Source organism: Podospora pseudocomata, chromosome 4 (genome assembly GCF_035222375.1).
Source record: "Podospora pseudocomata strain CBS 415.72m chromosome 4, whole genome shotgun sequence".
In the NCBI taxonomy this organism is placed as follows: Eukaryota; Fungi; Ascomycota; class Sordariomycetes; order Sordariales; family Podosporaceae; genus Podospora; species Podospora pseudocomata.
Window position 1 is genome coordinate 1136761 of NC_085888.1, and position 421268 is coordinate 1558028.

At 52.0% G+C, this 421268-nt stretch overlaps 124 protein-coding genes and 3 non-coding genes across 127 annotated transcripts; 69 read left to right on the forward strand and 58 right to left on the reverse strand.

Annotated features, from left to right (window-relative positions):
• Positions 1-26776: 26776 nt before the first annotated feature.
• Positions 26777-27866, forward strand: QC762_409620 (uncharacterized protein; the record flags this gene model as incomplete). Its single annotated transcript, XM_062890419.1, has 2 exons — positions 26777-26796; positions 26861-27866. The coding sequence occupies 2 exons, from the start codon at positions 26777-26779 to the stop codon at positions 27735-27737; spliced, it is 897 nt and encodes a 298-aa protein (XP_062743326.1). The 3' UTR covers positions 27738-27866.
• Positions 27867-27901: 35 nt separating this feature from the next.
• On the reverse strand, positions 27902-36568 carry TOR1 (phosphatidylinositol kinase-related protein kinase tor1). The gene is made up of 5 exons (XM_062890420.1): positions 35983-36568; positions 35847-35917; positions 32120-35787; positions 28820-32062; positions 27902-28763 (listed from the first exon to the last, which is right to left on the reverse strand). Exons 1-5 carry the CDS (start codon positions 36045-36047, stop codon positions 28302-28304), a joined length of 7509 nt encoding a protein of 2502 aa, XP_062743327.1. The 5' UTR covers positions 36048-36568; the 3' UTR covers positions 27902-28301.
• A 203-nt stretch (positions 36569-36771) lies between these two features.
• Positions 36772-37611, forward strand: rtf2 (Replication termination factor 2; the record flags this gene model as incomplete). The annotated part of the gene is made up of 1 exon (XM_062890421.1): positions 36772-37611. One exon carries the CDS (start codon positions 36772-36774, stop codon positions 37609-37611), a length of 840 nt encoding a protein of 279 aa, XP_062743328.1.
• QC762_409650 (uncharacterized protein) lies at positions 37599-39696 on the reverse strand. The gene is made up of 3 exons (XM_062890422.1): positions 39455-39696; positions 38430-39374; positions 37599-38369 (listed from the first exon to the last, which is right to left on the reverse strand). Exons 1-3 carry the CDS (start codon positions 39546-39548, stop codon positions 37723-37725), a joined length of 1686 nt encoding a protein of 561 aa, XP_062743329.1. The 5' UTR covers positions 39549-39696; the 3' UTR covers positions 37599-37722.
• A 217-nt stretch (positions 39697-39913) lies between these two features.
• On the forward strand, positions 39914-41189 carry QC762_409660 (uncharacterized protein; the record flags this gene model as incomplete). Its single annotated transcript, XM_062890423.1, has 1 exon — positions 39914-41189. Exon 1 carries the CDS (start codon positions 40023-40025, stop codon positions 41187-41189), a length of 1167 nt encoding a protein of 388 aa, XP_062743330.1. The 5' UTR covers positions 39914-40022.
• A 2793-nt stretch (positions 41190-43982) lies between these two features.
• QC762_409670 (uncharacterized protein) lies at positions 43983-45623 on the reverse strand (the record flags this gene model as incomplete). The annotated part of the gene is made up of 1 exon (XM_062890424.1): positions 43983-45623. The coding sequence occupies one exon, from the start codon at positions 45621-45623 to the stop codon at positions 43983-43985; it is 1641 nt and encodes a 546-aa protein (XP_062743331.1).
• A 414-nt stretch (positions 45624-46037) lies between these two features.
• QC762_409680 (uncharacterized protein) lies at positions 46038-46676 on the forward strand (the record flags this gene model as incomplete). The annotated part of the gene is made up of 1 exon (XM_062890425.1): positions 46038-46676. One exon carries the CDS (start codon positions 46038-46040, stop codon positions 46674-46676), a length of 639 nt encoding a protein of 212 aa, XP_062743332.1.
• Positions 46677-46946: 270 nt separating this feature from the next.
• On the reverse strand, positions 46947-48364 carry CYC3 (holocytochrome c synthase; the record flags this gene model as incomplete). The annotated part of the gene is made up of 3 exons (XM_062890426.1): positions 46947-47448; positions 47522-48204; positions 48272-48364. The coding sequence occupies 3 exons, from the start codon at positions 48362-48364 to the stop codon at positions 47193-47195; spliced, it is 1032 nt and encodes a 343-aa protein (XP_062743333.1). The 3' UTR covers positions 46947-47192.
• A 669-nt stretch (positions 48365-49033) lies between these two features.
• Positions 49034-51467, reverse strand: QC762_409700 (uncharacterized protein; the record flags this gene model as incomplete). Its single annotated transcript, XM_062890427.1, has 3 exons — positions 50684-51467; positions 49140-50606; positions 49034-49078 (listed from the first exon to the last, which is right to left on the reverse strand). The coding sequence occupies exons 1-3, from the start codon at positions 51392-51394 to the stop codon at positions 49034-49036; spliced, it is 2223 nt and encodes a 740-aa protein (XP_062743334.1). The 5' UTR covers positions 51395-51467.
• A 298-nt stretch (positions 51468-51765) lies between these two features.
• QC762_409710 (uncharacterized protein) lies at positions 51766-53959 on the reverse strand. The gene is made up of 8 exons (XM_062890428.1): positions 53511-53959; positions 53256-53440; positions 52922-53160; positions 52745-52867; positions 52587-52694; positions 52312-52533; positions 51999-52261; positions 51766-51943 (listed from the first exon to the last, which is right to left on the reverse strand). Exons 1-8 carry the CDS (start codon positions 53622-53624, stop codon positions 51911-51913), a joined length of 1287 nt encoding a protein of 428 aa, XP_062743335.1. The 5' UTR covers positions 53625-53959; the 3' UTR covers positions 51766-51910.
• A 266-nt stretch (positions 53960-54225) lies between these two features.
• On the forward strand, positions 54226-54920 carry RPS28A (40S ribosomal protein S28; the record flags this gene model as incomplete). The annotated part of the gene is made up of 3 exons (XM_062890429.1): positions 54226-54596; positions 54699-54782; positions 54859-54920. Exons 1-3 carry the CDS (start codon positions 54536-54538, stop codon positions 54918-54920), a joined length of 207 nt encoding a protein of 68 aa, XP_062743336.1. The 5' UTR covers positions 54226-54535.
• A 1285-nt stretch (positions 54921-56205) lies between these two features.
• On the forward strand, positions 56206-57898 carry ASD1 (aspartate-semialdehyde dehydrogenase-like protein; the record flags this gene model as incomplete). Its single annotated transcript, XM_062890430.1, has 2 exons — positions 56206-57792; positions 57869-57898. 2 exons carry the CDS (start codon positions 56206-56208, stop codon positions 57896-57898), a joined length of 1617 nt encoding a protein of 538 aa, XP_062743337.1.
• Positions 57899-59204: 1306 nt separating this feature from the next.
• Positions 59205-60651, forward strand: QC762_409740 (uncharacterized protein; the record flags this gene model as incomplete). The annotated part of the gene is made up of 3 exons (XM_062890431.1): positions 59205-59414; positions 59486-60245; positions 60329-60651. 3 exons carry the CDS (start codon positions 59205-59207, stop codon positions 60475-60477), a joined length of 1119 nt encoding a protein of 372 aa, XP_062743338.1. The 3' UTR covers positions 60478-60651.
• On the reverse strand, positions 60516-62708 carry QC762_409750 (uncharacterized protein). The gene is made up of 7 exons (XM_062890432.1): positions 62490-62708; positions 62083-62412; positions 61931-62014; positions 61755-61880; positions 61267-61696; positions 61075-61212; positions 60516-60989 (listed from the first exon to the last, which is right to left on the reverse strand). The coding sequence occupies exons 1-7, from the start codon at positions 62576-62578 to the stop codon at positions 60648-60650; spliced, it is 1539 nt and encodes a 512-aa protein (XP_062743339.1). The 5' UTR covers positions 62579-62708; the 3' UTR covers positions 60516-60647.
• Positions 62709-63078: 370 nt separating this feature from the next.
• On the reverse strand, positions 63079-65220 carry QC762_409760 (uncharacterized protein). The gene is made up of 4 exons (XM_062890433.1): positions 65024-65220; positions 63947-64751; positions 63595-63886; positions 63079-63526 (listed from the first exon to the last, which is right to left on the reverse strand). The coding sequence occupies exons 2-4, from the start codon at positions 63993-63995 to the stop codon at positions 63208-63210; spliced, it is 660 nt and encodes a 219-aa protein (XP_062743340.1). The 5' UTR covers positions 63996-64751; positions 65024-65220; the 3' UTR covers positions 63079-63207.
• Positions 65221-65674: 454 nt separating this feature from the next.
• QC762_409770 (uncharacterized protein) lies at positions 65675-66991 on the forward strand (the record flags this gene model as incomplete). The annotated part of the gene is made up of 1 exon (XM_062890434.1): positions 65675-66991. One exon carries the CDS (start codon positions 65675-65677, stop codon positions 66989-66991), a length of 1317 nt encoding a protein of 438 aa, XP_062743341.1.
• A 36-nt stretch (positions 66992-67027) lies between these two features.
• Positions 67028-70773, reverse strand: SIP5 (SNF1-interacting protein). Its single transcript, XM_062890435.1, has 2 exons — positions 69677-70773; positions 67028-69623 (listed from the first exon to the last, which is right to left on the reverse strand). The coding sequence occupies exons 1-2, from the start codon at positions 70049-70051 to the stop codon at positions 67440-67442; spliced, it is 2559 nt and encodes an 852-aa protein (XP_062743342.1). The 5' UTR covers positions 70052-70773; the 3' UTR covers positions 67028-67439.
• A 2308-nt stretch (positions 70774-73081) lies between these two features.
• CDR1 (Multidrug resistance protein) lies at positions 73082-79817 on the forward strand. Its single transcript, XM_062890449.1, has 3 exons — positions 73082-75177; positions 75236-78962; positions 79028-79817. Exons 1-3 carry the CDS (start codon positions 74415-74417, stop codon positions 79131-79133), a joined length of 4596 nt encoding a protein of 1531 aa, XP_062743343.1. The 5' UTR covers positions 73082-74414; the 3' UTR covers positions 79134-79817.
• Positions 79818-79830: 13 nt separating this feature from the next.
• QC762_409930 (uncharacterized protein) lies at positions 79831-81933 on the reverse strand. The gene is made up of 4 exons (XM_062890448.1): positions 81671-81933; positions 81531-81578; positions 81264-81450; positions 79831-81204 (listed from the first exon to the last, which is right to left on the reverse strand). The coding sequence occupies exons 1-4, from the start codon at positions 81701-81703 to the stop codon at positions 79964-79966; spliced, it is 1509 nt and encodes a 502-aa protein (XP_062743344.1). The 5' UTR covers positions 81704-81933; the 3' UTR covers positions 79831-79963.
• On the forward strand, positions 81896-83387 carry UBC6 (Ubiquitin-conjugating enzyme E2 6). Its single transcript, XM_062890447.1, has 3 exons — positions 81896-82146; positions 82230-82309; positions 82371-83387. Exons 1-3 carry the CDS (start codon positions 82120-82122, stop codon positions 83062-83064), a joined length of 801 nt encoding a protein of 266 aa, XP_062743345.1. The 5' UTR covers positions 81896-82119; the 3' UTR covers positions 83065-83387.
• Positions 83388-85279: 1892 nt separating this feature from the next.
• QC762_0064900 (uncharacterized protein) lies at positions 85280-89731 on the forward strand (the record flags this gene model as incomplete). The annotated part of the gene is made up of 2 exons (XM_062883659.1): positions 85280-89278; positions 89555-89731. The coding sequence occupies exons 1-2, from the start codon at positions 89012-89014 to the stop codon at positions 89729-89731; spliced, it is 444 nt and encodes a 147-aa protein (XP_062743346.1). The 5' UTR covers positions 85280-89011.
• An 840-nt stretch (positions 89732-90571) lies between these two features.
• QC762_409900 (uncharacterized protein) lies at positions 90572-91291 on the forward strand (the record flags this gene model as incomplete). Its single annotated transcript, XM_062890446.1, has 2 exons — positions 90572-90879; positions 90941-91291. The coding sequence occupies 2 exons, from the start codon at positions 90572-90574 to the stop codon at positions 91014-91016; spliced, it is 384 nt and encodes a 127-aa protein (XP_062743347.1). The 3' UTR covers positions 91017-91291.
• Positions 91247-94488, reverse strand: QC762_409890 (uncharacterized protein; the record flags this gene model as incomplete). Its single annotated transcript, XM_062890445.1, has 3 exons — positions 93917-94488; positions 93677-93696; positions 91247-93591 (listed from the first exon to the last, which is right to left on the reverse strand). Exons 1-3 carry the CDS (start codon positions 94186-94188, stop codon positions 91247-91249), a joined length of 2637 nt encoding a protein of 878 aa, XP_062743348.1. The 5' UTR covers positions 94189-94488.
• Positions 94489-94732: 244 nt separating this feature from the next.
• QC762_0064930 (uncharacterized protein) lies at positions 94733-96708 on the forward strand (the record flags this gene model as incomplete). Its single annotated transcript, XM_062883660.1, has 3 exons — positions 94733-94922; positions 94945-95477; positions 95538-96708. Exons 2-3 carry the CDS (start codon positions 95188-95190, stop codon positions 96706-96708), a joined length of 1461 nt encoding a protein of 486 aa, XP_062743349.1. The 5' UTR covers positions 94733-94922; positions 94945-95187.
• A 45-nt stretch (positions 96709-96753) lies between these two features.
• QC762_0064940 (uncharacterized protein) lies at positions 96754-97764 on the forward strand (the record flags this gene model as incomplete). The annotated part of the gene is made up of 4 exons (XM_062883661.1): positions 96754-96819; positions 97039-97077; positions 97138-97230; positions 97288-97764. The coding sequence occupies 4 exons, from the start codon at positions 96754-96756 to the stop codon at positions 97315-97317; spliced, it is 228 nt and encodes a 75-aa protein (XP_062743350.1). The 3' UTR covers positions 97318-97764.
• Positions 97765-98370: 606 nt separating this feature from the next.
• On the reverse strand, positions 98371-99979 carry QC762_409870 (uncharacterized protein; the record flags this gene model as incomplete). Its single annotated transcript, XM_062890444.1, has 4 exons — positions 98371-99209; positions 99270-99330; positions 99417-99475; positions 99543-99979. The coding sequence occupies 4 exons, from the start codon at positions 99977-99979 to the stop codon at positions 98930-98932; spliced, it is 837 nt and encodes a 278-aa protein (XP_062743351.1). The 3' UTR covers positions 98371-98929.
• A 329-nt stretch (positions 99980-100308) lies between these two features.
• QC762_0064960 (uncharacterized protein) lies at positions 100309-101226 on the reverse strand (the record flags this gene model as incomplete). Its single annotated transcript, XM_062883662.1, has 2 exons — positions 100309-100317; positions 100963-101226. The coding sequence occupies 2 exons, from the start codon at positions 101224-101226 to the stop codon at positions 100309-100311; spliced, it is 273 nt and encodes a 90-aa protein (XP_062743352.1).
• A 180-nt stretch (positions 101227-101406) lies between these two features.
• QC762_0064970 (uncharacterized protein) lies at positions 101407-102143 on the reverse strand (the record flags this gene model as incomplete). Its single annotated transcript, XM_062883663.1, has 2 exons — positions 101407-101968; positions 102097-102143. The coding sequence occupies 2 exons, from the start codon at positions 102141-102143 to the stop codon at positions 101407-101409; spliced, it is 609 nt and encodes a 202-aa protein (XP_062743353.1).
• A 1497-nt stretch (positions 102144-103640) lies between these two features.
• Positions 103641-107008, reverse strand: QC762_409860 (uncharacterized protein; the record flags this gene model as incomplete). Its single annotated transcript, XM_062890443.1, has 4 exons — positions 105573-107008; positions 104698-105484; positions 103863-104622; positions 103641-103793 (listed from the first exon to the last, which is right to left on the reverse strand). The coding sequence occupies exons 2-4, from the start codon at positions 104973-104975 to the stop codon at positions 103641-103643; spliced, it is 1191 nt and encodes a 396-aa protein (XP_062743354.1). The 5' UTR covers positions 104976-105484; positions 105573-107008.
• Positions 105884-106972, forward strand: QC762_409850 (uncharacterized protein; the record flags this gene model as incomplete). Its single annotated transcript, XM_062890442.1, has 1 exon — positions 105884-106972. The coding sequence occupies one exon, from the start codon at positions 105884-105886 to the stop codon at positions 106970-106972; it is 1089 nt and encodes a 362-aa protein (XP_062743355.1).
• A 178-nt stretch (positions 107009-107186) lies between the features above and the next one.
• On the forward strand, positions 107187-108607 carry ARP6 (Actin-related protein 6; the record flags this gene model as incomplete). Its single annotated transcript, XM_062890441.1, has 2 exons — positions 107187-107631; positions 107700-108607. 2 exons carry the CDS (start codon positions 107187-107189, stop codon positions 108605-108607), a joined length of 1353 nt encoding a protein of 450 aa, XP_062743356.1.
• Positions 108608-109061: 454 nt separating this feature from the next.
• QC762_409830 (uncharacterized protein) lies at positions 109062-112052 on the forward strand (the record flags this gene model as incomplete). Its single annotated transcript, XM_062890440.1, has 3 exons — positions 109062-110347; positions 110403-111105; positions 111162-112052. 3 exons carry the CDS (start codon positions 109062-109064, stop codon positions 111570-111572), a joined length of 2400 nt encoding a protein of 799 aa, XP_062743357.1. The 3' UTR covers positions 111573-112052.
• A 1193-nt stretch (positions 112053-113245) lies between these two features.
• Positions 113246-115967, forward strand: HGT1_1 (high affinity glucose transporter). The gene is made up of 5 exons (XM_062890439.1): positions 113246-113531; positions 113633-114035; positions 114126-114527; positions 114592-115434; positions 115840-115967. Exons 1-4 carry the CDS (start codon positions 113483-113485, stop codon positions 115367-115369), a joined length of 1632 nt encoding a protein of 543 aa, XP_062743358.1. The 5' UTR covers positions 113246-113482; the 3' UTR covers positions 115370-115434; positions 115840-115967.
• A 1478-nt stretch (positions 115968-117445) lies between these two features.
• QC762_409810 (uncharacterized protein) lies at positions 117446-119190 on the forward strand. The gene is made up of 2 exons (XM_062890438.1): positions 117446-118627; positions 118691-119190. Exons 1-2 carry the CDS (start codon positions 117716-117718, stop codon positions 118865-118867), a joined length of 1089 nt encoding a protein of 362 aa, XP_062743359.1. The 5' UTR covers positions 117446-117715; the 3' UTR covers positions 118868-119190.
• Positions 119191-119587: 397 nt separating this feature from the next.
• Positions 119588-119677, forward strand: QC762_0065040. The gene has a single exon. It is a non-coding gene; the product is annotated as a tRNA-Arg (tRNA).
• A 942-nt stretch (positions 119678-120619) lies between these two features.
• On the forward strand, positions 120620-122874 carry QC762_409800 (uncharacterized protein). The gene is made up of 2 exons (XM_062890437.1): positions 120620-122269; positions 122331-122874. Exons 1-2 carry the CDS (start codon positions 120890-120892, stop codon positions 122565-122567), a joined length of 1617 nt encoding a protein of 538 aa, XP_062743360.1. The 5' UTR covers positions 120620-120889; the 3' UTR covers positions 122568-122874.
• A 170-nt stretch (positions 122875-123044) lies between these two features.
• On the forward strand, positions 123045-125292 carry QC762_409790 (uncharacterized protein). The gene is made up of 6 exons (XM_062890436.1): positions 123045-123454; positions 123515-123633; positions 123710-123871; positions 123926-124274; positions 124758-125010; positions 125075-125292. Exons 1-6 carry the CDS (start codon positions 123172-123174, stop codon positions 125205-125207), a joined length of 1299 nt encoding a protein of 432 aa, XP_062743361.1. The 5' UTR covers positions 123045-123171; the 3' UTR covers positions 125208-125292.
• A 321-nt stretch (positions 125293-125613) lies between these two features.
• Positions 125614-125705, forward strand: QC762_0065070. The gene has a single exon. It is a non-coding gene; the product is annotated as a tRNA-Glu (tRNA).
• Positions 125706-128937: 3232 nt separating this feature from the next.
• Positions 128938-129828, forward strand: QC762_404160 (uncharacterized protein; the record flags this gene model as incomplete). The annotated part of the gene is made up of 1 exon (XM_062889873.1): positions 128938-129828. The coding sequence occupies one exon, from the start codon at positions 128938-128940 to the stop codon at positions 129826-129828; it is 891 nt and encodes a 296-aa protein (XP_062743362.1).
• Positions 129829-131141: 1313 nt separating this feature from the next.
• Positions 131142-133133, reverse strand: QC762_404150 (uncharacterized protein; the record flags this gene model as incomplete). Its single annotated transcript, XM_062889872.1, has 3 exons — positions 131142-132263; positions 132589-132883; positions 132949-133133. The coding sequence occupies 3 exons, from the start codon at positions 133131-133133 to the stop codon at positions 131142-131144; spliced, it is 1602 nt and encodes a 533-aa protein (XP_062743363.1).
• A 1386-nt stretch (positions 133134-134519) lies between these two features.
• On the forward strand, positions 134520-137544 carry AMO1 (peroxisomal copper amine oxidase). The gene is made up of 2 exons (XM_062889871.1): positions 134520-135509; positions 135565-137544. The coding sequence occupies exons 1-2, from the start codon at positions 135207-135209 to the stop codon at positions 137326-137328; spliced, it is 2067 nt and encodes a 688-aa protein (XP_062743364.1). The 5' UTR covers positions 134520-135206; the 3' UTR covers positions 137329-137544.
• Positions 137545-137756: 212 nt separating this feature from the next.
• QC762_404130 (uncharacterized protein) lies at positions 137757-138614 on the reverse strand (the record flags this gene model as incomplete). The annotated part of the gene is made up of 1 exon (XM_062889870.1): positions 137757-138614. One exon carries the CDS (start codon positions 138612-138614, stop codon positions 137757-137759), a length of 858 nt encoding a protein of 285 aa, XP_062743365.1.
• A 3568-nt stretch (positions 138615-142182) lies between these two features.
• Positions 142183-145140, reverse strand: QC762_404120 (uncharacterized protein; the record flags this gene model as incomplete). Its single annotated transcript, XM_062889869.1, has 5 exons — positions 142183-143076; positions 143138-143407; positions 143465-144611; positions 144757-144773; positions 144841-145140. The coding sequence occupies 5 exons, from the start codon at positions 145138-145140 to the stop codon at positions 142183-142185; spliced, it is 2628 nt and encodes an 875-aa protein (XP_062743366.1).
• Positions 145141-145549: 409 nt separating this feature from the next.
• QC762_404110 (uncharacterized protein) lies at positions 145550-146942 on the reverse strand (the record flags this gene model as incomplete). Its single annotated transcript, XM_062889868.1, has 2 exons — positions 145550-145899; positions 145967-146942. The coding sequence occupies 2 exons, from the start codon at positions 146940-146942 to the stop codon at positions 145550-145552; spliced, it is 1326 nt and encodes a 441-aa protein (XP_062743367.1).
• Positions 146943-147417: 475 nt separating this feature from the next.
• On the reverse strand, positions 147418-147762 carry QC762_0065140 (uncharacterized protein; the record flags this gene model as incomplete). The annotated part of the gene is given in 2 exon segments (XM_062883664.1): positions 147418-147661; positions 147674-147762. 2 exon segments carry the CDS (start codon positions 147760-147762, stop codon positions 147418-147420), a joined length of 333 nt encoding a protein of 110 aa, XP_062743368.1.
• A 66-nt stretch (positions 147763-147828) lies between these two features.
• Positions 147829-148259, reverse strand: QC762_0065150 (uncharacterized protein; the record flags this gene model as incomplete). Its single annotated transcript, XM_062883665.1, is given in 2 exon segments — positions 147829-148042; positions 148060-148259. 2 exon segments carry the CDS (start codon positions 148257-148259, stop codon positions 147829-147831), a joined length of 414 nt encoding a protein of 137 aa, XP_062743369.1.
• Positions 148260-148782: 523 nt separating this feature from the next.
• On the reverse strand, positions 148783-150341 carry QC762_404090 (uncharacterized protein). Its single transcript, XM_062889867.1, has 3 exons — positions 149817-150341; positions 149416-149755; positions 148783-149357 (listed from the first exon to the last, which is right to left on the reverse strand). The coding sequence occupies exons 1-3, from the start codon at positions 149877-149879 to the stop codon at positions 148843-148845; spliced, it is 918 nt and encodes a 305-aa protein (XP_062743370.1). The 5' UTR covers positions 149880-150341; the 3' UTR covers positions 148783-148842.
• Positions 150342-160295: 9954 nt separating this feature from the next.
• Positions 160296-161325, reverse strand: QC762_0065170 (uncharacterized protein; the record flags this gene model as incomplete). The annotated part of the gene is given in 4 exon segments (XM_062883666.1): positions 160296-160403; positions 160412-160872; positions 160994-161114; positions 161311-161325. Coding segments are annotated over 4 exon segments (705 nt in total).
• A 36-nt stretch (positions 161326-161361) lies between these two features.
• On the reverse strand, positions 161362-162513 carry QC762_404080 (uncharacterized protein; the record flags this gene model as incomplete). Its single annotated transcript, XM_062889866.1, has 7 exons — positions 162181-162513; positions 162082-162122; positions 162002-162017; positions 161879-161944; positions 161636-161816; positions 161499-161577; positions 161362-161440 (listed from the first exon to the last, which is right to left on the reverse strand). The coding sequence occupies exons 1-7, from the start codon at positions 162388-162390 to the stop codon at positions 161362-161364; spliced, it is 672 nt and encodes a 223-aa protein (XP_062743372.1). The 5' UTR covers positions 162391-162513.
• TFB2 (RNA polymerase II transcription factor B 52 kDa subunit) lies at positions 162445-164663 on the forward strand. The gene is made up of 2 exons (XM_062889865.1): positions 162445-163017; positions 163074-164663. The coding sequence occupies exons 1-2, from the start codon at positions 162885-162887 to the stop codon at positions 164480-164482; spliced, it is 1542 nt and encodes a 513-aa protein (XP_062743373.1). The 5' UTR covers positions 162445-162884; the 3' UTR covers positions 164483-164663.
• A 92-nt stretch (positions 164664-164755) lies between these two features.
• On the reverse strand, positions 164756-166447 carry QC762_404060 (uncharacterized protein; the record flags this gene model as incomplete). The annotated part of the gene is made up of 1 exon (XM_062889864.1): positions 164756-166447. One exon carries the CDS (start codon positions 166445-166447, stop codon positions 164756-164758), a length of 1692 nt encoding a protein of 563 aa, XP_062743374.1.
• Positions 166448-167458: 1011 nt separating this feature from the next.
• On the reverse strand, positions 167459-168574 carry QC762_404050 (uncharacterized protein; the record flags this gene model as incomplete). The annotated part of the gene is made up of 1 exon (XM_062889863.1): positions 167459-168574. One exon carries the CDS (start codon positions 168572-168574, stop codon positions 167459-167461), a length of 1116 nt encoding a protein of 371 aa, XP_062743375.1.
• A 1357-nt stretch (positions 168575-169931) lies between these two features.
• Positions 169932-172282, forward strand: LYS21 (homocitrate synthase lys21). The gene is made up of 5 exons (XM_062889862.1): positions 169932-170325; positions 170390-170559; positions 170672-170796; positions 170849-171031; positions 171173-172282. Exons 1-5 carry the CDS (start codon positions 170266-170268, stop codon positions 171991-171993), a joined length of 1359 nt encoding a protein of 452 aa, XP_062743376.1. The 5' UTR covers positions 169932-170265; the 3' UTR covers positions 171994-172282.
• A 389-nt stretch (positions 172283-172671) lies between these two features.
• Positions 172672-176996, reverse strand: QC762_0065230 (uncharacterized protein). The gene is made up of 3 exons (XM_062883667.1): positions 176529-176996; positions 176302-176452; positions 172672-176182 (listed from the first exon to the last, which is right to left on the reverse strand). The coding sequence occupies exons 1-3, from the start codon at positions 176676-176678 to the stop codon at positions 175995-175997; spliced, it is 489 nt and encodes a 162-aa protein (XP_062743377.1). The 5' UTR covers positions 176679-176996; the 3' UTR covers positions 172672-175994.
• Positions 173030-175791, forward strand: QC762_0065240 (uncharacterized protein). The gene is made up of 3 exons (XM_062883668.1): positions 173030-174532; positions 174589-175389; positions 175466-175791. The coding sequence occupies exons 1-2, from the start codon at positions 173663-173665 to the stop codon at positions 175363-175365; spliced, it is 1647 nt and encodes a 548-aa protein (XP_062743378.1). The 5' UTR covers positions 173030-173662; the 3' UTR covers positions 175366-175389; positions 175466-175791.
• A 1827-nt stretch (positions 176997-178823) lies between the features above and the next one.
• QC762_404030 (uncharacterized protein) lies at positions 178824-181425 on the reverse strand. Its single transcript, XM_062889861.1, has 3 exons — positions 180639-181425; positions 179793-180577; positions 178824-179723 (listed from the first exon to the last, which is right to left on the reverse strand). The coding sequence occupies exons 1-3, from the start codon at positions 180797-180799 to the stop codon at positions 178954-178956; spliced, it is 1716 nt and encodes a 571-aa protein (XP_062743379.1). The 5' UTR covers positions 180800-181425; the 3' UTR covers positions 178824-178953.
• Positions 181372-183841, forward strand: QC762_404020 (uncharacterized protein; the record flags this gene model as incomplete). Its single annotated transcript, XM_062889860.1, has 3 exons — positions 181372-181773; positions 181836-183418; positions 183479-183841. Exons 1-3 carry the CDS (start codon positions 181686-181688, stop codon positions 183839-183841), a joined length of 2034 nt encoding a protein of 677 aa, XP_062743380.1. The 5' UTR covers positions 181372-181685.
• Positions 183842-184260: 419 nt separating this feature from the next.
• Positions 184261-185636, forward strand: QC762_0065270 (uncharacterized protein; the record flags this gene model as incomplete). Its single annotated transcript, XM_062883669.1, has 3 exons — positions 184261-184980; positions 185050-185302; positions 185359-185636. The coding sequence occupies 3 exons, from the start codon at positions 184261-184263 to the stop codon at positions 185547-185549; spliced, it is 1164 nt and encodes a 387-aa protein (XP_062743381.1). The 3' UTR covers positions 185550-185636.
• Positions 185637-187448: 1812 nt separating this feature from the next.
• Positions 187449-189923, reverse strand: QC762_0065280 (uncharacterized protein; the record flags this gene model as incomplete). Its single annotated transcript, XM_062883670.1, has 2 exons — positions 187449-189631; positions 189716-189923. 2 exons carry the CDS (start codon positions 189921-189923, stop codon positions 187449-187451), a joined length of 2391 nt encoding a protein of 796 aa, XP_062743382.1.
• A 15402-nt stretch (positions 189924-205325) lies between these two features.
• On the reverse strand, positions 205326-205706 carry QC762_403977 (uncharacterized protein; the record flags this gene model as incomplete). Its single annotated transcript, XM_062889859.1, has 1 exon — positions 205326-205706. One exon carries the CDS (start codon positions 205704-205706, stop codon positions 205326-205328), a length of 381 nt encoding a protein of 126 aa, XP_062743383.1.
• A 2621-nt stretch (positions 205707-208327) lies between these two features.
• On the reverse strand, positions 208328-209304 carry QC762_403970 (uncharacterized protein). The gene is made up of 2 exons (XM_062889858.1): positions 208771-209304; positions 208328-208692 (listed from the first exon to the last, which is right to left on the reverse strand). Exons 1-2 carry the CDS (start codon positions 209214-209216, stop codon positions 208491-208493), a joined length of 648 nt encoding a protein of 215 aa, XP_062743384.1. The 5' UTR covers positions 209217-209304; the 3' UTR covers positions 208328-208490.
• A 2318-nt stretch (positions 209305-211622) lies between these two features.
• Positions 211623-212768, forward strand: QC762_403960 (uncharacterized protein; the record flags this gene model as incomplete). Its single annotated transcript, XM_062889857.1, has 1 exon — positions 211623-212768. The coding sequence occupies one exon, from the start codon at positions 211623-211625 to the stop codon at positions 212766-212768; it is 1146 nt and encodes a 381-aa protein (XP_062743385.1).
• Positions 212769-213217: 449 nt separating this feature from the next.
• On the forward strand, positions 213218-215148 carry QC762_403950 (uncharacterized protein; the record flags this gene model as incomplete). The annotated part of the gene is made up of 2 exons (XM_062889856.1): positions 213218-214973; positions 215033-215148. Exons 1-2 carry the CDS (start codon positions 213569-213571, stop codon positions 215146-215148), a joined length of 1521 nt encoding a protein of 506 aa, XP_062743386.1. The 5' UTR covers positions 213218-213568.
• A 704-nt stretch (positions 215149-215852) lies between these two features.
• On the forward strand, positions 215853-217449 carry QC762_403940 (uncharacterized protein; the record flags this gene model as incomplete). Its single annotated transcript, XM_062889855.1, is given in 4 exon segments — positions 215853-216235; positions 216368-216634; positions 216718-217379; positions 217388-217449. Coding segments are annotated over 4 exon segments (1374 nt in total).
• Positions 217450-220610: 3161 nt separating this feature from the next.
• On the reverse strand, positions 220611-221559 carry QC762_0065340 (uncharacterized protein). Its single transcript, XM_062883671.1, has 2 exons — positions 221075-221559; positions 220611-221018 (listed from the first exon to the last, which is right to left on the reverse strand). Exons 1-2 carry the CDS (start codon positions 221555-221557, stop codon positions 220758-220760), a joined length of 744 nt encoding a protein of 247 aa, XP_062743388.1. The 5' UTR covers positions 221558-221559; the 3' UTR covers positions 220611-220757.
• Positions 221560-225267: 3708 nt separating this feature from the next.
• QC762_403926 (uncharacterized protein) lies at positions 225268-226330 on the forward strand (the record flags this gene model as incomplete). The annotated part of the gene is made up of 3 exons (XM_062889854.1): positions 225268-225759; positions 225871-226170; positions 226232-226330. The coding sequence occupies 3 exons, from the start codon at positions 225268-225270 to the stop codon at positions 226328-226330; spliced, it is 891 nt and encodes a 296-aa protein (XP_062743389.1).
• An 86-nt stretch (positions 226331-226416) lies between these two features.
• QC762_403925 (uncharacterized protein) lies at positions 226417-227260 on the forward strand (the record flags this gene model as incomplete). The annotated part of the gene is made up of 3 exons (XM_062889853.1): positions 226417-226442; positions 226644-226824; positions 226883-227260. The coding sequence occupies 3 exons, from the start codon at positions 226417-226419 to the stop codon at positions 227159-227161; spliced, it is 486 nt and encodes a 161-aa protein (XP_062743390.1). The 3' UTR covers positions 227162-227260.
• A 3530-nt stretch (positions 227261-230790) lies between these two features.
• Positions 230791-232790, reverse strand: QC762_403920 (uncharacterized protein; the record flags this gene model as incomplete). The annotated part of the gene is made up of 2 exons (XM_062889852.1): positions 230791-232375; positions 232440-232790. 2 exons carry the CDS (start codon positions 232788-232790, stop codon positions 231281-231283), a joined length of 1446 nt encoding a protein of 481 aa, XP_062743391.1. The 3' UTR covers positions 230791-231280.
• A 539-nt stretch (positions 232791-233329) lies between these two features.
• Positions 233330-234412, reverse strand: QC762_403910 (uncharacterized protein; the record flags this gene model as incomplete). The annotated part of the gene is made up of 1 exon (XM_062889851.1): positions 233330-234412. One exon carries the CDS (start codon positions 234410-234412, stop codon positions 233330-233332), a length of 1083 nt encoding a protein of 360 aa, XP_062743392.1.
• A 146-nt stretch (positions 234413-234558) lies between these two features.
• CKB1 (casein kinase 2 regulatory subunit) lies at positions 234559-236261 on the forward strand. The gene is made up of 2 exons (XM_062889850.1): positions 234559-235022; positions 235094-236261. The coding sequence occupies exons 1-2, from the start codon at positions 234864-234866 to the stop codon at positions 235946-235948; spliced, it is 1014 nt and encodes a 337-aa protein (XP_062743393.1). The 5' UTR covers positions 234559-234863; the 3' UTR covers positions 235949-236261.
• A 282-nt stretch (positions 236262-236543) lies between these two features.
• SNQ2_1 (ATP-binding cassette transporter snq2) lies at positions 236544-243722 on the forward strand. The gene is made up of 3 exons (XM_062889849.1): positions 236544-239654; positions 239714-242058; positions 242124-243722. Exons 1-3 carry the CDS (start codon positions 237587-237589, stop codon positions 242151-242153), a joined length of 4443 nt encoding a protein of 1480 aa, XP_062743394.1. The 5' UTR covers positions 236544-237586; the 3' UTR covers positions 242154-243722.
• Positions 242369-243515, reverse strand: vip1 (the record flags this gene model as incomplete). Its single annotated transcript, XM_062889848.1, has 2 exons — positions 242369-243377; positions 243439-243515. The coding sequence occupies 2 exons, from the start codon at positions 243513-243515 to the stop codon at positions 242621-242623; spliced, it is 834 nt and encodes a 277-aa protein (XP_062743395.1). The 3' UTR covers positions 242369-242620.
• A 234-nt stretch (positions 243723-243956) lies between the features above and the next one.
• On the forward strand, positions 243957-246771 carry QC762_403870 (uncharacterized protein). The gene is made up of 2 exons (XM_062889846.1): positions 243957-245584; positions 245646-246771. Exons 1-2 carry the CDS (start codon positions 245270-245272, stop codon positions 246489-246491), a joined length of 1161 nt encoding a protein of 386 aa, XP_062743396.1. The 5' UTR covers positions 243957-245269; the 3' UTR covers positions 246492-246771.
• Positions 244262-244886, reverse strand: QC762_403875 (uncharacterized protein; the record flags this gene model as incomplete). Its single annotated transcript, XM_062889847.1, has 2 exons — positions 244411-244886; positions 244262-244348 (listed from the first exon to the last, which is right to left on the reverse strand). Exons 1-2 carry the CDS (start codon positions 244753-244755, stop codon positions 244262-244264), a joined length of 432 nt encoding a protein of 143 aa, XP_062743397.1. The 5' UTR covers positions 244756-244886.
• Positions 246772-246895: 124 nt separating the features above from the next.
• On the forward strand, positions 246896-246996 carry QC762_0065440. Its single transcript has one exon. It is a non-coding gene; the product is annotated as a tRNA-Arg (tRNA).
• A 167-nt stretch (positions 246997-247163) lies between these two features.
• On the forward strand, positions 247164-248873 carry ABHD8. Its single transcript, XM_062889845.1, has 2 exons — positions 247164-248284; positions 248341-248873. The coding sequence occupies exons 1-2, from the start codon at positions 247721-247723 to the stop codon at positions 248611-248613; spliced, it is 837 nt and encodes a 278-aa protein (XP_062743398.1). The 5' UTR covers positions 247164-247720; the 3' UTR covers positions 248614-248873.
• A 14-nt stretch (positions 248874-248887) lies between these two features.
• Positions 248888-250928, reverse strand: QC762_403858 (uncharacterized protein; the record flags this gene model as incomplete). Its single annotated transcript, XM_062889844.1, is given in 3 exon segments — positions 248888-249225; positions 249244-250343; positions 250420-250928. The coding sequence occupies 3 exon segments, from the start codon at positions 250926-250928 to the stop codon at positions 248888-248890; spliced, it is 1947 nt and encodes a 648-aa protein (XP_062743399.1).
• A 7769-nt stretch (positions 250929-258697) lies between these two features.
• QC762_403855 (uncharacterized protein) lies at positions 258698-260528 on the forward strand. The gene is made up of 3 exons (XM_062889843.1): positions 258698-259449; positions 259506-260013; positions 260176-260528. Exons 1-3 carry the CDS (start codon positions 258865-258867, stop codon positions 260280-260282), a joined length of 1200 nt encoding a protein of 399 aa, XP_062743400.1. The 5' UTR covers positions 258698-258864; the 3' UTR covers positions 260283-260528.
• A 1862-nt stretch (positions 260529-262390) lies between these two features.
• On the reverse strand, positions 262391-264095 carry QC762_403850 (uncharacterized protein). Its single transcript, XM_062889842.1, has 4 exons — positions 263463-264095; positions 263215-263396; positions 263040-263149; positions 262391-262985 (listed from the first exon to the last, which is right to left on the reverse strand). Exons 1-4 carry the CDS (start codon positions 263957-263959, stop codon positions 262509-262511), a joined length of 1266 nt encoding a protein of 421 aa, XP_062743401.1. The 5' UTR covers positions 263960-264095; the 3' UTR covers positions 262391-262508.
• Positions 263068-272664, forward strand: QC762_403840 (Type I Iterative PKS). Its single transcript, XM_062889841.1, has 3 exons — positions 263068-264643; positions 264705-265176; positions 265241-272664. Exons 1-3 carry the CDS (start codon positions 264586-264588, stop codon positions 272571-272573), a joined length of 7863 nt encoding a protein of 2620 aa, XP_062743402.1. The 5' UTR covers positions 263068-264585; the 3' UTR covers positions 272574-272664.
• A 171-nt stretch (positions 272665-272835) lies between these two features.
• QC762_403830 (uncharacterized protein) lies at positions 272836-273896 on the forward strand. The gene is made up of 4 exons (XM_062889840.1): positions 272836-273101; positions 273167-273354; positions 273406-273561; positions 273616-273896. Exons 1-4 carry the CDS (start codon positions 273030-273032, stop codon positions 273824-273826), a joined length of 627 nt encoding a protein of 208 aa, XP_062743403.1. The 5' UTR covers positions 272836-273029; the 3' UTR covers positions 273827-273896.
• A 136-nt stretch (positions 273897-274032) lies between these two features.
• On the reverse strand, positions 274033-275879 carry QC762_403820 (uncharacterized protein; the record flags this gene model as incomplete). Its single annotated transcript, XM_062889839.1, has 5 exons — positions 274033-274376; positions 274429-274805; positions 274858-275258; positions 275324-275537; positions 275592-275879. The coding sequence occupies 5 exons, from the start codon at positions 275877-275879 to the stop codon at positions 274109-274111; spliced, it is 1548 nt and encodes a 515-aa protein (XP_062743404.1). The 3' UTR covers positions 274033-274108.
• A 772-nt stretch (positions 275880-276651) lies between these two features.
• Positions 276652-278780, reverse strand: QC762_403810 (uncharacterized protein; the record flags this gene model as incomplete). Its single annotated transcript, XM_062889838.1, has 2 exons — positions 277412-278780; positions 276652-277350 (listed from the first exon to the last, which is right to left on the reverse strand). The coding sequence occupies exons 1-2, from the start codon at positions 278450-278452 to the stop codon at positions 276652-276654; spliced, it is 1740 nt and encodes a 579-aa protein (XP_062743405.1). The 5' UTR covers positions 278453-278780.
• Positions 278781-279213: 433 nt separating this feature from the next.
• QC762_403800 (uncharacterized protein) lies at positions 279214-281927 on the reverse strand. The gene is made up of 4 exons (XM_062889837.1): positions 281505-281927; positions 281123-281434; positions 280919-281070; positions 279214-280842 (listed from the first exon to the last, which is right to left on the reverse strand). The coding sequence occupies exons 1-4, from the start codon at positions 281640-281642 to the stop codon at positions 279351-279353; spliced, it is 2094 nt and encodes a 697-aa protein (XP_062743406.1). The 5' UTR covers positions 281643-281927; the 3' UTR covers positions 279214-279350.
• A 1530-nt stretch (positions 281928-283457) lies between these two features.
• QC762_403790 (uncharacterized protein) lies at positions 283458-286223 on the forward strand. The gene is made up of 8 exons (XM_062889836.1): positions 283458-283992; positions 284060-284140; positions 284202-284254; positions 284323-284580; positions 284650-285308; positions 285372-285530; positions 285595-285863; positions 285938-286223. The coding sequence occupies exons 1-8, from the start codon at positions 283732-283734 to the stop codon at positions 285977-285979; spliced, it is 1782 nt and encodes a 593-aa protein (XP_062743407.1). The 5' UTR covers positions 283458-283731; the 3' UTR covers positions 285980-286223.
• A 254-nt stretch (positions 286224-286477) lies between these two features.
• Positions 286478-287470, reverse strand: QC762_403780 (uncharacterized protein; the record flags this gene model as incomplete). Its single annotated transcript, XM_062889835.1, has 1 exon — positions 286478-287470. The coding sequence occupies one exon, from the start codon at positions 287468-287470 to the stop codon at positions 286478-286480; it is 993 nt and encodes a 330-aa protein (XP_062743408.1).
• Positions 287471-287825: 355 nt separating this feature from the next.
• Positions 287826-289199, reverse strand: QC762_403775 (uncharacterized protein). The gene is made up of 2 exons (XM_062889834.1): positions 288848-289199; positions 287826-288788 (listed from the first exon to the last, which is right to left on the reverse strand). Exons 1-2 carry the CDS (start codon positions 289137-289139, stop codon positions 287968-287970), a joined length of 1113 nt encoding a protein of 370 aa, XP_062743409.1. The 5' UTR covers positions 289140-289199; the 3' UTR covers positions 287826-287967.
• A 380-nt stretch (positions 289200-289579) lies between these two features.
• Positions 289580-290618, reverse strand: QC762_0065570 (uncharacterized protein; the record flags this gene model as incomplete). Its single annotated transcript, XM_062883672.1, is given in 3 exon segments — positions 289580-289601; positions 289610-290298; positions 290369-290618. Coding segments are annotated over 2 exon segments (867 nt in total). The 3' UTR covers positions 289580-289601; positions 289610-289681.
• A 679-nt stretch (positions 290619-291297) lies between these two features.
• QC762_0065580 (uncharacterized protein) lies at positions 291298-293255 on the reverse strand (the record flags this gene model as incomplete). Its single annotated transcript, XM_062883673.1, has 2 exons — positions 292346-293255; positions 291298-292288 (listed from the first exon to the last, which is right to left on the reverse strand). Exons 1-2 carry the CDS (start codon positions 292897-292899, stop codon positions 291298-291300), a joined length of 1545 nt encoding a protein of 514 aa, XP_062743411.1. The 5' UTR covers positions 292900-293255.
• Positions 292793-294059, forward strand: QC762_0065590 (uncharacterized protein; the record flags this gene model as incomplete). The annotated part of the gene is made up of 4 exons (XM_062883674.1): positions 292793-292929; positions 293054-293159; positions 293217-293277; positions 294004-294059. 4 exons carry the CDS (start codon positions 292793-292795, stop codon positions 294057-294059), a joined length of 360 nt encoding a protein of 119 aa, XP_062743412.1.
• A 1821-nt stretch (positions 294060-295880) lies between these two features.
• QC762_403765 (uncharacterized protein) lies at positions 295881-296816 on the forward strand (the record flags this gene model as incomplete). Its single annotated transcript, XM_062889833.1, has 3 exons — positions 295881-296037; positions 296097-296408; positions 296467-296816. 3 exons carry the CDS (start codon positions 295881-295883, stop codon positions 296625-296627), a joined length of 630 nt encoding a protein of 209 aa, XP_062743413.1. The 3' UTR covers positions 296628-296816.
• Positions 296817-297654: 838 nt separating this feature from the next.
• On the reverse strand, positions 297655-299184 carry QC762_403760 (uncharacterized protein). The gene is made up of 2 exons (XM_062889832.1): positions 298426-299184; positions 297655-298368 (listed from the first exon to the last, which is right to left on the reverse strand). The coding sequence occupies exons 1-2, from the start codon at positions 298770-298772 to the stop codon at positions 297909-297911; spliced, it is 807 nt and encodes a 268-aa protein (XP_062743414.1). The 5' UTR covers positions 298773-299184; the 3' UTR covers positions 297655-297908.
• A 631-nt stretch (positions 299185-299815) lies between these two features.
• Positions 299816-300774, forward strand: QC762_403755 (uncharacterized protein; the record flags this gene model as incomplete). Its single annotated transcript, XM_062889831.1, has 3 exons — positions 299816-300018; positions 300082-300545; positions 300625-300774. Exons 2-3 carry the CDS (start codon positions 300273-300275, stop codon positions 300772-300774), a joined length of 423 nt encoding a protein of 140 aa, XP_062743415.1. The 5' UTR covers positions 299816-300018; positions 300082-300272.
• A 247-nt stretch (positions 300775-301021) lies between these two features.
• On the reverse strand, positions 301022-308165 carry QC762_403750 (uncharacterized protein). Its single transcript, XM_062889830.1, has 2 exons — positions 303439-308165; positions 301022-303255 (listed from the first exon to the last, which is right to left on the reverse strand). Exons 1-2 carry the CDS (start codon positions 303722-303724, stop codon positions 301049-301051), a joined length of 2493 nt encoding a protein of 830 aa, XP_062743416.1. The 5' UTR covers positions 303725-308165; the 3' UTR covers positions 301022-301048.
• A 1446-nt stretch (positions 308166-309611) lies between these two features.
• On the forward strand, positions 309612-313208 carry QC762_403740 (uncharacterized protein; the record flags this gene model as incomplete). The annotated part of the gene is made up of 1 exon (XM_062889829.1): positions 309612-313208. The coding sequence occupies one exon, from the start codon at positions 309612-309614 to the stop codon at positions 313206-313208; it is 3597 nt and encodes a 1198-aa protein (XP_062743417.1).
• Positions 313209-314189: 981 nt separating this feature from the next.
• On the forward strand, positions 314190-314958 carry QC762_403730 (uncharacterized protein; the record flags this gene model as incomplete). Its single annotated transcript, XM_062889828.1, has 2 exons — positions 314190-314236; positions 314316-314958. The coding sequence occupies 2 exons, from the start codon at positions 314190-314192 to the stop codon at positions 314956-314958; spliced, it is 690 nt and encodes a 229-aa protein (XP_062743418.1).
• Positions 314959-317489: 2531 nt separating this feature from the next.
• On the forward strand, positions 317490-320340 carry QC762_403720 (uncharacterized protein). Its single transcript, XM_062889827.1, is given in 6 exon segments — positions 317490-317502; positions 317516-317841; positions 317895-318889; positions 318968-319163; positions 319222-319486; positions 319560-320340. 5 exon segments carry the CDS (start codon positions 317578-317580, stop codon positions 320135-320137), a joined length of 2298 nt encoding a protein of 765 aa, XP_062743419.1. The 5' UTR covers positions 317490-317502; positions 317516-317577; the 3' UTR covers positions 320138-320340.
• Positions 320341-321041: 701 nt separating this feature from the next.
• QC762_403710 (uncharacterized protein) lies at positions 321042-322583 on the forward strand (the record flags this gene model as incomplete). Its single annotated transcript, XM_062889826.1, has 1 exon — positions 321042-322583. One exon carries the CDS (start codon positions 321042-321044, stop codon positions 322581-322583), a length of 1542 nt encoding a protein of 513 aa, XP_062743420.1.
• A 1891-nt stretch (positions 322584-324474) lies between these two features.
• On the forward strand, positions 324475-326881 carry QC762_403700 (uncharacterized protein; the record flags this gene model as incomplete). Its single annotated transcript, XM_062889825.1, has 3 exons — positions 324475-324757; positions 324993-325111; positions 325154-326881. The coding sequence occupies 3 exons, from the start codon at positions 324475-324477 to the stop codon at positions 326879-326881; spliced, it is 2130 nt and encodes a 709-aa protein (XP_062743421.1).
• Positions 326882-327932: 1051 nt separating this feature from the next.
• Positions 327933-330440, forward strand: QC762_403690 (uncharacterized protein). The gene is made up of 2 exons (XM_062889824.1): positions 327933-329418; positions 329471-330440. Exons 1-2 carry the CDS (start codon positions 328373-328375, stop codon positions 330234-330236), a joined length of 1812 nt encoding a protein of 603 aa, XP_062743422.1. The 5' UTR covers positions 327933-328372; the 3' UTR covers positions 330237-330440.
• Positions 330441-335619: 5179 nt separating this feature from the next.
• Positions 335620-335970, reverse strand: QC762_0065700 (uncharacterized protein; the record flags this gene model as incomplete). The annotated part of the gene is made up of 1 exon (XM_062883675.1): positions 335620-335970. One exon carries the CDS (start codon positions 335968-335970, stop codon positions 335620-335622), a length of 351 nt encoding a protein of 116 aa, XP_062743423.1.
• A 3290-nt stretch (positions 335971-339260) lies between these two features.
• QC762_403655 (uncharacterized protein) lies at positions 339261-339611 on the forward strand (the record flags this gene model as incomplete). Its single annotated transcript, XM_062889823.1, has 1 exon — positions 339261-339611. The coding sequence occupies one exon, from the start codon at positions 339261-339263 to the stop codon at positions 339609-339611; it is 351 nt and encodes a 116-aa protein (XP_062743424.1).
• A 421-nt stretch (positions 339612-340032) lies between these two features.
• QC762_403650 (uncharacterized protein) lies at positions 340033-343150 on the reverse strand. The gene is made up of 3 exons (XM_062889822.1): positions 341906-343150; positions 341608-341853; positions 340033-341552 (listed from the first exon to the last, which is right to left on the reverse strand). The coding sequence occupies exons 1-3, from the start codon at positions 342580-342582 to the stop codon at positions 340055-340057; spliced, it is 2421 nt and encodes an 806-aa protein (XP_062743425.1). The 5' UTR covers positions 342583-343150; the 3' UTR covers positions 340033-340054.
• LMCO1,AO1 (Ascorbate oxidase (AO)-like protein) lies at positions 342870-346051 on the forward strand (the record flags this gene model as incomplete). The annotated part of the gene is made up of 2 exons (XM_062889821.1): positions 342870-344254; positions 344309-346051. Exons 1-2 carry the CDS (start codon positions 343997-343999, stop codon positions 346049-346051), a joined length of 2001 nt encoding a protein of 666 aa, XP_062743426.1. The 5' UTR covers positions 342870-343996.
• Positions 346052-346716: 665 nt separating this feature from the next.
• On the forward strand, positions 346717-347551 carry QC762_403635 (uncharacterized protein; the record flags this gene model as incomplete). Its single annotated transcript, XM_062889820.1, has 2 exons — positions 346717-346838; positions 346905-347551. 2 exons carry the CDS (start codon positions 346717-346719, stop codon positions 347455-347457), a joined length of 675 nt encoding a protein of 224 aa, XP_062743427.1. The 3' UTR covers positions 347458-347551.
• Positions 347552-348238: 687 nt separating this feature from the next.
• Positions 348239-349981, forward strand: QC762_403630 (uncharacterized protein; the record flags this gene model as incomplete). The annotated part of the gene is made up of 1 exon (XM_062889819.1): positions 348239-349981. The coding sequence occupies one exon, from the start codon at positions 348239-348241 to the stop codon at positions 349979-349981; it is 1743 nt and encodes a 580-aa protein (XP_062743428.1).
• A 1000-nt stretch (positions 349982-350981) lies between these two features.
• QC762_0065760 (uncharacterized protein) lies at positions 350982-352244 on the forward strand (the record flags this gene model as incomplete). Its single annotated transcript, XM_062883676.1, has 1 exon — positions 350982-352244. The coding sequence occupies one exon, from the start codon at positions 350982-350984 to the stop codon at positions 352242-352244; it is 1263 nt and encodes a 420-aa protein (XP_062743429.1).
• Positions 352245-355969: 3725 nt separating this feature from the next.
• Positions 355970-358527, forward strand: QC762_403600 (uncharacterized protein; the record flags this gene model as incomplete). Its single annotated transcript, XM_062889818.1, has 3 exons — positions 355970-356374; positions 356430-356813; positions 356863-358527. The coding sequence occupies 3 exons, from the start codon at positions 355970-355972 to the stop codon at positions 358525-358527; spliced, it is 2454 nt and encodes an 817-aa protein (XP_062743430.1).
• Positions 358528-358894: 367 nt separating this feature from the next.
• QC762_403595 (uncharacterized protein) lies at positions 358895-359815 on the reverse strand (the record flags this gene model as incomplete). The annotated part of the gene is made up of 1 exon (XM_062889817.1): positions 358895-359815. One exon carries the CDS (start codon positions 359813-359815, stop codon positions 358895-358897), a length of 921 nt encoding a protein of 306 aa, XP_062743431.1.
• A 58-nt stretch (positions 359816-359873) lies between these two features.
• On the forward strand, positions 359874-361960 carry rpl13 (60S ribosomal protein L13). The gene is made up of 5 exons (XM_062889816.1): positions 359874-360451; positions 360554-360587; positions 360712-360758; positions 360846-360943; positions 361012-361960. Exons 1-5 carry the CDS (start codon positions 360449-360451, stop codon positions 361469-361471), a joined length of 642 nt encoding a protein of 213 aa, XP_062743432.1. The 5' UTR covers positions 359874-360448; the 3' UTR covers positions 361472-361960.
• QC762_403580 (uncharacterized protein) lies at positions 361792-364614 on the reverse strand. The gene is made up of 5 exons (XM_062889815.1): positions 364219-364614; positions 364018-364164; positions 363838-363960; positions 363647-363781; positions 361792-363585 (listed from the first exon to the last, which is right to left on the reverse strand). Exons 1-5 carry the CDS (start codon positions 364385-364387, stop codon positions 362030-362032), a joined length of 2130 nt encoding a protein of 709 aa, XP_062743433.1. The 5' UTR covers positions 364388-364614; the 3' UTR covers positions 361792-362029.
• Positions 364615-364749: 135 nt separating this feature from the next.
• Positions 364750-366472, reverse strand: QC762_403570 (uncharacterized protein). The gene is made up of 2 exons (XM_062889814.1): positions 365255-366472; positions 364750-365202 (listed from the first exon to the last, which is right to left on the reverse strand). The coding sequence occupies exons 1-2, from the start codon at positions 366203-366205 to the stop codon at positions 364876-364878; spliced, it is 1278 nt and encodes a 425-aa protein (XP_062743434.1). The 5' UTR covers positions 366206-366472; the 3' UTR covers positions 364750-364875.
• A 464-nt stretch (positions 366473-366936) lies between these two features.
• On the forward strand, positions 366937-367965 carry QC762_403560 (uncharacterized protein; the record flags this gene model as incomplete). The annotated part of the gene is made up of 2 exons (XM_062889813.1): positions 366937-367249; positions 367310-367965. The coding sequence occupies 2 exons, from the start codon at positions 366937-366939 to the stop codon at positions 367963-367965; spliced, it is 969 nt and encodes a 322-aa protein (XP_062743435.1).
• Positions 367966-368421: 456 nt separating this feature from the next.
• Positions 368422-370291, reverse strand: QC762_403550 (uncharacterized protein). Its single transcript, XM_062889812.1, has 2 exons — positions 369971-370291; positions 368422-369905 (listed from the first exon to the last, which is right to left on the reverse strand). The coding sequence occupies exons 1-2, from the start codon at positions 370076-370078 to the stop codon at positions 368997-368999; spliced, it is 1017 nt and encodes a 338-aa protein (XP_062743436.1). The 5' UTR covers positions 370079-370291; the 3' UTR covers positions 368422-368996.
• A 399-nt stretch (positions 370292-370690) lies between these two features.
• Positions 370691-374838, forward strand: ARO4 (3-deoxy-7-phosphoheptulonate synthase). The gene is made up of 3 exons (XM_062889811.1): positions 370691-373202; positions 373254-374033; positions 374089-374838. The coding sequence occupies exons 1-3, from the start codon at positions 373157-373159 to the stop codon at positions 374397-374399; spliced, it is 1137 nt and encodes a 378-aa protein (XP_062743437.1). The 5' UTR covers positions 370691-373156; the 3' UTR covers positions 374400-374838.
• On the reverse strand, positions 374796-375927 carry QC762_403535 (uncharacterized protein). The gene is made up of 2 exons (XM_062889810.1): positions 375543-375927; positions 374796-375456 (listed from the first exon to the last, which is right to left on the reverse strand). The coding sequence occupies exons 1-2, from the start codon at positions 375598-375600 to the stop codon at positions 374933-374935; spliced, it is 582 nt and encodes a 193-aa protein (XP_062743438.1). The 5' UTR covers positions 375601-375927; the 3' UTR covers positions 374796-374932.
• A 554-nt stretch (positions 375928-376481) lies between these two features.
• QC762_403530 (uncharacterized protein) lies at positions 376482-379323 on the reverse strand. Its single transcript, XM_062889809.1, has 3 exons — positions 378457-379323; positions 377492-378392; positions 376482-377427 (listed from the first exon to the last, which is right to left on the reverse strand). The coding sequence occupies exons 1-3, from the start codon at positions 378703-378705 to the stop codon at positions 376871-376873; spliced, it is 1707 nt and encodes a 568-aa protein (XP_062743439.1). The 5' UTR covers positions 378706-379323; the 3' UTR covers positions 376482-376870.
• Positions 379324-379514: 191 nt separating this feature from the next.
• QC762_403520 (uncharacterized protein) lies at positions 379515-385195 on the forward strand. The gene is made up of 4 exons (XM_062889808.1): positions 379515-379968; positions 380410-381114; positions 381168-381637; positions 381703-385195. The coding sequence occupies exons 1-4, from the start codon at positions 379826-379828 to the stop codon at positions 382314-382316; spliced, it is 1932 nt and encodes a 643-aa protein (XP_062743440.1). The 5' UTR covers positions 379515-379825; the 3' UTR covers positions 382317-385195.
• QC762_403519 (uncharacterized protein) lies at positions 382368-385592 on the reverse strand. Its single transcript, XM_062889807.1, has 2 exons — positions 383789-385592; positions 382368-383735 (listed from the first exon to the last, which is right to left on the reverse strand). The coding sequence occupies exons 1-2, from the start codon at positions 383879-383881 to the stop codon at positions 382419-382421; spliced, it is 1410 nt and encodes a 469-aa protein (XP_062743441.1). The 5' UTR covers positions 383882-385592; the 3' UTR covers positions 382368-382418.
• Positions 385593-386847: 1255 nt separating this feature from the next.
• Positions 386848-387711, forward strand: QC762_403516 (uncharacterized protein; the record flags this gene model as incomplete). Its single annotated transcript, XM_062889806.1, has 1 exon — positions 386848-387711. One exon carries the CDS (start codon positions 386848-386850, stop codon positions 387709-387711), a length of 864 nt encoding a protein of 287 aa, XP_062743442.1.
• Positions 387712-388204: 493 nt separating this feature from the next.
• QC762_403514 (uncharacterized protein) lies at positions 388205-389209 on the forward strand (the record flags this gene model as incomplete). Its single annotated transcript, XM_062889805.1, has 3 exons — positions 388205-388568; positions 388624-388910; positions 388976-389209. Exons 1-3 carry the CDS (start codon positions 388376-388378, stop codon positions 389207-389209), a joined length of 714 nt encoding a protein of 237 aa, XP_062743443.1. The 5' UTR covers positions 388205-388375.
• Positions 389210-389404: 195 nt separating this feature from the next.
• QC762_403513 (uncharacterized protein) lies at positions 389405-390898 on the reverse strand (the record flags this gene model as incomplete). The annotated part of the gene is made up of 5 exons (XM_062889804.1): positions 390792-390898; positions 390441-390716; positions 390105-390370; positions 389458-390034; positions 389405-389407 (listed from the first exon to the last, which is right to left on the reverse strand). Exons 2-5 carry the CDS (start codon positions 390705-390707, stop codon positions 389405-389407), a joined length of 1113 nt encoding a protein of 370 aa, XP_062743444.1. The 5' UTR covers positions 390708-390716; positions 390792-390898.
• A 9480-nt stretch (positions 390899-400378) lies between these two features.
• Positions 400379-405098, forward strand: QC762_403510 (uncharacterized protein). The gene is made up of 4 exons (XM_062889803.1): positions 400379-400772; positions 401207-401727; positions 401786-403203; positions 403260-405098. Exons 2-4 carry the CDS (start codon positions 401236-401238, stop codon positions 404752-404754), a joined length of 3405 nt encoding a protein of 1134 aa, XP_062743445.1. The 5' UTR covers positions 400379-400772; positions 401207-401235; the 3' UTR covers positions 404755-405098.
• Positions 405099-405261: 163 nt separating this feature from the next.
• QC762_403500 (uncharacterized protein) lies at positions 405262-408161 on the forward strand (the record flags this gene model as incomplete). The annotated part of the gene is made up of 3 exons (XM_062889802.1): positions 405262-405520; positions 406020-407579; positions 407631-408161. Exons 1-3 carry the CDS (start codon positions 405509-405511, stop codon positions 408159-408161), a joined length of 2103 nt encoding a protein of 700 aa, XP_062743446.1. The 5' UTR covers positions 405262-405508.
• Positions 408162-410409: 2248 nt separating this feature from the next.
• QC762_403490 (uncharacterized protein) lies at positions 410410-410823 on the reverse strand (the record flags this gene model as incomplete). Its single annotated transcript, XM_062889801.1, has 2 exons — positions 410410-410626; positions 410687-410823. The coding sequence occupies 2 exons, from the start codon at positions 410821-410823 to the stop codon at positions 410410-410412; spliced, it is 354 nt and encodes a 117-aa protein (XP_062743447.1).
• Positions 410824-412469: 1646 nt separating this feature from the next.
• QC762_403488 (uncharacterized protein) lies at positions 412470-412892 on the forward strand (the record flags this gene model as incomplete). The annotated part of the gene is made up of 1 exon (XM_062889800.1): positions 412470-412892. The coding sequence occupies one exon, from the start codon at positions 412470-412472 to the stop codon at positions 412890-412892; it is 423 nt and encodes a 140-aa protein (XP_062743448.1).
• A 6251-nt stretch (positions 412893-419143) lies between these two features.
• Positions 419144-419895, forward strand: QC762_0065960 (uncharacterized protein; the record flags this gene model as incomplete). The annotated part of the gene is made up of 3 exons (XM_062883677.1): positions 419144-419195; positions 419251-419303; positions 419358-419895. The coding sequence occupies 3 exons, from the start codon at positions 419144-419146 to the stop codon at positions 419562-419564; spliced, it is 312 nt and encodes a 103-aa protein (XP_062743449.1). The 3' UTR covers positions 419565-419895.
• Between the last annotated feature and the right edge of the window lie 1373 nt (positions 419896-421268).

Genomic DNA, 421268 nt, shown 5'->3' on the forward strand with positions numbered 1-421268 from the left:
GATTGGATCAAGCACTTCGACTATCACACGGCGTCCCGCACAAAGGGCAAATACCGGTTGTTAATCCACGACGGCCACGAAAGCCACCACTCGACCGGATTCGAGCGCTACTGCCAGCAGAACAACATCATCACGCTCTGCATGCCTCCACATTCCTCCCTCCTTCAGCCACTCAATGTTGGCTGCTTTGGGCCGCTAAAACAGGCGTACGGTCGCCAGATCGAGGACTTGATGCGCGCACATATCAACCACGAAAGCAAGGTCGGTTTCCTCTGTGCTTTCCGCGAGGCCTTCTTCGCCTCTATAACGGAGAAGAATATACAGGGTGGCTTTGCAGGTGCTGGCCTTGTACCGTACGATCCAGAAAGGGTGCTTTCCAAGCTGGATGTAAAGCTTTGTACGCCAACACCCCCGACCTCACGGCCCGGTACTCCACAACCTTGGGTATTCCAGACACCACCCAACCCCCGAGAAGCCAACTCACAGTCAACGCTCATTAAGACTCGTATTACCAACCATCAAAATAGCTCCCCGACTTCGATGTTAGCTGCTGTAGACCAGCTTACTAAGGGTACGATGGCTGTGATGCACCAGGTGGCCCTCCTTCAGTCAGAGAACGCTTCGCTCCGCAAGGCCAATGAGGCACTAAGTAAGCGCCGGAGAGCTAAAAAACACGTGTACGGCTCGGAGGATCACTTGCTATACAGGATGAACATGATCTACTGGACCAAAAGGCTATGGGTGCGGAGGGAGTGCAAGAAACGCAGCAGGATGGTAATGGTGCAGGGGGGGTCCGTACGAAGGTTCGGTGCTGTGGTGTGTGCGGCAAGCCAGGCCATAATGCGCGCACTTGCCAGGAGGCTGAAGAAGCCTCAGATTCAGCTGCTTCTGATGTAATTATAGTCGGTTCCTAGTGTTGTGGTCTAGCAATTGAGGATAGCTGTAATAGAGTAGTAGCAGGTGACTCCCTTACTGATATGCCTCACTCACTGATAATGTACGTTATAAGAAATTTAACCTTTATAGAATATAGTATTTTAAAAATAATAAAATAGTATAAAACTAACATATATATGTTCGATAGTAAAGGCTATTATAATTAAAATAAAGTTACACCTTAATAGTAAAGTAAGCTTACGAATAATTAAGTATAATATTAAACATTTCGTACTAGTAAGATAATAATATTATATTGCTTTTAAAATTTTATATTATATAGTATATCTAGCGGGTATTGAACTTTGAAAATGAAAGGGTTTCAGAAAGAATGAAAAAATGTCATAGTTTCTAAGACTTGTACTCCAAACTCCATTTAATACACTTGCTTATTACTTTAAAAATCTATATTTTAGTAATTTTAACGTTCATATTAAAAAGCATTAGCCTTAGTATCCCTTTTCCTTTAGTATTTGGTCATTATTAAATACTATAACCAGAGTTTTCTTTACTTTTAGTGTACCAAATCTATTACTTTTAAGGGTTATACTTTGTTGGTCTTTAAAATACCTATTGAATAGTATCAAATGATTTAGAGTTTAACTTTATAATAAATAGTAGGTTTTTTTCAGTATTCAAAAGGAAGCAAGATTATAATAATATCATATTCCTTCAATAATCATTCAATAATTTATTCTTTTCATTAGTTCTTGAAAACATAGAATGATATTTTTATATAACTTTTTAAAGGCTTATTATAGTACCGTTTAGCGTTGTTTTAGCCCTTAATATATCTTAACTTTCAAATTGTTGAATTATTTAATTTAATTTCATCAATCCTCTTTCATAAACAGTTAATATGATTGAGTTAATATAATTAGTATATTAATTCACAACTATAGTTTTACTCATTATTAATATTAAAAATAAGTTCAATTAAATATTGATTAATCAAAGGAAGTCTAGCATATATAAAACATTACCACATTGCTTGGGATTTAGTATCTATATCTTTGAAATCAATTAGTTTATAATGGTTATTTGGATAGATTATCAATATAGTTATATATTATAGAATAAGATATATCGAATTAAGTAACGTGCGTGATAAGCGAGCGCCGCAGACAAGCGAGCGCCGCACTTTCTACCACCCTACCACAGCTATCCTCAATTACACAACCACAACACTAGGAAATAACTATAACTGAATCGGAAACAGATGAATCAGATGATTCTGCAGCCTCCTGGCATGTACGTGCATTTATGGCCAGGCTTACCGCACACGCTACAGCACCAAATCTTCGTACGAGACCCCCCTGTACCACCACCACTTTGTCGTATTTCCTGGGCTACCTGCTAACCCACAGCTTTCTGTTCCAGTAGATCCTATTCCTCTTGTATAGTAAGTGACCCCCCAAGCCGCACACGTGTTTTTTTGGCTCTCCGTCTCTTACTAAGCTCCTCATTGGCCTTGCGTAGCGAAGAGACCTCTGCACGGAGAAGAGCTACCTCGTGCATTATACCCATTGCTCCCTTGGTAAATTGGTCCATAGCGGCTAGCATTGAGGTTGGAGAGCTGCCTTGATGGTTAGAAATTCGAGTTATAATAAGCGCTGACTGTGAGGTGACCTCTCGAGGGTTGTGTGGCGTTTGAGAGACCCAAGGTAGTGCCGTGGTTGGGCTTAAGGCTGGAGGTGTTGGGGTCCAAATGCGTACATCCAGCTTAGATATTACCCTTTTTGGATCGTACGGCACAAGGCCAGCTCCAGCAAAACCTCCCTGGATATTCTTTTCTGTGATCGAAGCAAAAAATGCTTCTCTAAACGCACAAAGAAACTCCAACTTGCTGATGTGTGTGATGTTTATCCGCATCAACTGCTCAATCTGGCGGCTATACGCCCTCTTCAATGGCGCAAAACAGCCAATATCCAATGGCTGAAGTATATGGGAGGAGTGCGGAGGCATACATAGTGTAATAATGGTGTGCTCCTGGCAGTAGGTTTCGAATTCTTCGGAGTGGTGGCTCTCGTGGCCGTCAAGGATTAACAGCCGATATTTGCCCTTCGTACGAGATCCCGTGTGAAAATCGAAGTGCCGAATCCAATCTATGCCTTTTTCATTGGTAGTCCAGCCATTATCGGGTGTTGCAATGCGCCAGGTGGCTGGAAGGCTGCACTCTGGATACCAATTGGCGAGGTGATATTGCCCGGTTAAGATGATGAATGGTGGGATAGCCCAACCCAAAGCATTTACGCCCTGAATAACCGTACCCCCCTCACGATTGCCAGGCTGGACCTGTTTGGCCTTGCCACGGCCATCAGAAGTTGTAACTACCATGCCCGCGATGATAATACCCATCATGAACCCAGTCTCGTCGAAGTTGTAGACATCGTAGCAATCGATTGGCCATATCTTCCACATACGAAAGCCGGGGATGAAATGCGGGTGTGGATAGCTCAATTATATATTGAACAATCGTTTTTTCTTTTAAGTCCGTAAGTTTGCGCGAATTACCTGGAGTATCGCGTCGTGCAGGTATACCGGCAAGTCGACGGCGAATAGTTCTATCGTCAACTTTGTAGATCTTCGCTGCGGCTCGTTTGCTTTCGTTTTTGTTGTTTTTTATAGCTTCAGCGGCCAGAATTACTCTAACTTCGTTAGAGGTAGAAGACATGGTTTTTGGTTGAGAAATGGATTGTTGAAGGTGGAGGGTCAGGTCGCGTCGAAAGTGCGACGCTCGCTTATCACGCACGTTATATAACTTTCATTTAGTTTATTTATTATAGGTTAAAAAATAATAAAAAGAGAAATATAATTATTTAGGACCTTTAATACGTATAAATGCCACGTTACCCTTAAAGGACTTTTTATTTATTGTTTATTGCTTAGTTTAAGAGTTCTATTATATTGGTTAGATTATTAAAATCTTCAATGAAAACACCTTTGGGACTCATAAAATATTACTTTATCAATCAGTCAAATTAAGTAGGATTAATAGAGTAGTTTTTAAATATTAAGCCTTTTGGTATTGATAATTTAATATTCTATCAGGTAATCCCTTACACTAATTGTCTCAACAATTAAAACAATATTATTTTTGCTTCAAAAAATTATATCTTTGCTTAATACATAAGATAATAAAAATAGCTTTATTCATATATATTATGTTTTAATGGGGTTGCGGAGAGCACTGTAACTACAAGGGTCTCAGGAGGGTGAAGCAATTACCCAAGAACTTGGCGGGTCTCGGACTGTGCTGCTAAGTACGACGACGTGGTTGTCGAAGGAAGAAAGTGCAACAGGTATTACCTGCAAATACAGAGAATAGTGAACTGAGATGTTGTAGTTGAAAGAGGGCTCTTTATGAGCACCTGAACTTCCTTATCATCCTTATCGCTCCCTATCGCTCGGTGGCCCCAGTGGCTTGGATCTATGATCTCGTTGCCGATAAGGTGCTCGTATCGCTCATGAGGCTTCTCGTATCTCTCATTGTTCGGAGGTCCGGTCAAGAGTCTGTTCGGAGATCCGATGAGGAGTCCTAGGAGCCGTTGAGAGCGCTTGTGGGTGAGCCGTTGAGAGCATTGTGGGCGAGCTGTTGGGAACAATGTGGGCGCAGAATTCCATAAACAAGTGCTGTAAAATTTCATAAATAAATGCTGCATTTTAACATACATATTATGTTTACATACAAATCTAATCAAAAAGTATAATAATCATATTTATGAAAAGATTTAACGTGATCCACCATTGACCCGCGCACCCCATTGACCCGCGCACTTTTCTAGACATCATCATTCCAAACTGCCAGAGGTCCACCAAAAACCAATGCAATCAATTGAAACTACTCAGAATCGCTTGAACTATGTATTTCTCCAGCCTCTGGGCATGTCCTTGCATTGTGGCCAGCCTTGCGGCAGATGCCACAGAGCCGCGAACCCGTCCGACGCCTCTTTGACGACCCTTCATTTTCCTCCTCGACATGCCCTCCCTCCTCAACCACACCCTTCTCTGCCATTATCTCCTGGCCTGGCTTCCACTAATAGCACCTCCGTCTTGGAGATGCGTCCGTTTGGCCCTCCGACGCTTGGAAAGTGCTTCGTTGGCCTCTTGAAGTGTCCGTACCTCGGCTTGTAAAAGGGTCACCCGATGGGAAAATACCTGTATTCCTTTCGAAAGCTGATCAACAGCAGCTAAAATCGGAGTCGGAGAGCTCGACTGATGTCTTGCAATCCGAGCTTCAATAAGGGTAGACTGCGAGAGGGCTTCGTTGGTAGTCTTGGGCGTCTTAAAGGCCCAAGGTGTTGGTGGCCCATCAGGGGTCCCAGGGGGGATTGGTGTCCGCAACTTGACATCTAGCTTCGAAAGGACGGCCTGCGGGTCGTGGGGATAAGTCCAGACCCCGAAAACCCCCCGAGAACGTTTTCTTGGGTGAAAGTCCGGCTGAAGGCGGCTTTGAACGCAAGGAAGAACTCGGGCTTCGTGATATGCGTGATCCGGGCTTTGATGAAGTGCTCGATTTCAGCACCGTACATCTTCTTTAGGACGCTATAACAACCCACATCGAGAGGCTGGGTAAGATGCGAGGAATGGGAAGGCAGACAAATGGTGACAATGTTATTCTCCTTGCAATAGTCCTCGAATTCGGCGTTAACATGGCTCTCATGGCCGTCGAGCACCAGCATCCGATATACACCCCTCCGACGGTGTTTAGTGTGCTCATCAAAATGCTGCAGCCATTCCAGAGCAGTCTTATTATCTGTCCATCCGTTGGTTGTTGTTGCGACGGCCCAGTCGTCAGGTATCTGATGTTCGGAGTACCAGCTAGCGAGGTGGAAACGGCCCTTCACCACCAAGAAAGGCGGCACCACATACCCGTCGCCAGCGATAGTGCAAATCGCTGTCGCCCATTCCCGATTACCCGGCTGAATAGCCTTTGGTTTACCGACCCGATCGGAGCGCGTAACCACCATCCCTGGACGTATCATGCCCATCATAAAGCCGGTTTCGTCGAAGTTATAGATGTCGCAGTCGAGGATACCGTATTTCGCACGCATGTTGGCAACCAGTCGGAACCATGGCTCAATAATTGCGGGATCTTCACAGAGGCCTCTTTGATAGTCATAGACGCGATTAAAACGCGTCTTTAACTCTGGACGTCGTGCAACGAAGCGGTCTGGCCAGTTCTTTCCGACCTGTCGCGCACCGCGTTTCCGAAGCAGGAGATTGGCCATATCACCCACGTCGACAATCCGGGGCGAAACCCTCGCGAATCTCGGTCGAGTATATATTGAACAATTACCTCCTCTTCGATCTTCGTTAAATTCGAACGGCCGTGATAGCTATCGGCTTTAGGGGTGATTCCGTTCATTCTGTCGCGGAGGGTTGTTTCAGGGACGTTGTAGATCTTGGCTGCACGTCGGCGAGACATATTTTTGCTCGTATGGATAGCCTCGATGGCAAGGATGATTCTGGCTTCTTGGGTTTGCACAGACATAGTGTTTTGTGGTGTGATGGAGCAATTGCCTTTGGAGGTCGTGTTGCGATAGAAAAGTGCGCGGGTCAATGGGGTGCGCGGGTCAATGGTGGATCACGTTATATAAATCTATATTAAACGTATCTCATAATAATTTATGTAGATCTATTTAAAGAATAATACTCTATATAATACAATGAATAATAGTAACCTATGTAATGCTATTAATAATAAAGAACTGATATGATCTTTGTATAACGTATATTATGAGCGAGTCGTACATATAAGCGAGTCGTACAGTCTCCACCACCCTACAACAACTATCCTCAATTGCAACATAACAACACTAGAAACCAACTATAATTCCATCAGAAACAGCCGAATCAGACGATTCTTCAGCCTCCTGGCAAGTACGTGCATTATAGCCAGGCTTGCCGCATACACTGCAGCACCGAACCGTCGTACGACCCCCCCTGCACCACTACCATCCGGCTGTGTTTCTTCTGCTGCCTCCCCACCCACGGCCTTCTGGTCCAGTAGATCCTTCGCATCTTGTATGGCAAGTGATCCTCCGAGCTGTACGCGTGTTCTTTTCGCTCTCCGGCGCTTGCTTAGTGCCTCGTTCGCCTTGCGGAGCGAAGATACCTCTGACTGAAGGAGAGCCACTTGGTGCATTACAGCCATTGTACCCTTAGTAAGCTGGTCTACTGCAGCCAACCTTGAAGTCGGGGAGCTATTTTGATGGTTGGTAATGCGAGTCTTGATGAGCGTTGACTGTGAGTTGGCTTCTCGGGGGTTTTGTGGTGCCTGGAACACCCAAGGTTGTGGAGTGCCGGGCCGTTAGGTCGGGGGTTGTTGGCGTACGAAGCTTTACATCCAGCTCAGAAAACACCTTCTCTGGATCGTACGGCGTAAGGCCAGCACCTGCAAAGCCACCCCGTATATTCTTCTCTGTCATGGAGGCAAAAAACGCCTCCCGGAAGGCACAGAGGAACTCGACCTTACTTACGTGGTTGACATGCACGCGCATCAAGTCCTCGATCTGGCGACCGTACGCCTGTTTTAGTGGCCCAATGTAACGAACCCCTGTACAGAATCTCTGAAAGGGATACTGGTTGAAGGTAACTTCTGACAATTGGTTCGGTGCAGCTAAACAGTGCACAACAAGATGTCTCAATGTAAACACAAGATACCGTGAATACAATCTGAATTGCATACTGCGGAACTGTCTATCTGCACCAGCCAGTTCCTCTGTATATATAGACCCTATGCCAAGCCTGTCACTGTCCTGGATCGATAGACTCGACCATCGATCCTATCGATACTGTCCCTTTTGGGATTGACTCTTCTGGATCGATCCTCGATCCCAATGATCCTGTTCTGATTGGTCTTTGCTCCTGTACTAATGATTGGTCCGTGGTGCGCCCCGCGCCCCACCAAGTGTCAAGCCGTGACACCCAAAGCAGCCAACATCGAGTGGCTGGAGGAGGTGAGAGGAATGTGGAGGCATACAGAGCGTAATAATGTTGTTCTGCTGGCAGTGGCGCTCGAATCCGGTCGAGTGGTGGCTTTCGTGGCCGTCGAGGATTAACAACCGGTATTTGCCCTTTGTACGGGACGTTGTGTGATAGTCAAAGTGCTTGATCCAATCTAGGCCTACCGCATTTGTAGTCCAGCCATTATCGATGGTTGCGATGCGCCAGTCGGCCGGGAGGTTGCACTCGGTATATCAGTTGGCGAGGTGGTACTGCGCGGCCAAGATGATGAAAGGAGGGATGGCCCAGCCGAGGGCATTGACTCCCTGGATCACCGTTGCCCATTCGCGGTTGCCAGGCTGGGTCAGTTTTGCCTTTCTAAGGCCGTCCGAGGTCGTAACTACTATACCCGCGAAGATGGTGCCCATCATAAACCCAGTCTCGTCGAAGGTGTAGATATCGTCATCTACAATACCGTACTTGGCCTTGGTGTTCTGTACGAGCGTAAATCACTCGGTAATAACCTTTGGATCCTCGCATTTAGCCCTTTGGTAGCCGTATCTACGCGTAAAACGCGTACGGAGCTGTGGCTGACGTTTGACGAAGTTATGTGCCCAGAGCTTGCCAACAGGGGGCGCGTCGCGTACGCGTAACAGTTAGCTGGCCATATCTTCTACACTACGCAATCTTGGTGAAAAAGCTCGCGTACATAGCTCAATAATATATCGGACAATAGCTTCCTCTTCCGATTGAGTCAGCTTTTTCGAATTGGGTGTTATATCGCGTGCTGCAGGCCGGCCAGCACGTCGGTTAGAGAAAGTCATAGCTGGTACGTTGTAGAGCTTGGCTGCAGCTCGGAGGCTTAATTTTTCATTGCTTCGAAGAGCCTCAACGGCTCAGAGTATCCTGGCTTCCTCTGAAGTAGGAGGCATATTGGGTTGTGGAAAAAATTGATGTTAGGTGTAAGGAGGACGCGTCGTGGTGGAGACTGTACGACTCACTTATATGTACGACTCGATTACAATATACGTTAACGGTTTCGAAGAAATGTTAGAAAAATAATCTATATAAAAAATTATAACTTATTTTCTTTAATAAATATATTATTTTAATCATATAAATTAATAATTAGTAACTTAAATATTAAATAAAGCAAAAGATAAGGATAAGACTTATTACAATAATAACCGATATAACGGTAAATAGAAACGGTAATACCTCAATGCTAGATACACCGGTATTATATACGTAGGATTAATAAAAATTAATACCATATAATAGTAAAGGCTAGTAAACCGGAATTAAAGTAAAAATAACTATTAAGATAAATCTTTTTAAACTGGATTAGAAATTAAGCAAATAATTCGATTAAAAAAGGAAATTATGGTAATTATTATATGAAAAGAAATATAAGTTAAGGAGGGCATATTTATTAAACATTCGAAAAGCAAAACCTTTAGCTCTGGAGAAGATTTTAATTAATATATTAAATAAGTTTTTGTTTTTTAAAAACTATAGAAAACTATAAAGGAGTTAGAAGTGAAATATAAAACAGGAATTCTTGAAATACGAAAGGTATTACAGGGGTTATGAAGAATAACAACTGTATATCATAAAAGGGATTTACCCAGAAAATATAGATAATAAACTAACATAATTGATATAAACTAATTTATATATAAACGTTAAAAAAATTTAGAAAAATGAAAAGGGTATTTGTCACGGCCGGCCGGACCACTGCACCATACCCACTGTGATTGCTATCAAAAGCTACAAGTGAGCCAAGCTTCCTGGCTTGGCTCGCTCCAGTGGTATATATATGGTGACGCCGCCACAGCCGTCACATCTCCCCCCCCCCCTCGACGAGAGCCCCCGCGAGCTGCTGCTCCAGCGAGGCCTTCGAGTGCCATTTATCATCGAGAAGAGGGCATATATATGGTAACTGAAATCTACCCACATTGCAGCCTTTCGATCAAATCCATCTCCACGCAAAGGAGGTTCTCTCTTTCTCGCTGCAAGAGGTGGGGCTCAATTTCTAAGAGCGTGGCTCGAAGCCACGCTCCCGTTAAGCTTGGCTCAAATGTCACGGCCGGCCGGACCACTGCACCATACCCACTGTGATTGCTATCAAAAGCTACAAGTGAGCCAAGCTTCCTGGCTTGGCTCGCTCCAGTGGTATATATATGGTGACGCCGCCACAGCCGTCACAGTATTAACATTAAAATCGTAAAATAATTAAAATATGTATCTTTCTTTATATAGTCTATCTTTTATAGTGCAAATGCAATGTAATCTTATTTTAAGTAACTGGAATAGCAAAAAATATTTAAGTTATAAATTAATATGTAGAGTAGGTAAGGAAAGTGAATAGTATTCTAATAAAAAAACAATAATTGAATACGAAATGTTTTAAGCAAAAATCAATAATTATTTTTATAGAAGATTTAGGACCTAACTAAACTAGAAAATACCTTTTGAATAACGTAGTTGATAAGCGAATGACACAGATAAGCGAATGACACACGAAATCGAACCTGCGCAACAAAATCTATATCTATTCCACTAAAACAACTCAAAACAAATGAAACTACTCGGAGTCGTCTTCCTCAGACGTTTCCACAACTATCTGACAAGTGCGCGCATTGTGGCCAGGCTCGCCGCAGTTGCCACAACGCCGCGCGCGCGTCTCAGCCCTCGGCTTCCGACCACTTCCCGCCGGCGTTTCCTCCTTGATCTGCACCTCAACCTCTCTCTGACCCTGTATATCCTGTGCATCCTGTACACTAAGCGATCCTCCTTGCCGCAGCCGTTGTTTTTTGGCCCCTCGGCGCTTGCTGAGCGCCTCATTCGCTGCTCGAAGGCTCTGGTTCTCCGACTTTAACAATGCCAACTGATGCATTATCTTAGATGTCCCTTTCGCAAAGATATCAACCGCCCTTAAAATCTCGGTTGGAGAGCTATTTTGATGCCGAGCAATTCGATTCTTAATGAGGGTAGACTGCGAAAAGGCTTCGGTTGGGTTGTTTGGGGTCTTGGAAACCCAGGTGTGGGCACTGCCAGGCCGCGGGTTCGAGGGAGTTGGTGTCTTTAAACGAACGTCGAGCTGGGAGATCACTTTCTCAGGGTCCAAAGGAACAAGTCCAGCGCCTCGAAACCTCCTCGAATGTTGTCGCTCGTCATTGCTGCCTGGTGCGCTGCGAAGATGGCGGGAAGGAAGTCCTCCTTAGTGATGTGGGTTATGCTTGGCCGCATCATCCCCTCGATCTGCTTGCCGTATGCCGTCTTGAGCGGGCTGAAACAGCCAACATCGAGTGGCTGGAGGATGTGAGATGAGTGAGGAGGCATACAGAGGGTGATAATGTTATTCTCCTTGCAGTAGACCTCGAAATCGGTCGAGTGGTGGCTGTCGTGGCCGTCGAGGACGAGGAGGCGATGAACCCCGGCTGTTCGAGCTTTGGTATGCCTGTCGAAGTGCTGAATCCATTCTAGGCCTCTCTCGTTGGTTGTCCAACCGTTTTCGGCTGTTGCAATGACCCAGTCCTTGGGCAATGGGCTGTTCTCGTACCAAGAGGAGAGGTGGTACTTGCCCTTGACGATGATGAACGGCGGGATCGCCCAGCCGGTAGCATTGACGCCCTGGATCACCGTTGCCCACTCTCGATTGCCAGGCTGCTTCGATTTTGCCCTGCCAGGCCGTTCGGAGCTTGTGACAACCATTGCGGTTGAGATAACGCCCATTATAAACCCAGTCTCGTCAAAGTTGTAGATATCCGCCTCCAGGATACCATATTTCGCAATTGTGTTCCGCACCAGCGCGAACCAGCCACGAATAATCTCTGGATCTTCGCATTGGGCCCTCTGGTAGTCGTATTTCCGATTAAAACGCGTGGTGAGTTTTAGATGCCGTTTAACGAAGTTGTGTGCCCAACGCGTCCCGACGCGTTGGGCGTCGCGTTCGGCAAGCAGTCGATTCGCCATATCTTCCACACCAGACAAGCGGGGAGGAAATCCTTTGGAATCTAGATCGAGGATATACTGAACAATGACCGATTCTTCTAAGTCGGTCAATTTCCGCGAGTTGGCTGGAATATCGCGTCGTGATTGCATGCCACGTCTGCGACGACTTAGTTTTTGGTGATCCACACTATATATCTTACCAGCGGCTCGAGCGCTTAGGTTCGGGTCATTTTGCATTGCCTGGAGAGCCAAGAACAACTGGGCATCGTCGTTTTTGCAAGACATATTTGTGTTGTAAAGAAAACTAGAGAAGAAGCAGGGGGAGATGCGTGGTGGCGACGTCGTGTGTCATTCGCTTATCTGTGTCATTCGCTTATCAACCACGTTAATTAAAGTTAGTTTTTTTCGCCTATGATATTAAAAATTATTTTTCTTTATAAACGTTTTATATCGAAAATAATTTTATATAACGATCTATTTTTCGTTTGTTTTATAGTATTTCAATTTAATATATAAATTATAATAAGATTAAATTCGGTTTTATATTTTTGCTTATCAATATTACCGTTCAAATATTGTTTTAATATATGATAATTAGAAGAGTTTTTTTTCTTTTTCCTTTTACAGTAGCAATTTCACTAACGAGTATCGGGTCGTTATTTTATGCCTTTACTTTATACCGACGCTTTAAAAAAACTATTCGTAATCCGTTAAAGGTTATTAGCTCTCGCAAAAGACCGTGAATCGTTTTTTAAATAATTATATTACTTAAAAGCGTTCGGCTAACTTAGGTTATCTAATAATATAAAATCTTTTAACTATCTTTACTTAACTTCCTTCTATTTTCCGTATATTAGTTTTTTATTATTTTCCTATAACGTACATTATAAGCGAGTGACCTACTTCCCACCACACCGTAACAGACTATCCTCAATTATACGGCAACAACACTAAGAAGCAACTACAATTATATTAGAAACGGCTGAATCAGATGATTCCCCAGCCTCCTGGCAAGTGCGCGCGTTATGGCCAGGCTTGCCGCACACACCACAGCACCGAACCTTCGTATGAGACCCCCCTGCACCACTACCATCCGGCTGCGTTTCTTGCACTCCCTCTCCACCCACGGCCTTGTTATCCAGTAGATCGTGTGCATCTTGCACAGTAAGTGATCCTCCGAGACGTACGCGTGTTTTTTTAGCTCTCCGGCGTTTGCTTAGTGCCTCATTGGCCTTACGGAGCGACGAGACCTCTGCAAGAAGGAGAGCCACCTGGTGCATCATAGCCGTTGTACCCTTAGTAAGCTGGTCTACCGCAGCCAACATTGAAGTCGGGGAGCTATTTTGATGGTTGGTAATGCGAGTCTTAATAAGCGTTGACTGTGAATTGGCTTCTCGAGGGTTGTGTGGTGTCTGGGAGACCCAAGGTTCTGGAGTGCCGGGCCGGGAGGTCGGAGCTGTTGGCGTGTGAAGCTTTACATCCAGCTTAGAAAGCACCCTTTCTGGATCGTACGGCACAAGGCCAGTACCCGTAAAGCCACCCTGTATATTCTTTTCTGTTATAGAGGCGAAGAAGGCCTCGCGGAAGGCACAGAGAAACTTGACCTTGCTTACGTGGTTGATATATGCACGCATTAAGTCCTCAACCTGGCGACCATACGCCTGCTTCAGCGGCCCAAAGCAGCCGACATCGAGTGGCTGGAGGTAGTGTGAAGAATGCGGAGGCATGCAGAGCGTGATGATGTTGTTCTCCTGGCAGTAGCGCTCGAATTCGGTCGAGTGGTGGCTCTCGTAACCGTCGAGGATTAACAACCGGTATTTTCCCTTTGTGCGGGACGCTGTGTGATAGTCGAAGTGCTTGACCCAATCTAGGCCTACCGTATTGGTAGTCCAGCCATTATCGGTAGTTGCGATGCGCCAGGTGGACGGTAGGTTGCACTCGGTATACCAGTTGGCAAGGTGGTACTGCGCGGCTAAGATGATGAAAGGAGGGATGGCCCAGCCGAGGGCATTGACTCCCTGGATTACCGTTGCCCATTCGCGGTTGCCAGGCTGGGCCAGTTTCGCCTTGCTAAGGCCGTCTGAGGTCGTAACTACCATACCCGCGAAGATAATACCCATCATAAACCCAGTCTCGTCGAAGTTGTAGATATCGTCATCTACAATACCGTACTTAGCCTTAGTGTTCCATACGAGCGCAAACCACTCGGCAATGACCTTTGGATCCTCACACTTAGCCCTCTGGTAGTCGTATCTACGCGTAAAACGCGTACGGAGCTGTGGCTGGCGTTTGACGAAGTTGTGTGCCCAGAGCTTGCCAACAGGGGGCGCGTCGCGTACGCGTAGCAGTTGGCTGGCCATATCATCTACACCACGCAATCTTGGTGGAAAAGCTCGCGCACATAGCTCAATAACGTGTTGAATAATGGCATCCTCTTCTGATTGAGTGAGCTTTTTCGAATTGGGTGTTGCATCGCGTCGTGCAGGCCGGCCGGCGCGTCGTTGTCTGAGCGTGCTGCGATCGACGTTATTCATCTTAGCTGCAGCGGATACACTTAGATTTTATCATTTTGAAGGGCTTCAAGGGCTAAGATTTTATGGGCTTCTTCTGAAGCAGATGGCATTTTAGATTGTTGAGAAACTTAGGTTTGAGGGTTAGGTTACGCGCCGCGTGAAAAAAGTGGTCGCTCGCTTATATTGGTCGCTCGCTTATAATGTACGTTATAAGTTTTTCCTTGTTACATTTCCTTGCTTCTTATTATATTTAACTATATATAGAAAGGCTTTTATAAAATGAAATAAGTTTTTTCTTCACTTTGTAAATCCTTACAATATAATAGGTTTAATATTCATTCCGCCAGTAAATATATTTTTCTTTCTTTTTATACCGTAGTTGATTCCTCTGTAGTAACCTGGGCGATAGAAAAGTAAAATAGAGTCGAACGTAAAAGGTAAAAGTCTAATGATTAACCTTTGTAATTAATTATTAAATTTACCGAGTAAAATAAATATATTAGTTTCTCCGTAATCGCGAGAAGCGGTTTTTTGCGCGAGATATTTAGGAGGAAGATACTAAAATAGCGTAGTCCGTAATTATAATATTACTTAATTCTTTACCGGGTACTCCTACGCGGCCGGACGCCGCCTAAAATATTATCGTGTAATCTCCTTACGTCCCGGACCTTTCTTTAAACTTTAAACAACCTTCCGACTTTTCTTTGGATTTTAATATAGCCGGTTCTTCTTTCCAAACTATATAAGGTACCGCCGGTTACACACGTTTTATTTTTTTTAAAGTGATTAAAGTGTATAACGTTAATTATACCTAAATCCCCTTATACTTTCTAACCGCGTAATATAATATATAATATATTAATTATTATATCCAAGGTATAGGTTCAATTCCGCCGAGGTTCTGTATATTTTAAGTATATAGAAAACCCCTTCGTAAACTTAAACACATGCTTCAGTTAACCTATTAAAAATATACTTTCGATCTTTTTTTATCATAATTAAAGCACATGGTATTAATTATGTCTAGATTTCTTCTTTTTTTTAAACTTCGTAGTATAATGTATAGCACGTCGATTACTCTATTTAAAGCGTAAATTCGATTCATATCATAGTTTTATATTTAAATTTATAAATATCTTTTATAAATCTAAATATGTATTTATTTCCTTACGTTAATTTAGGTATTACTAGTAAGATTACATTGATTAATTTAAATAATCAAAACTTATTTCCGGTTTCTATATATTAAATATAACCGGATTTTGAGATAATATTATGATACTATAAAGTTAAAATTCTTTTGTGTTGTATTTTTTTGGTTTTCCACTAACCTTTTACGTATTAACTCTGCTGACCGGTAGTACGGGGTTTAAAAGTAGAATATAAAATGGATATGATCTTAAATGTATTTTATTAAATAGCTTTGATTTAAATACCGTTTCCAATATCTTTCTTTTAACTTGAAATACACTTATTTTTTATGATTTTAGTTTTTTGCTAAATCGCTTAGTATATAAATTATATAACGTGGTTTATAAGCGAAGCGCCACACTCCCTGCACCCACACTGCAAATACAAGAACAATTCCACCAAAACAGCCCAAAACTATTAAAATTACTTGGAATTATCTTCCTCAGACGTTTCTACAACTATCTGACATGTGCGCGCATTATGACCAGGCTCGCCGCAGTTGCCACAACGTCGCGCACGCGTCTCGGTCCTCGGCTTCCGACCACTACCTACCTGCGTTTCCTCCATTATCTGCGCCTCAACATCTCTCTGACCCTGCAAATCCTGTGCATCTTGTACAGAGAGTGATACTCCTTGCCGAACACGTTGCTTTTTGGCCCTTCGGCGCTTGCTTAGTGCTTCATTTGCTACTCGGAGACTCTGGTTCTCTACCTTCAATAATGCTAACTGATGCATTATCCTGGACGTTCCTTTCGCAAGGACGTCAACTGCCTTTAAAATCTCAGTTGGAGAGCTATTCTGATGCTGTGCAATCCGAGACTTGATGAGATTAGATTGTGAAGAGGCTTCAGTTGGGTTGTTTGGCGTTTTAGAGACCCCATCATAAACCCCGTCTCATCAAAGTTGTAGATGTCCACCTCCAGAATACCATACTTCGCAATTGTGTTCCGTACAAGTGTAAACCAGCCGCCAATAACCTCTGGATCTTCGCATAGGGCCCTTTGGTAGTCGTACTTCCGATTAAAACGCGTAGTGAGTTCTGGTTGCCGTTTAACAAAGTTGTGCGCCCAGAGCGCGCCGACGCGTCCCGCATCGCGTTCGGCAAGCAATCGGTTGGCCATATCTTCCACACCAGACAAGCGAGGAGGAAATCCTTTCAAATCTAGGTCGATAATATATTGAATAATAACAGACTCTTCTAGAGTAGTCAGCTTCCGCGAGTTGGCTGAAATATCGCGGCGTGATGGCTGACCCTGCTTGCGGCGACCCAGCTTCCGATGATCGACAGAATAGATCTTTGCTGCAGCTCTTAGGCTTAGTTTCGGGTCATTCTTCATCGCTTCGAGGGCCAAGATTATGCTACTTTCATCGTTTTTTTGAGGCATGTTCAGTTGTAGAGAAGGAGGATGAAGAAGGGAGATGTTACGTGTGGATCAATTGCGTGGCGCTTTCGCTTATATGGCACTTTCGCTTATAAACCACGTTAATAATAGTTTATTTTATTTATAATAATTTCAATTACTAACGATTATAGTTTATATTTTATACTACGGAACTATCGATCTATACCAGCTAGTTCCTCCGTATATATAGATCTCAACTCCTAGGTGCCTCCGTACCTGGATCTATCTTCCAATCCCTAGATCCCCTGGCCCGTGTTATCTCCTGCCCCATAGGCCCACTTATCCGTTGCTTCAGTCCTATTGGTCCGGGCGACCTCGCTCTTCTGAACCGTGACATGAAGCTTAATATTATTAAGTATATTACTATACTTATATAAATCGACGATTGCTAATTTTATCCTTATACGGAAAAGGAATAACTACAGTTACTATAATAATAATAATAAAGAATACTCTGATAATAATTACTTTAATCATAAACGAAAGTAGAACCACGTTAATATTAGATACTTTAATTTTATACACTTGAAACCGATAAATGTTAACGCTGTTTAACTACAAAACCGTAAAGCCAGGGTTAAAGTAGGAATAACGCTAAGTATTTTAATTATAGTAAAGTAAGATACTTTAAAAAGGATTGTAAGCTATTTAAACAATTCAAATAAAAAAAGAAATTAAACTCATTATATTAAAAGGACTAAGCGTTACAAAACTCATAACAATCGGGTATTAATATGGTAAATTAGTAAGTGTTGAGAAAGATTTTGATTAACATACCGAATAAAACGAAATATAATTTTAAAAGTTACGAAAAACGATAGAAAGGCGAAAGGCAGAGTACGAAGAAAATGAGCTTCAAAATATGGGTATTATAAAATCGATTAATATAAATTCTCATAGAAATTACTATGGAAATTCTTAAAGATAATAACCCTGTATAGTAAAGAGAACCTATCCGGTAGAACGATTTTAAAGAGGTAATGTAATAAATATAAACCTATTTCGTAAAAATAATTTATGAAACTTATATATAAAAATTAACAAAATTATTCAAATATCAGCAAGTTATTAATATTGAAATCGCGAAAAGATAAGGTGATATACATATATTTATATAGTTCATGCCTTGTACAAAGATTTAATATAACTTTATTTTAGATATCTTGAATACCGGAGGGTACTTTCAATTGTAATATATTATTCATAAATACATAAGTATTATTAAAGTAAATTACTATATAGTTATTAGCCGGGACGTAAAGCAATTAAAGAGGGTAAACAGTGGCCGGTGAAAAGGATTATAGTTAAATAAGAAATAGCCTACGAGGAACTAAATTACTATTTCTTAAAGAAGGTTCAGGACCCGGTGAAAATTGAAGAAAATGTGTTAAGTAATCTAGCTTGCTTTAAAGTATACGAGATACCACCTCGAGTATGCGGATAATAAGAATACGGACGATAAAGTAGTTATTTAGGAAGGAGCGGTATTAAAATAATACCCTAACCCGGACTACGTACTATATTTTATACAACAACGGGAATCAATACAAATAAGTAGAAAGGTCTAATGGAATAAATCAATAAAAAAGCCGCTATTAAATAAATAAGTAATAAAATATTAAAGATACCAAGAACGGAAAATAAATGAAACTTAAGTAATAGTAACTAAAAGGATTTATACAATTAAATAATCCAGGGTAAAAACCACTTTTAAATAATATAATCGTTTAAATACCGACTCATAGCCCTCCGCAAAAGCTAATAACTTTTAACGGAATATTAATAATATTATCGAAAATATCGGCGTAAAGCGAAAGCACAGGATACCGACTTTATGTTCGTTAATAAAATTATTATTATATAAGGAGGAAGTATAAAAATAAGTATCTTTAAGTTCCAACGTATTAACAAGTATTTAAGCGGTAATTTCATGAAATAACAGCATAAAACCAAATCTTGATTTACTATAATTTATATATCAAACGATAATACTATGAAAAAAAAGAATCGTTACATAAAGACTATTTTCGATATAAGAAATCCATAACGTACATTATCAGCGAGTGACCCACCTCCCACCACACCCTAACAAACCATCCTCAATTATACCACATCAACATAAGGAATTAACTATAATTACATCAGAAACAGCTGAATCAGATGCTTCTGCAGCCTCCTGGCAAGTGCGCGCATTATGGCCAGGCTTGCCGCACACACTACAGCACCGAACCTTCGTACGAGCCCCCCCTGCATTACTACTTTCCGGCTGCGTTTCTTGCACTCCCTCCCTATCCACGGCCTTCTGATCCAGTAGATCCTGTGCCTCTTGTACAGTAAGTGACCCTCCAAGCCTTACGCGTGTTTTTTTAGCTCTCCGGCGTTTGCTTAATGCCTCATTGGCCTTACGGAGCGACGAGACCTCTGCACGAAGGAGAGCCACCTGGTGCATTATAGCTGTTGTACCCTTAGTAAGCTGGTCTACCGCAGCCAACAATGAAGTTGGAGAGCTATTTTGATGGTTGGCAATGCGAGTCTTAATAAGCGTTGACTGTGAATTGGCTTCTCGAGGGTTGTGTGGTGTTTGGGAGACCCAAGGTTGTGCAGTGACGGGCCGTGAGTTTGGAGGTGTTGGCGTACGAAGCTTTACATCTAGCTTAAAAAGCACCCTCTCTGGATCGTACGGTACAGGGCCAGCACCTGCAAAGCCACCCTGTATATTCTTCTCCGTTATAGAGGCGAAGAAGGCCTCGTGGAAGGCACAGAGGAACTCGAGCTTGCTTACGTGGTTGATATGCATGCGCATCAAGTCCTCGATCTGGCGGCCGTACGCCTGTTTTAGCGGCCCAAAGCAGCCAACATCGAGTGGCTGGAGGAGGTGGGAGGAATGTGGAGGCATGCAGAGCGTGATAATGTTATTCTGCTGGCAGTAGCGCTCGAATTCGGTCGAGTGGTGGCTTTCGTGACCGTCGAGGATTAACAACCGGTATTTGCCCTTTATACGGGACGCTGTATAATGGTCGAAGTGTTTGATCAATCTAGGCCTACCGCATTGGTAGTCCAGCCATTGTCGGTGGTTGCGATGCGCCAGGTGGACGGTAGGTTGCACTCGGTATACCAGTTGGCAAGGTGGTACTGCGCGGCTAAGATGATGAAAGGAGAGGATGGCCCAGCCGAGGGCATTGACTCCTGGATTACCGTTGCCCATTCGCGGTTGCCAGGCTGGGCCAGTTTCGCCTTGCTAAGGCCGTCTGAGGTCGTAACTACCATACCCGCGAAGATAATACCCATCATAAACCCAGTCTCGTCGAAGTTGTAGATATCGTCATCTACAATACCGTACTTGGCCTTAGTGTTCCGTATAAGCGCGAACCACTCGCTAATGACTTTTGGATCCTCGCATTTGGCCCTCTGGTAGTCGTATCTACGCGTAAAGCGCGTACGGAGCTCTGGTTGGCGTTTAACAAATCGATGTACCCAGAGCTTGCCGACAGGGGGCGCATCGCGTACGCGTAGCAGTTGGTTGGCCATATCTTCCACACCACGCAATCTGGGTGGAAAAGCTCGCGCACATAGCTCAATAATGTATTGGACAATAGCCTCCTCTTCTGATTGAGTGAGCTTCTTCGAATTAGGTGTTATATCGCGTCGTGCAGGCTTGCCGATGCGGCGACGCCCTAGTGTTTTACGGTCGACTCCGTAAATTTTAGCTGCAGCTCGTTCGCTTAGATTCTCGTCATTTTGAAGAGCTTGGAGGGCTAAGATTATCTGGCTTTCGTTTGAAGTAGTGGGCATTTTGGATGGTAGAGGAAAGTTGTTGTGAAGTGCAAAGATGTCGCGTCGCGTAGAAAGTGGGTCCCTCGCTGATAATGTACGTTAATAGAATGGTATTTTGAATATTATAGTTAAAAGAAAAATAACTTTAATCATATATAGAATTAAAAAAATAGGACCCCCGAAAAAGTTAATTTTAACGTAAATATAGTTCAAAGTTTATAATTTAGATTGTAATCAGAAGTATAATATCTACGTACCCCTAATATAATTTTCAAAGTATTGAATTAACAATAAGAGATTAGGAATATATATAGAGTAAAGTATAAAATAAATACCCTTTACAGAATTACCGTAGAGAACTTAAAAATAAAAATATACTTATTAATATAGGAGGTAAATCGAAGAAATAAAATTAATACAGCTCGCAAAAATGACGGAGCTTAATAAATATATGTACTATAATAACACAGAAAAAAGCGAGAAAAAAAGAGTTACCGGTAGAATATTGAAAATATTTAATTTTTTTTGCTAAATTTTTAAAGTGACTTTTAAAGCGAGGACTAGAGGACTACGAGATTAAATTTAAAAAAAGGTATTAAACTACAGTGATTCATAGATTATTAAATTATAAATAAGTACAGTAAAGAGTTATAAAAACATTAATATAGAAATTTAAAGAATGGATGTATTAAGGAATCTATATCCCTAGTAGGATATGCCCTATATTTTTCGTACTCATGGAGGATACTAATTTATTACTATATAAATATTCCAATTAATAAAATAATCAAATAGCCAAAAAATACCTATTTTCTTTGCTAATATTCAAGTTACGGACTTAATTAATTAAAACGTGATACCATATATATTCAAATATACCCATTAAATTCGTTTATCTGTATATTTAAAAAGAAAAGAAAATATTATATTATCCTTACAGTTATCGTTAATATTTTATTGTATTATTCGCGTTAATTAATGTACCTATAAAACTTTTATTTTAATTTTTTTTTAAGTATGAAACTCGAAAATACCTTCGTAAAATAATAATATATCGTCTGAATAGTAATTTTACTTACCTACGTACTTTAAAGAAATATAAGCGATACGTAGCAGAAATATTTAATACGCTATACAGAGATAGACTTTGAAAAAATATACAAAAGAGCGAGTTTTATGTATAAAACTTAATATATTTAAAATATTCAAAATAATACACAGGCTTGAATAATATCTACCCAAAATATACAAATTCAAAATCAATCTATATTATTCTGATAAATATATATTAAAAAGTTTTTAAAGTTTATAAACTTTTGTTAAATATTTATCGGGAGTACGCGGGGATTACGTATTTACTTATTCTTTTATTAAAAAGAATATAGCGTTCCAGTGGGGGTAAGAGGAAATGTAAGTCTTTTAAGAGCTAAAGAAATCATTGAAAGAATTTTAATACTTGAATTACCAGACTATCATCGACTATTCGAAATCGATGTTAATATATTAAATTATACGATTAGTAAATAATTAAGTCAATGAAATAATAATAAAATGTTATACCCGGTAATCCTTTTAACAAAAAAAACTCAAAGGGGATACGTTAAAACTCTGGCACGTATGATAAAAATTTATTTATTATTGTCGAAGCGTTCGAAAAATAAAGGCTATACTTTAATAATATCAACTGTAAAGTATAGGTCTATTTAACTATAGTAACCTACGATACTTCATTATTATAAAGTGTTTTAACGTACGGTAAATATAATGGTTAAAGTTTGTTTGGAAATTTAATTTTTCAATTCATTATAAAACAGATTCCAAAAATGTTAGCGTAAACGGATTTAACCGGAGAGCTAATGGCTTGAAAAAGGGATTTAGAAAATTAGCATTATTACTTAAAGAAACGTTAAAAAATACGTTTAAATACTTACTATAACCCAAAATTTTTTTTTTTAAAATTTTGAAGGAAATTAAATTATAATATTATAAAGTAATATTAAAAAAAACCTAAAATTATAAAATATCAAAAGGAAAATAGTTAAAGAAAATTATAGTATAAAAACTTGAACGTAGGTAAAGTTAAATATTAAAATAATATTAAATAATAAAGTTGTACGGGTGGAAACTCGGAAAATATTTAAGTATTATAAAGATTATAGAAAAAATGAAATAATACTTGAATTAATTAAAAATAAAAAATAACGGTGAAGAAGTTATTGAATTATACTATACGTATAAAAGAATAAGGAACATAAAGTATAGGCCTTATAGACTTTTAAAATTATTAGTAATAGCGGAACGATTATAGAGTTAGTTACTATAAACCTCATTATTAAATTATTGAAATCTAGAAATATAGTAACTAACGTTAAATACAATGGTATATCAGTACTAATTAAGAAGTTTACTAAATAAACATACTTTCTACTTTGTAAAATAATTTAATCGGTAAATTAATTTTTGGATACATGACTACGGTATATTATACAAATATATATATAATTAACTTGATGTACTATAAATTACGATACTGGGTTTATATTAAAAACTTTAAAAAGCATTAATAACGAGGTTACGGGTAATAAGGGAACTATTTTCGGTTTATTACCTTTATATAAATAGGTAAACGGAACTGCTTAATTAAATTATAGTATAATATTTACGGAACTATTCTACTTGCGTGTCAAACGATTGGCATGAACCATTAGTTATAGTGAAATTAATACTGATATATTATTAATAAAAATCATGAAAATGAAATTATCTTTCGGAAATTTTAAAAATAAGATAGACTTGCGGTAGGGACTTAACGTTAAAATACTTATAACTATGGTTAAAGTAAATAAATTATATATTGTCGCGGACCTGACATAGGTGGGGAGCGCGGGGCGCGACCCGTCCAACCACTGGAACAGGAAAAGTGGGGAAGTCGTATTATCACTAGTGCCAAGGGTGATAATCACGAATATCACCAGCCTTCGGTGAACGACGAGTGATAATCGACACTATCACTGGTGATAATGGTGATAAACCGGTCTATATATACGGAGGAACTGGCTGGTGTAGATAGACAGTTCCGCAGTATTCAATTCAGATTGTATTCACAGTATTAGTGTTTACATTGAGACATATTGTTGTGCACTGTTTAGCTGCTCCGAACCAATTGTCAGAAGTTACCTTCAACCCGTATCACTTTCAGAGGTTCTGTACAGGGGTTCGTCACAAATATATTTTACGGCAAGTTTAGAAAATATTAGAGTTTGTAATGGAAATACTATAATACTAAAAAATTCGAGGAACCTCGCTTTGAAGGGGGGGATTTAATATTCCTTTCTATAACGTGGTTTATAAGCGAAAGTGCCATATAAGCGAAAGCGCCACGCAATTGATCCACACGTAACATCTCCCTTCTTCATCCTCCTTCTCTACAACTGAACATGCCTCAAAAAAACGATGAAAGTAGCATAATCTTGGCCCTCGAAGCGATGAAGAATGACCCGAAACTAAGCCTAAGAGCTGCAGCAAAGATCTATTCTGTCGATCATCGGAAGCTGGGTCGCCGCAAGCAGGGTCAGCCATCACGCCGCGATATTTCAGCCAACTCGCGGAAGCTGACTACTCTAGAAGAGTCTGTTATTATTCAATATATTATCGACCTAGATTTGAAAGGATTTCCTCCTCGCTTGTCTGGTGTGGAAGATATGGCCAACCGATTGCTTGCCGAACGCGATGCGGGACGCGTCGGCGCGCTCTGGGCGCACAACTTTGTTAAACGGCAACCAGAACTCACTACGCGTTTTAATCGGAAGTACGACTACCAAAGGGCCCTATGCGAAGATCCAGAGGTTATTGGCGGCTGGTTTACACTTGTACGGAACACAATTGCGAAGTATGGTATTCTGGAGGTGGACATCTACAACTTTGATGAGACGGGGTTTATGATGGGGTCTCTAAAACGCCAAACAACCCAACTGAAGCCTCTTCACAATCTAATCTCATCAAGTCTCGGATTGCACAGCATCAGAATAGCTCTCCAACTGAGATTTTAAAGGCAGTTGACGTCCTTGCGAAAGGAACGTCCAGGATAATGCATCAGTTAGCATTATTGAAGGTAGAGAACCAGAGTCTCCGAGTAGCAAATGAAGCACTAAGCAAGCGCCGAAGGGCCAAAAAGCAACGTGTTCGGCAAGGAGTATCACTCTCTGTACAAGATGCACAGGATTTGCAGGGTCAGAGAGATGTTGAGGCGCAGATAATGGAGGAAACGCAGGTAGGTAGTGGTCGGAAGCCGAGGACCGAGACGCGTGCGCGACGTTGTGGCAACTGCGGCGAGCCTGGTCATAATGCGCGCACATGTCAGATAGTTGTAGAAACGTCTGAGGATAGTAAAATTAAATAAAAGTATTTTGTATGTTGATAGTATTAATTATAGTATATTTAGAAACACTAAAAAAATATATTATAATAAGCTATTTTATATATTATATTTTAGGACTCTCTAATATTATACTATTTACTCTAGATCTTTTTTCACTTTTAATAAATTAATAAATATATTAGATTATTTAGAGTTCAATAATTATAGGCTTTTATATTAATAAAAACAAAGTTAAACTCAAATATACTTAATTAAATATAAATTAGAAATAAACTTTACTTAATAATATTAATTATAAACAATAAGGGGCTAAAATTACCCGAATAGTTATATTATCCTCTATTACTACATTAATGAAGACTGGATATTTTTACGCTATATAAAGTATATAAAGTTTTTGAAGTAAATAAATAAATAGATAAATCTTTACCTTTCTAAGTACTATCACGATTTCATTTTCTTTTACTTGTAACACAATTCATTAGTATAATATATATACGGAGGAACTGGCTGGTGTAGATAGACAGTTCCTCATGCAAGCAATTCAAGTTCATTTGTCTACAATCTACTCTCAGTAGCTCTTTGTTAGAACAACCTGTTGTTGACAGTGAACCCGTGTCTGAGACGCTTGTCACAACCTTCGATCATCCTGTCATATTCACCTTCGGCGTACTGCCTTGCAGTCTGTATCCATTCCTGGTGCAGGTTGTAACATTATTGTAATAATTAATTAGTAGTATGATGTATAGCATATCTTTAATTTTATGATATTAATTAAATCATTTATAATATTTTAATTTGTACTTTAATTTCAATTTTGATTTTGATTTTTTATTATTTACAGTTTTATTGTCAAGGCTTGATAAATAAGTTCTGCGACAAACGTGTGACGAACCCCTATTGTCACAGTTAACCCAACGGCAGGTCGCGCAGTATGTGGGGCGCAGGACGTCCCCAGCCAATCATTAGGAAAGTCAGGAGACAGCCAATTGGGGCTGGCCAGAAGTGCTATGGCGCCAAGACCCACCAGCACTCTGCAGGATGCAAGATGCTCGGGGTGATCGAAGGCATAGCACGACGAGCACTTTACAGGATGCAATGTGCTAGGAGTGATCGGGGCCATAGCAGGGTTAGCACTTCACGGTCCCAAGGTCTATATATACGGAGGAACTGGCTGGTGTAGATAGACAGTTCCGCAGTATGCAATACAAGTCACAATCGTTGGTATTCAGACTATTGTGATTGAGACAAGCCATTGTTGTACACTGTTTAGCTGTACCGAACCAGGATTGTTCAGAAGTGCCTTCAACCAGTATCCCTTTCAGAGGTTCTGTACAGGGGTTCGTCACATGAGGTTACTAGTAAACTTATTCTCGATGCCTTCAACGTGTTTTCTTTATAGCTTTTTTCAATGTTACCCCTTTATTACCTATTTGTTCTGCTATGCTTTCTTCTGGCCCCTGATCGATAGACATTGTTTCTTTGTTACTGTTGCTTGCCCTTTTGCCCAGTGGTGGGTTCAGTTCTGAACCCCGAGCAACCGCTCCCCGCTTGACATCGAACATAAGCCCATTTCTGCCTCAATCGGATATTACACTTTCCAGCACCACCCCCTCTTTTCTCACGGCACTTGTTATTAAACACTGGGAACTCAAATCACCGTCTATCCATAAAGAATGGAGCTGCTCCCGTCCCCGTCAGACCATGGTCGCATACCACCGTTCCAAGTCATATTATCATCGACTTACACATCTTAACAGAAGTCCTGCTTTGCATTCTGTTACATTGACGATGACTTCCACGAGTCACATCAACATCTGGGCTGTTCTTGCTGCCACAGTCCAACTAGCTGCAGGCATTCCTTTGTCACCGGCCGCGGCAGACTGCAACCGCGCCGTTCTGGCAGAGGCAGCAGACGCCTATGTTGCTAGCCAGAAAGCTGGCAGCCTGGCTCCCCTGCAAGAATTTGTTGCCAGTGGTTGGGAGTACGAGGAGAACAACAAGCGTATTGATGCAACGAAGTCCGTTCTGACACAAGGATTGGCCATTGACCACCGACGTACCATCTATGACCTCGTCGACTGTGCCACATTCACCGAGCTCATTGCCGCAAACAACCCACAGCCACATGTGATTGGCACTCAAATCCGCCACGGTGCGGACGGCAAAGTAACCCTCATTGACAGTGTCGTCTCCACGACTGGGTCATGGCTCTTTAATGCTCAAAATACGCTCGAATACGCCCTTCAGGAGAAATGGGACATCATCCCTGAGGGAAAGCGGGACAGCAGAGAGAAGATCAAGGCGGCCGGCGACGCCTACATGTCGATGTGGGATGATGCCAAAGCCTCGAGCCTCGTTCCCTGGGGGGCGCCGTGTGCGAGGTTGGAGGGCGGCGCTTATACAGGCAGAGGTGATGAGGACACATGCAGGCAAGGAATCCCGACAAACAGTAGCCAGGCACCCAATACGCGCCGCCGCTATGTTATCGACGAGTCTATGGGGTCTGTCAATATTCTTTGTGTTTGGGAGCACATGATGAACGCGGCCGACAGTCATGAATTCCGCCTTGAGAACGGAAAGGTACGATATATTCACACTATGACTGAGTGTGGAGGCCGAGTATGCAGGCTGTAGGGAGCAAATAGCGAACTGTAGAGGAGCAGCTATTATTCTGCTGAAGCATGTTCAAGGTCTTGTTAATCGATTGGTTTATGGTGTAAATTAGGTAGGCTTACGAAAAGCACAAAACCGAGATGCTCCAGGCTTTTAGAAAATCATGATGCTTAGTACCTGTGCTGTGGGAAGCGGCTATTCTCATTGTCGAGAGGGGAAGCTCCTGAATATATGTGAAACCTCAAGGCACATTTGGCATTTGTGTGATGGACCAATCCGGCCTTTCATTATTCCGTCCAACTACCAAGCAACGCCAAGCAGATGCTGTCAAGACAGCTATTGTATATACACCACATAAGCATCACCCTCGTATCAGGCCCCCCCTCCCCCCACCAAGACCAGTATCATAAAACTGATACTACGCTAGATACATACATGCACGCTCAAATAGTGACCAAAATAACTCACTGCCTTCTTAACACCCAAAGAAAACCGATACATAGAGCTAAAACCTGCTCGAAATCAATCCATGTTTAAAGCCTCCCACTGACAGTGATAGCTACGAACAAAAACTGTGTCTGGACCTCACCAAAAGCTGCACCACCCTATATAGTGCTGGCAGAGATTCTCAAGCTTGGTAGCCTCAATGATCAGCTTATTAACCTGATCTTTAACAAGAAGCTCTTCGTTCGGCTTGAAATCACGACCCGTGAGTTTCTGGGAGACCCGGTCAAGCACTTCGACAGCCCGCGCATTTTGCACCTCCGCGATCTCGATGGGGCCATGGACACCGTCATTGGTTATGCTCGGGAGCGGCGCGGCGGATGAGTTTGTACGCGCACGGCTACGCGCCCCGGTCAAGCCTTCGGGACCAGCTTGTGCTGCCAGGAACTCAGTCGGGGCCATCGGAGCCTCCAGTATGGAAGGCCGACGCACCCGTGCTGCCTGGGGCCCGGCAATAGCTTGCTCTCTCTCCGAATTGAAATGTGGTCCAGCGGGACTGGCCGGGTTGGTAAGACGCCACGTGAGTAGCGGGTCGTGAATGAACTAAAGATACAAGTTAGTACAAGACACGATATGTGGCTATAGGTGGTTCAACTTACAGCCTCGAGAACGGCCATAACGCTCTCCTTATTGTCACGCAAGACTCTCATCACGTGTTCGCATGTAATCCGGAAGCTGCCCTCGATGTTGCTAACCTCCATGGCATAAGTAAGCATGCGGGTAAGCCTAAAAGGCACCCGCTCCGGGTACTTCTCACGCTTCATCGCCACCTCAAAGCAGTCGCCAAAGTCAATGTGAATGATCTTGCCCGTGATGCGGTCCAGCATCAGGTTGCTCGGATGACGGTCGCCCAAGCCCAGGATGTACCCGACCATCGACATGACGCCGAGGGAACGCGTGTAATTAGTTCGCCTGTCTAACCAGGCTTCGGAGCTCTTGCTCTTTAGCCACAAGACCCGGTACAGATCCTGACCCGTTGTGTTATCAAGGGCATACCCAAACACTTCCACCTTCTGCATGAGTGTGAGGTTATCGTAGTCGGGCGCCATCTGAAGCATGATCCGATGCTCGATGTTAAGGAGAATCTTTCTTGACTCCCGATAATCACGGATAAGCTGGTGGATCGTGTCGCTGTCTGGGACCCAGCCGAGAAGACCCGAGTTCTGCGACAGCGGAATAGCCGGGTAACGTTGGATGTTGAGATGGCGCTTGTAGCATTCCGAGTCGTTGGCCAAGAGCGTGTTGCAGAGGCCGAAGAGCTGCATGACACGCTCATCCTGCCTGATGTCCTCATGACCTTTGAGCAAGAAAGTGTACGTCTTACCGTCACTTCCAACAATGTCAAGTTTTCGCGGACGTTGCTTGCTGCTGATGACCGTAAAGGTGCCGTCAAAAGACATGATTCGGACAACCTCTTGGCCGCTGCGATACGTTCCCGGCACCGCGAGCTCCAGGTCCCTGGCCTGGAGCAGGTCCGGAGAGCAGTAGGTCAGCTCCAGTGTGGTCATCTGTGGAAGCTGTCGGCTGATACGACGGAAAACCTGGTAGTACAAGTCCCAGGCTTGGTTCAGGTCATTGACGTCCTCTGTTTCGCGATATTGCCGGCACCACTCGCGAGCCTCACCCAGATCACGGCCGAACGTCTGTGTAAATGAAACCTCCCGGAGGGTTTGAGGACCCTTTTCGAGCAGGTCGTGAAGGGGCTCGAGGGCATCAAACATTCCCTTGATATTGTGATCGCCAAAGTAGAGCCGGGAAGCCTCCTCCAGACCCTCATGCCATAGCTCGTGCCAGAGGACCGCGGTCCTAATAAGCTCGCGGCTCACCGTCTCTGCCTGCTCGACCAGCTTATGACTGTGCTGACGGATTGTCTCCATAATGACGCTGGCGGTCTTGGACCTGCGCGTGCTTTGTCGCGACTTCATGGCAACCGTCAAGGGGTAGACTAACGCCTGGGGGTGCGCACGACCGACATCAGACAACAGAGCATGGATTGACGCCTGAACCTTCTTGTTAGGTTGGGTAATGCGAGCGATCAACTGTGGAATGACCTCAAGCCAGGTATCGACGTTGACATGATTGAAGCCCTCTGTCACAGTACCGGCGACATCGGGGTTGCCACCATATGTAAGCCAGAGTGTGAGCAAACGCAGCGTGTCTTGCAGAGAGCTTCCCGAAGAGAGCGAAATAGACTCGAAAAAGCCATGCACAGCAGGCACGGCATACTGGATGATGACGCCGCTGTCTAGGTCCTTGCGAGATCCAAGGGCCTGCACCACTTCGAAGTTGGCCAAGGCCCAGGCATGCCAGGCCTTGTACCAGCGGCGATGATAATAGGTGGCCTTGTAGTAGCAGGAGAGGATGTCTTTGCGCCGTGTGTATTGCCAATCGTCCTTGTTCAGGGCAATCATCCAATCGCCCTGGCGGAGGTAGCACTTGGCAAGCAGCACCGTTTGTTCTGTCCAGTGACGCTGCACATCCGGGCTGAGTAATGCCGCCTCGTCGAACTCGGAAAAGGTAGAGGCCTGATGTAAGCCGTCAATTGCACCGTTACCGGCCTGGGTGGAAGCGGCTAGTTGGTGTCTTGCGCTCTCTACCCTGTGGGCCGTCTCGTCAGTGAACTTGCGAAGGCAGTACAGCGTTCTCTCGGCGATGGTTCGGTCAGTGTTTCGCATCGCCGGCTGCAAACCGACCTCCCACTGGTACTTGAGTACTGCATACAGAACCGGAGACGCAAGTCTCTCGGCATCGGGGTCTATGGGGCGGTCGTGCCAGTGAGGGATCACTGTGTCCAGCGGCACATCCGACCCGATAAGCTGTCTCAGTGACTTCTCCGCCAAACCCATCCGTCCAGACTTGCGGCACAAGTTGGCGAACTTAGTCCACATGTGCATGTTCTCTGGTGGCGTGAGCACGAGCGACCGGAGTCGCAGCATGCGCTGCCATACCTCAACGTTTCGCTGGCACCCCTTGAGACGAGTCTCCCATGTTGCCCGCAAACTGGCTTGCTTTTCAGCATCGCACTGCTTGTAGATGATCAATTCTTCCAACTCTGCAAGCATCTGAACGCGCACAACAACTTGGTATGCCCTGTTGTAGGATTCGCTCACGAGGGCGCTCAGCTCTGTATCGAGACCTTCTCGAGCCTGGTCGATGCAGCCCAGGGCTTCTCGGAACTGATTGCGGTGGAGGGCTAAGATGGCGCCGAAGAAGGCGCGATCTGGTGAGAATCGCTTCATAGACTTCAGGTAGTTATCCATAGAGTCCCATTTCCCGAGCCCCCAGGCAGCCGTGGTGGCAAGGCCTGCGATCATGCGTTGAACCTCTGGTGCCGAGTTTGACCATGTCTTGCCAGCCAGCGAGGCTAGCGAATCCCACTCGCCCAGCGCATGGTAGCAACGCATCTTGCCCATGACGATGTCGACCGGTGTGGGCTGGTCAGGCGGAAGCTCGCGTTCGCGTTGGCAGTAAAAGTTAAGCGCCTCATCCCAGCGCTCCAGCTTCTCGAACCAGCTTTCCCGCAGCGTGATCCCGTCCTTGTACGCCTTCACCTTAGTCAAGATACCAATGGCGGCATCGGACTGCTGCAACTGATTGTTGATCACAATCAGGGCTTCGACCGCGTGACTGTTGTGGTCCTGAAGAAACTCGAGTTCCTTGTAATGCAGCGCTTTGGCATAGGCGTGACATCTTGCCGCCTCACGTCCCAAGGTTCGAATGTCGATTGGTAGGGCCTTGTCATCATGTTCCATGAACTCGGCAAGGTTCAGCAAAAGGCCCAGAAGATCAGGAGGCACATTCTCGGATTTGATTGTGTTTTCGATGTTGGTGATCAGTTCCTCCTGCACGAGCATTAGTAAACTTGCCGGGGGATCGCGGCAACTCAGTTCTTGGCCTACCTGAAATTGTTCGTACAGCTCGCTCCAGCATGAGACGAAGGCAGAGTTGAAGAGCTCCCTTGCCAGTGGCTGATAAGTGCTTGCCAAACTGGCGCAAGCTCGGAGTGAGTGATTCGGGGACTCGGAAAGTAACGTCGTGCTAAACTTGCGGAACCACTCGTGCCAGTCGTCTTTAGTAGACTTACCCTTGGTTTCCCAGGCTTGCCGTAAATGCATGGGGTTGAGATCCAACTTCTTGGGCGGGCTGTTTTCAGAGGCATGAAGCTCGACTGCATTGTCCTCGAAGCGCGGCGCGAGGTTAGGCGGTAATGTTTCCCCTTTCTTGAGCTTTTCGACGGCCTTGTCATAGTTGGAGTGTTGGAGGCCGTATGTTGAGATGGTTTTGTGGACGGTGTGTTCAAAGTGCAAATAATCACGCCCCAGCTGCAACATGAGGGCACATAGCGTGTCGAGGGCAGCCACTCTTAGACTTGGTTCGTGGCTGGCAAGGACCCGGGTGAGGGGGTGGATAATTTTGGACGCATAGTCGTTGAGATTCACCATGCTCGAGAGCTTGCCAATCGTTTCAATGGCAGACTTGCGCAGAAACATGGGTTGGGCCGAGTTGTCGAAGAGACGTACCAACACGGGGATAATGAGGTGCATATACTCCTCGGCGCTTGAGCCGAACACCAGAAAAGCATGAAAGATCTTTTCGGTCGGTTGCCGCTTGGTGGTGGTGTCCTTTTCCAGCAAGCCGAGCATCATCGGGAGGAGACTGGCAAGGTAAACCTTGAACTCGCCCTCTAGGGAGCGTGCAATGGACTCGATCAACGACATGATGGTGGTCTGGAGCGAATATGTCGTGTCCCAATACTCCTGGAGAACCTCGATGATGTCCGGGAGGTAGACCCTGATATGCTGACGGACAATTCCAACAAGCCTACTAAGGTGGTTGAAATAGAAGTCGAGTCGCGTTTGGCTCGAGGCGCGGATCACGGCGATAAAGGCAGGCACCACACGGTCGAGGAACTGGACACACTTGAGCCCAAGCGTGATGAAGATGCTCATGATGGCATCCACCACGTTTCCGTGCCACTGCACCAACGACTGGTCTTTGAGGATCTGGAGAAGGGCATTAATAACAACGGTTGGGTAGTAGTCCTCCTGTGAAGGGGTTAGCCCGCCCATCATGAGGGACACATCAGTTAGTTGGGTTGCTTCGGTTTGCTTCTGTGTGCGCGGCGCGCGATCTTCGACCTGCTGTTCTGGGGTTTTAGCCTTGTTTTTCGACGTTACTTTGCGCTTCTGCTTTTCAACCACTTCAGGAGGGGAGTACGGTCCGAGAAAGAGGGCGACGTTGTCGTTCTCGTCGTCCGAATCATCCGAGTCTTCCATGGTTGGAGTAGCAGAGGACAATGCGCTGAAATGGGCGTGGCGAAGGGGAACAAAAGAACAGTTGCGCTGTACCTGATATTTGTAGGGATCGAGTGCTCCCAGGATGCCCATCACCTTGATGGTTTCCTGTCGTAAAAGCCCGCGCTGAGGCTCACCCCGGATGATGGACTGCAGGATCTCAAGAAGTTGGGGATACTCGAGGTAGGGTTTGATGACATAGCCTGTGTTACTGGCCAGCTGACCGAGGGTATGCAGGGCTGCCTCCCGTTTAACTGGTGCGCTTTGATCCTGCAATGCGTCAATGATGATGGGCATGAGATCCTTCTTGTAGTTTAGCATCTCTTCTCCACCAACGGTGCACAATTCCCCGAGTGCTTGGAGGACAGTCGCAGCAACGGACGGGATCAGGTCGCGAGCTTTTGGCAGCAACACTTGGGTGATGGAGTTGACGTATGGTTTGACCAGCTCCTGAGCGTGCCGTGTGAGAAGACTGAGTAATCTCGAGCTTTCCTCCTTGCTCCGAGCCACATCTGTGTATTCAAGCTCTGTCAACATCTGAATGATGGTTTTTCGCAGCTGGGGGATAACATAGGCGGGATTGTGGCGAGCCAACCGGCCTATGATGGACACGGCCACCTCCCTGACGGCAAACTGTTCATCGTGGAGCGCGAAGAACAAGGTGCGTATATTCTCAGCCTTGGCGAGATGCTGGTCAAATCGCTCGTCAAGGGCTGCTAGCAACGTCTGCCGTATTTTGGGTTCGGGATCCGAAACACCCACAGTCAGGAGTCTCTCGATGACATCGGCGACCACCTGGAGGGCATGATAGCTTGTCTGGTTGACGATTGGGTCACGCACATAGAGCTGGCAGCAGGTGAGGGCAGCAGCCTCACGTGTTTCTGGGTCATCATCTTCGACGTATTTGATAGCGACGTCGCGGACGAATTCGTTCAAGACATGGCCTTGAAAATCAAAGCTGCCGAGCGTGTTGAGGGCCAACTTGACTTCATCCTTTGTCCGCTGGTGAGCAAGGGGGTCCTTTGGGTCTTTGGGAATATGAGGTATGGAAGCGAGCGAGTTTGGATGGGGTGCACCCAGAGGTCTGAAGGGTTCGCCGCAGAGAACTTTGCTCAGCATGTCCAACAGGCGCTCTTGAATGGTGGCTTTGACTGGGGGGATGTAGAACGCCATATCGACAAGGGCCTGTGTCAGTTTTGGCGTGAGCTCGCAGGCGAAGATGGGATCAAGAAGCGCCTCCATATACTTGCTCATTGTCTGACCCACGGCGACGGCCAATCGACTGATGCAGTCAAAAACAGGATCGACCGAGCTTCGTTTCCGGGACTGTACACTGAGACCCTCGCGAATATGGATGAGAACGCCGTCTAAATAGGGTGTGATTGCGCTCTTGACCGAGTTGGCGATGTTGCCAATGGCAAGAAAGGCGTCGTTGCGGTCCTTGTCCTTCTTCAGCATGCCCCCAAGATACACCATAAACATGTGCAAATAGCTCGCCGAGAACTCTGTCGGTGCATAGTTGGCCAGGTCCGGGATCAAAAGCACAACCGTCTTGCGGATGGCGGGATCGCGCGCGTCTTTGTGGCGGAAGACAATCTCACAGGTCTCTTGGTAGTGAGCCTGCATGTACATGCCACCCTGTTCAAGCAGCTCCTTGAGCACAAGAAGCGAGGCATGGATAAACTCAACCGTGTTGATCTTGAGCCCCTTGATCGCCTCGTTGAGCATCTTGTCCATCCAGTCCTTCTTCAGCTCCTGGTCTCGCTCACGAATGATTTTGAAACAGGCGCTAACGGTCTCGCTGGCAGTCTCGCGAATCAAGAGACGGGAGTCACGAAGGCCAATCCAAATCTGTTCAAAGACGTAGCCCACATAGTTGTACATCAACGTAGGCGTGTTTCTGGCCAGCTCGCGAAGCACCAAGACTGCCGAGTACCGCCGTTCCTCGATTCGGTCAGACTGTAGCCACTCAAGCGCTGTTTGAACTTCGGAATCGACCAGTTCGGAAATCAAGGAACCGCCTGGCTTGCATAGTTTTCCAAGGACGACAGCGGCCGGCTGCATAGAGTTGATATCGCGGCCACGCAGGATGCTGCCAATGTAGTTCTGGAAGCGGGTGTACTTCAAGGCTGGTTCTATGCCGTCAAAATCGACCAACGCATCCAGGATGTAAATTCCACCAAGACGGTCATACGTATCGGGACCTTGTATCAATAGATTCGTACGCTGATTGACATTATCGAAGAAGCGCTGGAACTGTTCGGCACCCATCTCTGATATCTCGTTAGTACCTAGAGTCACTCTTGTAACACAGACTTGGAAATAGCCTCACCCTGCTTGGCAGCATTGACCAGGTCTCTGATTTGGCGCGCGGCCCGTTTCCTTTGGTTTTCATCATAGTTTCTGCAATGCAAGCCAAACATTAGCAAGAAAGCAGCATTGAGCGCTCAGCAAACGCAAACACGAACCGATTCCTGATCTCCTTGATGTGTTGGTCCAGCGAGGTAGCTGTCTGATCTTTGACGGCGGACATCTTGTCCAGCCCTGGCGGTTTCTGCCGTTCTCTTCCTGAGGGTAGTGGATGGCCTCGACAAGCAAGCGCTACGTCGATCGCCGACAACCCATAGTCGATCGACGAAGAGAGCCGCAAGAAGGGCCAGGTTTTTGGGCTGCGAGTCCGCTTCCAAAAGGGAAAACTTGGGAATGGCCGGGGGACTGTGGTCGTGAGACACGTCGCGGGAGGTCAGACTCGGGGTCTTTTGGGTGGAAGGCTGAGTGAAAGTATGGATGCTGGCGGGGACGGGGACGGCGTCCAAGTTATGTATAGGGTGCCACGGCGAGAGGTAGAGAAGGAACTTCGTCGTTGGGACCGGGCGCGCGTTGGATTGAATAAATGCAGGCAGGGTTTGAGACAAAGGTGGCTGGCTGGTTGAGAGGTAAAGTGAAATAATCCACTGAGATGGCGTCGCAGGAGAGGCTGCATCACCTGCACCCTTCTAATGCTTGTCCAAACCAAGAAGCTTAGGTCGGACGGAGGAGTGGGTGTCGTCGGTCGGCAGCGCAGTTGAGTTGCACTGGGGCCCCACTCTTGCAACGCTGTCACTAGGGCGAATGCATGCTAGTGCCCGTTTTGGCGTGCTGGGAAGACGCACTCCTCTACACCAAGTATTCAGATCCTCAACTTCAACTTTCCACCACAGAAATCAAACCCACTAGCCTTGCGCTCTCAACGAACTTACTCTTAGACAGCTCTTACCATGGGAAACGATGGAGGATCCATTCCCAAGAGGCGTGAATTGGTCAAAGACGCAGCCCGCGCGCCAACAGTAAGCGAGCTCAAAGCAACAGCACACGAGAGTCTCAACCACGCTTGGACTCATGATCCCCTCACCTCGGAGCTTCTGGATCTCGAAAATGCCGTGTCTGACTGGCGTGGCCGCCTCTACAACTACGAATCCATTCTCAAGGGCCTGATGCCGGGCGACAGCGATGACACCAAAACCACCGAGTCAGCGAACGGCGAGTCCCCGGAGGCTACTTTCGCATCTACCGGTATCAAATCTCTTCGAGATATTGTTAAGCTTAAGGTCAAACGGTACACATCCCCTGGAACAAAGGAAAAGGGAATATGGGCCTGTCCGGTGACGCTAAAGGAGTTGGGGGCATCCACCAAATCTGTGTACCTTGTTCCATGTGGCCATGTCTTTGCCGAAACAGCCATCAAGCAGATACACGAAGAAGTCTGTCCGGAGTGTAGCGAGCCGTTTCACTCCGAGGACATCATCCCTATCTTGCCAACTGAGAAATCCGACATGGAAAGACTAGCGGCAAGAAACGAAGCCCTCCGTGCAAAGGGCTTGACGCACAGTTTAAAGAAGGATAAATCATCCAGCAAAAAGAAACGCAAGGCCGACGAGGCCAATGGCACTCGCTCCGCAACAGGAGAAGAGGACACTGCGAAGGCAACGCCCCAGTCAGCCACCTCGCACCGGGTGAATGGCATCAACAATGCCATGACAGCGTCGCTTACTGCCAAGGTGCTTGCTGAGCAAGAGGAACGCAACAAGCGGAGGAAACTGGCTGCTACAAGGAACTAACAAACAATGTATCTTTCAATTGTGCTTTGCAAGTGTCGCTATACGTAATATACCCAAATAAATACAATTGCACTATACACGCGCCTGACCACACCCTCCCCCATCGTGTCTCTATAGCTCGTTTTTAATCGGCACGCCGGGCTCCTGAACATCTTCACAGGCAGCTGGGGAGCCGACCTCCATCCTGTACACGCACTTCTCAGCCTCTACCGTGCGCCAGACCTCGTCTGTCTCAGCACAGCCAAGGTAAACGTCGGTTCTCCTGTTGGGCCCGTTCCAGCACCCCTGCCCATTCTCATACCGCAAAACCAACCTCTGGCCCTTGCCCAGTCCCTTGCCGTCAAGTCTCTCTTCCTCATCCACAAACTCCTTGTCAATGCGCACAAAGTTGCCCATGTTGGTATTCCCATGGCCCTTCTTACTCTTTTGGGTGGTCTTGTCGAACCAGCAGAGCTCATAGTCATATTCGCCAGCCTCACCGCTGATGCACTTGCCCTTCAGGGCACGGAAAACATCATCAGGGCCATAGTCCTTTTCGAGCTCCCGCTGCTCCTCTTCCAGCTGGCCCAGCTTTACCGAATGTGCATTCGTGGCAGAATCGCGGGCCTCCCTTGCGGCTGTGACCAAACGAGACTCTCCGCCACTGGTAGGGTTGTCAGCAAGGATGCCATTCTCGATCGCCCAAACCCGGAGGAGGTTGAGCTTCTGGTGAACATAGTCGCGGACTGGCACTGGAAGATAGGCCTCCCAGTTGTACACTACCGGTTGTTAGCTGAGCCTCCGTGTCTGAAAATTGGATGCAGGTTTGAACAACTTACCGACGTCAACATCGCTCGCCTCGCCAGTCTCAAACTCGGCCCAATTGATTCCAGATGTTTCACTATCCTCTTTTAGCACCTCCATGATATCGGAGTCGGCGAGGTCTCCCTTGGGCTCGCTGGGCTGTCCTGCAGCGTAGTCTTCCCAGGCCTTGACCGCAGCCTTGACGCCCTCATCGTTGAAGTTAGGATTGTACTCCTCCTTGAGCTTGGTGAGGATGTCCTCCAGTTGGTCGACCTTGTCTTGAAGATCATCCCGCTGGTCCGTGACCTTGTCCAACGTATTTCGCAACTCATTGACGCGGCTTTTGGCCAGAGCAACGAGAACACCCAGCTTGCCGCCCTGGCCTTCACTCTTGACGACCTTTCCTCTTTCTGAGCGTTCCACCTCATCAAACTTGGCCTGCATTTCTGCCTTCTTGGCGTCAAGGTCTCGCACCTCTGTCTTGAGGTTCGCAATCTTAACCTCCACTCGTCGGCGCAGCTCACGGGACTCCTTGACCAACGTGCGCCTCTTCTTCACCGACCGCTCCTTGTTCTGTCTCCGTTGTTCCTCCAGACGTCGATATTCTTTCCCAATAGCATCGCAACGGTTTTCACACTGGACACCACCGGCATGAGTGTTCTCGTCGCTGCCATCGCAACATAGCTGGTAGTCGCAGACGCCATCGTTGACGTACATGAAAGGGAGGTAGCTTCCAACATGACCGGCATTGACGCACCAGAAGCCGGGGAGGGCGGCGGTTGTGTTGGTGGTGCCGGTTACGGAGCCTGGAAGCGGCTGTTCTGGAGATAGGGGGTCAATATTGGCGCAGGCGGCGGTCCCAGGTTCGTCCGAGCCATCGGGGCAGTCGCACGAGTCGTCATTGACCTGGGACGCCTTGAGGGTGATGGAGGGATTGCCGATGCATGTAAAGGTTGTTTTACTTTCGAAGAACTTGACAACTACGGCGGCACAAGACAGGTTGCTGTTAGCAGCAACATCCCGACTGTGGCTAATGGAAGTGTCGACGAAGGGGACTTACACTCGGGTCCAACGCCCCGCGGCAAGCTCTCTGATGCAGCGAGACTGCCGTGAGCAATGGCGCCCAAAAGCGCCAATGCGCCTGTCCTGCGCATTGTTCGGGGCCTGAATTGGGTAACGGGTGACGGGGACTTGTTGCTACCTTTTTGCCCCAGGGGATGTTGAAATCTCAAAGCCTCACTAGGTTATCAAGACTGGACGGAGCTGTGTCATCAAACTTGCAGTTCCAGCCTCGAACACAGGACAGCTTGCCAACTTCCCGCCCAGCCCCAGTTCAAGTTGCACTTGAGACACCTGGCAGCTGTCAGGGGAGGGATGGCCGGTCACGTGAAAGGAGAACCTTGGGGGACAATTTGCCTGCCGGAACAGTGCTTATCTCCTAAAGGCCCAAAACGTGGGGTAACCCCACTAAAAAGAGAGATGGGCAAAAAACTCCAGCTCAAAGCTGCTGCCCCGCCATCTTCATCACGGACAACCCGCCGCTGACATTCTAGCTTCAACCGAATACGCAAGCAGCAGTCCCGTCTGTACATAGCTGTATTCACTGTAGCGGCATCACATTTAGCATCATGCCGTCTTCCGGCGACCCTCTCGAAGCACTCACCACCGTTGTGTCGGATGCGCTCACCCTCATCGGCCAACTTGAAGTAGTTGTTTCGGGTCTCAGCTCCCAGGAAATCAGTACCACAGCCTCCCCAGGAGTTCAGCAGTCGCCAGGAGGTGGTTCCCTCGATGCACTTTCATTGGCACACGATTCGGCTACCCTCATCAGAGCACACGCCACAAAGATCTCTCTTCTTATTATCAATGAGCCCTTCACGCCAACAGCCATCACCAAAGTTGTACGAGAGCTTATAGCTGGTCCCCTTCCTGGTTTGGCAGCTTCTGCCCAAGAATGCACAGCCAGACGGTATACACGGGCAATTCAGAAGGATCTAGCTTGGAAGGTGGCCCGCGTGCTCAAGGAGCTCCGTGACCTGCTATCCCAGATTCCCAAGGACGGGAAAATCCTGAAAGATGGCAAAAAGAATGCAGCGGCTGGTGCAGCCGGCGGCAAGGGCAGCATTGCCGCTACTGGTCTGTTATGGGCTGCGTGCGACGACCTGATGGCATTTTGCAAGCGGGGATTTGGCGGCAACTTGGTCTACAAGGTCGACCAGTTACGTGAGACGCTAAAAGATGTTATGGAGGAGTTGAAAGAGTGGGGCGAGGAAACAGGAGACGACGGGGATGAAGATGATGACGACGAGGGCGACGATGGTGTTGCAGGGATCACCAACAACCTTGGGTCTGCTTCCCTCTCTGCGAATGCAAGCACCCAGGCCATGTTGGACGACCTGATGAACTCTCAAAGTTACATCCCACGAGACGACCCACACAAAATCAGAGATCGTTTGGAATCATGTCTCAGGCGACTACGCCTGACCTCTTTACTTTACCAAGCTGCCGCTAAGCGCAGGCTCAAGCCATTGCCGCACACCCCTCCAACATCAGACTCCAATGTCCCTGCTCGCCTTGATGAAGTCTTGGCGCTTTTGAAGGGAATCCCAGAAAGATTTGGGAACCTTGCGATGGCTTTCTATGACCTTGATCCTGACGAGATTGACCGTCTAATGGACCAATGCTTCTTTGATGCATTTGCTGCCTCGGAGCTGCTCGTCAAACCATGGGATGGCCAAAAGGATGAATTCACCGACTGGGCCCTTAAATTTCAGGTAGAGATAAAAAAAAGCTAGATATTTTTGGCTGATGAACCACAAGAAGTTGCCATCCTGTGTCTCGCCTTTTCAATTTGCATGGTATCTGGCCATTGCCAGTCCTAAAGATTATTGTATTAATGTACCAGAACACCAATTGTTAATCGATATATTAGTTTAAGAACCTATCACATTACGCTATACCATTCAACTGCGTGAGTTGTATTTTGAATCAGTAGCAGACCTTCCATCATGAAGTCGAGGAGCTTTGGTAAAGGCATTGTCTTTGCGTTCTCATCTTAGATATCTTATCTTCTACATAATTCAAGTTTCTGAGACAAGGGAAAATAAAGAAAATATATGCTAGAGGTGTTATTCTAAATTAGAGACCTTAATTATCATGCTTATCCCCCAGGATTATGTTGATCGGTGTTTGTTGTGTAAACAATCAACCCCTGGGTCAGGGGCTGGTCTTAGCAGGGATAAAAAGACCCAAGGACTGCTTATACAAATGAAAGACATCCGCCACCAATTGCATGCTGGCCATTATCATTCCCACCATGACAATTTTGTTGCAGTCTCCGCATGACTGTTTGCACTTGTGGGTGAGCTGGCCTCCATGCCCTGGTGGAATTACGCTCCTTATATCACGAGCATGAAGATGACTAGATACCTGCCACATGTTGCAGCAGCAAACCTGTGCAGAAGTTTGAGTGGGTCTGAAGTGAAATCACCCCTGATATATTCCGAGAGTGTGTTATGAAAACACGAAGGTTGTCAAATCTGGAAGTTGCACTGCGATAGGTAGAACAGGCTGAAGTGTACCATGCAGTTCTTGTAAGGTATGCAGCAAGGCTCTGGGGGAAAGGATAGTTTATCTTGGGCGTCTATCAGACTTGCTCCCCTGGCTTTGCTCGAAATAAATGGCTTAGTCGCTCAGCTGGATTGAGGGTCCATGTGTTGTTCACCTGAAGAAGCCCCTCGACTGATAGCCACATTGGAAGCTGCCAGACTCTGTGGTCGCGTATCATGTGTATGTCAATTCAAGACACCCCTCGCCTGATAGACGCACTTGAAGCTTTTAGACTCTGTAGTCGCGTACCGACAAGCTCTATACACCATAGCCGCGTATCACCAAGCCCTGTACACCGTAGCCGCGTATCACCAAGCCCTATCCACTCTCCCTACGTCTCACTTCTGGGGACCACAGGAATAACGCTTCGTTATAGTCCTCTACACGACCAGCGAGAAAGAGTTTCATATTCTCAACTTGCGGCTTCGAATTCTACCCCGAGACCGCCAGCTCTAGGGACCCTTCTTCGCATCTTCAGTTCCTCACAAGCTCTAACTCCATCTTCAAATCTTCCTCTTCTTCTGATTTATTCCGGGTTCGATTCTCCGAGCTTCGATCGCCAGCTCATACACTTTCTGTCTGCCTTTAAACCCCTGAGCAGATACAACTCCGAGGTCCACGTACCAATCTTTCATTCAACTTGGGCAGCTCGAAAATCAAGAACCACAACAGCCAGCTTTGATCACACCATCCTACAACTTCTGTTTCTCTTTTGAGTCTCTGAATTGATCCAAGCCAGTAGCTGAGCGTTCACTTCCTCCTGAGTTTGTTCCGAATCGAATCAGATTTCACATCTTGACCACCAGTTCTCACAGCTGCTGCTCACCTTTCGATTTCACGGGCCGTTTTGATTCTACAAACAGATAAAGTCTCTACCCAGCCTTCAATACGATCCTGAGCTTGAATTACCCGAATCCAAGCACTCCGAAGAGCACGTTTCTCCAGCACCGGAAGCATTTCGACTCCGGTCTTGAGCAGTTGAACGACTAGGATCAAGAGAAGCCAACAGCAAGGACGATAGGAGCAAGAACTTACGAGACAATCAAACCAAAGGTCTGAAGCTAAAGAGCCCAGTCCTCCACCCATCATCGACATCAGTTGGTGTGCTATTCCAACATCGATCTCAAGCAAGAACACCCCCCCAAAGAGATCAGCCATCAACCAGGAATCGGGTAAGCTTGAGAACCCAGCACTTCCGGGAGGGTCCCAGCCTCCGCCGCCCCAGCGGCATCATCGCCTTCGATGGGAGTCACACCTGGGACTTGCCAAAGGCAACCAGGGTGCTCTGGAGGGGCGCCATGCGCCAGAGCTGGGGACGGCTGGTTGGGTGTGGGATCGCGGCGTTGCTCCTCTTTGCCAATCTCTTCATGAGCGTTGGCTTAGCTCTCTTCCAAGCCAAGGGCAAGGGCAAGGGCAAGGAGGTGGTCAAGTCTGTGTCGCGCCGGTCGCTTCTCGAATTTGACTCGCTTGAGCATGGGAAGCCCGTGGGAAGCTCTGGTGAGGGAACTAGAGGCTTGGGTTGTCGTTCTGACACCCAGCACAGCATCTGGTCCGAGATGGGCACAACAGCGCCACAGCCGTATAGCCCATTTGGAGTTCACTACCAGGAGCCATCACGGCGCTGACCTGCCCTCGTGGGAAAGGGGAGAAGAAGGACAAGAAGAAGGACAAGAAGAAGGACAAGAAGGACGACGAGCTTGGGACAGGAGAAGCTCAGGATGAAGAAGAGGACACTGGGGCGTGGTGTCGAAACCCTCAACGCTGAGGCTAGCAGATGATTAGAATGGGACGGAAAATAACCCCCGGTGTTGAATTTGTGTTTGTTTACTTGGGATTGGATCATGAAAGGGGGTGACGTAATATAATGTAAAAGTAGCAGGCCAAAGCGCCTAGGTCGTTGATTTGTCTTGTCTTCCAATCCTGTGATTATTATGAACGCTTGCTATATATAGGCCATCCGAGATCTTCGAGTATAACTATCAGATAGCTCGCGCCATCCGAGCTCTACTCTCTCTATACCTCTTCTCCTTCCCAGCTGTCTTCCTCCTCTTTTTCCAAGATCTGTTGAGGTCACCACGATTTTCCCAGAACCATTTTTGAAAATCACTGGCAGGCTTGTCGCCTTCCGGTACACCCGACCGAGTAGTGGATGCACCTGGCTGCTCGTTGCCTTCACAGAGAGAGTCTTCATGACCACCATCGTCCTCCATATCCTCATCATCGTCATCCCATGGCTTAAACCGACCGCCTGTTGGGTGTGCCGTATCTGGAGTAGGCGCTGCGCTGCGGATGCCCCTAATCTCGAAGTCTTGGCGTGTAAAAGGAGTCATGGGGATCTGGAGCCCATCGGCAGCTGTACCAGCATCCTCATTGTCATTGTCCCCGTCGCCACCGCCAAAGAAGCTGAAGCCCTTTGACTCAGTTCCTCCCTCGGCTGTCTCACCGTCGGTATGCTGAGAACGCTTGTACAATGCTTCCAGAGGGTGTATTGTCTTGGGCTCGCTCGGGGTAGCAGGAGGGATTTTGATAGCCAAGCTCTTGACCGAACTTGACGATTTAGGTCTAGAAAGCTCAGGGCTGAGTGTTGATGGTAAGGGTGAACTGTTGTGTTGTGGTGTTGGGCTAGGTTTTGGTTGCGCTTTGTGGTTGGGGGTTGACGCTGCTTTTGTGGGCGAAGAGGGGCTGTCAGACTCGCTGTCGCTGTCTGACTCCTCACCACTGCTACTGTCGTTGCTGCTCGACTCGCTCTTACTCTCGCTCTGCTCCACCTTCTTAGGAGCTGAGATCCTGAAAGTTGGAGGGGGCGGGGTCACGGTCACAGCCTCAACCACATTGCCGTCCTCGTCCACCCATCCCTTACCCTCGACAAACTCCAAAGGTGGTCTTGAAGGGCCGGATGACACTGTCGTCTTGAGAAAGGTCGGGAATTTCGTTGTATTTTCGAACTCGTGAACAACTACTTCGCGAAATTTGCCCTTCTTCTTCCTCTTGGATCCGGTGTCGTCTTCAGCCGATGGTACGGCATTCGCAGGCAGGATCGTCTTGACCAGACATTCGGCATGATCCGTGTATTTTGATCGCTCCTGTTTCTTCTTTTTGCCCTTGCTGTCCTTCTTGTCCTTCTTCGACCTCTTTTCCTTGGGCTCGTCGGCAGTGGTCCATCCCCTCTTGACCTTCCTGTCGTTGTCGAAAACAATGCCGCTGATCTCGTCATTGTCGCGCTTTCCCTTTTTGGAATTGTCTTTTGCTGGGTGCGCGTCGTCCTTGACCCTCTTGTCCTTCTGTTCTTTGGCCATTGCCTCGTCGCCGAGAGGTTCTGGGATCCTGGAGGGCTTTGCGCGCTCGATGCGAATCTTGACGCCCCGCAGAATCGAGCCGTTGAGTTTCTTCCTGAGTTTGTCGGCGTCTTCGTTTGGCAGCTCCAGATAACCGTACCGCTTGTCGGGAAAAGTGTCGAGGGTGTGGTAGGAGATGTTGCGTGCCTTTGGAAGGAGCGCTGACGAGAGGAATACTTTCAGCAGGTCGGCGTCCAGCGGCGTAACGTGTAACCGTACATAAGGTGGCGCCTGGTCGAGGCCTGGCTGAGTTGATGGTGTTTGTGAGCCACCGATTGCTGTCATGGCCGTCGGATGTCCAAAGCCCGAGTCCTGGGAGGGAGGTCGTCGAACTATGGCGGTTGGGCAAAAAAAGGACGGGAATGCGCTCGGTTTGCGAATGCGCAGAGAGCAACCTCTCTCTCAATCTTTCTCTTGCCCAAAAATAATCCAATGGATCTGCAGCTCACCGCTTTGAGAGACCCACAGCTGCCAACCAGCTGTGGTGGCTTGGCACTGGCTCACACCAGCAATATCCTTTTTCAGACATCTCTCAGCGAGCCACAGCTTCCAAATAATACCCGTGTACCAACTGCCCTTTCCACCGGAGACAATGATGCGAGAGACCGTGATCTCCAAAAGGAGGAGGCACGAAGGTGACAATAAACGTCATGACACTCATGAAATCAAATACTAGGAAGGAGGGCAACGGGACCCAACATGTCTACTTTAAATATCCCTTTCTCTTCTCCCAAGCATACTTCCAAATTTTGGACCAGCTATTCTCAAACAACAAGATCAGTAATCCACACACACTCTTACGCTGACTTCTGGATTCGGCACCATCGCCCTCAACATCCTCACATTCTGCGTTCCTACACTCATTCCCCTACCGCCCTCACAGTCTCTTGCCCTCGGCAGAAGGAGACTGTCTCGCCCCCAACCGTCGATTACTCAAGTCTTCACCGTCACCGGCCATCAAGTACCATGGATCAGTCCTCCGCTGCTGCTTGCCCCAAGAACCCCTCGGCCTGTTCCGATGGCGACAAGGTTAAGAAGGCCGACGATGCCTCTAGCTACAGCTGCCCGTCCACTACCAATGCCCCTGTCAACACCGAATGTGATGTCTCGTCGCCCCCAGGCGTGAATCAAGACCGGAATCTCAGTGTTGCCACCGAAGACTCTCGCCGTACCAGCACCGGCGATGTCGATGAGCCGACCAAACCTGCTTGCGAGAAGAAGGCTGCGTGTGATGCCGAGACTGCGTGCCAGAAGGAGAGTTCGCCCGATGATAAACCCGATGATAAACCCGATGATGGGTCCGATGATGGGTCTGATGATGTGCCCCATTGCCTTTGAGGTGCAATTTGAGCATTCTGCATTGGTAATTGGACCGGTGGTTAAAGATTTTGTATCCTGAGGGGGGAATCTGTGGTGGCGTGGTACGGCTTTAGAACGCTGATGACTAGGAGTAGCACCTGTTGGAGGCATTGATGGTTATTGGCATTCTGGCCGCTAGAGTATTGTTAAACTAGATGAGTTCCGTCGTTAAAATTCTAAGTCTCAATATCGAAGGTCCCATGCCTGTCTTTTGACTCCCTATGTTGGTGAATGCCTGTGAGTATAGAGAACAAAATCTGTAGCCAAAAAAGTATATTTGTCATGACACACGTGATTATTTATCATACAACAACAGAAGACGAATGTTTTGTACATGCAGGAGAAGGGCGTGGAAACAATGCAAACCTCGAAAGGGAAAAAGATAGATTGACGAACCCTGTTCCGTTACCCCTTTGCGCCGCCCAGTGTAACGCCCAGTTCCGACCTGCCAATCTCTGACCGGACGCTCTATCCAAGAGGAGTACGGCCAATGCATTACGATCGCGCGTTCTTCTTTTCTTCCCTAACCTCGGACCCGGAGGCCTTCCACCAGACGTCACCGCCCCAACGCATGAGGCGCTCCACAGCTGCTGTTGGGGTTACGGCAGGCCGAACGTCCAGATAGAAGACAGGCTCGCCTGTGGGCTCTGGTGGCCCCGAGTAGAAGTCAATGACATACCTGACTTCCTTCTGCTGCCCGTTCACATTGCGCGAAACGAACCAATCATGGCGATCAAAGGGAGGCTCGGTGCTGGAAAAAGACGAAAGATGTTAGTGAACCTGCTATGACATTTCACAGACCGATCGAAGAGCGCAAAACGTACCCAAACTTGGAAGGATACACCCGTCCCAACATCTGCAGAATAGCCGCCTTGGGCGTCATCTCCTTGGGCCTCCCCTGGAACCTGATCAGGGTAGGTTGTTCCCGTCCGCCCTCCTGAGCCTCCAAGCGCCTCAGTTCGATGTCGGCGTTGTCCTCCCCACGCTTGCTGACCTCCCAACCGCGCAGCAAGCCCTTGCCGAACCGGCGCTCCCACTCCACAATCTCCCCCCACGCACCCTCGTTGAGAAAGTTGTGAACCGCAACCATGCTCTCGACGGCCGTCACGTCGGTGTCTGTGTAACCCTTGCGCAGCAAAGCATTGTACATCTGCTGGGGGGAAGGGTACTCCCAGTTTCCGTCTCCAGTACCCTTGGGAATGGATGATTCGTCTCTGGATGTCGGGAGCGCATGAGTCTGGTTCGGGGCTCTCTCCTGCGAGATAGAATGGAACATGTAGTTTAGGGGATTCAATTTCGAGAGAAACGACTGTTGGTTATCGGCTGTGGGTTCAGGGGCGCTACCGTGAGGAACCGGGCATGACGATGACGCCGCATTTGCGGAAGGGTTACTGTGCGGGACGGGGCATCCAGAAGCGGGCGGCGCAGGAGCAGGAGCGGCGGCGGGGGTTGGAGCAGCGGAGGCGAAGGCATCAACGGTCTTCTTGTTGTGCATAGGGCATCCAGGCTCAAAATGCTGTCAGATACGACTTGCGGTGCAGAACAGGGGGAAATGTAACCCGTGAGCTACTTACAGGAGGGGCAGCATCGCCGTCGCTCTGAGGATGGTTGAGAGGCTTCGAAACCGCCGGAGCGGCAGGCGTGGCATCGGCCCAAAACCAACCCATGGTAACTGGTTGTATGTGGTGCTTTATCGGAAAATCTACTGGTCAATCCAAGGTCAATGTGGACTGGCAAACCGTCGAAGATCGTGCGAGCGAGTCTTGGATTCAAGCACTGATTAGATTTCTCAGATGGAGATAAGGGAAAAAACGGCCCCAATTTTCGGCCTGGGCTGTTGAAAGAGAAAAAAGCCACCAAGAATGACGCGCATTTTACAGATCTTTCGGTCCCGCGCTGCCAAGACCCATCTCCCCACTGCCGCCGGCCCCACAGGCGATCGTCCCATCGCGCCCCACGTTGCGGACAAAATACCTGGCACTGCGAAACACTGAACCAGGCCTCGAAACATAGCTAATAGGCCTTAAAAGATAGTCAACAGGCTTTAACCATAGTAAAGAGGTTGAAGATTAGTCAAGAGGTCTTAAAGGATAGTCAAGAGGCCTTGAAAATGATCAAAAAGCCTAAAGAATCGTTAAAAGGCCTATTTTTCTTTTAAAGATACCAGTTATTTTGTTTGCAACGTCGTCCGCTTCACCAACCACAGTGTCACGATTGCAGAAAGCATATCCGGGTCCACAGTAGAGTACAATATGTATTAGGAGTTGTGTATAAATCATGGCAGAATCGTACGATGCTGTTCCGGTGTGAAAAAGGGCATCTTTTGCTGGTTTGCCCTAGACATTGGGTGACAAGAGGTCATATTTGACACATCGTTCAACCTACGGATACCGGGGCTGTTAGTACTACGTCACACTGATCAAGCAGTGGAACGAAACTCACATCTTCAATACTGGCCTGCATAAACCTTCTTGTTTCCAGGCCCACCCATACCATCAGCATGGAGAAGTCGCCTTCCTTTACCATATCCTTCCCGCTCTGAGCACCCAACTGTCTCAAGATGGGAAGCGAGCTGCTCAGCAGGTCAACATCTGGGTTGAGGCTCCGACCAATACCCTCGAGCAGCAGTATACTAATGACGACATTGACAAAGTCTCCCTCTAGGCGGACATGATGCTGCCGCACCATGTTCAGGACTTCTTGCAGGATATCACCAATCTTGACGTTTCCCAGAGCCAAAGTACGGCTCTTGACACCCAGTACCAAGTGTTGCATCTTCAGCGCAAACACCTCCTTGTCCAAAACGGCATCTGGCTGCCGACACCGCTCGCACATCAAGTGGCCAGCCTTGTAGCCATCGAATTCAGCAACGGCGCGGAACAGGTCCAGGAAGTTGCGTCGGTTCGTCTCGTTGAGCTCCGTCACTAGGCCCGTGTCGATAAATATCAGCTGAGGCCGGAAGCCCCCTCTGTCCATCTTGCTTAGTTCTGCTACCCATTGCTCCTTGTTGTTTCGGAATGGACGCAGGCGAACCAGGACCTGCTCTGTCACGTCCCCTTCAGATTGAGGTTCATGGCTATCGTGCGTCTGGCGCAAACGTAGGCTCGGCCGCTCCGTCTCGTAGAAGCGCACCATGATGTTTCCAGGGTGCAAGTCAGCGTGGACAAAGTTGTCCAACAGCAGCATCCGCAGGAAAGCGTCGAGGCCTTCCGAGGCAATGGCTTGCTGGAAAACCCCGCCACCATTCGCCATAAAGTCAGCCAAGGGGATGCCATGCGCAAACTCCTCGATCAGCACATTTCTGGTGCAGAATTCGGCATATGGGAAGGGGAAAGAGGCCGTCGTCCTCTCTTTGAAATTCTTGCGGAATCTGGAAAGGTTGGCAGCCTCGATGCGCAAATCTAACTGTAGCTTCATCATCTCCCCAAACTGGTCCACCTCGTCGGGAAGCGAGAGCCACTCAATGGTGGGTATTGAGTTCAAAATGGTGGCGAAAAACCACATGATGCGTAGGTCCCGCCGGACAGTTCGTTCGACTCCGGGATGTAGGACCTTGACGGCCACATAAGACGAAGGAACCCGTTTTGGCGATGACTTGAGAACGCTTTCTACATTCTTGTAGACGTGCCGGCGGAGGTCTTCAGGAGTGTCGCCTTCATCCACATCGACAGGGACAGTAAGGCCAGGCTTTAGCTTGGCCCTGTACACTTGCGCAATTGCACCAACACCCAGAGGCTTGTCGTCGAACTCTTCAAAAATCTCCTCAAATTCGCAGCCACCGAAAGCAGCTCGAACAATTTGTTTGGTAGCATGGAAGGAATGGGCTGGCGCATCGGCGTGGAGTTTCGACATGATCGCACACAGTTCGTCGGGGAAGACATCAGACCTGGAAGCAGCCCATTGCCCAAGCTATCCAGAGCTGTCAGTGGTAGATCTCAGACTGTGGACTTCAGAAAGAATGGCAAGAGACCAGGACTCAAACCTACCTTGATGAAGGCTGGGCCTGCCCATTCCATAGCCTGCACCAGAAGTCCGTACCACCAAAGCGTACCTGTCCGTTCACTGTCACGATCGGCCCGTCGGTTGCCAATCCAGATCGCTGGCACAGTCAAAATGACTGGAACAAAGATAGTAACAAGCTGAAGGAAGCGGAAGCCGGTGCAAATTGGCTCCCATACATATAGATCGAGGAACAACACAATCTGGTGTCGCATACGCGTTAGTCCAGTGTCGCTGTCCGAGATCTTCTTCTTGATCTCATCACGAGAGACCTCGAGCATGCGCCTTTCTCCGGTATCCCGCGGTCCTTCGTTGTCCTTCTCTGACAATTCGACAAATGCTGCGGCGGCCAAGCCGCTGGCACCAGCTGAAGCTAGCTTTGGAGAGTGAGGAGGTTGTCGCCATGAACGATGACGGTATTGCCCCAGACGTAATGGGGACTGTGTATGCGAAGCAAATGTACGGGAAGGTAGGTGCGATGATTGTATACAGCCGTGCAGAAGATTAGAAGGACAGCCGGCACATCTTGAAGCCTCTGCGCGGCGGGAAAGGCGGCCAAGGGTGAGAAGCACACTCATGTCGTCACAAAGCCGCCGAGAGAAAACAGACTGGTCTCGAGCAGGTCGCCAAGAGCATGGTAATACCCTCTTCGTCGCAACTGAAAGGGCGCTGTTATTCCTGGCGACATGGACGCGCATAGAGGTTTCGAGGCCTTTGGCGGCTTCGAGGAGCTGGGACGGAAGATGCAGGACCAGCTGTGACGTCGTTGACCCGCGCACCGACAGGGGACGCCAAGGATTCCCGAGGATCCCGATCCACAAGCGGGACTCCACATTTGCACCCTTACCACAAAACAATTGACACAAAAGTAGGTTAACCCATATTATATTGTGAACCATACCTTGAAGAATAATGATTGGGCCTTTCTCTAAAGATAGTCAACATGTTTTTAAGAGATATTTAAAAGGCCTATTAATCTGTTTTTGGGGCATAGTTTACATATGGTATAGGTTAACTTACTTTTGCTATGCCAATTACATTATTTTGTGGGGAGGGTGATTTGTTCCAATTCCCTGTCCATTATCCAACACTTGTATTTCTTCTAGACTTCTACCAAATGCTATTTTCCCAAAGCTGCAAAATTAAATATCAACATGCTTTTCAATCAACCCAAACTCCAAAATCACCCAACCGATAGTTGCCTATCACTCTCCTCAAAGCCGAATCACAATCGAGTTGAAATGCATCTGGGGGGTATAATCAGCATCGTGTACCTAGCAGAAGGTTGGTGGTGGTACTCACCCTGCCCTCGTGGCATTCATTCGTTATTGGGGGACCCTCGACGGTTTTGCCGTTCATGGCAATTGTGACAGGCCCGGTGGCGCTGCCATCAAACGGAATCTCAAAATAGGAAAGGGGGCTGTCGATTCTGGTGCCCACACTCTTCCAGCGGCTGCCGATTGCGACGGTGATGTTGGTTGGGACCTTGACCAACGCCATAACCGAAACGACGTCTCTTGCCCCTTGGGACGCCGGTATCTCACCGCCCTGGCCCCAGGTGGTGCCTGCCCGAAGTCAGTCATACACTCTCTCAGCTAGTTGATTCCCGACTTACCGCAACCCTCTCCCGCACTTGCCGGGGTTGTTCGGTACCAGGCAATGACCGTGTCTTCTGGAAAATCCACAAGACGAGAACCAGACTTATATGCAGCGATAAAGTATGGGAGGACGGCTCGGAAGGCTGAGTGCGAGTAGCCATTGACATATTCTTCTGCGCCTTCTACAACTTGCGCTGGCACAGTATCGCAGATGTAACTCGACTCGCCAAAGTCATTCCCTTTGAAAACCGAAGTCAGCAATGGCCCGTCGCGGCCCTTGGGTAAAACTCACATGTGATGATCTGAACAAAGTCAGGCAATACATCAAGTACTTGTTGCCATCGATCATGCCACAGACTCTCACTTGAGCAGTACCAGTTCTTGTTCCATTGCGGCAAGTCTGTTTGATTAGTTTTCGTGTCACCACTATGCTGGAGGCGCATGACTCACTCGTATAGAAGTATGGGCTAACACCCATCATGTATTTCTTGTCCTTGAGGTTGTCACAGTACAAGAGATCTTCGTTGATGTTCATTTGATTTTGACCAGCTTTGGGCCAGGCGTCCCACGAAACTGGAATCGAATTAGCACTCATGAGAGGTATGAATCCAGCACAGCATGGCTTACAAGCTCCGTCAATGACATCCAGCTTCTCAGAAATTCCATATGGGCCAAGGCTAGACCAATCAGGAACAAGAAAGATGTCGCCTGTCTGTTCCCGAACTGAAATCCAATTTTCAGCCCAACCTGGACCCTCGAAAGTTGAAACCAAAGGTCGACCGTCCACAATGAACTGTGCGCTTGATTCCCTGAAGCGGTTGATGAGGTCAACAACCTGTGAAACTGACCACTCTCCGCAGGCCATACTATGATGAAAAAGAGTCAGTTGGCTACACACCGCCATTTGGCCCATCTTGTATCGTCAAGGTGTGCTGCTGAACAAGGACCTAGGCAGACATACTCGAAAGAAATAAACATGACAAACTCACCCAGCTCCTCAGCCTCGTGATAGGCATGAGAGAGTTGAGTCTCTGTCCACGGGTCGGAAGGCCCAATGTTCAGAGCAAAGCCATCGATACCGGCCTCCTTGGCAGTCTTGATATCGTGGACCCATTGCTCGACAGTTTGGTGACATGTCAGGCCAACCTGAATTCGACTGTTAAATAATGGTCTTGACAGCTACCTGGCTGGGGGGAAGCGGGCTGGGGATGCGAACCATGTAGTGGGCAAAGACTTTCCGGTCATCATTGGTCTCGGGCTCCTTTTCACCTTCGATCCTGTCCTCAATCTTTTCGAGCAGGCGTTTGAACTTGGTCTTTAAATAGCCCATGGTGTGACACTTGCCGGTTGTATGATATGGGAGCCGGTTGAAGACGGATGGAACCTGATCAAGTTCACTTCGGTCAAAAGAACAGCCAATCAAGTATGTATGCGGCCAAGGAGAGCAGGGAGTTGATCTGGCTGAACCCCGAAAAAGGGGCCATGCCCAACAGGCCCACTCAATTATAGCGTGCCATCTCCACCCCCAGCCAATATTGGATTTGGCCTTACGACCAGTTGACCGCCAAGAGTGATAATCCCCGCCATGGTTCGATCACCCAAGGTCTTGGGTCGATGGGAGACGGATGTCAAGAATGACCAAAGAGAGCTGAGAGCTGAATTCTATCTGATAACTTCTTGGAGGATCATGGTGTATTTTGCTCGGGGATGCTCCCTAGGCGTCAGCGAGAAACCCACGAAGGAAGATCCCGGCAACGAGCAGCAAACGTCCCTGTGTGTCACATCTGAAATCGGCAAATGCTATTGGTTGACGGGCTTCGAGAAGCCATCGCTGCCGAAGTTCCAGCAGACCGGGCTAGCAGACAATATAAATTCAAGATTGACCCGTCTGTGGGATCAGTACAAGCGATTTTGCTGACCCAGCAGGCTGGAAAATGTCCGGTGGATTGCAGCTTTAAAAGATGGCCACTGCCGGGCTGGCTGATGGGAAGCAAGCCCTGCCGGCCGCGCATGCCGCCCATAGCGCAAATTCACCTGGCGCCCCACATTTAGGTCATTCCCCACAATAAAAGACCAGACACACACAACAGCTTCCGGGGCGGAAATATTAAATTCCTGGCAACCCTGCGATTTTTGGCTCCGCACAACTGAATCTACGGAAATTTCGCAAACCGCTAACCACCTTCTGCACACGATCCGGCGACCGATTTTCCACGCGTCACTCATCAATCAGTCGCAAAAATGGATTCCTCCAAGGCTCCCGTCAAGCTCGTCAAGGTCACCCGCGTTTTGGGCAGAACCGGTATGCGAAAAACCCCCGCCCTCCGAGACCGAATTTCGATTTCGACCCCTCCGATTCCTGTGGCCGATTGAACAGCATGCTGATAATTTTGGTGGAATTCAGGCTCCCGTGGTGGTGTCACCCAGGTTCGCGTTGAGTTCATGGACGATACCACTCGTTCCATCATCCGCAACGTCAAGGGTCCTGGTATGTTCAGATCCGCTGCCTTCGGCTTCCATGTGTGGGCGAGGGTTGGCAGCTAACATTTCTGCCTGTTTTACAGTCCGCGAGGATGATATCCTTGTCCTTCTCGAGTCCGAGCGCGAGGCCCGCCGCCTCAGATAAGTTGGAGGCATTCCGAAGTTGGGGGAGGGAGCGTGGCAGCGGCTTCTAGCTACCTGGTCTGCCTGATTGGCAAGATCATTGTCGTATCCTGCGGCGACAAGAGGAGGGACGGAATGATGGGCGTTCGGTAGAACGAGATCATGCATGATTATTGCTTTCCCCAAAATACACGGCGCTGAAGGCTGGTTCTGCGGATATCACATTTGCTTTGGTTGGGGGGTCATGCAGCAGGGCATCATGGGTGGTTTTGGGCGTCAATCAACAAGAATCTTTCCCGAACAGCACTTCGAGCTCAGTACCTGTGCTTAACAAGGACATTCCAATACATATGCCGATTCCCTCCCTCCGCAAGTTGACCCAAAACCCATCGACCGTGCTGCTTATGATTCGATCCATCGTGGAGGACTCGGCTTGGTATTATATGCTGAGAATGATTCTGATCTGGAAGAGGGCACTACAAGCTACCGTTGTGACTGACAGATGATGCAGACAGGCTTTTCTAAACCCGTTACGGCCTCTTCGGAAGTTGTCAATGCAATGCCCCGGTGTTATTTTGAGCATGCACACACTTGCAATAGCAATTAGAAGCACAAACATCCGATATGCCTGCTTAACCAGACTGGCAACAGGTTCACAAACTCAACTAGGCAGTGCACAGCGGACTGGCTGTGTCGACATCCTCGTGATATAGATTTAAAATGCTCGAAAACCTACACTTCAGCGCAAATAGCAACAGTCAACTAGTTCCGGCAAACCCCGGTGACACCCAAATGGACTCGATACGCAAGCTAGAAATGGTTGTCCCTTACTGCTGTCTAGACAGTACAAAACCATCCATCATCGGACCAAGTCCCGGAACTCGAAACCGGAGCGGCAGCAATGCCACCGTCTTGGCGTCGCCCCAAAACACGGGAAATGCCCGGATGAGCAGCCTCGCTCCGCCAAATACAACCTTTCAGTTGCTATTCCTCCGTTGGTAGTGGTCCAGGACGCATCATGCCCCGAATTCTATCATCAGTGGCGGAGACAAGCATTGTCATTCCGCCAATAAGGTGTCATAGACAGATGACTAGCCGACTTGGCAGAACAGCTTGCGATGCAGAAACCGAGATCGCAGGCGACGACGTCAAGGGGTAAAGGGGTCACGACTGTTGCTCAATGGATATAAACATTCCATGCCGCTCTTCTAGGGATGTATATACCACCCACTGTGCTGAGCGTTCCTCGTCCCCGGAAGCAGCCCGAAAACCTGCGTTCACGGCACCGAGTGCTCTAGGTTTTCAACATGGAGCCCAAGTCGGTCTTTCAGCTTGCTGTCCTCTCACTGCTGTCTTTTGTTTCGGGTGCTTACGCCGCTTTTGGTTACACTTCTTCTGGGGGCAATTATGTCGTCGACGCCGGTTCCGCCAACCCGCTCATCTTTTCCGTGAGCCAGTCCAACTGCGATATCAGGTCGATCAAGTATAGAGGCACCGAGCTCCAGTATGGAAGCCAGTTCACCCATATCAACTCCGGCCTCGGGTCCGCGACCGTCTCGATCAGCCAGATCAACGGATCGAATAAATACATAAAAGTTACTTGTGTGACGTCGACTTTGACCCACTACATCGTGGTCCGCGCAGGCGATAGCAGCATGTTCTTGGCCACTTATATCACCGCCCAGCCTTCCATTGGCGAGTTGCGATGGATTGCTCGTCTTCTGCCCGACAAGCTTCCTGGAGAATATCCCTATGGCGAAGTCTCCAACACCCAAAGCTCCACTTCCACTGTTGAGGGCTCCGACGTCTTCGTGGTGAACGGCCAGACCCGGTCCAAGTTCTATTCGTCAACGAGGTTCATCGACGAGGATTCCCACTGTGTATTTGGTGGTAGCGACTTGATGCACGTCTGCATCATGACACCGCAGCAAGAGTCGTCTTCAGGTGGCCCGTTCTTCCGAGACATCAATTCGAACAACGCTGGTGCCTCTACCAATCTGTACAACTACATGAACAGCGGTCATGTGCAGACGGAGCCGTACCGAATGGGACTTCATGGACCATACATCATGCAGTTCTCGCGCTCTGGAATCCCAAGTGTCAAGAACGTAGACGTCTCGTGGTTCGGCGAGGTTGGTGTGACAGGATGGGTCCCTCCTTCGGGTCGTGGAAGGGTCACAGGCACCGCCTCCGGTGTCCAGAGCGGAATGGAAGGTGTGGTTCACTGGTTCAACAGCGCTGCTCAGTACTGGGCCAGAACCTCCTCCAATGGGGCCTTCACCTCCCCTTTGATGAAGCCGGGCACGTACACCATGGTTCTGTACCAGACCGAATTCAAGATTGCGACATCTACCGTCACTGTCACGGCCGGACAGACCAGATCGCAAAATATCGCCGGCACCTTCAACACCTCCCGCAATACCCTCTGGCAAATTGGTCAATACGATGGGCAGCCAACTGGTTTCCGCAACGCTGACAAGTTCCTTCGCATGCATCCCTCTGACAGCCGCATGAGCAACTGGGGTCCTCTGACATACAAGGTCGGCAGCTCGCCACTCACCGATTTCCCCATGGCGGTCTTCCAGTCTGTCAACAACCCTGTGACGATCCGGTTCAATTTGGGAAGCGCACCGGGAGCTGCCACGTTGAGGATTGCCACAACCCTCAGCTTCGCGGGTAGTCGTCCGCAAATCAATGTGAACGGGTGGTCTGGCCCAGCACCAAGCGCCCCAGCCAAAATTGATAGCCGCGGCGTGACTCGCGGTGCGTACCGTGGCCATGGTGAAGTCTATACCGTAGCCATCCCAACTGGCAAATTGGTTGCAGGAAGTAACACCATCACCATCAGCTCCATCAGTGGCAGCAGTGGGACAACGTTCTTGAGCCCCAACTTTGTAAGTAATTTGATTCTGTGGCTCGCACACGCTTGATTTGCGAAAGAAGCGGAAGAGGCTAACCAAAAGACAACAGATTTTCGACGCTGTCGAGTTGTTCCAGTAAACTAAGCCTGGGACGGTTGTGGTGTTGTGATTAATCAAAGGCCGAAAAGAGTTGGAAAAGAACCCCGACTACCTAATGCCAGTGCCCAGGCCTGCCCGAGGGACGAGGGCACACCCTGAGCCGATAGAAGCAGCGCTAGAACAATTCCATATGCAAGAATAGATGAACAGGGAAAAGCTTATCGGATCCAGCCTTGTTCCCGTCGGTAGTTGGACAGTGAACCAACCACCCATCCGACACGGCCACACATGCGCATCATCCCGAGGGCCTTATCATACCTTATCAACACCGTTCTATCGAGATCTAGAACCCGGACCTTCCTTCCCTGGATATGCCCATGCCGCATGTGAATATCGATACTGTTCTAATGGCCATACTCTGCAGTATTACGAGAGAATATCTGCAATTGCCATCCAGCACAGACGACCCATATCTTGTATCTTACTTTCCCCTCCTTCGAGAAGCTGTGGCGCCACGGGCGGAATCGAGGTCGCAACCACTAGACGCTCTCAGCTTGCATGGACCTCCCTATCAGAGTTAGGGGGGCCCGTTTGAATGGCGCAATGAATGGCAGTTTCCAAGCTCGCGTGCCCCTCCTCCTATTTACGATCTCACTCCCTTTCCTGCTGATGGCATTGGCAGACACACAAACCCCCCACCACGAAGTGAGGAGATGAGGCCTTTTCAGTGCCGCTTCTGTCCGTCCACTCAGACGATCAGGTAGCCCACAACAGCCTTCGGTATACCTACCTCAAATCAAAAAGTTTGATCCATAATGGAAGCGTGTGTGGTGGAGTGGGGGTGAAAAAGGTGAAATCGCCAATCCCAAAGGGGGGCGGCCGTGACACTATGCCCGTTACGGCAGCTCCAAGTAACGACTGATCGCCCAACGGCCGAGGCCAGCGCGATAACACAATGTGATACAGGCGGGTACCTGCCCAATACAGGGGTCCGAACCGCCGCACGGCGTCTTCATGCTCCTCAATCAGGAAGCCCATCCCGTGCGGCATAACCGGCTGTTCAGGTTTCAGTCTAAGCACCTACCTACCTTTACCAGATGGTGAATCTGGAGAAGCTGTCCATTGTCTTGTATGGGGGATGGGGTCTCACGATGGGGTCTAGCCTACTGGATGGCGTCAGTTCAACCCCAGCTGGCCATGAGTAACGAGGTAGCCGTAGAGTATTAAATGGAATCCAGCGGGACATCAACTACCGAGTCCTTCCTCCCTTCTCAGTCTTGAGTACCCCCAGTCCTGACTCCCCCTTCGCCTTCCATCCTCCCAAGACACCATCACGAAAAGCCAAGATGAAGACTCAAGCGCTCCTGGCCCTGCTGGCCGCCTCCATCTGCTCTGTGGCTGCCGTGCCCTCCCCCCAGGACGCGACCAACAGAAAGGCCGGCCTCCGTCTGATCAAGACTTCCCCCAAGGGTGCCCCTAAGTGGATCTCTGAGGAGGAAAAGATCGTTCAGTATGCGGCGCACGAGATCGGTTTCGTTGATATCACCGATATCACAGTAAGTACTATGCCACTGTCACTCACCCCTTTTCCAGCTTGCAGCAGGGAATGATTGACCAATTCTTTCAGGATTCCCAAGTCCTCAGGGCCCTGTCTGCCGATGAGGATGAGGATGTCTTCCAAGCCCGGGCCGTCACCTACCCTACTGCCGTGAGCAAGCAGGCCCAGGCCAATCCCCTCATCAACCTCGTCTCCACTACCCAACCCCAAAGCTGGATGACGACCCTCACCAACTATCACAACCGTTACTACAGGGCCACCTACGGCACCCAGGCCGGTACTTGGCTCTACAACACCCTCGTCAGCCTTGTCGCTGTCAACCCAGCCATCACCGTCACCAGGTTTACCCACTCCTTCAACCAGCCCTCCATCATCGTCAAGATTCCCGGAAACTCCACTGACCTCGTCATCGTTTCCGCTCACTATGATTCCACCGCCGGCTCGACCACCGCACGTGCTCCCGGCGCTGATGACAACGCCTCCGGTGTTGTCGTCCTCATGGAGGCGCTCCGTGTCCTGGCCAACAACAAGTTCAAGGGCAAGGACACCCTCGAGTTCCACTTCTACGGCGGTGAGGAGGGTGGTCTCCTTGGCTCTGCTGCTGTCTTTGCCAACTACAAGTCCACCGGCAAGACCGTCCTCGCTGTTGTGAACCAGGACATGGCCGGCTACTCCCCCAGCGGGAAGATCTCCATCTACACCGATTACGTTGACAACGCTCTGACTGCGTACGTCCGTGTGGTCGCTACCGCTTACACTGGTACTACTACCGCCGATAAGTGCGGCTACGGATGCTCCGACCACGCTTCAGCCCGCTCCAACGGTTTCCGTATGTTCCCCCCCTTTATCACTTTTATCCGCCTTTTGGGCTTTCCTGGTGTGTTGAATCAGTACTAACATGGATGTAAACAGCCGCCGCCTACGTTTGCGATGAAGTTATGAAGACTGCCACTCCTTACATTCACACCGCCAACGATGCCCTCTCCACCATCATGTGGCCCGCCATCCTCCGCCACACCAAGTTCACCGTTGCCTTCCTCGTCGAGGCTTCATACTTGTAAGGATGCAATAATAATCTAGCGGTGGTCTCAAATGGGCACTTCCTGCACAAACAGACCATCATTCTCTGTTCATATTAGTGTTCGCTTTGAGAACAAAACATTGTACATAGACGCAATAGTCAAAAACACACATGTTCAAACTTGATTCCTGCTTGGGCGTTTCCCGATTTTCAATCCCTCCAGAGTCCCCCATCAATTGGACTTCCCCTTCTCCTTGGGCCTTGATCATCGTCTTCATCCTCCCCGTCAGCCAATAGGTGCTCTGACGAGACACTTGGGTCGTGTCCCCCAAATAGCACATCCATATCTTCCAGAGCGCGCCCTTTCGTTTCTAGAAAGAAGATGTAAATGATGGGAACTGATACTAGGTTGATGACCATGAAAAAGAAGTAGATCTTGGAGCCGAGAGCCGCGATTCCAATGGGCCATATCTGGGTGACGATGATGGAGCCTATGGCGCCGCACGAAGCGGCAAAGCTGAGGCCCCGTGCTCGGACGGCGGTTGGGAAAATCTAGGTAAGTTAGGTAGGTAAGGTTAGTCCGAGTCATGTTCTAGTGAATATTTGTGCTTTGTTCACGGGTATGTAAAGATCTTACCTCGGAACCATACACCCAGGCAGCTGGACCAAATCCCATTGAGTATCCCAATGAGTAGATGAAAACAAAGACCACACAGGCATAATCTGCTGCGGTGTTGGAGTTATTTGGATAAATCAAAGGCAAAGTGCCGTTGATCTGGCAGTGTAGTCAGTACGGTCTGGCCCTCGTAAACAGAGTTAGAGTACTTACCAGCAAGGAGAACGCCATAATAACAGCTCCAATGACAAGTGTCAGCCTTCGTCCAACTCTATCAATGATAAACATCTCCAGCACATTGCACCCGATCTTAAGGGTGCTTTCAATCCCCCCTGCGAGTAGAGACACTCGATGGCTCAAGCCTAGAGCTCTAAAGAGAGCAGGAAGGTAGTATTTCATAGCCGTAGCACCGCACATCTGCGCCAGGAACTGCAAAAGTGCCGATCGCCACATGCGAGCAAAGAGACTTCTGTCGGCGAACAGAGATGTCCAAACAAGGCCAGTGACTCTGAAAGAAGCTACAGAGCGTTCGATGTCGTCAAGCTCGTCGTAGATTTCATCGGATGTGTAATACCCTTCGCGGTAGTACTGAAGCGTGGTGAAGGCCTCATCAATCTTTCCATGCTCTACGAGCCACCGGGGTCTAATCAAGAAGTTGAGTTTCAACGGTAGGCGAGTAGCGACCAAAGGATATGACTTACGACTCATGCATGAACAGCAGGCCAACTAAGAAGAAGAAAGCCGGGACAAAAGACACGGAGAGAGAATAACGCCATGCCACCTGGAGACCTCGTTCGCTATCCCAAAATGTCATCCCATAACCAACCCTGGAATTTGGTTAGGCTAGCTTTGTCAGAAAAAGGGGCGGTAGACATACCAAAACCCAGAGGCAAGCCCTGTGATGAATCCGATATGATTCATCACAACAAACCTGCCACGATGCTTGGATGGCGCAATCTCGCTTTGATAAACGGACAGTCAGCCACACAGTCAGTCCATCACTTCTAACCACCCTGTCACACAACATACCTTTGGTACAAGGGAACACTAGTTGAAATTATCCCGGTGCCTACTCCCGCAACGATTCTCCCAACGATCACCATCCCCAAAGCCTCTGCAGCTGAGCCCGTGGCGCCGACCTGAAGCGCCTGACCAACACAGGTCACCCCCATCCCCACAAAGGCAGCATGGCGCCGGCCAAGCTTGTCTGCTGCCGGATGAGCAAAGAAAAGGTAGCTGATGAAAGTGCCGAGGTAGTAGATGGCCGTGATGAGCCCGCTCAGAGAGGCATCTGGTCTGTGGAGTGTCTTTTTGAAACCTGGGTGGACGAGTACCGAGGCGAGGACGCCAACATTATATCTACATTGGAGTATGTAAATCCAGGGTTACCAGTGGGGAACTGTGAATAAATTTGAGAAAAAAAGTAGCTCACTTACCCCCAGATAAACGACCCCAGTGCAAGAAACAAACAAAACGAATGTAGCCGCTGTGAGGCTTTTGTAAAGCGTGTTCCTCCCATTTGCATAAAAGGATCATGCGGCCATCGAATATGTCGAAGCACTTGGTGTGAGACCGAGACCTGAAGAAGTCTTGTTTGGAATTGCAGTGTGAATGAGGACACAGAGGTCCCAGGCCCCGCTCGCTCGGCACATGGCACATGGGGACAACGTGGGTTGGTGGTGCTTGCCCTATTTGGAGAGAATTGTGACGGCACTTGGCTGCAGTGAAACACTACTTGAAAACCAGCCAATAGTTTTTGTTTATTTCTTATAGCTCCCCAGCAAATCCGAATTTGTAATAGTGATGAATATCAAGGTAGTCGTCTATAGACCTTTCCCTGGGATTCCAGAGCGACTCTCTCTATTTCAAAATATGGTCTTTTGATGACTCGTGGCCAATGTAGCCTAACAACTTGGTCACCCTTCTTTTCCAAGATGACCTACCCCACGCCAAGTATGAATCCGGGGCAAGACACGCCGACACCATGACCAATTCGCTCAGCTAGGCCAAGTCCTAGTCCAAAATAAAAGAAAGGGATAGTCAGCCCATATATATTCTTTGTACATACAGCAGGTTCTTTAACAACGTCTGTTTCACATCTAAAGCAGAAGTCCATCCTATCCACCCTCCCCAATCCTCTAGGTATACATACACCTAAAGTTGCTCAATCTTGGACGCAAAGTCAGCATTCTTGGCCTGGGTACCGAGAGAAAACACGGGGTGGCCCAAGCTGTCGTGAATACCAAAGGTGGATGAAGGGTCCTCCGGCGTGTCGACGGGGTAGTCACCATAGGCGAAAGCGAGTGTGCTGTCATACTCGGGATCTAACTCAGTGAAGCCAATGTCTTCATCTCCCCATCTCGAACAGCCCGTGCAAACAGCCGTGATTTGAAAGTGAGTGGCGTTGACATGGGTGCCGGTCTTGACGATTCTGTATTCGGCGTTGGGATACTCGGGAGGGCTGTAGTAACCACTGTAGGAAATGAATGTTAGCATCAATGGCCAGACTGTTGCTGCCGAGCCACCGAAGGGGACACGAACTAGGCGATCCTGGACGAAAGAACGACGTTGTTGCCGTTGGGCCAAACGATAGTTAAGGGATTATAGGTCATGTGGCCACCCCAGGCGAACCCAGCCCAGCCAACATCGATGGGCGCCTCAACCTGCAATACAGTGTCGAAGATCTTGTCACCCTCCGGGATGTCCTCTGGGATAGCCACACGCCAGGAGATGCCGCGAGCACTGGTGTAAGAAGAGAATTTCAAGCCGGTGTCCGGATCCTCATAGGCAACCGAGTCGGGCTCAAAGGCGAACTGTCTAGGAACCGGGGCCGCTAGAAGAAAAAGATATGTCAATATACAAGTTGGCAGCACGGGGCCGTGGGATTCCATACTGAGACCTAAGAACGCAGCAGCGCGAGCAGCAACTTCAGAGAAGAGCATTTTGACTGATGGTGGCACAAGACAAAAAGACGAAACGAAGCAGGGGATGGTCTACCAGCATGGTATCCGGGGAGGACACTTTTATAAGAAGGCCCCTACCAAGGGCGTTCATCCGGGAGCTACATTCCTTGAACCCTAGAGCGTCATCCAATAATTCCGCACATGTAATGTGTATTGGCAATATAAGCGCCGCGTGGTTGAGCCTGGTGATCCGGGCCGTCACTACGCTCCAGAAGACACGCACCGTATCCAGGGGTCACTTTCATACCAAGTGGTCATCACTCTTCGGTCGATTCCGGTTGGTCCGTTGCTGGCGTGGTGCTCCGGAAGCTCGTGGTGAAGAAACGCCCATTCTGGTGGTCTGATGCCACCTTAATCAACCAAACAGGGACTTGGTGATGCAAGGAAGGACCTGGAAAACACTTGGTTCCCAGCAGCCAGCGATGATCATAAGTCGTTGATTGGAAGGATAAAGCGAGGTGATCTATGAGATAGATGAAATGGTCGTTCATGCGGGGTGCGGTGGAATATGAAGCGGAACGGGACGGAGGGACAAGATTGGGCGGTTGGCTGGGGACAAGCATTGAGCAGGAAACGAGATGGTGAGAAAGGCTGATATGGCCCATGGAGGCAGAACCACGACCCTCTTTAGCCTAATCGTAGCGCAACCTCAACTTGTCCGAATAGATGAGTTCCTGCGGGGATGCAAGGGCCCGTCATGGCCAGGCCTTTGCTTACTTTTCGAGTGAAGGACAACTTCTTGAAAGTTAAGCCTTGTTCGCTGACAACAAAGGTTGATCTCTCCGGATCAATAGCCGAAACCAGGACTCTCGACCCATTAAGCACAGGCTTTTTTTTTTCTACCAGAGAATCTGGTATGACTTAAATGGTCGATTAAAATACGGAGCAGAGTCTGAATGTGATGGTCTCTGTCGAATTAATTGTACGGGCAGGAGAGTCGACGGATGTCTGTAGGTTACGGGGACAGTATGGTGGGGTGGGTGCTTGTGCCAAGGGGTGTGCTTGACCTCATCTGGTTCCGATGCTTGGCGAGGGCTCATCCAAAATCCTGGGATCTGCTCATTTAAAACACAAGCCTCTCATTTTTCCGATGCTTCAAGAGAGAGGTGTGCCAAACGATCCGAGATGTCTTCGACCCATGTTGAGAAGCTTGGGCCACCCAATTCAGGGTTCCCCCACGCTGAGCTTTCCCCGCATGCTCAAGGTTGTGCCTGCAGTTTGCACATCTCCACTCCAAAATGCCCCTCTTTCTGTGACGGCATTGATCAGCAGCAGATCGAGAGCAAGCCACAATTGTTGATTATGCACCAAGATCGACACTGATAAGATGCTTTCCCATCAATGATCTCTAGTTCGGCACCACAATCGACATCGACAACATATATCCCCCCCCTCCCATACCCGTGTCGACGCATGTTGAATTCGTAATGTTGCAATATACAACACCTCTTGCATCACCCGCCCTGCGCCATGGATAAGGGCTGAACTTCTGCACCCCACCTTCTCAACGGCCATGACCCGCTCGTCGCCGCACACGAATTGAAAGCCTCACATTCCAGTCCGCGACAATCCCGCGGCCCCGCCTCACCTTACCTCCAAACCACCGCTTGACATATTCGGTGACACCACCACAAGTCACCGCCAACCTCCAGCCAACTATGGCATCCCCCAAACCTCACCCTCCTATCTCTACCACCCTGCCCCCACTCCTCCTCGGCACCGCAACCTTCAACCACCAATATGTCTCGGACCCCCTGGCGATGCCCTACCGCGACATCGTCTCCCGCGCCATCTCCCTCGGCGTCAAAGCCTTCGACACATCCCCCTACTACGGCCCTTCCGAAGTCCTCCTCGGCACCGCCCTGGACAGCCTCATGAACCCCACCGCCTCGGCCTCCAACCCCCTCCCCATCCCCCTCGAGCGCGAGTCCATCTTCCTCGTCACAAAAGCAGGGAGGATAGCTGGCGACGAGTTCGACTACTCCCCCACCTGGATCAGATACTCCATCCTGCGAAGTCTTCAGCGCCTGCACACCGAGTACCTGGACCTCGTGTATATGCACGACGTCGAGTTTGTCTCCCCAGACGAGGTCCTAGCAGCGGTGAAGGAGCTCCGGAGGTTGCGAGACGAAGAAGGGCTGGTTCGGTACGTGGGCATCAGCGGGTTTCCAGCCCATGTGTTGGCCAGCTTGGCCGAAATGATTCTGGACAAGACCGGGGAGCCGTTGGATGCGGTGCTGAGCTATGGCCACTTTACGGTGCAGAATCGCAAGTTGGCGCTGCCTTGGGTGGCCGGGGAGACGAGACCAGAAGAGTCATCCTCATCGCCGTTGGCGAGGCTAAAGAGGGCTGGTGTCGAGGTGGTGTTGAATGCGAGCATGCTGGGCATGGGCTTGCTCACCAACCGGGGCATCCCCCCTGATGAGAGGAGCGAGGCCTCTCCGCTGGCGAAGTGGCATCCTTCACTTCCTGAGCTCCGGGTGGCGTGTAAGGAGTTGGCGGGGATTACTGGCACAGCTGGCGAGCGTTTGGAGTCGGTGGCGATTCGGTGGTCGTTGCAGGAGTGGGCGCGCATAGGGGCTGCTGCTGGCGTTGGTGTGCAGGTCCCATCAACTGCTTCCGGCAACGATACCGCCAAAGTGGGTGCTACCGTGTGCGGTGTATCGTCCATTAGCGAGCTTGAAGAGACAGTCGCGGAGTGGAAGGGGGTTCTGTCCAGTCTCGGCCATGCCGTTGACGGGAAGCTCGATCCTGCATATGGTAAAGAACGGCAGGACAAGGTACTGCGACTGGTTCAAAACCAGCTGTGGCCAGCGCTTGGTAGATGGATGGATTATGCTTGGGAAAGTCCCGGTCCTGGCTATGTCAACACTCGTCCGGAGGAAGACAAAGGTCGGGTACCGTCTGATTCTATAATGATTGCATACCAGCAACGCCTGGCCGCCAGGTCAACCAGAGATGCACAGCCGAAGTAGCAAAATCTGATCAGTCTCTTCTTCACGATTGCATCCAGCGAAACCTGGTACATTGTTGGTCTCCAAAAGGACCTTGTCATTGCTCGTCTACCTGCCGCGTGAGAATACAATGCTTCCAAAAAAATGTGAATCCTAGACGAAAACAGCCCCTAAAAGATCAGGTGCTCCAGACTCCATTCCATCACTGACGCCCATTTCCAGTCTGATGCCATAGCAAAAAATGAAAACCCATTCCTTGTGAATGGAAGTTCGCTGACATTGCGAAACGTAACGCGAGAAAAGGTATAAGGAGAGGGCTAAAAGGGGCAAACGATGGGTGGGAGAGAAGACGGTGTATGCACAAAAGAAATCCAACACACAGTGTCGCCTCTTCTTCATCTCCCGTGTTCTAGGAACCTGCGTCAACTGCCTCTGGTCGCAGGAGGCCACACCGAATCAGACCGCATAACTATTGCGTGAGTTGGTGAGTGCGCTCCACAGTCGTTGTCTGGTAGCCAAGTTGCTTCGAATCCTCGCCAATCTCGACTGCGGGAGTGTCGGGTGTAACCATCACCTTAGGTGGAAGCGACGGATCCGAAGTGCTGGGCGCTTCTAGGTGCAGTAGCTCCCTCTCGATTTCTTCCCCAGTTTGCTTCTGAGCAGCTCCATTCTGTGCTGCCTCGGCCAACAAGTTTCCCCCGGCTTGTTCTGTTGTAGTCGCCTTTTGTTGGGGCTCTTCTGAGCGTTTGCTTTTCTCCAACTCGATTTGACTCAGTCGCCTTCCGGCGTTCTCGCCCTCTAGACTGACCCCGACCACTTCCGCTAGACTTCTGAAGTTGAGCAAGGGCTCAGTGCTGGCGCTAGGATCACGGTCTCTCTCTTGGCACTCGCCTTCCTCGGTGGCAGAACGACTTTCAAGACTGAGACCGCTTCCGCGCGGATCTTGAGCGGTGGATGGCGATGTAAAGCTGCTAGGTTGGCTGTCAAGGATAGAGGAAGAGATTGAGGAGGCACTGCTCATTTGTCTGAGGTGGGATGGGCCTGCAGGTTGGTGAGTCGCCAGGACTGGTCGGGAGGCAGCGGTGGCGGAAGAACCATCAGAAGTGATGGGTGTATTGCGGTCTACGGCCTTGCCCTTGTCCTTGGTGTTATCATCAGCTGCTGAACCTGACGCAGCTGCAGCAGTCGTTGCCAGCCCATTTGTGACGCTGGCCTCCACACGAAGGTTGCTAGAAGCACTGTCTCCTCGCTTCCTCTCCACGCTCAGACTACTTGCGCTTGCTTGGCTGTTTCCTGTACCGTCATCATAAGGCCCGCCACCCACCTTTGTTGGCTTATTCTCCTCTTTTGTTTTTTGCTTGGCCTTCTCAAGCTCTTCTTTCCGTTTCCGCTCCTCTTCTTCGGCGAGCGACAAACGGATAGCCTCCATGACCATAATCTCCTCGAGCTCTTCAGCGCGCATGCGTGGAGAGACAACGATGCTGGATGTTCCGCCACGATTACCCCGCTGACCTGAGGAGTCGGCATCACCCGCAGGCGTTGCAGAGCCGCTGTCGCCATTGTCTCCCTCGCCGTTACTCTGCCCCCCTGAAGGAGCTCCCGTCGATCCCGAACCGCCCGTGTTTCTTCGCCCAAAACGACTCCGAAACGCCCGACTCTCAGTATTCCCCATCATGAATGCCGCAGTGTGCAAGGCGGTGGCAGCAGCAGCTCGTCTTGCTTGATGAGCACGCGCAGCTTGGAGTTTGGTTGCCCATTCTGGTCGGATACGGTCTGTCAAGATAACATTTGGACTGGTTGCAGAGAGAGACTGAGTCCTTCGGCGGCCCCCGCCAGCAGCCCCCGCGGGGGGCGACAGAGAAGCCGAGTTTATAGAGCTGCTGGACGACATAGCGGTGCTCATGGATGTCAGAGCTGCGGGAGCGATAGAATATGCCAGGCCCCGTCTGAAAGGTGGCGGATCGTATGTTACACCGAAATCTGGTTGAGTACAATAGGGGCAGCAGGCGGGCTCTGATACCAACATCCCGGCCGCCTCTTCAGGGTTGTGGTTTGGGTCGTTCTCATTATGCCCCTCGGGAAAATGCGGATCAGGTCGCTTAATCTGAACGAAGCACTCACTGCAGATAGCCTGTCCACAACACCGCGTCTGGTTGAGATATGGCGGGTAGGTCAGAAAACAGATCGGACACTCGGTGGCATTCTTGTACAGGAACACCTCGATGGGTTGTCCATTGACAAACGGGTCATTGGAAATGTTGATTTCGCGGGGCACAATCTCAGTCGTCGAGCAATTTCGAGAGTTCCCGCCGAGCACGGCGGCGAGAGCTTTGCCACGCGGTCTAAAAGGGGAGCTCGTTCTAGCGGGCTGGCTGGAGATGGGAGAAGGAAGCGCAGAGCCTGGGTTAGACATGCTGTGTTCCGACGTTGTAGACTGTGTACGGCCAGCGATCGGAACCATGAGGCTGTTTATATTCCGGGAGCCTTCCGTATGGTCGTTTGCTGACAGAGGACGGGGAATCAGCTCGTCAGGCGGTACTTCATCGGCAGCTGGAATCGGCAGGCCGCGTGCTGCGGCAATAATTTGAGGTTCTGTCCATTGGTCATCAAGGTCGTTCAAACCTCGCCAGAAAGGGGCGATTTTTCTTTCGATCTAAAGACATGTCAGTGCTGCTCACAACAGGGACTTGAAAGCCGTATGCTTACCTGCAATTGCCGAACAATCTGCTTGTTGAAGTCTTCGACACCAACGTATGTTCCCATGGTAACGAGAAATCCACCATCAACGTTCTCCTCCTTCATGCTCCGCTCTCTTTCCGCCAACCGCTGGACTCTTTCCCTCTCCAGTCTACGGGCTTCCCGTTCTTGTTTTGTCTCTCTGCGCTCATGATGATGCTCGCTATGGGAGCTCGAGCCTCCCACCAGGCCTAGGACACCCAAATCACCGCGGCTCAGCCGATTCCGCCGTCCTGGCGACCTGTCTGCATGTAAAGAACCGGTGGCACCCGGCTGAGAGGCGCCGTGGTGGCTGCGGTGGCTTCCATCGCCGCCGCGCGACTCCTTCGTGTTGGCGTTTCCCATGTTGCAGCGTTGAGGCCTTAGGCCGTCATGCGTATTGGCCGTCTCCCGGTCGTCGCTGGCCGTTTGTCGCAATCTCGCAACGTTGCTTGTAACAACCACGGCTGGCGTTTCTGCAGAGGAGAGCGTCTGGCTGTAAATTGTGCCTGGAGATTGTCGGCAGTAGTTCGATGGTGGGGAGTTGTCGATGGATTGTGTTCTGGAGGTCAAATGGCAGTGACGTCGACAAGTCCAAATGATAGGCGCGGACGCTGATGGGGTAAAGCAGGATCTGGGGGACCTGCGCACATCGACAAGCGGAAACAGGGCGATGGTTCGGGACAAGATCGGCGGAAGGAAGGTATAGATAGTTCGATATTGTAGTGTTCAAAATGCAAGGGAACGTAACTAATTGCGCGAGCAGAGATGAGGTTGACTGTTGTTATTGCTTTGCTTGGGCCGGATATGGCGGAGGCGGGACGGAAGTTGGCGGTCGGTTGATGGATTCAATGGGGGAGCACACCCTGACATGACACGTCCCTATTGTGTATCTTGAAGCCTACTGCGAGGCTGAGATATGCACCGATGAACGGTGGCCTGTCCGGTGGGATGTGGAAGTAGTTACACGATACTCGGGACGCATAGAACGGGCCCCGATGCCAGACAGTCGGCGAAAACAGGTATCCGTATTATTGGCGAGGCCGGCGATGGCAAGATGACGGGATGGCTGTGATGCTGGGGAATCGTTGCCAAGCAATGCCTTCTCCAAAGTCAGGCGGGTGGCCCATGCACCAAAGCGGGAGGTGTCTGAGCACGAGCCACATCCCTCCTCTTATCACCGTTTGCTTGCGGCCGCCACATTCCACCACCTCGGTATCTTATCAAAGAGCCTCTCAAGAGATTTTATGTGCGACTGTGAGCATTTTCCAGAGTTTATTTCATCTTTTCTAATAGCCACGAGTACATTCCTTGGGTCGGTAGGTGTTTCAGCCCGAGTTTGGCTGGCCTCATGATGGCTGCCTCATCTCAAGCACAGCGTGAAAGCTGGTGTTATCCTTGAATTATCTTACATACTTGTCGAGAAAATGCCGGATAAGTTTCTCCATGTAACCATATAGAAGCACTGAGTTCCAGGTGGACCCCTTTCCTTCAACATTTTGGATGCTTCAGTCGTACGATCATCAAGCTGGACCTTATTGCCTAATCTGCACTGAGATTAAAACCAAGTCACAGAGGTTATTTTGACTCCGGTGGCGTATAACAAAAAACTTTGAATGGTATAAACTACGAAATGAATGTAAACTGCACTTCAAATATGTTAGGACGGCCTTGAAGCTATTGGCACGTTGTCAATGATGGTGTCCAAGGTCAACTCAAGTATGTTGAAGTTTTCGATCAGCCTGCCAGGGCGAATGCAAGCTCTAGAGCTTTTCGAGTGTGTTTTACTCTTCTCCAGTCATGAAGAGCCGACTGCTGCCCAGAGGGTATTCACCTTTGAGTAAAGCATACCTGGTAAGGACTACAGAGCCATGTATATGCATCAAGAGGCAGTTAAAAGGGCCCAGCAGAAGTCAATCACCCCGTTCAATGTTTTGGAAATAGGAGATATCCGGTAAGCATTTAGAGCGTACTTGCTGTCTATCATTCAAGGCCTCACTGTCATGTTTCTAGATGTTCTTGCTATCTCTCTGGCACTTGAATTCAGTGGCAGTCTCTATTATTCTCTCTATCTATTATTCTCTCTATCTATTATTCTCTCTATCTATTATTCTCTCTATCTATTATTCTCTCTATCCATTATTCTCTCTAGAACGTGAGTGGTACTCCATGGCAAATTTCGATCTGAGTAGTGACTTCCTGAGGTTCTCAATAACGATTAACGATTTACCATGATGATTGCCCACCCACCACCTATCAATTTTCAAATGTCTGAGATTAGGAAGATATTACGGAATTGGCAAATCGTTTGTCTGTAAAGCACCTGAGTCGCCTACAACTTTTTAAAAGCAGAGAAGTGTATTGCTATGTTTCAAGTCCCATTAACTACCTCTCAAGGTACAGTTCGGTACTTTTGCAGTGCCAGTTACCTTTTTGTCCATGGCGTGCCAGTGTGAATCAAACTAGCGCAATTGCATTCTGTTAGTACATATGATTTTATTTTTCTTAGAGCCACTGTTCTCTCTGGAAAGCATAAAACCACAAAACCATTTTGACATCATGTCTATAGCTAGCCAGAAGTGAACATGAACAACTCGGTCAATATTCACTCCCTTATTTGAGCTCGTTGACGATCACGGGCTGCACCGTTGAATGAAGTGCTTAAGATTCATACAGCCAAAAATCATACAAAAACATCAAACATGTACTTGACACCAGTAACCACTAGACGGTGAGAGAGTGAGTGGGCAACAGTGGGGCAAAAGACGTTTGGCATCGAGGTATCTGGTCATGTCATGAGGTCATCAACTGTGGAATGTAAAATTTGAGTGTGGCAATTCTAACATGGTGGAGATCAAAAAGATACATGATCTTGCTGGGCATCGCTTACTCAGCGACATCTTGATTAGTACTCTGCCACGATTATTAGACTGATTTTTCATTGACAACCAAATCAGCGATCGGGTCTGATCCAACAGGACCAGATGGCACAGTCTTGACACTGTTTGAGAGTTTGACTGGGACGCGGTTTCGTACTCGTAATCGGGATCGGGAATCTGACCTCGGAGTGGTCGAGCGAGCATTGAGCGGTCGACAGTACGCGTAAAGCTGGCAGTCCATACGGAGCGGACTAGCCGATATCAACCTGCTTGACACCGGATGTGACAAGTGCACCGGCTTCCACAAGACTTCCGATCTTGTAGGGCTGAGCCGGGCCGGACACAGATCAGAGCACGGCGCGGGCCTCTCCCGGAGCCGTTGTGCTGGTGAAATGGTGATATTTGGCATTCCGCGACGTCTTGTCACGGCAGGGCACGGCGGGCTATCGGACTGTTGATGGACCCCGAAAAGTCTGCGAGCCAAGGGGGCTGAGACCGTCAGTGGCCCACATGAATCCCGGCATGTCGGGATACTTTCTTCGGATGGCGTTTGATCCGCAGAAGATATTCGTCCCGTCTAGTCCCGTTCCCTTGCGCCTGGATTGGGTGGGATAGAAAACGCCAAGGCCTTCCAAAAGATGAGACCTTTTTATTGATCTTTGGGGGTCGGGTGTTCCCCACGTGCTTGAGACAAACAGGCGGGGGTCTCTAGTCAGGACTCAGGGGAACAACGAGGGGCTCGAGTGCGGAAGCGCAAAGACACACAGTCCCGACTTTCACAATGACCGAGCCCAGACAGCTGTGGTTTCGAGGGATGATTACTTGTTGGAGGGTTTGATGGCAGCGTATGCTGACAGATTCAGATTGATAAGGGGGCGGAGGTTCTGCTCTGTTTGTGGGGGAGGCAAACACAAACAACTTTTTTTTCCCCCTTGACTGACGGTTGGTGGGGGAGAGAAGCCCAGGAACAAGCTGATGTAACGGACCCACGGTGCAATTTCGCATGCCGGTGAATGGACCAAAAACCCCGCTAACGATATCCACGATCTCACCCGTTGCCTGATCAAGCACTTATCAGGGTTCTGGGAACGAAAACGAGCCAAAGGGGGCAAGTATCCCCTACACCACAACATGTCGATACCAAACATTCATGCGTGAGAACAATCCGTCATAGAGATGGCACGATCGACCTCGAAGTCACAGAGAAATTCACGAAGTGTCGGAACCGGCTGCACGGCGCGTAATGCATTACATACGGGAGCCGTGCCAGCATCAAACGCATCGCCAGTTTGTTCCCTCGAAGCCTTGGATGCCCCGGCAAACCCAATGAAGAGACAGCCCACGGCGGGGATCCAGCTCCACAAGGCTCACGCTTGCTGCCGGGAACTTTCCCTGTGAAGTGGTTACTGGGAGCTGGGCGAACAACAAGAGAAGAAGAACCCGGGGCGGTGGGCAGGTCTCGCACTGCGTGGTGGGCGCAAACCCCGTTGCCCAGATCTCGACTAGCTCCGCTCGGGCCCTGCGAAGACTCCGTCTGCCCAGACTTGTCACTTTTATAATTCGCGACCCCCGATCGGGGCCAAGCAAAGGTCTTTTTTTTCTAGTGCAATCGAACCAGACTCGTCGTCGTTGTATTTTGACGCGTCGTGGGACTGTTCGTCTTCTTGTCTCTCGTTCTTTAACTTTTGCCAGTTTCTTGGTGTTCTTGGTGTTCTTTGCGCCGTTGCTGTTCTTCGAACTGTACGACTTTCGAAGACTGAGAGTGTTTGCGACTGAGTGATAGACACCGATCTTGTCTCGCAGCCCCATTCGCCAACTGCCACCACCTGGAGACAGCCAACGAACCGACCATGTCCTTTACTGGGGCAGGTTCCTTCGGGAACTACGACCTCACGGCGCAGAGTACCGGAGCGCCTCTTGGGCGAACGACGACAAACGACCAGCAGCGGGAGGAGGTTGTGACTGCTGGGGGTTCTTCACCGGGACGGAATGAGAACGACGTGAGCAGGACGAGGGCTACGTCCCTGACTGAGGTGGCCGACAGTGAAGCCGCTATTCGCAATGAGAAGGGCAACATCACCGATGCCGCCGACGAGGATGAGGAAGCCATTGAGGAGGAGCGCCGCCACAGCGCCGTTCTTGCATTGGCGCGCAAGTACACTTCACAGTCGCATTACGGTGTCGAGCCCGGCACCAATGTCTTCGAAGCCGCCCTCCAAGATGAGAACTCGCCCATCAACCCCAATGGGCCCAATTTCAACAGCAAGGCCTGGGCAAAGGCCGTCGTGAGCATGATGGACGGCCGGGGCGCCTCTTTCCGGACCAGCGGTGTTGCTTTCCAGCACCTGAACGTCTTCGGCTTCGGCGCGCCCACCGATTATCAGAAGGATGTTGCCAACGTCTGGCTCGAGCTCGTTGGGCTCGTCCGCAAGCTGACCGGCAACAAGGGACGTCGCATTGACATTTTGCGCGATTTCGATGGTGTGGTCGAGAAGGGAGAGATGCTTGTTGTGCTTGGTCCCCCAGGTTCCGGCTGCAGTACCTTTCTCAAGACCATTGCCGGTGACTACAACGGCATCTACATGGATGAGAACTCGTACTTCAACTACCAAGGTATGTGAAATCTGCGCCGATCTGGCCGACAAACACGCCGTGCTAACCAGTGCCTCAGGCATGACTGCCAAGGAGATGCATACGCACCATCGTGGTGAGGCCATCTACACGGCTGAGGTCGACACACATTTCCCCCAGCTTTCAGTTGGCGACACCCTCACTTTTGCTGCCCGCGCCCGCGCGCCCCGCCAACTTCCCCCAGGAGTCTCCAAGAACATGTTTGCCCAGCACTTGAGGGATGTTGTGATGGCCATGTTCGGCATCAGCCACACAGTCAACACCCGTGTAGGTAACGAGTACATTCGCGGTGTGTCTGGTGGTGAGCGCAAGCGTGTCACCATTGCCGAGGCTGCCCTGTCCGGTGCCCCTCTTCAGTGCTGGGATAACAGCACAAGAGGTCTTGATAGCGCCAATGCCATCGAGTTCTGCAAGAACCTGAAAATGTCGAGCGACCTTTTCCAGAGCACTTGCTGCGTTTCCATCTACCAGGCTCCCCAGAGCGCATACGACCTTTTCGACAAGGCCCTCGTGCTTTACGAAGGACGTCAGATCTTCTTCGGAAAGGCCAGCGAGGCCCGTCAGTACTTCGAGAGACTCGGCTTCGATTGCCCTTCCCGCCAGACCACCCCCGATTTCTTAACTTCCATGACAAGTCCCCTGGAGCGTGTTGTGCGTCCTGGATGGGAGGACAAGGCTCCCCGCACACCCGATGAGTTCGCTGCCGCCTGGAAGAAGAGCCCCGAGTACCAGGCTCTGCAGGCCCAGATCGAAGCCTACAAGGCGTCGCATCCCATCAACGGTCCCGATGCTGAAGCTTTCCGTGCGTCCAAGCAAGCCCAGCAGGCCAAGAGCCAGCGTGTCAAGTCGCCCTTCACCCTCTCCTACATGCAGCAGATTCAGCTGTGCCTCTGGAGAGGTTGGAAGCGCCTGACCGGTGATCCTAGTCTGAGCATTGGTGCTCTGGTTGGAAACACCATCATGGCTCTCATCATCTCCAGTATCTTCTACAACCTCCAACCCACAACGGACAGCTTCTACCAGCGTGGCGCTTTGCTCTTCTTCGCTTGTCTTATGAACGCCTTCTCCAGTGCTCTCGAAATTCTCACTCTCTACTCGCAACGTCCCATTGTCGAAAAACACAAGGCCTACGCTCTTTACCACCCATCTGCTGAAGCCATCGCCTCGATGCTGTGCGATTTGCCATACAAGATTGCCAACACCCTCGTCTTTAACCTGACCTTGTACTTCATGACGAATCTGCGTCGGGAAGCGGGCGCTTTCTTCTTTTTCCTGCTGTTCTCGTTCTTCACTGTCCTGGTCATGTCCATGATCTTCCGGACAATTGCCAGCTCCACAAGAACGCTCTCGCAGGCCATGGTTCCCGCCGCCGCCATCATTCTCGCCTTGGTCATCTTCACTGGTTTCGTCATCCCCATCGACTACATGCCTGGATGGTGCCGCTGGATCAACTACATCGATCCCCTGGCCTATTCCTTCGAATCTCTCATGGTCAACGAATTCCACGGTCGCAATTTCACTTGCACCCAGTTTGTGCCTAACCTCATGATTCCTGGTTATGGTGACATTAGCCCGGCCAACCGCGCTTGCTCCGCCATCGGTTCCATTGCTGGCTCATCTGTTGTCAATGGCGACGACTACATCAACTCGGCTTTCAGGTACTACGTGTCTCATAAGTGGCGCAACTTTGGTATCTTGCTCGCCTTCATCGCCTTTTTCACCACCACCTACATGCTTGCGGCTGAGACAGTCTCTGCTGCCAAGAGCAAGGGTGAGGTCTTGCTCTTCCGTCGCGGCCACAAGCCTGCGTCCTTCAAGGAGAACAAGGGTGATGCCGAATCTGGCGGTGTCGCTGTTGCTGGACCTGTTGCTAAGGCGGCTGCTGGGTACCAGTCCGATAAGGAGAGTGGCAACATCCAGGGCTCGACTAGTGTTTTCCATTGGAACAACGTCTGCTACGAGGTCAAGGTCAAGAAGGAGACTCGCCAGATCCTGAACAATGTGGACGGATGGGTGAAGCCCGGTACCCTCACGGCTCTCATGGGCGTCTCTGGCGCTGGCAAGACCACTCTTCTCGACTGCTTGGCTGACCGAACCTCCATGGGTGTTATCACGGGAGAAATGCTTGTTGATGGCCTTCCCAGAGACGCTTCTTTCCAGCGCAAGACCGGCTATGTTCAGCAACAGGATCTTCATCTTCAAACTACCACCGTTCGCGAGGCCTTGAACTTTAGCGCTCTCCTTCGTCAACCCGCGCACGTCCCCCGCGAAGAGAAGCTCGCTTATGTTGATGAGGTTATCAAGCTTTTGGAAATGGAGGAATACGCTGACGCCATCATCGGTGTCCCTGGCGAAGGTCTCAACGTTGAACAGCGCAAGCGTCTTACTATCGGTGTCGAACTTGCTGCCAAGCCCCCTCTGCTCCTCTTCGTTGATGAGCCTACCTCCGGTCTCGACAGTCAAACATCTTGGGCCATTTTGGATCTTCTCGAGAAGCTCACCAAGAGCGGACAAGCCATTCTCTGCACCATTCATCAGCCCTCGGCCATGCTCTTCCAGCGCTTCGACAGACTCTTGTTTCTGGCCAAGGGTGGCAGGACTGTGTACTTTGGCGATATCGGCGAAAACTCCAAGACCATGACTTCCTACTTTGAGCGCAATGGTGGTTTCCCTTGCCCTGCTGACGCCAACCCCGCTGAGTGGATGTTGGAGGTTATCGGTGCTGCCCCTGGAAGTGTTACCAATGTCGACTGGCACCAGGCCTGGCGCGAGAGTCCCGAGTATGCTGCCGTCCAGGAAGAGCTTCAGCGTCTCAAGGCCCAGGCCAAGCCCTCTGATGCCCTCGCCACCGACGATGGAAGTTATCGTGAGTTCGCTGCTCCCTTCGGCGAGCAACTCCGCAGTGTCACCCATCGTGTCTTCCAGCAATACTGGCGCACTCCCACCTACATTTACTCCAAGGCCATTCTCTGCCTCATCGTCTCGCTCTTCATCGGCTTCGTTTTTTTCAAAGCTCCCAACACCATCCAGGGTCTCCAGAACCAGATGTTTGCCATCTTCAACATTCTCACCGTCTTCGGCCAGCTCGTACAGCAGACTATGCCTCACTTCGTCGTCCAACGCTCCTTGTATGAGGTCCGCGAGCGTCCCTCCAAAGTCTACAGCTGGAAGGTCTTTATGCTCTCGCAGATCATTGTTGAGCTGCCCTGGAACACCCTCATGGCCGCTCTGATGTTCGTCACCTGGTACTACCCCGTCGGGCTTGATGCAAACGCTGCCGCCGCCGGCCAGACTGCCGAGCGTGGCGCTCTCATGTTCCTGCTTCTGGTCGCCTTCATGCTGTTCACCTCCACCTTCACTGATTTCATCATTGCTGGTTTTGAGACGGCCGAAGCAGGCGGCAACATCGCCAACTTGCTCTTCAGTTTGTGCTTGATCTTCTGCGGTGTCCTGGCTACCCCTGAAACCATGCCCAGATTCTGGATCTTCATGTATCGCGTCAGTCCCTTCACGTACCTTGTCAGCGCCATGCTGTCCACCGCTGTCGCCAACTCCGAAGTCGTCTGCGCTGCCAATGAGTTGCAGAAGTTTGCGCCCCCCTCGGGTCAAACTTGCTTCGAGTACCTCGACTCCTACATGGAGATTGCCGGTGGTTATCTCACCAACCCCAACAGCACCGACATGTGCTCATTCTGCACCATCAAAGACACCAACGTGTTCCTTGCTCAGGTCGGCGCCAACTATGACGACAGATGGCGCAACTTTGGGTATGTGATTCCACTCTCTCTTCATTCTTTTCATGTTCAGCCAGCTAATCTTGTTCCCTTTGCAGTATCCTCTGGGCCTTCATCATCTTCAACATCTTCGCTGCTCTCGGTGTATACTGGCTCGTCCGTGTACCCAAGAAGAAGCTCGGTGCCAAGGCGAAGAAGGAGTAGATCGGTCTTCTCCTGCGACCCACGAAAAAGACCCAACAAATATTTTCAGCCAAGTAACGAAGACGACGAAAACGATGATGCTTGGGTGAGGTGGTATGAGTTCGTCTTTCGTGTCATGACACGATGCGCATCTTGTCCCCACACCTCCCGTCATCATGATCTCCCCTCCACACCGGCATCGAGGCAAAGTCCGCTTTTGCTCTTGATATCTTGCGACTTGTTTTTGCTTCGCCCCTGCTTAATCCTGGTCTCACCAGACACCAAAGCATTTACACCATCTTGTCCTCATAACCACCGTCTCGCAAGCAGCACATAGCAGACGCACATACACACACACACACACACATACAAAGCCATCGGATACCAAATGTACATTTCTTGCATCTTTCACTGTCCTTGTTTCTCTCTTATTTTTTATATAATGTCTAAAAGAATAGAACTCCTTTTCGTATCGGGTCAAACCTAGGAAGGGAGGCAGCCATTGATGAGCCTCATGGCAAAGCGGGTCGTTTATTTTGCATTTCCAGTTTGGAATTTGCTTTCTTGTACATAAATCCTGGATTTGGTTTGCTTTTTGTCTTGTCTATAGCACAATGCCCCCATTGTGCATGGACAGTAACGACAGTCAAAAGGGAAAATGGGTCATGATAGAAGTGGATGAATCAATATGATACCAATTTATTTTGATATTGATTTCTTTGCGTGCTTGTGCCAGGAGTCTTAGTGCTCATGGAATGATAATGTGTCACTGAATTAAGACTGTGCTTTTTTGTTTCCGGTAACTAATAATACAACCATTTGACGCTGACACGTCCCTTACAACCGGGACCTTAAAGAAAGTTGATACCAACACCAACCTGCAGTCCCTTTCTCCCCTCCTCCCCTCTCCTTAGCACAAGCGGCAGGCTAAAGTTGAGCTCAAATCTTGCCATAGGATGGGCATACACCAGCCCAAACCCAGCAGCCACACTCGGCAGCCCGTTCCCAAGCTGCCCAACAGCAGAGGCCACACCTTCAAACACCTTCCTTGGCTCCATGGCCAACACCCGCCCATTTTCCCCTGTGGCCACCTTCTTTTGAAGCGCCACCATTCGGCCACCATTGGCAAAGAGCTGGAATCTCAACGGCGAGTCCGCACCCAGACGAGGAAGAGGAAACATCATGTTCACGCTCCCAGCAGCGAAAACGTCACCACCGACGGAATCAGCGCCGTCATGGGGGCCGAGACCGCCGAGCTTGAATCCGCGGACGTCAGCAGGGCCGCCAAGTTGGAACCGGTCGTTGATGCGGCTTGGACAAGCTGGAGCGGCAGGGTTGTAGCCCAGTGCCAGGGGGTAGAGAAGACCAACACGGACACCCCCGCCGATGGAAACACCTGATTTGGCCTGCGGGTCGGGGAGGGATAATGGTATAGCACCGGACGTTTCGAGCTCGGTTTTGGCAAAGGCCACATCACCGCTTAGGGGTCCCCAGCCGGCGAGCTCGGAGGTGGTCTTGAGGAGATAGCCGCTTTGGGGGAGCATGGGGTTGTCTCGGCGGTCGAGAGTGTATGTGTGGCCTATTGAGGACTTGACGGAGTCACCTGCGTCGGCCCGAACGGTGGGGGAAGCCTTGGGGGCCAGGCCGGTCAACTGTCTCCATACCCCGTTGTACGTGACGGTGTGGGTAGCGTTGCTGTCGCTCAACCATGAGAGCTTAAGGCTGCCACCTGTGAGGTGTTCGTCATGGGATGCCCACGGCTTTTGTGTTGATGAGCGGAGGGCGTCCAAGGCCAGCCGTATGTCTGGGTTGGCGTTTAATGGGGTGGAAAAGCTGGCGTTGTAGGCTGATCTGGTGCGTGTGCCGGTACTGGCGTTGATGGAAAAAGTCTCGGCACCACCAAAGATGTTTCGGAATACACCATTGGTATAAGCGGAGCCTTCTGCATTGCCAAAGTCGGTGCCGGCGGTGAATACTAGTCTGGACTTCTCCTTGACGTTAATGGCAATGTCCAGCTCTGTCCTGTTGGGAGGAGCATCAGGCCGGTTGGCCTCGGAAATGAATGCCCCGAAACCGTCCTCTTTGAAGATATCTACGTGAAGGTCATGTTAGGCATGGTTCTGAGTTCTTGATGAAGAGGCACAGACGCACCAAAACGGGAGAGCCGCCGGGTAGCGGCACCAACACGCTCCAAGCTCTCGCCGAGGGTCGAGGATAAGTTTTCGGGGCCCTCCACAAGAGGCTTGAATATACGATCGAGAATAGACCGGCGTGTGTTTGAGGCGCCGTGCACTTCAATGGAGTTGATAGCAGCAGGGGTGAGAAGGTGCTCATCGAGCTGTGCGTGAGGGAGTGCTGTTAGTGACCCTGAGACAGTAAATTAAGCAGCCAAGAGCGCCGAAAGCAAATGTCTTGTACCATGTTCGATTTGCTATCGTAGGCCTGGTGTTGTGAAGGAACGGCGGCCTATGTGTGAGATTGGTGTGTTAATAGTCTTCATCCAGAGTCCCAGAGTCCGGCTGGCCAAACACTAGAATGCCATTCTCTTGTAAACTTACACCGCTGCTGCCGGAGCCGAGAGAGGCTCCCATGTTGTGAGTGAGGCTTGCTGTCACTCTGGGTTCGGAAGCTCTTCAGTGAGAGTCCCGGATTGGATTGGACAAGGGTCCGTGGGAATGGGGCGCTCGAAACGGGTCCACTTTAATATTGGCTTCGGTGCATCGCTGACGTAAGAAGGCGCAGGCCCCACTTCCTTTGATTCCTTCCATTCACCTTTAGGACCAGTGGGCCTGTCAGCCGCAACCCTCTCTTTGCCTTCGCCCTCCAACTTTGATTTCGTCACCCACGCTGCCACAAGCCTTTTATCCCCAGCCAACGTCCAGCGCATTCAACACTCTGCGCGCCCCTTTCTCTGCAGTTTTGGGCCGTTTCAGCAACTACACTGTCTCTCTCTCAGCGCACCGTCACCGCCCGCCCGATCAGCCACGTCCCTCATTCCTCGTTCAAGATGGCCAGTCGTGCAGCGCACAAGCGCGTAAGTGTCTCTCTCGGTCCTCCTGGCCTGGCCACATGTCTGTCGTTCGTGGGGGAAATGTCTGACTTGTTCCTCTTATCCAGTTAACGCGCGAATACAAGAGCATCTCTGAAAACCCACCTCCGTACATCCAAGCCCACCCCTCGGAAACCAATATCCTGGAGTAGGAACCGCCTCTCCCCCGCGCAAGCACAAGAGCGGCTACTGACCAGCTTCTCTTACAGGTGGCACTATGTTATTACCGGTCCTGAGGACACCCCCTACCATGGCGGCCAGTACTGGGGAACCCTGATTTTCCCTCCCAACTACCCCTTCGCCCCACCAGCGATCCGTATGCACACCCCCTCCGGCCGGTTCCAACCGTCAAGCCGTCTCTGTCTTTCCATCTCGGATTTCCACCCACGATCATTCAATCCGGCCTGGGAGGTATCGACCATTCTGATCGGCCTGCTTTCGTTCATGACATCAGAGGAGATGACCACTGGGTCGGTGTCGGCTACCGAGGCCGAGAGGAGGATGTATGCCGCGCGATCTCGGTGGTGGAACTCGACAGGGGGCGGCTCGCACTTGAAAAGAGACAGCAAGGCTGGTAAAGGCAACATCAAGGCCGGGGATGGCGGTCTCAAGTTCAAGTCGGAATGGCCAGAAATTGACGCTGAAAACTGGGCGTGGATGCGAGAAAACAAGATTGATACGGCTACGGGGATGAAGATGGTTGAGGCGAACCCTGCTTCTTGTGGGCCCCAGCTCGGTATTGCTACCGGGAGCGGCCACCAAGCCCATGCGGTGGTGGATGCTGTCATTCAGCAACGAGAAGCAGGGCAAGGTTGGCTTCGCAACAACAAGATGCTGGTGGTTGGAGGCATCATCTTTATTTATGTTCTGATTGCACGGCTACTAGGTGAGGGCACTCTATGAGTCTTGCAAAGAGGTTGGCGAGTTGGATGTTGGTTCGGGAATGCAGCGAGGGCCATTTAGGCAGGGCGGATGGTCTCTTTAACACTGGATTACCATGTTTTTTAATTGGGTTTCCTCATCTTGGGCCAAAGAGTTATGTTTCTCATTAGGCTTTGCTCAAACTGTACTTCTATGCGGGAAATGGAAGGGTTTCTAGGCTTTCTGCTCGGCACATTTCGGCGGTATGTTCATTTGTAATATGGCTTTCAGCAAAGTAAACAACACACAAATACGTAAGGCAGTTGTTGGTAGTGTATCTAAAGATCATACCATTCTTTTCTACTGAGTACCTGGCGCTCCAAACAAAAGTGGTACATTCTGTGGAACATGAAGTTCAGCCCTGTGGAGCAGTGAACACCAGGTGTGGAGCATCGGCTGAACAGGAAGAGTTCTAGTCCTACCCCAGATTCTTGGCCCCAACTTCACTCAAACAAAGACGCTGGCAGCAAGTGGGAGAAAAGACGACTTCTGATGTTTTAATTGAACAACTTGTTCTTCACCCTACTCAACACCCCTCCAGACTTGTCCTCCCGCGGGTGGTACGGACCAACCTCGAACCCCCACTCATTCACCTTTTCACATGTGCACAGCTTCCTGTTGACCTTGAAACTATCTTCATCGTCTGGTCCATAGCGGGTATCAACATGGAAACATCCGCAAAGCCCGATAGTTCAGGCCATGCGTGTGATTCGTCCCGCAGTCACAGCATTTCACCCTGGTAGAGCGTAGCCACTCGGGAAACAGCTCCTGGCCACCAATGATGCGAAAGACCTTGGCTTTTGGCCGGATCTGTGCTGTCGACAAGCTCTGTATTCTTGGTCTCTTTGTAAGGCGTCTGTGTAGATTTCCTGCATTCTTTGCAAGGGTCGCCCTCTCTACGTTTGGGATTGTTGAGATTGGTCCAGCCGTAGATCTCGTTGTGGTGGTACTTTGCTGGATCCTTAGGGTCGTTGTGTCTCTGGTAGAGACGGCTGGAGATGTAGGTTCCCAAGACTCTGTCCATGGCTGATGTTGTGATGATGTTTGCTTATGGCTGAATACGTGGGTGTCTAAGTATGGGTAATGAATGTCCACGCCGTTGAGAAAATAGATGCGGGTTCCAAACAAGAGAAGCAGAGATTTACGTTTCGTACAAGACTGAAAGCCATCGCTCATACTTGGTGTTTGATTCAAACAAAGCATCTGTTCGCTAATCTTTGTTCCTGCTATCGCCTTCTGGACATGGCCACCAGTCCCCGATGCCCAACTGGAAGCTCAACAAGACAAAGCCGCTGAGTTATGCTTCAAATCATGGGCATGATGTACCATATCTATTGACTCAGGCATTCCTGTAAAGGTATCTCATATACTCAATAGCCTTGCAAACAGCATTTAGCAACTAATTCCCAAGTTGATTTGTAAAGAGCAGCTTATTGATTTCTCCACCGCAGGTCGTCCCTCAAATAGGCTGACCTGTGGAGCAGGAACTGTCTTATCATTAGAGGTGTTAGCCAAACTAAGCCCATCCCTGACATAAAGCACCTGGCTTACACGTAATATTGTCGCACCCGGAGTTCCTAACTTCTTCTGGCCTGGAATAATAATAGAGCGAACGAGAAATATACTCAGCAATATAATCTCTATTGATTGTGCTATTCCAGCCCCACCACGGAGCCCACTCGTCTGAAATGAGCAGTCAGCATGGACATTTCACAACAGAAGAGGGTACGGGACATACACTCGGCCGGTGCCCATAAAGGAGTGGCATTAGGATTACTCTTCCATTTGGACCTCGAGACATCCTAACATTGTCATCCCATATATTGTCATGAACGAGAACTGGCGTGACTTGTGTCATTGGCCCCAGAAGCCGGCCAATAACTCCGTTGAGGATTGCCTGACAGAGGGTATTGAACCTAGGGTTGGTACGGCAATGGACTCTCTTATCTTGCTCAATGGTTTGCCTCAGGCTCTCCTTGAAGCAGACGGCCCAACTGTCATGCATTGTGCCCCATTGCTCTAATGTGCCATCGTATCGGATGTTCTGAGATCCAAACTTGCCGGTTATGGCTGGAGGCTGTCTACCTCTCGTTCTTCGATGAAGTGAGAGGATAACCGGAATAAGCCGGGCTTTGCTGGGTATTTTTGTCGGTGATCGGCGTCCACTCGCTGACTGCACTCCATCTTCTTCCACCACCCCACCTATATCGAAAGTGGTCAAGCGGTCTTGGTATATGCTGCGGTATCAAGTTGAACAACTATCTTGTAGCATGGTACATGACCCGGATCACATCTCCGGCGTTTTTCTCGTCACAGAATGTCAGATGACATTTTCTACGTCGCAGATCGAGGCACCTGTATCGTAGCACACCGTCAACCTGAGCGAGATGCTTTGAGGTAGAAATTGCCATTAGTACCGGGGAAGAGCCGGGACAAGTCTTGATATTTGGTGAGCGTGATAGCTACGATATACGAAAAAGGGCACAGGCTTACGGCTCCTGAGCGGGGGGTCAAGTGGTTCTCAACCCATCTTGTTCTAGGTTGATCAAGGCAAGCTGTTGACTCTGTTGATGGTGGTGGCATTGTTGAAGGGGAAAATGATAAAATGAAAATGATTGAGGATTTGGTACCAAGCAATGCAAAATTCTCAGGTTATCGGGAAGGAAGGCATACTGTGTTTTGGGCAACCGAGGAGGCCTCATGGCACGGAAATAACTAATCGCACCTTCCCAGCACACAACTGCTCAAACTGGAAGAGCGACCCATACTGTTGGATAAACACAACCGCAGCCGGGTAAATTTCCCATTTTCATCATGATTGGGCACCACCACCACCATCATACATATGTATCAAAACACCACTCTTACCTTACTCACAGCCAACAACCATTTTTCACCACCTCCAAACCCCTTCAACAAAAATGCCTCCCCAACCACACACCACCCACCCCCTCACCACCAACTGGCAATTCCACCGCCTGGGCGACCCCCCCACAAAATGGCATCCCGTCCCCCACCTCCCCTCAGACATCCACACCGAACTCATCAACTCCTCCCTCCTCCCTCACCCCTTCCTCGACCTAAACGAACTCGCCACCTCCTGGGTAGCCGACCAGACATGGATCTACCGCCTCACTTTCCCCAGCCCCGCCCACAACCCCGATGCCGTCATCGACCTTGTCTTTGAAGGCCTGGACACTTTCGCGACAATCACCCTGAATGGCCGGGTAATCAAACAGACAGACAACATGTTTGTTTGTTGGAGGGTGAATATTAACGACTTTGCCGCGGGGAAAGAAGAGAACATCTTGGAGATTACCTTTGATAATGCCCGGGAGAGGAGTTTGCAGTTGGTGAAGGACCATCCGGAGCATGAGTTTATTGTGCACCAGACCGAAGTGAGCAGGGGCCCGGTGAGGAAGGCTCAGTACCACTGGGGATGGGATTGGGGCCCGACACTCATGACGTATGGGCTTTGGAGGCCGGTCAGGATAGAGGTGTATGAGAGTAGGATTGGGGAGGTGGCGGTGAAATATAATGTTGATTTGAGCGAGGGGGAGAGGAGCCGGAGGTGGAGATTGGGTTGTGGGTTGGGATTGTTGGGCGGGCAGGGTGGGCAGAGGTGGAAGTTGGCTTTGAGGGGAGAACAATGGTTGCTTTTACAGGAGAACAGGGGAAGTTGATCAAGAATGGGGAGCATCCTGAGACGTGGGAATATTCAGAATCGATGGTCAGGTTGGAAGGTGCAAAGCTGTGGTGGCCGAGAGGGTACGGCGGTCAGAATTTGTACGACGTGCGAGTGAGGATTTTCGATGCCGAAGGCGGGACGGTTCTGGCAGAGCATAATCAAAGAGTCGGGTTCCGCAAGGCAGAGTTGGTCCAGGAGCGGGATGGATATGGACAATCGTTTTACTTTCGGGTCAATGACATCGATGTGTTCGCTGCTGGCTCGAACTGGATTCCTGCCGACTCCTTCCTGTCACAAGTTACCCCCGATCGGTACAGGAATTGGCTACAGAATGCGGTTGCGGACGGTAATCAAAACATGATCCGGGTTTGGGGAGGAGGTGTGCACGAACACGATGCATTTTATGACGCCTGTGACGAGTTGGGAATCCTGGTTTGGCAGGATTTTATGTTTGCGTGCGCCTCCTACCCGACGTACCCCGAATTCTTGAAGTCAATCGAGATGGAAACAAGACAAAATGGTACACGTCTCCGAAGCCACCCTTCGATTGTGCTGTGGTGCGGCAGCAACGAAGACTATCAAATTCAAGAGCGATACCAGCTCGACAACAATCGTTCAGAGAACGACCCAGAATCCTGGTTGAAGAGCTCATTCCCCGCAAGATACATTTACGAAGAGCTCTTACCCCGGATCGTCAGGGAGGAGTCACCCTGTCCAAACACTCTTCTGTACCACCCATGCAGTCCCTTTGGAACCGGTGCTTCAACCACTTTGGAAGTAGATCCTACCGTGGGAGACATACACCAGTGGAACCTTTGGCACGGTGAGGCAAAATCATTTCAGTGCCTACCCGAAATGGGCGGGAGGTTTGTCAGTGAGTTTGGGATGGAGGCCTATCCTCACTTTGAGACGGTGCAGAGATTCGTTACCGATCCCAAGGAACTCTATCCAGGGAGCAAGACGCTAGACTTTCACAACAAGGCCATCGGTTACGAAAGCAGACTTATGGCGTATCTTGGCGAGAACTATCGGCTCGTTTATGATATCAAGGGGTTTATCCACCTCACGCAAATCTTGCAAGCCGACTTCATGGCTACGGCGTACAAGTCCTGGAGAAGAGCTTGGCAGACACAAGGAGGCAAGGGGAGAAAATGCGGAGGGGTTCTTGTTTGGCAGTTGAATGATTGCTGGCCAACAATTTCATGGGCCGTGGTGGATTACTATGGTATCAAAAAGCCAGCTTGGTACGCCATGAAGCGCGCGTTGGCTCCTATTGCAGTGGGAGTGAGCTGGGCATTTTGGGATTGGACAATGAGACCAGCGGATAATTTGTGGAAGAGACACACTGGTCATGTTGATCCGACTTTGTCGACCAAAAAAGTGGCGTATGATGTGTGGGTGTCGTCTGATGGAACTACTCACCCGAACAAGGAAAATATAGAGGTAACAGTGAGGACCAGGTTCATATCAGTTGCTACTGAGAAGGATATCTTATTTGATATCCCTGAATCAAAAACAGTATCGATTAAGTCGAACGGGGTTACTGACGTTTCGCTGAGTTCGGAACTCAACTGGGGAGGGAAGCAGGAGGAACCAATCGTGATCTACGTTTTACTCTGGATCAACAACGAGAAAGTAAGCAGCGATTGTTCCTGGCCAGACCCTATCAAGTACTTGGACTTGAGTGAGAGGGGGCTTCGCCTGGAGTACCCGGCAGAAAACGAAGTGACGATCCGGACAACGAAGCCAGTGAAGGGATTTGTGTTCTCGGAAAAAGAGGGAGTTAAGCTGAGGGATAATGGCTTTGATGTCGTCCCAGGGGAAATTGTGACGGTGCAACTGGAGGGGATAAAGGTTCGAGAGCTGGAATGGACGTTTGTTGGACAAGGGCAGTGAGTTGATTTTCTTCAATGTCCACCTTGGCTGGCAATTCTGTAGCCCCCGCGAATCATCGGCCTCGCCCGCGACTGATTATGGGGAGAATATGATGTATCAGCTTCGAAATGTTTCACAAGAGACGCCGTATTCCCCGGTTGACGGCATCCTCTGGCGTGAGGCGGGTGTCAACATCGAAAGAGCTGGGGAAGAACTATATTGGCACATTGAGTTATCTGCTTGTGACACGCTTTTCTTCACCGGTTGCTATACACACTCTCGAAAGCGGCCTTCGTATCCGCTTGAGTAAATTGACCTGTTGGTGAACCTCGGCAACCTTAAGACCCCAAAAGCGAGGAACACGAGATGCCCAAGAATTCGGCGGAAATGGCGGCCAGCAGTTCTAATAGGAAGACTTACCGGTGCATGGTCAGGATATGTTGTGCAAGGCAGAGAGATGTGGCCAGTCATGAGTGTGGATGCGGTACCCTGGCTCAGGTATTGGCTCGCTGCTGGTGCCCTCTCGCTGTTGCTACTTCTGAGTGCAACAACAGTGTCCCCTATGGGGTTGAAGATGGTGGCAAACACATGTCGAGCATCGGAGATGCCAAGAACTGCCCGGTTTCGGTTACAGTGTGGCGCATCTCGAATGTCTTTCGACACAAGCACATACAATGGGCTGTGTCCCCCCAACCCCGGAAATATGAGTGGTAGGTAGCCAGGTAGTGTAAGGTGGTATTTTGTGTTGCCGGAACTACAAGCTTTGTGCCCCTATTGGTCATCCATGGGCAGCACAGTTCGATCTACCGTGACGTATGGGAAGCACAAAAGAGAAGAGTGGTTGAGAAGGCAGGCAGGACGAGATAGGAGGGGGGGTAGGAGCAGAACAAGCCCGGCTGCATGAGATAGGAAGGGATGGCGTCCGGCAAGGAGTTTGGAGCATCCGTTGTGACACCACCCATCTCGAGTCTAGCGGGTCAGGAGTCAGAAGAGGAAGAGGGAGAAGGGCAAACATTGACGCCACTTGCGGTCTACCCGGTTGCCCCTCAACGCCCGCTTCTGACAGGAAGCGAGACCGAGGCGTGAATGGAGCGTTAACTATCAGATGACCCCATTCCCCCCACGGCGGCATCAGCGGTACGAAACACCTGCCAGAAGAGGGGATAGAACCAGCCCTCTTTTTTCTGCCCGACCCGGAAGGTAAGAGAGATGCCGAAGTGCGCGGCCCGTGGCTCGGCTGCCGGTTGGTGCCCGCCCCAGACGCACGAAGCCAAGCAACGGGACACCGAGCCGTGTTACACAGAACAGCCAGGCAGACGACCACCCACACCAGGCCATCAAATATGCCACACCATCTTAGATGATCGTATGGCTGCGGATTGGTTCCCGCAAGCGTCCCTCAGGGCCGAGTTTATCTACTCTCGACGCCCTTTCGAACTTGCATTGCATATGCTGCCCCGCTTTCACCTTCTATCTAAGGCCGTACCGGTGATCTGTTGTCATGCAGTGTCTCGTCTTGACGACGGCAGATGTTTGGTGATATGTGATATCGGAATGATAAGGCTCCGTTCATGACCAGGTGACGAACACAAGCTATCGAATCAGCTATTCCTTCTTCCTTGCCAATGCCCGAATATGTGGGAGTGCATGCATGATCTCGTTAAAGGACCAGATTCTGATGCTGATTGCTTCCTAGCCCGGCTGTGGGTTGTAACCGGCGAGGAGCGGCCACTGAGCTGGCCGCGTTGAGAACTGATGGGGTCGTGCCGTGATATTGATGTGATATGTGAGCAGCACAAGTCATTGGCTCCTGAGTTGCGACTGTGTAGGAAAAGAGCTGCAGACAACCCTTGGTTGTCTTGGACAAAGTCGTAACATGGACGCCACTTGATTGGAACCGAGGTTGGCTAGAAGCTCTTGCATATTATGATCGGTGCGGTTGAGGATGAGTCGGGAAGTTGGTTCGGGAGTCTGGAGAAGAGGGGGCCGATAGCCTCAAGTTGGAGGACGGGCTTGTGTATAAAGCTCTGGACTTCCTCCAGCTTCCTTCCATTCTATCCTTTCCAACTCAAACCTCTTTCGGTATACACACCAGCTCATTATCATTTACCAAAACCACAAAGATACACACGAGACCATCAGTCGACAACCGTCAACCATACTCCTACAACATGCCTTCCCAGTGCAATTGTACCTCGTGCTCCTGCACCTCCTGTGACAGCTGCAGCTGCTGCGTGAGCCAAGCCAGTGTCTTTCACAAAGTTGAGATGGAAGCTGACATAATGCTTGCTCCAGTCCCACTAAGCTCCACGAGCCCTCAGCAGTGCCTGATGAGGAAGATGGAACTGTTGATCACCCGGCCAATTGCTAGAACGAGGTTTCGATAAAGAAGTAGTAATATCAACCAGGGATCGAAGGAGGGAAAAGGCCGAGAATGAAGAGTACTTGATCTTGTATTATCTCCTCCAACTCCTGCAATGTGGTATCATTGCTGTGAACCAAGCTCTATGTATTTGGGTATCATCCGTTCGTCATTCCTGTATACCCATTGCCCCCATCGAAATGCTATTAAATCCTGTATGTCTTCTGGTCAATATACCATTATTTAGGAACCTTTGTTGGCGCCCAGTCTGCTAGCCAACTCCGTGCCTTGCTTAGATTCCCACCCTCTGCCTCCATGGCAGCTGTGCACCATTCGAGATCCCATACGCCCTCAGCAGCAAGAATCTCGGCCGTTTTCTTCCGACGTTGCGATGCCTCATCGACACAAAAGTGCATGCGTTGACTGTGGTCAGTGATCGACTCGAGAAGCGGTTTCACCAACGGTAGCGCAGTCGAAACACTGGTGCCCAGTGCTTCCAGCCCACGGTTTGCCCGGCCTGTTTTGCACCACTCGTTCTGGCACCATTTCTTTCCGCAACCTGCCGTGAGCTGGGCGAGGTAGCGCCTCTCAATCCGGCGGCGCAACGCTTTTCCTTCTGGGTCGTGCATGTTGACATAGAGTGGCGCAAAGCACAGACTGCAAAGCCCCAGACTGTTTCCAGGCCCTTGACCCATCTGAGTCCCACCATTGACTTGGCCTCGAGGTCCAATGCCGTGGAGTGTGCGACCACAAAGCTCACCCCTGCACAACTCTGGCTTTGGCTTCCGGGCCTTGTCAAGTTCGTGATGAGCCACATGGGCAGCCATGTCTCGGAGACGGACGATGGAGCCACAAAGATGGCAGTCGGTTGTGCGCCCGCCATCAGCTCTCTCGTGAGCTGTCAAACCCGACAGTACTGTCTCCGCTTCTGAAGACGGATCGAGCGGATCGCCCTCTTGAGGAACCTCGAGGTGGCAAAACTGACAGAGTATAAGTTTGTGGGGGCAGTTAGTGGTGGCATGGCGGGCCAGCTCTGGTAACGAGGGGAAGGTGAAGGGAGACGATGGGCCGCAGGCAGTGCATGTATGCGCAGTGTGCTGGACGTAGTCATGTTTCGACCTGCTCAGCATGCTTGAGCCATAGGCCTCTGGATGCACGGGGCAATGCCAGTGAGCTTCCCATTCGGCCGACTTCTTCTGGAACACGTTCTTGCACTGAGGGCAGACAATGTTGTTTCTCAAGCAGAAGTTCTCATGGAGCACAATTGTTTGCTTGGGTACCATCTGATGGCAGTTTCTGCACTGTTCTTCCGTTGTGGACTTGGGTGCTGAGCTGCTCAGGTCGATGGGAGCTGTCACAGAGCCTTGTGCGTCAACAGCTTTTGCGCGTAGAGTGTATTTTGCTGGGACTGATCCCACCGCTTCCTTGTTTGGAAGGCAGAACCCGTTAACGGAAACAAGTAAAGCTTCTGCCCCCTCAAGCTCGGCATTGGTAGGCTGAATGACGATGCGCTTCAGGCCATTTTTCGGCGAAGAGAAGTCGCCAAAGACGTGCTCTGTGTCCCTTGGTAATGCTCGTTGACGGTTAGACTTGGGGCTAACAAAAAGATCGACCTCGTGGTCGCCATGTATTATCAACTCGATGGCGACTGGGCGAGATTTGTCCCAGGATGGTAAGTCGTAATCGGCATAGTCTCCGTCTAGAACCTGACCATCAACCTGTTTCCAAATGTCTATCGTGTGACCAATTGAAGTACCAGCATCCGTTCCTGGCGCACGTTGTGACTGGGCAGCGATTTGACGCAAGGTTTCGCGAGCCTGTTCTTCGTTTAGGGGTTCAATATCAACTTCCAAATCGGTGTCCACAACACAGATTCCACTTCCTTCCGGCAAGAGCTTGTCGACCAGGAACCGAAACTCCTCTCCCTTCACTCCATGAACCGACAGAAATGAGTCCTTCGTGAGTGTGGTAAAGTTTGCGCGGAGCTGTCTTTCAAGGAGGGATTTCCAGTCATCAGGATTGTAACCAGCCTCAAGCGGTCGTAGCCTAACGTATGTGCCTTTCGGGAGCTGCCTAGCTTCGACAGTTATTCTCAGGCCTTCTGTCTTGGTGGGTTCATCGTCCGTAAGGTCCACCACTTCGTCTTCGAACGTTGGCTCTTGCTGTATGTCTTCGTGCTGTATTTCAAGTGCGTCGATCAGGTAGGGGCTGAGGGCGACCTCGTCTTCGTTTGCCGAAAACTCTCGGATACCAGCGTAAACAGAATTTCCATTCTTCTGGTTCACCAGTTGAAACATCAACGGGTGAGGTAATTGCTGGCTAGTCTCGCGATACTGCGCACGTTCTCGTCTGGCATCGGATACGGCATAGGGGTTGAAAGGATCGAAGGCAGTAAAAGTGTGCGACGTCGACGATGTGAAGGTCGAAGGGGCTCTTGCCAGAAGCTGTTCAAGAGCCGACTGCGGAAGCAGGATCTTATCGCCCTGCAGACCCTTGGAGGCGGATGGGGATGGATGAGCGATGCGTAGAGATGCCGACCAATTCAACTGCTCTGGCTTGGATGTCATGTTGGGAGCGCAATGGACTGGAAAGCGCCAAAGAAATCGAGAATGGCGGGTGGGTTTGATATTGTGTACGGTATATCGTGAAACAAAAAAAGGGAAACGAACGTGTTTCAATGGCGGAAAAGCTGTTGACGTTGATGGTATCACCTCACAAAAAAGCCTTCGACAATCAGTCAGCGGTTTCTTGCAGTTTCCATCACTGGACATCGTCATCAGCTAGCTGATAGCTGATGCCTGCCGGCAATGCCTCCCACTAAAACAGCCCGGGCCCGAGCGAGACCCAGCGCGTGGGGTACCATGTTTATGCCTGAGGTTTCCATAACATGAAGCTACGGCGGAACTTACGGGTGGTATTCCGACCTTATCCACATTTGGACAGCGTGGAAGCAGTCCTGAAGCCCCTGGTACCAACTCAGCTCTCTCTCGGGAGCCGTCAGCTCCGTGCACGACTTTCCTAAACGCGCTGTCTGCGGTTCGAGTTGCCTTTGGCCCCTGTTCAGCCAATCCCACCTCAAAGAAGGATTGTGGGGAAACCCCCGCGGTCGAGAACAGCACCAAGCCTCTTTTGGAGATGCCGAATGGCCCAACGAATGGCAGATCCACCGGATTTGCTGCATGGAGCACTTGGCCAGATCTCCGTGAGATGACAAGCTGGAACTTGGAGCTGCGATAAGATAAGGAACAGAGAGGACAGCTCAACACCTCAACAGGTATACACGTGTCCCACAGCTGGATGGTGTTTCGTTGCTGCCCTGCTCAGTTGACCTCTTGTTTCCCCTCCACAAACCAACGATTCGTGCCGCTTGCCACAGCGAGGCCACAGCGAGCTAAGGCAGTGCGACCCGACGTCGTTCTTCAGACGGGCGAGACTGGGCGTGGGACGAGGAGGGGAAATCACTCTGTTTGGGCAAAGAATGTGGTCAGCGTGAGGGGGACACCCCGCTGTGTGTTGGGGGATTTTGTTTTAAGGTCCCCAGAACCCCCGTGAACCCCATCGCTAAAGCCGGCTAATCACTCGCATCCATGCGACCCTCTGCGACTTTCTGCAACAACCTCTTCGGCCCGTTCAAACAGTGTCTCGGCCAGCTCCACGCCTGGTAAGAGGTAAGAGGATAGGGGTTTGATCTTGGGACGGGCATTCTGCCAGCTGGCAGATGATGGATGCCCTTTAACGTGTCTTTGAGAACCTGGAGGGCCAACCAAGATCTTGGGCGCAATCTGGCGCAGATCGTTTGATGTTGAACAATTACATTCCACGATTAAGGTTAATATCGACATGGGTGTTTTGACGCTCGAACCGCCCAGCCCTCCTGGCATGGACCCTTGCACCTTTGCTTGAGCACCCTTGCACCTTTGCTTGAGCACCCTTGCACCTTGGCTTCGATGATCGACCGACCTCCTCTCGACTTCCTGATTTGCGACCGCCTTGACAGCTTCGCTTGTGCGATCCGGACTTCCGGACTTAATCGTCCCATCCTGTCAAGTCGTCAGCTATATAATTATCTACAGGTTGACCCCGCGCTTTGCTGACTTGATCCCTTCCCCCTAGCTCCATCCTCGTAAACCTTCCTATCCTTCTTACCAAACCAACTCGACGACAAGCTTTCAAGCCTACGATGGCCAGAGACCAAGTTCTACCTTCAGAGATTCAAGAAACCGCACTACTTCAACTGCTTGCCAATTCCCTAGTCCTTTCCCAAACAGCTCCGTACCTGTCCTGCTACGATGTCTTGAATCTGGCTGCCACATCGCGCGCATTTCGTTTCCTGATCTACCATACCCCGCAAGTCTTCCGCCGCCTGGATTTGGGCAACGTCAAGACAGCCCAGTTTGACAGTGATGCCGTTGACCGGGGTGGCCAGACCTGGCGCAATGTTCAGCTTGACGAAACCTTGACTGAGGACGAGTGAGTCTGTTATCTCCGTGCATGGTCCGACGGGAGGCTGACCTCATGTTCCCCTGCCAGTTTCTATTCGAGACCTCTGAGAGGCATCTTCTCCAACCTCCGACGGCATGACATCCTTCGGGATGTGCAGGTTTTGACCCTTGATGGTCTTTCTGTCACCGCCGAGCTCATCCACGACATCCTCATTGATCCGACATTTTCGGTTCGCATTCTATCGATCCGCGATGTCAAGAATCTGAATGAACGAAAGCTCCAAAAGACACTGCAATATGCGTGCCGGGAGTGCAGACCTGAGGGCACACCGCGGCTCAAGGGTCTCTATGTGTTTGGTCCGAAGGATCCGGTACCTGAGGCGGCTCCTCTTCGGGAGAGCTCCCGGAGCCCTTCACCTACCAGTCCGGCCGCGGTAGCAGCAGCCTGGAACACGCGAAGCCAACAAACACTGACGGCTTCTCTCATTGAGGAACCTGAGGCGTGGTATTCTCGCCGTGGCAGCCAGTTTCCGTGTCGGATCAACCCCGACTGGGCCTCTACGCTTGTGGCCTGCGATGGCATAATTGCATTTGATTCAGTTCTTTGCACCAGCCCCAGGCATATCAACTCGCTGGCATGGGGCAAGGTTAACCTCGATATTCTGAAAGCCGCGGGCTCCCCAGCATCTGCATTGATCCCTCACTTCAACGTGGCCACTCACAGTCTCGGTGGCTGTGAGGGATGTGGCTCTGCACCCGAAGGTTTTACAGTGTGGGGAGAAGACATCTATCCAGAAGAAAGAGATACTGAGGGAAGAAGGTCTAGTCATACTTCCATGGCCGACATTGGGAGGTTCCCGCTGCTGCCCCCGCCTCCGATGCATTCTTCGACCCTGAGCGCTGCAATGTGTCCGACTGGCCAGGCGGTCCGGCACCGACTTTCCTACCTGAGAAAGGGAAACCAGAACAAGGCGCGCTTCATCCCACGCTGTTTTGACTGCATTAGAGACAGGTACTGCGCCGGGTGCAACAAATGGTGGTGCGAGACGTGCTATGTCGGGGCGTTTGCAGGATCATCCGGTGGCCATGCTGGATTGAATTCAGGGGACCATGTAAGCAACCCCCCCACCATTACCGGAGAGAACGACAACAGAGACTCGGGGCCTAAGATACTGGATGGGTTTTGCGCCGATGGAAAGTGCTCGCTCTACCGTTCCTCGACCGATTCTGTGACTGCCGGCAGCGAGCAACCTGCATAAAGCCAGAGAGCTGGCTGTTGAGCATTCTAGCTGGACCCGGATGCGATGCACTGCGGAGCGAGCCCTGCCATCCAAAGATCCCATGGATATGCGGTGACGTTGTACAAAAAGGTCCATGTCCCTTTGGGCTTTGCGCTTTTGTTGTCCCCGTTGTTGTTGTTGTTGTTGTTGTTGTTGCTGTTGTTGTTTTTGCTGTTGTTGTTGTTTTTGTTGTTGTTTGTTGTTGTTGTTGTTGTTGTTGTTGTTGTTTTTATTGTTATTGTGTTGTCTTGACCAGTGATGCACGCAGAAACGCGCCCTGATTTGCAGTTACTGACTGTTTTTCAACAGCCCCCGGTCCTGAAGAGTTGTTGGGAATGCGGCATGAACGTAGGCTGACCTTTGATGCAAGGCTTATTTCCAGAGGTTCTTCAACTGACACCCAGCTAGTGCAAAGACTGCATTGAAAGCACACAGCGGATGTGCACAAGATGCGGTGGTGGATACTGCCTCATCCACAATGAAGGATCTGATATGATTTCTGTAAGTTCCATTCCGGCTCCCTATGACTGAGACCAAATAATTAACTATTTCTTCCAGTGTGATTGTAAGCCTTTCTTTAGTGTCTAGAACACATCGCTGTCATCTTGACCTGTTGGAGTAACTTTACTAAACTACCAATGTTGTAGGGTGTGTAGGACGAAGCAGACGATTCCGGGAGCTCTACTGAGAGTTTGCGAGCTTTCTTGGGCTTCTATTCTACGCCCAGATGTTTTGAACCTTCTAGTATTGGAAACACTCCCCTCTCGGGTCCATACCTAACAACAGCCCGGTCATCAAATAAGATTCCTCTTTTGCTCGGACCTAACTGGCGTTCCCGGTCCCACAACTCCGCTCTTCCCTTCCTTTTCCATATCATTGTCTGAAACGATATGGTTTCTTGGTACAATCGGTACTTGTATTTGGAGGCCACAAAAGAACACAAGGGAAAGCAGGTCGCTTGACGACTTTCAACTGTATTTATCTCACCTCTGTATGATTGATGATCAAATGATACCCTGCCAGCGTGACCCCAAAGGAATCACTTTGTGACTCTTCATGCCACCGTGCCAAAATTGCCGATAGCACCACATGAGAAGTTTGTTATTACAATTTGTGATGTTCACTGGCATTGCTTGATCTCCGTGTGCTTTGACCTGATGGACCCCTATGCCAGCTGCACTTCATCGCGGCACTCTTGTGAAACCTGGACGAGTCTAAGATAGGAATACTCTGTCACAGAGAAATATTTTCAGGAGTGTCTAGGAGACCCCAATGGCAATTTTTTGATAGAAGGTCATCTTGAGAGAAAACCATCACGGCGTGGACAAAATAACTGGTACTGCAAAAGTGATTATACCTCAAAAGATAGCCAATAGATCTAAAAAATGTAGGATCCCTATTTTCTTTTTATCAAGGTACAAATTGATAATGATCATCCGTCTTACTGACTTGTAGAACCAATCATTTTATCCAGAGCTTGACCATCTACGTGATGTGATGATATTTACCCCTGACTTTCGTGCACTGGCCATCTCCCATCAAAAGATGTCTCACATCTGCTAGATATGAACCCCTATGCAGACAACAGATGAAAATTGACAGAGAGGGTCATCATTGCTCAGAGATAAAAGAAAAAACTTGCTCTTTTCCATTCACTGAATGACCTGTATGACGTCTCTCATCATTCAGGTTGCATCACCTGACAAGCCACACTTGCATAAACACATCTGCCCAATGACAAGCTGAAAGGTACATCATATAAAGCCACCCCCTGCATATATAGTGACCAAGACAAAACAATAACAGAAACCTAATATGAGACCCCTATTATCGTTACACTTCACAACACCACAAGGCTGATATCCAACTCCCAAAATCAGTATCCCTGACAGGACAAGACAAAATATGCAACCAAGTCCCCTCCCAAGATCCTAAAAGATTTCAAAACAACCCAAACTTGAGCTGCCAGAATTATACTAGCCAGATATAATAAAGAAAAGGAAAGAAAGGTATCTCAAATAGCCCTTAACCCAGGACCTGCCGCCCTAACCATATCCAAAAAAACCAGAAGGTAATCAATCCCATGACTTCCAAGACAAAAAACAAAGATATGTCGATCGAAAAAGGAAAAACAAAACCCCCATTAATCCCATTAACCCCCCAGCATCCCCTTCAAAAGGAGAAAAGAAAGGCAAAACCCTTAAAGCGAGAAAGAAACCGAATTGGCATTGTCATACTCTGTCGAATTGCACAAACTCGGAATCTGGTACTGCGTCGCGCCCAGAATCCCAAGGTTGCCGCCCGTCGTGCGTGTGGCATATGAGTCCTCAAACCAAGTCGTGTCGAACCTGGGAAAGCCGGCGAGGCTCGATCCATAGTAGGGCCTCTCCACGACCCAGTCTGCGTCCTTGCGGGCGAGGGTCGGGCCCGAAGTCACGTTGACGATGACTTGTTCGTCCTGGCTGACGTTGTCGAATTTGCTAGGGAAGAGGTGTTGGTTTTGATCATGTAGAAGGAATGAAGGAAGGAAAAAGGCTCACATGGTGGCTGCGGTGTCAGATGTTGTATTGATTGTGACTTCGATCCAGTCTCCTACGGCGACTATAGGTGGAGAGCAAACACGTCACGTTAGCAAAAGGAGTTCACATCTCAGGTGATAAGGGCAGGCAGGGCAGAGCAAGACTTACGGGGCATGGTCGAGATGGTAAATGCAGTGTCAGGAACCCATTGCCACCAAGCTTCATGTCTGGAACAGTGAATTAGCAAGCTGATACTCGATCCATCCAGTCTACGATTTCAAAGAGTAAACTCACCTTGTGGCGGAAGTGGAAGTGTCAATCTTACAGACAGTGCCCGACTGCAGCAGGGCCGAGGGCCATGTGTTGCCGTCAATGCCGATCCAGACAGCAGCGGCTTGGGGATAGGTTTGGCCCGTTCTTTTGGTACAGCCCGGAACCTGCCAGAAGGAATGGATGCTCTTGATCTTGTTGGTGGTCGGCGAGTGGTTTACGGCACCGCACCAGTTGGCGCTGCTCGAGATGGGGTTGGCTCTCTTCTTCTTGATCTTGGTAGGGGCAGGCTGGACAGCACCTGGACCGTTGTTCTTGCTACGACCAAACTGGTAGGGTGCGAACTTGATCTGCTCCTTGGGGATAGGTACACCCTTTCGGGTACCCGTTACCTCGTACTTGAGGGCGGTGGCATTTTCAAGAAGAGCCGAGCCGAGGAGAAGCAACTGAAACCACCTCATGGCGACGATAGAGGGGGGTGGGCAAGTGGAAAAGAGAGGTCGAGCAATATAAAATAGAGTGCAAAGTATAGAGCCGAGCAACGCCAGGAGATAGGCGAGGTGGTAGCTGGATGCAATTCGGGTGAAAGTTTGAGGTTTGCGGCCTTATCAAGACTTCATATTGGGCGGAAGGATTGGGTGGCTTGGGGGGAGGTTATTATATCCTCTTGCTTTCGGGGGAAGGGTTTTGAAAGAACACGACGACCGCGGACGGGTTCTTCCCTCGTCTGCTCTGCGCTGACTTCCAGTGGGGTTCCTCAAGAGAAAGTGAATGGTTTGGCGGAGCGAGATCAGTTCATCTGAAGTCAAGTCAGAGTCATAGGTACCTCCACCTACCACACCTTCAAGCACGCCGGGGCCAAGTTTGGCCTTAGACTTGCATGGGATGTAGTCGATATTCCGGGCTAGCCTTTCCTTTTCCAGATGTATTGCTCTCGGCATCACTCCAGGAACATGGAATCGTGCCTGTTGTGTTTCCCCACATTGGCTCCAGGGGAGAGAGGCACATTGATGACTGGGTTTCCTCGGCCAAAGACGAAGTGTGCCCCGAGGAGCTGGTCGATCACAAAGTTAGCGCGGGTGAAGAGGAAGCGAGCTGCAGTCAGGGGCGAGGTTCTAGGCCAGGAATGGTGTGAAACATACATTGCTGCGACTAGCTGCTACTTGTTGTATCTGGGAGGACGCCAACCTCAACACTTCCGGACGGCCTCTCAGCTTTCCATCTCGCAAAACACAACCTATGGGTATGGAAAATAACGGCAACGGCAGTGAGAAAATCAACACGGGCTGTCTCGGAATGGCAACGTCTGCGGCACGCAACGCTCAGTACAAACCGAACCAGCCGGAGGCTTCAAAAGAAGGTTCCATCCAGCTTACCCTTGCACCACGTCCAGAATCCTTCCTTCACTCCTTCAAAACTGGGCTTCTTCCTTCAGCACCCCTACCCCTGCCCCCAGACCGGAGCGGATTCCAGGTTTTCGGACGAGTTGAAGGGTATCGACGGTGTTGACGGTAGGGGGGAGGGGCGGTGCGGTGCAGAAAGACTGCCAAGGTCCAAGCCTGCTCTGTGCCGCAACCGTTCCTGTCAGACGGGGCGATGTGATGTGGATATCAATGAGGCACTCAATGACACATGGGAACAAGAAAGAGGAACGGTTCTCGTGTGGCGCAAAGGCCGTGAGCTGGGCATCCAGGCCTTCTTGACGCATTTTGACGCAGATTTTCCTTTCTCAGCAAAGCGTAATCCGACACTACTGCGTGGCAGAGGTAGCTAAATGTGACGTGATGTCGGTAGTAGTCCAGTATCGGACGTGATAGGGAGGTAGACAGGCCTTGGTAGGCTTGGGAGGCGTTCGGAGGCTTGGGGAGGTAGGGTGTCTTGGGACTGACTACCCTAGGTAGCGTCGAGGTAGTGTCGGATGTAAAGTCCACAGCGTGGGGTGTAGCAGGGCGGCTGACGATGCCAGAGTAGTATTAGCCCCCAGTTTCTCCCGCGAACTATTGGGAGTGTGCGTGGTGGTGGCCACGTTCTGGCATGGCCAAGTGCTGTGCGGGGTCGGAGTGTGAGGCCTGTGATTCGGTGAGTCGAGGGCACTCGATCCAGACGGGTGATCTTCCTGCGCATGCAGCCAGCGATGATGGGGGAGGAGGTGGAGGAGGAAGTGGAGGGTGGAATAAGTTGAAAGCGCGTGATGCGTGATGCGAGGCGTCTGCAGTCTGCAGCGAGCCCGTTGGAAATTCGCTCGAGATTTCTTGGTGGTATCGGAGAGACAATAGATTGGCTGATCTGCCTTGCCCAGCTGCATGGCTGCAAGGTCCCCGTCCTCGCTACTTCCCTTCTCAGCTCCACCATCTCCAAGTGACATCTTGTCAATCTTGACACCTTCCGCGAGCAAAAGCTGGCACTCTGGCCGGGAAGAGACAGTGCCGGCCATGCCGAATGCATGTTCGCTATTAGGCAACCGCAGGGTCGGATACTACCCAGACCGTCAGCACGTTGCAGGCAGGGATGCATGTTGGTTTTCAAGGGGGGGGGTTGCAATCGTATTCAATGCCCAGGTCGGATACAAGTACCGTACCATAGACCAGACTCAGCCTTAACCTCCCCAGTCGTCACATTCTCCATTCTCCATCCGCCGGGGCGAAGGGCACTCGATTGACGTCGGTGAACACACCATGATCACTGGACCGAACATTTCCGCGAGCCCTCCACTGTCTCGATTCCAAGAGCCGTTTTATTGTATGCGCCGTGGCTTGAAGGGCTGAGAGGTAGAGGGGGGTGCGGGTGGGTCATGAGCAAGCGCTGAGAGTACATACATGTATGGAAGTCGAGGTGATAGCCGTGATGTAACCGCACAATTCAAAGATGGGATGAACCAGAGCGAACCAATCAGGTGTTGCAAAACCTCGTCAATCTTCCCGTATCGCTTCTCGGGGACTTCTACAAGAGGCCAGCGTGGATGCGTGCAGGGCCAAAAGAGACACGGGAAGCTCCGGACTCAGTCTTGATGATCAGGAAAATGGCTGAAGAATCTTGGTATCTCCAAAAGACAGTCAGTTGGGGGAAACGGTTCAAAGCGTTGAACGGGACGCTGATTCGTCATCCATCCTTTCAGTTGCCATTGGTCATGCTCCTGTTGTATTATCGACCGTGCAGTACGTGCCGCCCCACCATCAACCACTTCCTTCGTCTGTTCACTGACTGTCCGGCTCCCCTCGCTTTGGCTTCGTTCAGCCAGCTTCGTCAGACGACACGGCGAGGACCCTTTGATTCAGTAGGACACCACACGAGATTGTCATGAGGCAGGGCGAGTGGAAGAGCTGGGCGCCTATGCGAGTTTATGGACCGGATCCAGTGTGTCTGAAACCTGCATATTCCTTGGGGGCTTTGTTGGCTGACAATGTTGGATACTGCCCTCTCTTACCATGTTCAGGTGGTCTTGGTAGTCAGCAGTATGGTGTGAAGTATCGAAATGGGCAATCTTTGGCGAGACTCTAATTCGGTCAGAAGATGGTGTCGAGAGCTCGTTAAGATTTGGAACTGCCGTCCCATGAGATCCGATCAAGATATCCTTTTTGGCGGCCATCGCTTTCAGAGTATCAGGGACTACTATATTCCGATCTCGGCACATCCGTGATCTCGGAAGTGTATGATAATGCCAACAAAACCAGAAATACCAATCAAAATAATCAAAGAGAAAAAAGATAGGTCATCGATTAATCATTTCTTCTCGACCTCATCCGTCATGGCCTTTCCGGTAATGACATTTTCTTCGCCAACCTGAGGCGGTTCCAAGTCACCCAAATCAGCATTCCGGTTTCCATACCTCCCAATTTTGTACCAAGGCAGTGAGAATAGCGAGTCCATGCTCTCCAAGCTTCGACCTGCCGTCTCCAGCACCATGAAAAACACCCATACCGCACCAAGAATGGTAACGATGGCAAAGGACCAAAATGTCCCCTTTGGTGAGATGCCTCCCATTTCCAACTGGAGAAGCATGTTTGGCACAGCCCGTGTATTCCCGTATTGGTTGGCAAAATGAAACGACATGGCGAGTGAGGTGCAAAAAGCCCGGATTCTCAAGGGGAAAAGCTCCGCCGTGAGTAGATATTGCATGCTGTTCTATCCCAACGCCCAACCGAAACCTGAAATGTAGATCATAGCAATCGCACCCTTGGAAAGTCCTGACTGCGAGGGGCTGAGGAGATAGCCCTCTTGTATGCCCAACTCGGGGACTGCAGTGAGGAAAACGGCAACGTAGATCATCGACACAGCCTGCAAGGTGATGCCAATAAGCAGCGAGCGCTTTCGGCCGATGAAGTCGATGAGGAAGAGGGCGCATACCACGGCGGCAGTGAGCTTAACGATGCCAAACACGGCTGTCACCCGAAGCGTCCTGTCTGTTCCAGTTATCCCAAGAATGTTGAACAGGTCTGGGGCGTAGAGTGTGATAGAACCAGCACCAGACCATTGTGACAGTATCTGTGCGCAGATGGTGAGGCATACGCGGTAGAGGTTCATTGGGACAGTGAATGCCTCCTTCAAGATTCCCATCCATCCAGATCCCACAGTTGCCTCTATCTCTTCCAAATGACTTGACGTGATGGCGCTGATCTCCCGAGTTACATAGTCATGTTCTGGGGACAGGTTTCGAAGACGAGCCATGACATGAACGGCCATCTTATGCTGACCTTGTTTGATCAGGTAGCGCGGAGACTCGTAATGAAAGAGGCTTAAAGTAAATATCAAGACTGCAAAGATGAGATGCAAACTTGTCGGCACTTCCCAACGAGCCGCCGTTGTATCACCCAGGTTGACTTGACAGCCGTAATTCGTAAAGTATGCCAAGACGATGCCCAAGTACACAAAACCGGTGAAGATGCATGTACACAACCCCCTGACACTGGCCGGGGCAATTTCCGCAATGTAGACAGGACCAACAACAGGTGTTTGTCCAACGCCAAGTCCGACGATAAACCGACCAGCATATATGGCGCTCAGATTGCCTTCGGCTCCCATGAAGATGACAATGCCCAACACCCACAGCAGACAGAGCTGCCGTGCAGCCCAGATGCGTCCGATCCTGTCACAGATGAGGAAGGCGCTGAAGCTCGAGTCAGCATGACAAACGCGTGACCGGCGACGTGCAGGGTAGTTGGCAGATGGAACCTCGACCTACATCAGAGCACCCCCAACACTCCCTAGTTGAACCATGGATGACACATTGGCTTTGATGTTGGCTTGCTCAACCTCGGTATAGGAGCTGTAATTGATGGTGCCCTGGAAGTGCTTGCTGTTGAAGGCGCCGTTGATCAAGCCCTCGTCAACGCCTCGTGCTGCGCCCAAAAGGCCGAAAGAGAACACGGCAAACCATAATCTCCAATTGAAGACTTCTTTTGGTTCGCCTAAATCCTGGAGCCGAAAGATGTTCACAGGCTTCTTCACGCCCCCCGCCATCTGTGCTGACACGGCAAAACAAAATACGAAGGAGCAGAAAAAGAAAAAAAAGCAGAACTCAGGTAATCCAGATGAAAAAGGAAACTCGTCTGGGAGGATCACACCTACCTAAGTAGTCCATATGAGGTGGGGTGTCTCTTGGGAACACGCAGAGATGGTGATACGGTGACATGCTAGGTAGACAGAAGGGGCGTCGATCTGCCCTATCCGACGGCGTGGCCCCATGGCGTCACTGAACCATGGTCCGGCAGTTGAACGTCTGCTGCTCGTCGATCTCGTTGATGTAACTTTGTCGGTCTCATTGCGAGTGCAAAGGTGAACGTTGTACTTGTTGTGTGTTACATGTGAATCCCATTCAGGCAGGTGCTGCAAAACCGAGAAATTTGTGACTGGCCAGCAAGTCCGGAGCCCGGCCTTGTCTCGGCTATTCATAACGAGGGAACCACACTGGGAGTTACATGGGTAGGTAATTCTGGACTTTGCTGAGATCCTTCGCTACGGTAGGTTGTCTGTGGTTCGGCGAGTTGCAAGTTGGCCGCCTTGTCAACGGTGCTGAGATAGACAGTTGTGGGGTTTTTTTTCCAGCACGGCACTTACAGACAATCGAACGGCTCCGAGAGGTATACTTGATATAAGATAACCGTTGCTAGAGAATGATGGTCTGAGGTTGATTTGGACGTTGAAAGAAGCATTTGGTGGTTACTGGTACCCCGGATCTCCAGCAAGGAATTTGACCCATCCCCACATTATTCTACGGGCCTATAACCTACCGTCTTAGTGAAGCGGGGCCCGTGTGTCACCGTTTCCCCGTTGGCTTCTTCGACCCAATGGCAACATATGTCAAGAGACCGGCCCCCTTTCTAACACCCGCCGAGTATCCATCACCCTTGCCCATGTCATCAGTCATAATGGGAGGACTACCAGAATACGTCCATGTCAACCACAGAGATGCCCGGCTATTTGTCGTCTCGCTCCTCGTAGCCTCTGGAGTATCCCTCCAACATGCCGAAACCGTCGCCCTGGGTCTAGTCCAAGCCGACCTGCGTGGCGTCGAAAGCCACGGTATCAATCGTCTGCCATCTTATCTCGCCCGCATTCGCAATGGAGTCCTTGATCCCAAAGCAGAGCCCACTCTCACTCAAATTACTCCGGTTGTGGTTCAGGTAGATGGTCTTAATGGCTTTGGCTTCCCCGCAGCCCACTTGGCGATGAAGACAGCCATCGAGATGGCCAAGACGCTCGGCATTGGAATGGCCAGCGTCAAGCACAGCAACCACTTTGGCATGTCGGCTTGGATCGTGCAGCAAGCTGTTGACGCCGGGATGATGAGCTTGGTTTTCACCAACTCATCTCCTGCTCTTCCGGCATGGGGTGGGAAGGAGAAGCTGCTGGGGGTCTCGCCTATTGCCTGTGGTGCGCCGGGCGGTGAAGGGTCGATACCATTCATATTAGATATGGCGCCCTCGGTTGCGGCGAGAGGAAAGATTCATAAGGCGAAGAGAAGAGGGGAGAAGATACCGGGGGACTGGGCCTTGGATGCTGAAGGGAGACCAACGAATGACCCGGATAAGGCACTCGATGGAGGTGTGATGTTGCCCATGGGTGGACCGAAAGGGTCCGGGTTGGCCATCATGATGGATGTCTTTTCAGGTGTTCTTTCTGGTTCAGCATTTGCCGGCGGTGTCACTGGACCTTATGACATGTCTCAGCCCGGTGATGTCGGACATTTCCTTGTCGCCATCAAGCCGGACTTGTTCATGAGCATGGATGAATTTAAAGGCCGGATGACAACGTTGTATCATCGAGTGGTGAGTTCAAAGAAAATGGAGGGCGTGGAAAGGATATATTTTCCGGGCGAGATTGAGCTATTGACGGAGAAGAAGAGGCTCGCTGAAGGCATCCCGTTTGTGCAGGCCGAAATTGATGCTCTGAACAAGGAAGCTGAGCTTTTGAAGGTTGGAAAGATTGGAGAAAGTCTTCGACTTGAGTGCCTGTGACCCATCGGTTAAAATTGTGCCCGGCGCATCCTTGCTATCAAATGTATAATAGATAGAGCCTGCCAGTCCCTATTGTTGCGGTTTGTGTAAAGACGATTGAGTGTCCATCAGTCTTGGCATCGTCGGACCGAGCCGGGCCGGCAGCTGCTCTTGACGGGTTGGTAGGAACCTTGCTGGCTGAGAACGTCAGCTTTCCCACTGCATACAAGATGCGATGGCACCAGGACGAAAACCAAAGTCCGCTGGCTCGGCGCTGCCGTCGTCAACTCTAGTTCTCGATAATGGGGCTGACACCATCAAGGCAGGCTTTGTCACCGTCGACGACGACATGAGCAATAAGGCGCCCCGCGTCATCCCTAACTGCATCGCCCGCGACCGCCACAACAAGACCTATGTCGGTGCCGAGCTGGAAAAGTGCAAGGATTTTGGCGAGATTACCTTCCGGAGGCCAGTAGAGAAAGGATTTATCGTCAACTGGGAAGCTCAGAAGGAAATCTGGGACCGCGCCTTCTTTGACGACAAAGCCCCCCAAAGATGTGATCCCTCGACAACCCGCTTGGTGCTCGCTGAGCAGCCAAACTCGCTACCAGCTCTTCAGACACATTGTGACCAGATTGTATTTGAAGAGTATGGATTCTCCAGTTATTATCGGGGCATCGGTGTGTTTTGCCTTGTCCTCTTGGGCCCTTCTTTTTCTGCGCAGATGCTGACAGTGTCTGGTCACCAGGCCCCTCGTTCAACGCCTACCAAGACATACAGGCCATATTCCACACCCCAAGGACCCCCGATACTATCATTGATGTACCCGCCGAAGTTATTTTGTTGATAGATTCAGGATACTCCCACACAACCGTGACGCCCATTTTGCAAGGAAGGCCGCTACACACCGCCATTCGGAGACTCGATGTAGGCGGCAAGCTGCTGACCAACCACCTTACCCGCCTACTCTCTGTGCGCCACTTCGATATGCGTAACGAGACATACATTGTGAACGAGATGAAGGAGGCCGCCTGCTATGTGTCTCTGGACTTCAAGGGAGACCTTGACAAGACGTGGAAGGGCACGCGAGGAGAACGACGAAAGGACTACGCCACCGGTGGGGGTATCGCAAAAGATTATGTGCTCCCTGACTCCCACACGCGATTTCACGGCATTGTTCGAGACCACGAGCCAGGTGCTGCCGCTCGGGCAATGAAGAGCGCCGTCTCAACCGAGGATATCTTGACTCTTCGAAATGAACGCTTCTCTGTGCCCGAGCTGCTGTTCAATCCGACCGACATTGGGCTTCGGCAGCCTGGACTGGCGGATCTGGTTATGCAGTCACTTTCGGTCCTCCCTGTGGGGCTGTGGCCAGGACTGCTGGCCAATATAGTGGTGGTAGGAGGGAACGCAAAGTTTGTCAATTTTATCCAGCGTCTTCAGGTTGAGTTGCTGGAAAGAGTCCCGGACGAATGTGTGGTCCGGGTAGCCCGTCCCGAGGACCCCATTGTCAGCACCTGGCTGGGTGCTGCCAACTTTGCCAGGCATGAACACGCAGACCGATTGGCAGTGACCAAGCAAGAATATGAAGAACACGGAGCCGCGTGGGTGGCTCGGAAATTTGCGCTTGGGCTTGGGGTTGATACATTAAGATGAAAACATGTAAAATATACCTTAGCTATGATACTCCCCCCCATCCACACACACACACACACACACACACACCCAAGCTTTGTGTTGTTTGTATAGTAATGCATTCTTTTGGCAGAAAACCTGACTGGCCTTTAAAGCCACAAGGTATTCGGTAGCTCTTTCTTTCACTTCCACCAGATTGAGATGCCAAGCATTTGAGCCATTTGGAGTGTGCATTTAGCATTTGATAGGTTGCTCGGTTGGCAGGTGGGGCAGTTGTGCTAGCTTTATCTAGGCCTTAGCGCTACTACAAGCTTGCCCGGCGCACGCCAAGGTAACTTTTGGCCTTGCCCACTTCCCTGGGAATTTGAACCTTGAATTCAAAATCTGGATACCCAACGGTCGAGTCGGAGCGCGTTCAGCTTTGGTCGCCAGAATTAACGTCCGACCAACATCGCCTCGCCGGCATCAGTGGATCATGGCGACCAACATGTCCTACAACTCACGGCGAGAACAGTCAAAACACGGCTACGACAGCCAGTCGCGTGATTATCGCCACGGCAATGATCGCAACAACCGTGACCGCTCCTCGCGTGCCCGCGTTTCGTCCCCCCCGCCCCGCCGAGACTACAGGGACAACGGCGACTCTTATCGCCCTCCCAGTCCCTCATCGAACAGTTATGGCCATTCAAAGCACAACGGATACGACTCCCGCTCGTCCTACGGAGCCCCCGCACCCGCGCCGCCAGCATACAATCCTCCTCCTCAGCCCTCTTATCCGCCCCCGCCGGGTGTCGACAACTACCGTATGCCGCAAAGCGACTTCACCTTTCGGGTAGAGAAACCTGTCGGACTACAGCAGGAGCCGGACTCTTACCGGCCCCAGAACAACCGCAGACCTCGCAATGATCGGGGGCCTCAAGGTGGCCGTGGAGGGCGTGATTTCCGCAGCGGCCCAGGCGCCCGAGGTCGTCTAGGCCGAGGTGGGAAGTTTCGCCAACCATGGCGACCATTTGTGGCTGCCGAGCGAGATCTTCTTCACACCGACCACAATGTTGGTGACGAGCAAGCATTCTTTGACGAGCAAGGCGGCGTAACATACAGAAATCTGGACGAGCTCTCAGATAGCGAAGAGGCCGAGATGGATATCTCTGGTGACGAAGATAACAGCGACGCTGAACCCTCCAGCAAACGAGCCCGGGTTTCGATCGACCAGTCGGCTGCTGATGATGTGCCAAAGTGGTCCAACCCTGACCCTTACACAGCTTTGCCGCCGGAGACTTCTGGCCAAAAGAAGAAAGACGTTGTGCAACTGATCCGCAAGGCCCGTGTTCAGGCCAAGGAGACCAGGACATCACTCCCTAGTGAGGCTGCTGACTTCATCTCCCTTGACTTTGATGACAGTGACGATGGCCATCACAGCGAGGACAGCGAGCATGTCAAGGAATCCGATCTGGTATCTACACGCAAACCAGGGCTGGAGAGTGCCCCTGCAGCTAAGGACACAACTCTCCCCCCCAAGGATACTGGTTCTGGTAGGCCATCTAGAGTTCCGGTTCTGATGCCCGATCCCACCCCTGCTGCGTTGGGTAGCCGAAAACGCACGCATGACGATCAGATAAAAATGCCCCATACAAGGATCAAGAGACCGGCCAAGGCGCCCTCGGGGGGGCACATCATCCCGGAATGGCGAGCACTTCCTCATACGTCAGCCACTCCTTGGTTACGAATGGACAACTCAGATTCGAAAGATCCCATAGTCTGGTATGTCCGTTTTGAACCCCTTACATGAACCGCAACTAATGCTGTCTTCCGTAAGGCTTCACAAGGAGATCGTGGATTTTTATGACTATATCAAACCCCGAGAATTTGAGCAGCACCTCCGTCATGATCTGGTGCAACGGATGAGATCATTCTGTCGCCGATACTGGCGTGACTCGGACATGCAACCTTTTGGCTCGTTTCCATCTGGCCTCTACCTCCCAACCGGTGACATGGACATGGTCATGGTATCCGACAGCTACCTGCACGGCGGGCCTGCGAAATACAACTTGAAGAAGCATCTCTGGCAATTCAAGAGCTTTCTTTTGAGAGAAGGATTGGCTTGGGAAGATGATATCGAAGTCATTACGAGAGCTAAAGTCCCACTGACCAAGTTTGTTGACCAGAAAACAGGCCTCAAGGTTGACATCTCGTTCGAGAACAGCACGGGAATCACTGCTATTGAAACGTTTTTGGCCTGGAAAGACATGTATCCGGGAATGCCTGCGTTGGTGACTCTGATCAAGCATTTCCTGTTGATGCGAGGTCTCAATGAACCGGTGAATGGCGGAATCGGTGGCTTCTCGGTCATTTGCCTCGTCGTGAGCATGCTCCAGATGATGCCTGAAGTGCAGAGCGGGGCTATGGACACGCGCCGTCACCTCGGTGACCTCCTGATGCACTTTTTCGACTTGTACGGAAACAAGTTTGACTACCAGAACGTTGCCATTCGCCTCGACCCGCCCGGCTATATCAGAAAGGTTAGTCCGTTCCTTTGCATGATGCCACTCCATTCGCCATGGCTAACTCTGAACAGACTCAAGTGGACTCGTTTGCATATAAGAATTACGACCGGCTCTCCATCATTGACCCCAACAATGAAGAGAATGACATCTCAGGCGGGTCCAGCAACACAGGCAGCATTTTCGCCTTGTTCGCCCGGGCTCACGATGATCTGCGACACAAGATGCGGTCCCTGGCAGAGGATCCTCGCAGAGGAAAGGGCAGCATTCTCGGTGTCATCATGGGGGGCAACTACTCGAGCTTTGAAGAGCAGCGCAGTTTCCTGGAGAGTTTGGCTAACCAGCAGCCGGGATCGCCGCTTCCAAGAAGACCCCGATCTCACCAGCAAACTCATCATCAGTCTCATCAGTCGCACCCAACGCATCAGTCTCATCATACTTCCGACCGTCGCCGCAATACTCGAGGTAGCAGGAGGCGGCCCTGACTTTGGGCACCGCTTGACACCTTTGGCAAGAGTTACGAGAGAAGTGCGGGCAACATCATCATGTCCATTTTTGGGGCACATAGTTACTCAGTTGGAGCATGGACGTTAGGGTTTCCACCCAACAGGATAGCCGAGCTCCCTGACCGCGGCTGTAGGGCTGGATCTGTGTCGACACCCCTTATGCTTTTGCGGCCCTTCACCTTGACTCTTCAGGTGTTTAGGCGGTTGTCACGTTTGTAAAGCAGCGAGGCTGAAGTGATGACAGAGTCTACGTCGCAGCTCTTGGCTTGCAGGTGGCCTCTGTGGTTATTGAGGCCTCTTTGCCATGCATACTTACCCAATATTGTAGTGTAGAGCGAAGACAGGCAGCCCGACCGTCGCCGAACCAAAGGCTGCCCGCAGTATTCGCAGTCTTTTGCGCCGTGTATTACATAGGCCGTCATCCGGTTCTAATCAACCAACGAATTCTTCCTTTTTTTTTCCCGGTTTCCATCTTCGATTTTAGTGACACTAACATGGAAAGATAACAGGTGTTGAGGGCATCCTGGGGGCCATTTCACGCAAGACATCAAAGTCTTGTCGGGTATTGGAAGCTATTCCAATGATATAGGTATGCTTTCCACTGTCCACCCTTTTCTCACTGCATGCTGCACACGTTGGCGGGTGGCTGCGGGGAGGATTGGGGGTGGGTGGGTGGAGGATCGGGAACAAAGGAGGGAGGTGAGGTGTGGTAATTCTTGGGTCCCGTCGCTTGGCAAGGCATTGAAGATCTGCCAAGGAGGACCCCAGGACCGTTTGGCCCCGTGCGCCGGGGATGGTCCAGGATTAAGCTCAACGGCTGCCCCACGGGTCGGGATGATGACGATTGGGGAGGTTCTGACAACGGCGTTGCCTCGGCCACACTTTATTCTGGCAGAAGTCCCATACCGGCCAATCCGATGGACACGATGATGGCAAGGCGTCAAGCTTTGGGTAGCGTGCATTTATCCTGCACGACCTTGAGGAAGTCACCTGCTGTTGTCAGAATTGTATGGATACCTACCTACAGTGCCTATTTACACACCAATGGGCGTATTGCAACGTCCCCTCCCACCACCAAAGCAGCCGTTGAAATGAACCACGGCATATGCCGCCCGCATCTTTGTTTTTGTTTTTTCTTACTACTCTTGCGGCGGGGAATTTTCTCCATCAACCGGTTTTATCTGTGTGAGTAAAACGCCACGTGAACATGGGAGTAGAGACGAGTATCAGAGGATGAGGCTTCAAGGTTTCTGATGGGGCAAGTAACACTGCAAGGATGGCGGTGATTAAGAACAATAAACGCAGGAGAGACATTTCGGAACAATTTTCATCTGGCCTTGCGGGAACTCGCAGGGTTACTGGCATGGTGAGGTTTGGTGGGCCAATTAGAGGGGGCACCTGTTTGGGGTAATATATTCATGGTCTTGGGTTGTACGATGGTTGGCAATGAGATGATAAGCTTAATTCGTTTATTGGGAGGTAGAAGGGAGGAGGCATGAGAACGGGCCGGATGGGATGGGGTGTGGGAGGAGGTTGTGCAACGTTGGGTTTCACTTACTGGACAGGGTGGATATTGGTCGTATGAGGTACCTATGGTATGGATGGGGAGGTTTTCCCGGTTGAGTGGGAGATGCAAAAAGTGCCATGCTTTCCTACGGGCGCGGACCTTGGAAAGAGAGGAAAGCTTGACGCCCCGTGGGCTCATGTGGGCGCTGCTTTCTGGTCTCGTATCCCACCTTCTACTTTGAGGGAGGGTTACCAACACTGCTGACTGCTGATCGTTTGGTTGTTTGGTGGTTTTATATCAGGTCGTGCCATGGTCAAAAATTTGGTTGTGCTTGATCAACCGACAGCACTTCTTCAGCGGTGCTCGAGGCTGTTCAGACACCATGTATCAGGCAAGCAATGTTTACTTTATATGCGGGTTTGCCGCCATTGGTATGTTTCCTTCTGCTGTTCTTCCTGATCTCCTTCTTTTCTGACGACTTTGGACACTTTGTGGCTGAAACGAGACAAACACTGACAATGACAACCCCCAGGCGGCGCCCTCTTCGGCTTCGACATCTCGTCTCTGTCGGGCACCCTAGGCACCCAAGCCTACAAGCGCTACTTCAACAACCCAGTTTCATACACACAGGGAGGCATCACCGCCTCCATGCCCGCTGGGTCCTTGCTGGGATCTCTCGTCTCGTCGTTCCTGGCGGATAAGTACTCGCGCAAGGTGGCGCTACAGATCTCTTGCGTGCTATGGATTATCGGTTCCATTCTCATGACGGCCTCCCAAAATGTTCCGATGCTGTGTATAGGCAGGGTGGTGTGCGGTTTCTCGGTTGGCATCGCGTCGGCGATTGTGCCAGTGTACCAGAGCGAGATTGCGCCCAAGGAGATCAGGGGCAGAGTAGTGAGCTTGCAACAATGGGCTATCACCTGGGGTATCTTGATGTGAGTTTGACCCCTTCCACACTTTCTTTTTTCTTTCAGTTTTCCCCTTTCTCTCGTTCGGAGATAGTTTGAGCTAACGCAAGAGTCAAGTCAATATTTCATCCAGTTCGGAGCTGCTCATGGCACTGGAGGTGGACCAAGCGATCCCGATCAACCAACCGCCGCCTTCCGAATCCCATGGGGCATTCAAATGGTGCCTGCTGTCATCCTCTTCGTCGGTCTCTTCTTCTTCCCTTACAGTCCTCGTTGGTTGGCGTCCAAGGATCGATGGGAGGAGGCTCTCCAGGTTTTGGCGAACCTACATGGGAAGAGAAATGCTCGCCATCCCAAGGTACTGGCGCAGTATCAGGAGATTGAAGATGCCTTGAAGTTTGAGAGAGAGCAGGCTGTGTCTTCATTCAAAGCCCTCATTGAGCCAAAGATGTTGAAGAGGGTGGCACTGGGCATGAGTATCCAGATGTGGTCTCAGCTGTGTGGCATGAACATCATGATGTAGGTCTCCTATCATATTACCATCTTTTCACGCGAGGGGATGGAAGACTAACATTATGACCAGGTACTATATCGTCTACATCATGGAAGGCGCCCAGATTGCCTCTCCTTTGGCTACAGCATCGATTCAATACGTCATCAACGTGGTGATGACCCTACCAGCCATCCTCTTCCTCGATAAATGGGGTCGTCGTCCCTCCCTGATCTATGGATCATTCGGCATGATGACTTGGCTGTTCATTTCTGGTGCCCTGCAACAATATTACGGACAGCCCAACACGGAGGAGACGAGAACGCCCGACAACAGCGACATCACCTGGATTGTAATTAACAACCGGCCTGTTTCGTCCGCCATTGTCTCGTGCTCGTACTTGTTTGTCGCTACATTCGCCACAACTTGGGGTCCTGTCTCGTGGACCTACCCAGCGGAGATTTTCCCGTCCAAGATCCGTGCCAAAGCTGTTTCGCTTTCAACATCGGCTAATTGGTTCTGGAACATGGTACTTGCCTTTGCCGTGCCGCCGCTGTTGTGGAATATCTCTTACAAAATGTACTACATCTTTGCTGCGTTTAACGGGGCGGCTTTCATCCACATGGCACTGATGGCGCCAGAGACGAAGGGGTTCACACTGGAGGAGATGGATGAGGTGTTTGACTCGGGGAGGCCAGCTTGGAAAAAGTTTGATAGGGGAAGCAGGTTGGAGGAGCTGGAGAGAGAGATTGAGAGGGGGAATGTCAAGGTCTCGGTGCCTGCTGGTGGTCGACCCGTGGCCGGCGATCCAGAGCAGGGCGTTGAGTTGAAGAAGGTGGCTACTCCTCCGGCTGGAACCCCTATCTCATGAGGCTTAGGAGCAAATGGGAAGAATTGGGAGCAACGGTTGGTTTTCTGGCGGCTTTTGATGACCAAATGTCACGAATATGATGTGGACACCCAAAAAGAACAACCAATAGGAAAGAGGTGGCACGGCAGCCAATCAAGAGAAAGGAGGATAGACCAATAAGAGGTGGATCATCCGGGACATGAAGGAATCATGAGCGATTCCCAGGAATCACTCATGATCCTTAAGAGTCGGCCATGATCTGGGGAGAAACAGAATGATCCAGGCTTGGCATTAGGTCTATATATACGGAGGAACTGGCTGGTGTAGATAGACAGTTCCGCAGTATGCAACTCACACTTGTATTCACGGTATCTTGTGTTTACATTGAGACATCTTGTTGTGCACTGTCTAGCTGCACCGAACCAATGGTCAGAAGTTACCTTCAACCCGTATCCCTTTCAGAGGTTCTGTACAGGGGTTCGTCACACCAAAAGGGTTGTTAGGTTGAGAAAACCGGGGACATTTGGCTTTTGAAGGTCTGTTGATGGGGTTGAATCTATCTACTGTTCCCACATGCATAGGCGAGCGCATAGCGGGCTGTTAAAACTTGTATAACGTATTTGATAAGCGAGCGGATCGGACAAGCGAGTGGATCGATTTCCACTACCCTATTACAACCATCCTCAATTGCAAAACAACAATACTATTAACCTACTATAATTACATCAGAAACAGCTGAATCAGACTCTTCTACAACCTCCTGGCACGTACGGATATTATGGCCAGGCTTGCCGCACACACCACAGCACCGAAGCTTTATACGACCCCCCCTACACCACCACCATCCTGCTCCTTTCCTTACGCTACCTCTCCACCCACAGCCTTCTGGTCCAGTAGATCCTGTGCATCTTGCACAGTAAGTGATCCTCCAAGCTGCACACGTGTTCTTTTGGCTCTCCGGCGCTTGCTTAAGGCTTCGTGTGACGAACCCCTGTACAGAACCTCTGAAAGGGATACTGGTTGAAGGTAACTTCTGACAATTGGTTCGGTGTAGCTAAACAGTGCACAACAAGATGTCTCAATGTAAACACAAGATACCGTGAATACAATCTGAATTGTATACTGCGGAACTGTCTATCTACACCAGCCAGTTCCTCCGTATATATAGACCAGTGGACCGTGGACCGTTGACTTACAGACGGTCCTCGGTCCGCTCCTGATTGGCCGATACTGGACCGTGGACCGTGAGCTCCACCGTGGTCCCCGGTCCCCATCTTATTGGTCCGTTTGCCCACCTGGACCGTGAGCCCTGCTCGATCGCGCGGTCCAGCCCTGATTGGTCCCTCGTGGCCCCACTGTCTTCCAGAACCGTGAGAGCGCGTCGCGTACGCGTAGCAGTTGGTTGGCCATATCTTCCACACCACTTAATCTAGGTGGGAATGCGCGTGCAGATAGCTCAAGGATGTACTGAACTATCGTCTGCTCCTCCAGATCCGTCAAATTACGTGAGTTGGCTGGAATATCGCGTCGTGCAGGCTTACCAGCGCGTCGGCGATGGAGGGTAGTATAAGGTATAGAATAGAGCCTCGCTGCAGCTTTAAGGCTTAGCTTAGGGTCATTTTTAAGGGCTTCAAGTGCAAGAATAACTTTTGCCTCAACTGGAATCGAAGACATCTTAGTATGGTGGAGGAAATTGATGTTGCAGGTAGAGAGCTATATCGCGTGCGAAATCGATCCACTCGCTTATCCGATCCGCTCGCTTATCAAATACGTTAAAGGAAGTTTTAATTGTAATTTGATGCTTGTGTGCTCTCTGTCGTAGATATGTGTCCTTAGCTCTGAGAAGTCCTTACCGTCAATCCAGAATAGCTTCAAAGAGCGGCCCACCAATGTAAACAAAAGGGCGTATCTCCGTCCTTAAATCCTAAACCTCGAAAGCTCAACCCTCGTATGTGTTGCCAAGCATCATGATTTCAAGACTTGGGCATCAATAGTCTCAGTCTGGTGGAGTGGGTACAGGCACAAGCGATGCAGCAACGGAAGCGAGTGTTGGGCTCCTACGTCAAGCTCTGACGATGCAGGATCCCACGTCTTGCGCTTCAATCGGTACCAATGTCTTAACCCCTTTTAACCCCGTGGAGGTGGTTGCCCCTCAACCTGTGCGGGGTAGCTTCATGTTTGTGACAAGCCGAGCGTGGAGACCAAGGAGGCAAAGAAAACACCTCTGTGGATAGATGGACGCCGTGCATAAGTAGCAAGTATCCTACGTCAGACCTCTCTTGGTCATCTTTCTTCTGGAGAATCAACCGTGATTCAACAACGCATCCTCACCTAAGGTCTTCCAAAACCCCCCAGCAGTCAGTGAAAATGAGCGGCCCTCCTAAGACGCAGGCTCTCATCGACTCTCTCGCCAACTCAAAATGTGAATACCGCCGCCTAGGCCAGTCAGGCCTCCGGATCTCGGTCCCTATCTTCGGCTGCATGTCTTTCGGCGACTCCCGCGCCATGAGCTGGGCAGTCGACGAGGAAAAGGCCCTCCCCCTCCTCAAAGCAGCCTACGACCGCGGACTCAACACCTGGGACACGGCCAACATGTACTGCAACGGCGCCTCTGAAGTCCTCATTGGGAAAGCCCTCAAGCAGTACGAAATCCCCCGCCACAAAGTCATCATCATGACCAAGTGCTTCTGGGCAGTCGGCGAAGAAATCGAGCTTGCCGCCTGGCAGAACAATAAGGAGATGGTGACCAAGTCCAAGGACTACGTCAACCAGGGTGGTCTGTCAAGAGCGGCGATCTTCAACCAGGTCGAGGCGAGCTTGAAGAGGCTGGATACGGATTACATTGATCTGCTGCAGATCCACCGCTTCGATCCCGAGACGCCCATCGAGGAAACGATGAAGGCGCTGCACGATCTTGTGCAGAGCGGGAAGGTGAGGTATTTGGGAGCGAGCAGCATGTGGGCGACGCAGTTTGCAAGGATGCAGTTTTGTGCCGAGAGAAACGGTTGGACCAAGTTTGTCTCGATGCAGAATCACTACAACTTGCTGTATCGTGAAGAGGAAAGGGAGATGAACAGGTTCTGCAACGACACCGGGGTGGGATTGATTCCATGGGCGCCGTTATGCAGGGGCCATTTGGCCCGGAGGCTGGATCAGTTTGGATCGACGGATAGGAGTAAGGGGGAGAAGGATAACCAGCCTGGGGCCCATGGTACAGTCGAGCCTGACATTACTATTATCAAAAGGGCCATTGAGTTGGCGGACAAGCATGAGTGGCCTGTGAGTAGCCCCATCTTCTGTTTGTGTATGCATTATGATGACTGACTGATCTGTTTGAAATAGATTTCCCACGTTGCTTTAGCTTGGATCAACAAGAGAGTTGCCAGTCCCATTGTCGGGTTCAACAGCATTGAACGGATGGAGGAGGTGATTTCTGCCAACGGCAAGGTGTTAACGGAGGAGGAGGAGAAGTATCTTGAAGAACTCTACCAGCCAAAGGCTATCCAAGGCCACGCTTAGTGGGCGTCTGCCTATACTAGATATTTGACTTGTATATTTAATTAGAGCCTTGCAGATATTTCGTACATCAACCTTTGAAGACTAGGTATGTTCTCTGTTGTTATGCTCAATACGATTCAAACAACTCATGCAGCCGTGTTTGTTCTCTGTAGTAGTAAAAAGAGACGAATACTGCTTGAAATGATTCAGAATTTGTCATACAAAGACCTTTCAAGCAAACAAGCTCGGACAACTAAGGTCCCAACCATGGTAGCCTAAGCCACCTAGAGGATGTTGGACTCAGCCTCTTTATGGCCGAGAAACTTCGAACCCATCTTTTCCAACTGATGTTTCGCCTTGTCCTCTACTTGTGCAACCCCCAGAAAATATTTGTATCACCTGGCTTGTTCAACAGATGCACTGCTCCGTATCACATTCGGAGGGCTACATATCTATTGCCGCACAGCATCTGAGTCTAAACACCCCTTTGTCTTGAGGTCATTAGGAAGGCAACCCTGTGCAACACCAGACTAAGCAGACCCAAGCTTTTGCTTTTGGACCTAAGCTAGAGTGATTGACACAACAACCCTTGTGACTGAGATGATAAATACCCAGGGGCTGAATGTAGCTCATGTTGCTGAAGTCGGCAAGCCCTTGTAGTACTGCATGCAGTAGAGAAAGTCAAAAAAATACGCAATGCATCACCTCTGCATGAGGAGGGATTGGGAAAAAAACACAGGCCGATCAAGATGGGACTCGAACCCACAACCTCAGTCTTGAAATTCCTCAATTGAATAGGAGGACCACACGCTACCATTGCGCTACTTGACCTGGTTGGATTTGTTGAAATTTTGAGTCAGGAAATGGGTCAAGTGTGGAGGACCACGCAAGCAAACTGGTATTGAGGTTTCATTGATGTTGATTGGTGTTGTTTGATTCAAAGGTTAGGGTTAATATATCAAGGAAGCTTCGAGAAGGCGGAACAGCTTCTTCCTCTCGGCGCGATGGGACATCAATGCTTGTGGGCTGTGATACGGATAACGGCAAACACCGACCGGGGGGTGTTCCGGAGCCGCACCGCGTGTTGGTCACCCAGAGCACCGCCTCGCCGAAGCAGGCTTCATCCGAGTACGGGACGGACCGCATTGAGCATCGGGGCCAGATCAATCTCCCCGAAACAGAGATGGTGGGGATTTGCTGAGAGATCAGACGAGGGTTCAGCATCAGCTGAGATGACCAAGATGAGATTGGCGAGTTTCCACGTTGTCTTGTCAGTTCGGCTTCCAAAAAAGCAGACGGCTTCACGGCTCCAACCTTGTTCGACTTTGGCGCAAGGCTTGTGCTGTTGTGCAAAGGGGCCGGAGATTGACCGAGTCCACTTGGGTTGGTTTGAGCTCGGAACCAAACTGCTGATTGGACGCCGGCCGCTCCTGAAGCGAAAAATCATTTTTGCCGTGGTGTTTTGGGACGGGTAGACAGGCGCCAAAAGTCATCCTGTGGGGCCCCGGATTTCGCAGCTTCCGGGGACTTATGCACAAGTTATGCATTGCCGTTGATGAATGGCCGACGTCTCTGACGTGCAGGACTCGATAGAACCGGGTTGAAAATTGTCACGAGGAGTGGCGGTTGACTGCAAGGCACGAGTGGCATGCGTCAATTCGTCATCATCTCTATTTTGAATCAGTCGAGACAGATGTGTTTGTAATACAGAAGTTACAATGTCGTTGACGCTCCGGCCGAGGCATAACCTTTTGATGAAAATGCTCCGTGCTTGGCACCCGACCCTGGGAGACGAGTGTACCGGGTTTGTGCCAAGCCGAGGTCGGGAATAATGCAACCAGGCATCTTGTCGCCAGACCACACCCGGGTTTTCGGGGAGTTAGCAGGCGCAACAGTCCGCGTTGCCCTGTCGCGGACCGTTGGCGCCAGGTACAAAAACGATGGCCTCCCTCTTCGTGGCTCTTCTTGGCCAGATGCGATCTCCCGTCAGCCAAGAATCTCTTCCCAGATCCCCGGATTGGCATCATCCCATTTTCGGACATAATGGCAGCTGAACGCACAGGATCCCAAGACTCCATGATCGAGATGGACGCTCAAAACAATATGACAGAAAAGCCGGCCGCCTACGACCCCAACTCGGACTTCGAAGCCGCCACTATCGTGCCCGACCCATCAGAGAGAGGAACCACTTCAGGCAAAGACTCACCCGCCGTGAACGATGAGGCTGTTCAGGATCCCAACATTGTCGACTTCGACGGTCCCGAGGACATGGACAACCCCATGAACTGGCCCATGAAGAAGAGGTGGCAGAACATCGCCGTCATCTCTGTTCTCACCATCATCACCCCCCTCGGCAGTTCCATGTTCGCACCCGGCATCCCCAGAATCTTGGCCGAGTTTGAAGAGAGCTCTTCCACCGTCGCTACCTTCATTCTCAGCGTTTACATTCTCGGTTTCGCCTTCGGACCTCTCCTCGTCGCTCCTCTGAGTGAGATTTACGGCAGATCTGTGATGTACAACACGGGCAACGTCTTCTTTTTCATCTTCACCATCTGCACGGCTCTTTCCAATGGCATCCCAATGATGATGGCCTTCCGCTTTCTCATGGGTGTGGCCGGTTCAGTTCCTATCACTCTCGGCAGTGGCAGTATCTCCGATATGATGCCTGTCGAATTCCGCGGTCGCGCCATGGCAGTCTGGGCCATTGGACCTCTTCTGGGACCATGCATTGGTCCGGTGGCTGGTGGCTACCTCATTCGCGCAGCTGGCTGGCGCTGGGTCTACTGGCTCATTGCCATCGTCACTGGCCTCATCGCCGTCTTCACCTTCTTCACCCTCCGCGAGTCCTACGCGCCCGTCATCCTCGAGCGCAGAGCCGCTCGCCTCCGCAAAGAAACCGGTAACCCCCTCCTCCGCTCCAAGCTCGCCGACAACACCACCACTCCGGCCGAGAAGCTCAAGACCGCCCTCGTACGCCCCATGTACTTCCTCTTCCGCGTCCCCATCGTTACCCTCCTCTCCCTCTATGTCGCCGTCACCTATGGTGTTCTCTACCTCCTCTTCACCACCTTCTCACTTGTCTTCGGTCAGAACATGCTTGGCAGCAGCTACGGCTTCGGGGAGGGTGAGGTCGGTCTTGTCTTCATTCCCTCCGCCATTGGCATGGCTCTCGGAATTGTCATCTTCGGTGCCATGAGCGATAAGCTGGTCACGCAAAAGATCAGCAGCGGAGAGAAGCACAAGCCCGAGATCAGACTCACACCCTTCCTGACCATTCCCGCCGGTGTCACGCTTCCTATCGGCTTGTTCTTATACGGCTGGACCACCCACTATGGCGTTCACTGGATCGTTCCCATGATCGGCGTTGTGATTTTCTGCTTCGGACTCATGGGTATCATGATGGCTTGCCAAAACTACTTGCTGGTCAGTACTTGCTTCGTCCTTTTGAAGGCCGAAACCAAAGTTGCTAACATGATTTCAATAGGATGTCTACCCTCAAAACGCCGCCTCTGTCACCGCCGCTCTTGCTGTGCTCAGATCTCTTGCTGGCGCTCTCCTCCCTCTGGGCGCTATCGACATGTACATTGCCCTTGGCCTTGGATGGGGCAACTCCCTCCTTGGTTTCATCTCCCTCGGGCTGATTCCCATCCCTCTTCTCTTCTTCTTGTTCGGAGAGAGGATCAGAGGCGTCAAGAAGGTGCCCACCGCCACTGAGGCCTGATCACCCTTTCTCATTTCAGCTTCACTGTTCATATCTGATGACATTCTTCTCTTTGGCTTCCGGGTAACTTCTTTCTGCATGGCCGGCGTTTGGGTGAAAACATGATTTTAGAGGGAAACGGATACACAAAAGCAGGCGGGCAATGTGTATTTTCTTTGGTGCCGCTGTTGTCGGGATACGCATATACAAGAGATACCACTATAGAGTTTAATGTTGCTTTCGAAGCTTGTACTTACTACCATTTATTTATTTTTGTCTAACGACAAAACAAGATATGAGGCCCTGCCTTTCTATTCAACCTCCTTCCTCACTTGTCTCCAATGTGGTTTTGCAAAGACACTGGTTCCTAACTCACCACGTCCGTAGCAGAATGATGGGATTAAATTGACAGTTGATATTTCAACCGCATGCGAGCCACAGCTGGGGCCTGTTAACTGTTATTGACCCTATTTCGAAGACTCGCGTCTCCGTCAGAATGAGTTTCGTGCGGTGATACGCAGACAGGAGTGGGGTGTCCCGTTGGTGACGTGCAGATCCAAATAAGAAGGTCTGACTGGTCGGTTGGCTCGTTCATTCTTGTAATGTGCGACATGCATCTAACCACATGCTCATCACTTATCGTTGTCACCAACGCCAGCATTACCCGACCGACAGCTTCTCCATCGAACAAGCCCCGTGGACAGCTCAAGTTCTCAACAACCACTCCTTTCCGCATGCACTCACAGACGAACCAACTTCCCAACCAACCGCTGCGATATACACGGGTAATCAGCGGATGCAGATCACCATGGAGAGTGCTAAGGACTCGTCAAAGTCGAGCAACATGAAGGAAATTCTTGCTCGACTGGGCGGTATTTTCCCCATGGATGAAGAAGCTGTTTTGAAGCGTAAGTTCCCCAGTCATTGACTTGAGAAATGGATGGATGCTAAGAAGACCTATGCGGTAGTTCTACCCATGGGAACGAAGTTGATCGTGGTTGAGAAATTTGGAGTTAGTGCTTTCACAGCCACTGGTCGTATCAAGGCCCTGGAGCCAACAGGTGGCCAGAAGGAGTATTTCATCAAGGTAAGAGGTCCTATTGGATGCTGGGTATCTATCGTTCTGCTAGATGAAGCGGATGGTTTATTTATTCAATTTATAGGTTGCCTATGGTGAGCAAGGGCGGGTCATGCTGAACGGGGAAGCCATGTCGTCTCTGATGATCTACGACCTCATGCCGGACTTCATCCCGAAGCCCGTTGGATTCGGCGCCTATCAACAAGAGCAAGCTGCGTATTTCTATCTCTCCGAATTCGTGGACATGGTTCGTCGTCCATCTCGTTCATTCTCAGAGCAAGAACTTACTTGCACAAAATAGGATGTGACCACCCCCCCAGATCCCGTTGAATGGACGAAACGGCTAGCCAACATGCACAAACAAAGCCAATCACCAACCGGACAGTTCGGCTTCCCTGTAAAAACCTGTGACGGCAAAACAGCTCACACGACTGACTGGGAAGAGAGCTGGGCCGTCTTTTACCGCACACTCTTCCTAGGAGTCTGCAAACGCGACATCAAAGCCAACGGGTCGTGGCCTGAGTTGGAGCTCGCGGCAGAACAAATCGCCAACGCCGTGATCCCCCAACTTTTGGATAACTTGAAGATGTCAGATGGTCAAAAGATCAAGCCCTGCATTATCCATGGTGACCTATGGGAGGGCAACATGGGTGTGACAAGGGGAGTATCTCGGCTTGGAACAGGTAGTTCAACTCAGTATAATAATCTGTTATGGCCTCAAGGTCCTTGCCCCTTGCCATTTGGGTAGGAAAGGCAAGGCCTACTTATAGTCCTCCGGATCCCCAGGACCGTTCTGAGCTCCCTGGTCCTCGAACCTGTCTTATCTGTCTGCCTTGGCCGGGCACCTCCTTCGGCGTCCTGGCCACTGATTCCACCAGTAATAGGTACATATGATTCCTGTCCTGCAGTCTTCTTGCAGCTCGTATGGGTCCTCAGTCCCTCCTGCCCAACCAACCCGTATCGGCACCCTGGTTCTGCCTTCGTGGTGGTCGCCGTGATGCCTCCGCTGAGCCCCGGTGGGCTCAGTTGGTTGCCGGCCCCAGATATTCTGATCCTGGGCATATCGTTGGGCTATTGTTGGTTGGAGTGTGTACTGTCTAGGGGCACTGAGTCGTGGGCCCGTGTGACAATGGGGATCAGCAAAGAGACCAACAAGTCCCTCCTCTTCGATGCTGGATCATACTTTGCCCACAACGAGATGGAACTTGGGCACTGGAGGTGCGAATTCAGTACCGTGTTCCGTGACAAGAGCTACACGGAACACTACCAACAAAATTACCCTCCTGCTGAGCCTGTGGAGGAGTTTGACGATCGCAACCGGCTGTACAGCCTCAAAGGAGCCATCGTTTATTCCGCTGGCCACCCGCAGAGTTCCATGAGAAAGACGTAGGTGTTTTGACTTGACGGAATCAGTTTCTTTTGCAGCTCGGCTAACCAAGTTGGTAATTAGGGCGTACAACAATATGCTGTATCTCATTGAAAAGTACGCCCCACTGAACGGGGTAGACAAATACGATCCGAACATCGACCCATCCATCACGGGGACATGCATCGTGCCCCATCTTGCCGAGGGGTTCATTTGAATTGCTAAGCGTATTTTCAAGCATAGTTTATGAAGATATATGAGCAACAGTCATCTACCACGAGCCTTTTGGAAAGGCATAGTGTGGCGAAAGACAAAGATGGGAGAGATCCAAAGAAGACTTGGGACATCAGGTTGACATGTGCCCACAATGCATACACTGGATATATAGTAACGAGCGAAGCAAATACTTTTGTGTTTGAACAAGGAGGATGCAGTGAGTGAGGTCAGGGGGCACAGCGGCTGGGGAACGACTAATTCCTACATGGTTGGTGTATTCTAGAAACACTTCGAGTCAAGCGAACAAAGCTCTTGTGATGAGAACAACCAAAAAAGAGCAACCTGGACACTGTTGATCAAAACAGGCATAAGCTAATGTTGGATTGAGAAAAACTGCAAAAAATGGACTCGGATACCGGGAGTCGAACCCGGGGCTGTTGAGAGAACAGACACTTCTGAGAAGTGAGAGTCAACGATGTTACCGCTACACCATACCCGATTGAGTCGTGAATGGTCCGATTTGATAGAAGGTGGGGCGGGAGTGGAGCAAATGATAGATTCATGGACAGCGTTACACAGTACAAAGAGATGACAAAGTAGGCAAAAGTATAGTTATTATGGGGTAGAAAAAAAGAAAACGGTTGTTGATTAGTATTATTGAACATTAGCTTGGGTTATATATGACGATAAGTGAAGTAAAGTAGGGACTCGGACTCGTCGATCTCGGAGAGACACAGCCATCTTCTGATTTCGCAATGCGAGAAGACAGTCTCACAAACAGATTTTCAGGTTCGGGGAAATGCTTCTGCCAAAAGTTAGCATCATATCGAGAGTCCCGAGTAAAGTCGTACGGGTTGTATGGGCACCCGTCAAACTCATCATCATAACTGGTGGCCGAGCTCTCTTCCAAATAGCTTGAAGAGGTAGAGGTGGCCGAGTTCACTTCTGAATAGCTCGAATAGGAAGAGCGAGTAAAGGAGGAGGGACATGGGAAGGAGCTGCCTGCAGCGTTCCCATGGGTTATGGTGAGATAAGAAGGATCTACGGTAGGAGAAGTAGCCCAAGTATGCCAGTCGTAGTTAGCTCTCACGTATGTACTCACCGATGGATCAAGAGCTTGGTCGTAGGTGTTAGCAGCATATCGAGACTCAGACTGATCAACAGCTGGGGTCTCGGAACAGGAAACGGTGAAGTAATCATCTGAAGGGGGTACTTCACCAGGTCCCATAAACATCTCCCAGAGGCAGTAAGCCAGGTTCGTGATGGTAGAGGCCATGGCGGAAGAGATGTATGGGGTTGGGAGTTCAGATATGATGTTCCTGACGCACTTGACTACTTCAAGTCGAAGACTCTTACACCAATAAGGCTGAGGTTGTGTGGTTTTGGGTTGCTTGCTTGTTTTTCTGTGTGTGCAGTGAAGTAAGCAAACGGCCTTGTTAGAAAGAATCGTCGACGATGTCAAGTGTCTGGAAATGGGTTTCGCTGAGGAATGAGGACGGCTAAAACTTTTCGAAGATGAGGCAATCCAGGAGCTTAAGTAAGAAGAGGCACCCTTGTTGACAGTGCCATTGTGTCTACCACAAACAAAAAGCTGGGGCCTCACTGTCATTGTTCCTCGTTCGGCTTCTTGAGTTGCCGACAGTTTGAACATTCAGCGAACAATGATGTTGACCCCCATGAACCCCCACCTAGCCCCCACGCTGAAGACAAAGAAACGAGGACGCTTGGAACGATGAAGCAAAACTGGAAAGATAAGAACGGTTGTTGATGGGGTCCGGACAGGTGGGCGAGTCTGGGCAAGGTGTCACCTGTTCCAAGCCACATTTGTTACGGCAAGACGGGTGTTGGAGAAGCGCGCGCCACGACTACCACCAGACCATTTGCAGCTTGTGCGCCGTGCCATCACAGCGATTATTAGCATCACCTGGCCAAAGTCTCAGACGGACCGGCGAAAGTGCGGAAGCTGGAGCCCTACTTTCTCTGGTTGGTCCGTGGATCGGGACAAGTGACGACCATGGTTGGCCGTCTGTCTTCGGGTTTCAGCATTCGGAACACAGGTCCGTTGATTGGAAGATAGCCTCTCGACAGCAACGTAGAGATGCTTGGTCAAGTCTTCACTGGCATGTGAGGCATGTTAGAATGTTCGTCTCACCACTAGCTTGTTCCATGTGCCCCTCATCCGATGGAACCACACGCTCGCTGGTCAAAAATAGGCCGCAAATACATGCGAGGGAGGCTGTGATGGGAAGCTGGTGGTGTGTTAGACAGAGAGGGTACTCTGTGCCTTGTTCACGCATATGATCGCCCTTCAGCTCGATAGCCACCTACGTAAATGCAATCCATGTACCCAAACATAGAGAAGCTGAAATATCGCGGGGTACGCGCGCGCATTACTCACATCCCCTTAATCTGTCTTGTTGACCTCTGGAAAACTTTTCAACTGGGATCGAACAACGGCCGGGCCGTTTAGCGTGCAACGGTCGCACATTGAGCTTCCGCTACCACGCAAAGAAGTAACGCTTCTACGACTTCGATTTCCTTTGCCCTACGGCCTGCCAGAGGTTGGACGGATTTCGGGTCACCTTCCAGCGGCCCTTCCCGCTTTGCCATCTGATCTGGAAGCGGTATCGGCAGGGTTGCGCTACCTCGGCCAAACAACCCGAACCCTTAACTGGACAGGGGACTGGGCACTTGGAATTCACTCAAAACCGACATAACTTCCATTCAAAATCCCCTCGTTGCCTGTATCCATCTTTTTTCGTCAGAATTCACTCTTCAAAAAAAACCGTGACAGCATCACGCACAAACCTCACCTCTTTGTTGTCTCACCAATCCTCAGAACCGACGTTTTGGTGGTCCAAGGCCCACCGATTCCAACCCCTCCAACTTCCCCACGTGGATCCACGTAGTGGGGTCTGTCACCGTCACCGCCCTGTCCAAGCTTCTGACCGCCAGAAACAAGTATCACGATCTCAACAGAAATTCCATCAAGAGTTTTCCACACATCTTCCGACTGGCCGGACCCCATCTCCTGGAGTCCTGGAAGCGCCGAAAGAGGAATCTCACCTCCGTCACGAACCACCATCCCCAGAACCCAGCCTCTAATAAATCTTCACATCCTTCTGCGGGCGTTCGAGCATTCGATCATCGAGATATTTCCCCGCAACCCGGTGTTGGGGCTTACAAACATCTCGTCGTGAGATTTTTAAATATTTTTGACCCGGCACACACGATTTCTCGCATCCCAAGCTTTGGGAACCCCTCCTTTGGGCCTGCATAGACCTGCATTTGCGGGTGTGTGACGTGCCAATAGCAGAGTGGTTGGCAGGCAAGTGACGCATTTTATTTGCCGTGCTGCAGGTCGAGCAGTGGTGTCAACAGCGGTGTCAAACCTTGCAGTTGACGGCTGTCGGTCAAGCAGCGCAGCACTCCACTTATATCCACTCGGTGGCCGGTTGTTTACTCCCGCTCACCAAAGGACCAGGGGCAAGCCCGGGGCCGGTTGGCTTTGACCGCAACTTTTGACGGAACCAAAGTCCTCCCTGCGGTAACCGCCGATCTGGAACACTCCACACCCGCACCGGGGCTCCACGCGGTGAAGGATTCAAGAAGAACGCTTCTCCCGCCTTCCCGTCCCGTTGCTTATTTTTCCCGGTTGGCCTTTTTGGAAACTTTGCCACCAAATCCGTCCCCAATCTAATGTCCCAAGGTCTCGACTACATGACGACAACATGGCTGCCGCTGTACTTTATCTGAGAGAGTCTATCGACCGCCCTGACTCGCGGGTGAGCTTCGCGCGGTCTGAAGCTTCCAGCCACTCAACCTATCATAGCTTTCAGGATCTCGATCTTCAGGAACCCGAGGTACCACCACCAGCACCCTCCAATCCTACCTCGAGGCCGCCTGTTCGTTTGCCAGCTCCTACATCTGTTCCCATTACTCATCAACGTCCACCGGTAGCTTGGGAGATGCGGCGACAGGACTCGGGCTATGAATCAATCACACCAGCCCGCAAGGATTCATTCCCATCTCATCACAAGGGAGCTTCGACAACATCTTTGGCTTCAAACGGCCGGAAACGTGTCAGGCCTGCCACCCGGCGATCTCCCAAGTCTGCGCCAGCTTCGCAACTGCAAAGAAGTAGCCGCAACTCTGTCTCACCCTCCCCCGATTACCGACAATCGGAGGAGGTTCAAGAAGAGGTTTCCTACTTTCACTTCCCACAGCCGGAATTCACCTCGGAGCCGGCATTGGACGATACCATCGGCTCTCACAACCCTCGTGATTTCGCTACTGAAGGCAACTACACACACAAATCTGAGGTTGCGGTCTATCCACTCCCTCCACAGACGACGCATTACTGGACAAGCGATCAGACGCGACGACTTGAGTATGCGGCCATTGATGCCGCGAGCAAGGGCGTTCGCGGCTGGGTTATGCGTCATGTCGTCCCAGAGTGCTTTGTGCCCCCAAGCAAGCGAAGGGTGGGGTTCGAGGACGACAGAGGCAGCGTGATTCGGTACCGCCTTGACCTCGACACGGAGGATGACGGCGAGGAGAAGGGGAACTCAGATTCGAGAAAGGGGTGGAGGACTTGGTTATTCAGTGTCCGGCGCCGTTGAAGGAGCCAACATTTTTTTGGTCAAAATGCAAGGATTGGCGCAACGTTATTTTTTTGGGGCAGCATGGTTGGGGTCACAGAACATCATCGGCGTACATGGCATTTTTAGGGCATCACATTGGGTTGGGCGTTTTATATACCCTGCAGCATTCACTGCTTTGAACTTTCATTTGCTCGTTCATTGCCAACTGACATGCAAGACTGGTGTCTGGTCGAGGACCAGGGCCATTAACTTTTTGGGCGAAATTACGTTTATTTTAATCGTTGGGGGAGGATAATGTCTGGCAGGGTGTTGTTTGTTATTGGATTTTCGACGATCAGGGATGGATATTGAACAAGTTGATGCTTGAGAATGGAGGGGGCAGGGAAAAAGATAGGACAGAAGAGGATTACCACACACATAGATGGCCACGGAGTCATAGATTGAGTACATAATACTACTAATTTCTTCAGATTCGCCTTTGTTCTTGACCCATTCACCTTTGGCTACTGACACTACTCATGGCTCCTGTGTCCCTTCATTGATCTGGAGAAGGTTCTCTCATCGCCCTTATGCTAACTTACGGGTCTAATGCCCGCGTTCTGAGAAATTTGATAATGTTACTTGACCCGCTTTTGCTTTGGAGATATTGGGTTGAGAGTTGAGGCTAGGATGTAGTCGAATGACCGCCATGAAATCAAGGTCCTGTCATTTCAGAAGTATCATTATGTCACTCTTTTGGTAAACAACCATCGACCAAGTTCACCATATTGATCATGACGTTGCAAAGAAATGTCTGAGTTACATACTTACACTCTCTAACATTCTTCCATATTGACATCGTAAACAACGAAAAAATATCGGTGGGAAGATTGATATCAGCCAAGGTCATTGAATATCGATACTCGATGATGGAATAAACTTAATGGGAACTAATTCAAAATCAACATGCTCCTCAATGGGAAATCCATATTAAATTAAATATATCGGTCATTATAGACAGTCGCCTTACATCCTTAATGTAGTGGTGAAATGCTGTAAACCAATTATCAAGAGCCGGAACAAAGCTAAACCAGTACGCGACGTTTCCCTAGAAACCACCAACCTAATAAACATCGAGTCGACCGCCCGTTTATGCTTTTTAACAGTGTCTTCCACAAACGCCATTCAGTCAAGTATATATGCATATATAATAAGAAATAGTGAAACAGATCAAAGGGTATATGCACTGCGCCTGGACACCCACCCTGCCTTCATCCCGGCAAAAACAAGTGTGCCACCACCGGAACAACATCAACGTTGTTCATTTGACAGCCATAATGCCAAGTAATCCGTCAAAATGATCTCGCCCTCCCCCTCGCTTTCTTATCTTGGTCGTCCTTCTCCCTCAAGTACCCTAACCCAGTCCTCGCCGGAGCCACCTCGTCATAACTCGGCAGCTTAGATTGCATTTGAAACCCATCAGCTACCACGTCTGACTCCGCAAGAGGTTCGTCATGGCCTTGGGACTTCTGGGATTTGGTTGTCGATTCCACTTCCTTTGTCCTTCTCTGTGCTGAGCCCATTTGAAACCCGTCGACCACCGTGTCCAGCTCTGTGTCTTCTTCCAAAGATGGATCATGCCCCTGCGCTGCCTGGTATCTAGTGGCAACCATAGCATTTGCCGAGCTTTCTCCTACACTCAAGTGGACGCGATTCTGCATTTGAAATCCATCCGCCACTTCTTCTCCATCGTCGCTGGAAGTGATCCTGTGTGGATGGTGTATTGGTGACATCTCTAATACCAACACCTTTTGCGCGTCCAACTCCTCGATAGTCCGCTGACGTGTCAGAAACCCTCCGTGGACTGGGTGTATACTTTGTGGTGAGGATGGTGTGCCTGATGGCGAGCTTGGTTTGGTTGGTGATAGAGGTATCGATGGGGCAAGCGGTCTTCGTGGGATTCTTTGCTGTGCGGTTGAGATAGGTTCTGGATCTAGGTGCGCTGCAGGAGGGGGTTGTCGAGGCAACGCAGGTGGTGCTGAAGACAGAAGTGGTTGGCTGGATGGTTGAGGATCTGTCGGAGGAGAAGATGTTTCTGTTTGCTGAGATTCGAGACAGAACCCGTGCTCCTGCAAGCCATCGTCCGAGTACCCTGGAGTCGCAGAGGTAGGGGAGGAACCAGTTGCAACGTTGGACAACTTGTTTGATGCATCCCAAGTCATTTGGGAATTGGACCAGAGACCCCTTCGTTTTCGGATGGCCACGACGAACAAGAGCGTGAGAACGATGAACATGAGAGTGTAGTTGAAGAAGGCCTCAACTAAGGGTAAGATATCTGTGCGGATACCCGTATGTCCTTTAATGTTTCCAGACCAGATGAGGCTATAGTTTTCATACTCGCTGAGGTTAATGCCCATTGTGACAAGAAGGCGACAGAATGTAAGAATTGTGGATGTCAAATACAAGGCGGCGACCTGGGTATAGTGTTAGCAAGTCCGTCTGCACAGTTGGAGGTTGTCGACCTGCCTTTTTCAGCATGATATTTTCCTTTGTATGGTGGAGCACATAGGAGGCAAACCCAAGGATTGGAAGACTGGTGATCCACAAGCAAATATTGAAGGCATTACGTAGATGGCTTGATTTGATAAGAGAGTCGAAATGAGCATCCTGTGCTCCTGCCTGAAGGGCGAAGTATAAACGCGCTGCTTCGCTGGCCGGATCGAACAATCCATCTGTAACATGGAGATCATTCAACTTCTGTAGCTGTGATCTGTGAGCGATATCAGCTTGGAGACGAACCCCAAAATGCGTAAGAGCAAGAGCCAGCAAGATAATGCCCAATGCAAAGGCAGCGAATCTTAGGCGTCTTCGAATAGGTGACTTTTTCGCTCCGTTCAAACACAACACAAAGCCGCTGCCAATCTCGACGAAGGCTATAAAGAGGAGGATATCGGAGATATTCTGAAGCGCCTCGGCGAGGAAGAGAACAAGGGATACCGCTAGCTCAAAGTATTCTGTTTTTGTTATTCTGCCAGCAATGTCGTTGAATCCCCAAATGCTCAAGCCGACTTGGGCCACTTGGCATAATGACGAACTTCAAGAGACAACCAGTTAGCTGAGAGCACACGGTAAAACGAAGCGCTCGGTGTGGTTGCTCACACGATCCAGAACGGGTACACCACCTTCATCCACGCCACTCCCACTCTAGCGGGGTCACCCCTTCGGCGGACGACGCAGAGACTCACAAACCACAGGACGAGCAGTGGTGTGATCCAAATGCCAGAAAGTACGGCATGGGCGGCGGCAAAGCCGCTTATCCAGACGTCAAGGTAAAACATACTCATGTTGCCTTGAGGTCGATTAGGCGGGGCGGTCACCAAACCGACACGCCCTTGGTGGAGCACGCAGGTATCGTGAGTAGTACCTCGTTCAGGCGCCTACAATCCACGGCCGCGAAGCTGAATTGATGGGGTGAAGAATTGTGTTGTGGACGGATGGACTCAAAGTAGGCTCGCCGAATCCTTCTGGTGCTGACTGATGGCGGCGGTCTTCAGGGGTCGGCTGGTTCCGCCGTACAAGGCCATCCGCTACATAACCGTTTAGCAAAAGAGCGTTGGAAAGCACTGATTTTGGGCGAGGAAAAAAAGGACGCTGTCTTGACCGACAGTCAGGAACATCGCGAAGCGCGACTGTGCGGCTTGAACCAACAAGGTCACATCCAAACTGGGATCTGATCTGACCCTTGCAGCTTATGGGGGTTTAACGTTTGATCGTATTGGCTGGGTGGAAAAGGGGTCATCCTTCGCCCATGGCGTTAGGTACAAGCGTTGAACTGGTAAAAGAAGAATGCCGAAAATGTCCATATTGGCGATGTCTCTTAAGAGTCGCGACAGAGGCTTGTTCTCTCTTGCGCCAGGATGCGTAAATGCCCAGATATGAAGCTGGATGAAAATTGATCCTCTGCGCTTCATCAAGCTCACAAGCTCCACTGGACAAAGTTTGTTGCTCCACCGCTGTGCCGCACGTAGTGTTGAGGCAGTGCTCACCCAGACCCGTGATTTGCATTTGGTGATCAGCATTCCGCTTGTAACCCTAACCCTTGACTATACTCTTCCAGCTTCTCAGGATGTGAAGGGACTTTCCCAAGGGTAACAGGACCTTAGAAGAGAAAAGCTAGGCATAACTACAGAATCACCTGGTTATTGGCTTTAGTAATTCGCTTTCCTTATGAGTGCTCCAACACTGCATTGTTAGTAAGGGTTAGGGTTGATAGAAGCTCCTTAGCCCCTGAACAGATTCTCACCCACCAACAACTGGGCTTGATCCCGACAGAGTCGGAGAAGGTGACAAATTTTGTCGACAATTCAGCGCTCCAGATCCTCTGAAGCCTGAAGTAAGAGGATTTGTCTTATAAACTGGCCCCGGTTCCTCCCTCTTGACCGGGTTGACTCATTAGCATTAGGTAGAAGACTTGCCCTGATATCTGAGGTGTCTTACAGGCGTAGTGTAGTGATTTGTGTCGAGGGCGAGCCTTGAAGATCGATTCGATTCGAGATAAGGCCAAGTGGATTCCCACATGGCTCTTGCAGTCTGACGCCCTTTCCACATCTGGCGGACCGTCGTCACTAGGTGCATGGTGGTGGGGACAATCGTTGTTTCCAGTACCTGACTCTATTACATGTCTCAACGCATGTTGTTGATGTTGAGTGCCACTGGATGGGACATGGAGAGCTCATGGGGATAATGCAATGAGGGTGCAACCCAATATATCTCACATGCAGCAGCTGTTCAACGGCTTCCAGGACAGGCGAGAAAGTCCCCCTCCATTGACCAAGTGTTCCTCGAAATGGTAGTGGAGTGCGGGGCATCTCGATGTTTGACAGCTGCTGGGTGCCCCCCGCCAGTCGGCAACTCGGAGATCTGTCGACGGCCTGCCCCTCCTTCCCGAGCTTCGGCATCCGCAGAGAAAATCAACAGCGCGCCGGTTGGCTGGAGATGACGATGCGACGATGCCACTAGATGGCTAGCGCGGGGCTGCCATTTGTCAACCTTTTGACTGGACCACTGTTGATAAGCCCTGTTATCGCGCCGCTACTCCTCGATGTGGTGGTTGAACGACATGGCGGGGTTGAATGCCCGCGCGCCCACCCCTCCAGAACCCCTTATCACACCAAAGACTCTGATTGACAAATCAGGCGTTTGCAATTCTTATCAATCATCATGGGACGACAGCGGCCGAAGCCGGGCAGGCAAGGAATGCGGGCAGCACGCCGTGGTGATGAAGATGGACAGATGGGCGGCAAGAGAAAAGGGCTATATCTAAGACTGTCCCTCGTCTCACCAGGAAGTTGAGATCTCGATATCGGCACAGCAACTCGAACACTTCTTCTTTCCTTAGTCTCGAAACAACCTTCACAATGGGCTCCATCGTCGCCGACCTCCCTCACCCCTTCGACCCTCTCTCTCTGGCCGAGATTGAGACGGCCATCAACATCGTCAAGAAGGCTCACGGCCAAGTCTTCTTCAATGTCGTCTCTCTCCAGGAGCCTCGCAAGGCTGAGATGACAGCATGGCTCGCCAACCCCGAGACCACCCCCCGCCCAAAGCGTTTTGCTGATGTTGTGGTGATCGCTCCCGGTGGCAAGGTCTACGATGGTCTCGTTGATCTTGCTGAGGCCAAGATCACCAAGTGGGATCTGTTGGATGGAGAGCAGCCTATTGTGAGATTTACCCCTGTGTGATGTTTCCTCACCTAGCCACTAAGTTACATGCTAGATCACCATGGAGGAGCTCCAGCTGGTAGAGCACGTCGTCCGCAAGGACCCCAAGGTCATTGAACAGTGCATCATCAGCGGTGTTGCCCCAGAGGACATGCACAAGGTCTATTGCGACCCATGGACCATTGGCTACGATGAGCGGTTTGGCAACAAGGTGCGGTTGCAACAGGCACTCATGTACTACCGTCCAGACATCGACAACTGCCAGTACCAGTACCCTCTTGATTTCTGCCCTATCTACGATGCCGACAAGGGTGAGATCATTGCCATCGATATCCCCAAGGTCCGCCGCCCACTCAGCAAGGCCCCGCCTATGGACTATCATCCTGCTGCGGTGGAGGCCCGGGGTGGTTACCGCACCGATCTGAAGCCCATCAACATCACCCAGCCCGAAGGTGTTTCGTTCAAGCTTACCGGCAGGGAGATTGAGTGGCAAAACTGGAAGTTCCACATCGGCTTCAACTACAGAGAAGGCATCGTGCTCAACAACATCACCTTCAACGACAAGGGCACCGTCCGCCCCATCTTCTACAGACTTTCTCTCGCCGAAATGGTCGTCCCATACGGTAACCCCGAGGCCCCCCACCACCGCAAGCACGCTCTTGACCAGGGTGAGTATGGTGCTGGCTACATGACCAACAGCCTGTCCCTTGGCTGCGACTGCAAGGGCTCCATTCACTACATGGATGCCGAGTTCCCCACCCGTGATGGTGGTCTTCGCACCATCAAGAATGCCATCTGCATTCACGAGGAGGATGCCGGCATCCTCTTCAAGCATAGCGACTTCCGTGACGATTCCGTCATCGTTACCCGTGGCCGCAAGCTGATCATCCAGCAAATCTTCACCGCCGCCAACTACGAGTACGTCGTCGCCTGGGTGTTCCACCAGGATGGCACCATTGCCCCTGAGATCAAGCTCACCGGTATCTTGAACACCTACGCCATGCTCGAGGACGAGGACACCAAGGGCTGGGGCACTCAGGTCTACCCCGGCGTCAACGCCCACAACCACCAGCATCTCTTCTGCCTCCGCATCGACGCCAACATCGACGGTCCCAACAACACCGTCTTCGTCAACGACGCCGTCCCCAGCGAGGCCCCCGTTGGCAGCCCCGAGAACTTTTACGGCAACGGTTTCTACAACAAGCGCACCAAGCTCGTGACCGAGGGCGAGGCCATGACGGACTACAACGGCGCCACCTCCCGCGCCTGGGAGATCGCCAACACCAACAAGCTCAACCCCTACAGCAAGAAGCCCGTCAGCTACAAGTTGGTTAGCAGAGAGGTCCCCGGCCTCATGCCCAAGGAGGGCTCCCTGGTCTGGAAGCGCGCCGCCTTTGCCAGACATGCCGTCCACGTCACCAAGTACCGCGACGACGAGCTCTGGCCCGCGGGAAAACACGTCCCCCAGACCTCTGGCGAGCCATCCCGCGGCATCACCGAGTGGATTGGTGATGGCACTACCTCCATTGACAACGCCGACATTGTCCTCTGGCACACCTTTGGCGTGACCCACTTCCCGTCCCCCGAGGACTTCCCCGTCATGCCTGCCGAGCCGATGATGCTTCTCCTCCGCCCTCGAAACTTCTTCGCCGGCAACCCGGTGATGGATGTTCCTCCCAGCTATGCCAGCACCCCGAGCCAGATTCTCGCCGGCAAGCAGGGTGTTTTGGACGCTACTGACAAGCTTAGCACTCTTGCTTTTGCCAACGGCAACGGCGCCAGCTGCTGCAAGAGCAATGGTTTCAATGGCACTCACTAGATTGACAATCGGGAGAATGATGGCATGATATGGAAAGCATTCTTTGGATGAGGAGTTGTTTGTGTATTCTTCTGGCTTTTGTTCTTGGATACCTTGGTTATTTTTGTATTTTTAGTTTTCCCTTTTGGATACCTGTATAAGACAAGTATTATTCACATTCTTTGAGGCACCTTGGACTCCGTGGACGATGTGGCATTCCCAATATTGCAAAAAGCCTTTTATTCAATTAAATACCACGGGATGGTTGCTTCACTCTTTTTGGGAGACACATGGCTCGTGCTCTTTCCTGTCAACTGGGATCTTATCACACACACATTTAGTCGCGACATTTCAGGCATCGAGTGATGGCGACTCCCCCTTGCATTGCTCAGATTGCTAACCACTCGAAACTCAGCTCAAATAAAAATCTGCTACCCTTTTGATTCTCTTCAAGAATCGCCTAGTTTTCCCTGTGTACACATCATGCCGTCAGGGGTGATATCCGGCTTGTTCTGGAAGAACTCACAACGGAGCATGACAACCTCCCCCCACCCATCGTTGCTCCCCAGTAGATACCACTTCTCCGTGGCAGGGCCCTTCCTCTCACCAGTATTCCACACCTGCGCATCCTCGGTTCCCCACTGCATATCCTTGAAGATCACGGTTCCAAATTCCCCGATGTGGTTGAAATCGCCCTTCTTGTCATCCACTATGATCTCCCCTGGGCGACGCTCCGTCACCCACGCGGCGAACGAACGACAGACGTCGTTGTGATAGTTCCCGATCATGACCGTCTCGTGCTCGCCCGTCCGGCCATTTTTCCAATAGACCCACAAGTTCCTGCTGTCGAGCGTCTTGATCTTGAGGGTGACTTCGTCGCCGGGCTGAATGTCGAACCGCTTGCCGCGCTGCTCGTCGAGCCAGTGCACCGTTGCCACCTCGACGCCGCTGGCGTATGACGAATGAGACCAGGCAGCTATGTCGGTGGTGCCATCAGTCTTGATCTTCATGTCGATGCCAACGGCAGCGGAGGAGCCACAGTTGGCGCCCGTGCCGAGGTGGAGGACGAAGCTGATGTTGGCCTTTTCACTGGTGGCCGGGGGGAAGAACTTGGGGACTACTACAACGCTCTGGAGGGCAGAGATGGGGCTGTCGGTGGTGGTATTGATAGAGAGGCCGGTCCAGTACCAGCTGTAATCTGTCTTTCTGTCCTCTGCGCGGCGGACGGGCTGAGAGACGATGCTGGCGTTGGTGATGGCAAACATCAAGGAGAGAACCCAGGCGGGCGTGATGAAGTCGAGCTTCATGGTGACTGTGTCGTGAATGAGGTCAAGATTGTTGTCGGTACAAAAATGCGTTGGTCAGTTGCTGGTGTTTCCACTTGGAAGTGTTGGTGGTAGGAAGAAGAAGAGTAAAGGGAAGAGGGACTATATATACACCCCAGACAGTCCCATGATGTCCCTTCGGATGGTTCGTACCATTGGACTGCTCCTGAAAATATCAACAAAGATCCCAGTCACAAGGGGCACAGAGTATTCCCCATCTGAAGCAAGACCTGGGCGGAGATTGATCACAAGCTCAAAAATGGGGCAGGATGGAATCAATCGAGCAGAAAAAGCTCCGCCAAATGACCACTGTGTAGTGGATATCATGATATCATTCGAACTCTGCCAAACCGTCAGGTGGTCGAGAGGAGGTTTGAAAGGAAGGCACGATCTTCTTAACATGTGCCGAGTGCTCGGGTAGAGAAGGCATTTATCCAGGGGGAAGGAGCATTCAAGATCAGGGTTTCACCGTCTTCAAGTCGAGGCAGTACCTTGACGTTGTGGGCAAGTCATTTGGCTCCCAGCGACATAAGTTCAAAGGGGCTAATTTCAACAGCAGATACACATCATTGAATTCATAACCCAACTTGTTCCCACTTGGATCGAATGAATAAAGACTTGGCATTTCCTGTGCTCTTATAAAACTAATGTCCCCCTAATCTCTGCCACACGAACCTGAGTACTCCCTCTCATGATAACATATACGATGAACCCCCAAGTCGTCGTTGTTCTCGCCGTCTTTTAACCAGTCGCCCTTGGCATCTATCCAGCGATTCTAGTACTTTGTACCCTCGTCGGCATACGCGCCAAACTCAAGCCAGTAAATAGTCGAGTACGTCGATAGCTAGTACTTTTGACCGTCGCTCCCCACCCATTTCATCATACTAAAGAAGAACTCCCCAAAGTGCGCAAGAATCTGGTGATTGGCCACATAATCCGGCCATTCCGTCACCAACCATCCTGCGTGCGCCTGGTACAACCCCTTACGGGTCTTGCTGTGCGTGGTCTCGTATTTCTGCCCCGTCATCCCACAAGTAGGTCCACGCGGAGAAGGTAATGGGCGTGGCAAGGGAGATGCCAGAGACGAGGCAGAGAATCGACAATGCCGTGGTGATGAAATGGAATCCCATTTTGGCTGATTTTGCCGCGGGTATTGTGGTTTTGTTCCGCAACGCGCGCTTTGAACCTGGAAGGTTTGGGTTACAGCCCAGCTAAAAGCAGAAGGAAATAGAGGCAGGACCGACTGGAACAGGAAGAGAAGGTCATCTATATAGGTTTTTGACCAACAAAGTGAATCGGTTGGAGCATTGAGCCCCATTCTTTACGTGCTCCATGAAAAACCCGCTCGTTGAGGACTTGGGATGACTTGAGCAAGAAGGCTCTGAACCGTGAGAATTGGGGCTCCCTTGACCCAAATGACCGATGTGAAGCAGGATATCCCCACCGCAGGAGCATGGCAAGACCACCTCGCGGGTTGCGTGTAAGCCAAGTATCTATCCAGGCTGCTCCAAGCTTCTTTACTGCTCCCAAATATCTTACCACCAGTGAATCCAACCTAGTCACTCCATATCAACCCTTCCAGTCCCTGCTCCCCGTTCTCTTGTTCCTCCATACCCCAACCCTCCATAACAGCCAACCCCCACTCATCCCCATCCGCCCGCTCCCCAATAAGAAACAGATCACGCACCAACCTGTCAACCTCCTCCGAACCACCATCCCCCACCTCCTCACCCTCTCCCCTCCTGGACGCCAACCTCCTCATTCCCATTTCACTCCTCTTCACCCACCTCCTCTCCGCCTTTTGAAACCTACCCATCCTCCTCTTCAACTCCTCAGCAGTATCCACACACCCCTCACACTCCCCCCCGTTGAATCTAAAAAGCCCACACCCAGTACACCACTTCATTCCTTCCCTCTTGCTCTTCCACTCCTCATACGTCCCCCAAATCTCTCCCAATCCCGCAAAATTCTTAAAGTGACTCGGATGCCTTCGGCGCTTCACGCAACTCCGGCAGAAATTATTATAGTCCCCAGGTGTAGTACCCCAGTCGGGACCAAAGGCCCTTGGCCTCTAGCACCCAGGGCAAGCAACACGGTCAAAGTGTGAGGTCGCCACCAGCGGCAAAACAGGCCGGTCAGCCGACACGGGCGGATTATAGCACCTGCGCCAGGTGGTGGCTTGCAACGAGTAGAGCGATGAACAAGCCAAGGCCGGGTCTGGAAACAAAAGGCGAAAGTACTTCGACACCCGGGACAGCGCCATCAACTCCTGGTAGGGCAGCAATGACAGTATCTTCTTGTGGAGAGGCAAGTCCAGTTTTTCAAACGGGGAGAGACGGAGCGGTTCGTTGGAGTAGGGAACCCAGCGGTCTGGGTGCATGGCTATGGTGTTGAAAGGGGGGCAGATGATCCAAGTGTGAGGGGTGGGTTTTTGTCTGGTGCTAGGGGATAGGCGGTGGGTGGGTGGCGATGATGGTTGAGGGGGTGGTTGCGCCACAGGATGGAGGAGCGACCCAGTCCTGTTCTTGATGGCCTCTTTTGCTTTCTTCAGCTGTTCATATTGTTGGTCGTACTCGGCGAGGGTGTTAATGTAGGGGCCCTGGGGAATTGGCTGTCTATGGGCATAGCGGCAACGTTGGCTCTTGAGCCTCCACCTCTCGCATCGAAGGCAGAGATACCACATCAGACCCTCTCTGGGGCGCCGGTTCCCGGGGGGAGGAGCTTGTGTTTGATAAAACAATCGCAGCATACCTTTTGCTTCTTGCCGATGAGATCTTGACCGTATTTTCCTTTGGGACCGGTACGACGAGTGTCAATGATGGACTTTCTCGCGTGAAGGTGGGCACGGTAGCGTGTAAACCTCTCGACTTCGAGACAGAAGTTGATTTTGGAAGAGTTGGGAAGCAAGGTATCAGGGTCGAGAGAGCAGTGGAAAGCCTGGCAGGTCTGCTTGAGGTGCAGGAGATCGCCATAGTCGAGATGGGTTGCTAGTTGAAAGGGGATATCGAGGGGTAAAGTCGTTAGAGTGGATGGTGCTGTGTGGGGCAAGGGAAGAGGTGTGCGTTGCGCCATGGTGATGACAGTCGAAGGTGACGAGGAACGGGGAAAACAGTAACAACTGGAAAAATTAAGTGCCCTCGTGCGGGTTGGAGAGCTGGTTCTTCTCACCGCTACAAATATGACCGACCCCACTCTACATACCTACTGGTTTACAAAGTGAGGGTTGCTTCTGGTATATATTGCGGAGACGGTCTTGTTATCTCAGGAAGGTCAATTCAACAACGCTAGTCGTTAGGCAACACATCAAGTTGTGCCGAGTCACCCCACCAGTGCTTGGGGCTTGAGAGCGAACCGGCCCTGGCTTTGCTGGCCCAGTCACCTCCTCTCGTCCCTCCCCCACAATCTCGGGATGCAGGCGATGGGCAGCAAGCATACCTGGCTAACCCAATGGAGGAACGAGGTAAATACATCTCAATGATACCTAATCAACATTAGCAAAGTTTCAGGTAGTATAAAGACAAGCAACACAACGCTGGACATCTATTTCAACCTAAAACATGTCCTTGATGTGCTGATACACGCTCTCATCGCCCAGTCCAACGACCTCCTGGACAAGCCCGAGTCCCTGACCCATCTGCATATTGTTCCCATATCCCAAATCATCAGCAGACATTGCGCCGGTTTCCAAGCTCATACTCCTCATCCCTGCCGCCGTCGGCACACTCCCGTTTACACCCAGTCCTGCATAGCCCTCGTAGATCCTCGACATTTCGGATTGCAATCTCAGGCCATTAGTCCGTTCGTCCACGTGCATCTGCTGTTGATGAGGCGTAGAAACAGCTGAGTTCGGGTGATGGCTCATCTCGCTGCCCCTAATCTGCGGACTGAACGGACTCATGCTACTATGGCTATGAGCGACCCCTCGGACTGAGGGCACTGTGCCAGCAGTCCGCGGGCTGCTTTGGCTGATGCTATGGCTCCTGCTTTGGTTGTAGTCACTCGTGCTTTGATGACGATGTAACTGAGCAGCAGAGCCGGTGTTGGAGGGCTTGGTGGCCGAGGGCGAGGCAGCAAAGTCTTCCTCGAGACCGAGCCGAGGTGCAACGGCTTTGAGAGACCGTATCGTGCGCCAGAGTCGGTGGGACACCCATGATCTAGAGGACATGTCCCGTACGAGGTCGAGAGCCATGTAGAACTCCTTCCGGCAATGCGAGCTGAACTCGACAGGGGCGTGGGTGGAAGCGAGAAATAGAACGGCAATAGATGAGGTCAAGAACTGGTGGTAGAAGACCTGGCAGCGACGATAGAGACTCGTGGTTTGGTTGATGTGTGCCAGTAGCCGGATTGTTTGTTTGGCAAGGTCAACTGCTTTCTCAGCCCGTTGCATATTCTCGGCGATGCTTGTGGCGCTGTGCAACACAGGTGTGTACAGCCAGATGCGGACCTAGAACATGAAGTTAGCATAGGTTTAGGTTTCGGATGACCAGGACAAAAAGCACGCATACCTGATTCAGCCTCAATCTCGTCCATATTCTCACCCGCTGAACTTTATCAGTGGGACCACTAGGCATAGCAATCCTGTCACCATCGGATGGGTCTGTCTGGATCTCAACTGGCACACTCTCATACCACTCCCAAATTTCCTGTTCCAGCGGCTCAAAATTATGAGCCTTCAAACCTCGGATAACAGCTGGCTCAAAGCAATCCACCAACCCCCAGATCTTGGCCGCTAGCTTGGAGTACCCAACCATTGCTACTAAAAAGGGGTAGTCATCCTGTACACGTCAATGTCACTTCACTTTTGTGATTTGCACACAGGAATTAAGACATACCGGCTTAGGTAACCCGGGATCAATCTTGTCATCATGATACACAAACGGCAGCCCGGTGCTGAAGCTCCATCTCCGGTCCAGGACATAGACGCTCCAGAAGGTCAGGAGTGCATTCCTTCTCACCGTTGGATCGGTGATATTTTGCAGTCCTTCCCTTCGGTGGAGACCCAACTCGAGACACAGCCTTCCTACATGCCCAACCACTCGCCAGGCCAATACCTCGTCGTTAGACAAGTATCGATACCCGGCTACCAGCGCTAAGAACGGTAACTTGACGATATCGGCCGGCTCACTCATGAGCATTCGGTCAATGATCGGCTGTATACTCTCGTATAAGCGGGCGGCGCGCGCACTATTGCCGTGTTCCTCCACCACCAGGGCGCAGCAGAGGACAATCTTGAGGACTAATGTTTTCTGATCGTTAAGGTCCGGCAAACTTTGCTGAGCGGTAGAGGAGTTTAGTTTGACAGTTGCAAACCATGGGCCAAGCGATTGGGCATGTTGTTTGACAGTCTCGATGGGTATCACAGGGTACATGGCCCCAACTTCTTCCTCATGTAGCTCGCATAACCGCAGCATTTCTGCTTCGTCGAATTCCAGGATAGGATCACGAGGGACAGCTGAGGGTGGAGAGGAGGATGCCAGTGGCGGAGGGGCTGCTAGGGGAGCTAGGGCCGGCGATGGATGCGGTGTTGGCTCTGTAGGCTGAGAAACGCTGCTGTCCTCAGCCACGTCGGTATACCCCATTCTGTGGAGCGTACTCTTGGCTACATCGACAGTGAAGGCGATGCTCGTCGGTCCATGGAATGAGGATGGCACACGGTACCCAAGACGAGGCCTGGTCAGCGGAGGAAGGGTGGGAATGGGTGAGGGACTGCCTGTGGTTACTGGCGGAGGCAGGATATGATCGTGAATCGGGGCTAGTCGCAGACTTGAAGTTTCCTGGCGAAGAGCATTCATGGCGCTGAAGAGATTGTCGACCTGTTCTTGCAGCCGAGTCACCTGGGCCGACATGTCCCTGAACTCATCCGAGTCCTTGAAGTTGGGACAGCAGTTGGGCGCGTACAGACATTGTAGGTTGAGGTTGCCACATCGGTGACAGGGCGTCTGGCCGTTGCATTTGATCTTGCGGCGTTTGCACTCATTGCTATCATAAAGGTCAGAAACCAGGGTTGGAAGGGGTCTGAGACATAATTATATGGCAGAAAACATGGCCCGACGTCGTACGATTCCAGAACGTGGCATGGGGCCCAATGCGGGACAGAGTCACATCGAGAGAGGAACAGCCTTACCAGGCGATCGAGGTGTACTGGATGACAGGGTTAGTACAAGTGATCATAAAGGGTAGCTGCAGCTGTGCTGTGGGAGCGACGCACTCTATTCCGCTTGCTCCTTTGCTGCTTGGCAGACACTTCACCATCCTCATCTGGCTCTGCCCTTCTTTTGGCATGGGAGGTGGTCGTGTTGGCGGACGTGGTGCCGCCTCCGTGCGACGACTCGAGTGGGAGTGGTGAGGCAGGTTGCGGTGCGGAATTGTCTCCGAGGGCGGAAAGCGACGACAGAGGCCCACTGGGAGAATAGGCTGCTGGCGTCGACAGGCTCAATCCTGGAGCGGCAGCTGACTGCGGAGCCAGGAACGAGCGCAGGTCGCTCACTTGGGTCTCAAGATGTTCCATTGTAACACATGTGCCCTTTTCTCCTGAAAGACCTCCCGGACACGCTCTCGGTTTCCCACCTGAGAGCCAGCGAGCTGAGCAAAGGGGACAAGCCACCCAAATGTCAGCACAATCCCTTTTGGCAGCGCGTCCACGTGATAAGGATTGCCGCTCTTTTCCGCCCTTTTGTCCTTCCAACTTCCTCTTGCTGTGTTCAATGCCCTGGCACAATCGTACGCCATTCCAGATTGGTGCTAGTTTGGCTGGCAAAGCGGAGATCCCCGCGTTCTCCGGGGAAGCTATGACGCCTTGGCACGGCTCCCGAATATCGAAGCAACGACCAACTTTTGATGCGTGGATGCCTACAACAAAGAATGATCCTACGTCTATTCTTCAACACCAAAAAGTCCTTCGGGCTATTTTACAGTAATCATATCTGTGGACCACCATAGATTGTTCCTGAACAGCGCCCAAACCCAACACGTACTCCCTTGCCGTCATCAGCACAAAATCCTCTCAGTGTAATGCTGTCACCATCCTTCAAAAACGTTCTGGCATTCATCCCGGCCAGCAATACCTCCTTCTTCCCGTTCTCAGTCATCTCCAGCAAGCTCCCCCTCTCCTCGACACCACCTGGGCCACTGATTGTCCCAGAGCCAAGCAAGTCACCAGGACGCATCGAACAGCCACCCAGAGTATGATGCGCAATCATCTGTGGAAATGACCACATCAAATACTTCGAGCTTGTCCTTCCAATGGTAGTTGTGCTCCCATCAGCAGCTATAAAGTATATGTGTCAGTCTCATCCCCTCTTCCAGTTGACAATACCCAGGTCAACAGCACTCACTTGTCAAATCGACTTCCAACTTAATGTCAAACACTGTTTTATCCTCCTCGCCCTTCAAATACTCTTGCAGTTCGGTCTTATTATCAATCTCGGTCTTCACCTTGAACGGCTCTAGCGCATCTGCCAGCACCACCCAGGCACTAATTGTCGTCCCGAAGTTCTTGCCATTGAACGGCCCCAGCGGCACATACTCCCAGGCCTGAATATCCCTCGCGCTCCAGTCGTTCAGGAGCACATAGCCAAAGATGTACTCCTCAGCCTGTTTCACATCTACAGACTCGCCCATTTTGTTAGGCTTTGAGATGAAGCACCCAAGCTCAAGCTCGATATCCAGTTTCCTCGTAGGCCCAGTCACAGGTTGCTTTGGCTCAGCTTTCGGGTCCAGCAGTATCTGACCTACTGGCCTCCGAATTGGCGTCCCATCCACCACGATACTCGATGCCCTACCGTGGTATCCAACCGGTAAGTGCGTATAATTTGGCTGGAGGGCGTTTTCTGGCCCGCGGAACATGACACCAACCGCATAGGCATGGTGATAGCCTGCGTAGAAGTCGGTGTAGTCTCCAATCTCCATTGGAAGGTGCATCGTCACATCGCTCAGCCTGCTCAAGGTTTTGGTCCTGGCATTCTCGTCATCCCTGAGGAGCTCTGCATATGGCGTGTCTTTGTGTAATAGATCCTGGAGTCCTTTGCGTACAATTCTGTGCACCGGCCGTCCAAGAGCAGCGAAACCGTTGAGGGTGGGTTGGCTTAGAGCATGGTCAAGCTGATCAATATCAACACCTGAGAAGACATCGGCGAGTTTCTCCTTGTTCACTATGGCCAGCCATGTTTTCAAGTCCAGTACAAAGCCTCCAATGGCGATGGCTGGGCGGAGTGTTTGGTCCTCCGGAGTGCTGATGATGCCGAAGGGGATGTTGGCGAGAGAGAAGTCATTTGAGGGGCTGTAATGGGAGATCCAGGATTCGTTAGCCATCTTGTCCGTAACTCGTAGTGCTTGGTCGTACAGGTGACTTTTGAATGAGTTGAAAGAGCTGTTCTAAACATTTATGGCTTGTGCCGCTTGAAGAAGGGTGGTGCTTGAGTAACTCCAGTGCGGGACTGGCCCGATGGAAGCCGAGCACCCCACATTTGCCCGTTCCCCGCAATTCCACAGTTCCTTCGGCACTGCATGAATCCGCTCTCGGCCCGCAGCGACCAGACTGCCGGTAGGTAGCAATTAATGAACATTAATTTGAGGTTGTACGAAGTACCTGGGGATGTTGGTAAACATTCTGTCGAAGGAAAGAAAAATGAACAAAAAGATAATTGACCCAGGCCTCATTAGCTTGAATGGACGTGACCTCACCTGCTCACTCATTGAATCGCGTCCCAACACACAGCCTCCCAGATCTTCTTCATCAGATCCCAACATCCACATCACACCTCTCGCCCACATCCCCCATCATCTCTCATATCATAATCCCAAACAACCTCGTATACCTCTCCACCGGCAACCCCTCCTTCTTCCCCTCCCACGCCGCCAGCCTCGCCGCCGCCTTCGTCTGCCTTATCAACTCCCCATCCCTCACCAGCCAAAACGAAACCTCACACCCTTCACCCCCCAGCTCCTCAATCCTATGCTGCAATTCCTCCCAAAAGTCCCGATTGGCATACTTCCTGCCCGACCGCCCAACCTTCGACTTCCTCCACCGCCTGCCCACCCACCTAGGCAACCACTCCGTAGCCCCCTTGACGATATACTCCAAATCCGTCAACACCACCACCCTCCTCCACCCTCCTCCACCCCTCCCCATGCCAACTCCTAAGCTGCAACGCCGCAATCACAGCGCGGAGTTTAGCCCGATTGGAAGTGTGATCCATTACATCACCCTGGGGTTCTCCCCAAGACGGAAGGCAATTGTCCCAGTAACGGGCCCATTGTACTCCTCTGACAAAGGGAGCATCACAGCCGCATTTGGGGTTCCAGGTGAGTTCTTAAACTTGAAGGAGGAGCTGCCAATGGGAGGGGAGGATTTATCCGCGTGGCGGCCGTTATTGATACATGACGCGTCGATAACAAGCAAAACTTCCCTGCTGTTAAACCTGTTGACGAAGCGGGGTGGACTGGGCGGTTGGGGGCGCGGACGGTTTGCAAGGGGAAGTGTTCTTCCGGTGTGAGGGAGGTGTCTTCCGGGTGGAAGATCGAGGCAGGCCTGATGCGAGAGCGACGAGTGAGTCTCTTCCTCGAGGGGAAGAATTGGGTGCTGGCGGGGTCAGGGGAGGCGATGAAGATGGCGAGCTCTTCGTTCATTGTTGGGAGCTGAAGCGGGGTTGGGACGTTTGGTGTTCTGAGAGGTGAGGTGAGGAGGGCACGACTAATGACTTGCGGCAGGTTGTTGCGTTCTTGAATGCGGACTCCCGGCGCATCGGCCAATCAAAAGGGAGAAGGGGACAGCCAATCAGAGGAACAGGAAATAGACCTACCAGGAGAGGATCATTGGGTTCAGAGTATGATCCAGGAAACGATCCAGGAAACGATCCGGCTCTAGGGATCATTAATGGAAGATAATAATCCAGGAAAATGGTGGTCTATATATACAGAGGAACTAAATAGCTTAATAGATAGTTCCGCAGTATGTAATACAAGTTACATTCGTTTGTTTCAGACTATTGTGATAGAGACAAGCCATTGTTGTGCACTGTTTAGCTGTACCGAACCAGTATTGTTCAGAAGCGCCTTCAACTAGTATCCCTTTCAGAGGTTCTGGATAGGGGTTCGTCACACATAGAGACCTACATCTTTCGCCAGATACCGGATATGTGCATCTATCAATGTTGCATTGTCTATAATGAAACTGTGAACGAAGAGGAGCGAGAAGTGGACTGGAGTGAACCTAGTTCAGCCCCTCCCTCTTCTCAATCTCCTCCTTTGTCCAGCACCACTTATCCTGCAACCCCTTATCCAACACCTTCTCATACACCCCCTTCTCCCACCACTCCCCCCAGCTCGTCAAAAACATCTGCTCCCTATCCTTCGGGAAATCATCCCTCGTGAACGCAGCCAGAATGCTCTTTGCCCCATGCTCCACGCTCTTCGCATCAGGCATATCCATACTCAACTTCATTCCCGAGCCCCTCCCAATTCCAGTGTTAGGAATCAGCCCCGGAGAAACTGCAACAACCCTACACTTCTCCTCCAGCCTCCTCCGCCACCACTGCGCACTCAACAAGTTCAAGAACTTTGTCTGAGAGTACGTGTCGTTGGCTTCCACCCCAGACCCAACTTTCAAGTCCTTCTCCAACGTCGAGGGGTCAGTAACCCGACGGATGGCGCCCGAGGAAACAAAAATGATTCTCGTAGAGGAATCAATCAGTTTCTTCTCGAGCAAGTGAACAAGGTAATGCTGGGCTGTTTCCTGTCAGACCTGATGGTTCGAAATCAAAATGATGATGTCAACACCACTTACAAAAATGATTAACCACAAACGCCTCACAAAACCCAGACTTGGACTCCTTCGCGGGCTTGTCTGTCCCGTCAGAGACCGCAGCGTTAAGGAGCAGGTAATCGATCTTTCCGTCTGGGCCGAGACGCTCGAGTGTTGCATTGGCGAAGGAGGCGGTTGACTTTAGACTGGAGAGCTCGAGGGGAAGGATAGACAGGATGTGATCAGTCTTGGGGTACGAGAGCGCATTGTAGGCTTGACCGGTACAGTTGGTGTCGCGGGCTCCGAGGACAAGGTTGAGGTGAGTGGTGGAGGGGCTAAGGGAAGTGGGAGAGCCGAGGAGTTGTTTGATGAGTTCAAAGCCCTGGAGAGTAGTGTTAGTGAAATGAGCTCCAATGAGGGGGGATCAGCAGGGAGTAACATACCAACCCCGACGATGTGCCTGTAGCGACGATGGTTTTGGTAGCTTGTGCCATGGAGGCAGTCATTTTCAGAAGTTTTTATTAGGTAGTTCAGATTGCCAGTGTGGATTGGATGAGATAATGATGATTGTGAGCAGGTTGGGATGAACCGAGGGGAATGTGTCAAAAAGCGAGGGATTGAGGGGGGTTAAGTGGGTGCGATGATGTAATCACTTCTCAGGCTACAAAATACTGGTTATACAACACGGTCAACAAGAAAGAATTCAACTTTACAACTAATGCCATATTAAGAGACTGCGATGTGCCTCTTTAAGCAACTTGACAAACTCGGACACGGTGCAACACAAAATCCGCAAAATCCGCCGATTGGTAATCCAACTGAGTGACACAAGTTCAACGCATTGCGCTCATATCACTCCTTGACTGACATCATTGATCAAGTCATTTGGAGACCAGGGAAAAGTGTTACTGTCGCCAGTCTGCGGTTAAGGGTGTCTATGGTGTGTTGCAGGGTCTGTATCAGTCTCCAATATGCAGACAGTAGACGAGGTGCTTCCTAAGTACAGGGGTGAATAGGTAAGGTAGCTTCTCAAGCAACTGTACGCAAACCCATGTTAGGAGTGCGTCCTAGACATGAAGCTTTGAGTTGGATTTCCACTGTTTTAAAGGCGGGTCTGGTGTAAGAGGCATATTATTTTCAACTTCTATCCTAGCTTTCCATACCCGCTATCCTAGCTTTACATGCTCGTTATCCTAGCTTTATACGGCCCCTATTCTAGCTTTACTATGTCTGAGTCTAGATTTTGTTGTGGAATCTTCTTTCAATTCAAACCCAATCATAAAGACCGGCGGTATAAGGGAGTAGGTGCCATCCATAAAGGGATAGTAGCCACAGAGTCAACATCACTTTCAAAAATCTCACAACTTTATTGCAAAGTAACAGGACAAAAGACGAAGAACCATCCTCCCTCATTATAAAATAGTTAATATATAAAAGTAAGTTTACCTATAACGTATATTATAAGCGAGTCGTACAGTCTCCACCACCCTACAACAACTATCCTCAATTGCAACATAACAACACTATAAACCAACTATAATTACATCAGAAACAGCCGAATCAGACGATTCTACAGCCTCCTGGCAAGTACGTGCATTATGTCCAGGCTTGCCGCATACAACACAGCATTGAACCTTTGTACGAGCACCCCCTACACCACTACCATCCGGCTGCGTTTCTTCCACTGCCTCCCCACCCACGGCCTTCTGGTCTAGTAGATCGTGTGCATCCTGCACAGTAAGTGATCCTCCAAGCCGCACACGTGTTTTTTTTGGCTCTCCTGCGCTTGCTTAGTGCCTCGTTGGCAAGGTGGTACTGCGCGGCCAAGATGATAAAAGGAGGGATGGCCCAACCGAGGGCATTAACTCCCTGGATTACCGTTGCCCATTCGCGGTTACCAGGCTGGGCTAGTTTCGCCTTACTAAGGCCGTCCGAGGTCGTAACTACCATGTCCGCGAAGATAATACCCATCATAAACCCAGTCTCGTCGAAGTTGTAGATATCGTCATCTACAATACCGTACTTAGCCTTAGTGTTCCGTACGAGCGCAAACCACTCGGCAATGACCTTTGGATCCTCGCATTTAGCCCTCTGGTAGTCGTATCTACGCTTAAAACGCGTACGGAGCTGTGGCTGGCGTTTGACGAAGTTATGTGCCCAGAGCTTGCCAACAGGGGGCACGTCGCGTACGCGTAGCAGTTTGTTGGCCATATCTTCTACACTACGCAATCTTGGTAGAAAAGCTCGCGTACATAGCTCAATAATATATCGGACAATAGCTTCCTCTTCCGATTGAGTCAGCTTTTTCGAATTGGGTGTTATATCGCGTCGTGCAGGCCGGCCGGCGCGTCGGTTAGAGAGAGTCATAGCTGGTACGTTGTAGAGCTTAGCTGCAGCTCGGAGGCTTAATTTCTCATTGATTCGAAGAGCCTCAAGGGCTAAGAGTATCCTGGCTTCCTTTGAAGTAGGAGGCATATTGGGTTGTGGAAAAAATTGATGTTAGGTGTAAGGAGGACGCGTCGTGGTGGAGACTGTACGACTCGCTTATATGTACAACTCGCTTATAATATACGTTATCATATTATAAACTTTACTTTAAAGGATAATTATTCGGCCTTCAAAGATGGTTAATAGGTCTTCAAAATACTTCAGAAGGTGTCACGGCGCTGGTTGGTTCCATACTGCCACGTGCCCCACCTACCCGGTCTGGCAAGATGGGTTGCTCCTGTGGGTGCTTATTGCTGAGTGCAAGACCACAGGATTGTAATTCCTTTCTTTCTTTCTTTCTTTCTTTCTTTCTTCTTTAGATCAAAATCCTATGAATAAGCAATTTCTTACTTGTGCCTTTGCCTCGGGAAACGCTGCCCTCACATCATTTTGATCTCTCCCAACCTGTCCTGGAAGACGTTAAATTCCACCCGAATTGATACCAGAAAAGACAAGGTTTGCGCGAGCTGCAGCTAAGCGACACGCGACGCCACATCCCGGACAAGTCGCCAATAACGCGACGAGCCAAGAACAGAATCCCTGAACGAGACCGCCACCATGCCGATTGATCCGGCCAAGGCGAACAAGCGCGCTGAGGTAGCGCGTAACCAGGCCGACTTTGACGTCATCCTGTTTGAACAAGACCTCCCGAAAGAAGACAAGATCGGTCGCGACTCCTGCTCTACACTCTCGCCGAGAAGCTCGCGATCCTCCGCCAGAGTGCCGCGCGCACAGCTACCGCGCGTGACAATGTTGACGACACCGAAGCCGACGACGAAGGCATCGACCTGAGCCGCGTGGGCCAACCGGGCTTCACCGACGAGATCCTCGACTCCTTCCGAGAAGATACCACTGATCAGCTCCCTGCCGAGCGCAACATGGTCCCCAGTCGAGTGGACCTCCGCAACGATTTGGTGAAGAATACACAAGATGCCGCCGACTACTATGGTCGCCGCGCCGGCGTCGAGGGGCCAGGTTTTCCCTTCCGTGTCCTCAACACCGAGAACAAGGCCCTCAATGTCAGAGGGGTGGTCGACTTCGCCCTGTTCAAGAAGATGTACGACACCGATCCCGAAGCCCTATTCCGCGAAATGAAAATCCGCGTCTTGACGGGAATCGCCCTGGCACAACAGACTCGCGAGCTTCATACCATCGTCACGAAGCTCGACCAGAACCAGTACGCCATCAACACCTGGGCTGAGACCTTGTGCCAGGTTATTCAGTCTCAGGACAAGCTGGTACTGTCCAAGCCAGCCCTCGACCAAGAAAATGCCACCGAGGCCGCCATAGCCCTTGCCGAGTTGGAGGACAGTCTCGACCAAGCTCGTGAGAGCTTCCGCAAGGCCAATGCCGACATGATACAGCTCAAGAATGACAAGGTGCGCCTGGAGGTCCAATTGGCAGAAGCCCAGGCCGACCTGGATGAGGCTCAGGCGGCCGTCGCTGCTCAACAGACTGCTGCATCTGCCACCGCCGAGTTGTCAGAACTTCGCCGACAGCTCAGCGAGCGAGACGAAAACATTACCCGCCTTCAACGTACCGTGGCCGAGATGGTGATGTCGAGCCGGGGTGGCACCCCTACTCCTTCGGAGACGCCTACCGCCACTACCCACGGCAAAAGTACCAAGGTCGATCCCCCGCCCCTGTGGCACGCCAAAAGGTCCGATGACACCGTCAAGTTTCACGTATGGTACCGGCAGATGAAGAACAAGATGGAGATTAACGCCGATCACTTCACCAACGATCGTGCTAAATGCGTGTATGTCCAGAGCCGTCTGGCTGGCGATGCCGCGGACGCCTTGGAGCCGTATCTCCGTGAGGACCACCCCGACTGTCTGACTACGTACGAGGACTTGATGACTCACCTGTACAACGAGTACAACGACCCCAACCGCGTCGAGGACGCTAAGAAAGAGTTCAGAAGCTTGTCTACAAACCTGGCGACAGCTTCGCCATCTTCAAGAATAACTTCGTCCGCCTTGCCGGTGAGATTCGCAAGCCCAAGTCCGAATGGAAGTACGAGTTTAAGGAGAGGCTGTCAGCTTCTCTCCAGATAGGCGCCAACTATGCCTACATGAACCCCGACATCGAGTTCAATGGCTACGTCCTGCACTGCGCCGAGATGGCCCGCAACCTCGACAATGTTCGCAAGAACAAGGAACAGAAGGCCAAGGAGAAGGAGACCTCCTCTAACTCTTCGGGCACTGGTGGTGGGAAGAGTAATGGTCGTCGTGGTAAGGAGAAAGGCAATGGCTCCGGCAAGGCCTCGACTCCCAGCACGTCCACTTCCTTGGGCAGCACTGGAGGTTCCAAGCTCCCTGGTCGTGCCTCTCCTGAGGAGCTCCGCAAGCTCATCGCTGAAGGGCGCTGCTTCACCTGCCGTGAGCAAGGCCATGTGACCATCGAATGCCCTCGCAAGGCGGAAAAGGAGAAAGAGAAAGAGACCCGCATTCAGGCCATCATCGATCGCCACTCGCCTACCGAGTCTTCCTCCAACAAGGACTTGGTGAACGAGAGCTCTGACGACGATCAGTCAAAAACAACTAGCCCTGGGTAATGAGGTCTCCCCAGGGGAAGTGTCGACAGTGCTGGTGCGGCAGGCTATCGCGGCGATCGCGGAACAAAAGGGATTCCCCATATCTGATTATGTGGGAGGAGAGTCCTTTCTCCATAGGTGCTCCATAGAGAATAATGGTACCGAGATTACTACACAAGCATTGATTGACACGGGAGCTAACGGTAATACGTTTATAAGTGTGAAGTTCGCAAGGCACTTGAGAAAGAGGCTGGGCCTGAAACAGAGAGATGATTTCGAGCCAGTCCCCATCGGCGGGTACGATGGAAAGAGCTCCCAGAGCATTGATTTGGCTATGAAGGGAACGCGTTGAGAATCGCTGGACGAGTGTTCCCGGCAGACTGGATGCTGGTCATCAACATGCCACAAGACATGATAATAGGCAGGAAGTGGCTATCCCGTCACAACGCGTGGGTCAACACGAAGACACGCACCCTGCTGTTCCCGGATGAGTTGAACGCCCTGACGGGATGCGACCCCTGGAGGAAACCCGAGAACAGGTCCAGAGCAGAATCAAGGAGCTAGAGTTGCGGGAACAGCTCGATAGGCAGCGCGAGAAGCAGCTTGAGAAGGAGGTGCAACTAATCCCACATCGCCACATTACGCTGGCCAGTCTGGATTGGAGCCTCCCAACAAACCCAGGACATCTGAGTGCAAGAGAACGCCCTGTGGCGCGCATGTATCGCGAACTATGCGCGGTACACATCGAGAAGCCGCCGCCCCGACCCAAAAGCCGAAGCTTGCGGCTTTCAAGCTGGACATCATGACGCTCGACGCAGCTCCATTTACGCTGGCCTCGAGAGCCACCGGATCCGAGACCTTCATCACCAGTCTCGCCGAGATCGATGCGTACATACAAGATAAGAAGGCCGCAGAGGAGGCCCTGCCAGATGACGAAGAATCCCTCAAGGAGGCTGTGGCCCGATGCGTTCCCGCAGTGTACAGGGACTACTATGATGTTTTCAGCAAGAAGGAGTCTGACGAAATCGCACCCCACAGGCCAGGGCGCGATCACAAGATTGAGTTGGAGCCGAATCGGTCAGCCTCAGAACTGGGGCCTGTCCCTTATACAAAATGTCCCTGGAAGAATTGGAAGAATGTCGGAAGTACATCACCGAGCAGCTACAGAAGGGCTGGATTGTACCCAGCAACACCCCGTGGGCGGCCCCTGTGCTGTTCGTGAGAAAGGCCAACGGTACATTGCGACTTTGCGTCGATTACCGCAAGCTCAACGCCCTCACGAAGAAGGACCGTTACCCCTTCCGCTGATTGACGAGACCATCAGCCGGCTGTCGAAGGCCAAGATATTCACGAAGATAGATGTTCGGTCAGCGTTCAACCGGATACGCATGGCTCCGGAGAGCGAGGACCTGACGTCGTTCCGCACTCGATACGGCTCGTACAAGTACAAGGTGCTACCGTTTGGGTTGACCAACGGTCCCGCCACCTTCCAGAGATATATCAACGAGACACTCATAGACTGCCTCGATCGATTCTGTTCGGCATACATGGACGACATCATCATCTATTCAGAATCAGAAGCCGAACACGAGATACATGTCAAGACAGTGCTGGGAAGCTGCGGGACGCCGGCCTCCAAGCAGATATCAAGAAATGCGAGTTCCACACCAAGAGCACAAAGTTCTTGGGCTTCATTATTGGAGTTGACGGTGTGGCAGTGGACCCTGAGAAGGTCGCCGCGGTAGCAGACTGGCAGGTGCCTACGTCTGTGAAGGGAGTGCAAGCTTTCCTAGGCTTTTGCAACTTCTACCGCAAGTTTGTGTTTGAATACAGTCGTGTGGCCCGACACCTCACGAGGCTCACCAGAAAGGATCAGCCATGGTTATGGGGATCGGCACAACAGGAGGCTTTCGATACTCTGAAAAACGACTGTTGAGCGCACCGGTGTTGCGGTACTTCGATCACTCTTTGCCAACGCGAGTTGAGACGGATTCCTCCGACGGGGTGGTGGCCGGAGTGCTCTCGCAGCTGTGCCCTGCCGATAAGCAGTGGCACCCGGTAGCTTTCTTCTCCGAGACCATGAAAGGAGCCGAGCACAATTACCCGATCCATGATAAAGAGCTGCTAGCGGTTGTCCGCGCGCTAGAGAATTGGAGATCAGAGCTGGTGGGCCTGCGGGAGCAGCCTTTCACCATCATCACAGACCACCAGGCATTGGAGTACTTCAGCACCAAGCGACTCCTTAACGTCAGACAGGCTGGCTGGGCGACTACCATGTCTCAGTACAACTTCATCATCACGTATCGCCCGGGCACCGAGAATGCCGCCGCCGACGCCTTGTCACGAAAATCCGAGGATGTGAGAACTCAAAAGGAACGGAAAGATGTTGAGCGCACGATGAGGATCTTCCGCAAGGCTGGCACAGAGGAGCTCGCCGACATTCATCTCATCGACCTCTGCGCAGAAGATGCCATTGACCTTATGGCTCTCGATGAGGATGTGCCCGCCCCGGACGACTCAGGCATGGTCCTCCTTGACCAACTGTTGGAAGCCAACAAAACCGATGAGAGCCTCTCCGTCTGGCGCGCGAAGGCTGGGGGATAGCGACGACGAGTCAGACTCCCCTTTTCGATCCGAAACCAGCTTTTGATGCACGATGGGCGCCTCGTCGTCCCCGAAACGAATAACCTGAGAACGTTTGTCATACGAGAGGTCCACAGTAGACTGCTGTCGGCACACCCGGGCCGCAACAAGACCAGGAAGATGGTGAGCCAACGCTACTGGTGGCCAGGCCTGATAGCAGACTGTGACAGGTACGTCGCCAACTGCGAATGTAGGCCCTCGAAAAAGCCAAAAGACAAGACACCGGGATTGCTGCACCCAATCCCCCCGCCCGACCGGTCATGGCAACACCTCGTGGTTGACTTCAAGAGCATGCCTAAAGACAAGAAGGGCTACGATAACGCCTTGGTGATGATCGATCGGCTGAGCAAGATCGTGTGGACAGTCCCATGTACCACCAGCGCCACAGCAAAGGATGCGGCTCTCTTCTACTACGAAGGTCCTTTTAGGATCTTTGGTATGCCACTCCAGATTACCAGCGATCGAGGACCGCAGTTTGTCGCCGACTTTATGGACGAGATATCCAAGATCACGGGCATCAAGTGGAAACTGTCCAGCTCCGGTCACTCCCAGACTGCCGGGCAGGCGGAGATCATGAACCAGTACCTCGACCAGAGATTGCGACCGTTCGTCAACCACAACCAAGACAACTGGTCGATGGCACTACCTGCCATGGACATGGTGCAGAACTCAACACCGCAAGACAGCACCGGGTTGGAGCCCACGAAGTCATCATGGGCTTCCCTATGCCGGTCCATTGGGACTGGTCACGAAGGACTGACTTGACAAAGAAGATGACCGTACGTGAAAGGATGAACCGAGAAGACGCCCAAGAACATTTCTTGCGTCTTAAGACGTATGCCGACTCGGCGCGAGAGAGCATCGCTAAGGCCCAAGAGAAGCAGGCCCAACAAGCAAACAAGCACCGCCGCGAGCCCGACTTCAAGCCTAAGGACCGCGTGTATATCATCAAGAAGGCCTGGTCTACCGACAGACCCAGTGACAAATTGGATTACCCACTCACCCGTCAACATTACGAAATCGAGAAAATGGTCGGCCACTCATACCAACTGAAGCTGCCGGACAGTTGGCGCGCCTCTCGCGTGTTCCATGCGGATCGCCTGCGCAAGTATCCCAACAACCCATTACCAGGGCAAGAGAATGAGAATCCGGGACCAGAGGAGGTCGGTGGAGAGGAGGAATGGGAGGTGGATAAGGTGTTGACGTCGAGGGAGTACTATGGCAAGTTGCAGTACCAGGTGCAGTGGAGAGGATGGGATCCTGACCCGACGTGGTACGATGCCAGTGGGTTCAAGAACGCTGCGGCAAAGCTGAAGGAGTATCACGAGCAGTACCCGGAGAAGGCGGGGCCACCGTTGAGGTTGGATGTATGGGAGAGGGCAGCGTTGGAGGATAAGCTGGATGAGGATCACGAGATGGATAACGTGCCGGTGGAGAAGAAGCCGAGTTTGAGGAGGTCACGTCGAAAAAAGGGGGGAAATGGACAGGAAATAGACCGTGGAAAACGGCACAGGTTCGAACCGTCGACGGAGAAATTTTTTTTTAAAAGCTCCGCGGTCGAAGCTCGCTCGTTGGGGGGGGTGATGTCACGGCGCTGGTTGGTTCCATACTGCCACGTGCCCCACCTACCCGGTCTGGCAAGATGGGTTGCTCCTGTGGGTGCTTATTGCTGAGTGCAAGGCCACAGGATTGTAATTCCTTTCTTTCTTTCTTTCTTTCTTTCTTTCTTTCTTTCTTCTTTAGATCAAAATCCTATGAATAAGCAATTTCTTACTTGTGCCTTTGCCTCGGGAAACGCTGCCCTCACAGAAGGCCTATTTGTTACGTCCCAAACGTAATACCCCTATACAGGAACCACTGGGTGGTACCCGAGGTGCTGGGCACCTCAGCCAATCATTGGGCCAGGGATGGAAAGACCCACAAGCCCCCGTGCAACCAATCAGGAGTTGCTCAGTCTGATCAGTGGCCAAGACCACTGAGCACACTGAGCAAGGTACAAAGATACTTCAGAAATATATGTAGACAGCTTGACATAAATAGGGGGGAGCGCCGGGCGCTCCCCGTATCGAGGAATCTGATTCCTCATGCAAGCAATTCAAGTTCATTTGTCTACAATCTACTTTCAGTAGCTCTTTGTTAGAACAACCTGTTGTTGACAGTGAACCCGTGTCTGAGACGCTTGTCACAACCTTCGATCATCCTGTCATATTCACCTTCGGCGTACTGCCTTGCAGTCTGTATCCATTCCTGGTGCAGGTTGTAACACTATTGACTATTTTACAGGCCCATAAATTATCTTTAAAAGCCTATGGACTATCTTTTAGGGCATACTAACCTACTTTGGTGTCCCAATTATTTTGTGGCAAGGGTACCATCATGTCTTGTCTCACTATCAATTTAATCAATTCGCAACTAGAACATCTGACACAATACTGCTGCGGTCTATCGCCCCCCAAACCTGCCATTATCGAGTACTTCTCGACTCATATCGGTCGATGGAGGGTAGCTAGACAAAACAGACTAGCTTCCTACATAAAACAGCCCTTAACATACCAGGCATTTGCACAAGCCTGCATTGAAAGTTCTTTTCTCCTGGGCAAAACCAACCCCTACTTCATGCCAAGCTACCAGCCATGCAGCAATATTCCAACCTACTCGCCATTACCACTTTCAAACACTGCAATTATTTACAGATTTCCCTACGCAAAAGTTCAATGGCCAGGGCACCCGCTATTACATTGAAATACTTGCCGTAAGAACTGGTGCCCCTGAACTGTTATGCACCATCACTTCCACCACTACCACCCGCTAAATCCATCACAGCTTCACAAACGGGCTTTAATTGGTTTGTCCCATTCACAGGTCAAAGGCAGTGGAGAGATGCGCGCAACAATCGGTGAACAGCGAGAAGACGATTTTTCCATACAAATATGGGGTTAGCAATGCAGAAACACCCCTTGATCAATTGTTGACTATTTGCGTGTTATTGAGGAGGCTTGTCGAATTTATGTCTCCACTCTTGGTCCATGATCTTACAATCCAACCCGTTTGTCATGTTGTTCCAGGCACTCCACACCAATATGTCCCAATTGGCCGTACTATTCACCATGTGCATGGTATGCTGTTTTCCTGGCCCTTTGTCAGCTTCATAGACGCTATTTTCAGCCGTCCCCCACTTCATCCCCTTCCACTAAACCATAGATTTATGGGGGATACCATAGAAGCAGAGAGCGGGCAGCCGCCCAGTTCGCACCCTTCAAGCACAGCGCAGGTATATGATATCGTTGACGTCTTGATTCCAGAAGGCCTTGGTCGTCCCGTTGTAGAGCTCGACCCTACCCGACTTGCTCGAATTGGCAATGATCTGGACACCAATTTCGTCGCCGGAGAGAACCTCGAACTCCGGGTGTACAATTGACCCCCAATCTGCGTGGTGTAGAAGGTGTAGTATTGGGGGGCGGTGTTCGAGGTGAGATTTTGGGTGATAGCAACACCAGCGCGGAAGGTGGAGTGAGGACATTCGACGATGCCGTCGCTGGTGACAGCGAACTCGATCCACTGCGTATATTTGGTAGCTGAGAGGAGGGGCATGGTGATGTTCGCGTCCGCCAAAGAGATAAGGCTGCCGCCGGTTATCCGGACAGAATGGCCAGCTTGGTTGAGAGTATACCACGGGGCGTTGAAGCTGGCATTATTGCCCGTGAATGGGGAGATGTTGCCGGTCAAGTTGAGGGCCGGCAAGACTATAGCAGAGGAAGGCTGCCAGAAGTAGGGCTTGACAGGAGGTGTGAGGGCGTAGGCAGAAGCCACGAGGGCGAAGGCAGAAAAGCAAACTTCATGTTAACTGCGCCTGGGTATGTAACCGAGAGATGTTTGCGGAGATTTCGGTTGCAGTTTGGGTACGGCAAGGTTCAAGGAAATGAAAAAAATGAAGGAAAGAGGAAGACTCTTTACACTGGAGGATGGCGAGCTTGGTAGATGACGACGAGCAAACACCAAGCTCCCGTTTCGTTGCCTGCCACGAGACACAGACCGCGATGACCACGAGGTGCCAAAGTGCCACCATCGGTTTGCGCTGTTTCGCAATCAGCAGTGGCTCAAAAGAGATGAAAGCGGTATAACTGAACCTGTCAGGGAGGCCCAATATGGGGCATGAAAAAATCACGGCCGGTACCTGATAGATAGCACTCTGACTCCGCCTCGTGGCAAACAAACGGTGATGCAATCTCAATTCAGGGGTATCACGTTAACGCATGCAACGACTGTTCTACTCCGCCCAGGTTCATGTTCATTCGAGTTATATACATTCGGGAACGCACGGATCAGTCAACTTCATCCGCAATCTCGGCCCCCTCGGGAGGAGTATATGGGTGGCTTCCTTTCCATGCTGCCTTGACATATCTGCAATTCGATTACTGATAAGGCACGTGGTTCTGGGTAAAGCAAGAGCAAAACTTACTTGGTATGGCTGCCCCTGGCTACCAGTTCTCCCAGGGGGTTCGTAAATGTAACCTTGGTGAAGGCCAGGGTTGGGCCAACTGTACAAAAAGTGTCAGTCAGAGCATAGGGCAGAGATCCTGAACACCATGTACGTACTCTTTTCGCACTCCGCAACCGCTTGAAGCTTATCTCCCACTTTGCCCCCCGATTTGAGGTAGGTGACGTTTAGGTCTGTGGAAACGCCAGTAGCATACAGACCTTCCGAGGCGACGGCTAGGGAGCCACCCAGGTCGACCAGACTGGCAATTGTGCCTCCATGGATGATCTTGAGGCGGTTCTTGTGAGGGTTTGTAAGTAGCTACCTTGCAAGACGACAAGAAAGCCGCAGGGGATACATACTGTGTGGTCTTTCGTTATGTCCAGCTCAAGATCAACTCTGCCCTTCGATGCATTCATAACACGTAGCTTCACCACCCTGGTCAGCAACTTCAGACTTCAGACGATCAGGGGACTGCGACTCACATGGGGTCCGAACAGTCTGAAGTCAAATACAGGGTTAGGTATATGTCCCTGAATTCCAAATCGCAACCCCGAAGACGTACCTCGGCTCCAGACCAGAGTCGGCCATGAAGGATTTGAGAACCTTTGTCACGTTAGTAACCTGAGATGTTCCTGGAATGGGCACTAGGGACTTGTCATACCGATCTCACAAATCTTGTTGGCTGCAGCTTCACTCCGGTCATTTTGGTAGCGCTCCGATACACACAGTTTACCCGAGGGTTTAAAGGAGGGTTCAAACTGCTTAAAAACATCTCGCGTTCAGCTGGTTGAGACAACCCGAACCCCCACTTTGTGACGTCGTGCGAGTCCCGCCCGATAACCGGCGCCGGGATGTGGGGGAATCCGACCATGGCTATCAGGGTGCCCGTTTGGTCGAGATGTCACAGTCTTCATTGAGAACTATGCTGGCTGACTTTAGCAAATGATCATTAAGTAGGGGATCTCGATGAAGATGCTCCCATTGAACCAAGGGTAGGTGTGTTTAGTGTAAACCTAGCACATGCACCAACTGGCGCGCACCTTCACACCCGACAGCACGGGAGAGTAACGGAACTAGCCGAAATGCGGATCCCTGTTCAGCCATCCCTGCTATTCTTTTGGCGGCAGCCTTCTAGATTTTGGGGATGCCTGCCGCCGAACAGTGCCTGCGACAATCAATCCACGACATCTCAGCCAAACTCTAACTTCCTTCCCGATTCCGTGCCTTCGATATTTGACGATACCCCCGACGAATCCAAATTACATAACCGCCAAAGAATGCGCTAAGTGAAACCTAAGCCGCCCGAAATAACCGAGGGAATCGACAACGAAAGCCAACGCGTGCGCCGGGCAGCCAGCCGCCATCATGTCGTCCTTTGGCCCCTCGTCCTTCTTGCTCGACGATTACTTGGAGAAGCTGCCAGGCGCAACGTTTCGAAAGCTGTACCAGCAGCCATCCACCGCCTTTGCTATCTTTCGGCGCATGCTTCCACCTTTAGGTACACGCCTCCCCCTTCTCTCCGGACCACCGTGACTAACGGACACGCGCCTACAGCAAAGGTATATGTTCAGGCCCTGCTATACAGTCCGACCCCCCTTACGACAAATGATATCGAGCTCTGGACGCGACCAGAAGGCAAAGGCACGAGCATTAGAGCGATCGCGAGGCTGCGCTCACTACACATCGCCCAGTTATCACAATCGGCCAGGGCCAAGAAAGCACAAGATATTCAACTCACAGCCAACTTCAAAAAATCTCTACGACTCGCCCTCGAGGGCGGAGGATCACACAACAGCTTCGGCGTACCAAGCACATTACCTACCGACCCAAAGATACACATCCAGTATCTCGACCACTGGGCCGGGAGAATATGGCAAGACATCCTTTACTACGTCGTCAACAGCGTCCCCATGAAAGCCAACGAATCTGGCGGCCGACACGGCTCCGGAGGCGGCGGCCCAAAACGAGCAGTCCGTGAACTCCTCAAAATGGGCGGTCTCGTCCGCGAAGGCGCCGGCGGTCTCGTCCAAATCAGCGAGCATGGCTTCAACTTCCTCCTCCAAGAAGCCAACGCCCAAGTCTGGACCCTCCTCCTCCTCTGGCTCGAAGCCGCCGACCGCAACAAAGCCCTCGCCAAAGAGCAAGGCACCGACATAACAGGAACAGCCATCGACAATGTCGAAATGCTCTCCTTTCTCTTCATGCTCGCCTCCCTCGAGCTCGGCCGCGCATACGACACTTCTGCTTTGACCGAAACCCGAAAGAACATGCTCCCCGCGCTGGCTGACTTTGGCCTGATATACATCGACCGTGACAGACCACAGCAATACTACCCAACCCGATTAGCCACCACTCTTACCTCCCTATCAACCATGAGGTCAGTATCAGCGAGCATCGATGCCGCCACGAAGAAAACCCCCGGTGACGCGGGCAGTCTGGGAGCAGACTCCACCCCAACAGCACCGGCGGATGAAAACGGCGGGATTGTAGTTGAAACAAACTATCGTATCTATGCTTACACCTCCTCTCCTTTGCAAATCGCCATCCTCAAGCTGTTCTGCCGGCTACACATGCGGTTTCCAAACATGGTCACCGCCAGATTGACGAGAGAATCAGTCCAGGAAGCCATCAAGGAAGGGATCACGGCGAACCAAATCATTGACTACCTTGTCGCGCATGCACACCCACAAATGAGGCGCGCCGCCGCGGCGAAGGGCACGACGGTAATCCCCCCGACGGTGATGGATCAGATCCGACTGTGGCAGCTGGAGAGTCAGAGGATGCAAAAGACGCCAGGTTTCCAGTTCAAAGACTTCGAGAGCGTGGAGGAGTACAGACAGCTGGCGGAGTACGCGACCGAGATAGGGGTCTTGGTTTGGAAGGATGATCGGAAGGGCACGTTTTTCGTCAGCAAGGTTGAGCAGATAAGGGAATTCTTGAAGGCAAGGAAGAAGGGGAATTAGGAAACGACCCTACAAGGGAACGTGCTTTTCTGGGATTCAGAGTAACATGGCTAATGATCATTTTTGAGCGAAAAGTTCTAGCACAACGGTTTTTTCTCATCGGGAAACCAGAATCAAGCTGAAATAAAACATTGGCCCAAACTAACTTCCTCGCATTAACCTAGCAAAAATGCTACCTCCATCAAGACGGGTATCTAACTTATACTCATACAAATCCACATGCTCTTTCTGGCCCCCTAATGTACAGACCACTGATCATACACACACATCCCCTTACATCATCCCCATCATCATCCCACCCCTCCTCCTAGGTACCTCCTCATTATACGCATTCACATGATGAGCATGACAATACCCACCACCACCACCACCACTCCCCGTAGCACCACCAAAACTCCTCCTCAACTTCTTCACAATCTCCCTCCCCTTCCCCAATCCATAAACCAAATGCTGCCTCTCCCTCTCCCTCTCCGCCCTCCCCCTCCCACACGCCCCCTCCATCGTCTCCCCACAAGGAAGCAACACCACCCTCCCCGTCTTCCTCGCATACGCAATCCTCCACGCCCGAAGCGACTCCCTCGCCGTCTCAGTAACGCACATAGCCTCCAAATGAACCAACACCCTCCTACACCTCGCATCATCATCCGTCAACATCGCCGCATTATTTACAACCACTCCCCTACCCTGCGTATAATAATCCCCCTCCACAGTCACCACACTCCCATCATCACTGCTCAAGCTCGAGGCATAACCCTGAACATGTACACCACTTAGATGTGACCTCTTGGGACCAGGAAACCCCAACGTAGGCGGTAAAGCCGGCACCACCGAGTCAAGCGAATCACTCGATCCCTCAAAAATAGGCGACACAGGCGCAGTGGCTGTTCCAGGTAGCCCAACCGACTGCTCATACGAGGGCGGTCGAGAAAAAAGCGGCTTGTGATAATAGGCCGCCGTTCTAGTGCTAGCTGCAGACCCAGGCGGCTGCTGCTGCTCACGGATACGCGTCGAGTAGGGCGTCGTCTGGAGAATGGCTCCGCTCGTAGCAGACTGTGGGATCCGGCTCACAGGCCCCTGGAAAGAATGCTCATGAGAAGTAGTCTGCCGAGACGGCAGTCCCTGATTATACCTCGCTAACCCTGCCAACTGTGGTACTGGGCGAATAAGTGAATATGCCGATGCCGAAGGGTTGTTTTGAGCACGGGCTGCGGAGTTGCTGCTGCTGGTTCCTGCATTGCCTGAGCGGTTCGTCTGGGCTTCAACAACCATGTTGAGATTCCTGCCAAGCAGCACTTCATTATGGAACTTGTCGTCAAGGGCCGCAAAACGACCCGACCAGTACTGGGACGGCATTGCCGTGGTGACGAATCGTGGATTGTCTGGTAGAGGGGGAGATGCCTCCTGACAGGGGGGTTTTTGGCTGTCATTCAGGAGGGGCTCCATGGAACGTCTGGTGGCCACAGGAGGTTGTTTTCGAGGTATCGCAATAACTGGCGGGGTGACCCTTGGTTGGGAAGAGCTTGAGCTATCATTTCGACTAGTACTGCCATGGTGAATAAGGGAGGCCCGTGACAATGAGTTGGTAATGCTAGAGAGGACACTGAAAGTTCTGGATTTGGTGAGCAATCCCTGCCGAGGAGGAGGTAATGAAGTGTTGTCAGCAGGCCTCTGGTTCTCTGCCACCCGGCTGTTGTCAATGCTATGGTAATCTACCGTTGTAACAAGAGGGGTCGGATGTGGGTAAGTGCTTGCTGGCTTGGACATGTCTGAGGGACGCATCAAGTTGGTGTCCTCGAGAGGCGTTCCGTTTCGAGTTACTCTGCCGATAGGCCCACTGATTGGGATGCTGGTGGCAGAGGTAGATTTTCTTGCCTTCGTTTCGGAACGGGTGGATTTAGTTGAAGCGCGACTTTGCACCCAGCTGGAGGTGTGTGTCCAACCATGTCGTCGAGCGGGCGGTTCCATGACTGGAGGAAAATCCTGAAGGCTGCCACGACCACAGAAACAATGGCGAATACTGCTGCACCGGCGAGGGTCGCAACCTGAAACAGTAATACCAACCAGAGGTTGACGACGTGCCCAAGAGTCACCAGATCGGTTTGAAGCGAGCACTTTATAACAGTGTAGGTCGAGTGAGACGATAGAAGTGTGATGCGAACTGTGGCGAACAGAATACGACTAAATAAGACAAACAAAATGACAAGCGCAGCAGTAAGACCTTTGAGGGTGGCGTCAATGTCTTTGGCGGTGGTTGAAAGCAACTCAAGCTGTTGGAGCTTCCTGTTGATGCCGTCGATTTTCTTCGAAGTCTCGTTTGCAACGCTGTGGAGGGGGTGTTGGGAGCAGAGTTCGTCGTCCGAATTGCCGGAGCTTGCGTCCGAATCTGCGCAGCAGTGCAAGTTACTTCTGTTCATGGCGGGTCAGCGGGGCACAATGGACTCGATGTTGATTGTCGAGAAAAAAAGCAGTGAGAGAGATGTATGGGGGAGATGGTTACAAGCGGGACCAGCTGCAGACAAACACCCAAGTTCATTGACGGCCACATCCATGCTACGCACCTTCCAAAACAACAGAGCAAAATTCTAACTCCTTAGATTAAGATAAAAAAGCAGGAAGTTGCAAAGGTAGTTGCTACGGGGCGTCAAATAACGTCGGGGAATATGGATAGGGACCAATGTCAACAACAGGCAAGAGGTCCTCGGTTTGCGACTTCTGCCCCTTCACTTGGGCAGAATGTGGCGCTGGCCGCCATATCGACTCGAGACCACTATAAGAAAATAAGCCAAGATAGAGACATAAGATGACCTGGCTCAGACGAAAGCAAATGCAAAGTAACAATTTTCTATAAGGGGGGTAAAAAAACATAAAACAACTATCCAAAGGTATCCTCCTCTCTATTCCTGCTCAATTCGCCGACCAAAAGCTCGTCATTGAAACGACTGAGCTATTGGAACCAGTCTGAGATCCTGCACAATGCTAGTTGCAGAGCTCCTCTTCCTTCTCCCAGCCCTCAATCTTGAATCTAAATGTTTCATCCCCAGAGCCTCTTGGGATGGGGTTACCATGAGGGTCCCAGAGAGCTCTCTCAGTATAGGTCACATTGCCATCCCAATCCACGAGAATGATGGTCTGTCGTTGCGTGCCGTAGAGGCCAGTTTGGAAGCCATTGGGCTGGTCGTCTGGGCGAGCCACGATGGTCAAGACTTCGGCTGCCGGCGAATCACGATCCTTGTGCTTCACTTGTCCTCGCAGTCTGGCCTCTGCCATTTCTTCTTGGTGCGACTTGCCGCCAAAGGCAGGGATGAAAATCGAGTCCTTGAGCAACGGGATGCCTTCCTCAAGGTCCATGGTGTGGTCGGACGGAAACCTATCCGTGTCCAAAATTTCGAACAGTGCCTCCTGGAGCTCCTTTTCGTCCATCTTTTCGGTGACAGCACGGAGCATTGCTTCGCGGCCTTCCCGAATCTTGGGCCATAGCTCCTCCTTATCTTCCTGTTCCGGATGCAAATATGTGGCGTTGCTCAGGCCGTAGATGGAGCTGCGCTCTCCACAAATCCATGGAACCTGCCCAACATGGTCGCAACGGTTCGAGATGATGGCCAGGGGCTCAATGTTGTTGCTATCCCCCTTCACCTTTCTGAGTTTTCCGCAGATCAAGGAGAAGCCACCCACTCCCTTTACTCCACCGTCTTCCAGCATGCGGGTCACAAACCGCTCTGTCGATTCGGCCGGGTCAGCGCCAAGCCATGCCGTCACCATGCCTCCACGGCTGCGCTTGCCATGTACCGGATGGGCAACATCGTGGGTGTCCGTTTCCCGGTAGTTTGTAAGGACGGCAAAGTTTCCACCCTTGGTGATGCCGAGCCACGTCCCTCGCTCGGCTCGCTGGAGATCTCGACTGGAGAGGACTTCGACCTCGGCCGGTGGAGCGGCCTTTGCTACCCCGTTGGCCGAGCCGTTAACGGCGGGGGTTTCTGGGGTAGCTTTCCACCAGTGGGGTCTGCTCGTTGGGCGCAGGATGTACTCGTCGCGGTTGTCGATGACGACCAGGGCGTATTTGGGGTGGGATGTTGTAAGCAGCACTATACACATTTTGACGTGGTGGTTTAGGGGAAGATGGTGTATGTAGGGATGTTGAGAAAATGGGTAGATAGATAAGATAGATGAGACGGGTAAGGACGGGATCGTCACAAGTACGGATAAGGATACGGGATAATATATGGGGAAGTGAGATAGGTGAGTTGCACGTGTGTGAGTGTGTGCAATTAGGTATCGAGAGATCAAGTACGGACGCTGACACTTGCCACGCCTTCCCCCAAGAGCCTTCCGTATTTATAGCTGATCAGAGAGACAAGAGCGTACGTTCAGGCAGATCAGGTTCCCAACGCATGCAACACTCGCAGAGGAATCGAAAGGTTGCAGGATGCAGATAAAATCAGGCCACGCCCTCACTGACGGTTGCCAACCCGCCTAGCGCCGGGTCCAGCCACTACGGATGATCTGACGACACGGCTCTGGGCTTCTGGGCTTATATGGACACGAAACAGGAGTCCGCGAACAGAAGTCGCGGGGACGGTATCAACGGGACCGCCGGTGCAACGTCAAGGCGGGTTCCGGCCGGGTATCGGGTTTCCACGATCAAGGCGGCCGAAGCGTGTGCCTTGCGTTGGGCTGGATGGTGACAGTCGTACAGGTAGGAGGTGGTGGTGAACAGGTGTTTGCCGACTCCGCCTGACTGAGACCCCTTCCTCTGCCCCGGATTTTCAACAGGCGAAAGTGCACGGGCCATCCATGTGAAAGAAAGCTCGAGGTCCTTGCCGTCGGCAGCCCGGCCTGAACTAAGGGCGGGGCAACACCAAAGTGGATGTCTGCTGGAGTTGTAAACCCCGCCGATGTAGGACGTCGTGGATGTTCCTACCCGGTAGGACGCTCGGACGCTATCGAGACGCAATGCCGAATCCCATGACACTGCATGGCTATGATGAATCATCTCTTCTTTCAAGTGGGATCTGATGGGGCCGCTTGCCTTCTAGCCTCTTGGTGCAGCAAGGTAACAATAACGACGAACTTCGGTGGAAGGGTCGAGGGGACAGCAAACACACACCCCAACTCCTCGATGACACATGCTCCCAAACGTCTTAGTCAATTCAGCATGGACAGGGGTTGCCGGATGCTGTGTCCAGGCACTTGGAGAGCGCGGGGATTGCGATGCGACTTTTTTATATTGACCGCCCAGTTATGGCTAACGTGTACCATGGTGCTTGCAATATGCGTACATGTCCGTGTCCCATTAGCCACTGTGTGTATGCGTGTTTGCCCCCCATCGTGATGCTTCAACGGGGCGGCCGGTTGATGATAGACGGACATTCTCTCCTCGTAGGGAATAGAGGATTGAAAACATGAGTCCCGGAGATCTCTCGATCGCGGCCGGTGTTATGAAAAAAAAGCGGCGGATAAAAGACCCCCAGACAGGGCCTTGTGACGTTATGTTCTTGGCCGTTTTCAGACTGTTTGGCCAATCAAGCCCTCCTTTTTCTACTGGGCGAGCTGTAGGGGCTCTTGTTTAGAGCGTTTCCTTTTGTGCCACTGCGGGGTCGATGGCAGCTGCCGACGAAAAACTCTGATTGACTCATTCAGGTTTGAGAGGGGCGGACCGCGCCGACTATTTCAGCGACATCGGGAAGCTGTTGATTGACATTTTTACTTTTGATCTCTATACATCTTTTACTGCCCTTTCGACCCATTGCGCCTGTAGCAAACCCAACAGACGGACGACAGACACAATGTGCGAGACCAGCAACACCAACGGCGCCGCCAATGGCACAAACGGTGCTTCCAATGGGGTATGTGGTTCCTGTCGCAAAGGTTCCGTTGTGATGGTGATACTTGTTGTTGTTCCTGCGACAGACAGCTAACATTGGTGGTGATCATCAGGGTGCCAACTTCCGCTCCAACCCCTACCAGCCAGTAGGCGATTTCCTCTCCAACGTCGGCCGCTTCAAGATCATCGAGTCGACTCTCCGCGAGGGTGAACAATTCGCCAATGCCTACTTCGACACCGAGACCAAGATCAAGATGTTTGTGGCCCTTTCCCTCCCCCATTTCTCGCCCCTTTCCCTCCCTCCTTTCTCGCCCCTTTCCCTCGGACGCATTCAGGACAATCCCTTGTTGACATGGCTGTCACTTCAGTGCCAAGGCTCTCGATGACTTCGGTGTTGACTACATCGAGTTGACCTCCCCCGCTGCTTCCGAGCAATCTCGCAGGGATTGCGAGGCCATCTGCAAGCTCGGCCTCAAGGCCAAGATTCTTACCCGTGAGTATAACCGATGGGTTTCATGTTGGGTACATCGCTAAGAGGGAATCAGACGTTCGCTGCGACATGCGCGATGCTAAGATCGCTGTTGAGACCGGTGTTGACGGCCTGGACGTCGTCATTGGCACCTCCAGCTTCCTCCGCGAGCACAGCCACGGCAAGGATATGGCCTACATTGAGAAGACTGCCATTGAGGTGATCGAGTACATCAAGTCCAAGGGCCTCGAGGTTCGCTGTGAGTCACTTCCTTACCCTTCGTTCAGCCCATGTCCCTGTTTTACATGACGCCAATCGTCGGTAAAATGGAAAGACAGCGTTGATGCTTGAACCTTCAGGCAAATCCTGTGGAGTAAACAAAAGCTGACAACCCCGACAGTCTCCAGCGAGGACTCTTTCCGTTCTGACCTCGTCGACCTCCTCTCCCTCTACCGCGCCGTCGACAAGGTCGGTGTCCACCGTGTCGGTATCGCCGATACCGTCGGTTGCGCTTCCCCCAGGCAGGTCTACGACCTTGTCCGCACCCTCAGAGGCGTCGTGTCCTGCGACATCGAGACCCACTTCCACGATGATACCGGCTGTAGTATCGCCAACGCCTACTGTGCTCTCGAGGCCGGTGCTACCCACATTGATACCAGTGTTCTCGGCATTGGTGAGCGCAATGGTATCACCCCTCTTGGTGGCCTGATGGCTCGCATGGTCGTCACCAGCCCCGAGTATGTCAAGGGCAAGTACAAGCTCCACAAGCTCAAGGAGCTCGAGGATCTCGTCGCCGAGGCCGTCGAGATCAACACTCCCTTCAACAACCCCATCACCGGTTTCTGCGCCTTTACCCACAAGGCCGGTATCCACGCCAAGGCCATCCTCAACAACCCCAGCACCTACGAGATTCTCAACCCTGCTGATTTCGGTCTGACCCGCTACGTCCACTTTGCCTCTCGTCTCACTGGTTGGAACGCCGTCAAGACGAGAGTTGGCCAGCTCGGTCTGGAGATGACCGATGATCAGGTCAAGGAGGTGACGGCCAAGATCAAGGCGTTGGCTGATGTCAGGCCAATTGCCATCGACGATGCCGACTCCATCATCCGCAGCTTCCACCTCAACCTTCACGAGGGGCCAATTGAGACTCAGTCTAACGGCAAGGCGATTCACGTTGAAGTAAGAGGTGACGAGACTACCGAGCTTGCGACTGGTGCGTAAAGCTTAGTGGTTGGGTGTCATTGAGCGCTGTCTGAGGGGCGTTATTATTTATTTGTTTTTGGCCATCATTTGCGGAGTTGTGTGTACCAGGGAAAAAGGGCGATGCATTTGGTTTACAAAATTTCGTGGTTGTATTTTGCGGTAATCTTGGAACCCAAAAGTTCTGAATGATATATGAGATACGGCGGAAAGGAGCAAGAAAGCCCCTATGCCACACTTTACAAGACCTTTTACGTTATTCAGTGCAATAGTGTTCATGTGATCGCATCGGCAACACACCCCATTACTATACATATTATCTACATCCGCCAGTGAACACTGGATTATCCTGAGTTGCATAATTGGGCAGTTTCATCCTCGGCAGATGGATGTCTCACGACAACCAATCGCAAAGAGGTTCCCGACGTCATCACACAGGTAATAGCAGGGTATCTTTACAGTCTCTTGGGCACACATGTGGACCTGGAGATAAGTGTGCCTTTCGGTTTTAGTTATGTGATCAGCTGTCTGGGGGACACTCCTGAAGCTCAGATAGGCGGTGCTGCCCAGCTTCCTGCCCTGTGGGGGGGTCCAAGGGATGGTTAGGCACAGTATGACAGACAGCCCAAGTTATCACCAAGACACAGCATTGGCCGGGGGAAACCTAGAGGCAAATCGGAACAGGTCAAACAAATGTTTGGGCGCGGGGTTTTCCCAGGTCCCGATGCAAATTCTGTGCGTCTGTCTGTGTACGAAAGGAATCCGTGAAGACACACGATGAAAGCTTGTTGAGGTTCAGCTCAGAGGTGAAGCCCAAGACCAAAGCATTGGGTTAAACCATGTGGTTTGGGTCTTCTCATGCCAAGTGGTGGAACCTGCTAGGGTTCTCACCGACGTCGGATGGCTTGACTAACAGAAACTATCATTGCATATGAAGCCGAGACAAACCTCACCTCTACGCTCAGTCAGTCACACAGACACAAGGCACGCCAAAAATTGCCTTCCATCCCTGCTTAGGCGGTATGCGTGCGGAAGCCCAACATCGAGTTGTAGAAATAGAAATGGCTGGATAGACCTCATCTGTGCTGATGGGCTTTCTGTGTCTTTTTGCGACGCTTCAGCCTGACCCTAGCCCCACGAGACCAAAGCCATCGAGTCCACCTTGAGCTCTTACACTAAACAGCCCGTGCTTGGCTCTATCATTGTTTTCTCTCAAAACCAACGTATCGGGATCCCAAACGAAGCACTCAAGCGGCGAGAGCGCAGCGATTCCTTCTGCAATAGAACATCTCCCGCTGTGTTCGATCTCTGCTTTGCCGTTCCGCTGCATCCCCGAAACAGCGGGCAATCGAACGAGGGAAACGGGAAAGGGGAAAACGCACAGTCCACTTCTTGCCTTGGACCCCCTCCCCTGGCGCAGGCTATTTTGGCGTCCTCCATTCTGTGTCGTCATCGGACCAACATCTTGGACCTGAGACGGTCGAAACCTTGAACAGCCGACCCTGGGCACCCCCTCCACCGTCTTTTTTTGTCGAAATCTCTCGAAGTTCTTGCTTTCTCTCCGTGCGCGCAAACTTCCAGTCTCTGCATTCAAATATCCCTTTGGACCCTGAATCCGTGGTCTCCCTTGGCCTGCGATCTGCCGAACACCCCCGCACTTGTCCGTCTCGTGTAGTACTCCACCAGAACCATGGCTCACCGGACATCTGCCCCTGACCTTGTTCGTGAGCGCCCCGACCGCTTCGAAAGGGGCCGCTTCGAGTACGAAAGAGACCGCGATCGGTTCAGCGAGATCCGAGAGCGCTTCGAAGACGACGACGACGACTATGTGTACGAGCGAGAACGCCGTGTAACATCCCGGCCTCCCCCCCGCGACCGCGACCGATCCGTCGACCGCCGTTCCCGGGCCCCCTATGACGACGACGAGACCGTCATCCGGGAGCGCCGCCGGGTCATTTATGATGACGAGCAACCACGCAGTATCCTTCGACGTCGACCATCTCCCGAGAGTGAGGTGGAGCGCAGGTCTTCTGTCGTGATTGAGAAGGAGAGAAGGTACCGCAGCCCGTCACCCTCCAATGCGCCCCGTCCTGGACGACTTTTGAGACGGCAATCGAGCCTGGACACTTTTGATCGCAGGCCCCGTGGATATTACGAGCGTGAGGAATACGGACCCCCCGCCCGCCGTCTGGACCACAGTGTTCCGCCCTACGCCGAGAGCCACCGGCCGCTGCCCCGCCACCGAGCCCTGCCACCTCCCAGAGTGTACGCCGAACGTGAATACTTCGACGAGATCCACGTCGATGACCATCACCATGACCACCCCGGCCGAGTCCGCGAAAGGGAGGTGATCCACACCCGCATGAGATCACGGAGTCGAGAATCGCGCATCCGTCGTGGAAGATCCCGATCGTCCAGCAGGAGCAGCTCCTCAAGCAGCAGCGGCGGCACCAGCCTCACTGCCCGAAGCGAGTATCCAAAGAAGGGCAAGACCCGCATTCCAGCGCGCCTGGTCTCCAAGCGGGCGCTTATTGAGCTTGGTTACCCATTCGTCGAGGAGGTGAGTCGGGCGCCCCGTGATGCAGCTCCAGAGATGCGATACTGACAATTGCGAAGGGAAACACAATCATCGTCCAGAAGGCACTTGGCCAGAAGAACATTGACGATTTGCTGAAGCTGAGCGATGATTATAAGAAGAGTACGCCCACCCCGTTACTCCCCCACCAGGACAAAAAAGTAACATTCCCAGGCGAGTTCGAGATCATGGCCGCGCGATCCAGCGCTGGTGATATCATTGAGGAACGTCGAACAGAGATTGTTGAGTACCACACCACGGCACCTCCCCCTGCGGTGCACTACCACCATCAACACCCGCCGGCCCCGGCCGGTAATGGTCCTATTATCATCAACGCCCAGCCCGCTCCCGCACCAGCCCCTCCCGTCGAGGTGGTCAAGACAACCATGATCCGCGAGCAGTCCCCAGCACGGTCCTACACGACCACCTCGTACGACACCACCTCGTACGGCACAACCACGTCATATGACACCTCTCTTACCTCCAGGGGCCCACCCACAGTGATTGTGGACGCTCGCCCGCGTGAGGTAGCCCTTGTCGAGCCTTCTCGGGATACCTGGCGCTACGACGATAATGATGAACTGCGATCTGAGATTCGGCATCTGGAGCGGCAGCTCGCGCGGCGGGAACGGTCAAAGTCCAGACACTCGCGTCACGGCAGCCGAGGCGACCTGGTTAGGGCGGAGCGGTTGTCGACGGGCGAGCTGGTGCTGTACGAAGAGGAAATTGAGACAATTGAGGAGCCTGCGAGGGGAGGGTTGAGAATCGAGAAGGACAAACGAGGTAGGATGTCTATCAGCGTGCCGAGGAACCGGTAACCGGTGCTCGGTTTGCCGGATTCGGTGCGTTTTCCTTCAGCTGCATTTGCTTGATCGTGTTGAGGATGAGGAAGCTGACATGTTGGGTGATGTGATGTAGGCCCCCCTCCCAGGTTGATGAAGGCTATGTTGGCTACTTTGACTTGAGTGAGCAATTTCGAATCAAGCAAGCAAGCGAAGCGAAGCGAGTTGAAGACGAGATTGGATAGTAAGCGTCTGGGAGGCGATCTTTTTGGATGATGTGATTGGTTGCGAATTTCTTTGTTTGAGATTCTTTTGGGCGCGGCAGCAGCATACTAATAATGTGGGCGGCTGTTTTTGGTTACGATGTGATGATGACTTTTTTATGAGATTTACAGTGTGGGCAATATGCATATGGAATTTGGGACGGTCTGGACGTGGTGTGAAATGTAGGGGCAGAAGCTAGTCTGAGCTGTAGTAATCGAGATATCACAAGGATGATTGATGTGCGGGACTCTAGGGTGGTGAAAGCTTTTCGATTGCAAGATTGGTATGTTTGCTCATGATTTTTGGCGAGATGCCATTGATTTGATTTCTAGGATGAATGCCTACCTACCTAGCCAGTTATTCCTGCTCTAGGGGTAACCACCCGGTCAGAGGTAGGCATCTCAGTTCGCAGCCCTGATCTGCCGAGCAGTAAACTGCGTCAGACACCGAAACTTGCGGACGCCGCTGCGGGTTTCGGCGAAATTGGTCATGTGGTGGAAACTGACGCCCGGGAAGAGGATGCACTCCCCGTAGGTCCTGCCGTCGAGGCCATACATTTTGTAGGGGTGGCCTCTGTCTTTGTAGATGGCTGTTTTGGGGGATCGAGTGGGTGGTCAGCTAAGGTACTTTTGTTTTTTTTTGCAAATTGGTGTGATGATGATGGTAATAATGAGAAAGAGGGCTGGGGGGGGGGGGTGGTTGGCTCACTCCAATGGTAGAGGGGGTTGTTGCTGAAGTGCATCTCGAGGACGTTGATGTCGGTGGCGGCACCGCCGTAGCAGCCGCTGCCGACGCACCGGACGCCGGTCGTGCGGCCTGAGACGTCGTCTTGGGAGAGGTAGGGGCCGTAGGCGAGGACCTGTGGGGGATGGTTAGTAGGAAGAAGAGAGGGGGGGGAGTGAAGTTGGGGGGATGGGGGGGTGGGCGGAACGGACGTCGGCTTTGCTGGGGTCGTTGTCGAAGATGTACCAGCCGTCGTGGAGGACGCCGCCGTCGACGGGGATGATTTGGTGGCCCAGGTAGAGGTCGAAGTTTGCGGTGGCCAGGCCGGCGAGGGAGGCGAGGATGAGGGTTGAGAAACGCATGGTGAAGGTTGGTGGTGTGTGAGTGTGGTGAGGACGTCTTCTTTGGGGGAGGAAGTATCTTAACAGACTATAGACATAGGCGAGCGACGGTGCCGCGCTGCTGTTGGTTGTAGGGGTGGATGTACATGCTAGGATCACCTGAGCGTTGATGGCAAGCACTCTGCTGTCTCTGTTGAGCTTGACAAGGGTCGAGTCCACTAGGCTTGGTCTCCTCACTTCAGACGATGTAACTGTTGAACACTAGGACAAGGCAGCAGACCAAAGAAGTCCGAGGGGTAAGACCCCAAATTGTGATGGAATACCATGCCAAAGTCTTTTCTCCATAGCCCAAGTGATGCTAGGTAGACAAAGTCAAGTTAAACGTGAAAGCGCTCTAGCTGCTTTAGTTGTTTCTGCCGTCATTTCTTGGAGCGATGCAACTGTGAGTTGGCCAGGCACGAGCCCAAGGAATTGAGGCCGATGAGCCCAATCAGAGGTGGGTATCTGTAGGTCGATCTCTGCAAAGATTGGACCAGATCCCAAGATTCGGACAAGAGAGTTAAATCTTTAGAGACTCTGGTGAGAGATATCTCGGATTGGCAAACTTTGAGGATTTTACGTTTACCATATCTTGTGGTTTCCAAGACGCTGGTTGTTTTCTCGGTCAGCCAAAAATATTGAGACAACATGAAGGAGAAACTCTCGCTGCCCAGGTACGCCAAGGGATTCTACTCGGAGGATCACACTAGCAACCACTAGCAGCTCTAGACCATGTATCATCGGCCGTATATTTGTGTGGACTGTGACGACAGTGGTTGACCCCTCATTGAGTTGCAAGGATGAGTTGTGAATGCTTACATTGCTCTTTGGAAACCATTAGCCGCTGGGTAAGATACCGAGGTAGGATTGCAGAGAGAAACGACCTTTTTGATGATAGGTATATTGACTTCGGATTGAAAGGCACCACTTATTCTCACTTTCTATCAAATTGGCAAAGTTATATTATACGCTGGTTGTGGGTGCTATTCCTTCTTTGGGAAGTGATGCCTACTCTGCCTCCGTTTGTTATATATAGGCTTCTAGTTGAATGAATATGCCACAATGAAGTGCTAAATATGAAACATGAGATCATGGATACTCGAAGCCCGGATTCTAGACTTTAAAAGCTTAGAGTAACGGGAACTAAGCTCGAACTATAGACTGTAAGAGCTTAGACTAATGAGAAAGAAGTGTAGATGAAGTTACTGTAATACTTGAAGAGTGGGTAGGATCAGAAGCTTGGTTGAATATCATCTAACAGTCAAATAGAGGAATGATAGCTATTTTCACCCTCCTCGCCACCATTCTTGCCCTCCATAAAAGACACGGAGATATCTGAACTTGGACCCAGCATATACAGTGTTTTGCTTGATATATATCTAAGTAGATGGGTGTTGGATGTTGTTCGCGGATCTAATGTTTCCTAAATACACCTTTCATGTCACACGGCAAAAGCCACTCACCTGCAACCACGACCAACAACACTGTCGATACCACCGCAAGGAGGGGTAACTGCAAGTTGTGAACCAGTGGTCAAAGTGAGGCAGACAATCTGAAGGCATGGCGGTTATCAAAGGAAGCCCACTGGCCCCTAAGATATTGAGGAACTTGGCAGCGGACTGAGGCCACTAGGCACGGACCACCTAACGATGGATTAATACGCGTCTTTGTGATCTGTTTGTATTCCTAGACCTTCTTCTTCCTCATCACGCTCTTCGAGGCCATTGAAGATTATTAGACTGAATTGAACCATGAAGTTCCAAGCCCTGATATTACAGCCCTTGTCACATTTCATCACATAATTCCCTACCTCAAGAGGTGTATGAGAATGCGGTGTGAATCAGAGTAATCAGTGAGATAAAATCGTTTGGTTCACTTGTAAGCTGAGCCTCTGACCTACAATAAGACGAAAGCACTTCTGCCTGAGACACGACAATTCTCGTACTGACATGCCTTGAAGGGTTGCAAGCCCTAGGTTTTTTTCTTTCTTCATTAATATTCAAGGTCAGGTTCTAGAAATTAAAGACTGGAGTCTTGAATATCAAAAGCTCGGATTTCTAGATATTAAAAGCTACTTTAAGAGCCTATATCAGCTAAGAAGGAGACAGTATAAATTAAGCCTATATTCCAAAACGCCAAACTATCACTTGGTATTCCTCTAAGCCACGCCGTGTACTGTGTAAAGCCAAAAAGTTCTATCATGATCTCATAATTTCATTCCACTGCTTGTTGGCCGTGTTGAATCTCTAGCCACAATCTATGATGGAGGTTCGTGTACAGGAGGCGGTGGCCAGATTCCCAGAGGCTCATTTTCCACAGAGACGACAATCGACGGTGAGTTGAAACCGCTTGGTTGAATAGTGAGGGACGATCCAGGCTTCGCTGATGGAGACGTCGTGTCGGCATCGTCGTTGTGGCGAGGGCCGGAGTCGTGAGAAGCTCTGTGGGAGGTTCCGTAGTTAAGATCCGGCCTGGACGGGCCTCCTGGCGAAATCTGCAACGATACAGGGTTTGGCGACAGAGCCCTCGATGACGAGGGCGGGCTGGGCTTTGTGAAACCCGTGACACTCCCTGTGAAACTGTTTGCTCTTGAGCGTCGACGTCCGCGCTCATCGTCTTCTGGACGAGCCATGTTGTATCTATCCTTAAGGTGCCTCAGATTCCGGTTCCGAACTTCTTCTCCTGGCGTCGTTGGATATTTGCTCGCCGCAACATCCTGGAACTCCGAATCGTCGAAGCTCTTGAGATCCGCGGTGCCGAGTATGTGACCGATGGCGCTCAGTCCTTTTGCTATCTTGCTCCGGCCCGCATCGGGACGACGGGGTCCGTCCGATTTGTCTTCGCTGATACGCCTGGGTCCCGAATGGCTGATGCCAAGTCCAATTTGTGCATCAAACTCGTCATGATGGTGCGAGCAGTTGCAATGAGCTGGGGTAGGGCTCGCTGCAGCAACCATGTCTTCTGCCAGTAGCATATAAAGCGAACCACAGGCAGCAAAGGCTGATGCCACAATCGGCGCCCATTGACCTGGCCAGAAATGTTAGTAATAAGACCGGTGAATTGGAATGGACAGTGGATGGAATAACGACTACATACCAACGTTGGCCATGGGTTCTGTTTGCCAATTGACTGGGCCGCTCCAAAAATTCAACTCCCCCACGACAAGAATTGCAATGACAGCTGCTCCGAACACCGGAATTTCCACGACGCTTAGAAACCCCCTGATGATATTATTGACCTTATTCATCCTCTCAGGGGTAGCGCCGTTGGTTCCCGTTTCTGGCTGATCCAGATATGTCTCTCCAAACCGCTCTTGCCAGTTCACTTTAAGTATCTTGTCCCACATCGACACCATCGAAAGGATGGCAGGAATGCAACAGGCGGCGCAGAATAGCGTGGCGGTGCCAAACGTCATGATGAAAGGCTCGGGAATAACATATATCTCGTCTGCCGAACCTTGTCGCATCGGTGAAAAGGGCCCGTCTTCAACAGAGCATACCAAACCGCATAAACTTTCGCCGTAAATAAAAAGTGACTCGTCGGTATCACACGGCACCGCCTCGGTCCGAAAGAACTCAACAGTCAAAGCCAACAGGCCAACGAGGATGATGCCTGCCCAAAGGAATATGGTATTCCGACCAGGGTTGTTGAAATATGTAGTTGACAGTCTAACCGTGATGGGGGCTGTTAGAATGCCAATAGAGCAGAACTGGAAAGCGCCATATATGTCCATATCAACGGCGTTGGGAACATGCAACGCCGCCAAAGCTACTCCGTGGACTGCAGCAACGGCGGGGAAGATCAAGGCTGCGGCCAAGCAAGCGTTTCGAAGCCATTCCGTCTTCCTAGCAAGCACACAAGCTGCAACAAGAACATAGTATCTGAAAGGAGATGTAAGTGTTAGCACGGTATTCTGGTATAGTTGCCGAACAGACCACGTACAAGACTCTACTACCAGGTCCATATTGACCAGAGACGGGCCATGAACACACCACCTTGGTGGGGGTGTTTACTGCAGCTGCAAGTGCTGGCAGCACAACGTCAGCGGTGCTATTGCGGGCAACAAGGTCATAGGCGCGTGAAAGTGGCGGAAGCGCGGGCATGTCCTTGCAGTGCCGGAAAAATAAGCTCGTCTAAGAGAAGCGAAACATCAAGGCAGATCAAGAGCGGCTGAAATGGCAAAGGAGATAGAATAAAAAGAAGACGCAAGATGATAGCGCCATCCGGGGAAACGTGTGCGCTTGTTATGCAGGTGGTGTTGACAGAGCCTCATGGTCGAAATGTCGGACTTGACTCCTTTAAGGACATCGGTGAATCAGAAGAGGAAGTCGGCAGCAGACAGGGCGGGGGAACAGGATCGTGTGTGCCGCTGTCTCGGTGTGGTAGCACAATATAGCATCGCAGCGTCATATCGCGATGCGCCTGCTATTCTCGCAAAGCAGGGCTGTCTGGTTCCTCACGTGTCCTCATGCCAGTTTGGGCTTGTGCCTATGAGAGGACGAGCCAGTCAATATCTCCATGTGGCCGTGCCCGAAGATCACTGAATGAATGTACATATGGTATTGTGGGGGCTCGAGATAGTTGCTGGAAAGGATTGCCCCGCATGGTGGCTGTGCCTACATTAGCGTTCCTGGTCAATCGGTTCCCAATGTGGCATTCGGCGATGCTTCCAGGTTGATTCTCGGTCTCTTTTGTGGGCGGTGTCGGAAAAGACGAGGTCAGAAGCCACTGGGTGACTGGTAGTTGCAATCTCACAGGGCTAAGCCAGCGCCAAGCCGATTTCTAGCGGGCGAATAAAATATCAGCCACTCAACTTTCCACGTGCCTCCACTCTCCACCGCCCCGCAGACAAACCTCGACCCTGAGCCTCTTGCTATCACAAGATATGTTCGATATGTTCCTTGATCTTCTATGATTGATCCTGATCTTCTTTCTGCCATTTTGGCATGCCGCAAGTGTCGTGACCGTTGAACCCATTGCGCTGGCAACATGGCAACCACGACGGACTCGAGTAGCGGCAACCGTGACATCAGTGAATGGCGGTCAATTGTCACACTCATTGTGTTCGTCATTACCAGTAAGTGTATATACCGTTCATAGTATTCTGGCAAGGGCACCAGCTAACTCAACTCTAAATAGATGTTGTGGTTCTATTTCCGTTTCATATTCCCTTCTGCATTCCTCGGTGGCTTTACAACGGTTTTCTAGGGGCGCTAAGCTCCATGCGCATCATCTCGCCCCGCAACAAGACTCAGGGGACAAGCTCACCATGGGTGCGGTTACGGTTGTCAATGAATATTGTGACGGCACCCGTGTTTGCCGATCTTTTTCTGCTGGCCATAAAAGCCATCGGTGGCAAGGAGGTCAAGGATGGAACCGTTGGAGCGGACCATATCCACCCTATCGATATCATGGTCTTTTTCATCACCCTCGCCTATATCGCCATATCCATCGACGCATCAGGGCTTATTCGATATCTGGCCTTCAGGGTGCTGCAATGGGGCGGGAAGGTCGGACATCGCCTGTTCTTCTACCTCTACCTCTTCTTTTTCGGCATAGGCAGCTTTGTTGGCAACGATCCCATCATCTTGTCTGGGACAGCTTTCTTGGCCTACATGACGCGCGTTTCGAGCAACATTGTTCACCCTAGGGCCTGGATATATACTCAGTTTGCCGTGGCCAATATTGCCTCTGCTATCCTCGTGTCGTCCAATCCGACGAATTTGGTCTTGGCTGGCGCTTTCAAAATACGCTTCATCGACTACACAGCCAATATGGTGGTCCCTGTGATCATCACAGCTATCGTGCTCTTCCCCTTCCTGTTGTATATCGTCTTCGCTAGCGAATCTCTGATCCCTGTCGAGATCAAAATGCACGAGCTTCCGGAAGATGCAAGGGGCAAAAAGCCAGTAAACCCCAACATTCCCAATGCGAGGGGAACGGCAGAACAACAGGAGGATGAGCCAGGGGAGCAAGGAAAGCTTTTGTCTCTGGAAGAGATCATGAATCCTTTTCTTGACAAGCGTGGTGCGGGATTCGGGGCAGCCATCATGGCATTGGCTCTGGTCTCAGTTTTGTCTCTTAATGCTGCGTCACAAAACCTTCCAGAGGACGTCGTCCTGCAAGTATACTGGGTGACATTACCAGCGGCTTTCATCATGCTCGTGTGGGACTTGGCATTTGGCTGGCTTCATCGCCATGAAACACGTGAGATTGCTCAGGAAGGTCGAAAACAAGTTGAAGAAGCAAAAGCGGAGCAGGCACGTCTTCAGAGGGAAGAACTGGAACTCGCCGCTTCCCAGGGAGGGGATCAAGTGGTAAGCGTCACCGGGAACGACGTTTCCGGCATTGGAAGTGATTCAGAAATCGTCAAATGCCAAAGCACTACAATCGATGAGAAGAAGGAAGCTTCTCTGGAGAAAGATACACCACCGACCGAAGCCGCGACCAAGACCAACAATTCAGACCAACGAACACTTTCGTCAGTTGCCAGAGATGCATACAGATGGTCACAAGAGACCTTCCCCACCGCTACCGCGGTTCTCTCTCACCTACCCTATGCGTTGATCCCTTTTGCATTTGCAATGTTCATTCTGGTTCAAGCGCTGGTCACGAAAGGTTGGGTAGAGGTCTTCGCCAAGGGATGGGATCACTGGGTGAACAAGACCGGAACAGTTGGTGCCATAGGAGGCATGGGCTTTCTCTCGGTCATTCTCTGCAACGTATGTGATTACCTGCTTAGCTGCAATTTCGCTTTGCTTTACTGACTTGAAATCCAACAGTTTTCGGGTACCAACATTGGAACTACCATCTTATTATCACGCATTATTCAATCATGGCTCAGGCTTCATGATGCCAGCGGGATTCCTATCAGTGAACGAACGTACTACGCTACGATCTACAGCATGGCCCTTGGCGTTAATTACGGGGCTTTCAGCACGGCCATCAGTGCCTCTCTCGCCGGGTTACTCTGGCGTGATATTCTAGCCAAGAAGCATATTCACGTCAGGCGACTTGACTTTGCGCGAGTAAATCTTCCGATCATTGCGATTGCCATGAGTGTGGGCTGTGCCGTCCTGATTGGTGAGATATACATTATCAGGAGTGACCGGCCTTTTGACATAGTACCAGTTCTTGAGGAGTAGCATCATAGACATTCGCATTTTCGATAGACTAATAGCATTATTGCATTCGGTTGTTTACCTGCCTAGCGTTGCTAGCCCTAGCGGTTATTGGGGGTAGTCACTCCGGCCCGTTCCCCATGCAGATGCAAGAGAATCAGGGAAACTGACTCAGCTAACTGCAGATAAGAATTTTTTCTTTCAAGCCTACTCGCCATCGCATTCTCGTCGTTCTTTTCTTGATTAGGTGCCTCATCGGTTTCGAAGGGCTGCTTATCTCGCTCTTTCATGCACATCAGCCTCGCACTCGTGCTTATCGTCTCACGAACCAGAAATATCTCACCACCTGACTCCCTTCACTCAGCATCTTCTTTCCACTAAAATATGTATCCGTCTCAATTGCACTGACTTGACAACCGCCCTATACAATCATCTCAGTCAAAATGTCCCGGCCCCGATACCCCTTTTTGTTTTTCGTCCTTGGCTTGCTATTGTTCCCTGGCTCTTCACTTCAGAACAGCAGCCCAAGATCAACCACTAGCCAACCAAAGATAATCCTCGACAACGACTGGAACCCCACTGCGTTCATCGCTTTCCTGCTCCCTTTATACTACAACTACACTGTCCTCGGCTTAGCCTCCGACACAGCCAACTCCTGGGCACTCCAAACCGGCCTTCACGCTCTCGCCTCTCTCGAGATTGCCTCCTTGTCGTCTTGCATCCCTGTTTACAAGGGGTCTGACTACCCGCTTCTGCAAACAGCACATACCTTTCAAACCTATGAGCTCCTCCACGGTGAGCTACCGTGGAAGGGTGTCTTTGCGAAGGAGAACACCACCAATGAGAAATTGGGAAATGATCCTACCTCCGGTGACCCACGAAGAGTGGTGAAAGAAGCTTTTACTACCAAGGGATATTATGGATACCCCAATGTGAGCTTCGCCGAGGGCTCAGCAGCGGAGTTTATGGTCAAGGCCGTGAGGGAGAATCCAGGGCAGGTAAGCATATTCTCGGCAGGGGCCCTGACGAATGTCGCGCTGGCAGTGAGGCTTGACGAGGACTTCGCGAAGAACACAGCTGGGTTGTATATCATGGGAGGGTATGTGGACAGGTTCATGGAGCAGGCTATAGGGGATGTGTTGAGGGCGGACTTGGTCTCGGATGTGAGTTAAGTGCTGAAACATGTTAGATAGACTAAGACTTGACACTGACATGCTGCGGGTGGGGGATAGATCAACTTTATCGTTGACCCTGAAGCAACCAAGATTGCGCTTACGGCTGACTTTCCGAATATCACGCTTGTGGCTAATTCTGCTAATGGGGTGATACCGAATCAGGCGTTTCTTAATGAGTTGGTGGCGGTGAATGACAACCCTTTGAGTAGATTGGTCAGGGCGAACCAGCCTACTTATCTGCCGTTTTGGGATGAGACTGCCGCGGCTGTGATGGTTGATCGTGAGGCGGTTGTGTTGGATGAGGTTGAAGGTACGGTTTCCCAATCCATTTTTGGAAAGAACAAGGGTTTGCTGATTCGGCGATAGTTTATGTTGATGTCGATACATCGTACCACTCGCCCTTTTACGGGTATATCCGCCCGTACCAGGCAGCACTGATGCCGCCTGGGTTGAGAAAGGTCAAGTACATCAACGCGGTTAACAATACGAAGGTCGCCGAGATGATCAAGACTGTTGTTCAGTTTCCGCCAAAAGGCTGTGCCGATCTTCATGGATGAGGGGCGGATAACCAGGCTTGAGGGATGCTTTAGTCAAGAACTTCATAAGCTCCACGATAACCCAATGCATTAATTGGTAGCACCTTCCTTGATTTGTTCCATCCTGTTGACAATTACTGTCGGGGCAGGCACCAACTGGCCCCCACATGTCGCCAGGCCAGCATCCAGAACATGGAAGGTCATCGATTGGGGGTTAAGGTTTGATAACCGCCAAACCCATCAATCAAACCTCTTTGCCTCTGGTAGCAATCTACAATTTTGTTAAAATGCGAATCGTCCAATTGGTGGTAGCCGTGAATAGGGACAGCGCCGCACCAGCCCGAACCTGCGCCCACAACAAGTGCGATGAGCATCAATATCCAATCCGAAGATATCACAAGGTCTGAGTATTCCCCTTTAGAGTAGAACCTAGTCAGAATATTGTTAGCTCTTGCAAGTTGCAAAGACGGAAGAATGACGAGAGCGAAATGATCATACTCGGCTAGAGAGCTCATCAGCATTTCAAAGGGCTCGTCGTCCCTGGGAGGCGCTGCCTGGGTCCCCAAGAGGGAGAACCCTCATGGCATTGTCCGTGTTGATGTTGTCGTCTGCACGTAAGGGACGTAGACGGTGTGACGGCTCGATGTCTCGGGGTGCTGCTCCAGCACTCTTGCACTCTCAAAGCACCGATCGCACTGCTTACAGTAACCCATCTAGCCAGATTTATAGAACACTCTCAATCGTCTGCATCACACCCGCTTTGCTATTGTGGTCATTCCGCATTTGTCTCTGTTGCGACCTGACTCTTGCCTGACACCTCAGCCAGCTGGGCCCAACTTGAAGTACTACCTAGAACCCAAAATAATAACCCCTCCACAAATATACGCCCCCGCCGCACTCGTTGATGCACAAATTACCGCTCCGGTTGTCTCCACGCTACCCGACGGCACCCGCGAATACCCACTCCGGACTTACTCCTACTCCACGACCGCTCCTTTCCAAAGCGCATCCTCGAAGGCAAACCGATCGATGAGGACGTCTACGGCGCTCCACTCATACCACTACGGTTCCGTGATGACGTACGACGCTTGTTGCCGTGACCACCGAGCCGAGAGGAAATGCTGGTGGCTTCACAATCAAGCACATTAACTCCCATACCTGACCGTGCCCACGTCGAGCGGTTCTGTTACGGTGTCTGCGCCAGCTACTTTCTGCTCGGTGGTGCGACATATTCGCCCACGTTAAGATCCGCCACTACGTTTGGGTCCTTCCGGGCTTCGGAAAGGATCTTCCTCATCTCGAAATACAGGTTTGGTTGTGGCTTCTTCTACCTCTCACCGCTCGGAAACACCTTCCTCCGTAGTCTATTGACCCGTGGGACTAATAGCTGGTATAAGGCGTGAATTTCTTCTTTGCCCTATTGATGAAATCTCCTTCATCAGATACATGCCCTTTCTTTAGGTCTGCCAGTTTGTCATCACCCTCGTAATTCCAGCTGTCAAACTCAGTTAGTCCAATGTCTTTACCCGGTCCATTGTAGTGGATACATATCTCAACCGCCGACTTGGCACAGTGTTGTAGCTGACTGTGCCCTACTTGCGAATTACCTGTTTCTTGCTTTCGGGATCCCCAATCTAAGGAGATCATAATCTAGAGAAGAAGTTCAGCAGGTGACACGGAAAAATAATACCGGCGAGATTGAATATTCGGCACGTCTGTCAAGATAACTTGCTATCACTTCCTGCCTGGTTTGTCGACATCTCCTATCAGAGTAATATTGATATAGGGAACGAATCATCTCAATTCAGCACGGCCTAACCAACCACTGGCCCTAATTCTCTCCGTTTCCGAACCTGACAAGTTACAGTGGACCCCTGGATCGGCTCGTTGGGCTGCGCTCATGTCGCCAGCGCCGCGATCTCAACTTTGCCCGAAATATCCCGAGATGTCTTTCACAACCTTTTGTAGTTCTTCTGTGAAAGGATCCTTGCCTTGCTTCTGCGGTAGTTCCCTCTTCCTCTTCCGGTTTTGGCCGTTTGGGTTGAGCGGACCAAGAGGTTGGCGACTGCGGACCTCTGCTCTCTCGAAGTCCACGACCATAATATTTCGGTTGTACATGACGTTGCGTAATTCCGCATCGCAGTGTAAAACTCGGAGCCGATGAAGTTCGGTATAGGCGATGGCGATTGCGTCGACGGCAACCACCTTGTCGACCCGGTCGACGCATTTGGACAGTGGCTGCCCAGCCCAACTAAGCAGCAGGAAGTGCTCGGAAACACGGCCATCGCAGTAGTATGGGAGGACCAGGTCTATTAGACCGAGACATACCGGAACGTGCCTCCCCTGGATAACAGAGAGCTGATTGTAAATGTTCTCCTCATTCTGTAGGCGGCCACGATTTGCTGACTCGACGCCCTTGGCAACAAGTGTGTAACCATGGGTGGACAGTCGGACCTTGAAGAGCGACCCGACAGCTCCCGCTAGGTAAAGCGGTGCGGAGTCGGCGTCACGGCCGCGGTCACGGGCCAGCTGTGCACGAAGAAGATGCAGAAAGTCAACGCGGCTAATGTGGCCTGGTTTATGATAAGGGGCGTTGGGGCAGGACGGGTCTATCGGGCCGCCAAGTGCAAGCCCAACAAGGCACTGATGGGTGCAGTACGCTCGGTCTTGTATGTCTGGCCGCCTTCCCCTTCCGCCACCTCCTCCTTTTCCAGGGCTTACGTCCGATGTGGCGACCGCGCCGCCAGAGGTGCCTGATGTCGCAGGTTTCCTGCCAGAACGAGTCAACCGATCCGCCGTCGGTGAAGGGGGTGGCGGTTCATCATCGTCCTCATGTGGTAGACCGGACTCGATGCTGGCCTGCTTGCAACTTAATCGAGTCCGAATTGGCGAGCGAGTAAAGCCGCGCCAGCGCTGAGGCTTGTATGGCGAAGCGTGTTCTTTGTCCTTGCGAACTGTCACTGGGATTTTGCTCAGCACATCTTCGAACTCCACGTCCCAAATGTCAAGTCGTTCAGCGGCGTCGTGCCAGGATTGTGGGGGCGGTGGCGTAAGGACGGCCTGGAGTATGAAGGCGAAGACCTGCGCGACAGCCGTGCGATGAAGTCTGTTCTCGTCGTCCTCGATCACATCCAAATTCGGCACGCACACGTGGTAGAAGACCGTGGCGGGATCGTCTGGAATATAGAGAAAGACGAAGACTTGTCCCGTACAGACGTATCCATACTGCATGCCCTTGCCGACCATGTAGGAGAAGAGTTGGGTAACGACAGCGGCGGCGAGCGCCCTCGACGCGAGGGCAAAGCCCTCGCAGTCCTTGTTGATCACGTCTCGTCTCGGTTGGATATCAGACGCCAACCCGGTAACAATTTCATCCTGGCTTAGCTTGTGTGGCGCCTTGTACTCGATGGCCATCGCCGGGATGTTGGCGCCATCTGCCGTCCTGTATATGCAAAACTGGTCCGCTCGGTTGCCTTTCCCTTTCGCGCCGCGGCGCGGTTTTCGGATCGCTGTGGTCGTTGTGAGGGCTGTATCTGTGGCACGGCTCCCGGCAAGGGACATGCGCTCGAGAGGCTTAGAAAGTGTGTCGTCGACGGTGCCGAGATTCGTGTGGCTCTCGAACGTCACGGTTCCCCGTAGGCCAAGGGAGTCTCGGAGCTGCGTGTTTTCGGATACTGCAGCAAACAGCTTCTGTGCTGCATTCTCGACGGTGTCGCGCTCGAAGGAGCGAAGGCCTTGCTCGCTGCTGATGGGGTTGATCAAAGACTCAACATAGGCCATCTGGTGTTGGGATGGGAACACAGGGTTATCGGCGAAGGACGGGATGGAGAGCTGTTCCCATATTTCCTCTTGCCTTGCTGGAAAGTCGTGCCATTCAGCGATTCGTTGGGGGTAAAGACGGCCGATGGGATTGGTCGTGTCACCTTGGGTGGTCAGAGAACGGTCGGTAACGACCTGGATAGCAAGACTGAGAGAGTGACAGGTCTCAAGATAACCCTCCAGTGCTTGTAGCTGCGATTTTCTTGCAACCTCTTCAGCTTTTTCGCGTCGGCGTTGTTCCTCTTCTCGTCGGCGTTGCTCCTCTTCTCGTCGGCGTTGCTCCTCTTTTCGTCGGCGTTGCTCCTCTTCTCGTCGGCGTTGCTCATCGAAGGCGCGATTCTCGGCTTCTTTGCGCAGGCGTTGCTCCTCTTCTCGTCGGCGTTGCTCCTCTTCTCGTCGGCGTTGCTCCTCTTCTCGTCGGCGTTGCTCCTCTTCTCGTCGGCGTTGCTCCTCTTCTCGTCGGCGTTGCTCATCGAAGGCGCGATTCTCCGCTTCTTCGCGCAGGCGTTGTTGCTCCGAGGCCTGGCGCTTAGCTTGCGCAAGAGCCTCTCGTAGTCTCGCAAGCTCGTCGGCCATTGCGAATGTGTAGAAAAAGGCGTTCTTGACGGTGGAACGATTGTTTGGATTCGAAAGTGTGACGTTGCCGAAGGAACGTGCACCCAGAATTGTTTCTGACACGCGCGGCAGAAACGGCAAGTTCCGAGCTACCACTTGTCCATCCTTTCCAACCCTCGTCACCAACATGGATAAAATGCTCACATCTTTTGGATGCATTCTCAGCTGGCTATTTCTAGTTGTTTCACCAATCCCTGCTCCTGCCGTCCCCTCATCCATCCATCATTATCTGTGCTATCAACCACCCCCCTTGAGTGCCAGCTAAACCCCGCCGAACATTTCTTTTTTCCCCTTCCTCCCCTTTTCAAAGCCTGGCAGAAGTGTGGGAAGAGACGGACACTCTGCTTTGTTTGTGGCAGATGATAACCTGGTGCTACTTCTGGAGCAGAATGAGAAGTGAATAAAGACGCCACCAGCTGCCTATCCTTCTTTACCAGAACCCCGCTCTCCGCCTTTCGATGACATGAATACAGGCTGACGTCTTGAACCTGCTGAATGTGTAAAACATCCTTTAAATAGGTCTTTAGCTCCAGATGGCGGCGACTATGTTCGTTATCCAGGTCCATCAAAGCCCCATCGCCAAGACTATCAAAGGTCTCAGCAGTGGACGTGCCCTTTAACAGCATAGTGACGGTCCAAACACCATGAACCTGTTGAAAAATACAGACCTTCAAGGCCGCAGATGGGGATGGGATGACGTAATTTTCTCCTGGTGTGTACTCGAAACAGAAATATGCGTTGGGGCCCAGGATATGGTTGAGGATCTTCACACCAAGTTACATCGACTTGGTTGATACGTTGGAAAGGTCGAGCAAGCTTGCGCTCCGCATCATCGACCTATGATATATATCGTTAGCCTATCCTCCAACACGAAAAAGGGAAGAAGATAAGTAACAAAAGGCTAGCAAAGGAAGCCGACACTTACATTCTTGAAAAGGCTGGGCATCGTGACCCAAGACTGGGTTTGACCAGGGAGCTAAGATAAAGGCAGCGACTAGCAGAACGATCCAAACCAATCCGACAAGTCACAAGATGGTTTCTGCTGGCTGGTAGACATAGTTACGTTCCTGAGTGGCCACTGGAATATGGGAGGACGCAAGACCTTACGATGAGGTGCTTTAAGACATAACCCCAACAGAGGTTCGACAGGCAATTAATGGCAATGTGAGCGGTGAGGATTGGATTTGTGGCAAGGCGAATTGACTTACTGGGCAAAGGTCAGAGTCGAGACGGAGATCGGCGACCGCGATAGGTAGAAAAAATGAGTGAAGGCCGAAGCACAGATGTCAGAAGAATGAGAGGCAGAAGTATTGACTCTTCAATGGGAAAAAACTGGTTGCAGAGAGGTGGAAGAGGAGGAACCCAGCTTTGTAGACAATCGAGTGGAAAGGCATTCGCAGGACGTCTTCAGACCGAAAAACCCCTGCCGAGGGCAAGAACAAACGGTAGTTGCGTGATGTTGAAAATGGAAAAAATTGAAAAAGTTTGCTCTTCTGCCAAAAGCCTTCGTTAGAACGCAGTGACCAGTTAACTCGGCAAGAGGTGATAAATGAAGAAGGAAGGAGTACAATAGGGAGTACCAACTACAGTTGAAATTCGGAAGGAGGGAAGGTTGGGATGGGACTCTTACTTGGTGAAGCCGACGGGCGTTTCTCGCGCTGAGTGGAGGACCTCTCTGACCGGCTGCGATTGGTTTCCCTAAAGAAGGATAAGGAATCGCAATCTCTCCGCGCCTACTTTATATATAAGTGTTGGATGAAGGTCAACTGTGCGTAAGGTCTTTCCCTGACTAGGGTTCTAAGTCTTTGTGATGTCGGGAGGGGGATGTGGTCAGGTCGATCGGAGCAGATGTAAGAACGAGGCTTCCTTACCTACGAAAGTAGTGGAGGTGATGTTTTTTCCACCTAATCTCTCCCCTGTCTGTCTACCAGAGGAAGTAGCGAGCACACGAATTTCCTCGTACCTGCAAAGGCTGCGGAGGTGATGTCTTTTCCATCCGATCTCCATCTTACCATTACATCATCCCCCCGTTCTGTCTAGCAGAGGAAATAATACAAATATACAGTTAGATCCCATCATTTCCACGCAGTAACCCAAAATTCCTTGTATTAGACTGGTGGTTTAGACCTTGTCAACCTCCGCCTCCGCGCCATGCAGAATAGCGGCAGCCTCTCATATATACCAAGCCCCTTCTTCACAAAGTCGGCTGCATCACCCTCCTCATTAGCTGCGCTACCCAACCGGGATCGCGCCAGCACTAAAATCGGAACAGTAAGCTTCGTCTCCACTGGCAGCATAAAAGGCGTAATCTACTAGGTTGGATCGAACCTTTCCCTGAAAAATATTTTTCTAGGAAGAATCGACCAATCAGGAGCTGGTTACTCCTTCTAGGGCCTTGGAAGCCCTCCTTTCTGAATACCCTCATCACTCCCCCCCCCTACACAAGCCGCATCCCCACCTACCACGACGACGATGGCCTCGGCGGCCCCAGGAGGCTACCGCCTCTCGAACAACTCGAAGCACGAGATCTACTTAGGCTTCTCCGAGGCCTGGAAGCAGTGCTTTTCGACAACAACGTCCCGGCTGAACAAGCCACGCTCGAGCAGCGGCGACTCGCAGAAGAACTAGTCGCCAAAACCCACGCGAAAATGACGGCACCAGGCGCCCGGACCCCAACTGCCTGTGGAACTGCGAGGGCTGCCTGGCCTGCGCAGGTTCCTGCTACGACGATCCGTGTCGAAACGAGCAATGCCCCTCACACGCGGACCGCAGGGAAGACCGCCTTTTCGCCGACGAAGCCGCCCTCAGAAGGGACGAGGAGATGGGAGACTCCCTCCCAACGACCAGACCGGCCACTCCCACCCCGACCGGGAGGACCGCAGGGACACTACCCCCTCACCCACTGCCGTCGCGCCCACGCAAGGCAACGGCCCCCCCGACAACCCAGACAGAGGCTGTCCCCCTCGGACTGGATAGGCCCAACGCGCGGGGCCTCGAGGACAGCAGACACGCCGGAAAAGTCTCCCTTAGTCCAGAGATACAGTCCCTATTCGAGGACATGGAACACGACAGGACACAAGCGCTCCAAAGACAGGAGGTCCTCAGGGATATGGCGCAGAGCCTAAATGACGCCCTGACAAGACAGCTGAACGGACCCCAAACGGAGTGGGCTTCTTTCTGCCAAAAAAAGGTCCTCTGGCTCTTCAGGATCCTCAAGGACATCGACGGAACCACCGGTGCGCCCGGCTCGGCCCGCAGCGCCTGGTCGACCAGCTTCGATTCCAAGAACTCCTCGACAAGTACAACCAGGAGCACCAGCCCAGCGACAGAGGCCCGGGGCCCCTCAAAGACCCCAAACTTACCAAGACCCCGACGGGCAGCAACGCAACCAGCGCCACGTGGGCCCAGGTGGCGACGAGCGGGGCCAGCGGCAGCCAAGCCGCCAGCAGCGCGCGGACAAGTGTCACCAGCCTGACTGCCCACGCCCCCGATCCAACAGCGGGCTGGAAAACAGTGGGCCGCAACAACAAGGCCAACCGAGAGGACGACCGCCTTTTCGTAAAGGCTCCCCGACGGCCACCCGTGGAGACAGGCATCAGCGGAGGGCTTCAGAGTCGCACTCTGCCGACAGCTCAGGGCCCCACTCAGCCTCATCCGCTCGGCCAAACAAGTCGACACTGGCTTCGCGATCGTCCCAGCCGACAAGAAGGCGCGGACGCAACTACTCGCCCTAGCGCCAGCCCTGACCACACACGGCGCAAAGCTTGATGAATCGGCCACCTGGCACACCTACGTAGTTCCCAGGGTACCGAAGACGGTCAACGGCCTTGACGGCAGCATCGACACCAACGACCTCATGGAAGACGAGATCCTCCGGGCCACCAAGGCCAAACCGGTCTCGGCGAAGAAGTCGAAACACGCCCTACCCGACGACACTCACGCCGACTGGGTCGTATCCTTCATCAAACCCGTCCCTGACCACTTCAGACTCTTTGGCAGCCCGCCGGCCAGAAAGATCACCAGAAGCGCAAAAGCCAACCAGTGCTACAGATGCCAAGGTTACCACGACCCACGCATCTGCGATAGACAAGCCAGATGCAATAATTGCGGAACTGACCACCCACCAGGGCCCTGCGCCAGGCCACCGAGATGCGCCAACTGCCACGGACCACACAAGGCAGAGTTTGGAGCGTGCCCGGCCAGACCAAGGACAGAGGGGGGGCGTCCTCAAGAAACCAACCAACAGGCAGCTCAAGGCCATACGCAAGGTAGGCGAGGCCCTGTACGCGGCGGCACACCCAGCGGAAGGAAGGAACACCGACTCCCAACCCGCAACGACCAACCCCCGGCCACAGAACCATGCCTGTGAGACCCAACGAGCCCAGGAGAGCGGCCAAAACGGACGAAAGTCCGGGCTCTCCTTCCTACAGGCCAACGTAGCTAGAAGACCAGGGGCACACGACGCCCTCCTCAATATGGCGTGGGAAAGGACTGCCGACGTCATTTTGGTACAGGAACCATGGGCACGAACCCAGGACGGCAGAAGAATGACCAAAACCCACAGAGGATACCAGCACTACACGCCAACAGAAGACTGGAACGCGGGACCCCCCAGGGCGATGGTATACATCAAAAAGACACACAAGGGGACCCAACAGAGCCTGGGACACGCGGGACACCGCGACGCCTGCGCGGTAGAAGCCCAAGGGATAGTCTGGGTCAGCCTATACAGGGACAGACTTGGCGACGACGAGGTGCTCGACCTGGTCGAAAGCTGGCACCCCGGCAGACCAGCGATCATCGGAGGCGACTTCAATGCCTACCACCCTACCTGGCAACCGGGAAAGGAGTGCCCGGCGGGGAGACGAATAGCTGGATGGCTGGAAAACCGCCTCACCCTGGCATCGCTGCAGGGACCCACCAATATACACGGAAACACCATTGATCTGGTCCTCTCAACAAGCACAGGGGTAGAAGCCTGGGTGGACGAGGACACCTACACCGGATCGGACCACTACACCTTGGCGGGGACGGTACCACCAGCAAGCCCACAGGCAACCAAGAAAGGTAGACCCTACGTCCCGGCCCAAGAGGAGGATAGGGCGCTCTTCCGCTCCCCTGACTAGATGGGGCATGACACAAGTACCGACGGTAGCACACACAACCAAGGACCTCGACCACTGGGCCCGCTCCCTACAGAACGCCCTCGTAGGCGCGATCAAGGGAGCAGGACGCCTGAGAAGACAAGCAGGAGGCACCACACAATGGTGGAACGAGGAGTGCAAGGAAGCACGCGTGGCGCTGCAGCAGAGCCGTAACGACCCCACACAAGGGAAGTAGATCGGAAGCAAATGCGCAAGACGTTCGAGACAACGGTCAAAAAGGCAAAAAGAGAGTACTGGCAACAGAAGCTCGAGCAAGCGTCCTCGAACAAGGACATCTACGCAGTGGCGGCATGGCACAAGGCAACCGACACCTTCGCCCCCCCTCCGCTGGTCCACGGGAATAGGACCTATACGGAACCGGGGAAAAGTTAGAGCTACTTAGGGAGAGGTGGTTGAAAGATTCGGAGAAGACGGGGACACCACAGAGCCTTGGGCTCTCCCAACCCACCGACACCATACAATGGGACAACACGATCTCCCCGGAGGAGGCAAGGAGATGCACAATCGGGACCACAAGCACAGCCCCCGGCACAGACGACGTCACGGTGGACCTACTACGCGAGGTGTGGCGGGAGGTAGGCGACAACATCACGGCCCTCTTCAGACAGTGCCTCCTCTTAGGACACCACCCGCTCCCGTTTAAAGAAGCGGAAACGGTAATGCTTAGGAAACCGGGCAAAGACAACTATACCACGGTCAGAGCGTGGCGCCCGATCGCCCTCCTGTCGTGTATAGGGAAGGGCCTTGAGAGACTGATAGCCAGAAGGATAGGCTTCACCGCACTCAACCAAGAAGTGCTTGGCCCCACCCACATAGGGTCCCTCCCGAGGAGGTCCGCCGAGGACCTCGTTCTGTGCCTTGTACACGACGTCGAGAGAGCCTGGGAAGGGGTAAGGCGGCGGCGCTCCTGACAATGGACGTGCAGGGCGCCTTCGACGCGGTCAGAAAGAATAGGCTAGCAGGGAGACTAAGGCAACAGGGCTGGCCACTGAATGTCTGCGAATGGGTACACTCCTTCATGTCACACCGGAGCTCGGCCATGAGACTAGGAGACTGCACCCTCCCCCAGGAGAGTGGCGTGCGGACTCCCACAAGGGTCCCCCTGCCAGCCCGGTCCTCTTCGCACTCTTCCTACAGCCACTGGTCAAGGAGCTGGCCGGGGCGTCGGCGTACGCAGACGACCTCGGACTGCTGGCCGTAGGCAAGAACGCACAGGAGTGTGCGGCAATACTGGAAGCTACGGCCGAAAAGGCGGAGGCCTGGGGCTCCAGGAATGGCGTCGAGTTCGACCCAGCCAAGTGTGAGCTGCTACACCTTACGAAGAGCCGCGCAACTCCCCCTGCAGTAAGGATAGGCAATACGGAGGTGACGCCGAAACAGGAGGTCCGATGGCTAGGTTTCTTCCTGGACCCCAAACTCAACTTCAAAGCCCACGCTAATCGGTGGGCGACGAAGGCACTGAAAATAGCGAACCACCTGCGAGGGCTTAACAAGGTGGTCCGGGGCACCCCACCAAGAGCCACGGCGGAGGCGGTCCGGGCAGTGGTCGTACCTACGGCGACGTATGGGGCGGCGACGTGGTACACCGGGGTAAGGCAGGGAGGACAAACGAATGCGGTCAACAGGGCACTTAAATGTGCGGCCAGGGCGGTTGTCCCGGTCTGGAGAACGACCCCTGGGGGGCGATCTTCCGCGAGCAGGACCCCCGCCGAAGTGGCGCTCGCCCACGCCAGAATCTCGATGGCGGCACGGTTCAAGAGCCTCGACCCCCGCCACCCACTGGTCCTCCGGACCCGGCCGATGCCGGAGCCACCCAGGAGGGGCCCCCGGAGGCGTCTCTCGGAGAAGCAAACTAGACTGGAAGCACTTGCGACCCTACTCCCCGACTGCCCCAGGCCGCACCCGGTGCAGTGGACCCTACGGCACCCGGTGCCTCTGCCAAGACCAGAAAACAAGGAACTGGGCAGAGACTCCACGAACAACGGCACTCCTCGCCCCTAGGACGAGATCCACCTGTTCAGTGACGGATCGAAGGCAGCCCCCGCACGAGGACTACCGAAGAGGACGGGCTGGGGCTACGTGGCGTACCAGGATGGGCAGAAGCTACACGAGAACCACGGAAGGCTCGGGAATCCGAGGCCTTTGACGGCGAAGCGGTTGGGGCGGCACACGCGGTGGTGTGGGCGCGCGAATACATCAGGGCGGGGGCAAGACCCTCGGCGGTACGGCTCTTCATCGACAACTCGGCGGTACTATACGGCATCACAGGGCGCCCTCGGACAACTCCCAGGAGGCGTTCAGGGTTATAGGATACGCGTGGAAGGACCACCACCTGCCCCCTCACGGTACACTGGGCCCCAGGACATATGGGGATCCAGGGGAACGAGGAGGCCGACGTTCAGGCCGGCCTCGGGGGCGCTCCCAGACCCAACATCCCCCGCCCTGACCGCAGTCAAGGCAAAGGCCAGGGCACTGAAGAGGGAGGCGTGGAACTCGTGGTGGCTGGCGAACAGGCCGACGCGATACGCCCAGCTAATGATCCCGGGACCAGGAAACGACCCCCGGAACTCACGCTCGCAAGAAAGACCTTACACCACCTCCTGGCGGAGAGGACGGGACACGGAGACTACGAGGAGTACCACCTACGCTTCGGACACGACTCGTATAGGACCTGCCGCTGCGGCCGACCCACGGAAATCGGGCACTTCGCGGAGTGCCCAGCGGCGCGGGCCAGGGGCACTCTGAACAGCGAAATGCGAAAAGCGCTCAGGAGGCCGGATAAGCTCCTGGGAAAGGACTGGAAGAAATACGCCGAGTGGGTGGAAGGCTCGGGAGTGTACGACCCAGCGGAGGAAGAAGAATAGGACACGTGACCAGGCCCAGATTGTAATGGCCTGAGGAAACAGCGGAACCACAGAGGAGCCGTAAGCCCTCGGGGACCAGAGCCCTGAGGCAGGCAGGCCTCTCTCTCCTTTGTAAATAACTCTCTTTTGTGACGCGAAACGCCCTGTCAGCTAGTATTAGCAGTAGTATTAGAAGCTTGGGCCGTCCACATCCCCAAACGGGGGCCAGGCGAGGTAGGCTCGGGCACGTGACCCCTCGGGGCCACGCGCCACAGTTCGACCCGATTGGACGCTAATAGATCTCTCTCTCTCTCTCTCTCTCTCTCTACTAGGTTGGATGACCAGGAAATGGACCACATGTGGATCTGGTCCACCACCCCCACACCAGCCACACAACCTTGATGAGATTACCCCTGAATGCTTACACTGGCCACAACAAGACCAATATTGGGTCAATTTCTATGGGAGTTATACCAAAATGTAGCTCAATCACTGTCAGAGTCAGACATTGCATCTGCTTCTCGCTTGCGCCTGGTTTCAACCCGATGACGTGCGCTGCGCCGCACAGGCTGGCCTGGCTCTGGCTGCTCCACATCCTCCTTGGCTACCACTTCTTCCTCCACCACCCTCCCTTCAATGCGGGCCTCTTCCAGTTCACAGAGCCTCACAAACTTGGAATTCGAGTCTTCTCTATTCAATTTGCGCCTTTTTCTTGCTTCCTGGGCCTTCTGGGCGTTCTGTTGGTGCCTTGCCGCATCAGCTTTGTGGATGGATGCCTCAGATCTCAGTGTGAGTATAGTACTGGTGAGAGTCCTTGCCGCAAGCCGTTTTCCGGCCGGCGTATGGTTCTTGAGTAGGTCCCTGACCTTCTTGGCCACCTGGGAATCCCCCACGGTATGGAAAGTAGGTGTTTATGAAGAGAGATCCAACGGCACCACAGGGACTACCACCTGGCTTGAAATGAGCGGTTTGCGCCTACGTATGGGCCATAATCCTGTCCCACGCCAGCCGCCGGCAATATTTTCTTTCCTAAAGCCCTGCTTGCGGGCAAGGTCATACAGCCGGACCAAGTCGACTTTGCCGTCAGGCGTACAGTTGGTGAGGGCGTCGTTTACAGCCACAAGCCTCTTACACGCCTTCTTCACACTGGAAAAGCAGCCAATATCAAAGGGTTGAAGGACGTGAGAGCAGTGGGGGGGCAGAAAAAGAAGGTAAATATTGCTCCTGTAGCACCGGATCATGAAGTCGTCAGTGGTATGTGAGCCATGGCCATCGCAAATAAGAAGGCGTGGTCTGATGGATCCTCAGGTTCAGTCCTTGGTATAAAGATCTCTTCAAGCCATCCAACGGCCAGATCGTTACTGGTCCAACCGTTCGATGATACGGCCACATACCAGTCCTTATCGAATTGGTCCTTGAACCATTGCTTTTGAAGGTCTTTGCCTTTGAAGATTACCCCGGGGGGGAGGACTCTCCCGTCTTGTGAGATACACTCAAGTATGGTGGTCTAGGTCCTTCTTCCGTTCTGTTTAACGTATACAGACTTCTTATCCCGCTTCGAAGACCCAATAACCAAGCCGTTTTCTCCCTGGCCTTCCATTATACCTACCTCATCGTGGTTATACCTGTTCTTGGGCTTGATCCAGTCAACGGTGGAATACAGGTCAAAGAACTTGTTGATATTCTCCGGGGTGGCTTCGTTGACTCTGGCGTAGTCGATTTTCTTTCCAACCTTTGTTTTAATATCGGGATAACGGCCAATAAAGTGGGATACCCAGTGCTTGCCAAGGGGGTTGGGATCGCCTTGTTCAGCCAGTAAACTGGCAGCTAAAGCCTTTACGTTGGCGTGGGTGGGAGCGTAGCCAAGGCTTTCCTGACGAAGGATCCATTGAACAATGAGGTCTTCTTGGCCGTGAGAAAGTCGCTGTTGGTTTTCATGGGCAAGGTTCCTTGGTAAGGTACCATCAATGCGGTGCTTCAGGGTGGAATGTGGAATCCCGTGCTTGTTAGACGCTTTTCGCTGGCTTATACCAGCAAGAATGTCTTGTTCGGCATTTGCGAGATCTTCCTCGGTATATTTGGCCATTGATGGGTACCTGGAGCAAAAAGAAGAAAAAGAAATGGTCCATTTTTGACCTCTGGGGGTGGAATATAAAGTTGGGGGGGCTTTCGGAGGTCCAGGGTTGTTGAGGGTTTAATGTGGAAAATGGCACTGGTAAGTTCAAGCCAATGTGGGCCACCTCTGTGGGTGGTCCATTTCCTGGTCATCCAACCTAACCACCAGTCGCCGTTCAACGCTACATCGGTGCAAATCGATCACCCACTACAACCAGACGACCACCACCATCTGCAAACCATCGCTAACCTCCTCGGTACCGCATCTAAGATCTTGACACTCGCAAGGGCTGGCATCAGCACAAACTCAGGCATTCCTGTAAGTATTACGACCTCTTCTCTTACCTGTATCCCACCAAATCTAGGACTTCCGGTCAAAAAAGGGCACTTAATACCGAGGCTACCGTCGTCTTTTCCGCTCTTCGGTCCTCGTTGATACGGAAAGCAGACACCTCTTCTCCGAGAATATCGCCAAAATGCTCCAGGCTGCTATGGAAGCCGATCCAACGAAGACACACCATTTCATCCGTAACTTGCATGATGCTGGCAAGTTGGTTCAGAACTGCACCCAGAATATCGACTGCCTTGAAGAGAAGGCCGGCCTCTCTACCGATGCACGAAAGGGCCTAAAAAGCGCCGAATGTGTTCTTCTCCAGGGATCTCTGCATCACTTTCGATGCTCCAATTGTCCGGCCAGTTTTCGTCTGAAAGCAGGGTGGTCGAGAAATGGAAACTGTTTTGGATCCAGAGTCGCTTGCCCAGCCTGCACTAAGATATCCAACGATAGAAAAGCAATAGGGAAACGCGCATCCACAATTGGGAGGCTTCGACCTGATATTGTGCTCTACGATGAACTGGACCCTCGAGCTGAGTCGATCTCCGCCGTTGTACGGCATGACCAGTCGCTTCGCCTGGACGTCTTTCTGATTATGGGAACAAGCCTCGCGACACACGAGGTTCGGCGCCTCATCAGGGATTTCGCAGAGGTCATTCATAAGCGGCGGGTTGGGAAAGTGGTATTTGTGAACCTTACTAAATCAGCCAAGAGCTAGGACAACGTGATCGACTACTGGGTTAAGTGAGACTGCGACGCCTGGGTAGGAGATTTGATGGAGCGCCAGCCGGCACTTGACCCCTCTACAGTGACCTTTGGGGTTCCTTTGCACCTCCCGCTGCTGGAGAATGCGCAGCATCTTTCACGTGGTGGTGCTGGGACGTCAGCAGACGATGCTATCCTGATCTCGAGCGATGATGAGTTTGATGATGATCTTGACGAGGGCCGATCCGATATATATTTTGAGTTGCCGGACAGGCTCCTACAAAATGCACGCAACAGGGGGTGAAATCCTGGCACAGGTATGTGCTTAGATCTCGAACTTCTCGGCAGGGCAACATGTTGACATATCTGAGCAGGCAAAGGTGTCGACGCTGGTTCCAACGATAGCGACGCGCCAGAGCCCTTAGTTTCCAGCAACGCCGGCCCAGAGAGCCAGGGAGAATTATCTCTCAACGGAGACAATGATATCCTACTTGATGGATGGGAAGCTGAGGACATTATCGGCGAGGAATTTTACGACGGCAAGCCGCATTACCGGGTTCGGTGGAAAGCAACCTTTGAAAATGAAAGCAATCTGAAAAATATGGGCAGTTTACTGGCTAAGTAGAAGGCTATAAAGCCTAAGATGGGACACCGGTCTGGCGCGGCCGAGATAATGAAACGTCGAGGACAGCCGAGTAAAATTCCACTAGACTTGATCAGCTTTATTCAGAGAGAGAATTTGCTGCACCGGCTTGGGTTATCTCAAGTTAATATATTACCCTAATCCGCGCACTAGATCGATGAGGTATACTGGGTGGATAGGCGGCTTTGGGGATGGGGATGGCCGTTCTTTTCCTTATAATATTGACGTTCACCTCTTTTACTTGGGCAGAGGATCTATATGGTAGAAGAGCATACTGTAAATTCGGTGTAAATATGTAGCGAATGTATGCTTATAGAGACTGAATATATTCCAAGTACCCTATTCCCTAAGACTTTTCATTTTTTCGCCTGAGAGCGACTTGTTGCTGCCTTATGCGACGAGACCCCTTTCCCACCAGCCTCCTCTGAGGTAATAATTAAGAACTTTGGGCTAGTAGGTTGGATGACAAGGAAGTGGCCCACATATGGATGTGGCCCAGGTAGGTTTGAACTACCCAAGCCATCTACCCACATTAAACCCTCCACAACCCTGGACCTCCGAAAGCCCCCCGATATCAACACACACTTTATATTCCACCCATAGAGACCAAAAATGAAGCTTTTCTTTTACTTTTTTTTTGCTCCAGGTACCCATCAATGGCCAATGTTAAAAATGCCCAGAAAGACATTGCCGCTGGTATAAGCCAGCGAAAAGCGTCTAACAAGCACGGGATTCCACATTCCACCCTGAAGCACCGCATTGATGGTACCTTACCAAGGAACCTTGCCCATGAAAACCAACAGCGACTTTCTCACGGCCAAGAAGACCTCATTGTTCAATGGATCCTTCGTCAGGAAAGCCTTGGCTACGCTCCCACCCACGCCAACGTAAAGGCTTTAGCTGCCAGTTTACTGGCTGAACAAGGCGATCCCAACCCCCTTGGCAAGCACTGGGTATCCCACTTTATTGGCCGTTATCCCGATATTAAAACAAAGGTTGGAAAGAAAATCGACTACGCCAGAGTCAACGAAGCCACCCCGGAGAATATCAACAAGTTCTTTGACCTGTATTCCACCGTTGACTGGATCAAGCCCAAGAACAGGTATAACCACGATGAGGTAGGTATAATGGAAGGCCAGGGAGAAAACGGCTTGGTTATTGGGTCTTCGAAGCGGGATAAGAAGTCTGTATACGTTAAACAGAACGGAAGAAGGACCTAGACCACCATACTTGAGTGTATCTCACAAGACGGGAGAGTCCTCCCCCGGGGTAATCTTCAAAGGCAAAGACCTTCAAAAGCAATGGTTCAAGGACCAATTCGATAAGGACTGGTATGTGGCCGTATCATCGAACGGTTGGACCAGTAACGATCTGGCCGTTGGATGGCTTGAAGAGATCTTTATACCAAGGACTGAACCTGAGGATCCATCAGACCACGCCTTCTTATTTGCGATGGCCATGGCTCACATACCACTGACGACTTCATGATCCGGTGCTACAGGAGCAATATTTACCTTCTTTTTCTGCCCCCCCACTGCTCTCACGTCCTTCAACCCTTTGATATTGGCTGCTTTCCAGTGTGAAGAAGGCGTGTAAGAGGCTTGTGGCTGTAAACGACGCCCTCACCAACTGTACGCCTGACGGCAAAGTCGACTTGGTCCGGCTGTATGACCTTGCCCGCAAGCAGGGCTTTAGGAAAGAAAATATTGCCGGCGGCTGGCGTGGGACAGGATTATGGCCCATACGTAGGCGCAAACCGCTCATTTCAAGCCAGGTGGTAGTCCCTGTGGTGCCGTTGGATCTCTCTTCATAAACACCTACTTTCCATACCGTGGGGGATTCCCAGGTGGCCAAGAAGGTCAGGGACCTACTCAAGAACCATACGCCGGCCGGAAAACGGCTTGCGGCAAGGACTCTCACCAGTACTATACTCACACTGAGATCTGAGGCATCCATCCACAAAGCTGATGCGGCAAGGCACCAACAGAACGCCCAGAAGGCCCAGGAAGCAAGAAAAAGGCGCAAATTGAATAGAGAAGACTCGAATTCCAAGTTTGTGAGGCTCTGTGAACTGGAAGAGGCCCGCATTGAAGGGAGGGTGGTGGAGGAAGAAGTGGTAGCCAAGGAGGATGTGGAGCAGCCAGAGCCAGGCCAGCCTGTGCGGCGCAGCGCACGTCATCGGGTTGAAACCAGGCGCAAGCGAGAAGCAGATGCAATGTCTGACTCTGACAGTGATTGAGCTACATTTTGGTATAACTCCCATAGAAATTGACCCAATATTGGTCTTGTTGTGGCCAGTGTAAGCATTCAGGGGTAATCTCATCAAGGTTGTGTGGCTGGTGTGGGGGTGGTGGTCCATATCCGTGGGTGGGCCATTTCCTGGTCATCCAACCTACAGATGGAGGCTCTTTAACGAAAACGAGATGACTTTCTAAGGTACTGGGGTTCATTGGCTGGGGGAGGCGGAAATCGACGGATGAGGGAAGAAGAAGGAGGAGGTCGAGGACGGGTCGAAGAGGGGATTATATACCCAAAGCTCCAGGCGTCCAAGCCTCGGGTCAGGCCAGCTGCGGAATAGCCCATAGCCCCTCCCCACGAAGCAGGTGCTTGGATAAATCCATAGGGACATCTAGTGGCCGTCAGAGGTTAACAGCACTTTGGTTTCGACTTGGAGGGACAAGCCAAGCTGCTCTTGCGCCAAGATCGGAACAGCATGTCTTGAAGGGCGAAAGAAGTTAATGGAAGCTACTGTTTTACTCTTGAAGGCTCAGTCAGAGAGCTGCCTAAGAACCCCGTCTATAACTCCCTGAATCTTTATTACTTGTATACAGCGGTACGTCGATTGGCCCGCTACCGAGATGTTGCTTCTCTGAGCCCAGGCGGCAAGGTATTGAGCTAGGCCCAAGCCACGTAAAGATCATCCGTAAAATCGAGCTGAGGCCCACGATCGCAGTAAAGAGCCAGGGCTCATGGACGTTGCGTAGTCCTCCTAACCGGAGGGCGGCAGGGGTTCCAGGAATACTGGCGTGCCTGGAGGAATTGACGCGAAAGAGGTAGCAGGGTTGCTTAGCCTGATCTTTTACAGCGGCCGGAGCGGATGGCTGGGCTAAAGAGTGGCTGTGTAGGTCCCTCAGCTCTGGTGTCCAAGAGCCAGGGTTAGCATAAAGTCGAATAAATGTCTCCGAGCACGTTCCTTCTCAGGGGCAGTAAACAAATGTTACCTGGTTGGCTTGGAAACTAAAAGGAGGGTAGATCTAGCAACTAGAATTTCCAAACTTTTTTGGTAACTCCGATATTTTTTCGAGCCTCTGCCCAATTAAGAGCAGACTTATCGAGGATGATGGTTGTGAGGGTCAACCTCAAATCTGCATCGGTTGCCCGGTCAACCACAGTTCACCTTCAGCAACCTCAGGCTCACCAGTACAGAACCAACCGCCATCGGAAGACCCTCTATATTCCGTATCAAGCTTCTTGGTAAGCTCCTTAATTTTGATGGTTTTCCGAGGCTTCCAACTACAGGTTCCATCAACCCCTTCCACAAACACATCCTCTCCCTATTTATCGAGCAAAGCGGGCGGCATTGTCCACCTCGCTATCCGTAGGACCATACTGACGTGTTGCTAAATCATCTTCGAGGTAGTCTATAGGGCTTGACTTCTGTCCTCCCCGCGCTTTGATGACAATTCGTGTGGTCTTAGGGATACAAGGGATGGCCTTGCCTCGATCCTCTCCCAGAATTGACTTTAGGTTGCTTGATGACAATTCTGCCATCACATCTTCTGACCAGGTAGCTGAAGATGGAATCATCGGGGGTGACCTTTCGTTATGAAGATCTTCCACTGCTAGGGTATCAATCTGCTCGAAGAGCGCTTTGTTATCTCCAGGGCTAGGGTCAATGTGTTCTGCAGAGGCGAGGGAAAATTGCGGAGAAGTCGACATGCTTGTGTCTGCTGGTGCTTCGGGAAAGACTGGTCCGTCGCCTGAGAAGAGTTCTTTGGAGAGACGGCGTAATGAGACTCCTCCGGAAGGGTCGGAAGATAGGATCAACCTCCATCATGGTTTTCTTCTGGCCCTATCTGCGAGAAACCGTTTGTGACAGGCGACTCCGTCGCAGCTGTGGTATAGAATGTGGCATCCCTAGCATGCTGTTGTGTGGCAATTGTACCGGCTGACCAAAAAGCAGACCATGAACCAATTGCACGCTCCCCGTCGACAGAAATTACTTCAGGGAACGTGGTTGATACGGATGTTGCCGAGAAGCATTCCTGAAGATCGAAATCGATGTCAAATCCTGAAGAGAGCGGCGTGTTAGGGCGGGAACAGTCCGCACTCTCCTCTGTGATACTAGGAGTTTGATTTGATGATGTTGCCTGGGTGCACTCTGCCGATTGGCGCCTTCCGTCGGATCGAAGTCCTCTGGTACAAGAACTCTGAACTGTCTCTTCGGGCTGCTAACCAACTATGGTAAAGATGACGAGGAACGCCTTCGATTCGATCTGGACTCGGCATCACACGATTCTCGGTCCTCACTGCCCCGGCAACGTTTTCTGCCTTTCTGGTTGCAGCCCCCTCCAGTTCCTCTGTTCTTGGGTAGTGGCTTGGTTCCGACTTTCCGAGCCGGATAGCTGTGGGCATCCTGGAGGTGCCACCAGCATTCCTGCTCAGTGCTGGAAACCACGGCGCATTCCGGGTGGGGACAAATAATGGAGTTCTGCTTCAGCCCGCCAACATATTCCGTGAAGCATGCGTTGGAGTGCTTTTCCCAACTTGCCTTCTTTAGGTACCCGTGTAATCGGCGAGCGGCTGGCAAGCTCTTGTTACTGTAACAAGTTGCGCACCTTCCCTCGTAGGCAGTAGACTGGCGGAATCGAACAAAATCGTACCGCAGAGGGACATCGCGTCTGTCGAAATGTGCTTGGCAATGCGCCTCCAAGGCTTCCGGATAGGTAAGATACTGGCTACACAAGAAACAAAACTTCGCAAAACCGTATGTCTTCTTGTAAAAAGCGATATAACATGTGAATACGTGATCCCATCTTGCGGTTGAAAGATAGCGCAAGGAACGTTTTGGTTCAGCTTTGACCGGGGAAGCGCGGGAGAAACCATTGTTACCACAGGGGTAAGGGATCCGTAGTACCTTTACTCTTGGCTCGACGCTCCTGAACCCATGCATCCTGGAAGCTTTGGAGTACTTGGAGGATGTGGGAAATAACTGTTGAGAAGCAGATAGAATCCCCGTGCAACCACTGTTTACCATGAATTAGATAGATTTTATAGACCCCGACCGTATGGGTTACTAAGGGCACTAACGTCTGTTTTTATAAGCGGGGATCCGATGCCGGATACCACGAGCTGCGCGCCAGCAATCCGCTCGCCAGAGTTCAACATCGAAAAACACCAATATCGATGTAAACCAAGCATTGTAGGCTTTTAAATACTGAGTACCTTGGTATACCTACTTGGCTAGGTAGTGAGGAGTCGTGACCAAAAAAGAACATTGAAAACACTGGAGTGGAGGATTCGGTGCGCGATCAGGATTTTGTTGATGGCCAGGTGGTCAATGAGATGAGCCCGTACATGAGATGAGCCAAGGCAAATCGAGGGCCGTCTTATCTCATCTCCAGTCATTGAAATGATGGCCTGTGACTAAGGTGACACTCCGCCAAATGTGGCACAGATGGCTCTGAATTGGTAACCTACAAAACCAGCCATTCCACCACCGGCTAGGTAGGTGCATTGAACCACTAATTGAACTAGGTGCCTACGCATGGAAGCATCATTTCCAGGCTTTGAACCGCCATTCAAACTAACCATTGATTGGATATGTATGCAGGTGCAAACCCAAGTGCATACTTGGCTCCTGTTAATGTGTGGCATGTAGGCCAATCGACCATGTATGTGCTGCACAATGTAGATCCGGCTGACATCTCAAACATGAGAATATATATGTACCTGGACTCGCCAACATGTGTGACTCTATTGGGGGATCACGTAGATGTACGACTTAATCGGGACATTCTATTTAGCTCTGAAGCAGCACACGGAGCCTTGTAGCACTCTCTTTTTACCTGTTCGGGCAGAGTCCCTTGCGTTCGTTTTTGCTGTTCCACAGCTACCTATCTCAGCTAATCCTTATGGAGAGAGATACGGTCCTTAGTTTTGAATTATTCAAACCAGCTCATCTCTGACAATGCCACACCATACTCACTGCTTTTGTGCTTTCCTTTCCATCTCGCTTACAGCATCCCGCCCACCCACCGCTCCAAAACCACCCCATAGACAAATCTCCAAGCATGCTTGAATCCCTAGTGCAGTTGGGCAGGCGGTCTGCATATACCTAACACCAAAATCGCGCTGCAACGAACTTCCTATGAACCACTACAAACGCATAAGTGCGTAGTTATTCAGCATGCCATATATATTCCCTTTACCGGGTGGGTTAACTATACGTCGGTCCGTAGGTGGGACTTACTGAGATATTATTCTCGTTTAGAGAGGATAGTGATTCGATCGTGCCATCGTACACGAAGCATGTTTGTATTTACTAAATAGTAGCAGTTGGAAAGGTGAGAAACCCGGGAAGTTAGATATGTAGATAAGGAAAGACTTGGATATGACAAGAGACAGTGATTAGAGCTATCGTGGATAGCCCTGTACGAAGATTTCTTTAGATCCTATATTAGATGAATCGTCCACTTCCCCAGCTGGCCTTCTACACCCGCACTATAATTCTCTCACTGCGATTGGCTTCCACTCCTGAATCGGCCCATCCGATGGAACCAGCCATACCACACCACCATCCCAGCCATCGTACATCCCTCTCTCTCCGCTCGCAGCCTGTCCATCATCCGGCAAAGCGACCCCGGCATCCACAATTATTCGACTTACCTCTCTCATTTTCTCCTCAGTAATCGGTACATCACCGCTGTTTCCCACACGGCATGCATGTCAGCCATTCGCTATCCCTATGCAAAAAAGACTAAAACAAGCGATAAAGACTTACTACATCAAGCTAACATGCGGCCCAAACTGCTTCCTCCACCACTCCAACCATTCCTTCGTCTTCTCGCCCCGTTCGTCCTCTTCCCCAAACACTCCCCTCGCCCTCGAAATCCCCGCAAGGTATTTGACGCCCTCGTACCCGACAGATATGTAACACCGCCTATAGAAAACATCCTGACTCTTCACCTTGCAGAAACGGACCTTGACGTGTTCGGCAGAAGGGAAGGGGATCGAGTCGAGCCATGCTTGTGGGTCGGACGCGTACACAGAGGGAGGGATATCACTGGTCAGGGTCATGTGGGGGGAGAAGTAGTGCGGTTTGACTTTAGGAGATGATGCAGCTTCGGAGGGGCACTTGGAGGGGAGGGTCGAACTGATGAGCTTCGTGAGGATGGAGTAGAGGGGATGCGTCAGTGGAGGCAGAAGCCAAAGGGAAGAGCCAGGCATTGTGAGAGGCTTGCGGTTATGGAAGTAAAAAGAGTTAATTACGCAGTTGAGTTGTCCGAAAACGGTGTTGTTCTTGGTGTCGTTGATGACGCGGGATGAGGTTAAAGGCGGGGTCGGCTCTGCAAGGTGTTGCCCCCTGTCACCTGCGGGCCGGGCCAGCCTCCACAAGATGCCAAGAGATTGACCCCTCAATACCCACCGACCAACTTCACCCTTTCACTACACACCCCCGCTGTAGGTTCTTATCGACGATACTCTTGTACGCGTCTTGTTTAAATCGGGCATGCAAAATGAGACATTCTACCCCTGGGTCTCGGCGCTACCTGAGATTCCGGCTCTGATTCCAGTCGTGAATATGGTTTTGGGTGTAGTCTTTTAAGTAGGAATGCCCATTCCCTTCAGTTCAATCCTCACGGGTTAGAGCTAGGGTTTTCGGTTGGGGTTGCAATTTTTCCAATGTGTTTAGTCGAATCTAGCTTGTGGGCAGACCTCTGGGAGAGCTGGCCTGAGCGGTAGAATCCTAAATGTTGGAAGCAGTGGATGCATTTAATGATGAAACGAGCTGAAAAGCAGGCTTAAAAACGCTTGATTCTGGTAAATACCTAACGTGCGTGATAAGCGAGTGACACAGACAAGCGAGCGACACACTTTCCACCACCCCACCATAACTATCCTCAATTATACAACCACAACACTAGGAAACTACAATAACTGAATTAGAAATAGATGAATCAGATGATCCTGCAGCCTCCTTGCAGGTGCGTACATTATGGCCTGGCTTACCGCACACGCCACAGCACTGAATCTTCGGACGAGACCCCCTTGCACCACCACCACTTTGTCGATCTTCCTGGATTACCTGCTCACCTACAGCCTTCTGATCCAGTAGATCCTGTGCCTCTTGTACAGTAAGTGACCCTCCAAGCCTCACGCGTGTTTTTTTTTGGCTCTCCGTCTCTTACTAAGCTCCTCATTGGCCTTGCGTAGCGAAGAGACCTCTGCACGGAGAAGAGCCACCTGGTGCATCACAGCCATTGTACTTTTAGCAAGCTGGTCCACAGCAGCCAACATTGAAGTCGGGGAGCTATTTTGATGATTGGCAATGCGAGTCTTAATAAGCGTTGACTGCGAGTTAGCTTCTTGGGGGTTGTGTGGTGTCTGGAAGATCCAAGGTTGTGGGGTGCCGGGCCGGGAGGTCGGAGGTGTTGGCATACGAAGCTTCACATCCAGCTTGAAAGCACCCTCTCTGGATCGTACGGCACAAGGCCCTCTGGTAGTCGTATCTATGTGTATAACGCGTCTGGAGCTCTGGCTGGCGTTTAACGAAGTTGTGAGCCCAGAGCTTGCCAGCAGGAGGCGCACCGCGTTCGTTGAGCAAATAGTTGGCCATATCTTCCACACTACGCAGTCTTGGTGGAAAATATCGCGTACATAGCTCAATAATATATCGGACAATAGCTTCCTCTTCCGATTGAGTCAGCTTTTTCGAATTGGGTGTTGTATCGCGTCGTACAGGCCGGCTGGCGCGGCGGTGTCTAAGCGTGCTGCGATCGACGTTATACATCTTAGCTGCAGCTGATACACTTAGGTTTTTATTATTTTGAAGAGCTTTAAGGGCTAAGATTATATGGGCTTCCTCTGAAGTAGATGGCATTTTAGATTGTTGAGAAAATTAGGTTTGAGGATGAGGTTACGCGCCGCGCGAAAAAAGTGGTCGCTCGCTTATATTGGTCGCTCGCTTATAACGTACGTTATAGGTTCCAGGTTATAGTTTGTCTTCGATCTTGATATTCAGAATTCTTGCATTCTATGTACCCCATGTCACTTTCTCCCAGAACGGCCCATCAACTCGACCTCTCTGCGCTAGTCCAAAGCCTGATCTCCTATTAAGACCAGTTGCGTTGGGGTGCGACCTCAAGGTGACCCATTAAAAGCTCAGCACCCTCATTCGGGCCCGACCCACATGTCCCCAGATCTGCTGCGCCGCACCACTGTTATGAAAAGCTCGGCGATAATCAGACCAGAGGGAGGCCACCAAGAAGCCAGGGCCAAAAATTCCATGCGGCGTGACTAACACAAGACGCCCTTCGGAGTCAGCCTAGTTGTGCTCTGCCAGTCCAACGAATGACCTCCACAAGGCCATCTCAAGTGACCTGCAAATCAAGCGATGCAAAACAGGTCGGCAGAAAAACCTGGAAAACAAGAAAAAGTGCTGTTGATTCCGAGTTCCGGATGACCTGACAGGATGTTATATACAGCCACGATAGACTTTTGTTTTCCTTTGCTGGACATATTTTACTCAACTCATTTTGTGTACCAGTCGAAACATATCAGCTACGCACTTTTTAATCTCGTCATAACAACACAATCGCCATTACATAACCAAGTCATACACTCTAAATAATCATGCCAACAACACACCTCGGCACCAAGGGGCAACCCCTGATCGCAGCAAAGTTAGCATTAGGGACCAACAATCAAAATTCACAACCTCAAGCAGATGCCTACATAGCCCATACGGTCCTATCCAAGGGCTACGTAGCATACCGAGCAACTCTGACGAACTGGCTACCTAATTACCAATATTTACATCGAGCTCCCTGTCTCGAAGTCCCAGTTAACGGTGGCGAACATTGGAGACACGACAACCAGTCACAAGTCAAGCGAGATACTACGCTCACCCTCTTACCGCACAAGCGCCTTGTTGTCTCCGAGGACTTTCCCCTAGGTAGCCCCTGGCCGAGCAATTGCGCCGCGAAGAAAGGCCACTTACGCGATGTCAAGGCTCTCAGCTCAAGTTCATCAAAACTCACAGGAGAGAAGAAAAGGGAGAACAAGGCGGTAAAGGAGACGGTTTGGTGGCTGAAGTTTGACTGTCGGGGTGTGCCGGAGGAAATGAAAGGAGCTATGCAAGAGGAGGATGAAGAGAAAGAACGAGTTAAGCAGCGACAGGCGGAGAAGGCAAGATTTCAGGGTGGGAGAATGGTGCAGAGAGGAAATGCAAAGGTGTGGAGAAAGGAACCTCGATTCAGGGGCAGTGGGAGAGTCGTGACGCTTGATGATCCTGTGAAAGATGTCAAGGAACTGGCCTTTGGAGAGCAAATCCTGCCCAGTGACTTGTGGAGGGAAAACAGACGTTGGAATGCTCCAACTGTCGAGGAGGGTGAGGGAATGAGAATGGAGGATATCATTCGTGAGGAGCCGGCTTATACGATTAGAACAGTACAACGACGTACCCCCAAGAAGAATGTCAAGAAAACGATCAAGAAACGGGTCAGCTTCAAAACCCCGTTGGTGGAAGAGATTCCGTACTTGCAGCCACCTGAGCTCTTGCTACCGGATTCGGCTAGTGATTGTGGGTTGAGCCTGGGATCGGATAGCGGATGTGAATACGATGGTTTCCTCGACTTTTCCGAGGATGAGGCTCAGGGATGGGTGCCTGTTATGGTGCGAGAAGACCAAAAGGAAGAAGAGGAAGGGTGGGTATCCCTTACTGGGTCCTGGATGATGCTTGGCGGAGTGCCAGAGGAAAAGAAGATGGTGAAGTTGTAGGATAGGGAGTGTTGGCACAGAGAGTGATCTCAGTTAGAATAGGTAGATAGGTAGCAATCGCAACAGAGGTACCGAACATGATTGGGAATGAACTATGGGCATACCTCAATTCCGATGAGCCAAGCCTGGCCAGGTGTTTTTATCATGGTCAATGATCGTGTCCAAGCCTTACTCGGAGAATTCAAGCCTCATGGTGACATCGGACGGCAGTCAACTTCTTGACACCTGCCGGTTGAGGTACCGAAAACAACTAAAAAGTCTTACCATCGCGATCTGCCTCAGGGGTTGGGTTGCAGCGAACAAGACCCTGTTGTGTGTCACATGAAAAAGGGCAGCCTATCATAGCGATGAAACAAGCAGTTCCCAGGAGTCGGGGGCAAACTGTGCCCCGCTAATCCTGGAGGCCCCGTCTCATAGGGCGTATCAGATCCAGGGGATCTAGCATCACCAACAAATAAACGCTGTGGATGGCCAACATCCCTGGTATGGCACCCTGACATCCATGCTGCACACAGCCCAACCGATGGGCAGCGTTCAATTCTTCATCTCGACTCAGGGGCACGCCGAGATGCGCGCTTAGCTCCCGTGATGAACAAACAGGATCGGCTGTTGAAAACAAGCTTAATACTTGGGCACCGCCCTACTTTCAATGTAGTTAGAGTAAGATCGGGGTATCTCAACATTGCAAGTGTCGGATGATGGTGTTGTGAAAAGCATCGCCCTCGATCCTTCCTTCCTTCCATTCAAGATATACACAGTCGTTCCTTCCCTTTCAATTCTTTCGTTTCAACCATCAGGCCATGGTTCGCCTGCACCTTCCTTTCGCTACTGCCTTGGCGCACAGCATTTCTGCTCTTGCTAGCGCGATTCCACATGTTTCGCCCAACACCATCATTGACACTCGCGACGTGAGCTCATCATCCATCGAAGACACAGTCTTGGCAAAACCCAACACTGTCATCCTGAAGCCCATTCGGTTTCCTCGCCCGGTAAATACCAGACGTGAGCTCCGAGCTGCCTTTTCGCTCAAGTCCGAAGAGACTCTTTACTGGTCTGGCGAGGACGGCACCATCGCCAAGCTTCGCATCGAAACCGCCGGCGAAAACGAAAATCTCGTGAACCTCGAGCTCATCGACGACCTCATCACCCAAGTCAGCTGTCCCCAGACCGACGGCGAGTTGAAGCTTACCTTTTCCAAGGAAGCCGACTTTGACGAAGCGGAAGATATATGGCAGTGGGTCAACAAGAAGCCTGACAACCACTTCTTCCTGCTTGTTGGTGATGGTGCTTGTGGCAACAACACCGAGCGTATCATCTACAATGTCACTGGGCTGATCTATAATGACGAGAAGGAAACTGTTATCTTGAGTGTCGAGCAAACAACGTGGAAGAAAGCGGCACATACTTTTGACTTGACCGTCGGCCGGCCGGCGGTCCCTCCCAGTGAGATTGAAAAGAGGCAGTTCTTCAAGGATGCGTGGAACAAAATCAAAGATGGGTTTACTAAGGTCGGAGAAAAGATCAAGGAGACCGCCGACAAGGTCATCGGGAAAGCTAAGGAGAAGGTCGAGGAGATTCCAGCTGTTACCGTTCCTGTGCTAGGTGAGGTGAACCCGTTCGACCCAGCTTTTAACCCCGATTTCTCGATTCCGTTCGAGTCGAATCTCACGGCAAAGACGATCTCGCTCTCTCGGGACCAAATCGACGCTTCAGCTACATGCATCAGCTGCTTTACGACCGGGTCATTGCTCATTGAGGCAAGGTTCGCGGCCAAGGCGTTCAAGCTATCCGAGGCCAACGTGGAGATCTCTTTGTCCGACGAGCTGGCGGCCACTGCCATTGTTGCTCTGAAGGCGCAAGGCAGTGTGTTGAACGGGGCTGCCTTGTCACAGAGTATTCCGATATTTGAGTACTCGCCTGCGGGTATTGCTATACCTGGTGTGCTCACTCTGGGCCCAACAGTGGCTATCTCTTTAGGTGCTGAGCTTGGTGAGCTGAAGGGGAGTCTTGGCGTCACCCTTGGGGGCACGGCTAGCCTGCCCAAGGGATCAACTGCCAAGCTTGACTTTTTGAATGAGGCCAGAATGAGTAAGAGCGGTTGGGAGATCACGTTTGAGGAGCAGCCCCTGAAGGTGGATGCAAATGTTGAAGCTCGCGCTTCGGCTTTCCTTAAGGGCTCGATCGGGATGGAAGTCAGTGTTGTTGGTAAGTAAACAGTTCTCTCCACTGGTGTGAAGATATCATCTCAGCTAACACTTTTATAGAAACGGGCTTTGCTGCTGAGTTGACTGTGAAAGCGCCAACTTTGTCTGCGTCTTTAAAGACAATCACTTGTTTGTCTGCCCTTCCCCAAGAGACGCTGATTCACGATTGGCTTTGACTAACATGGTGGGCAGCTGCGACTTGCACGGCTTGTGGAGGCTTTCAGAACGGCTTCCAGGGTAGTCTCAATCTTGGGGCATCGGTGGGTGTCGGCCTGACAAGGAAGAGTTCCGGAGCAGATGTACCATTATGGAACATGAATTTTGGAGTGAGTTTCCCTTATTGTCTGGCATTGATCAGTGATAGCTGATTCGTTAATAGGAAACCAACACTTTGGATCTTGCCGGATTCTGTGAGGGTTTTGGGCCACAGGGAAATCGGTGTCTGGCTATCATCTGAGATACTTGTCAATTCATCCACCTCATCATTATTGCATCCAATTCAAGGCAGACCTCTGGTGATTCTCTCTATTCTAGAGCCTTGTCTTGCGGCTCTTGCCAAGCATCTTGTTGGTGCAGTAAACTGGGGCGGTGCTATTACCTGCATATTTCGCCAACAGTTGATGCCCAACTGGACCAGGTGACCAACCAGAGTATTGCAATATTTATCGAGGATAAGCCTCAAGGTCTGCCTTCAACGGATATGTGGCTATGCAGCTGACTGGGCGGTAGGATTGCAGATGCATATGCATCGAGTGCTAGCGGGAAGACGGCCACATGAGCCTGGTCGAGGCACATATACCTTGCACATCAGCCTCCTACATCACCACTTGAGTTCTGGTTTTGGACTATTCTTTTGCAAATCTTTGGTACCTTTGACAACATGCTCGATCTGGTTACATCTATTGCTAGCTTCGCCTACCAGACCTTTTTGATCTACAACGGCCTGGGAGATGATGCCAAAGATCTCGCGAAAGAGATCAAAAGTATCTCAGGGAAAACAAGCACATGTAAAAAGGTCTATGAGCGGGTCTATTCAGGGGCGATTCGGGTCTCCTTCCCCGAGCAGTTGCAGCGAAGATTGATTACCAGTTTGGAAAGATGTCAGAAGACGTTGTCAGAAGCTGAGGAGAAGTCAAACAAGCTTCTCAAAAGTCGAAGCCGCATACTCCTCCAAGTTCTAGACCCCGATGAGGTGAAAAGGTTGAGGGACAATTTGCGGTCGAGAGACAAAGACCTGCGATCAGTTGTGGAGGACATCCACCTGTAAGTTGCTTTTTCTTCTGGCCAGTGTTATTTTTTCTTTCATCTATTCCAGTGAGAGGTCTTGGCTATATGATACTTCATACCTACATCATGCAAGGGCAACCGTCCGCTGACATCGGGTGCTCAAAACAGGGAGATAGGCGCCCAAACACTCAAAGACGTGCGCCAAATAAAAGACATGTCCTACCAGACCAAGAATATCTCCCGCCAAGCAAGAGACACGGCCGACCAAACAAAAAGAATGACCTCCAAATTACAAAGTGACGTCCAAAAAAACGGCACCGTAGCCTGCCAAACACAGGCCACTGTCCTCAATATCGAATCCCAACTCAAAAAACTCATCAAGGCATCCTGCGCACCGAGTCCAGGACGCAATTTGCAGATTGGGTTCCGCCATTGGTGAGGACACTTTTGCTCAACGGTGAGAGCGTCGACAAGCGACAACTGCCTAACAGATACACTGCTCTACAAAATGCTTGTAGTGACCCCGATCAATCCGACAACAAAATTGCTCTTGTCAGCTTCCTGCTCGATGAGGGGGCTGATCCAAAGCTTACCACTGAAGGTGCTCAGTCAACATCCCTACACCTCGCTGCCTACAACAACAACGTGAAAGCACTGAAGGCTATTAAGAGAAGCTTGGTGCCGGAGGACGACGGACCTGCTGATGCCAAGACACTCGCAGCTCGAGCTACAAAGCTTCCTGTATTCACCAAGGAACAAGAGGTGACGACACTACCCCGTCGACCTTCAACTTCGATGAGTACGGTGTTAACCGTGCAGCGCTATAGACGTCACAAAAAGGAATGGAAGAGTCTCCTATATAAGGCCAACAAGAACGGTAGGAATGTCCTTCACATGGTTGCTTGGGGGGCAGCACCTGAGGCGGCCGAGTTTTTGGTTAGCGAGATTGTGAGAGAGAGGCTAAGTGAGCGGTTGGTTAGGGAGCAGGACGACAAGGGAAGAACGCCTTGGGATGTCTTGTCTGGAAAATTTTTCAGGGGGGATAAGGATGGAAGAGTGTTCAGGAAGATGAAGACTGCGTTAGAAAAGGCGGGTGCCCACTTGGCTGCAGCTCAAGAGAAGGAGCTAGCAAAGGAGGTACAGGCTAAGGCGATACCTCAAGTCGACGAGCAACATGAAGGTACAAAGAATGCGTCAAAGACCACTCCACGCCAGCAACCACGCCGGAGCCCGCCTCGAAGCAGGTCTGAGGTTCGATCTCCACAGAAGCACGAGGAATGTGGTCGGAATACAACCCCAGACTCAGGTCAACAACAGAATGACCAAAGCCATCTCAAATATCCAGATCGTAGAGATGATGACCGGTCACTGGGAAAGAGCGACAGCTGCCGTGGAAGATCCAAGGCACTTACGAAGGACGCCAGCCAGAACAGGACCAACAGACAACGGTCGAACAGTCCACAGGTCGCCAGACAGGATGTGCGCACAAATAAGATTTCGAGTCACAAAGTGACACCTGACACTGGTAGGAGCGACAAAGCGGCCGGTGAGAAACAAAAACCCAGAAAGAATACACCAAAACCTCGAGGTTTTCATTCAAGCCAGATGAACAAGCCACCACCAAGTCGAGATACTAGAGCAGCCAATTTACCGCCCCCCGTGAACCAGAGGAGCAGGTCCCCAAATACCTTGCCTGATTTGAAGCAAGATGCCAAATGCAAGATGCGTCCAGTGTCATCTCAAAGTGAAAGCCAAAAGAAGCCTAAGAGTAGAGTCTCCACGGGCGAGGTCAGAAAAAGCACGAGGAGTGCTGGGCGGGATACAGCATCCAGAAATGGGGCTAACAGCGAGAAAAGAGGTGCTGCTCGGAATAAACAAGACTTAGGTGGTGATCTTTGGAATCAAGTGTTGCCGTCAAAGGACAGTCTTGAAGAAGCAGGTCCTCAGTTTGGTCAGATGCTACAGACTGAACCTCTTATCAAGAAGTGGTTGGACAGTGTTCAAGTTAATTGTGGCTTTTATTGATGAGTTGGACTTGGAATAGCCTACCTAGGAATAAAAGATGAAAGATCCCTAGATGTTAATTGAATCTGAGTGTGCACACAACCAACATTATAGAGAAAATATGACCTTCAAAGCTATAATTGGTGTGCTGAAGGCTCTCGGCTTTCTTTGTAGCGTTTTATATTTCTTGTCCTTATTGTAGCATGAAGCATGAAGCGTGTGGTCAGAGTAGTTTCAGGAGTAAGAAAAGGCCTCCAAAGGGAAGTGAGGCTCTGCTGCCAAAGGGGGGGCGGGGAGCGCAGTCGTGTTGATCCCCTATCATGTCAGCACAATGAGCCGCAAACATGCTGCTCAAGGGCCAACTGAATCCGACCTTGAGGCTGTCTCCACATTCGCGAGGGCAATCTGTGGGAGTCTAAATCGCAAATCATCTTCGGATTGCAACCGCTACCCCCGTCCAATCCTCAATCCACTCTCGCCCACCTTAACTCAAGGCCATCTTTGCCGTTTGTCCTTCAGCACAGAAATCACTCACAGTCAAATCACACAATGTTGGATCAAATCATCATCTTGCAGGATTCCGCCCAGCGGCTCTCGACGACCTACAACAGCCTGACCTACCGTGTCCTATGCAGTGATAACAGTTTCAGAGATCTTGCCAATAGCATCAAGGCCGTCTCCGTGGCACTAGACTCCTGCAGAGGCCTTCTTGAACAGCTCAGGTCTGGTACTACCAGCATCCCTATAACCACTGATCTCTCCCCGCGACTTGAGGCGAACCTTGAGGAATGCAAGGTGGCATTTGCGGACGCCAATGAGAAGGCATAAAAGATGATGCCCCAGCAAGGTTTCACAAAGCTGTGTTGTACGGCAGCGAGGATTTTGGTAATACTTGATGATATTGTTAAGTACTCGAACAAACAACTCTAAAGAGCAAAACCTTTCCCTTATCCTTTCCATATATGTGGGCACCAGGGCCGAAGCCCTAGAGCAACCTGATTGCCAGTCCCACAGGAGTATTGCTCCCACAAGCTGTCTGAGATATATCAACTTGCTGAGATGCATCAGTTGACGAGTCGGTTGTATGCGAGGGAACGGGAGATTTATCGGGTTGTTCAGGCTGTTAGGTTGTATGTGATCCTCCAAACCTCCATGTCTATACCAGTTTCACGGAAGGTTTGTGTACTGACGCGCCGTCGACAACATCTAGACAAATAGTCTCACCGCTCCTACAAACTCCCCAGAACATCCTCTCCAACGCGCGACAGCCATTCGGTCAACCTCTCCCAATCCGAGGTATCCAACCCGGCCTTAAATTCCAACCCCAGAGATTCCAATGGCAATTCAACACGCCCAACATCAACGAAAAGTCCCCAGAACCGGGCGCACCGCCCTCCACGACATGTGCACCACCACCGGGAAAAGCACCAAGACCACCACCGTCATCGAGTCCCTCCTAGAAAAAGGGGCCGACCCAACCGCCACGCTGAACGCGGCCTCTTCTCAGTTAACAGCCATATACCTCGCGTCGTATCACAACAACGTGGCCGCGCTGGAAGCCATCAAAGAAAGCATGACAACTACCAGAACATTTACATACACGCCTCAATATCAAATAAACACCCGATACACCCAATTCCAGCCCACCAATTACACCGGCCAGTGGAAATAGAAAAATCCGCTCAAACAAAATGATTTCCGGGGTATGACCCCCCTTCATTGGGCGGCTACTGGTGTCTGTCCTGGGGCGATAGAGTTCTCACTCAAAGAGGTGGAGGACGCCGGGTTGAGGCAGGAGGTGATCGATAGCAAGGATAGAGAGGGGAGGACGGCATTGCTTGTTGTGGGGCTGGGGTGTAATAAGCTTGGGGATAAAGACGCGGTGACAGAGATTGCAAAGGCTCTCGTGAAGGCGGGGGCGAGCCCTGATGTGGCGGATTAGAGGGGGCAGACGCCGAGGGCGATGCTGACCGATCTTGAGATTGAGAAGCCTGCTTTTCCAAAGAAGGAGTAGCAGACATATGGTGTTGCCGGGGGATACTATCAGGGTTATGGTGGTCATCAAGGTTACATGTATAAGGGATATTAAGGAGGGGGGCAGCAAAGTGATGATTTGCCGGTTTGGGGAGGCACTAGCTACCAAGGAGGTTGGACTAGGTGAGGGCCATAATTCGAGTTGTGAGAAGTTAACTCCAAATTGTATTTTTGAAGCCATCACCAACTTTGTCGTTGAGCTCGGGATGGACGCCACATTGGGGTGAAATTGCCGAGCAAGGGTCCAGTTCTGCTCTCAGCGCTAGCAGGGGCCATTTGCAGATCTTGACCCCACAATCTGGCACTTGACAGGCAGGGGGTTGTCCCCTTGGATTGACTCTTGACGCCGTTCCGCCGAAAAAACTGTGAGGAAATATCTGAAGAGCTAGAGAAAAATATTATGTTCTTGACCAAAACAAACAAACACAAACAAACTAGCAGAGGTATCATAGCTAAGCCGCAACCCATTATCCATCAGCAAATTCCCCAAGTGTCTCGTCATGCACATCGCTCCGTCCGTCTACTGCTTCTGCTCAGGCACAACCATGACCTCCGCAGCTTTATACTGCTCCTGAATCCCATTCTGGCTCTGCTCCCCAGAAGCCCTCAACTCAGCCTCCTTATCCATCTGCACAATATCACAGCACCCGCAGCAGCACGCTAAAGCAACGTCCACCGCGCAGCTCCCCTGAAGGTTGTATTTGGCTCTGAAATCCGCTCTCTGAATTGCCATGGGAAGCCATTGCATGCAGACGGCTGTTGAACCGCAGAAGAGAAGGCACTGGATCTATGTTAACAATCCATCAACGGCAATAATATGACAGAGCCCAAATATACCGAAGTGTTGATAGGCTCATAGCCTCTCAAACTGGCGCTCTTGTTGACCCTGTGATGCGTCCTGCCAAACACCACGCATGGCAAGCACCAAGTCATAAGACATGTCTCGAGCGGTTTGATAAAATTCCAGAAGTTGTGTGTCCATGGCTGGGCGGTGGCCGGCGACTTGGAGTTGAAGTGCTCTGAGGGTGCGGCGAAGACCTTGTTGAACTTATCTTTCCACTCGGCGACGTCGGCGTCGGAGATGGGGCCAGCGGCCTGGGTGGAAGGGGCAGCAGCGGCTTGGGGAGCGGGAGTGGCCATTTTGATAGAATTAGAAAATAAGGTGTATGTCGGTCGGTCGGGTAAAAGGCCGGGTATCTTCGATAGCAAAAAGAGAAGAGAAAGAGCGATGAGAACGACTGGTGGTGAGACTGTTGCTGAGAATGAGATGGAAGAAGGCTGATCAGTGAGAAAGGCATTGTCCCACATCTTATACACCATCAACATATGTGACCCTGACGTCTGATTAAGATGAACTGGGTGACCAACTTGCTGCCAAGACGCCCACATCCCCCATGTGGCTGGCTCTGCGACTTGGCTTTGCTCCTTGCGTGCCCACCCCTCGGGCAGCCACGCAGGTTCCGCCAACAAAATGCCACCGTCTGACCCAAAAGGTCGGGACTAGCCGGGAAAACAGTCCTCGGTTTCTGCAAGTAGGTCGTCTGATTATTGGTCCTCAAGTTGCGAACGAGGAGGGTGGAGATGAACAGGGCTGCCACAGCCTGCTTGGCGAGTGCTTCTTTCTCTACCCCGGACAGGGCTGAGACGCCGGGACTTTGGAGCCAAGTCCAAAAGCATCTAGCGGCTAGGTTCCAACCGAACACCAGGTGGCTAAACCGGATATTTGCTTGGAGGCCTTCTCGAAGTTTGAGATGATGAGCGAGATTTGAGGACGTATAGGTACTCATGGAGAGGATCATTCTGCAAGATAGGCCAAAACCGTCTTATCTCATCGACCACCCTAAATCTGCCCGAATATTGAGATAGCTGCTTAAATTTGGGAGGGCAGGCGACCGGAGAAGAGGCACCAGAAGAAGAGGCTGAACAAAAGGTTTAACAAGGTCAAGCTCAACTAGTTAAACTGCGGTCCCCGTGTCTGGTCGAAGGCTCGGTAGAACTACAAGAGAGCCGCCTCTTAAGGGGCTTTAGGGGCCAGTCCAAGAAATTATTCAGTTACACTGGACAAGGCAGCTTTTTTCTTTCTTCAGTTCACATCGTGGTGGCATACAGAGGTCGCCAAGTAGGTGCTGGCAGTGTGTATCTAAATGGGTAGCCAGCGCATGGCTTCCAATTTGTGTGGACAGGTAACCTGAGAGTTCTGAGAGATATTACCCCAGGGAGTTTGTGAGAGCTTCCGGTATAGTCCAATGTAAAGGCAGGTTACAAAAGAGCAACATCAAGGGATCTATTTCTCAACAAGACTAGGTGACCGATTGGAGTTTGCCCCCCCTGATGAAAGGTTGTCGTCAAGGCCCTTGCAAACGACAGCGTTCTTAGACTGACGATTGAAAGAACACCTCCCATGGTTTTTGTTATACTGGCAGCCTGCACAGGCAATACCAACCTGCGAGTCCACAACACACTCAGCAAATGGCCCAGCCTTGTTCTTACAACGGCCACAGCCCTCTTGGACAATTTGTCCGCTGGTCTGGACAACCAAAGCTATCATATTCGACCAATCGTTCCAATTATAGACACGTTTATTTTCGGACTTGGGCATGGTCGTCCGCAAGCGAGCTGGTCGTCGATACTGCCCGGTGTCCAGTTAGCAAGCAGATTCTTCTTCATTCAGTATGTGGTTATTATGACTTGCCGGCTTTTCTAACATCTCTCTTATCACATAGGTCACTGCCCCCTGTGACTGATTGATGCGCCAGAGTTGCCCAACCTCTTGCTCGTCAAGGATAGCAACCTTGTCTTGTTCCATCTCTGTGTCAGAGTCCTCCTGGGGACTGGTCAACACAAGAGTGGACGAGGAGGTTTCTTGTTGGCTCGACGACCCCCTCTGCATTCCAACCGACAGGGGGTGCAGGGAACCTTGCATTAGGGAACTGGTGCAATGCCTTCGCGCCGGACAGGTATCCCCTTGCCGGGAGAATCGCCCTTTCAGCCGAGTTCCCCTGCATGGCTTAAGACTCCGAGGACTGTGGGAAGGCCCTTGGCTCTGAGGCCTAGATGAGGGTAAAAAGGTCAGAGAAATCGCTCCGCGAACCCTGAGGTGAAGGGCAAGTTTGAGGATGAAGGACTAGATGTACGTACCAATTTCTGATCCGAGTCCAACAGCCCATCTCGCCCCTCTCTCTGTGTTGGCGCTATAGTCTCCGCACGCATGGCTGGCATGGGTCGGCTGTCCCCGGCAGTCCCTTGTGTTCTACCTCATCATTGGTGGCAATGAGAGGCAAAGGAATGTTGAGGCTGCTGCCAACCTCAGCAAGAGAAGGCTGTATCCGACCAAGGCCTTCGAGTCCAGACTCTTTCGAAAATCTCTTTGCATTGTGGCTCATCCTGCTGTGATAACGTTCTACGATGGTAAGACCGTCGTTCCTCAGGTTCCTCTCGGTTGTCGACGCAAGCTCCAGTTCTTCCTCCACGCTGCCTAGTTCCCGTTCCACGCTGAGCAGTTCTCCTTCCGTGCTAGCCAGTTGTGCCTCCAAACTTTTCTTTTGTGCCCCCAGACGTTTCTTTTGGTCTTGCAGACTTCCCTTCTGTGATTTTGCCATGCTCTGCTGTCGATTCATTTCCTCGCAGTCATCGCAAATAGACCGGCCCTCTCTCATTCCTCTCTTCATCTAATTGTGGGACTTCCCTCAGAGTGACCGTGATATTTTCTCAGCCGATCGTGAGTCATGTGGTGCGCGGCGTTTCTGGATCGTGGGCTCACCTCTTTCTTGCTTGATGTCCTGGAATCCATGGGGAGAGGAAGCGATAGCGATAGGTTGGTGATGCTTGGTCCCAAGCTCGTGAAGAATGGGGATGAATGAACAAGATATAAACTCGTGCATCCTCGTCCACGTCAGCTTCGACTCTTTTGCTGCCTCCTTACCAACCTAGATAGGTATGCAGGATCCCGCCACCTTGCCCTTCTGAACGAACCATCGGCGTTGTTAGAGTTCCCGAGTGCTTCCGCCGACAATATCTCTCATGGCAGGCTTCATGCATTGATGCGGCTTGGAACCGGGCCGCGAGGGAAGCCGGCGAGATATGCCAAGCCGGTCTGTTGTGCACACTTCAGGCAGCGGCAAGATTTCATGGGAAATGGCCATCATGGGAGTCAGTCAAAAGATGATAGCTCAAGTCTCTTGTCCACGTCATCTTGTCCGGTGCGGTGTGCCCGTCTTGCGCGGTGCGTGATAGAACACACCTGCTGGCTACTGGCTGCCGGCTGGTTGTGCCATTGGTCAACACGGCAGTGTCTTCATAGCAAACAATACAATACGAGGTGGAGATCCATCTTAGTGCCCCAATGTAGCAGTCCGCTGATGGTGATCCAAGTCTCTCTTAGTCCTAGTTACATGTTTCAGTTGGCGGACAGAATGCGGCTGCCTGGCTGAACCTTTTACGTGTTACCCGACGAAGACGATGGTGTTTCGATTGAAAATACTGAACACAGACAGGCTCGTTGGAAAGACGAAGAAAGAGTATAGATGAATAGGGAATGAACGACCTCAATGGGTCGCTCAGCGGCATCGAACCCAATTTGTGCAGTTTTGCACAGCTCCTTTTCACACCCCACACTCCACACCCAACCACCACGCGGGTTTGGTTACACACCCCCTCCCCCCCCTCCACCTCCCCCCTCCACAAAAAAGAAGAACAGAAAAAGCGGTCCCCGGCGTGCCCCGGCTCGGACGGATGGCAGCACTTATCGAGCCGCCGGGAGCCCGCCGTTTGTTTGGACCCACATGGCTGGAATTGAACGAATGGGCGCTGCAGTTCGATGCAGCTCACCCAACCCTGTTGAGACAGCGCCAGGTTTGCAAGCTGAAGACGCATCAACGAAACGACGAATGCTGCGGCCCTGATGACTTGTTGAAGTTGTCCATGCTCCTGCCTGGTCCTACTTGTCCGCGACTGCCTGTTTCACAAGCCTTCTGTCAAACTTCTTTGATCGCCCACTATGAACAACATGTCCATCAAGCAAGAAGCTGACGATGGCTCCAACGATAGACTGGCCATCTTGGAGAACCATTATATTGAAGGAGTACAAGAGACGGCACCAACAGAGCCTCGAGAAGGCCTCACATGGTGTTGCTGTCCAAATCAAGCCCATGTACGATCGTCTGAAGATGGCAACCCAGAAAGCCGAGAAAGATGCCGAGGAGGTGGGTTCCTGGGACAAGGAGCTGAGGGAAGTCAAAGAGAAGATCTTGCGGCTTGACGAAAAGAAAGCCCGGGCGATGAACTACAAGAAGACAGTTGAGCAGAAAAGAACAAGTCTGCTCTACGGTATTGCCGATTCATTAGCGCTTATGGAATCAGGAAGTCGTGCCATGAACAGCTGCATTGTGGACCAGTACGCAATTGAGATGAGCCCCCAGCCCAGCAGCGCAAATGGCGGGGCCCGAGTTGTGGTCGACATTGACTGCCTCTCTTGGAGGACTTCACGTCGAGGGTCAAGTCCCATGTGGCCTACATGGACTTCTGTACGGACATGGTGCTGAGGCCTGTTGACTTGGGCAACGCTAAAGCGGAGGCGTCCCGTGCTGGCACACCATCGCCGACACCCGACTACAACTATCAGCGTTCCCGGACAGTGCACGAGCACTGCGAGACCGAGAACCGGCGCTGAACCGCCCTCTGGTGAGGAATCGTTGCGCCAAGTGTCGCAGGTGACTTTGAATCTTTTGTGCCCCAATAGCTTCAGTCCAGAGCAGAGACCTGCCGACCTCACCACCGCAGCAGCGGAGGCGCCCCCCGCTGGTACATCGTCGCAAAGTTCAAAAAGCAATTCCAGCGTCGCCAAGCAGAGCACCAGCACAGTTGGACGTAGCAACGAACACTCCATACCAGCCTCCGCCCCTCGCAACCTTAACATCGAATCTTTTTCGCTTCCAGTGAGTACTATTGCCCCCAGTTCGGGATTGTGATCACCAACTGATCTTCTGCTCACTCCAGACATTGCGGTTTCAGCCCGAGGTGAACGGTCCGCCATTCACGATCATCAGATACGGGAGTCGCATGGTCCTGGTGCATCTGGCTCTGGGGAAAATTTGAGATCAGCCAAAAGAATGATGGCGGGACTACGGCGCTCCATCTCTCCGAGTCGTCCCAGTCTCCTATTAGCCTAGGTGTCTCTGAGCATGAGAGTGGCTCAGAGTCTGAACATGTAAGCACAGTTGCCTCTTCTTCTTTTTGACCACTGTCTAGCGACCCTCTTCGGCAGGGACCTTTGTTCCCATTTCTGCTGCCTGTATTCCATCTTTCCTCTTTGCTGCTAGGTTGAAACGCCACCCGTCTTTCTTCTGCCGTATAGCAAAACTGCTTAGGTATTTGGCACCCCACTGACCGTTCTTCTACCCCTTTGCAGGGCCCTACCGAGGACAATTCCCCCCCAACTGCCACCGTTGTTGCCGCCACTGCAACCAATCCCAGATTTGAGCATGATAAAGGATGGAAAGGTCTCGTATATAGGCGAGAAGGCACTTCGTGGGATCTACCATGGCTGCATCAAGAAGAATGCGGTGATGAAGGAGATCTTCTCTCAACAGGTATGCCCGCTTGAACCCAAAGCAATCTGTTCCAGACACCTGGCTAACAAGAAAGCAGTTCATCAGGCCAGCTAAGGTGTGGACGAAACCCGTCGTGGGGGTGGGCGTGAAGAGGGACCACCGTGGCAACCCCATGTACAACTGGCAGCCAAATGCCAACTGTGAGGCTGCCCTCGCACATTCTCGCGGTGATATTGCTCCAGAGCCCTGCGATCGGTGCAGGGAGGGTCAAGGCCGGTTCGCCGAGTGTGTGGTGATGCCGGGCAAGTTCAAAGGTGCCTGTGCGAATTGTCGGTGGGCGGCGAAATACTGGTCGTGTTCTTTCCGAAGGCAGTAGTAGGAAATGGCAGATTGAGATGCTAGGTCCCCAGCTGGATGGTTTCTTTGGTCTGCGACTCTCACTTTTGTTTAATGTTATCGAGGTCGATTGTCCTGGCAAGCAAGGCTGCATCGCGCTGTGAATTCTCGACGTTATGATTGGCTCAAGATATCCAGCCTTGTAAGTGGTTGTCTTGGCGACAGCCGAGGCTCCAGTTCCTACGGTTTTTGACAAGGCTCCCAGACCATTATTGTACCGTTCCTCTGCTCTCACTGTCAGTTATTTTTGTTTATTCGGCTTGACTAGATGGGATATTTATGCTTGTATTGGCGGCGCATAGGCAATAGAAGCCTTGCGGTGACGTTGTTACGCAATAAAGCTCTGAAACAGTGCTCAAGCAAAGTTGTTGGCCCATTGCGCAAAATGATACTGTTTGGCTATCTATGTTGCCTGCAAAGTAAAGAACTGGCCTTGACGAACTGAAAAGATGACACAACATGTAGCCGTGAATTATCCCGTACAGGAGTGAGAGTTACATATGGTGTCTCACCAACCACATCACCATTTTCGCCCTCAACTAAAGCTTTTGAATATAACCTTCTCAAATACCATGCACCGGAAACTTGAGCATGGAGGCGGGGCTTGCATTTGCGCGCAGACAACAACATCAACACCATATAAATGGAGGGGTCCTATCACGCTCGAGCGTACATTTGTACTGCAAATTGAATGAGATAAAACCCTGGGTTTCAGCAGTTGTGGTTGGAAATGTGGTCGATGACGTGGTCGACGATGTGGGGCGGATATTGGAGTTTCCCGGCCCCCATTGCCTTCAATTTCTCCATCAATATCGTGCTGTCAGATTATGAGGAGAGTTGCGGGTCGTTTTAGTTTCTGGTTGTCCATTTTAAGCTGATACAATTGTCATGTTTAACGGCACGTCGTTTCTTGGAGGTTTGAACAACATGTGCGCCTACCAGCTCTCATGCCTTTGCTTCCAGCTTGGTACCCACAGCATCCACAGTACCTGAAAACACAAGACCTGTCTGGGATCCCCTTGACGTATAGTCGAGTGGCATTTTCCTTGCCGCATCGGAGCTGCTGCACATTGCCATATATCACCCACCAATCCAGGAGAAGAGCAGCGCGGATTAAGCCTTGGTTTCACTACAACTAATGGTTTGCCCAACACGATAGACGTTGGCAATTTTTGGACAGATGAGAAACGGCTGTTGCGTTCTTCTTACTGCTCGCAATCATGTCCCCTCATTGTCCTAGGAGACAGACCTCACATCCGATAGGCTGATAGCATTATCTCCATCTTCGTGTTTGGCCACCTGCTAGCATCTCAATGCCCAGTTCGGGTTTGACTCTCTCCAACAGGACGTCCAACGGGACTCACCATATGCAGGCTTCCCTATCAAACCCAACTAGTTCTCCGCTCTTAGGTTTGGGCTGAGACAGATCTGGATTTTACGACGGCGAATGAACATGGACACGTGCTAAACGGCAGCACTCTATCTTTAGTAGAAAATGACCGCCTCTCGCAAGTAAAACTATCAACTGCAACCCCCAAATTGGTCAACAGCTATTGCTTCGCACCAGCAGTTACACTTCCTGTTCTTGAAGTGCCTTTCTTGAAAACGATACAGCCAAAAGCTTATTTCTGTGTTCGAGGTTCCTACACTGTGTTGACACCGGCATATACTTACCACCGTTCTAGATTCTATAGGATGGAAACCCCAACTCGCGAACCAGAACAGAGTACCCCCGGGGCTCCCAAGAAAAAGACACCAGATCTGGTGGCTGTGTCGCCGGTTCATTGTGCCTTTTCGGAGCCACAAACAAATGCGAGTAAGTGTCATACTCTCAGCTTCGTTTGTAATAATCTTCTTGGTGTTCATACATATGTCCTCGCCAAGTAGATTCCTGGACTGACTCCTGTGCAGCACCAACAACTGAGATTCCTTCGCACGACTGACTACCCATGGTAGGCGGAGAGGAGACAGTGGGCGGGCAGGAGACGGCGGGCGGTGAGAAGAGCCCCTAACAGGGACAACAGCGCGGACTGGAAGAACAGGGCGATCGATGAGAGGAAGATCAATGGGGAGGATGAGATGAACCGGGAGAAGGAAATACCCTGACTGTACCGCATCCTTCTTTGCTTGTATAGGTAACCAAATCAGCTGTAGGCCAATACAGCATGGACGCGATGCAAACAACACGAGACGCTCTCTCCCCACGTGGATATGCACATCATTTGACCTCCAAACATAATATATGGTGGTGATCCATCATATTTCCTCCGTCATCACGCACGCGACCCAAGGGCACCGGGCCATGCGTGATGCGTGCCAGGTTTCGGGTGGACAGGTTCCAGCAACTTGACGGCATAGCGTAAATTATCCCAAGCACGCCGGGTTCCCTTCACGCAGGCGGTTATATAATTGTATCCAGACTATTTCAATTTTCTCGAGGATGGTCGGTTGAAGTTGTCGACTTCGGAGTAGGCGCTTGCGAATTCTCGGGGTGACCGCCGGGCCAATTTGTGTTGGCGGACCTGCGGTTTTGGAGGCCGCCGGGACGCTTCGTCTCTGTCGCGCGGCAACTGAGTATTAGAGATGTACGTATTCGAAACCCTAGGCGCGGAGCTGGATTTCGGCAGTGTTACGAGCAGGCAGAGTGGTGCGCCGGCGGAGGGGCGCGGGGGTTGTCGAGCGGGATTTCGGCAGCGGCACGAGAACGCCGCGGGCAGCGGGGGTTGTCTGGATAGAACGGGAGTTTCTTAGGGTTAGCAGGTACTGGCTAACAGATAGTCTCAGAGCAGGAGTGTAGTCCTGGTAGGCTAGTGTTGGCCTTTGGGGTGCCCCTTGCTGAGCTGGACGCAAGGCTGAGCGAAGCTGCGCCATTGCTTTCATCTCGATTGAAGGCGAGAAGATTGTGAAAGTGAGGTCCCTTTGGGTAGACAGAACATCGCAGCTGTCGTCGTTTCATCCGCGGTGTGCATCACGGTGTGCCGGAATTCGAAGGTAGTGCGCTTGCGTGGTGTCTCCAGCGGCCATTTTTTCAGGGCGCCCCATCAGGCGCACACACTGGCATAGCTTCAGCTGCGGGGTACCTGATGGATGGAAAATGCGAAGACGACTTTTTAAACATGCAGGCGATCATGGAATATATGTGGTTGCACTCCATGCAATCACCAAACCAAGGACTAGAACCAACGATCGGCATAAATCATGCATCTACCAGCGACCGAGTTGCATTGGGAAGTAAATCATCGTCCCTCCATCATCACCCGCGTGCCCCTGACATGGGTTAAGGTTGTACCAATGGAGAAGTCATCATTCTTCTGTGACAGGAACATCACACCCTGACTTCAACAACCCATCTCAACAGACAATATCACTTCTCACCGGCACTGAAACACATAGCAAGTGCCATACAAATCGATGAAGATACTACGTAACTGGCTTATTTATTTTCAATAAAGCCCTTAAAACCCTGTGTTACCGCTGTGCAGCCCCGAGTTGGGATTAGGGTTGTATATGAGTCTTGAGCGACGCCATTCTATCACTCGCCTCCATGAACAAACCACCCTCACCGCATTTTGTCTAATACAGAATGCAGTGAAAGCCTTTGCTCAGAAATACAGGCTTTAATGGTATATTTCTCTGTTGATTGTTGTCTATGGGCCAATGGAGGGCATATTTGCACGCGCGCCACCACCTGCAAGAGCCTCATTGCCAGGGTTTTATTTGCGATGTCTCCTATTGCCCGGCCTTGAATTTCCAGGCCAACTCCCAGGCTTTCAACTAACTGGGTGCAAGTAGGTGTGGCTGGGAGTGGTAATGTGGTTGATGAAGTGCAAGTCAGGATGTATATAACCATAACCCCCGGGGGGAAACACACAGCTGTAATTTCTCCAGTAGAAAGACAGGTGGCTTACGTTTAATTTGTGGGTGGTTCAAATGGCCTGTTCGATTGCCCGAAGGTTGATTGAAGACGACGAGGTTGGTGATCGTGCGTGACGGTGGAGTGTAGCCTAGACATGTGACAAGTAGTACAGCTGGGCACTGTCGGATGAAGAATATACACAAGATGGCTTGGTTCTCCCAATTCTCGATGCGAATAAAGCCATCACCTCCCTTCCTCCCGCAACGCCTTCACCACCTCCTCACCGCCTCGGATCCCGCTCCTGACAGCCCCATCCATATACCCCTTCCAAACCAGACTGGTCTCCGTGCCCACAAAGTGTACCCTCCGCCACGGCTCCCTCAGCGGATTGACCGTCACCTCCCCTAACTCAGTCAACACCCCCGGACCCATCACTGCAGTCGGCGCGCCATCCGCATACTGGTTCCTCTTCCAGGCAATCTCATGCACCTGAATCGGCTCCGGCACCTTCGCCCCTTTCAACACCCCCGACCCCTCAAACACCTGCTTAAACTGCGCCCAAACCTTCTCCCTCCTGACCTTTTGGGCGTACTTGGACAGTTCCCTTGCAGGATCACCCACGATGAAGCAAGTGATGGACCACTGGTTGTCCTCCGGCACGGAAGTCTCCCTCGTAAAAGAGACATGCCCAGAAAGCGGTGCCTCAAATGTCCCAGAGAGCCCGGCCTTACGCCACCATGGAATAGCCCAGACATATATGATCTTGCCGTACGCGCCGATGGCTGTACCCTCTGCCAGGATGGATTTGGATGGCGGCAGCGCGGGGGAGAAGGAAATGGTCGGGTACAGAGCGCTGGGCAGAGAGACCACCGCGCGCGCGGCCCTGAATGTCTTGTTGGCGGTCGTGACAACTTCCACACCGGCCGCAGACTGGCTAACGGATTTGACAACGCTGGTGAGGTGGATGGACCCGGAGGGCAGCTGGGCGGCGAGATATTTGGAGATTGTCTGCGTGCCTTTGTTGGCGCGGAGATATTGGCCACCGTCGGGGCCATCAGAGACGAGGTTGAGGATTCCGGTTCCGCTCTTGAAGTAGTTGATCATGAACAGCGCGCTGACCTCGTCACCTTCTACCCCTAGGAGAGCACGCGCCAGGTAGGTAGCGATGATGGGTGTCGAAGGGGACTCCAGGAGCTCTTTGCAGTACTCTGCAAAAGTCAGGCTGTCCAGCCGTTTGGCGTCGGGCCCGGTGATGGGATCTTCCAGGTCGGAAGTATCAGTCACTTTTCGCAGAGCGCCAAAGAGGACAGCAAAGGCTGCGGCTTCTTCTTCGTCAACCTAGGTTTGTGTCAGAACAAGCACGGCGACAGTCGGTTGGGCTGCTTGTGTTAGGGGCGCTTACGAAGAGTTGACCGAAAGGAACAGAGATATAGCTGCCGTCTTCAATCTGCCGAAGGGTGTTGCCCTCATCCAATTGCTTTTCAGGTTTCAGGCCAGCCTCGAGGAATAACTTGTAGATCTCGGATTGACTGCTATCGTTGATCCAGGCAGCGCCAAGGTCATTGACGCCTTTGCCCTGGCTCGAGGATTGCACCGACAGCGTCTTGCCGCCCACACGATCAAGAGCCTCCAGAACAATAACGGAGAAACCTGCATGTTGGACCTTGACAGCTGTTTGAAGACCGCTGAGCCCGGCGCCAACAACTATCACATCGTACTGTTTGTGGTTGGTGAGCTGAATCTGGTCGGACATTGCGAAAGAATAAATGGCGTAGAGACTTCAACAAAAGAAAATCGTGTTGAAGCTTGAAAAATCTCGAGGCCATACTGTTGCCATGTCGTTATTTAAATGGTAAGCCCTTCGGAGGAGACTCAGTAATCGCCTGCATAATGCCAATGTCTTGCGATGCGAGGCGGCCGAAGATGCGACGCCGAGATACAACCAACAGACAATTTTCCACTTGCTGTCATCCTCCCTCGTGTCAGCCAGGGAAGCCTGACCTGGATGGTTGAAAGGCCGAGCGATAACAGTTCTCACGCTCACCCGCGGCCTGCGAGCTTTTGGAGTGACCGTATCTGGAAAGGCATGTCGAAGGAGAGGAAAGATCCAAGTTTTCTAGCCAAGACAACCAATACAGATCCATCGGCACCCGCGGCGGCCGTGGGCACCCTCTCGCAGGTGCTCATGCATGGGCGTTACACCAGATGTGCCCAAGGGGCAAAGCACATGGACTTCATACAGCCTTTGGATGCGAGCAAAAAGTTGAATGATCAGTTCATTCGAGGACAGCCTCACCTAAACCACCAGTTTACACTCCCGTTCAGATCGCCTTTGTAATCCACGCTTTTCACGCTGTGCCACCATCCTTTGGGAATAAAAAGCGAATCCCCCTGAGATACATCAACCTCCATCATCTCCTCTGGTGCTTCCTCGGTCCAGACCTTTTTTGTCAGCAAGGTCCTCTCTTCACCTTGCATCATTTCGTCCCCGCGAATGGTTGAGCTCCCCGTCTGTCCCAGTTCTGCTTGAACCTTGCGGAATAGACTCTTGCCGAGGCCTGGTGGTAGAAGCCTGATCACCTTTCCTCCATAGATCTGACAGAAGTAATTCGGATTTGGATCACAGTGCCATGGTGTGTAGGTTGGCTCTAACCCGAGCCAAATACTGGAACCATACACGTCGCCCTTGCCCGCCTTGAGAACAATCTCTGGTGTCGCCACATCGTCTTGGAGAGTGGCCGGCAAGTCAGATATCGGAGCCTGTGCGATGTAGAGCTGAGTGACGCGCTGGAATGAAACCTTGACAGCATTGTAGCGCAGCGCAGCAGACATGAGGGAAATTGGTGCCTCGAAGCGGAGGAAGCGGTGGTGTTCGTCGTACTCATCGCCCAATTGTTGTTTGATGTCATGAAGGTAAGACGAAAGCCACAGATGGGGCCAACCTGTTTGTGTTTTGGCCATCCAGCTGATGAACCGGTCCACATTGTCGCCATCGAAGCCTCTGGGACGCCATGTGGGAACCGTGAGCTCATACGGGGCCATTTTAACGTCGAATGGATGAGTGAAATGCTCGGAAAGAGCTACAGCTGTCTTGTTTATTGTCCTGGGCACTGGGTGGAATTCGAACCACTTTGTCATGGCTTGCGAGGCCTCTTGCTGCCCTTTGATGAGCAGAGGCTCATTCTTCTCCATGGCTTGCTTCCGAAATTCTTCCACCCCGATGGGCCCCTGGATCTGACGCGCAGCACATAGTGATCTGCTTGAGGCTGGTAGAAAAGACGTCCTGCAAGACCTTGTGAAAGGCAGCCGGGGAATTTGGTGAAGTGTACAGCGCATGGTCAGCGGCTGAGAATGAAGAGCTGACTTGGTCTTCATCATTTGCCAGCAGGCTGGCATCAGATTGGCGACCTGCGATTGGATGGAGGGGCTGGAGCGAGAGAAACGCGGTGGCACGTGACCGCTTACCGACCTCTTGGGACTGACACCTCGCCTTTCAGGCCGCAATCAGCGCGGGGCTATTGCGAAGGTGGGGCCCACAGAAGGGCCCAAGGCTTCCTATCGGAAATGAGGCTTTGACGACTTCTGAAGCAACCACAAGCAAGCATCGTCCCACCGCTCCCTGCAGCATCCCAGCCCAAACCGACGCGCAACAGCATAGTCAATAATGATCAGAACATAGAATATCTCGAGATCAACTCTCCCAACGTCCTCCCGCGACGAGACTACTACCACCTCAAATAATACCTCTCTCAGTCACCAGGACAGAGCTGTCTGCGCGCGCAAAGCAGTTTCTGATCAAGTAATTCCTAGCAAGCGAAAACACACCATGTCGACCTCTTCCGGATCACCAGAGTCCTGGATCTCTTCCTTTTGCTCCCTCCTCGGCCACGAATACTTTGCCGAAGTGTCAGAGGACTTTATCGAAGATGACTTCAACCTCACTGGTCTTCAAAGCCAGGTGACTATGTACAAGGAGGCGCTGGAGGTGGGTAAAATGTTTGACTATTGTTACTTTGAGCTGTAGGAGCCATGCTAATCAGGCGCGTGTTTCACCAGATGATTCTCGATGTTGAACCAGAAGACGATGAGGATGACGAGGACGAGGAAGAGGAGGACGAGGAGGACATTTCAGGAGATGGACGAGATGGTCTTGCCGGTCGCCATGAACGCCGACACCACAGCCGCATAGCTAGCGACCTATCGGTCATTGAGTCCTCGGCCGAGATGCTCTACGGCCTCATCCACCAGCGGTATATCTGTTCCAGGGCCGGCATCCAGCAAATGTCGGAAAAGTACGAGCTCAGTCACTTCGGAGTATGCCCCCGGACGAACTGCAACCAGACGAGAACGCTGCCAGTTGGCCTCTCGGATACGCCTGGTGAGGACACGGTCAAGCTCTTCTGCCCATCGTGTCTCGACGTCTATGTACCCCCTAACAGCCGATTCCAAACGGTCGATGGGGCCTTCTTTGGCCGCACCTTTGGCGCTCTCTTTCTTCTCACCTTCCCAGATTACGACTTGACAAAGTCAGGAGGCGAGCAGCTTGCGAACCTTACTCGGACTGACGAGTCGCTAAACATCAATGGCATGTGGGCGCGGAATATTGCGCCTGGTCTGGGCAAAGGCAGGGTCTACGAGCCAAAGATTTATGGTTTCAGAGTTTCGGAACTGGCACGCTCCGGGCCACGAATGCAATGGCTGCGGAAAAAGCCAGAGGATATCACGGTGCTGGACGAAGCCCGTCACTTTGCTGAAGAGGATGGTGACTCGGATGACGATGACGAGAACATGAACATGAGTGGGAGACCGGTGGCCAGGAGACGTCGACCAGGAAATGCGAGGGTGAAGAGACAAGGGCAAAATGGGAGCCCCATGGCCACCGAGGCCAATGGCGCCGAATCGGAACTCTAGTTGGTTGGCATAACATGGCATAAGCATAAATCTTGAGCGAACGTTTTGTTTCTCTTCTTTCTGTTGCGAATCTGGAGTGCAGTGCTTGTAACAAAACTGGCGTCAGCCATACAAGCAAGCATTCAAGCATGGTTAGGCGTTGTGCTCGGCTATTTCCCACCGTGAGACTGGGAAACGACGTCTGTTGGCGGCCAGCAGATTGTAGACAGCGTTGGATGCTGGATGGTTGGTTTGGTTTTGGGATGTAATGGGAGTATTGGGCAATGATAGACAATTGAAGGCAATTATTTCTACAAGAGGGAAAGATCTGAATTTGATTCTTGGGGTTTGCTAGTGCTGGTTGTTGTTGTTATCTGCTTGCATGTATACTCCATAGGTCCTATCAGATGTTTATCTTTTATGAACAAGTGCGTAAGTCGAAGTCGACTTTGATCCACCGAGTAAGCGGAAATTTGGGATTTTTGTGGCTTGACGCCTTGCAATGTGTGGCTCAACTACACTAAAATCAAGCATTCATCTGCCGCTCCAGCTGTGGCTTGTTTCCCCACATTCGCTTGACAGTTCGGGGTTGTGGGGCCGACAAAGCCAAACCATACTTTTTCTCCACCGCACCTCATCCCTCCCCAACCCTCTGGCTCCGCTCGCCCTGAGCCATTGATCTGCCGCTGTTTCCTGCAGTATTGGATACACTGCATGCCAATGAGTCACTCGCCGTATGGCCTCGTCATGTCAAGCTTGTTGAAAGCTTCCACGAAGGGCGGAGGCTGAGCAATGGCATGTCATCCCTCATCCCACATCAGAACCCCATTGCTGATCAAGAGCTCTAGCCAGGTCCATGGTGGGGTCAGCCCTTTGTTACATTGGCAGGGATGGCGAGGAACATGGCACCACGGGAGGGAAATCCAGCTTCACGCTCCCCAATGATATTTCCGGCGCAAAACATCAACACAAGTTGCCACCCCACTCACATGTTCGCTCCCGCTTGTCAATGCCCGTCCAACACCGACAACACCACACAACACTGTGGGTCTCTCGGGCCAAGGCCACGCGGGCTCAACGGCCCAACAGGCAGCGAGAAACAACAACATGGACTGCATCTGTGGAAGAAAGGTCGACTAATGTGGACTTGATAAACATCTCCTCCCCCACCTCCCGACGTTGAGCTGCCTAACTTGGGATCCTACGCCCTCGTGGCCCTCCCCCATTTAGTGGGTGGGTACTATTCCTGCAGGCTCTCTTGAGCCCCAAAAGAACCTTGTCCGTTTCATCGGATAACGAGCCGTCAGTGTTGCAGTTGGAGCTCAGTAGCATTCAATGGTCAAGCTCGATTGGTAATTATTAATGATGGGATGGGTGCCAAGCGCCCATTAGTCTCCTTTTTTCTTCCCTTCCTCGGACAGATTCTTTCGAGAAGCTTTTTCCCAAACTGTCACGCTGCTTGTGGCAGACTGTCCCTCCTTTGTTAACGTTGTTCTCTCTCTGTTACTTCTCCAACTTCTCCATTTCGAAGACCTACGCACCTGCCCAGCAAACTCTTCAAGGGTTACCGCTTCATAAACTGTTCACCTCCAGGCCCTAGGTCTGGGGGGATTCAGTTCGCTGAGTTTTACTATTGCCACCGGAAACTTTTTTCCCAAGATGTCGACGGAGCCGGGAACTGGAAAGGAGGCTATCGTAGAGGCCGTTGTGACGGAGAAGGCACCGCCATCTCCATCATCTGCTTCGTCCAGGACACAGAATGCAGCGGACCTCGTCGAACAGGCACGGCGCAACAGCCCCAATGGCACCACTCGCGCCATTGGCGGTGTCTCTGTTGAGCAGGCGGTGTCAGATTTTGCTCAGCTTCAACGGGAACTGTCGCATATGTCACGCGTCAGTCATTCGCGCAGTCACGCCGATGCCGAGAAGGGCAACGCCCAAACCGAGACCTCTTCAGAGACCTTTGAGCAGTTTGACCTGGAGGCGGCCCTCAGAGGTGACCTGGATGCCGAAAGAGAGGCCGGTATTCGTCCCAAGCACATTGGGGTTTACTGGGACGATTTGACGGTCAAGGGTATCGGAGGCCAGACCAACTACGTCAAAACGTTCCCTGATGCCTTCACCGACTTTTTCGACATCATCTCACCGGTGAGGAAGCTGCTGGGTTTTGAGGAGAAAGGGGTGGAGGCCACCTTGTTGGACGGGTTCAGGGGCGTTTGTAAACCGGGAGAGATGGTACTGGTGCTTGGCAAGCCTGGATCTGGGTGTACGACCTTCCTCAAGACGATCGCCAACCAGCGTTATGGCTACACGTCAATCACCGGTGAGGTCCTCTACGGCCCTTTTGCCGTCGACGAATTTGGTCCTTATCGTGGAGAGGCTGTTTACAACGAGGAGGATGATGTTCACCACCCGACTCTCACCGTGGAGCAGACGCTCGGGTTTGCCCTTGATGTCAAGACCCCAGGCAAACTGCCTGCTGGCATCACCAAGCAGGAATTCAAGGACAAGGTTGTGACCATGCTCTTGAAGATGTTCAACATTGAACACACCCGCAAGACAATTGTTGGCAACTCGTTTATCCGTGGTGTTTCAGGCGGCGAAAGGAAGCGCGTTTCCATTGCCGAAATGCTCACCACCAATGCCTGCATTCTCTCTTGGGACAACAGCACCCGCGGTCTCGACGCCTCTACGGCTCTCGACTTCGTCAAATCCCTCCGCATTCAGACCGACCTGTACAAGACAAGCACATTTGTCTCCCTTTACCAGGCATCGGAGAACATTTACAGCCTCTTTGATAAGGTCTTGGTTATCGACGAGGGCAAGCAGGTGTACTTTGGTCCCGCAAAAGATGCACGATCGTACTTCGAGGGTCTCGGCTTCCTCCCCCGTCCCCGCCAGACCACCCCTGACTATGTGACGGGCTGCACCGACGCATTCGAGCGCGAGTACCAGGATGGCCGTTCTCCTGAGAATGCCCCTTACGACTCTCTCACCCTGAAAGCTGCCTTCAAGTCCTCCAAGTACGCCCAGGACCTCGAGCAAGAAATGCTGTCCTACAAAGAAAGCCTCGCTCGCGAGACTGACAAACACGAAGACTTCCGCGTTGCTGTCCGCGACCAGAAGCGTCGTGGTGCCTCGAAGCGCTCCGCCTACAGCGTCGGCTTTCATCAGCAAGTCTGGGCACTGATGAAGAGGCAGTTTCTTCTCAAGCAGCAAGACGTCCTGGCTCTCATTTTGTCGTGGCTCCGTAACATTATCATTGGCATTGTTCTCGGTACTCTCTATCTTAATCTCGGCAAGACGTCTGCCAGCGCCTTCTCCAAGGGTGGCTTGATGTTTATTTCCCTTTTACATAACGCCTTCCAGTCGTTTTCCGAGCTGGCGGGTACGATGTTGGGCAGAGCCGTGGTGAACAAACACCGGGCGTATGCCTTTCACCGGCCGTCAGCGCTGTGGATTGCGAATATTCTTGTCGATCAGGTCTTCGCTAGCACGCAAGTCTTCGTCTTTTCGGTGATTGTCTACTTCATGACGAATCTTAGCCGGAGTGCTGGGGGGTTCTTCGTGTTCTATCTCATGTTGCTGAGCGGCAACATTGCCATGACGCTGTTTTTCCGTGTGATCGGGTGTCTAAGCCCGGATTTCGACTATGCGGTCAAATTTGCAACCGTTGGAATTACGTTGATGATTACGACCAGTGGCTATTTGATCCAGTGGCAGAGTGGTAAGTCCTGACACAAGAACCGTGGGATGAGAGAGGACGTGGTGCTAATACTCTGACAGAACAAGTCTGGCTCCGGTGGATTTACTACATCAACGTCCTTGGTCTGATCTTCAGTTCCTTGATGGAAAATGAGTTTTCGCGCATTGATATGACATGTACAGCCGAGAGTTTGATACCGTCGGGTCCTGGGTACGATGATATCAACCATCAGGTCTGCACGCTGCCTGGCTCCACGCCCGGTACGCTCGAGCTGTCCGGTTCATCCTACATTGATCAAGGTTTCTCCTATACGCCCGGTTTGCTGTGGCGCAACTGGGGTATTGTCCTTGTTTTGATGGCCTTCTTTCTCTTCGTAAATATTGTGGCTGGCGAATATGTACGCTTCGGCATGGGTGGCAATCAAGCCAAGGTCTTTCAGAAGCCCAACGCAGAGCGGAAGAAGCTGAACGAGGAACTGATGGCCAAGAAGGAAGAGCGACGCAAAGCCAGGGCTGAGCAGTCAGATTCGGAGCTCAAGATCAATTCGGAAAGCGTCCTGACGTGGGAAGGATTGTGTTATGATGTGCCGGTGCCTGGCGGAACAAGACGACTGCTCGATAACGTCTATGGGTATGTCAAGCCGGGTCAACTTACCGCTCTCATGGGGGCATCGGGTGCTGGCAAGACAACCCTCTTGGATGTGTTGGCTGCGAGGAAGAACATTGGTGTTATTCACGGCGATATCTTGGTTGATGGCGTGAAGCCAGGCAAGGAGTTCCAGCGCAGCACATCGTACGCCGAGCAGCTTGATGTCCACGACCCGACCCAGACTGTCCGCGAAGCCCTTCGGTTCTCGGCCGACTTACGCCAGCCCTTCGAGACCCCCCGTGAGGAGAAGTACGCATACGTGGAGGAGATCATTGCTCTGTTGGAAATGGAGACGTTTGCGGATGCGATTATTGGATCACCCGAGGCTGGTCTTACCGTTGAGCAGCGCAAGAGAGTAACCATCGGCGTTGAGCTTGCGGCCAAGCCTGAGCTGCTTTTGTTTCTCGACGAGCCGACCTCTGGCCTTGATTCCCAGAGTGCCTTCAATATTGTTCGTTTCCTTCGCAAACTGGCTGCCGCTGGCCAGGCGATTCTGTGTACTATCCACCAGCCGAATGCCGCCCTATTTGAGAACTTTGATCGTCTCCTCCTTCTCAAGAGCGGCGGTCGCTGCGTGTACTTTGGGGATATTGGAAAAGACGCCCACGTACTGCGCGACTATCTGCGGCGCCACGGAGCCGAAGCCAAGCCCACCGACAATGTTGCGGAGTTTATGCTCGAAGTCATCGGCGCCGGCTCTGCGCCCCGAATCGGCTCGCGCGACTGGGCCGACATCTGGGCTGACTCCCCTGAGCTCGCCAACGTCAAAGACACCATCTCCCAGCTCAAGGAATCCCGCATTGCCTCGGCCACCGCAGCACAAAAGGACCCCTCCCTCGAGCGTGAGTATGCCTCCCCTCTATCCCACCAGCTCCGCGTCGTGGTCAAGCGTGCCAACCTTGCCCACTGGCGCACACCAAACTACCTCTTCACCCGCGTCTTCAACCACGTCATCATCGCGCTGATCACCGGCCTCACCTTCCTCTCCCTCACCTCCTCCCGGCAATCCCTCCAATACCGCGTCTTCGTCATGTTCCAAATCACCGTCCTCCCCGCCCTGATCATCGGCCAGATCGAAGTCATGTACCACCTCAAGCGCGTCCTCTTCTTCCGGGAACAATCCTCAAAGATGTACTCATCCTTCGTCTTCGCCTCCTCCCTCCTCATCGCGGAAATCCCCTACTCCATCCTCTGCGCCGTCCTCTTCTTCTTACCACTGTACTACCTCCCTGGCCTGCAGCCCGAGCCAGTAAGAGCAGGGTACCAATTCCTCATGATCCTTATCACGGAGTTTTTCTCCGTCACCATGGGCCAGGCTCTTTCTGCACTGACACCAAGCTTGTTCATCTCCTCCCAATTTGACCCCTTCATCTTCGTAACCTTTGCCCTCTTCTGCGGCGTCACCATCCCGCCGCCTCAAATGCCTGCCGGGTATAGGACATGGCTCTATGAACTTAACCCCTTCACCCGTCTGATTGGAGGGACAGTCGTCACTGCTCTCCACGACCTCCCAGTTATTTGTCTCCCCGAAGAGCTCAACAACTTCACTGCGCCTATCGGTCAGACTTGCTCCGAGTACATGAGCAATTTCTTCAGCAGGGGCGGCTCGGGATATTTAGTTGGCGGCGGCAACAACACAAGCGACTGCAGCTACTGCGCCTTTGAGGTGGGCAACGAGTTCTTTGAGCCGTTGGGTTTCTCGTACGACTACAGGTGGAGGGATCTGGGGATTTTTATCGGGTTTATTGGGAGTAACATGGTTATTCTCTTCTTGGCGGTGAGTTGTCTTGGCTTTTTTTTTTTTTGGTCAAAGAAACACATGCTGACCAGAGTATTGTGCAGAGTCGATTCCTAAATTTCAATAAGCGGTAAAGTGTACCTGTGACATGAACGAGGTATGAGTGAGTCCAATTTCGAAATAACTAAACTGGCACGGCTGTGGGAGATGTGACGAGCCTGATGCGATGGGTTCATGAGGAAAAGTATACATTTCCAGTATCACATAGTAATCTTTTCGATACCTCTTTGTTGTATATAGATGGATAGATAAACACGGGGCATCAAAATTGCAGAAGACATAAACTGTGTCACACAGCACCTGTTGAGGATAATCTGATCCACGACTACATTGTGATAAGATGTAATTCTCATTCCACCAAGCCTTGACTACACTAAAAGCAAGGATACAAAAAGCGCATAGGGGAAAGAAAAAAAGAATAAACACCAGTGGGAATCAACGTCTGCAAAAGAACCGTGATCATGACCCATAAAACCTAGTCCCAGTCCCATGCCATGACTTCATTCTCATCTCGTCATTGTCTACTCTCCTTCAACCGCCCTTAGTGAATGACCTTGGACTCCCCAGTACCAGCCGGCGCAGTGGGTTTAGTCTCACTCTCCACCGCCGCCGCATTGGCAGGAGCACCACCAGGAACCTCCTCATTAGACTTGGCCGCGCCACCAGTAAACCGGCCAAAGACCTTATCAAGCCCCGACGCAGCATAGGCATTCCCGCCGTGCTCAGCCTTCTTCAGGTCCGCCAGCCGTCTCGCCTCGGCGTGGATATCTTGAACCTGCTTGGAGCTGGTGGTGTAAAAGTCAACCAGCTTCTTGCCGGTGGGGCTCTGGGTAGCCTTCTCAAAGTACGACGCGAGGCCAGTGAGGAGAGAGTTGGCTCTAGCGGTCAAGCCGTAGCTAGCATCGGCAGCCTTGGCCTTGTCTGTGGCGTGGGTGCGCTCATCGAGCTGCCTGACGGTGTTGACAAACTTGTTGGTGACGCCGTGCTTCTCGTCGAGCTGGATGGCTGTTTCGAGACCGGTATCGGCGACGAGGTAGCCATGAGCGAGGATCTCAGCGAGGACGCGGGCGCGGGGCTTCTCTTCTTGTGTCAGGCCAGCGTCGGGGGAGCGATCGGTGGTGGAGTCATCGGGATGGGCATCGTCCGATGAGGAGCCGCCGGTGACGGAGATTTCGTTGGTGCCGAGCTTGGTGTGGTTGAGGAGGAGAGCAGTGCGGGCGGCGGTCTCCTTCTCGAAGTTTACGGTCGCGGACTTGGTCTCGCCCTCGGAGGTGACGTCGATGGAGTTGATCTTGCCGCTGGGAGGTGCGTTAGCAGAGCGAACGAGTGATGGGGCAGAGAAGAAGGCAGATTTCTTACCAGAAACTAAAGAAGTCCTTGATCTCCTTGTCTTCGGTGTTGTAGGCAATATTCTTGACATAAACAGTGGTCGCCATTTTGAATGTTGTCTGTTGGGTAGATAGCGTAACGGTGCGGGGTTGAGCTATGAGGTTGTTGGGGTGATGCAGATGTTTAGTATTGGTGTTCTGGAAAAAGTAAACACGAGTAAGTCGTCAGATGTGAAGATGAATTAGAGAAAGTCTGGGAGGCCAACCGTTTTGTTAAATGCTTATTTGAGGTGATAATAAGATGAAGTGTGAGAGAGCTGGAACGAGCTCGAAGGTCTGAAGGAGGGGCATGTCGTCATCGGCTGATCGAGGGTCATTGCGTGTGGCTGTGTGGCAGTTCGCCAATCAACCGAACACCCCACCAGCGGCCAGCTGCTGGACTGTGGCTGATGGAGCTTGCGTTGTGGACTGACGTGCCCAGGGACGACGACCCTTGGTGTTTGATGACGTTCTTGACATGTGAAAGCTGGCCGCATTGCTACAAAGATGCCACCACCGACTATCGCGGCTAAAGTTGACTCTATTTCGCCAACCTGTGCTATGTATCAGTACAGTGTGTTTGAGTCCTGCTCAAGTGAGCAACACTCAGCCTGCACGTAACAAACTGCAATTAATTAGGGAGGATCACTGGCGGAATTTGTCACTGTCTTGCTGGAGAGTCATTGACGCACGGACCATATACAGTCTCGTTGGTATTCGTGATGATTTGAAATGGTGGAACACAATTATGCTAATAATAATTCCCAACGCCAGTCATGTCCGAGCCATGTATCATACAAGAAGCCATTCAACAATTACTGTGACTCTCCCATCTTAGTATTCTTGGCAAACTTCTTGGTGACCTCGTCGTCCATTGGACCCTTGGGGTTGGAGCTCAAGTTCTGGAGCACTGTTAGCTTATTGCTGCTAGTGCCATCCATAACAGCTTTCTTATTATACATACCTCAAGGTCACTCTTGTTGGTTTGCTCCTTGTTAGAAGCATCATCAGTGCCCTTGCCGCTGGCTGGGGGGTCATTGAGCTGTCTTCCGGACTGCTCCTCAGGAGGAGGGGACTGAGCAGCGCGATCAGACATGTTGAAGGTTTGGTAGTTGTTGTAAGAGTTGTGATGGAAGGATTGGCTGTCCTGAAGAAATTGTAGAGAATGGGTGTTTTGAGGTGCGTTGTTTGTGTCAAGGAAAAGCTGAGTCAAAGTGAAGCAGAGCTTCTTATACACACAGGAAGATCCGTAACTGACATCAGCACCTCCATCGGGGAACTGCCGGCTGCTCAACGTCAACTTCATCATCCCGTCTCTCAAACACCATTACATCATATGCCCCCGCCAAATGCAGGTAGCTTTCCAGAGCCCCGCTTTTTATGTCGAGGGCTTGGCTTGGTGGGGCGCCAACTGAACCTGTCGGAAGTGCTGCAGTTAGCGATCAGGGAGCCTCTGTTGCTCATGGCAGTGTTTGTGAAGTGGTTCCATTAGTTTTGCTCTGACTACAGCTGATATACTCATTTTCTACACCATGTACTAGGTGTTTATAGCTCAAAAACAATGGGAGTGTTGACAAAGAGCCGGGACGAGCGTGACAGCTCACCGCCTGGGCACCTCAGTTCGGTTCAAGCACAGACCCAATTACAGCACGTGTCGCCTGTGGGGAGCTGTTCCAGCACTCAGACGACACCGCGCCATTCTCCCGGCGAAAGCGTGTAAAGTGGTTTCGTGACATGCTGCCTGAGTGTTTGACCCGGAAGCTGTTTGCGACTTCCTCAGCATACAAAACGTGCCATAAACAAAGGGTTCCAATCACATTGCAATGCCCGACCTCAACTCCGTACCGCCTTCACCCCATTTCCTCTCGCGTCGTGCATCACAGCAGATGCCACCACCGCCAGCCCCCAGTTCGCTGATTCTGCCGTCAAACCAAGCCGCCGTACACAACCCAAACAGCACATCCTCTCCGGTACTGCCATCACCGCAATTCCCACCGCCCATCAGTCAATTGCCCGGCAGCACCATGACGACTGGCGACAACACTGGCGTTGGCTCCGGCCCCGGGCCAACTCGACACCCCCGGCCCCCAACTGCCGCAGAACTCCATTCCGAACTTGAGAAGGAGCAGGAGGCTCGAGTATGTTGCACCCTCAGAGACCGTCGGTACAGAATCGTGTCTAACCGATATTCATCTGCAGATCAACCGGCTTACCCGTGAACTCGCTACCCTCAGGGCTCTCCACAACGAATCTGTCGTCTCCAATGCATCCTCGACCAGTGCTACCGGCACCGAGCCAGGCGATCCCCGTTCCGGTCGACACATTCGCACACTCTCCAACACCAGCACGCGAAGCAATATGGGTTCAGTCTCGACCACATCCATGGCCGGAATCTCGTCCCCCGCGCCTATCCGTCCGAGTCCTTATCCGACCACTGCTCTGGGCGGTGTTGCACTCTCCCGCCAAGGCAGTACCACTTCCCGCCGTAGTAGGGCTGGGTCACCAGCTCCTCTGGTGTACGGCTCCAGTTATTCCAACGAGCCGACTTTGGCCAACTACTTCTCTTCCAGGGTCCCACACGTGAGCAGCAGTACCTCTGTGCTCGCCACCCCTGGCTCCACAAGCGACCTCTCGCCCGGTCTGATCCCGGCCACAGACCGTTATCAGGAGACGGCTTTCTACCGCGAGCAGCTCGAGGCCACCAGGCGAGAGAATGATGAGTTGAAGAAGAGAGTCCGCGAGCTCGAGAGAATGGTTCGGGCCCGGAGAGGAAGTGATGTCAGTGGCTCGGGAGCCACACCCGGTGCAGGTGCCTCACGCAGGGTTAGAAGTGATAGTGTCAGCACGACAACAAGTGTTGCTGCCAGCGTAGCCACCAGTGCGACCGGAGCGGGTGGTATTAGTGTGGCTGCCCAGAGACGGCCGAGGATCACAAGTGCTACCAGCGGGCAGGGTGATGGTGGTGCCTTGGAGCAGGAAGTCCGAGTTGGGGAGAGTGCGTCGAGCTCCGGGTTGCAAAGGGGGGTGGATTTTCCTGCAAGGTAATTCACCTACCGGGTACTAACGTCGCTTCCTGCGATCCGGAGATGCCTATCTGGACTTTTACATTATCAACCGACCGCTCTTCGAGATGCGTGTCTCCTTTGTCGGGAAGAGCAGTACGCTTGAGTCAGCAGACGATGGGGCGTTTTGGTGTTTTGAGTGCTTTTCATAGAAGGGTAGGTAGGCGAGACTTGATAACCATCTTCTCTGACGCCACAAGCGTACCAATGGCACAAAATTTTACTCCACTTGGGAGACAGCAGTTTCATGCACATTTTTCTTGGTCCTGTGAGGTCTGTAGACATCAACTGAGAGTACCAGGTATTGACAAAGTTCCAGGGGCCCAAGGTCAAAAACGACAAAAAGCTCGTGTCACTCATGAAGTGGAGTCCAGCAGGAGAGATGATCGACCATGCTGGGACTCGAACCCAGAACCTTTACCAGCTGGAGATTTAATTTCGAGAAATTGAAACCGGAAAGTAACGCGCTACCATTGCGCTACACGGCCTGTGATAGTTTGGTGGAGCTTATATTGGCGGTTGCATTTATCATGGTGATTTCCAGTCTCTTACCCCTTGCTAGGGTAGGGTGCATCAGTGGTATTGCAGACTACAGATTCACAGCTAGAATGCATGTCAAATTATACCATAAATATTTTTGGGTCACTGCAGAGTTGCGAAAATCATCAAATTCATTGAGCAGCAATGATGAGTCAATGGCATTGTGACAGGATGCCGAGAGCATGGATTCATTCCTTTGAGAAATTAAGGATTTTGCACTACGTCGGATTTGAACGATTGGCGATAGCTATACAATGTCAAAACGTCGTACGCAACCAGTTCTCAGCCAGATATCACCCTCCTTATTGGCACGCCTATTGTGTTTAGGTAATTCCCGCCGGCTTCACCCGATGCCTCCTCCACCCCTAAGCAGCCAAGGGAACTTTCAAACATCACTTGATTTGGAAAAAAAATCTCATGCGAAGGCTAGCAAGCATTCCAACCTGGAGCTTGATGGTAGTCATCTTATACTGCAGAAGTATCATCCCCTTTTGAGTGTCTACCAGCACTGACTCGTTAAATCCAGTCCAGGGGCCCGTTATTGCCATCAAATATTCAAATCCCCTCATCCGCAAACTACAACACACATCACACTCATCTCGTCACTACCCTCAGGTCTTCAAACTCTAGCATCTTCCCAAGAACCACACATTACCATACCAACCTGTCAAAATGCCATACTTCCCCTCCCCCACCCCTGGCCCCTCGGTCTCAATCTACTACATCGACGAATCCCCCCCTTCATCAACCCCAACCCACACCTGCCTCCTGATCCCAGGAATTACCTGCGACCTATCCGACTGGTCCTGGCAAGTCCCCTTCCTCCTCTCCAAAGGCTTCCGGGTCATCACTCCTGACCCCCGCGGACAAGGCCGCTCCTCCGCTCCCCCTACCGCTGTCGATGAAGGGATTTACACGCCCGAGAATCTGTCCTCCGATTTATCCGCTCTGCTCGCCCACCTTGACATCACCTCCAACGTCATCGTCATCGGTCACTCGTTGGGAACCTGCACGTCAGTCCACCTCGCTGCTACCAACCCAGACCTGGTGGTAGGGTTAGTCCTACTAGACCCCCTGCATTCCATGTCCTCCGCCACGTGTGACGAGCTGTTCTCCGACCCAGCAACAACGATGCAAAACCTGATGGTGAACTTTGCGGCTAAAGGGCTGGTTCCTATTCCACCGCTGGGGCCGGAGTGGGATTGGCATACGACTTGGATTCAGAGGAGGGGGATGGTAAGTCTCTTGTAGCCCAGAGACAAAAGGGTCAACGCTAACATGAGTGGAAACAGGCGATGCACCCAAGTATTATTGGTGCGATGACATATGCCTGCTGGACGAACAAGAATGGACTGGGCAGGAAGGAGGTGGCGATGGAGTTGTCCAAGGGGGCCAAGGCGAAGAGGCTGACGCTGGGGTGTAGTGAGTATTGGGTTGGGACGGACAGGGAGATGGGGGTTGAGACGGTGACCGTGGAGGGGGTTGGGCATTGGTTTCATCATGTGAAGGCGCAGGAGACGAATAAAATTTTGGAGGGGTGGTTGGAGAGGGAGAGGTTTTGCTGATGGTTTGAAAGGGGATGATGGGGTGTGGTTTAGATGGGGGTTGGATGATAGTGTAAGATGATCTCTGCTCATGACACGTACTGGAATGAATCACAATCGAATGCGTTAAAGACGGAAGGAACGGTGGATAAGCACGGAAGGAACAACGCAAGAAGATGGAAAGAGCGGTACAGGAAGACAGGATGCTGTCAAAAGAACGCTATATATTGCTGCTAATTACACCACTCGTCCACTGCCCCAAACAAAAGCTAACATCCAACGAGATCAAGAAAAACTAATCCTGGTGGTCATTCAGCTGTCCCCTTTCGATAGCCTGAATGAAAGCCGCATGGTTCCTCCACGTCTCACAAACCGAGCGAACCTCGACCGCAGCTTCCAAGATTGCCTTGCGGATCACAAACTTTTGCTCCTCCATCTCCATGTCAAAATCGTCATCCAAATCGCCGTTCAACTCCCCCAAATCATCCTCCACAGCATTGCTCATCGAGACCTCGATACCCTCGTCGGAAATCTCATCCTCGCCAATATCTGTCTCATCATCCTTCATCTCCTCATCAGAGTTAGCTTCATCCTGGTCTTCATCGTCCGGCCCATCAGAGTTATCAGACTCGCCGGAGTCGTCAGAGTCATCGGAGTCGTCAAAGTCGTCAGATTCATCAGAGTTACCAGCACCATCATCAGGATCTTCAGACTCTCTGCCGTCCGCCATCTCCTCATCACTACCTTCCTCCCCTTTCTCATCACCCTCTTTCTCCTCTTGCTCCACCTTCCACAACCCCCCCAGCGCCTCCACCACAGCCTTGTCATACCCCAACCCCGTCAAAGGATGCAAAACCCCCATCAACCTCCCCACAACTTCCTTCACACGCGCCTTATCCTCCATGACACCTTGTATCGCTTCCCTCCTGATCCACCCCCTAACCTCAATCATACACCGATACAAAGGCAGCATCTCCACCCTCGTCATGCCATCCCCCCCCTTCATCCTCACATTGCCAGCCTCGGCGAGATATTTGACTGCTTTGTCCAGCTTTTTAGCCGCCACGAAAAGCCAGAGATGCATTGTATTCAGAGCATCGTATACCGCTTTGATCTTCTCGAGCCAATGTTCCAGCAGAGTCCACGGCTTCTTGTGTTCGAGGATCTGGATGTTGGCCAGGGTGAGGGATCTGGTGCAGTGCCGACAGATGTGGATGACGAGCTTTCTGAAGCGGCCGGTGATGAAGACGTGGGCGGTGTAGAGGCTGTACGCGAGGTGGAGCTTTGGGAGGATGTTCAGCTCGAGGGTTTGGGCTTCGGCTAGGTTGGCCATGGGGGCGGAGAGAGTGGTTATATTTTGTTTGGTGAAGGCTGAGGCTAGGAGCTTGGAGGCGTGCTGAAAGAGGGTGGATGTTGCGGCGTACCAGGAAGTGTGGTGGCATGGTGTGGGAGGGTTTTCGTCGGGGGTAGTCCAGGGCGAGGGGTCGGTGCAAGAGAGGCGGAGGTGAGGGTGGCAGGTTGGTTGGCGGCTGTCGGTGGGGAGGGGATTGCTGTTGTCGGGCCAGATGACGGACAACGGGTTGGTGGCTTCGGGGCAAGTGTATTGCTTGTGGGTTTTGACTGTAGGAATTGTGGGAATGCCGAACAGTTTCTTTTTCTTGCGTAGCTTGGAGGGGGTGGGTGATTTGTAGTGAGGGGAGTCGGAAGAAAATGCCACTTTCTTGGGGGAGGGTTTGGGAGGAGAGGGGGTCCTGAGGATGGTGTTAGTTTTTGTGATCGTGGTATATGTGAAGATGAGGGATACGAGATGGGTGATGGATAACATACGAATCGTCAGGGAAGAGGGGGAGTTGGTCGAAGAAAGCCTTGATGTGAAAGCTGAGGGCGTCGGATTTCGAGTTGTCTCGGATCATGCCCGTTAAGTCGAGCTTGTCGAAGAGAGACCGGTCCTCCTCTGCTAGGACCTCGATCAGGATCGTTGAGCGCGGGATCGATGAAATACTCACACGCATCTTGGCGAATACATCGAGGATTGTTTGTGTTGTGTGAAGGTGCTGTTTGAAGAGTCGGGGGATTGTTCGTTGCTGGTATTTGGCGCAGTTGTTGTTGTTGTTGTTGTGTTGTTGCAGACCAGTTTCTGCTGACAGGGCAGGACAAGATCTTAAGAGGAGAGACAGCTGGCTATTCAGAACAAGAGTGAATAGGCCTGGTGGGGGGGCAGTAGGTATTGTTTCTCCTGTCACTTGCTCCGAAGCTTGGGCCACGTCGACCGCAGTCGTTGCGACGATGACCTGGCCAGGTGAATATTTTCTTGCGCTTGACATCGCAAGCCACATGTGATTTCCATCATCTGGGAGCAAGTCGATTGGAATTCTCTTTTGCTTGACAAACTCTTCGAGAATGCGATTTACGGTAGGTGTGACAAGGGGAGTATCTCGGCTTGGAACAGGTAGTTCAACTCAGTATAATAATCTGTTATGGCCTCAAGGTCCTTGCCCCTTGCCATTTGGGTAGGAAAGGCAAGGCCTACTTATAGTCCTCCGGATCCCCAGGACCGTTCTGAGCTCCCTGGTCCTCGAACCTGTCTTATCTGTCTGCCTTGGCCGGGCACCTCCTTCGGCGTCCTGGCCACTGATTCCACCAGTAATAGGTACATATGATTCCTGTCCTGCAGTCTTCTTGCAGCTCGTATGGGTCCTCAGTCCCTCCTGCCCAACCAACCCGTATCGGCACCCTGGTTCTGCCTTCGTGGTGGTCGCCGTGATGCCTCCGCTGAGCCCCGGTGGGCTCAGTTGGTTGCCGGCCCCAGATATTCTGATCCTGGGCATATCGTTGGGCTATTGTTGGTTGGGAGTGTGTACTGTCTAGGGGCACTGAGTCGTGGGCCCGTGTGACACAATCTCCCCTTCTCTAGGCGCGCCCTCGAGCCGCTTGTTGCCAGTCACTTCTTCACTTTGTCAGTTGGTTGCTCGGGGTCTCTGGGCTTACCTGGGTTCTGCTGGTGGAACTGCAAGACGGCTGCTTTGGCTCCGTTAGAGTGGAAGTGCTCCCATGGTTCCCATGTCCAATCCTTCCTGGCTGGCCAACCATGCCACTTGGTCAGATACTTCACACTTCCTTGGGCAGAGATCGAATCCATAACTTTCTCGATCTCGTAGTCTTCAGGCTCGATAGGGGCTGCCTCCCGCAGGACCCGGCGAACGTCAGGTTCTCCCTGATTGCCGGCGCGGTAGGGTTCTATGAGCGAGACGTGGAATGAGTTATGAATTCGCCAGCCCTCAGGAAGCGTGAGTCGGACGGCGGTGGGTGATATAACCTTCTGGATCTTGAATGGTCCGAGCATCTTCTTGTCCAACTTCTTCGCCGGCCGCTTGGTCTTGATGTTCCGGGCGTTCAGCATGACCAGGTCGTCTTTGGCGTAGGTGGGTGCCTTAGAACGTTTCTTGTCGGCCCAGTGTTTTATTCGGACACGGCTCTTCTCCAGCTGGTCCTTTGCTTGCTTGTGGATTTGTATCATCCAATGAGCGTACAACTGACTGCCAGGATTGGAGGTCGTACCGAGTGAGGGGGTTGTGCGCGGCGGGGTGGTAGCCGTAGTTAGCAAAGAAGGGTGTCATTCAGACGAGGAAGAGACGGTGTTGTTTGTAGGCGAACTCGGCAATTGGCAGGAGGTCCTCCCAGTTGCTCATTTCATAATTGACGAAGGCGCGAAGGTAGACCTCTAGGGTCTGATTGAGTCGCTCGGTCTGTCCGTCGGTCTGTGGGTGGAAGGCGGTGCTCATGCGTGTTCGTACACCGACGAGTTTGAGGAAGTCTTTCCAGAGGTGAGCCGTGAATCTAGAGTCTCGGTCAGAAATAATGTCTAGGGGTACTCCGTGCAGCTTCCAGTAGGAGCGCGCGAAAATCTTAATCAGGTCCTCGGTCTTTTTTTCCTTTCCACCTTTAGTGGGACGAAGTGTGCCATCTTGGTGAAGGGGTCGACCATGACCCAGATCGAGTCACATCCATTTGACAGAGGTAGGTCAGTGATGAAGTCCATGGCGACAGTCTGCCACGGCTTGTAGTGAAGCTCTTATTGGTTGAAGCAGCCCATGAGCGGAGTGTCGGGGTGGCTTGTTGGATTGGCATTCAAGGCACCCGCGGACATACTCTCGGACTGTTTCTTCCAGGTTAGGCCACCAAAAGTTGCGTGTAATCAGTTCCATCGTCTTGTCTGAACCCATGTGTCCTGCCACCTTGGTGTCGTGTTCTGAGATGAGGACATCCCGGATGAGCGTCTTGGGCACCCATAACCGGTCTTTGCGGTAAAGCAGTCCATCCTTGATGGCCACGTTCTTGCCGGGCGTTGATAATTGCGCACGGTACTCTGGATCCTGGCGTCCTTCCTTCACGACCTTGTCCTTAAATTCCTTAGTCAGCGAGGGACTTCGGTCCTCAGGCTGGCGATGCGGGCTGAAGAGAGGAGGACGCAGGCTGAATGTTGGTCGAACATGGTGCCTTCGGAGTTGGAAAAATGCTTTTTCTGCAAGACTGACGTAATCGGCTGGTCTTCCCCCCCCTTTCTCAGGTCGGTGTTGGGACAATCGAGAGGATATCTGCCTTCTCGTTGAGCCGACCCGGGCGGTAGTTGATGATAAACCAGTAGCTCGAGCTGTTGGGCCCACCTTGCCTGTCTTCGGTTGAGCACTTTGGCCGTAGTGAAGTAGGCGAGGTTCTGATGATCCGAGTAGATCTCTATTCGGTGCTTAGCTCCCTCAGGTATTGTCTCCATCGGTCCAAACAATCCACAATTGCCAAAAGTTCCTTGTCATGAATTTCGTAGTTCATTTCGGCTGGCATGAGCTTGCGTGAATGGAAGGCGATGGGGTGGAGTTTGCCATCGGCACCTTTCTGGGAAAGCACTCCTCCGAGTGCGAAGTCTGATGAATCCGTTTCCACGTAGGCCACCTTGTCGGGGTCGAAGTGTCCTAAGATGGGGGGCGGTTGTGAACAGGTACTTCAGGGTAAGGAAGGCCTTGTTCATTTGCTCCGTCAGGTCAGGCCCTTTTTCTACCTTTGCCATGTCCGTCAAGGGTTTGACGATTGCGGAGAACCCTTGATGAACCGGCGATAGAAATTGGCGAAACCCACGAACTGCTGCATCTCTCTAAGGTTCTTGGGGGCTTCCCATTTCTTGATGCAGTCGACTTTGTCCTGTGCCATTGCAATGCCATTGGCACCAATGATGTAACCTAGGAATTCCACTTCATGGACCCCCAATGACATTTCTGGGGGCTACAGCGAAGCTTGTTCTCGGTGAGGCGGCGGAGGACTTCTTTCACAAGACGGTCGTGCTCTTCTTCAGTGTCCGCGTATATGAGGAGGTCATCAAGGTACACCAGCAAGCCGACGTCGATCAGGTCCCTGAATATGTGGTTCATCATGGACTGAAAGGTGGCGGGTGCATTGATGAGTCCAAACGGCATGACAGTCCATTCGAAGAGTCCGTATTTGCATCTGAATGCGGTCTTCCCTCGTCCCCTTCCTTGATCGAACGAGGCCAGAATCCTGACTTTAGATCGATTTTGGTAAACCAGCGGGCCGTGCGGAAACGGGCTTGGAGCTCGCTGATGAGCGGAATTGGGTATCGGACCGGGATGGTCACGGCATTAATGCCGCGGTAATCGACCACCGGTCGGAGAGGGTCGTTCGGGTCTTTCTTTTCCACGAACATGAGAGGGGGCGCCGCAGGATGATGTGGATCTGCGGACACGTCAGTACTGATCATCTTCTCCAACCAAGGTTTTAAGGCGTCCAGCTCTCTGGCGCTCATGGCATAGAGTGGTCCCCACGGGGGCGTCCTGCCCTCTTGGAGGTCAATCGCGTGGTCCCATGGTTGGTGATCCGGGAGTCTTGAGGCGGCCTCGCTGGACATGATGGGGAGGAATTCTCGGAACTTCTCAGGGACAGCTGCTATGGCGGCTTCTGCCGCGGCTTGTGCCGAGGCGACTGTTGGCTGGTGACGGGTCTTCCGCATCGCGCGGCTGGTGCAATTTTCTCGGCAATAGGAAGAGGAGAAGGTGATCTTTCTTGCGTCGCCGAAGAATCCAGCAGGCTGGTGTTGTTGGAGCCACCACTGCGGAAGTATTATGTCGCATTGGTCGTCCATAGCGCTGAGTTCGAAGTTGAGTCGTGAGAAATGATCCTCTTGATGTCGCAGGACGAGTCGGTCGGTATAGTACCTTCCGCCGAGGTCGTCTGCTGTGGCGTTGAAGGCCTGGATGAGCCGGGGAGTGGCTCGTCGAATGAGGGGCAGCTTCCAACGTCTTGCCTGTGTGATTGACATGACGGGGATAGTACTGCCGGGGTCCAATAGTACTCGTACTGGGTGTTCGGCATCATTGTAGATGAGCGTCATCTTGACAATCGGGCGATCGCCTGTTTTTGGCTCGGGACAGTGTCGTTTGTTATCTGGGCTGATGTCGTTGCTCGCTCGTTTGATTCCGCAGGCGCGGAGGATGACACCAGGCTCGGGTCCGCGTGGTGTGGCACGGGAGCCTACTGAAAATCGAATCGGAGTCGTCGTCCATAATCTCGGTGATCCTCGCGGCGTCAGTCATGATGGCATCGACTCGGGCGCGTTTGGTCGCGGATGGTGCTGGTACCTCTTCGTTGACTTTTCGTTTGGTGGAAAAGGTTTTTTCCGGCGGGGCTGGCAGGTCCTTGCCGTTGACATCCTTTTTAGCATAGCAGGACAGGGTCTGGTGGTTGTCTCTCCCGCATCGCCAGCATGCTATTTTGTCGCGTTTGCGCTGGTCAATGTCTGATTGGTCGATGTTGCGGAGAGCATCTTTGTTGGAAGACCACTTCTTGTCCTTGGCGTCAATCTTCGGTTTGTCGCCACCAGTCTTCCTTCCGTCCTTTTCCTTTTTGAGGATGGACTTTGGCCGGCTTGGGGCGGTGATTCTTGCCTAGGCGGTGTTGGCCCAACTTCGAGTGCTCCGGGTTCGAAGTGGGCTCGCCTTTCCCGACACACCAGGGTTCGTGAGCATATTCTCGTAAATTTGGCCGGCCTCCTGAATCGTGGCGAAGAAGTCTTCGTCGTCATCTGGCAGGCCGCCTTGGCGAGAGTATACCATCTTGATGATGTCGGCAGGCAAGGTTCGGGAAACATGGTCCTGAAGAGAGGGACCAGACCAGCAAACCTCTTCGTTGAGATCAAGAAGATCGGTGACGTATTCCGCCGTGTCCCCTTGTACCTCAGGTCTTTCATCTTCTTGAGGTTGCGGTGTCGAACAGCGGGGTCCTTGAATCTGGACTGGAGGGCAGTGGCATATGCCGTCAGGTGTCAGTCAGACCCATCTTCTCCGCCGTCTTGATACGCTGCGCGTGGAAAGACGCAGCCTTGTCGGTCAGTAGAGAGCCAACCCAGTTAATGCGATGAGCGTCGGTGACGAAGCTGCTCTCGTACGTTTCTAGGTAAGCCTCTACCTTCATCCACCATGGCCGAAACTTAGACAGATCCTTGGCGTCAAACTTGGGCGGTTTCTCCAGATGAACTGGATTGACCGTCGCCGAAGTTGGGCGACGACCCAGGCAGTCAAGCGCATTGAGTAGGGCAGCGCTGATGTCTTGGGCTGGATTGGTGTTGTTCTTGGGTGGGTGCCGGTTGAAATTTGGACGACGGGGCTCATCGTCACTATCAGTGGATGAATCGTCGCCAGGTGCTCCTGGAGTGGGAGGGTTCCTTGGTGGGAGGTTGCCTCCTGTCCCTCCAGAGACGAAGGTGCCTGCGCGGGCAGATTGGTATTGTGTGCGGGCGCGTGTCGATTGTCCTGTAATCTGTGCATGGAGAAATGCCTCAGACGAAAGAGGATCCATTTCCCTGGGGAGTCGCACAGTGCGCGGGTCAGTCGGGATATCCGGCGGTATTCCTCTCTTCGAGGAAGACGTCTTGCTGGGAGGAGCCGTGGACACGGTTGCTGGCAGCGGTCGTTTGCTGGCAGCTGCTGGTGCGGGGGTACGCGACAGTCGGGTACGCACTTCTTCTATTACGGAAGCGGTATCCTTGGGTCTGCCGTCGCGCAATCTCTCTTCCAGAGAGCGAATCACCTCCTCGGTGTACTCCTGAGAGAGCTTAGGTGCTTTCGGCCACATCGTCGAATTTGGCGAGGTCAATTTGTGGCCGGGCGAGGAGTTCCTGCAGGGTAGTGTCGGTTTTGTTGGCGAAACCCTGTATGGCTTCCTGGGTGTCCCTCACGTTACTCGCCAATGCAGCTAGATCCGCCTGCTGCTTGACGGTCGCAAGCGTGAGTTGCTGAATGGCGCGAGCGCGTTGGTCGGCGTCATCAGTGAGTCGAGCGACTGCACCATAGACTTCGGTGGCGAAGTTGTTGGATGCCACCGTCAGTTTTCGGTGAAATTGTTCCACCTGGTCTCGGGTAACCTGGAGGTGGGATTGCTGCATACCGACCATGGTGTTGTAGAGTTGTCGCATGGCCTCATATTGATCGCTGACGCTGTGCAGCTGTTCAGGCGTCAGGGTGTCCTTGGTTTGTCGTAGTTCAACCACGGCATGGTAGGTCTCCTGGAGGGCTTGGTGCATCTCGAGGAGCCAGGCGGGGTGTCTTGACGACAACATTGGAGTTCTGAATGGGTGGTGCATCTCGCATTACCACCTCAAAACTAGCGGGCTGGTAGAGAACAAGCGCGTCCTCTCCAGGTGGGGTGTCCGTCCAGACCTGACCATTGCGTCGTTGCGCGGTTCAGGTGTGGGTTGGCGAGATCCTTGGGGTTGGGCATGCTCGCCAGAAGAGGATTCACCGGTCATGGTAGCGAGGAGTCCTTAAGTACCTGAACACGAGCAGGGGGTGTTCTGGGTAGAGTCGTCTGTCGCGCGCGAGGTGGCTGCATCTGCGGCTTGCCTCGTCTCGGTTGAACGCAGGAATACGTTCTGGGCGGGAGTCGCCGGTGTGGCTGAGGTGATAGACGTTTGCGGATGTGATAGGCGTGCTGACGTAATGGTAGGACGACGAATATTATTGTCCACAGAATCGGTCTCGTCGTGAGAGAGGAGGATGGTGGTTGAGAGTGCGAGACTGAAAAGGGTGGTAAAGGGAATCACCAGTTCTTGCGACAGGGGAACTCTGCGCCTGGATTGGTTTGCCTGGGTAGTTGTGGATTCAGGTAAGAAGGGTGGACTAGGAGAATCGAACGAATATTCTCCGTATGACGAATCTGAGCAAGTGAAGTCACTATCTGCTTGCCAGTCGTTGCAGGGTAGGGCGGCTAGATGGTTCCGGTTGCTGAGTGTTCTGGGTGAGGGTGGTGATGACGATGTGTCGCTGTCTGACATCGACAGGTGGGGTTGTTTTGTTAAGGTCGTGGCATGCTGTGTATAGGGTAGTGTGTTTTGGTGAGCTTGAATGATAACAGATTATCTGTGACAAGGGGAGTATCTCGGCTTGGAACAGGTAGTTCAACTCAGTATAATAATCTGTTATGGCCTCAAGGTCCTTGCCATTTGGGTAGGAAAGGCAAGGCCTACTTATAGTCCTCGGATCCCCAGGACCGTTCTGAGCTCCCTGGTCCTCGAACCTGTCTTATCTGTCTGCCTTGGCCGGGCACCTCCTTCGGCGTCCTGGCCACTGATTCCACCAGTAATAGGTACATATGATTCCTGTCCTGCAGTCTTCTTGCAGCTCGTATGGGTCCTCAGTCCCTCCTGCCCAACCAACCCGTATCGGCACCCTGGTTCTGCCTTCGTGGTGGTCGCCGTGATGCCTCCGCTGAGCCCCGGTGGGCTCAGTTGGTTGCCGGCCCCAGATATTCTGATCCTGGGCATATCGTTGGGCTATTGTTGGTTGGAGTGTGTACTGTCTAGGGGCACTGAGTCGTGGGCCCGTGTGACAGTAGGTAGCTTAAGCCGATAGAGGGTTCAAGCACAGGGTGTTGAGTGACACGATGGTATTGACTCGACACGACAGGCCCGTTGAACAATTTACTTTTCAGATTCTTCGACTACTTTTAAACTCTGTTTTCAATGCTGATAGCTTGTAAAGCCTGAGGTATCTAATTATCAGCTCTTATAAGGCTGCACTTAATCAAACCCAGAGTGGGTTTCAGACCTGCCGGCGCCGACCTGTGGGACTGGGGGTTAAGTGCAGCGGTTACACTCTCAATATCAACCAAAAATGGCCGGGAAAATGTACCTAGCCGATACAAGTCTCGTGTGCGGAAGTCGCAACGCTGTGGGCATCTCTAGGTCGTGCCTGCCTTGTGCGCAATGATCTGATGCCCGATCTTCCACAGGCAAACCATCTCTGCCCCACCTTCAACAGAAACTCTTGTGACAAAACACCTCAACTCTACAATTCTTGTGTCTTGTCAACTCCTTCCACTCCTCCAAACACCTTCACCATGGCGGATCAATACCAGTCCGGCCATCAAGAGGTCATTCCATGCCTTTTGAGCGATTACGATGACGATGTGGAGGCCCATCGCGAAAGCTTCCAGGCCTTCATGACAAGACAGGCCGAGGAGCACTGGGCGACCGAAATCAGAGCTCTGGATATCGAAGGGTCCGCCGACAGAATCGCCACTGTTATCGAGCAGGAAGTCAACAGACTCGCCAAGAAGCTCGATGTGATCGCAACGGCTATGGCTGCTGAGGCCGACGGTGCCCAGGCAAACCGACTGCTCGCCATGATTCCAACCAAGTTGAACCTGATGGCCAGGCTTGAGGACTTGGCCTTCTCTCGGCTTCAGCCAGTTGAGGGATCGGCTGAGCGGCCACTGGCCATTGAGGACGTATCTCCGTCAACTTCACAGGGCTCAACCCAGTGTGAGATTTCGGGGCGGCTAGATGGCTACGACCGAGTAAGTCTACCAGTCAGTACCTCGGTTATTTTACTCGGGTCTAATTATCTGGACAGCATGTCAGCCAGACTCCCATTAAGAAACGCAGCGAGAGCCCGATCAAGATTGAATCACCTACCCCGACCAAGCGTCGCCGAGTCAATCTTTCAGAGGACGGGGCATCCGGGGTGTCTGAGCCTACGCCAACCCTGTCCCATGCTCTGCATACTTCCTCCCCTTCGTTGCCGCAAGCCCTCCTCAGCAAAGGTGGAAACTCTGGTTCGGGACATCAGGATCCATCGCCATCACCTTTGCTATCCCAATCAAAGATTGCGCCTGCTCACCATGCAACACCTTCCAATCAACGGTACGACCTTTCGAAGGCCGCCCCACCATCTGCGAAGAAGCAGCCAGCACAAACCAAGAAACCAGCCCAGGCTTCAAAGCCTTGTCACGGAAAACCACCCTGCATATCTAGAGCTAGCCTTCACGAGGTTCAGCACCGCGAGTGGATTTTCAATTTTCAGAGCTCCGGCTGGTGCGTTCTTCGTTGTGGCCGTTTCAACTGTCTTACCCAAGGTCCGGGTATGTTGACTCGTCTCAGAAAACATTTTGAGAAAGGGTGTCCTGTTGCTGGCCATCCGCTCGGCACTGACTAGGAGTTGGTGGAGCGCTTCGGATACGAAGGTATGTGAGACTGGTCATGACCATTTCCTGGTGATTTACTAACTTGGTATTGCTTCACAGTCACCGGAGGCATTTTTGATACAGGCTCGGTCCAGCAGATCAGCGCGTGGGTGAACAATAGCAACGACGTAATCAGATACACAAATATGAACACATCAGAGAAGTAGGGATACCTTCATGGTGGTGATTGTTTGCAATACCGCGAGAGTGGCCTTGAGCTTTTAGATATACTGTCGGATCATACTAGTCTTTGCAGGACGATGAAAGCTTTTGTTTTGTTTTCAATCTTCATGTATCAGGGCTAGTTATTGCCGGAGACTCTATGTTGTATGGATGCCTATTGAGCTATGCATGTATCACGCTGTAAGACAGCCCGTAACCATTTGGCTTTTTTATAGGATAGAGCAATGAACACAAGGTAGTCCGGATCTTGAGAAGAGCGAGCACGTTGATCGCTACGACATGAGCTCCTCTTGCCATAATTATGCATCAACAGCGTCCAAACAACAGTAATATGGAGTTTCACCAAGCATTAAAGTACTTGGCAGCCATAAGCCTTGAATGAAGCGACTCTGTTGTCTATTGTATGTCCCGTTTGTTGAGTTGCGATACCTAACGTGGGTTCCGATTGGCTCGTTGGGACGTCGAAAGGAGACTCGCGTGTATGCGGTAGTCAAGAGAGTGGCGCTAGACGGGTACCCGCTGTATCTGCAGCCTTATCATGGTAGCGGAAGATTGTTATAGCGGTAGATGAAAGCGATTGTTTGTAATACAAGGCAGACTTGTTGTGAACAACCTATGAGGCACTCGCCCAAAGCTCGAGCTGACCGGCCATGGCTCGAAATCGAAACGAGTGAGTTTGCAAATTCATGAGAGCAAACAACAGCTCAAATTTGTGCTGCGGGTGTCTCTCTGTTCCAGTCTGCCAACCGGTGGTTCTCTGATAAGCTCAAACACTAGCCTTGGCGACATGGAGTGAGGGCTGTACAAGTAAACAAGGAACCAAACGATCGGATGGCGCCCAAGAGGGGGTTCTCACCTGCGACATCCCGTATCCCCTAGGATCAACCGCCGGAAAAACGCCATCAGGGCAGAAACCAACATCGATTTCCTCATCCAACGTGCCTTCGAGGAAGCGGCCTCTACTATACGCACTAGTCTCATCGCCAAATTCACACAGACGATCCACAAACAACTTCCCCATCTCATCGCCAGCCATCCTGAGCCTTGCCTCACCGACTATAAGGCTGAGATCCAGTAGCTTGGGTCTCGTTTTGTCTCCATACCCGGTGTGCCTTCTGTTCAGGATGGCGAGCGTGGGGGCCTGAAAGACCGATTCAAGAGATTCTTCGCAAGGTGGGAAACGACATCCCCCGCGGGTATCGGGCATCAACGGGTGCGGTAGATGGTGGAGATGATGATGGCGAGGGGGTAATGGATGTCATTCTCGTGCCGAGTGATCATGAGAAAGACACAAGCCAGGGTAACACAGGCCAGGGCGATGACGACGCCGAGGAGGAACCTGCAGGTGATGTGATCAAAACTACGATGCGAGGAGGCAGGCACGCGAGCACAGGGAGAAGCGGAAGAGGAGGAGGGTTGGCTGGGGAAAAGACATTGGGTAGGAGGAAACCAAGGCTCCTGGTGTCGGGGTACGCTCGAACATCGCAAGGGCGGGTGGAAAGACCGGCGAAACGTGTTGGACGGCCTCCTACACGTCACGCAAGAGAGGTAGGGAAGGATTTGGAACCTCATGGTGGACCTGAGGTTGAGGTTGTTGGGGAAGAGACAATTCAGGCCATTGTCGGCAGTTACGTCAAACCCTCGGGGCGGATGAAGGAGATGGCAAAAATGAAGGTACTTTTTGAGTTGTTGTCTTAGCCCCAGCAATCAATCTAGAAGTGAAGCTGATGACTTTGCAGTCTGTTAGACCTTTGGTGGATTCATTACCCGCCTGAGCCAGGTCGGGAGGGGCAGTGGCACGGTCCTCAAAACTGTGAAGCTGTTCTCATGCAAGAGCCAGGGGACCGTTGCCCGGCAGCCCTGCGACACTTGCCGCCGTGGGAGCGGGCCGTTTATCGAATGCGTTATTGTGCCGGGCACTGACTCATGCGCTGGGTGCTGGTACCAATGTCGTGCCAAATATTGCTCATTCAAACCCAAGTACCTAGGCACCTCTAAGACAGCTCTCCTCTACCATACACCTCGGCCTTTGACCAGAGGTATCATAGGCCAGGTGCTGCATTATTCCCGCCGCTTACTTAGAAGAAGGTTTCGTTTGGATAGATACGGTTTCAAATTGCAAGTACACGTAAACAATTGACAGTTACATTATCAGTCTTCTGGCACCAGGGTACCACGGTCGAACTAAGTACTGCATCAGTGTGACCACATCACCTTCTCAAGTGAACCTCCAACAACCCCAATGCCCCCTTATCATGCACCTTTCGAATCTCATACCTTTCATCCGCTTCCTTCAACAGCTTCTCAAACTCCTGTTTTGTCCTCTGCTTAGCGCCAAAGCTCACCAACATCACCATATCGGCCTGCCTCATTTCCCTCTCCCAATACCTCGGGACTGTCCCCGGCTCAGGCAGCACAATATCGTTGATCAACAGTGGTGTGCCCTCTGGTGAACCCTCAAGCCCAGGAACCACCGATCTGAACATTGTGACAACGTCGTGATCTGCCCAGTTGTGGGTGCACTGCCGGATGAGGTATGCCGAAGCGCCTTTGTATGGCTGAGGCTCGAAGAAGCTTGCCCGAGAGAAGGACACGCGGTTACGGACATCGTCGGTGAGGAGGCGTTGACCTTGGGCGAGCATATCGTCGGATTCATCCTGGACGATGAAGTTGAGATGAGGGAAGGTCTGTGAAGGTTAGCAAACATTGGGGGAGTCATGTTTCAGGGAAAGGGGACTTACTCGAGCGAGAATGAGAGCGACATGGCCGCTTCCACCGCCGATATCTACCACGTTGCCCTTGATGCTTCCCCAGTTGAAGTTATCACGCAATTCGGTGATGCTGTTTTCCACTGTTGATTCGATGGTCAGATACGTTCACTCTTTGTCCAGGATAACAAGCCGAGCAGTAACTTACTCTTCCTCCACCCAGCCATCGCCTTCGCAAACCTCCCAGCATGTTCCGGGTGCTTGGAATAATACCTAAAAATCGGCACCCCATGTCTGGCGTAAAACGGGCAATGCACACTGTCAGACTCATTGGGAGTCGCCTTCAGAGCAACACTCGACTCGGCCGCTGCCTTGATCATCTCGTCAAACCTGTCATGCCGCTAGAGTCAACGACCAACCAACCACCCAAACAGAAGGAAAAGGCAGATGACTCACGAATAATGCACCATAGACCTAACCTCATCATCCTGCTGCAGCGCATAAGAGAACGAATTATGCGAGAAATATCCCTTCCTCCTCTCCTGAAAGAACCGATGGGTTATCAACAACCTCACCACCCTTCCTGTCCTGTCGGTGTCCAAGCCTGCCTTTTTTGCGAGTTCCTCCACGGAGATTTCCCCCTCGGCTGGGATAAGCGTGAAGAAGTCAAAGTCGAGGGCGATTTGGAATGCGGCGATTTCGTAGCCCCGCATGAGGAAGTGGCGGTAGAAGAGCGCTGGTCCGTCGACGAGACGCTGGAGGTCTTCTAGGAGGGTGCGGAGGCTGCCTTGGAGCTCGCGGTAGTCTGCCTTGTTGGGGGGTGAGGCGGAGGAGGGGGAGAAGGTGGAGGCGGGGAGGTTGTTGGATTGGAGGTAGGCGGTGATTTCTTTGGTTTTGGAGAGGATGCCCTCGGCCAGGGCGAGGATGGAGACGTTTTCGGCGGTGTCGGACATGGTGGAGGTTTGGTACCTAGAGTGGGATCTGGTTGCTGTCGATGTATGGTGATGGTGGTTGGTGAGCTGTCAACTGTGTGGTGGTGACGGTGGTGGGATGGTCAAAGATCAAGGTTTTTGAAGGATTGGAAGTGTCACAATCGCGATTGATCCTCGGCCGAGTTCGTGAGCATGATCTGGATGATAACCTTGATCTCATGCATTGAGCGTACAAAGCAGATGCCCGAGAAATCTCGGTCTGACCACCACAGGTTGCATTTCCGCAGCAGAATGGCCCACTTGCAGATCATCGGCCAAAGCTCTCTGCACCGATATTGCACGGTGCGGTCTCAACGCATAGGGGATGCGTTGTTGTCCGTCGACTCTACAGTAGACATACAATCTTCAAATCAGGAGGGCCTCGGCCGAAGGACGTCGGACCAGTTGAGATCACTGCTATCAACAGACGCTAAAGGACTCGATGGTGTATGATTGCCAGCTTGAGGACACCAGAGATTCACCGAGATACATATCTTGTGATTGTGCCTAGAATTTTGGAGATCCAGACTAGAACCATTGTACCCAAGCGGAAGATTACTATCTCAAAACGAATGTCAACAGAGCGTAGATAGTCTCAACACTAAGCTATGTCCTCCTCATCCATCCTCGAAGGCCCACATGAGCCCGTAGCCATCATCGGCATGGGTAAGCTGCAATCTCATCAGTCCTTTCTGGACTGGCCATGTAATACTAACATTTCTCACAGGCTGCCGGTGGGCCGGTGACATTCGTGACCCTTCAGGGCTATGGGACCTTCTGAAGAACAAACGCGACGGCTGGCGCGAATTCAACCACCCTAGATTCTCTGCCAAGGGCTTCTACCACCCCAACAAAGAGCGCCCAGGATCCATGAGAACACCCGGTGCGTTTCTCATGGACGAAGATGCTCGCCTATTTGATCATTCCTTCTTCGGCATCACCGGGCGAGAAGCCGAAACCCTCGACCCGTCTCAACGGAAGCTGCTCGAAGTGGTGTACGAGGCTCTCGAGAACGGAGGGGAGACTTGGGAGAGTATTTCAGGATCACGAACCGGGGTGTATATCGGCAACTTCGCCCTCGATCACATCCTCATTCAGGCGCGGGATTGGGAGAGCCCAAAGTCATACGCTGCCACGGGAGCGGACACGAGTATTCTCGCCAATCGTATCAGTTACATCTTCAACCTTCATGGTCCGAGGTATGCACTGGTCTTCCTAGAAATCAACGTTAGTCGGGTAATCAGGGGCTAATGGTTACCACAGTCTGGCCACAAACACCGCCTGCTCATCCTCCATGTATGCCCTGCACATGGCCGTCAGTGCGATCCGCAGCGGTGACTGTGACGGCGCCATAGTCGCGGCAGCCAACTGGATATCCGATCCCAGCATGCAGTTTGTGCTCGACAAGCTCGGCGCACTCTCGCCCACGGCGCGATGTCACACGTTCGACGCCTCTGCAGACGGTTACGCCCGTGGGGAGGGCTACGCCGCTCTATATCTCAAGAAATCCACCATAGCCGTGGTAGACTCGTTGCCAATTCGAGCCATGATTCGAGGCACCGCCATCAACGCCAACGGCCGGACAGGAGGCATCACCCGACCCAGCATAGCCGGACAGGAAGACGTCATTCGCGAGGCCTACAAACACGCCGGCGGCCTCCCCTTCTCAGACACGACATTCTTCGAGTGCCATGGCACGGGCACGCAAGCCGGCGACCCGATCGAAGTGACGGCCGTCGGCAACGTCTTTGCTTCCTCTCGGTCAGACGCCCCGGAAGACCGGCTCCTCATCGGCTCCATCAAGCCAAACCTTGGCCACACGGAAGGTGCAAGTGCCATCGCCTCGGTTATGAAGGTGGTTCTTTCCCTCGAAGCAGGCCAAATCCCACCAACCTTTGGGATCGAGGAACTGAACCCAAGCATCGACTTTGCGGGAGCCAAAGTCGAAGTTGTCAAAGATGGCACGATACCCTGGCCGGAAGGAAAGCTCCGGCGCGCAAGCGTAAATTCCTTCGGGTTCGGCGGGGCCAACGGGCACTGTATTATCGACCACGTCAATGTGGTTCTCCCCGACTACATCAAGCCCGGAATCTCTGGGGCCGGCACCTCAGCCAACGGCCATACCGCCAACGGGTATTCCAACGGGAAGGCCCACGAGGGCAACAACGGAGTGGTGACGCCACCTGCTGACCACTCCCCTCTCACGACTAAACCGAGAAAGACGACGAAGGCGGACGCCACCACGCGTGACCTCGTGCTTCTCCCGTTCTCGGCCCATACCGAGCAATCCCTCAAGTCGAATATTGCCGCCCTCTCTCGCGTCATCCACCAGTGGCCCCTTGCAGACATCGCCTACACCCTGAGCTCCAAACGATCACGTTTCCAGCAGCGTTCATTCCGCATCGTCGCCAAGAGCGATATCCAAACCGGGCTTGCCACAGACCGTCGCATCCTAACAAGCCCCCTGCGGCCAGCAAACATCGGATATGTTTTCACGGGTCAGGGCGCACAGTGGCATGCCATGGGCGCCCAGCTATTCGAGTACGCCGTCTTTCGCGCGGCGATCACCCACCTGGACCGGGTGATGGATGCACTACCATCCCGGTCCACGTGGAAGATTTCCGATGTCCTGTCCGGCAACTGCGAGCCCGATCTCGTGCTGTCACCCCAAGTGTCCCAAGTGGCCTGTACCGCCGTTCAGATCGGGCTCGTCGATTTGCTTGCATCGTGGTCTATCGCGCCTGCCGCAGTGGTTGGCCACTCCTCTGGCGAAATGGCAGCGGCGTATGCGTCGGGGTATATCACAGCTGCCGAAGCTATTACTGCTGCCTACTTTCGCGGTCTGGCCGTGTCGCAGAATAAGGCAAAGGGCGCCATGTTGGCTGTGGGTGTTGGGATGGATGCCGCGATGGAATACCTGAACGGAAAGGAAGACCGCATTAAGATCGCGGCGATAAACTCGCCCGGCAGCGTCACGCTGTCTGGTGACGAGGATGCCATCGAGTCCCTGTCGGCCTCGCTCAATGAGGAAGGCGTGTTCAACCGTGTCCTTCGAACCGGCGGAAATGCCTACCATTCACATCACATGGTGGCACTGGGCGGGCAATACAACGACATGCTGTCAAAGGGACTTGAGCACATCGACAATATCGGACTGGTTGACAAGACCCAGAGATACCCTCTCATCCGCTGGGTGTCTTCGGTGACCCCTGATGAGGCCATGGCTTTTGAGGTTGGTGCTTCGTACTGGAGAGCAAACCTTGAATCACCCGTCCGCTTCTCCGAGGCTGTCGGCGGGATGATGAGCTTGGAGGGTGACCAAGCCGTTGATATCTTGGTGGAGCTCGGCCCGCACCCGGCGCTGAAGAGCCCGGTGGACCAGATATTGAAGAGTATCGGCAAGTCTGCACCACATGTCGCATCACTGAAGAGAGGAGAAGACAGCCGGGAGTCTGTGCTCCAGCTCGCCGGCACCCTGTTTAGCCTGAATGCCGAAGTCGACTTGGTTGCAGTAAACGCAGTCGATGACGGCTTGCACGAGGGCCGGTGGAGTCTCGCGCACGGCTGTACCTCAGTCGATCTCCCCCCTTACCAGTATACATATGGACCGGTCAATTACTATGAGAGCCGGCTTAGCAAGGAATATCGACTTCGACAGGTCCTTAGGCACGACCTCATAGGCGCCCGGCTGCCCGGTGCCAGCAAGCTACGGCCTCAATGGCGGAATATTCTTCGACTTAAGGATGTGCCCTGGTTGGGCGACCACCGCTTGATTCCTGACGCCGTCTTCCCTGCGGCGGGTTTCATTGCTATGGGAATAGAGGCCGCCACGCAGGTGTACCACGAGCTCCCCAAGGCGTATGAGATCACGGGGTACTCGCTCCGCAAGGTTGACATCGAGACCGCCCTGCGGCTTCCCGAAGATGATCGTGGTGTTGATATCATCCTCAGCTTGGAACTGGCAGACACGGACGCAACGGTCAAATCGCCTGGCTGGTCCCGTTTCACCGTCAGTTCGGTATCCAGGGATTCCGATGAGTGGACGGAGCACTGCACAGGTCTCGTCAAAGTCGAGATCTCGGAGAAGCCTGCGGTGGCCAGCAAGATGGGCTCTTTGACGGACCCCCGATTCCCCGGCACACGTGCGTGGTACAACAAGTTCACCGAGATTGGCATCGGCTATGGCCCAACTTTCCAGCCTCTCTCCGATATCCGGGCAGACCCCAACCAGAATTTAGCCCAAGCAACCGTGGCGCTGAACACAACGGATAACACGATCGAAGGAGGAGAGTCAAGCTATGCGCTCCATCCGGCAGCCCTCGACGGCACCTTCCAGCTAGGTCTCATTGCCTGCTACGGTGGCCAATTGGAACGTGCATACACTGCCTTCGTGCCTGTCCACCTTTCAAGCATGTATCTGAAAGCAGGACTCAGCCCGCATACACCCGCAACAGCCATAGCTCACGGTCAGACCCAAGGCCTGCGCGGTGCCTACATCAAGCTGCAAATGACTGACGAAAGCGGTAACATTGTCCTGGACGTCGACACGCTGCGCTGTCTTAGTTTCAAGGAGTCCAAGTCGGACGAGTACACCATGCAGTCCAAGAAGGCCCTGAGCAGCCCTTTCACCAGGCTCACCTGGAAGCCCGACATCCGTACTCTTAACAACGACCAGATCCGGGCACTGTTCCCCCCCCCACAGGAAAACAACCAAGGTGCCGCAAGCCTCGAGGTGGTCGACATGATCTGCTGCCTGGTCGTGGCGGACATCTACGAGGTATTCATCAAAAGCGCAACCAGCGTACCCCAGCCCAAAGGTGAACTCCGCCACTGGGTCTCTTGGCTGAAGTGGTGCGTCGAGGAAGACAATCGGGAGAATATGGTCGAAGCCAAGAGTCTTCCTGCCGACCAGCGTCACCAGCTGCTTAAGAAGCTGTACGTTGAGGCCGGTGATCGGCCCGAGGCACAGGCGGCTCGGAGACTGCACGAGAACATGGGTGAAATCCTCGCGGAGCGCAAGACAGGTATTGACGTCCTCGTGCCGGATGGACTCCTCACGGCGCTGTACGAGACAGGCCATGTCATTGTGGGCTCATACCCGCAGCTACGTAATGTCCTCGACTGCCTCGGCCATGCCAATCCCAATATGCGTATTTTAGAGGTCGGCGCAGGCACTGGCGCAGGCACACGAGTAGCTATGGGGGCGCTGACAAGGTCGAACGGCATTAAGCGGTACGCTGATTACACGTTTACTGATATCTCGGCTGGTTTCTTGACGGTCGCTCAGGAGTTCATGTCAGGCTATCGTGATGTGAACTACGCTGTTTTGGATATCGGGGAAGATCCGCTCGCCAATGGGTTTGAGCCGGTCTACGATGTGGTCTTTGCATGTGAGGCTATCCACGCCACGGCCAGTATGGATGTAACTCTCGAAAACTGCCGGAGGTTGTTGAAGCCGGGAGGCAGGTTAGTGCTGGTGGAGAGCACGCGTATGAGAGTGCTGCTGGGGCTGCTGTACGGTACTCTCACGGGTTATTGGCTGGGGGTTGGTGACGGTCGTACTGAGGGGCCTTTCATGGACCTGGAGACCTGGGACAGGCGATTGAGGAAGGCCGGCTTCTCGGGCACGGAGCTGGCCCTTGATGACTACAACCGCCCCCATAACACGACCTCCATCCTCGTTTCCACCCGTGTCGAAGAGTCTTACGTGGTCACCAACAAAGGCACAGAGGCAAAGGAAGGTCCGGCCGCCGTGATCCATCTTTTGCACGGAGCCAATGGCCCGTCGCCGCTCTTGGAGCAAGTCTCCAGTGAGTTTGAGCGTTGTGGCGTCAAAGCTGTGGCGTCTTCAATCAATGAAGCGTCCGAAACAGTACAGCCCAACGCCCGCACCGTGGTATTCCTCAACGACGAAAATGACCTCTTTGACACTGAAAACGCCAGCCTTCTCAACTCGTTCCAGCATCTTGCCCGAAACACCAAGAGCATGGTCTGGTTAACGTCGAGTGGAATTGCCAATGGTCGGGACCCTCGGGCAGCCTTCATGATTGGCCTTCTCCGAACCATCGCGACTGAGAACCCGGCCGGCCGTTTCCTCTCCATTGACATTGATGCGGAGACTTTCGGAGAACAGGATGATACTCTCATTCGCAACATCGTCAAATCCGAGCTAGCCCTGCAGAATGAGGATGCCTCTGATGAAGAAGGCAGCAAGGACCGAGAGTTTGTCTGGCAGGACGGCTGTATGTGGGTGAGCCGGGTGGTCCCTGACACAGAGCTCGGCGTGTATATCAACCTAAGCAAAACACCTACGAGCAGAGGCTCTCAGATGGTTCCCATTGGCAGTCAGGGTCCTGTTCGTGCGGCATTCGAGACCCCCGGCATCCTTACTTCGCTATACTTCCGAGCCTATACAGAGCTCTTGCAGCCCATCCCAGCGGACTACGTTGACGTTCAAGTGGCAGCTGTGGGTGTGAACTGGAAGGATTTGGGCCTTACGTCAGGTCGATTTGACGCAACTGGCAGCAACCTGTCGTCAGAATACGCCGGCGTTGTGACCAAGATCGGTGCCGCAGTGCATGGTCTGTCTGTTGGGGATCGTGTCTATGGTGTCGGCAGAGGCCAGTTTGGAAACTACACGAGAGTTCCTGCCGCATTTGCACAAAAGCTCGAGCCAGGAGACATTCTCACCGAGATGGCTACGATGCCACTGGTGTACATGACAGCCATCTATGCCTTTGACTATGTGGCACGGCTTAGAAAAGGCCAGAAGGTGTTGCTACAGTCTGCCACAGGTGGGCTGGGCTTGGCGGCTATTCAGGTTGCGCGGGCTCGGGGTGCCGATGTATTCGCTACTGTTGGCACTACTGAAAAGGTCTCCTTCCTTGTTGACACTGTGGGTATCCCGGCAGATCACATCTTTTCCTCTCGGGACCCTACGGCGCTATCTAATGCTGCCAAAGCAACCGGCAGGGGCGGCTTTGATGTCATTCTCAGTACGGTTGTCGGAGGAGATTTCCTGTGTGAATCCCTTAAAGCGCTGGCTCCTATGGGACATCTTGTCGACGTTGGTCGGCTCGACGTACTTGAAGCCAAGGACATTGGCTTGGAGCACTTCCAGAGGAACGCCACTCTGACCTCGTTCGATCTTAATGTCCTCCTGGACAATGATCCAGAGCTTGGACGCGAGTTGATGCAGACAGTCAATGACCTTTATCGATGGAACGTTATTGCGCCGATTCGCCCCTTTGCCGTTCACGATGTGTCGGAGCTCGACCGAGTCTTGGTGGGCCTGTCCAGGGGCACGCACATTGGAAAACTGGTGGTGTCATTCGATAATCCAGCCTCTCTGATCAAGCTTGTCCAAGAGCCGCCAGCAGCGAAGTTCGACTCTGAGGCACGCTATGTTGTCACTGGAGGTCTGGGCGGGCTTGGCCGAGCCATTATCAAGTGGATGGTCAGTCGTGGCGCTCGTGACTTTGTGATACTTTCTAGGCGTGGTATCAACACCCCTGCTGCAAAATTGCTGGTAAAGGATCTTGAGTCGCAAGGCGTTCGTGTCGAGGCAGCGGTCTGTGATGTGAGCAAGCGAGAGAATGTCGTGAAAGCGGTCCGCAACGCTGCATCAGGCGACCGGGCTGTCAAAGGAGTGATCCATGCAGCCATGTCATTGACAGATCTCTCGTTCGACAAGCTGACCATTGATCAATGGCGAGATGGGTTTGCTGCAAAGGCTTTGGGTACCCTCAACCTGCACGAAGCCACTCTTTCGTTACCTTTGGACTTTTTCGTCATGATCACGTCGACCGAGTCCATCTGGGCACCACCAACTCAAGCGGCATACATCGCTGCAAACAGCTTTCAGGAGTATTTTGCCCGCTACCGTCGACGGCTCGGCCTTCCCGCGTCCACAGTATCATATGGCTTGGTGGCTGATGTCAAGTCGGACTTCCTTCACAACTCGGTTGGCACAGATGACATGTACGTACGTAACAAGACCATGACAATCACAGAGCATCAGGTCCTCGCCCAGCTGGAGCCGGCCTTCTTGCCTGCGGAGACAACTTGCTGGGTTGGGCAGGATCAGGACCCGTTGTCGGAGGCCAATATCTTGACATGTCTCGATCCGGTCGGGTTGGCTGAATTGGCGTCGATGAACGATCATATCCCACGCTGGTATCGCGACGGGCGCGTGTCGGTTATCATGCGGGCAATGAAGGACGCGCAACGACAAGCGAGCGGGGCAGATGCGGCTCAGGATGGCGCTGGCAGAGCAGGCAAGTCGGCCGTGGCCCGACTGCGGTCGTCATTCTCGGAGGGAATCAAGGGAGGAGCTGGCGCCCGGGCCAATACGGTCGCGCTCGTGACCGAAGGCGTGATACAGACTGTTGCTGGGATGTTGTTTATCGATGCGTCAACAGTGGACCCTGCCAAGAGTATTGCCGAGCATGGCGTTGACAGCCTCATTGCGGCTGAACTGCGGAGCTGGTTCCACCAGGCGTTGAAGACGAACCTCAAGATGGGGGAACTGCTGGACGCACAGACGAGTATCAAGACACTGGCTGAGAATATTGTAGATGCGGCATTGAAGGAGTAGGTTGAGCATTCATGTCATTACTTTTCGCAGCGTTAGATAGACAGATGAAGTCGTTGAAGCAACTCCTGATGCAACTCCTGATACGACCCTGATGCGATTCCAAATGTGAACTCCTAACCTGCTTCCAATGCTCAGGCGGTAGCCATCAGAGACTGTCGTGATAAGAACTGCGGCGGGTTCACGTGTTCATCCCAAGCTCGGGCACTCGCAGAACTGGCGTCGGCCGAAGTTGCTCGGGTGCTCCCGTGCCAAGGCCGGTGATCGACAGGCTTATCCCTCCTCACTTGATCCGAGGCGGGGTGACGCCAAGGCCCTAACACCGATATGGCTTATCCCCGGTAAGTCCGGCAAGGCCATCATAAACCACAACGTCCACCACCATCGACAGCAACGCTGCTTTTCATCTTGACACATCCTGCAAACTCTCAACAGAAACGCAATTGCGATATCTCCAAAATGGCCGGTTCATATGACGCTGCGACTTACTTGCTCGACAAGGAAAACATCCGCGACACTGTGATCCGCATGGTGAGTTGCCAGTGGGTACTCTTTGTCCGGGCAGTGGGAGTTGCTGATGTTCCTTCCCGCAACAGATGTTCGCCTTTGACGATGCCGCCACTGAAACATTGATCAATGATGTTTATGCGCCTGTCATCGAGCTCAGCTACGACAAGCTGTTGCTCGGTGATGAGTTTCATCAGAAGAAGATCTCCAGTGAGGAGTGGGCTAAAAGTCTGGAGCATATGCATGACAAGTTTGATACGACGGAGCATATTATTCAGTGAGTTTTTCCCATCGCCACGCATAGATGAAGCTGATGATCCCCTCGCAGGAACGTTTTGATTGAGCTGCCGCAGCCGGGGGGTGGGGTGCAGAGGCCAAAAAATGTCAAGGCGAGGGCTATCGCTCATGGGATCTTCTACAAGAGGGATGGGGGGGAGGGGAGGCCGTGTGTTATGGCTTTGAGGAATGGGGTGAGTCAGTTTCTGTCAGTGTTGAGGTTGCTTGAGTTCGTTGGGTGGCTGACTTTGTGACACGGTAGGGCTCGTACAAGCTGGAGCTGGTCAGGATTGAAGAGAAGGAGGAGAAGGGGGAGAATCCGTGGCGGATTAGTGGGTTGGATGTCACGCTTGACTGGCAGGATAGGCCTAGTTCTTGAGGGCCAAATCAATCGTTGTCTCTTTAGCCAGCCTCGGCATCTTCTACCTGTGTCTAAAGTACTTTCCGTGGAAAGAAAATGTTTGGCTGGATGATGAGGTCCGTGTTTGTCTGAGAGAAATGCTAGAGGTACACGACCTTTCCTTTTGAGACGTGAATTACCCACAGTCTGGTTGGGGTTAGGGGAAGGGATGGGGTAAGAATAGGGATAGGGTATATCATCTGGTGAATATCGGGCCTTGCGATGGGTTAGCGTTAAAGCCGCGATGGTTCTCATGGGGCGATGGGTGTTTGAAAAGGGGTAACACTAGACTTTTTCCTGTGTCCCAGCCCCGAAACGGACTCCTGATACCTATCTAGACCGTGCCTCCGTCTACCTAGCTCTCCAATGGAACTATGGGGTTGTAATATGCAAACTTATTGAGGGGATCGTACTGTGCCTTGAGGGCACGTAGCTTCTCCAACCGCCACGGTTCATAGCCGTACATGGACTCCAGCGACTCGTGGCCCGCGGCATAGTTGACGTATGTCGTGGGCTTCCGCCATTCACCTTCGCCTGCGTTCCACAGATCCTCCGTTTCCCGAGCCCACTGGAAGGCAAAGTTCTCCAGGCCCGAGTTTGGTGGAGGCATGGCGTCGAAGTACCTGCGGTGAAATGTCAATACCGTGGTACAGCGGCAGGAACTGTTTCACTCACATCAGAAGATTATCGTCACGCAGTGGAAAAGCAGAGTCCTCCGGCTTGCCCCTCAGAACACCCTCAACGGCATAGCCTTCATGGACTAGCTTGGTGCCTGACAGCAACGGCTCCTTGGCGACCTTCTTGTTGTACAGGTCATAGAGCTGCCGCTGTACAGTGACGTTGTAGACTTGGAGGCCGGCTGTGCCTGTGATATGGACCTTGCTCGGCGCGCACAGATCTGATTCCAGTCCGCTGATCAAGATGTCTGATATGGAGGTGAATGGCACATCGCCTTCATCCACCGCCACGGGGCCGAGGGCATCGAACGGTGACAGATCCGCTGCGGCATCCTCTTTGGAGCCTCCGTAGATGAATGTCCAGAATATTGTGGCCTGAAGAACTGTTAGTGGTAGGCGGCGGTACCTGTGCTGGCCATTATCTCACCTCAGTAGTGCTCACGCTCGGCTCCATGGTGTAAACACCAAACGCCCCTCCCCACGTCGGCGAAAGGCTACCGTTTGCATGGAACTTATTCAGCTCCTCGAAGAGCGGCTCGACGTGTTTGTCTGTGAAGACGTAGTTCCTGTAGTAGTAAGACGGGACCGTGACCGGGTAAATCTTCATATCAAAACTGGTAACAATGCCAAAGTTGTGACCGGCGCCTCTCATCGCCCACCACAAGTCGGGATAGGATGTTTCGCTAACCGTGATGGCTGTTCCATTGGCGAGCACAACGTTCAGGCAGATCAGGTTGTCGGCTATGAGGCCATGGACGCCCTGCTGCACACCGTGACCGCCTCCCAATGCTGGTCCGACCATGCCGACGCAGGAGCAACTTCCAGTTGCTGAGAGGAGGAGGACCATTGTTAATTTCTAAATAGTCGTTGATTATCAAGGCTAGGAAACTCACTTGTGACATAGCCCTCCTTCCAAAGGACGTCAATCGTCTCATAATTCCGCGCCCCAGCCTGGAGCTTAACCGTCATCGCATCCTTGTTGATGGAGATGTCTGTCAGACTTCTCACGTCGATCTGGATGCCGTTGAACCTTCCAACAGTTGACGTTAATGAGTGCCCGCGATTGACAACAAAGAAGTTGATACCATGCTCATTTGCATATTTCACCTAGTTCAAACTGTTGGTTATCTCGCTCTGAGTGGATAGGCAGGGACCGCTTACAATCGTCGGGATATCGTCCTCTACCCCGGGTTGAACAACAACCTGCACCTGCGGCACCGCGAAATCTTGATATCGCTCGGTAGCGTCCGACCAACGGGAGTCGTCTGGCCCAAAAATACTGGCATTCTTGGAAAGCAAAGGGCCGAGCCCTTGCTGGACAGACTCAGACGGCAAAGGGCTCTGTCTTGGAACTGGCATCTGAGCGTAGTCCTTTGGGTTGGTATACGCCGCAGCGAGGGCTTGGGTGAGGGTGATGCCCAGTGCAACAAAACAATAGAGCGACGGCATCGTTGTGAAGATACAATGCTTGGGCAGATTAGGAGAAGTCTATGGGGGTCCAGAATTGAACGGGCTGATCAAGATGGTGAGATGCATGTAGATGTAGTTACCGACAGGATGGATTCACGACTTTCAGATCCCGCCGTGGCGGCGGGGTGCGGAACACCGGAAATGGCCATGGTAGTATCATCCATCGCAGAAGATCGGGTTTGGATTGGGCGTGTTGGTGGTATGGTACGATTTTGCCCCGAAATATCTCGGCTTTCAACCGAGTAAGCACCAACCAGCTTCTGTTGGTAACGTCAAAGTCTTGGAACGTTCTCAACTCCACCTAGCTCCGACCAGCTGGTCCAGATTCTTCGAAGTGTCATAGGAAAAGGTCAAGGTGATTGCTATTTGAAAGTGAAATTGCAACATATTCGTTACCAGAGAGGTGCCAAAGAAGATACAAATAATGCCAGAAATGCCCAAGTGAAGCGAATTGAGAAAGTTGTTCTAAAGGGATTGCCGGTACTTGAAAGTTGGTAGATTAGAAATCGATGACTTTCGATGTGGGATGGCTTCCTTTTGTAGAAACCTTGGTTAGTAATGAAGCTTTTCTACAACTGTTGGTTGGTCGGCGGTTCCAGGTAACAGCACATATAAAACCAAGATCCGGAACGGTGGAGAAACGCACATTGCTGTTATGAGGTATGATGTCAAGATCATAGTAGGTGTTCATATGTCCTACTTGAGCAAAACTTCAATTCTCCCAAACAGAAGGCCAACGCCCCTATCCAATCTACCAGGAATTCAACTTCCGCAACCTGACATAAACCTTCTGCGGCTGTCTCGAAATTCCATCAAACCCAGCATAACCCCCCAAAGCCTCTGGAATCTCCAACAACTCAAAATTCCAAACCACCAACGCCATAATCGTTCTAATCTCCAGATGCGCCAGCTTCCTCCCCCAACATTGTCTGATACCCATGCCGAATCCCAACTGCGGTCCCGCGCCTGCATCAAACTCCACACCCCCATCCTCCTTGGTGACAAGCCAGCGCTCAGGCTCAAACAGCTTCAGATCCTTGGACTCATCCCAATGAGGCCGTCTCTTCGCCGCCTTGGACGTCGGGCTACGAGCATTCTCGTTTACAGGCAGCGAAGGGGAGAGGTATCCAGGTCCGGCATTGACCATAAAGACCTGGCATCCTTTAGGGATCTTGTAGCCCAGAATTTCGGTGTCTTCCGTAGCCTCCCTTGTCATGCTGAATGGTGTCAGGCGCAGCGTCTCCTCGATGACCGCCTCAAGGTAAGGAATTCTCGCTCGGCGAAGTTCTTCAAAGGTGGGGAAGCGTTTTTCTGCAACAGCCTCCGGAAGAGCAGAGTACAGTGCATCGCGGAGTTTAGACTGGGCTTCGGGGTAGCCAGTCAAATACTTGGTAACCCATCCCATTGATCCCCCTGTGGTATGATGACCGGCGATCATGTCTGCAAAAATCTAGCAGAGGATTTTCGTTAGCACAACCTTCTTTTCGGCTACTTGATGCGGCCACGCTCACCTCATCGACCATGATGTGACTGTTCAACAGAGGCTCACGCCCTTGTTTCTCAGCTGCAATTTTCTCCCGCATCAGATGGTGCTCCAGAGCTGTCTTGACCTCGCCCGCTTCAAAATTCCGAATCGCCACGTCGAGCTGCTTGGGGACGACTTGTTCCTTTTGTGAGAAGATCTTCCGGAACCATGGCTGTTGGCTCCACCACCAGAAACTGAGTTTGGGCGCCCAGGCAATTGTGGTCTTTTCCAAGACATCAGGTGCGTGATGGACAGCGGCGAGGAATGGCGAGATTGGAGTCTCAGGAAAGATCACAGGCTCGTCCTTGCTGGCTGGGGGGATTTGCGAGGGCCTCATATTGGATATCGTCTCCAACTGAGGGTCCGTTGCCGAGTCTGGAATATTTCCGCCGAAGGCGTAGTGAACCATGGTGTCGAGGGCAGCGTGGTAGTAATCCGACCTCACAGAAAACGGTCTCCCATCGGCAAGCTTCATCTTTGCCTCGAAAAGCTTGACGAGCTTCAACCCCTCGCTGTGAAGAAAAGGGCCCATGAAGCTGTTCAGGAAGTTTGGTGCCATCAAGTCTTGCTTGAGGTGGCGGCGGGCTCGGAAGGTGGGGTCGTTGGTCTTGTACCTCGCATTCCAATCACCCAAAGCGAGGAGCCCGTCGATCAAGAACTGAGGCTTCTCAAACTCGGTGCGGCGCATCAAAATGTCCTGAGCTTCGTGGAAATCGCCCACCAGGATCCATGGCTTGGAAAACGGACGGATGAAGACTTGGCAGATGGGTTCACCCATTCGTTCGACCTGATGGGCTAGCCACATGCTAAACTCTCCCGTGACGCTGATTTCCCTGCTCATGGCTGGTGCGTCACCGAACAACGACTTTGTAGCTTCCGTGTTGAACGGAATGCCGGGGAGCGGTTTGGGAAGCAGCCATTGGTACAGCAAATAAGAACCAAGGACTGTGAGCGAAACAGCCAGCCAGAGTGTGGCTGTTGGCGACAGGAAGCTAGTAAGCGTCGTATAGATGTTCAGAAGAGCCATATTGTAGGAGTTTGCACTGAAGGGCACTGTTAGGGGACGGTTGTGTTGAGCCTAATACAAATGCTTCCATACGCAATGGGGAAAGATGAGCAGAAGTTCCAACCCATGATGGCAGCAGTGAAGGTGGTTTCCCGCCAGGCTCGGCGTCAGCACCGATGGCCCCCACCGGGACCGGAAACCATGCTACGTCGGCCGATTCATTTCTGTGTTACAACCAGCTTTGCCTGAGCGGGCCCGCTCACAAAGGCTGAGGCCCGGGCACGCACGAGAGTGAGTTTGAGGGTCAGTCTGAGCCGAGAAATGTCGGCCGATATCTGCCGGTCGGAAGGTACCGGCTCGACTGCTCGGAGGGAACGGATGTATAGCTTTCAGAGAGAGTAGCACCGAGCCAGAAAATTGATTATCGTCCACCCAACTATTTGTAGGTGCTCATATGAGGACTACACTAGGAGACGAGGGAGCTGTGCATGAGTGTGAGGCATATTATTGTGCGTGCACATAGGAATCATGTCTGCTCATTTGTGTTGCATAACCTGCGGGATGCTGCCTCCTTTACAGCTTCATAAATGGCCAAGGGGCACTTTCGTTTCTACATATCACATAAGGTAATCCATGTGTAGAATACCTTATCATTTTCACTATGTCATTTCTCTATGGAGAGCATCGCGCGGCCCAACGCTGCCTGTCTCCATTCTATAATGTAGTAGGTAAATAGGTAAGGCAGGCAACTGGCACAACAATACCATTATTGCTATGACATGGGGAAAAGACACAGTATCTATTTGCGATTCCAGGATCATCAGTTGAGAGCAGCTTCGTAAGTTTGACATGACCCTATTTCCCAACACCCTAACGCCTGTCTTGTGTTCATGCAATATTCACGTATAAATCCATATCTTCAAAACCAACTAAATACACTCATATCAGTTGTTGGTGTATTCTCAGCCAAGAACTCTACTTCGGCATAGTCTGGCGTCTGTAGGCAATTCCACGCCTCCGACAGCTGAAGTGCGGGATCAGTGACGACGATTGGATCGGTATCCAGTCTCATTAGTGTGTTGGCCTCGCTAACCGTGGTATCACTGATCTTCTCTATCTTTCCAAGAAGGCGTGTGAGCGTTCTTGCGCCCACCTCAGCCATGTGGTTCATATCGGCAAGAGTTTGTAGTCGGCCCAGCGCACTCCTTACAGCCTGGATGCACTCGTCCTTAGTAACGTCAGTGACGCCTACTCCGAAGGGATCTGAGGACTTCGTCATGCTGGTAGTGGACCCCCTTCGGAGTGTGGTCTCTGCTTTTGGTGGGAAGTTTCCGTCGGAGCAGAGACACAAAAGGACCACTGCAGCCTCAAAGGTTGGGATGATGAGACTCGCATGGCGTGTGTGTGAGCCACCCATCATCAGATGGAGGGCAGAGACACCTTCAAGTAAGTTTAGTGCTATGACGGCCAGCGCTCGCTTGTGGGATGAGAGCAATATCTGCTTGTAGGCTGGGAGTTGCTGAATCGAGTTGGCCTCCTGAAATAGCGCAGGGCGGAAGTTGTGGCAAAGCGACTCCAAGATAGCCATATGAAACATCTGACGCTGTAACGGTAAGGTTGGAAGACGGGTATCCCACTTGTCGCATGTGTCAGGGTAGAGAGCAAAGACAGGTGGTATTTCGGGAAGAAACTCGCTGCAGAACTTCTCGTATCGTTCCTCTGCAGCAATGGGGTCGTATTCAGTCGCGTTCCCGGAACCATGAGTCCGCCAGAAGTTGGCTAGCTGTGCCTCGAGCACGCGCTCGGTGAACAGGTCAGGAGCATCGGCTTGAGGGACGTCGTCGAGGCCAAGCACAAGGTGCATTCGAGGCATGGTGTCAGGGTTCAGTGCGTCTGGTAAGAAAGGGATTTGATCCAGACGTTTAGATAGCACACTGTCCCAGACATAAAGATTGCAAAACGTCCTCCGTCTCATTTCCTTTTCGAGCTCGTCCATGTTGGGGCTGTAAAAACCTGATGTGGCATCAACATGCAGCCCAATTCTCTGTGCCACTCGAACAGCGCAACTTAGCGCTTCCCAGTGCGCATTTGTTCGGCCCTGGCACAGGGACCTCAGCCCAGCAAAAGCGACGTGCTGAACCCGTATAAGAGACCCGTGTGCGTCGAGGCGTGAGCAGATTGGTGTGAGTGCATCGGCCACTCTATCACAGGACTTACGGATGTCAGCCAGCGGCACTCCCCTGATGCTGTCGATAGTACAGGTCGGCGAAGGGAGGAATTGAGAGGCATAGGAACATATCCTGAGAACCAGCACTGCAAACTCGATACCGTAGGCAGTCGATGTCCGCTCCATTTCCCACCATTTCTGATAATGTGAAAGAAACCAAGGCGGATATATGAGCTGATCCATCCTGGGTTGAAGCCTTGTCAGCTACTCTTTTGTTGAATAGGTAACGTGGTTGGACAAATTGCATCGGCGGAACTTACCAGCTAACCTCCGCGATGAAATACCGTACCAGAAAGTCGAGGATGGAACGATTAGGCATTGAAGCGAACAGCCTTTGGGCTATGATCGCCGTTTCTTCTGGCACTGGCACGGGCTCGCTGCTGTGCCCCGTTGCATCGTCATCTGCCCCTAGCTGTGAGGCGTGGTAAGCGTGAGAAAAGACGTCTGACTCGGACGCAACTTACCTTTCTCACCAGAGCAATCGTGTTGGATTTGCTATTCTCAAAATACCCGAAAACCTCCGCAAGGGATGTCGGTTCTCTCCCCTCTTTGAGACCCCCCCAGTTGATCGTGTCCTGGACTGAAGATGAAGCAGAGGGCCTCCTTTCAGCCTGAGCCTCTTGTTGGCTCTCATCTGTTTGGATTTCGTCATCATGAAGGTGGTCTTTCTGGGTTTGGGATGGACTGGGTGGTAATGTAGCTTGAGAAGGGTTGTAGGCGCATTGTTCGGGGCGTCGACGGCGGCTGCAATGGTTACATGGATACTGCCGGTTGCACTGTGACGGGATAGCATGTCAGTTAGGGACTTGATGCCAAGATTCCCTGGTATGTGCAATTGCAACCAACCTTCTGTTTCCTGGTGTAACAAGGGATACATGATGAAACCACCCGTTTTCTCTGGCTTGATTGCATTGTCGATTCGGCGTTCAGGGTGCTGAAAGAGGTATCAACTTCACCAGGGTCCAGACTCGGTTTCCCCAGCATCCCCTCGTGGGCTACCTATTTACTTTAAGTGCGAGCAGAGCCGACTTTGTCAAGTGGGAGAAGATATCCCACGCCTCTGAGCCGCATTGTGGGATAGCTGTGTGGAGCTGTACTACTAGTGTGGTCCTCTACAACAAATGTAACCCGTTAGCAACGATCAATCCTGAGTACCACTAAGCACCACCAATTGAAGCTGCATTTCTTCATCGTCTTGCGTTTATCCGATACGTGATCCCGGATGCCGCATATTGTATTGCATCATCAGCCCTCCAAGTACCGGAATTGGGAGCCGTTGAACGGTAAAGGGAAGGGCCGCTTCGCGCCACCGCCAGAATACTGAGTGTTTCGATATCCGGCTTCCGACTGGACTGCGCCCCATCCACACAACCCTTACTGCAAAGTGCGGAGCAAGAAGCTCAAACGCGTGTTCGTCGTCGGAAGAATGGAAAATTCCGTGGTTGATGAAAAGTCCCCCAAAATAAGCAGCATGCTCTACCTAGGTAAGCACAGTCTACAGGCCTTTTGCGTCAGATGAGAGGGACTTGAGGATAGTTCAAAGAATTTTCCATTGATGTTTGGGCCCTTGACCCTACGCTGCAGTCCGAGGTCTCCAGTTCTGTCCTCAAGATGGCGCGTCAGTGTAATGCCACACATTGGGCTGGCAAGGATTCCTACCAATGGAAACCTTGCCCTGTTTATCCCATGCCGGCCATCAGTCATCAGTACGCTTTGTACCTATGTCAACGGAACCAATATTCTACCTATGTGGGGGTCACTCTGCCGTTCTTGTCCGGAGAATTGCCTAGTTTAGACAAGGTCCGCAGACGGATTCCTTTTGGTTGAGCCCACAGGATACCCAACTCATTCGACGATCTCGATCCAAAACCACAGTCCCCCTCAAACAGCCGCATGGAATAGAAAGAAGCTTAGCTGTGCCATGCCCATGCGCTCGCCACCGACAATCTGCATAGGGCTCAAATTGATGTGGTGCGGTATCCTGATTTAGTCCGGCTCCGAAGGTAGCACAGCGTATCACGACTCCACATGCAACGACATAGCTCTTTGAGAATCGCACCTTATCAGTTATCAGAGAGAACTTTTCATAAGGATCAAGTGTTGCATATCTGAACAATAGCCTGCCATCGACGCAGTTTACTTCCCACATGGGTATTCAGTTCGCCGGACATGTACCCTGATAATGTTGTAGTTAGGTAGGTCAGCACTTACACATACTGTGTGATATAATAGTGATTGTATGAGCAATTATGCATGTCAGCTTGCCATCCACCGGGACCCTGACTGCGATTCGCCCGGGTTCTTGCCGATCGTCCCACGGTCTTCAGCAGCTGAATATTTACCTACATAATATATTATGGCTTCGCCCCCTTGAATGCTCGGGCCTTACACTCAGTCCTTGGGTGTTACCTACTCATGGATGCCTGTGAAAGGGCTACAGAAGGTTATGCAAGGTTGATGCACACATAAACAATATGCAAACAAAAGGCGGTGGTCAGTACTTCGGTCATTACCTGCGCGCTTTGCTGGTCCATGCCTACCATTGAGCAGTCATAGTTATCGAAGATTAATGAACCTAAAAGCTATCCCTTATTACATGTTGCGAGTAATCACATATCGAGGAATCACTTAGCACTGAGCTGTCAATCGAAATCCTTATCTGGGTCCGGTTTCAGTTCTTTATCTGTGGTTACATGTCGGGAATCCCTTATGTCCGGATTAATAATGGACAATTTGCGTTTCGGACTTTAGAGCTACTTGCCTTGTTGCGAGCGACTGGAACTTTGTTTTGCTCTGTCAGAGATCGTCCCATTCCTTGCCAATTTCGTTGAATGAGATGCAACAGAGTAATATACTTGAGAAGCGATTGGCCCTCTGCTCAGACCAACACTCATATCCCTCACATAATCTTGCAGACCGTGAAGCCTTACTGGCAGAAGATGGCATCCTGCCATCGCAGCCTCAGCCGAGATTTTTCGGCCCTTGAAGCCAACATAAATCAGGAACAGTTTCCATTTCCTGCTTTGTGGCCCCTGATGCCTTTTTGTTGGTGGTTCACCGCTTCTTTCTATGCATGATTACTACGTGTCGTTCCTTAACAAGGAAAGGTGAAGTCCCAATCAGCTCGCCGTTCGTTTCGACTTGCCACTATCCGTCTCCTACCCTACCACACCTCATGGACGATCCAACTCCCGCCAACAACACGGAAATTGCTGCTTTGGGGAATGGGAGAGATATGGAGAAAGTGGAGAAATCCTCCCCTTCTCGTTCCTCATCCCCTCAGCAAGCTTTGACTGCAGAAGATGAGCCGCAACGAAAAATAACCGGTGCCCGCGTGTGTTTACCTACATGACCCTGGTCGCAGCTGCTGGCAAGACGTCACCGTACTGACAATTGGGCAGTGGGCAGCTTTTGTTATCAGCACCTTGACGGCTATCTTCGTCTACTCGTTGGACAACACTATCGTTGCCAACATCATTCCGGTACATATTTCACCATTGTGTTCCCATAAACCATCTCCTACTGACTCGTGATCGTGAAAAGGTCGTTGTTAACGATCTCAACGGAGTTGACAAGCTACCATGGCTGTCCGTCGGGTAAGCACGAGTCCGATTTCCGGCACCATTTCCTGATCCGAAGGCTGATGGTACCCCAAAACCGACAGATTTATGATCGGGGGGATGGCAACTATCCTCCCATTCGGAAGACTTTACACAATGTATGATTCCAAATGGGTTTACATCATATCTTTTGTCTTCTTCCTCGCCGGCTCGGCACTTTGCGGCGCAGCACCAAACATTGATGCTGAAATCATTGGTCGTGTCATGGCCGGTGCCGGTGGGAACGGGATGTATGTCGGTCTTCAGGTACTCATGTCTATGCATACTACGGATAAGGAGCGTCCCACATACCTTAGCTACGTGTAAGTATGCGCTGCTCAATGGCCTCATTTGCTATCATCCATACTGACATGGTCGACTGGCGCATTTAGCGGAGGCACCTGGGGCGTAGGAACCGTTTGTGGTCCAGCTGTCGGAGGCGCCTTCTCGTTGTACAACTGGCGATGGGGGTTCTACATCAATCTCCTTTTCGGGGCTATCCTTCTGCCTACCTATCTCTTCGTCATCCCCTCGGCCAACCCGTTGCCGAACAAAAAGCAGTCTGAAAAGCTCGCTCTCATGGACTGGGTTGGCGTCATCATCAGCATTGGCGCCATGGCAACCATCGTCATGGCTATCAATCTAGGCGGAGTGCAATTCCCCTGGAACAGTGGCTCGATCGTCGCATTATTCGTCGTCAGCGGTGTTCTTTGGATCGCATTCGCTCTCCAGCAGTCGTTTTGTCTCTTCACGACGGAGCATAAACGTCTGTTTCCTGTGCCCATGCTGAAGCAGAAGATGCCGGTATTGCTTTTCATTGCCTGCGCTGGCGGCTCTGCGGCTTGCTACATGTCTACATACTGGATTCCCATCTACTTCCAGTTTTCCAAGGGAGACTCAGCAATCTATACGGCTCTTCGACTGCTGCCATTCATCCTCGCGCTTATCACGATAATGCCCGTGAGTGGACACCTGATAAGCAGATGGGGTTGGTATAAACCTTGGTTCGTAGGAGGAAGTGCTTTGACTCTTATCACAGCTGCACTCATGGGTAAGTTCCAGCCATCTGTGACATTCCTTTGACCAACGCTTTGGTGTCTAACGCGATATCTAGCCCACTACATCAATGGGGGCACACCGGTTGGTGCCTTTTATGTCATCGAGCTGTTCTTGGCCTTTGGAATTGGCGCCTATGCACAAAATGCATTTGCCGTCGTTCAGTCAGTTGTCGCCCCCAAAGACGCACCCTATGGGCTCGCCCTCATGCTCGTTGGTAAGCTTCATCATCATACAAACCTTTCTGATTACTTTGCCCTTCATGACTGACATTATTGTAGGGCAACTGACGGGAATCACGTTTGGTCTCTCCATCAGTGGTGCCGTATTCATCAACACAGCAACAAGCGGACTTCATGATGCGCTACCACAGATTCCCGTCGAGGAGTTGTCGCATGTCGTTGCTGGAGCTAGCAACCAGGTCTTTGAGTCATTGTCACTCGAGCAACGATCACGCGCCCTCGAGATTATTGTCCAGTCCTGGAATAAGACTTTCATCTGTGTTTACGTCGCTGCTGCAGCCAGTTTAATTTCGTCGGTATTCTTCAAGGTAAGCGAGCACTTGAAGGCAGTTTGGGGAGAAGTCATGAGACACAAGAGCTGACTCAAAACTACTTCATCCAGAACACCAAAGCCAATGTCAACACCGCCGCTGTGGTTCTATGAGCGGGTGTGGGAGAAGAACGTGATCATTGGGCCAGACCAGAAGTCAGTCCTGGGCTTCAAGTTGAATCTGTCGAGGATTGTGGTCAGAAAAGAAGGTGCACAGATAGGTTGTTCCGTATTGCCACCAAGACACTGTTGTGTGGGATGATTTTACAGTGCTACAGGAAAAGCAATTTGTGTTAGAAACTTAGACTGTTTAATAGAATTATCATGCCAAATCGTCCTTGGATCCCCTGAGCCCCTGAATCACTTGTGCCAAGCCGCTAATTCCAAGGCCGCCCCCCTTTCCAGCGTCCCAGTTGCCAGAGACGAGATGATTTTGCGAATTACAAGTGTATTGCAGCATACTTCAAGAACCAGGGGATTGATTGTGACTGATTCAGAGATAATCGACCTCACACACATAAAGAGTGGATGTCCACAAACAACGCGCCTTCAGCCTGCCACAACGATGATTTTCCACCGCTTTCCCATGGGCTACCTCATTCTCCCCTAGACTTAATACTCAAACTTCTGCCCAACCAACTCCTCACTCAGTCTCCAGCACCTATCCACCCCCCCCTTATCATACACCGCATGTCTCGCAACAGGTTCCACAACCTCTCCATTCTGCAAGTACGCCGGCCCTCGCCCTGCCAAATCCGGATCCAGCGCAGCAATAAGAGGCGTAGCACCAATCTGCTCATACGTCTTGAACCGCGGCTCATCGCCAACAGTGAAGCTAAACTCCTGACCTGTGTTACGCTTGGTGGTGGGCAAAACATCGCTGTAATCATCCATCACCAAGTGTGACCCAAGTTTAGTATCAAGATTAGACCCCGGGTGGCAAGCAAAAGCCACCACACCGCGGTTCTTCAGCCGGTCTGTCAAACCATACGCAAACAGGATCTGCGCTGTCTTGGCCTGGCCGTAACCTGTCCACATGTCGTAGGTTTTGCCGTCGCAGAAGGAGACGTCGTCAAAGCGGACAGGGGAGATTTGGTACCCTACGCTGGTGAGGTTGATGACGCGGGCTCCGTAGGGGCTCTTGGCACCGGTGAGAAGGGCGGGGGTGAGAAGGTTCGTCAGGAGGAAGTGTCCGACATGGTTGACGGACATTTGCATTTCTATGCCTTGCTTGTCGAGGGTGTATTTCTTGAGGGCCATGTTTCCGGCGCTGTTGATGAGAACGTCGATTTTGGATTTGGTAGCTGCCAGGATTTCCTGTGCCGCACGGCGGACTGAGTCATGGTTGGAGAGGTCGAGTTGGATAAATGTTGTTTTGACTGATGGGTCTTGTTCCCGGATGGCTGCGATCACCGGGTGGACGTTTTCAGCGGTGCGGGAGGCGATCAGAAGGTGAGCTGGTGATGCTTTGGCGAGTTCGATGGCGATTGAGCTCCCGATACTAGGTTGGCCGGCACCGGTGATGACGAAGGTGCGTCCTTTGACTTGGGGAGCAAAGGCTGCAACGGCTTGCTCGCTGGTGACAGTGCTAGCAAAGACAGTCATGCTGAGAGATACAAGTTAAGGGCGGGTTCCAGGTTTGCTGTAGTAATTCGGTGCCACAGAACGCTAGGGGTTGCAAACTAGAGACATATTACATATCTGTGGTTTAAAACCGCAGACCATTCTGGATCCGGCAATAAAGGCCATGCCTGCATTGCCGGATGCCTTGATGTGGCGAAACCACTGTTGGGTGCCTGTAGAATTGATGCTGTGCATCACTGAACCGAGTGTTGGACCGAAACTATTCGGCTTCCCTTCATTGTACCTGACCGTTACCTAGCTCCCTGGCCTTTCAAAGCTGGGCCGTGTCTGAGTAAAGCTTGGGTAGCAGATAATGAAGGCTCGGACAACATAATCTCAACCGGGCACTTGGATGGTATCTACCTATTTCCGTAGGTATCTGTCTAGACTGATTAGGCAATAGTACCTTAGCAATTCCACATACATATACTATTCCTACGGCCTAAAGGCCAGATATCTTGCCTTTTGAAGAAATGTTATTACCTAGATCCGGCAAGCCTCTCTCTTGCAGTAACTTTGCATTCCAAGCTTGAAAACATATTCATTACATCAATACCTAGCCTAGCCCCATTCTCCAGTTGACAACAGTGTTTGAAAGTGAAGTTGGCACCACAAAAAGAATGTGGCCGGCCATTTACTGCAATCCTTTCCCTCAGTGCTTGACCTGGGAGGTTCAGACGCATGTTTCCCTTCCCCCTCTTGAGCACTTGGCTCAGCCGGCAACTCAACCACCAGGTTCTCGTATTTCTTTCCAGCAAGCTCATGTGCTGGGTAATATTTGTTCGCGACCAGCTCATGGGCTGGGCTTTGTTAGCCGCCAGTTCATGTGTTGGTAACGAAACAAGGATAATGTTGGTGAGTTTAGCGACATCATGAGTCTCGACATCCTCGCCAGAAATGTCCGCCTGCTTAGTTTTATTCTGCCGGATCATGAAAAGCCTCGTTGTCAAGATTGCCAGTACAATGAGTACAGCAGAGCCAAATCCGACTCCTACCCCAATTCCTGTTTTCGCAGTCTGGGAAAGTTCGTTGCTGCTGTCAAGAGCCTCGTTTTCCAATGTTTCCGGCGCTGTGACTGTCCCTATTTTGGATGTCGTAGGCGTCATGGAAGATGCATCTGGGTGTGGATTGTCTTGGATATAAAACATTCCACTGTCACTTTTCCAGTTCGGGTCGTCAGATCGACGGAGCCGAAGTCTAAATTCCCGGCTGTCGAAGAGAATTGAGTTGTTGATATTGTCATGGTCCCCGATGTCCCACCACTCCTGGACGAGAAGGTCGGATGAATAGTAGATGTCCTCTATCAGCTTAAACTTTCAGCGACAGTTTGAACAACGGTTCTGGTCAACAATGACGTACTGAGCAAAGTGCCAATCAGGTCCGATCCCGAGTCCCAAGGTCCAGGTCGTAAGTGCCAAATTTCAATCGTCAAGGAATCGGAGTATGCCATCCCAACGCTCCATTCAATAAGAATTTTACTGCCGAGAGCAAAGCGTTGCGGAATCCCAGTCAAATCATCGAAAGGTGGATTGATCCACGTCACGCCCAGTGGTTCAACAGCCGACACCACATGCTGCACTAGAAATGCCAGGCTAACCGCCTGCTGAATTGGTTTGAAGAGCCGGACCCTCATGGCTTTTTTTGGAAACATAAATGGTTTACTTCGAGGATAAAGCGGAAAAGAGAAGAACCGGATGACGGAGCGATCAAGTTCACCGACGCGGGTTCCGACAATATAAGGTAGGTTGTAAAACCCTCCCTCTTTGCTTCTGAAGACCTGTTGGAGGGACCTGTACAACGGCACACGTGTAGGCGCAAGGGACCAAACAAGTGATGGAAAGTTGTGACACAATGTGTGTATGATGACAGAGTCGAATAAGAGTTTTTGAACAGGTCGCACATTGTGGTGACTTTCTGACACTTGTCACACTTTAAAGTGGGCACATGTGCCGTGTGGCTCAGTGGGCTATCAAATTAGTCTTTCCATCAAGGGACTCGACATGAAAGCATTGCATACATGTACCCTTTCGACTGACAGGTTTTACCGCCCCTGGGTTGTTCGCTCTTCTCCTCGACAAATTCCACTTCATTTGTGTATTATTTGGGTGTATACCTATCTACCTAGCTACAGCCTTCCAACCCCTATGTGTTACATGTCACCAAAACCCAACACCGCGACCATTGATTCGGCCGTCACCCTTCAAGATACCCGATTTCAGTTCCCGCCTCCACCGACGTAGGCTGAGTAGCCAACTCAGCCGCGTTGCTATGCCCATTAACGCTGTGCACAACGAAAGGGCTTGAGTAAAGCGGTGGTTTGCCAACATCATGAACCATTTCCTCATTCGGAACGCTGGCGAAATCCGCCTTGCTGTCTCTGCCCCGCCGCTTCAAGACAAATCTTGTCAGAAGAACAGACAAAGTTATCAGCAGCAGGGACCCAAGCCCAACTCCAACGCCGATGCCGACCTTCGCTGTCTGAGGCAGATCGCCGTTGTTGACTGGGGTAGAGGGATCAGACGTCGGGAAGACTGTACTGGATATCGTCGGTTGCGTCAACGTCGAAAATGTCTCTGTTGACGTCGCCGATGTCATCAGGGATGTTTGGGCTACGTCCTCCAAGATAAACGCCCGGCTCCAAAGCGAGCCATTCTCGTAACCGTACTTTTCGATCATGATATCGGCATGGTTACCGGGGGGCGGATCAGTAATAACCAGCACGAAGCGTGGGTTGTTGGCAATGGCTTTGCTGTCGATATTGTCACCCTCTCCGATGACCCACTGGAGCGTCTGTTGGTTCTGTGCGTCTTCTGAAAGCTGAAAGGTCAAAAGACTTTCTCCTGCCATCATCATGGGCTTTTATGAGTGGTAGGTACTCACGAGCTAGAATGCCAATAACATCACCATCCCTCTTCTGCGTCCACTGCCGAACTTCGAGCGTGATTTTCCGGAGTCCAGCCGCTACCCAGGTGACCTGGATCTTTTGCCCGATGGCATAGTGTTCTTGCAGATCTCGCGAGTCATATGGTGGGTTGGTGAAGCGGTCGGCCCGTGCAAGCGATGTATATAGTACCCAAAAGATAATAAACGAGACTCCCCGTGGCAAACCAAATGGGATAGCGACGTCCATCTTGGAGCTACCCAGAAGGAAAAGGAGCCACCCAGAAGGAAAAAGAGCAAAGAGCGGTAGAACAGATTGTCTGGTGGGACTGGGTTTTATATTGGTTAAATCTGGGTCGATCTTTGGCTCGGCGCTCAGCAATACACAACAGCATGGCAGTGAAGCTCTTCACAGCCAGACCAGCAGAGAGGAAGAAGATATTGAATGCTGACTTCTATCCCTGTCACGGTCTAGGCCCCGTATCATCCCGCGAAAAAGGCTCCGAAAAGTATCCAGAAATTGAAGTGGCGCTCCAAAAAAGGAATCAGACCCAATGAACAGGTGATACAACGAAGGTAGTCGACCTCCCGATACATCTGTTGTGATACACCGGGATGCAACACGAAGACCGAGTATCAGCAAGATCCCGGGAAACCCCCTGTTCTGTGTCTACCTTCAGCTGGTTGCCTTAAATCTCGAGAAAGGGTGGACCACCATCTAATCACGGATTCTGTTTCATATATCGCGTTCGCATTTTCATGAAATTTATTTGTCGATGACAATCCCTCAATCACTTCCACCAGCTTGGTATAAACAACAAATGATAGGGAATCTGTGAGAACCTTTCAAAATTTCTCCACATTACCCCGTTCAGCACAATACAGGATGTAGGTATACAAGAAGATCAATAGATGTTATCTCCAGTGGCTCATGGAGAGCGAGCCATGTTGCCCTCCGACATGTTCTTGTCCATCATATGGCCCATGGACACATAGCGTGACAGCCAGCTGACCTCACGAGCCTTGTGGCCATTGCAACCCTTGCATCCTTTGCGAGCCTGCTCAAGACCGATCATGCCGGCGCTGACACCGTTCTTCTGACCAGCGGTGGCAGCAAGGCCAGTCCAGCTCAAACGCTTGCTACCCTTCTTGGTCTGAGAGGCGGCATAGTAGTTGGACATGGCAGCAATCTCCCGTTTCTCGGCGCAGTCGCGATCGATCATCATGTTGCTGTCCATGGAGCTAGGAGTGCCCGAGGAAGCACCCATCGACATTTGGGCAGAGAACATCATCATCATGTAGTCCTCCATCATCAGGCCGGAGCACATCATCTGCATGTTCATGGCGTCTTGGCTCATCTTGCCCATAGACATAGCCTTCTTGTTGTCCATGATGAAGACGCCGCCGCAGAAACGACCGCTCATGTTTTGGCGCACGCTCTCAAGAACACCCATTTGAGCGAAAGGATCAGTCGTCATGGCGAAGTGCTCCATGTGAACTCCCTTGCGGTCATTCATCATCATGTCCATTGACTGGTGGTGGGCAGGCTCGCTATCCATGGTGGATTCACCACGGGGCATCATGAACTCGCAGGCAGCGGCACCGAAGGAGTAGATCTCGAGCTTGCACATCTTCTCAGCGGGCAGGTCGGAGCAGAGCTGAGCCATGGCCTGGGAGACGAGGACGGCACTATCGTTGTGGCAAAGGACGACGCAGCGGTGTATAGAGTCGTCGAGGAGAGCAGTGCGCATCTGGGCGTAGAGGTTTCTGCGGACTTGGCTGGGCATCACCATGCAACGCTGGAGCATCATGAACATCATGTCGAAGGGCATACCCCAGGTGGGCATGCAGATGCACATCATGGGACGGTTAAACATGCGAGAGAGCATAGGAAGGGCTTGTTGGTGGCAGTGGCGAGAGCTTGTATCGATTAGTTGTGGTCTCTAAACACACCAGGCAAAGAATGAGAGGACATACCTCATACCCATCCCGCCCATGAACATCCACTTTTCATTGTCCATCTCCGGGCCCATCATCCAGCCATCAGACTCCATGGCGCACATGTGCATCTGCTCTTTGCCGTTGAGCATCCAGCACATGCCCATGACCATCAAGGCACAGGTGCACATCCATATGGCGAACATGGCACCAGGCATCATCATCCAGAGCGGGACAGCCATAACCATCATGCACATCTCCATGCACGTGAGCATGGTGTGTATCATCATGTCTCCCATGTCGGCCCAGGACATATGCTTGCGCTGGGTGAGCATGGCCCAGCACATGTTGGGCATCATTCGCATCATCTGCATTATTTCCTGCCACATCATTGACCACATTGGCTGCTGAGATCGAGGGGTGGTACCGCAGGCGCCATCGCAAAGTGGTGGGATGTAGGTGACGGGGGTAGCCATCATCGACTTCATGGCGGCGGGCTTCATGTTCTTGTTGGCCATCATGGGCATGATGTTGGGGCATGAACCCGTTGTTGGTGAAACCACAGGAGATTCAGGTGGCGAGAATCGGCGCATGACCTTAAGGGCGAGTAAAACGAATGTGGTGTAAGGAGCGTGGTGGTGAGGCAACGAACATGATGGCGCAATCTGTGATGAGCGACTCGTTATAACTTTACGGCAACGCGTCTTGGTGATTTGGCCCACTTGTTTTTTCCTCCATTCCAAACAGTGAATTCCCTGAGCCGTGCAGCAGTCGCAAGAGAGACGGACAGATAACGACCACCTGGCATTCCAGGGTAGCCATCATCTGGCGGGCAAGCAACGTTAGCAAAAATGTAGGCAATTTCCAGTCTGCTTGTTCCAAGTTCCTAAGCGTGTTGACTTATCAGTAGTCGCGTACCTTTCCTGAGAAAGACGAGGCGCGTCTGGACCCGACAGAGCAGACCAAGCCAAGTAAGGGAGAGAACGCGGGGGTAAAATTGTTCAATAGGTCAAGATAAGTAAAATATGAGCCAACTTTAACTGCTCTTGAAACAATGACAGACATTCCGTTCTGCAGAGCTGACATCCTTTTTGATCAGAGTAATAGTGGTCAGACCCCCACGTCGACCACACTGTCAAAGAAGTTGCATGTTTCCAAAGTCGGTCGTCCCAGAGCCGTTCCTTCCTCTACTTCACAGTCGACAGGTCTCCCTTCTTGCCCAAAGTGACACACACGGGACTTGACAACTTCCGAGCCGGAGACACTGACCCAGAGTCTCCACCGACCTCTGGAGGGGTTTTCTTCTGTCAGTCTCCCACCCCTAGGGACATCATCCCGCCCTCCCCCTCACGGCGCCTGAACTCATCAAGACGAGTCTTAGAGGCCCGTGCTCGCTCGTCACAGAGGAGTAGGTGATAGCTTCAACCATTACCGGAAACCGTTCTTGGATTTCACCAGCTAATTACTGAAGTTTGTGAACACCGCGGGGATTTTCTCCCCTTCTGCGCGATCCCATCGAGCAACAGCTCTCCTCTCTGACACAGCCGACAGGTCACGTATTCTGCTGGGCATCGTCATATATATTCTATCGCCCTCAGTGTTGCCCATGATATCCGCCGCTTGTGCTTAGATGATGATGGCACCGTAACATAGCGCTTCTCCGCTCAATTCCGCCTGTCAACGAGACACATTTACAGTGCTGTCGGAAGTGTTTGGCGTAATGCTTCACTTTTACCATCGGACGATGCGCTGATCTTCTCTGTTTTGGGACAACTGCAGCAACAACACGGCCTCAGGGCTCGCTAGAGAAGTGTCACCCTCCAGCAGAGCAAAAGGACACCGACTTGCATGGGAGATGAGAATCTCCGGTGCCACAACATGCCCCATATATGAACCAACTCCTCAGCCGGTATTCTGGCTTCACTTGCCGCCAAATCTCCTTCGACATTCTCTTCAGCAGTCTCGCATTCAACGTGAGGTTGGTATCAAATCTCCCGGTCAGCTACCATGAGCCCTCCACTCGCTGGCGACATAGTCCGAAATGATTTCCGTCGCGACAATGGAGTGGTCCTTCCCGTCCCACAAGCTTGGGCTGGTGTTTTTTTAATTTCGGGACGCCTATATGAATCGATGCGCACGATCATACCCTGACGATCCATCCTCCCCGCAAGTTGTCACGTTATGTGCCTGTCAATCTGCATGCCGCCCTGGGTAAATCAGCCCCGCGAACGTCACATCAGCCACCAACCCTCTCCGTCCCGATCACTTATACGTTCCCGGGGAGAACAGGAGGTCTCTTCCGTAATCATATTGACGTGTCTAGCAGCGCTTCTCTTTCGTGCAGTCCGGCAGGCTCTCCACCCCTGTGCCCTCCTTTTCCGGCCGGTCGTGGCGAGATCTCTGTGCTATGTCAGTTCGCAGCGGAACGGTGTGGCTGCTACCCAGGTTTTTCTCGTTGATTTTCATGTTGATCAGGAACAGATATTTCCCGCACAAATGATTTTCTGGTATCCCATGCGACCACCTCTAGCTGTTGGATTTGTTCAAATCACTTCTATGCTTTATCGGAAAATAAAAATCGACATGGATTGCGGTTGGATCTGGCAGGAGAATCAGGCTTCATAGTCGGAGAATGGACCACCTATCCAGATTTCAGCAGCGCTCTTCAGGCTCTAATGTTGTCTCTTGACATCATTGCGTTGCATCACTCAATAACTGAGACCTCGACAGGATGTAGGTAGAGGGGCCAGGATATTGAGTTCGCTGGTTTTCTCAACGTTCCATCAACGAGACGGTGAAAAGGGGCACCAATGGGAAATTTTCTCTTGTCTCTGGTCGAACAGGACCTCCCTCTTGGCGGCTGAACACCACATCCGTGGATGTCTGATCATAAGGGCCAGCAGCCGTGGCATGTTTGTCTACCGCGGCATATAGGAGTCTGCGCATTGGGAAACCTGTTTGCCTCCACTTCATGGCATGGCTTGAGCCAATGGACGCCCGAACAACATAGCATAGTGCCTGATTCTGACTATCTGGTTACTTTGTGGTGAGTTGGTACCTACTATATGTTCATTTACTGGATTATCTATGATCAGCACGACTCTTTCCTATTCTTGCCAAGTACATGAGCGGGTGTGCTGAGGCTATCGTGAAGACCAGAGCCATCAGGAGAAGTTCAACCTCGAAGCACGAGCTACTTTATTCTCATGCCAGTTGACATCATCTCTGCCAAAAGTAGAGACCTCCGAGATGCAACTAGGACCTTGCCACAATCAACATCTCGATCCCTTCACGAAGAAAACTTGGAATAGCGTCGCAAGCAGAAACTGGAGACATCGGCTCTGCTGCCTCGAGATCAGAGACTCTATCGAACATACTGTTTCGATGGAGGTCTCTGTGGAAGAAAACCGCGCGATCAAGTCCGACGACGACGATAAATAGAGGCTTCATCTCCTCGTTTTGGACACCATTCTTCTCACCAGCAGTAGCAAGCACCAGCAGCACCAGCCTCTCTCCTGATCTCACCAACCAGCCAAACTTGATCTTTCCCAAAGACCCAAACCAAACACGAAAAATGAAGACCGCCATCTTTTCCCTCCTTGCCCTGGCCACCTCGGCTCTCGCCGGGCCCATCGTGACGGAGAGCCAGCTCTCTCCCCGCCAGCTCGAGAGCCAGGCTGATCAGCTCGACACTCTGCTTGCTCTTGTGCAGACTCATACCGGCAACATTAGTACGCCACGCCTTTCCCCTTCACATTCCACCCCTTGCTGACATTGACCACTTCACCAGACTCCACCACCGCCGCGGTCCAAGACAACCCCTCCGTCGACCAGCAAAACGCCGCCGCCGCCGCCCTCGCCCCCGACTTCAACGCCATCACCAGCGCTCTCACCTCGGCCACCACCCTCCTTGCCAAGCGCGCATGGGAGGACACTGTTATCTTTGCCCGCACCGGCGGCGATGATAAGGATGGTGGCCACGGCGGCGGCAAGGACGGCCCGAATAAGTCCTGCGCTAAAGAGTGTCTCCTTGTCAAGATTGAGCTCTTGGTTTGGGAGATTGCTTGCACGATCAAGTTGGTGATTATCAAGCTTGGGTTGGGTAAGCTTTCCCAGCTAGACCAGGAGAGGGGGGGAAGTGATGCTAACAAGGGAAATAGCTTGCGTCCTCCAGATTCTGACTCCGTTGTTGTTGGCTCTTGTTGGGTTGATCAAGGCTCTTGATAAGGTTGTGCTGGGGTTGGTGATTGTGGTTAAGGCGCTGCTGCACACTATTTTGGGGACTGTGGCTGGGGCTTTGTTGGCGCTTATTATCTGGTAAGGTGGTGCCAGAAGCTTGTGGCTGGAAGAGAGAGGTTGCTATGATGGGGTTGAAAAGTGCGGTGGATAATATGTAATACACGCTTTGCTGGTGGAAATCGAAGGGGACGGCTTGGGGTCTGGTCGGGGATGGGGGGTCGCTTTGCAGAGTTGATGATGCTGGGTGTCATATCTGTCGTTTACGCTTCGCTTCGTTGTTGTTGGGTTCTTGCTAGCTACATTATTGCAGTAGTTTACTGTCGTTAATCTCAGTCTTCTCTAATCTTGGCAGCTCGACCTGCTACAGTGACCGTGGTTGGCGATATGCCTACCTAGTATGGAAAGGCTATGGATCCATAGTCCACTCAGGTAGGAAACAGGGAAGCACCAAGGACTTGGTTGATCAGGAAACGCCCAGTACGTGTTGAGATTTGAGTAGCCACTGGCCAGCATGCCCACAGCCGTCGTCATGCCGGTCATCACCCGGCAACACCTGTCGAGGAGTAACCCCGTGATGGCAAGACAATGGGCCTATATATACCCCAAGTCTGCTCCAAGCTACCAGCGAAGTAGCTAACGTAGCTGGATTCATTGATTTGGTAGCTCAGTGATCAGTATCTGAATCCACACTGGCTGACCATCAGTATGAAAGTCCGGAGACCACCACTAGAGCTCTTCGCTTTAGGTAGTGGGTTCGATCCTTTTATAACTACTTTTTTCCTTTTCTTTCGACTTTTTTTTATATCAACACTTGCACAATTTTCCCAACAGTGAGACAACAACAACAACAACAACAACAACAACAACAACAACAACAACAACAACAACAACAACAACAACAACAACAACAACAACAACAACAACAACAACAACAACAACAACAACAACAACAACAACAACAACAACAACAACAACAACAACAACAACAACAACAACAACAACAACAACAACAACAACAACAACAACAACAACAACAACAACAACAACAACAACAACAACAACAATAACAACAACAACAACAACAACATCATCATCATCATCATCATCATCATCATCATCACCATCATCATCATCATTACAAGAGAGAGAAATGTGATTAAATACATATCATTCATTACCTGTCCAACCACTTACGTACAAGAAAAAAAAACGCCTGGGTTCAACCTGCGACCACACCGCACTGGGTATTACCTCTCTTCGCCGTCATCGTCGTTGTTCACGATCGACATACATCTCGCCAAATTGCAAGTTTTGCATGCTTTCCCTCTGCCCATTCTCCCCGTTCAAGTTACTATCCTCCCCATCACCCCTCAACCATAAACTTAGGCCCACTAACCACCACCGCCACAGCCCCCAAGTTCATCTCGGGGCTCATCTCCGGTAAATACCCCTTCAACCAGCAATTTCCTCCCACCTTGGGTAATATCGTCGTCAGGTTTGCACTAAACCCCACCCCAACACACGTGTTGTTCCGTGCTATGTTATTGTAGATCGCGCAAGCCTTTATGCAGTCTTCAAAGGTGTAGCTTGTCATCCCTGTCAAATCCACGCCTACTCCCTTGAAGTCCATCATGCAGTTCACGTCGAACGACCAGCTGTTTGTGCCCAGGGTGATGATCTGCCGAGAGAGGGCTATGCGGCCGCAGTCGAAATCCAGAAGGCCGAGGCGGGGGACGGTGATGGCTTCGGGGCCGGTGGTTTGGGTTGGGGAGGGAGGAGAGGTGATGGTTACTGTTGTGGGGAGGGGACAGAGGGAAGATTCACTGTGGTTGGTGGTTAGTGGCTCGTTAATAGGAGAGGAAGGCTGGGGGAAGAGGTACCTCCGTGCGTTGGCCACTGCTGTTGTCCCTGCTACTCCGCCGACGATTATGGCGATGAGAATCACCACCGCTAGTGCTACACTCAGGAAGAAGGTTGGTCGACGAAAGCCCCATATTGTTGGTCCGGCGTTGTTGTCCTTGTCTCTCCCTCCTTTGGTGGTGAATTCGCTGATGCCTTCCTCTTTGTTTCTCGCTGATGTCGTTGAGAACTCGTACATCCCCAAGGGGCTCTTTGGCGGCCATTTCCTCGGACTCCAAGGGCCGGGGGATTGAATTCTGAGTTGGTTCCGGCGGAAGATGTGAGAGAGGGACTTGACCGGTGGCCCGACTGCTTCTGGGGCGTCCATATTGTGTGTGAGTAATTAAGTGAATAATAAGATAGCCTTATGTTGTCGCCGGCCAGGGCGTTGTGTTGTCAAGTTGCGCGCGTGAGATGGTCACCAAATCATACGGTGTGGTGTCATGATCGAACGAGTGTGTGGGTAGAAGGAGAGAGCAAAATGAAAAACATCTCCCGTCCACATCATCCCTGGGGGGAGGTGGTGCTCGGGTAGTGTATGAATGAACTCAAAACCAGAGAGATACTCTATCAGGGGTGGGGTTTGAAAATGCCGTCTGCATTTTGTCGCGCGTGTCTCCTCTCGGGCTTCGAATGACACAGGCACACAGCATTGGGTGTGACCTGTGCCGTCCCCCAAAATCGGAACAGGAAACCCCTCAATCCTTCCAATCGTGAAATTTAAGCTTGTTGTTTTAGTGTTGTGCAGGGGGGTACGGCACGGGTGAGACTGTCACAGAAAACGGGGTTGATGTTGCATAACGAGCCGCAGATCTTTGTGTTTGATATTCCAATCACCCACAGACCCGGTCAATAAGCAAGCTCGAACCAGCGACAAGAGACGGGGTTTCTGAAAGTCCAGTTGCCGTCAACCCGGGAAGTGGATTAATGAGGAATATTGAATCCGGGAATTTGCTACTGGCTGTCCCGACGGGCAGTCCTATGTGAAAGTCATCACACCCTTGTCAACCATAGTCCCAGCTAGGTATGTACTTATGTAATCCCAACTTTATACATCAGTGATCACAGCTCTGTATAATTGCCATTACAGCTTCAAAGACAAGTTGATCAAGTGATTATGGTGCTGTTGGGCGTGCCAGAAAGGTGGCAACAGGCCGACACTGTTGAGCAAGTGGGCGGCGGCTGCTGAGTACTCCAAGGCACGTGCAAGGAGCAGAAGAATTAGCCCTGAATAAGATATTGGATGGCAACAACGACCGACTTTCTAATGAGCAGTTGCGGCTGAAATTGTGGGGATCAGGGTAGCATATCGCTCATCTGCGGAGCTGGCAGAGAAAGAGAGGTTCCCAGCTCCTTTATCTAGAGCCATTCACTTGCTCCGCCTGAGGATTCACCGAAATTTCTGATCTTTCCCACACTAACCGGCTGTTCTAAGCATCTATCAGAAGCCTGCCAAACGCTTTTCAAAGCTCCCACCGCAGCTTGAACCAAACAACCCACGCATGCTCCAAGCCAAGACCGACAAGATGTTGTCCATTCCCGCCATGCTCGCCAGTCTACTGACCTTCACCTGCGTATGATCTACCCCCTCAACAACCTTACCTCTCAACGGAGAAGCCACTAATACAATCCCACAGACCATCTACGGCTCCCCCGTCTTCTGGCCTTTCCCCTCCCATCAACAACAGCAGCAGCAACAGCAGCGCCGGCGGCTTCTCGGGCTACTAGATCGTTCCCATCCAGTGGGACCTCCCCCATTGACCCCTCCGCCCCCGATATCAGCACCAGAGTCACCGTCACCAGAACAGTCCAGGACGCCATCGCCCAGATGGAAGCCTCCCACCCTGGCTGGAACACCAGCTTTCACGCACAGCTCGTTGGCATGGGTATCACCACATCGCCCAAGGCCTCCGTCTTGACCGACGAGCCGGAGAGCTACGGATGCCTAACCGATAGAGTTTCCTTGACCTGGTCAAGGGAGATTGCCCAAGGCATTGATTACCTCCGACGGGTGTCGGGGATGGCAAAGAGCGGGCCCGGACCGGGCAACTGCGGGAGGGTGAGCTGCAATTGGAATGCGGCTATTTGGTTTTGCAACGATGTAAGTCGTTCGTCCTCACTGATAACTTGGGAGCGTTTGGTCTTTGTGACGGTGGCTGACAAATCTATAATCTTTGTAGAACAAGTACGAGAAAGAGGTTGAGTGGAACTCGATTGCAGATGGAGCGGAGTGGGTGCTGGATAGATGCACGGTAAAGCAGCAGTGGGTGGCTGGTGTGTCGACGTATACGGATGGATGGAACGTACGGGTTAGATCCGACGTGTGTTAAATCACGGCTGAGGTACCCGCAATGGTTCGAGGTTTCTGGAGAGTCCGAAAACATGGAAGAGTCAGGTCCGGCGCTGATTCAGACAATCATGATCGACAGCTTTAAGCATGTGTCTGCCTCCCAACATTACCACATTGATCGTGATATTGGGATGTTGAGGAATGTGCATACAAGATTGCTCACTACATCCATCACACCATGGTGTTAAAAGTTGTCTAAATCGCCATTTCATCTATCAAGCCATTATTGGCGCCTTACATCCTCTGATGTCCATCTATTCCAGAATGATAGCCGTCTCCAACCTCAAATCCCGACTGCTCGCCCCGATCTGAACCTTGTACTCTCCCCTCCTCATCCTCCACTGCTGCTTGACGACATCCCACACACTCAAGTCCCTTCTTGTCAACTCAAAGATCACCTTTTTTGTCTCCCCCGGCGCAAGAGGTCCAACCTTCTTGAACCCTCTCAGCTGTCTAACCGGTGTCTTCCCGTCCTTTTCAGAATTCGGCACACCGAGATAAAGCTGCGCAACCTCTGCTCCGTGCAGATCGCCAGTATTGGTGATGTGACATGTCACTACCGCCACTACATCCCACAAGTCTGGATGTCCGCCTTGAACGATTTCCTTGTTTTTCTCGGGCCACTCCCCCATGTTGGTATCGACACGGGGTTTGGCAGTGGTATGCAAGGATGAATACGAGAATGAGGTGTAGCTCAATCCAAACCCGAATTCGAATCTGGGTGTGATGCCATCTCTGTCAAAGGCTCGGTAATCGAGCAAGACACCCTCTCTGGAAAAGTCATCTTCGGGAAAGTCTTCATCTTCTGCTCCTGCTGGATCGAGGACAGCGCCGTAGTCTTGCTCTGATTTGGCAATGGTGTATGGCAGGCGGCCGGATGGGTTGACGTCGCCCCAGAGAATGTCAACCAGACTGTTGCCGGATTCTTGGCCTGGTAGGCCGGCCATGACGACGGCTGTTACGTTGGGGTGGGTGATGAATGCTTCGACTAAGCGGATGCTGGTGGAGTGGACGATGACGATGGTGTTGCTGCACCAGCTGGCTACGTTGAGCACGAGGTCGTCGCTGAATTTGTCGGTCAGGTTCTTTCTGTCGAATGTCTCGGATGCGTAAGAGTTGATGAAGACTGTACAGGCGTCTGCGTTGAAGTATGGCGTGGGGTTGCCAGACCAAAAGTCCCAGCGAAGAATGCCCCCTTCTTTGCGTACTCGATGCTGAATCGCCTCAAACGGGCTGACCACATACGGCGGTGTGGTACTCCCCGATCCACCCCCAGTAATCAAGGTCCCATTAAACGTCTCCCACCCATTATTCTCCTCATACCCACCCCCATACCGATCCCTGTTCGTCCACGGACTGGCCTTCACCTGAGCATCATACCCGAAAACGCAAACAAACCTCCGCTTCTTCCCCAACGGCAACGTCCCCTTCTCATTCTTCACCACCACCGTCCCCGCCGCCCCAATCTCCCTAATCAACTCCCCATGATCCTCCATCACATCCACCGCGCCATGCCTCTCCAAATTCCCCCATATCGCCCTCTCCGGATATCCCCTATCCTGGCCCAGCAGATACCACCCCGCCAACACCCTCCTCGCCATATCATCCACCCTCTCCTCACCCACACTCCCATTCCTCACCGCCTCCTCCAAACTGCTCCCCCAAAACCCCTTCCCCGGCATCACCAAATCCAACCCCGCATTCGCACTCCCCACCCCACTGACCTGCCCATCCCAATCACTAACCACAAACCCCTCAAACCCCAACTCTTGCTTCAACACCCCATTGATCAACTTGGAATTCTGACACCCATACGAGTGGTTAACCCGCTGGTAACTACACATCACCCCCCCCATCCCCTCCTTCAACCCCTCCATAAAAGGCCAAACATACACCTCATGCAACGTCCTATCATCAACCTCGGCACTAACAGCATGCCGTCCAGTATCCCAATCCAACCTCCTCCTCGTCTCCTGCTCATTTCCCACCCAGTGTTTCCCCACCGCTACCACACCCTGCTCTTGCATAGCTCTTGTCACCTTCCCAAATAACTTTCCCGCCAGATAGGGGTCTGGTCCCCCCCCTTCCCAGCTCCTGCCCCCTTTGATTATCCTGCCTATGGGCCCGGCGACGGGACCAAGAGCAATGTTCACACCGCGGTTGTGAAACTCCCTACCTAAGGCGCGGCCATAAAGGGACATGAGATCTGTGTCAAAGGTTGCGGCGAGATGGATACCCGCGGGAAAGGCGGAGACATATTCCTGGCCGCGGAGAGAGGCAGGGCCATCGGCTATGCAGAGGGAGGGGATGGATAGTCTGGGGATTGGGGCGGTGTTACCCACGCAAGGGCCCGCATGGCCGATGGTGAGGTTGAGTTTTTCTTGGAGGGTGAGGTTGGAGACGAGGAGGGAGGCGAGGTGGTGGGGGTGGGACCAGAGGGGGGTGGTGCCGTTGGCGGTTGCTTGGTAGGGACAGTAATGTTAGTACGAGAAAAATATATTGTTTTGAGAAAGTTGTGCCCCGGTGATCAAAGGTTGCGGCACGAGTGGGTTGGTTTGTAGTGTTGGGTTACATTGGATGTAGCTATAGGTATGTGTGGTCGATCATAATAGGGCTGATATCATAGAATAGGGGCAATACATACGGGCAGGATAAACCGGTGGACTGCGGCCATAGAATGGCAGTTCTGAAGGGGCCTTGTATGGTACAAACTCATCCCTGTGCCCTTGCTCGATGAGGATAGACTTTTGATGATTTCGAGATGTGTGCGGGTTGGCGAGGGTTTGAATGGCTGACAGCACCGAGATGGCGGCTTTCTTGGTGCTGAGCTTCCACTTTGGGGTCTTGCCAGCTGCACTTCCTCCGCCTGCAGATCGTGGGTTTGGGCCCCAGAAGCTGGTATAGCGGCCAATGTTCTTGAGACACTTCATGAGGGGCAGGATGATGTGTGTGGTGAGTTGGCGGGCTAAGATGGTAGTGTTATGCGGCTATCAATGCATGTCACAAAGCTGGGTGGCGATTCGTTAGGCTGGTACCGAGAGCAGCCAGGCAGATAGCGGCAGTGAGAAACAGGGTCACCAAGACAGCCTGACGGATGATGAACGAGTGAGATGAGTGAGATGAAATGGATGTTGTATGACAAAAAGTCCTTCTTTTTGTGAGAGTGAGATCTTTCTGACCGCCTGTTGTTTGTTGAGAGCTGCACATGGGTTGTTTGCTGCAAGGCCCGGGCCGCGGTGTGGCCATGGCGGGGTCGGTCCCGGTGCGCTGGGTCACCAGCAGGGCATCCGTCAGCACCCAAACCTCAACTGTCGAGGGGTGTCATCCATCATCAACCATCCCATCTTTCTTTGTTCCAAGACCTCATCAGAGTGATGTATCCCATGGAGTCGAAAGCTCCCCTCATTTGGATACCGCCACACCCAAGGTAATAACCGATGTTTCATGTTGCCTAGTACCTCCAAGTTCACACTCAGATCATCCCTCACAGGTGAGTCATGAAGAAGCAAGGTATGCCCATGCTTTATTTGCAGCTTCAATATAGCTTCATGTGACACCAAACCATCCCCCATCGAGCAGGTCCCTCTCTCAGCCCAACGACACACACGATGCAACTGCCCATCGGGACAAAGCAGAATTGCATCGTGGCAGCACATACACCCAAGCAACATCTTATCGCGATAAAGTGATCCCCAGTCGCCCCCATCCAATCGATCATGACCACCACCACCACCACAAGAAATATCCAGGCGCTTGCCTCGCTTTTATTTTTCTGGCCTCAATCCAATAAATCTTGGTCACAGAATGAAAAGAGTGGCAAATGAGCGAGCCCCTTGAAATAAGGACCAATCTTCAAAACACCTCAAAACCGGGTTAATCCAACCGCCATCTCGCAGAGGACCTACCGACCTACCCTATCGCATCTCGCTCCGTCCCGCCCTTCCCCCGCGGCGCCGTGGTCCAATTCCCGAAAGGCCCAGCCACAAAATGCACAACCACCCTTGAGCCATCACCAGCCGGTTTGACCACCACCACTTGATGAGAATTATCCGGGTTACTATTCATTGTCTCGGCCGGCAAGGCGGGCTCCCAGTATCATCCCCTCCCGGGGCTGGAAAGATGGGGGGAAACACACAGGAGAGCTGCTCACCCTTCTTTGTACTCTGTATCACAGATGGTGGAAAGTAGCCTTGGTGTAGAATACGAGAACGCCGAAGCATCGCGAGGCTCGCCTGATCAAGGTGAGTTTACCGAGCGGGAAGCGGTTGACGCCGTTAAGGTGCATCTGCAACACAATGCCAATGGTAATGTTAAGCTTTTGCCCATCTTCCTCGCGTCTGCGCAATCCCGTCATTCTCCCCTCACTTCTGGTCAGGCACAAATATCGATATTACCCCGCATGGGGGAAAGACGCGTCGGCGTATGGAGGGAATACCTCGCGCAAGGCGCATCCCGGGGTATAGGAACATATCAGCGCATTCTCTGGCTAATAGTGGTGCGCTTGAAGAAATTGCCTGTCACACAATAGGAATGTCGAACCCTAGCCTTGTAATCCTATCACGCAACGAGGTATGTATTGGCAAGACAGAGTCAGGTGTTGGTGTGTATGATGCCGTGGAACGGAGCACGGCCGTCGTGCCTCGCTCCCCCGTGGGACAATGGACCTCCAAGGTGAGGTGTGCAACCCGGGTCCGAGGACGGGGACGGAGGGAGGAAGAGTGTTGATGATCAATCCTTGGTAGAACTCACCGGAAATTCTGTGAGGAAAATTGTCTCCAAGCCGACATCTCCCCGTCGTTCCAAAGGCCCGAGTCCAGAACACTTCTCCGGATATTGCCCCCGGTAGTGCGAAGTAAATCGCGGAAGATCCCTTCCCTCTTCTGGTACTTCCGAGGATCCGCTATCATCTCTCTCCCCACCGCGACCCGGAAATCGTTCCAAGGCAACGGGAAAATTGCCCAGCAACCACAAGTGCCACGAGGGGAATTCCCACTGGTTTCAGCCTTGATCAGGAGCTAATTCCCAACACCCGGCATTGCAAACCTTGGAAAGCAATCGACGATTTCCACGATGTGCCGGTCATAATGACGACGACGACATTGCCGAGCGATCACGGTGGTGTCCGATATTGCGCACAGTGGAGTTTTGTTCACTTTTTTTTTGCATTTCTCAGCTCCGGGGCTTTGGCCTTGAGTGGAGAGGAAATTTACATTTTCCGCCTGTTGGGTAATGAGAAGAAGCAAAGGCGGCGCAGAAGTTGATTGCTGGATCTTTTGGTGGTGGTGGTGGTGGTGGAACAAGTCAGCCATGTCGGCGTGTTTTTCGAAATTCCTTCTGTCGGCGCCGAAGGCGAGGCTTTGTGCTGCCAGTCAAGCCCTCCGACGGCACCGCGGAGGCCCAGCCAGTGCCTTGCACTGTAACAAGTGCGATGCTGAGAAACCGTGATACCTACTGTTGGGTCTTGTGCAGGTAGCAAATGGTTTCTTTTACCATCCCTTGGTTGGGGGGCGGGGAGGGAGGCGATCGGCAGTGTTCGAAAGAATGTCCTTGTCGCAGGATGGAGCTGTTTGTTCTTCATTCAGCTCCAGCGAGATCGCGAGACATACGCTTTGATGTCTCTGCATTTTGTTGACTTGAACCCCTAATGCCCCTGCAGACTGCGCAAGCTTGCCCATTCTTTTGGCTCTTGTTCTTCTGTCGGATCTCAGGATGAAGCCAGATGATGAATTGATTGCGATATTTTGCATCACTCACAGGCCCAGGGGTGCTGAAAAATCCAGGGGGCTCTCGTGGGAGTGGAGGTTGCGTCCCCGCGGGGCCAGCCCCAATGAGGTTAAGCGTCAGGAACAGCCGTTTTATTGGATCGCGGAAGCATTGACGGACCCGTGATGGTGGGACGGATGTGCGCGGTTAACGGCCAGGGGGGGAGGGGGGCGTGAATATAGCCATCAGGGGGGAGAAGGCAGGAAGCAGCGAGAACGCTTGTCGAAGGTTGGAACACTTTTTGACTTCTGACAGCCAGTGGCTCCTGAACTGCCCCTTGGCAGATTTTGGTGATGCTCCTCATGACGGCCATCTTCGGGGCTGCTTTTGTGCCTGGCCGAGGATGCCCGGCTCACTGCCGAGGGCCCGACCGGCCGTAGCATTTCCAGACTGTTATTTCTCTGTTGTCCGAGGTCGGGTGAGGTCTGTCCGCTCTGCAACCCTCTCGTCGGCCTCGTCACATCGTGCGGAGGGAAACGAATGGGCGGGAGGCGCCAAAACGGGCTCGCTTGGCCGGTCCAATCGGGAACAGATGCTATCACCATTGGCAAGTTGAAATTGGGACCATTTCTTTGTTTTCCGACCGTGAATTCGTTTGAGGCTCTGCGTCCATGTCCGCACACCGTCACTGGATGCACTTGTCCGCCGTGCTGGCCACAGAGATCACCCCACGATCGTCTGCAGGCCTCATTCGTTTGCCTTCGGGAATTCCCACCAAGATTGACGCCATCCATCCATGGTGACCAAGATGCGGGGGTGTGCATCTTCCCTGCCCCCTTTCCCCCGCATTTTTTTGCCGCCCGGTGACAGAGACTCGAAGGAGGGATTTTGGCGGCGCAGAGTAAAGGAGAAGGATAGGTGCTGCTGCTTGGTTTGCTTTTGTCTTTTCATAGCGCCGATGCAAAGAGTTAATCGAGTTGGAGTCTTGGATCTTTTGGGTGGTTGAAGATGGTGGGGCGGTTGCGGAAGACTGCCGGAGACAATCGTCCAGTGCCACGATAGCAGCGACCAATCTGCACTCAGGATACGCTTCAGAAAAAGGGGGGTTGTATTCCGTCGTGTTCTGTTCTGGACCCTGAACATGTCTCGGAGTTCTTCTTGTAGTGACGTGAAGTGCCAATGGGAGGATTTGGCTGGAGAGTTGTATCATGAAGCTGATCCGGGGCACAGTGGGGGAGGACGCGCAAACATCAAAACCAATGCCGAATGGTGAGTGCCGGATGCCGGATCTTGTCCTCTTCTAACCAACCGCTCCAGAGTTTGCTTCCGAATTCAGCGGCAGATAGGCTGAAAAGGGGGCAATGGGCAGCGGAGAAGGGTTACAGCTTCATGCGTACCGTGCAGTGTGCCGTGGCATGTTCTGTTTCTGCCCTGGCAGCTCCTGCATCTGCGCCATGGAAACCATCACTTTCAGGGCGACGGACGAAGTGTTGAAACTAGCGTAGGCTTCGTAAGGTAGCGTGTGCCATTCACTTCTGAAGCTGGGCTGACTTGTCAACCCCATTGTCTCTTTCTTTCCACTCGGTCGGGAACACAAAGTGTGCACACAATTAAAGCGCAAAAGTTGCATGTCATGGATCCGTATGAGACTGTTCCAGGTCGACACAGGCAAGGAGGTGCTGGTTCGAGGTCATGGCAACGGGCAGCAGTTTCCCCTCACACAGCTCGAGGCACTGACCAGTCGTTTTCGTCTGTTTCCGTTTCCAAAATTTCTTCTTCATCCCCTGTTCATTTGTTGCGTGCACACCCCACTGTCCCCCACCTGAAGCTCTCACGCAGGTCCTGACCAATGAAGAGCGGTGACTGCTGTTGGTGCACGGACTCCTATGGGGCCGAACGAATCCAGGGAAAGGGGTCACAGCCAATGATGAACCCCAATTCCGGGATGTCTCGGGGTCTTAGGCACACGCCCCTCTTCGGCGGTTTTGACAGCGAGATGCTGGCCTGCCTGACTTGATCTCCACCTGCGCTGGGAGTGTGCCGTGGATGCAATCTTGCCCTGGGCCGCTGGACCTGGCTTGTCTTCTCCCAAGGTCCTGCTGCTTTTCCCCAGATCCAAAATCTCGTCAGATCCCCCCCCGTTCTAGGTTTCCAACCTCACCTCACCTGTCGACGCTTTCTTCAACTGCCGGTCCTGTTCTCGCGCCGCTCTTTTCCCTTCGCAACACGCTCGTTGATCCGCTCATTTGCCTGTCGAACCGACCACCCGCGTAGCACTCGACCGATTCCGAAGAAAGACCACACGAGACACATTCTTTTGATCCGAACTCCTCGATATCTTCTTCACATCTTGCCACCCTTCTTCAGCCCAAGCAGCTCAGCTCAGCTCAGTCCAGGGCTCAATACGAAGTACCGAAGTCAACTACTGCCGCCGGGCTATTCTGCCAGGAACCATCCACGGGAGGGTGCAGCATCAACGTGCCACTGCCGTTTAACTCCGTACCGCATGTCGATTCGATAGCCTGCGCCCGCCGCTTCACTCCTATCTTGGTCGTTTATTTCACTGGAACTGCCTCCCAACTTGTTTATGTTTCCACAGCAATCCCTTTGAACTGGTTTTTTTTGGTGGACGCTAGGCTGTTAGCTGGGAGACATCAACTCTTTTGGCCACGCTAATGGTGAGTGAGCACCTGATCAACATTCCCCCGCCCTATAACCTGGTCTGCCAGTCGGAGCTGGACCGCTCCCCTGTGAATTCACCCGGTTGCCCCAACTCGTTGGAAAAGGATCGGGGACTCGGAGAAGGCAATTTTGGTCAGGCAAGGGCGTTGGGCTCTTGTCGATCATATTGGTAGACCGCTGTTCTCACCTTCACTTCACACCCAGCTTCACATCCCAACTCTTTATGAGTGAAAACCCGCCAATGTGTGCAAATGAATTATGCTGACAGGTTCCCTTTTCATCCAGTCTGTGTGATATCCACCCGAGTTGTATTGGTCAATTTCACCGCCCCTTTCGCTACATCTTCATCTGCCGCCTCTCCTGCGCGGTGCATCACCAAGTCAAGAATCGACAAGCTTGCTCATCGATTGAATAGAAAAACAGTTTCTCAACATGAACCGGTTCAGGACAAAGAAGAAGCAGAAGGAGGTGGAGGCGCCGACGACTCGGTCGAGTGAGGACTCGGAGCAGTCGTCTCTTCCCTTCAGAGGGTTTCGCAATCGCAAAAAGGTTCAGCAGGAGGAGACCAAGCCAGAGTTCGATCTCGCCACTGCTCTTCCTTCCACCGATGATTTCCGGACAAGTCTGTTGATGTCTAACCTCTCCGCCCGGTTCTCCATGTTGAGGGAACAAGATGATCCAAACACCAAGATTGGGAAGGCCAGCGATGACAGCGTATTATACCCAAATCGACAGTCCCGTATGGCCGACTTTGGGTTCGCTGGTGGTGCTGGTTTGGCTGATATCGCTGAGGTGGAGTCGATCAGGGCTGCTACTTTTTTGCGAAAAGACTCTTTTGCGTCGGATGACACTGACGTGAAAGGGGGTGTTATGAACCGTTCAAAGCCGCTAGAGGGCAACAACTTGTTTGGCGGGCGACAAAAAGTTTACAAAATTCCGGCTGGGTCAAAGGCTGCTGCAGGAGGCCTGGGAGGACGGGCTTTGTACGACGACGACGTTCCAATGTCGGCTTTTCAGAAATGGAGACAAGCTGAACGGGAGAGGTCTATGGAGAGAGGAGAGGCTCAGTCAGATCAGCCCGAAGAAGATGTTGAGCCAACGCGGTCGGCATCTCCTCCACCCAGTGCGTACGACCAAAAAAGGGAGACATCCTCAACCATGTCATCAGCTTCCAACTTGGCTCGCAACTCCACAGCGGCCACTTCGATTACCTCTCAGACTGCCAATAGCATCAAGGATCCGTCCTCAGCGGCAACTTCCTCGACTACCGCGAATACTGGGCCCGTCACGAGAGCGAGACGGCTGTATGAGCAGGGTCTTAATCAGGATCTACAAGAGCAGCAATCCTCTGCCTTGTCTCGTCTCGACACAATGACCCGCCAAAGACCCTTTGGCACCCGCAATGACGCAGGCGCGGCACCTTCCCCCTCAACTGCCTTTGCTCTCGACAGATCAGTGAGCGAGAGACGGGCAATGTTGGCGAAGGCTAGCGCCCCAAATCTGAGGACACCCAGCTCTGCCACCACTGCGTCTCCTGTGAGCTCAGCGAGCTCAGTTCGGAAGCCTTCGCCTCAGCCTGAAGCAAAGACAAACTTCGGCGCCGCACCCCCTCTCAGTCCACCCATCAGCGAGACCGGCGAACAGCCCTTCCTGCCAATTCAGCCAAACGATGTTGGCAAGGCGACGGCCCTTGGCATGTTCCAGAAGCCATCGCAACCGTATGATGAATCCACGTACGCCCAGCGCCAGATTCAGCTGCAACAGGGCAGGGAGACCCCTACCCCAAAAATCAGCCTCGATGCCAGCAGCAACCTTTCGCCGCCGTCACAAGCCTCACAGGGGATGCCGCCAACCCCGGTTCCCGACTCCGAGCTTCCAACCCCACCGATCATCTCCAACCTAAACCTGTCTCTCTCCACGCCCGACCTCAACCTCCAACGCCCGGCTGACGAGGACCACCCAGCTCTCAGGCAATCAGCAATGCCTACCCCCCTCTCCGTCACCCGAAGGGTTTCTAGCCCGCCTCCGACCATCCAGACATCGTCTGAAGAGTCTGAAGAGCCAGTGCCGATCGATTCGCCAACCCTGGGCCCAGCTCCCGGCTTGGCTGGCTTGAGCGGCATGGTTCGCCAACACCTGCGTAGTGAAAGCACAAACTCGTCGATCTACGACGGCGGACCTCAGACATCAGGCGTTGACTCCCGCTTCAACACGACACTGTTCAGCCCATCTATTGTTAACGACCTTGCGTCCCGCTCAAACCCTTGGATGAATGGTGATCAAGAGTGGGCTGTTTCGTACTACGGCGGTAACCCTGACAAGGAGCCAGCCCCAGAGACAGCTAACCCAGATGTAACCCCCGAAGCCAAGGCCGATATCACCGAAGAAGAAGTCGATGAGTTTGCCACCCAGCTCGCCGATGCCCGCCGTCGTGTCAGGGAGAAGTTGACGTCGTATGTCGAGTCCGATAGCAGCAGAGCCGGTTCCCCTGTGCCCCAAGAGGCGGCGCCTCCCCCATCATCAACATCATTGAGTCTTGGTATCCTCAAGTCGAAGTCGAGCAAGGGTTCCATTGTGGAGCGATCGCGAAACACTAGCGCTGCGCCATCGAAAGTCACCAAGCTGCTGGGAATTGGTGCTGCAACCATGAGCACGTCTCCGTTGCCAACCAAGCAATCCTTCGATGACAAGGATGTCTCGACACTTGCCACTATGAGAGAGGAGTCCAGACAGCAAGAGGTCGAGTCGCAGGACACCCGCCATTCTTCGGAATCAGCGACTAGCGGTGAACCAGCGACCAAGCCAGAGGATGAAGACAGTTCCCGTACTCCTCCTGGTCTGAGAGCGTTCCAGAAAGCCAGACGGGAACTTCAGAAACGCAAGGAGCTGGAGACGCTGGCGCGCCGTCAAGCCACGCAAACATCAGCCGCTGCCGATGGCCAAACACCCCTTCAGCCACCCCCTAGAGCTGACCGTAGCATGAACCAACGCTCGCCGCCGAGCGGCGATAGGAGACCGCCTCCCGTAACATACCGGCCACGTGCTCCCAGTGACGAAAGCAACTACAGCAACTCCCCGAGTGGACGCGATCGCAGTGGCTCAGAGAGATCGGAGGGTGGTGGTCGTTCGCATAGCCGCCCTCCTCGCCTGATGACCAACGGCAACATTATGTCTCACGACCAGTTGGCTCCCTGTAGTGCTCGCACACCAATGATGCGCTCTCCTGGTCTGCCAGGGACTGACATCAAGGGGTCTCCCATCATGCCTCCTCATCCCTATCCCGGCCGCGGGGTTCCGTCGCCGGCCGCCTCTCCCATGCTCAACCAGTCGAGATCAGTCGGAAATCTGGCTCTACACACGAATCGCCTCGGTATTGACGTCCACCCCGGGCAACCCTCACCCATTTCTCCCATGGGCCTCCCCTCCCCGTCGCCCTATGGTGCTGGAGCATCGCCCTCGCCGGTTGGAACACCCACTTCGTTCGGTCCCCGGATAGGTCGACAACCATCAGTCTCTCAATCGCCAGCCTTGGGACCGGTGAATGCGAAGCGAATTGTCGACAAGCGAGAAATTTCCGAACCCACGCTCATGTCAGCCACCACTCGCGTCCCAACCGTTAACCTCCCCCACCAGCGTGCTATGGGCCCGGATGGAAACGATAGAGGACGCCCGTATCCGGAGTCGAGGTCACGTTCGAGCAGTCGCGGGGGTGCGCCGCCGCCTCTGCCTCCGATCAATCCACGACGCAGACGAGATGATTCGAGTGCTGGGCGCATGACGGAAGATTCCGGCATGGCTGCCCCGAGGTTGCCTTTCGCCAGCCAAGCGAACCACAGTGCTTCCAGTCTTGACCATGCCAGCGAAGACGAGATGGGCCGCCGCAGACTGCGCAAGGCTAGGCCCTCCGATGGACCTACTCCCCCAAGCCCCAGGACCTCTGGCGGAACTCGGGACAAGAGCCCACCATTTCTTGCCAAGGGCCCTCTGCCGAGAATGAACCCAGGCATGGGCCCCGGTGGCATGATTTAAGCATCACTGCTACCACCACCAACTTTTCCTTGTCTCCTCGTACCCGTTGTTCTCTTCTAATATTCCCCCGTGTTTTTCTCTCCATTGTCTTGCAGACATGTTTTTTTTTTCATATATTTGTTTATTTTCCTTTATGTACATCTGGCCCAGGCCAAGGTCATGAGGCTATGAAAACCCGAGATACCTTTGTAAAACTAGACTGCGTTTAGGTGTGTATACATATGTGGACTGGGAAGGGTGGAAAGGGGGCGGAGCTTGAACTGGTTTGGTTTTTCTTTTTTTGTTTGTTAGGTCGTTGTTAATGGGTTTCTGGACTGGCTGGTTCTGGTATTGTTCAAAAGAAGTGATATCCCATATGTTGATGTTTTTTTCTTGTTTTATTTTTGTATCGCTGACAGCTTTTTTACTTGTGAGGACCGACTGATTCTGTACTGAGCGGGTCGAGTACCCGCGCTTTATTTACCAGTCGCTGGATTTATTGTGGAAGATGTTTTTTGTATGTAGCGTATCAGAGCCACATTTGAGTGGGGGCTTGGTGGATGGGGGATCTTGTAGTTGTAGTTGAGGAAATTGAAACAAACAATCAGTCAAATGAAGGTTTTTGGGTTTGAGAGTGTCGCTGATGTGGAAGGCTGCCGCTGGAGGGGCTATGCTTGGAGGATGAGGGGGGTTGATGTTTCGTGGATCTCAACCGAAGTTACCCCATTGGTGGCGTTGCTTTGCATGCGGCTCATGTATTGCTCTCTCACCACCACCCCCGCTTCGAGGTCCGGATTTTGCACTATTCTCTCTTGGGAATTGTAACTTGATTAGGAGAAGGACAGCCTTGACAACAGCATTTATTGTCATATACAGCCACATGTTGGTTAGGAGTGCTTGTCAAATTCGCCAATTCTTTTAGTTTCTGCTTCATTTGCTCAAGGCACTCGCCCCGTCCTACCCAACCGGCCCCACTTATTCCGACGTCACCTCGTCCTCACCATGGCATTCATCCGCCCTTTTGAACCAAAGGACACGGAGGACTGCAAGTTTATTGCATGTTTTTCTCCTCCCCCACCCCCTTTCTTTTGTTTCTTGATAATAATGTTGATCCATCAAATAGTGCAGAGCTACCCTCCCCCCTTCGCTCGCCTCGTCCCCGGCCTGTGTGGCTATGGCGCCCTACCTCTGGACGTTGCAGTTCACGCACCTCTTTCCTGAGCACTGTTTTGTGCTTGATGATGGGAGTGGCAGGGCGGTGGGGTATGTCATAGGGACGCCTGACGTTTTTGCGCTGGAGGAAATGTATCCGAGGTATGTGGAGGAGGTGTTGGGGAGTGAGCAGGGGAGGAGGGATGTACCGCCTCCGAAGCAGATGGAGAGGTTGGAGGAGTGGTGGGTTGGGGGGGTTGAGGGGGGAAAGAGGGTGAATGAGAGGTGTTTGGCCCAGACGGCTTATAGTGTTAGGTGGTTGGTGCTTGAGGGGGTGGAGGGGAAGAGGGAGCTTGTGGAGGGGTGGAGGGGGATGTTGCATATTGATTTGTTGGAGGGGTGGCAGAGGAGGGGGTTTGGGAGGGAGATGATTAGACGGTTTGTTGAGGGGGTGGAGGGGGTGAAAGGGAGGGAGAAGGGGTATGATTATGGGAGGGGGATTCAGTTGGGGGTTGCGGGGGAGAATAGAGGGGTTGTGAGGTTTTATAAGGGGGTTGGGTTTAGGGTTTATCCTGGGGGGGAGAAGGAGGGGAATGTTTGGATGGTGAGGGATTTGTGATAGGGGGTTTTGGGAGTGTACCTAGATGATGGTTTTTAGGGCGAGAACTGTTTGGTGGAATGAGATTGGATCACTGACTTTTAGGTTTGATGATTTGTTGTATGTTTATGTGCCACTGGGGTCCTGTGGTCATGGGCCATGTTTCTTCACTATATGCGAAGGCATTGTTCAGTGGATTCGGCCTTTCATAGCATGGTGAAGGCTCAACCCACTCCTTCACGCCTGGATTTCCTAGTTGAGTGCCCACTCAGCATGCCCTTGCCGTCACAGATTCCGATGGATTTTGCTGGATGGGAGCCCGCCTTATGTCTTGATCTGTGCCTGCCGCCAAAGTCGATCTGACCTAGAAAGTAGACTCGGCATTAACCTTGCTCTCGACCTTGATGTCGGCATCTCCATGATCCCATTTTCGGCCTTAGTAATGAACTTAATGTTGGCTCCGGCTTTGTGTTTACACCAAGTAGGAAACCTGACCTTTACCTGTAATTTGGTCTTGGCTTTAACCTTGCTCTCTTTTTGATGTTGATGTCAGTGTCATGCTTCTCAGTGCTAGAGGTCTCAACGCGTGCCCCAGCGCCGGAAGCCTTTCAATCAGCCCGCGTGCCAGCGCCAGAAACTGTGCTTGGTTAAGGTCGGTTCATGTCACACGGTTTGCGATATCAGTCAGTCCAAATAAGAGGGGAAAGATGTGTATATTCTCTACCATAACCTGCTGCTAGCAACAACTGGTAAGTCTACCGTACCTACTTACTCACCATAATACCCCTTTTCTCGCCGCGAGCACAGCCGAGACATTCCGACGGCTAATGATCGATTACGCACGGCTAAGAACCTGCGGTGTTTGTCGGCATAGGATATCAATAGTGTGTTGCCTAAAAAGAGGCGCACGATACAATATGTGTGATGTAAATAGTGTTAAACCATTCTAAGCCAGGTGTAGCAAATACAAAACCCCTCAAGGACACCAAGATCATATCTCCTTGCTCTCATCTCTTCACTAACTGTTGCCCAAAGCTTTCTGATCAGCCCGCGCACCTGTGCAGAAGTTGTGGGATAGCGGACAGTGGTCACTGGTGCAAAAAGCGAGGCGAAAGTGGTGAGAAAAGTGATGACGGTGGAAATCCAACAGAGAGAAAAGAAAAGCTACAAAGTGTGTGAAATATTTTTGAAGCAACAAAACCGTAATCCAGAGCAACCAAGGTGTGGAGTGGACCTGACAAAAGATTTCTAATTAGCCGTATACCGGCGCGAGAAGTTCTTTGCTCAGCCCGTGTGCCGGTGCCAGAGGTTTTCTGATCTGCCCGTGTGCTGGCGCTAGAGGCCTGCGTGCCGGTGCCAGCGGTCCGCGTGCCAGTGCCAACAGCCCGCGTGTCGGCGCAACGAGCTCGCTTGTTGGCGCCGGGCACCTTGGACAGCAGCGTTTGCAAGCCCGAAGAGCAGCGTTTTCAAGCCCGCCTGCCAACTTTTGCTTGGATGGTTTAAGGTTTTTATGCATATTTACATTGGATTACCTATAGGAAGGGACTTGCTCCATGTGCAACCCATCCCCCCTTTACTCCTTGTGCACCCCCTATAAACCCTGAGGGTTATAGCTGTAGCACTGCCTCTTGCTCATCAGCATTTATTGTAGAGACCTCACACCCACTCGGCTATCCTGATTCCCGTACAAATCACTGTATAGTCAAGATCTTCTAATTGCTAGACCATCAATTAAAGCTATTTTCAGCATGGCTTCCACACATGTAGATGTTGCTGCTGACAGTAATGCCAGCACTGGGTGCGTAATTGTCAAATGTATAGCTTGCCCGACCATGTTGTCAGGGAGCTCAGCGATGCCAAGAATGGTCTAATCAAAGGCAAGGGTCGTGTCGAGTGTGTTGGACTACATCACTCACATCAACCGATACATCCTCACGGCAATGATAAAGGGAGGGTCCTTGTTCCCCGTCTATGTGATACTCGAGAACAGCCGTCTAAAAGTTCCATTGTGTGGAAGGCATGGTTGAACACAGTGGTTGTGGCTCTTGGTTACTCTCTGAGCAATCTTTAAAGACTATTGTTTGTTGAAAACCGCACCTATAACCCTGACCCTTGAGAGGCGTGCACAAAGGAGTAATAGGGGATGCACATTCAGAATCAGGGGGTGCACATGAAGCAAGTTTCTATATGAAGGCATTGTTTCGTAGATTGGGTCATTCAAACAATGATGAAAGCCAATCTAGGTTTACTATCATGGCTATGTGGATGAACGTGTTGAGTTCTGGAACCCAAACAGTTGATTTGAAGCATGTAGGTGAACTTGTGATATTGCTTGACAAAAGAAATGGTGCTCAAAGGAGTGTACAGTGAGATATTTATACATAAAGAGAACGTGATCTGCCAAAAGCTCAGCATTCAACCTTGACGCAGTGTCCCTGTCTAGTCCATGCTGTTTGACTTCTCCATGGAGCCTTGCATTCCTCCACAGAATGCAAACCTACCTCACGGCCCTTGATGTTACGATTTTCAACGAGATTACCATCGGCTAGGCACCGGCAGCCACAGCTCCGCCGGACAGCTCCGGCCCGGCACCGGGAGCACCTTCTGGAGTAATGCTTCGGCCCCCGCCTGCCTATTCACATGGCCGGCGGGTCCCGGAGGGGCACAAGGCTCCGACTTTTCACTCCCACTCCCACTCCCGCCGTTCCTATCCTCTCTCTCTTCTCTTCTCTTCTCTCCCTCATATTGCTTGTCTCGACGATTTGCAACCCATCTCGAGACCAGATCATCAGCTCGAGCACCTACGTCCTCTCACCCAATCCTCCTTTTGGTTTCCTTACAATCAAAAAGATCCCAATCATCACCATGTCTGACAACGGCAAGAATCCCGCTGTCACCGGCCCGGTAAGTCGCTTGAAGATCTCGCGATGGATGGATCTGCTGCTAACCCGCCACAGAAGGGCTCACTCCCCGACGGTGGTCTCATCAATTCCCTCGAGGAGATGTTGACTTACCAGAAGGCCAAGCTGGCTTCCATGGCGGGTTCTCCCAAGGTCGACCCCAAGGCCGACACCCCCAAGTGTGAGAGTGGCTCCGAGTACTCCAAGAGCTCCTCTTTCCACGAGGGCAGCAAGGCCGGCAAGGGCAAAAAGGTCGGCAAGCGTAAGGGCGGCAAAGGCAGAGGCGGCAAGAATACCGATCGCCCCAAGTCCCCTCTGACGACCAAGTTGGTCGTCAAGGATGAGTCTGCTGCTGCCGACAAAGAGCAGTCTGTCAAGACTGAGACTCCTGCCGGCTCCGAGTACCAGGTCGACGTCAAGGTCGGGACCGACGATCGTGTCGACAGCAAGGCCAGTGTCAAGGTTGAAGCTCCTGCTGATATCGAGCACGAGCACAAGGTTAAGTCTGAGTCTGTCGCTGCTGTCGAGACTGACGAGATTCCCATCGATGTTGGCGAGAATGACCCCTCCATCAAGACCGAGATCAAAGAGGAAAATGCCTCTGGCTCTGGCCACGGCTTTGAGTTCAAGAGCCCGTCCAGTCCCTCCATCAAGGCTGAGATCAAGGAGGAGAGCGCCTCTGGCTCTGATCGCGGCATCGATTTCAAAAGCCCGCCTAGCCCTCCCAAGACTCCCGTCAAGGCCGAGGATCAAGCTGCTTTGGGCCCTCAGATCAACAAGGAGAGCTCCGGCTCTGACTATGCCGTCACGACTCAGGAGGAGAGTCCCGTTATCTCCGACGAGGCCAATACCATGAAGCTTGCGAAGTCTTCTTCGGAGAATCTTCTCCAGAACACCAAGGGAGAGACCGCCGGCTCCAACAATTCCGATGTTCAGCAGGAGTGTGACGACAGCCCCCCTGTCCAAATTCGTCAAAAGGTCCAAATCCTGACATACCATCGAGACGCCGACATGTATGTCCGTGTCCGTAACGCCGCGTCTCTCGGTTACGGGTAAGACAACTCCTTGTTTTGCTTTGGCGGCCATGTGTCGGAGAGGTGTTTGATTGCTAACGATGTCAGCTTCAACAGGTATGCTCATGTCCGCAAGGATGCCCTGATTTCTGCTTCGGGCGCCATGAAGGCGAAATTCGGCAATGCTGCCAATGCTATCATGATGACGGATAAAGACGATAGTCCTTTTGGGTTGAACGTTGTGTTTTCTATCCTTCACCACAAGTACCACGAACTTGGCATTCGTCCGACTATTTCTGAGCTCTATGGCCTGGTATGTACATGAATATGCCTGGATGATTGATCTTGCTTGTTGGCTGACACTTTGGTAGGCCCAGGTAGTGGAGAAGTACGATGTGGCACACGTTATTGTGCCGTTTGCCGAGAAGTGGTTGATTCATGATTTGAATTTTTATATCATCATGGCCGGGGAGAATCTCAACAACGAGCGGGTCATGGTGATGACTTGGATCTTTGGTGAGGGCCGCTGGTTCTCCCGCACTCTTCCCAAGGTTGCCCGCGAGGCTACGCTTCAGGACGGCGTCCTTACGGGCGCCGATGGTCCTTTCGCTGGAAGAATTCCGGACCACTTGATCGGTAAGGACATGACTGAGAAACCTACACGGAATTCTCTTGATGGCGCATTGACTAATTGACCTGTGATTTTTAGAATGCATGTCCAAGTATCGGCTGTTCTGCCTTCGCAAGTTGCACAAGTGCATCGATGAGCCCCTGACGGCACTGATCAACGGATCTCGTCAATACTGTCGCGCTGGCGATGCCACCGCCGACATCAAAGAATCCTGCAACCATCAGCACCTCGGAGGAATGATCTCTGGGCTGACCATCGCCGGGTTGGTCCCCTTCCCGGAGCCGGAGCGGTACCAAGGAAGCGTTTTGGACCTCATCCAGAAGCTGCAGTCCATCCGCCCTGTGCGCTACAAGGTTCCGGGTATCTCGCCCCATATTGACACGCACCAGAACTGCGGCATTCGCCATTTGCAGCTTCTCAAGGCAGTTGGGGCTGAGCCCATTCGTTTGACCAACGAGTTGTACCAAGACTTCAAGCGCCGTGGTCAGAAGACCGGCGTGTTCTCGGAGGAGCTCTACAATGAGCTCAAGGTTGAAGAGATCCATCCGGCCGTGGATAACTTCAAGGATGACCAGGATCACTTTATTCAGGAGTATTGGGAGTTGGACTTTGAAGTAGGTCAAGAAAGAAAGAGGGGATGGTGCGTTGTTTGCTGATCGGCGCTGGTGGCGAATACCTATGGTTGGGCACCAGGCATGTACGGATGCTTGGGAAGTTTGATGGGATCTTTGGTGTTTTCGTCTAGGATGATTGTCACTCGGGTATACGTCATCTAGTTTCTGTGAAGGTACCAAAGAAACTGTGTTGTAGCTAAATCTGAGGTCCCTACATGTTGAAGGGATTTCTTTTTAACCATGCAAACTGTTGTACGTGTCCTCAAGGTATCCATGAATTGTGAACAAAGCGATGATGCCATTCCTGGATGTCAAGCAGGTGCCTGGTTACACGTACTCGGCAATGTCTCGGGCTGAGGGAGTAGGTTTGACAACTGTGCAAAAGGAGAAGAACAGAGGGATTTGGACTCTGACCGGGCTGCTGCATAGGGGAGTGGGGGAAGGGCCTTGATGGGCAGTCAATATTTGATCGGGGCATCTGGGAGCGAGGAGGGCGGCGGCACGGTGAATGGATTGATTGCAATTATGCTGGCAGCCGAAGGCTAGCTGCTTGCCTCGGCGGCATATTCGAGGAATAGGTTGGGGGAGAAAGTAGAGCTGCCAGGCCTCGCTGGCAATGCATACATACCTTTGTGTCCCTATCTTGTTCTGCTACATGGCCGTCCGGGCCGCCGCTCCCCGGTCTGCACAGCTTTATTCCTTTCCATCTATCTCTTGCATCTGGTCATCGATCGTGTCGAGGGAGCCCAAACGTCCGGATCAGACCCATTTTGCTGCATGGTGGTGTCACTGGTTAAAAGGCGTGCTGGTTTTCGTGTCTGTGAGAGGTACTGGGCTTTGGAGGTCGCTGTCTGGGTTGCGAAGAGCGACGAGGGGCTTGTTCACCCACTACCCCTGTGGTTGGTGCCCTTCGCATCAGCAAGTGGCAGCAGCAGCAACAGCAGAGATGAACGGCTACCACCATCACAACGAACATGCCAATCGATACCACCATCGACCGACGGGGGGGTTTGCGTCTCGTGGTGTGCCTCCGCCACCGGGGTTTTCTCCGGCGTCAACTGGGCTGCCACCGCTTCAACCTGCGCCGGGACGACCACCACCACCATCAGCGCATGCGATACCCTTGACACCACCACCACCACCGCCGCCGCCGAGCGCTACCCCCCTTACGTCGATACGACACCAGCAGCCGATACACCACCACCACCAAAACCACCACCCATCGCACCTCATCACCTCAACAACATCACCACCATTACCCTCCCCCTCCGCCTCCTCCATCCCATCAGAAACCCGCACCCTCCTCACCTTCCCAACCCCAGGCCTCCCCTCCCCCCGAATAATCTGCCCATCCCAACCCCCCGTGCGATACCCCCCCTCAACAATAAAATACAACAACTCCGACCCCCACCACCAGCGACACATCGTCTCAACCCTCCAAACAACCTCCAACCTCCGAAACCTCTCCTTCTTGTTCCATCCCCCCGCCCCATCCCGACAACAACAACCGACCGATAGCAACGCCCACCTCCCCGCCCAAATCCAAACCAATCGCTGGCTCTGCTGCCAGTGCGCAGAAGAGGGCTTCGTCGACCCGGTAGGAACAGTCCACCTCGTGGGTGAAACAGAAGAGATGTACAGCACCTGCCTGTTCCGCCCATCCAGCTGCCACCACAAAAAGTGCGTAAACTGTGTTTTATACGCTGGCCCAGCCTCCAGCCGAGACCCGGTACGGGGGGTGAAATTTCTTGTTAGGACTGTTGGGGGGTTGTACACCAGTGGACGGTTTATCGACCCTGTACGCTGGGAGTGTGGGGTATGCGGGGAGTGGGACAGTAACAAGATTGACGGGGGGGTCAGGATGGGAACTGGTTGTCAAGGACGGGGGTGTAAAGCACAGGGATGGGGGGGTTGGGGAGGAGGGAGGAGGGGGGTTTTCACCCGGGAGAGTATTGTTCTCAATCGGTATGGACAGAGGCTGGGGACGGCGGATCAGAGGGTTGCCTTTGAGGGGGGGCCGTGGGATTGGCATAGACGGGGGTTGGGGGATGGGAGGTGTGTGTTGAGTAAAGGGGTTAGGGAGGTGCTGATGAGGAGGGGGGGTGGAGGAGGGGGAAGGGAGAGGAAGGTTTGGGGGGTTGGGGAGCAGGTTCCGGGGTATGAGTATAGGAGGCCGCCGCCGTTGGATGAGGATGATGAGAGGGAGAATAGTGAGTATGAGGGCGGTTTCCTGGCCGGCTTGCCGGTTGAGGGGGGGGATAAAGGGAAGGGGAAAGAGATGGAGGGGCGGATGGAGATGGAGGGGGTGGTTTGTGGTGGGCAGGGTAATGGTATTGATAGCAGACATCATGGTGGAAGTGAAAGGCGAGAACATGGGTTTATCAGCCCATCTTCTACTACAATGACAACAACGAGAAGCCCGGATACGGGGCAGGGGCAGGGAGCAAAACCACGCTTCTTTCCGGGGCTGTCAAATATGAGGATGTAACGATTACATTGGGGGGTACTACTTGGATGTACACTGATTGTAATATGAAAGAACATTTCATTTCTGGACAGGCCAGGTCTGTGCAAGCCAAGGGTTAGGTGAGTATGAAGTGAGCAAGCCAGGGTTGGCTATGTAAATGTGAGGGACGTGTTAAGATGCCGAAAGTGCTGGCGAGTACTCGGTTCACTGGCAATCGCGTGGATGTGTGAGTGAATGAAAAGAATGCCTAAAGAGGACATTGTATGTCTGGTCCAAATTAGTGGTTGTTGGTCAAGTGAGGTCAACTTAAAGATGGATTGGCCCTTGATAAGAGGTCTCGGTACGGATAAGAATGGCTATCGGACCGGCCCGGTGGCTCGGCTCCTGATGTTAGTGGCCACTAAGACAGGGGGCCAGCACTGACCACTTGGAGGGGCAAAGAAGCTTGTTCCTTTTTTTGACGCCAAGACAGATCTGATCAAGTACGTCAGCGGAAGAAAGAGGGCGAAGATGCCCCCGCCATCGGTATCATATTAAACAAGAAAACAATTCTGATGGGACAATATTATACTTTTCATTCCGTCTGAACGTTTGGTCCGTTTGATTGTTTACTGTCCTGATATCTGTTTGAGCCCTGCGCGGCTGAGTACTGCAACACGGCACACAAAGCTGATGACGGAATATGTGGGCACGGATGGCCGGCCAGTGACTCCAGTCTCTGGGTTGGGTCGGGTTTAATGCAGGGACCCTTCCTCTCTTACTGACCGCCTTCCAGGAATCTGGGAGCCTGGTCGAGTTGCACGGTTACTGGCATACTTGTCACGATAACGAGGAAGAAGCTGGGAGGAAGCGGAATCCCGGGCTTGAGTTTGTGGTGGGTGGGCTGGGCTGGGGTCCGCTGCCGGACCTGGATCGGCTGTTGGAGCTATCCATGAGATGCCATCTAGGATGGCACGATGGTCGAAAGACTTGTCGACTATCTTTCCATACGCCATTATATAAGGCATGCCTGGTGTAACCGCACGCCGACTTTTAGACGCCTGTGGTTTCCATTGACAACCTGTATATATGCCCATCTGTTGACACCTATCTATGTCCTCCTGAGTCCTGTGCCATCGTGCTCAGGCACCAATGCTAGGTGGGCTGACGCTAAATATGCTATGCTTCGATCCAAAGCACCAAGGCCTGCACGCAATTGAGGCCTGCATTGGACCAAAGGGACATATGATTCTAGCGTTTACACAAACGTACTCCGGGTCGCCTTCTGATGCCGTCAGCTCGGAGATGTCTGAATGGAGAGCTTCATCGTAGGAAAGAAACCTCTTACAGTGCGCCGGACTGGCTTCATCGAACAACCTCTGGAGCTTGAGGCCACAAGAGTCCAAGACCCGAACCGGGGTCAAAAGTGGAGTGCCACCGGACAACCAACCAATCAAAACCCCCATTATAACATTTTTTCTCTGGCTGCTGCTCCCACCTCCTGCGACCAGCGACTCTCTCTCAACGTTGCCCGCATCATCACTGGCAACAGCAAACCGCTCGACCACCATCCTCCACGTTCGCTGCCGCTCTCCGCAGCAATCGCATGGTATGCCGCTTTCTCTCCTCTCTACCCCCCCCCCTCTTCTCTCTCTCTCGCTCTCTCTCTCTCTCTCTCTGTGTGTGTGTGTGTGAACCCTCACCTGACATGGCAAACAGAGAGCCAGGCAGCGTGTTGCACCCAGCTCAAACCCCAGGTACTATCTTTGATGGCTGCCAAGTAATCAGGCCTTCCTGACCTTCGCTGTCGTCCGACTTGAAGCTCCACCACCTACCGCCTACCAACCACGTCCTCGCCAGAATCCTCCGGCGTTCACTTCCTCCACGGCAGCGACTCACCGTAGTGATCTCAGCATACAACCCGCCGCCCATAATGGCGCCTTCCAATGGCACTGCTGAGAAGCCTGCTACCCGGAAAGCTTCTTCTCACGTTGTTCCCGTTGTCCCTGTTCTCCCTCTCAGCTATGTGAAGCGGCTCCCGAATCAGCCAGCCACACCTTCCCCGTCTACCCAAAAGGTTGCCGAGCCTTCTACCCGACCTGCCAGCCCCGAGAAGAAGAATTCCGGCGATCATGACGCTACCACACCGTCCGCTGCCACCATTCACGTCGCTACGTCTACATCATCTACTACCGCATCGAATAGCAATACTCCAGGTACGTGTATCTTTTTCTGATTGACGCTATCGACTGTTGTAAGCGAAATGGTTCCCCTTCCCCAAAAGAATGGTGTCCACGGCCGTCCTCCATTGGCTTGTTGACTTGCAGCGTGTGGGTTTTGGTCTACGGCGTGTCTGCCTCCTACCCCACAAGCGAAATCTTGCGACAATGACCTCTTTTACTCCAGTTGCACTATAGAATAGTGAGCAATGCTAACCCAGAGTGCGCACAGATTCTTCCACCATCTGTTCCGAGCCTACAGAGCAACCGTTTGTATCGGGTGCCCCTCCTCCTCCTTCCGGTCATCACAACCCCGCATTTGAGCAGCCGGCGAGAACACCAGCCCCTGAGCTTCCTCTCCCTGCCCCTGAGCTTCCTCTCCCCGCCCCTGAGCTTCCTCTCCCCGCCCCACACCCAGCCATTGCGAATCGGCCAGTTTTCCACCATCCTCGCCCCAGTAACGGAAGCTTGGTGTTTGCTCATCACGAGTCTAACGCCTCCTCCCCTGTCCCTCATTCGGGTGGCTACGGTTTCCCCCCTCCTGGGATCGTGCCATACCCACCGTCTGCCGCTCTCCCAGTCACCGCTGTTGACGCCTACGGCCGTCCCTTGTTGGTATCACCGACAGTAGATTCTTATCCGCCGACTGTCATAAAGCATCACGGGCCACCTACTCCCCATAGCTACCACGGCTCACAATCTTCCCAAATTGGAGATCACATCTACAACCAGCATTCGACCATGAGCGGCACTCATCCAACCATGAACGGCACTCATCCAACCATGAACGGCACTCATCCAACCATGAACGGCACTCATCCGACCATGAGCGGTGCTGGCCCGGTCAACGGCGGCCAGGGAGGAATTCGTGGTCCTCAGCCTACCACCAATGGTGTTCAACCCACACTTAACGGCTCTGGACCCTATCATCCTACCGGGGGTATGAGCCCCGAGGCCGCGGCTGCATTAGCACACCATATGAACTCGATGTCGCCTTACATTAGGGCTGCGCTGGGCGACAACTCGTACAGTGATTGTACTCTGGACGTGAATGTCCCAGTCAGCCACATCTTCCAGGATCACCCCGACTGCAGCCGACTGAACACTGCCATTCGAACGCCAGCGCATCGGCTTATGCTTGGTCGCAGTCCAATGCTTGCTGAGAAGATTGGAGAGGATGGTGTCCAGGCTGGCGGTGTCTTGAAATTAGAGGTTCGTGATGAATGGATTCGGCCGGACGTGTTTTGGCATTGCCTCCGTGCGCTATATGGTTGGGATATTGCGGCCGGCAGCCTACCGAGCCAATTACGCTACTGGAGTGCCAAAGACGAGCTCAAAACCGCCCTTAGCTACTGGGCTGCCGGTCAGATGTTGCTGTGTCCTCGGATTCGGGGTATCGCTTCGGACTGCGCAAGGAGATTGCTTGGGTGGGAGACGATCAGTATCGCCGCTTGGTTCGTTTCGCACAACATGGCTCTGGGACCCAGCTTGACCCACGATGTGTTCCTCGACAGCACTCTGAACTGGATAATCTATCATCTTCCCCAGAGCTTTGATGTGGACGAGAACGCGGGAGACTGTGGGTTTTCTCGGCTCCCTCGTGCCAACCAGTCGGCGTCTTACAGACCAAATCCGCCTAATGCACACGTGTCGTCGCGTGTTGCTGCCAACCCAAGGCTGTCTAAGATCCGGTTCGGAGATCTGGCAGAAGAAGGATTTGACGTCGATCAGCTCTATCCCGGCAGTCCATTCACACCCGCTCAGGTCAATGGTCTCTTTTCTAGGATATTGTTGAACCTTCCATTTGACCTGCTCAAGCATGTCCTGGAGCACCCCAATCTCTGCTCCAACGCCGGGCCTCTTCCGCCGGGACCTCGTTTGCGGATTATTGATGCGGTTCGGGCGGCGCGGGAGAAGCGACGATGGGAGTTATTGGAAAGCACCGACATGCAAGTGCGTGTCTATCAAGAGCGGATCGCGTCTCAGCCGGAGCCTGTTCCTGTGGTTAATTTGGCCGACTTTTGGCACAATAGCTTGGGCTTCAAGGAAGAGACTTTTATCGGTGACGTGCCATTCCTTATTCGCACCTGGAGTCTTGGTCCCGAAGGCAGCGACGTCTAGTAGTCTGGCGGTGAACAACACCAAGACGACACCGTTTACGATATTATGATGGTGGGCGGGATATGGTCCTCTTTTTCGAGTTTACAAGCAACAAACTCGGCATCATTGGGTGATCCACGTGTTCATATTGACACTTGGGAACTGCATTGCGTTTGGCGTTATATGGTTTACACAAAATTTGGGCATATGTTTTGCCCGGCTGGTTAGAAGGCAGAAGGTGCAGCTTATGAACGGGTTTTTTGCCTCTCGTCTTTTGCTCACGGCATTTTGGCACGGCCTTTTTCCTGACTTGGAGGGTCTGGCATCAAGATCTGGGGTTATCGGAATCGGGATTGCTATGCTGGTTCGATACTGCCACCAGATGTCCCTGGACGATGTCCAGCGGTTTCGGGGTCTTTCTTTCGATGAAAACATGTAAACAGTAGAAAAGGCCTGAGCTGGAGAGGCAGTCGGTTGTCATCACCTGGCGGTCTCTCTCTCGCTCTCCGATCACTTTTAATGTCTTTTGTTTTTCTTTCAGCGTGGCATTATGGAGTCATGGTCGATGGGTTAGTGGGAGTAGGGGTTCAAGATATTCGCCTTGGAGGAAGATTGGGGGGTGGGTATTCCAGGAATCTGAAAAAGAGTTGAGCTGGTGGGTCGGGGTCACGAAACATGAATATGGACAGACTGGGCTGGCGAGCAACACAGTTTGCTTCAGGTAGCTCTTTGACGTAGTTGGGACTTTTTCTGTACTTCATCTTGCAGCGTAAAAATGGAGGTTGGCGGGACGTGACAACTCGGGAGCATTTGAGTCCGTAAACAAAATCCAGTCCGTCTGGGGTGACATGTGCTTCGGGCAATGACAGCAAAAAAAGGGGAGGCATTGGATGACGGCATTGAGCCCCAAGATTTGAAAGTGGAGAATGGGACTCAAGCAGAGTGTGGGGAAGACCCCTGTTTTCTGGCCCGTGCATTAATGCCAAGTGGGTTTCGTGCATGGGGAACAGGATGACCTCGGCTTTTTTTGGCACGTGTAAAGGAGGAGTTCCCCGTAGCTCGTAGATCTTGATGGAGACTCTCCATTGTCCCCCCTCTTCCATCATCAACGACAGCTGTGTTGGGCTTTTCAGATTACCGCGATACGTCTGCCAACCGATTGAGAGGTTGTATTTATTTGAGTTTTGACTCTTTGCTGGCTGTCTTGTTTATTTGTTGATCAGCCTTTCCGCGCGGAACAAGAGACGCGCCCCGCGCCGCGCCGAGTTAAAATTACAGCTGACACTTGACTGAGGTCTGGTACCCGACAGGCTGGGCTGGCCTGACGTGCATATACCTACCTACCTACCTACCGCCCGCATATCCATCCATCCATCTTCAGCGTACTGTTTTCCGGATCAACCGAGAACCTGCACCCGAACTTGAACGTCCAATTCTCAAAATATCACGGCGTTTTTGCTTTGCAATACTTTTTCATATCGACCCGACAACCGAATTTGCGAGATCGTCACAATGGCGGCCTCGCCCTCGAGCGCCGCCGGTGCCACGACGGCAAACAGCTCGCCGTCCTCCGACCCCATCCTCCGCAACGCGCTCCGATACACCATCTCCGCTCGCGAATACGCCCTCTTGCACAAATATGTCATTTCGAAATCCCGAGCGCTGAAGCGGCGAGCGCCGACGGTGGAGAAGGTGAGGAATATGATGGATGGGCCTCAGCAGATGCCACAGCAGCAGGGGAGGAAGGGGTCTATTGGTGGGCAGGGGGATAAGAGACGGGGGTCGATCAAAGGGAAGGATGTCGCTCCGCCGACAGCACAAGGGGCGGATGATTACAATGCAAAGGCCATCAGGCATTCCATCAGGGTGTTTATGGCCACCGGGGCGGTGATGAAGCTTTGGGGGTTGGCGCAGACGAGGTTGTTGGGGAAGAAGGGGGATGGGGGAGGGAAGGATAAGCAGGGGGGGTTGCACAAGAGTCCTACTTTGAGGTTGGGGTTGAGTTTGAGCACGATTTTGTTTCTGTATAGAGTGTTGTTTAGGTTTTTTACGAGGTTGAGGGTGCAGCTGCTGGAGCCGAGTGCTGCGCCGTTTAGGAAGCGGAATCCGAAGACGGCGAGCACGCTAACGAGTCCGTACGCGCCGGCTGTTGGGGCGAGTTTGGCGGGGTTGGCGTTGGGGGTTTATCCGGCGGAGCAGTTGAGGGTGACGATTGCTTTGTTTTTGGGGTTTAAGGCTGTGGAGTGGGGGTGGAATTGCGCAGAGGAGAATGGGATGGTTTGGGGGTGGGAGAAGACGGGGTTGGGCGGGAAGGGGAAGATGAGGGAGAGGCCTTGGTGGTGGGGGAGTTGGATGTTGCAGCCGTTGGCGTTTGGGCAGTTGTTGCATGCGGCGGTGTTTGATAGGGAGTGTTTCCCGAAGGGGTTCGGGAATATGGTGGAGAGGTTTTCGTTGACGTATTTGCATCCCAAGCCAGAGGATTTCCCGGCGGGAATGCAGTGGCCTACAACTGAGGTGGTGGTGGACGGGCTTGCGAGGATGGCGAAGTTGAGCTGGCCGTAAGCTTTGCATTCTAGATATGGTGAAGACATGGTGCTGACACGTTTTCAGGGCGTTTATCTCGCCAACCCTCTTCCCAGGCAAAGAGGACACCCTCCCCCCTGGGCTCTCCGCCATCGCGCCTCTGACCTCGGGCGCCCACCCCCTTATCACGTCGCTTTCTTGTGCGACACTTCACCCATCCGACCCATCTTGCACACGTACATTCCTCACCTTCTGGCTCCGCTCCTTCCCACCACTCACCCGCATTCTTTTGCTGGTCTACTCTGTCCTGATGGTCCCCAAGATGAAGTCCTTTTATCACTTCCCCGTCTCCACCATCCAGACCCTTGTGTCCAACGCTCTCCGGATGTCGACCTTCCTCACCGGCGCCGTTGCCACCGCCTGGTCAAGCATCTGCTTCTTCCAGAGCTGGTTCCCACGGACTTTCCTGCCCACTCAACGGATGTTCCTCGGTGGGTTCCTGGCTGGTCTCTGGGCGATTATCGAGCAGGGGAGACAAGGAAGCAGACAGATCTTCTTGTATAGCGCCAAGGCTAGTGTCGAAAGCTTCTGGAAGGTGGGAGTGAAGAGGAGGTGGTGGAGGGCGATGAAGGGGGGTGATGTGTGGGTTTTTGTTGCGGCGTTGATGCTCACTGGTGTTGTGTATGAGAGGGATGCGAGGGCGATTAAAGAGGGGAGCTGGAGGAAGGGGATCAGTTGGGTTAGGGGAGAGGGGTTGAGGGATTGGGGGTTGAGGTTGAGGGAGGGGAGGAGGATGAGGAACGGGAGAAAGAGGAGTGAGGGGGTGGTGCTGATGGAAAGGGGCGGGTGTTGATTGATAGTATATAGACAGGGTAAGGGGTTATTTGGGACCTTTTGGTGGGACCGCGTTGTCATTTTGATAGAGTGGTCTTGTGATGAGATCTATGATGTATGAATGATTTATTTTTGGGACTTGGTTTTTACAGTCTTGCTCAGCGTCAGGTTGGACCGCCTTTTTTGCATTTAGGTGAAGTGACTGTTTGGATAGGTAGGAGATGATCTTGGAGTGCTCTGTCACTCTTCTGATGTCTGAAAGCGAGTACCTGCCAATGCAAATAGCATATTTTGATTTGGGGTATCGGTGGAAGATATTTTTTCGTGGTGGTGTAAGTTTGTCTAATACCTGTCAACTATCTTTTGAGGCGTGTTGGTAATCTTTTGAGGCGTATCTAATAGGCGAATTGTCAAGCCGAGACTGAGAGAATGTCGGGATGCTTTCATTTTCGAGTCATTTTGGACTTTTCCTGTGCTGGTGAAGTTACGGACAGAACAGGCATGGGAGCTGCTGCAGAGAGATGTCACCAGCAATCTTGAGGTCTTGAAAGGGAAAATCTGGTCTTCTGGTTATCTTGGTACGCGTTGGGATTCTCTTTTCAGATCGGAGTACCTGCACAAGAATCGCGGTGAAGAGAAATGTGAAGAGTGTGCAGGTGATGATGGAGTCTGTATGTGGTCGATTAAGATGACTTGTCAACAGCTCGGCTGCAATGAAACCGAGACTGTGATTCGCCGAAGGTTGGATTATCAGAGTGGCTCTATCATTCGCATTGGACGCGTAGGTTCTGGGGACACGGTGATGAGGTTGGGAAAGGATCGTGATGAGATTGTGGAGCGAGATGGCATCATTGCATTTGAGATGGAAGGTGCTGGGGTGTGGGAGACCTTTTCCAACTGCTTGGTCATTAAAGGCATCTGTGACTACGCGCATCGTCACAAGAACAAACAATCTCAGGGATATGCAGCTGCGACCGCAGCCGCCGTCGCAAAGTCGTTTTTGAGAGTCTGGGACACATGTGAACATCAACCAACATCCACCTCAAAAAAGAGTTCGTAGCTGATGAGTTCTCTAGGCATTCAAGAGGTCCCAAGAGATTTAGAGCCTCGGGATGTCGAGAAAAGCGGGCAATTTCCCGGCTGAGGCTCACGGCCTGTTGGACGTGCTGTTTACAACACCATATCTAGACCGCAAGAATCGTAATCCCGATGTGGTCCAGGGTACCTGTGAGTGGTTTATCCAGCATTCATTATTTTGCCAGTGGGAAAGGGGGGCGTTTCGAACACTCTGGGTATCAGCGGACCCTGGGTGTGGGAAATCAGTCCTGGCCAAACATCTGGTGGAGGATGTCATTCCAACCACCACGGCTCGAAAAACCTGTTACTTTTTTTTTCAAAGACGATGTTGAGGATCAAAAGACAATGAACAGCGCTGAGTTGTGTATTACATCAGCTCTACTTAGTATTGTCGAACCCAGATTGCTTCCCGGCCGCCACTAAAAGCAAACTGTAAACAGATCCTGAGGGCTTCAAGAGCTCATGCGCCTGAACAAAACCAGAAAATGCCCGAATTTACGCTTCGTTCTGACTAGTCGACCGCTTGAGGCCATTCGACGGGAGTTCCAGGTCAGGGACAGTCCGGGTTCCTCTGTAATCCACCTACGTGGTGAAAGTCAGGAGGAGATCCAGAAGATATCAGACGAGATCAACATCTTCATTCGAGCCAGAGTGCAAATTATCGCTTCACTCTTTGGGCCTCGAAGACAATGAGAAATACTTCCTTCTGAACCGGCTCCTCAGTGTCCCGCATCGGACTTACGTTTGGGCGCACTTGATACTCGACTTGATCGAAAAGGCGGCCAATATAGACAAAGTCGGAGATGGATGAAGCCTTGCTGCAAACGGTCAGTGCGAATTGCTACATGGTCCAGAATAACTATCCAGTATGGTACGAAGCTTATCGCTGGTCTAAATCCTCTCCTGGCGCGTTGACAGTGGCCGTCAATACCGAGCTTCTTCGACTGGTGGAGATGATGTTGAAGTCAAGAGACGCCCATGGTAATGACTCTCTCAACGAGGGAACTGGCTAGCTTTAGCAGATCAAGATGGGACAAACACCTGGTTATGGAACAGCTTCTAACCTTTGTGTTGGTGAGAAAGAGGCCCTCCACTTCGAGAAAATCAGGTTACTCCTTGAAGCTGGCGCCGAGCTTTATAACATCGGCGAGCATGGTAGCACTCTGGTATGTTATTTCTTTTAGCTTCGCTTATTTCCCCTCTTGTGTGTCAGATTGCGTCTCTGACACGTCCATGATTGGCAACAGCTTCATGTTGTCGCCCGCTACTGCCTCAGGGTGCAACCGGAGCTGGTAAAGTTGGTGTTGAACACCGGTGTAGATGTCAACCATCGACGCAAAGACGGAATGACAGCGGTACTCCTCACCTACAAACCGGAGATGATACGACTATTGGCCGAACACGGTGCCAAAGTGGACGGAATTCTGCAGCATACTAGCGGACCCCTCGGCAACGAATCGGTTCTGTCTCGCCCATTGCAACTAGGATCTCTTATACCGGAGTAGAGACTGTATGTACTGGAAGCTTTGCTCGATGCTGGTGCCCCCGTCGATGAACGGAATGGTGATTCGCTTACACCACTTTTGCGGGTCGCAATTCATGTTTCCGGGTTGAGTTCAAAGTTGGCAAGGCTACTTACTGGTCGAGAGAGGGGCAGATGTCAATACAGTAGATGCCAACCGAAGATCGGTACTCTCGTGGGCTGTTTCAGGATCTTGTAGTTGCAACTACCCGCTGCACGAGTTTCTCGTCGGTAGCGGTGCAATCAAATCCTATTTGTGCACCCCCTTTTCACTTCCTGTGCATCCCATATATGACCCTGTCCATTTGCCCAGGGCTAGAAGCTACCACTATCACCACCACCACCACCACCACCACTACTACATCAAAAGTACAATGCCAACACCACGATCTACAAGCACGTTACTAGGTATTTATAACGATACCAGACTTACTTGATGATTCCCATATAGACTGTAGTATAGCAAGTTATCAACCATCATCTACACATTCCTCTCGCAAATTAATGTAGACCCTGAAATCTTTGTATCACACAAGTATCAACATTGACCGACTCCTCTTCGTCCTCCTTCAAAACCTCATGCCACGTCCCCTCTACCGTGTGTACGAACCCGTCCCGGCCCTGAAAGTAACTCATGTTCTTCTCAAAGTGACAGTCTTCCATCCCCTCATCATCTTCCAGTTCCCGTCCGGCTTCCCCAGGTGGAAAGCAAAAGTCAGGTGCGCAAACCCCATGTACCACCTTACCGCTAGTGGGGAACTGTCCACGTCTAACTGGCCCAAACCTTGAGGGAGGAGGCTGAAACATGTCTATGGCCTCCTCGAATGAGCCACTCTGACCCGGCGGTGGGCTTCTATCCACGGGTCTGAAATGAAACATGTTATCAAACGCCAAATTGACCACTTCCTCATGCGAAAATTCCTTCCACCAAGGAATAACCTTGAGAAATGCCCACCGTTCTTCTTTGTTGTGCTGAATCGAAGTGGGAGGGTCATTGTGAAAAACCACTACACAGTGTTGTCTGAAATGGTCTGAGGCATGGCCGTCAAAAAAGTGGGATACCACCGCGGGAAGACGCAGGTTCGATTGGAGGTTGGGATTTTGTATGCAGGCTGCATCTTCTGGAGATATAGTGGATGACCGTGGGCTTGTAATCAGATGGCTGGACGAGGGGTCATACTGCCATTCCCAAGTCCGACAAAAGCCGTTCAGGATGTCGACATCGTCAGGGTGAAGGCCAGATGTCCGGGTTTCTTCACGGTGGCCCCTGATGGCTGTTTGAAACCCGGCGTTTTCCCACTTGATAAGGGCAAGTGTCTGTTCGATGGTCGTCCTGCAGACACGGTACCGTCCCTGTGTAGTCGGGAAGTCCATCACCTTGACAAGTGAGGAGAGCTCGGGGTAACATCTTGAACGAAGGCCCTCGAAAGTGGACAGATGCATGCCTGTGGTAGGATAGTCTGGAGGCTCAACGATGACCAAAAGGAGGGGCTCCCGGAGAGTATGGAACTGCAATCACTTCATGAACGTGACTGCAATCCTGGTGATATGCAGAGTGTCAATGTATGGGTTAATCCAGCCTTAAAAAAGTCTTGGGGAGCCAAGATCGCCACTGTATAGATACGAGAATGCCTGATAATATCTCAAAGTCTCTTTCCGTGCTTCAATGTTGATGCTGAGGGTAACGGGTGGTTTTCCTCCGTACCTGCGATCGGTTGCCCTTCTCGACCCGCGTGGGTCGAAGCCGACCGATGCTGGTTTCCACATAGAACGATAAATCATGAGCTGAATCTCAACAGGGAGCAGTTCAGGCCTCTTGGTTCCGAACTTGTTGATGCCATGATATGAGTGCAACCAGCCGACAAGTTGGAAAATTGACCTTTTGAAGGAGGTGCAGACAGGTGAGTTGTGTTGGCTGAAGCTTGGTGAAGGGCAACGCGGTGGGTCGACCTTTCTTTTGAAGTTCGACAAAGTAAAGCAGACAGACAAGCAATTTGCGTATTATTGACGCAAGAATATGGAGAAGGTAGCAAATACAAGACAACATTGCAATCGTTCAAGTGTTTGCGATAACGTGGTATGGTCTGTGAATTCTGAAAGCTTGGCCTCCAAGATTTAGACCTGGAAGTTCTGGATCTGCATTGTAATCTGTATTTTGACGTGATAAACAGTTTCAAAATCTTCACCCTTCTGTAAAGATATTTATGTTCCAGTCTTGATCACTCACCGCAAACAACACCGTTATTGGGTAAGTCATAGCGGCAACGCTTAGCTAGTACAGGTATTCTCTCTTGGGCACAGTGTATGCAGATACCTCAGAGTAAGAAGGGTATTCTCAGTGTGGTGAATCTTTGATACCGGGTCAACAGAGATAGTATGGCCTAAGAATCAGCTGCTCCCGAGGTCGGTAGGCGAGAACAGTTGTCGTAATAAATTACATGGACGTCTTGCCTCCTGGAATTCGGGTTCCACAACGGTTGAGCTCCCTGCAGCAATGTCTCCTGAGCTACACCGATCCCTGGTGGGCCGCTCTTCCTCCCTGTGGATGTAGTGGACGCAGTCGTAGACGTCTTGAAGCTCCGATATCCAGCACTCAGAACCACGCTCCGAGACACACCACCATTACCACCATCAGTGCCCGCAACGCCACCCCCAAATCTATCAATCGAAGCGGTTGTGACACCCTCCCCAAACTCCGTCCATGTCTGACTCCGTGTCGGCAGCAACTGATACACGGAAGTGGAAGAGCACATCGGAGCGAAAAAGTGGAATTCGCAGATTATCAACCTCATGCACCCGGATGTTATTCGACTGCAGGAGGGACTCTTGGCGCAACACTCTCTGTAGTCCTCACAGATGGTGGCTTTGGCCATTTCACCTGATCTGTGTAGATGGTGCATCGCAACCAGGCAGCATCGGGGTCGATACCTCTCCGGTCTCCTCTCCAAGAGCATGTCTCTGCGCGGATGTAGCTCGAATTTGCCACACAGTCACGAGGACGATACACGCCGTACGGATTCCCGGGAAAGTTGGCTTGCCTCTGCGTCTGGATAGCTGGAGTGGCCGTTGTTGTGGTCAAGGTGGCAAGGGCGCTGGGCAGAATTAGTGCCAGAACAATCGCCGCATACGCGGCATGACGGGTGATAGCGAGCATTTCTGCAGGTCTTTCGGATAGATGCGATTACGATACAGCAGTCCCAGAAAATACCGATGTGTAAGGTTAAACACGGAGGTAAGTGTTAATGGGACCTGACAGAGAGGGTTTGCGGCGTATGAACACAGCTAATAAGGCGTACCAGGGTCATGTTTATACGTATATACTTAGTTCTCGTGATTGCCTCTAGAATTTAGAGCGCCTGCCTGGCCTAGTAGGCATAATCATACCTACCCAATCTTGGTTAAGAGGCTACCTGCGGTGCAACCATCGCCCAAGTAGGTATGTAGGCCTGTCACCAAGGTCACCCATCCCCCCATAGGTTGATCTTGACAGATAAAAGCAATGGCTTCGTTACAACGCGGTTCCGACACGGAATGTCAATATGCCTTGTTGAAATTAAAACATGCCGGTAGATCGAAAAGCTGGGAAGAAACCATGACTGTGGGTGGCGTGCTTATCAGGTTTGACGATCTGGGGTGCTGCGTCTCGTACATATCTCGACCAATGCCAGTGGCCTGTGGTTGTATCAAGATACCGGCCTGTTATCTCTTTCCGAACACTATAGCCGTCTGTGGGACAGCTGGGTCAAACATCCGGCGACCAAGCTCCACACTCACAAGCATTGAAGCTGCAATATAAATTGATTGGAGCTGGATCCAGGATACTAAGTGCGCCTTTGTGAGGCAGTTTGAGGCCACTTTAGTTACCCGCACTCAAGTATGCTTGACGCCAAGTTTATGTGATTCGAGATATGTGATGCATAAATAGACCAACGGCTTTCAGGTTTTAAATCCACCTCTGCAGGGATGCTCAACTCGTGTGTTGATTTCGGCATATTGGCATTCCAAACCTGCTCCTGCCGGATATTCAACAAAGACCGACAAATCATGGAAACCGCAGAATTTCACGCCCAAGCTTCCCTGGAATTATCTCCATCCCAAGAATCCATGGGGACAGCCCTCGATGAGAAGAAGACGGGCACTGTTACTCATCAGCCCGCCAGTCAGGATCATCTCGGTGCAGAGGACCAATTCACCGGTTGCCCACCAAGACCTCGAGGTGAACTCGTAAAAGTCTGGATATTTGAGCTTCTCTGTCTAGTGGTCAGTCTTTGATCTCTCTTCAGTGGGTGCAACTCCAGAAGGGTCACAGCGCAAATGCTTACAACATACCCCCAGTCATCATCAGTGTCCTGAAGACATATGACAACCACCCACTTCCCAAGCTTTCATTCCACATCACCCTCAACACCTTTCTTTCCTTCTTCACCACCCTAGCTAAAGCAGCTTTCCTGAGCCCGGTGCTGGAGTGTATCAGCCAGAGGAAGTGGAATTGGTTCGATCAAGAGCATCCCATAACCGATTTCGATGTTTTTGATAAGGCGAGTCGTGGCGTCTTCGGGTCGGCCTTGTGCATCCGTCAGGTTCACTGATCAGCGAGGTGGTTCCGGTATGCCCCAGCGGAACCTGTGAATTCCCTGAATTTGAAAGCTTGTCGCTTTGTTCCAAGGTAGCCAACATTACGGATCGAATACGGGTCGGGCAGGTCCCCTTTTCTACCTCCCGTTACTGGACAACTTGGGATAATACGATTGACAAGAACCCCTCCTGCTTAACGGAACCCTGGCCTACAATGTGTCCTTCCTTGGTGAGGAAGACGAGTACTTCGTTGCCCCAGTGTCCTTCACATTGTACAGCTCACGTCTCGTTCGATCTATTGCCTTCGCCGAAAATAAGACCCTTGCCGCTGCATGGGTGGCCGGATACAAGGTTGTCTGGTCTAACGCCGGCAACGTCACATACACTCACGGCAACTCAACAAGCTCGAACCCTTGGAACTGGCAGGCCTTCGAGATGGTTTACTACGCCTGCGTCAACAGATACTCGGTCCGCGTTGACAATGGAACTGCACGCACAGTGACTCTGTCGTCACATGACGTGGTTGGGCCTTCAGACCACGGTGTGATAGCAATCAACTGTACGACACCAAGACTGGTCAGTGGAGGGGCACAGAAGACACAGTGTCAGCAGGACGGGAGAAACCCCAACCAAGGGGTGCTCACACTCAAGGGCAGCCTTCCGACAGCTCAGGGTTCAAACTTTACCGCAGATGTGCGGAGTTTGACACTCCTGGGCCAGGCCATCACCCATGATTCAGCTGGTATCTGGGCCTGGGATGGTGGTGCGGTGAAGATTCTGGTGGGAAATGTCGCAACCCCAACGCTTGCTGATGCCGTATACGGATACAGAACCGATGACTTTGGAACAGTCGAAAACCGGTTGCAGACCTGGGATACCGAAATCTAACGACAGAGGCTGCAAAATGTGGCCACCAATTTGGCGGTAAGCATAACCAATGGGTAAGTGACGAGCCTCCTCTGTTCCTTCAGACAGATAGCCTGTTGAGGTATCAAGCTGGTTGACAACGCTTTCCAGCCTTCTCTCTATCAGATCTGATATCAATTCGACCGATGGGGCGGATAATGCTTTCCCGGTGGTTGGCACTGTCCCTGAGATGCAAACATTTGTGCAGGTGCGCTGGGTGTGGTTGACCCTCATCGTTTTGCAGCTTGGCCTCGCTCTGATATTCTTCATCATGACCGTGATTGCGACTCGTCGTCTTGGTGCTCAAGTTCGCAAGAGCTCGGCGCTTGAGACATTGTATGCGCTTCACCCCAATGGCGGGCTTGGACACGAGGGGACAAAAGCGCAGATGGTTCGACAACACGGCAATATGGTATTGTTGCTGTCGTCTGCTGATCCGCCCCAGCAAGTTGCAGCGAGACAAAATTCGCAACCGAAACAGAGAAAGACTGATGACAATTTGAGCTCACATGGGTAGCGGGGCGAATCGAGCCTGGTGTCGAAATCAGAGGGAAGGAGCAGGCGGGGACACACTATCCTGTTTAATTGGAAGCCTAAGGGACTTAGCTGCTAGGTAGTTACCTACTAGGTAGCTACCTTAGAGAGACGGTTGGCCTGAAGCATAAGGTATCTTATCTAATAACACGAATATACATGTTATCCTTGCCAGTTCCGTCCTGACACCTGACAAAATGTCCAATGACCACCGGTTAGTGGCGCTTCTTTTTTTCCGCCGGGCTGGCCTGCATTCCGTTTGCAACATTCGACCCCCGCCCAGGGCCCTTCGTAGAACAAACAGATCGCATCACGTCCCCGAGAGCCCATCGTCGTTCTACTTCATCTTGGGCACTGAGGAGACTGGCTTCTCTGCTATCCTGGCGACCGGCTCATTCACAAGAGGAGATTGCCAAGGTTTCCGACATCATGGAAAAGCACTCAATCGGGCCGGAGAATACTCGAATCCAGAAGCTGGTTGAGGATGGCAACCCAATAACCTGTTGCACCCTTCACGTAGTCTTATATGTCACCTACCTCAACATCGGGGTTGATGGCCCCTCCAAGCTCTTGAGACATTGCCCAAAAACCAGCCTTGGGGCCAGGCCCACCACCGGATACCTAGCTATACACACCTTGATCCCCGGAAACCCTTCTACAAATCTAATTCGTATTTGTAGGCCCACTTGTCCATCCTCAAGCACATGCTTCAAGACGGAGGCGGCGTCATCCGCATCTCCCACACATGGAGGAGAACTCAACCGTCACCATCCACCTTGACCTCACCAAGTTCGTTTCGCACGGTAAACCCGATCCGGGCCGCTACCTCTTGCACCTGCATATCTGGCGCTGCGCTCCAAATTTCTCAGCTCGCAAGGACTTATACGAGCCTCTTTGTGCCGTCGAGGGTGAGTTCGAAACCGAGACCCAGATGGAAGTTTGTCCAGCCCAACAGGTTCCTTCGGTTCCTTCGGGGCGAGGACGAGGTCGAGATGAAGTTCTATGAGGCCAGCAACAGGGGGTGGATCCAGTCCTGGGCCGAGATGGATGTGTGAGGTGTGAGATGTAACGAGCTGTCGGCTTTGCGAGAAAAAACCCTTATTAACCACCTAGAATCTAGATAATGATTAGATTTGAGCTTGCGTAGTCAACGGCGAGAATCAATGACATGTCAAACAGAGAGAAATATCAAAGAAGAAGCCCTCAGTATATCTACCCAACCTCTAAACCTCTACTCTATCCCTATGCCTCGCCCTCTCACAATCACGTCTCTCCACAACCCTATCAACACCAACCGCAAACCTCCCATCCTCCTTCAAAATATCCCCCACCAACCCTTTAAACTCCCCACCCAAAGCCTCAACCACCACCTTGACATCCGGAGCCCTCGGCGCCTCCTCCTCCGCCATCCTCGCCAACTTCGCTGGATCCAGCCCTCCCTCTTTCATCGCCCCTGTTTTCCCCATCGCCAACTGCCCTTTGACATCCCTCCCACTCCTCAACTTCCCATCCAACGTCGCGGGTCCAATAACCGTATCGTCTAACAATTGCTGCCATCTCGAGAGAAACATCCCCGGTCCTGTATAAGACTGTTTCAACGGCATTGTTTTCCCTGTTGTTGTTGTTGCTGTTGTTGTTGTAGTTGTTGTTGTTGTTGTTGTTGTTGTGGGTGGCGGGCTTGGTTTCCGGGAATCACCACCGCCGCCTGACCACCCCCAAGACAGCGGCGTTGACCACCCACTGTTGCTCAAGGAAGAAGCCGGTCGCGGAGAAGAAGGTGGGGTGTCCGGTGGTAAATTATCCAAGATTGTCTGCATCCGTTTTCTCGAAAGATCCTCCAAAGAAGAGAGATATGACGCATGCGCGTTGATGCTGGGAAGGATGCGTTCTCTTGTCGAAGAAGGCAGGGAGCTAAAGAGGTGCTGGAGGTTACTACTCACTGCGCCTGCACCTCCAGGACGTTTCCTTAATTTTGACGAGTCTGGTGACTTTGTTGATTGCTCATGTTCTGATGGCGGTCGCTGGTGCTGCTGAAACACTTTGATAGTGCTGTTACACCATACTCGAAAGTCGTTGGTGAGATACGGGCACTGGCTGGCCACTTGATGCAGGAAATTGTACAACAACTGCCTGTTTCTTCGTAGAAGAATGACATAATCCTCCACTGACGGCGTCCGGGCCTCAGCATCGTTTTTGGGGGAACCACTGGTCCAGCTGCCGAGGAAGCCGTTCCCGTTCTTTGGTTTCGCCTTGCCGATGTTGATAAAATCGCCAATGAATCCCTCAACAGCCGCTACATGCTCCCGCAGATCCACATGTTCATGCAGGACGCGAATAAACGGCTCAAACGCAGCCACAAGATCCCTGACTGCTTTGGTCAAAAGATCTGGTTGCTGACGGCAGAGTACGTTTGGAATTTCCTCGCGGTCTCTGATCATGAGCAACGTCGAGAAGTATTCAAGATACTGGGCGTGTTGTTCTTCTGTGAGGTTCTTCAGCAAACTGGGATTGGACCTCCTTAGAATAGTCACCACCATTGTTTCTGGGGTGCGTATGCTGTGATTGCGGGCCTCGTCATGCTCCTCCCTTGGTTTGCCAACATGAACTTTGATCGCATCAAGTTGGCACTTGGACGAGGCAAGTTGACCTCTGGTCTTTTCAATCTTGTCAATGGTTTTTCTTGACTCGGTGTTATCCCAAGAGAGAACCATCGAGATGATCCTAGAGAGTCAGCTATTGTGACAATCGAGACAGGATAAGGGCAAAAGAAGCATACTTTTGTAACAGATTCATGCCATCATCCGCATCTTGGGTGAGTCCAACCCAGTTGGAAAGTGCACCGACGCCCACTTTGGCCAGCAAAAGTCGCATCATGCCGTGAATCATGGTGGCAGCATTTCCTATGCGCAGAGTCTGCTTAACCATGGAATAAGGTAGCAACTTATGCACATTTTCCATGAGTTTGAGCAGATATGGTCCCTCAGGGGTCAGGACGAAGACATGATGTAGCAGTGTTGCCAGACTAGAAACCCCTATTAATAACGGCTTCGAAATACCTCAAAGGTAGGACTCACTGGATAATGATGTAGTCCACTGCAGCTTGAACACCAGACGAGTGTTCCTCCAGACTCTTCTGCTCAGCAGCGCAGCGGAACAGTTCATCAATCAGATTCCCATACAGCAACTGATGCACAGCATCCTCCCATGCCCGCTCAAGATCCTCCGCTTGTGATCGGTCATAGTTGCCCTTGAGATTTCTCTTCTCTCCTTGTTCAAGACCTCCGAGTATCCCCCGGGAAACCACTTCGTGAATCGACGCCGCAGCAGTGGCCAAAGTCTTCCTAGCACCCAGCGACCCCTTGTCGTAGCTCTCGGAAAGATTCGCTTCTGCAAGCTTTTCCAAGATGCCTTGAAACTTTTGGTGCCAAAACTCTGGTGGCAGATCTCGAATTCCCGGAAATGACAAAACGATGGTCCGGAGCACTCCGGCTAGTAAAGGTGACGACGAGTCGGTGGCATATGTCGGTGCGCTAGTGCTGTCATTCTTAGTGCGTTGGGCAAAGGGATATCCATACCCTGAAACGGTGGCAGGGTGCTTGAAGCTTTCGACCTCTGCATATGTCTCGTGATGGGTGAGGATGTCCAAGAGCGCGTGCAGCTCGGTCGAGGTCAAAGTTTGAGGGGTTACAGAGGCCGACTTCCGTGGACTTGGGTCGCCAGATTGCTGGTGTTGGTGATGGGCCGGATCCATGACGGGAGCTTGCGTTGTTAGTGCTGGGTGTGGACGGACAGAGACAAGTCGGTATAGGGTATACTGCTTGATGTTTCATAGGGGAATTTAACAGGTCGGAGGAGGGAGGCTGAAGGTGTCACAGGTTAGAGTTGCATGTATCCAACTGAAAGCCATGTGGCAGATGTTGCGGCGCAAATAGCTGAGGTGACGTCAGGAGGAGCGAGCGGTAATTGGAGCAGAGGATGATAGGTATGCTGAAGGTTGTCGAATTCAGGCTGCTTGGATGCATTCATCCCCGAGCATAGGCAATAGGCCCACTGCACGATTCATGAAGCGATTCGAATCAGGGACTCTCTCGGGCGACCATGTTGGACCATTTTGGGCGGTGGGTTTGCAGAACATGACAAAGATTGTCTGAGAGTTTAAAGTTGAGAAGACTGGTGGGACGAACCGTCGTCTGGTCTGGTCTGGTCTGGTCCGCGTGATTGGAGCCGCCAGGAACAGCCACCCGGTCACCTCTCACTTTCTCTGCCAGTCGGAGTATTTTCTACGCAACGTTTTTGGCTTCGGAGGCAGGAAGCTTTCTTGGGTTCTTGGGTGCTTCTTGGAAGTTGGAGGAGGCAGGGCGACAACCCTAACCCAGCCCCTGGACTTAGCGCAAGCGAAATGTCCGACCCCGATCGATCGGGAATTTCTTCTCTGATGCCGCTTCCATCACGGCACACACTGCTCGCCGTGTCTGTCACCATGGTTGTATCTGTCACAGCACAGTCAACAACATCTGCCAGTGTTCGGTTGCCACTATGCCCGCCTTGCATCTTTGGGCCCTGGGTGACAAATGCTGGACACTCAAAGGTTGGACAGATGGCCGACTTGCCCGCTAGCCGGTGAACGGCTTTGTGCACCGCTTGTGGCTGGTCAGTGGTCGTGACCGTCGAGTCAATCACGTCGCGTCCCAATGTCGAGCCAGCACAGGCGTCCATCAGCAGCGGCTGGCAATTGTCCATCGATGCTGCGGTCCAAACGGCGCCGTTCACCGGCCATCATCCACCGGCCGAGGAGAAGTCGTTGTTGTTCCAGCCTGTCGGTCCTGTCCTGGTGTTCATCGGACGACTGGCTTCTCTTGTTGAACGTCTAGTGCGGGCACCGCCGCGGAAATGTGAGTGGCCAAGAACGATATCACGGCTATCAGGCAGCCGTTGATGATCTGGCGAATGGTAGAGGGTTGGCAGGAGTCCAAAGAGTTTGTTTGGAAGTGGTTGGAGGTCGTGGCGACAGCCAGTGTATATATGTGCTTGAGAAGTCTCTCAGTTCGAGAATACTGTACCAGCTTCAGGTCCTCAACAACCGCCTCAGACATTTGACATTCTTCTCACATTTACACGAAATACCCGCACAGCCGCAAGCACGGTATAGCCTCAGAAGCAACACCATGAAAACAGCCACAATATCCTCCCTCTGGTTAGGGAGCTGGCTTCCGGCCGCCTTGGCTGAGATGGTCACTCACGATCACAACTTCCACCCAGATCATATTCTCAGAGTCACAGAGGCTCAGGTGCCACTGTCATGCGAGAGTCGAACAGATATCCTGGTCAACGGAACGTCTCCAGGCCCCGCTCTTCACATCCTGCCTGGGACGAGCAGTTGGATCAGGGTTTACAATGATATGCCTGACCAAAACCTGACCATGGTGAATCTCTGGTAGTTCCCCTCCCTGGTGAGCATACGCTGACCAAGATACAAGCATTGGCATGGCCTGACACAGAGAATGGCCCCCTTCGCTGATGGAACGCCTCTCGCTTCTCAGTGGCCCATTCCTCCAGGGCACTTCTTCGACTATGAGATTGCAACCAACAATGATGACGCCGGCACTTACTTCTACCACTCCCACGTCGATATACAGGCCATCAGCTGCACAGGCCCCTTGATCGTTGACGACTGTGGAAGCTCGCCTTACCACTATGATGACGAGCGCATCCTTCACTTCCAGGACTTCTTCCAAAAGTCAGATCAAGAGATGATGAGCGATGTTACTAAAGGCCCTTTCAAATGGGCTGGTGAAATCCACGGCATTCTTCTCAATGGAAAGGGCGTTGCCACCGGCCAACAAGCCTCCATTGGCCCGTCCGGCGGAGGCAGAGGTTTCTTCGGTGGTCGCCTCGGTGGTCGTCCTGATGGTTTCGGTGGCAACTTCCGTCACCACGGCGGTGATTATGATGACCAGAGCGACAGCAAGGGCTGTGACTCCAAGTCTGATGATACTAGCAGTGATGACTCCAACCAAGCTCAAGTCGAAATCACCGCCGGCTGTACCCTCCCCGTCATTGACGTCGAGCCTGGCAAGACCTACCGCTTCCGCTTCATCGGCGCCAATGGCCTTTCTTTTCTTACCATGGGCCTCGAGGACCACGACGACCTCACGATCATCCAAGTCGACGGCAGCGAGTACAACGCCCCCGTCAAGACCGACCGCCTCAACATAGGCGCCGGACAGCGCTTCGACGTCCTCTTCAAGGCCAAGACCATCGACGAGCTCGAGAAAACCGGGAACAAATCCACCTTTTACCTCCAGTTCGAGACCCTCGAGCGTCCCGAGCCCTACACTGGCTACGGCGTGGTCCGGTACGACCAATCCACGCCCATCCCCACAGCCCCGGCCAATAAGGTCCTCGACTTGCCAAGAGATCCCACCAACTGGATGGAATACACCTTCACCTCCCTCTTCCCCGAGCAGAACGAAGCCCCTTCCGCCTCTGAAGTCACCCGCCGCATCATCATCGACGCCGAGCAAAAGCAAGAAAACGCCACCGGCAAGGTCGTCTGGGAGCTGGCTCACCTTTCCTGGACCGAGCACACCTACACCAGCCCCTTGCTCGTCGACATCTACCAGCACGGCGACGCCGCCCTCCCCAACTGGGAAGCCGCCCAATCCAACTGGGGCTGGGACCCCAAGACAAAGTCCTTCCCCTGCAAGCTCGGCGAAGTCATCGAGATCGTCTTGCAAAACACGGGCTCTGAACTCGGCGGCATCGTCGAAACCCACCCCTTCCACGCTCACTCCAAGCATTACTATGATATCGGCTCCGGCCCCGGCAAGTACGATGCCGAGGCAAATAACAAGAAGCTTGAGCAGACGGGTTACAAGGCTGTCAGGCGGGACACGACGATGCTGTACCGGTATGACGAGCAGGTCGGTGTTGGTGAGCCGGCTGGGTGGAGGGCGTGGAGGCTCAAGATTACGGATGCGGGGGTCTGGATGATTCACTGCCATATTCTTTCGCACATGATGATGGGGATGCAGTCGGTTTGGACGATGGGGGATGCGGAGCAGATTCGGAAGCTGCCACCGACGGCGATTTCGGGGTATATGACTTATGGGGGGAGCGTGTATGGGAATTCGACACATGCGCCGAGGCTGTACCAGTATTTTAATGGGACGAATCAGTGTAGGCCCGTGGAGAAGAAGGAGAGGATCAGGGTCTACTAAGAGTTTTTCGAGGGACTGTGCACAAAAGGGAAGGTAAAATAAGGTAGGTTATATATGATATAGATTGGGGGCCGGTATGGAAGCAAGAGCGTCTGGCTTTTGGGTTGATTATGGATATTGTTGGCGGGTTGAAGTTGGATAGGGGTCAGGTGCGTGGTGCGGTTAACTAGATATCTTCTCGAGGTTTTACACATATACCACAGCAAGTATTTTTTAATTTTGTAATTCTCGACATAAAAACACAATACAAAAGACATTAAAAGATCAAACAAAGCACACATTGGCGTTCTCAAAATCCAAGCATCAAACGGAGATGTCCTTGTATCACCCCTTTCAGCTGACAAGTCCCAAGACGGTCTAGCCTCATCCCAGGAAATCTCACACCAGCCTACCCCGGAAAACACAAGTTCCCTGCATACGGGATACGGGAGTTTCGAGATGAGATGATGGCAAAGCATCATCGTTCTTCTTTTTTTAAATCCCATCTTTTTCCTCTCTCTCTCTCTCTCTCTTTCTCTCCTCTTTCACTCATCACCATCGTCACTCTTTTCTTTGGTGTGCTTTGATCAATCTGTCCATCGTGACATTACACTCTTTTACACATCACTCACACACAATCACTCGTTTTACACTGAACATACAGTCTACACTCGCTCACCTTCAAAATGCACCACCAAACCCTCCTCCCCATCCTTGCCCTCGCCCTCGGCGCAGCAGCCAAAACTGACATCGGAGGCTGCGTCTCTACCAAGGTCCCCTACATGACGCAGGATACGTTGGTGTACAGGTATGCCCTGCCCTTTCCCCGGCCCCCTACCTACCTATTCCCCCCCAATCTAACATCCCCATTTAGCTCCCTCCTCTGGTACCTCCCCGACACAGGCGAAATCTGCGAAATCCTCGACTGCGGCGGCGGCCGCGCACCCCCAAAGACCAACGTCCCTGGTTGTGGAAACTACGCCGGGACAGAGGAGTACAAGCCGAGGTTCTGGACTGGGTTCAACGCTGAGCCGACTACTACTAGTGTGGTTGCGAAGCCGACGACGGAGGTGAAGACTGCGACGACGGGTGTGGAGGCGACGACTACGAAGAAGAGTGAGGTGCCGGTTGAGACGGGGGCTGTCGGTAATGAGGAGGAGGAGACGGAGGCACCCAAGCCGACGACGTTGGTTACTGTTTCGACTAGTGCTGATGGGAGTGCTGTGACGAGGACGGTGGAGGAGGTTGTGGAGAGTACTGAGGGGGCGGATGCTGAGGGGGCGCAGGATGGGGGTGTTGCTGAGGGTGAGAGGAGCAGCAGCAGTGGCAGTAGTACTTCGGTTTCGACTGCGGGTGCGGCGCCGACGGGGGTGGTGATGATGGGAGTTGTGGCTGGTGTTGCGGCGGGGATGGCTTTTGTTGCCTAGAGGGTGTTGGTACCTGTGAATTAGTTTGGATAGTAATTATGCGTTTAAACTCCAAAGGGAGGGATTGAATCAAGACGAAACTGCATGTTGGCACAGCTTCTCCGCACTGCCCTGCCTTGGAATGCAAGCTTAGCCAGGCTTCTTTGTTGGAGTCGTCGGCGGGCTCAAGGCGGTATCGGATGGCAGTAATCACGTTTTCGGCTTAGTGACACAGGCCAACCCCTTCTAATTTTCCATTCCACCCTCATTCACAGGGCAACGGCAGAAGCACCCGCCGTGCTCCTCCACCCAAGCGCCGTCGATTCCACCGACAGCCCACCAAAACACACCTCAACCAACCCTCTCTCACGTCCCTCCTCCAGCCGGCCCGCTGTCAACACGCTGCCCACTGCCCGCCCCGGAGAGCTTCGTTCACTTGACCATCGCCGTCGCGTCGTCGTGTCACTTGGCTGTCGTGAATATCAAGCACCGCAGCGAACCAGGTCCGAGTGACGTGTCCCAGTGGATTCTCAGAAGAACCAAGCCCAAGCTGCACCTCCAACTCAGTCTCGCATCAACCACAACCACAAACGCCCCCGGTCGCAGACGAGCCGGCTCATTTGCACCAGCACCCCTCATTCCTCTACAGTTCGCTCGTTATTCTTTTGTCGTCCGCTTCCCTGCCTGGCTGTCTACCTAGCAAATTTGTGAGCGGCCAGACGTATCGATTGCAATCGCCGCTTCCAAACACTCGACCGACCGACCAATTGACTGAACTACCCCCCAAACAAACAACCAAAACATGGCGTCGGACTCGGACCAGTCCTCGCAGATCATGGTGAATGGCATTCGCTATGAAGATCGCCTCATGGTCGATGGACCTAGCACGCCCCTCGACGACGATACAATCATCCCCATGTCGCAGCAGAGCATCCCGGCTACCGAGATGCCCAACTCCCCGCTGAACCACACTACCGCGTCTTTCCGATCTGACAGCACCGACGATCTTGCCGTACCCGCCGTTATTCCCTCGTCTCTCACCCCACCCCCCTCCTCACAAGTACCTGGCGTCGCCGCCGCCGCTCCCTTCAACGCCCAGGCCTTCAATGGATCTTCACAGCTCACTGGTATCGTCTCGCCCCCAGAAACCGGCCTGGCAGCAGTCAAGAGAGAAGATGGCGTGCCTGGATACATGACACCGACGCAGGAACAAATTTCAGAGGCATCCCCCGAGACCCTTCGTCGCATGCTCCAGAGCCTGGTGGCCGAACACGCTCAGGTCAAGATGCAGGCAGCCCACCACCGCATGCAGAACGTGCTGCTCACATTCCAGGCCCAAGAAGACGCGAACCGAGCGCAAGTCGAGCACGAGCTCACCAGACGGGAGGTGGACGTTTTGCAAAAGGCCGAATCAGCTCGGCAAGCCCGGCGCGAAATCAGCACAGCGACCGAAACCGCACAGGCGCGGTACATGAAGCTCGAGGAGATGTACAAGGAGTTGGTAGAGGAAAACAAGGCGCTCAACCAGCGGCTTAGGGGCGCCAGGAAGGTTTTGGAGGAGCGCGCCGACCAGATTGCCAGCTTGCAGGAGGATCGGGAGGTCATGCTCAACCGCATCCGGGAGAACCGTGAACACTTTCATATCCTCTGTAGTCCTGGGGGTATGTTCCATGGGGCTCTGACGCCCAAGGTCACACAGGCGCAGAGCCCTCAACAGCAGCGGGCTACACCGCGACAAACGCCTAGGTCAGCACAGAAGGAGGTCCATCATCGGGGCCGTGGTCACAATTTGGCCGATCTGCTTGAAGCACTCAGCCAGGATAACAACAGCGCGCCATCGACGCCAATCACTGGTCACCGTCCACGGGCCGCCGTAGGACCTAAGCACACTCGAAACGTACAGTCCATGTCTTCCCTCCCTACCACGCCGGTGCGATTTCGCGGTGATAACGGAGGATTATTACCATCAGCCGACCTAGTTCCCCAGACCGAACCACCACAGCGATTTCCTCGATTTTTGGCCCACACTCCCACCGCACCCAAGAGTGCTGAGCGTGAGCGACGCAGGAGTAGGGAGTCGACCATCTCGGCGGATGATAACGAGGAGTTGGCACGGCAAGCACTAAGGTCCATTACTACTGCGGCACCATTTGCCCCCCGTGCGTCTGTCAGCTCGCAGCGGTCTCGCGGGTCACAGAGGGTACAAGATGGGGAGGTGGAAGAGGAAGAGATTTATGAAAGTCAGGCCAGCCAGGCCGCGTCGGAGATGTTGAGGTGGGATCCGAGGGAGAGCTTCGAGGTTGCGGCTTCGGTACAAAACTCACGAGATGGGACGCCAGCCGCGGCGGATAAGAGCGCGAAGCTTCAGGCGAAGCTGTTTGGGCCATTGAATAAGAGCGGTGGTGCTTTGGCCGGGAGTGGGAAGAGGAAGCTTGGTGAGCTTGAGCGGACTATGGATGTCTATGCCGTTGGTGGTGTCCAAAGCAAAAAGTTGAGAGATGGAAGGGTTGGGCTGGGGATACAGTACAGCCAGGAGTCGGCTTGAGAAATGGGATGAAACAGGATGGGTGCGAGGGGCCGTCGCAGCGATGGAAGACATTGGCCTAGGGGGATCTTGTCTCTATTTGCTTCTGGGGACCTTTGCTTTTATGGAGTTGGAGTTTCTTGATATAAGATGGGCACAGATTGCTTTTGATTGCGGTCGGGTGTGGTGGTTCATTCATGGGGTCATGATTATGGCCGGGCTTTACAGCCCTTGCTTCTTGCATGTGTTGGTTTATTCTACGTTTGGATATGATCAAAAGTGCCATCATTTGCTGAGGTGTAGATATCTTGATGACTGGGCGTTTTCGTTCAGGTGAAAAAGGGTCAAGAATGGGGTGGGATAGGATTGCAAGCAGGGTAATATGGAACATATATACTAGCATTGTTGCTGTCACCAAAGGCCCGGCTCGGAGAAGATATGTACACTATGGCCGGACCGAGCCGGATCTCTTGCAACGTCAATGACAAGTGTTCGGAAACCCATCCCGGGGATGGCTCCAGTTTGCAGGCGCCTCGTGATCCATCTCCCGGTGACAGATTTATGGGTGTGGGGACCCCGCATGCCGAAATCGAGTGCCGCCCACCCCCAGTCCGCTGCCCGCAGTGCCCGAATTTGCCTCCCGGGTTTGCGATTTTCCCCAGCTGCGTCCCCAGCATGCCCAGTTGCCGGGGGACATGGTGGGCGGTTGAGGTCTGGTGTGGAATCCACGTCCCCGGTTTCGCGGCCGCGAGAAAACCCGATTATTTTTATTTACTTTTGTTTTGTTTCCGGTTTCTTACTTTTGCCTCCTTTTTACTTCTTTTCTTTTTGGTTTTATCTGAACGATACCCTCCACGTCCGTCCGTTTGACTGTAGCTGCCTGCTGTCTGTCGTCTTGGTGTAGCGTTCCGATCTCTTCACTCACCAACACAACTGCCGAACTCACAACCCCCTCCTATACCGGCCTGCCTTTTTTTCCACCACCCACCAAGCCACATCTCAGGAAAAAACAACCGCCAAAATGTCCCTCCCCCGCGGCCTCAAATCCGTCCTCACCAAAGCCCCCACCGACGTGGTCATCCTCTCTGCCCTCCGCACCCCCATCACAAGGTCTTACAAGGGCGGCCTGAAAGACGCCTACCCCGAAGAGTTGCTGTCCACCGTCCTCAAAGCCACCCTCGACGCCAACCCCAATCTCGACCCGAAACTCATCGAGGATGTCGCCGTCGGCGTGGTCCTCAACGAGCTCGGCGGGTCTAAGGCTGCCCGCATGGCGCTCAACCACACCCCCGGTTTTGACACGAGCTCCACCTCCCTTTACACCGCCAACCGGGCTTGTGCCTCGTCGCTGCAGGCGATCACCTTGGTTGCGAGCCAGATCAAGACCGAGATGATCAGTGTTGGTATTGGAGCCGGTATGGAGAGCATGACAAGGAACTACGGCACGAGGGCGATTCCAGTTGATGTCTGGCCTGAGTTGAAGGAGAGTCCCGTAAAAGAGGCGAGGGATTGCGTGATGAGCATGGGGATCACGAGTGAGAATGTTGCCGAGAGGTATAACGTCTCGAGGGAGGACCAGGATGCCCTGGCTGTGGAGTCTCATGCTCGTGCTGCCCGCGCGGTGAAGGAGGGGTGGTTTGACAAGGAGGTTGTTCCTGTCCACACCAGGTTCCAAGAGGTGGATAAGCAGGGGAATAAAGTTGGGGAGGAGCAGAGGGTGATTGTGACAAAGGATGACGGGATCAGGGAGGGGGTCACGCTTGACAAGCTGGCGAAGCTGAAGCCGGCGTTCAAGCCTGATGGGAGGAGCACGGCGGGGAATTCCAGCCAGGTTAGCGATGGGGCTGCGGCGGCGCTGTTGATGAGACGGAGTACCGCTACTGAGCTTGGGTTGACGGGGCAGATTATGGGCAAGTTTGTTGCTAGTGCTGTTGCGGGGTGCAAGCCGGATGAGATGGGGATTGGGCCTGCGATTGCGATTCCTAAGTTGTTGAACCAGCTTGGGTTGAAGAGTGAGGATGTTGATCGGTGGGAGATTAACGAGGCGTTTGCTTCCCAGGCGCTGTACTGTGTGAGGGAGTTGGGGTTGGAGAAGGAGTTGGTGGCTGGCAAGGTCAACCCTGATGGCGGTGCTATCGCGCTGGGTCATCCTCTTGGTGCTACTGGTGCGAGAATGGTCAGCACGCTCATGCATGGTCTCCAGAGGACGGGTGGTGAGGTTGGTGTTGTGAGCATGTGCATTGGTACTGGTATGGGTATGGCTGGTGTTTTCGTTCGGGAGTAAGCAAACCAAGAGGGGGGTGGGTGTGGTAGCATAGCATCCTGTACGATTTAGTGTCTTGGTTAGGTACTGGGTTGGAAAATTGGGAATGGATAATGAAGACATGTGTGTACATTATAAATGTTACCCTGTATGCTGTGTATAAAAATCATAACGGACCTGTTTCCACTACTCTGGGCATGTGTTCTTGTCGCCACTCCTTAGGCGAGATCACATACGTCATACTATATTTATCCATCTAAGGTCTTATAAGACTCAAGATCCAAAGAAGCTATGGTTTCACATACACGAGCTTGGATTATGAACAAAGAAGACTGGGGTTATCAAGACAAGAAAATGTAACATCGTGTTACCTAGGGTGTGATGCTAAAATTAAAAGGAGGGGGGGGGGCGGAACTGTATTGAGAACATTGAGATATAAAGATCTTCTATAGATTTAGTGGGTAGCATCCGTCCCAACTATGTTAGTGGTTTCTCTGCCACCTTGTTGGCCTCAAAAATTGCATCAGAGTGTGGATGCAGTTGAATAACACGCTAGTCGTCAAACTCATGACTACCCTAGGCAGGTAGGTATATTGTCTCTTTATTTATGGTTCATGGATTCACAATTTGCTTGTAGCGTTTGTTTAATGATTTCCTTCCCCAATCCCTGACTGCTATACGTATACAGTCTGTCTGTTGGCTATATGGGAATGAGTTGGACCTACTCTTCCTGTTGAGGGGGAAACGTAAACATTGGCCAAGGCCTGAGCGAAAAATGTTTATTCAACCTACAGAGTATGACAATGGCACATTACCCGGTTCGTGCGACTGGCCAGAGCATCTGGATTAGAGTTGTAAACTCGTCTCCATGCTCCCATGTATCATGTGTTAAATAGGTGCATTCACACCAATACATTCGAGAAAAGTTCATCAATTAGTCCATTCTACTCATAATACACAAACATAATCTTCCTTTGAAAAGAATTTCCCAACGTCCTGTTTCCGTCACCGCTGGCTTCCTTAACCAAAATCAACACAAATCAGAACAAAAATAGCGGGTATCTAATAAGTCCTCAAACCATTCCCTCCAAGCCAACAATCAACTCCATTCCCTTCCCCCTTCAACGCAAGTAGCATCGCTCGAGTACTCAATCGACAAGAAATAAATCCCTTCTCCACCAGGACACTAGTAGGTTTTAAGCCGCTAGTGTAGCCCTAGTGACTAGCGGTTGGTGATGTCATCTTCCTCTGATTTTCAAGAGGGGATGAAGTGGGCAAAGATATCGAGGGGAAAGGTATGATGTGAAAAGGTTTCGGTGAGGTGTTGGTGAGATGGAGGTCACGGGGCTGTCCCGTGATATGACTCCTGGCTGGCGAGGGGCGAGTGGTGTAGGGTGTAGTAAGAAAGAGGCGCATTGAGAGCGCTGTCCTCATGTGAAGGCTTCCACCGGGGAAGATGACTGTATCGAGGTGACTGGCGCTTAGACGCACTCGCCGCATTGGGGGTGCTGGCAGTGGACACAGGAGTTGCTGATGACGAGCATAGCTCCGCACTGGCAGCAGCGAGGTTGGTAGGCAGACATTATGGAGGTGTTTGCAAGGGTACTAGCTCGAGGCTGCGATGCTGAACAGAGATTATGTTTGTCTTGATGTTTGAGCAGATGGCAGGACTGGAGCAGTGATGGTAGGGAAGAGAAAGAAAAAAAGTGCAGCCTAGCTACGCGGTTGGGGGTTACCGAGCTATATACTGAAACTCAAAGGTCAGGACTGCCTTGGGGTGGCAAGTTTCCCCGGAAGGTGTGGGCGTTTAGGTGATGGCTTGGAGGTCGAGGTCGCATGACCACAACGAATAGGAAGCCAGGCTGAGGCCGGTTTCCGGAGAAGCGGGAGATGACTTGGGGTGTCTTTGTTCCCCAGGCGCCCTGTTGACCGAGAATTGTCTTGGAAAACACCCTTGGATCAGCAGCTTTTCTCTGGGGAAATCGTGAGATGGACCTCAAAGAAGGTTCAAAATGGCCTGGTGCGAACTGCAATGTCTCCCACAGTCCATGCAGTGCATCCCCTGGCCGCAGTAGCTTGGGTGTGATCGAAGCTTCCCCGCAGCTAATCAAGCTCTCAGGATTGGCTGCGTCACCAGACTGTCACCAATCAGAGAAAGCCATGAGCTTTCGAGATTTGGTAACGTTTTGTTTCGTGGGGGCTGCCGGAATCCCCCGGAGCGACACCATCACCACCCTCACCATTCCCAGCCCTGTGGTTCGCCGCCGTCGTGGCCGGCAACTTTCTATTGAGTGGGGGATCGTCCGAATAGGGAAGAAACGACCCCGAAGACCCTGTGGGACACGCGATCAAAGAAACGCACTGACGGGACTGACGTGGGTGGTGTATCCGATGTTGAGTTGCCGCCGAGAAGATGCCGCCTCGACAATTCCTTTGTAGGACACGAAGCTCTCATTCTGGGCCGAGAACTGTCGACACGATTATGAGAGAAGCGGGAATGCTGGGTAACTGAGATGAAGCACAGCACCTCCGATGGGGAGAGATACACGAGGCTCAAACACATGTTCGGGGGCTCCCAAGCGTCGGTGACCGAATCAGCACGAAGGAAGAGGGCTGACTTGTTGCATCTCTAAGAAACTGAGATGCTGGAAATGGCAATGAAGTGAAGTAAGGTGGAATGTGGAGATTGGCTGCCACCCAGCCGGGGCTCAAAATTCCAGCCACACGCAGTTGTGTGGCAGGTGGCGGTATGCTCAGACAATCTCACTCCACTAACCCACCACAAGGCACACACGGCCAACCGTGCCAACCCACACAACAGAGGCAACTTGCAGGATCCGACCCAGGAAGTGGAATTAAAAAGTGCTCCAATCACCCGCCGAGGCATTCCCGTTGGCGTCTCATCCCTCCAGATCTTTTGACTTGGGGTGCCTGTCTTTTCCAATTGCTTGAACAATGCTCAGATGCTAAGAATTAATGCCGATTAGGTTTGCAGGAATTCCCGAGGGGGCAATTCGAGGTCCGAGAAGTCGAGGCCGCATTTACAAATTTGGCTGGTGTTGTCGACGGCTCCCTCGACGTGGCAACGCCGCAATGCCCGCCAACACTTCACCAGCCTCTGCAAAGGAGCGGCCAGGCCCGGCCACGATGAGGACAGCACTACTAGTCAGCCGCCGCATCTCACCGCATCTCCGTTTCCCGAGTATGATGGAACAATAGCGTTCGGAGCTGGTTCCAACCGGCACTTTGAAGGCAGCATTTCAGCCACACGGTGGAGGAATTCGAGGTAGGCTGTGCTGCCGTATATCCGCCAGCAACAGAATTCCTTCTATGAATGGCTTTTGGCAGTGGGCATCTCGAAAGCCGTCATCCACTTCGCGGTGGGTCATGCGAGGACTTCCTGACACATGAAAGCGGCACAAGGCATTCCTGATGGCCTCCCGGGATAGGGGCCTCTTGTTTGTAGTGATCCTCTAGGTATTCAAAGAAGCTTTATAACCATCTCACTTTTGACGTTGCACATTCAGTCCTCATCTCACCATTCAGACGCCGTCAGCAACTCGACATTGGTGGCCTGCAGCATCTACTTAGCCAGTGATACATACCTCTTTTGATCCTACTGATCCTCCACCTCACACTCCTATTTAGGCCGCCTTTGCGTTCGGTTCAACACCTTGGGAACCGGGAATATACCTCCTGACCTCACCTACACACAGAAAAGCCTTTTTTCCAGCTCAATAACCATCATGGTCCGAATCAATCTTTGTAACTGGGGAAGGACGCCTAGTGCCTCGAATTCGACACTACCCCTGAGAACCCGAGAGAAGGAGGAGCTCCCAAGATCACAATCGATGCTTCAGATCCACCCTCTTGAGACCGAAGATGGTGTATTAATCAAGATTGACCCACCCAAAGAACCCGAGCTTGAAGACTTACGAGAACGAAACCATGTGCCTCTTGATTTGGTCCTCTCGATCGATGTGTCAGGCAGCATGGGTGCAGATGCACCTGTTCCAGCAAAGAACGGTACAGAAGGAGAGCATTATGGCTTGTCGGTGCTGGATCTTGTGAGGCACGCAGCCAAGACTATCTTGGAGACATTGGACGATCATGACAGGTTGGGGATTGTGACGTTCAGCACCAGCAGCAAGGCAAGTTTACGTCTGTGTGCGCCTTAAAGACCTCAAGACTAACAACTGAAAATAGGTGGTTCGAGAACTCACATACATGACACCAGCCAACAAGGCCAAGATCCTCAAGCAGCTTGATGCGTTACAGCCGTTATCCATGACCAATCTTTGGCATGGTATCGGTGATGGCCTCAGTTTGTTCAATAACAATCTCAAGGCAGTCAATGACCGTCGCAACCCTGGCAGTGGCCGAGTACCGGCCTTGTTAGTTCTCACAGATGGCATGCCGAATCACCAGTGCCCAAATCAGGGATATGTCGCCAAACTCAGGCAGTGGAGTACCCTTCCTGCCTCCATTCACACTTTTGGATTTGGGTATAGCTTGCGATCTGGTCTGCTCAAGTCGATTGCCGAGGTCGGCGGTGGCAACTACTCCTTCATTCCAGATGCCGGCATGATTGTAAGTTTTATTATCATTTGGTTTGAATTCAGAGCACTAACGAATCCAGGGAACTGTCTTTGTACATGCTGTCGCTAATCTCCAGTCAACTTTCGCAACCAATGCCGAACTCCAGCTCACCTACCCAGCGCCGCTGGAGCTCAGACAGACAACAGGCGATGCCGTGGAGAAACAACAACCATTTTCACCATCTGGGGACGACTCTCCCAATACAATTCTCTATATCTCCCTCGGCAACCTCCAATACGGCCAATCCCGAGAAATCTACCTCAGCTACAACTGCACCTCAGAGTACATCAAGTCCGTCAAGACCAGAAAAAGCTCTACCCCGCTCCCAACCATCACAGCAGTCCTCAAATTTCACGAAGACACCCACTCCTTCAACCCCAACCAACCCACCCGTCTCACCGCCAAACGCAACATCACCGACCACTCCGTCTCCCTCCCCCCTGCCGAAATAGCCTACCACATCTCCCGCTCCTCCCTCATCTCCTTCATCTCCAAGTTTTTCCCCCTCGACTTCGAAAACGAGCACCAACCCCTCTCCGACCTCCCCGACGACATTCCGTCCCAACTCACCGCCCTCGTCAACTCCCTCCCCGCCGTGAAATACACCACCACCCACCCAGGCTGCAAATCCCTCCTCATCGACCTCTGCGGCCTCAACATCGACCCCTTAACCACCCCCCCCTCATCCTGGACCGGTCAGATCTCCCTCGCCCTGACAAACACGCAATATTACTTCCGCTGGGGAAAACACTACCTCCCCTCCCTAGCCGGCGCCCACGCCCGCCAAATCTGCAACACCTTCAAAGACGCCGGCCCAAAACAATACGGAGCCCACTCCCCTTTATTCATCACCTGCAGAGACACACTAGATGACGCGTTCGACCACCTCCCCGCCCCAAAGCCGAGCAATGCCCTGCCACCAGTCTACGCCCGGTACACCCCCGCCTCCGATTCCCCGCCGGCGTACGACACCCAGGATTATAGAGACGAAGGCTGGAAGTGGGGCAGCGGTGCTGGCAACAGTGGTGATGTATACAACACCGCCAACGTCACAATCAACATGTCAGATTACAATGACGAAGAAGGGGCTTGTTTTGCCGGTTTCACCCTCGTCACGTTGGCAAACGGCAACAGCGTCAAGATTGGTTCTTTGCGAAGGGGGGCAAGGGTGTTGACTCCGAGGGGAGAGAGAAAGGTTGCTGCGGTGATGAAAACCCCCGTGAGAAGAATGGGGATGACAGTTGTTCAGGGGGGACGGCAAAGGTTTTTGGTTACGGGGTGGCATCCTGTTAGGGTTGGGGAAAAGTGGGTGTTCCCGCAGGAGATGAAGGCGGGGGGGAGGGTGAGGTATACGGGGTTTATTTACTCTGTTTTGCTTGAAAGGGACGACGACGTGGAGGCGCATGCGATGATGTTGGGTGGGGGAGGGGTTTGGGGGGTTACGTTGGGGCATGGGATGACCGGTTCTTCGACCGCGGGGGATGATGTGAGGGCTCATGGGTTCTTTGGGGATTATGACATGGTTGGGAGGGCGCTGTCGGGGCTGCAGAGACTGGGTAATGGGTTGGTCCTTGGAGGTGGGGTGGTGAGAGATCCGGTGAATGGGTTGGTGAATGGGTTCAAGAGGGCTGTGGTCACTCAGACGCCAGGGCCTGTTGCCAGAGGGAGTTGTGGGAAGCAGAGGAAGATGATGTTGTACGCTTAGCATTTTGTATCAACAGCACATGCCTAAGTAACACTTATCTTGTATTTAAATAAATATATGTCGTCATTATCAATACACTTGGTCAGCATGTTGACAGGTGGTCAATGCTATGGAGCGTAACATGTGTGTTCAATTTGCTAGTTATCGCAGAACAGAGTTTTGATACAGCTCATGCTCAACAGATCTGTATAGGTATGACGCTACCACATATCCCATCCCAATCTGCATCCTTCAAGGTAGGTATCCTTCAGTCAGAGATAAGATAGGTTCCCCACTTGAATCTGCTCCTCCCATTACTAGATCACCATATCCCTTCCTTGATATTGTAACAATCCATAAACATGGTCAAGCGCTGGAGTATCTTCAGCTACTCTCGCTTCCCATATTTCTCTGTGAGGTGATCGAGCAGCTCCTCGCCCGTCTTGAACTCCCAAGCATCGCTGCTCTGATCGCTGTTCACAATCGCCTCGACAGCATCAGCAATATCCCAAAAAGCATCGCCATCAAGGAAAAACAAGATGTAGCAGATCTTGACCTTCTCCGTTTTGAAGGTGTCTGGCTTGTCGCTCCAGGCGCGGGTGATGTCGCGTTTCCAGAGCATAAAGTTGAAATACCGAACATACTTGTTAGGCTCGGAGCCATCAAATCGGGTGGGCTCTTTGGCGGTTTCTTTCTTTTCGGTACCGGCCATCTCTTGATCGGGCTTTGTGTCACTGGCTTCGAGGTCGGTAACCTTTCTCTTCAAGTTGCTGATCTCATGATTCAGACTGGCATTCTTGTTCTTCAAATCCCGAATTTGCTTGTTGGAGTATCCAGCCAGCTCATTCCAGATTCCAAGCAGGCTACCCAGGCCGCCAGGACGAGCAATGTGAGGGTGGTGGATGTTGACTCCCAGATGCTGGAGGACGTCGAGCCTGGAGAGGACCTCGGGTTGTACCTCGAGGGTGGCATAGATGTTCTTGTAGAATGGCAGCGCTTTTCGGAGTTCATTACGGACGTCGGCGATGTCCTGAGTGGACCAAGACACTGCATTTAATTGGGAGGAAAAGGATTTTGGGGGACCCCTGGGAACAGAGACGGCGCGATTGAACGGGGCTGGGCTGGTGATGGTAGAAGGGGACCCAAAAGACACTTGAACATGAGGGGCCAGCGAATTCGGGGGAGGGGTCGCGCTGGTGGAAGACATCGCGGGGTTAGCTTGGGAATCGACGGCGCCTTGAGGACAGTTCTCAGTCCTGTTGCTGGGAGGCGTTTGGAATCCGTTCAAGGACTTCTGGTCAGAGGCCATCGTGACAGTCAAAGTCAACACACGCAAGATGTTGAGCGAGAGAATCGTAGCAGAGAGAAGAAGGAAGCCGGGAAATGAGTGGATTCAACCATGATCAAGCGTGTCACTCTTAAACGGAAGGAACGATGCTCAGACAATAAAGTTCGCGAGGCAGCTAGCTACAGCCATACTCCGTATGGCCTTCACACACTGACAAAGGCATGGATGGTACCTCATTATGTCTAGATAGTCGTTCATCACAATTCCATTCTTATCCAAAGTAATCTGGCGCAGAGAATACTGACGGGATCTCTCCAGAATCAGAGCTGTGGATGCTGTTGCAAATAACAGCATGGTGTTGTTGCCGCTCCTTCCTCGGTGTTGATGATGTTGCAGAGTGACAGGGGGCAGGGAGAACAGCTGCTTGCCAACTGGTCTCCACCCGGCTGCCGCACAGGCCATCTGCGCCGACTGCCCCACTTCCTCTGGTGCGGGCCAATCTGAATTTCACACCGCTTTCATAGGGTTTTCAAGCCCTGCCAAAAATTTGGTGAGCGCCCTTCAAGCAGAGCCACCTCCCAAATTGCATCTTGCACGACCGGTGATACTTTCGACAACAGAGGGACCAGAGGGGCTTGATCCACAACATTCACAATGGTGAGTACCCTCGTTGTTGCAAACGACGGCATCATCGATTGCTGCCGTCGATGGCCCAATTGCTGTTTGTCGATTTACTGACCGAGTCTCTTCGAAATCCAGGCGATCAAGCACAACCAGCAGATTCCCAACAACCGTAAGCAATATCCATCTACACATCCCAGTCCAGCGACCGACAGCGACTCCGACGAGACGATGACGATGCCAAACCCGGGCTACGAAGATTTTGGAGGAACACAGCGACTAACATCGAATTTCAGATTTCCGCAAGGATTGGCAGAGGCGCGTGCGGTGCCACTTCGACCAGGTTCGTAATCATCGATCGAGCTGGGGATAGCGGCCGATAATCTCGAAACACATGGGAACCTCAATTCTGACGTGATGGAAAATATAGCCCGGCAAGAAGGTCACCCGCCGTCTGGCGCGCCGTGCGAAGGCTGCTGCCGTTGCCCCTCGCCCCGTCGACAAGCTCCGCCCCATCGTCAGATGCCCGTGAGTTTATTCCAGCAGCAACGGAGGAATGTGTAGTGGAGGATGTGGTCTAACGAGATTCTGTGCAGCACCATCAAGTATAACCGCCGGACACGCCTCGGCCGTGGTTTCTCCCTCGCTGAGCTCAAGGCCGCCGGTATCCCCAAGCTTTATGCTCCCACCATCGGCATTGCCGTCGACCCCCGCCGTGCCAACCTCTCCGAGGAGTCCCTTGCCGCCAATGTCGAGCGCCTCAAGGCCTACAAGGCCCGCTTGATCGTCTTCCCCCGCAAGTCCAACAAGGTCAAAAAGGCCGACACCCCCAAGGACCAGCAGTCCGGCGAGACCGTCAAGACCATTGCCTCCGCTTTCGGTCTTGGTACCCCTCTTGCTCCTGGCTTCACCGAGATCTCCAAGAGCGACCTCCCCAAGAACGTCGAGGGCGGTGCCTACAAGGCCCTCCGCAAGGCCAGATCCGATGCCCGCTACCAGGGCATCCGCGAGAAGCGCGCCAAGGACAAGGCCGACGAGGAGAAGGCCAAGAAATAGGCGTCTGGTTCTTCTTTTTGTGTTGGGGTGCAACGGTTAGGAATGATTCCCTGAGGTGTTCATTGGGCTGGTTCTACTGGTCTGCATTTCTGCTTTTCCCGGTATCCCGGACGGGAACAATAAAACGTTCTCTCTCCATGGCTGTGTAGTTCGGGGGCAGACCCTCGGGTTCGGGCAGATAACACGCATCATAGGGATTTAGAGCATTCACAAAATGAATGGACAAAGGGAAAAAAAAGCATGATTGATGGCCACACATGATTTTCGGGTGATCAGCGGTAATTGACTGGGTTTTTCTACAAATAATGGTTCAGTTATGAATGCTGTTTACATGTTTCGCTGTTACAACGCTGTACAGGTTGTCCCTCTGGAGTTTACTGCCACTGATATACCTCCATCAACTCTGAACAGTCACACATCCAGGCTTTATACGTGATAATAGAAGCGTTCCCCCTCAGGCAAGCCAGACGGGGAGTTCGACCCCCAAGTGTTCACCTCCAACATGGTTCCAGGCGTGGGAGGTCTCGAAGACATGCGCACATATCCCCCAGGTACCTCCTACACCTGGCTCGTCCCCTCCCTATCCTTCACCACCAACTCCCCTCCTCTCTCCAGCACGGCCTCGACCAGCCTCCTCCTAGCAGGTGACATCTGATCTTTGAACATCCCTAGCAACATAGCCATCAGCACCAGGGCATTCTCCCTGTCAACCTTGACCATCCTCTTCGGCTGCTTCTGCGCCTGGGCGTCAGCCTGCTGAGGTTCCAGTCCCAACCCCTGGACCAACTCCGTAACTTCCTTTGTCTCTTTCTTCTCATCATTCTTACCCTGCTTCTCCTCTTCAATCTCTTCCACTCTGTTGTCACCAGTCCCAAGAAACTTGCCCACCATCTCATCATCCCCCGTCGCAGCCTTCACAATCGCCTTCAAAACCCCCTCTTCCGCTGCCGTGTCTTCCACCACCTTGAGCGCCATGTTGGACCCCTCAGGGTGTTGACTCGCCATGAGCGCCAAAACAGTAATTGCATCCGACCTGACAGACGGCCACTTTGCCTGCGTGAGCATCGTCGTAAACGACCCAGCAATAATGTCCGAGTGTGTCTTGTAGAACTCCTCCAGCTCCCCCGAGGACCCCAGCACCCCAGGATCCTGAGACAAGACTCTACAAACCGCCGAAACCACCGCCCTGGCAGCCTCAAGCTTGGTAGGATCCTCGTTTGGAGAGCCAGTAGCCGAGCGGTACAGCAGGTCAAGGTTCGTCCTGTATGTAGCCGTCTCCCCCTGAGAAGATGACTCCGCTGAAGCCAGGCCGTTCTCATCCTTCTCGTCAGAGGCAATCGACACCGGTTTGCAAACCAACCTCAAATTCTCCCTACACCCCACAAGCAACAACCTCCCCAAGCTCACAGCAGCAAACATCATACTCGGCTGACTATTCCCAAACCCCTCCCACAACCCAGCCAAAGTCCCACTCTTCAACAACATCTCCCCCAACACCGGTTTATTCGCCGCCGGGATAGCCAAGTTCTTCGCAAACCCCAACGCAGCATGCGTCAGCTGCAAGCTCGGCCGCTCTCCCTGCCTCACCTTCCCGGGGACTGACCTCCCCAAAATTTTCACCATCCCTTCACCAACTCTCGGCAACAACTTCTTAGTCGACTCATCACTCCTCCCTAAATTCCCCAACGCCAAACAAGCCGCGTTCTGCAACTGAGGGAACTTCTCCAATTCCAACCACCCCACCAACGTCCCCACCTCCTCACTATCAATCCCATACACATCCCCAAACCCTTCCACGTCGGTAATATCCGCAAAGAGCGTCACAAATCCATGCTGAACTTGCTGCAGCTGCTCCTTCGTCTCCTCTTCTACATCCTCCCCCGCGGTCTCAAACCTGATATACGACTGCAAAAACGCTTCTTGCAATAGCCTAAAGTGCTTGTTTTGGATAAAAAACACCTGGAGGCCTCTATTGACGAGGTAGGAGAGGGCAGAGGTGCAGATCGACAAGAAGATTTCCCGATCGAGGGGGGACGAGAGGCGGTCCTCTTTGTTGATGGCCAGGGTGAGGAGGGCGGCGGGGGTGCGGGGGTAGCAGATTTTGAACTCGGATTCTACAAAGGGTGGGTGGCGGTTAGCTGGTTGCTATGGGCATGCGAGGAAGGGGGGAAATACCATGGTTTGTGAGGAGTTCAAGGACGGTCATGATTTGGGTGAGGTGGGCCTCGCATGCTCGGAGGCGTTCGCCGGGGATGAGGTCGATGAGGACTTTGCTTAGTGCTGCGTTGGAGACTTGGAGTTGGGCTGAGCCTAGGAGGAGTGTTAGGGATAGAGAGGAAGGGGAAAGGGAAGGGGAAGGGGCTTACTGTAATCTACGCAGACGTTGAGCATGGTGATGACGGCAAAAGGGAGAAGGTGGTCCTCAGAGAGAAACATCTTGAGCATGTTTGTCAGCTTGCCAGAGGCGACCACGACCTTTCTGTTCTCATCTAGACCGTTTGTCAGTACCAGGTTCACTTTGCACATGATGTGAAGTAGCCACTCACCATTGTCAACACAGGCATTGGCAATAACCCTCAAAGCCTGTTTGTTGAGTGGATGAGACCCTTGAAAGACACCGTCATAGTAGACGGGAACAGTGTCCAGAAGGAATGACAGAAGCCCCGACTTCCCAATGACTTCTCTCCATGATGCTACACACAAAGTCAGCAACGTCCCAGAAATATGAGCTTTGCAAAAAAACTTACGGTCTCTAGCAGCAACAGCAAATTGACCAGAAATGCAAGCGAGCGCATCTCGATCGGCGCGTGGCAAAAGTGTAACCAGCTTTCTCAGCACTGCTTCCCAGAATTTCGGCTTCTCCCCGGGGTTGCCCTTGAGAATGAGGGCAACCTGCTCTTCCAAAGGGAGAGGCATCTTGGTGATGATTCTGCGGCTGATGTGATAAACACTTATTAATGAATGTAGTGGGATGTAACTGATACCCAAGACTGATTGGTAAGATGTCGATACGGCTTCACTGGTGGTGATGCTGGGCTATTGTTATTAGAAAGAGAAGAAGAGAACAGGCAGAGGTTCAGTCCTCGTTTGCTTTCACTTAATTTGGTAGGGTCCAACTTCATCAGAATGGCAGTTGAAGGTCAGTTGTGACTTCCCAACATTAAACAAGTGCAGTCACGGTGAGCAATGTGGTCCGTGCACATGACATTTGGGGCGTTGGCCACTTCCCCCTTTGTTTGGTGGATCTTGGATTATGCACCAACACGACGGCAAAAAGACTGACAAAACAGACACAATTCTCATGTTGTTACATCGACACCTGAGTTTTGTCTACATTATACATGTTACACAGGGATATCCTCAGCGGTAATATACACACAGCAACTCAGCAGGTTCCGGCAGCTCTATTTCGCACCCGTAACCCACTTCTTCTCGATCGCATTGTCGATATTGGCAGTGCCAATAACAGGGAGGCCGCGTCTCTCGAGCTCCTCTCGGATAACCTTCCAGCGACCCACCATCTTCTCCTTGTCGATGGGTGTGACTCTGCGGGGGAACACCTTTACGTTGGGTAGAGACTGGAAGAGCTGCTTGTTCTCAATCTCCTCGGCGAGCTTCTTGGCCTTGGGTGGCTTCACGATCTCCTTGAGAAGAACACCACCGGAATTGATAGCGACCAACTTGCCATCTGGAATCCTGTGTCCAGTAAGCTTGTAGATGCGCTTGGCAACCTATCATATGGTTAGCACTGGTTTGTTGTGCAAAAAAGAGGGCCAGACTCACAAAATATTTGTAGATGAGGTCCTTGATCATGGGCCGCTTCCATTCATGGCCAATTTCCTTCAATAGCGCCCGGGCCTCTTCAGTACTGATAACATGGTCCGCCGAGTCCTCTGTTGCGTCAACTTCCTCCTTGACCTCGGTCTCGGTCTCTTGCCCGGAAGCGACACCTGTCTCGGCTTCCTCCTTGGTCTCCTCCGTTATCTCAGCTACTCGCTCAGAAGCGACAGCTGTAACTTCCTCCTTGGCCTCCACAACCTCAGCCTCTTGCTCCGGGGTGACAGCTGCCTCGAGCTGTTCCTTGGCTTCCTCCGTTACCTCAGCCTCTTGCTCGGCGGCAGTAGCTGTCTCGACGTCTTCGGTTGGCTTCAATATAAGAGTGCCATGTGAGCCACCGCACAGCTTGGTTTGAACAGTGGTGGCCGTCAATGCCGCGGGGCCCCACCCGGACTCGAGCAGAGCATCCCTAGCGGGAGTCGTGTCCGGCGTGTTCATTTGCCGTCTCGCAACCATGGCCTCAACCAACGCACGGTAAACCGCCACCTCGAGAACGGCTGGGTCGGTAATCTTCTCTGCGGGGCCATAACCAACCCACTGCCTGCCAACACCATAGTTGTCTGGGTTCTCCCACCAACCATCCAGTCCACCCACTTCCTCCAGCTCTAATCCATCTTGTGCCGGCTCGTATGCGGGGTCGGTGATCTTGTCTGGGCGGACGGCAGCCTTCCGTGCTTGTGGGGGTGGTTTGAGACCCTGTGGTGGGGTGTAGGCTTCAACAGCGTCGGAGCGGGGGAGGGACGTGGAAAGAGTTCGCCTTTGAAGGGATTGGGTCTTTGTGGAGGAAGAGGAAGTCGTCGCGACGGCAGCCACAGCGGTGGTGGTACGGATATGGGTCGGAGAGGAGCAGCACAGGCTCGCGGAGACGGCGCCCCGTAACCTCGGGAGATGGCGCATGGTTTGTGTATTCTTTTCGGAGCGAGGAGGCGGGCTATTGGTGTCCCAATTGATCAAAACAGTTGGGAGGCTCAGGCACTGGGAGAGGTTGTCGGTATTTCGCTCTGCCCGGTCCTCTCAAATCTCGAATCCCAAACGCAGAGTGGACGACAGGCACCTCGGGCGATGAGCGCTCAACATTCCAGGCCAAAATTTCCATCGGATGCCAAGCACTTTTTACAACATGTGGAGCAATGAACCGGGGAAAAGAGACGGTGCATCAGCCACACTTTCTCCAACTACCCGTGTGGCTTACGTGCGAGATTCAGCAAAATACAGCTAAGACATGGTAGCTCCAGCCACATATCCGACGAGCTGGGTTAGCTCAATTCAAAAAAAACTTGCTTGGCGCATCATTGGATGATCAGAGGTTGACGAACGACTTTTTGGGATCCCGAAGAACTGCCCGTCGAGAGCTTTCAATTCGTCTGCTCGTCCACCACCACCTGTTCCCACCGGCAACGACCACGATCTTTTGCTCTCGTAGCATATACCTGTACCTACGAGCTCCTCAACTCCAGGGACCAGCCTCACAACTTCTCTACCAGCTACCTAACACCCCGCCTTGATCTCAAGCTTCTTCAACCAAACCCGATTCATCCCGCATCCGGGGATATCTTTCCCACCACCACCACCACCACCACCACCGCCACCACCACCAAAGCTATCACCACCCACTCACCAAAACCACCATGCCAATATCCACCACCCCTCGCAGCGTCTCCGACGCAACCCGCTTCACAGCCACAACCCCCCACGCCGACTCCAAAACCGCCCGCTTCAGCAAACCCCCCAACACCTCCTCCCTGCCCCCATCAGGGGGTTCTCCAGAAGGGAACCCAATCCGAATCGAAACCCCCGACGAAAAAGTCGCCCGCCTCCGCGCCGCCCACCAAAGAGCCAAACTCGCCAATGTCTCCAAGCTAGAGCAGTACCTCGCCGTAGGCCGCTCCCTAGCCGACAAGGGGCACCGTTTGTCAGTCATGGCACTGATAGGCTTCTCCGGTACTTAACCCCCATCCCCCTCCCCTTTTCAGGTGTATGTCACTAACTCTCTCCATTCAGGCCTCGGCATAGTAGCAACAACCTACACCTTCTACGACATGATGGTCCTCAACCGCAAGCGCAAAGCAGAATGGATCGAGACCCAAAAGCAACTCGAGGCCGACGAGCTCGCCCAGGCCAGACTGGCGTACATGACTGGCAAGGCGGACGAGGACCAAATAGCGCTTGTAGAAGAAGTCATGGAAAGAGAGCGGCAGCAAGGAATGGCGGGGAAGACGTCGTTCTTTGAGAAAATCCCCAGCGGGTTCGCTCCTGCGGAAAGGACACACTCCCCAAGTGTGACGGAGGTTGTGAGCTGGCCTTCTTCTGCTGCGCCGGTGCCAGAGCAACAAGGGGAGGGGGAAAAGAAGAAGGGGCTCTGGACTTGGCTGACTGCTAATCTGAAAAAGGAGGAGGAAGGGGAGGAGGTGATGGGTAAGGAGAGGAGGTTAGGGTGGGAGTCGTTGAGTGAGGAGGATGATGGGATGGGGGTGAGGGATAGCGATCTTGTCCGGGCGTCGGAGGGGAGGGGGGTGGCCAGGGGGTTGAAGGAGAAGGCGAGGGAGGCGTTTGAGAAGGAGAAGGAGAATGAGAGGAGGGGTGGGGCGTTGGATCGGATTGGGTTGGAGGAGAAACAGGAGGGGGAGAAGAAGACGAAGAAGGGGTGGTTTTGGTAGAGACCTACTACCACACAACCAGAAGTATATAACGACCGTGTTGGCTGGTGATGAGGGCTGTGCTGTCGACTGGGAGGAAAGGTTCGAAATGCAAAGGGATGAAGATGGTGGGCTGGACGGGTTGTAAGGCAACCATAATCACCATTTTCAAAGAGGGATTGTGACCAGCAGGCCGCTTTGTGAAAGAGGCGCTGCTTGTATCGATAGTGTATTAGGAGAAAAAGGAAACCGTTGCATAACTCCAGCGTTTTTTTTTGTTGTTTTTTTGTATGACATATTCATCATCTTGTACATACATGTGCACTCACCATCGTGGAAGTCATTTGATGTTGAATTGAGAGCAGAGGAGTAGATTATGTGTGGTAGTTGTTCATGTAGTCATACGCTTCAATGAAGCCCACACATGTCTCTCCCATGTCTCTCCCATGTCTCACATCCCAAGGCAGCACAGTCAAGGAAGGGTATGATATCAACGTTCCGCTTTGTATTCTTTTTCTCATCAGGAAAGATACTAATGCCTCAACCAATGCAAATTACTGGATATAAGAAATTCCAGCTGTGTGTTGTGTGTGTGTGTGTTGTGTCCGATTCCACTCCCCTCCCAATTTGACACCTCAATTCCCAATTCCCCTGCTCGCTCGCTGTCCCATTCCCAAACAAAAGAAGTCACTTTGCTCGCTGGCAATGATGTGTGTGCTCGTTGCATGAAATACCAATGCTGTCCCTTCCCACTCCCTCAGCCGTCCCAAACAAAACACAAGAGCCGGCCCAAAGGCAACAAAAGAGCGTATCCATCCCAAGCCCTATACAGTGACCAAAAACAGAAAAAAAAGCAAACGAGTGAGAACCAAAACCTAATTACGCTTCCTTGGTATCAACCGCAAATCATCTGTCAGGCAACCTCCCCTTTAACAACAAGCAGCACAAATCCTCCTACCACCAAGCCATCCCTTCTCTTGTTCCCCATGACACCCAATCCTCTCCCTTACCCCCTCAACCCTACTCTTCCACCTCCCATCAGCTTCATCCCTCTAAGAAATGATGATATGATTAAAATGCCCCGGCACCTTCATCCTGCACTTATCACAATCCGCCCGGTACCCTATACTGAACGACCTCTTCACTCCCGGCGGCACCGCGGTCCACGAGTTGACCGTATGTCTCGACCTCGCGTGCCCCCGTTTCGGTGATGGCGAGCCCGATTCCACCTCCATTCCTCCATTTGGTGAACCCGGTCGCGGAGATTGCTCCCTCATCGATGCCAGCAATGGGTGCTCGTGCGTCAAGTGGCTGAGATGTCCGCTCGGGGACGTGGTGATAGGGTGAGGGGAGCAGCACGAATCAAGCACCATGGCTGGGCTGTCTTCACCGCCGGTTTCGCTGATCGGGGATGGCAGCCGGCGGTTCTGGATGTGATTCCAATCCGCCATTGCCAGAGCGTTGGTGGTCGGATTGGAGTTGTGGGCCACGGCAGCGTCAACCATGCCGTTGCTGTCAAAGGCCATGGAAGTGGGTTCTTCCGGTGTTGTTGCCAGCGCACCGTGGGCCTCGTTCCAGTTTTGGCCTCGAACCTGAGCTGCAAAGCTGCAGTGTATTGGTGTCGGGATGCGACCGGTGACACTGGGAAGTGGCTCCGGTTGGAAAGCGTTAAGGTGGTTCGGGTTTGGCTCGGGGGCGGTGTCCATCATGTCCATGTCCATGTCCATGTCTGCCATGGTGATACTAACATTGATCGGGGATTGTAGGGTCGGAACTGTGACGATCTCTGGCTCCTCGGCGAAGGCAAAATGACCTGGCTCCTCAGAATCCGAGCTGTTTGGCGTGATGGTTCGTGGTTGGCTCGGGATGATGAATGTTGTTGGCGGCGCATGGAATCTTGGTGGTTCGGCCCATCGCTTAGATGGGGGAGACGTCCTAAGTGGAAGGGCTTGGAGGCGTTTCTGGGTCACCAGATGTTAGCTACGTCCCGGCTATGTCGACTCTGATGGGATGCGACAAGACTTACACTCCTGTGTTCAGTGAAGCCAAGCGTACCACCAGGGGATATCTCGGCAAGGTCCTCTTCTCTCCCCCTTTTGCGCTGGAGCGCAGGCCAGCTCTCGTTGGACAACATGGCGCAATTGGTTGACTATGAGGCTCTGGGAAGCGTCCCCTCTATGTCTGTACCTCTCGACCAGTGCCGTTCGCAAGCAACCGGAGTCGTATACTGCGTGTTTATCAATGATTAAGCGGAGTCGGAGAGCCGGCAAATTCGAGATGATGGTCGTCGATGAAATGATTCTGCGCGGTGCGTATAGCGAACGAATGTTTTGAAAAAAAATTGCCGACGATACCCTCGAGTACCATGTATCGTTCTCAATGTCTTGCAAGAAGAACAGAGGAAAGGAGGGGGCGGAGTCTGGAAGGGCTAACGGGAGGGATGGCAGGCAGGCTGGATTGGAGGTCTGGGGCTGGGCCTTGGCCGTCCTCTCAGCTCCTGCTGGGGTTCAAATGGCTGTTAGCGAGATACATGACAGTAGGTGGCGGTCGGCCCTTACTCCAAGTTTCTCACTAGCACGACCCCAAGACCTGGAACGTGCTGTCCCACTCCCCGGGAACAGGCAAGCGATAGCAAGTCCCGACGATGCTATCTTATCGATACGGGCAGGAATATGATATGAGAAGTCGATGTCGATGCAACTTGCTGAATACCTAATTTGGCTCGTTGATGTGATCGTTGATGGGATCGTTGATGGGCAGAATGACAAAGAGCGCGGATGATGGTGAGAACAAAACTTTTGTCCGTCCGAATATGCAGTGTGAGACAAACACTGCAAGCTGAAGAACAACGACGACCTCGATGAGGGGCCGGGCAACAGCCGACGTCAGATGCAACAGGGGGCCACAGCTGCCTGGTTCAACAGGAGACACAGGAAAGGGGAAATGAGCTGCAGGGTGAGGGAATCGAGGGATAGGTATCTGGTAGTTAGCCATCCAAAATACCTAAAGCATTGTCGAGATGCCTGGCCAGAAAAGAGAAGCATTTCACCTTGCTTCTTCGTGTTGACCCCACCTCCCTTCAGACGCATCTCACGCACGGACATCCCCATAAACATGGGGCGGGCGTCAACCGTCAGTGCTCCCGGCTCGCTGGGAAGCCTTATTCACCAGTCAAGTCCCGTTGAGAAGCTCGTCAGTTTCAGAATTGCTTCAAGAACTGTCCACCGCGTCCATTTCCGGTTTGTTGTCTCTGTCCCATTTTGGAATCTGGATGGCAAACAGATGGGATGGAAAATAACAAGCCGACGCATAATTTACCGGTCCGGCCATGCGAGGTTGGCTGGGAACCAGTGGCCGTTGGTGGTCGTTGGTCAACGGCCGGTCCTCGAGAGGCCGTCTACGAGTAGGGAGGGGACATCGGTGATCGGGTCTGATGGAATCATGAACTTGATGAGAGATTTATCATGGGTGGATAGCGAGTGTATCGGACAATGGTGTGATTGCTGACTCGTGTGGTTCCAGTCCCGGAAGATTCAAAACGTGTAAGAAGTATTGAAGAACATGTCTTCAGTGCCACTTGGTCGGGACTGTGGGAGCATCAAAGGACACGCAGAGTTCAAGACATGACTGTCGCCGGCCGACTCAAAATACTCATGCTCATATCACCATCCGGTCTCGGCCCCGGCCGACAATGGCTTCGGTAGCCGTGGCCTGGAACCCGGCAGTCAACGATAAAGAACGGCCGGTCTCGCGGGTTTGTCGCCCTTAGGTCCGGCCTTTTTGCGGACCAGTGGAGCAGAAGCCCGCCAGTTCGTCGGCATCACAAGCACAACATCACGACCTGCTAGACCTCGGTCGTCTCGGGAGTGGAAAGGCTTCATTATCGCCAAGTGGCCGATGTGGCACTCTGCTAGGCTCATAACATCGAGCATTGATGGGACCCTTGGTTATGCGTCACCTTCGAGCATCTGCTGTGTGATGCAAACCAAGGGTACGGATCCGGAACCCGGAGGACCCAGCCGTTAACTTCGGATCCAACCAAGCAGTCTATCCTCTTTTGGGGAATCGGAGGCTCGTTGCTGTCTCCAAATTTCTCCAAATCTTGCGGTTTGGTCTCGAGTATCTTCTGTGTCGCACTTTCACACAACTGACGACAATCCCATTCTCTTCTGGCCAATCATAAGCAGGGTGTTGCAAAGAAGCACAAATGCTCGAAGAACATATCCAGATTGATACACGGGGCGGTGGCGGAGGCTCAATATGAGCTGCGAGGTTGATTACACGTCTGCTTGACGGCCACGAATGGAAGGCGGTGAAGCATTGCATCGTCAAAAAAAGTTTACCCCTCCCCCACCTTCGAAGTTGCTACCCGCTACAACGGCGCATTTCCAAACTCGTCGCCCGGACGCCCTGCTGCATTGAGCCTAGGATTTGGCCAAAGACATCTGTTGTTCTGCTGCTTGCCTCCGTCTTCGGACACACATGCGTGGAAGGGATCGACTTAGTGGCCGGGAGTGGCCAATTCCTCTTCCCGTCAGGTTCACCCCACCAGCCTGTCGATGCTCTCAGTATTGCATCGTGGGTTGGATTTCATGAGCTGCCTACGCAGAATGCTGAAACTTGCAAATCTCCCAAGGTATATCTCGCTCATTGCTTGGAGCTCGCGATGGCATGTCAACTCAGCCACGGCGTTCAACGTACAGGTAGGGATTGTTACCATTTGGAAATTTTAGTGCCCGACATCCCGCCCCGGACCGATATTGGTCTTGGGACACTGAACTGGGGCACCGTCTGAGTCACTTGAACAAGTCAATATCATCTCATCTCCCACTTGCTCCAGAGATACCAGAATTGTTCCGATTCAAATATTCCAATTGTGAAGCTTTATCAGTCAAGCCCCTTTTAATTGGTTTATCGAAGTTCAAGCTCCTCGGTTTCTTTTGTTGCTGCACCTGGCCCACTACAATTGTAATTGCTCGGATCTCAGAGGTCAACCCAATTTTTGCCTTAAAGAACCTACCCCAGCCCATCTCACCCTCCAAACTGGCCGCACCTTCCCTGCTACTTGCAGCTACAACATCACCTCTGGAGAACATCGCTTCGTGTTGTCTCTTCTCGTCCTTCACAACACACCCTCACCCGGATTTTTGGGCTGTCTTGCTTTCATTCGACACGCAACCGTTTTGTGATACCCTATAATACATCGCTCACCATGCCCGGACTTGATATGGCGCCTCTTCAGGCCGATGACATGAGAGGTACGATCCACTCAGACGCACGCGCTTAACAGTCACTAACTCGTTCAAAAGTGTTGGGTCAAGATCCCCTCATTCCCCCTGCCCTTCTTATTTCTGAGATCCCCATCACCGAGGATGCTCTGCAAACAGTAGTAAAGGGCAGACGTGATGCCGTCGGCGTCATCATGGGCCGCAACGACCGTCTCCTGGTCATCGTCGGCCCATGCTCCATCCACGACCCCGCCACCGCCATTGAGTACGCACATAGACTCAAGGCTCTCTCCGACAAGCTCTCAGAGGACCTCGTCATCGTCATGCGCGCTTACCTCGAGAAGCCACGCACCACCGTTGGCTGGAAGGGTCTGATCAACGACCCTGATATCGATGAGACCTTCAAGATCAATAAGGGTCTCCGCGTATCCAGACAGCTCTTCCGTGACCTCACCTCCACCGGCATGCCCATCGCTACCGAGATGTTGGACACCATCTCTCCTCAGTTCTTAGCCGACCTGATCTCAGTTGGTGCCATCGGTGCCCGTACCACCGAGTCTCAGCTCCACCGTGAGCTCGCCTCTGGCCTGTCCTTCCCTATCGGCTTCAAGAACGGAACCGATGGCAGTCTTGGTGTTGCTATCGATGCCATCGGTGCTGCCGCTGCCAAGCATCACTTCATGGGTGTAACCAAGCAGGGTCTTGCTGCCATCACTCGTACCAGCGGGAACGAGCACGGCTTTGTCATTCTCAGAGGTGGCACCAAGGGCACTAACTACGACAAGGCCAGCGTCCAGGCTGCCAAGGAGACCCTTGTCAAGAAGGGTCAAAAGCTCGCTATCATGATTGACTGCTCTCACGGTATGTCCTTGCTCGGATGAACCATAACATGAACATCTTTGCTGATAATATTTAGGTAACTCTAACAAGGACCACCGCAACCAGCCCAAGGTGGCCGCCACCGTCGCCGAGCAGCTCCGCGAGGGCGAGACCGCCATCATTGGTGTCATGATTGAGTCCAACATCAACGAGGGCAACCAGAAGGTACCTGCCGAGGGCCCTGCCGCTCTCAAGAAGGGCGTCTCCATCACCGATGCCTGCATCAACTGGGAGAACACCGTGGCCGTCCTCGAGGACCTCGCCGCCGCCGTTCGCGAGCGCCGCAAGGTCAACGCTGGCAAGGAGGCCGCTGCCGAGGCCAAGACCACCCCGTTGGAGGAGGATTAGGATCTCACCTTTGACCGGATGGGGAATACTTTGTACTTTCGGGAGTTTTTACCTCGACAAGGGGTTTCTGGGTTTAGCATTGGGCAATGAAAACACAAAAAGCGGAAGGAATGGGAATTTCAAAAGCAGGAAGGCAAAAAAAAGTGCGTCGTATCATGGGAAGGGAGACAAAAAGCAAGCTTGGGGAATAAACATGAGCAGGGTTCCATGTCGGTTTTTTTTGGTCAACAACAAAAACGGGGTTGATGGAGGGGTGGTGGTCGAGTGCCGCATAATGAAACCGTTTTTTGCGAGCAAGGTGGTTTCCGTAGGGGGGGAGTAATGTAAAGAAATGAAAAAGATCTTGTCAACATGCTCGGTGCCATGTGTATTACTTTCAACAGACCAAGCCCGACTCATTTGTCCATTAAGGCCATAACACGTCGTATGATATGTATTGCTTTCAACAGAGCCAAACCCAAGTTGTATTCCCGTTCAAAACGCCAAAAACACCGTGTCGCATCATGGCATCCATCTCCTATTACACATCTCCATCATCGTGCACCACCGCCCTCCCCCAAAGGACTGTACGTCCCCTGCCCTTCGCCTCCTCCTCCACCAGTACCTCTCCTCGTGAGCCCCCCTCCACCAATATTCCCCCCTCTCTGGGCATTCCCACCGGAAACCAACCCCCCTATCACCCCTATTATCCCCCCTCCCCCCTCATTCCCACGTTCTTGCCTCTGTCTTTCCATTCTCGAGTCAATAACCCTTTTTACCCCCGCCCAGCTCAGCAGGCCGGCGGTGCCGAGGATGAAGCCCCAGACTATAATCTTGTCCTTGTTGCTGTCGCGCTGGAAGCAGGAGGTGACGACGTCTTTTTCTTCGGCGTCTTTGCAGATGGGTAGGTTGTATTTGAGGCAGAAGGCACGGTTGCATTGGGTGCAGGAGGAGGAGGAGGCTCGGGGGGAGAGGAAGCCGGGGGGTGGGTTGGGGGAAGGGGGGTTGTCGTGGAGGGGGCCGAGGGGGATGATGGTGCTGTTTGTGAAGCAGGTGCATTTGCAGAAAGTTGGGGCGGCTGAACAGAGGGGAGGGGAGGGTTAGTGGGAAGAAAGGAAAAACGGGGAGAAGGGTTGGGGTTGGGGGGTTGGGGGGTGTGCTTACAGGCTGAGGCTATTCCTAGGAGGAGGAAGATGGTGGAGAGGAGGGGTATTGGCTTCATGTTGGGGACGGGAGGGAATGGTGATCGGTGGACTGGTGGGTTGGGGTCGATGACGGGGGTGGTGGTTGATGAACTGGTTGGTGGGATTAGGTCGCTATATCATCAGTTTGTTCGTCGAGCTTGGTTGGCCTGATATTGTTGGTTTCCCCCCCCCGTCGGGGTTTGCTGTGATATTCGTTCCTGGCGTCTACGCGATGCGATGCGATTGCGCTCCCTTATCTCCAACCTTCAACTGTCCGCCAATGCGATGACGCTGCCTGCCGCCGCCGACCACAGCCACAGACTTCCACCCACCCGCCACACCACCATACCATTCACCAGCCCCACCATGTGGGCCGAGAAAGCATAGACATTTCACTCACGCTCCTAGATTTGCAAGCGTGCACAGGCCACTTTGGGAAGAGATATATAATCTCGGCCACCCAGCCAGATTTTGATCGGTTTCTTCTTTTCTTTCCTCGCCCTTCGGGGCATTTGGTCAATTTGAAACGATACAGAGAAGATTAGCATGGCCCCTGCACTAAGGATGACACGCTACTCAAAGAGACGCTACCAATTTTTTCACTGTCCTCTTGGCGATCAGAAGCTTGGAGATGGGGAAGAGATGTTGACGGTTTTGGTGATGGTTGTTGGCGTTGGGAGATGGTTATCGTTGATTGGAGATGGATGCTATTTACTTTTGCTGGGCTTTTGGCAATGGATGACTGATGGATGATGTTGATGACGATTGATGGGCGACTGGAAGAGCTCTTGCAGGAATGATTGTCGTTGTCAAACTTGAAGTCGCGTGTTCGATGCTGCTGGTGACCTGCAATAGCGTTCCGTCAATAACCTTGAATGTATGGTAGATGACAGGTCAAAGAGCCATTTTGCCTATCTTCATGTCGTTGTACAATTACCTGATTACTTTCATTTCTGTGGTGTGTTACCGTCATCTAGATATCTATAAGGAAAATGACAGGACCGCCCGAACAAAAGCACCTGAACTCCATCTGGGTATCTCATCCTCGACTATTTGCCATTCCCCAAGACTCCAAACACAAATTCTTAAGACCCCAACGGCATGCTATCAACCAAGCTCCTTTCCTGGAAAGATAACCCAAGCAGTCCATCCATTTCCAACCCCCCTCTCCTACTTTCCAAACGCACTCCTCAACACCGAATCATTCCCCACCTTGGACACCCTCCTGCTCGCCCCCTCAAGCACAATCTCCGACAGCTCATACCCCTCCTCATCGACATCCACCTCTGGAATCACCGGCGGACCCTCCTAGTCATCCTCCAGATCACCTTCAGCTCCCCTCCCCCTCCCACCAACCTTACCCTTCCTAATATCAACCCACCCCATCCCCAAAGCCGTAAAAACCGCCAACCCTCCCGCCGCAGCAGCCATGTAAAACACCTTACCTATACTCCTCGACCAAGCCTCCAACACAACATCCAAATCCCCCTCTTTGACCACCTCCCTAAATCTCGTCGCGCCCGCTTGGAGGATCTCCCTGCTGTACGGAACTGCTTGGGATAGTTCATTTTGAAGGGTTTCCCCAAATATGGTGTTAGCTCCAGCAAGGAGGATGGAGATACCGAGGTTTTGAACAAAGACCAGGATGCACGTCCCCATTGCTATGTCCTGCGGCGGGAGGATGGCTTGGATTGCTAGGAGGGGCATCTGCATTCCCGCGCCGCGGCCGATGCCGCCGAGGATTTGGTAGAGGATGTACTGCACTGGAGGCGTGGTGGGGGAGAAGGTTGAGCAGAGACCGTTGGAGACGGCGCCGATGGAGGCGGAGAAGATGGTGTAGGGGATTACATAGCCCGTTTTTTGAACTGGTGAGGGGAGGGCGACGGTTAGCTTTGGGGAGTGGGGAGAAAGGGGAGGGGAGGGCCTTACCAAGCGGACCGACAATGACGGCTAGGATGAGCTGGCTGACGATGCTGGCCATGACGTACACGCCTGACATGATGGGGGTTGCGCCGTGGACGGCTTGGAAGTATATTGGCAAAAAGAAACTCGCGACGTAGACGATGAAGAGGAGGAAGCAGTTTGTGATGGCGCTGGTCCAGACTTGTCGTTGGGTAACGAGGGAGAGTGGGACGAGGGCTACGTCGCCGAGGTACCAGTCCCAGATGAGGAAGACTATCGTCGTTGCGCCAGCTCCGGAGAAGAGGCCGATGATGATGGGGGAGTTCCATGGGTATTTGTCACCGCCCCATGACAGCGCTAGCATCAGCTGGACAGCTGCGGGTGCTAGCAGTGCGAATCCGAGGAGGTCGAGCTCGATGTAGATGCGACGAAGGACGTCCATGGCGCGCCGTTTCTGGAAGGCGTCTGGGATGTGGACAAAGGAGAGCGCAACGATGACGAGAGCGCCGATTGGGAGGTTGATGTAGAAGCACCAGCGCCAGGAAACGTAAGAGGTAAAGGCTCCACCAACGAGGGGACCAGCAATGATGCCAAGCTGCGAGAAGCCCATCATGATTCCGGTGTATGTTGGCCGCCGACTCATGGGTACTGATGTTCCGAGGATGGTGAGAGCTCCGTTGATGAGGCCCGCCCCCCCGATCCCGGCGATAGCGCGACCAGTGATGAGCATCCAGGAGGCGACTGAGGCGCCGCAGATTGCAGAACCAATCTCGAAGATCGCGAAGAAGGTGATGAAGGTCCATTGGGTGCTGAACTTCTGGTAAATCTTGCCTGTGAGGGGTTGGAGGGCGGCGCTGGCGAGTTGGTAGATGGCGGCATACCATCCGACGTCTTCGAGGGATTCGAACTCATCCGTAATGCGAGGTATCTGTTTCCGACAGATTAGCGACCTGTATCTTGGAGAAAAGGGGCGCTTTGATAGCGGTACTCACTGCAGTGGCGAGGATGGAGGTATCAAGCATCATCAAAAAGACAACGACTGTGACAGAGGCCAGCAAGGCGGCCAGCTTGAATCCTTCGACATTTTCGGGCTCGGTAGTCTTGGGCACGGTGAACTCATTCGAGGGACTTGGCTGACTTGAGGGGCCATCGCTTCTTGTCGCAGCTCTTGAAGGCCCGGGGAATCTATCGAGTTCTGGATCTGAAGGCAGACGGCGATGGGAAAGCGACCTTCTCTCCATCGCAGTGGCGGCGATTCACACGAGCAGGAGTGGTAGGATGATGATGATGCTGTTGTTGTCAGTCGTCTTTACATGGAGGCTTACCAAGTTCGGGCAAAAATACATTTGTCGTATTTGAAGCCAAGTCAAAAAGTGCATCGAGAAAGTCGACTAGGTCGAAAGGGCAGTTGTTGTACTGAGGACTGTTAAGTAACAACTCAACCAGTCGCGTCTACAGAGACATAGATCCATATCACTCGCCGACGGAGGTGCCATTGCCACTACTGTAGGGCGGTAGGTCACCTGGGCTGGAGCAGGGCGGAATCGCCGTTATTTTCGGCCTTCAGTGTAAGGGCCGCAGCGCCAGTTGCTCCTTCCACTTTTGCTTAACGCGTGGGCCATGGGCTTCAACACGAAACTTCATCGCATGTAGCAACGTGCGTAGTGGTCGATCATTTAGCCCTACAACACCACATGGAGTGCTTGTACGCATCCATGGATGACGCCTTTCTTTAGCAAGTAAGCGTGAGGGTCATCGCAACGACAAGCCAACCACTGAGAATCCACAGCACATTGGTTCTCTTTCGCTGATTCGAACCACACAGGAGCAACAGGACATACGGCGGTCGAATTTATCGCATCACATCAAGTATCTCATCCTACAACAACCTGGCAGCAATTCGACCGGAACCAAGAGTGTCGTCAAAAGTGGAGATCAACAACATAAACCCTAACCCTGCCAATGCCACTCCGTTCCGGGCGATCCGGAATGGAAGCTTCGGCTCCACAGGCATGTGGAGCGGAGTTCGGACAAATCGAGATTTCCCGACTTCCGAGCTCACCGGGCAAGTTTGCATCGAGATCCCATTCATTCAACATGGCCACGAATCCTCCTCCAATGCGCTCCGATACCACCCATTCCGGCTGCTAAATCCATTGTCACTCTTTTACTCTCCTTCCCTCAACGTTGCTAGTTTTCCTCGTTCAGATTGGCGCTCTCTCTCAACCGTGTGGGATATCGGAAACCGGTATTCCGGCCGAAACCGTGCCCGTCTCCTTTCTCGGTTTGCGTGCCCCTTTTTGAGCAGCCAACGTCTTGAACGTTCAACCCTAACCCTTCCGAGAGTGTTCCTCCAACATCATGGAGACAACATCGTCCTCCTCAACGACGACAACTAACGGCTCGGTCGATGGGATGCCGGCCCCGTACGGGAGGGCTTGCACAAACTGTGCGAGGGCGAAGTGCAGGTGTATCTACCGGACCGGCGGTGCCGACTGTGAGAGGTAGGCCAACACCGTTTTCACTCTAATAATGGCCGAGAGGATTTTCGGCCGAGTTGTGATGGCTCAACTGCCTCCTACTGTTTATTCAACGTCTTCTGCTTGTACTCTTTCAATGCTATAAACATACGACCGTTGGACAGACAGGAACGGGATTGGTCATCTGCTCAGAACAGCCTGAAACCGCCGTGCCGGGACGGATCAAGTCCCCACCTAGGTGTGCATGATGGTATGCGGTTGCCCGCATTTCCCCACGGCGCCTATCCCGTCCCAGGTTGGCGGCTCCGTGTCCCGGAGCACCGGGTCCGGGTTACAGATCCGGACGAGGCTCAACTCCGCCGTTGGCTTCGGTGATCGTCGTTCCACTTGCAATTCCCCATGGGGTCCCCTCTATTTCGTTGACACATTGCTCCATCCATTGCTTGGACGCTGACATGGAACCAGATGTCATCGGTTACGGAAAGAATGCATCCCATCGGTCTCGGTCAGGAAGAGAAATGGCAAGCGTACCCATGTCTCCCGTGCCGCCCAGCTTGAGGCTAAGCTAGAGGACCTTGTATCTCTTCTCCGTCACCAGGCCGGACCGGGTGGCACGGCTCCTTCTCCAGGTGAGCCGTCTGTTGCTTCTAGCACACCGGCACCAAGTGCTCGTTCGGCGGCCAGTGTTGCGGGTGATCATTCACCACATCCGGTGCCAGTTGCTGTTTTGCCTCCCCAGCTACCAGATTGTCATCCGGCTCATGGAAAAGGCCGTCCAACGCCTGTCGCTCGCGGTACTCTCCTTGGCAGCGTATTTGAGCCTCAAGATGTGGGACCGCGCTCACCAACCCCCCCGCCGGTCGAGCCGCCAGCCATCCCGTATTGCACCTATCAGCCAAGTCCATTCGAGGCTGCTGATGGACTGGTGACGTTCAGAAAGTATATGTTGATCTTCCTCCCATTTGTATACCTGCCATCCAACATGACGGAGGAACGGCTTCGAAAAACATATCCCTTTTTGTGGTTCAGCATCATGACTGTCACCTCCAAGAACGCGGATCGACGTCTTGTGATGAGCGAGTCAATCAAGAAGTTCATTGCCCAGAAGATGGTCATGGAACATGAGAAGAGCTTAGACCTTCTTTTTGGCCTCTTGGTCATCATGGGCTGGTGAGATTGTTGTCTGTCTGACCTGAATGGGCAAGGTGTTGACCCAGATGCAGGACTCATTATCACATAAAGCGGGAAAAACCCATCCTTTCACTTCTGGCATCGCTCGCAAAGTCATTAGTATTTGATCTTGGCTTGAACAAAGTTCCTAGTGAGCCGTACATTTCAGCGTGTTTGAAGACAGCCTTCCACCCTCCACCAAGAGAAAAGACAATGGAGGAACGGCGAGCCGTGCTGGCGTGTTTCCTGCTCACATCTCAGATATCTCATTCCCTAAAGAGGCTGGACGCCCTTACCTGGACGTCTCACATGGAAGAAAGCTTACAGTTCCTCACCCAGCGGCACGAGTGGGAAGGGGACGATCTTTTGGTTGCTCAGGTCAAGATTCAACTCATCGTCGAGCAGCTCAACAGGGCCACATCACAGTCAATAGACAATGCGCCACCTTCGTACTATCTTTCAGCCCTCCACACTCAGCTTACCAACGTCAAGACCCAGCTCCCCAGTCATTTGCAACAAAACGGTACAGTCTACTCCCCTCGTCTCTCTCTTCATTTAGGACTGCAAATGCGAATAATACCATGGCAGACACAATCCTCAGCCACATCTCCTACACCGAGCTCGCCATCCACGAAGCCGCCGTTGCCAAGCCCCGTATCTCCCCAACCACCACCGTCCCCGACCTCCAGCGCTACGCCGCCATGGAGGCCTGCCTCAACGCCATCAAAGACTGGTTCGACCGCCACTTCTCCATCCCGTCATATGTCTACATCGGCATGACGTTCAGCTACTGGTGCCACATGGCCCACTGCCTCCTCTCCCTCTACCGGCTCTCCGTCCTCGACGACCCCGCCTGGGACCGCCGCGCCGTCCGCAACAAGCTCGACCTGCTACGGATCTGCGACCAGCTCAAGCTAGGCTTTGAGGAGCTCTCCGCCAAAAGAAGGCTAGACTCGGGCCCGACGATCGAGGAGGATGGGTTCACCAAGTTTAACATGATGCTGCGGACGATGAAGAGCGGGTGGGTGGCGGAGCTGGCGGCGATTGACGGGGTGGATCTGAGCGGCGGGGGGCATCATTCGAGCTCGGTGGAACAGTACCTGGATGCGGGGAACGCGAATGAGCTGAACTTGCCGTTGTTTCATGCCGAGGATCCGGAGGCGTGGATGGCGGGGTTGTTTGATATGAATTGGGATCCTTGAGCTTGCTCGGCAGCATCGTATTGACATCACCGGACAACTGATCACGGCAACTAGAACGAGGACAACTTTTATTTACGCGACTGTTCTGTTGTTACAAAGGTTCTATACAGGGTTTCTCCTTAGGGGAGAGAGAGGGGGTGAGATCAGAGCCACGGCTGTGGGCATTGCTGGTACTGGTGGTGGTGGTGCTGCCCATTCTTGCCTTGCTTCCCCTTCATACTGCGGCTGTGAGGCGCTGAAACTCATCGCTCTCGACTTGATGCCCCCGGGTATCATGAAGTTGGGTAGATTCGGGCTCGCAACATTTTCTGGGCCCTGTGGTGGTCGGGATGGCTGTGATGGGTGCGGCGGATAATATGGTGATGCCTGTGAGGCCATACCGAGCGACTGCCGGTGGGGCGTCAGGGGCGACACCGGGAGGATCGGGTGCCCTGGGGAAGGATAAGCTGTGAAGGCGCTTACTGGGCGGTAGGGCACGCCGTTTGCGCCGAGGTCACCGCCTTGAGAGGAGGGGATGTACTGCTGCTGCTGCTGCTGTTGGTAGTATCCCTGATTCGGGGCATAAGCAAACTGCTGCTGGGGTTGGCCGGGTGAAGTCTGGGCAAAGGCAATGTGTTGCTGCTGCTGCTGCTCTTGACCCGGCGATCCTACCATCGCAAACTTCTGTTGTTCTTGTGTTGGTAGGGGGGGTAGGTAAGCCCCATACTGCTGCTGCCCTTCCCGTTGGTACCCCCCATACTGCCCCTGCCCCTGCCCCCCCGGACTCCCACCCACCGCTACGCCAACCTGCGACGGAGAGAAACTCGACTGCCTCCTCGCGCCCGCGGCAGCGAATGCGTACTCGTCTTTGTGAAAGAAGGGGTCATCGTTTGTGACAGAACCGTTCCTACTGCTGAGATCACCTGGAAGGGTCGGTTCAGGGTATTGCTGCGGCTTGGTATTGTCAACCATGTTCATCGTGTCAGGGTAATCAGCCGTGACGACTGCACCGCGGATCCCGCCTTTTTTCTTGCGCCAGAGGAGGAAGATGATGAGGGCGATGAGAGCGACGGCTGCGACTGCCCCGGCTGCTATCCCGGCTGCTGTGCCGGGGGATAGACCGCTTCCCTCTTCTGAAGGGGGAAGGGGTGGTTCGGCTGCGGAGGGGGAGGCGCTGGCGGCGGGGGAGGTAGTTTCTGTTGCGCTGAGTGTTGTGGAGGTTTCTACCGCGCTGGTGGTTGTTTGAGTGTCATCGGTTTTTGTCGTATCGTCATCTTCGGTTCTGGAGGAAGGGGATGGGGTTCGGGAGGACAGGCGGGTGGTGATGGTGGTGCGGGCTGTTATTATGGTCGTTCTTCGCGGGGGTTCTGGTTCTTGGTCTTGTCGGGGAGACAGGTGGTGGATGGGTTCGTGGGGGAGGTTGCTTGGTGGGATAGCGGGCTGGGGTTGTTAGCTGATGAATGCCATGAGCGTCGGATCACACGAAGACTTACATTCAGCGCCCTCCCCCTCACCACCGTCGCTACTACATCAACTTGTGCTATCACGCCCACAGTAACCGAGAGTAGCAATCGACCGGTCTTCATTTGCTGCCTGCTGCGACTGCGGTTGCTTTTCGATGGAGATCCTCAGTTATGTTGCATTCTCTCCCAGAAGTGTGTTGTATATCGCTTGCTAGCTGCTCCCGTCGTCAAACTGTTCGTCAAGAGTGAGAAAGCAAAAAGAGGGGGACAAGAACATCCATGTGAACACGGGCTCGGACTTGGGGGGGCCATGTATCACTTATAAAAGGTGGCTTTGTATACAAGTCTTGGAAATCCTTCCCGTCCCCGTGTGGATGGATGTTTTGGGTTATTATGCGAACTTTTGGTCTGGTATCAGATGTGAGGTTGTCGGGTTTGGCCACCGAAGGAGGCGGGCACCTTGGAGCAATGGGATTTTTCGGCATCAGCTTTCTGTTAAGCTTACATTTGATCCTGGTCTTAGGAATAGGCAAGGGGGAACGGATATGTACAGTAGATCCCGTCACTCAAAACAAGCTGTGGTCAATTTGCGGTCGTCGTCTGGGCGGGCTGGAAGGAAAAATAGAATGGTTTTGTGGAGTCCGAGAAAGCGACCAATGGAAAATTCCGAGGGAGAGAAGCAAACATTGGTGTTGCTGGTGGTGGAGGACTTTGCAGGACCAACTCAACTCCTTGGCCGAAGGGACGGGTGGTTTGTTGTTGGTTTGGGGGCCGGGCTTGGACCGTGCCCGGCCGGTCGGGTCGGTCGGTGGTGGGGCCGGATGTGAGATGTGAGGGGTTGTTGGTGCTCGCTTAGGGTGTCATTGGGAAAGATGAAAAGTTTGAGATCTCTCGCGATTGGACTGTCGAGTATAAATATGGGAAAATGTTTGCATTTTTGGGATGTTGGAAGGCGAGAAGGTGAGGTGGGTGGAGGATGTGAGCAGTGTCACACATAACCCTAACTGCAAACTGGAGCTAATGTACACTTCACGGGAGGGTAGAAAATGGGGAAAATGGTTTCCACAAAGTTTATTCACTTCAAAAGACAAAGCGTGTCAAAAGGAAAGTAGTTGTGTTATTCTCATGATTGTGTCCCCATCATAACCCTAACCGACTAACAGACCGACCGACCCAAGATATCCTATGCCATGCTGGCAACAAAGTGTGTTGATTGAAGAGAGTGTGAAAAAGGGGTATCGCGCAAAATTTGTGTTGTGTGTGTGTGTTGTGTGCGAGTGAGGGAATGACTTATTTGCATCCAGAGCAGGAGCCTATAGGTGAGTTGTTAATAATGTGAAAGACAGGAGAGGAGAGGTCGTTCGTGATGGGGTGGGGTGACATACAGTCAGAGCCGCAAGAGCAGCTAGAGGCGGAGCCGGAGCAGTTGCAAGAGCCACCCATTTTGATAGTTGTTTGGGGTTTGTTGGTTAAGAGTTGATTGTTGGTTTTGTATTGATGAGTGTGAGATGATTGGAAGCTGATGGTGGAATAACAGGGAGAAATGAGGGGAGATCAAGCGGGTATTTATACACCGAGATCTGGCGGATTGGGGGACAAGAGAAAGAGGCAGGCACGCAGGCAACACAGCAGATACGATGGCAAAAAAAAAACCGGATGCCACCTAATGCGTGGTTTGTGCCGGTTCTGCGGATCATGGCGTGCGTCTTTTGTGCGGGATGCAGCTGTTTGGGGAGCGCTAGAGACGTGGTCCACCCCCTTGGCAACCTAGATTTGTTGGTGACCAGACCACCAGGCGTCAGATGGGCAGAGTGCTATTGGATGACCATGACAAATTGGAACGGGAATTGATTAAGGCAAAGAAGATAGGTAGATACTGAGAATGGAATGTTGAGGCGAGCTCTGGCGTTGGACGTTGGCGTTGAGGTCACCGTCTAACTGTTAGAAATTGCTGTGTGATATGGCCGCTCGCCCTAACAGCGGGGTACGGCAGATCACAATGTTCCTGGGGCAGACTACAACGCTTGTCTTCCGAACGGGTTATTTACCGATTCCAAACTAACACCGGGACTGGGTGAACGAATAGCGAACCATTACCAGACCCTGAAAATGAAAGATTCTAGGCTTTCTCAACCTCTCACGCATGGACCCTTTGACGTACACTTGTAAGTTGAAAGTGCGGGGTCACTGTGCCACGGTCCACCAGGGCCGATCAGCTGCGTCATCCCCCACCAAAAGTGACCCCTGTCTGCGATATTTGTGCGTGAACTTCATCCAGTCAACGCCAGTCATCCCACCGCTAGTGTCTCTGGGGTGAGTAGCCAAAGGAGATGGTGATTCAGCTGATCGAGCGTTTTCAAGAGGTTTCCGCGGGGTCACGGCCTTACGCGCGCCAATCATTCACTCATTCACGGCGGCGAACGCCGTCATGGTTCGGGTCCCCCCACGACGCTGTGGTACGTGCGGGAGGTCCACAATGCCGCAAACCGCCGGGGGTGGGTCGTCCGTTCCGATTCGGTCGCCACCGGTTTCCATTCGTCATGGTTCCGGCACCTTTCGGGGTCGGAATGTTAAACTGATGGCCGTTCATGCCGCGGCACACGAACTGTCATTGGACCCAAGTCAGGAAGGCCGAGCGCCGTGTCGGATCCATGGCCATGTCACAGATCCATCTGATTTTCGAGGTGGTCAAGGCCGCCCAAAACTTCAAATGGCACCAGAAGAGACGCTGACGAGTAAATAGATTCAGTGCAGCTATAGAAGCTATTCCAAAATGGCGGTTCCTTCAAATCTGGTTTAAAGAAACAACCAGAATCACCACGGTCACTGCTGGTGAGTGTCATTTCCAGGCACAGGAGTTCTTGCATCGTACGTTTGCTCGTGCTTCCAGGGGTGTTGAAACTGCCCCTGAATCGCTTCAAGCTCCCATCGAACGATATGCTTCTGCCACATTGCCATCGCCCAGTGAGCCATCAAGCTCATCCTGAAGCCCCCAATCATAAATAACAGCAACTATCTACTATTTCCGTCTTTTCAGGTTTGAACTCACATCGCTCAATTTCCACATTAAATCTTCCATTGCCGTGAACATGTCTACAATCCCGCGCAGATCAAACTCTACTAATCCCCGTCCAGGGAGCTCTGCCTTCCCCAGAGTCCCCAGGAGCAAGCTTGCGCCCCAGCCATTAGACCTCAAGCGCTCAAACACCACAGCTGGAACCCAGTCATCTCAACCTCAACAGGAACAGACGTCAAGGTCAACCCCCTACTCGTCATCAGCCAGGGAACGCATCGACCCCAGAGCACCCCTCTCACCCATCCCATCCTCCGCCGGCTCCCGCTCAACACCGTACTCCTCCAACCTAAAAGAGCGAACCGACCTCCGCTCTTCCGCAGCCCCCCGACCCCTCCAAACAGCCCAATCCCTCAACCGAAGGCCCTCTAACGCCACAGAAACCACCACAGGCCATAGGCGACGTCCCTCTCTAGGAGGGGAGTCGATCGGCCAATTCGCCTCCAGCCGGCGCCCTTCAGCACCAGACGGGCACAACCGGCGCCCTTCCGCTTCTCAACAACAGCAGTCCAGTAACACCCCCCCACGGAGACCCTCGGCACCAACCCATACCCGTCGCCCCTCTGGACCAACCTACCAGCCCCAACCACAACGGCACAATCTTCGTCCTTCAGCACAGCAACAAAATCATGGGCGGAGGGATGGCGGTGGAGGAGGTGTAGGGGGCAGACCGCCGATAACCCAGCAGGTGGACCAGGCGACAAAGACGCAGATTAACCAGACTTATGCGGTTACTATGATGGCTAGTCCGTATAACCCTTTGCCGTTCTTTTTGCCGATTCCTTTGGGGATTGCGATGCTTTTGACGCCGAGCGGGAAGGATGTGAGGGGGGCGGGGCCGGCGCCGATGAGAGCTGGGACTGTGGGTGGGAGGCGGTGATTACCTCTCTAAAGGGGTATTCTGGACATTCCATGGGGAAGTTTCTGAGTGGATAGGGAGTTGTGCTCCGGGCAGACGGAGTCCTGACAAGTCCAGGCTTATTCTGGTTGTCAGATGGAATTCGGAGGAGGGTGGATTGGGAGGGAGCCAAGGGAAACCAAGGTCTTCTTGGTGTCTATGAGACTCGAGTCTTTAGAGGGCAACAGCTGGGCATTATGTGATTTAGGAGGCATTTGGGTCATTGTGTAGACGGCCCTGCGACTATCCGGGCTGTAACTGGCCCTCCATATTATGTCTGCATTTACAGATAGTTAGAAGAAACAGGCACTCTAGGAACCTCTATTTTTACCTCTCCCTCATGCTAGTCTCGGAACTTTCCTCCCGTCGATCGCGGCCGTGATCGTGAATCTTACCGCCATGTGCCGTCCACATTCCAGCCTTTGTCCGTTCAACCCAGGAACCAAATTCCACCGTCTCTACAACCAGACGAAAACCTAAGACATGATCATTTTATTCTCCGTTCCAATCATGTCAACCCTCTTTCTTCAAAACAACGAAGTCCCTTTTACAATGGTATAAATCCACCCTCTCGTCGATCATTCCCTTCCTCTCACCTTCTCACCCGTACACCACTCTCTCTCTTCACCGTACTGTCCTGCCCAAAATGCAACTCCTCTCCCTCCTAGCCCTTGGGCTCTCCACAACCCCTTGCCTCGCCGCCGTCGCCGCCCCGGCCGAAGCAGCCCGCCTCCCGGCCTCAGAAGTCATCCGCAACCTCGAGCTCCTCACCCGCTCCACCCGGGACCTCATCCCGGCTGCCCGTGACCTCTCCACTCGCGCCGCCGTTCAGTTCAGGGGTATGTTACCCAGTCTTTTCCCCTTTCCCTTAGCCCTTACTAACCTCCCTCAAAGACAACGAACGCGGCCCCTTCGCAACCGTAGTCGACGGCCTCGAAGACCTCGCCTCCACCGCCACCTCGGACCGCAACTCCATCATCGACGAGGACCGCCGCGGCCGCGAGCCAAAGTACACCGGCCGTGACGCCCGCAATATTGACAAGGCTATCAGCGATCTGTTTGACCGGGCCAAGGAGCTGAGTGAGCGTATTGGCGATGAGAGTAGACTTGGACGGTTGTTCTCTAACGTTGGGAGCAAGGTGGGACGGGGGTTGGAGAGGTGGGGGGATGCGGTTTATGATGTGAGTAGTAGCTTCTTGAGGGACAGTTGGGGGTGTTTGGATATTTGCTGACGCTGTGGGGGTAGTTGGCCAAGACGATTGATGAACGCATTGATGGTGGTCTCGAGGCGGGGACTTGGAGGGAGGTGTTGAGGGTTACGGGGACGATTGACAAGGTTGTTAATGATTATACTAGTGGACGGGTGAGGTTGAGCAGCATCCTTAGGGATATTGGACGGCCGGGGGATAGGGCTGGGGGGATTAGCATTGATTTGGGGTTGGGGCCTATTGGGTTGAGGCTTGGGCCTGGGAGGGTTTAAAGGGGGGGTTGGTTGTTGGGGAAATAGGTAGGAGGGATGGTAACAAGGGGTAAGGTGGGATAGTTTGAAGCACAACTTGTACTGTTTTTTTTTTTTGGTCCTTTTTAATAGTATACACAAGTTACAGAACCAACAATGATACACCCAAGAAGATTGATGACGAAACACTACAACATCACAAACCTCGCCCCATCCTCACTCCCCATCTCAGACTCACACAAATCAATCGCAAATTTCAACCCACCTACACCCACCGTGCAATCCCTCTCCAGCTTCTCCAATATCGCCCTCTTCGGATTACTCTTCAGCTCCTTCTCCCTCTTCTCCCTCGCTTGACCAACCTCTTCGGTCGGACACCACAACCTAAGGTCTACAGATTTCCTTCTCCAGCTGCCTCCACGCGTCTCACCAGAAGACGGCCACTTCCCCAGTGTAGGACTAGTCTCCATCTCGGCCTCCGGGACCGGACTTCCAGCGGTGGACTTACTGGCCTCCAAGAACTCTTCCACGAGGTAGGTCTTCCCTGCATTTGGGAAAGGTGGGAGACGTGGCCCCCACTGGTCCTCGTCAACCCAGTCCTCGTGAGGGAGCACCACCGCCGCGGATTGAAATTTGCTCTCTTTTGGCAACTTGTACTTTTTTCTCTTGAGAGCGGAGTCCAAGGCGCAGCGGAGATTCCCTGCCTTTCGCCTGCGGATGTAGCCGCTCGTGTGGATCAGGGCGGTTTCGCTGGCGATGTAGCGCGAGACGCGGAGGATGAAGATGGATACGTCGTTGTCGGGGGCGTTTTTGAAGAATCCATCACAGCGGACGATGGCGCGCTCCCTGTTGCATGACACAGAGTTAGTAGAAACTGGTGAAGAGTTGCAAAGGTGCCTTTCAAGTTACAACTTACCGATCGTACGAGTCAAGTTCGTAATCACCTCCCACCAAGGGGAAGTACTGTAACTGGTCCTCCTTTTTCTTTCGGCCAGTGGCTCGCTTCTTGGTGGCTGGGGCAGCGGTAGTAGGAGCTACTTTGCGCTTTGCTGCCCTGGAGGGTTGGACTCGCGTTGGGGCTTGAACTTTATCTGTGCTCGAGCGTGGAGGTAGCAGACAGTCTACGCCGTCTGGTTCTGAGAGACCGCAATAGACTCTTGTCCCGGGATTTTCTCCGCGCGCCTGGTGCCACGTTCGGCCGTCAGCATTACTGCGCTACTCGCAAGATGTGATTCAACAATTGGTACAATACCCTCTTGTGGTCTTCCAGCAAGAGGACACGGTCGATCTCCGCCTTATACCAGGCCTTGACTCGGTTGTAGAACTCGTCTCGTGAGTATACCTCGCCCTTCTTAAGGGCGAGCAAGTCGTGTTTCACGTCATCTATACCGCCAGTGTGGTACTTGAGAGGCGAGTTCGTGGTGTTGCCCGACTCTTCGACCTCGCTGGCAACCTTGGCGAAATTCCATGTTGGCGTGGGAAGAGGCGTCGTTTTTCTTCCTGCTCCTTTAGGACCCATCGTGTGATGCTGAAAAAGGTTCGTTGGACTTGTTGAACTATCACGAGGGAGAGACTGGTGGGAAACAGATACCAGCAAGCTTACAGTATGTTCAAAAACGCAAAGGATGACCTGAAGTCTGAGTCCAGCTGTTTTGTTTCTTGAGGTCAGAGTCAGAATCACCACAATGAAAAATCGGGGGTTCGCAAGTCCCCGAGGGTTGACAAAGTCTCTCTGCCCAGGGTAAACAAAGAAACATAACGCGGCAGGTGTCTTTATGCTACTTAGGTAGCCAGCCACAACACTAACACTGTTGCAAGTCTGAACAAAAGGAGGGCAAACTTCATTGTTCTCTCGTCTTCAAAGATTCAAAATCAAGTCCCCGAGGCTGACACAACTTTGAGGAGGACCTTTGGTTCAGGGGTAAAAAGGGGTAACCACAACATCGACAAGAGCATCTCATCGCCAAGTATCATTGAAGCGCATCATTCTCGCTGAGACGGCAGTAGACGACGTTTGCTCTTTCTGCATCTGAGCTGGATCTGTGAGACGTTGTGGCAGTCGCCTCGTGCCCCAGTCAATCAAATACTAACATCTTTGGACTCGATGTCGTGAATAACCCACCATGCTCACAATAACTCATACATACTGCCTTTCCGAATCTGCACATCATACCAAAAGCTGCTTTGTTGTTGATGTGACACTTAGCCCTTGAAGTCAACAGTGCTAACTTTGTTTCCGCGCTCTTTTGTTGAGTCGTCCATACCGTCCCTAGATCAAACTGCAGGGGTGTAATAGATCGACATTCGACACCCCTCTCGCTGCCTAGGTACACAACTCCATGGGTGCCTAGACGATCGGAATCAGCACTAAACACCGACGGCTAACATGAATGCCAGCCAACACTGTCACATGTGCTACATATAGCCGGGTTATGGGTTCCGCATGTCACACCGTCTATTACTACAAGGGTCAGCAATCACACCATCTAGCTCTTATCTTGCCAATTTCCAAACAGTCTTTTTTTCTTCTTCTTGCTTTTTAACCCCTAAAGTCACCATCATCCGACTGCATCAGACTCGGACGAGATGAGCCGAATCGATCTGCCCTTCAGCCGCCGAAGTCTGCATTCATCTCAAAGGACCACAGTCAACCCGCGCCCTGTAGTAGGGTAGATGTAGAACCTGTGCTCCCCTGATATAATTGCGTATAATATCGAGGGCGTACTCTCGGGCCGCCGCCGCTGATGAGTTGCCAGTACAGTCACAACAGAAACCAATCAAAGAAGGGGGCGACGATCCGGCGTATATCGTGTTTCCGTCATGTTGCATTGCATATCATCACATAAACCATATCCTATCAGGGACATTGCACAAGACCAAGGCTCTTCTCCGTGACAGCTGTTGGCGCACTCTGCCTCGTGCCCGATACCAGTGTCGCTATGCATCGGACTTATGACCTCCACATTCAATAGTTGATGCAGTGCTTTACGACCAAGACCGCCCAGAGTGTAGAAAGACAGCCAGGCCCGTTCCTTCTGCAGCAGGTTACAGATGAAAGTGGGTGGTTGGTTGGACGGGTGGGTAACACGGCATGTAAATCCATCCGTCTCCTAACATCTTGGCTAGGACCTGAACTCAGGACCCAAACTCGGACTGGGATGGATTTGGACCTACACGGAGTTCTGGCTGGAACCTTGTGGACATCTCGTGGAACCACTCTGTGAGAAACAGGGACCTATGAAGCCACTATGCACGTAAACACACATCCTGTGCGTGTGCGAATGAGTCCGCTCGTGTACTCTATCTGTGACAGCTGCGGCGCAGCCTGTGCTACCTGAAAATGGTCGAGGGGCAATCACTCTGTACACAAATTTCGATTTGACCAAAGACAACACGACATCGGACGAGGTACAACAAAGGGCAGAGATTGATTGTCGAGAATGAAACTAGAAACAGCATCGAGACGGGCGTAGGAATGTAGCATGCCATCACATGCAAAACAAGAGCAAAACAAAGGGCCCATTACCACATAAGCACCAAGTCGTCCAGGCAGGAATAAGAAAAAGAGAAAAGTCCGAGTTATCATCCACCTTTACTCCATATGGGAAGGGTAAGATGCCCCCCACCCCTCCCACCAGAGTTCACAAAAGGAAGCGCGTACTCCGTACACTCCACCATTTATCTAGGCCCGGAAGCTGACATCCTGAGGTGATGCCATGCTGCAACAAACCCTTGGCCACGTAGACTGCGCCGCACACCTTCTCCTTCTCCGATTTCTCGGTCTCGCATAATCCCTCCCCAATCGACCTATCAAGACTCCAGCAAGTGACACTAGATTGCCCCATTCTTTTTTTGATCTCTAATGCTGCCGGCATGTATACCTGGAAGCAGTGCCACACACCGACAGCACCGCCGAGTGGAAAAAACCTACCGAGATCGCATTATCATTGCGGCAATGCGTATATCCCAATCCAGCCATAAGAAGAACATTTGATGATGATTGTGGCCGCCTTGCAAGAGACCCCTACCACAGGGGGGTCGTGTGCCCCGTGGAGGGGTGTATTCTCGCATGTCAGGCTGTAGAAAGTTTGCCCCGGATGGGTACAGACTGGATTGAACAATCTGTATGTCTGGTACGTGTCTATAATCCCGATACCACGCAGCCAATGTCCATCGAGCCAAGTAAGATGAGCGATCATGACTGATCCCCATATCAGCAATGAACAGAATCATGCCAGTTGCTTACAACCAAACCCGCAACACTACATATACACACATGAATCACGATATGACACCATCCAGTCCCGTATTCTGGAAAAGATGACGCTATTCCCAATCACTTCAACCCCAGTTCGGGAATAACACCCGAAACATGGGAACTGCAAGACACGTGTGCAAGCCTCCAGTCCTTGTCACCCTAGCTCACCGTCAAGGTTGCATGTGTTAATTTCCGGAAAGAGAAGGATCGCGAGCCAAAATGCATCGTCCATGTTCATGTTCGCCAGTTCGGACCCCGGCTTCGGCTGGCTTGCGACTCCCACCACCCAAGAAAAACAATTCATGATTTTTAAATATCGCCAAGCAAACCCCATTCGGTTGTCGGCATCCAACTGGGGGGGGTCTAGCTCTGCTGCTCTAGCTACACGATGGTAACCCAGACTGTACAACGGATCGTACACATGGGCTTTTGATAATTTCTTGGGTCATATTGCCACATGGTGACCTTGTCCAGATAGATATGAGATTGCCGCACTGTGTGCGTGCTATCAATTTGAACAAGATCGCAATGACCCAACGGCTGGAGAGCTGGAAAAAGAATCTATCGAATACCAAGACCAATGCCTTTGACTCCGCGGCCCCCAAATCCAGTTAGACAACGTCCAAACGTTTCAATCCTCAGCCCAGGTCCTCATTCCTTCCACAAGTTCAGCGCCGCCAGTCTGGGTAGACATGGATGCGGGTGGTTGGTGTGGATGACACCAAGGTCTTGGCTAGCAGTGAAAAAAAAAGGAAGATGACACGATTACAAAAAGCGCTAAACAAAGAGCCGATTTTGGGAGCATTGATTACCCAAGTCGACGCTAGCAGAGATTTTGGCTGGTGCTGACTAGACCACTGCCAACTACGGAGTCGAGAAATGCTACGGTATATCCGAATCCCGAAATAGCAGCTTCCCTGATTTGTTTTTGTCGATACAATCGTGAAGATATGATCCGAGAGGAGGAGGGGTCCTGGTCTCGGCCTCCTGTCGGGCGCCGCCGGCGGACTCTCCGGACGAGTCGCAAGAACGCAAAAGAAAAAAAAAGACGCCAACGGAATCTCCAACATTGCCCTAGTCCGGCCTAGCGCGTCCCGACTATGGCCTCATGCCCTGTCCCTGTCTCTCCTCCTTCCTCCGGTCTCGAAGGATTCCGTGAACAAAGTTCCCGTCGGGGGTGGTCTATGTGGCCAGCTCCTTTGGGCCAGGTCATCATCTTCACCTTCCCTTTCCCATGACCGCTGACATCTTCTAGATATCCAAATGATATCGCTTTGCCCAGGAAACAAGAAGATTATTATTATCAACGCCATGACTCCCCGTGATGATGGCGCCTCCAACACCTACCCACCTGCATGAGGAGAACATGTGGACCAGACCAGATAGAAACAGTCACTCGCGCGCGCTCCAAATCTCCCCCCCCAAATGAATGGCTCCGTCTTGCATATCACATTGGTCACGTTTTCCCCTCCACAGACCAACTAGAATACTGTAAACCTCAAAACATTCTTGTTTTCTTCGATCCGCGGGTGCGCGGCTGGCAAGTCATCAGTTCAACCTATAGCTGCATCAAGCTGAGCTGTCACTCCTGTAATTGGCTGTTTAATTGTCCATGTGATAGTGGCCAATCTCTCCCCGGCCAATGCTTATCGTATATTTTTTTTGCTGTCCTCTGTTCAGTTGCGGGATTTTAGGGTCATAAAAAATTGGGGTTTGGGGTGGGAAATCTGATATCAATATGATGCGGTGTGTCCCAGATACGAAAAGACCAATGCACTGCGTTAGGGTTCTAGCCAGCCAGCCAGCCACATGTCAAAAAGTGACGGTGTGCTTTCGCACTGTTTCGGGTGGCTGGACTATGGAATAGAATCTCCCAGAAAGAAGAAAAAGAAAAAAAACTTTGTGTAGTGTAGTAAGGTACTTTGATCGTTGGTAGACAAACGCCACCATGAGAGGAACCGCAGATTAGTAGATGGCGGGGGACTGGAGTGTTATAATCTAGCTCGGCGGTTCCGGGCCGAGCTACCGGACTTTGCTGCAGTGGCTACTATGAGTCGAGCGACGTCTACGATTAGGCAGGTAGGTTTGAACGTTTGGTGCCTTGGTCTATCGGCTGAAACCTTGTTTTTTTTTCTTTTCGGTGCGGAGGTACATGGCGAGTTGATTATTACTTCGCCCCGACCGCGATGCTGCCTTTTTTGGGGAGAAGTAACGCTTGCCGGGAATGGAATGCGGTCTGCAAGGAAACTCAATAAACTAAGCAGGCATACTTTGGATCCCAGGCTCTTCCATCGGCAGTATGCACAAGCTGGAGAAGTGCATCAAAAACGATGACTCAAGACCCCCAGCATAATGATGATGCATCACATCAAACTGCCACTCACTCCGCCCGCACGCACAACACATCATAGGGTAGATATATGCAGAACCCACCCAGAACCATATCATCATATCTACCATAGATATGCGGATAGGCGGCAGTTATATGACTTTGGATGATAACCCAATGACGGCACCTCACTTGAAGATATGTTACACCCTGTCCACACACAAACCTCTGCAGACGCCTTAGAGTAAAGGATAATGTCCCCCCCCCCACATGCACATCTAGAAACCAAGAATACAGGGTACAACCTCGGACTTTTCCCAATCTTGTAGCCATCATCCGAGTTTCTTCGGCCCATGCTATCTCCATCGAGTACCTATACTTCCATCTCCTACACCCGAGTTCTATCGGCTCATCGCACTGGCCTGATCGGATCGATCAATCCCGCCAAGCGACATTATTATCAGTATTGAAAGGGTTCGGACCTTGTGAAACTCAACACCCCCCCTGTGCCCGCATCACACCAACCAGTATCTTTCTCTGTGTTTCTGTGAGATCAGAAGGACTCGGCATCGTGTACTACGCATACAGACAGCAAATGTTCAATCTTGTTGTGCGAGGGGATCGCTTTCTAGAACGGGAGCAAAACAAACAGATGATGGTGTTAGTGCTACGCTTTCATTCCAGCCCCGTACCGTGTGAGTTACAAGTTGCAAGTAAACCGACAAACGAAACGACCAACAAGCGCATCATAATATACCCTCATCAAACGGATTTGCCGTCTTTAAGAATGCCAGCACCCCAACTTGACACCGACTCGGCTCCCGACCGTTCATTCTTCGCGTGCGTACCCCCGTGCGGCCTGCGGACGAAAACCCCTACCCAGAGGAGATAACCCCAACTCCGGCAGTTGTTGGGCCACAGCCACGCTTTGTATGTGTGAGAGTTGGTGTTACAATAGCCCGCCCGTGCTGTGCTGCATGAAATTTGTCTTTCCAGCGGTAAGGTAAGGGTTGAACCAACACAAATCTTACAATCAACAAGTTGCCGCTGCCAAGTGCCCGAGCATAAGATCAAATATTGGCTTTTGAGCCAAGAAGAGGGGGGCAGAAGAAGGTCTTTGCTTGAATGATAGCGGTCTCTGACTCGGTGTGTTGGAACCAACAGCCCTTGGCTTCGCGGTCCAGACTAGACTAGGGGATTTTTCTTTCAGTTGCTATGTTTATGCCAGCTCAGATGCAGGAAGGCAAACGGACGGGATATATCATCTAAAAATTCCGGACAGACTCAGGGGATAATGATAACGACAATGGGCTAGCAGGCGTAACAGCGATGGCGCAATCACCAACGACATTTGCTGTAGTAGCTGTCGAATCATATGCCCCCTTTCGGACTAACATCATCGAGATCGTGTGATCCCTGCGGTTGGCCCCAAGCCCAGGGTGTGGACCTACTGCGAGAAGAAGAATGGCAGCTGCACACGTTTTGGTGGCTCGGGTATAGCAGATAAAGTCTCAACTGGTGGCGTTTACACGCATCTATCCATCCTCTTGGTCGCACATGAGCCTATCAAGAGATGGGTTGGTTCTCCCTGAGGTACTGGCATGTTTTGTTCCCACTTTTATTGTATTAGGTTTCGTTTTTTTGTGTGTGTTGTTGGTGTCAAATTGTGACGTTGTGTTGGCTGGTCTCACTGTGCGACCAAGCACTGTGAATATGCCCAAAGTGCGCACAAAATCTCTCCTTTCAGAATAGGGGTGGCGCAGGGGGTGTCTTGGTTATGCTGGATTGATATGGGGATATTTTGCTTATGACACAGATCCGGATTGAGGTTGATCGTGGGTTTGAGTTGGAGGTTACATGCAGTGATGGTTAATTCTATTCTCTTAGGTAGGTATGATCAAGAGGAAGTGGAATCTGATTGTGCATCGAGCTGGAATCCAGTCTTGATACAATGTTAAAGGCGTAGATGAATGAAGATATCTCGCGCGTCGCCAGCATGGCATGTGATGCCAAAACCCATCTGCGGAAGCAGCCGAGTTGTACGTACAATTTTACACAATCTTTTTCCCCCTCTCGCAAGAAGCAGCATCCCTGTCAAGGGATTTTCCACGTTTCCTTCCTTTGACGTTTACCGATGAAACTGTTAATCCCGGTAGTGCAACCCCTGCCTCGGTGTGTCAGATATGCTTCCAAGCTCTCCCTGCGAGCACATGTGGTAAACATGCCGTAAGTGGTGGTTCAAAGGTGGCGGATGTGGCTTGTTCTCGTACAAGCATTCGTAGTCGGACCCCTATTTCCGGATTTTTTTTTTCGAAACCTCGTGTTGCCCCAAAGCTGGTACCCTACCCGAAGCGCTGCATGCCAGATGTTCGAGACAGTTGCCCCAAGCGAACAGTGCCTCCGAACAATAACGGGGGGACGCAACGTTCTCTTGATTTTCCTTACAAAATCGGAGGGGTTTGTTGCCAAGGTCACCGAGATTCAGTATGTGTAGCTCAGTCATCGATGGTGGCATTTCTGACATCCTGCAAATGTCAGATGCGAACGGAAGTGGGAATTACGCGGGACCGAGAATATCAGTAATCATGATCAGATACTCGTACAATCGTGTCTGACTGGCTCATCGAGATCTTAGTAAATATACTATCACCATTGGGCACCGATTAATCCACTTATTGGCGTGCGTGCATAGTCGGTGCATCTCGGGCTCTCAGCTTCACCATGTTGGGGATGAATGGATGATGCATGCCGGGTTTACGTTATACCCGACTCAACAGCCGGCTAGTTGTCTCACCGTCCGCTAGAGCTTCCAGATATCTCAACAAAGTTTGCTGATATGGTCCCTTTTTGTTGCCTCCTAGAAATCAATCTTTTGTTCTGGTGGCACCGAGTCAGTTCTGTGGCGCCACGGTTCATCACCGGACTTTCCCATCTCCACTCAAGGGGCGAGTACTACCACGCCCCTGCCCCTGCTGGCGAAGCTTGCGCGTTTCGGGCTTTTGGTCCAATCCTCTGGGTCCCGACCAAGCTGATGATGGAACTGTAGTGTCGTAGTCCGACTCCGGCTGGTGTCGGATCCCAGCATCAAGTGTTTTTGTCTTGTTGTGTTGTTATCATGCCAGTGGTGTTTTGCGAGCGCGACGAAAAGGAGGAGAGCGGATGGATGTGATATCGACGGGAGCAATCAAAGCCCAATGGCGCGCGAGATGCAGCTTGTCGGGCTATATATTGGTGGCGTCATGTACATCGCCAAAATGATAGGTCTAGCTAGTGGAACCGTCATGGTGACTGGTTGGGCCGATACGACTTGCTCATACGAGCGAGTACCGCATGACAAAAGTATCAGCGCTTGTGTCGCCCTCCTCAGCTTGCAACAAATCAGCGGCGTCGCTATCACCCAATCTACTTCCGTACCCCGAGTACATACACACTACAGTCACCACGTAATCCGAGGTAATGGCATCATTGGACCCACGATCCACACAAGACGCGAGGAACTAGTCCCGTGGTTCGGTCCAGCTCGCTTGGTGCACCCTCCCCTTCTCTAAAAGGCTCCCCTGCAGGCGTGGATTGGTTATGCGGCGTCTGGGCGCACCTTGCTTATGCGGCTTTGGATAGCCTCTCATGGCAGACTCTTGGCTGCATGGTCCAAGGTTCTGCCTGAGCTGTTTATGATTTCTTGCTTTGTCAGAGTGACACAGGTAACTAATCGCGACAAGATCATAGAGAGGGCATGGCACGAATCGATATGCCGTACGCACGTACCGTCGGCACATAGTAGAGACAGGGATGGCGAATAGCCGCGGGCTCAGAGATGTTTAGAGACTATGGGGGGTGAAACACCCGATGGCGACGGGTTTGGCGATGAAGATCAGCAGTTTTGGTTTCGGAAAGGGGTTAGACGGGAACGCTACTCACTGCCCTTCTGCGACAAGGCAATTACCTAGAGGCCGGCAGTGATGAAGATATTCGACGATAGTGTCAAGGAACGACAATGATGAATGCGGGGGGTGGATGACTGAATGACACTTTGGATGGATCGTGGCTGGAGCCTAACAGGTAAGAAGAAATACAAAATCCCCCCGCTGGCATCAATTAGATCGGAGCTGGGCGCGCACCAAATTGCCATGCCGGGACTTTGAGGGTGGATCAGTTCGCATTTCTGGGAGTCGCATGGATCGGCTTTTGTTTTTTTGAAAAGGTGTCATCAGGATCCATCTCCATGAGAGCCCAGGTCGGGTGTTGCATGATTGAAATGAACAAAAGGGAGAGAGAAATGGAAGGAGGCCGACTAGATGCTCCATTTTTTTTTGTTGTTGTCTTGTGTCCCTTTGATGATCTGAGTCAAAATATTCGAGAGAGGGACGGGAGCAACTGCAGATATCATCACACCCGACGGTGCTGGTGCTGCTGGGAGAGCAGGGGCCTGCTAGGGGGCTCCTGGTGGTCCGGAACACCTGTTTAGCGCCAATCTTATACTGTCACGACCCCTGTCGCCCTGGTCGCTAGTTTTTACGCCAACCGCTCAGATCGAGCCTAGGCGCGTTGCTGGACTGCGCCTTCAGCACTGTGTGGCCCCGTCGTACCAAAGATGCCAGGCACTTTACACACCACTTGCTCCACTCACCCCCCCTGTTCTAATAATATTCTCTAATCTGTTTCGCTATTTCGCTATCTACTACTTGCTCCCTGCACCACGAAGCTTTGCCTCGACTCCCGCTTTCCTCTGGTTTACACTTTTACACCTTCCATTACACTTTCTCCATCCCCCACACCTCACCACCACCTCACACCTTCACCACCTGCCATCATCACCTCTCATTCACTTCCAACGATACACACCCTCCCACTCCCCATCTAGAGGTAGTAGTTCGTGTTGTTTCTACTCGCCCTCGCTACAACAAAGAGGTGAGAGACAGTCGACTACCGATCGCATGTATAGCGTGTAGTTGTTTTTTTTTTTTTTTTTTTTTTTTTCGCTTGCTGCAGTACCATATGTTAGTTCCTTCCTTCCTTCTCTCTCCCCCCCCCCTTCTCACCCCCATCATCAACATGATCATTGTCGTCATCATTTGCTATGACTCTCACCCTAACCTTCACCCTAACCTCCACCCTAACCTCCACCCTAAACTTCACCCTCATTCTCACCCTCAACCTCACATTACCGCTCCTGCCCAGCTCCCAGCTGCCAACTCCCAGCTTCCATCTCGTCTCGAGTGTGATGATTTTGCGACACGGGATCCCTGCACACGCACCACCATCGGCATTTCGCGGTGCCATGGTGCAACATGTGTCTGGTGAACCTTTTCTCACCCGAAGCGACTACCACCTCATCTCAATTGCCAATCTCGCCTCATTCATCTCATTCAAGTCATTCTTCTCCCCCATCGCTCATCACTCACCGTCAACCCCCGCTAACACTGAATCACAGATGCCGCGTCGCCAGACCGGCGCCTCAAAATGACCACCTCAACCTCACCATATGCGAGGACTCCAGAGTTCCCTTCCTACAGCCGGCAACCTGAGGGTCATCCATCAGATATGTCTCGGCAGCATGGGAATCGACCAAGCCCACACCCCAAAATGGCTGCCTCCAAGGGGGAACCAGATCCCCTCGTGCAAAACTATGCGCACATTTTGGAACTGAAGCAGCGTCGCAAGGTCGATGAGCAGCAGTTGCGCCTGAAGCTTGATAACAAGAAGATGGACCTCGACTCGTGGTTTCGGACTGACCGGGAAAGGTATCTCGCCTTGGAGGGGCATCCTGAACTTCTCAATGGGATAGTGAAGCTTTTGAAGGAGGTAAACCAGTTCAAGGCCAGGGATCTGGACCGCGAATATGACGAGGAACTGGCTGCCCTGAGGAAACGGTATGAAGAAATGGAGGCCAGCCAGTGGCAGAACGTGTTGAATATCGATGTGCCGCCGCCTTCTACGTCGGGGCCGCCTCCTGTAAGTTTTCGATGGATGTGCCCAGAACTTTGTGTCGATTTGCTCATCGGATATCCAGCTGCCTGCTTCCGAAAGGCCGCAGCCGCCCATCTTGTCATCCTCTACCGCCCCGCCTAACAATCCACATGGGCCGCTCATGGCTCCAAGCGTGTCTGGTTATCCCAGAGGCTTCGTTGGTTCCTCGGAGCCTGTCAGACACGGGCCTCTGACGATTGCACCACACTACCCCCCGACAATGCGCTCGTCTTTGGAGCCTCCACCCCAGACCAATGGGTCCCGAGAACCCCCGGTATCATCCATGCATGCCCACCCAGCGCCAGTCTCGTCTTCCATGCGGAATATGTACCATCCCATGCCACAGATGGCTCCCCCACAGCCACAGCTAACCAGTAATGGCCGTCGTATTCTTCCAGGAGCGCCAACAACAAATGGCTGGCACAGGAACCCTAGTTATGGTCCTGCCATGTACTCTACACCTCCAGGCAGAATGCCACCGCTCCATCCGACATACCCCAAGAGTGACGGAACCAACAACCCTTCGGCCCATGAACGCCAGGTTCTGCCTCCAATCCTCCCCCCTCAGCTGCATCGTCCTGGTCCGGTGGAGGAAGGACAGCAGCCCAAGAGAAAGGCCACCCTTACCGACTCGGCTCCCCCAGACGTCAAACGAGCCAAGCAAGACCACACACCCAGCAGTGCCGATCTCGAGCGCGCAACTCCCACCGCCAGTGAGGATGTCCGTCCGCAGCGGACAGTCCAGTTTAGTGAGGTGTGGGGAGGCGGCAACCCAGAGTACAAGCACATCATTATCCAGTTCCCCGATGGTGGAGATTACTACATCCTTCGCTGCGAGGAGCACGGCGTCAACTTTGGAGAACACCCACTTCGAGGGGCTGCGAAGCATTTGGCTAGTGCTCAACACGGGAGGATGTCTAAAGAGCACACGCAGGCTATCAGAACGCTGGGTTGGATTGTGGAAGGATGCGACTACAAGTTAATGGAGATGAACAACAGGATGGTCATTGAAGCCTTCAAGAATGGTTACAAGCCCTTCAACGCCAACCAGCTCAACAAGACTGAGCGGGCAAAGAAGGGCTTCCCTCAGCTTGACAAGAATGGAACCCCCATGAGCAGCCCCCTGAGCGCAGCCGCCTCCAGACAGCGGAAGGCGGCTTCTGGGATTGCGAATCCAGCACCGGCTGGGCTGTATACAGGATATTGTACTGCCGATCAAAAGCAACACCCTGTTGTGATTTTGCCGTGGGACGAGGAGAATCTGAACTCGGCTGGTCTGTTGGAGCTCACCCTCGAGAGCGCTGGCTTGTTTTCCGGTCCGCTTCCAAAGTGTTACGAGTATGACCGTGATGACAAGGGTCAAGTGAGGAGGATCAAAGGATGGGCCGAAGGGTACGGGATTGGCGGCCCCCTCGTGAAGAAGCGGGAATTTCCAGTGCTCATCATCGATAGCAATGACCGGTAAGACAGTCGCGACTATTTTCTGTTTCTTCCCTTCTCGCTAACAATATGGGTAGGCAAAGCTGGCAACTTGGATGGATTGAGGCCAAATACCTGACTCCTTTTGATTTTGGCGATACTTCTGAGATTCCCCACTCGGCGGTGGCGCGAGAGTACTACGCCAAAACCATTCGAAAGTACCCAACTTACGATGATCTTCGACAAGATATGACTGCGAGGGGACAGCCCGTCGGCCCTGCCCAGACCCCGTTGCCAAAGAAAATGGCGGATAGCCCGTCTCCGTCCGCATCCGTGTCTTTTCCGTCTTTGACCGCTGGCTTGGCCACCGCACAGCCGGCGACTTCGCAACCCTTGCAGCAACACGACGTGGAGATGGCGGATGTTGGTTCGGATTCAGACCAAGAATCTGTTACCAAATCAATGTCCAACTCTACCAATGACATCGACATGGCAACTGCTGACAGTCGCCGGACGAGCGTGTCTAATCCCGACGAAGGCACAGAGACCGAGAAGGAGTTGCCACACCCCAGTGCGCAAGCCATTGCCGCCCAGGCTCTCATCAATCTCGAGACGCCTGCACGGAGCACTGGCTTCACAGCCATCAACTCACGGAGCGCCGCGTCCAGCGCAGAGCCACCCTCCCGACGGAGCCCAGTCCCCGGAGCGTCTACCGAAAGAAGGCGAGTGGAGAAAATCCATGCCCGGAGTAAGAATGTGCTTGCCACAACTCAACCAGCGACTTCCATCGTATCGCCACAGCCCATGTCGTCCATCGTCGTCAACACCGGTGTGGCAAATGGTCAGAAGCCATACAGGGCTGAATCAGCCCCGGTCCACCAGAGTACGACGACGGCCGAGCGAGACCAGGAGCGCGCTCAGAGCGAATCCCTGACCCCTGCCTCACTGACAACTCCCGCCACACCGGCCTTTGTGTATCACTTGCCGTCTGTTGAGCCTGTTCCACCGCAGCAGCAGGAGTATCCAACCCCCCTCCCATCGGCAACCGAGTCCGCGTCAGCCCCAACCGTATCCTTGGCCAGCGCAAGGGAGACTTCCCCTAGTGCTGGACCTCTGGCAACGCCCTCTGCCAGCGAGGCTTATGGTGCTAGCGAGTTCCCGGTGAAGACATCTTTCCCCGTGATCAAGACAGAAGCGGGCGAAGAGCCGGAAACATTCACAATTGGTGCGATTCGAGCGGGCGACGAAGAAATATTCAACTCAAAGATCGCCGGCACCCTTTTCTCCATTGAAGACGATCATACTACCGGGGTTCTGAAAGCTGTCCCGGGGTCACCAGAAGCTGTCTCGTCTTTCCAGATCGACCCCAAGCAGATCAAGACTGCGGCTCGGTCTATGCGTGGCGAGGGAGGCAGCTGCGAGGTCACGATCGAGTTCATTGGGGATAAAACGCTGACACTGGTGTTTGAATTGGGTAGGGTCAATATTGAAGAACGCCTCGAGTCTGGAAAGATCCAAGCCAGGAGGTTTTGCCGGCGTCTGTTAGCCTGGAACAAGGCGGTAGAATGCCCCAGTATCGCCAACGCTCCGTGAAGCGTGTCCCTCACATTCTTGCTTTTACTACATCTTTGTCCCCTTGGCACTCTGCCTTTTGCTCTTCTCTTCATTTGTTCGTCTGGCTTCTTTTTTCATCTCCATATATCTTTTCTGCGACATGTTGGTTTGGGAGCGAGCGGCATCCTCAAGTGTTCGGAGTTTGGATTCGAGGGAATGCAAAGCACTCTGCGGGTTTATAGATGTCTCATTAGCGCTGTTTGATGTTCAGGTGCGGTTAGAGGCTGCAGAGTTAGCTCTTGTTGGACGGGAAAAGTAGTTGATCATTAGCTGGTACTGTAGATACATTACTAATCACACGCATATTTATCTTGTTTATCTTGTCAAATGCTTGTTTTGCCCGTTGAGGTGCTTTGATTTGCATGTGATTCCGCCCACTTCAGCAGCTGGCGGGTGCGGGGTCCAGGCAAGTCGGCATTCCAGTGCGTGTTAGCTGCGCCGCCAGCTGGCGCCATGTTCCAGTTTGGCTTTCTCTCACGTGCTGGGCTTGTGGCATTTTGCGTCGGGTTCTTTCACGTTCCCATCCCATGACGAGAGACACCGAAGCCAGAGAAATAGCCTGGTATTAAAGATGTGTTGTCTCCCTGTTCTCTATCTGGCTGGCTGTGTGGCATTATCATCATCGTCTCCGTACCATCGCCCATCAGAGTCAGGTCAGGACGGTTGTCGCCTATGACGTGAACATCAATTTCGGTGCCGTTCCTGGCGCATTCCCCGCGAGCAACCTTTTTGAATGGCTGCTTTTGTAAGTTCTTGAGTTCTCTTTTCTCTCTTTTCTCTCTCTCTCTCTCTCTCTCTCTCTCTCTCTCTCTCTCTCTCTCTCTCTCTCTCTCTCTCTCTCTCTCTCTCTCTCTCTCTCTCTCTCTCTCTCTCTCTCGCTCGCTCTCTCTCTTTCTCCCGTTTCATATGATTACCGGTTAGTCCGGGGGTTTGGCGCAAGACACTCGTCGCACAGCAAAGCCTGGAAGTCTGGTTCTGGCTGATCCAGGCACATTTCTTGGCGGTTGATTGGACAGTGGGCAGCTGGTCACGACCCCCCAAAGCACGTCCCCAGAACAACCCCAAAAGCTTCCGCCTACGGCACCTACGTCAGCGTCATCGACACTGATGAGGCGGAAAGTCAAACTCGGACCTCTCCACGATGCTTGCGCGTCTTAGCCTCCCCTTTCGACTCCAGCCATCCATCATAGCATGGGATGACTGAACTGATCCGTTGACAATTTGTTTTGCCCCAATACGAACAGGAACCCCCTTGGCTCACGCACATGTCGGCCCCCCCTCGCGCCCAGCGCAGCGACCAGCTGGATCCCAACTCGCAACACCCGTCCACCCCGTCGCGAGGTGATGGCGCCGCTTCGTCCGTCTTTTCTCCCGCCCCGAATCCCACCTATGCCATCTTCTCCCCCGCGACCCTGAGCTCGACGAACCCGAGCACCGCCTCGGCCGCGAAGAGGAGGAGCACCATCCTCGTTCACCAAAAGTCCCCCCTGCTTCTCGCGACACCCCCCCAAATCACACGCGCCCTTGCGTACAGCCACCCGTTTCTCTTGCCACTCAACAATGTCGTCGGGTTATTGACATGGACAACGGGCGATGCGTGGGAGAGCTTCCTGCTCGTGGCCTTCTTCTGGGCGGTGGTGCTCTACGGGGACTTTCTCATGCGCGCCACCGGACCTCTGATACTGGTGTTGATCCTCATCATGGGCATGTACGGCCGGCGGTTCAGCCCGCTGAGCAGTAGCAGTTGGAGCGAGCCTGGACTTGGTGCAGGGGATGGTACGGGTGTCGCGACGGATGCAAACGGTGCCAAGACGTTGAAGAAGAGCAAGAGCAAGAACTTGTTGGTGGATGGACTGCCGGAAAAGAATACCAAGACAGAGAATGGAACCGCGGCGACTCCTACGGCCGGACACAAGAGGAATCAAAGCTCGATGTCGGAGGCGACGAATACACGACATCAAAAGACGTTGGATGAGATTGTTGAGACACTGAAGGAGTTCACAGCTCGGTGTAATATCCTGCTGGAACCCTTGTTGGAGTTGACGGATTTCTTGAGCACGCAGCAGACGGCCACGTCAGCCACCACCCGGCCGGCGTTGACGACATTGTTTGTCCGGATTTTGCTCTGCACGCCGTTTTGGTTTTCGCTTACGCTGCCCCCGCTGAGGATCATCACCACCCGCCGGGTGATTCTTTTCTTTGGAACCATTATCCTTACCTGGCATGCTCGAGTGATGCGCGTCACTCGGGCTATCCTCTGGAGAAGCGCCACTATCAGAAAGTTCTTGACGCTAATCACTGGTTTGCAGTTTGAGATACCTGTCAAGGCAGGTGCAACAACCACAGCAACACCGTCTGCCGATGCTGCCAACACTGTCAGCAGCAGTGCTGTCTCGACCAAAACTAAAAGTTCGGCAGCTGGCACTAACAAGGCTACTCGCCATGAGTCGGAGCTGACCAAGGCCCTGCGCCGAGCCAGAGGGGGCCAGGATACCGGAGTGAGATTTACGTTTATTATCTATGAGAACCAGCGGCGCTGGGTCGGGCTGGGTTGGACGACGAGTTTGTTTGCATATGAGAGGCCGGCGTGGACGGATGAGCATAACAATGCTGTGCCGCAGCGGGATGAGTTTGAGCTGCCCGAGGTGGAGGACGGGAGTAATATGCGGTGGAGGTGGGTGGAGGGGAGTAGGTGGAAGGTGGATGGGGTGCCGGATGAGGCTGTGATGGCGGAGGATAGGGAAAAGGAGTGGGATTATGATGGGCCAGGAGGGAAGGTGGGGTGGATTTATTATGACAATAAGGTTTGTTTTTGTGGCATCGTTGTTTTGTTGGGGGTGCTAATGATGAGATAGTGGCAAAACGGTCGGAGGGGCCAAGATGGGTGGGGAAAGTGGACACGCCGACGAAAGTGGTACCGCGATGCTGAGCTTGTCGAGGCAGATACTGAGGATGCCGCCGCTGCGGCCAGCGATGTGAAGTCTATCCCGTCCATCGATCTCACCCCCACCACACCTGGCACACCCACAACCATGACGGTGGGAAGCCCGCCGACTACAAACGAAAGCAAGGAGAATCTGGCGCTCGAGAGGGAGGAGGAGTACGACTCTGCCTCTATGCTGTCTACGTCTAGCAGGTCGACGTCACGGTTTATCAAGCCCTCTTCGCTGAGGAAGAGGGTGACGGATGCGAGCTCGCTCTCGTCGTCACATAGACGGAGCGGGAGCAGGAGGGCGAGCGGGGTTAGTGGGAGTTTGGGGAGTAATTCGGGGGATTATGACGATGCGGGTGTTGGGACTTTGCAGACTAGGCTGGCGATGCAGGATGCAGGAAAGGAGGAGGGGAGTTGGGGGGTTGGGGATGAGGTTAGGATGGGGTTGGAGTGAGGGGGGTTGTTGTGGGTGGAAGTTGGTCTTTTTGCGCAGTAGGATTATGCGTGCTGTTTTTCTTTTTGGTCCAAGGTTGATACCCGTTTTGGGGGATTGGGCAACGGTTTTTGTTTATGTTTTTTTTTTATAGATGAGGTTGACGGGGCCTTGTTGGGTGGCTTTTGCATAGTTGGCTTTTTTTGGGAGGGGAGGAGGTTGAGAGGGGTTTTTGATAGAGAGTTGTGATAAGATTGTTGATGATGATGATGAGCGTATGGTTATTTCGAAAGGTCCTTTTCTATGGTGAGGATGTGAATAAAGTGGATGCTGGACACGAGGCTAGGACGACAGTGCGCTAATGTTTGTTTTGGACTTGATTGCTACCTTAGGCCAGGGTTCATGAGCCACCTATCATTGTCCCTTGTCAATGGCACCATTAAGAGGGGTTTGAAGGTTTTGGAAGCTGAAGGTTTGAAAGTTTGAAGACTTGAAGACTTGAAAGAATATCAGGTACACAGCTCGTGTGGGCTTTGGTGAGGAGGTCCGGTGACCTTGGAATGTAAGAGGGTTTCATAAATCACCAATCATTCGTTTTTTTGCTTCGCGTATCCGCCATTTGCGCCGCTGGCTCATAGTGCTGCATGAATATTCTTCCTGTATTTGGAAGAAATGGTTCTGATTGATCCGCAGTAGCGTCAATGTCTGTTCTCTTCGCTCTCGGCAGTTACACTCAGAGGCACTGGCTATTGACAATGAGGAAGAAGATAGGGGCAAGCTTTTATTGAGCGGTCTACGCCCAATCAACGAGGTAAAGGAAATGATCTTGGTAAAGTACCTTAATGTGCCCGACTGAGGAATTGCCGTACTATGTATAACTGAGATCCCACGTCTGTACAAGAATAGGTAGTTATAACTACTTCTGACATAAAACTGAGTGGAAAGATCTGCTAAATAATCGTAACCCTAGCAACAGGTGCATCGCTGTCCTCAAAGAGCGTTTCGTCATCATTTAAGCCCACCCCCACGCGGCGATAGACCGAATCTTCCCCTTCGATAGCCCGCAGCACTCAAAAGCCCTTAACTGACGCGCCTTGCCAAGAGGGGGTCCCCGGTTCCGATCAATAGGCAATATAAAACTTCTCGACCACTGACTGGCTCCGTTTTGTCCTGTGGGCAATCCATGTACACTGGTACGTGTTCGTCTTTATTATGAAAGAAGAGATGACCATGGACGTCCTCGTGTACCACGGCGCCACGCATCTGGGCAACGAGATGTATTTGGCCATCCAAAACAGCCCCGAAGTTGTCATCAGCCTTCGTCAGCGCAAAGGTTCTTCCCCGACAAATGCTCAAACGTGAATCCATTTGCAAATTAGAGATGCAGAAATGGGCGGAAGGTGATTTGGTAACAGGGTTTGTCAATGACATCCAGGACCACGATGAAATTCCAGGTATTCTCAAGGTGTTCCTGATGATGGGATGTGCAATGCCCACCCAAAGTAAACCTCGTGCCAAGTCCTCCAACCACAGCCCGGCAAGATACCTGTCGCCCGTCACTGGGTGAACCCGGCGCGCAATGCCGGCACGAGAGTAGGGCCGATCCGACTCATGCGTGAGCACCATGCTTGAGTACTCTGACATGGCCTCTAGCCAAAAGTCACGCGCCCGTTGCAAAGAGCACTTCCCTTCTGACATCTCGGCAAATTGTCGGTGAATGCTGCCGTATTCATTGTTAGTTGTGGTCCTCCAACGTCGAGCCAAATTCATGTAGCTGGGGGGCCTGAAACCATCCTCTTGCCTTCTCGCCGCCACATGCAGCCTTTCGATTTGCGTCAAGTTCGTTGAGATGTTGTCCATGTCGCCGCACTCGAAATGCATGGTATGTCTGCACCGCCAGAGAAGCTCGGATTTCGAAAAATAAACGACGCGGTGTGAGAGCATTCTCTCCTGAAACACCCACGCCCGGTAAAACAATGGGCTCACGGTCTTCTTACCGATAGAGCAAGTCCCCAAAACATAACTGTGGGTAACCGAGTGTGAGGGTCGGACGTGGATTTCCGCGGTGGATTCTTGCCCGTCTGATCGAAAGTTTATGGTGTGGGCTGCGGTGTGTGTGCTCGTCCAAAAGAAATCAAGAAAACCAACAACAAACAGCGCAACAGATCGCTGCGCAAAGGCAAGATACACAAAGCGCCTGGCAGATCTCCCACGCAACAGAAACACAAAACGCGCTGGTGGTAGAGGTTTGTAGAGGAGCCCAGCACATTCACATTCCGTTTGTTAGCCATACAAACTGGTGCCGCTCACTAAATAGGCTTTCCGAAGAATTTGTAGCAGCTGCAGCTGCAATGTTGAAATAGCCATTGGCGCAGATATCGGCCATCTCGGCAGGTTGTGTGAGCCAGTCGTCCATGTCGTCCTGGATAATACAAAGTGAATCAATCCAGAGAAAGTAACAACCGAGCACGCGGGCCAGAGAGATGCTATCCCGGAACAAAACAGGGATGTCGGATCACTCGATGTCCTCTGTTCTTGATTTGTACGTCTCTTTCGTCGTGCGCAGCGGAAGTGCGTCCAAGCCTGGTTTGCCCCAACAGCGGCTCAATGTGATGTAACGCAGAGCCGCCGAGCCAGCCAGGTTGGCAGTCTCCATCAAACCTTGGTGTCGAATGCGAGACATCACAAAGGCGCGTCGGCAGATACCCCGACCTTTTGGAGCAGACAGGGTAATCTTTACACCCGTCTAACCACCGCTGTCTCACCCTGCTGCTGTCTTCGAGATCAGTCACTCCCGGCACGATGGATGCCCTTCCAAAGGAATCCAAAAAACCAGGCCGCAGACATACTCCTTGACATCCCGTTGCCCGGGCTGGATAGGTGCTGGGCTCATCAAAAAAGTCCAGCCGAGGCCTGACCACTCTTTGCATGTTATGGTGGGGTCGAGGACCTACCCGCGTCACTTGAAGGTTTCTCGCCGGTCGTAATTCGTGCCAGACATGGAGGCGACGCTTCCCGTCTCTGCCAGCGCTCTTTTCTAGCGGTTTTGCTTGGTGTTCTCCGTCTTGTGAAGCAGGACCATCGGTTGAGCCCCCAGAATGATTGCGAGTCAGCTCCCCACCGGCCACGGTGTTGTCATGATATGGATCCCTACCCTCACCCTCATGCTCATCTTCATGCTCATCCTCATACTCATACTCATCCCTATACATATCGCTCTAAAAATGGGATATACCCGGCTCCAAAACCCAACAGAGACCGCATCCGTTCTCGGCAGCATCCGTGACCGTTTCCACAGAAATCGCCCGGTAGCGCGGCAGCGGCAAGAACTTAGAGCCTTTCGTCAATACTGCCGTCCGGGCTTGCATCAAAACTGGCAAAGTCTAGGTTGAGACATGCGGGGCAGATACACGTAGTAGGCGCCATAGCTGGTGGGATTCAAATTCAAGTGTTGGCTATCGTCGGTGGGATGGGTAATGTCGCCAGCAGGCTCGCGGATAGAGCTGGGGAAGCGGGGATGGATCCAGTCTGGAATTCGAGTGAAGTGCTGGATCAACTGACCTCTACTACCTTGAGCAGCTGCAAGGCCTGAGATCGGCTCGGATTGATGAAGGTGTACTCCCAGGCACGAGCTGTAATCGGTCTGGATCACTGGGTGTCCTAAACATACCACCTGCTGTGTTATCCCAGGTAGGAACGAGGGTTGTAACGTGGTGCAAAACAAACATCAGAATGATACGACAGAGCTGTCACTCACGATAACAGACTGGAGCCGACTACGTTGACCTGAACCACCCAGCGGCAATACCTCGAGAATCTACTTCCCATTACTTACCTACCTGCATACAATATCAGCCTACCTAGTATGACGCTGTCAGTCGAGAGAAGTTGTCCTCAAACCTCGGTTTTCAGGCAGCATGTCTTTAAGCTTCAATTGAAATTTAAAGTACCTTGGGCGGTACATGCATTATCTAGGTGGTGATTTGAAATTGACGACCCTAGGCGTAAAGGACGCAGCTTAGCATCATTGACGGGACTACTAGAATCGACGTCCTGTGTAGGGGTTGGAGTGGGCAGCCGGGGCGGGTGACCGCGTAGCTTCACCCAGGCCTACCATTCTCATTCATCTGATTCTGGGGCTTCATTTTTGGAGTGAGGGCAGGCTTCTGGCAATTTGGCAGTCAAACTCCCACAAGTCAACCTTAAGTGCAAGACTCAATCCCAAACAGTCATCCGGCCAATCTTTTTCTCCGCGGCTTAACTTTTCGTTTTTTCTCCAAAATCAACCACCAGAATACCACATCCCATCACGAACCCAAAACCGAAAACATGTCCCCTTCCGACGAACTCGAAGAAATGCTCCTCGACTTCACCGCCCAAGTCGCCTCCCTCCGTGACCTCGTGCTACGACCCGAATACTCCAACTTTGAGGACGACCCCAAGACCTACGATTTCATCGTTTCAAGGGTGAACAAGATATTGAACATCGCCGAAGCATGGATCATGAAGCTGGAGCACGATGTCAGGATGCAACAAGAGCAGGAGCGGCAATGGGCTGAAGAGTATGGCTGGGGAGGCTGGGGTGCGTCGGCGCTGACACGACCTGCTGTGGAGTCGAGGGGGGAGTTTGACCTGCTGCTTAGGGGGGTTGAGAGAGTCAAGATGGGGGTTTTCTTTGCGGTGGAGGGGAATGTCATGGTGGGGATTGAGACAGTTAAGCAAGGGGTGAGGGGGTTTGAGGGGTGGGTTTAAGAGGCGGAGAAGCGGTGGAGCGAGATTGATAGGAGAAGGATGGTCTTGTGTTTAGGAGGAGGTGTAATGATTGGCGGGACTGTCATGGCAACAAGCTGATAAAAGCAGGGGAATCGACTTTTGGGTGTTGAGGAACAGGCTGTGGGCGGAGAGGCCATCCTTAAATGCCTGGCAGAAGCATTTTGTGGCCTTTACTTCAGAAGAGTATCCAAGTAATTCGTTAAGTCTCCGAGAGCATGTCAAACTCTGTGATCCTCATGAACCTACTGAACCAAGGTCTAACGCATCAAAACACAGACTAGCCCTGTATTCCAAACTAGACTTTGCCGAACCAGCATCACCACCACCAACTCCAGTTCATCTCCATCAATATGCCCTCGAACAACACCACATCCAAAGGAAGCCACTAGGTACTTGTTGATTGGATCTCAAACTCTCCATGTTCTCACCACCACTACCCCTCCCCTTCGCTCAAGACACTCATCTTTCTCTGCCCAAGCTGACTGACCGCTTGAATTCTCGCACCCTGCTTGAAACCTCCATGTATGGCTGCTGGGGCTGGGAGAGTATTTCAGTCACCTCCTTCCGATTCTGGGTCTACCGAGACGCTGGTAGATCCTTTCCATGGTTAAGCAAGCTCAACAGATAAAGAACGTCATCAACGAGGCAGGAGCGACCGGGTAATTGCCATCTTCTAGCTAAGGTAGGAAGGTGATTGCTTGTATGTGACGGTGGAGTCGCCTGGTTCCTGGATGTGGCCTGAAATCTTCCTGATGCTGCACTTGACTCTGTTGTCGCACTTGAGAAACATGTTATACTTTTGTTTGCGATGACATCATCGAAAAACTGGCGGACATGCTGTACTAGGTTCCGATCCACAGATCCGCCAACCGCAAGCATCTACGACTCTCCTCTTTTAAGATAACGCCCTGGACTATTCAACTGCTCATTACAACGTCTCGAGCTTGGGGTGTTACACAGCCTCGACGAGGCACCTGATGTATGAGAGCTGTGCTGGGCAGTTTTTGGAAATGAGTTTGGAAACTTACCTACCTATCCTCAATTCGTCGGTAGATACAGCTTATCACTGATTCTCATTTGATTTACAGCTCTTCCTCCAGCCCGGCACTGAGGAAAGTGGTTCTTTGTCTTCGGGTCAAAGCCCACGGTTCGAGCGCGAGAAATCTTGGCTTTCGGATGCTACAACAAAGACTCATAGGGCATAACGTATATTATAAGCGAGTCGTACATATAAGCGAGTCGTACAGTCTCCACCACGACGCGCCCTCCTTACACCTAACATCAATTTTTTCCACAACCCAATATGCCTCCTACTTCAAAGGAAGCCAGGATACTCTTAGCCCTTGAGGCTCTTCGAATCAATGAAAAATTAAGCCTCCGAGCTGCAGCTAAGCTCTACAACGTACCAGCTATGACTCTCTCTAACCGACGCGCCGGCCGGCCTGCACGACGCGATATAACACCCAATTCGAAAAAGCTGACTCAATCGGAAGAGGAAGCTATTGTCCGATATATTATTGAGCTATGTACGCGAGCTTTTCCACCAAGATTGCGTAGTGTAGATGATATGGCCAACCAACTGCTACGCGTACGCGACGCACCCCCTGTTGGCAAGCTCTGGGCACATAACTTCGTCAAACGCCAGCCACAGCTCCGTACGCGTTTTAAGCGTAGATACGACTACCAGAGGGCTAAGTGTGAGGATCCAAAGGTCATTGCCGAGTGGTTTGCGCTCGTACGGAACACTAAGGCTAAGTACGGTATTGTAGATGACGATATCTACAACTTCGACGAGACTGGGTTTATGATGGGTATTATCTTCGCGGGCATGGTAGTTACGACCTCGGACGGCCTTAGTAAGGCGAAACTAGCCCAGCCTGGTAACCGCGAATGGGCAACGGTAATCCAGGGAGTTAATGCCCTCGGTTGGGCCATCCCTCCTTTTATCATCTTGGCCGCGCAGTACCACCTTGCCAACGAGGCACTAAGCAAGCGCAGGAGAGCCAAAAAACACGTGTGCGGCTTGGAGGATCACTTACTGTGCAGGATGCACACGATCTACTTGACCAGAAGGCCGTGGGTGGGGAAGCAGTGGAAGAAACGCAGCCGGATGGTAGTGGTGTAGGGGGTGCTTGTACAAAGGTTCAATGCTGTGGTGTATGCGGCAAGCCTGGCCATAATGCACGTACTTGCCAGGAGGCTGTAGAATCGTCTGATTCGGCTGTTTCTGATGTAATTAGAGTTGATTTCTAGTGTTGTTATGTTGCAATTGAGGATAGTTGTTGTAGGGTGGTGGAGACTGTACGACTCGCTTATATGTACGACTCGCTTATAATATACGTTATTGGTGTCAATCTCCGGTTTCCGACAATGCCATTGTCTCCTCTTATGCAAGTCCACCCTCGGCAGAAGCGGACATATATGCCAGATGAGAATACGATGATAGCATGAAGAGAAAAACAGAACGAAAGAATCCAACTTACATGAAAAAAGGGCGGTCTACGTATGTATTCAGTATCTGCATACGGCCATGATTCCGACTTCTTGCTGGCTCATACTCGAGGTGTATACTCGACCTTGGTACACCTACCTTGACTAAAACGCTCCGCAGTTTCCAGCCAAAGTCACCACCATGCCCCCCCGTGCGCCCTTCACAAGGAAAAAGGTCTCAAATTGGAATGCTATCGAAGGGTACAGCACATTTCCAGACATCGACGACCCTTACCCCCCCATGGTCGTGCTCTGCCCAATCTGCCGCCACAAGCCGTCCTTTCTCGACGACAAGTACTGCAGACACCCTCTCACAGTCTATGGCATCGGGCGTGAGATTCCGTACTACAACATCCCCAAAACTCTGTCCCACCATAGGGCCACGCCGCTTCCGGATTGGCTTAGGAGGACCGAGGAGGAGCTGGTGGTCCCCATCCCGCGACATTGCAACGACTGCAGCGAGTCGAGGGCGAAGAGAATGTTGACGTCGATTAACAACCAGAGAAATTGGGGGGCGGATAGGCTTCGGCAGTGGTTCGTGGATGGGGGGTACTACCATCCCGACAAGATCGAGCTTGCTTTCCCCTGGGGTGGGGGGTGGCGTCACATCTTGAACGTGCGTAGGGAGAAGAGGGAGGCCTTTATTATTGACAACCTGGCGCGGCAGCTTGAAAATGAAGGGCCGGCTGGGGGAGGGCATCGGCCGCGACGTCGGGTATGTAGCGATGACGAAGAGGAGGACTGGGACTGAGGTGGATGTTGTATGTGAAGGAAGAGAGATGATAGAGCTGAGGGATCGTCAAGTCTAGATGAGTATTTCTCGCCCTCTTGGGGTGGTTCAACCCTTTTCCTGAAGGACGATGGGAATTACGGTGATACATAGGTCTGAAAAGACGGGGTCTCAGTAGCGGGACTCGGTTGAGTACGGCAATGGAAGTATGAATAGCAACTTGTGAATGATTCAGGGCTGTGAACTCCTTGCCCTCGTGGGTTGTCCAGGTGATACTATGAATACATAATGTTTGCTTGTTCAAGGCTTACAGTTCCCCGCAACACAGGCCACGGGGAACACTGTTGGGTCTTCCGGAATTGTGCCTCAGGTCCTGGCACAAGCCGGCCGCAGTGAACACTGCTGGACTTCCCGGTGTTACTCCTGCTCTGGCCCATTCGTCTGCCGCCCCCTCTGGATACCCCATATATAATCCGGCCCACGATCAAGCTCATACGGCATGAATGTCAACAGCCACGGGGAAAAACTCCCGAGTACTGGGTACATCAGCAACAGCACTGGCGTGATGAGCCCACGCCCCACGTCCGCTCATTCCGCCTACCCCGTCTATGCGGCGAACCATCAAACCCGCTATGGCTTGAATGTCAACAGTCAGGGGTCGGGGAACCTGCCGACTAACAAGTATACCCAAGACAATGCTCTAGTTAGTCAACGTCCAGCTTCCGCGCCTTCTCGGTACCCTGCTGATCCGCTTAACCACCAAGCTCCATACGGAATCAACCGCAACAACCGAGTCATAGCCAACATCTCGAATAGAGGGTACACCGGCAGGAACTTGGAATGCTGGCCCGATGAGCCACCATCAAACCTCCCCTTGTTCCAGCTACAAGAGCCATCAAGCCTCCGACCAGGTGACTCTCAGCAACCAAACGACGGACAACCTGCCGCATAGCGTGTACATCAACAATGGTGTTACCTCGATGACCCCAACAGGCTGGGCGCACGGTGAGAAATGCCAAACACGCCAATGCCTACGATCACCTCATCAACGATAATGCCGCTTGGGACCAACGAACCTCCTGCTGGACGCTTCAGCTCAGGAACCTTGAACCTCTCTCCAACTCGAGCGGTCCCCAGATGTGATCCGGGAAGCGTCGAGCAAGCGACGAACTTGTCGATCCCCGACTGTTGACCCGGCCCAGAGTCACCAGTCCTTCTCCAACGCGAAACGAGGCCAGTGAATCTCTGGTCCACAGTGGGTGTGGTGCTACCATTCAGAATGCTGAGAACAGCGATGGGGACGGTTGATTACCGAGAGAGCCACGATGTGGATGGTGCCGCTGTTTAGAATTCTGAGAGCAATGAAGGGGGATGGTGCTGCCGTTGAGAATGCCGAGAGCAATAATGGGGATGACGAGGATAATGGTGGCGAAGACCCCGAGGAAAAGGAGTGAGCTACATCCAAGCTGCAGTCCAGTTGCTCCCTGGCTTTGACTCAGGTCCAAGGAATTCTCACAGAGCTTCTTTTCAGAGTTTTCTTTTTGGAGGAATTTTGATGAGGGGGGTGTATTGTACGGTCAGAAGAAGGTGTATGGAGGATATCGGCGGAGCGGAATTTGTTATCGGCGGAATGAGAGAATTTGCTTTTCACCAGTATGGAGGAGTTATCGGGAGCATGGATTTGCCAATGGGGATGGGAGTGTATCATATTTGTCAACATCAGTCAGTATCAGGAGGGGCACGGTGATTTTGAGGATAATGGAGTTGACTAGGGACATGGTGGTTGTTTATGAGGGAAAGGACTTTCTCAAGAATGCAGTTATTAGGAATGTGAAGGTTTTCTATGTATTCTGAGATGATTGGCAGAGAGACACAAGCCCTGATGTGTGTGTGTGTAACGTTTATTGGCCCGCCCGGCTCGCCGAGCACGTAGATCCTATCTGAAGATAGGTTGGGGCCGTGGTGGCTATATAGTATATACATGATGTCGTCCAACACTTAGGGCAATATGCCCACATATATCACCACTTTCAAGCCTGGACACAAGCCCTGGCATGAAGCATGAGGCTCCAAAGGGACTCGATAGTCAGTTATTCATGGTACTCTAGTGTAAAGATAGCCCAGGTATATACGTAACGTTATACATTTTTTTTGTTTGGAAAATTTCTGAACTGGTGATGGTGGCGCATGTGATAATAGTCCGTTGGAGGAGGGGTGATGGAGGAGGGGTTACGATGGAGGGCTTATGGAGGATGGTCGATGACAGAGGGGTGATGGATATCAACTTGTAAGCTGGGGGTTGTGTATGGCGGTGGGGTGAAAAGAGCAAGGCAGTTCAGAAACCATTCAACTGATGCTTCTGAGGCTCTTCGAGGCCCTTTGACTACTTTGGGAAATAGCTGAGTATGGGTATCTAAAGACGACGCGTGTTGCACAGCCACAAAACCTTTAACACAAACAGTACATCCAGTCAGAGATATCAACTGAATACAAGCAGAAGCCGAGGTTCATCAGAAACATGATCTTGATCCGCTATTTATCATCATGCCATCATTGTATGGTCTCGCCGTCGACAATGTCACCGCAACAGACAAACGTCAAGTGTTTCCTTCATAGCTCTGTCATACACACCTGTCAGCATCACCGTTGAAGACACCAAGCGTGCGACTTTCTCAAGATAAAATCAACTAAGTACAGGGCAACACCCACCACGGCTTCATTCTGCCTACAGCTTCCGCCTCCAAGCTACGTACCCCTCCGTCAGCTTTTCAAAACTCCCAAGCTCCCAAGCACTATCAAAATCTCATAGCTGATTTCATTTTCTAGCAAGCCAGACAAACTCACCCACAGTCAAAGGCGTGTTTCCTGCCAGGACTCAGTCCCCAGCATTCTCTCGCTCACCGATTTCTGTCTCAGAAACCTTGCCCGCGCCCGCGAAAAAAAAAGCTTCAAAGTCGCAACCCCCCCCGCCCGTTTGTCAGCCAAGCCACCGCTAACAAACGAAAAAAAAATGGCAAAGTCCGCCCAAGCTGAGGGTGGGGTTAAGACCCCAAAGGTGTACTGTGAGCACCGAGATGAGAAGGGGGTTATGTGTGGGAATGGGTATACCAAGGAAAGGGACGTTGTACAAATATCAGAGGGTTAAGCATGGGGTTGGGCATGTTGGGAAGGTTAGTATTGACGGTGGGGGATTGGAAGTAGAATTGAATGCTGATGATTGGTAGACTCGACCGAAACCTGCAGTCAACAAGGAAGGAGATGATGCCGAAGCGGGAGAGAAGAAGGGTGCTGTTCAGGGGTTGGTGAAAGAGGTTGTAGATGAGGTGGAGATTGCCCAGAGGGAGATGCTGGAGGAGTTGAAGAGTTGGGACGAACATGCGAGACTGTCGAATTTGTGGGGGAAGATGGTTGTTACTGCGGGTGTTGAATAGGGGTGTGTGCTGTGGGCTGATTGAAAGTTGAGGAAGAGGAGGATGATTGAAATCGTAAATCAAGATGATGTCTGAGAGGGTGAAGGGAATGGAGGTTTTGGGGGAAGCTCTTTGAAGATTCGGGGTGTTGAACATTTTGACGCTGGCCGATTAGGTATGCGGAATCAGAAACTGAGGACGCTCGTGACCCTTCACGTTTTGGCAGCGGTTTGGGTCCTGTTGTCTCCAAGCCTTTAATAACGCGAATGGGAATAAAAAGAAAGTTTGTTAAGTATTTTTAGCAGCTGAATGATGTGATCTAGGATTGGGATAAGCCAATAACTTGATGGGGTGGTTGAGCTAGCTTGAACAGAAAAGCTAAGGTCAGGAGTTGCAGATATATATATATATATATATATATATATATAGAATCATCAACGTATATAAACCTCATCTTCATCGCGTCTATCTCGACCTGCCATGCGCACAGATCACCTCCAGAGGGTTCATACTCTGCCCCCAACATGCTGCCGACCCCCTCGACGAGTGGGGATTGTTGACAGAGAGCAATTCACTTTTCTCTGGGTGGTTGAATTTTTTCCCGCTCTTCCTGTCACCTACCTACTCTTGCTCACTCTTGCTCTTCTCCATGCCAGGCTCCTCAGGTGGCGGCTTTGGAGGCCAACCTCCCTCCCGCTCACCCTCTTCAAACCTACCAATATCTGACCTCCTTCTGAGTGACAAAGAGTCGAGCGAGGATTCGGACAACGACACCAACAAAGCCAAGACCAAAGGTGCTCGGAACGGCATTAGCAGAAGCGAGTTACCCAAACCAAAACCAGAAAGGCCAGAGTACCTAGCAACAGGGTCCAAAAACAGCAAGCAACTATCGTTGCGACAAGGGGTGTACGGTTGTGGATCTACAGTCAGGTCTTAGAATTCCCAGGGGATTCACTCGAGGCTCAAACCGGAATCGCCATGATACCAAGTTTCATGACAGACCCCACAGGACACTGAAACAATTTCAAGCTGAGCGCCTTCAGAAGCGTCAGCAGGGTGGGGAGGTTAAATCAGGCTCCATCAAATCATCCAGATCGTCCAGCATTTCCAAGTAAGCTCGTATCCGTCGCGAGGTCTTGCTTTCTTTCTCCGGTGCTTCTCGCACGCAAGCCCGGCCAACTCCTGACCAGAGAATCCCAGCTATTCCTGTTCCAGGGTGGATTCCACAATCTGTGCATGCTCAAAACCAAGTTCATCAACCTCGCCAGCCGGGCTATGATGAGAACGTCATTGGGGAGCAGCTCTGCAGTCGTCCTGCAGCCCAACGACCTCTCCATTCTCGCAGACTTCGAGAGCCTGACGATGACATCCACAGCATTCGTCCCGCTACCACGCAGAGTCATTTTGATATGGACCTCCACGATGAGGAGAGAATGGGCATCTTTGATGTCTATCAATCTCAACCTCCGTATCCTGGAAACCGTGGGAATGATGAGTACGTTACCAGTAATGAACAGATCGATCCATCGCTTTTACAACTGCATCGCCAGCCCCGCCAACAGCCAGACCCTGTACTTGGGCAACAACGTCCCGGCGCTGTGGCTATTCATCAACCGGTCCACCAGTATCGGCGGATTGGCGACAAGGGTTATGCGATAGGGCAGGAATTGCTCGGCCGTACTGCCCCCAACCAGTTCCACCAGCCTGGTCAGCAGCAGAGCGTTG

Coding starts and splice junctions, on each gene's coding strand:
- TOR1 (XM_062890420.1), bottom strand. CDS start 36,047: ATGTCCGCCGTCAAAGATCAGACAGCTACCTCGCTGGACCAACACATC. Junction 35,918..35,982: donor ATCAAGGAGATCAGGAATCG/GTTCGTGTTTGC, acceptor CTTGCATTGCAG/AAACTATGATGAAAACCAAA. Junction 35,788..35,846: donor GGTCAATGCTGCCAAGCAGG/GTGAGGCTATTT, acceptor ACGAGATATCAG/AGATGGGTGCCGAACAGTTC.
- QC762_409650 (XM_062890422.1), bottom strand. CDS start 39,548: ATGCGCAGGACAGGCGCATTGGCGCTTTTGGGCGCCATTGCTCACGGC. Junction 39,375..39,454: donor GCGGGGCGTTGGACCCGAGT/GTAAGTCCCCTT, acceptor GTGCCGCCGTAG/TTGTCAAGTTCTTCGAAAGT. Junction 38,370..38,429: donor GGCGAGCGATGTTGACGTCG/GTAAGTTGTTCA, acceptor AACAACCGGTAG/TGTACAACTGGGAGGCCTAT.
- QC762_409710 (XM_062890428.1), bottom strand. CDS start 53,624: ATGGGCTATTTAAAGACCAAGTTCAAACGCCTGCTCGAAAAGATTGAG. Junction 53,161..53,255: donor GTCATGTTTATTTCTTTCGA/GTATGTCTGCCT, acceptor TTTTCATCATAG/TATGGCCTGCGGAGAGTGGT. Junction 52,262..52,311: donor AAGTGCGGGAGAGGGTTGCG/GTAAGTCGGGAA, acceptor GACTTCGGGCAG/GCACCACCTGGGGCCAGGGC.
- QC762_409750 (XM_062890432.1), bottom strand. CDS start 62,578: ATGCAAATGGGAGGAACACGCTTTACAAAAGCCTCACAGCGGCTACAT. Junction 61,881..61,930: donor GGGCTTGCCTCTGGGTTTTG/GTATGTCTACCG, acceptor ACCAAATTCCAG/GGTTGGTTATGGGATGACAT. Junction 61,213..61,266: donor TTATGGCGTTCTCCTTGCTG/GTAAGTACTCTA, acceptor CTACACTGCCAG/ATCAACGGCACTTTGCCTTT.
- QC762_409760 (XM_062890433.1), bottom strand. CDS start 63,995: ATGCTCTTCTCTGAAGTTGCTGCTCGCGCTGCTGCGTTCTTAGGTCTC. Junction 63,887..63,946: donor TGCTGCGTTCTTAGGTCTCA/GTATGGAATCCC, acceptor TTTTTCTTCTAG/CGGCCCCGGTTCCTAGACAG. Junction 63,527..63,594: donor CTTTCGTCCAGGATCGCCTA/GTTCGTGTCCCC, acceptor CATTTCCTACAG/TGGTTACTACAGCCCTCCCG.
- SIP5 (XM_062890435.1), bottom strand. CDS start 70,051: ATGGGAAACGCCAACACGAAGGAGTCGCGCGGCGGCGATGGAAGCCAC. Junction 69,624..69,676: donor AGATTGTTCGGCAATTGCAG/GTAAGCATACGG, acceptor ACATGTCTTTAG/ATCGAAAGAAAAATCGCCCC.
- CDR1 (XM_062890449.1), top strand. CDS start 74,415: ATGTCCTTTACTGGGGCAGGTTCCTTCGGGAACTACGACCTCACGGCG. Junction 75,178..75,235: donor CTCGTACTTCAACTACCAAG/GTATGTGAAATC, acceptor CCAGTGCCTCAG/GCATGACTGCCAAGGAGATG. Junction 78,963..79,027: donor GACAGATGGCGCAACTTTGG/GTATGTGATTCC, acceptor TTCCCTTTGCAG/TATCCTCTGGGCCTTCATCA.
- QC762_409930 (XM_062890448.1), bottom strand. CDS start 81,703: ATGGGAGCCTCTCTCGGCTCCGGCAGCAGCGGT. Junction 81,579..81,670: donor TCGGCTCCGGCAGCAGCGGT/GTAAGTTTACAA, acceptor TCTCACACATAG/GCCGCCGTTCCTTCACAACA. Junction 81,205..81,263: donor CCGGCGGCTCTCCCGTTTTG/GTGCGTCTGTGC, acceptor ACCTTCACGTAG/ATATCTTCAAAGAGGACGGT.
- UBC6 (XM_062890447.1), top strand. CDS start 82,120: ATGGCCAGTCGTGCAGCGCACAAGCGC. Junction 82,147..82,229: donor GTCGTGCAGCGCACAAGCGC/GTAAGTGTCTCT, acceptor CCTCTTATCCAG/TTAACGCGCGAATACAAGAG. Junction 82,310..82,370: donor TCGGAAACCAATATCCTGGA/GTAGGAACCGCC, acceptor CTTCTCTTACAG/GTGGCACTATGTTATTACCG.
- HGT1_1 (XM_062890439.1), top strand. CDS start 113,483: ATGTATCAGGCAAGCAATGTTTACTTTATATGCGGGTTTGCCGCCATT. Junction 113,532..113,632: donor ATGCGGGTTTGCCGCCATTG/GTATGTTTCCTT, acceptor GACAACCCCCAG/GCGGCGCCCTCTTCGGCTTC. Junction 114,036..114,125: donor ATCACCTGGGGTATCTTGAT/GTGAGTTTGACC, acceptor GCAAGAGTCAAG/TCAATATTTCATCCAGTTCG.
- QC762_409810 (XM_062890438.1), top strand. CDS start 117,716: ATGAGCGGCCCTCCTAAGACGCAGGCTCTCATCGACTCTCTCGCCAAC. Junction 118,628..118,690: donor CGGACAAGCATGAGTGGCCT/GTGAGTAGCCCC, acceptor TGTTTGAAATAG/ATTTCCCACGTTGCTTTAGC.
- QC762_409800 (XM_062890437.1), top strand. CDS start 120,890: ATGGCAGCTGAACGCACAGGATCCCAAGACTCCATGATCGAGATGGAC. Junction 122,270..122,330: donor CTTGCCAAAACTACTTGCTG/GTCAGTACTTGC, acceptor TGATTTCAATAG/GATGTCTACCCTCAAAACGC.
- QC762_409790 (XM_062890436.1), top strand. CDS start 123,172: ATGCTCATCACTTATCGTTGTCACCAACGCCAGCATTACCCGACCGAC. Junction 123,455..123,514: donor TGAAGAAGCTGTTTTGAAGC/GTAAGTTCCCCA, acceptor CCTATGCGGTAG/TTCTACCCATGGGAACGAAG. Junction 124,275..124,757: donor CCTATGGGAGGGCAACATGG/GTGTGACAAGGG, acceptor GTGTGACAATGG/GGATCAGCAAAGAGACCAAC.
- AMO1 (XM_062889871.1), top strand. CDS start 135,207: ATGGGCTCCATCGTCGCCGACCTCCCTCACCCCTTCGACCCTCTCTCT. Junction 135,510..135,564: donor TGGATGGAGAGCAGCCTATT/GTGAGATTTACC, acceptor GTTACATGCTAG/ATCACCATGGAGGAGCTCCA.
- QC762_404090 (XM_062889867.1), bottom strand. CDS start 149,879: ATGACTGCCTCCATGGCACAAGCTACCAAAACCATCGTCGCTACAGGC. Junction 149,756..149,816: donor CAGGCACATCGTCGGGGTTG/GTATGTTACTCC, acceptor ACTACTCTCCAG/GGCTTTGAACTCATCAAACA. Junction 149,358..149,415: donor GTTTGTGGTTAATCATTTTT/GTAAGTGGTGTT, acceptor GACAGGAAACAG/CCCAGCATTACCTTGTTCAC.
- TFB2 (XM_062889865.1), top strand. CDS start 162,885: ATGTCGTCCTTTGGCCCCTCGTCCTTCTTGCTCGACGATTACTTGGAG. Junction 163,018..163,073: donor GCGCATGCTTCCACCTTTAG/GTACACGCCTCC, acceptor ACGCGCCTACAG/CAAAGGTATATGTTCAGGCC.
- LYS21 (XM_062889862.1), top strand. CDS start 170,266: ATGTGCGAGACCAGCAACACCAACGGCGCCGCCAATGGCACAAACGGT. Junction 170,326..170,389: donor CAAACGGTGCTTCCAATGGG/GTATGTGGTTCC, acceptor TTCCTGCGACAG/ACAGCTAACATTGGTGGTGA. Junction 170,797..170,848: donor CAAGGCCAAGATTCTTACCC/GTGAGTATAACC, acceptor AGAGGGAATCAG/ACGTTCGCTGCGACATGCGC.
- QC762_0065240 (XM_062883668.1), top strand. CDS start 173,663: ATGGCTCACCGGACATCTGCCCCTGACCTTGTTCGTGAGCGCCCCGAC. Junction 174,533..174,588: donor GTTACCCATTCGTCGAGGAG/GTGAGTCGGGCG, acceptor ACAATTGCGAAG/GGAAACACAATCATCGTCCA.
- QC762_0065230 (XM_062883667.1), bottom strand. CDS start 176,678: ATGCGTTTCTCAACCCTCATCCTCGCCTCCCTCGCCGGCCTGGCCACC. Junction 176,453..176,528: donor ACGACCCCAGCAAAGCCGAC/GTCCGTTCCGCC, acceptor CATCCCCCACAG/GTCCTCGCCTACGGCCCCTA. Junction 176,183..176,301: donor CAACCCCCTCTACCATTGGA/GTGAGCCAACCA, acceptor CCCCCAAAACAG/CCATCTACAAAGACAGAGGC.
- QC762_404030 (XM_062889861.1), bottom strand. CDS start 180,799: ATGCCCGCGCTTCCGCCACTTTCACGCGCCTATGACCTTGTTGCCCGC. Junction 180,578..180,638: donor GGACCTGGTAGTAGAGTCTT/GTACGTGGTCTG, acceptor ATCTCCTTTCAG/ATACTATGTTCTTGTTGCAG. Junction 179,724..179,792: donor AGAACCCATGGCCAACGTTG/GTATGTAGTCGT, acceptor ATTTCTGGCCAG/GTCAATGGGCGCCGATTGTG.
- QC762_403970 (XM_062889858.1), bottom strand. CDS start 209,216: ATGCCTGGCTCTTCCCTTTGGCTTCTGCCTCCACTGACGCATCCCCTC. Junction 208,693..208,770: donor CCGCATGTTAGCTTGATGTA/GTAAGTCTTTAT, acceptor TGTGGGAAACAG/CGGTGATGTACCGATTACTG.
- QC762_0065340 (XM_062883671.1), bottom strand. CDS start 221,557: ATGGTGTATAAGATGTGGGACAATGCCTTTCTCACTGATCAGCCTTCT. Junction 221,019..221,074: donor ATGAGCCTATCAACACTTCG/GTATATTTGGGC, acceptor ACATAGATCCAG/TGCCTTCTCTTCTGCGGTTC.
- CKB1 (XM_062889850.1), top strand. CDS start 234,864: ATGTCGACCTCTTCCGGATCACCAGAGTCCTGGATCTCTTCCTTTTGC. Junction 235,023..235,093: donor TGTACAAGGAGGCGCTGGAG/GTGGGTAAAATG, acceptor GTGTTTCACCAG/ATGATTCTCGATGTTGAACC.
- SNQ2_1 (XM_062889849.1), top strand. CDS start 237,587: ATGTCGACGGAGCCGGGAACTGGAAAGGAGGCTATCGTAGAGGCCGTT. Junction 239,655..239,713: donor TTTGATCCAGTGGCAGAGTG/GTAAGTCCTGAC, acceptor ATACTCTGACAG/AACAAGTCTGGCTCCGGTGG. Junction 242,059..242,123: donor TGGTTATTCTCTTCTTGGCG/GTGAGTTGTCTT, acceptor AGTATTGTGCAG/AGTCGATTCCTAAATTTCAA.
- QC762_403870 (XM_062889846.1), top strand. CDS start 245,270: ATGCCCGACCTCAACTCCGTACCGCCTTCACCCCATTTCCTCTCGCGT. Junction 245,585..245,645: donor AGAAGGAGCAGGAGGCTCGA/GTATGTTGCACC, acceptor ATTCATCTGCAG/ATCAACCGGCTTACCCGTGA.
- ABHD8 (XM_062889845.1), top strand. CDS start 247,721: ATGCCATACTTCCCCTCCCCCACCCCTGGCCCCTCGGTCTCAATCTAC. Junction 248,285..248,340: donor GGATTCAGAGGAGGGGGATG/GTAAGTCTCTTG, acceptor GAGTGGAAACAG/GCGATGCACCCAAGTATTAT.
- QC762_403855 (XM_062889843.1), top strand. CDS start 258,865: ATGCCCGATCTTCCACAGGCAAACCATCTCTGCCCCACCTTCAACAGA. Junction 259,450..259,505: donor GGCTAGATGGCTACGACCGA/GTAAGTCTACCA, acceptor TTATCTGGACAG/CATGTCAGCCAGACTCCCAT. Junction 260,014..260,175: donor CTGTCTTACCCAAGGTCCGG/GTATGTTGACTC, acceptor ATTGCTTCACAG/TCACCGGAGGCATTTTTGAT.
- QC762_403850 (XM_062889842.1), bottom strand. CDS start 263,959: ATGTCCGACACCGCCGAAAACGTCTCCATCCTCGCCCTGGCCGAGGGC. Junction 263,397..263,462: donor AGGTCTATGGTGCATTATTC/GTGAGTCATCTG, acceptor GCGGCATGACAG/GTTTGACGAGATGATCAAGG. Junction 262,986..263,039: donor TCGCTCTCATTCTCGCTCGA/GTAAGTCCCCTT, acceptor TAACCTTCACAG/ACCTTCCCTCATCTCAACTT.
- QC762_403840 (XM_062889841.1), top strand. CDS start 264,586: ATGTCCTCCTCATCCATCCTCGAAGGCCCACATGAGCCCGTAGCCATC. Junction 264,644..264,704: donor CGTAGCCATCATCGGCATGG/GTAAGCTGCAAT, acceptor CATTTCTCACAG/GCTGCCGGTGGGCCGGTGAC. Junction 265,177..265,240: donor TTCAACCTTCATGGTCCGAG/GTATGCACTGGT, acceptor TGGTTACCACAG/TCTGGCCACAAACACCGCCT.
- QC762_403830 (XM_062889840.1), top strand. CDS start 273,030: ATGGCCGGTTCATATGACGCTGCGACTTACTTGCTCGACAAGGAAAAC. Junction 273,102..273,166: donor GCGACACTGTGATCCGCATG/GTGAGTTGCCAG, acceptor TTCCCGCAACAG/ATGTTCGCCTTTGACGATGC. Junction 273,562..273,615: donor AATGGGGTGAGTCAGTTTCT/GTCAGTGTTGAG, acceptor GTGACACGGTAG/GGCTCGTACAAGCTGGAGCT.
- QC762_403800 (XM_062889837.1), bottom strand. CDS start 281,642: ATGCTGGGGAAACCGAGTCTGGACCCTGGTGAAGTTGATACCTCTTTC. Junction 281,435..281,504: donor GTTACACCAGGAAACAGAAG/GTTGGTTGCAAT, acceptor ATCCCGTCACAG/TGCAACCGGCAGTATCCATG. Junction 281,071..281,122: donor CGATTGCTCTGGTGAGAAAG/GTAAGTTGCGTC, acceptor CACGCCTCACAG/CTAGGGGCAGATGACGATGC.
- QC762_403790 (XM_062889836.1), top strand. CDS start 283,732: ATGATTACTACGTGTCGTTCCTTAACAAGGAAAGGTGAAGTCCCAATC. Junction 284,141..284,201: donor TCGTTGCCAACATCATTCCG/GTACATATTTCA, acceptor GATCGTGAAAAG/GTCGTTGTTAACGATCTCAA. Junction 285,309..285,371: donor TATCACAGCTGCACTCATGG/GTAAGTTCCAGC, acceptor CGCGATATCTAG/CCCACTACATCAATGGGGGC.
- QC762_403775 (XM_062889834.1), bottom strand. CDS start 289,139: ATGTTTCCAAAAAAAGCCATGAGGGTCCGGCTCTTCAAACCAATTCAG. Junction 288,789..288,847: donor CCTGATTGGCACTTTGCTCA/GTACGTCATTGT, acceptor TTAAGCTGATAG/AGGACATCTACTATTCATCC.
- QC762_403760 (XM_062889832.1), bottom strand. CDS start 298,772: ATGGACGCCCCAGAAGCAGTCGGGCCACCGGTCAAGTCCCTCTCTCAC. Junction 298,369..298,425: donor GCAGTGGCCAACGCACGGAG/GTACCTCTTCCC, acceptor CACCAACCACAG/TGAATCTTCCCTCTGTCCCC.
- QC762_403750 (XM_062889830.1), bottom strand. CDS start 303,724: ATGAAGTGTCTCAAGAACATTGGCCGCTATACCAGCTTCTGGGGCCCA. Junction 303,256..303,438: donor TCCACCGGTTTATCCTGCCC/GTATGTATTGCC, acceptor GTCCCTACCAAG/CAACCGCCAACGGCACCACC.
- QC762_403720 (XM_062889827.1), top strand. CDS start 317,578: ATGGCCGGCGGGTCCCGGAGGGGCACAAGGCTCCGACTTTTCACTCCC. Junction 318,890..318,967: donor GCCGCGTCTCTCGGTTACGG/GTAAGACAACTC, acceptor CAGCTTCAACAG/GTATGCTCATGTCCGCAAGG. Junction 319,487..319,559: donor AATTCCGGACCACTTGATCG/GTAAGGACATGA, acceptor TGTGATTTTTAG/AATGCATGTCCAAGTATCGG.
- QC762_403690 (XM_062889824.1), top strand. CDS start 328,373: ATGGCGGCCTCGCCCTCGAGCGCCGCCGGTGCCACGACGGCAAACAGC. Junction 329,419..329,470: donor ATGGCGAAGTTGAGCTGGCC/GTAAGCTTTGCA, acceptor ACACGTTTTCAG/GGCGTTTATCTCGCCAACCC.
- QC762_403650 (XM_062889822.1), bottom strand. CDS start 342,582: ATGGATCCGGCCCATCACCAACACCAGCAATCTGGCGACCCAAGTCCA. Junction 341,854..341,905: donor GTGGACTACATCATTATCCA/GTGAGTCCTACC, acceptor AGGGGTTTCTAG/TCTGGCAACACTGCTACATC. Junction 341,553..341,607: donor GGCATGAATCTGTTACAAAA/GTATGCTTCTTT, acceptor CTGACTCTCTAG/GATCATCTCGATGGTTCTCT.
- rpl13 (XM_062889816.1), top strand. Junction 360,588..360,711: donor CCAGCAGATTCCCAACAACC/GTAAGCAATATC, acceptor ATCGAATTTCAG/ATTTCCGCAAGGATTGGCAG. Junction 360,944..361,011: donor CGCCCCATCGTCAGATGCCC/GTGAGTTTATTC, acceptor GATTCTGTGCAG/CACCATCAAGTATAACCGCC.
- QC762_403580 (XM_062889815.1), bottom strand. CDS start 364,387: ATGCCTCTCCCTTTGGAAGAGCAGGTTGCCCTCATTCTCAAGGGCAAC. Junction 364,165..364,218: donor TGCTGTTGCTGCTAGAGACC/GTAAGTTTTTTT, acceptor CTTTGTGTGTAG/CATCATGGAGAGAAGTCATT. Junction 363,961..364,017: donor CAATGCCTGTGTTGACAATG/GTGAGTGGCTAC, acceptor CAAACGGTCTAG/ATGAGAACAGAAAGGTCGTG.
- QC762_403570 (XM_062889814.1), bottom strand. CDS start 366,205: ATGCGCCATCTCCCGAGGTTACGGGGCGCCGTCTCCGCGAGCCTGTGC. Junction 365,203..365,254: donor ACCTCATCTACAAATATTTT/GTGAGTCTGGCC, acceptor ACCATATGATAG/GTTGCCAAGCGCATCTACAA.
- QC762_403550 (XM_062889812.1), bottom strand. CDS start 370,078: ATGTTGTCCAACGAGAGCTGGCCTGCGCTCCAGCGCAAAAGGGGGAGA. Junction 369,906..369,970: donor GCTTCACTGAACACAGGAGT/GTAAGTCTTGTC, acceptor CTGGTGACCCAG/AAACGCCTCCAAGCCCTTCC.
- ARO4 (XM_062889811.1), top strand. CDS start 373,157: ATGCCCGGACTTGATATGGCGCCTCTTCAGGCCGATGACATGAGAG. Junction 373,203..373,253: donor TCAGGCCGATGACATGAGAG/GTACGATCCACT, acceptor CTCGTTCAAAAG/TGTTGGGTCAAGATCCCCTC. Junction 374,034..374,088: donor CATGATTGACTGCTCTCACG/GTATGTCCTTGC, acceptor GATAATATTTAG/GTAACTCTAACAAGGACCAC.
- QC762_403535 (XM_062889810.1), bottom strand. CDS start 375,600: ATGAAGCCAATACCCCTCCTCTCCACCATCTTCCTCCTCCTAGGAATA. Junction 375,457..375,542: donor CCTAGGAATAGCCTCAGCCT/GTAAGCACACCC, acceptor CCCTCTGTTCAG/CCGCCCCAACTTTCTGCAAA.
- QC762_403530 (XM_062889809.1), bottom strand. CDS start 378,705: ATGGAGAGAAGGTCGCTTTCCCATCGCCGTCTGCCTTCAGATCCAGAA. Junction 378,393..378,456: donor CCTCCATCCTCGCCACTGCA/GTGAGTACCGCT, acceptor TGTCGGAAACAG/ATACCTCGCATTACGGATGA. Junction 377,428..377,491: donor CGTCATTGTCGGTCCGCTTG/GTAAGGCCCTCC, acceptor TCCCCTCACCAG/TTCAAAAAACGGGCTATGTA.
- QC762_403520 (XM_062889808.1), top strand. CDS start 379,826: ATGGAGACAACATCGTCCTCCTCAACGACGACAACTAACGGCTCGGTC. Junction 379,969..380,409: donor GGCGGTGCCGACTGTGAGAG/GTAGGCCAACAC, acceptor ACATGGAACCAG/ATGTCATCGGTTACGGAAAG. Junction 381,638..381,702: donor CAGTCATTTGCAACAAAACG/GTACAGTCTACT, acceptor ATACCATGGCAG/ACACAATCCTCAGCCACATC.
- QC762_403519 (XM_062889807.1), bottom strand. CDS start 383,881: ATGAAGACCGGTCGATTGCTACTCTCGGTTACTGTGGGCGTGATAGCA. Junction 383,736..383,788: donor TGAGGGGGAGGGCGCTGAAT/GTAAGTCTTCGT, acceptor TAACAACCCCAG/CCCGCTATCCCACCAAGCAA.
- QC762_403510 (XM_062889803.1), top strand. CDS start 401,236: ATGACCACCTCAACCTCACCATATGCGAGGACTCCAGAGTTCCCTTCC. Junction 401,728..401,785: donor CTACGTCGGGGCCGCCTCCT/GTAAGTTTTCGA, acceptor TCGGATATCCAG/CTGCCTGCTTCCGAAAGGCC. Junction 403,204..403,259: donor ATCATCGATAGCAATGACCG/GTAAGACAGTCG, acceptor CAATATGGGTAG/GCAAAGCTGGCAACTTGGAT.